The 576716-nt window shown below is 40.0% G+C and overlaps 4 protein-coding genes, 1 long non-coding RNA gene, 1 other non-coding gene and 1 pseudogene across 29 annotated transcripts; 4 read left to right on the plus strand and 3 right to left on the minus strand.

The window, feature by feature from the left end:
- The first annotated feature begins 164553 nt into the window (after positions 1–164553).
- LOC102948782 lies at positions 164554–172173 on the plus strand (annotated as a pseudogene).
- Positions 172174–212098: 39925 nt separating this feature from the next.
- On the plus strand, positions 212099–459526 carry GRIA4 (glutamate ionotropic receptor AMPA type subunit 4). Of its 7 annotated transcripts, none has more exons than XM_042958444.1 (15): positions 212099–212453; positions 212883–213122; positions 345367–345551; positions 367716–367769; positions 385374–385532; positions 390978–391145; positions 392325–392429; positions 397591–397701; positions 405620–405826; positions 411338–411708; positions 413773–413971; positions 420245–420492; positions 446293–446407; positions 454730–454864; positions 459221–459526. In XM_042958444.1, exons 1-15 carry the CDS (start codon positions 212180–212182, stop codon positions 459383–459385), a joined length of 2736 nt encoding a protein of 911 aa, XP_042814378.1. In that variant the 5' UTR covers positions 212099–212179; the 3' UTR covers positions 459386–459526. The 7 variants fall into 7 exon arrangements, with proteins under 7 accessions (XP_042814378.1, XP_042814377.1, XP_042814379.1 ...); XM_042958443.1 differs by lacking the exon at positions 446293–446407 and adding an exon at positions 452406–452520; XM_042958445.1 differs by lacking the exons at positions 446293–446407; positions 459221–459526 and adding an exon at positions 432813–432851 and having other exon boundaries at positions 454730–454792.
- LOC122231665 lies at positions 219900–220006 on the minus strand. Its single transcript, XR_006208909.1, has one exon. It is a non-coding gene; the product is annotated as a U6 spliceosomal RNA (small nuclear RNA).
- Positions 459527–477264: 17738 nt separating the features above from the next.
- Positions 477265–491838, minus strand: MSANTD4 (Myb/SANT DNA binding domain containing 4 with coiled-coils). Of its 11 annotated transcripts, none has more exons than XR_006208019.1 (4): positions 483777–484018; positions 480085–480699; positions 478710–479420; positions 477265–477452 (listed from the first exon to the last, which is right to left on the minus strand). XR_006208019.1 is itself a non-coding variant. In XM_042957473.1 (4 exons), exons 3-4 carry the CDS (start codon positions 480544–480546, stop codon positions 478839–478841), a joined length of 1044 nt encoding a protein of 347 aa, XP_042813407.1. In that variant the 5' UTR covers positions 480547–480699; positions 489197–489269; positions 490580–490678; the 3' UTR covers positions 477265–478838. The 11 variants fall into 11 exon arrangements, 10 of the variants coding, with proteins under 10 accessions (XP_042813407.1, XP_042813410.1, XP_042813409.1 ...); XM_042957473.1 differs by lacking the exon at positions 483777–484018 and adding exons at positions 489197–489269; positions 490580–490678 and having other exon boundaries at positions 477265–479420; XM_042957476.1 differs by adding an exon at positions 482986–483072 and having other exon boundaries at positions 477265–479420; positions 483819–484018.
- On the plus strand, positions 484134–529016 carry LOC122230966. 6 transcript variants are annotated; one of them, XR_006208025.1, is made up of 8 exons: positions 484134–484398; positions 484832–484965; positions 485527–485593; positions 521114–521187; positions 523052–523212; positions 526057–526202; positions 526768–527165; positions 528820–529016. It is a non-coding gene; the product is annotated as an uncharacterized LOC122230966 (long non-coding RNA). The 6 variants fall into 6 exon arrangements; XR_006208021.1 differs by lacking the exon at positions 484832–484965; XR_006208024.1 differs by lacking the exons at positions 484832–484965; positions 528820–529016 and adding an exon at positions 527736–527807.
- Positions 512173–548355, minus strand: KBTBD3 (kelch repeat and BTB domain containing 3). 3 transcript variants are annotated; one of them, XM_042957469.1, is made up of 4 exons: positions 548081–548355; positions 525198–525521; positions 521355–521599; positions 512173–516944 (listed from the first exon to the last, which is right to left on the minus strand). In XM_042957469.1, exons 3-4 carry the CDS (start codon positions 521573–521575, stop codon positions 515342–515344), a joined length of 1824 nt encoding a protein of 607 aa, XP_042813403.1. In that variant the 5' UTR covers positions 521576–521599; positions 525198–525521; positions 548081–548355; the 3' UTR covers positions 512173–515341. The 3 variants fall into 3 exon arrangements, with proteins under 3 accessions (XP_042813403.1, XP_042813404.1, XP_042813402.1); XM_042957470.1 differs by lacking the exon at positions 548081–548355 and adding an exon at positions 540560–540754; XM_042957468.1 differs by lacking the exon at positions 525198–525521.
- Positions 548356–548420: 65 nt separating this feature from the next.
- On the plus strand, positions 548421–571285 carry AASDHPPT (aminoadipate-semialdehyde dehydrogenase-phosphopantetheinyl transferase). Its single transcript, XM_042957481.1, has 6 exons — positions 548421–548667; positions 551015–551240; positions 563433–563554; positions 564185–564346; positions 567669–567740; positions 569367–571285. The coding sequence occupies exons 1-6, from the start codon at positions 548485–548487 to the stop codon at positions 569529–569531; spliced, it is 930 nt and encodes a 309-aa protein (XP_042813415.1). The 5' UTR covers positions 548421–548484; the 3' UTR covers positions 569532–571285.
- Positions 571286–576716: the final 5431 nt, after the last annotated feature.

The raw sequence follows: 576716 nt of genomic DNA on the forward strand, positions 1-576716 counted from the left end.
GCTCAGTAGACTAAGCGTCCTACTTCAGCTCAGACCTTGATCTCACAGTCCGTGGGTTTGAGCCCTTCGTCGGGCTCTGTGCTGACAGCTCAGAGCCTGGAGCCTGTTTCAGAATCTGTGTCTCCCTCTCTCTCTCTCTCTCTCCCCCACTCACACTCTGTCTCTCAAAAATTAATAAAGATAAAAAAGAAAAAATGACAGTGGGTCATGAGCCTAAGGCCATCATGGAGATCCTGCTGCACTTTGCATTAAATGATTTAGGCTGGGGTGTGTGATTCTGACCAATGAGAAACAAGGACAAAGCTGATAGGAAACTGCTAAAAGGAGCCCTTCACTCTTATTAAAGAGAAGAGTAGGAGACGATCCTCCTTTGTACTTGGCTGTTGTCCTATTCACAGGTGAGACCCACACCTGCTGAAATCTGTGAAGGCTAAAGTCATCCACTAGAGGAGGGTAGATCTCCTCCGACAGGCAGGACCCAGGGCCTAGGGGACCTTTATATATTTTCTTATATGAGGTAAAACAAAAACAAAAACAAAAAACCTGCATTATTTAAACCAATTTCAGGTGGGCTTTTATTATCCTTTAAAAATCCAATTCTTTGGTCTTTATAATTGAGTGGAAAGGCTCCCCAAATCGCCAACACTCAAGAGATTACATTTAGTTTGGCTGCCACAGAAAACAAATTGGACGATGGAAACGAAGATTCGCTGTAATTAGGAACTCAGAGCACACTTGGCAGATTCAGTAAAGCTAACACTTCTAAGTGTGTACATCTCTTTGGTTTCAAGCTAAAAGTTGATTACCTATATTGTAGGTGATGGTAATAAATTCTTTATTTCTATTCATTAAACCAGGGTTCATTGTAACCCACCTCTAGTTCAATAGAGTGTATCAGAGATTAATGATTTCATTCACATGTGGAATTTGAGAAACAAAGCAGATGAACACAGGGGAAAGGAAGGAAAAATAAGATAAAAATAGAGAGGGAGGTAAACCATAAGAAACTCTTAAATACAGAGAACAAATAGGGTTGATGGAGGGAGGTGGGTGGGGGATGGGCTACATGGGGGATGGGCATTAAGGAGGGCACTTGTTGGGATGGACACTGGGTGTTCTATGTAAGTGATGAATCACTGGGTTCTACTCCTGAAACCAATACTATACTGTAGTATTAACTTGGATTTAAATAAATAAATTCTCTTTGAAAAGCACTGTGAACCTGGACAGTAGGTTCCAAACATTCAAGAGCTAACAGTCAAGCTGGAAGGCGTAGGAGCCATCCACTGGGCACAGTAATCACTCAGAGGGGTGTGGATGCCCATAAACCTTGCAGAAGTACAGGGGTATCGATTAGAAATGCAGAAGTCTGTGCAAGGGCTGTGGAGGGACCAGGCAGGAGACCATGGGAAGTGGGGAAGTGTCATTTGTAGTGTGTGGAACGGAGGTGGAAAAATAAGAACGCTGTCATGGAACTTCCCATCACACAGGCTGGACTCACCCGCCTGCCTCAGTCTTCTGCCCTCAGTTTACCCAATTTTGTCACCTTTGCCACCAAATTGTCTTTTTCTCTCCCCCTTGGTTTCCGCTGCAGAAAGCTTCCTAACTAGACTTGCTGCTTCCAGTCTGTCTTTCTGCTGATCCTCACGGTAGTGTTTTCTAAATACAGATTTCAGTTGCTTTTGTTCCTCCTCAAAACCTCCTATGAATCCCTACTTCCTGTAGGAAAGAACATAGAGACGAAAAGCCTTCTATTAAAGGCCTTACAGTCTGGTAGGAAATTACAAAACACACACACACAAACATAAGTATAAGAAGTTCTTGAAGGGTTTAGGATAGAAGTTGGCTCTGAGTAGAAAGTAGCTTTGTGATTGACCAATACAAACTCTTTATGCATTAACTGCAATGAACTCTTTATTCATTAACCATCTCTCCCCAAAGTACCCTACACTCTGTCACCACACCTTTCCATAGGACACTTCTCCTCTCTGGAAAATTCTGTCCACCCAATTCATTCATTAATCTTTACATATTCCTCAAGCCTTACTTAGAGTTTATACACAGGTTTCTAAGCTCTTATAATATTCTTAAAATAGACTCAACAAGCCTCTTCCTATCTATCCCTGGACTAGACCGCCCTCGAGAGAACAGTGTGGTCTTTTTGTAAACATTTTGAATTCTCAGCCATGGACTTGTTTACATGGAACCAAAATTTACTTTTCTCTGTTATTTTAAGTTGAATTGTGTAAAGGACCATTAAATACTTTTTCTTGTGTACAACAGTCATTTAAATGTCTGAAAGTATTATGACTCCCTGTATTTTCTCTCTTCTAGGCCAGCTATCAATAACACATTTATTTGTTTGTCAAATAGCATTCTTTCTAGACTCTTAACCATTTTATTGTTGTTGCTGTAGGAATTCATTATGCAATTAGTAGCATTTCTTTTCTTTTTTTTAGTGTTTATTTATTTTTGACAGAGAGAGAGAGAGTGCAAGTCGGGGAGGAGCAGAGAGGGAGACACAGAATCTGAAGCAGGCTGCAGGTTCTGTGCTGACAATGGTGAGCCCAATGTGAGGCTCAAACTCACGAAGTGTGAGATCATGACCTGAACTGAAGTCAGACATTTACAGACTGAGACCCTCAGATGCCCCCATTAACATTTGTTTCTAAAATAAACATAGTGTCCTGAGAATATGTATAATTGGAATTCCAGAAGCAAAGGAAATCCAATGAAGTTGAAACAGTATTTTAAAGTGTTAATATAAGTTCTACAAATCCAAAGAATAGATACAAAGAAAACCACACCAACACATATTATGGTCAAAGAGAAAATTTTTCAAGTATCTAGAGCAAAAGGACATGTTGCTTTCAAGCGAGAAACATTAAGTATGGAACGTACTTCTCAATGAAATAATAGAATCAACAAGACAATTGAACAGCATCTTTAAAGAACTGGAAAAAAATCCTTGTCAATCTAGACTTCTGTGCCTAGTAAAGATATTCTTCAAATTTGAAGTAAAAAATAAAGATGTTTTCAGACATATGAAATTTATACATGAATGTTCACAGCACCATTATCCTAATAGCTGAAAAGTGGAAACAAACTAACTGTTCATTAACTGATGCATGGATGAAGAAACCATGATATAACCATGCAGTGGGATATTTATTATTCAGTCGTGCAAGCAATCGGATGATACAAAGCAATAAAAAGAAATGGTACCTGTTCCAACTTGGATGAACCTTCAAATCATTTTTTGAAGTGAAAGAGAACAATGAGTAAAGACAGCATGTTGTTTGATTCTGTTTATATGAAATGAATAGGTGATAGAGACAAAAAATAGATTGTCTCTTGTGTAGGTTTGGGTTGGTGGGAATCTGGAGTCATTGCTAATGGGCACGGGCTTCTTTTTTGTTTATTTTTTTAATGTTTATTTATTATGGAGAGAGAGAGAGAGTGCACATGTGCATGAGTGAGTAGGGGAGGGGCAGAGAGAGAATCTGAAGCAGGCTCAAGGCCCTGAGCTGTCAGCACAGAGCCCAAAGTGGAAGCTCGAACTCACAAACCCGAAGATCATGACCTGAGCTGAAGACAGACACTCATCTGACCAAGCCACCCAGGTATGCTGGCAAAGGCTTCTTCTTGGGGCAATAAAAATGTCCTATAAATACACTGGGTGATAGATGCACAAATCAGTGAATATAGCACCCAACTGTACATGTTAAATTTATGAACTTCATAGGAATTGAATTATATCTCAGCACAGCTATTAAACCCAAAAATAGAATGTGGAAGATACAGGACAAATTAAAAACAAATAACAAGATGGAATATTTGAATACAAACACATCAGTAATTATATTAACTATAAATTCGCTAAATAATCCAAATAAAGATTTTCAGACTGAATAATGAAGACAAGAAATAACTTTTAATAGAAGTTTTTAAAAGACATTGAAATTAAAGAGAGGAAAAAGATACAACTTGCAACACAAATTTAAAGAAAGTCAGGATTGATATGGTACTATATCAATATAAATATAATTTAAGGCATAGGCATTTCTTGAGATTAATAGGGTTCAATACAAAGACAACATTTATAATTGTGCATGATTCTATTAACTTACCCTCAAAATACATGAAGCAAAAATTGTAGTAATAAAATGAGAAATAACTAACTTACAGTCATCACTGGATATTTTAGCATGAAGTTCTCTATAACTGATAGATCAAGTAGACAAAAAAATTAACAAGAATATCAAATACAACATGATTAAACAATGTAACATAATTGACATGTATAAAATACCACAGAAATCATCTATAGAGAGCACTCTTTTTTCAAATACACATAGAAAATTTGTAAAAAAATTCCTGAAGGCTGCCATAAACAGTCTCCATGAATATTATGAAATGGCATAGAATGTGTTGTTTCACCATGAAAGAATTATTTTAGAAGTCAAAACTTAAAAACCTGCTTAAAAATATAAGCAGTACCATTGTTATTTATTTATTTATTATTTATAATTTATATCCAAGTTAGCATATAATGCAACAGTTTCATTAGTAGATTCCTTAATGCCCCTCACCCATTTAGCCCATCCCCCCTCCCCCCAACCCCTCCAGTAACCCTCTCTTTGTTTTCTATATTTAAGTCTCTTATATTTTGCCCCCCTTATTTTTATATTATTTTTGTTTCCCTTCCCTTATGTTCATCTGTTTTGTCTCTTAAAGTCCTCATATGAGTGAAGTCATATGATATTTGTCTTTCTCTGATTGACGATTTTCACTTAGCATAATACCCTCCAGTTCCATCCACATGGTTGCAAATGGCAAGATTTCATTCTTTTTGAATGCCGAGTAATACTCCATTGTATATATACACCACATCTTCTTTATCCATTCATCCATCGATGGATATTTGGGCTCTTTCCATACTTTGGCTATTACTGATAGTGCTGCTATAAACATTAGGGTGCATGTGCCCCTTCAAAAGAGCACACCTATACCCCTTGGATAAATACCTAGTAGTGCAATTGCTGGGTCGTCGGGCAGTCCTATTTTTAATTTTTTGAGGAACGTCTACAGTGTTTTCCAGAAAGGCTGCACCAGTTTGCATTCCCACCAGCAGTGCCAAAGAGACCCTTTTCCTCCGCATCCTCGCCAACATCTATTGTTGCCTGAGTTGTTAATGTTAGCCATTCTGACAGGTGTCAGGTGGTATCTCATTGTGGTTTTGATTTGCATTTCTCTGATGATGAGTAAAGTTGAGCATGTTTTCATGTATCAGTTGGCCATCTGGATGTCCTCTTTGGAGAAGTGTCTATTCATGTCTTTTGCCCATTTCCTCACTGGACTGTTTTTTGGGTGTTGAGTTTGATAAGTTCTTTGTAGCAGTAACTTCTAAATAGTTCATGAAGCAAATAAGAAATCATAATGAAATACAGTAAATATTTGGGGTTGACCAAATAAAAATGCAATGTATTGAAACTCTTAGGATGCAGCTAAAACTCTTCATGGAGGAATATTTTTCTGCCGCAGATTATATATTTTAAAAAACCCTGAAAGTAAGTGATTTAATTTCCATTCTAAGAGTTAAGAACAGTGCAGCAAATTGAACACAAAGTCACTAATGACAGAAAGCAAATGTAAAAGAATCAACAAAGCTACAATATTGCCCTTTGAAAAGGTTATTAAAATAGATGAACTCCTGACACAGTAATCAAAAAAAATGAGAAAGAATAAATTATATATATGTATGAAATACATATACATGTATTATACATATATGAACTTATATGTATGTATATGTATATATACATGTGTATGTATATATGTGTAGTGTATGTATGAAATACATATCTATGTGTATTATATATATACATGAAAATGTGAAGATATCACAGATTTTTAAATGTTTATAAGAGGATACTATAAACAAATACATGTTAGAATTTGAAAATAGAAATGAAATGAACAACTTTTTTGGATACCATTACTTACAAATATTAAGACAAGCACTGAAAAACATCTGACGTGAAGTCTTAGTTCCATTAAGGAATTAAATCTGCAATTTCAACCTTCTCATCAAGAAAACTTCAGATCCAGGTGACATTAATCATCAATTCTTCCAAATGATAGGAATAAATATTTGTAGGAAGAATATTATCCAAACTCTTCCAGAGGATAAAAAAGACTAATCCCTCTGTCATTTTATGTGGAAAGTTGGATCCAAATCTGATAAGAACTTACAGTGTAAAGAAGAAAATTACCAGGCAATCCCTCTCACAGGGTTGTTATCATCGTAAACAAAGACTAGCAACCCAAATTCAGCAAAGCATGAAATGGATAATATGTCACATCTGAGGTAGATATATTCCAGAAATATAGTCTATTAGAAAAATATCTCTGTGCAAATCACCACACTCACTGAATAAAATAGAAAAATATAATTGTTTCAGTAGATGCAGAAAATCGTTGAAGAAATTTTATCACCCCTTCATTATTTCTAGAAAACTCTTTGCAAAATGGAAATAGAAGAAGAATGTTTCTTTCTGTTAAAAGGAATCTACAGAAATTACTATATTTTCTATGAAATATTGAAAGCTTCCAATCGTGGGTCAGAAAAAAGAAAAGATCCGATAACACAATTTGTACTAATTATCACACTGGAGGTCCCTAGTCGGTGAAATAAAGGGAGAGTAAATGCATAGAGAGGTAAATATAAGAAAATAAGAAATAAAATCCTCAAGATTCACAATTTTAAATGTAGAAAATCCAAATCTATAAGTAAACTAGAATAAGTAAGTAAATACAGCAAGTGTATTGCATGCAGCGGCAATATTTAAGTATTCAATTTTATTTATATATAACAACGATATACTTTTTTAAAATATATTTTTAAATATTTTAACAACAATAGCAGTAAAAACAGAAAATTTTTAAAGTTTTTATTTAGGGGCTCAGTTAATGAATCGTCTGACTCTTGATTTCAGCTCAGGTCATGACCTCACAGTTTGTGTTGACAACACAGAGCCTGCCTGGGATTCTCTCTCTCTCTCTTTTCTGTTACTCCCCCCACTTTCACTGTGTCATTCTCTTTCTCAAAATAAATAAATAAATTTTAAAAACAAACAAACAGGGGCGCCTGGGTGGCTCAGTCGGTTAAGCGGCTGACTTCGGCTCAGGTCATGATCTCGCGGTCTGTGAGTTCGAGCCCCGCGTTGGGCTCTGTGCTGACAGCTCAGAGCCTGGAGCCTGTTTCAGATTCTGTGTCTCCCTCTCTCTGACCCTCCCCCATTCATGCTTTGTCTCTCTCTGTCTCAAAAATAAACGCTAAAAAAAAAAAAAATTAAACAAACAAACAAACAAATAAATAAATTACGGTTAGCACACAGTGTAATATTAGCTTCAGGTGTAAGGTGTGGTGATTCCGCATTTCACTACAACACCCGGTGCTCATCACAAGTGCATCCTTAAGCTCCATGACCTATTTAGCCGGGCCCGCCACCCTCCTCCCCTCTGGTGACCATCAGTTTGTTCTCTATAGTTAAGAGTCAAAACAGAAAATATCTAAGAAAATATATAACAAAAGCTGACCCGAGGAACAGTAAAATTCAAAGTGTCATATTTTTTTAAATCAGTGAACCACCTGCCGTCTCCCATGTGTATCGATTGGAAAAAACAATATTCTAGAATGTCTTCCCAAATGCACCTCAGTTCAAACCAGGCACAATCAAATTCCTGGGCAACTTGTGCGTGTGGTATACGTGAATATTGAGAAAATAATTTTAAATTTGATTTGGAAAATATAAAGTCTAAGAGTAGTAAAAAATTCTTAAAGAGAAAAAAATGGAGACTTGCAGTACTGAACATCGGGATTCCCAATAAAACTACAAGAATTAATATTGTATTGTGCTAGTACAGGGAGAGACAAACCAATGAAACAGGAGAGAATTCAGAAACTACAGTAATAGGGCTGCATCCATATAGACACTGCACATGGGACAAAAATGTCACTCTTGAACGGTGATTAAAGGTCAGTCTCCCTGGTAAATTGTGTGGGGGTTAATGTGCTACCTGTGTTGAAACACATTAATCTTTTCCCAATATTTCACACTACACACAAAAATCAATTCTAGGTGAATTGCAGATCTAAATGTCAAGGGTGAGTTAATCTTTTTGGAAGATAAAATAGGAAAACGCACTCAATTCTTCAAATTAGGCACATATTTCTTCAGCAGGATGTAGGAAACACTAACCCTGAAGAAAAACTTTGGTAAATTGAGCCGCACTACGAAATTGCATGACAAAGAGGAAAGCCACAGATCAGGGGGGAAAATATATTTGCCATTTATAGAACGAAGAACCCTTCCTGAGAGATAAGTTTAAAAATTCATCTAAATTAGTTTAAAACAACAACAACAAAACCTTCAGAAAGATGGATGAAAAGCTTCACGCACACACACAAAATAATTTCAAATGGTTAAGGGACAGGGACCCGTGCATTTCCGCTTTCCCGAGACAGATCTGGTCCAGGTTTCCTGGCATTGCTTCTGGTTACTCTCATTCTCAGAAGTGTCCTGATTCGGATAATAAATTACAGGATCACTCTGGTAGATTTAAAACAACGAGAAAAAGAGTGCTTACAACAGGACTTCTCAGCCCCCCACTCCCCCTCACTGAAATGTGGGAGTGTGCCTTCCTATCAAGAAGTATTACCTGTTTCTCCCATCCTGATGCACTTGAGACGGGGGCTGACAAATAAAAGGTAAAGAAGCCGCATTGGAGGAGTTGTAGTGAAAAGGCCCTACCAGTTCCTTTGAGGATGAGACACAAGAGAGCAGCCCCATTGACTGAGACCCCCACCCCAGCTGACCCACCAGATCATTATAGCATCAGCCCCAGGACCAAGCAGCAGACTTGGCTGCTGGCTGCATAGCTGTACTCATCTTGTGGAAGTTAATTCAGCTTTACGCAATATGGGTCGTTTTTTTTTTGTATGTCATGCTTCAATAAGAGTTTATTTTTGTAAATGTCATCCTGAAATCTTAGACTTCTCTTAAGGTCTAATCATTATGCTGTGACTGTTATTTCCATTATTTTGGATGCTGTCCTCATGTTATTCACACTAAAATTTATGTTATTTTATTTTATTTTTAAGTGTATTTATTTATTTTGAGAGAGAGAGAGAGAGTGAGTGAGCAGGGGAGGGGCAGAGAGAGAGGAGAGAAAAAATCCCCAGCAGGCTCCGCGCTGTCAGCACAGAGTCTGACGTGAGGCTTGATCTCACCAACTGTAAGATCATGACCTGAGCCGAAATCAGGAGTTGGAAACTTAACCGACTGAGCCACCCAGGCGCCCCCTCACACCTTACTTGATTTCAAACAGCCGGCCTATCATCTCAGACTCTGCAGTTACTTTATGACGCTTGAGTTTTACCTGAGCTGCAACATAATGACAGTTTTATCCTCCATGTGGGAAAGCTTTTCTTTTCCGGCCCAAGTGTAATATATCCTTGGTAATAATCATTTGCTTAGTTGTATTCTTTGGGCAATATTTTAACCTCCTGAGATACATTTTAATTTTTGTTTATCCTCAAAAATCAATCATCCCTGTTTTCTTTGCATTAGTAATTCTCTGAATATGTTAGTTCTGTCTCTCACATTTGGGTAATCTGCAAACCTCTTGCTGTTAATATGCTGAATGAAATGTTAGGTGATCAATACGTGTTTGTGCATTTATTGATAAATTTAAATATTTATCATTTTATGCCTTGATTTATACACATACAATTCTAGGGATTGAAGTGTTGTTAAATAAGTGCCCCCTAAAGCATGAGATTATTGTCTTTCTTGCTCCCCCAAGTAAGTAGCAATGACGAGCTTCAGATTTGGAGCCCAACTGAGGTGATTTAAAGCCTCCCTCTGCCCCTTGCTGTCTGCAGGACACTGGGCAAGTCACTTAACCTCTCTGTGCCGAGGTGACTTCCTCTGTCAAAAGGGGATAATGATAGCACCTACCTCACAGTGCTGTTGTGAAGGTTAATAGTCTGTTGCCTCCAGATCACTCAGTAGGATGGTGCCGCTCTGACAGTTCAGCCTTATCTGCAACCCACCCTCAGTAAATGCTAGATCGTTGCCATTTGGTGGACTCATTGGGATAAGTGCAAAGCTACTGAAACCAAGAGATTCAATGATAACGGCATCTTAAAAAAACATAAACTTGAATTCTCTTTCCTACATTTTTTTCCAAAGTGAGTGGTTCAATCTGGTCAGAACAGTCGGGGACCCAGGTTCTTTTCACCATATTGCTCTGCCACCTCGTGCCTTACTTTTGTCATCAAGGTCAAACAAGGTCACAGGCATGGCCATGTCCCAGCTGACCGGAGACAAGAGTGCATGGACAACCTCATGCCTTAGAGCTCAGCTCATAATTGGAAGGCTTATACTATTTCCACCCAAATTCCATTGGTCAGAAAATGTAGTTACATCACCACATCTAGCTGTGGAAGAGGCGGATACATATTGTGTATTATTCTCTCACTCTGGAAGAGGGGGAGAGGGAATTCTGGGGAATTAAAGCAGCCTGGGTCATACTTGGTATCTGCAGTATAAGTTTGTCGCCCTCTGTAGTCATAATAGGTAGCATCGATCCGATAAGAATTAATGTCTTTCTAAATAAGTGTTTTCCCGGATCACTAATAGTAAGAAGGCTTCATACACACAAAAGGGATATAGGAGGGATGTGTCTGAGATCAAATGCAATTTGAATCCATCTATATACAGTAGGATTCTAAAAATTAAGAAAAAAAAACTTTTGCCATATAGGAAGATCTTATGTAACAGGTATGTAAGTAACAATTTAAACGCAGTTTCCTCAAATTGATGTCACCTCAGACCCTTCTCCAAAATTTATTAATAAGGTCCTAAATTGGGACTTGGTATACTTTGGGGAATATTGCTCTCATGACTACAGAGCTCCCATCACCAATCCTTGGTGTTTAATTTTCAGCTTATTTGGGTATACTTTACTGGATTTTGTAAGACAGATTTTTTTTAACTTATTGAAATATATTTGACACATAACAGTGTGTAAACTTAGGGTGTACTGCATGTTGATTTGACGCACTTACCTATTATACGATTGCCATTGTGTACTTAATATTTAAAAATGCACGTATTTAATGTATACATTTTGATGTGATTGGGTGTATGCTATGCCCATACCATCACCAGAATCAAGGTAATCAACATATCTATCACCTTCAAAAGATCTCTTATGTCCCCTTGGAATTTTTTTTACCCCTTTGGTGACAACACTTACTATGAGATTTACCTCTTAAGTTTTCAAGGGTGCAACATTGTATGACTATATAGCGCTGTGTCCTACAGCAGATCTCTAGAAGGCATTGATGCCTGGGACCTGTAACTCTGTATCCATGGAACAATCGCTCCTCACTTCTTTGTACTTGCTGCATTCTAGGCTTCTACCCATGGCAGCAGCAAACTCCCTGAAGGGAAATGCAGGTTCTCAAGCCTGCTGCTGAAGGAAGCATTGTGCTGGATTGCATTCCACCCTTAGTCAGAGCAAGAGCGTGTTTATTTCTGGTAGGTTCCCAGAGAACGTTGTTTCCAGTAGCTTTTGAGACAGATTTGAGCTGCTGGCACCCTCCCTCCGTTACAGCATAGAGGTCCCGCGGCTGTCATGCCATCGCTTCAGTAACGCAGATGAATTTGGGGGTGGGGGGCACTGTGGAGTCTGCTGGTGTCACCGGCCACCGTGCCTTCTCCACCTGAATCTCTTCTCTGCCGACTGTGTTCCCATGAAGACAAATCTAAAATCACGCGAGTTACAACAAACAGCTCAACTTTTCCTTCCAGCCTAAGTGCTCTAGGTGAAAATTGGCTTTTTACAGGGTATAGGTTTCTACAGACACTTAAAACTCAATTTATAATATATAACCTATTTCTGGTTTTTAATTTTTTTTAATGTTTTATTTATTTTTGAGACAGTGAGAGACAGAGCATGAACAGGGGAGGGTCAGAGAGAGGGAGACAGAATCTGAAACATTCTCCAGGCTCTGAGCTGTCAGCACAGAGCCTGACGCGGGGCTCGAACTCACGGACGGAGAGATCATGCCCTGAGCCGAAGTCGGCCGCTCAACCGACTGAGCCACCCAGGCGCCCCAGATATATAACCTATTTCTAAGAAATTTTACAAAAGCCATATGTCTACACAGTTAAGAGACTATCTTCACATCAGCTCATATTTAATGTGTCTAAAATAACATAATCAGTTGCAGGACATTTTATAAAAATGTTTACATTTGTTTTTGTTTTGAGACTATGAAATCCGTAAATTGGACTTTTGGTAAAATTACCTCCTTAAGCAGAGGGTTACTGGGGGGTGGGGGTGGGGGTGTAGGAGGGGGATGGGCTAAATGAGTAAGGGGCATTAAGGAATCTACTCCTGAAATCATTGTTGCACTATAGGCTAACTAACTTGGATGTAAATTTAAAAAAAATAAATAAATTTAAAAAATTATCTCCTTATGATAACATTTTAATAGATAAAGAGAAACGGGAATGTTAGCTATTAAGGCATGTGGCTGTTTTGGTACTTCATATCCAAGTGTGGTACAACAAAGACCCTTATTTTCTTCTGCCCTGAAAAGATGCAGTGTTCTATTTTCCCCCTCAGGAGACTTCTTAATATCTGCAGTTGAGGTAATTAATTGATGTTAAACAGTATCTAATCTAAGTCATATTGGTGATTAAAAAACTAAACTTTTTTTTTTTTAATTCCAAATGAATAAAAATAGAAGAACATGGATGGAAACTAGTGCAGGGCTCTGAACAGGGAGCTGAGGTAGGGTATTTCCCATTTCTGATTTCCTGAAGTTATATTTGGAACTCAAATATGTACAGTGGCCTCAAAAAGTTCAGCAGCACTGTGACAATGGTGTGTGGGGGAGAAAGCTGATGTCATAGCTCCTTCCCTGCAACGCTGAAAGTAATTTAAGAGTAGCAGTTGGAAATCGTGGAGTTTGTAGTAAAGAAAGAGAACCACCAAGGAATGTCCCGCAGAGGAGGGGAAGGGCAAGGCTGATGCCAGAGGCCCAGCACAGTGGCCTAGTAATAAAGCCACCAAAAGAGAGCACACCCACGAACAGCAGCATTCACTTCATCTCAAACAGCAACTGTTTCTTTTATAAGTGGCACACTTTCCTGAGCTGGACAGCCTTTGAATATAAATTTATATAACTGGTGACGTCACGGGAGTCTTGCACCCCAAAGGTGAATGTTTATGACCAGGCTCATGTGCATCCCCATTTTAAATCTTCCAGTGGGAATGTCTGAAACCCGTGGAGCCTCTCTTTGCTAAATATGAGAATTATTCATGCTTTCCTGAAATTCATTAGGAGTGGAAAAGCTGACCTCTTGAAAACTGAGCCCCAGCGGTAATTAATCAGTTTTGCAAAGCAATTAATTGATCTTGAATAAACGGGTCCAATGAGCAGATTTAGAGCTTTCCACCCTGTGAGGGATCCCTGGATGTCCAGACGTGGGATTTTCCAGAGAAGCAATAGAAGATCAGGTTGCTTCCTTTCTTTTTTCTATAGCTCCCAGGCCTGCAAAACTTGAGGGACAATTTGGTGATCACATGAGCACAAACTTTCATCTTCATTATGGTTTGGACACCTGAAGGATGCCCCACCCAGGGATAGGAAATCCTCGAAGAGAAAACATGTCAGAGTCCCCTTCTGCATTTTTTCCCCTCACAGCTCGTGTGTGTGTGTGTGTGTGTGTGTGTGTGCACGCATGTGTGTGGCATCCCTTTCCTGGAAACTCAGGGAAAATTTAGGAGGTGGAACACATACAAAAAGGGAAAATAATTGCTATAACAACCTAGTCTTACTAGGACATAAATATCCTAAAATTAGATTCTAGGTATCTATGTGTGTTTTTGAAATTATGTGTTAATCAATCTTTTTAAGTGTTGCTTACTTGTAAAGTGATGTTTATAAAACTACTAGCCAAATAAATAAATGATTTCCTAAGAGGCAAATCTGCCAACAAATTAGGGAAGTTAATTATCATACTTAAATATAATGACTAATAATGCACCAAAGGCTTTCTCTGAATTGAAAAAGATTGTTGTAGGAAAGTTTTTTTTTTTATTTTAATTTATTTTTGAGAGAGAGACACGGAGCATGAGCAGGGGAGGGGCAGAGACAGAGTGGGAGACACAGAATCAGAAGAAGGCTCCAGACTCAGCACAGAGCCCGACGCAGGGCTCGAACCCACAAACCGTGAGATCATGACCTGAGCCAAAGTCACATACTTAACCCACTGAGCTGCCTAGGCGCCCCAGAAAGTTTGTTTTAAAAAAGGAAAGATCAGATGTTAAGGCTTTTCTTAACTGATAAAAATCCAAATACATTAAGATAACAGATTTCTGGTTTGTATCGCTTTTTAATGAAAGAAGCTATAAACTCCTTCATTCAGACAATTAATCTCTGAAATCAGTAGCTGTATCACAGTCCTCTGGCATCAGCTCTGGAATGCTCAGGTCACAAAATGGACTGCTCTCTTAAGACACAAAATTCACAGAGATGTAAAATACAACAGTGAATATGCATCTATTAAAAGTGCTTGACCTACAAAAAAGTTTATAACTCAGGAGAAAGCTGAGTCATTGACGCCTTGCATAATCTATGTTGGGACACGATGCTGTACATAATGCTGCAGCAACAAAACGTATAATTTCTATATCAATCACTTGCATATTCAAAAAAATATACACTTAGCTTCTCCACAGCTATTTATTTGGAATAATCACTGTAGTCACTGCAGCAGTGCTCCCTGGGACACACATGAATATGTGTCCCACAGAATGGAAGCATCATTTGATCCTTATTTAGAAACAATTAAACAACTCTGAGACTATGTGAGAAAGCAAACACTTGGATCCAGAGGCCTGCCTTTGAGCTATGGGATCTCCGACAAGAGCATAGCCTTCTTGAACCAAAAGTCTCTCATCTCTAAAAATGGAATGACAATATCTATCTCACTGAACATTGAACACTATGAGGATTAGGTAGGAGGACATATATGCACCCACCTTTTAATTTTAAAATATTATATAAGGTAATGCCAATGACTATTTCAGTTGTATTTAAAATAGCACCCACCTCCCTTCAAACCCCAGTGTTCTATATAATGTGTCACAAATTACAGTCTCTAATGTTCTTTATGTATGGAATGATGGCACTGAGCCAACTGTGTGAAATATTAGTCAAATTTGGGAAGGAAATTATCCTGGCCATTCATATTGACTCTTGAGACTTCCTTTTTTTTAAATTTTTTGATGTTTATTTTTGAGAGAGGGAGAGAGAGAGAATGGAGGAGGGGCAGAGAGGGGGACACAGAATGTGAAGCAGGCTCCAGGCTCCAAGCTGTCAGCACAGAGCCGGACGTGGGGCTCAAACCCACGAACCATGAGATCATGACCTGAGCTGAAGTCGGATGCTTAACCAACTGAGCCACCCAGGTGCCCCTGGTTCTTGAGACTTTCTGTGGCCACCACCCGTTTGGGGAGACACAGCTGAAGATCAGATCAAACTCTTATTTTTTTTAATATGAAATTTATTGTCAAATTGTTTTCCATACAACACCCCGTGCTCATTCCAACAGGTGCCCTCTTCAATGCCCATCACCCACTTTCCCCTTCCTCCCATCCCCCATCAACCCTCAGTTTATTCTCAGTTTTTTAGAGTCTCTTATGGTTTGCCTCCTTCCCTCTCTGTCACTCCCCCCCCCCCATGGTCTTCTTTCAAGTTTCTCAGGATCCACATAAGAGTTAAAACATATGGTATCTGTCTTTCTCTGTATGACTTATTTCACTTAGCATAACACTCTCCTGTTGTATCCACGTTGCTACAAAAGGCCATATTTCATTCTTTCTCATTGCCAAGTAGTATTCCATTGTGTATATAAACCACAGCTTCTTTATCCATTCATCAGTTGATGGATGTTTAGGCTCTTTCCATAGTTTGGCTACTGTTGAAAGTGCCGCTATAAACATTGGGGAACAAGTGCCCCTATGGATCAGCACTCCTGTATCCCTTGGGTAAATTCCTAGCAGATAAAGAACTCAGCAAATGCCACACCTGAAAAACAAATAATCCAGTGAAGAAATGGGCAGAAAACATGAATAGACACTTCTCTAAAGAAGACATCCGGATGGCCAACAGGCACATGAAAAGATGCTCAACGTCGCTCCTCATCAGGGAAATACAAATCAAAACCACACTCAGATATCACCTCACGCCAGTCAGAGTGGCCAAAAGGAACAAATCAGGAGACTTTAGATGCTGGCGAGGATGTGGAGAAACGGGAACCCTCTTGCACTGTTGGTGGGAATGCAAACTGGTGCAGCTGCTCTGGGAAACAGAACTTAAAGATAGATCTACCCTATGACCAAACTCTTATTTTAGAATTTAGAGGCAACAGCACCAGTATAGTGCACCACCCTGCCCGGTGTCTTGTGTTAAGACCAATTGACAAAGACTGAGTGAGGCCTTGAGGCTTCAGACAGAGGTATTTGTGCAGACATAGATCCACAGGTCCACAAGTCTCCTAGAACCTCCTTTGCCAACAGAACCACCGCTCCCTGCCCTGAAGTAATTGATCTTCCTTTATAAAACTTGGCGGTGAACTCCCCTGGGGCATTTTCCTCATAGGAGGTAGTGAGTCTCCTCAGAATTACCGTTCACAAGAGTAAGCTCTGGTGTAGCCCAGACAGAAAAGCCTGAGCTGAGCTCCAGGAAGGAATGGTAGGAACACGCAGGCATTTCAGGACCTTGCCATATTTGTGTGAGACAAGGATCTGGTACTCTTACTAAGAGTGTCCATTGGGTATGGTGGTTTTAGTTACTCATAATATTATCAGTAAGTAGAAAGAATTCAGAACAACACAAATGTTGTTTTTTCTTCCATGGTTCAAATCATGCACCACTCACTCCAGTGTTTTATAAAGTTTCAAAGCGCTTGGAGCACCTGGGTGGCTCAGTTGGTTGAGCATCCAGCTCTTTTTTTTTTTTTTTAATGTTTATTTATGTTTTGAGAGAGACAGAGTGCAAGCAGGGGAGGGGCAGAGAGAGAAGGAGACAGAATCCAAAGCAGGCCTCAGAGCCCGAAGCAGGGATCGAACCCACGAACTGTGAGATTGTGACCTGGGCCAAAGTCGGATGCTTAACCCGCTGAGCCACCTAGGAGCCCCAAGCATCTGGCTCTTGATTTTGGCTCAAGTCATGATCCCAGGGTCATAGGATTGAGCCCAGTGCTGGACTTAGTATGGAACTTGCTTGGGATTCTCTCTCCCTCTGCCCCTCTCCCCTGCTTGCTCTCTCTCTCTCTCTAAAATACAATTTAAACAAAATTTTAAAAAAATCTTTCCCAAGCACTTCATGATAAGTGTTTAGAAATTTTGTTTGAAGTTTATTCCTTAATACTGAAAGGCTAAAAGCCATATGCCATTAGAGAAAGACTTTTATTCCCCTGCTGAAATAAAAATGGCTGAATGAATAGACTGAAAACGTAATGCCTTCCTTTCTCAGCCAAGAATGTCAGAAATCCCATAGAAAATATTACTAAAGGTGTGAAAAACAAGCATTAGAAAAAACATGCCATGTGAAATTTAAAAAAAAATTAATGTTTATTTTTGAGAGAGACAGAGCCTGAGTGGGGGAGGGAAAGAGAGAGAGGGAGACACAGAATCTGAAGCAGGTTCTGGGCTCTGAGCTGTCAACATAGAGCCTGACGCAGGGCCTGAACCCACAAACTGCCAAATCGTGACCTGAGCTGAAGTCAGATGCTTAACTGACTGAGCCACCCAGGTGCCCTCATGTGACATTTTGGTGTAGAATTGGATGAACATACAGGAATTTGTAGCACCTCTTTGCTTGTGTATTTACTAGACTTTGATTCAGCAATGAGAATAAGAACATGTTTCATGTGTTTTAAGCCTGCCAGGTATATCTGGTCCAATGACACATATATTCAGTCCAATGACACATCCCAGGTAGTGCACACACACCAGTTTCAGACCAGCATTGACTGAAGCAACTTACACACACAAGACACATAGCAAACGCAGAGTTCCCTGGTTTTGTCCATTTTACTGTCTTCCAATGAAATGAGGTCTAGCAAAGGTGGAGGTCACATATTTGCAGAAGGATCTAGTAATCTTGGGAGTGTGGAACTTCTATTTACTTAAAATTTCTGCTGAAAATATATATCAACCTATAAAAATCCTCAAGTGTGCGTTTGAAGCTTTTAAAAAATTACTTTATATCATACACAGAAATTAACTTAAAGTGGAGCAGAGACCTAATTACAGGAGATAAAATTATAAAATTTTCAGAAAAAAAAATGCAGGGAAAAATCTTAATGACTTTAGGTTCAGCAGTGATTTATTAGAGATAACTTCAAAAGTGCAATTATCAAAGAATATGAGTTACTGTATTTCTTTCAGATTAAACTTTTTTGTTCTGAAAAAACACCATTAAGAACCTGAAAGGATAAATTACAGGCTGAGAAGGTATTTGCAAATTGCATATCTTTTTAAAAGCTTGCATCCAGAATATGGCTCGGTAAGAAGACAGAAATGCATCTTTTTAATTGGCGAAAGATCTGAATAGATATTGTACCAAAAAAAAGGTATATACAAATAGCTAATAAGCACATGAGGAGATATTCAACCTCATAAGTCATATGATAATACCAATTGAAACTATAATGACTTAACCACTAAGTGGCTACAATCAAAAATATCAAATCAAAATCAAATCAAAAATATCAAATGTTATGGAGGATAGAGAGAAACACTCTTCCTCTGCAGGTGAGAAGGGAGAATGGGGCACCCACTTTTTGAAAACAGCATGGAAGCTTCTTAAAAAGTTAAACAGCATGGTCCAGCAACTTCCACACTAGGTATCTATTCAATAAAAATCAACATATATGTCCACTCGAAGACTGGTGTGAAAATATAGCAGAACTATTCAAAGCAGGCAACACTTGGAAACAATCTTAACTAATTTTAGAAGCTTTTAGGAGTACACAGTGACAAGAATTTTCAGTTTAGATGATTGCTTCTGGTCACTTTAATGATTGTCTGTTACACATCCCCTGAATAACTAGATAACATGCTTCCCCAAGGAAAATACAATCAGAGTTCAGCTAAATAGGGAAATATTTTGATCTATGGATCCCTAAGTAAAGATGAGGAAAGTTTCAGGCCTTCTGTCTTTTTGATCTTGGAAGTGCTCTCTCTTTACAAATTGGGAGACCATTTCCTTTCAGCAACCCAAGTACTTTTTGAATCTAATTTTTTAAACCTTCTTAGAGAATTATGTGATATTTTATTATTGCATTTGCATATGGACGCAATATTTACTGCATGGTAGGCACGCGACAATATTTTTAATTACTATGCTTCTAACTAGACTCTAAGAAACTTGTGAGCAAGGATCTTTTTTTTTAATGTTTATTCACTTATTTCAGAGGGGGGGGGGCAGAGAGAGAGACAGAGAGAAAGAATCCCAAGCAGGCTCCACACTGTCAACACAGAGCCCAATGCAGGGCTCAAACTCATGAACCGTGAAATCATGACCCGAGCCAAAATCAAGAGTTGGATGCTTAACCCAGGCACCCCGTGAGCAGGGATCTTGTGTATACTGTTCACCCTGTATACCCATCATATACATGGAACAAAATAAATTTTCATAGGTATGGGTTGATGAGTGTATGAACTGAAGGTAAATACTGACCTCAAGTTTGAAAGAGTAGTTTAAGCCAATGGTATTGCATTAAAATAGCATTCTCCTATCAGTCTGGTTTTTTTTTTCTTTTTGTGCTCCTCTTTACCTGAAATAATACAGTAGGTAAATACAGATCTATTTACATAAATAGGTGATTGTAGATGATGATGATAAATAAATGATGGATAGATAGATAGATGATAGATAGATAGGGAGATAATACAGATACAGATAGAAAGTTCTTGTTGTCTGTTTTTCCTATGAGAATGTTTTGTCTTCTGAATGAATGGTAAAGGAAGAGAGGTCCATGGGACTTCAGTGATTTGAAAATGACTCATGAATAACAACCAATCTTCTTTTTCCATTTAATCAAAGGAAATGTGAGGAGGTAAAATGTCCTTAAGAATAAAAGAACTATTACCGGTGAATAAAGTGTGACAGAAGTTACTTCAGAACATATAATATTCTTAAACATTGATAAAAATAGCTCTTTGATTAAGTCTGGATTATTAAAAAATAACCACCTTGAATCAGTCTAAGGGTTACTATATAATTTCCTGAATAATGCTTGTAAGAATAAATGTCTAGATGAGTATATTAAATATATATGGATGTGAAATATTTCAGGATTCAAAATTTATACTGTCTTTAAAACATATCATATTTATGACAGAATGTCATTCAAAGTATGCTGTTTCCAGTGAAGTGTCTGGAATCATTGATACAAATACTCAGAGTTTGATCCCAAAGAGTTATTTTTATAACAATAGAATACTATATTATAGAAACGCTAAATGAATATATACTATATATATGTGTGTGTATATGTTTATAAAACTATGCACAATTATAATAAAATACGTACATATAACTGCAATATTTTTCTTAGGAAATCTTCATTCTTCTGTCTCCTACCTTGGGACTCTAGGTTATTACATAATAACAGGAACAATCATAATTAACGACTTAACATTTATTGATTGAGTAATGGTGTATGCTAGGAACTATTTTATTACCTTTAAGTTCCAACCATAGGTCTTTGACAGTTATTGTTATTCATGTTACAAATGAGAAAGAAGCCAGAGTTGGTTAAGTAATTCACCCACAGTAAGAATGGAAGCTGAAATTTTAACTCACTGAGGCTGGTCCCAGGTTTTGTGCTTCAGCAAAGAAGAGATTTTTTTTTAATAAAGAGCAAAATATTTAAGGAAAGGTAATGATAGTAATGTGACATCCAACAACCAGATTACTATTTTTTCATACCCATCTAAGTATATATAGATTGTTATGAATTATTGGTAGTATAAAAATAAAATCCTTGGGGCGCCTGGGTGGCTCAGTCGGTTAAGCGTCTGACTTCAGCTCAGGTCATGATCTCGCGTTCGGTGAGTTCAAGCCTGCGTCGGGCTGTGTGCTGACAGCTCAGAGTCTGAAGTCTGCTTCAGATTCTGTGTCTCCCTCTCTCTCTGCCCCTCCCCTGCTCATGCTCTGTCTCTCTCTGTCTCAAAAATAAATAAAACCATTAAAAAATTTTTTTAAATAAAATCCTTATCATCTCAGGATGGGGTTAGTAAGATGAGGGATATGTAGATATCTAAATCAGTCTTTTTGCCTCTTTTTTGAATGCATTTTATTACAACTAGTAAGATAACAATATAAATTTTATTTCATTGTGTGTAATATTAACATAGACTTTAATAGCATAATTTCATTGCTGCTTGGTCACATTGTAAGTTATCAAACTTTTTATTTTTGAAAAATAAGATATAAGATAAAAAGTCAATTTTTGTTAGGTCTAATATGGAATAATCCAAATTAGCTCCTAAATATCCAACTTATTATATCTCATTTCAGTTATATGTTCATAAGTCCTTTCTGAAATCCATGATTTATTTTGAATGAGAAACTTTGATAGTGTCCTTCTAAGGAAAAATTCTAAGAAGCTAAATAGAAATGGAAAAACTATTTTTTCCTAATTATGTTTTATTTAGTGCTTATTCTTTTAATATTATACAGTATTTTTTACTTTTCTCCAAGAAAGTAAAATTCTAACAAATATATATTTGTATGTGAAATTGTAGTTTTCAAAACTGATTAAGAGGTCTTAACAAAATGCTAAGAAAATTTTATAGCACATTCTTTGATGTTATATTATTTTAATGTTGAATTATTTTGTGTTTAAGTAGTAACACACAGGGGCACCTGGGTGTCTCGGTAGGTTGAACATCCGGCTTCGGCTCAGGTCATGATCTCACAGTTTGTGGGTTCAAGCCCTGCATCGGGCTCTGTGCTGACAGCTCGGAGCTTGGAGCCTGCTTTGAATTCTGTGTCTCCCTGTCTCTCTGCTCCTCCCCCACTCATGCTCTGTCTCTCTCCTTCAAAAATAAATAAAAACATTAAAAAAAAGAAGTAACACACAAAGGCAGAGATTTCCTATGCAGAAAAGTTCTAAATACTTTATGTATCCGCTGCCCTCAAGGTGGAACAAAACACCCCACTTCTTTAGAGTGGGCCATTCATAGAGAATTCCTTCCAAAGAGCACAACTATGGAAAGATGGGGTTGAGGGGAAGTAACGTTGTAGGAGAAACCTGGCAAACACTACTGGCTTACCCATGTGATGAAGGTTAACATCAAAAGATAGAAATCATGTTGCTAACACATTCCCTTGAAATATTATATCTATATAATATCTATAGATATATATCATATACCCTTGATAGTATATACAATAGTATATACCCTAATGAAAAAAAAAAATAGACAAATTTCAGTTGAGAACATTCTACAAAATTTTTGGCCAGTACTTCTGAAAGTCGTCAAGGTCATCAAAAACAAAGTCTGAAAAATTGTCACGGCTAAGAGGAGCCTTAAGAGAAATGAATGCTGTAGCACTCTGGAACAGGAAAGGTTAGGAGAAAAAAAAAAACAGTGATATCTAAATGAGTTATAGACCTAAGTTAATAATAATGTGTTGATACCGGTTCATTAATTGTAACAAATGTAGCATACTAACATAAGCCACTAATAATAGGGCAAGTTGTGTGCGGGACATATGGAAGCGTTCTGTACAATCTTTGCGATTTTTCTGTAGATTTAAACTGCTCTAAAAAGTGAAAGTTATGTGTTTCCCTCACATTCTTGTATTTATAAATTTGGATCTCCAAACAATACTTCCTGCTGGTTGAACATCTTACTTTTGCACTTCACCTTATATTGTGAGTATTTTATCATGCCATCACATAGTCTCTAAAACACAATCTCAGTAACTGCTTGAGATTGAATTGGGCTCATGGATCATAGTTACTTTATTATTTAAAATGCTGTTAAGCAAGAGAACATTTTCTAATATTGATTCACTTTAAGGGAAGGTGATGATTATTCCAGTACATAGATGCTTACCTAATCTACCATTATTTCTTCAGTACAGATTATGACAGTGGGTTACTATATCAAAGAGTAAGAACATTACTTAGATGTTGGACAGGCATCACCAAATTGCTCTCCAGAAGGTTTATTTGTCCATTTTCTCTTCCAGCTTATGAGCTTTGTGTCATTATTTTTCCTTCGCTTTTCATTTCTTTGATTATTAGTAATGTTGCTATTTCTTTCCTGCATATATATATATTTTTTCTTTGTTTGTTTGTTTTTACTTCCCACATGGAAATCACCTAGACAAGTCTTTCTTCTTTTGGTTTTGTTTTGTTTTTAACTGGAAATTGACATTTTTCTTTTGGGTTTTAATAATGCTTGTATTAGAGACCTTAACTCTGAAATTCATGTTTATTTCTAACATTCTACATAAATACTTTTTTACCAAATTTATTTAGTATTACATTCGTAAGTAGTCAAATCTGACAGTGTTTTGCACTGTTATCATATCCACTAATTTTGTGTTGACCAAGTTGTTTTATCCAAAATTGTCATAAATATGCACTTGGAGTTTTCTGTTTCACCTATTCTGTGTTTGTCATTTTTTCTTTTCTTTTCTGCTGATTGATTTGGTTATTTGAAAGCTCTAAATTACATTTAGCTTTATTAAACACCTTGAGAGTAGAGACTATTGTTTTATGTAGTTTTATTTCCCTTTGCTCAGAGGATCCATAACAAGCTAAGCATGTAACAGTTTTTACTAACTGCTTGAATTAATGCTGAGTGGAGGGAAAGGTTAAGGAAGAAAATGGTAAACTTACATGGACAACTTTCTTCAGGCTATCATTCAAAATAATGGAACCATTTTTAGCGGGGAGAAGTTAGTGAAGTTCAAGAATTTAGATTATAGTTGTAAGAGAAGCAAAGGACTGAAGGATGTGAGGTGAGAGACTGGGAATACTAACTCATCTAGAACTTAGAAACTCCCTGATCTTGGTGAAGGACAGATTCTTGCCTCACGAATTTGCATCAAAGTCTCCATTGGCTCTTTTTCCTATGTACTCATTAGATTTAGCCATTTCATACATTTGTTGTTCCTCCAGGACAGAATGGACAGAAATTTCTCCAGCACCATAAACTTCAAGTTCCTCTTTATATGATTTTCAGCTACTGACCTACAACTCTAAAACTAGATTTCAAACTTGGAGCATCCTTCCAGCAGTAAATTTTGCTTTCTGGGACCTTCTCACATGGTATTTATCTCTTTGATTTCATACTCCTCCTGCATAAGTAGCAGCCTAGTCCTAGAAACCAGAATGTCTGCATGTTCATGCACAGACTCCAATCTTATCATCTTCCTGTTAGAACTTAACCATCCTAACTGAGGATCTCGTCTGTACTCTGATTAGTGGGAATTCTGTTTGATTTTGGTAAATGACAAACTGCCATAAAATCTGATGTAGCATTACATTTGATCTCCTTCTTCTCTTACTTTTATTAATTTTTAGTCAGGAAGAAAAATGAGAGAAAATCATATAAACTCAATTCACAAGTCCGTATTAAATTCTGAAAATACTTAAAACAAATTGATGTAAGTAATTCAGTGCATATAAATGGAACTGATAGCAAATTTTGCAGAAAATTGGAATGTTATATGTATACATATATATGTATATATATGGTATTTTAATTCTAAAACAAAATGTGTAATATCACGATGTTGACAAATTAAAATGTGAAAGGAATAACTTAAAATTTCATAGTTGAACAATCCAAGGAAACATTGTTATGAACATTATAGGAGCTCATTATAGGAGTCTTATTCTTATTAAAAGAAAGGACAACTCAAAATAAAATTTAGAAGTTTTAGAAAATGAAAAAAAATGTTACATAAGTTTACCCCAATTGTATTCTCTTCAATATGTCCCTTTGTGTCTAGAGTCTATTATTAATTTAAAAGTATAAGATAATAAATACCTCTGCTCTATATCCTGTTCTTTCTATTTTTAATGAATTAGAGTATTTTTAATACAGTATTATAAACTGACACAAACTTTCATGTTCCCTGATATTGTCTATGACATTAAATATTCCATGTTGTCTAATCAAGTAGGTGAAGAAAATATTTCTTATTAATTCCTCCCCAAAAGAGTCACTTTCAGAGAAAAGAAAACCAAATCATCTTTGAGTATGTATTTGAGCTATATTTCTATGCTTTTCTTAAGATTAACACTTGGCTACCCAGGTAACCTTGTGTAACCTGATTATTTCCCATCACTGTTTTACTACCAGTCGGCATTTGTGTAGAATGACTCTTTCTTTAAGCTTTGAAAGCTCTGCATATTAAACATGTCTATAAACATCAGTTTTGTTGGCAGAGAATGCCAGTCATACCACTCACCCTGTGATAAATTTCCAATTTTCTTTTAAAATTCAACTTAATAGTCTTCTCTTCTGGAAAATTCCCTTGTCATGTCTTTCTAACACATTTAATCACTTTCCCTCTTTACCACGCTTATGTTACAGATGCATCCAATGTTGTATTCATCAGAATGTATTGTATTTTATAACTTTATGCATATGTATCCTCTCTAAGACCACAAGGACCTTCATACTATGTCATTTTCCTCTACATATCCCTGAAGGTTAACCTACATTCTGTAAGAATGCTGGGCCTCACATCTTTCCCGTGAGTAAGACATCTTAGTATAAGAAATTGTAAATCAAAAGGTTCTTTCTTCATGAAAGAGGAAAAGCTAGCCTCTCCTCAAGAGAGACATTCCTATCCCAACCCTTCAGCTGGTCATCAAGAATCAATTTTTTCTTAAGTATGTTTAATAAATTAGGACATTTCCTAATCCAGTAGGTCATAATTTTCAAGCGATTATCCTGATCCCTTCAGTAGGTTAACAAATTATCTCCAGAATTTATTTACAAGTTAACATGCATTCATAGAGATTTATTTCTGTGCATGTTCTCTTCCATTTCTTTACACATGGTCATTCGATTTGATTAAGAAATTTTATTTGGATTAGATCAAGAAAAATTTTAGTCTTCAGACTGAATTTAAAAATCACCTTTCTCTTGACGATGAGTGATGTTGAGCATCTTTTCATGTGTCTGTTAGCCATCTAACACATGTCTGTTAGATGGCTAACAGACACATGGATGTCTTCTTTGGAAAAGTGTCTATTCATGTCTTCTTCCCATTTCTTCACTGGAATATTTGTTTTTTTGGATGTTGAGTTTGGTAAGTTCTTTATAGAGTTTGGATACTAATCCTTTATCTGGTATGCCATTTGCCAATATCTTCTCCCATTCCGTCGGTTGCCTTTTAGTTTTGCTGATTGTTTCCTTTGCTGTGCAGAAGTTTTTATCTTGATGAGGTTAGAGAAATACAAATAAAAACCACAATGAGATAGCACTTCACATCTGTCAGATGTCAGTTGTTAAAATTAACAATTCAGGAAACAACAGATGGTGGTGAGGATGCGGAGAAAGGGGAATATTTTTGTACTGTGGTAGTAATGCAAGCTGGTGCAGCCACTCTGGAAAACAGTATGGAGGTTCCTCAATAAATTAAAAATAGAACTACCCCATGACTCAGCAACTGCACAACTAGGCATATTTATCTAAAGGATACAAAAATACTGGACCGAAGGGGCACAGGCACCCCAATGTTTATAGCAGCGCTATCAACAATAACCAAAGTATAGAAAGAGCCCAGATGTCCACTGATAGATGAATGGATAAAGAAGATGTGGTAAATATATACAATGGAGTATGACTCAGCAATCAAAAGGAATGAAATCTTGCCATTTGCAACTATGTGGATGGAACTAGAGGGTATTATGCTAAGTGAAATTAGTCAGAGAAAGACAAATATATGATTTCACTTATATGAGGAATTTAAGATACAAACAGATGAACATAAGGGAAGGGAAGCAAAAATAAGATAAAAATAGAGAGAGGCAAACCATAAGAGACTCTTAAATACAGAGAACAATCTGAGGGTTGCTGGAGGGGGCATGGGTGGGAGGATGGGCTAAATGGGTGATGGGCATTAAGGAGGGCACTTGTTGGGATGAGCACTGGGTGTGTATGTAAGGGAGGAGTCACTGAGTTCTACTCCTGAAACCAATACTACACTGTATGTTAACTAATGTGAAATAAATAAAAAAATAGTGTTTGTTTATTTTTAAGAGAGAGAGCATGAGGGGGGAGGAGCAGAGAGAGGGAGACACAGAATCTGAAGCAGGCCCCAGGCTCTGAGCTGTCAGCACAGTCTGACGCCAGGCTCGAACTCAGGAACAGTGAGATCATGACCTGGGCCAAAGTCGGACACTGAACCAACTGAGCCACCCAGGCACCCGAACTAATTTGTATTTAAGTAAATTAATTTAAAAAAATAAATGACCTTGTTCTTTAAAAGCAAATTTTTTTTGATGTGTATTTTTGAGAGAGAGAGAAAAAAAAACATGAGCGGGAGAGTATCAGAGAGCGAAGAGGACAGGGGATTGGAAGCAGCCTCTGAGCTGACAGCAGTGATCCCAATGTGGGGTTTGAACTCACAAACCATGAGATCATGACCTAAAGGTGAATTCAGACTCACAACCAACAGAGTCACTCAGGTGCCCCAGATATCCTTGTTCTTAATGGTGGCTTCTTATCAAATATAAACCTGGTACAAGGTATCTGTTTATACTGTGCTTTTTTTTTCTCATTCTGATTGATAAAGTAATGGCCATGGAACATTGCAGAAGACTTATGAATTTAAAGACTCAGAAAAAAGGAAACATCCATAACTTCACGTAGACCAACCTTTTTTAGCAGTTTGGCGCCTTCATTTCTTAACTCATTTTTATGCACTTTATTTTTGTTTGTAACCTATCAAATTCTCTCTTCGAGAACACTCAACATTATATCATAAATATTTCTAAAGATCTTCACAAATATAATTTCAAAGGCTTCATAATATTGGCTTCAACTGACATATAATTATTTCCTTAACCATTAAACATTTGGATGATTTTTTCCATTAATTTTGTTACATATAAAACAGAAAAGCACTTTCACATATAAGTTATATTGGCTTTCTGATTATTTATCTACTATAAATGGGAAATAGATCACACAAATAACCAACTTAATGATTAAGAAAGTTGTACTGGTTATATTTCGTCTTGTGATACTTTTATCTCCTTATAAAATCATTTGTATTGAATATTAAATTTAAAAGATGTGCTCATTTTATGAGTATGAACACAACCTTATGAGTTTGGTTTGCACTTATATTATTCCTAGTGAAATGAAACTTTTAAATATGTATTTGTATATACTCTTGTGCTAAATGCGCGCACACACACACACACACACACATGCTAGTGGGGCAATATGGTTTTAGTATCTCTATAGGTTCTCTATATGTTTCAATTTCCTATCCTAGAGTTTGCAAACATTTACCCCAGAGAAACTATTTCTAAGAAGATTGCTTTTATGTAATTAATTGATCTCATCTATATTATGCTGATGATATGGAAGATGTTGGGTTCCATAATTTTTGCAGTGATGTTCCTGAACATATTTCCAAAATGAAATAGCAATGTTAGGAAATGGATTATAGTATGCTAAGAACTATAGTAGGCTCCTAACGAATATTTTGATTGACTTATTGAAACATCACAACGCTTCTTTCTGCAATTTAATGAAATCATATGCCTGTGTTACAACCAGACTCTAACATTGTCTTACATATATGTCATAACAAAGGGGCCATAATCACTGCAGTGTATATTCTTACAAGCAACATAAGATAAATGTATTAATTAAATTTTCCAATAAATTGAATTGGGCTAATATCTGTAAACTAAGATATGAGTAAAGGAACAAAGTATTAGAATGACATAATGTGTTTCAGTGGACTATCTGTGGGTGAGTTTTTGTACCTACTCTATGCACACAAAGGGTATACACTATGCTTCTTCTAATCCTGTATGTAAATACAGTATACAAAATATGTAAATATTGTATGCAGATATGTAAATATAGTATACCACATAAAATGACCTTGGAAGTATTTCTTCCTCCTCAGTTTTTTGGAAGAGTCTGAGAAGAACTGATTAATTCTTTAAATGTTTGATAGAATTCACGTGTGAAGTCATCTAGTACTAGGGTTGGGGGGAGGGATGTATTTTTGACTGACTCAATCTCCTTGCTCATTATTGGTATGTTCAGATTTTCTGTTACTTCATGACTCAGTCTTGGTGAGTTTTGTTTTGTTTGGTTTGGTTTGGAATTTATCAATTTCTAAGTCATCTAATTTTAGTCTCTCATCCTTTTGATTTCTGTTATCAGTTGTAATGTCTCCTCATTTGTTTACAATTTTATTAATTTGAGTCCTCTTTCTCTCCCTCCCTCTCTCTCTTTTTTTTTTTTTTTTTGGTCTAGCTAAAGCTTTGTCAGTTTTATTTCTTTTCAGAAGAATAGCTCTCACTTTTGTTGAGAGCTTTTCTATTGTTTTCCTGGTGTCCATTTACTTCTGTACTAATCTTTATTATTTCCTTGCTTCTGAAAACTTTTGGCTTAGTTTGTTCTTCATTTTCTAGTCCCTTGAGGTGTAAAGGTATGTTATTTATTGATATGTTTATTTTTTCTAAATGAAGGCATTTGTTGTTATAAACTTCCTTCTTAGAACTGCTTCTGTTGTGTCCCATAAATTTTGGTATGTTGTGTTTTCATTTTGTTTGTCCCAGATTTTTTTTTAATTTCCCTTTTGTTTTCTTCTGTGATCTATTGATTGTTTACAAGTATGTTGTTTAATTTCTGTATATTTGTGAATTTCCAGCTTTCTTCTTCTGTTATTGAATTTCCAGCTTTCTTTCTTCTGTTATTGATTTCAGACAATTGTGACTGGAAAAGATACTTGATATGATTTCAGTCTCCTTAAACTTAAGAGTTGTTGTGTGATCTAGATAATATCCCAAAGAATAGTCCTTGTGCACTTGAGAAGAATGTATGTTCTCTTGCTGTTGGATGGAATTTTCTGTATATGCCAGTTAGGTGCATTTGGTCTAAAGTGTAGTTCAAGTCCATTATTTCCTTAGTGATTTTCTGTCTGAATAATCCATCCATTGTTAACAGTGGGGTATTGATGTCCCCTAATATTACTGCATTTCTATCTATTTTCGACCTCATATATACTCATTTTTTGAGGCCAGCATTACCTTGAGTGTAAAACCAGATAAGAACACTACAAGAAAAAAATTATTGGCCAATATCTCTGATGAACATAGATGCAAAATCCTTAAAAAAATACTAGTAGATTCAATTTAAGAGGACATTAAAAGGATAATATGCGATAATCATGTAGGATTCCTGACTCCAACTCAGGGTTAGTCAATATATGCAAATCAATCAACGTGATACACCACATTAACAAAATGGAGGATAAAAATCATCATTGGTGTGCCTGAGTGGCTCAGTCAGTTAAGCGTCCAACTTTGGCTCAGGTCATGATCTCGTAGCTCATGAGTTCGAGCCCCACGTCAGGCTCTGTGCTGACAGTCCAGACCCTGGAGCTTGCTTCGGATTCTGTGTTTCCCTCTCTTTCTGCCCCCCACCCCCCCAACTCATGCTCTGTCTCTCTCTCTCTCTCTCTCAAAAATAAATAATCATTTTTAAAAATGTTAAAAAAGTCATCTCAATAGATGCAGAAAAAGCATTTGACAAAATACAGCATCCTGTCATGATCAACAAACAAACAAGAACAACAGCAAATTTATTAAAAAAGAATGTATCTCAACATAATGAAGGTCATACGTGGCCAACCCATAGGTAACCTCATATTCAACAGTGAAAAGTTAAAAGATTTTCCTCTGAGACAGGAACAAGACAAGAATGCCCATGTTCACCATTTCTATTGAGCATAGTACAGGAAATTCTATCCATAGCAATTAGGAAAGATAATAAATAAATAAATAAATAAATAAATAAATAAATAAATAAATAAAATGCATCCAAATTGGAAAAGAAGAAGTAAAATTATCTCTGTTTGAAGATGACATAGTCTTCTATGTAGAAAACTCTAAAGACTCTAACAAAAATCTGTTAAAACTAATAAATGAATTTAATAAAGTTTTAAGACACAAAAGCAACATACAAAAATCAGTTTATTCCTATACTCTCACAAAGAACTATCTTAAAGAAAAATTAAGAAAGTAATCCCATTTATAATTTCATCAAAAAAGGAAAATATTTAACAATATTTTTATCCAAAGTGAACAACCTACACACTGAAAACTGTAAGAAATTGGTTGAAGAAGTCATAGAAGACACACATAAATAAAAACATATCCCATGTTCTTGGAGTGAAACAAAGACTGTGAAAATGTTCATACTACCCAAAGCAATTTACAGATTCAGTGCAATCACTATCAAAATTTCAATAGAATTTTTCACAAAAATAGAAAAAAATATTCTAGAATTTGTGTGGAACCACAAAAGACTCTGAATAACCAAAGCAATCATGAGAAAGAATAACACAGCTCATATGACTTTAAGCTATATCACAAAGTTATAGCAATTAAAACTGTATGTTATTATTAAAAACTGACACATAGACCAGTGGAACCAAATAGACCAGATATAAATCCAAGCATGTACAGTCAATCTATTTTTAACACGGATGTCAAGAACACAAAATGCGGAAATGATAATCTCTTCAATAAATGGTACTGGGAAAACTGGAGATCCACTTGTGAATGAAATTGGACTGCTACATTATACCACTTACAAAAATGAATTTGAAATGGATCAAAGACTTAAATGTAAGACCTGACACTATAAACATCCTGGAAGAGAATTTAGGGAAATAGCTCCTTGACATTGGTCTTGGCAATGATTTCTTGGATAAGACACAAAAGTACAGGTGACAAAAGCTAAAATAAATAAGTGGTACCATATCAAACTAAAAAGCTTCTGTACTGCAAAGGAAACAACCAGTAAATTGAAAAGACAAACTACAAAATGGGAGAAAATATTTGCAAACCATATATCTGACACACACACACACATACACACATATATATCGTATATACATATATATACATAATGTACATATACATATATATATATCATACAAGTCAATAGCAAAAAAGCAAATAATACAATTAAAAATAGGCAAAGGATAGACATTTTTCCAAAGAAGACATACAAATAGACAATAACTATATGGAAAGGTGCTCAACATCAGTAATCATTAGGAAAATGCAAATCAAAGTCACAATAAGATATCTCCCCTCACCTGGTAGAATGGTTATTATCAAAAAGACAAAAAATAACAAATGTTAGTATGTGGAGAGAGGGGACCCTTATGAACTGTTGGTGGGAATATAAATTTGCAGAGACATGATGAAAAACAGTATGGCAGTTCTTCAAAAAATTAAAAATAGAAATACCACGTGATCCAGCAAGTCTCCTTCTGGATATATATATAGGAAGGAAATTAAATCACTGTTTTGAGATCTTTGCACACCCATGTCAGTGCAGGATTATTCACCATAGCTAAGGTATGGACTTAATTCTTCTTCAACAGATGAATGGAAAAAGACATGTGGTATATTATTTAAGAAAAGGAAATTCAGCCATTTGTGATAGCACGAATGAACTTGGGAGGTATTACGCTAAGTGAAATAAGCCAGACAGAGGAAGAACAATACAGTATGGTGTCACTTATATATGAAATGTAAAAAACCCAACAAAACAAAACAAAAACAATTTTTCTACAAAAAAAATTTTGTAGAAACCAAATAGCATGGTGGTTTCCAAGGACAGGAGAAGGGAGAAATGGGAAGATATAGGTCAAATGGTACACACTTTCAATTTTAAGAAGAATGAATTCAGATGATCCAATGTACAGCATGGAGAATATAATACAGTTAATAATACAGTACTGTGTATATGACAGTTGCTGAGATGCAATCTTAAGCATTCTCTCCAAATTAAAAAAAAAGTTCACTATGTGAGGTGATGGATGAATTAATTATTTTGATCTCAGCTCTCATTCTATTTTATACATACAATTATATTAGCCAAATATTCCTCAATAAAGTTGGGTAAAGTATACCGTATATAATAAAAATTTATATATATGAGCATTTATTTTTTTTCATATTTATTTATTTTGAGAGAGACAGAAAGTGTGACTAGGGGAGGAACACAGATAGCAGGAGAGAGAGAATTCCAAGTAGGTTCCTCACTCAGAATACACTCCATTTCCAGTAATAATATTATATAGTAATTTTATCAACTTAGCTATCATATGAAACCTTCAAGCCTGTGGCACACATGTTACCATTAAGGTGTGTCTGCTCTATACTAGACTGATATTTTCAACGAAGAGCTCTGTGAGCCCTCACCTATCGCCCTGCACATTGGTATTTCTTGTAGCTTTGTGTTATCCACAGCTAATGAGCATCCTTTTGCTTTTCATCCAAGTCATCAGTAAACATGTTCAGTAAACTTGAGAACAGAGCTATCTGGAATGTGAGTAAAAAGTTCCCATCAGCTCGGCGCCAATTAGCCAATTTCTTAATTATAAGTATCAAGAAGATTTTTGTGGTCTGTAGGCCTTCAAAACTGTGTGTGTTTTTAGCCGATTTTACCGGCATCTCATGAAGAGATGCCGCTGTTCCTGTGATGAAGACATCACTCATCGTAGAATGCCCTTCCAGGGTTTCGCTATGGGTGTTAAAACATCTAAAGAATAAAACCAAGATGTGTTAACTCTTAAATTTCCAGTGTCCAGAAAGTCCATGGCATGTAATAGGAACTCAGTAACTGGTTTTTAAACTAAACTATGTGTTGGACCTCTCTAGTGATACTGCCATAGCAAGCCCGTTGGAAGAGTCACTATTTCGTGATGAAAGAGAGTCATTAATAATAATAATCATAAAGTGGGCTAGTGGTAGAGGTGCCAATTGTAATGTAAGTAGTTTGAGTTAGCCGCTTTATTTCCCAGTCTAGCGAACATTCTAACAAATCTATTGCTTTGGTGCTAGCATGTTATTTACAGTTCAGTGAATTCATTAAAATTTTTAAATAGAATTTGTATCCATTATTCTATGTCACATATTATTCGAAGAAGAGTTAAGATAGCTTATCAGCATGAAAACAACTCGGAAGGACATAATGTACATTTAAATGAAGAAAAATGACACAGAGAACAAAATAGGCAAAAGCAGTTGGAGCCAGGAATGAGGTCACACGAAATGCACACCTTGAAGTCTTATATACTTGTTGGAGCTGGGCCACAATTTGCCTTCAGTGTTGGAGCAGTCACCAGAAACAGGGAAACAGGATTCACAAGGCAGTTCCTAACACCGGCACCCAAATGTTTTCTGTCTCCGGTTTGGCCCCAGCCGCGCATCCGGGTGGACAACACAGGCACAGGGCGTTCTTTTGTACCTCTGTTGCAGTTTCCATATCCAACCCATCACCCTGCCCGATGACTTTGTCCTCTGAATATCAATTGCAGTAGTCCCCACGCCTAAAACATCACTTTCCCACTTGGACCAATTCAGTAGCCTTGTAACTGGTCTCCCCCCACATCCATGCTTAGCCCCGTAACTCTCAGTTTTCCACCTTGCAGCCACTGCGACTTTTTATTTACTGCAAATTGAATTCTATTAGGTCCTCGCATAATGTCTTTTAGAAATTCTTTGTTGCCCTCAGGAGAAAGCTTCAGTGTGGCATACCAAGTCTTACATGCTTTGTCTCCCCCTCACCCAAATCACCGTACTATTTGTGTGGGGGTGGGGGGTGGTTAACTAAATGGGCCTTAGTTTAGCCTCAGGTTACCCTCAGCCTCCCAAATCAGGCCCTTTGCATTTGCTGTTCCATCTGATAGACTGTTTTTTTCATTTTGTCAACATTATGCATTTAGTGGTGTCCAGAAGTATTTCAGGTAAGAAGATATCAGAACGTTTATACATCATACATTTTAAAAAACTTTTTAAGTATACAAGATAATTTTTAATAACTCTGGAAATGAATTATATTGACTAGATTATCCAAATAATGCTGACTTTTCAGCTATTACTTTAACTATATACCCTAACCTGAAAAATCTTTTCTTTTTCCATAAACAAAATGAGTATTCTGCATTTACTATGTTTTACTTAGCGCAATAAAAATGTCATGGTTATATTTCACAAATATAAAATATCGAACATTTAAAATAATAGCATAGACTTAAAAATCTTAAGGACCCAAAAGCTGGTTTGGGGCATGAAGCAAATAAATCTGACATTCTACAAAAGTGAAATTTATTTAACACTTTTTCGATTGCTTATTCTATAGAGCTATAATTTAAACTTCCTATTTCACCTCTTCTTCTCACCTTTATGAAGTAATCATCTAAAGACGCTTTGGGGAGACAGACTATAAAGTCTTTGAGCTTCCTCTCAAATGACTCTATAAGGCCCAGGATAAATCTATTTCTAGCCACTAGGTTGAAAGGACATACAGGGTACAAGCGGATGGATACGGATATACACTGTATACTGCAGAGAATATTGTATGTTAAGAATAGTCTCCCTTCTAAAATTGTGTTTCTGAAATTACTTTATAAAATGCAGTGACAGGAATAAAACTACTTACAGTGTTTATAACTCATTTGGCAATTAAAGAAAATGCACCATATCATGACAATATGGTGTTTAGAAAGCATCCTAAAAGTTATGGTGGAAATGCCAACTTGGGAAACTTTTTTTTTTAAGAATGGAAAGGAAATGGTATTTCTTAAATCACAATCAAGCGTTAAGACAACGATTTTTCTCAAGATTTTAGAGTTTTATTAAGATATTTTATTCAATAAGAGAGTTTTCTTAAAAATTGGATCCCTGGTGAATTTATGCAATCCAAGTAATGTTATATCAGGCATTGTTACACAAGACCAGTTACATTTATTGTAGAAAATGGTGAAAAGCATGAATAAGTGTTGGAATTTGAAAGATGTGCTTATTGTATAAAAGGAAAGGAGGGAAGAGAAGGATACCAGTGACTTACTGCTACTCATAGAAAGCATTTGCATGCAAAAGGAACACCACAGCAAAGGCAAGATCTAGACTTTGACAGTTGTGGTTATTGATAATGACATGTGGTCAAGTTTCTATATATGATTAGAAGTCATTCTTCATCAAAATAAGAACATAAGCCATCATGTAATAGTAGACACTGGGTTTGCATTTGGAAGTAATAGGTAGACGTGGTGAAAACGAAAATTAAGCACTATGCAAACAGTGCACTACGCCTGGGTGGCTCAGTCAGTTAAGCTTCTGACTTCAGCTCAGGTCATGATCTCATGGTTCATGGGTTCGAGCCCTGAGTCCGGGTCTGTACTGACAGCTCAGAGCCTGGAGCTGCTTCGGATTCTGTGTCTCCCTCTCTCTCTGCCCCTCCCCCACTCATGCTCTGTCTTTCTCTCTCTCAAAAATAAACAAACATTAACAATTTTTTAAGAAAGAACTATGCCAACAAACACTCCTGTGGTCTTCCACTATCTCCACAAGCTCCCCCAAAGTTAGCCATCTCTAAAGTTATGGCTTAAAACTTGTATTTGTATGTCTTAGTACATTTTTATATGATTATATTTATTGATTTTACTTAATCATCTCATGGGTGGTATTTGTTTTTTTTTAACATTGGTTGCAGAAACACAATGCAAAATGAACAAAGCAAGTGCTCTGGGTGGATATGTGAGTATCGATCACACATTTTGCTACTTCATTGGAAGGAAAGAGCTTCCTGTCCTTTCATTACCCAGAAAATGGTCTCGTTCGTATAAATCAAGAATTGGGAGAACAGGATTGAATAACAATCTTGGTCAGTTGTGCAGTACTGGCTTCCTCTGCTACTGTTTCTTGTTGCTATCCTACCCCTTAAGTCCCTATTCTCTTCAGAATTCCATTATTTTGACCAAGTTCAATATGTGTGACCAATATCAGCCCACACAGAACTTCACAGAAATTCAAAATAATGACAGCAGAATATTTAAAAGTGAAGGTGGTTACAGTTGTTGTAGTTAAACATATAGAAAGATTGAAAAAAATAATATAAAAGAGGGAGAAGTATTTCTCTATCAAGATAGTAATATATGGATCGCTTTTCCATTTCCAGAATGAAATATTATAAAATTATAGTTTCAGCATACATAGGCAAAATAACTGTACTAATCCACAATTGTTTGGGTTTTCATAGGCCTTAACTGGTTTAGAGCACTTAGTGTAGACATCTCTAGCATCCAGGAATCAATAAAAGTACTGAGTACCTAGCAATGGTAGTTGGTGCCTTCAAAGTCTATAAATAGAAATTAGCAGATCCCATTTTAAGGACAGGTAACCAAGCTGCCATAAAATGGAGAAGTTTTTCGTGCTTGGCATTTATAACACCTCGTTATTTTACACCATATTTTACTCTTTATTTTACACCATAGGTTTATCTGTTTCTTAATTGTTCTCTGCTCCACAGGGTCTCCAGGGAATGCTTAAATAATTGAAAACATTTCTCTCCCCAGTGGTTGAGCCTTGGTCACTGTGGGACTGAAACAGCTCAGTAAACTGAACTGATCATCACGTTCATGTAAAGGTGTCAGATTTTAAGATGGAATGGGATAGCATTGACACTGCAGCCTTCTTTCACTTAGTTAATTACTTTAAATCATTTTTATGCTGCAGTGTTTTGTACTCCAGTGCGAGTTATGATAGCACGGGCATTAAAACCTAACACGAATCTAATCTGTTGTTGTAGTAATAATTCTTTCTACCTCCCCAAATATGGAAACCATCACTGTAACCCTTTAAATAAGACTATGCAAGTAAAGTAGAGTATTTTTAAATGTACCATTGACAATGCATGATCATGGAGTGAAATTTTCAAGGGAACAGAGAAATGAAATATTAGTAATCAGAATCAAGAGTCCAGTGATGGCATTCGTGTGTTAGGATTAAACACAAGAGGTAAAAGTAGAGAAGCAGAACAAGACCAGAACAAGAGAAATGCCCTGTCACATTTTCACGTGCACTTCTAGTCCCAAACATAATACCTTTGAGACGCTGTCAAGTCCAGTGCCCTGGTGAGAGATAACCAAGCTTTCAAATATTTACCTACCTTCTCTATGAAACAAAATGTTATAAAATTGAAATGTACTATAAAGTATGGAGTTAACTTGATAATGGGTAATGCACTTAACTAGGTAGAATCGTTTTACCTGTTTGAAGCTTTGGAGAAAATAATTCATTTGTGTGATTTTTTGTCCTTGATTCTTTAACATATACAGTTACTGAGGCAAAGCTTAATAAGACATCTACATTATGGAAATATCTAATATGTTGTAAGAATTAGGAGCTGATTGTTTAAATCCAGAAAATCTATACCAGAATGCTTCAATTTCACTGATTTGTGGACAGTGAAATCCAAGTAGAAAGTACTTACTATTAATGGAGAACAATAATAACAATAATACCAATGTTATAATAGCCATAACAATAATAAATTAGTCATATAATCTAAAAATCACAACTATTATCCATACTAATAGAGAAATCAAGATGCAATCCAAAGTTGAATGGTATTGAATTAACACAAAATAATAAGTTATAGTTCTTATATTTGCTTATTACTTTATAATTAAAATTAATCTAAAAAAATTACAAAGTAACATCGGTAAAGAATTTATACAATATATAAAGACATTAGAAAATTTCTTTGAAATCACCTAAAACAGACTGTTTCTGAGATAAAAATCAACACTTTGCTGAACATCCTTTCATAAATTTATGAATTATATATAAGGTATAATTCCAAGGGTGTATCATATGTGCTGTTCTTATAATGGACAATTACATTTTGTTGTTTAGCTCCCTTCCTACCTCTTCTGTTTGATACTTCCAACTTTCTACCCGCACGGTAACAAGGGTTAATAACCTGGTTATATACATATGTGTATATATATTATGTATATATAATACATATACATACATACCATACATATGTGTGTATTTACATGCACAGCATATAATATAAATACATATATTCATATAAATGTACAAGTGTATATATGTGTGCGTGTGCGTGTGTGTGTTTACACACATATACACACAGGCCTTTTTCAGAGTTTGTTTTCAGAATTTGTAATACCATTTACAGAAATGGGATATTATATATATATGTCTCTGAATCTTGCTTTCCTCACTTTACAGAGTAGAAACCCCTCCACATCTTTCTAGCTCTTGCGTGATATTCCATGGTATGGATGTACCACAATTTATGCAGCCATTTATCTCCCTTCCTCCCTCCCTCCCTCCCTCCCTCCCTTCCTCCCTTCCTTCCTTCCTTCCTTCTCTTTGTTAACACTAAAAATGCTACAATTGATATCTTTCTATACATAGTCTGATACATAGTATCAATGTACTTTTTCCACTAGGGTACTTCCATCAGGTTTGGATTGCTACATCAAATTATATATCACCTTCAAACTGATATAGATGTGGCCAGAATACTATTGAAAATGGTTGTAGGGGCGCCTCAGTGGCTCAGTCGGTTAAGTAGCCATCTTGGGCTCCGATCATGATCTCGTGAGTTCAAGCCCCACATCCGGCTCCGTGCTGCTAGCTTGGAGCCTGGTGTCCACTTCAGATTCTGCATCTCCCTCTCTCTCTGCCCCTCTCCCACTCACACTGTCTCATTCAAGAATGAATAAACGTTAAAAAAAACATTTTAAAAAGAAAGAAAATGGTTGCAGCCATACTTAAATAAGAATCCTAGGGGCATCTGGGTGGCTCAGTTGGTTGAGCGTCTGACTCCGGCTCAGGTCATGATCTCACAGTTCGTGGGTTCGAGCCCCGTGTTGGGCTCTGTGCTGACAGCTCAGAGCCTAGATCCTGCTTCAGATTCGGTGTCTCCCTCTCTCTCTCTGCCCCTCCCCGACTCACGCTGTATCTCACTCTTTTTCTCAAAAATAAATAAATGTAAAAAAAATTTAAAAAGAAAAAGAATCCTATATCTTTGTCAGTACAGAGTGTCAGTACTCTCTGATTTTTGTAGCGCAAAGTGTTAGTATTCTTTAGTATTTATGCTGGTTGACAAACTTGGGAGCTTCTTGGGTAAAATGTGAAAGTGACCCATGGGGGACAAGGAGCAAGAGAATACAGAGGCACGCCACCCCAGGATGGTAGGGGCCCAGGTTTAATAAGCAGGGAAACTTACTTAAGAAGCTTGTTTTCGGGGGCCACTAGATGAGTGGATCGCTCCACCTGCCCAGCAGAATCTTAAAATTTTATATAGTAGCCGTAACAGGGTTCCACCCAGATGATCTCAGCAACACCTTACCCTCTCTACATTGTGCCCTTGGAAACAGTTCTGGCTTGGGAATGATGGGCATAGTGGACTTTCCAAGAACAGAGGAGGTGAGAAGCTTCCCCTTGCCCAGGGCCAGCTTGAGGGTCAGTCAGCACTCACGTCTATTCCATGAGCCACCCTAAATTTCTCTCTAACTACTAAGTATAAATGTATACTTTAAACTCATATCTATTTGTTACGTATTTCTTTAGTTGGTATAATTAGCATACCGTGTGAAATTAGTTTCAGGTGTACAATATCATGGTTCAACAATTCTATACGTTACTCAGTGCTCATTGTGACAAATGTATTCTCAATCCCCTTCACCTATTTCACCCATACCCCCCTCCCCCCACTGACCTCCTTTTTGGTGATTACCAGTTTGTTCTCCGTATTTATGAGTCTAGGTTTTTTAAAATTTGTTTCTTTTTTCATTGTTCATTTGTTTTGTTTCTTAAATTCCACACGAGTGAAATCATAGTATTTGTCTTTCTCTGTCTGACTTATTTCACTTAGCATAATACCCTCTAGATCCATCTATGCTATAGCAAATGGAAAAATCCCATTTGTTTTTAAGGCTGAGTAATATATGGTATGTATGTATACTGTACCTTCTTTTTTGACTCATTTATTGATGGGTAATTGGATTGCTTCTCTATCTTGGCTATTGTACATAATGCTGTAAGAAACATAGGGGTACGTGTGTCTTTTTGAATTCGCATTTTCATTTTCTTTGAGTAGTGACATTACTGGATCATATGGTATTTCCATTTCTAATTTTTTTGAGGACACTCCATACTGTTTTCCACAGTGACTGCCCTGATTTGCATTCCCACCAAAAGCATACAAGTATTCCTTTTTCTCCACATCCTCTCTACCCTTGTATTTCTTCTCTTTTTGATTCTAGCCATTGTGACAGGTGTGAAGTGATATCTCTTTGTGGTTTTGATTTGCATTTCCCTGATGATGAGTGATGTTGAGCACCTTTTCATGTACCTGTGGCCATCCATAGGTCTTCTGTAGAAAAATGTCTAATCAGGTCCTCTGCCCAATTTTAATTGGATTATTTGGGGGATTTTAGTGTTGAGTTGCCTAAGTTCTTTATATATTTTGCGTATTAACCCTTTATCACATGTATTGTTTATAAATATCTTCTCCCATTCAGCAGGTTTCCTTGTTGCTTCATTGGTTTCCTTTGCTGTGTGAAAGCTCTCTATTTTGGTGTAGTCCCAATAGTTTTTATTTTTTATCTTTGTTTTTATTTCCATTGCCCTAGAAGACATATCTAGAAAAATTTTGTATGGCTGATAGCAAAGAAATTACTGCGTATAGTCATTCTAGGAGTATGTGTATGAAAGTGGTCATTTCATTCTTTACATGTCGCTGTCCAGTTTTCCCAGCACCATTTGTTGAAGAGACTCTTTTCCCCCATTCTATTTTCTTACCTCATTTGTCATATAGTAATTGATCATATAAGTGTGGGTTTATTTCTGGTATTTCCATTCTGTTCTCTTGACTTTTGTGTCTCTTTTTGTATCAGTACCATACTGTTTTGATTACTTCAGCTTTGTAGTGTATCTTGGAATCTAAGTTGGGACATCTCTAGCTTCGTTCTTCTTTTTCAAGATTGCTTTGAATATTTGGGATCTTTTGTGGTACTGTATAAATTTTAGTGTTATCTGTTCTAATTCTGTGAAAAATGTTGTTGTTATTTTGATAAGGTTTGCATTAAGTCTGTAGATTGCTCTGGATAGCATAGACATTCTAATAATATATTTTCCTCCAATCTTTGAGCATAGAATGTCTTTCCATTTGTTTGTGTGGTCTTCACTTGCTTTCATCAGTGTTACAGTTTTCAGAATATAGGTCTTTCACCTCTTTGTTTAAGTTTATTCCTAGGTATTTTATTATTATTATCATTATTATTATTTATTATTATTTGGTGCAATTGTAGGTACAATTTCTTAATTTCTCCTTGTGCTACTTCATTATTAGTTATGGAAATGCAACAGATTTCTGTATATTAATTTTCTATCCCATGACTTTACTGAATTCATTTATCAGTTCTCGTAGTTTTTTGATGGACTCATAAGGTTTTATGTATATAATATCACATCTACAAATAGTGAAAGTTTTACTTCTTCTGTACCTATTTGGAAAACTTCTATTTCTTTTTCTTGTCTGATCACTGTGGCTATGACTTCCCACTACAACGAATAAAAGGGGTGAGAGTGAACATTCTTGCCTTCTTCCTGATCTTAGAGGAAAATTCTCAGTTTTTCACCATTGAGTATAATGTTATTTATGGGTTTTCATATATAGTCTTTATTATGTTGATGTATGTTCCCTATAACCCTACTTTGTTGAGAGTTTTTATCATGAATGGATGTTATATATTGTCAGATATTTTTCTGTATCTATTGAGATGATCGTATGGTTTGTATCCTTTCTCTTGTTAATGCATTGTGTTGATTGATTTGCAAATATTGAACTACCCTTGCATCCCAGGAATAAATCCCACATGATTGTGGCGAAAGATTTTTTTAATGTATTATTGGATTCTGTTCGCTAATATTCAGAATTTTTGCATCTATGTTCATGAGAAATATTGGCCCTTGGTTTTCTTTTTGTGTAGTGTCTTTGTATGGTTTTGATATCAGAGTAATACTGCCCTTGTAGAATGCATTTGGGATCTTTACTTCCTCTTCTATTTTTTGGAATACTTTGAGAAAAATAGGAATTAAATCTTTTTATTTATTTATTTTTATTTTTAGGTGTTAACACTTTATTATTTATTTTTAATTTTATTTATTTATTTTTAGAGAGAGAGAGAGAGAGCATGTGTGCAAGTGTGGAAGGGGCAAAGAGAGAGAGGTAGAGAGAGAATCCCAAGTGAGCTCCACACCACCAGTGCAGAGCCTGATGCAGGGCTCAAACTCACAAACCACAAGATCATGACCTGAGCCAAAGTTGGATGCTTAACCGACTGAATACCCAGGTGCCCCAGGTGTTAACTGTTTTTAAATGCTTGGTAGAAATCACCTGTGAGGCTATCTGGTCCTGGACTTTTGTTTGCTGACAGTTTTTGATTACTGATTCAGTTTCATTTCTGGTAACTGATCTGTTCAAATGTTCTATTTCTTTCTAGTTCAGTTTTGGAAGTTTTTATGTTTCTAGCAATTTATCCATTTCTTTTAGGTTGTCCATTTTGTCAGCATACAATTTTTCATGCCATTCTTCTATAGTCCTTTCTATTTTTGTGGTGTTCATTGTTATTTCTCCTTCATTTCTGATTTTATTTGAGTTATCTCTCTTTTTCTCTTTATAAGTTTGGGTAAAGGTTTATCAATTTTGTTGATCTTTTCAAAGAATTGGTTCCTGGTTTTATTGATCTATTGTTTTTTCAATTTCTATATCACTTATTTCTGCTCTAATCTGTATTATTCCCTTCTGTCTTCTGGCTTGGATTTTTGTTTGTTCTTCTTTTTCTAGCTCCTTTAGATAGAAGATTAGATTGTTTATTTGAGATTTTTATTGTTACTTGAGTTAGGCCTGTATTGTGATGACCTTTTTTCTTGAAACAGCTTTTACTGCATTCCAAAGAGCTTGAACCATTGTGTTTTCATTTTCATTTGTGTCCATATATTATTTGTATTTCTTCTTTGATTTATTCATGGTTTATTAATGATTTCCTCTTTGATTTATTAAACAACCCACTTAATATTTAGTACATGTTATTTTGCCTTCGCATATTTGTATTCTTCATAGATTTTTTTCTTGTGATGGAATTCTAGTTTCACATCATTGTGGTTGGAAAAGATGCACAGTATGTTTCCAATCTTTCTGAATCTACTGAGACTTGTTTTGTGAACTAACATCTGATCTATTCTGGAGAATGTTCCATGTGCACTGGAAAATAATATGTATTCCACCATTTTTGGGTGGAGTGTTCTAACTATATCTGCTAGGTCCATCCAGTCCAATGTATCATTCAAAGCCACTGTTTCCTCATTAATTTTCTGTCTGGATGATTGATTCATTGATGTAAGTGGGGTGTTAAAGTGCCATACTATTACTGTATCACTGTCAGTTTCTCCCTTATGTCTATTGATAGTTGCTTTATATATCTGTGTGCTTCCATGTTGGGTACATAGATATATACAATCACTATATCCTCTTACTGGATTGCTCACTTTATCATTATGTAGTGTCTTTCTCTGTCTCTTGCTACAGTCTTTGTTTTAAAGGCTATTTTTTCCAACGTAGTTCTACTACCCCAGCTTTCTTTTCCCTTCCATTTGCCTGGTAAATGTTTTTCAATCCCTTCACATTCAATCTGTATGTGTCTTTAGATCTAAAGTGAGTCTCTTGAAAGCAGCATATTGATAGGTCTTGATTTTATATCCATTCAGATATGCTATGTCATTAGATTGGAGCATAAGTCCATTTACATTCAAGCAATTATTGATAGTTATGTACTTCTTTCCATTTCGTTACTTTTTAATGTTGGGGTGTTTTTTTTTGTTTTTTTTTTGTTTTTTTTTTGCTCTTTTCTGTTTCTTTCTTTTCTTGCTCTCTTCCCTTGTACTTTGATGACTTTCCTTAGTGTTATGCTTAGATTCCTTCCTCTTTAATTTTTGCATATCTATTACAGGGTTTTGACTTGTGGTACCAGTAGGTTCACATGTAATATCTTATGTGTATAGCTATCTACATTAAGTTGAATGGTCATGTCAGTTTGAACTGATTCTAAAAGGACTACATTTTTGTTATCCCCCATGTTTTATGTATATTGTCATATTTTACATCATTTTATTTTGTCAATCCTTGGCTGATTTTTATATATATAATTGATTGTATTGCTTTTGTGTTTTGACTTTCATACTGGTTTTGTAAGTGAATCATCTATTACCTTTATTATATGTTTGCATTTACCTGTGATTTTTTTCCTTTTATAGTTTTTTTACTCAAAAAATGACCTTTTTTTCCACTCAAAATATTCCCTTTAATATTTCTTATAAGGCTGGTTTAGCAGTGACGAATTGCTTTAACTTATATTTGTCTGAGAAACTCTATCTGTCTTTCTATTCTGAGTGATAACCTTGCCAGGGAAAGTATTCTTGGTTGCAGGTTTGTTTGTTTGTTTGTTTGTTTGTTTTTCTTTCAGCATTCTGAATATATTTTGCCACTTCCTCCTGGCCTGCAAAGTTGCTGCTTAAAAATCAGCTGATAGCCTTATGGGTTTTCCTCCAAATGTAACTGTTTTTTTTTTCTCTTGCTACTTTAAAATTCTCTTTATGACTACTTTTTTCCATTTTAATATTATGTGGTGCAGGCTTCCTTTCATTAATTTTGTTGGGGGCTCTCTATGTCTCCTGAATCTGGAAGTCTGTGTCCTTCCCCAGACTAAGGAAGTTTCCGGCATTATTTCTTCAAATAAATTTTCTGCTCCTTTTCTCTCTCTCTTCTCTTATTGGGACTCTTATAATATGAATGTTATGCTCGATGATGTCACCAAGTTTCCCTAACCTAGTCTCATTTCTTATTAATCGTTTTTTCTTTTTCCTGTTCAGCTTGGTTGCTTTCCATCACCCTGTCTTCTGTATTGTCCATCTTTCTTTCTGCCTCTTCTAATCTAATCTGCTGTTGAGTCTCTGTAGTGTATTTTTTTAATTTCAGCTATTGAGTTCTTCATCTCTTTTTTTTTCTTTTTATATTTTCTGTCTCTTGTTAAAGGTATCCCTACTCTTTTCTCAAGTCCAGTATATTTTTGACCATTACTTTGAATTCTTTATCAGGCATATTGCCTATCTCCATTTCACTTAGTTCTTTTACTGTGACTTTGTCCTGTCCTTTCATTTGGGACATATGCCTCTGTTTCCTCATTTTATCTAACTCTCTGTGTCTATTTCTATGCTTTAGAAAGGTCAACTATGTCTCCTGACCTTGGCATTATGAAGAAGAGGTCCTATGGTTTTCTGGAACACAGTATCCCCTGTTCAACAGAACCAGGCACTCCTGGTGTACCCTCCTTTTGTGTGCACCCTACTTTTGTGGCTGAACCTCCTGTGCCTTCAGCCCAACCTACTGTAGTGACCCACTTTGCCTGTTGTGGGTGAACTAGGCAGAGTTTGGTCCCTTCCCTGTTATGGGGCCTTTCTGGGGTTGCAGTGGCCTTGTGGTTGGCAGCGTCAGCAGTCAGACCAGATGCTTGCCCTCCTTCCATCTCCCAGGGCTACGGCTGCAGTGATTGGCAGAGTGCTGTCTTTGGGTTGCCATTCATAAGATTTGCCTGCTGGGACAGCAGGTGCACTGCCGTGTGTGGTTATCCTCCCCTCTGCCCAGGACAGGAGTCATGACGGAGTGGCACCAGTCCCTGCTGGGGTTGCTTGCAGGTTGTGTTGGGCCAGGAGCTGCTCTGGAGGAAAGCCTGCTGTGTGGTGTGGGTTGGATGGAGCAGATCCACAGGGAATGCAGGGGTGGGGCACACAGTGCTAGCAAGAGAGATGGGCACTGTTCACCCTGCTTCCCCCAAGTGTTTGACTCTCTACGCTGCAGGAGGGAAAGAGATATGGTGCCTGTCCACTCTTTTGTTCTTGGAGAAGTCCCCTAAAGATCTCTATGCCTCCAGTGCATGTTTTGAGTTTAATAAATACATCTCCTGCACCTGTGCCCCAGGAGCTGTTCAAACTGCTGTTTCTATGCCTTAGGTCAGTGGGTTGTTTATTATACTCTCTCTTTCAGGGCAGGGACTCAGGTTTCCATCACCCCTAGGCTCTCTCACAACTAAGCCTGCTGATTTTTAAAGTACCTGGGGTTAAGCCCCACTCATTTTCAAAGCCACATGGTAAAGGGACTCCGCTTGCCAGTTTGGGTTCCTGTTCTGTGTGGTGTCTGCTCCTCTCCCTTCTCTGTGCTTGTGGTGTCCTTCTGGTTGTGGTTAGTCTCACCAGGATGTTTGGTTCCCAAAGTGTGTCTGCCACTCCCACCCTTTTCATTGTGGCCTCCTGTCTATGATCAACTGTTTAAAGGGTCTCCTGCCAGGCGTGGTTGTTTTCAGAGTCAACTGCACATATGTAGCAGTTACGTCAATGTGTCTTTGGGACAAGGTGAGCTCTGGATCCTTCTTTGCCATCTTCCTAGAAGTCTATCTGTTATTTTAATTTGTATTTCCTCCAGAAAAGGAACATCTAACCATACATAATGGGCCATGTTGCTTACTCTTTTTTTTTTGCTTACTCTTTTGATGTCTGTTGTTAATCATTTTTCTTATTGCCCTGTTAGAACTATTAATTATAAGAAGTTATTAAATATTATAGATAATAATTCTTTAAATGGCACATGTAATCATTTTTCTCAAACTTACACAGTTTCACTTTGTTTATAATATTTTGCTATCGTAAACATTTGATATTTCTGTAAACATATCTGTCTTTTTAATATCAGCTTTAGCTCAGTTGGAAGTTCTTTCTAAACCATGGGTGGTATGTTATTTTAAGCGATCTAAACACACCATTTATAGATGGATTTTGTCAGAATGGATTTAAAAAAAAAGGAGAAGAAGAAGAAAAGAAGACCCCACTACATATTGTATTGTCTTGAAGAACCCATATTAAATATAAAGACCCTGGCAGCTTAAAAGGAAATAAATGAAGAAATATACCATGCTAACGCTAATCCAAAGAAAGCAGGGGTTGATGTGCTGATATCAAACAAAACTGAATTCAGAACAAGGACACTTCTCAGGGATAATGAGGGGAGTTACATAATGAAGAGGGGCTGATTCTGTGAAAAGACATAAAAATCCTATATGTTACGTGTTTAACAACAAAGCATAAAAATACATGAGGTGAAAATTTATAGAACTGGAAGAAGAAATTGACAAATATGCTATTAAAGTTGGAGGCTTCAGCATCTCTGCTGTCAACCAAAGGTCCAGCAGGAATAAGATCAGTAATGATAAAGATGACTCTGATCGGTGCTATCAGTCAACTTGACCTAACTGATATTCATAAAATACTCTATTCAATAATAGCATAATACACATTCTTCCCAGAATCGCATGGAACATAAATGGAGATAAATCCCACATGACCATACCAATATGCAATATTAATATAGGGAACTGGGTGTGTGGCGTTTATAGGAATTGTCTATAATATATTTGCAATTTTTCATCAATCTAAAGGTATTCTAAAATGTAAAAACTATATTAAGATTATATATGAGACTTTTAAAGTATATTTAAGATTTTTAATGTTCACATTTAGATACATTGCACATAGAAAAATCATAACTTTGGATTTAAAATTTCTTAAAAAATGCACAAAACATAAAGTTACAATTTGAATTTGTTATTCAGGAAGAAGTGTAATTAAGTTACAATATACAAAAAGTTATTTTTTTACATTAGCAAATAGATTCTCTAACTAGCAAAGAAGATAAATTTGCCTGTATCAGGTGTTAATTCTTAATTATTATTAAATATATGTCAACATTTAATCTAGTCTTTAATTATGAATGAAATGAATAATCTGAGAAAATATTTGATACCTTACTGCATTTCTCAATTTTCTTTTGATGCTTTCCTCAACAGAAGAATTTAAAGATTAATACCAGTGTTCACTAATAGTAGCAGGCCATTTCATGAATATCAAATGGAACTGTGAAGGATTATGAAGGATTTAATGTTAACTGTTAAAATGCACTGAACAATAAGAAGAAAGTTATTGTGTAAAATGTCACCTAACGCTTCAAATTATTATTTGTTGCAAGCCATTAAGAAACCAGTCGATACACTGTTTTATATAATGGGAATATAAATATTTCATGACAAAACCCAGTGGTCTCCTGCTGACAAATGATAATGTCAGTGCAGCACATCCTTAGAGTTAAGTTCAAGGGGGTATATGGCTGAGAGTTTACCTGATTTGAATATGAAGAGCTTTTAGTAAAGTTCACAGTCCTTCATGCAGAGAGCACAAATTAGTCCTACCCTCCTGCAAAAATAATGTAACATTTAGTACCCTGGGACAATATTTTATCTTTGAATACAACATAAGTCTGCTTAGAATACTTGGAGTATGTGACTTATTGAAAAATATCAATCTTTTCATGTTTTTACAATCTAGTACAAGAATTACGAATTGTTTCATAGATCAGACACAAATTATTTTTATTCCCCGAGGGTAACCAACTTAGTGAATATTATCAAAAGATTCTTTTTCTGGGCCAGAAAGAAAAACACATTATCTTTTTATTTTTAGGCATTGCTTTACTGTCATTTATATTTCATAAACAAAATTGTTGGCTTTTTGAAAATTTGTCAATTGCTTTGTTATTGTTGTGTGAAATTTGAAGAAATTGTGAGGCTTGAAAGCCTCATGTCACATTTCGTGTTTGTTACGTGTTTGATACCATTCAATTGCTGTGGATGTAGACTGATGGGTCTTGATGGCATGGGGTTCTTCCCCTCATTGCGCTCACTGCGTTCCATCTTGTACTACACTACTCCAGTCATGTATGTCTCCAAGCAGGGCATTTTTATACATTCTGGAATCCTCCCCTCAAACACAGCATCTCGTTATTGTAGATATTTAATAATGATAAAAACTTGTACCTCTCAACTATGTTTAACAGTGGCTATCACTCTTTCTTCTTTAGCTCTCTCTATATAGCCTCTATAGAGAGGCTTCTGAATTCTCCTTTCCCTCCCCACCTTCACCACCCCCCTTCCATTTCCCTTTCATCTTCTATGAATAAGACATTTTGCTCTGTGCTGCAGAGCAGAGCTTCCCAGGAGCTCGATGGTGCACCGTGCAAGGCTTATAGATATGTCAGAAAATACTAACCTGCAATTGGGATGGACAGGTGGGGCTTAGAGCTTCCAGACACTCTTTGGCCAGTCGCTTCCAGATTAAAGCAGGCTCATTGCTGGCTTCTCTGAGGAAGATGGGGATGGGATGGAATTAAACTCTACGGTCTTACAGGCCGCGAGTGCAGACCGCTCATCTACAAGGTACTGAAGACACCCACAAAGGTGTTGTACCACATGGCTGGACAGCAGCCAGCTTCAGAGCATATGCTATCCATGACGTATGGAAGGGGCCTGTGGAAATTTCTGAAGGAATTCCTCTTCCCTGGGTCCATGGAGCTTGCCACTCAGGCTAAGGTGCTGCTTGCTGGGGACCAGGGAACAGGGAAGCTGAGTGGGGCTCCTGACAGATCACGCTGGAGGTGGCCACTGCCGAGCCTTGTCTTCACATACACTGAACGCTTCTGTTCCCTGGCAGGTGATGTGCCTCCCTTTGGCTTGCCATTGCCAGTGGAATGGATGCTCCCACAATGCATTGTGCTCTGTAAGTCAAGGATCATTATTTTGAAGTACTTAACATGAAAAACTTTGATGATGACCAAAATCCATACCCATTGTTACAAGAAAGTTCAACACAAGGTCATTAATTAAAGAAGACTTATAATTTTAAATAATTTCAACTTGGGAAATGTATTAGATGATTTGCATAAACAGCTCATATTTAAATTTTTTAAATGTTTATTTATTATTTTTGAGAGACAGAGAGCGTGAGCGGGGGAGGGGCAAAGAGAGAGGGAGATAGAGTATCTGAAGCAGGCTCCAGGCTCTCAGCTGTTAGCACAGAGCCCGATGCAGGGTTCAAACTCAGAAACCATGAGATCATGACCTGAGCCGAAGTCGGATGCTTAACTGACTGAGCCACCCAGGTGCCCCAACAGCTCATATTTTTATCACCAACCTTTGAAAAAAGTTTCTCATACATGAGAACCCACAAAAATGTGAACAGATCACAACAAGAATTGTGAAAAATTAATTAAGCCATTCAAAGCATAAACCCTCACTTAAAAAGAATAATGCTTACAAGAAGCTCAAGTATCTCCTTAAAAACTTGAAAAAAATATTTTGAAGTTGGATATTAATTCATCATTTGCTATTTTCCTTACAATTCTACAGCTAATTATTCTTTTTTAAAAAATATTCATTTATTTATTTTGAGAGAAAGCACACACAGGTGTGCACGTGCACATGAGTTGGGGAGGGCACAGATAGAGAATTCCAAGCAGGCTCCGCACTCAGCCCAGAGCCTGACACAGGGCTCAATCCCTTGAACAATGAGATTATGACCTCAACTGAAATCAAGAGTGGGACACTTAACCAACTGAGCCACCCAGGGTACCCTATAGCTAATTATTCTTACCATAATTTTTTAGTAGATTGAAGAGTTGGTTGGCCTTTCCACCAAACCCAATATGGTGGCCAGCCCTGCTTCAGTGACTCTGGATCAATCACAGATGCAGCATTAGGTCTGAAAGAACTCCACCTCCCATAAGTTAGGTGAATATTAACTGAAATGTCTGCAGGACAAATGTCTGAGGCTAGAATCATCTAGGTGCTATAGAGATGCGGACAGTTGATCAACTGCATTTAGCTGAGAATCAGGAAAATCTTGAGGATGACAGGAAAGAAACTACGGGAAAGGACAAAGGCAAAAGAGAAAAAAAAATAGCCTGCTTTAAATAGAACGGTATCCTCAAAACCATAGGAGCAGACATTAGCTCTGTCCTTTTCGTCATCTTGTATTTCCCTCACCCCCAACCCTGATTTGTGTCCGTCACTGATAAACTGAAAGTGCTTTTGGAAATTATCAGTAGCCTTTCGTTTCCAATGAGCAATCTTCAGGCTACATTTTGTTTGGTCTCTGGGGCAGGTGACACAGTTAGTATCTTCCTTTTCCCATGAAATCCATGACCGCATTTTCTCCCCGCGGTCCTCCTGGTCTGACCTGTCTCCATCCTCATGGGCTTGTCTTCTCTGCCCGCTCTGTTTCTCCAGGGTCAGTGCTAGGACGTCCCCCCTTGCTGCCCTCCATACACCAACTTGAGCTTTCTTGTCCCGTCCGTGCTGTGCAAGATGACAGGCTGCCTTCTACTGGTTCACACCTCTGATCCCAATCTCTCAGCGGAACCTTGGATCCATATATTCTATCGCTGGGCGGACATCACCATTATGTAGCACCCAAGGTGATCAAGTCTCAAATCCTTACATTTCCTAATTCCTGTACTGCAACACATAATCATCAACCCCAATAGAAATCCTGCAGACATCTCTCCTTCTCTTGACATCTAAACTGCATTTCCTTGCTCCAGCCCATCATGCATTCTTACCAGTGTTACCTCTGAAGGCTGTCTGCTTGTCTGTGCTACTTCTTTTTAAGTCTAAAAATGAGAACAATACAGTTTATGAAAATTCAATATACGGACTTACATTAGAGGGTGAGAACCCAGACCATATGATCGCTGGCCTATGTCTATCTACAGTACCTGGGTTTCTCATAGGAAATAGTGGGATTTACAGGGCACCTGGGTGGATTGGTTGGTTGAGCACCTGACTCTTGATTTTGGCTCAGGTCATGATCTCACAGAAGTGAGACTGAGCCCCCTGTCGGGCTCTGCCCTGAGCGTGGAGCCTGCTTAAGATTCTCTCTCTTTCTCTCTCTCTCTCTCTCTCTCTCTCTCCCTCTCCCTCTCCCTGTCCCTCTCCCTCTCCCTCTCCCTCTCCCTCTCCCTCTCTCCCTTTGCCCCTCCCCAACTTACATGCACTCTCTCTCAAATAAACAAACAAAAATAAATAAATAAATAAATAAGTAAGTAAGTAAATAAATAAATAAAATAGTGGAGTTTACATAATCTCAAAAGGTTAATAATGATTTCTTAACTCACGGATTTCCTCTCAGTATTCCTCTCAGACACGCTACAAGATGCCTTCAATGTGGTCAGTTTTACAAAAATAAGTTCTTTAAATCCTAAAATATTTGTAGTTTTTTTGTAATGGAAAGGGGAAAGCCTATTAAAATCTTTTGTGGGACACAAGGTTTGCTGTTTATCTAAGGCAACTTACTTAAAAAGAGTTGGAAAACTTTTTAAAAACTGCAGTGTTTCAAATTGCTGACTTATTTGGTAAATGCCAGTCGGGTATTACGTAGCAAATTTTTAAAATATATTTTTGTAGCAGGTATTTAGACACAACTAATTTGTCCCTTTAAAGTATAGGTGACATTTTAGCACTTGAAAAATAACCATTACTTCAACAGTTAAACAACTCATGTTACAGAAATACTGTTTTGAAAATGGATGCTTGAGAGTGTTTTTTGATCATCATGTGGGATTTTGTCTGAAAAAATTGTGCAGGGGTCTCCTGTGAACCAAGTGCACTCACTTGAAAAACTCAAGACTATAATATTCAAATAAATAGTCCCCATATATTTTAAACCTATTACTAAAATAAGACTTTCAGATTAGAGTATAATTTAATAAAAAGTTTCAACACATACACCTCGAATAATTCATGGATTGGACTGAAAAGTGAATATAGTGGCTGGATCAAAACGGCACAGTGAGCTTCTTTCATTTGGTTCTGTGTATCTTTTTGCTGTCTTTTCACCCATGGTAGCCACTAAAAGCAGTACAAAAACAAACCAAAATTATAACTAAATCTTCAGACATCTGTATCATAAAGTATTAAGGCAAAATTTCAAAGCTGAAAAGCACATTTGATTACATTGCCCTCACAAAAATATCAATAAATAAAAATATGCAGTAATATAAAGCACATAATGTTATTAGATTTTCTTAAAAGATTCATAAAAATAATATTTTAGGGAAAATTAAAAGATCTTGTCAAAATAAAATGTAGTTGACATATTCTTTATTTCTTACTTTTTAATTTCCATATTCGCATGGTGCAGTATCCAAATATATGTTGGGGTGAAAATAATACAAATAATTTCTGCATTATATGAAAACATATTGGAGTGTATACTCATTTTTATTGTACTAATAGAATGGTGCAGAAGAATTTGGATATCACTATCATCTCTGTGAAATGTCGGCAGTCCTTTGTAAGATTGGGTGCCTTTCGACTTCTTTCCCTAGAATCTAGCCCACAAAGTCCTAGCTTGCTCTATACATACAGAATAAGCAACCTCAGAATGGACATAAAGTCTACCATTAGAACACACAACCACTCCTCAACACATTTTTATATCCTGTCTGATCCTCAGATTTCTCTCCCCATTTGATTTGCTCCTTCTCTGTCTTACCAGGGTATCGCTTATTTGATATGGATTCTACTCCAACCAAGACATTCTGTCTGCTTTTATGCTTGTGAGAGAAATGTCTGGATTTCTTTGGTTTTGTACTTTTTTTTTTCTCCAGTTACAAAGCAAGCTTCACTTTTCTCCACCAATCCATATACCCTTAAATTGGATGTTAAAGTAATCTATATTACATGCATAGTTTTAATTTTCTCAGGGTATATTTTATACTCACTTATTTGTGGCTTTCCTAAAAGATCTCTCAAGTAGAAGCTTACATTTATAAAGAACGATTAAATATTCTACTTTTTGTGCAGTACATATCCCTCCCCATAAAATTCCCTATGAGGAACTTAGTTATCAATTTAGTTTGTGGCTGTGCCCAGTATTTCACACAAACAGTAAGGGGGCAGTAGATGTTATCAATCTCTCTAATAACATTACATAGAAGTGCAACAAATTTAATGTAGCATTCATGTGCAACAGATAAAATGTACTCCTGTTTTTAATCTATATTCATTAGGTATTGTAACGATTTTAAAGGCCACATAAACTAGCATCACTACACCCATAAGAACAAACTTTCACTTGAATGTTGTTCTTTAGGAAACTTGCAGGTGAAGCAAAGCTTTTTTCCCCCTATAATTTGAAAATGGTGTTTTAATGTTTACAAAAACAACACAGATCAGTTTTAGAAAAGTTTGAAAGTGCAGAAAAATATGCAAAAGAGGACACAAATTACCGCTGATCCCACAGCCTCCAAATAAGCATTAATAATGTCTTATTTAATATACATCTGATTTTACATGCAAAATTATATCACATAATTTTGTATACTTTCTTACTTTCAACACCACATTTTTTGTATTCTTTTAGAATAAAATAAAAATACAGAAATAATCAGATTTCAACAGTATGTCTGGAAACGGTAGTAACAGCACTTTCATAAATAATTTATCTATAATCCCTACATTGCTCTAAGAGGTGTGCTTGGCAAACACTTACTGCACAAGACTGTTATGAACAGTCGGAAAAGCAGGCAGGTTTGTGAGCAGAATCATCTTGAAAGTGAAGTCATTATGCTCCATGTTATTTTTGTTAAAAATGCTATGCAAAATATATTCAGTCACAGCCAAGGATATTTTCAAGGGAAGGCAGTTGGATCGGGTATGACTAAATACATACAACTCAATCTTCTTAGGTGCTAAAAAAAGGAAGGAAGAAAAAAGAAAACAGGAGAGAGAATGTTCAGTTTATGACTTTAGCTCAACCAACAGGGCTGCTTATGATTAATAATGGGGAAGAAAGTAACTCTAGTATAAATCAAATGAGTTATTTGAAGTACCAGAGGGCTATATAACTAGATGTCTACCTTTATGTCCTTTCCTTACACTTTCTCTTTCCTAACCAAGCAAATACTTCTATTTTTCATTACTTTTTAATTTTTTTAAAATTATTTTCAATATTTATTTTTGAGACAGAGAGACAGAGCATGAGCAGGGGAGGGTCAGAGAGAGAGGAAGACACAGAATCTGAAGCAGGCTCCAGGTTCTGAGCTGTCAGCAGAGAGCCTTATGCAGGGCTTGAACTCACAAACCGTGAGATCATGGCCAAAGTCTATGCTTAACTGACTGAGCCACCCAGGCGCCCCTCTTCTATTTTTTTTTTAAATGAGAGGAATAAATGTTACTAATCTGACTTTTGTGGCATTTGTGTTAAATGACTCAGTCAATACCAATATTTCTACAAAAGTGCAAATGTACATACTTTTTCTTTCTTTAATTTTTCTTTCATGACGTTTCAGCTTAGGTCAGAGCCAAGGGAAAGATCATTGGTATAAACCAAACACTTGACTTTTCTCTCAAATATAGATGAGAAGTGGGATGGTCAGAAGAGCACAGCCTTTAGGCCAGAAAAATGTTGCTTGGAATCCCGCCAAAGCTGTGTGATCTTGAGCTCTAAGATTTAATTTTCTCATCTCTAAAACAGAGCTGGTTCTACCTAAATTGAAAGCTAGTTTTAAGAACTAAAAATTACTCTCCTTCTCCACCTCCTCCTCCTCCACTTCCTCCTCCCCCTCCTCCTTCTTCTTTTAGTTTTGAGAGAGAGAGAGTATGAGCAGGGGAGGGACAGAGAGAGAGGGAGACAGAGGATCTCTGAAGCAGGCTCTGTGAGGGCAGTGGAGAGCCGGGCCCGGGGCTCGAACTCACAAACTCACAAACTATGAAATCATGGCCTGAGCCAAAGGCAGACTCCCAACCTCCTGAGCAACCCAGGCGCCCCTTACAATTACACTTCCATCAGTAGTTCCTTAGTAAAGGGCAGTTACAACTAACGCTATTGAATTGTCCAAAGCAAAATGAAACGTAAAAATACCGAATGTGTATTTTATAAATGTGTCCAGTGTAGATGTTTAAACTAGAAACCTCAATCTAATGTTCACTTTTAAAACTCTGAATCATTTTGGAAAAGGCTGGTTTTCCAAGTAACTTCATTAATTCTCCAAGTCTTTGTATAGTCCAGTTAAGCACAGTGGCCTGTGGCTTCATCATTAGAAGAAATACAGTCTTCGCTGTTCACAAACAAGGTAGGGGAGAAATGTGTCACTCAAAGCCCCATTTTGTGTCACTTGCCAATTTATTTTCCACGTATTTATTTCATATTTAATATGCCAGGCTGTTTATAGAGTCTGGCTTATTCAAACTTCTGCACCTCCCTGGCTACCAGTCCCTTTCATGATTCCTATCTCTGGGCTACACATTACTCCTAATGCACACTCCCCTCTTCCCTCTGTCGGGAATGCCCCTCCATTTCTTAAGTAATGAAAACCCGTCCGTGTTTTATAGTCAAGCTCAAATATTTACTTTTCCAATGCTTTTCCTGGTCCTTCCTAGCCTGGAATTGGTAGTAAAATGAAGGGATAACACGGGGGTAGATTGATGTTTAATATAGCACTATTCCTGCCTTGAAGATCACATCAGGTTTCCACCACTAACATGGGGTTTACAACATAGATCTCTTTACTCAGTTACGTAGGTGTGTTGATGTACAGCTGTCTGTTTCGGGGATCCTTTCATTGTAAGGAACAAATGCCATACTGGATAAAACATTCTTTCATCCCCTCCTGATACCATGATTCATAGTAAATGTTCTAGGAATACACGATGGAGGAATGAGTGAATGAGGAAAAGACTGCCAGGTCCTACTTGGTGACCTCTTTCAATTACAGTGACTCTAGAGAAGAATGAGGAACATAAAACAAGGAAAGTAATCTTTTTGGTGTAATGAGGATTCTGTGGCCCTGGAAGACAGATAATTTATCAGCATTAAAGTCACGCACAATGTCAATCAGTTTCACGGAGAGACCATGTGAGGTAGACAGATGACAAAAGATTAATCAAGCAACTGCTATAGGGCAAGATTAGTGTGCTGATTTCAAGCAAGGTTGACAGACAGATAAAAAGGTAAAGCAGTGCATTCCATGAGGCACAAGGGTGTTACTCCTGTTGCTGGAAAGTGATGGCAGGAAAATATATGAAAATAAAAAACTATCAGTTAATTGGGGAAAACTACTCACACCTTGAAAAAAAACTAAGCCCTGCCAAGAAATGATTTAGCTAATAAATACATAAATAAATTTATTAAATTGTTGGCATTATTCTGGATAGTGTGCTGGCTTCTTATAAAACAGAATGCCATGGCATGGGTTTGAGTGATCACCAGTGGCTGAAAACAAAAATAAGGTATAAAAAATTTCAGTTATTTTTGGAAAACTGAAGTTCAGGTTGATAGTGTAAGTAAATTTTCCTTGATCCTGGGAGCCAGCTTTATCAGTATTGGAGAGAAATTATGAGTTAGTTCCATATCATATAAAGGCAACCCACTAAGGCTTCTACCTATATTTTTAAAAATCATCATTATGATGTCATGGATTTAACAGTGATGTGTTGTAATATAATCCAGGTATTATCCCTTTTGATATCCACTCAAGATATGATAGAAGGTAGGTTAGAATGAACTCTGTAGTGCTGGATTTGAGTTGGAGTAATCAGTGTGTGAACTCACGGTTAGCTTAATACATGTATAGATGGATAGCTAAAGAAGCAATTACAGATAGGTATTGATACATGGGTTAGTGTACTGGCTATGTCCTATGTGAGAACCTGTAATCAGTGACATCCCAGTAACAGTGAGCAAACATCATCAAGATTTTGGTTCTTAAACATCATTCTCCAATTAAAGGAAACAGGACTTCTTTTTAATATTTTTTTTTAACATTTATTCATTTTGAGAGACAGAGACAGAGCATGAGCTGGGAAGGGGCAGAGACAGGGACACACAGAACCTGAAGCAGGCTCCAGGCTCTGAGCTGTCAGCACATAGCCCGACGCGGGGCTCGAACTCACAAACTGCAAGATCATGACCTGAGCTGAAGTTGGATGCTCAACCGACTGAGCCACCCAGGCGCCCCAAAATAGGACTTCTTGAAACATGTATCGTGCTATGACTGAGACAGGAAATAGACAAGATGATCCTGGGTCAAACTATGTGACTCACTCCCAAGGAATAGAATATGGGATGGAAAAAAAAAAGGTAACTTTACAGTGAAGAAACCTTGCAAACATACTTTAATCAACTGATGAAGTTTATCACAAGCAGTATCAGTGGGAAAAGTATGGATCCCCTTATATGAGATGAAAAGAGGGACACTTAACCTCTGTGGTATGCTTGTCAACAATCCATAACCCCAGTCTAATCATGTGAAAAGCATCAGACAAATCCAAACTGAGGGAGAGTCTATAAAACGCCTGAAAGTACTCATCAGACTCTCAAGGTCATGAAAAACAAAGAAGATGAAACTCACAGAATAGAAGAGACCAAGGAGATACTACAACTGAATGCAATCAAGTATACAGAACTAGATGCTGAAACAGGAAAACTCATTAATGGGAAAACTGGTAAAATCCAAATAAAGTCTGGGGCTCAGTTAAGAGTAACACGCTGCTGCTGGTTTCTTAGTTTTGATGAATGGACCAGAGGGATACAAGATGGTAACATTAAGGGAAACTACCTGAGGGATATAGGAAAACTGTGGTATCTTGGAAACGCTTCTGCACATCGAATAATCCAAAATGAAATTTACTTTAAAAAAAATCTGACTTGATTTCCTGATATATAAAGGGGCCAATGAGGCTTCTATCTGTGGTTTTTAAATTATCATGATAATGTCAACGGATTTAACAGTGATGTGTGTATTTCAGGCGTTATTCTTTTTGACACCTAAGTCTTCCCATTTTCAGCCAATGTGAATATCCTCCAGTTGGTTCCTGATCACTTTTGACATGATCTCACTGCTTAAGCTTCTTTGCTTTCTGTGACGATGCTGTGTTCCAGGGACATCTTGTGTAATTCTTTCCCTGGGCTGGGAATAAGTCATTTTTCCAAGGAGCATGTATGTCTTTTAGTAGAAAATGGTACTAGGAACTACAGATGGTGTACATGGGGATGCTGATTTTTAATAGTTATCCCTTTTTTAAAATTTTCTTTTTAATGTTTATTTATTTTTGACAGAGGGAGAGGCAGAGCATGAGGGGGGCGGGGGGGATGCAGAGAGAGGGAGACACAGAATCCAAAGCAGGCTCCAGGCTCTGAGCTGTCAGCACAGAGCCCGATGCGGGGCTCGAACTCACAGACCATGAGATCATGACCAGAGCCGAAGTCAGAGGCTTAACTGAGCCACCCAGGCACCGCTTTTTAAATTTATTTTTTAGCGAGAGAGGAAAAGGAGGGGCAGAGAGAGAGGGAGAGAATCCCAAGCAGGCTCTGGACTGTCAGCATGGAGCCTGACACGGGGCTTGATGTCACGAACTGTGACATCATGACCTGAGCCAAAATCAAGAGTCATTTAACCAAATGAGCCACGCAGGCGCCTCAGTTAATTGTTATTTCTAATGCATTAGTGTGTAGAGCTGAGAAAATACATATTTTATGGAAAATACAAGATAAAATAAATCATAATGCAATTGCCAATTCAAATGGAGAACCACCAGGGTTTTTTTACTTATCCTCTGATTTTAAACATGTATCACTTTTCTTTAATGCTTTCCCAAGTATACAAGCATAAGCATTTATTTGCTTTATGCAACTATATATAAACAGAATAGCAGTATGAGTACGAGCATCAACAATATGATTAGTGAAGGCAGGGTAAGCTGTTTTTTGCAATTATTTTTGTCTCCAGGAGATATCCCACTGGAGAGGATAAGCCAGAATTATCTGTTTTAAAATAAATTGAAATAATGCAACTCTGAGTAGATTTATCTGCTTCTTCCTCTCCATCCTGATTTTCTGTCCCTAGAGGAAGTACCCCTCATTTTAGATAAATGCTAGCGTGCCACACACTTGTCTCTATTTTACTTTTTCTCATAAAATATATCCACAGTGACTTCTCCACGGTGGTATATAAAAGTTCTCCTCTTTCCTTGAATAACCGTTCAGCACCCCATTGTATGGATATACCATAGCTTAGTATGATAGCCTCCCCTCGATAGACATTTGGGCTGTTTGTGTTTTGCTCTGATAAACAGTACTGTAATAAAAAGCTTTGTACGTGCAACTTTTGTAATTCCGCTCGTGTATATTCAGGGTAGACAACTGAAAATAGGACTTGAGGGTCAAACGGTAAATTTTACTGTTGCTATTTGGTTCACATAGTCCTTTTTCACCTAGACTTTCTCTCCAGCTGCCAAATTTCTCTCCCTGCCTCAGGCTTCCACACTAATGAGAATTTTTAATCTAAAATGCAAATCCGGTCATTTCCTCCCTTTGCTTCTAGACTTCTGTGATTTCTCCGTCTTGACACAATGGAGATGAACCTTTTGAATGAGTCACTTTGACAGGCATTCCTTCCTTGTTTTGCTTTCTAGGCTCACTTCCCGCATGTCCCCTGATATAACCTATCCAGTCACAGCAAACTTTCAGAACTCACCAGAAAGACATATGCCCTCTCATGTGTTGCACATCATTGTTTCTCTCCCTGTTAATCTCTACACATCCATAAACATTCGGTTCATATTCTCTGCCTCTGTGAGTTCTTCCTAAATTTCCCCCAAATCAAAATTAGATTTCCCATTTTGCCTCTGTGGCGCTCTTTGCCTCCCTCTGTTGGAACCTTGGTGACATTTTTTGGCAACTCTTTCCTAATTACAATTTCCTATGATGCGGATGTGCCAAAACTGTGCTGAAAAGTAATGTCCAGGGTAACGCAGCCAGGAAGCAAACAGCCTGTCATCTGAACCTAGTTATTATTTCTCTAAGAGTCTGAGGTCTTTTAAGTAGACTGAACTACTTTTCTAAACATGGGGATTTTTCTAGTTGACTTTTCAGCTTCCAGACCTCTCATTGTGTTTTAAGCTCATTGACTCAGTAGATTTTAATGGAGACAGTGTGGTCTCTGACATCAGACAGACCCGAGTCTTATCCCTAACACTTGGCTTTAACATTTACTAAGAATAAGAGTCTTTAACCTTTAGGGGCACCTGGATATCTGACTCTTGGTTTTAGCTCAGGTCATGATCCCAGAGTTATGGGATGGAGGCCTCCATCAGGCTGCACACTGGGCTCCTCTGTCCTCCTCACTGCTTGTACTCTCTCTCTCAAATAAAAAACAAAATACATGAAAAAAAAAGAATTTTTAACTTTTAGATGAGTTCCTTAGTCAATACACCTCAAATTTTCTATAGATCATGTCATATATATAGATAGATAGATAGATAGATATAGATATATGTATATCACCTTTATATATATACATATGCATACACCATGGCAGGTGATATATACAGCATGTTTTTGAAGGTTCATAAACATCAGGAGTCTTCCAACGATAGCAGGAATTTTGCTTTGCTTCCCTGTATTTCTAAGACGTAGACAGTAAACATACATGGTCGGTAGTCAATACACAACTGTGTGTGTGTGAATCATCTGTTGCAAAGCCCATTCCTGAGCAAAGGTGCCCTTCGTCCCAAGTTGCACTTTGCAGCGGATGGCAGTACTAACCTTCTGATTTCTGCCACTCCTTTTTAGAGCATTCAGGTTTCCAACTTGGGGATATTCCTGACCTTAAATACGTGCCGCACTCCTCGTGCTCCCAAGCAGCTGGCAAGTGTGTCCCGTCAGCTCTGCTGAGCAGCGTCCCTCTCCCTTGCTCATCCTCTGTCTTTCCTACTGTCCCCCTGCACCCCAGTCCCGTCGCACCTGACTTTCTGAAAAGGCAGTCTCTAAACTAGCCTCAGCTCATGCCTTTCCTGGTCTACAGCAACAAACCACCCTCTCACTCCCACTCCCAAACAGGGTCCCTTTCTAAAAGTGTCATACCTGATGACACTATTACTGATTATACTATAGGTGATGAGTTCAAATAAATAACAAAAGTCAGTGTAATTGTAAAATATATATAAATACATAAACATATATATATAATATATATCCGTATACACACACACATATGTATATGAGGCAGTTCCCCACAGACAAGGTTCAATATCCCAAGCACCTCATTTGGAATGCCCCATAAATGGTCCAACCTGACTTTATGTTCTTACCAACCTCTCCCCTCCCAAGTTTGTACCTAAAACAGCTCAACACAGTGTGCTTTACACCCTCAGATTCTTGGGTACCGCTTTTTCTACCACTAAGCTATATCCATCTCTCTGTAGGTATCTCTTCTCATGGGAAAATCTGCAGAAAGCCTCCCAATACAGTCCTGTGCTCCTTGCTTCGCTGACTCTGTGTTCTATGCGCTCATATTCTGATGCCGCGTGAGTGTCTTGACCATAGGTTGTGGCTCATTCGTCTGTGGATTCTCCACAGCACCAGGCTCTTCCCCGCAGCGGAACCGCCTGCCCAAATGCTGGCCAAGTTGACTTCACAGGGTCAGAGATTCGGGAATTTGTGAGGAATCTTAGACACCTTCCAGTATGATACCTTCATTTAATATATTAGGAAATTGCAGTTCTGAAAAATCGTGAAACTATTTCGTTGAAACAGCACGAAAGCAATAAAATCAAGTGTGCATATACACTTTGGTTTTGGTATTCCCAGCTGGTAATAATCCTCCGAATTTTTCACTGTGATGGAGCAGGATCTTTTACCTCAGCCTTTGCCAGTGCTCCAAAGAGAGTACATTCCCTATAGTAGGAGGTATATCACATGTCATAATTGTAAAATGGGTCAGAGGACCAGACCCCCAGGACTGAAAAGTGAAGGTGTGGACTCTGCTGTTATCAGCCACATTTTTATTCCTCATTATTTTCTCTTGAGCTCTGTTGATGATCATGGTTATTCATGAAGACACAAAAGGTGCCCCAGCCTCTCCTTCCCTTCCTTGCTCACCAGCTCCAAAAGTCTTTCCCATTTGGTGCATCTGAAAGACAGGTATGACACAATGAGATGTCTATACATCTATGTCTACACAGAGAGTTAGAGATACACAGAGAAAGATAATTTAGATTTAGAAAGTAAAATAGAGGTTTTTATTAACTGGGAAAATAGAAATAAAGAAAGAAACCTGGATTATTATCTTGGAAAAATACAATTAGGTTATCTGTGGTCCCATTAGCCAAGGCATCATCACCGTGGTTAGGTGAACAAGAAACATCGTCCTGCATCTATTACGTCATATGAGAGCTCAAATCTTTCCAATTGCAGAAGAATAAAAGTTGCGAATTCCCTCTGTGCGTCAAGTAGAACTTCCCTGGGTACACAACTAGGTGATGAGTTTCATGCCTCGGTGGGTTTCGAAATTTTAATTTAACTTAAATCCAACTTGAATTTTATGTGGCCTATTTTATTATCTTGTAAGAGAAACAGAATGATATTATTTACAGCCTTGGTTTTTACACTGACAGAAAAAAACAAAAACATTTCAACTCCCACTTGACTTGCAAGCCTCAAGTCTTATAAACTGAAATGACAAATGTATGATTTGTGTAATCCAGTTAGTCACAATTAGATTGTTCTTTGGGTTTTGTTTTGTTTTGTTTTTTTGTCATTAACACTCTGTGGTGAAAAGTTAACAACCACCACAAAAAGATGTGACATTACAAGTAAAACTCAGAACTTAAAAAAACAACAAACCAACAAAAACACTGAAGAAAAGCACTGCAAAGTTTTAGAAGGGATTACAAAATGTCCTCCACAAACTGCAAACAGAGGTCATTGGTGGTATCTTATAGGAGACTGGAAGGGGTAAATGTAGCGCATATTGAAAAAAAAAAAAAGCCTAACAAGGTGGGGGCCTTGCAAGAATTCTCCTTAATCAAATCCATTCTGCTCTTTTCCCAAATGTTCCCCTAGGTAAACGTGGGCCCTTGCTGTATTCTTTGGTAAAATGTAACCGGAAACACTACCTCAGGCTCCCTAACGTTTAAGGAGAATCCGTCCCCCTATGAGGATGGCTCAGAAGCCTGGTGTGAACTGATGTGACCCCACTTTCAGGGCTCTCAAACTGTTCAACCAAGAGCACCCAAAGAACTGTGCAGATTCAAATAGCATTTCTCACAGTTTAATGAATTCGGGGATGGTAGCTACTGACTGGATCAGGAGACCTCAGGCCTTACAGAGGAAATCAGACACCTGTCCTTCATTGCCACCAAAGCCTCTGTCTCTCCCTCTCTCTCTCTCTCTCTCTGTCTCTCTCAGGGTGCAGTATAGACTCCATCCAGCACAGCCTGGGGAAATGAACTCTTGCAGGTGACCCTGGGGACGATGGGACACAGGAGCTCTAAAACTTTCTAGGATGATCAATGTTCTTGTACCCAGTCAACCCAACCATTGACAACATCAACCCAGGGCTTGGTCTTCTGGGGGTTGACATGGAGTGGAGCGAATATTCCAGAGCCCAGGCTAAGAAGAGATGTGCCTGAAACACACCCCACTTTTCCATCAGACACTGGCGCCCTCTTCCCCTGCACCGTCCTTCCCCTGCCCCCATCAGCCCTGGGCTGTGTCTGCCCTGCTCCGCAAGTGGGCAGCAGCACGGAGGGCAAGTGACCTCCAGAGCCTCTGCAGGAAGGAAAGGGGGCTTCCCTCACAGTCCCTGCTCCGCACCGCACACACTCTTCCTCCTGGACCTTCCAGAGGCCAGACTGGAGGCCCCACTGGGTGTGCATTTCTCAGGCTCCTGCCCATCCCGTTCGTCACCCTAAACTTTGCTATTTAAATGAACTTTTCCTCCCTCCTGTCTTTGCCCCGGGGCTCTCCCGCAGCCTCGCCTCCTCCAGTACCTCCCTCCTCGGTCCCAGCCCCCTGGGCCTTGTGTCCTCCTCCCCCTCCCCGCGCCCCTTCACCTCCTGCAGTCCTGGCTGGGCTCTCCAGATTCCCGGGCCGCTGGCTGGTGAGAAATCTCGGCTGCAGCCAGGACCGGAGTCCCCCGCGCGCGGCCCGCTGGCAGCAGAGGGCGAGGCTGCGAGAAGGGCGAGGGCTGTCGGGGAGGGAGGCCGGCCGTCCTCCCCGCGAGCCTGCGGGCATGCTGCAGGGGGCCAGGGGCCGGGGGCGCTGCTAAGTGCCGGAGCCCCTGCTCCGGGCTGGCGGAGCCGGGCCAGCGGACCCCCCCCCCCCACCCCGCCCCACTCCCGCCGAGCGCGGCCGAGCAGCGCAGAGAGGGGCGTAGGGGGTGCCCCTCCCCGGAGCAGGTGCCTAGGCGAGCGGGGAGAAGACGAGAGGGGGGAGTGGGCGCGCGGCGCGCGGGGAGGGACGCGGGGAGGGGCGCGCCGGGAGCAGGGGGCGCGCGGGGAGGGGCGCGGGCCGCGGCGCAGTGCCGGTGTGTGCGCGCGAAGGCGAGCGGCGGGCCGGGCGCGAGGGAGGCGAGGACAGGGCGCATGTCTCGTCCCCGCGAGCAGCCGCCAGACGCGCCACCACCATCTTCTGCATGTGCAACCTTAGCAGCCGGACGGGAAACCGCTCTCGGGGCTATGGAGACTGCGGGAAAAACCTGGCGGCTCGCGATGGGCTGCTGAAGGGGCGCAGTGGGGGACCACCAACCGCCCGCACCTCTCTCCTTTTTCCTCTTTTCTTTTTTTTTTTTTTTTTTTTTTTTGGTCGTTTTTAATTTTAGCGCCATCGTGGTCAATGCCTGTGTGAACAGCCTTTAGGAAGAGTGCGAGAGAAAGAGAGAGCGCGCGCCGGGGAGAGGAGAAAAGAAGATGAGGATTATTTGCAGGCAGATTGTCTTGTTGTTTTCTGGATTTTGGGGACTCGCCATGGGAGCCTTTCCGAGCAGCGTGCAGATAGGTGAGCTGTGCCTTGGTGGGGCGTGCATGTGGGTGTCTGGGGCAGGCATCCGAAAGTGAGTTCGGCGAGTTGCCGGGGAGCCGTTCGGGGATTCGGGCGAGCCCGCCTCTCCCTTCCCCTCGCCCCGGTGCAGGCTCACTGGGGATATACACACCCTGCACACCCGTTCCTCCGCGCCCGCGCTCTCACTGCCACCTTGGGCTCGCGTCGCTTAAGTAGGCTTGGAATAAGTTGCGGGGGGGAAGCCCTCCGTGGGTTTGATTACATGCAGTGTGGTCTTTCTTTTCACCCCTTTCCCTGGAGCGCTAAGGGGTGTCGAGTTTGGCGGGGGTAGTATCCTTATTGTTATTGTTGTTGTTATTATTATTATTATTATCAATGTTGTAAAGACCCTTCTGCCCCTGCTGGACTCCGCAGCTTTCCGGCTGTTCCGGGAAGACCCTGTTTGAGCAGAAAGCGTTTGCACCCGCACCCCGCCGCCTCTGCTCGCTGCCGGTTAACCCATTCCAAAGTTAGGTCGCTTTCCTCCCCGAAGCCTTCTGTCCCTCTATTTTGTTTTCCTCTTGCCTCTTTGGCCCTTACGCCTCCAACTCGACTCGACCCAGTCGCCAGGGACCCTCCCCATGCCTGGCTCTTCATGCTCTTCTCCGCTCCTGTCTTTTAATGGGACGCAGCTATTGAATTTCTTCCAGCTGAGCCCAGCCTCAACACTGCACCACGTCCCCGGGTCTGGAGGCTGAGTCCACGAGCTGCAGGAAGACAAAGTTCATTTCTCCTTCCCGACTCCCCGCGTCCCTTTATTTCCGTGTTTTAATGCAGAGCCTCTCTTGGGTGCCTCCGCTTGCCTCTTGGGGAGAGATGCCCCCAGCTTGGCTGATGTAGCAAGGTGCTGGGAATCATGGGGAGGGCAAGAGACAGAAAGGAAAACACACTCCGTGGGCCCAGAGGTCATTGTGCTGTGACAGATTGGGGCACGAAAGAGCTGAGCTGTCCTAAAGACCAAGATCCCAAGCGTGTACCTTGGGGACAAAGGGCAGTCCCGAGACTGGAAGCTGTCTTCCTAATGGTGTGTGTGTTGCTGAATGACAGTGGATTTGACAGGGCTCCGGGTGGGGACTGCATTTCCAAGAGGAAACGTTGAATGTGCTTTTCCTGCTGTTTTTATTAGGTGGTCTCTTCATCCGAAACACAGATCAGGAATACACGGCCTTTCGATTAGCAATCTTTCTTCACAACACTAGCCCCAATGCGTCCGAAGCTCCTTTTAATCTGGTACCTCATGTGGACAACATTGAGACAGCCAACAGTTTTGCCGTGACAAATGCTTGTAAGTAAAACATAAGTTGTGGATAAATTAGACAATCACAGTGAGGCCACACGGTGCCCCCTCCCCTGTATCATTATTATTTTACAAATTGTTTTTGAAAGAAACGCAAGATTGCTACAGTTGGCTGTTTCCAAAGCAAATCAGAGTTAAAAGCAAGATTAGTCTTGGGGGTATGCAGCCGGTCTTTCTTTCTTCTTTCCTTCTTCTTCTTCCTCTTCTTCTCCCCCCCCCCCGCCCCCCCCATTTCTTGTCTGGATAATTCAAGTTGATTTCTCCTTCACCATTCCATTGTTATTCCTATTACCTGAATGTCAAGTTAGGGAAAATTGTACCCAATCTAGTTTTTTTATTCTGTTCCCCTGTTTTTTCTTATTTGCTTTTCGCTTGAGTAAGCCCATGTCTTGCTTTTAAAGAAGACACAAGCTGTCTTACCCTGGCAAAGGCAAAGGAAGCTTTGTTAAGAGTGAGAAAGAGAGGAGCTGTGATGTGCAGGAAATATATTCTAGATGGTTGGTTGACGCTGCAGATGATCTGGTGATGTCACTTGAGGCTGCCCTACTCTTATATTCTGGGTTGTAAATGTCTCTTACTATCGCGTGATGCATATATCCTGTGGATATACCTCCATGAATCCTTAGCTCGAAGCCAATTCATGTTAGTCTACACTCCACCTGAATTCACGAACGAGCCCAGCCTCATCTATTATCCCGCACGATGCAACTCAACGGGTGACCTCACCTAATGCTGTAGTGAAACGCTGGCACAGTGCTCCCCCACCAAAGTGCTGTATAACTTAATGCAAAAAAAGATAATCAGTTGTGTACTAATTTGAAACTCTCTAACATACGATCAGCCACCAGAGCATTTATACAGCATTTTCCCTCTTGAAGGAAATACATGTTTCAAATATCTCCTCAGCTTTTACATTCTCATTTACCCTGTTCAAAATTTTGTGGCTTCAGATGATGGTTACAGATTATGTAAGATAGATAGGAAGAGTTCCTTTGTAGTTTTGCATAGCAGTAATAAAATGTTTAATTTGAATTGTATTTTTATTATTGTATCAAGTGGAGTATATTTTGATTTTAAAAGTCCTGTCAGTACAAGAAAGTATACTGAACAAGGAAGTGATATTGAAAACAAATGGTTTTTAAATATTTGGAGGATATCTACTTCATTAATTTAATTGTTTTATTTCATATTATTTTGCCATTGACTCATCTAACAGTTACCAGGATTGCTTTTCTGTAAATTTGGGCATCCAACTATTACTTTATTTTAGTTGGTTTCATAAGGAGGTGCAAGCACTTGACATATTTGTAAACTGCCACAATTGTGTTATTTTTCAGGGATTCTGTAGTTGCTATGAGCACTATTGAATTAGGAAAAATCGTTTGTCATATTTAGTGATACAATCAATATTATAGCAGGAGGAAGTTACTTTTAAGCAGAAACATACGTGAATTAGAGCCATGTTTGTGGATAGTTCTATTTGCAGATTTTATCAGCTGTTAGTTTTGTGTTTGAAGTTTTGAAAGGAATGTCAACATTTCAAATAGTTCTAAAGTATTCTGCTCAGTACCTGAATATTCTTTATTTTTTAAATTATTTTTGCTTGTCTGTCCTGAGATTCTATCAACAAAACATTACTAAGTTTAAAAATAAGTCATGATCCAAATATATTCGACAGTGCTTTGTCGACAGTAAACTCCTATTTAAATATTAATCCTTATTACTAAATTTTGAAAGGCTTTCTAAAAAGTGTCAGATATATTAGTTTTACTGTGTTTTGCTTTTACAAATTAAGTTCTTAAGTATTCTGAAGTTTGTGTTGTGACTTCCAGCTGTAGAAACCATAAAGCGCTGATCCTTTCTTACCTCATATCATTTGTTAATCTCCTTCAGGATAATTTTAATTAGCATTATTTTTTTAATGTAATGGAAGTATCATATAAAGTATTACTGGTAAAGTACCTATAAACATGAGGAATTGCCAAGATGCTGCACACAGAATGAAAAATTAGAAGATCTAAAATAGAGAAAATATGCTATTTTTTAACATGTTAGGATTGAGAAAACCACGTAAACTTTAAGACTGCTGATGTTGAATCCGAGTGTGATACAATGTTAATGACAATATTTTTCAATAATCACAAATAATTGATTTTGTGTGCGTTTAACATAGTTTTTTCAAACAACATAAATTGTAAATGAGGAAGAAACATTTTCTAGTGCAGAAAAGGACGTATTATGATTATTTTTTTTTGACAAATGAGTGTGCCAAATGTCCTTAAGGCAAACCTAAGCAGAATTTCGGGGGGAAAAACCCACTGTCACAGACTGTGGGTCAGGGGATTGGTGTTTGTTGTGTGGACTCACCGAGAATACATACATGTGTGGTTTTCCAGTCTAATTAAAGGTGAAGCATAAGCAGTAAGTATGAGGCAGCCTCATCTATCAAGCTCTCTCTGCCTTTGGGTACAAAAGGATAAAAATAGTATTCTGGAAAATTAACATGGAACTTATTCCTCAGAGTGATACAGACTGGATTTTTAAATTTTTCATGTTAGATTAAATATAAAGATATAATATATGACTGGCTAGGTTTCTTTTCATTGTGATTTTCCTGTACTGGATCCTTGTAAAACTGCACCGTCCAGCCTGTCTGTGAATAAGGGCCATTACACAGGATAAGTATACGCGAAAGGCGCAAAACGCAGATTAAAGAATAAAGAATATTGGTCATCTACTGGACAGATACAATTTCATGCTGCGGCTTCTGCCTCAGAACTAGGACTTCTAAGAATACTTTGGGCAATCTAAACATTCTGTATACACAGTTTACATACGATGTTAGTCTAGACCTGATTAACTCAAACTAACCACTTTGGGTACAAATACCAAGTTCCTGAGCAGGGAGGGGGGAAATTTCGGCTTAGGTTTTCTATTGTCTATAATAATATTTGTGTAAGATTCATATTGTTTTCCTTTCAAACTGTTCACATTGTCGGAAAGTCACACTTGGCTCAGTATAAACCTGAAATTATAGGAAATACAGATAATATAAAATGATGACCTATTTCAATAACGATAAAAAGTAGGCATAATAAATGACCCAAGTATTCAAATTCCAAAATGTAATTAAAAGTATATCTTTCTTTGTTGTGATTTATCTAAGTATGGGGTATAGCAAAATGGATATTTTATAAATAAATTCAACATGGCTGTGCTCTCTAATAAAATGCCATACAGTTGACTGATACTAGCTATCCTTACAAACAGACATGCTATTTAAATTGGATATGTCCTTTGCAAAACATTTGGGATCGTCTGAAAGCACGCTGTTTTCTTATATTTTCAACAGTTAACAGACATATTTTGTTTTAGAGGATGCTGTGTGTTAAATTTGACCGTAAGTAATAACCAAAATAGTAAAGTAGTCTATCACCAAATTTTTAAAAGCTAAAAATATCTGAGCCATTACAATTATTAGCCTAATCCGCTTGCATTAGAAACCCTTCCTTTAGTAAGACAGTACCTATGCCACGTAATCCACAAATACTCCGTTTCTGAAATGACTCACTTTTCAGATGGGCCGTCGGAAATGCATAATAAAACAGGTCAAGTACAGATCAAGTACTATATTGTTGCTGTGGTGAAATAATAAAATAATCTTATGATATATATCCAACTTTTTTAACTTGGACTGGAAGGACCATTCAGGTAATACTTCTTTTTTTTTTTTTTTTTTTGGTTGATGAGGTGTTAATCTTACTCTCCTTTTGTGTCTAAAGTCTTTTTGGTGGTTTAAAAAATGGTGGATTGGAAAGTTGTAACAATCCCAAGTAGAATGAATATTATACCCTAGTAATGGTGGAAAAGTTGTTCTTTTTAGAGTTAAATAATCGTTCTCTTTGTGGCCTGTTTATTTGTCAACTCTAAGTATTCAGGATGAGTGGTACTTGTAAAAGTAGGTTTCTATGTAGAATATACTTGTTTAGTTAATCTAAATATTTTGGAAATATGACACTATTCCAGTAGACACTTACAGGCCTTTCTACTTACATATGGTCCTTAATAAAAACTCACTGAATTTAAGGGTACTAAATAATACTATCTCTTCGCTCTAATTCAACAATGCTTAAATACCGTACATTTTCCATTTTAGGGGCATGAAGCCCTAAAAAGCCATTCTAAGAGTTTACATTGGGCCAATATAATAATCTTAAACATGCTAAAAATAAGTCTGGTAGTTTGACCTGCAGGGTTGTTATTAGAGAAATATAAGAATTAAATGCTGTTTGACTTTTGATTATTTTTACAGAAATGAACAATGTGACTACTGTGACCTCCATGAGATTTCTTTATTTTGAATTGATACCAAATTCTATGTTGATCTGGAATGATTCTTTGATAATCTTTCTCTCTTCCTCTTAATTTTCTATCCTGAGAATGATGAAAGTCCTATTCATATAGTTTGTCCCTTTCTTGAGGGATAAGACGGTCCATAATTTGCATTGCTGTACTTCAAAATTTTCACGGGATTAAGCTTTCATAAAACTATTAGAAAAATTCCTTAAACTTTTTTTTCCATCCAGATCATTCCAAATGTTATTGATTTCCCAAAGAGGAAAATTTTGACTTTGCAGCATTAGGAAATATGTGTGTATCTTATTCACAGAATTTTATTATTGCTGAGGAGTTTACCGTGAAGAATAAATGTAGTACACCTTACATTTTATGATGACACATAGTTTTTAAACTGCTTTCATATACATGATTTTGTTTGCCCTCAAGCTTGTCTTAAAGAGAAACACTCTCAGAAGATAGTTATTAATTTGGTGGGTAAGCCAGCTTTGGCTCAAAGGAGTCCCGGGACTTGTCAAACACCAGGTAGCTAATAGGCTACAGGTGAGGGTTTGAACTCTGGTTTTCTAACTACTGTCCTAAGTTATTTTATGAGGAATCTGTTGGGTGTGAAAAATACATCTATATTGAGATTACTTCTGTTAAGAAAGAGAAAAGAATTGCCATTTATCTTTTCTTCTAATTTACTTGCAATGTTTTGAAGAAAATAGGGCAAGACATTTCTGGGCAACTTCTTCATTAATCATATGACAGTGAGTGATTTAGCAAAGGCTGAAGTCATATTATGTAATGAATTTTTCCATCCATTCACTGGATTAGGTAATGAATGTAACCATTTATTCATTAAGCCTATTTATCAAGGGCAACTGTATTTAAGACGCTGTGCTCGCAGTGAGGGTACGGGAACATGTAGGGTTGGGTCCTGCCCTCAAGGAGCTGAGAGCCCTGTGGGAAAGACAGAAAAGTCAGGCATTACAGTACAGTCGAACTCAATGCCATGATGGAAAAACAGTGCTACACAGAGATGAACACGAGAATAGCACCAAACTCAGCGTGACATCTCAGGTGAGGAGCCTGCAGATCTACGTCTTAAAGGTCTCATTGAATCGTTTGAAAAAGAGGAAGGAAGAGAGCCAAGCCTGGCCCCAAGGAACAGCACAGGACAAGGCCCTCAGGTGTGGGCGAGGCAGGTGTCTTTGAGCCACTGAATATGGTTTAGTCTGGCCAGTGGTATTGAGTGTGAGGGAAAGGACAGGTCTGCTAGGGGAGAAAATTTCTTGACCCACAGAGGATCTTGTTGATGTTTTGATTTTGTCGATGAATAAAAAAGGGGGCCGTTAAATGATTTAAACACAACAGTGACATCATCAGATGTATATTTTATAAAGAATAGGCTGGTCACAAGAAAGTGAATGAATCGGAAGGGAATATCATGGAAGAAAGAGCCCAAGTCGGTTGAGTCTTGAAGGAATACAGTTTAGGATGATACATGCTTGAATGAAAGCAGAAGCACCGCGCATTGAGAAGAGCACACAGATCCCAGAATACGGAACTGTGGACAGAAGCTCATGCTGGGCTAGGTGTCTTTGTCGGGGAGTGGAAAGGAGGCGTGGTGAGAATGAAAGATGAGCGCTCAGATTTCTAGCCTGGGCACACAGTTGGGTTCTGGTACCATCCACTGGGACAGGACACGGAAGAGAAGGAGCAGACCTGAATGGCGAAGGCGAGGTTACGGAAGTACTGATTTTGAGGGTTTAAGAGGCATCCAAAATGGAGCTGTGCTGTAGATGGTTGGACTTGTGTTTTTGGAGCTGCGGGGCTCAGTGGGAACTGAAGACAGGCATTTGGTGACGATTGAAGCCAGGGGGGTGGTGAGATCACCCAGAGAGAGCAAGAGCAGTGACAAGACGCTGAGGAAAAAACCCTAGGAAACACCTTTACTGGAGGGGCAGGGAGGACAATGGGTCAGAAGGTTCAGAGGCAAATGGGGCAAGAATAATTTCATGGGAGTCAAGAGGTGAGGACAATTTCAAGTAAATAGTGAAAAACCTTCTCAAAGGCTGCAGAATTTAAAGAATGAATTGCAGGGTTAACTGATCTTAAACATCAGGCTTTTCTTCTCTTCAGAGTGTTCTTTTATATTTTGACTAGATTAAAAAAAAGCCTTCATTAACCCCACGTGGATTCTATTAATAGTACTCTTTCGTAGATAGTGGCCTAGAATATTCTTATCTTTTTCTCAGAGGTAGGGAGAGAGTCTTCCTTGACTTTTACCCAGATGGGCTTGAATTTGCATCGTGCTGGTGGGTAAGTCACTTAACACTTCGGAGCCTCAGTTTCTCAATCCAATAACCCAGGGAAATAACACCTTCCATACGTGGATTTTACGAATATTAGAAAAGTGTTTGGAAAACAGAACATTCATTCATAACACAATTAAATGTAGTTGTGTGAACATTTTCTGTGTCATATGGAGCATTTATTTCTGAGCCTAACTTCACATTGTAAGAGTTACATTTTCTGTTCAGATTTTGAGAAGTAATTTATATTTTGCATGAATATATTTTGTAGACATTTCCTAGGAATATTTTTTTACCTCCCGCTGAATGGCTAATTTTAATTTACATATAAAAGTCTAAATACCGGGGCACCTGGGTGGCTTGGTCGGTTAAGCGTCCGACTTCGGCTCAGGTCATGATCTCGCGGTCCGTGAGTTCGAGCCCCGCGTCAGGCTCTGTGCTGACAGCTCAGAGCCTGGAGCCTGTTTCAGATTCTGGTCTCCCTCTCTCTGTGACCCTCCCCCGTTCATGTTCTGTCTCTCTCTGTCTCAAAAATAAATAAACGTTAAAAAAAAAAAAAAAGTCTAAATACCTATTTTTCAAAATTCTTTCCAGGTCCTAACAGAGGATAATTTTATCTGGAATCTATGGGCCATTCAGAGAGAGGATTAGTTCATGGATGGATGAAAGAGGTTGATAAATTCTCCTAAGTATATGCAAAATTTTATGTTTTTAAGCACTGTGTGTGTGTGTGTGTGTTGTGTGTGTTTACACAGAGACAGTCTAAACTTTTTGGATGACTTCTCAGTGAATCCCCACCACAAAAAAAGGGTCCAAGACCACAGGTCTAAAAGAGCTACGCATAAATTAGAAACAGACAAACAGTACTTCATTTCCTACCTTCATCAGTTTAGCAGCCAGTTGGATTTTATCCTGGAAACTAACCAGGAATCTTTCCATCAAATCCATCTCCATTAGCTTCCTTCTTGACGTAGAAAATAATCAGTGTCTCCCTGGCTGGAAAAATGCTTGGCTTGGTCCTCAGCCTCTCAAACTGCCATCCCATTATTTTTATTCCTTCTCTTACTATCAGAGGTTCTACGCATTCCACATCAGCTCTTTCTATTTTTATCATGATTTATCTTTTCCCTTACTATCACCACTCCTGGAACACTGTGTTCTTGAAGGTCATCAGTGACTTACAAATTAGCAAATCCAATTGTTATTCCTTGGTCTTCATTGTCTCTTAAGAGTCTTCGAGATTTGCATTGCTGAAGACTTCCTGTTCTTTGAAACTCATTCCTTTCTGGTAACAGTAGCTACTCCAACAGGGGGCTGACTACCTGACAAAGGTCTTGTGTTAGTTGCCTCAGTTCTTACACAGCTGCAAGAAGCAGGCCTTATTATTTCCATCATTTTATTTGTGGAGAAACTGAAAATTTGTAGTGAAGAAAATTTGCCTCACCGTAATGTTTTCAGGGTATCAGATATGGAAGTCCAGTTTTACTGGCCATTCATACTATGGCAGCTTGGGAAGCACAGTATCCACGAGATACCCATCACTTGGTGTGACAGCAGCTACATAACTCTTACTTTAAATAGAAACATGTTTTTCTTAAAGCTACCTCTTTGCTTTAACAACTTTGATTCACCCCAGCCATTGCGTGTTGCATTCTACAGTGGACATCGATTCTTGGATGGATTTGCCATGCAGCACAGAAATGAGAGAGTTCTCGTTCTAATTGATGACACCCCCATCGCTTTATAAAGTCCATGTCACAAGTACTGCCAGGTATAAAAATGACAAAATGACTCTTTTAAATGTTATGCAAACAGTGTCTGGTTACTTCATCAGTTGACCAACCTACAGTCAAACCTTGGATTGAGAATAACGTGTTCTGTGAGTGTTCTGCAAGACGAGCAAACATTTCTAATAAATTTTAACTTGATAAACGAGCCATGTCTTGCAATACGGGTAGTACGTGATGCCGAATGTCACATGAGCCAATGGTTCTTGAAATTTGCTTTGATATACAAGTGCTTTGGATTACAAGCAGGTTTCCAGAACAAATATGCTCACAAACCAAGGTTTACTGTATTTTATATTCTTTTATAGGAGTGTCATTTGATTTCAGAGTAACTACTCCCATTCAAAACATATTTTCCCAAGTTCTTCCCTTTCATATTTAGCTCTCAGACATTTTCTTTCAGGTTTTCTTGGACGTGTTATTAGATTCCAAAGAAACATAGTGTTGACAGTCTTAAAGAACATCACCCAAGTCAAAATTGCTGTCTGGAGAGCATCATCACTTGTCTCTGTCTTAATAAAACTACTAGTATCATCAATAAAAAGTTATCTTAGAAATGAATGGTAACAAAATGTGAGATTTAGTACTTTCCTTGAGTAGATGACTGTGTTTATCCAGATGCAGAAGTCACACAATCAGCTGTAGGTAGCATTGGCTTACTTTTGTTGCTTACATGCTTCTAAATTAAGCAGCTTTTCGTCAGGAACTTTACATATATTATGCCCTGTGTTCTGTTTTTCATATTTTTGTCTTTTAAGTAACATGTACTTATGAAAACTTCAAATAATTCAGAAATCTTAAAAAGTCCAAGTATTCTGTAATCCTACCACTTAGAGGTAATCACAGTGCAGACCTAGATAGGGAGACAAAGAGAACGAAAGGCATACGATGCTAATATATGTCTAGAAATAAAAGCATTTAATAAAACTGATGACATTCTCTGCTTACATTTTTTTGAGGGTTTATTTCACATACCATAACAAGTTTTCCGTCTGTACAAAAGAGTGGTCCCATTTTCTTTTACTGCTGCAGAGTATGTCTTTCTGCCTTTACTATGGTGGGTCAACATTTAGGTTGTTTCCACATTTTTGAGAGTACAAACAAAATATCTGAAAAACTATTTGTGTACCTGTGTGAGTATTGTAGAGCTAATTCCTGGTGATGAAATTTACTGTAGCAAATATTGTGAGTTTTTGCTTTTAATGGATACTGTCATTTTCTTCTCCTCAAAAACAAAACGTTACTTAAATTTACAATCGCCAAAATGTGAGGATGATTGTTTTTATATGACCTGCCAACACTAAGCTGTTAAGTATCCTGAATCTTCACTTGTTCCTGATGGGTGCAAATGACATCTAATTGCTCCTTTAATTTGCATATTTATTATTAATAGCGAGGCTGAGAATATTTTCATATATTTATAAGACCTGTGGCCTTCTCTTGTGTTCTTCTCCTTTGCCAACATCTTCTTCTTCATGGGAGTGTTTTATGTACTATAGAAATTAACCCTTTGTTGTCTGTGTTACAGATTATTTTTCTCCTGTGCCTTTGGCTTCTAGCTTTATATATGATGTCTTTTATCATACAGACACATTAAATTTTTATGTAGTCAGATCTGTGAGTTATTTTCTTTATGGCTTCTCTTTTTTCATTTTTGTTTTGGTTTGGTTCGGTTTGGTGTTTTTGGTTATACTCATAAGGGTATTATTCCTAACCTTAAACCTATAAAAGTATTATCCTACATTTTACTCATACCTTTAGGATTTTAAATGTTATATTCATAACACCCACTTTTGGAATTTTCTTATGTCCATTAGGGACTTTTTTTTCCTGCGCTATTTATTGAATGAGTTATTCTTCCACGGCTGCTTTGCACTGACACATTTGTGCACACCTCCTGCTCTTTCCCGACCGAATTTGAGCTTGGACGGGAGTTCTGCATTTTCTCAGTCCCAACGTTCTCCTGTTTGTCGTTCTCCTTTCTCCCCTGTGGGTCCCTGGTGGTCACACTACTCGTTTTGATAGGTTTATCATCTCCTTTCCTGCTCCTCTTTTTTCCCTGTTTGTCACTCACCATCTGACCAATGTACATCTCCAAAGTGCACTGTGAATACCGTCACCTTTCTCCATTTCTGTCCCGCTGTTCTGTCCCCTTCAATGGTGCTTTTTCTCATAATTTCATAATTGATCTCCTGCTTCTACTCTTTACCTCTCTCCATCCACTTTACATACTGCGCCCAGTGATGGTCTTCTGACTTTCTAACTCACAGACTGCCTCTTTCTTACCTCAAACCTTCCAGAGGCTTTGTATTGTCTTAGGATAGAATTGCAACTCTGGCATGGCCCTGCATGATGTGAGTTTCGTCCACTTCTTTGACTTGTGCATCGTGCTAGAGTCCGCTTGGTCTTCTTTTTGGTTCCCTGACATGCTTTAACCTTTTCTTTTCTCAATGTCTTGTACTTGATGTCCCCCTTTTTTTGGAATCCTCCCAATCCAGTTATTTGCTTGACTAGCTTTTTTCTGAACCTTCAGGACTCAAGTCAAAATTAGCACTTCAGAGAAGTCTTCCTGACCCACCCCTCTAGAGTAAACCCTTTCCTTCCCAAATTCCAGTTACTCTCTGTTGTATTACCAACCCTCTACTTTTATCACAATTACTGTTAGTTACTGTTTCCATTCATTTACTTCTTTATCTTCTATCTCCATCACTTGAATATAAACTACCAAAGCCAAGTGCTTTATCTGCCTTGTTAAAAGATATATCCTCCTAACCTTGCACAATGCCTGGCACAAAGTGAGAGTCAATAAATGTCTTTGAATAAATGAATGAGCATTATGTGATGAATTTTCCCTTCACTCATCTTTGGGGCATCCTTAGGATAGCTAGGACAATTTTGTATGTTATCTTAGAGAAAATCAAGCTGAGGATATGAAAGCAATGAGGTATCCAAAATAAATGTTATATATTTTCTTTATCTGAAGCATGTTTTTGTTGTTATTTGTTTCCATTAGATTCAGGTATGGGGTGGGCTAAGTAAGGAGGCTAAGTAAGTCCTATAAGGAGGAAAGTGGGACATTTAATGCAAATTAACAGACATCGTGCTGGCCAGATAGCACTTTGATAAATGTGCATCTGGTAGAAGAGAACTTCTAGGTGCTTATACCATGTGGTGTCTGCGGACAAAATAACTAGAAAATGCTGATACAATCCACTTTCAGAGTACAAGAAAGCCCGTTTGGAAAGCCAGGTGAACTAATAAGCACACTCAGGAGAATCCCATCTGTTCAGACACTGACTGCTTGTTTGCACTTCTTAAAGTTCATGAAACTAGAAAACTTGTAAAAACAGTAGGCTGGAGTCAACTGTATGATGCTGTTTCTGCCCGTTCTTGATGACCTCTCTTGAACCTTCAGTAGTAAATTTCACAATCGGCTGGTTTCTATAACCATTTATCCCTCCCTTTTTGAAACTAGCCCACCCTTGGTGAAATTACTTAATTTTCAACTGCATACACAGTCTTTCCCAGGCAATTCTGAAAGGCTCTTCACCCCTTCTCTGATCCAAAGATTTGGAATCAAGATATTGTTTTTCTTCTGAAAAATATGTGTGCTTCTTCCTTTCCTAGTGGAAAGCTTATAAGTCAAAATGTTTGTCTTTTTCCTCCGATAAACAGGGAGTTCAGTTTCACTTTCACTGCTCAGTAACATTGCTCCGCATTTTAAACATTTTGCTTCGTTTTTATATCCTTGATTTTTCTAAAATCATATATATGTTATAAATAATATATCACAGGTGTGTATTAAATATGGTATGAGCCTGTTTCAGATAAACATACCTTGTAAGACTATGTGCATCATTTTAGTAGAGAAGCATAAAGACATGGTTGCTGTCTATTAAAAGTCTAGATTATATCCCACTCGACACAGGTGTTGGTCAGCTTTTGCTTGAATGGTTACATTTTCTGCTTAGTACCATCTGTATTTTGGTATGTCTTGGAAAATGATTTATAGTAGATCAGTAGGTAGGTGGGCAGGGAGGTAGGTAGGTAGGTGACCTGTCGACTTCAGCAGACTGCTTGAGCACAAGGATGATGGCCATTAGTACTCTGCTCTGAGGGCCTGGCACCGTGCCTGGAACATTGCTGTTCCATACTCAATAATTGTTTGCTGACTAATTGTGAGAGGAAGGAAAGGAGAAAGAGCTGATTTCTTGTTTGCATATTTATAACAACTAATTCTTAGCAGAATTGAATAACACAAGTCTAGCTTTTCTATATGACTCAAACCCTTCACATTTTTAAAAAACATATCACATGTCCCCTTTGTACTTTCCCAAGCTAAATATCATTTCCTTATATAACTTGGTTTCTAAGGCCTTTAACATCTGAGTTCTGGCATTTTGAATATCCTCTGGATTTATCATAATTTCATTAAAATATATTGACCTGAATTAACCCCATACTCTATGATGATCTATCCATAACTAAACTCCACATGTTTTTTAAATTTTCTTTTAATGTTTATTTATTTTTGAGAGAGAGCGAGAGAGAGAGACAAACTGGGAACCAGGCAAGGGGTAGAGAGAGTGGGAGACACAGAATCTGAAGCAGGCTCCAGGTTCTGAGCTGTTAGCACAGGACGCAAGGCTTGAACTCAAACACCACAAGATCATGACCTGAGCCAAAGTTGGGTGCTTAACCAACTGAGCCACCCAGGTGCCCCTAAACTCCACATTTTTGGCATTCATGGTCATGATCTCAAGAGTTGTCCATAAGAGATTATTAATTCCAGCTATTTAGACATTTTACATATGAAGTGTAGCCCCAAATTTGTTAGTTGCAACACTCTTCACGTTAAGTTCATGATCAATTAGAATCTAACGTTCTGCTTTTTTTTCCACATGCATTTCTATCAACCTCTGTCTATAAATGCATTTTTAAAAATTCTAAATGATAGATTTTAGAGGTATATTCCTAAATTTCCAAAGAAGTTAGGGAACATCAAGACCATCTTGAATCTTGAATTAAGATAAACTGAATTAGTTAATTAACTGAATTAATTAACTAAATTAGTTAGCTATAAACTATTTTAAATTCTGTGTGACTCTTTATAATTATCCATATTGATGATTAAAATTAAGAGCAGGCTGTGATACATAATCGATATAGAATGGCACTGGGTCATGAACCAATACTGTTAAGTGCGTGTAGTCAAAGAAATGTGAATTCTCTTAAAATAATTCATTTAGACAAATCTATCCATATTGTTCACACAGATTGTCATTTTACTTCACTTGTGCTTTTTAAACATTAAAACAAATGCACGTTACAACAAACACACAAAAACAAATGTTAAGAAAAGACTTCATGCATCTATTGGATAAGGGATAACACAGCGTGTACACATAAAGACGATACATCATTCAGATTGAAAAGAATTGACAAAAGATATATAATAGATGATTCACATTGGAATAAATAATTCTAGTAAATAAAATATAAAATATATTTAATCAGAGAAAACCAAATTAAAGTGAGTTATACAGTTTTACATAATAAATTACCTCATTTTGTTAGTAAAGATGAAGAGAGTTTTAAATCATTCAAAGTGGTTGGGGCATTTAATTGTATTTTTTGAATGTTAATTTATTTATTTTTGAGACAGAGAGAGACATGCCTGCAAGTAAGGGAGGGGGGGAGAGAGGGAGAGAGAGAATTCCAAGCAGGCTCTGTGCTGTCTCTACCCCACAAACCTTGGGACTCTATCCCACCCCCATGTGGGTCTCTATCCCATGAACCTTGAGACTGTGACCTGAGCTGAAATCAAGATTTGGATGCTTAACTGACTGAAACACCCAGGCACCCCTCAAGGTGACTGGGGCATTTTAAATTGATATAATTTGAAAACCAATTTGTCACAATTTTTCCAAAAACTCTAAAAATTGTGAATCATTTGAATTCATGAATATGGAAAAATCTCTAGTCCTGAAATGCTCCTGAAAGCCTTACATAGTAATATTTAGTTGAGAAATGGTTAAATTAATTGAAGTCCAGGAAGACTGTCTAAGGAGGAATGTCAATTATGAGAGTCCTCTGTCTGACCTGAGCCAAGGTTCTGAGTTCAAGAATTCTTCTCTCTTTATATAGAGACGCTACTTTTTTTCTTTCTTTATGTTTTTTTGTTTTCTTACAGAAACGCCAGAGTCATAGTAGGAAAAAAATAAAATAAAAGCATTCTAGTCAGATGTAAAACAAAGATGTCTTCCAAGTGTAATAATGACTTATTTATGGAGCTAATAGAGGTAGCTGGGTGATGTTTTAAAAGCATTGGTTGCATAGAGGAGCATAGATCTACCAGACCTGGCTGATAGCCAGGTTAAGATAGGTACAGACTTTGTCTTGGGGGAGCGTACCTCCACACTCTGTGCAGATATGTAGAAATTCTGCTCGTGGAAGGATATGGGAAATCACTGTTTCTGCCCCAACCCCTTCCCTATACCCTTTCTCTTTTCCTCTCATCCTTCCAAGAACAGAGTGCATTGTGGGAAGATTCAGAAATTATGTGATCGTCCGCTTGGGTCTTGAATGATGCATCAGATTTGGCCACGCTCTACTAGAGAGACAAAAGTATTCCATGCAGACAAAAGAGCATCACGGGAAGAAGGGTAAAGGTGTAGGGGCAACTTTGGGGAGTAGTAATGAGGCAGGAAAGTGGAGGCAGGGATGGGGGTTTGGGGTCCATAGAGTAGAAGATTGAGGAGGGGTGCAGACAGCACTGGAGAGGCAGGGAGGAGCCTTGCATGTTGCCTGGTAAACTAGAAGGATTTTGGTTTTTATCCTGCGCCAGAAGACAGCAAAAACCCTTTTAAGTAGTTTATAACATAACTATATGTTTTAGAAAGAATTCTAGCACCACTGTTGATCATGTATATAGCAAAACACAGTTCCTTTCCCATACCACACACACTGAGACACCATTTCCTAGACAGGAAATGCTGTATTGCTACTTGAGTTGCTGTTTGTAGAACCCATTACTGTATGTAATTCTCGCCGTTTTCCATCGAGAACTGTTACTTCCAGCAAAAAATACTTAGCTTATCATCTCAACCGCGTAGTTTAAGACTGCAAACCAGGTCTTTTATGCTAATAGGCAGGTTGGAAAAGAGCTGGTATTTCTGGGAAGAAAAAAAAACGAACAAATAAGCATCATTTATAATATGTATAAAGGCAATTCAGTCTCCTTAAAGATTAGTATAGTGGCTGATGGAAAAGTACATTTTCCATTACGAATTAAACTTCAGACTACCCCCCCTTTGTTATTGCTCTTCTTGTGTTACTGTTCTTGGTAGAAGTTTATTATTTAATTTAGTTGCCCAAATAACCATGTGTCCCAAAATTATCACTTGCCACTCAGTCACATAATACAGAGTAGTAAGAACTGGTTCTTAAAAAGTGACTTGAGGGGCGCCTGGGTGGCTCAGTCGGTTAAGCATCCGACTTAAGCTCACGTCATGATCTCACTGTTCGTGGGTTCGAGCCCTGTGTCAGACTATGCGCTGACCGCGAGGAGCCTGGAGCCTGCTTCAGATTCTGTGTCTCCCTCTCTCTCTGCCCCTCCCCCACTCACGCTCTGTCTCTCTCTGTGTCAAAAATAAATAAACGTTAAAAGAAATTTTTTAAGCGAGTTGAACAATTGTAAGACTACAATAGTAATTAGTACAAGTGATGCCACATATGTGGATATACATATAAATGAATATGTATGTGTATACAGATACACATACAGAGCTTACCAAAGGAAAAAAAATACAGTGCAAAAATAGCATGTATGATTTGTAAGATAATGATTTTTTCATTGCCTTCAAAATAGTGAATAACAAACTTTCAGGTACATATTTTTGTCCGTTACTATTTATAATATTTTTTTGAAAATGAAATATAGAAAAAATAAAAATACAGTGTGTGTACATATATGTCTGTATCTGTATACACACACTCACACACACTGTATTTGAGGATAACTAAATAATTTTCTATTGTGTTATATATATACAGATAGCATGTACATTAGAATGTCTTGTATGCATATTTAATAAACACATGCCCTTGGCATTTGATTCTTATTGTTGTCACAAAATTTGGTAATGATTGTATGTTACAAAAACCTAAGTGACTGCAAATAAGCCTCATTTTACAGAAGTGATAAAATCACAGATTAAAAACCCAAGTGTGGATATTTTATTCACATACAACTCTTGCTGAATTTTTTTTTTTTTGATTTTCAAAAGAGCAATGTCTTCACCACCCTTACAATTTATGCTTTGTTTTATTTCAAAGGGAAATTTTTCATTTAGTGTTAGGAATATTCTAGTACTGTTAAACCATTGGACTGCATCCAATGTGCTATTAGGCAGAATAGTATATAACTATCAAACAACAGGATTTAGAGACTTTTAATAGAATTGTGAGTGGAAAAAAAACCAGGCTGTCTTTTGATTACAATTTCATGAGAATCACGACATGTAGAAGACGTTGAAAAAGACAATGCCAAAATGTTGTTAGCGACTGTTTTTCTTTTGTGTTATTATATAGAACTATTATTTTTAATTTATTTCTCTGAGTTTTTTTTACATATTTGCAAAAAGTATACATTTGCACTTCTCTGGTTAACAATATTTAAATCAAGAAAATGCAGTGATGTTTCCACCACGTATTGAGTTTGTCTTCCTCTGTCCAAATGAGCAGATAATCCAGGGAGATCTTTAGACATTTTAGCTAGTAGCAAGACTTGTCAGAATATCACATCAAAAAAAAGGGGGGGAGGGTGGCGCCTGGGTGGCTCAGTCAATTGAGCATCCAAATTCCATTCAGGTCATGATTTCGCAGCTTGTGGGTTGGAGCCCCACATCAGGCTCTGTGCTGACAGCTCGGAGCTTGGAGCCTGCTTCAGATTCTTTGTCTTTCTCTCGCTCTGCCCCTCCCCTGCTCATGCTCTGTCTCTCTGTCCCTCAAAAATGAAACAATGTTTAAAAAATTTAATAAAAAAATACCACGTCCACTCAGCATTTGCTGTGTTTGATCTCTCTGCTTACACACCTTTTGATTATTGGGGTCACTATAAGTATGTTTCACTGGCAATCGAAATATGTAACTTACCAAATTCGATTGCATGTATTATGTTCAATTCCGTAGAGAGGCCAGTAGCTGCATGTGTGAGCTGATGTCTCTTGGATACCTGGTCACTTTCTCTGGTCAGTCTCTCTGAGCACCCTAGGCCGGTTTGGGCTCCAGTTTGCTGTGGTCCCATGGCATCCTGAGTTTACCTTGCCATGTTATATGATCACTGTCCCCCTGGCATGTGAGCTCCTGTGTTCTCAGATGCCAGTGTATTTATGAACAGATCCATAGCACAATGCCTGGCACATTAAAGCTCCAAACTGATACCCACTGAATGTATGGATATGAGAATGGAGGGGATTTGTTTTTAATGTTAATGTCAGTGTATTTAACAGAGTGATATGTTAGTTTCAGGTGTGCAATATAGTGATTCAACAATTCCGTGTATTACCCAGAGCTCAGCAAGATAAGTGTACTCTTCTTTTTTTAATTCTAGTATAGTTAATATACAGTGTTATGTTAAGAGAATGGAGGCACTTTTTTAAAAAAAATTTTTAAAGTTTAATCATTTTTGAGAGACAGAGAGCATGAGCGGGAAGGGGCAGAGAGAGGGAGACACAGAATCTGAAACAGGCTCCAGGCTCTGAACTGTCAGCTCAGACCCCGACGCGGGGTTCAAACTCACAAACTCCGAGATCCTGACCTGAGCCGAAGTCAGATGCTCAGCCAACTGAGCCATGCAGGCGCCCCACGAATGGAGGCATTTTTATTTTTATTTAAAAAAAAAAAATTTTTTTTTAACGTTTATTTATTTTTGAGACAGAGAGAACAGAGCATGAACAGGGGAGGGTCACAGAGAGGGAGACACAGAATCTGAAACAGGCTCCAGGCTCTGAGCTGTCAGCACAGAGCCCGACGCGGGGCTCGAACTCACAGACTGAGATCATGACCTGAGCCGAAGTCGGACACCCAACCGACTGAGCCACCCAGGCGCCCCGAGGCATTTTTAATTGATGGCTATAGATAGTAGATATTAATTCAATATTTTGAGCATCCACTTAAGGAATCACGGCAGACTCTGTGTGACGAACTATGGGGACTGTAAAAAGATGAAAAACAATTTCCTTATGGACTAGTCCATATGAGTAGGTAACTGGTGAAGGGTTGTAAAGATGACTGCTCATTAAAACACATTGCCTTCAGGGTCTCGAGGGGAAGAGCCCCATAATGAGAGTCTCCAAGTGAGAATGGACACTCGTACAAGTTGCCCTCCATTATCCTCCTGAGTTCCTATTCTGCATGAGGATTGCTTCACCTGAATGACTGTTGATGCTGACTGCCTGCCCACGGACAGGGATGTCACAGCTCCCCATTTAAAATTCTGATCTGAGCAACAACCGTTCATTCTCGTTTCTACCCCTAAGCTTGTTCTTTACCCACTAGACCCACTAAAATCCTCTCACTTGTTCTCAGTTTCAAAGGCAGTTTTTGTGTGTCTAGTGTGCCAAGTAATATTCCACTCTGGGGACACAGGCCTCTTTGGTTATAAATAGCACACAGTCCAGTGATGACCACAGAAAATCTCAGTGCAGTGTGACAGATGCTATGATTACATGGGAGCCCTGCCTGCATGAGTGTATCTATAATGTACCTCAAAAGACATTTTCTCTTTTCTCTCCTCATGGGCCGGAAGGACAGTTTGACCAACTCTTATAGGGCCAAGATAAGAAACTAAAGAAAAGGGCTCTATTACCCAGACTTACTTGATTAATGAAGTCAGATTGGATCAATTTACCTAGATGCTGGAATTCATATGGAAAGAATAAATCCAAGTTCTTTGTCTACCTCAGGCGTACTCAAAACCTATGAATCTGAATCACCCAAATTGTCTCAAGAGACATCATGTCCCTTATCACTGCTATATTCTATATCCTTCAGCGTCGGGTGTGTTTGCTACCTAGTTATTCTGCTCTTGTTAATATGCAGCTTTTTAAGTGGTCACATGCCCCCTTAATCGAATGTTTATTTGACTATCGTCTTGCCTCCTTCATTGTGTCACACATATTGTTGGAAAGAAATATTAGATGTGATATTGGACTTTGAAAAACGTATAGTCTTCTGGAAAGGCAGAAGTAATTTAATATGAAGCAAGGGAATAAGTAGATATTAAATTAGAAGTGACTGTGTATCATACAATCGCCAAAGAAGGAATATCAGAAGACCCCAGACTTTATAAACATTAACCTAGGTCAGGTGGCATTTAATCTTGTCATAAAAGGGAAGGAGACAAAAGGGGAGGAAATAAAAGAGGGTTGGACGGAGAATAAGCGATCATGCCAACCTGGAAGAGTGCGGGATGGCACAGTAAAGTATCTTGCTGGGTCTGAATGGAGACAGAGTGAAGGGAAGCAGGGAGGGGGAGCCCGTTATAAATTCAGGACTTTAGAAGCCAAGTAAAGACTGACCACAGGGTAGGTGTAGGCAGGGGACTGGTGTTAGGAAAAGAGGAATACTGGGACCATTATTCAGGCATGCGTACGCAGGATCGACTTAAGAAGGTAGACACAAGAACGCAAAATGAGTCCAGGTAAAGGCTCACTCAGCAGTCATCACCCCTCATTATTCTGGGGTTTCTCGAGTCTAGTTTTCACTGACTTCTCATCTTCTCTCTTCATAAGATCTCCGGACATGTATCTTTATTTCTGCCTCTTACTTTCCAGCCTCTGCTGTTTCACTTGTATTCGGTTTGAGAGACCACAGCACCATTTTGAACATCTTTCCACCTTCTTTCCATCTGTAGAAACACTTGCATCCTTCCAAATCTAGTTCATAGGTGTAGAATTATGAGAGTATGGGCTCTGGAGCTCCGTCTGGATTCAATTCCCATTTTGTTGCTCACGAACTATGTGAATTTTCGAGACGTTAATCAACTTCATTGAGTTTCAGGGTTCTAAATTATAAATCAAGGAGGGGAAAAAAACACCTTCCCTTGTTTTTAATTAGAAACATGTAAAACAGTGCATCAAAATACATTCTGTAAAGTGTTAAGGTCCTCTAAGTATCAGTGTAATCCTAGTCCTCATTGAAATAACACTATGCATCATTCTCCCAGCCTTGTGTGTACAAAATGAAATGAACCGACGTGAAGGAAAAGGGGTCTCCAGGATCATGACTTAGAAAATGGTAGAGGGCGGTGCTATTGAGCAGCATAGGAAATGAAAGTGCAGTACAAGGCCCAGAGCAATTTTATGATTTTATTTTGGAGCTAATCCAGTTAGAAATTTATGTCTGATGGAGGAGTTCTATACACACTTGAATATTCAAGTAGCTGTAGAAAGATACGGCATAACGATAATGGGTTTTTAAATTATCTGCATATAGGTGACAGTTAAAGCCGTAAACAAGAAGGAGATTGTTGAAATTCCAGTTAGCATTAAAGAAGATCAGGATTTCTGGGGAAGATAACAACACGAGAAGAAACATACAAACTGTGGCTCTTTGGTCCACAAAGCTTTAAAGTAATTAATTTGTTTCCTAACTAAAAATCAGTAGATTGCACATCAAGTTTTGGATTTCTGGCTTCTCTGGAAAATTACAAAATCCTTACTACGATGAATCGGAATTTCCTAATGTCAATAATTGGCTGGAGTTTGGTAAGTGGCCCCCAGTTAAATAAGGTCTGTTCTCTCTAGTGGGGTGTTAGAAACCCCAAGACCTACTTCCAATAATTTTATTTCCTGTCTAGAATCTGTAGACATTTGGCCCCTGAGAGAAAGAACAAGGAGCAGTTTCTCAGAAGCCACCAAGAATACACATCGAGGGCATGCGCTCCGGACGAGGGTATACCTCCGGGGTGGGGGTTGGGCATGCTCCAGACAAGGGTACACATCTGGGGCGGGGTGGGGGGGCACGCTCCAGACAAGGGTACACATCTGGGTGTGTGCTCCAGGCAAGGGTACACGGGGTGGGGGTGGGGGGTGCTCCAGACAAGGGTGGGAAGTAAGAACTCACGTGTGTTTACAGGGCAGACTTTTCAGCTTAAAGCTCATGTGCTCCGACAATGTCTCCAGTCCCTCAGCTCCTTGAGGGTGGTTCTCATGTGGGGTGCTTTCTTGTGTTCTCTGTATTATGAGAGACATTGGTTGCACCAGTGCCCGGGAATGATTAAATGACCACAGTGAACGTGTGCAAGTGAAATAGAGGAACTTCATTTACTCTTCCATTTATATGCATTTCTGTTTGAAAATGACCTTAAACTCAAAATTCCTTTTGTAAAAATGGTTTTGAATGACCACGCATTTTTACAATGACCAATATTGCCATTTCTTTGAAGTTTTATAGCGCGGTGCTTAGTGTTCTTGGGTGAACAAGGTTTCTGCCAGCCCCTAGACAGCAGGAGCGAAGGCAGGTTTCCGAACATTTCCGAGTCTGTTTCTGGATCTGCAGAGCAGGGACAGGAGTAGCAATGTGAAGAGCTGGCTGTGAGTCTTGAGGGAGATCTTGCCTGCAAAGTGCCTCCGTAGGGCCCACGCATGCGTGAAGCCAGCTGTGACTGTGGCCACTTTGCTCTTTGAAGCTAGGACGTGGGCTCAAACCCAAGCCTTCTGAGTCCACATCCCATGCTGTTTCCCCCTGTTTCACCAAAGACAACCTACACATCACAAATTGCCACTTTTTAGCATCTCTGATTCTGACAGCCTCCAAATTCCCTCGGCTTTCCCGTGTGGGCTTTATTATATAATACATGGGAAATTACCTTCTGGAATGGCTGCTTGATAATACTGAATAATACTGAAAATAAAACATTGTCAGTTATATTCTAGGTTTTGGGGGACTGTCAGAAACGTTTTTGAAAATTCATTAGGAGAAAGTACAATCTATAGAGCTTGCACTGACATTTTATTAAATGATTTTGGGGTGTGTAATTTTGGGGTGGACTTTGACAAATATAGATACCTTCGTCTACATACCTATGATACCTATGATACCTATGAGGCATTAAGAACTTAAATGATATATAGTCAGGGATTCTGACAAGTGTGTTGACAGTTAAAAGTACAACTTGAATCTTTTTTTAAAATATCCACAATCAAGTACAGGAGTCATAAATTTAAATACTCTCTAAAACAATGATATTTGAGAGTTCAAAAATAAATTATCTTTAATTTTCTTTGGAAGACAAAATTGAACTGGGGAAATAACCTCTCTGTAGGAAATTAACTGCTTAAAAGTAAAATAAATTGTCAGTTTTTCAATTATAGCCATTTAAAGGAAGTTGAGTATAAATACACAATTTGTGATACTGAAGCAAAAGCCTGTATTTGAAGGGGAAAAGCAGTGTAATCATCTGTCATGGTGCTGATAAGTGATGGTTCCACAATACATGTCAAGACTGTGCATGAAAAATTTCATTGGTTTGGGGTACCTGGGTGGCTCAGTCGGTTGAGCATCTGACTTCAACTCGGGTCATGATCTCTTCTCTCTTTGCCTCTCCCCTGCTCATGATCTGTCTCTCTCTGAAAAATAAGTAAACATGAAGAAATTTATACATATATACATATATATATATACATATATATACACACACACACATATGTATATACATATATATACTTAAAGTATCATTGGTTTTACTTTAGGAGAGAAAGCTAGGTAAAATTGAAATAGGAATTGTGGAACTTACATTTAAGAAAAAATTTTTTTCATGTTTATTTTGAGAGAGAGAGTGGGGGAGGGGCAGAGAGAGAGGAAGAGAGAGAGAGAATCCCAAGCAGGCTCCTCACTGTCAGCACAGAGCCCTACGTGGAGCTCAATCCCACGAACCGTGAGATCATGACCTGAGCCAAAATCAAGAGTCAGACACTCAACCAACTGAGTCACCCAGGTGCCCTGGGAATTACATTTTTGGCAAAGGAAAAGGCTGTAAAGGACATTGTAAAATTTCTGTGGGAGTCGCAAGGGCAGCCTTTTGCTGGATTCAGGCCATTTCGCAGATCATTAGCATCAAGAGAGAAAGCTCCCTTCTCGCCTGCCTGGCCCATGGCAGTGCTCCCATCAGAGCCTCCCCACCAAGTGGTCCCCTTGAGTGACCCCCACCATCATTGCACCTGAAATTGTGTTAGTGGCTTGAGGGTGGACTTTGGCTTTGCCTTTGATCAATCATGAACAAATGCTTACATTTTACTTATAGTTTAGATATCACAGGAAAGTAACCCTATTTATTTAAACTGCTCTCCATAAACTCAAATCTTGAAAACAAGACAAAACAAAACAAAAACATAGCCTATCCCCAAGGTGGGTTAGAAAGAAGGTGTAGACGAAGATGTTTATAGCGCTGGCATGGAACTTTGCCAGCAGGCCTCAGAGTGAAGTGTCCACACTAACCCACCGGCACCTCTGCCTCGCGTGTGCAGGTGCGGAAAAACTCTAAACACTGGCTCTTAACTCGCAAGTATATTTGCAATCTATTAAATGCAAAACAGACAGTTTCAGAATACACACAGAGCAGCTTCCAAAGAAAATAAAATAAAACACAAATGCCTACCTCCCTTTTTATCAGTTCAATTGTTATTAGACGCCCCCCTCATGCAATGTCTAATAGTGTAAAATTTTCATGTTTATTAAAGGCAGGTAACGTACATGAAATGTACATTTTAAAGCAATTTGGACACAATTTCTGAAAGTGTGGAGGAGTAGAATTTTCTGTGTCCTGTATAATTTCTTGCTCTTTTCATTCTGTCCCTCTAGAATAATTTGCCATTTTTTCATTTTGTTCAAGATGAGCCTCTTTTACACTTTCAAGTGACTTTTTTTTATTCAGAGTCTCATTTCCTTTTGTTACCCCACCTGACACTCCTACCGAATCGAAACCTCCTGTACTTTTATCCTTTCCCTTTCTCCTTAGGCACAGTGCAGAGGTGGACTCTACATTGTGAGGGCTAACATGGGAAAGAGTGCCCCCTCCACTTTTCCTAGCACCCCCAGGCTTCCCTAGCCTGTAGTCAATAAAGACTAGCTTCATTTAGTACTCACCATATGGTGATGCTTCCTCACTGTTGTGACAATGTCATTGTAAACATATGCCTTGGAAAAGGATGCTTATTTAATCCACGAACTCTTTATGAAGAGAAATCTTAAAACAATGACATAGGATTATGGTATCTCTCTCCACAATGGTTTGTTTCAAGTAAACCACCCAGATGCTCAGTTCTAAGTACTCTTGGCTGGAATTGAATCAGCGCCTTATGTCTGTCGTGACCGTCAAGTCACCTGATTCCCCTCAGTCTGCTGTGTTTGGATTTGATCACACAGTCATTCAGTTTCTTGACTTTTTCAGTTGGTATTAGTAGAACAGTGGCCTCAGCATTTATCAGTAAAAAAGGATGGTGTGTTGTTGTTGTTGTTGTTTTTATCTAAAATCTCAAGTATAGAGATAGAGAAGAATTTAGAACATTTAGAAGATTGAACTCTGTGAAATGCTGTTTAATTTTGATATTTGTACTCCACATTATCGTTGAGAATAATAACCATTTGAAAATATTTCCTGTGAAACTAGATAATCTTAGTGGTACAAAGTATGAAGAAGAGGTTGGTTGCTCTTAACACTAGAAATGGAAATACATAATTAATTTTAGTACATTTTATGACATTAACAATAGAACACTATGCCTGTCACCTTCAAACAATCCTTTTGCTTACAACGGTATCATATAAAATTTTATTGAAATATTATTTCAGTTTTTTATAAAAATGCTTTTAGGGGCACCTGGGTGGCTCAATCAGTTAAGCCTCTGACTGTGACTGTGACTCAGGTCATGATCTCACAGTTTGTGAGTTCGAGCTCCATGTTGGGCTCTGTGCTGACAGTGCAGAGCCTGCCTGGGATTCCCTCTCTCTCTCCCTCTCTTTCTCTCTCCCAAAAATAAACAAATAAACATTCTTAAAAAATGCTTTTAAATTTGATTGACTTCTCTGGGGACTAAGAATCTCTGGATATTGTGCACATTATGTGATAATGAATCATCTCGAAAAACATTTCCATTTCTTAACACAATTATTTATAAATATTTACTGACTGACTGTCCAATGCATCATACTATACTAGGCACTATATAGGATCAAAGAGAAGCCAGGTAAATGCTCTGCCCTCATGAAGTTGAAGTCTAGAAGGAGGAATCCACGTAAATAGATAACGTTTCTATGAGATGGTGGTGAATACTACAGTATACTTTGCGGGTTCTAAGGACAGAAAAGTTTCTACTCAGGAAGATATGGCTTTGCGTCTTAAACCTAGGCAGATATTTTAATAGCTTACATTTGACAGTGATTATAGCTATTGTTATTCTAGAAAGTAGGTTTAAAAAATGCAGTTTGAACGTGAGGATTCTTAAAATCTAACCCCTATAAGAATGATGACGGAGGATATCTGAGATTCTGAATGCTTCTAATGGTGTATTTTTGCTGCCATTATGTCATGTAAATTTGAACTGATTTCACCGAGTGACCTGATAGGTGGTATAGGTTGCTTTTTCCTGAAAGGAGTAGAGTAGTTCTTATACTGAGTTACGCCAAGAGTGAACCTGTGCAGTTCTGCCCCCAGAGCAATCCTCAAGCTGGGTATTGGAGCACCACTGGGAGCCGAGCGGTATTGGCAGTGATCGGTGTGACACGAAAAGCAGCAGGAGATCATGCTGATAAGAACAGTGAGGGATGTGGGGGAAGAGACAGATCAGAAACCTTGTGATCCCTGAGGGCTCAGGGCCTGGGTTACCACAGACATACCCGGGAAACAGAGTGTATTCAGCTACCGTGAATCTGCTGAACACCTCTTGTTCTAAATCATACTCTTTTATTCCATGAGTAATACACAGTCATTTTTCAACATATGTGGTAAGTTCAGAGGAATGATGCTACCAAATACTTTTTCTCGTCAGGAATCTACACCTTAGGAGGTATTTTTTTTTCTCCATGTTGTATTGGTACACATTATCTGTACTCCTTTTTATTTATTTTTTTAATTTACTTTTTTAAAAAATTTAAATCCAAGTTAGGTAATATATAGTGTGATAATAATTTCAGGAATAGAATTTAGTGATTCATCACTTAGGTATAAAACACCCACGGCTCCTCCCAACAAGTGCTCTCCTTAATGCCCGTCACCCATCTAGCCCATCCCCCAACCAATACCCTGCCAGCAACCCTCAGTTTGTTCTCTGTATTTAAGAGTCTCTTAGGGTTTGCCTCCCTCTCTGTTTTTATCTTGTTTTTCCTTCGCCTCCCCTATGTTCAGCTGTTAGGTTTCTTAAATTACACATATGAGTGAAATTATACAATATTTGTCTTTCTCTGACTGGCTAATTTCACTTAGCATAATACATTCTAGTTCCATCCATGTTGTTGCAAATGGCAAGATTCCATTCTTTTTGATTGCCAAGTAATACTTCATTGTATATATAGTCCACATCTTTATCCATTCATCCATTGATGGGCATTTGGGCTCTTTCCATACTTTGGCTATCGTTGATAGCACTGCTATAAACATTGGGGTGCATGTGCCCCTTTGAAATAGCATTCCTGTATCCTTTAGATAAATACCTAGTAGTGCAATTGCTGGGTTGTAGGGTAGTTCTACTTTTAATTTTTTGAGGAACCTCCAGACTGTTTTCCAGACTGGCTGTACCAGTGTGCATTCCCACCAGCACTGCAAGAGAGATCCTCTTTCTCCCCATCCTCCCCAACATCTGTTGTTGCCTGAGTTGTTAATGTTAGCCATTCTGACAGGGGTGAGGAGGTATCTCATCGTGGTTTTGATTTGTATTTCCCTGATGATGAGTGATGTTGAGCATTTTTTCATGTGTCAGTTGGCTATCTGGATGTTTTCTTTGCAGAAGTGTCTATTCATGTCTTTTGCCCATTTCTTCACTGGATTATTTATTTTTTGGATGTTGAGTTTGATAAGCTCTTTATAGGTTTTGGATACTAACTCTTTATCTGATATGATATTTACAAATATCCTCTCCCATTCTGTCGGTTGCCTTTTAGGTTTGCTGCTTGTTTCCTTTGCCGTGCAGAAGTTTTTTATCTTGATGGAGGTCCCAGTAGTTCATTTTTGCTTTTGTTTCCCTTGCCTTTGGAGACATGTCAAGTAAGAAGTTGCTGCTGCTGAGGTCAAAGAGGTTGTTGCCTGTTTTCTCCTCTAGGATTTTGATGGCTTCCTGTCTTATATTTAGGTCTTTCATCCATTTTGAGTTTATTTTTGTGTATGGTATAAGAAAATTCTGTATCTCTTTTTAAATTATATCTTTGATTATTTACCCTGTCTTCTTACTAAAATCACTTGATTCTGCATTTACCCTGTGATTTCAAAGTTTCTTCATTGATTTCTGACTTCACACTTTCACCTCTGTTAGATACCTTTTTTTAACATTAAAAAAAATATTTTTAAGTTTTTAAATTTATTTTGAGAGAGAGCAAGCATGAGCACAGTAGGGGCAGAGAGAGGCAGGGGAGAGAGAAAATCCGGAGCTGTGCTCCAGGACTCGATGCGGGATTTGAGCTCATGAACTGTGAGATCATGACCTGAGCCGAAATCAAGAATTGGATACTTAACCGACTGAGCCACCCAGGTGCCCCTCCCCCTTTTTTAACATTAAAAAAAATGTTTATTTTTGAGAAGTAGAGAGAGAAAGAACCTCCATTAGATACCTTAAGTTCACTGTTCTTTCACTGTATCTCTGTCCCTGAGGGGATCACTTTCTGTCTTTCTGCATCTTTCCGTGAATTATTAAAACTCACTGTCTTCTCTTTCTTTCTGTGATGTTCCCGGGATAACATTCATTGTTCCTTTCCCTTCTCTGTCACCTCTTACCTTTGTTATTAGTGAGGTGGCCCACGTATCCTTTTCCATGACCTGTTCACAGTTTTCAAACCGGTAACCTAGTGGTTAATCAGTGAATATTTACATAAAGACTCAACATTTCACCAGCATGTCTGTATTTTCTCTTAAAACAATAAACCAGCAAGAAATGGAATGAATCGCCATAAATAAAGCAGGAAATACACCCTGTCTCCCTCTTCCTTGGGAAGCGAATACTTCCGAACTCGCTTTAACTCTGCAGGGAGGAGTGGGTGTCTGTGCTGTGCCAGACCTAACTTAGTGCCCATTCTGTCCTCACTCCAGACTTGTGCATTCCAAGTGCACTCATTCGCTTTGGAAGAAAAGTTAAAAAAAAAAAAAAAAAACTTTACTAAGGGGACGAGTAACTGAACAAGTGCAAACTGTGTTTCAGAATTCTGTTTAAGTGCAGGTTATTAGTGTTATGGAGGAAATTTACTTATGGCAGTTTGCGAAGAATACTTAGACCAGGGACCCAAGGCTTCTCGCCCCGTGAAGCTTTTAGCTTTGTGTTGTGTGTCTCATTTAGGGCCAGACTCAGCTGTTTCTGTGCCTTCTAGTAGATAGGAAATGAAATCATGTCATGTGGAAAAATTCGAAGACTCTTAGAAAAGTTGAGGAGACCTTAAACACCCAATGTAATATTTTACTTCAACATAGTACTGTATATTTTTAATTTGCAGTGATAATGCCATCATCATATTATTCACATTTAAACTAGAAGTGTGATAATCATAGGCTGTTAAACTGAAAAGAGCCTATTAAATGAGGTAGTTCCTGTCACCAGGAAAGTTAAATGGCTCTCCTAAGATCACACGATGTGCTTTGGACACAGGTGGGGACATTCATCCATGTTTCCTCAATTTGAGGCCAAACTTCTGCTGTTCCATAGTGGCCTTGCTAATATAAAGTTAGCAAAGGATTGGGGTGCCTGGGTGGCTCAGTCATTTAAGTGTCCAACTTTGGGTCAGGTCATGATTTCACAGTCCATGAGTTTAAGCCCCGCATCGGGCTCTGTGCTGACAGCCTGGAGCCTGCTTCAGATTCTTTGTCTCCCTCTCTCCCTGCCCCTCCCCTTCTCTCTCTCTCTCTCTCTCTCTCTCTCTCTCAATGAATAAATAAATAAGTAAATAAACAAGCATTAACAAAATTTTTTAAAGAAAGAAAAGGATCATAGAATTTGGAGAAAACAATCAAGATTATGTTTTCCATACCTTTCAGTTTACAAATTTGCATCTTAATTTTCACTTAAATACAAAAAAGAACATGAGTACACATATCCTGTGTTCTCATACTGCCCACGTCTCGGGCAGCATGTGTGACCATTTGCTTAATTCCGTTACCAGTTACTTCTGGTATTAAAAATGTGTAGCAATTCATGAATAGTTTTTAAAAATCATTAGAATTATTGTAGTAGCTGATTAACAAAGAATATAGGTAGATAATTATTTTTATTATTTTGAGAGCATCAACATTTATATTAATCAATAACTTCATTCTAGCCTTTCAGAAATAATCAAAGGTTTATTTCTGACCAAGAGTCTGATGCAGATGTTTCCCTAACATTCAGAAAGGGAAAGTGAAGAAAAGACATTTTCTTACTGAAGAAGTTGGGCATGTCAGAACAATTTCAAACCCACAAAAATGAACAAAAAAATAAATGTTTCCTTGTGTTCTGTAAATGCCTTAACAGCACGTTTACACTTGTTGCTTCATTTTGAGAAATCTTTTTAATTACCACGGTAATGTGCCTGTAGCAGGCAATTTGAAAAATACAGTTATAACAAACAAAACAATTAAAATCACAGTAATCCTACTACCAAGTAATAATAATATACATACTGGTTTCACGTATTTTAAAAATATTTATAATATTTATTGTGTTGTTTCAGATTAACATTGTATTATAGGCATTCTCCCAATAAATATTTTTCAATAGTACTACTTTAATGGGCGTATAATAATTTAGTTTATGGATGATAATAATTTATTTAACAATTTTGTTTTTAAATGTTTTACTTTTTCTACTGTTCAACAATTATAAGTAACAATTGGACCATATTTCCACTTATTTCCATTGGATATGTTTCCAGAAGAATAATTCCTGGATGAAAGAGCAGGCATATTTTAGTTTATTTAAATTATTTTTTTTATTGCACCACCTGGGTGGCTCAGTGGGTTAAGCATCTGACTCTTTGATTTCGGCTCAGGTCATGATCTCACACTTTGTGAGTTCAAGACCCGCATTGGGCTCCACGCTGACAGCACAGAGCCTACTTGGGATCTTCTCTCTCCCCCAGTTTGTCACCCCCTCTCTCTGTCCTTTCCCTGCTGTCTCTCTCTCTCAAAATAAATAAATGAACAAACTTAAAAATTATTTTTTGTAAGGAAGCAGAGTTGATGTAAATGTTACATTGATTTCAGGCATACAACATGGTAATTGGGCAACTGTACTTAGGCTGTGCTCATAGGTGTGGCACCATTTGTCCCCAGACAACACTATCACAACACCACTGACTATATTCCCCATGCCATGCCTTTTATTCCCAAGACTTATTCTTTCCATCACTGGAACCCTGTACCTCCGTCTCCTCTTTACCCATTTTGCCCACCCTCCAAACCCCCTTCTCTCTAGCAACTATCAGTTTCTTCTCTGTACTTAAGGGTCTGATTCTGCTTTTTGTTTATTCATTTGCTTTGTTTTTTTAGATTCCACACATAAGAGAAAAACATATGGTATTTTTTTTGTCTCTGTCTGATTTATTTTACTTAGCATCATACCTTCTAGTTCCATCCATGTTGTTGCGGATGACAAGATCTCATTCTTTTTTTATGGCTGAATAATAATCCATTGTATATATACCTTTATCCATTGGTATGATATCCAATGGATATCTCCTTTATCCATTCATCAATTGATGAACACTTGGGCTGCTAACACATCCTAGCTGTTGTAAATAATGCTGCAATAAAACATAGGGTTGCAAATATCTTTCCAAATTAGTGTTTTTGTTTTCCTTGGGTAAATACCCAGTAGAGGAGTTACTGGATTATGTGGTATTTCTGTTTTTAGCTTTTTGAGAAACCTCCATACTGTTGGAACACGCACACTGTAAAGGCTCTTGATATATACTGTAAAATTGCTTTCTAAATAGACATACATGGCTATCATTAGTGTGTGGTTATCCCCTTTTCATCACAATGCATATTAATTTTCATTTATTTTTTTTTTCAATTAGTTGACTAGTGATAGCTAGTTATTTTCATTTTGTTTTGTTTTCTTTGTAATGTATTTCTTAAAATTACATTTCTTTTGCTTAATTTTTACTTTTCATTTAACATGTAAAAATAAATTAGATTAAATTGATGTTTTGAAGCTTCAAACAGAATGTTTTATGGCATTATTCATATCCTAATTATTATTTTTAATGCAAATCCCTATGTTTAGAATCATGAAACATTGCTTTACAAGGTTTTAAAAGGCACTTAGGAAAGTTTGTGAGAGTGTTTATCCAATATCTGTCATAATGATATTGAAGAAAATAAAAGTAAAATAAAATAGAACTTTGATTCATCATTCAAGTCTAGAACTTTATTAGCATTTAATAAGTAAGTGATATAAGAATAACTATTCCAGGGATGCCTGGGTGGTTCACTCGGTTGAGCATCCAACTTCAATTCGAGTCATGATCTCACGGTCTGAGTTTAAGCCCCGCGTTGGGCTCTGTGCTGACAGCTCAGAGCCTGGAGCCTGTTTCCGATTCTGTGTTTCCCTCTCGCTCTGCCCCTCCCCCACTTGCACTCTGTCTCTCTGTCTCTCTCAAAAACAAACATTACAAAAAAATGTTTTAAGAAAATAATAATTATTTCATATGTTTAATACAATTCTGCAATTAGCTACCATATTAACTTTTTACCTGAGAGTTACAGAATTCAAATCTAGTAGTTTAATCTAAATTGTTCTATTTTATTAGCCTTTTTCTCTTTACTCACCTTAGCCATTATTCTCTCTACTGACTTACTGTCCAGTTCAGTCTGGTCACTGATAGTCCTTATAGTAGTTACTTGAGCAGAAAAGTGAGAAGAATTTTTCTTTAAATTAAATTTTTTAAAATTTTTATTTATTTTTGAGAGAGAGAGAGAGAAACACAGAGTGAGTGGTGGACCGTCAGAGAGAGAGGGAGACACAGAATTGGAAGCAGGCTCCAGGTTCTGAGCTGTCAGCACAGAGCCAGACGCAGGGCTTGAACTCATAAACCATGAGGTCATGACCTGAGCCAAAGTCAGATGCTCAACCGACTGAGCTGAAGTTGGATGCACTTCCCAGGTGCCCCAGAGAAGAATTTTTCTGCTTAATGACTGAACTGAGACTAGTATAGAGAGCATTTAATGGCAACGGAGTCGGTAGGTAAGGCATCTCTAATTTGGTTTTTTTTTAAATCTCCAAAGAATCCTTGAATAATATTTCACAAACATATGGGCTACGGTATAATATCATCCTGTGTCACTACCAGTTGGTCATGTGATTCCCGAGGGCCCCATGGTGATGGCATTCTCCAGTTTCAATTCCAGCCTATATAAAGTTAGTCACCTGTCCATCCTTCAGTACCTAGTGTCAGGAAAAAAAGTTCTTCCATCCATGTTGTGTTACTAGGCCACAAGGCAGTGTTGCCTGTAGTCTCTTTATTTCAGGACACAAAACAGCTCTTCACATCCTTCTGTGCTTCCACAGGGACCCACATTTGAGGGGGGAGTGGCGGCAGGCAAACCGAGAACACAACTCCGTCAAACAAAGTCCCCCATCCGCTCCTGATGGGAACCCATTATTCATGAATCAACCTTGTACACTCCAACTCTGTTGAATATCATAGTGACTTATCATCCGTGTAGTTGGGTTACAGCCAATAGTCCTTGAAAAGTTAAAGGTGACCTTTGGTCCTAAGTAGGGGCCTAAATCTTGACATTCATGTAAAAGCTTCAAAGGTATTTAACAAGTATGTACTATCAACTTCTCAATGTTTATTCAAAAATTTCAAATTTTTAGGACCCCTGAAGCCCTCTGTGGTTGCTTACCCACCCACTAAAGTTCCAGGGGAAAACAAAAACAAAAACAAAAAGAGACGTGTCTAAGTTGATCAAGACCATCTATCTTCGATCTTGAGGTCAGGCTTTCTGTTGGACTTCTATTAATGCTTGCTAAGTTTGTATGATATCGTTGAATAAGACCCATCTAGCTTCATATCTTAAGTCTATTTTGAGTTCTGGTGCAAAGCCACACATTCTACAGCTATTCAGTTATTTCGAATTAAAGTACAGCATTTTCTGTTTCTTCCCATGATTTTTGTTTTGGATATAGGTCTGGTTCAATACCATATGTATGTTACATTCACCATTCTGTCTGCTTATTGCTTTCTAAAAATGTTGTGGCAACCATTTAAGATAGTGATGTCAGTGTTGAATAGCACCATGAAGAAGACAAGAGCCTGTAGGATTCTTTAAAACATCTTCCTTTTGGGAAGGAAAGGTTGACTATACCACCGGCACTTCTATGTACTGTGATTAAACCAGTGATAAAGCTCTTGTCTCTTCTGTTTTGATTCCATGTTTCCTTATGATTTCTTCAGGGATTTTAAAGAAACGCTGCCATGCACTCCACTGAGGTGCTGAGACACTAAGTGCTCCTCATTTACCTGGTCTCCTCTGGTGGTATTGGTGGGATTCAGCCTCATGATAGTGCAAGTTCTAATGGTGGTTGTGCAAGTGGAAGTCGTGGTACTTCTCACAGTATGTTACATGCAACTATTCCTGCAACAGCTCAGCTGAGTTACCTGTACGGTTGTACCAGATGAAAAAAGTAAGTATGTGGAAAGTTCTGCATATCAAGATTTTCAAAGGAAATCACCGAGCACCTGGTTTTAAAACTACTCATGTATTTCAAGGGAAGAAAAAGAGAGTATAATGAAAAGAAGAGATTCTTGAGAGACGTTTTTGGAGAAAGTGACTGCCATGCTATGAGATCCAGTGTCCCTCTTTGCTGCCTCAGAGCCACATCAAGCTTGGTGATCTGTGATGGTTGAGTCTACCTTGTTATCCTTGTAGAAGATCAAAATCTTAGTCGCATAATTGAAAAGGATATTTCCAGGAAATTTGGTAAGAGCACATTGGGATAAAATAATCTTAAGATAAAGAAATTTTACTGATGCTGCCTCTTGGAAACTGGTAGCCCACTCTCCTGAATCCTAATAGTTACGGGCATTCGTTTGCCTAGGCAAAGAGAATGGGATCTGGCCCTCGCCCTTGGTATGTGTCCTAGTGAATTGATAGCAAGGTGTGGTCTGTGAGAAGCAGGTCACTGTACCTCCTCGAGGCCCCGGTAGATGTAGGGCCTCGGCGAAAGCAGTGCAGGCCCACAGGGGAAACAGACTCCCAGCTGCAGACCTACACCCCACCTCCAGGCAGAGAATTTCAGGTGCATGAGGGCTGACCTGGAAGCAACGTGGCTTTGCTGCTTTTGTTTGCAAATTCTGCTTCCTAATCAGGGAGGGCTGTGGGAAGGCAGAGCTGAGCCAGAAGAGATACAGAGAAAAAAGAGGTGAAGAAATAAACCTTGTAGCTGCAGCAAGGAGAGTTTGCACAAGTGCAGTTAGAAAGGCTTGTGTGATATAACTCGCTCGGGCAGGTTACTTGTGCCCAAAGTGAAGAATGACAAGATACAGAAGTGCCCACTGGCAGGGGAGTCAACTGATTTGGAAAGAGACCTGCAGAAGTGATGGCCCAGAATCAGCCATGCATTACCACGAGCCCCACTTCACGCTCCTCTGAGCATCTGAGTAACTGAAGGGAGCTCCCAGTTCACAGAATAAGAAGATTGCAACAGCATCCATATGAATAGGACAGGAAAATGAAAGACAACATTATTTCGGGCCAATGGACAGGAATGGATGGAAATGCCTAGATGCAGAAATGAAGAGCGTAAGAAAACAAAAGCAACAGAGAATCCCATGGGGATGCTGTGGAATTTCTCTTAAAAATGGCAAAAAGGAATATAGCATGAAAAAGAGCAGGAAGGAGTATGCATTTAAATGTATATCCTAAGAAATTAGTGGGGAGATGGAAGCAGGTTTTTAAACCAAAAGAAAAATTAAAGAGACCATGGGTTCTACAAAATGAATTGTAGGAATAAAGAAAGAAGTAATGTCAAAAGATTAGACGTAGCTGGCAAAACTGAGTACAGCATTTGATGAGAAAAATGAAACTATTTCAAAATCTAAAATTAGCAATGCCAGTGAGTAGAATTAGTATTTTTAAAAAGCTGAGTGAAATATCAGGAAGTTAGGGTGAATAAAGTAACACTTTCAGCGAATATTATCGCTACTGAACATAGTGTTGGTCAGATATACAAATAATCACCGTTTCTGGAGACAGGAAAATTGGGGCAGAAAAAAATGCAAAAATGAGTCAAAGAAAGCTTTCTAGAATAATGTTCCCATGAAGCTCTGTACAGGAAGAACTTGTTATGTGCTCAGAAAGTGGATTTCAATAAACAGAAAGCTTTATCAAATACTTAATCTTGGTGGGAAACAGGTTATTAAAAATCTGGAGGCAATATCATTATTTAAATAATGATTCATGAAGCTCTAATGGTTATTGTTGAGAAATGAAGGTGATTGCATTCTTGAAATAAAGTAGAAAAATAATATTACATGGAATGTAATTCACTGTTACAAAAAAACACTATGTTACTAAAAAATAAGGACACTAGAGTGTGAGGGCAAACATAGACCCCTGAGAATGGCTGAAATGGATGCATTGAGAAAACTATACTATTTTGAGCTAGAAGGTGACCACCATTTTCTCTTCACATCTGCAGTGGGGAAAAGGCTAAAGAAAGAGAAGTCCTATTACAAATGATAGACTATAAAGAACATATTAAGGAAATTGAAGAAATAAAAAATATATACAATAAGATGAAGAAAATTGGACATTTTTGTTCTTGTCATAAATATCATTTGATATCCTCAACGATTAAAAATAGTGTTTCTTATTTTATGTCCTAAAGAAGACAAATGATCTTTTTAATTTAAAGTTTATTTATTTTCAGAGAGAGAGAGAGAGAAAGAGAACGTGAGCAGGGGATAGGCAGAGACAGAGACAGAGAGGAGAATCCCGAGCAGGCTTCAGCACAGAGCCCAATGCGGGGCTTGATCCCACGAATCATGAGATCATGACCTGAGCCAAAACTAAGAGTGGACAAACAGTCTTCTTAAAGAGAGTTTAAAATCAAATATTTGCAAAGGTGTCAGGGAATGCAAAAAAAGGAGCCAGGAGAGGAGGGAGGGGAGAGGAAGACAGACTAGAGACAGAGAAAGAGGGAGGGTAGAAAGGGGAAAACTGCAGTAAAAGAAGCCAGCATCGATGCTCGACTTGTCTAAGTTTTCGGCCGGACCTGATTGCTCATTTAATCTTTTCAACACCCCTGTGAGGAGGAACTAATATTATTGCCCTTGTACAGGCAGTGGCATCCGGAGATGAGGGCTTCGTGCAGGGTGTCCCAGCCCCCATCTTCACTGCTCTGCTCACACCCCAGTGCTCATCAAAGTTGATGCCAATGCAGTGAAACATTAAATAGTACAAGAATGTTCGCTTGCTCCTTACAACTGTGTAGATTCTAAGTAACAAAGAAGTTCTAAATCTTCAGACATCACACATATTATTGATACAAAGTAAAAACTGTAAGATAGATCAGAAAGAAATCAATATAAATGCATTGGTAGTTAATAGACCAGACTAGATCAGGCGGATAAGAAATAAAGCTACAAAGTGTTTAAAAATCTAATTAATTCTTGGGGCGCCTGGGTGGCTCAGTCAGTTAAGCCTCTGACCTCTGCTCACATCATGATCTGGTGGTTTGTGAGTTCTAGCGCCGCGTTGGGCTCTGTGCTGACAGTTCAGAGCCTGAAACCTGCTTCGGATTCTGTGTCTCCCTCTCTCTCTGCCCCTCCCCTGCACACTCTCTGTCTCTCTCTGTCTCTCAATAGTAAATACACGTTAAAAAAATTTTTTAAATATATAATTAATTCTTAAGTTGATCTCAGCTAAATATCCCTGAGAATGTTTCAGGTTTTCATTTATAAAGTCTTGGAGTATTTCAGTGTAGAACTTAAAATCTTTTGGAAAATAATGTGTTATTAAAATTATTTTATCCAGTTCTTGACCTTAGGTTATATCTTAATAATGTTTATTATCATCCCATTGGCCTGAAAATTCTTCCATTTGGCAGACAAGGTGAAAGATAGAAATCAAGCATTTCAGTTCTCTTTTTATTATACATTACCATTGGCCCATGAATGTGACTCGTTTTCCTTGTCTGATAACTAACAATAGCCTATGCAAAAGCAATATGCCTATTCATTACAAATTAGCCAAATCCAAAGCAAGGTAAACTTTTAGCCTCATGAGATTTCAGACATCGGTTCTATCAGACACTTCTAGTGGAAGTTTAAATTGGTTTAATCTTTCTGGAAGCAATCTTATTATATTTATCAAGAACTTTTACGTATTCATTACCATTGTCCTGTAAGTTAATAAATTACTTCTAACACAGAAGTAGATTTCAGTATTACTTATAAAATTGAAAATTCAAATACATCCTAAAGGTAGAAATATAGCAACATGATTACTGAAATAATAAACCACTCATACAGTTGACTCAAATGAAGACCTTAAAAGGATGATGCTAATAATTTTGAATTATCTAAGAAAATAGGAGAGAAGACATTAAGATAAAAAATCAGAATGTCAAAACCATGTATATAAGGTGAGCTCAGCCACAGAAACAATTACATGAAGAGAAAACATTTAGGAAAAAAAAATGCCACAATCTTGTATTCACTGAGTCTTTCTGAGTTTTGGGAGAATAAATGAATGATGCTTCATTCAATTATTCAATCTTTACAAGTGTTCCAAACTTGTAATTTCAAAATGGTGGAAATATTTCCTTTTACTTTCTCAAGTCTCTCCCCTTTGGGGGAATTATCCATTCTTCTTTTTTGTGATGGAAGCCTTGGAGAGTACAGACTTCAAAGAGGGTGCGTTTTCAGAAGAGAAGGACTATCGGATGAAAGAAAGCAGGTTGCCTTGTTTCCCTGCCATGGAGTTCCTAGAACCTACTCTCTGAGCAGTATCCTGGGTATGGAAAAGAGGACACTAGTTACGACAGGGTTCAAGATTTGAACATTTTCTTATATAGACACCAAAGGGATGTAAAAAACATGTTTGCATTGTTGAAAAGGTCTTGACCACAAAATAAATCTCTTAAACATCAAGACGAGAAAAACTGAAAATCTGACCATGGAGTTTCAACTTTTAGTACATAGTAATCCCTGGAGAGGGTGGAGAGGCACTCTGAAACAATTATGAATTCATGGACTTTGCCTCTGAAATTTTGATCCAGTTGGTCTGAGGCAGGGCTCAGGAATTAAAATTCTTACGAGTATTCCAAGGCAGTTTATTCAGACGGCTGTGAAACACAGTGACTTTAAACTTTCAGATGACAGCCTGGCTTTCCCTCTAGAAATCTCAGAAAAAGAAGATCATTCATGAATATTCTCACCAAAATTAGATGGTCTGTGAGAAATAGACAGTCTTCAGCAGGCCTCTTTTACCACAAAACCGTATCAGTCAGATAAGGTAGACCTAGTCTATTAAAATAGACGGGTGTTTGAGTGAGCATTTTGCTGTGTAATCACTTGAAATCAGAAATGTATAAGAAATCCAAATCTTGGGGCACTTGGGTGGCTCAGTGGGTAGAGTGTCCTACTCTTGATTTCAGCTCAGGTCATGATTCCGGAATCGTGAGATTGAGCCCTGCATCGGGCTCTGTGCTGAGTGTGGAGCCTGCTTGGGATTCTCTCTTTGCCCCTCCCTTGTTCTCCCACTCCCTTTTAACGACAACAACAACAAAGAAATCCAAATCTTATAACTTTTATGTTTAAAAATGAAATTTCAGGCAGATCAGCACATCATAATGGAATTTTCTTATGAATTTTCAATCAACTGATTAAATACAGGTAGAAAAGAGTAATTCCAATTGACTTTGGTAAACACAGAAATTCACAAAAGATGTATTTTCATGCCTAATTAATAGTCAGTGAAAATACTCCTCTGAAATGACAATCAATATGAACACTTTGTTGCAAATACCATTTTCCTCAAATAATGTCATGCCTTGATTTGGAACCATCGTCTTTGCAACACAGAGCTTCGGTGAGTGAACAGAAGCATGTGTGCACATATGTCCTTAATCTGTGGTCCCCCAGCCTGCATCACAGTTATCTGAAGTATGCATGAAAATTGGGGCGTCTCGGTGGCTCAGTCGGTTGAGCGTCCACCTTTGGTCAGGTCATGATCTCGTGGTTCGTGAGTTCGAGCCCCGTGTCGCACTCTGTACAGACAGCTTGGAACCTGGATCCTGCTGCAGATTCTGTATCTCCCTCTCTCTCTACCCCTCCCCAACTCGTGCTCTGTCTCTCTCAAAAATAAAAAAAATTACAAAAAAAATTTTTTTTGAAATATGCATGAAAATATACCAATACATAGATTTAGAGACTCTGGTGAGGAATTGGAAAGCTGGAGGGAGAAACACACACAAGAATCTCTTTTTTTAGGAAAATGTCCATAAATTTTGATGGTCAGTCATGTTGGAGGACCACTGTTCTGAATGTAAATGGCTGGGATGTTCTTCCCCAATGAAGACCTATACGTGGCTTTGTTAAATACCAAAGAGAGCGTCTCAGATACACCCAGCAGGTTTATGACACTTTGATAACACTCCACATTGCTTCCATGTCACATCAGTGTTTTCTTCTGGACACTTCTGTTTGGGGATGCATTGATTTGGCTCACTAGATAGTAACAGTTTTAGTAGCCTGTTGTCATTTATCACTCCCCTATCAGCTTCACTGTAATGAGAATTGCTTCAATGCCAAAAGAATGAATAATGCTTGTCCCTGAGCTAATTAATGGGACTCCTGTCACTTTATGTCCAGTATAGTAATTAAATATTGCTGATGAAACAGGTCCAAATTTCACACGCAGTGTGTGGGCCATTTTACAGACCTTTAACTTAATTTGGAGCCTTAGAGAACATTGATGCCATACTTGTGTGTTCCACAGAGGAGGTGGTTCACTTTCTTAGGTTAATTTTCTTGATATTTAAAAGTTATTATCAGGTATAAGGACTCCTGTTCTAGAAGGGCCGCTAAGACAGTTACTGAAAAACGCTGTGCCCCTAAAAAGGGATTAGATTTGAATGATATTTCAACAGAAATAGTTGCATTCTTATTGCATTGATAAGAGGAATCCATGATTTTTTAATCAACAAATAATGAACATATGAACCATAATCAGGTTGTGACTCACTCACAGTTGAAGGATAGAAGGATAGCAGAGGGTACACCTGGGAAAATCTCAGCAGGTCCTCTGTCAGGTTATCTAATCTAACCAGTGGGAAGCGATCCTCACAAGGACTTAAAGTCTGTCTAGAAGTTTCTATTTAATATAGGCTTCCAGTGTAACTAGGACTATGACACCCACTGTAACTCTGATTTTGTCAATAGATGTTCCTTTCTTTGTGTTTAATCTAATTGAGAAAAGGAATAGACCAGATACCTGACACTTTTAGGAAACTTGGTTCTCAAGATTATGTGAAGCTAAAAACTAGAGGTTTCTGCCTCCTCATTTTGGAGAAGTTTTAGCCTTCTTCCTCTAGGAGAGTAGGTGTTTTTTGTTTTTTTTGTTTGTTTGTTTGTTTGTTTGTTTGTTTTTTATGACAGGACGGGGTCATGTTCTTTCATTCATACATGTATTGAGAGTGCCTGTCAATCTGGTATGGTGCTATGTTGACTGACCAATGAGGTCATAGTTGAATGTTTGTGAGGGAGTGTTTTCCAGAAAAATCTTCTCTCCGGGTGAACCTGGTAGGGTCCTTTTGAGGACAGAACTGCACCCAGTGGGGAACCTGGGTGGCTCAGTCAGTTGAGCATCCCGTCTTGGTTTTGGCTCAGCTCATGATCTCGAGGTTGGTGATTTCAAGCCCCGTGTTGGGCTCTGCACTGACAGCATGGAGCCTACTTGGGATTCTGTCTCCCTCTCTCTCTGCCCTTCCCCTGCTTGCTCCCTATCTCTCTGTATCAAACGTAAATAAATAAACATTAAAGAAAGAAATGCACCCAGGAAGTGAGACTATTTGGGTAGACAAAGAAAAGGAAGCATGCAGTCAAGAAGAACATCGTAGAAAGAGTTCACATGGAAGTCTTAAAGAATGAGCGAAACCAGGTGGGTTGGAAAGGTGATGTGGGCTTCGCTTTTCTACCCTTTTCACTTGTTCATTTCCATTTTGTGGAGAAAATGATGGCCTGAAAACAGTGAAAACAATAATGTTAAATGTAGTTCATAGTGTTAACTTCCCCGTCTGCTCCTCCAGGCTTCTGAGCGTTCAGTAAAGAGGAGGATGCTTCCATTGTTAGTCTGGTAAGATCACACACAGCCACAACCCCAGGAGAATGTCCCCATCCAGGGTTTGGTCCCACGCAGGAATGAGAAAGAAGCTGCAGTAACATAACACATTTCTTACAACGACAGAGAAAGACCTCCGCGGAAGGGACAGATCTGAGTACCTAGTAAGTCCCTGAACAGCAAGGCTCAGGGCACCTCCATGCACGCTCAGGACCACTGCTCTTTGTCCTGGTCCTTTGTCCCACTCTCCCAAAGCCCTCTTCAACTCCTCTGTCCTCTCCAAGGGAGAACTGCCTAGATGAGTCAGAGTCCTACCCCTAACTTCCATGTACTTAACTGGTGTCTGGCTTTTTCTTTCTAATGTCATTAATAAAAGGGTTGCCTGCTTTATGGTGGCGAGCAGCAGGGGGGTTCATACAGCTGAAACTCTGTAGTGTTTTGTTTCGTTTTGTTTTTAGTTGCCACCAGGTATTAGTCACTTCACGTAATTCTCCAGGTACTCGGTCCCCAGCGTTACCAACACTCTCTTTTCCCTTTCCATATAGTATTTTTTTTAAATAATCAAATTACAATTTCTCTTTGATGCATACAGCTATTATCCTTATCTTAATACGATAGGTTTCTTCTCTTGATTCTTTGGACATCACCACTTAATGGACATAACTGTGTCAATAACACTGACAAAGGAACTCTTTCTGCATCACTACCACTTTTCAGAGTTACATCTACCCTGTTTGTACAGTAAGAGGTGATTTTCTGATACTTTCAGATTTTTTATTTCCCTCAAAATCATAGTACCTCCAATTCAGGCGGGTATTGAGATCCCCCATTGCAATTAGTTTATCAGAAATGGGTGTGTGCTTACTGTTTTGCAGTGGTGTTTTCTTTTAAAAACAATACTATGTGTTTTATATGCATAATCATCCCAAGAGGAAGCCACTTTGATTTATAAAGGAAAAGCTGATATTCTGGACTCAACTGGCAAATCAAAGAGTGTCCGTCATATGATGCGTACTTACTAATTCAGTAATGAACCCAGACAGATGAATGTATGCTGAGGGTCCATGATAACTAAATGAAATGGTTTAGAGTCCTGAGTATACACTGACACTTGGTCTGTACATTTAAGAAGGGGGGGGGGGGGCTGTCTCTCCAGGGAGCAAAACAGTATATTTTAATGAAATGCAGGCTTTAAACCCCAAAAGCTAATAGAGGCCCTAGAAAATGTGGACAGAGCCAAGGAAACAACATTGGTGCTTCTGTAGTTGATTCCAGAATAAATAAGTCTGTGCTGAAGAAATAATTATTGTTAATTGATACAATTGTAAGCTTCCCACACCCTGTTTATCTGTAATAATCAAGCTTTGTGAAAGTTACTCATACTATTCAAAAACATTATTACAAATATTGGGACAATTTTTTTTTTCTATTCCTCCTCTAACAAAGGAAATCCATGATTCTTAGATGTATTATCGGTCTTCCTTTGATTTGTCCTTAGTATTATTGGCTGAGAACTGCTAGGCTTAATGTTAGAGATGATTACAAAACCTGGGTAGGTTCAGGGGCTGATCTATGACATTATAACGCTGAAAGACATTGCTAAGGCCACTAACCCGTCTTTCTAAATCCCTTGCAAAGTCAACTCAAATGTTCCTCACAGTATTCTGGTTGCTGTGACGCTTTTCAGGTTCAAAATCATCCACCCATAGCGTTGCCTAGATGGCTCAGTCAGCTGAGTGTCCGCCTTCAGGTCATGATCTCGTGGTCCATGAATTTGAGCCCCACATCAGGCTCTGTGCTGACAGCTCGGAGCCTGGAGCCTGCTTCAGATTCTCTGTCTCCCTCTGTCTCTGTCCCTCCCCTGCTCATGTTCTTTCTCTCTCTCTCTCAAAAATAAATGAACATTAAAAACTTTTTTAAAATGTCAGCCTCTCACTAATAGTAACCGGCAATCTTTCTCATTTTCATCTGATCATGCTAGTATATTTAACTATCATGTTACCAGAGACATAAGTTCCATAACCATATACTGCTCAACAGTTTGTCACGGAGACACAGCAATCTGAAATCAAGCCAAAGGAACAGGACTTCGTCTTTATGTAGAACTTTGAAGGTAAAGGGCACTACAGGTCTTGTAAAAAAACAAAAACAAAACAAAAAACAAACCTACAAGAGTTATGTAGAAATAAAAGCACGTGAACAGATAGAAATAAATAGATTCTAATACTATAAGGATGAAATCTTAAAAATTGGTTTTATTTTCCTAGGAGAGATTATCTAGTACATTTTCATTGCAGCTTTATTGATGTGGTCAATCAATCTGACATGACCTCTTTCTTGGGAACTTGTAAGAGTCAGGAGTCTTTACACTTTGACTTTGACAATTTGCATGACTAAGTTGATACTTCAGAATTAAGTAGAACCTTGTTCCATTATTCCTTTCTGCTTTTCAACCGTTCATCTTTAAAAGTATCTATTTGTGGGGCACCTGGGTGGCTCAGTCGGTTAGGGGTCCGACTTCCGCTCAGGACACGATCTCGCGGTCCGTGGGTTTGAGCCCAGCGTCGGGCTCTGGGCTGATGGCTCAGAGCCTGGAGCCTGCTTCCGATTCTGTGTCTCCCTCTCTCTCTGCCCCTCCCCCGTTCATGCTCTGTCTCTCTCTGTCTCAAAAGTAAATAAAACGTTAAAAAAATTTTTTTTAAAAAGTATCTATTTTTTACAACTTTGATATATTCTTGCAACATTCCAGTAAATAGTAATTCTGATTTCCAGAAAATCAGCATATGGAATTCAGTCAACAACCATTTTATCTTTCATTAGAACAATGGAGTGTTACCACCCAATTCACTCAGTGGCTACGTGAACTGAGAAAGAGAATTAGGGAATATATATCTCATGTTCAGTACAGAAAAGAAGGCTCTCTTCTTCAGGAAAGAGGAAATTGTTCTTTGAATATTTATGTCCTTCTCAACACTTAGCAAGTTTCTCCTGGATTTATTTCTGGATTTGAAGAGCAAAACAGTTCCTTTATCTGTATACAGTTTGTAAATACTGGCGTTTTATCATATAAAGTCATTTCATAGTCATTCTGTTCTGGAAAATCTGTGTTTCGATGGTGTCTTGAATTTCAAAAGAGTATCTTATCACATCACATCATATCGTATCATAATCCTAACACTTTGCTGTGTTTCGAACAGCCACAGAGTAGAGGCCGGTGACAAGCAAGAAACAGTGGGTTATAGGACATGGAGAAAAGGTAGATTTTGTTCTTAGAAATATTAGAATCTATGTATTGTCTGCTGTTCTAAAACTCTTCCTCTATAGGGAACTTCTGCCTCCAAGGGTTATAACTAAAAGCAGCAGTTACAGAGTAAATGGGCAAACACTGGCATTTATACTATTTGATGGAGGAACAAATCTCAAAACATATTAGATTTTCTGACCAAAGTTTAGCCTAAATCTTGCATTCTTTTTATTAACTGTGCAAGCAGTAATTTATTTAAGAGTCTACATCAAAGTAGCCTATCTGAAAAGGAATTTTAGTTGTATATGCAAAGTTAGAGGAACTTCAACATGAAAAGGAAAAATATTTAAAGAAAATACAGATGGAAGCATTTCTTTGTAATCAAAAATAATTTTAGATTTTATTATAGCTTTTAAGGCATTCAATTTATCATTGAATAAACTCAGTTTTAAATATTATTTTTAGAGAAAATACTAATTAGCATATTTCACAAATACAGTGGAATTTTAAAAAAACTAATATGAATGTCATATAGTCTCAACTTAAAAAATGTTTGAGTATCTGGTCCTTCCTAGTTTCCAAGTGATCAGTGATAATACTGGAGTATGCATAGAAATGATATGATATATGTATTTCAACGTTCAGACTATGTGGCAGACATTATCATCATGTCCCAGAAAGATTAGGCATATTAAATAATTTACATACACATCGGTAGAAACCTTCAACGTAGCATTGACAGAAATGTTCCCAGTGATGACAACATTTTTTAACCTTCAGAGGAAAATTAGCAAACATAGTGTTATAATGTACAGAATGTATTTTCTATTTTTTTTTGAAAATATGTTGAATTTATTATTTTTAGTGGTGGCTTTGGGGAATAGAAATGTTTTGAAAATTATACTTACTGCTGTGTGTGTGTATCTAGAATCCTGAAGCATTTATGTAGAGGGAAAATACTGACTTTGGACTAAGTTGTCCTTTGTAAAAAAGCATCATGAGTTTTCACAGAGGGGTACCATTAACACAATAAGATATTTTAATAAATTACAAATAGTTGAGCTGAGTAAATATTTGGGTACTTTTTTTAGGTTTAAGGCACGCTTAGAGGGATGAAATATCTCTCTAGAGGAGTTTGATACTTGCCATGAGTTTATAGGATAAAAACGATAAAAGAACTGTATTTTTTTTTCATCCTGAATAGATTTTTTTTCTTTTAACATTCATAGTCTACAATGCAAGAATGTGGTTCAGAATAACATGCACCTAATCTTTAAACACAGTATTTTAAATGACCTGGAATGTATATAACGATCTATTGTATTAGAATGGAGCGGTCTCGAAAAAGGAAAGAAAAGTTCACTATTGTAGATAAAAAGATAGACATGAGATTAGTGGGACCACCTTGTGGAGGTCTGTGAATTCAATATAAGTAATTTCATGCAGAAAGAAATGAGGGTGAGAAGGAAAAATTATTCATAAATGAAACAACAGGTCAAATTATGTTGGCAGTGGCATTTAACATTGTCTGTACAAGAAGAAATTTATAGTGATATAGGACTCAGATTGAAAAAGACTTAGATCATCATTGAATTTTGGGGAATAGTTTCTAAAAGATGTTTTCTGTGGAAAGGTAGCACAATGTGATGAACTTAACAATTTTCTCTTTAAATGTGAATTGAAAAGATAGGTACGTCATCAAAACTGCTGTTGAAATGGAATTCTGCCATGTCAACATGTTGAGACTGAATTCATATGCTAATCTCTTCTCCCAAAAGCCTTATAAAATGATACTCAGATAATAAAAAGACGTAAGTCCACATTGATGAAGACAGTGGGAAGAGGCCATCAGTGGATGCTAGAATGTTCACAGAAACAAAGCTTAGAGGGAGCCAGTGAACTTGGCTGTCCTCCAAGGAGATTCATGAAACAAAAATATCTGAGGCTCCAGAATAGTCATTGGTTCCTTCCCCAACCTGTGTGATGGTGCTGGGGACTGTTTACCCAAATGTCATTGACGTCACCCTCCAGGCGTTTCCTTGTGGGCACGTCCTAGCCATCACCATTGAGGCTGTGTCCACTACTCACTTTTGAAGATGCCTCCCCATCTCAGCAGTGAGCATTTGACCCAACCCTAAACAATCAGATGTGATGACATCTGGAGAGACCTTTGGGAGAGGTTTTTCTAATTTATGGTAAAGAGAATATTAGGAGAAATGACCCTTCCTCTTCACCATGTCCCTTGTATCTCTTTAGGATACATGGTATTGCCGTGGCAGTTTGTGACTAATGGACAGGTCTGTGAGCCTCTGTGCCTAAATAGCATCATCAAAATTATTAAATTAACCCGGGAATAACATACGTCCGTATCTATAGATGTTCTACACTGTTAAAGCCACTTTAAATATTCTGTTTCTTGAGGCTTAAAGACTCCTAAGAGACAGACAGCCTCACGTAAAGCCCATCAATTGACATGTTCCTACCATGCCCACCGAGTCCCAGGCACATTTTTATTGCCCAGTTCTACAATATGAACAGGTAGGACAAAATTCAGCAGACTTTTGAGAAAAGCCTGTAACACAGGATTGTAAGAATATCGGAAAAATTACCACAGAAGCAAAAGATCAAATTCTGTGCAAAGAACAGACATTTAAAAGCTAAAATCTCTAATTAGAATCCTCAGAAAATTCATTGCCTCTAGGAACTCATTTAAATTAAGAGACTGAAAACACAAACAACTAAATACAATATGTAATACGTCCATCTTCTTTGGATTCTGATCCAAATGGTCTTTTGAGGGAAAAAATCATTTTGAGATAAATAAGAAAACATGAATATGTGCTAGATATTAGATGAAATTGGGGAATTAATTGAATTGGGGAATTAATTAATTAATTGGGGAATTAATTAATTAATTAATTGGGCAAGATAAGGGTATCATATCACATGATGAAATTTCCATATTTTAAAGAAATTAATGCTTAACTCCTTATGCAAACTGATGTATAAATTGATGACAGAACATTTTGTCTGGACTATGCTTTCCAATATAATGTAGCTGAGACAGGGTGAGAAAGAGAAGAGGAAAAGATAAGTAGTATAGTAAATTCTTGATAACTATTAAATTTGGGTGATGGAATATGGGAGTTACAATAATATTTTTTTTTATGTAGTTGCTCCTAGGGAAAGTGGCTGAGGAGGTTAAGAAAAGAGATGAGTTTCTTGTCATTTTAGGGCTTTCTATACTATTTGATTTTTTTTAATCATATATTTCTATGAAAAAGAAATCTTAATGAATTCATTGTTCCAGCACAACCATTAAGGAAATGGGGATTTGAGGTAATGAGATTTCCAACCATGTGAAGTGTGTGTGTGTGTGTGTGTGTGTGTGTGCGCGTGCGTGTGTATGTATGCCAAATTAATGTTAAATATATGAACTCAATCTAGTGACAGGGGTAAAAGAATGTGATGTGTCAAGCTAGGCAAGATGTAACAAAGCAGATGAGTTTTTATTTGAGACCCAAAGAAATAAAGGATCATGTACCTATTGGCTAGAAATTGATGAGAAATTTGGTAATCAAATATCTTATCTTCTCTAACCATTATGAAATATCAATGTTATGGATGAGAAAACAGAGTCAGGTTGAGTAACTGGTCCAAGTTACAGAACTCTACATATCAAAACTAGTAGTCAGACCCACCTCTGCCTATCTCCCAACCTCTTGCGTTTCCTACTCCTAAAATAATCAAGGGGAGAAATAAAGAAATGGAGAGTGGCATTTCATGGGGAAGAAAGGTATGGACATGGATGCAGTGATGGAAATGCACCTGTGGGCTGCTGGGGAGGGGAGGGGCTGAAGGTGAGAATGCCAGCAGACCAAGGTAGAGGGTTCAGGTTAGGGAGGGAAGAGGATGAAGCCATTAATTTTTGAGAGAGAGAGACACACACAGAGTGTTAGTGGGGGGAGGGGCAGAGAGAGAATCTGAAGCAGGTCCCAGGCTCCGAGCTGTCAGCACAAAGCCTGAGGTGGAGCTCGAACTCACAAACCCCGAGATCATGACCTGAGTCGAAGTTGGACACTTAACCAACTGAGCCACCCAGGCACCCCTGAAGGAAAATATTACATAGCAAAGCTAATGCTATATAACCAAGGGATCCTTTGTAGGAAGACATTGATAAAAGGAGATGTTATGGGAGAAAAGACAGTCGTTAAGAAGCAGATCTGAGGACTTCCAGGCTGAGACTCGGATTCTCCCAGAGTCACTGGGAGAAACAATGGAAGGGCCTCCCGTGTTCTTAAACTCCAGATGAGGTGACTACTTTAGTGGCACTCACAGTATCTTTCACATGCAACTGCCTGCTGCTTTACAGCTAAGCACGGGAAGCAAAATATATAATAAAGTAGTATCAAACACTAGTGAACGAAAATAGTTTTGCCAAAACTGTTTACATACCAGATAATTTAAAATATCCTTACCTTTTTTTAAGTTTATTGATTTATTTTGAGAGAGAGAGACAGAGAGAGCATGAGCAGGGGAGGGCCAGAGAGAGAGGGAGAGAGAGAATACTAAGCAGGCTCCATGCACAGTGCAGAGCCCAATGCAGAACTCGAACTCATGAACCATGAGATCTGACCTGAGTTGAAATCAAGAGTTGGATGTTTAACCAACTGAGCCACCCAAGTGCCCCCCAAATTATCCTTATACCTTGATAAAGAAACATTGAGGGGCGCCTGGCCGGCTCAGTCAGTAGAGCGTGTGACTCTTGATCTCACAATTGTAAATCCAAGCCCCACATTGCATGTGGAGATTACTTAAAAATAAAATCTTAAAAAAAGAAAGAAAGAATGAATGAATGAATACCAGTAATTATTATAAACTCATGCCTTTGAGAATGAAAATTTTTTAAAAGAATTAACTGTCTATAAAAACATAAACTCTTCATATCAAATTCATCAATTGACTCAGCCAATTTTTTTAAGGGTTTAAATTTTTTTTAACGTTTATTTATTTTTGAGACAGAGAGAGACAGAGCATGAACAGGGGAGGGGCAGAGAGAGAGGGAGACACAGAATCTGAAGCAGGCTCCAGGCTCTGAGCTGTCAGCACAGAGCCCGACGCGGGGCTCGAACTCACGGACCGTGAGATCATGACCTGAGCCAAAGTCGGACGCTTAACCGAGCAAGCCACCCAGGCACCTCTCAGCCAATTTTTAATATAGAGAAGTTTATGCATTCCAAGCACATAGTTTTCCATTTCAAAAATTACTTGGTTAAGAAAATTCATTGTAAACCTCTCTACATGCGTTGTATCTATTCAACATTGAGATCTCATGTTAATTACCAGTAATGGGATTCTTTAAGTTCCTCTATTTTTTCAACAAATATTTATTGCAAATCTGTGTTCCAGGCACTAGGACTATCCAGATAAATAAGGCACAGTCATTACGCTCAAGGAACCCTAGTTTCTCTTGGAAAATCCACATGTAAACATGTTTTAAAGTGATACTTCCTGCAGTAGATGTCTGTAGCATGACATTAAAGCAGGGAGGTGATTGGACTCACCATGCTAAAGTACTCATTTGTCTTTGCTAGTAGGTTAGAGGAAAAATAACAGTTTTGGAACCAGACACACCAGGTGGTTAATTTGGGCCCTTACTTCTTATAAAAGCATGATAATATTTACCTTGCAAGGTTATTAGGAAATGCTGTATGTGTCACTAACAGTACAGAGCATATCAGGGAGTCCATGCTTATTCCACACTCAACAAATAACATATTGAGTTATGTTGATGCATGTGTGATGAGCTAGTGTGATGAGCATGTGTGATGAGCTAGTCAGGATGCTGAAGAAACCATAGAGAATCAGGCAACCAAGATGTTGGTTTCATGGAGTCTAGATTCTAGTAACATGAGTGGTTAGGAAAGGTCTCTTGTTTGAAGTCCATTTTCAGCCGAAATGTGAATGACTGGGAGTCAGACAATGAAGATTAGGAAAGAGAACTCTACACCAGAGATCCTGGGATCAAAATGAGCTCATTGATTTTGACATTGGATGGAACCCAATGTTTCCAGCCGGAGGACAGGGTGGCAAGCAGGGGAGAAAATGGTACAAGATGAGATCCAAGAGGTAGGAGCATGTAGGAACTTTCAAAACCAGAGCGAGGAGTTGTGGTTTGTACCCCAAGTTGGGATATAAGCCAGAAAACAGCATTTTTTTATGGATGAATTAAAATGAAAACTTTAGTTAATGTTATATGCATTTTGTAGCTTTGGTACCCATGGCTGCTAATATTATCTGGCACTTTCTTCTTTGGAAGAACCACCGGACTTTTCTATTTGTAAAATAACCTGCTAAAAACAAGCAATTAACAAGCTTATTTTGTGAAACTAGTGTGATTCAATTAGCCCTCTGAAAAAGGCAGCAATATTCTGGACAGTCTTCAGAAAAGAAATCATTGCAGAACCAAGCAGTTAAATCAGATAAGGTGTCAAAGGATCTCAAATACAATTATTTTGTGAGTTGAGAAATAAGCTTAATTTTAATCTTTTTTTTTTAAATATTCACCCCACAACAGAATCAATCGGGTGATTTTCATTTTGTTTAATGATGCCCCAAGGATCCAAATGTTTGATTCCTCTTCAAGAAGGATAAGCAATTATACAAAGCGCTTTCAATTAATTTATTCAAATTTAAACTGGCACTATTTGAGAGCTAATTTGGAAATATTTGGGAGATAACTCAAAAGGAATTAATTTGAGGTAATGACAAAGTACCTGCCAATAATGTAATTTACCAAATAATTTAAACTTTCATCTAGCAACTTCCAAAAACAAAAATACAGTCTGAGTTTTATGAAGAGAAATTTTAAAAACTTTGTCATTTTTTTCATTGGTTAGAATTAAGGCAAAAAAATTGATTTTATGAGAGGCAAATTATAATATAGCCAATTTATTCCCTTCTTAGTCCTTTTCTCAATATCAAAAAGTACTATCTTGGTATTATTATAGAATTATGATTTTTTTGGTACCTTAATATTTATCTCTTCCTTCCTAATGCATCAGTCTCAGAGATGGATGCATGGCTCTAGTAATCTTTTGTTTTCACGTTAAATAAACGATCCCACCGGGAGGAGGAGTTGGGTGCTAACCTTTGCAGAGTGATTTGTCAGTATTTAGAAAGAAGGCCTCTTGGCCTCCTGTGAGTCATGAACTTTTCTGGAAATGTATTCCTTCAGCTTAGGGAATGAATCACTGAGAATTCTTTTATATGTTTGAATTGGTGAAATATTTCAGTTTGAATTATTTATCTGAATACTTCGGAAGTTCCTTAGTGGCACAAAAGGAATAAAAGATCTGATTATGGAATAATAATCATGTCTAACCGTTACGGTCCTTACGGTGTTCCAAACATCGTTTTAAGGGCTTCACACATAGAAACTCAAGACCCACAACTACCTTCTAAGGTCATTTTTATTCCCCTTTGATATACATTCCACCCTCTGAGAGCTTCAAAGACTTGTCCTAATTATGCACATATTAAACGGCAGAGCCATGATTTCGAGCTAGCCATGCTGGCCCTGATTCCAGGTCTTTAACCATCACTCCATACTGGATGTGGCTTGGCCACAGAGAGCGGCAGTGGTGATGACCAGGTGGGACCCGCCACAAGGAGCCTGGGCACAGGACGAGGCCCTGGGAGCTGGAAATGGAAGGCTCCCAGAGAGGAGGAAGCACAGCGTGAAAGGATCTGGCTGAGTATAATATCTCAGCAAATCATTAATTAACTCCTGTTCTTCATGGAGCCAAAATAAAATAGATAATGTTCTGCTAATATCTCGATACCTACTGGAATTTTAAAAACTCCTCTTTGGGAAGCAGTGTATTTCACAACGACCCCATGAGCATTCAGACAAAATTAGGAACCTGTTACTACATCATTTCTATTTGTGAGATACTTCCTGCAATGGATTCAAGGCTGCTAAAACATTTTCACGGAGAGAAAACACACCAAGCTTGTTCTCCGTGCCATTTATCGAAGAACATTGATGCTTGCTGGCATGCAGGTGTGTGATGGATGGTGCTGTTGGCCAAAAAGAGTCTTAGTCACAGCCGTCACTTGGACAAGAAATAACAACTAGTGATCAGTCAAGTGAAATTCAGTTATTCATCAAAACCTACCGCCTTTCCATCTTGTTTGTGAATCTGTGCTATTTTAATGTGATGCACTGTTTTAATGAGGTGAATTGATAGCTGTGAATGGATGAGGCTGTGGACTAGAATAACTTTAGACCATGACTTGAGAGTTTTTAAAATGTGGGCACTAAACATGACGTAGCACTGACCATTGTTTCTCTCCCTCGAGGGACCAAAGAATGAAAGAAACCATTGTAGTCAAATATACATCTCAGAGAACAATGAATTTCCATTAGTTGTACCTTATTTGTCACTAATCCATTCAAAGAATACTTACTAAATATTTTTATGTACCAACTACTATGTTAGTGCTAAAATATATTTCCATAAATTTTTATCATGTTCTTTCCCAGATGTCTGTGGGGAACAGGGGAGAAAGACGACCAGAAATAAAATTATATTTTTACCAGAGATTCAATGATTCATATTTTATGCAGATTTTAACCTGAGTGTATTCCTTTGTGATTTCTGAATTGAGTGGTTTCGAGCCAGATGCACTGGAAAACCTAATCTTTTTTTTTTTCAATACATGAAATAATGCATCTGTCTAGTTGAGGCAGTGTTTGGTACAGAGTGAGCTCTCAGTAAATGTTTGCTGTTATTTTTTGTTGGTATTTTTCCAATTGTATAATTAAAATACTGAAGAGAATTCCTTAATATCTGATATGTGTTGTTTTAATCACTTTGGAACTAGTTATTCATGAAAGAATAGCTATGTTGCCTATCATAAATGTTGTGGTTACCTTACTTAAATTACCTAAAATTAAATTCATTTTTTTTAACTTCTTAACCTTATCATCTTTCTGCCTTACATGAAACTATTTAATTTCCTCCTTTGTTTGCTTTTGCTTCTGAACATCTCGTTTGACTTAAAACAAAAATCATGCTTTCTTGGGCCTTGCTTAAACCATCAAGTTCCTGAGCATCTTCCTGAATTAATTATCTGCCGTCTCCACTGCATATTGAAAAACATGGTCTCAAGATCATTCAGTCTCTTTGTTTATGTGAGAGCACGAAGCAAAAGCCACAAAGTGTTTCCTACAGCGAGCTTCTCTGGCTTTAGCGCTAATACTTTCAAAGCCACATAACATAACTGCACATATTAAGAGCCACTTTGAATACACATACCACAGACAAGGTAATTCGACTTCATGGTTGTTTTTTTTTTTTTTTTTCTATTAAGCAAAGCCCCAAAACCTATGTACTTTGTGTTGGATTTTATTTGCTCCCATCAAAGAAACAAATTTGATGGCAAAGTACCACTTGTGAAAATAGGCTCTATTTTTCTTCTCTGGACTTCATATTCCATAGAGGGGATGATATAAACCACCATGGTGATAAATACAGACAGAGCTGATAACTGGAAAAGGCAGTCGTGTAGGAGGTGAAGCTTAAGGGATGACGGAATAGACTAATTCATATCATTTAAAGCAAGAGATGGCCTCTTGTGATTTTGTTTGTTCTTTAATTAGTTTTAAATGTTTGTTCATTTTGAGAAAGAGAGCAGGGGAGGAGCAGAGAGAGGGAGAGAGAGAATCCCAAGCAGGCCCTGCATAGTCAGCACAGAGCCCGACACAGGGTTTGAACTCAGGAACCATAAGATTGTGACCTGTGCTGAAACTAAGAGTCAGATGCTTAACTGACTGAGCCACCCAGGTGCCCCCTTATTATTTTTAATTACACAAATAATCTTTTTAAAATCTGAAAAATATTAAAGGAGAATTAAAAGTCTCTTTTTATTTTTTTATTTTTTTAAATTTATTAATTTTTTTTAAGTTAAATCCAAATTAGTTAGCACCTACTGCAACAATGATTTCAGGAGTAGATTCCTTAATGCCCCTTATCCATTTAGCCCGTCCCCCCTCCCACACCCCCTCTAGTAACCCTCTGTTTGTTCACCATATTTAAGAGTCTCTTCTGCCTTGTCCCCTCCCTGTTTTTATATTATTTTTGTTTCTCTTCCCTTATGTTCATCTGTTTTGTCTCTTAAAGTCTCTTTTGAGCTCTACCTCATTCTGGTTTTGTGGGGCCACCCCACACCTTGTTTTAATTTTCAAGTAAAAAGGAGTTTATAAACAACCTCAGTAAAACTATAGCTCTCATAAAAATGCATATTTAAAAAAATTTTTTTTAATGTTTATTTATTTTTGAGACAGAGACAGAGTGTGAACAGAGGAGGGGCAGAGAGAGAGGGAGACACAGAATCTAAAACAGGCTCCAGGCTCTGAGCTGTCAGCACAGAGCCCGACTCAGGGCTCGGACCCATCAACCGTGAGATCATGACCTGAGCTGAAGTCAGACACTTAACCGACTGAGCCACCCAAGCAACCCTTTAATCAACAGTTTTTGTCTATCTCATTGATCATTTTTTCCCCATTTTTTTTTTTTTGCTAGGCAATGTGGTTAAAAGGTGAACAAGACATGAAATCTTAATCCCAACACCTTTTCTCAGCTTCATTCATCTGTTTCTAACCTTTGACTGGAAATCGCCAACTAGGTGTCCCAGGCACCACAGTGTCCAAAAAAAAGTTAGGCCACCTTAATTTGCTGTTTTTCTTAGAATGTGTACTTTTCAGTCATGTATGCCAGAAAACCTGGAGTCATTTTTATGTTTCCCACACTTGCTACATTTATCAGTCACCAAATCCTAAGTATTCCTGCTATGATACCCGACAGTTTTTCTCTTGTTCTCTCTCGTCTTTTCCACTCTTACAGGTTATATCCTAATTTAGACCATTATCTTCTGTCCAAACTATTACAATAGTCTTTTTATGTATATCAGCTTTACAGTAATTTCTCTGGACCTCAGTTTATTCTCCACACCAGAGTTAAAATATCTACTTATATATATTATTATGTATGTATACATAATTATATAAATAATAATAATACATATATAATAATTGCACAGTAGAACAGATCAATGAAATCAGGAGATGGTCTTTGAAAAGATCAACAAAATTGATAAACTTTTACCCAGTCATCAAAAAAAAAAAAAAAGAATAGAGAGAAAGAAAGAATTCAAACAAAATCACAAATGAAAGAGGAGAAGTAACAACCAACATAACAAAATTCAATTGTAAGAGATTATTATGAAAAACTATATGCCAACAAATTGGACAACTTGGAGCAAATGGATAAATTCCTAGAAATATATAAAACTGAAGCAGAAAAACATAGAAAATTGAACAGACTGATTACCAGCAAGGAGACTGAATCAGTAATCAGAAAACTCCCAACAAACAAAAGTCGTGGAGCGGACAACTTCACAGGGAAATTTTCCTAAACATTTGAAGAGTTAATACTTCTCAAACTATTCCAAAAAATAGAAGAGGAAGGAAAACTTCCAAATTGATTCTATGAGGCCAGCATTACTCGAATGCCAAAACCAGATGAAGACTCCACTAAAAAGGGAGCTAGCTACAGGCCAGTATCTCTGATGAACATAGATGCAAAAATCCACAGCAAAATACAGTAAACAGAACTCAACAATACATGTAAAAAAATGTTGACCATGATCAAATGGCATTTATTTCTGGAATGGAAGAGTGGTTCAATAAAAGCCCTCATCTAAGTAGGGTTAGAGGGAACATATCTCAACATAAGAATCCACAGTGAACATCATACTCAAGGGGAGGAAATTGAGAGCCTTCCTCCTAAAGTCAGCAACAAGAGAATGATGTTCACTCTCACCACTTGTATTCAACATAGTACTGGACATAGTTCTAGTCACAGCAATCAGACAAGAAAAAGAAATAAAAGGTATCCATATTGCTAAGGAAGAAGTAAAAATTTTGCTATTTGCAGATAACATGACAGAATATATAGAAAACCCTAAAGACTCCACCAAAAAACTACTAGAACTGGTAAATGAATTCAGTAAAGTTGCAGGATAAAAATCAATGTGCAGAAATCTGTTGCATTTCTTTATACTAATAATGAAACAGCAGTAAAGAAAATTAAGAAGACAATCCCATTTGCAATTCATGAAAAATGATAAGCTACCTAAGAATTAAACCTAGCCAAAGGGGTGAAAGACCTATACCCTGAAAACTGTAAAACTGTGATGAAAGAAAATGAAGACCTACACACAAAGGAATGGAAAGATTCCATGCTCATGGATGGGAAGAACAAATATTGGTAAAACATCTATACTACCCAAAGCAATCTACAGATTCAGCACAATCTCTATCAAAATACCAACAGCATTTTTCACAGAACTAGAAGAAGTAATTTAAAATTTGTATGGAACCACTAAAGACCTTGAATAGATAAAGCAGCCTTGAAAAAGAAGAAAGCTGGAGGCATCACAATTCCAGACTTCAAGTTACATTACAAAGATATAGTAACCAAAACAGTATGGTACTGGCACAAAAATAGGCACATAGACCAATAGAACAGAATATAGAACCCATAAATAAACCCATAATTGTACGGTCAATTAATCTTGACAAAGCAGGAAAGAATATCCAGTGGGAAGAATGTCTTTTCAACAAATGGCGTTGGGAAAACTAGACAGCAACATGCAAAAGAATGAAACTGGACTGCTTTCTTACATGATACACACAAATAAATTCAAAATGGATTAAAGACTTAAATGAGACCTGAAACCATAAAAATTCTAGAAGAGAACACAGGCAATAACTTCTCTGACACCAGCCATAACAACATTTTTCTAGAGGTCTCCTGAGGAAAGGGAAACAAAAGCAAAAATAAACTTCTGGGACTATATCAAAACAAAAAGTTTCTACACAGCAAAGAAAACCATCACCAAAATTTAAAGGTAACCTATCAGCAACATCACTCATCATCAGGGAATGCAAATCAAAACTACAGTGAGATATCACCTCATACCTGTCAGAATGGCTCAAATAAAAAACACAAGAAACAAGTGTTGGCAAGGATGTGGAGAAAAGGGAACCCACTTACAATGTTGGTGGGAAACCAAATTGGTGCAGCCCACGTATGGAGGGTCCTCAAAAAGTTAAAAATAGAACTACTCTACTATCCGCTATTTGCACTACTGGTATTTACCCCAAAAAATACAAAAAGAGGGATTCAAAGAGATACATGAGTCCCTTATTGCAGCATTATTTACAAAAGTCAAGATATGAAAGCAACTCAAGTGTCCATCGACAGATGAGTGGACAAACAAGGTGTGGTATTTATATACGATGGAATATTATTCATCCATAAAAAGAATGAAATCTTGCCTTTGTCGATGATGTGGATGGATCTAGAGAGTATAATGCTAAGCAAGATAAGTCAGAGAAAAACAAATACTATATGATGTCACTCATATGTGGAATTTAAGACACAAAGCGAACAAGCAAAAGAAAAATTAAGAAGAGAGAGAAAGACAAACTAAGAAGCAGACTCTTAACTACAGAGAGCACACTGATGGTCACCAGAGGGGAGGTGGGTGGGGGGTGAGTGAAATAGATGATGGGGATTAAGGATGAACTCGTTGTGATGAGCACAGTAATGTTTGGAAGTGTTGAATCACTGTATTGTTCACCTGCATCTAACATAACACTGTATGTTAAACACGCTAGAATTAAAACAAAATCAAAAAACAATTACAGATATATAGATAGATAGATAGATAGATAGATATAGATATATATAAATATAGATATAGATATGCATACATATATGTATATATATGCATACATACATATATATATATAATATATAGTCATGTATGGATAATGTGGCTTTTATGAGTACCAGGACTAACCACAGTGCATTGTACTTCATGGTTTACTCATTGGTCTCCCCAATTATATTCCTTTATCAAACTTGTAGATCAGAGACTTTTCACATGTATGTAGTCTTCTCTGTATCAGGTACCCACCAGGCTGCCTGCCCAAATTAAGTAGATACTAAGTTTGTGAGTGAGTAAACGTTCTGTCTGTTTCAAAATGTGTTGTATGACACATGATTCTGTATTGTCAGTCTTCACTGATTCTTGGAGAATCAGTGGGGCCAAAGGTGTACATTTTGTAAAGTTGTTTCTGTAGGCTGCTGATCCTGGAGGAATGTATCTGTTTTATGTATTTTACATAGATGTCTGCGTTTCCATACCCAATGGGAGAATTGGGAAAAAAACACCATGTGGATTTGCAAGCCATCTTTATATTAGATGGGTATAATAAATATAAAGCAGAATAAAAGTTTAAGATAATCTCAAGAACAAAAAAAATGAGTAATTAGAATGTACGATTTATTGGGTAAATTTGCTTCTAGACTCTGGGCAAGTGACCAAGAACCTTAAGATGTATTATGCCCGTGTGTTCAATTAGAGCAGGCACATAAAATCCTTCTGTTGTTTCCTTTTGTGTTGATTTATTTTAAGGTAATTTAATTCCCATGGATACTTTACTGTAATCTTTAAAAATATCTTACATTTTCAGTCTGTCGTAAAGTTCATTGATTGCCTCTGCATATATTGCCTCGTTTTAAACAAGTTCAGACCCTGTGCATTATCATAAGTGAGGAACGGTGTATACAGAAAGGTTTGTCTAAGACCACCAGGGTGAAGAAGTGTTAGATGATCTAGATCAACTCCAAGGTTAGTTCTAGTTCTATTAAATAATTTCAGCATCTCAACAGTTAAAAGGGCATCCAGCAATGTAATTGTGATGATAAAACGTTCAGTTCTAAATACCTTTGTGTGTTACACACATTAGAGTTATTTAGTATAAATCTCTGACAACTTCAGCTGAAACTCAGAAAAGCTGAATTAGTAATAACTAGAATGTCCTTTTCTTATGGCAGCTACCAGTCCCATCAGTACCTTCTATTCTAAATAGACCAACATAGCTGGGATCAAAGCCAATGCCTTCTGTATTTGTTTTCTTCTTCTGCCATGACAGATTGCCACAAGTTTAGTGGCTTAGAAAGCAAAAACTCATTATCTTACACTTCTGGAGATCAGAAGTCTGGTAGGCATCTCCCTAGGCTAACAGTCACTTGTCAGTAGGGCTTCATCCCTCCCTGGAAGGGAGGTTCCTTTCCCTGTCCTTTTCCAGCTTTGAGAGGCCACCCGCATTCCTTGCCTTGTGGTTCCCCTCTTCCAAATTCAAAGATACTAACTGTCCATCTCTTCCATAGTGTCCTCTCCCTCTCTGGCCACATCTAGTAAAGGGTTGTCTTGTTGATGGCTTTGTGTGATTAGATTAGGCCCGCCTGGGTAGCACAAGATAATCTACCTCAGAGTCTTTAACATTCATCGTTTCTGCAAAGTCGCTTTTGTGCTGTAAGATAACATCTCAGTTTCCAAGGATCAAAACATAAACATGTTGTTGGAACCCTTTTGTTTGTTTGTTTGTTTTTTTACCTACCATGCCTTCTAATCAAAATAGAGAAATGGTTTGGGGAAGGATGAGAAGGAGTTAAAAACAGTGTATAAAGCAGGTAATGAACAGATAATCTGTTCTATGTTTTTTTTAACTTTGTTAATAGATTAAATGAGCTTCAAAAAAGAATTTAAATAATTTTGGAATTAATTATATAGTCACTGTCATTTCAGGGGAAGAAAAGATGGACAAGATAAATCATTGGAACATCACCTACTTTTAGGGAAATGTCTATCAACGTTAGTAAAGTTCTATTCCATTATTCCAACTGATATTTAGGGGCTCAGTTGTACCTATATACCCCCAGACTCCACCCACCGCAGATGCCGACTGACTCTGGAGGCTTTTGATGGGGTTCAGAATTCTGCTTTTTAACAAACACATCAGGTGATTCTGATGACTACGTCCATTTCCTGGCGCACTTGAGAAAGTGCTGCTGTAGTGTTGATTTCTTCACCACTGGAGCCAAAACAGCTGAATCACTCTAACTGGAATGGGAAGCTATTACCCTGGAGAACATATATTATTCAAAAGTGACATTTAGCATGAGATAGCACAAAATAGAATTTTAAGCTAATGTAAATAGAATGGGGCTTGTGAAAAATAGAATTTTTTGATCATTTACTACAACTTTTCTGTCATTTAAAGATTGTGTACAATTAGAATGAGTTGTATAATCATAAATTTTGCCCTTTATTCCAAAGATGGTTATTGACTGTCCACTCTACACATAAAACCGAGCCAAGTGCTGTGGGAGGATCACACGAGAATTTTCAGCAGCCACACCTTTACAAAGTATATCCGATCTTACTCATTCTGCATCAATTCAAGGAGAAAGGCACTTCTTTACATTAATGGAAAAATGAAGTTAATATAGCTCATAAGTTACTAAACAAAGTATTTGTTTTAATATTACTATATTTGGTTTACTATAAATATAATATAAATTGAAGGACCCTTTCTAATGCTAAATCCCAACTATGAAACTTTTCCAAGTGGACAAGACCAGTGGTCCCAGCAGATATAGTTTGACTTCTTAACTTGGAATTCAGAACAACTTTCTGATGCAGGGCTCAATATTGATCTGTAATGGCAATGATAATGGTATCCTCAAAGTCAAATTGTTGGTTTTATTTTGTTTTACTGGATTATCACTTTTTATTTATTTATTTATTTATTTTTTTAATTTTTTTTTTCAAATTTATTTATTTTTGGGACAGAGAGAGACAGAGCATGAACGGGGGAGGGGCAGAGAGAGAGGGAGACACAGAATTGGAAACAGGCTCCAGGCTCTGAGCCATCAGCCCAGAGCCTGACGCGGGGCTCGAACTCACAGACCGCGAGATCGTGACCTGGCTGAAGTCGGACGCCCAACCGACTGCGCCACCCAGGCGCCCCTATCACTTTTTATTTTAACCAGAGTTGCAGTCATCCTCATGAGTTAGTTCACCTACAAGTACTATAACAATATATGTTGGGGCACCTGGGAGGCTCAGTTGGTTAAGCATCCAACCTCAGGTCATGATCTCACAGTTCATGGGTTCGAGCCCTACGTCAGGCTCTGTGCTGACAGCTCGGAGCCTGGAGCCTGCTTCGGATTCTGTGTCTCCCTCTCTTTCTCTCCCTCCTCTGCTCACGCTCGCTCTCTCTCTCTCAATATGTTTATGTTAAATAAACATAAAAAAAAGAAACAATACATGTAAATTAATTAAATGATTCATTATTAGGAAAATTAAATTACTTTTTCTAATTTTCGATTCTTTTCATTGATACAAAATTCCTTTTTTTCTACTATGTTTTACTTACCAGTTTTTCCATACACACACGTAGTATAGATATGTTATTTATTAAATACCAGAATTTATTCAACACTTTATTTTTTGAAAAGGTCACATTATTTCCTTATAGCCAAATGAGCTTTCTTAGTTGGAAATGAATTGGATAGTTCCCTCAAGTTCCCTATATTCTAATATACCCCTTAGAATAATTCTAAACTTGTATGTGGCTGGAAGGACCTGTACCATCTAAGTCCTACTCAGCTCTCCAGTCTTGCTGCTTGCCACTTAGCTCCACCCACCCAAGTTCTAGCTCATATAATTCAGGTGGTGAAGCCACGTTCTCTGTACCTTCTCTGGACCTGTGTGCATCCTTTTCTAAGCCAACAACAAGCGACTCTTTCTCCATATCTTGCCTGGACACCTACCACGTTATTTTCAGTCCTCAAATATTTCCTGATGGAAGCCTTCTGTGACACACCACATCCAGGTGAGGGCCTCGCCTACATTTTCCCATGACGTCACCGTAACTTACCATCTCATCCATCTCATAGTAGGCACTTGCTTATGTCTTCCCTCCACCATGAGCTTGTTGAAGGTGGACCCCAGGAATAAATTAACCAAAAGAAATACTGTCCTATGTGCTGAAACTATAGAAGCAACTGAGACTAGAGGCCTGACTCCCAGTAGCTCACCATATAATGGAACAAAGTAATTATCAACACAGATTGAAGTGTAATAATAAGGTAGGTGACATTAAGAGCAAACTGGGCATATGTAAATCAGTGGGTACAGAGATATGTTCCCTGACCATCGCATTGAAGTTGACAGAATGTAAAACAAGAAGGAACCCCTTGTAAAATGATAGAAAAAAGAGGAATGTTTTCTTCTATATGAAAGATAGCAGTTGTACGACTCACTCCTCCTTTCTGTAGGATTTGGAAAGGGCTTCTGTCCATTCTCTAGGGGTGTTAGGAATCATAACAAGATAGCAGCTCATAATTTACTGCTCTCATTCACCACACATTCACCGCACAAGAGATGACTCTATTTGAAGTTCCCCATTTTATTTAAAAATAAACTTGGGGGCACCTGGGAAGCTCAGTTGGTTAAGCATCTGACTCCTGGTTTCAGTTCAGGTCATGATCTTGTGGTTCATGAGTTTGAGCCCCAAATCAGGCTCTGAGCTTACAGTGTAGAGCCTGCTTGGGATTCTCTGTCTTCCTCTCTCTCACTCTCTCCCTGCCCCTCCCCCATACTCTCTCTCTCTCTCTCTCTCTCTCTCTCTCTCTGTCTTAAAATAAATAAACTTTAAAAAATAAAAAATAAATTAAATAAAAACGAAGTTAGACACAACTTTTGTTTAATTAAAGATAGAAAGATATTCAAAACGCATGAAGTATTATTATATTCAGAATTTTTATCACTGATGAGACAATTCCTTAAAGTTATCCACATCAAATTACCAGATCAATTAAATATAGTTTTAAAGGCTAACCACTTTAAATTGGAGATTTATATCTAATATTTTAAAATTTAAGGGGACTTTAATGTGTTTCTGGATTTTTTTAAATCTACTGAGAGTCAAAGAAAGGAATTTTTGACAACGACCTACATATGCAATCAATTTTGTGTTACACTTTATATATGAAGGGTAATGTGTTACTTACCTGAAAAATGTATAAAGCATGGAGAATGTGAAAATATATGTGGAAGTGGAGAATTAGCTCTTTAAGTATTTCCTCTAATAGTGAAATACTCTACCAACATATTGTAGTCAGGTTTATGGAATGCGTATATATTTTGATAACCTGTAAATTCCATGGCATGTTAATGTTTTACCAGGGAGTAAATCAATTCTATAATTAATTTTAGCAATGTTGGGTTAGGATGAGTTTAGCAAAGTAGTTGATAGATGTGTATGAGTATGTAGAAGGGGAGAGGTCAGTTTTCACATTTATTTAAACTAGTCAAGCCTGTGTCTCCATAGCTTTCTAGCTGCTTGATGATTTAGAAACCCATCTGCCCAGGATGATTTTTGTATTGACTTAGTTGAAAGGAAAAGGATAGAGCAGACCCCCTCTGAGGGTAATAGTAACACTGGCCAAATATAAGCTGTATTATAATTCGGTCGTGGACAAAAATGATGAATTTCTATGCAGTTGGACCACATGGCTCCCATATGACTTCAAATTTGAAATTGTCTGCATAAACAGTGAACCCCATTATTCTAGCATTTCCATTAAGTTGTATATTATACCTGAGATGCCTCAGTACATTATCATTGTTATTACTTTTGCACATTTAAGATGTGCATTGAAAGAAAAAGCTACTTTCCGAGTTTAGAAAAGGGACATTGAAAGAAGAAAATGAAAGTTGACTTCGCTATCCCTATCTGGCAACATAAAACAAACTTATTACTCCATGAAAAATAAAACAAATGCCAATTCAGGGAGGAAACTCAGTTGTAAAAATCAAAACCTCTGTAGCACAAGGCCCTCATCTTACAGATGAAAGTGTTAACCTTCTCTTCCTAATCCTCAGAGACTTGTAAAGAATTGAAGATATAAGTACCTATGTAAAAAAGGAAATTGCTGCATGGAGACCATTTTTAAAGTACTAAAAGAGCTCCTTGGGGGACATGTTCTTACAGTAGCTGACAGGCAGAGGGTTCACGTTCTTTTCAAGATTTTCATTATAGCGGTAACTCAGGAAATCTAGTCAATTAATGGCACAGGCTTTGGGTTGGTTTCTACTTTCAAGTAATTAGGTATGAATTGATGGCAACATGGGGCAAATTCCCATGAGTCATTGCTTCCCCGTTGTGTTGTTGCTGTCTTTGTAAAAAGCTACCTGCCATTTATTTATATGAAAAAAAAAAAACAAAAAACCAAAAAAATTTTTGTGTGATTCTCATGACCCAGTTTAATTCTTAAAAGAAATCTGCACATTTTAAATTCCATAAAAATGTAATTACTTGAGTCATCTCCTTATTGACGTGGTCAAAGAGTAATGGTTCTAATACTTAGGATTCAGAGCACAATCTCTTGACCAGTAAGTAGATTCAACTAATCTCTACAGTTTCTGTTGCTTAGTTTTTAAGAAAAAACTTTGAAGTAACATAACTTGACACTTAAAAATTCTATCTCAGGGGTCATACTCTTCCCCAATTGGAATTCGATTTTTCTCTTTGAACTATTTTCTTAAGAACAAGGATTATCAAACAGTAGAGTCAATACCCAATTAGTTTCAGTGTTTCCTAGAATCCTGAACTCAGAAAACGTGTCTCTGTAATGTTTAATTGCCTATAATAGTTGAATGGCTTATCATGTACTGTCTTTTATCTTTTTTGAATCTAAAGACCTTTCTTTTTAAATTTGGGATCAAAGTTTTTGGGAAATATGAGTATTTACATATTATGATATTAATACTATTTCAATTATCCAATTTAAAAAATGAGAAATTTAGACATATTCCAGATACCTCATTTGTTTCTAGGCTGATGTAGTGATTCTAAGGACATGATACCAGTGTATATACAAAACCTGATCAGTACACTTCGATCCCCTCACATCAGTCTCCTCACATGTATAAATTTATTAATTTATTCAATAAGTATTAAATGAACACCAATGAACCAAGTAAAATATGTCAGGCATAAGGGATGTATTCATAAATAAAATATAGAATATTCTTTTAAAACCATAATGTATCATAAGCATATTAAATATTGGAAAGAGTAAAAGGAAGTAGGCGAGTGCTTTTACTACTGATGGATGTAAAAATTGTTACAGCCACTGTATAAGGAAATCTGGTAGTACACAACATAATTAACAATATATGCCATGTTCCCTAGGAACCATCTCTTGGGGTCCACCCCAGAAAAATACCTGCACAAGTACATAGAAGGCAGTTTCAGTATTTCACTGCAGAATTGTTTGTAGAGAAAATGGAGAGACAAACCAAATGTCCTTCCATCAATAATGGCCAAACAAACCATTTCATACTCATATATTGTAATACTTTGCAACAATACCAAAGTATAACAAAAGTTTCTATTGGCTTATAGAATATATTAATTAGATAGCTTATATGTTTAAAAATTTATAAAAAAATAAATCAAGGTATCTACAGGTTGTATGTATACATACATGCATAGGAAGAAATTAAATAATGTTTCCATGAACTGATGGTCATAGTTCCCTGTAAAGAAAGAATGGGGCCTGTGGGTAATGGTAAAAGTGGACCTTAGCACTATTTCTCACATGATAATATAATATTTGTGAAATTAAAAGTAAATAGTAAGGGGTACCTGGGTAGCTCAGTCGGTTGAGCTTCCCACTTTGGCTCAGGTCATGATCTCATAGTTGGTGAGTTCAAGCCCCCTATCAGCCTCACTGCTGTCAGTGCAGAACCTCCTTTGGGTCCTCTGTCCCCCTCTCTCTCTGCCCCTCGCATGCATGTGCTCTCTCTCAAAAATAAACATTGAAAACAATAGTAAAAATAAAGTTGAGTGTGATGAATATAACTATGGAAGCATGCATGTTTAATGTCATTGAAGACCAGGAAGTGACTAATTTTGGATAGCATTAGAGCAGAGAAATAGTTCACATTATTGGGGTCAACATATATTTGTTAATTTCATATACAACCTGGTGTGTGCTACCTTCCAGAATATGTTACCAATCTGTATCTTCATTACAGTTTTCATGGAGATAGGATAGAGGTTTTTTAAAAAAATTTTTTAATGTTTATTTTATTTTTGACAGGGAGAGACAGAGCATGAGCGGGGCAGGGGCAGAGAGAGAGGGAGACACAGAATCCCAAGCGGGCTCCAGGCTCTGAGCAGTCAGCACAGAGCCCAATGCAGGGCTCGAACTTACAGACCGCGAGACCCGAGCCAAAGTTGGACGCTTAACCAACTGAGCCACCCAGGTGCCCCAGGATGGAGGGTTTTTGAAGTCTTTCCCAGAGCAGAACTTCTCACATTGCCTTTCAGACGCTGCTCACCCCAAAGTCTCACAGTGACCAGCTGCTAGACATGTCTTTCTCTCCCCTCCCAGCCCCTGCTGCTTCCTCTCTGGCATCCTCCTTTCTGGTCCTGTGAACCTCATGCAGCCATCTCTTACCAAAAGCTTCTCGCTATCACCACAATCTGTCTATCACAGTGTCCTCTGGGAGTTCAAGTAGCCTGTCCTTTAGTCTGCTTTTCTAATGAGGAAAAGCTCTCCCTGGAATTCTGACTACTGAAACTCTTGACCTTATTATGCATTGTATCTGCAAAACATCGTACCAGGTGTCCTGACTACAAAGTGAGTCAGATACAATCCCATCTTCAGAGGCTTCATGTCTAGGAGAGGGAAACAGACAGGTTGACCAGTAGTGTACTAACATTGTGTAAATGTAGTGATAGGAGTAGGCATCGACCACACAGGGGTATGGTTAAATTTAAGTGGCAAGGATGGAAAAAGTTTCATAGAGGAGGTGATGTTAAATTTCATTTTTTGTTTGAGTATAGTCGACACACAAAGTTATATTAATTTCAGGTGCACGACATAGTGGTTCAACTTCTCTATATATTATGCTTTACTCATTGTTAGTGTATCTGCCATACATCACCATACAATGCTATTAAAATATCACTGACTGTATTTTCTATGCTGTGTCTTCTGTTCTCATGAAGTATTCATTCCCTATGTGAAAGCCTGTATCTCCCGCTTCCCTTATCCATTTTGTCCATCCCCCACCCGTCTTCCATCTGGTAACCATTAATCTGTTCTCTGTATATATAGGTCTGATTCTGATTTTTCTTTGTTTATTCATTTGCTTTTTTAGACTCCACATATGAGTAAAATCATATGGTGTTTGGCTTTCTCAGTCTGACTTATTTAACTTAGCATAATTCCCTCTAGGTCTGTCCATGTTGTCATAAAAGCACAATCTCATTCTTTTTAAAGGCTGCTTATATTCCATTGTATATATATACCCATCTTCTCTATCCACTGATCTGTGGTGGATCCTTGGGTTGCTTCCATATCTTGGCTATTGTAAATAATGATGCAGTACACATAGGAATGCATATATCTTTCTGACTTGGTGTTTTCATTTTCTTTGGGTTAATACTCAGTAGTAACTATTTTTAATTTTTTTTTTTTGAGGAATCTCCATACTGTTTTCCACAGTAGTTGTACCAGTTTGCATTCCACCAGGAATGCACAAAGATTCCTTTTTCTGCACATCCTCACCAACACTTATTACTTCTTCTCTTTTTGATTTTAGCCATTCTGACAGGTGTGAGGTGGTATCTCCTCATGGTTTTGATTTGTATTTCCCTGATGATGAGTGATATTAAGCATCTTTTATGTGTCTGTTGGCCATCTGGATGTCTTCCTTTGAAAAATGTCTATTCAGGTCCTCTGCCCATTTTTAATCTAGTTGTTTGGTTTTTTGGTGTTGAGTTGTATAAGTTCTTTATATACTTTGGACATTAATCCTTTATGAAAAGATAAATCATTTGTAAATATCTTCTCCAATTCAGTAGGTTGCCCTTTAGTTTTGTTGATGGTTTCCTTCACTGTGCAAAAGCTTTTTATTTTGATGTAGTCCCAATAGTTTTACTTTTGCTTTTGTTTCCCTTGCCTCAGGACACATATCTAGAAAAATGTTGCTGTGGCCAATGTCAAGGATATTACTGCTCATGTTTTCTTCTAGGGTTTTTATGGTTTCTAGTCTCACATTTGCTGAAGAGATTGTCTTTTCACCCATTGTATTTTCTTGCCTCATTTGTCATGCACTAATTGATCACATAAGGGCAGTTTTACTCCTGGGCTCTATTCTGTTCCGTTGATCTGTGTGTCTGTTTTTGTGCCAGTACCATACTGGTCTTATTACTGCAACTTTGTAATGTATCTCAAAATTCAGAATTGTGATACCTTCAGTTTTGTTTTTCTTTCTCAAGATTGCTTTGGGTATTGGAGGTCTGTTGTTGGTATCATACAAATTTTAGTATTATTTGTTCTAGTTCTATGAAAAGTGTTGTTGGTATTTTGATAGGGATTGCAATAAATATGTTGCTTTGGCTAGTATAGACGTTTTAATATTTGTTCTTCCAATCCATGAGCGTGGAATATCTTTCTATTTGTTTGTATTATCTTCAAATTCTTTTATCAGTGTTTATAGTTTTGAGTGCAGACCTGTTACCTCCTTGGCTAAGTTTATTCCTAAGTATTTTTATTCTCTGGTATAATTCTAATTGGAATAATTTTCTTAATTTCTCTTTCTGCCTTTTTGTTATTAGTGTATAGAAACACTACTTATTTCTGGGTATCAATTTTGTATCCTATGGCTTTACTGAATTCATTTATCAGTTCTAGTCATTTTGGGGGGAATATTTAGCATTTTCTATATGTAGTATCATATCATCTGCAAATAGTGACAGTTTAACTTCTTTACCAATATGGATTCCTTTATTTCTTTTCCTTGTCTGATTGCTGTGGCTAGGACTTCCAGACCTATGTTGAATAAAAGTGGTGAGAGTTGACATCCTTGTCTTGTTCCTGACCTTAGACAAAAAGCTGTTAGTTTTTCCCCATTGAGTGTGATGCTAGCAAGGGTTTTATTATATGTCCTTTATTATGTTGAAGTATGTTCCCTCAACCCACTTTGTTGACAGTTTTTGTCACGAACAGATGCTGAATTTTGTCAAATGCTTTTTCTGCCTCTATTGAGAAGATCATATGATTTTTTTTTATCAGAGAAGATGACATTTTAAGTGCTTATTTTAAAAGAGCAAGTAATGCTTTTTCTGGGCCCTGAAGGATGAGCTAAATGATTTAGCTCAAAGAACATATTTTAAAAACAAGAGAAATGTTTAAATACTTTAGTATTGCTAGAGAAAAGAAGTCTTGGGGAGAAGTGGAGGGAAATGAATTTTCCCCCTTTGCATATCTGCTGTTGAATACTTGGTTATTACATATGAATATAAATAAATTGCACAGGTCACATGTTTTTAATGAGCAAAACATGCTTTCTGTTTTCAAAATTCAGTTACTCTAGCCATATAATTTATAAAGCACCAAAGAAGCTCAGTATAATGTTACTGGTAAATAAATATATGTGAAAAATCATTGAGTTAAGATAAAATTATTGCTTTCGCTATTTGCAAATGAGTGGCAACTGAGTGATCCAGTCTTTCTAATTTGTATTTGTCTTTAGAATAGTTGTGAAGTTAATAATTAAGCTAAAAAACCTTAAGGACAACATGCTTTGCAGCAATCCGTGTAACTCTGTGGTATGCCCTCTGGTGAAATACAGAGAAGGATGAAGCGATAACTACAGGCAAGCAATGTACTCTTGATATTTGTAATGTTAACCGGGCAAGTGGTTAACTGGGCGAAGGGAAATGGAGGTGGCATTCTCCTAATTTTTTTGTACCAGGAAACATTCCCAATGAACTTCACGACCAGTTAATAAAATACCATCAGATGAAGAAGATGCCAAAACCAGGAAGTAACTGACACAGTAGAACTAGCAGTTTTTTCAAAAGGAATTTACAAATTTAAACACAGAAGCATTTGATCCAAGTAGTCCGTCCCTAAACTAAAACAAAGGAGAACTTCGATTTAGAACCCAGAGAACATGCTGGATGGTATAACTGTCTTTTCATGTAATCTAGTTCACCACCCATCAGAGTCCTTGGCTGCCATACCCTGTTTTCCCTTAGAACTTAAAAAAATAGCACAGCCATGCAGGGATTTCACTCTGAAAAGAAGATCACATTTGAACTGAGACCTGCATGAGAGGAAGGAACTAGCACACAAAGATGTACAGAAAGAATTGTAGATTCAGGAATCCGCTGTTGCAAAGGTCACCGTGGCCAGTGTGCATGAACAGTAGGGATATTACTAACCGGTCAGGTCCCAGAGGCAGGTAGACCATGGAAGTAATTGCACTCGTGGTGAGGAGCCTGGATTTGTTCTACTCAATCACCTGTTTGCACCTCCCATAAGCCTATCTGTATGTTTCTTGAGTGCAGAGACCATCTCGTCTCCTGGTATGTCACCAATGGTCCATGCTGCCCCTAGTGTAAATTAGACACTAAATAAATATTTATTGGATGAAATAATTGATGAACAGCCTCTTTGATTTGATTTGGTACTTCCATACGTAATTCTTTTTCAAGCATGCACTTTAGAAAATATTGTAGTGTGTACAGCAAGCTCTTTTGAAGCCAGGATTTGGCTCACTGACAATAATAAGAAAGTCCTCTATGAGTATATGTAAAATTCAGGTGGGAGCCCAATTGTGCCCACTATTTTAAGCAAATCTGTCTCAGCTTTGATTACGATGTCTCTCTTCTCAGGGGAGCAGTAATGGGCTTTGCCCATTATCTTGATCATCAGTGAGCAAGTCTTTCATAAGATTAAAGACAGGGATAATAGTTGAAAATGGTTCTTGCTTGTTTTATTCACTTTAATTCTATATTTAATTGGGAAAGCTAATGCTTTTCTTTCAGCTTTCTATTTATAATAGTTGCCTCGTGAATGCAGTATGGTTTTTGACACTTCATGTAAGCAGAACTGAATTTGTACTCTACATTTGTTTAAGCAACTCTCATAACCTGCTGCTGCATGAAAACGTTCTGTGTGTGGTCTCCAGAATTCACCTCTGAATTTCAGCTTGTGAAATTAATTTCTTCTGAGTGTTTTTCCACAGAAGCTTCTCATTGAAATTGCCATTGAGACTGATCTCAGTGAAGCATATCGAGAAAGTATGGCTAGATGAGACTCTGAATAAGCCATTCCAGGATAATTTTCTCAAATATCTTCAGGCTAAAAGCATTCTATTTGCAGAAATAAATAAAAAGGAGCTAATATTTAATCATGAAGGGTAAGATGGAAGGTTTTTGGGGAATGGAGGGGTCACAAGTGAGCAGAAAAATGTAGTTAATTTTCCCACTTGAAGAGATTCCAACCCTGAGTCATCAGAATGCCTTGGAGAATATTTAAAAAAAAAAGGGGGGGGGGGGAGATTTGGAGGTTCCACTAAGGAAATTCCAATTCAGCTGATCTATTAGTCACAGTTCTCCAAAGAAACAGAACCAAATGAATGTGTATTTATATATAGAGAAAAAGATTTATTTTAAGGAATAAGCTCACATGATTTTGGAAGCTAGCAAATCCAAAATCTGCAGGGCGGACCAGCAGGCTGGAGACCCAGCGAAGAACCATATTGCAGTTAATTTTCAAAGGGTGTCTGCTGGCAGAAGTCCTTCTTCACTGAGGGAAGTCAGTCTTTGTTCTATTAAGGCTTCAACTGATTGGACGAGGCCCACTTTATTCAAAGTCTGTTGATTTAAATGTTCATCTTTTTAAAAAAAAAGACACCCTCACAGAAACATCCAGCATAATTTTATCCACCATATGGCATCTGTGGCCCAGCCAAGCTGACACATAAAATTAAGTATCACGAACCCATCCCGTGTCAATGTGGCATCTCGATGCATCCCTAAGTCATAGTTAAACTTTGAATAAAGACAATCACATCATACTTCTGCCTAACATGGACAGCTATCCTGTATACACCTGAAAATGACTAACACTCTCCCAAGAAATAATGCAAAGTTCTTGAGTGATATTTACTCCTTTCTTGATGTCCTACAATGTACACAGTTGGGTGTAAAGTTAATAGTACTTAAATGCTATGATAAGAAGTCTGTGTATTTCATGTTATATAATAGGATGTGAGAAGACAGAAAACAAAGATAGTATATGTAAATGTAAACACAGACACAAATATATTTATAAGAAAATAAAGTACTTAAATGACAACTACTTGTTTCTATAACTAGCCATGTGGCCATAGCTGGTATTTTACTGCAACACACACTTCCAGTGGTCATGGTTCTTTACCTGATGGCGTAACCCAAACCTTCCTTCCTGAGACATAGATATTTGGGTACTGTGTGATACAACCATTCAAGTTTCATAGGCACTTCTAACTAAAGGCAGATTTCTTCTCGACTTCGGTGCTGTTTCCAATATATTAAAAAGGAAATACCATCACTGGCAAGAACCAGTGAACAGATTGGAGTGTTCCATTCCTCATCTCTTTCCAGGTTAGAATCCCTCAGTGGTCAAAACAGGACATTTCTTTGAGATCTCTAATTTTAGCGACAAGTACAGGTAGAACCAAAGTTTTATTTGCTTTAAGTAATAGTGCTTTTTAATGACTTTCTCTTGAGTAAAATGGGTAATATTAGGATCATATGCTGCTCTTTTCACCTTTTGATCTAAGTAATTCTGGTCTCACTAGAAACTCCAGGGGTTGCCTGGGTGGTTCACTCGGTTAGGTGTCCGACTTCAGCTCAGGTTATGATCTCGTGGTCCATGAGTTCAAGCCCCACAACGGGCTCTGTGCTGACAGCTTGGAGGCTGGATCCTGCTTCTCCCTCTCTCTCTGCCCTTCCCCTGCTCATGCTCTGTTTCTGTCTCTCTCTCTCAAAAATAAATAAACATTAAAAATTTAGAAAAAAAGAAACTCCAGTATAATCAATGTGTTCAGAAGGCAGTAGGTAAGATCTAGCTACTTAGTAGTGGGATTGAAGCAGATAGCAAAAGCTCACTTCTTGGATAGAGTTATGGTGAGCCCTGTTCCCACTTACACTTCCGGCTTTGAGCATTACCTGATCCTGTACTCAGAAAACAGTCATGATCACCTTTTTTTCTGTCTCACGCTTTTATTTTAACTCAGTGCCATAGTTGGCTCAGATGATTAATAAACCAATGCTACAACTCAGAGAAGAGCGAAGCTTGGTATCCTGACACTAATCTCTAGGAAATGAGTGTCACCTTCTCAGTAATGAATGATTTGGACCAGTGATGTAGTTGTCTTGAGCAAAAATTGTATGCTTAAACTGATGATCCATGCGCCTGCTGTGAGGAATGACAAAACCTTCACCCCTCATATGAAAATATCCCAGGAGCCATCCATTATCTTTGATAGGTCAAATATATCCTATTCAGAGGGGGAAAAAATCTATCACCTAATATTAATTGTACCCCTGAAATCCATGAGCCATTTATAATAATGGTAGGTCCTGGATTTTTTCCAGTCTTAGAACTCTAAGGAAATAAATTAATAAGCTAAAATTAAAACATTTAAGATAGAGTAAGTATAAGAAATAAGAAAATCCCTATTTTTTTCTATGTACATTAAAATGTGTATTAATTTTTTAGGCATATCATTCAATGATATGTGATAACATTTATATGTTAAATTTGTATGGCACTTGATATTTTGCAAATGAATCAGACAGCTCCTAAACTGATAAGGCATAGGCTAATATTAATTAATTGTTTCCTCTGCTCATACTCATAATTAATGTGAAACAGCACATAATTAGTATCTTGGGCACTTTAAAAATGTATACTATGAATGGAAAATGTGTGACAACAGAGAAAATGCACCCAAACTTGGGATTAAGCTTAAAACCAATTGATTGTGAATCAATTATGAAATATTTTCATCAGTTTTTATATATAAAATGTGATTCATGGAAATATTTGTTACTATTTTCTACTATTTCTCTGATACAAAAAGTAAAATAAAAAATAAGAATCCTTGCTTGATTCCCACCATCTTTATCACATAATACATGATACATCGATCTGATGATTGGAGCATAATTTTGGACAATGCAGGGTTGCCCAGTACAATATTCTTATGAAAAAAGCAGGGCAGGGAATAACTAAAGTCTTCAAGACCAAAGGAAAGAATGAAAAGGGAGAAAGCAGAAGATATAGAAGAAATGGAAATAAGTGCATATTCTTGGAATGGAAGTTTGCTACCCAGAATGTTTCAAGGGAAACCTAGCGTCAGAAGTATGACCCATTTTGTGTTTCACAATACTCTTAGCTTAAGAATTTTACTGATAGTTTACAGATTAGAAGCATGGTGGTTACATGATTTGTATCATTACACCAGGGATCAGTTACAACTTGCACAATCCTGATGTTCTAAGTCTCAGTCATTTATTTGAGTGAAGGAGTTTCCTTTCGTTTCAAATGCTAAAATATAATTATATGAAGACTATGTTGGCTTAGACCACACTGATAAAGAAAATAAAACAAAGCACAAAGACAAAACAAAACAAAACACCACCTTAGGTGATTTCCTTTTCTGAGTAAAAATAAGGTAAATAAATGTAAGATGGAAACAAAAGTCTATATTCCTCAATCTGATTTCAAAGAAGAAAGAAAAAAATTTGGCTTACTTAAACCCTGCCTATTCTAAAGGTGGGCACATTGGAAGTAGCATTAACATTTTTAGGATTGTTAATATTGTTTAAATTGATGCATGCTTATTTTTTAATGCAGTAGGAAATAATGCATCACTGATATTCTCATAAGGAAAGTTTATTTTTTGAGAAAATTCTCTATCTTAGTAACTTATAAAGATTGCTTAATATTTGGTGTATGCTTTGTTCTCCATAAGTCATTTAAAGATTTGGAATTTTGAATAACTATTTGCATAGATATCATCTTGTGAGTAAAAAAAAATAATATGAATGATGTCCTCTCTGAAAAAAAAAAGGACAATATTCCTTGTATGTCTGAGTGGCAGCACTTATGGTTAGGTGACACATCTCTGTATTGATTATCTGCCAACCAGATTGTTTTGAGTCTGTGGTTTTGTTGCCAAAATGGAGGCTACAAAAGAAGGAAGGAAAAGAGGAAGGGAGGGAGGGAAGGAGGGAAAGAATGAAGGAAGGGAGGGAGAAAGGAATGAAGGAGGGAAGGAAGGAAGAAGGAGGAAGAGAGGGATGGAAGGAAGAAGGAATGAAGGGAGGGAGGGAAGGAAGGAAGGAAGAGAGGGAGGGAAGGAAGGGAGGGACGGACGAAGGAAGGAAAAGAGGGAGGGAGGAAGAGAGAAAAATGAAAAGAAAAAACAGTAAAGAGGAGTTCCCCTTCTTTACTCAGCCAGAATGTTGAAGTATGTATCAGCCTCTCTATCCTCAGAAATGTGATGGCACTTCATTAACATGAGGTTTGCAGCCAAAGCTCTGATTTTCAAAATAAAATATAAACATGAAATGAATTCGTGATCAAACTTACCAAGCCCCTGGCTTGAAATCACTGCCAAATTGGCTCTGTGATAGCACCAAAATATTATGTTAAATCCTATGGACTTGCCATTTTGACCATCACCACTGTCAAATACCAGCACTTTCCTGTCACCCAACCAAATAGAAGAGTTGTAGTTAAGTAGGGTGTACACAGGGACAAGCAAGTGACAAGTTGGTCTGCTAATAATTCTTAATTACATAACAGAGAGAAGTCACATATGGAACGTGACTTGTACGTGATCATAACAATTTCAAGGGGGTTAGACTGGATCCAGGATGGAAGTGAGGGCGTGGTAAGAGAAGGGTCATCTGCTGTGTGAGGCGGGGCATCCGCTGTGTGAGGCGGGGCAAGCGCTCTGTGAGGCGGGGCATCCGGTCTGTGAGGCGGGGCATGCGCTGTGTGAGGTGGGGCAAGCGCTCTGTGAGGCGGGGCATGCGCTGTGTGAGGCGGGGCAAGCGCTCTGTGAGGCGGGGCATCCGGTCTGTGAGGCGGGGCATGTGCTGTGTGAGGCGGGGCAAGCGCTCTGTGAGGCGGGGCATCCGGTCTGTGAGGCGGGGCATGCGCTGTGTGAGGCGGGGCAAGCGCTCTGTGAGGCGGGGCATGCGCTGTGTGAAGCAGTCGGCAGGAAACACGGTGTGCGTCGGGAGAGTTAGGAAAGACAGGGCCCCGTTGCCCCATGTTACAGGTGTCACTACAGAAAGGCATGTCTGCGGGTCGGAAGGGCCAGACTGTGAAACTTCTTGGGAGTGAAATGAAGAATATGCAACTCTGGAATAATAGACAATAAGGGGTTTTCATTCAGAAAAGTCACAGAAGCTGAATTTTTTTAAAAAAATGAATAGGGCAATGGAATGAATCTTGGGCAGAAAGCAGTAAGAAAAAAGATACTCAAATCTGAGAAATAAAGTTGAACCTGTAGTAGAAAAGGGCAGGAAAGCCAAAGCAAAGTGGTGGCAGAAGAAATGCGGAGAACGAAAGACAGAAAGAGGGATTTGAAACGCACTGTGAGGAGGCTGTTGATGAGAATTGGCATTTTTTTGCTGTCCTCCATGGACAAGGCACTGTTAAGTGCTGTGGCATTAATATTCACATAAGATCTAGATTTGAGGCCCACAGATAATAGAGTTTAGTAGAGAAGGTAACAAATGTAATTCGATGTCTACTGTTTGCAGTATTAATCTGTTTAATTATTCTAATTAAAGTGTTCGGCTCTTCTGTGTGCCCCAATACTCCCTCGTTTCCTTGTGCTTCCGTTTATAGCACTTCATATAAAGTGAGTTGCTTGTAAATTGAAAGTTTGTAGCAACTCTGTGACCAGCAAGTTTATTAGCTCCGTTTTTCCAGTATTTCCTCAGTTTGTGTCTCTGTGTTGCATTTTGGTAATTCGTGCAATATTTCAGACTTCACTGTTATTTTTTTATTAATTTTTTTAACGTTTATTCATTTTTGAGAGACAGAGCATGAGCTGGGAAGGGGCAGGGAGAGGGAGACACAGAATCTGAAGCAGGCTCCAGGCTCTGAGCCATCAGCACAGAGCCCGACTCGGGGCTCGAACTCATGGACCGTGAGATCATGACCTGAGTCTAAATCAAGGGTCACTCATTTAACCAGTTGAGCCAGCCCAGCACCCCCCCACCCTTTTTTTTTTTTTATGTAATACTGGTGCACACTTAATAGAATGCATATAGGATAGACATAACATATAGCACTGGGAAACCACAACATTCATTTGAGTCACTTTATTGCCATATCCAGTTTATCGTGGTGGTCTGGAACTGAACCCACAACATCTCTGAGGTATGACTGTATTACTGGAGAGACAGTACCAGGGGAGCGTCTCCTGAGCCAGAAACAAGAGAGGCACTGTGCAGAAGGGGAAATGTTATCCAGGTTTCCAAATATTTGCAGACCTTGACACATCAGAATGACTTGGTGATCAATTCCATATGGGACACTTAGCAATTGAAGAAGAATCAGTGATAACTAAGTTTCCAAACCTGGAGAATGACTGAACTCAGGAAAATAAAGACTTCTTGGAGGGTGGAGTAGTTCTCAGGGGTGATGGTGATTTCTGTTACAGCCACGAGGCAGGTGAGAGATGCCATGCTAAAGCAAGGCTGTGGGTATTGAGAGGGCTCAGAGTCACGCAGAGACATGCAAAGACATTCTCAAACTCCGGGTACTGTCACTGTCACTGTCACTGATGGACCTAAATTCCCCCCTTAAACTGCAGTAGAGCATAGCTGATCCTTAATGTTTCTACCTATGTATATAAAGTCATCTTTATTTATTTGGTAGTTCTCGTAACCTTCTCTTCATTTTCTTCAGCATCAATGGATGCATTTGTTTTTAAACAAATGAAGTTTTTAAAAAAAATTTTTTTAATGTTTATTTTTGAGAGAGACAGAGACAGAATGCGAGTGGGTTGGGGCAGAGAGAGAGAGGGAGGCACAGAATCCAAAGCAAGCTCCAGGCTCCGAGCTGTCAGTACAGAGCCTGATGTGGGGCTCGAACTCACGAGCTGTGAGATCATGACCTGAGCCAAAGTTGGATGCTTAACCGACTGAGCCACCCAGGCGCCCCAACAAATGAAGTTTTTAATCGCCATCCAAGAATGATTTCATATGCAGCGCTAAGTAGAGTACAAACCTTATGAAGAAACTAGGTACTTTCCTTAGGTTTACTTCCATCTCACGGTTTGTGGGTTTGAGCCCCACATTGGGCTTCTTGCTGACAGCATGGAACCTGTTTGGGATTCTCTCTCCCTCTTTCTCTGGGATTCTCTCTCTATCCCTATCTCTCTGCCCTTCCCCCATGTTCACTGGTGCGCTCTCTCTCTCTCTCAAAAATAAATAACCTTAAGAACAAGATATATGTATATCATGGTAACTGGCACATTTAAGAAATCTTTAGGGCCCAGAAGAATGAGAAAAATATAATGAAAGTAAAGTAGAATAGGAAACAAATCCATACATTCAAGAATATGCATTAGGCCATGACTGTACACACAATGGTCAATGAAATAGAAAGTTATGTTCTCATGGTGCTTATGTTTCATTTGTTATTCCTTCAACACAGTTGTGGTCTACACATCTGCTATGAGAAAGGCATTCTGTTAGCCTAGTAGACAGTAACCACATGACACACAGGTGATATATCATTAGCAAAGATGGCGGCCATAGGAAGAAGAAGGCTCAGATGCTGTTTCTATCGGGGAAATCTGACCTAGTCCAGGTGATCAGGGAAGCTGTTTCCAATGAGGGGACATGCAAGCTGACACCCGAAGAATCACTTATCCAGTAGACTAACTGTGGCAAGGATATTTTAGGCAGATGAACATCAAGTGACCAAGAATGAGAGAGTGCATTAGGTAAGGAGACAGTGAACAGAGGTTTAGATTTTCTCTTATAAGTTGCATTCAACAAAATGCAACATGATTTGCTATTTTAAGCTGATAAATGTATTTTATGACGAAGATGTTGAGTGTTTTAGCAGTTACTCATGATTCTGGTTATTTGGGGGAGGGCACAAAGAGATTGGGTTAATTTGGAGACATCTGAATTGAGGAGGAATGTATGAAATAATACTTCTACTATCGTTTAAGAGACAACAAAAATGCTTTCATGGCTTTCCCTGAGCCCCCATCTGCTGCTTGTTCTCCCCTGCAAAAACTCAAGGCTTTGCCCCCTATGAAAAAGTAAATGCCCCAGGAAAGTATGGGATTTGTAGACTTCCTTCCTGAACCCACTTATGATGTAGAACATGGTGTCTCGGGTCTACTGTGAAACCACAGGATCGTGAATTAAACTGAATTTTGTTGTATAAAGAAACCTCTAAAATTTTGTATCACAATTATTTTCCTTTTTTTATCCTGAGAGAGACAGAGAAAGCACGAGTGGGGGAGGGGCAGAAAGAGAGGGAGAGAGAGAATCGCAAGCAGAGCCCTGCGTAGTGCTCGAACTCACCAAACCGTGAGATCACAACCTGAGCCAAAATTGAGTCGGATGCTTCACTGACTGAGCCAGCCAGGCGCCCCTATATCATAATTATTTCCTTAAGTATGTTTAAAGTTGTATTGCCAAGGTATTGCCCTATAATTTACAAAAGTAAATCATAACAGATGCCAAAAGTATATCACCTTCAAGAGCAAGGTTTTTCAAAAACATTGAACCAGAACACTTAGTTTTCTAATTCAAAATATTGGTCTGGGTGGACTTTTATTATGATTTTATTCTCTCTCCTTTTCCTAAGTGGCCAGCCAGTCCTATGCTATAAGGCTTTCATGCCCTCAACCCCAAACTTTGTGCTTCAAGGTCCAGCCTCTCTAGCAACTAACTTTTGCAGAGTCGGACCTTACCAGGTTGTGACTGTAGACTCCTGAGAAGCACGATTATTCCTTAACTTTGGAGCTTAGCCTGTCCTCACTGAAGAGCCATCACGTTTCTGAGCTACACGTCTGTAATTAGCGTTCATCCTTACACCTAGGCTAACCCCCTTATCTAGAGCAGCCTTCTGCTGGCCCTGGCAGAAGAATCATTTCACTGGTGTTTTCCCTTGGTGCTTAGCCTTCTATCTTTTTTTCTTCAAAGTCAGAGAGAGGGAGTGGAAGATTGAGAGAGAGGGAAGAAATAATGTCTCCGTGCCCCTTGATCCCATGATTTTTCTGCCCTATCAGAGTATCCCCTGATTTCCATGGCAACCCCATTGCTCCTGCCCTTCGAAAGTTTACACTTAGCTTCCCCTTATAGTTAATAGGGTCAACATTATTTTTCTTCACTTGGCTCACATTCACTTGCTGAGAGAAGCTTCTCCTTTTTTCCTTTACCTTTTTTTAAGAATCTCACAATTTTTGGACCACTTTAACATTTGACTGATGTGCAATGCTTATGTGGTAAAATGTGCCCTGTGTGGGTTAATGCAGTAAGTAGCAGTCTGTCACTTGTATCCTCATGGAAATTAATAAACAATGATGGGGTTACTCTTAATAGAGTTGGGGAGAAAGGGTCTGAATAGGGATGTGGACATAGGGCATTCCTAAAGCAAGGGTACAAAGTAAGAGACTAGGGATGAACAAAAAGCTTACTCCACAATATTCTCACTATTTTTGTGATCAAGATATTTAAAATAACAGAAATATGTATCTCGGATAAAAAGATACGTGAATGCTTTATCCCAGAACTTGGAGAATATTCACCCGCCCACTGCGGGTTATCACTTTCCTGCCGAGGCCCAGGATTGATCCAGGTGACCTTTATCAGAGATGTAAAAAAAATTCACATCCCAGATCCCAGTCATTTTTAATAAAGGCAAAGTTATTAAAGAATCATAATCAACTTCAAGATTAAATATTTAAACTGTGGGTTAATTAATTTTCCCATCCATCTTCCTCTTTCTCTCTGTGAGCATGTGTTTCATTTTAAGTTTTTATTTCCTCATGTTTGAAATGAGGATGCTGAACTTGCCTTTGAATCCTGAGGTGTGTTTGGAGGTAAGTCAGAACGAGACTCTTAAGACGCCATGTGGATGGGGGTAGGTGTAAGAGTGTGCAAGGAATCATTGTGACCCTTCTCTTCTACACAAATAACTGATTGTATCAATTTTCTTCAATATTAAGGACTTTTTTAAAATCAGGGCATGAAATATAAATAGACGCTTTTCCTGGGAGCATCATGATGTCACCAAGTGTTAGTCCTGCCCTTGAACAGCCAAGGGCAGGGAATAGGAGGTCAGGACACTAGGTGGTGGAACCCTGAGGGGAATAAGCAAAATCAGATGCTTCCTGGACAGTTTGTACTGACTCATGAGTAAACAGACATGGAGCAAAGACAAAGATGACAGGAACATTGCCCACTCCTTGTGTTTGCAGAGTTTTTATTTCTCTAGTTAATTAGTCAGTAGGTTCGCTAATAAGTTAGTCCTTTAGCGTCTGTCTAGCCTGCTGTGTAGCACGGGCAGGCACGATTGGGGCTACAGATTTTTGTAAGTAATTTACAACAGCCCAGTTAGACGGTTTTGTGCCTCCTGAGGGTGACAAAATTGAACAATCAAAAATCAATAAGTAAAATAAGCTTCCCGGGAGTGATATTTAAATATAGACAATAAAAATAATACAGAATAAGACATTTCTTGCGAAGACATAAGAAATATAGTCTATGCCCTTTTTATATGTGAGCCAGAAAGAGAAATTAAATGTTCGTCTGAAAACCAAACTTGAATTCTGCAAGGATGTTTGGATAATAAACAGTTCGCTTGATTTAATTTAACATTTTAAAACATTGTGCCTCAATTTCATCATCTGTAAAATGAAGAAAGTAAGGGAATCGCAGCAAAGGACTACTTAGATGATTAAATGAATTGTTATTTTTTACTGAAACATATTTCAGAATTCCAGCACATAATGTTAGGTAATAGATATATAAATACATGTTGCTGGATTATAAAACCACACATTAGAATATCTAAAATCAACACAAACTGAGTTACCAGGTACCTTAGTGCTGACCTCATTGGAAGATACACCATCCCGGAGATGTAAGAGAACTTAGAGAATTTAGGGAATGTTTAAATTTGATGGTGTTGATGATACTGACGATGATGATAGTCATGTACTGAGTACCTCTCTTGTGGGTAGATGTGTGCCCTGAACATCGTATATGTAATCACTTATTCTGAAAGCAAACAAACAAAACAAAACAAAACCGCTGCACTATGGGTCGCATTTGTTGAGTGATTTCTAGGCCTAAAGCACCATTGTAAACATGATTATTGGAAATACTTCGCCCTCAAGGCACCCCGTGCTATTGGAGAGATATGACAAGGACTGGGTCAAGTTAAACATTCAGTGAAACATTTCAGGTTGCTCTAAACTTCTGTAGCCCCATCCCTTTGACTGGAGAGTAGTACTGTTTTCAGTCATAATAGCATAAGATCAACCCAGAAAAAAAATCTATCTTAACATGTCCCTTTGAAATCGAAATCAAAAGGATAGAATATCATACCCATTTAACTGCTAAGCCCAAAAGAGCCATTTGTCAGCCTATGCTTTTACATATTTTGGTTAACTCATTATTTCAATTTTAAGTTTTAGCCCCAAGAGATACAGAATTCTGGAACTAGAGGCTTTGCATTCTATAAGTCAGCACCCACATGGCAGTCGTCCAAAAATGCAACGGTCTCATCTGTAACACATCAAGAGTAATTTCTCATTTATGAAATAATGCAAATATTTAATATAAATAACTAAGCCCATTTATACTATTCTTTCTTTCAGCTAAATAATGTAGTCTTGAGGATTACTGAAATATAAATATACATGAAACATGCGGAAGAAAATTACAGCATTTTTAGCGTATCCTGTGCTTCTTGGCAAAAAAAAAACAAAACCTAGCTGAGATTCTGGATTCACAGTATTCTGCTATTAAATAGCTCGGTCATTATCTGCCTCAGACTTCACTGAGAGCATGGAGTTCAAAGCTGCAGCGATTTCTGTGCCATTTTATGTTATTAATATTAATGGGTTGGGTTTTCAAAAATATTTTAAATCAGCCAGTGATTACAAGTCATAACTAAGTAAAATAAAGGACCAGAATCGAATCAAGTCATCATTTGAAAAAAGAAAAGAATAAAAATACAACTAATCCTAAAGTTTGCTACTTACTCTCCTGCAAAGTATATGTATAATACACACATACACTTTAATAATACATATGTACATACAATAATACATACATTCATATAAGCTACTTGTGTATGTGGAATATGAAAATATTATTTATGACTATATTCTTGCATCTGATCAGTACTCAATTTGTCAACAGAATGGAAGATGATATCTGGCCAAGGGAAAAGAAAACACTGCTTGGGGTTTAGAATTTCCAAAAATAGCTATTTACAAGAAAACACTACATCAGTGGTTTTGATTGTTAAAATAGAGCCAAAAAAATTTTTTAAGGCAGAGGTTTTTTTTTGTTTGTTTGTTTTTGTTTTTAATTTGAGAAAGAGAGAACATGTGCATGCACATGACTGAGTGGGGAAGGGGCAAAGGGGGGAGAGAAAGAGAGAGAGAGAGAGAGAGAGAGAGTCAGTCAGTCTTAAGCTGGCTCCACACTCAGCTTAATGGAACCCAATGCAGGACTCAAGCCCATGACTCTGGGATCATGACCTGAGCTGAAATCAAGAGTTGGACACTCAACCAACTAAGCCACCCAGGTGCCCCTAGAGCAAAATTTTTGATTGTTTCATTGTAGATCAGTCTATATATTTTTAAACTCTAGAACTTAGACAGGATGTAAATATTCCTAGAAACATGATTTCCCAGAAGGCTGGAGAATCTGGCCTTTCTTCCTGTGTGTTCAATCTTTATCTTGTGAAGACTCTGCAGGTATTCTTTTTAGCATGGTATTTACACTCTTCTGTTTTATCATTGCTGCTTACCTGTTTGCTCATTGTAAACCCTAACACAGTACATAGTATTTCCTTCCTTCCTTTCCACTTCTTTCCCTCCTTCCCATTTCCTTCCTCCCTTCTCTCCTCTCTCTCCCTTCCTCCTTCGCTTCCTTCCTTCCTTCCTTCCTTCCTTCCTTCCTTCCTTCCTTCCTTTCTTCCTTCTTTCCCTTCCTCCCTCCCTCCAGAAGCATGTTTTTGCAGACCTCTAACCCAGACCTCCAGTGTCTTGTTTCTAACTGCTCTAAAATACTTTTTGTTGTGCATTCATTACTTCTTGCCGATCCTCTCTCCTAGTGGAGGACTAGGCTTGTCCAATGTCCAAATGCAGTGTCCTACAATCTAAGAATCTAGAATTTAGCTGCCTGTATAAAACAACTTTACTCAGAAGATATTTTTTGAGAGCCCACTTTGTACCAAATAGTCTTCAAGATGCTCAAGAGACAGCATGGACAAGACAGACAGAAACCCTTATCTCCTGACATTGAGATTTGAGTAGGTTGCTTAAAGGAGCCAAACTTTGACCCTAGCCTTATTTGTATTGTCCATGCTGTTTATTTCTGAGATCAACTTAGAGCACTTTAAAATTAAGTTGTAGCACCTATGTACTTTGGAAACTACTTTTATCTTTATGTTCCATCAAATTAGTAAAACTGAGTAATTATGTTAACCATTTCCTAAATTGAGTGTTGTAATCTTAGAAGTCAATAAGATACTCTGTGTGTGTGTGTGTGTGTGTGTGTGTGTGTGTATTTAAAAACACCTTTATGTAGGAAGTTGTTTTTTTACTTCTAAGTGTGTAACGTTCAGTAAGTTATTTAACTTGTACTGAATTTAGTTTTCATATCTAAAAATGTGGATGGTAGGTTCCATTTAACAGTGTTATTGTGATTATTAGAAATATCGTATGAAAAATGGCCATTAACCGTCTACTTACTATGTCACAAAAGTCTAAACAGGTGTGAAATTTAGGGACTAAAGTTAATTTGCCCAAGGGTGTGTGGCTAGGACGCAGCAGATCTGAACCCAACATCTTGCTTCATGACACCTTTTCTCCAACGGTCAAACTGTGATGACTGGTGTATATTTACATGCTAAAATGCTGTCTCTTCATTTAATTTGGACTGAAATATCTTTAAAAATTTTTTACCCATTTTCCACCTGTGTGTTACCTCGCAGAACACTGTATTCGGTACTTTACAGTTTTTCGGTTTTGTTTTGTTTTGTTTTGTTTTGTTTTGTTTTGTTTGTTTTTAACAGACCTGGTATATCTGCCATTTTTTTCTAGCCATTCTCTTCTCTGCTGTGACAGTGTCTGCCCTCATTGTTCCATCATTCTTGCTTGGTCTGTGGCATGGCTCCATGGCCAACGTCGGTCTGTGGAATGGCTCCATGGCCAACGACAGTCCAGGGAATGACTCCATGGCTAACGTCACTGCTGGTCATCAGCATTGGCGTCTTCCCTCTTCTTGTTGAGCTTCTTATGTTTTTATCCTCATGCAAGGGGGAAAACAGATGTCTTTTCTTGTCATGATTCTCCCATTTTTCTTACCTAAATTTGGAAAGAGTGGCCTTACCTAAACAATGCCAATTAATCAGTGTTTCTTTCCCAATCTGTAGCGAAGCAATCTATGACTGTGTTTGAAACACAATCTTAAAGTCCTCTAATCTTTATAGTTACATTTGTTTGTTTTTATTTCCCATCAAAGAATGGCTGTTTCTTTGACAGGAAATGAGAATTTAGTTTAGATTTTTTAAATTTATTTTTTGGCTACGAGCCATTCCTTAATCCTGATGATTTTGGAAACCAAATTCTCAAGGCCTGAAGTATTCAAACTGATTTTGCTTAGCCAGTAACTTGTGAACCCTTTTTTTTTTTCATTTCTAATTTTATTTAAATCCAAGCTAGTTAATACATAGTGTAATAATGGTTTTAGGAGTAGAATTTAGTGATTCATCACTTACATACAACATTAGCACTCATCCCAACAAGTGCCCTCCTTAGTGCCTATCACCCATCTAGCCCATCCCCCACCCTCCTCCCTCCATCAACCCTCAGTTCTCTGTATTCAGGAGTCTCTTATGGTTTGTCTCCATCTCTGTTTTTGTCTTATTTTTGCTTCCTTTCCCCTATATTCATCTGTTTTATTTCCTAAATTCCACATATGAGTGAAATCATATGATATTCATCTTTCTCTGACTGACTAATTTCTCTTAGAATAATATCCTCTGGTTCCATCCACGTAGTTGGAAATGGCAGGATTTCATTCTTTTTGATCATCGAGTAATATCCCATTGTATATATATACCACATCTTCTTTATCCATCCATCCATTGATGGACATTTGGGCTCTTTCCATAATTTAGCTATTGTCGATAGTGCTGCTATAAACATTGGGGTGCATGTGTCCCTGTGAATCAGCACTCCTGTATTCTTTGGGTAAATACCTAGTAGTGCTATTGCTGGATCCTGGACAGTTCTATTTATAACTTTATGAGGACCCCCCCCCCCATGCTGTTCTCCAGGGTGCCTCCACCAGCTTGTGAACACTTTAAATGCTGCATAGCCTTACTTTCTTGTGTACAATTTTGCATCCTCTGGTTTAAAGTCTTTAATAGATCCCATTGCCCTCTGGATGAGAGGCAAGCAAATCCTTTTAAAAGGCTGAAACCTTTGGCATTTCAATTCTCCTGATAAAATCTCTAGTTCTGTAAAAAGGCAACCTCCCTGACATGTCTGGATGTTTATATTGGCTGCCCCTGCTGCCTGATGCATTGATCTTTCAGTGTCTCTCCCCCATCTTGCGTCTCCTGGGTTACTCACACCGGCTACTGAGGAGTTACTTCATCTTGGAAACTGCCTCCAAGCCCAAAAGACTTGTTAGGCACTTGACCTAGGTTCCTCCACGGCCCCTGGTGTGCCCTCTGAGTAAGACTTTTCACTTGCCTTTATCACTGCCTCTCTCCATACGCTGGGCTACACCCCTCAGGATGAAGGTGGGTCTAATTCTCCTGTGCCTCTACTTGAACATAGACCACTGAGCCTAACCACAAGGCAGGACCGCAGTAAATCTGTATTGAGTCAAACATTCTGTCTTTAATGTGCAAATAGTTGTTGTACAAAGTCATTATATACTTGTGGGCTTCCTAGATGTGCTCAGAATGTATGAAAAAGAAGTTTGTGTACTAAAGTTGTGTCACATTTGATAATAGAAGCACTCTGTGTTTGCAAGATACTACTTCTTACTAACATGTAATGTACTGAAATGCTCGCATCTGGTAAGGACTTTTGAAGTTTATTTTATCGTGCATGAAATGAGGTATCTGAGAGATAAAAGAGTAGCATTTTCCTGCTAACATATTTCATATTCTAAAATAACTATTGTTTATATTTTCTAACATAATTATTACTTTATTATTTTCTGGAACAAATAATTAAAAAAAAAGCTTTCAGAACACAGTGAGTGACTTTTTGATGATGTGTGAAAAGGCACTTAAAGGTAGTTATTAACCTGTGTTGGGACACAGCATCCCTCTGAAAAGCCGATAAAAGCCATAAGCTCTCTCTTCTGCTCCAGAAAAATGCTCAGATGCACATATGCTCACCTACAATTTTTTTTGCCTACAATTTAGGCCTCTTATGTTTCACTCAAGAAAAATAGGTTAAGAAACCCTAGGCTGAAATCAGCCTGAAAAGAGTGTGGACTCAGCCAGCCAAGAGGTAGGATAAGGTGTAAGGAAGGCCAGCATATTCCAGATGGTCAGGAAGCCTGGGCTTCGGAAAAGAATGCACCGTGCTTTATGAACCTCTGTGAAATACTCCCTAACTTGAACACTCCCTAACATGATGATTTGAATTGTCTGGAACCAAAACACCTGTGCTCATTCATTCATCGACACATTCAGCTGGCCGCTCTGCTGGAGGATGGGGGCTGGGTGTGGATGGATTATTATTGTAGACGAGGTGATTCCTCTGTGTTTCTCACGTTCCAGAAATAGGAAAATACCATCCTAGAAATCACATATCATTCTAGAGATAAGGAAAGTGAATCCAACTCTTTATAGAAGTTTCTGCTAATGTGGCACTGATTTTATATCCAGCAGCCATTTTTCATTTATCATAACTCTTCATTTGATGTGCAGACATATGAAGTTTTTACTGAATGGTAGAGCTGTAAAATGTAATTTAATTAGGTTACTATAATGAAAATTATTCACGTGACATATACTCCGTGCAGTAATGGTGTAAGGTGAGGGTTGAAAGCTTCCTAACAGTGCCCCAAATAGGATGAATATTTTTATGTAGAAATTTAGAGAAAAACGTGGCATCTCTTAATTTGCCTGAAATCTTTCCTGTGCGTAGGGAAGCCTCAAATTAGGATAACAGTCCTGCGGCTATAGTAGAGCTCAGGTAGGGGTGGAGGTAATTTTAATCCTTGATGCCATTCATTGAGACTCAGACTTGAGTCTGTTTCCCTAGTAACGTAGAACTGCTTCACAATAAAACACCAAGGGGAGACTTTGATCAAATCAATGTGGAAGTAATTGCGGCCTCGAGCGCACTGCAGTGAAACCGAGGAAAAGTTCTTGTGTCTCATGCGTCGGGAACCCGGAGAGAATATGCACAGTCACCTCGGAAATGAGGGGACAGCACTGTGTGCATATGGTGCCGTTGCTGGTCATTCTTGGTGATGACCCCGGACGCTCATGACGATGCACGTGCAGGTGTGGTGGAAAGACTGCTCTCTGAACCACGGGCCCTCTCCCTGAGCACATGCCGGGATGATTCTTTGATTTTGCAGCTGCCACCACTATTCACAGAACATGCTGCCGTTTAAAGGGCATCCATTTAGATGGGAAGTCGGTCCCAAATCTTCACACAAAAGAGCCACCCAGTCTCTGAATATGCTGTGTCACTTCGGTCTGTCCGTGCCCACGTCTCCTAACTTCCTCCCGGCTGCAGTGTATTATTTGAGGGTATATACACAGCTTCGTCCCAGTACACTTGTCCTCATTTCTACTCTTGATTAATGCTGAAATCGTCAAGACTTATGTTTTCATGAATATCATTTCAACTCGGGGCACATAGTTTCTCTTGATGTAGCCGTTCCCTCGGGAAACCTTTCCTGAAGACCCTTTCCATGTGCTGCATGTGCAGGATGGACCGGGGAAAAGACCAGCAGCATCCCTTTGGGTGCTCCAAACTTGCTATTTGATTTTCGAGAGAACCTATGAGCAAGGTTGCTAGAATAACTCAGGAAATAAGCTGTGCTGCCTGGGACGAGATCGTATCACATGACCGTAATGACCTATGAGCATGACCATGACTTCAGGTATCATCCACCTTCTGGGTCATTTGGGAATGGACACAACATTGGTATCTGTTGCTCTTCTGGTTTTCAAGCAGTGTTTCGTTTTTCCTAAGCCACTCTACCAGAAGTAATATTATAACTTTTTCTTTATATTGACACTTTCGACTGTCTACCTCTTTTAGCTCCTGTATTTAAGTATACACTCCTTGAGGGCAAAATCTATGCTTATTCATCTCAGTTTTCCTTCCTAGAGATTGCACAGGACCCTAGCGTATATATCGTGGAGGCACAATAAAATTTCTTGCTGTTCCATGAGTATGGGAGTATGTTCCTTCTTTGATCCTGCAGAGCCTCTGCCCTTGCTAATCCTTCGGTTGGAAACACTTGTCCCATGGATATCCACACGATGCACTCCCTCAACCCTTCGCCCGGTTGGAACATCATCTCATCAGACAGGCTCATCATAACCACCCTAGTTACCTTAGAAATGGCACAGCTGTCCACCACAGCCCACACCTGGCATTCTTCGTACCCTGATTTATCATTCTTCATCACATTTTTCACCACCTGGCATATTAATCGTCTTCCATCACCAAAAGCTCTGTGAAGGCACAAGCTTTGTTTTATTCACTGTTTTATTCCCCATGCCTGGAACAGTGCCTAGGAGCTAGTGGGACACTCGATAAATGTTTGCTGAGTGAATGAATGGATGAATGTTGTAAATCCGTGCGTGTCATATACTGCCTAACAAAGCACGGAGATGTGATAGTTTATTATATGACGCTGGCGTTACGGGGGGAGTGCAGGGAGCTGCTTCTAGAAGCGTCCCTCTGAGATGATGATACAGCTCGCAGCGGCAGAAGCATTTTTGACAACCATCGACCTGAAGTGACGCATTAATTACATAACTGCAGACAAAGAAAGAGAAACGAATCCACTCATTTTTGGTATAACTCTTGAGCCTTAGGTAGGTTCCAGAATTTTCCCACACGGCCTTCCCCTTCTCTACTTAGTGAGACAGTTGCTTTGGCAATTGCAGGCTGATGCCAGGCACGTCTTGTGAAGCCAGAGTACATCACTCCTATTACTAGTTTCACCCCCTTGTGGCCCAATTACGTGCCTCCCTTTTAAGCCTCCCTGCCAGCAAAGGTATGCAAATCCCATGTGACAATTACTTAGATGCTGACAACTTTTCAATGGATACATTTACCTACATGTCCAGGTCAGGGCTGGGCTACCCTCCTTGACAACCTACCCCTAAAATCCAAGCATTCACGGTGACAAATCAGCTCTGTCCTCAAACTGTCCTCTTCTTTCAATTCCCACTGACATTAAATTAGTTTGGGCCCCCCTCACGTCTTGTGTAGACAAATGCATTAATTACCTCCTCACTGGCTTTCCTGCCTCTGGTCTGGCTCGTCTGCAGTGCATTCTCCTAACAACACAAAAATGTAAATCTATATCAGCGTCTCTGAAGATAAATCTTCAGAGCTAAGTCAAATTCTTGAGCCTGGCATGAGGCAACACGCATGAATAGACACCTGCTCATTTTCCAGCCTCCCAACTACCCCAGATCCCTTTGAGTTCCAGTCATTTTGAATTACCTAGAAAACCCCTGAAGCAGTTACATTCTGTGTTGACCCTGGACTTTGTGCATGTTATTCCCTACCCTTTGTAAAAGTCCTGTCCCACTTTTACTAGAGTTTATTCCCATTTCTGATTTCACATTGAAGACTGCCTTATCCAGAGATTTCCTAACCCCCTGAGACTGAATTAGGGATCTTTTACCCTGCACATTTTTCATAGTGTGCTCATCCCTAAGCGCTAAGGGCTGAGAACACGCAGTGTTGAAATGCTTTTCTTTTAAAAATAAATTTTTTAGGGATGCCTGGGTGGCTCAGTCAGTTAAGTGTCTGACTTTGGCTCAGATCATGGCCTCACGATTCGTGAGTTTGAGCCCCACGTCGGGCTCTGTGCCACAGCTCAGAGCCTGGAGCCTGCTTTGGATTCCATGTCTCCTCCTCTCTCTGCCCCTTTCTCGCTCTCTCTCTCAAAAATAAATAAACACCAAAAAAAAATTAAAAGTAAATTTTTAATGTTTTATTTATTTTTGAAAGAGATGGAGAGAGAGCAGGGGAGGGGCAGAGACAGGGAGACACAGAATCTGAAGGAGGCTCCAGGCTCCGAGCTGTCAGCACAGAGCCCAACGCGGGATTTGAACACACAAACCATGAGATCGTGACCTGAGCTGAAGTTGGATACTTAACTGACTCAGCCACCCAGATGCCCCTGAAATGCTTTTCTTACTTTCCTCTATACCCACTGGACTGCAAATATACCTTCTGAGCTTGACACAGTGCTAGGCACACAGTAAATGTTCAGCATTATGTGTTCAATGAGTTAGTTCTTAATCACAATGAAAGGGTGTTCATATGCATGGAGATAGTGCGGGATAAGTGTCCATATTTTATCTGCTTAGAAGTCACTTTTGGAAGTTCACAGATCCTTCAAGACAATTAGAGGCTTTACAATATGTACCTGTGTGATTTTAAAGTTAAGCGTTGATCTCAAGGCAGTATGTATCCATTCCATGTCCATCAAGAATTCCATTCCATTATTAAAGACAGTGTGTGTGTTCGTATGAATAGGAAATGAAGTTTATTTAAGGTATTGGCTGGTACTTCCAGCAGGTGTGAGCAAACAATTTTTAACCTCCTTGAATGCAATTAAATAGTGTGGGGAAATCATTGATTAAGATTGCACCTTCTCTTAGCCTCTTCCCCCTGAAAAGTGTTAATTGTTGGATGTGTGACAGCACCTGAAAATGAACAAATTAATAAGCATACTACACATTCTGACCTGATACTATGGAACTTAAAGATGACTTCCCCTAAAATTGGGGTATGACTTAAAACTATAAACTCTTGGGGCACCTGGTGGCTCAGTTGGTTAAGTACCTGACTTTGGCTCAGGTCATGATCTCATGGTTCATGAGATCAAGCCCCGCGTCAGGCTTTCTGCTGTCAGCCCAGAGCCTTCTTGAGATTCTCTCTCTCCTTCTCTCTCTGCCCCTCCCCACTTGTATGTGTGCGTGCTCTTTCTCTCTCTGTCAATAAATAAATAAATAAATAAATACACACATAAACAAATTTTAAAAAACTACACATTTTCTTATTTATATTTTTGCTGAAAAGTAAATACTTGAGCACAGATATATATTAATTTTTACATAGCCACTTAACATTCTTATGTGAATACTCTTTCTACTCATTGGAGAAAAGTTAACTTATCATTACACCTTCAAAGATAAACTACAAGTTCCAATTAATTAAATAGAAAATAAATGGAAAATAGAATTGAATATCCAAATACTGAGATGAATCTGGAGCACTCCAAGAAAATACAAAGATAAATGGATAAATATAATTGTAAGATAATTTTATTTTACTTATTTTTTAGAATATGTTTTTAATGTTTATTTATGTTTGAGAGAGACAGAGAGAGAGACAGTGCTTGAGTGAGGAAGGGGCAGAGAGAGAGGGAGACACAGAATCTAAAGCAGGCTCCAGGCTCCGAGCTGTCAGCACAGAGCCCCACATGGGGCTCGAATCCATGAGCCGGGAGATCATGACCTGAGCCAAAGTCACTCAACCGACTGAGTCCCCCAGGAGCCCCAGATAATTTTAAATGCATGTGTATATATACTTACAAAACCAAACGAAAATAATAGTGATCATAAAGATAATAGGAAAAGCAAAGAATGAGGAAAATGTAAAACTAATGGCTGGTGGAAAGGGAATGGAAAAAAAACTCATACATAAAATAGTTTTTAGGTATTAACAAATCGCAGTACTAAGAATATATAACACATATAGTGTTTTCTAACAGTGAGAGATAATTGACATACAGCCTTGTGTATTGTAGGGTGTGACCCATGTTGGTTTGATACACTCCTATATTGCAGTATTATTACCACCATAGCACTCACTACGACCTCTGTCATGTCTCATCATTACCATTTCCTTTTTATGATGGGAACAACTACTTAAAGTCTCTTAGCAGCTTTGAAATGTACAATAATAAATTGTTTATAATCCCCATTCTCTGCCTTGTGTCTCTAGGAATTACGTATCTACTGGTTGCAAGTTTATATCCTTAAACAACACTCCCCCAATTTTTCCACCCTCAACTCCCTTGTAACCACCATTCTATTTTCTGTTTTTATGAGTTTGTTTGTTTACTTGTTTAGATTGCATATATATATGTGATATCATACAGTATTTGTCTTTCTCTGACTAGTCTCGTTCAGCATAATCCTTTTTAAGTCTGTCCATGATGTTGCAATGGTAGAATTTCTTTCTTCTTCATGACTGAATATTATTTCACTATATGTATATACCACATCTTCTTTATCCATTTATCTGTTGATGGATACTTTGGTTGTTTCCATATCTTAGATATTATGAATAATGCTGCAAAACTATGGGAGTGTACACATCTCTTCTTTGTCCTGTTTTCATTTCCTTTCCATATATAGGCATACCTCGGAGGTATTGTGGGTTCATTTCCAGACCACCACGATAAAGCAAGTCAAATAAATATTTTGGTTTCCCAATACATATAAAAGTTATGTTTATGCTATACTGTAGTCTATTGAGTGTGCAATAGCATTATGTCTAAAAAGCAATGTGCATATCTTAATTTTAAAAGACTTTTATTCCTAAAAATTGCTAACCACCATCTTAGCTTTCCATGAGTGAGAATCTTTTTGCTGGTGGAGGGTCTTGCCTGATGTTGAGGACTGCTGACCCTTCAGGGTGGTGCTGCTGAAGGCTGAGGTGGCCGTGGAAATTTCTTGAAATAAGACAGCAGTGAAGCTTGCCCCATTGATTGGCGGTTCCTTTTATGAACATTTCTCTATAGAATGCAAGTCTGTTTGATATATTTTACCCACAGCAGAACTTCTTTCAGAATTAATCTCTCTTCTCAACTTCTGCTGCTGTTTCATCAACTTAGTTAATGTCATATTCTAAATCATTGGTTGTCATCTCAACAGTCTTCACAGCATCCTCACCAGTAGATTCCATCTCAGGAAGCCACTTGCTTTGCTTGCCCATAAGAAGCAATGCCTCGTCTGCTGACGTTTTATCACGAGATTGAAGCAATTCAGTCACATCTTGAGGCCCCACTTCTCATTCTCCTTTTCTTGCTGTTCCCACCACATCTGCAGTGACTTCCTCCACGTAAGTCTTGAATCCCTCCAAGTCGTCCATGAGGGTTGGAATCCACTTCTTCCAAACTCATGTTAATGTTGACATTTTGACCATGAAACATGAATGTTTTTATTGACATCAAGACAAGTGAATCCTTTCCAGAACGTTTTCTATTTACATTGCCCAGACACATCAGAGGAATCACTGTCTATGGCAACTATAGCCTTACAAAATGTATTTCTTAAACAACAGAACTTGAAAGTTGAAATTACTTCTCGACCCATGGGCTGCAGAATGGGTGTTGTGTTAGCATGTATGAAAACCACATTAATGTCATTGGACATCTCCATCAAAGCTCTTGGGTGACCAGGTGCATTGTCAATCAGCAATAACATTTTGAAAGGGGTCTTTTCTGAGTACTGGGTCCTAATAATGGGCTTAAAATATTCAGTAAATGATGTTGTAAACAAATGTGCTGTCATCCATGCTTTGTGGCTCCATTTATAGGAGAGAGGCACAGTAGACTGAGCATTATCCTGGAGGGGACTAGAATTTTCAGAGTGGAACATGACCATAGGCTTCAACACTGAGTCACCAGCTGCATTAACCCTTAACAAGAGAGTCAGCCTGTCCTGTGAAGCTCTGAGGCCAGGCATTGACTTCTCTCTAGGTAGGAGAGTTCTAGAAGGCATCTTCTCCTTAGAGAAGGCTGTTCCATCTACATCAAAACTCTTTTGTCTAGCGTAGTCCCCTTCATTAGTTCCCTTAGCTGGGCCTTTTGAATAACAACTCACCGTAGGCTCTACATCAGCATTTGCTGCTTCACCTGCACTTCTATGTTGCAAAGATGGCTTCTTTCCTTAAACCTCACGAACCAGCCTCTGCTCACTTCACACTTTTCTTCTGCAGCTTCTTCTCTCTCGGTCCTCACGTAACTGAAGAGCGTTAGGGCCTTGCTCTGGATTAGGCTTTGGCTGAAGGGAATGTTGTGGCTGGTTCTTCTTCTATCCAGACCACTAGAACTTTCTCCATATCAGTAAGAAGGCTGATTTTTTTTTAATCATTTCTGTGTTCATTGAAGTAGCACTTTTCATTTTCTTCAAGAACTTTCTCTTGTTCTTCACAACCTGGCTAACTGTGTGGCACTAGAGGCCTAGCTTTTGGCCCATCTTGGCTTTCTGTATGCCCCCCTCCCTGAGCATAATCGTCTCTAGCTTCTGATTGAACGTGAGAAATGTGATTCTTCCTTGCACTTGAACACTTAGATGCCACTGTAGGGTTAACTGGCCTAATTTCAATATTGCTATGTCTCAGGAATAGGGAGGCCTGAGGAGAGAGAGAGAGAAATGAGGGAATGGGTACAGCAATCAACACGAGCGTCAAGGAGCCAGGACCAACGTTAAAGGGGTTTCCATGGTTTTTTTCTAGGAGTTTTACAGTATCAGATCTTATGTTTATATCTCTAACCCATTTTGAGAAAATTTTTCAGTGTGGTATAATATCAGGGTTCAATTTAAAGCTTTTCCATGTGGTTATGAGTTTTCCCAGCACCATTTGTTATAGAGATTATCCTCTCCCCATTGAGTGTTCCTGCCTTCCTTGTCAAATACTAGTTGACAATAGATGTAGGAGTTTATTTCTGGGCTCTTGATTCTGTTCCATTGGCCTATGGTATGAAATCGACAAGTGTGGTGCCTCCAGCTTTGTTATTTCTCATGATTGTTTTGGCTCTTTGGGGTCTTTTGTGGATTCATACAAATTTTAGGAGAGTTTTCTTTCTTTTCCTATGGAAAATCCCATTGGACTTTTGATAGAAATTGCATGGAACCTACAGATGTCTTTGAGTACTATGTGCCTTTTAACAACATTATTTTTTCTGATCCACATCACAGGGTATTTTTCCATTTATTTGTGTCTTCTTCAAGTCATGTTGTTTTCATTATACACCTCTTTCCTGACATTGGTTAAATTTATTCCTAAATATTTTATTGTTTTTGAGGCTGTTGTGAATGTCATAGTTTCTTAATTTCTTTTTCAGATGTTTTGTTATTATTGTATAATTGTTAGTGCTCCTGATTTCTGTATGTTTATTTCATACATGATACTGATTCATTTATATTGATTGTTTAATAGGAATTATTTTGTAGGTTATAATCTCTTAATATATGGCTGCTTTTAGGATTCTCTCTGTATCTTTGGTTATTGGCAGTTTCGTTATCATGTGTCTTAGGGAAGGTTGTTTGCGTTGAGATAATAAGGTGATCTATTAGCTTTACGAAGTTGGATGCCCGATTCTGTCCCAAGGCTTGGGAGGTTGTGAGATATTATTTCTTTAAATAAATGTTCAGCCTCCTTTACCCTCTCTTGTTCTGGATCCCTGATTACCCTAATATTTGTTCTTTTTTTAAATTTTTTTTTCCAATGTTTATTTTTGAGAGAGACAGCGCGTGCAGAGGAGGGGCAGAGAGAGAGGGAGACACAGAATCTGAAGCAGCCTCCAGGCTCTGAGCTGTCAGCACAGAGCCTGATGTGGGGCTCGAACTCACAAACCTGAGTTTGAGAGATCATGACCTGAGCCGAAGTCAGACGCCTAACCGACTGAGCCACCCAGGCGCCCCAATATTTGTTCTTTTGATGAAATCCCATAGATCACATAGATATTCTCTTTTCTACATTATTCTTTGTTCTCCTCTAAATGATTTATTTACAAACTCCTACCCTCCGAGTTGCCTCTTCTGTCTTCCAGTTGTTATGCTCACTGCAGATGCATTTTTAATTTCATTCATTGCATTCTTCAGCTCCAGAATTTCTGCTTTTTTTTTTTTTTTTTGCAATTTTGTTGAATTGCCTTTCTGAGTTTCCTTGTAGCTCACTGAGTTTTTCAAAAACAACTATTCTGAATTCTTTTTTTTAATTTTTAATGTTTGTTTTTGAGAGAGAGAGAGACAGAGACAGAGACAGAGACAGAGTGTGAGTAGGAGAGGGGCAGAGAGAGAGGGAGACACAGAATCTGAAGCAGACTCCAGGCTCTGAGCTGTCAGCACAGAGCTCAATGTGGGGCTTGAACCCACAAGCCGTGAGATCATGACCTGAGCCAAAGTTGGGTGCTCTACCTACTCAGCCACCCAGGCACCCCAGCTATTTTGAATTCTTTACCAGCTAGTTCATAAAATGTCATTACGTTGAGCTCAGTTATTGAAGAATTATTATTATCTTTTGATGATAACATGCCTTCTTGGTTTTTCATGTTTCTTGTATTTTTAACACTGCTGCCTTTGCATCTGAAGTAGCAAAATTCTCTCCTAGTTGCCTCTAGGTAGGGAGGGGTATTCTGTTCAATGGTGCTGTTATTACCTGGGGTTTTCAGTCTTTGTAAGGGTAATTCCACTCTTCTTGCTCCCTCTTGTGGCACAGTTCTTTTTTTTTTTTTAAGTTTATTTATTTATTTTGAGAGAGAGACAATGAGTAGGGAAGGGGCAAAGAGAGAGGGAGAGAGAGAATCCCAAACAGGCTTCACACTGTCAGTGCAGAGCCCAACATGGGGCTCGAAATCACGAACCATGAGATCATGACCCAAGCCAAAATCACGAGTCAGAGGCTTAACTGACTGAACCACCCTGGCGCCCCTGGCAGAATTCTAAATTAGTTTTTATGTCTTTTATGTCTTTTTATGTATTCTCCCACCTAGCTACTAGAAAGCTCTCTGTAATTTTCCAGAAGGTGGCACTGTAGCTCAAATTTGTGATTTCTCCGTTGCCCACAGACCCTGGCCTGCTTTGGGCCTCTCAGCTGCTGTACTTAAGGGCACACCCAAAGAGCCTACTCAGTGTGTGATTAACAATTGGGGCATTGAGGGTGCCTGCACACCAGGTAGAGAGACCCTCAGGTGAGGGACATCCAGGGGCTCATGGGAGGGCTTCCGCCTGAAGTCCTGAAGAAGCAGGAACTGCATCCCCTCCATGCTCATTCATACTCTTACCTGCCTCTTTGCAGATCTCCTCCCTTCCCCCAGTCACAGAGGTCCTGTCTCAGTTTTCCGGGTGCTGCTGGAGAGAATGGGCAGTCACTCACCACTCTCCTTTTCTTCCCTAGAAGGGGTCACCATCACCTGATAGTACAGTTCCATGCATTGTTGCTGTGTGTGGGGGGGGGGGGGAGGGGGGGTGGTTCTTTTTACTATTTCCACAGCATCCACACTCACATATACGTGTTTTCTTCCAAATGCATGAGAAGCCAGACTTCTGGGATTCCTCTCTCAACCGTGGCCGCCCACGTCTTCACTCTCCAGGTTTCTTTCCTGACCTTGACTGGAGGGGCTGGGGCAGGTGCTCTGCTCTTCAAGCTCTATAGCCTGAGAGGGGAGGGGGCAAAGGCCCCATAGAAAGAAAAGTGGCCAGTGTAGTTAAAGCCCACAAAGTGGCCATCTGTGAGGGCCAGAAGATGGGGGACTGGGTGGGCCTAATTAGGAATTCGGTCTTCATCTTAATAAATGCAGAAGCTTTTCAAAATCTTTGAAAGAAAATGAACAAATTTACATTTTTTAGAGATAACTCTGGATCCAATGTAGAGAGAGCCTTGGAGGAGGACATGGGTATTTGCTGAGTTTCTCAAGCAGCCTAAGAAAGATGTGGATAAGTGGGGGGAAAAAACCCTATAACAACTCCAACAAAGAAGATGAAGTATTTAAGTGATAAGAAACTTCATGAAGAAAATTTTAAAACAAAACAGAAAGACACAGAAGAGGACTTGAACAGGTGGACAGACATCTCCTTTTCTTGTATTAGATTATGCAATGTTATAAAAATTTCAGTTCTTCCTAAATTAATTTATAAACGTAACTCAGTCCTTATCAAAACACGAGCAGTTGGGGTGTGTGTGTGTGTGTGTGTGTGTGTGTGTGTGGTATAAGACAAACTGATAATCAAGTTCATATGGAAAAACATTTAAGAAGAAGCAGGAAAACACTGAAAAAGAAAATCTATGAGAAGCTATGAGCCCCTCCCCTTCCCCTGGATATAAAGGTATAAAGGTGTACTTCAAAGTACCCATAATTAAATTAGTGTGGCACTGACACATAAGCAGACAGTGAGGCCAGGGGAACAGAGTAGAAAACCCAGAAATAGATCTAAGTATGTAAGGAACATATTCTATGATACAGCTACTCTCTTTGGGTTATTACTGGGACACAGATGGACTTTTTTTTTTAATGTTTACTTATTTTTGAGAGAGAGAGAGAAAGAGAGAGAGAGAGAGAGAATGAGCAGGGGAGGGGCAGAGAAAGAGGGAGACACAGATCTCAAAGCAGGCTCCACGCTATGCACTGTTAGCACAGAGTCTGATGCAGCACTTGAACTCAAGAACTGCAAGATCATGACCTGAGCTCAAGTCGGAGGCTTAACCAGCTGAGCCAACCACGCACCCCAGATGGACTTTTTAACTAATGGTTGTAGAACATCTGAGTAACCATTTGGAAAAAAAATTTTTGATACAGTTCTTGTAAGATATACCAGAGTAAACTCCAGAGGTCAAGAATTTAAACATAAAAAATGAAAACATATAAGAACTAGAAGAACACAGGGATGAATGTCTTCACAATATCATAGATAATTGATAAACTAGAAGAAAATATTTGTAGCATGTAACACAAAGAGCTAATAATCTCAATATATTAAGAACTCTTAAAATAAAAGAAACTGAAAACCAATGGAAAGTATGAAATAGACATCAGCACAAACTCACACATATTAAAAAGATAAAAATGGCCCTTAAGTATACATATCTTTTCAAGTTCAAACATACTTAGAAAAATACAAATTAAAATAATGTCATTTCTCAGTGATCAGATGGGTAAAAATTAAAAAGTATGACAACATATCCTCTTGGTGAGGCTGTGGCTAAACAGGGAGTGTCCTATATTATTAGTGAGAATGCAAACAGGCACAGTCCTTCTGGTGGAAGTTTAATAACAGAACTTCATATGTGTGTATGGTTTGATCAAGCAATCCCACTACTAGGAATCTGTTCTGAAAGGTACTCCTCGAATACTATATTTACACAAGGTTCTTCCCTGCAGGGTTATTTGATTTGTTTCATATCAGAAGCAATTAAATTGCCCATACACAGGATAGTGTTCGATTAAAGTATGATGCATCCACACAGTAGAGTACCAAGAAACTGAAAAAGAATGAAGACCTGAGTGAAATAATATGGGGACATTTCCAAGACTTATTGTTAACATTCAAAACAAAAATATGCATGGTGCATGCAGATTGCCAGGCCTGGGCCACCAGGAAAGGGATGGAAGCCACTGGGTGACACAGATGGTGACATAGCTCAGAGAGGGGGCACGGATTGATTGCTCTGTGTGCTGAGCACTGCCTCCCTTGCCTCTTCAGGTGCACGCCCACAGCCTCACCAGGTGAGGCCACTGTGCAGGCAATGGTTCCTCATCTCACTCAGGCTTATGCCAAAGATGTAAAATTTGGTGCAGGTATCTGAGCCTTAATGCTTTGAGCTGATGCTGGAGTGATGATTAGTGAGTGAGTTTGTTTGAGCTGATGCTGGAGTGATTATTAGTGAGTGAGTAGTCCCAGAGTATCAGTCTCAATTGACTTAAAGGATAAAGATAACAATGTGTGGACTTGACTTGTTCAAGATGTTGCCACTAACACAAAGGAAAAGACCGGAGATCCCCCACCACTGCTACCACATCAGTATCCTCTCTTGCTAAGGAAGGCTTGGAGGTTTGCCAAGGTGCTAATCTAGTGGAAATTAGGAAAGGTGTGGTGTTAGCTGTAGATGCTGTGATTGATGAATTTAAGAAGCAGTTCAAACCTGTGTTGAGCCCCAGAGAAATCACTTAGGTTGCTATTATTTCTGCAAACCAAGAAATGAGCAATATCATTTCTTATACAGTGAAAAAGATTCAAAGGAAGGATGTAAAGACACCAAAAGATGGGAAACACTGAATAATGAATTATAAATTACTGGATTGCAGTTTGATTATGTTTCTTCATACTTAGTATACATCAGAAGCTCAGAAATGTGAATGCCTGTGTTCTATTGGGTGAAAAGAAAATGTCTGGTGTCTACTCCATTATATCTGCAGTTGAAATTGTCAATGCTTATTGTAAGCCCTTCATAATAATTACTGAAGATGTTAATGGAGAAGCTCTAAATACACCCATTTTGAATAGTCTAAAACTTGGTTTTCAGATTATAGCAGTCTGGTGACAATGGAAAAACCTACTTAGACACATGGCTATTGATGCTGGTGGTTCAGTGTTCAGAGAAGAAAGGTTGACCCTAAATCTTGATGATGCTCAGTCACACACTTAGGAAAAGTTGGATAGAGATGTTGTTGTGACCAAAAATTAGCCAGTGTGCTCGAAGGGAAAAGATAACAGACTCAAATTGAAAAATTTATTCAAGAAATCATTGAGCAGTTACATATCATAACTGGTAATTATGAAAAGGAAAAATTGAATGAATATCTTGAAAAACTTCCAGATCGAGTAGCTCTGCTGCAGGTTGGTGGGACAAGTGATGTGGAAGTGAATGAAAAGAAAGACCTGCACATGCCCTCAATACTACATGTAAGCTGTTGAAGAAGGCGTTGTTCTGGGAGGGGGTTGTGTTATTCTTCAGTGCATTCCAGCCTGAGACTTGCTAATTCCAGCAAATGAAGATATTTTCAATGATATAGAAATTACTAAAAGAACACTCAAAATTCTTGCAAACAGGGTGTGTGGGTGGCTCAGTCAGTTAAGTGTCCAACTCTTGATTTCAGCTCAGGTCATGATGTCATGGTTCGTGGGATACAGCCATGCATCGGGCTCTGCTTTGACAGCATGGAGCCTGCTTGGGATTCTGTCTCTCTGTCTCTCTCTGTATCTCTCTGTCTCTCTGTCTCTCTCAAAATAAACAAAGAAATAAACGTTTAAAAATATGCTTACAAAGGTCATTACTAAGAAAGTAGCTGTTGTAGGATCATTGATAGTTGAGATAATTATGCTAAGTTTCTCAAAAGTTGGTTCTGATACTCTGCTTGGAGATTTTGTGAATGTGATGGAGAAATGAATCATTGATCCAACCAAGTTAATAAGAACTGTTTTATCGGGTGCTGAAGAGAAGGACCATGGAACAGGTGGAATGGTCAGGGAGGATATGTTCTACTTTCTAGAATAGTGCTTCACCATTACTAATAAACTATGACAGGGTGCTTGAGGCAATGTTTCTCACCAGTAATTTTAGAGAAGTCAGTTAAAGAAGTTGAAAAGGCTGGCTAATGTTAAGAAATTCAATATACCCATAGTTACTAGCTTCATTTAACAATATAGAATGCTCTATCACTGACATTGTCCATGCCTACAGATAATTTATTTTGTATTGTTAAATACAAGGCTATTTGTATATTCACCAAAAAAAAAAAAAATGAACAAACAAGAAATACACTGTGAAGGTGTCTATAATGTGCTATTCTTTATGTAATGAAAAAAGAGGAATGAGAAAATACACATTTATCCACTAATGTCTTCAAAAGAAATATAGAAAAATAAACCAGAAACTAATGAGATCGGTTGCCAACATAAGTTGGGTAGGAGTGGCAGTTCAAGAATGTGAACAGAATGAAACTTCTCTTAGTTTTCTGTATAGCACTTTTAGGACATACCCCAAAACATAAATAAATAAAACCGACCAGGATGTAGGGGAACCCAAAATAGAATACAAAAAAATAACAAATTTACCTAACGGTGTTATAAATGAATGACATAACTATATCGAAGGGGGTAGAGAAGACACTAATTAAGTGATGTGAGGGACAATATTTTGATTGCATACCATATGCAAATATATCCCCCACCACATACACTATATTGTATAAATTTGTTTTTAACAAACGTATTGACTAGAGATTCTGAAATACTATGTGCATACTAAGATTTAGCAGATAGATAAATATATTGTAGGTAATAAGAGTCGGGTTACAAATAAGAAAAGGGGAAATGCTAGAAAGAGCCCTAAAATTGGAGGTGTAAGTATGAACCCATGGCTTTAATATATATACAGAACCTTAGGTATAGAAATAATTATAATATGTATGTGTGTGTTGAGTGTCCATACATGTGTTTCCTAGCTCTGTCTACTGAGAGGATCTGGAGGCAAGAACATTCCAGGGGCAATGAAGACACCTGGCATCCAGATCTTAATTCCTGAATAGCATTCTACAATTAAAGGACAATGACTTTTAGAAACATGGGTGATTACAGGGGCACCTGGGTGGCTCAGTCGGTTAAGCGTCTGACTTCAGCTCAGGTCATGATCTCGTGATTCGTGAGTTCAAGCCCCGCATCAGGCTCTGTGCTGACAGCTCAGAGTCTGGAGCCTGCTTTGGATTCTGTGTAACCCTCTCTCTCCGCCCCTCCCCCACTCATGCTCGGTCTCTCTCTGTCTCTCAAAAAATAAATAAACATTAAAAAAAAGAAAAATGGATGGTTACAGGGCTAAAACAGAGAAAATATAGGATGAGGCAAGATCATCTTGTATCAGAAAGCAAGGAAATGTTTATAAAATGATTGGGTAAAGCATGAGGCAAAGGATTCAGTAGCCAACTTACAGAAGCTACCAATGGCCAAAATCTGGGACAATGTGAACAAAACAACAAAGAACAAGTAATGGTCATAAGGTTAGACAACCAAAGAATAAGTAAATATCCATGAGTCCCAAATGATGTCACCAGTAAAGAATTGAATAAATAAGTAAATAGGGGAGAAGAGACAGCCCTTGTCTACAATATAGTTGCAATGAATAATGTAGAAGAAAGGATGCAAACAGAAAATCACGGGTAAGCAAACAATACGGTAATTGTTGCAGGAAAGAATTATTGATGGATGCTAAAACTAATAGGTGAAGCTATGATAAGAAACAGGATATCTGAGTTGTCTCTAAGTATTTCTCCACAAAATACTTCTTAATAATTGAGGGGGGGGAAATGTAACTTGCCCCTGGAGAAATCTGGTGGACACCATCTTATCCCAGTGACTGAAGTTGACATCACCAGTTATTAAGACCTGCCAGCATCATGTACCTCTACCCTGTGGAAGGCACAAGGGTACAGCATTTCTTCTGTGGTATTTCTGCCACATGTGACAACATCAGACCCTGAAATTAGGAAGCATTGTCAAAGACACAGTGAGGGACAGAAAAGGACAGCTGTTGAGGATGCTTTGGGTTACGATACCAACAGTGGAGGTAGAGGTGAAAGAAATGAACTGTAAGAAAAATAGCAAGTCAACAAAACTTGATAAAACAGTATTTAAGGTGGTGTATTCTAAAAAAATTTTTTTAATGTTTTATTTATTTTTGAAACAGAGAGAGACAGAGCATGAACGGGGGAGGGTCAGAGAGAGGGAGACACAGAATCTGAAGCAGGCTTCAGGCTCTGAGCTGTCAGCACAGAGCCCGATGCGGGACTCAAACTCACAGACCATGAGATCATGACCTGAGCCTAGGACACTTAACGAACTGAGCCACCCAAGCGCCCCTAGGTGGTGTATTCTAGAGAGTGAAGGAGATTTAAAGAAAGTCACCCATGGTAATGACTTACAATCCTATTTAGGCATGTGCTTTGTAACTCTGTGGGATTTTTAACAAAGTTTCCGGAGATATGAATTGTAAATGACATCTTTTTGACTAATTAGGCCTTTTTATTTGGTATGTTAAGTTGCTTGGGAAGCACTGTCAAGCAAATAATGATAAGCTTTAGGTTATGTTGTTTGGGTAGATGCTGTAGCTGTTCTAGAAATCCTATGAAATTCCTCAAGTTTTAATATGTTCTGGTGTGGAGTCATCACTTGACATTCTAATTATTACAGTGTTATGTGTCACAGAAAAAGAGATAAAAGAAAGACACCCCAATTTGTGGGCTGCACAACAGGTGGATAATCTTGCCATTTATTAACCAGAGCAGGAGACCAAGTTTTAGTGAGAATCATCCTCTGACTTGGAAAGACTGTTGATTTATTAATACTTCCCTCTAAAACATATAGCACATCTTTACCGATGATGTATTTTATTTATTTTATTTTGTACTTTATCTTATCTTATCTTATCTTATTTTATTTTATTTTATTTTATTTTATTTTATTTTATTGTTTATCAGATGTATCCACGGGGAAGCTAGTTTTTGACTGACAAATTTCACACTGGCAGGCCAGCTCACTTTGGAATACTTACCTTCATGAGATGTGGGACCAATAGATAAGCAGTCCTGTTCTCCCTGGTTTACTCTTGGTAGTAAATTCTTGCTCTTTGTAGCTTTAGGGATTTGTAGGAGGCAGTGCTGGCCTTGGTTATGTCATAGACAAGACCTGTAAAATGAGTTGTGGCTCAGAGTACTAATATCAGAAAAATCTCTGACCCCTGAGCCCACTACGTCAAAAAGTTTTCTATTTGAAACTGGCAAAAGGAATGTGGAACAATATAAAAATACTCCAAAGGAAACATTTTGAAATTTTGAAAAAAGTCATGAATGATTAAACTGTATAAATCAGGAAATATTTTATGGCTTTACAAGAAAGCTTTTCTAATCACGCTTTTTAATGCTTTTATTTTCTATAATAAGAAAAGCATAATCATAGCAAAGATACACCATTGTAGTAGATAAAGCAGAAATAGAGTTTTATTCCAGTTAGGATGCTTTTGCTGAAGTCTGATTCTTTAATATTTGGGTTCGGGAAATAACGGGCAAAATTATGAAGAGGTCCATTTACATCTTATTTCTCAAAGTTTACACTTAATTATAATGTCATTTTGGGAGATAATTAAAACCAAATTCATCATGTCAGCTAATCTAAAGTTAGCTTACTTTTTATTCTGTGCACATAGGAAATATTTACAGGTACCTCTCATGCATTACTACGCTGCAGTATCTGGAGAGGGAGAATAGGTGTTGGACCCATTAGACATGGGTTCAAATTCCAGGGCGACTAGTTAGTCAAAAACAAATCTGCAGACCTTGAATATGGGTACAAATATAAGCCTCTTTTTTCTAGGAAAAAAAAATGGAGTAGAAGACTGACCTCATAGGATTCTTAGAGAATTCTTTGAAATTCTTGCAATGGTGACTATTGTAAACTGTATACTCTGTATGTGGATTTTTCTTTTACAGCAAATGAGTGGATTAAGTTTAGCTGATAGTGAACACATATGTAGGTTATATTTTCATTTTTCTTTGTCATCATATTTAGGAAAGCAAAAACTAATCAGTACTGAGATCTCATAATTATTTGTCATAAAACATCTTTTTCTTGGCCACATTGTGAAATAAACATCAAATAATCTATTTATTTGAAGATCATAAATCCCAATATATGGAACCATTGCTGAAGCACACAGAATCATCCCCACAACATACAAAATATATCTCATATGTGTAACTCAAATGTGTTCACTTTGGTTCAAAGCTGCGTTCAAAGATAAAATTATAAAGAGACGAAAAAATTGTTCCTTTTGTGTGATACAGCATATGCATGTTTTAGTTTGCCCAAACTTTTGCTCATGTTATAGAACTTAATTTATATGGAGTTTATCTATATACACCATTTGGGAAATAATCTGAAAATGAACAAAATAACAGCCATTCTTTGGAAACAAAATACTCTTCTTTCACTATTACATGGAAGGTGATATAGGGAAGGGAAGAGAGGTTGTTTCAGAGAAGTAAACCTTGGTTAGCATGTTCCTTGGCTTAGACGTAAGAAGGCAATCTTGTTGCTACATTTCTAACATGTGGCACCTGTCCTTAGGGTTTGGAACCAGACCGGACCAGGTGGGTCTTGAGGGCTCCCTGCCCTCTTGGTGAGGCAGTTTACCACAGCCTGGAATATTGGGCAAACTATGAAAACCTCTGTAAGTGGCTGTTTTACCATCTGAAAATGGGCATACAACAATACTTACTTTGCAAAGTTGTGAAAATTAAATGTAAACTATTGTGAAAATAACTGGCAAGAAATAAAAGTAAGGGCGTCTTTTCCTTTATCACAGCGTTTTTTAATTTAGTATATTTATTACTGTTTAATTTTTATTGGAGTATAGTTGACCTGCAATGTTACATTAGTCCCAGGCGTACAACATAGTGATTCAACTTCTGTGTACATTATGTCGTACTCTGAAGTGTAGCTACTACCTGTCACAGCATTTTTTTGAGAAGATTCAATTTTTAAATACATAAATTTTAGGGGTTATATATCATTGCATTGATGTAAATAGTCGTTTTTATGAGTAATTACAAAAATGGGTTCACTTGACTCTCATTTTTCAAGAATGCCAATCTCACCAAATGAATACATATTTTGGTATATGTATCTCCATGGCCAACATCTTGACATTGGAGAGGAGGGTGGATTTTTCCCTCCATGATAAAGAACTGGAATATCTAATTCATGTTAAACTGTCAAAAGCAGATTGTCTAGATACAGAAAAAAAACCTTCAAGATAGTGAAGACAAACACAAGCAAAGTATAAAGATCTATAGCTATATTCTTTTTTTTTTTTAATGTTTATTTATTTTTGAGACAGAGAGAGACAGAGCATGAACGGGGGAGGGTCAGAGAGAGAGGGAGACACAGAATCTGAAACAGGCTCCAGGCTCTGAGCTGTTAGCACAGAGCCCGACGCGGGGCTTGAACTCACAGACCGCGAGATCATGACCTGAGCCGAAGTCGGCCCCTCAACCGACTGAGCCACCCAGGCGCCCCTATAGCTATATTCTTATCCATGCTTTGTCAGCCTTTTTGTTTACTAACATTTTAATCGTATTTGGGATGAGAAAATATGACAGCAATGGAAAAGGGATAAATGATGCAAAACTTCCCACCACCTGGTTTAAAATTACAATGTCAATTCATGTTTACTTCCCAATAAAAAAAATTATACCAACACAAATAGCCAGTTCTATTTGTTGAGCATAATTTTTTAAAAATCACATCATTTGGTCCCTTTACCACATATAGTGTATCTTTTTTCTTTTTAAGTTTGTTTTCTGAGAGAGAGCATGTAAGTGGGGCAGGGGTAGAGAGAGGGGGGGACAGAGGATCTGAAGCAGGCTCCATGCTGACAGCAGAGAGCCCACTGTGGGGCTGGAACTCATGAAGTGTGAGATCATGACCTGAGCCAGAGGCTGACGCTTGACTGACTGAGCCACCCAGGCACCCCAGGTGAATCTTTTTAATATAGATTTGTTCTTTCCTTTTATTTTTAGGGGTTTATGATTCTTTCTTTTTTTGTTGAAGTATATCTGATGTACATGTTATATTAGTTTCAGATTATAACATAATGATTCAGCATTTTATACATTACAAAATGCTCTCCACAATGTCTAGTTATCATCTGTCACCATGCAAAGTTATTACAACATTATTGACTATTCCCTATGATGTACTTTATTTTCCCTATGTCTTATTTATTTTATAACTGGAAATTTGTATCTCTTAATCCTCATCACTTATTTCACCCATTCCCTACTTCCTTCCCCTCTGGCAACCACCAGTTCATTCTCTGTATTTATGAGACTGTTTATATGTTGTTTTGTTTGTTTCTTGTGTTTTTTAGATGCCACATATAAGTGAAATCATATATTATCTATCTTTCTTTATCTGACTTATTCACTTAGCGTATTACCTTCAATATACATCCCTCTGGGTTGTCACAAATGACAGGATCTCCTTCTTTTTTATAGCTGAATAATATTACCTTGTATATAAACACCACATCTTCCTATTCCATTCATCTATCCACGGACCCTTGGGCTGCTGCCATATCTTGGATGTTGTAAATAATGCTGCAGTGAACATACAGGTGCATATGTCTTTCAGAATTAATGTTTTTGAGGGTGTTTTGGATAAATATCCAGTAGTGGAATCGCTGGATCATATGGTAGTTCTATTTTTACTTTTTGAGGAACCTCCATACTGTTCTCCACAGTGGCTGCCTCAGTTGACATTCCCACCAGCAGTGCCTAAGGATTCCCTTTTAACCACTTCCTACCTGACCCTTGCTGTCTCTTGTCTTCTTGATACTAGCCCTCCTGACAGGTGTGAAGTGGTATATCTCATTGCGGTTTTGATTTGCCTTTCCCTCAAAATTACTGATGTTGAGTATCTTTTGTTGCGTCTGTGGCCATCTGTAGGTCTTCTTTGGAAAAATCTCTGTTCAGATCCTCTGCATATTTTTTAATCTGGTTGTTTTTATGGTGTTGAGTTGTATGAGTTTTTCATATATTTTACATATTAACCCTTTACCAGATACATAATTTGCAAATACCTTTTCCCATGTGGTTGTTTGTGTCTTCATTTTATTGATGGTTTCCTTCACTGTGGAAAAGCTTTTTAGCCTGATATTGTCACAATTGTTTATTTTTGTTGCTCTTGCTGGAGGAGACCTATCTAAGAAAATATTGTTAAGACCAATATGGAAGAGTTTACTGCCTACATTTTCCTTTAGATGAGTTTTCTTTTCTTTTCTTTTTTTAACCTAGAAAAAGCTTTGAATGAGTTATCTATAAATAAATCACTATAGTCCAGATTTAAAAGTCCTTTTGGCCTCAGGCCATTCCTCATAACTAGTGGATGCCCATAAAATGTGAACATAGTACACAAAAGAAAGAAAGAAAGAAAGAAAGAAAGAAAGAAAGAAAGAAAGAAAGAAAAGAAAGAAAGAAAAACATTTTTTAAAAGAGCAATGAAAAATGACTTTGTAAAGAGAAACTATACATTAAATTTAGAAATACTGTAGAAAGGTAAATATTACTGTTTTTTTTTAATTATGTGATGAGCTGTTGAATTTCATGATGGAGATGGAGAAATAAGTGTTTATCTTTAGAAATCTGAGTAAACCTCTTCTACTAAGTAACAGGTTGCTACTGCAATGTAATATATAGAAAAAACTGTTCTGAATACATTTAATCCTGTGCATATGGACACACAAAGGAAATTCACAAAAATGAAATCATTTGGTAAAATGATAGGATTATGGGACTTTCTCAGATTTTTCTCTCTAGTGCTTTTATAAGTAAGAGCCATACTTAATTTACAGAAACACCAACAGGTATTATGCATTCTAATTTTACCTGCAGGTGTTCATTCTTTCCTACACGATCTCTGGGGGATAATGTCCTTCAGTAAATTTTCAACTACTTGCCTCTTTACATTGTACAAGAAGCTTTGTACTTTAGGATTGTTGTTAAATTACTCAGGGAGGGGGCACCTGGGTGGCTCAGTTGGTTAAGCCTCTGACTTTGGCTCAGGTCAAGATCTCGTGGTTCTTGAGTTCAAGCCCTGCATCAGGCTCTGTGCTGACAGCTCTCTCTCTTTCTCTATCTCTCAAAAGTAAATAAACACACACACACAAAAATTTTTAAATTAAATTACTCAAGGAAAATAGTTCAGGAATTATTAATTTATGCTACTTAAGAGCATAAAATATTTTAAAGATGCACAAACAGAACCAGAATGGAAATTAAAAGTAGCTTGAGGCCACTGAAATAACAAAAGGACAACTTAAAAATTATTAGCAATGGACCCAGAGGACGAGTAGTGAATACAGCTGCAGGGAAGAATTACATGTGCCCTGGGCAGGCTTGGACCTTGGGTAATACTTCACTGAGCACAGCTGTGCTCAGCTAATTTTGTTTGTTACCATTACAATATAGAAACTACTAAATTTAGAAAGGCCTGGAGACAAAGTCTATAAGATTTAGGATTTACAAAATAGTTTTTGAAGTGCTGGTATGTGAGAATTGTAGAAATTCTATCTCAACTTCCCAAGTTAAATTTACAGAAACATTATTACTTAGAGGCTACATCTGATAAAAACTAAAGATAATTTTTATTGTTCTTTTGGTGGTAGATAAGTCTCTTAAGTGTTTTTAGTTTCATTTATTTTTAGTTTTCATTAGAGGGTAGTCGACATACGATGTTACATTATTTCAGGTGCACAACACAGTGATTCAGCATCTCTATATGTTATGTTTTGCAAACCACAATGTAGCTCCCATCTATCAGCATGCATGCTATCACCATATCCTTGACTGTATTCTTTATGCTGCGCCTTTTATCCCCATGACTTACTCAGGCCACACCCACATGCCTGTACTTCCCTCTCCCCTTCACCCATTTTGCCCACCCCACACCCCCAGCCTCCTGGCAACCATCAGTTTGTTCTGGGGATTTATAGGTCTGATTCTGGTTTTGTTTTTTTGCTTTTTAGTCATTGATTATCTCAAGCTTATTTGAGTAATTTTTAAACTAAAAGTTACAAGAATTAACTTGCAAATTCTTTAAACTTGAAGAGCAAATAGAAACAAAATTAACATATAATTGAGAGTCAAAGCTATCGGTGCACTTTTTATGTAAAAGAAATTGTACTAGGGGCGCCTGGCTGCCTCATTCAGTGAAGTGTGCGAATCGTGATCTCAGGATTGGGAGTTCAAGCCCCATGTTGGGTGTACAGATTATGTAAAAATAATAAAAAAAAAATTGTAGTACAGAATTTGTGTCGTAAAATTAGACTGAATTCAATTTCTCAATGTCATCACAATCTGATAACAATCTGACTTTTATACAACTGAGGTGACTACTTTTCTTACAATAAGTATGTGGACAAGTCCCCATAGACGATGACATCTTTCTGACACCAATTAGCAGTGGTGTCATCATCAGCTGATCCTCATACTTAAATATTATCAGACATAAGATTGGTGTAGTCAATTATAAAATAATATTAATTATCATACAAATTGTAGTTGGCTCACATACAATAAACCCATATTAAGAGATGTATTTCCAAGTGATTATTTTATTTAAGGTCGTCAGGAATCTATATTGTTCAAACCAGACATGCCAATGCAGACAATTGTTGAAACGAATTAGCATCTGCCTTAGACATATAAAACAATTTTATGGTATTAAAGAACTGTGTAGTCTTAAGCACAGTTTTAGCTTTAAGTTGCAGCAGACCCAGATTTCTGTGTGTGGGGGGGGTGGATGGGTAAGAACTGTGTAGTCTTAAGCACAGTTTTAGCTTTAAGTTGCAGCAGACCCAGATTTCTGTGTGTGGGGGGGTTGATGGGTTTATTCTGGCAGTTTGAACAGGTGTCATTTTATATATATATATATATATATATATATATATATATATATATATTTTAATGTTTTATTTAGTATTGAGAGAGAGAGTGGGGGAGGGGCAGAGAGAAAGAGGGAGACCAGAGGATCTGAAGCTGGCTCTGTGCTGATAGCAGTGAGCCTGATGTGGGGTTCAAACTCATGAATCATGAGATCATGACCTGAGCTGAAGTCGGATGCCCAACTGACTGAGCCACCCAGGTGCCCCTCAACAGGTGTCATTGAGAGCCTCCTATTAGTGAAGAGTCTAGATAGGTTCCTTGATGTCCACAAAAGATTAACAGTCAAGCCGTCAGCTTTTCTGCTTTCTAATATAATGGACTCACCATCAACCAACAGCTCAGAACTTGCTGCCATCATGGGCGGACTTGATGGCAATCACAATCAATTGGTGTACAATTCTCATTTTTTAAAACTCTGATACTATATTTCACGGAGAATTTCTCAAGAGTGCGCTATCAGACAGGTCTGATCTTTGGACTGAGGCCGAATGAAACAGGGCAGTTCCGTATTTAATATGTATTATCTTGGCATCCTGCAAACATGCCAACCACAACTTGGTTACAATTAAAAGATGCTATAACTTACTATACTATTAGATCTGTTAATAACACCTGTGTTAGGCATGTTTTGGAGGATATTTTCTATTAAATCACTGCCTTCCCTAAATGAATTCCCATGTTTGCAACATCTTGCTTAAGAATTTAACATTAGAGAAAGCTTTCCCTCCAGCCATGAAGTGTTATGTTTTGTCCCCAGTGGCTGTAAGAAACTGTAACTGGCCATGTTTCCCTTTTTGTTTTGATGGTCAATAAGCGTACAGGTAGATGTTTTACTTCCATTAATAGTCAATTGATTAGTACAAGAAATCCGATCAGGAAGAGGTCAACCACATCAACATAAAAGAATCAAGGAAAGAGGCACAGAAGATTCTGGATTTGAGCCAGGTCTTGGCATATGGAATGTGTTTGGATATTAGGTATAAAGGATTCAATATAATTCTGCCCTGGTTGGAATAGACTAAACTGTATGAACAAAAAGATCCAAACTTTTAAGGATCAGTAAAAGAGAAGTCATAACTACGTGGGTTTTCGAGTCATTGGGGAAGGGGTTTTCCTCTACTTGGTCTTTGGGGACCCAGGATCTTTTCATCTTGATGTAGAAGCATCTTGTAACACATCCCTGTCATCAGCCTATAGCTGGCAGGGAAGAAGTGCAAAGTGCACCTGAGCTGTGAAGTGGGTCAAGCCTGCAAGTGACTCACATCGTTCCACTCGGGACTTATTCACTCAGTCACCAGTAACCAAGTGAGGCCCAGAAATGTAGTGCACCTTGGTTCCAGGAAGAAGACGATCTGAGGTATTGGTGGAGTCGGCCACAAATATTAAAAATAATGAACTAAACCTAAAACACAAATAGTCTTGGACATAGTACAAAGCATTATTTTTCTATTAGATGGTGACTAAAATTTCTTGTCAATTTCTTAACCATTACAGCTTTCTCTGTTTCCATTTATGCAAAAGCCTCAGCTATATTCTCAAAGGTTTCAAAATCTATTGAAGATCCTATATTGATGGGACACCATTCTACACTAAGGAACATATTTTAGCTGTGATTTTATATATATATATATATATGTGTGTGTGTGTGTGTGTGTGTGTGTGTGTGTGTGTGTGTGTTCTAGGGAGGGCATAGAAGAAAGGCAATGAAAAAACTCTTATTTACATAAGAGTAAAATAATTGACTTATTTCTACAGCGCCTTCGGTAATGTGTACCCTTCAAATGACTTTGACAGGTTGTAGTTATAAATGGATTCTCAACTTCCTTAATTTTAATAATTTTAAATGATCATCCAGTGGTTAAAACAGAATGGAAAATTTAGTTTCCTAAGTTAAAACATATGACAGTCACTGGAAGCCTAAAATATGTATACTGTAATAGAATGTGATGTACAGGTACTCTGGTTAGGAAAGAACTGGTGGGCGCTTTCCTAGAGACCTCTGTACTGTACAGATATGTGCATTTTGGCTGTACAGTATTACCAGAATATCAGTGTGGTCCCCTAGAGAAGAATCCTTGTATTTAACATCAACACCACTTTCTTCATAATATCATATTATGAGGTTTCATAACTCAGTGGAAATATCTGTAGGAAGCAGAGAGCAAAAATTATGTAAAAATGGGGAATGATTGAAAAATTCACACTCAGACAGACCGTAATTCAGTCCTGAACTAGAGAAGATACTACATTATCATGTAAATTACCTTGACGCCTTACTTTCAAAAAGGCAGATTGTCCTCACTTTCTACCACTTGATAGGCAGTTGCTATAATCCACAAAATAAGAAACTGAATCTTTGCCTTCCCCTACTCTCTGTAATCCTTATTACTCAGTTTTATGTAGATATTTATTTTAGCCAAATTCTCCATGATAATTTATTCATTAATCTCTGGAATATCCAAAACAAGGGAATATTTTCCCCCTTATTTTGAAAATGAGGTTGACATCTTTAGCCTCATAGCATGAGCTCTCAGTCCCCTGAGCCACATTTTTAAAATTCATTTTTCATGCCAGATCATGGCAAGTTTTATGACCATGAGTAGAGCCTATTTACTTAACAAAAGGTAAAAAATTTTTAAAAATGTAAGTGGGAATCCTGCTTTTACCTGAGATACTTTAGCAGTTAACCTTTTTTTTAAAATTTTTTTTTAACGTTTATTTATTTTTGAGACAGAGAGAGACAGAGCATGAATGGGGGATGGTCAGAGAGAGGGAGACACAGAATCTGAAACAGGCTCCAGGCTCTGGGCTGTCAGCACAGAGCCCGACATGGGGCTCGAACTCACGGACCGCGAGATCATGACCTGAGCCAAAGTCAGCTGCTTAACCGACTGAGCCACCCAGGCGCCCCCCCTTTTTTTAAATTTTTTTTAACGTTTATTTATTTTTGAGACAGAGAGAGACAGAGTTAAATTTTTTACATTTATTCATTTTTGAGAGACAGAGCCAGAGCGTGAGTCAGGGAGGGGCAGAGAGGAGTCCAGAATCTGAAGCAGGCTTCAGGCTGTCAGCACAGAGCCCGACATGGGGCACGAACCCACAAACTGTGAGATCATGACCTGAGCTGAAGTCGGACGCTCAACAGACTGAGCCACCCAGGCACCCCTAGCAGTTACCTTCTTAAACAACTCTTCATTACATATCCTTAAAGAACTTGAACTAAAACTAACCTTCCCTCTCAAAGCAAGATTCTGCCCAAAAGAGACTCTCTTTAATTCATCCAATTACATATGTTTCTGAATTCCTAAAAAAGACATCATTGTGAATAGGTTTCTTTCCTTGGAAATGAGGAATAGTCATCCTGGGAGAAAGAAACACAAATGCCCATGATAGTATATTTTTCCTACTTACAGGTCATTTTGGTAAGACTGACAATAAAAAGTGGATATAAAATTGAGTCAGACTGACTAAAACATTCAAATGCAGTCATTTTTCTCCTGCAAAAACAGAGGTGGATCATTGCTTAAGTGTGTGCTCAAGTCAAAACCAAAGTTATGTTCTATGGTTCACCTCAGATGTATACCCCGTATGTGAACAAAATAAGTGTAGCATTGAAACACTGTAAGGGTGGTAGTACCTGTGAAACCAATGTACACGATTCGCTGTCATCACACAAGTGTATAGGGTGTGTGTGTAGCACTGACTAAGGGACAAACCAGTTGAGTTTTGTCAAGATTGCAATGGTGTAGTTACTTAAATGGGTGTGATTGAACCAGTGGTGTAATTCACCCATGACCAAGCCAGTATGAGACTCCATGAGGAAGTTCCAAACACATAGAGCCAGACGTACAAGCTGTCTGCCTCCTCAGTCATGATGCTTTGCATAAAGCACATTTCAACAAATTTGGTTGGTTGGTTGGATGGATGGATAGATGGATGGATGGATGGATGGATGGATGGATGGATGGACGGACGGACGGATGGACATATGGATGGACAGGTGGATGCTGCAAATGGACGTTTATGGCAGGTTAAGAAGATTTCAAAGATTCTGAAGCCAATATAAATAACAACAAAAAGTTATTGCTGAGCCATGATATCTCAGGAAGAAAAAAATGCAGCAACTATTCAGTCCACGGCAGATCAGCGATCACCTAACACATGCAAACATGGTTTTTAAGACACATGATGCAATGCAAATATTAACCATCAGTATCATTGTTCTTTTAGAAAAGTATGGAAGATGTCACAGGTTGTGATATGACAGAATGTCATTATTCATAAAGATGTTTACATAGAATCTTCAGAAATAACATTTGTCTCTTTGAGGGATTATCAATTTTAAAACATGTAGGCAAGTCTGTCTCTCTCTCCATCTGTCTCCATTTATGTGTGTGTATTATGTATATAAATATAAAATATATATTATTATATATAAATTGTAAGTATTTTATATATATATCTCATATATATAAAATCTTTTGGATACTCTTCACTGCAGTGAGAGAGCAATTCATTGAAAAAAAACTTGAATAGCAGAGAGTTAAAAAGACCACATGCCTAAAACGGAATTGATTATTTTCTTACCAAATTCTTTGCATATCTGGGGTCCTAATAAAGCCCCTTTTTAGTTTTGGTGGTAGTGGCTATGTTTTGAACTAACACCTCTTACAAGGAGCTAATCCGAAGGAGACCAGAGTTTACTGTTGGCATGGTTCTGATGGCAGGAGAGGGAATGTGTACGTGCCTTTCCATTCCATTGGTCCTTTGGCAGCTCATTCCTTCGAGCTACCAGGTTATTGAAATGGAAAAGATTTGTGTTTGCTGAAGCTCCTAGAGCAGAATTCTTGTCAATTTCAATCAGCTGCCTTCTTAGGAGTTCTGAACCAGCAAGGGGACACAAGGTGAGAAGTTACACATGGGTGAGCTTACATCATAGGTATGTCGTCGAGCTCCATATTTGAGCCATTAACAGTGCGCAGCTCTTATTCTTAAACAGGTGATCTCTCTTTCTTTCCCCACTTTCCTCCCTCCCTCCCACCTTCTATCTCTGTCTCTTCCTGTCTTACTTTTTATTTTTCAAATTTTTATTTAAATTCCAGTTAGTTAGCATACAGTGTAATGTTAGTTTCGGGTGTAGAATCTAGTGATTCATCCTTTACATACACCACCCAGCGCTCATCACAGAATCTGAGGACTTCTTTTTGAGTCATTTTTAGGTTAGTTGGCGAATGACAGTTCAGTGGTATTGATTTCTAGAACAGGCAAGCTGAACCTCTTCAGGCATCAGTACCTGATCTCGGAACTCAATTATTAAACTGTAAGTTTAGAAAGTGCTACCAAGAGTTCAGTTTTAACCCACAGGGTAGCGAGGACTAAATAGAATTCTTCATTTTCCCTGTCACTCAACATGACTGCCGGAGAGAACTGTGATCAGCATGAGGAATTACCAGAACGATTAGGTAACTCCCATGAGCCACATGGGATTAGTTCTCCCATGAGCCACAGCGTTTTGGGAGTTTAGGATTCCTGATCTGTGGTGCAGATACCTCTCAGCAAACCAGCAATTCTCTCTGGTGCATATGTATGCTCCTAAATTTTGTAAATATTAGCGAAGTTCATTAGAGAATTCTGAGCAGGCAGAAATGCGTGTATAATTATGAACTATTTAGTGCAAGGGCTGCATTTATATAGTTCTCAAGACTTGCCATAGTGGGCAGCAGGCACACATAACAGGCACTCCGGACATAGTTTATTTTTCAAATAAGCTTATTCTGAAAACAGATGCAGAAGCCCTCATCACTCAGCTCATTTCATTTTAAGATCGCTCATGAGCAGTATTAACTATTGTACTTTATTCGTTAATGTGTTGCAAAAAATAGTCACTTGCCATCTGTGAAAAGAACCTCTTCTGATTTTCTACACCAAAGGTGCAGAATTGTGTTGATGTACTACATTTTACCTCCAGCCTAGTTTTTTTTTAATTTTTTTAATGTTTATTTATTTTTGACAGAGAGACAGAGAGCATGAGTGGAGGAAGGACAGAGTGAGAGGGAGACACAGAATCTGAAACAGGCTCCAGGCTCTGAGCTGTCAGCACAGAGCCCAACTTGGGACTTGAACTCACAGACAGCTAGATCATGACCTGAGCCGAAGTCAGATGCTCAACAGACTGAGTCACCCAGGTGTCCCCAGACTAGTTGTAATTAAAGGTGTATGTTATGGGTATGTGTGTGTGTATATATGTATGTATATGTATACACATACACATACATATATAATTACATACACACACACACACACACACACACACACACATATATAATTTTAGAGAAAGAAAGAGCAGGGGAGAGGCAGAGGGAGAGAATCCCAAGCAGGCTCCATGCTCAGCATGAAGCCTGTTGCAGGAGGCAATCTCACGAACCCTGAGATCATGACTTGAGCCGAAATCAAGAGTGGGGCGCTCAACCGACTGAGCCACCCAGGAGCCCCAAGGCATTCATATTTCGAACTAGCATAGCACATGTCTTGGTTCCCCTACTGTCAAATAGCTGTTCACATCTCTGGGAGCATGCAGAAAAGGTGGATAGAGAAATCTCCAATCTGTATACTGCAGGAATGTGCAACATTACAGACTCGGGTTGTAGAACTCTTGGCAGCTCCTTGGGAATATCGTCCTAATCCCTGTAGGGAGATCAGGAATAAAGTATATTTGGGGATTACCTGGATAGGAGCTATCCAGTGATCCAGTGCTCACCAGCCAAAGTTTCAAATAGAAAGAGATGTTGGTTTCCAGAGGTCAAGTGGGAATGGGTCAGTCTGACTTGGAGAAAACATTTTTACAGGCAGTACTGCCTGTTTTGGGTCCTTACTGTTGAGATCGGACACTTGTTCCCAGAATTGGGGCCCACTCCCTAATTTTCCTCCAGCCCATTACACTGTGATTTGGGACCTGTGTTTATAGGCTTTTTGCATCTAGGTAATGCCTTTGCTAATTGAGGTTCACTGTGAAATAACCTTTTTTAGGGAGAGATCACTACAAAAGGTAGAATGGTTTTAAAAAGGGAGAAAATTCCATTTCTTCTGTGAATGGTTTAAACTTATTTCGGAGCAGCATTAATGACCAGGAATGCCCCTTCCTCCTCCTGTTTTCTGCCTGAATTTTCATTTCCCTTTCTTTTTTCTCTTCCATTTTCACAAACAGGCAGGGGAAATCAACAGATTCAAGGACTCTTGTAGTTTAATTTCTAGTCTCAGCATAACATCCGGGAACATGTGTTCTGTTGTTTACAAAAATAATCTATAAACCTTGACTCAAACAGGCACATTAAGGAATATTCTATAATTGGATTTCTTTCATTGATTCTACAAATATTTGTTAATGGTGCAAAGTGCTGCAGACAGATCCCTGCAGAAAGCCCCGCCCTAGTGGGGTTTACAACCAAACAGAAAATAAAAACTTAATTAAACAAGTAATTGCACAAACTCCTTGTGCAATTATTGATCCTGACCTTTATATTTTTCTCTCTTCTGCCTGGAATATTCTGCCTCAGCAATTTCCACATGGGGCTAAATCCCAGCTTCCCAATCATCAGTATTGGATGTGAAGAGTTTACATGGCCCAGGACCCACTGCCGCTAACATGTCAGGGAGCTCATGGTCTTGAGCTCAAAGACTGCTTTCTGTCTATGAAAGAACCAGCTGTCATCTTCCCATATTCAAAATAAAGCTTACTCTTTCCTAATTTTACATATATATTTTTATTTTGTTAATTTTTTAATGTTTATTTATTTTTGAGAGAGACAGAGACAGAATGCGAGTGGGTTAGGGGCAGAAAGAGAGGGAGACACAGAATGAAGCAGGCTCCAGGCTCTGAGCCATCATCACAGAGCCCAGTGCGGGGCTCAAACTCATGGACCATGAGATCATGACCTGAACCGAAGTCGGTTGCTCAACCAACTGAGCCACCCAGGTGCCCCTCTCTCTCCTCATTTTAAAAGTAAAAATGTCGATTCTAGTGAACTTGGTATAAGCTTGAAATTACAAAAGAATACCTAAAAAAATTTCCTCTACTTATTTCTCAAAGATGACTTGTCTTGATGTCTTGGCACATAATCTTCTGCTGTCTTTCCTAATTTGAAATCACACTGTGTATTTAGTTGTGAAATCTTCCAACACTGGGATGTTAGGCAGTTTCCAATTTCCCTCTTCTACTGTATTATTGAGTTGAGACACCTGTCTGTAGTAGCCTTTTCACATCACTCCCCGAAGGTACCTGGTATAAAAGTTAAGACTTTTCATAGATATTTATGTCTTGTGTTTCTTGTAGATTTATATGAATTTGTGTTTACATCAGCAGTAAATACAAGTTTCTGTCTCTTCATGCCTTTGCTAGTATTGACTCTTATTTCTTTAAAATCTTCTCTAATTTCAAAAATTAAAATGATATCAATTAATTTGTGTTTCCTTGTGGTTGTATTTAAATTTAGCTATAGCTGTGTACGGTATATGTGTTTTATTAAGGTATCCTAACTATACTACATGTCCATTAAATTATGCACATGAAAATGTAGGAATTTAAGTAAATACTTAAAAATTTAAACTTTTCAACCAAATTTACATGCTTAAGGTATTTTTATAATGAAATCTTACTACCACCAAACATATTGTAATCACACAGATGTGTCACTTCTGTAAATCAACTTAATTAAATGGATATTTTAAATGATTTTTCACTTGAACATTAAAACTTTTAGAGCTATAACAGCTCAGTTTTAGTGACCCCAGAATTCAATGCCAAGAAAAAAAACAACTGGATGCTGGAATCTGTCAATGAATAATGTTGAAGAGATAGACTGATTAAAAAAGAAAGAGGAGAAGAAAATCGTCCTAATTACCCACAAACGTCTCAGCAGTGAGCAATCATGAGAAAGGAAATGCTGGAAAAGTACTTGACATTTAAATGTCAATTTAATCAAATTATGCAATTTTTAAAATGTGGCTGAGTGTAATGGGCTCTTTAAATTGTTTAAACCATGCCTTTTTCTAAAATGGTCCAGACATTGAGCATTTAGGTCCCTTAAGATGCCATTTGAACGAATATCCTTAAAGAATGACGTACTGAATTACATCATTTCACTTTTAAAATAAAAATATAAATTTTATTATTCTTCGAGAATAAAAGATATCACTATATCTAATGAAAACTAGTAATTGGTCAGCATTTATAGTAAGTTAATAACATGACGTTCTAAAGGACAAATGAGAGAGTTAGGATGTGTAAATTCTAAGAAGGGAAATTATCCTAACCATGATAAAGGCAGAATATAGGATTCTTACTCCCTACCAACTTTATTTCCCTTAATTTTAGTAGAAACTAACCTCAGCCCCACTTCTCTGCTCCTCCCTCATTTAGACTATTCACTGGACAGAAAACTAATAATGATCTCATGCAGACTTCCCAATAGTATCAGTTTTTTTTTTATATAGAACTATGAGAAATAGGTAGTAAATGATCAGAAAAGATACCTAGGGAAATAGTTGACCCAGTTTAGCTCCAAATCTCAATAAAATCTGAGCCCTGGGTCTTAACACGAATGATACAGAAGTAGATTTTTCTGTCTAGCTTGACAGTCAAATATAATTACTGTTGTTGGAGAAAAATAAAACTCGATATTTGATCACATTGTTGTCACAAAAACAATAAAGAGGATTCTGTGGGTGCAATCAAGAGCACCAGATTTGGAAATCAACGTCTGAGTTTGACTACCATCTGTACTCCTCACTTCTGCAAACTTAGATCTTTCTGAGCTGTGGTTCCCTCATTTATAAAATGTGAATAATTGATACTTTACGGTATTTGTATGGGGATTAAATGTGATAATATACAGAGAGCAATTAGAACAGTGCTTGAATAATTTAAGCTCTCAAGTGTTAGCTCTTTTTAACAGGTCTTAGTAACAAGCAACAGAAACAGAAATTCCAGCTCATTTAAGTCAAAAATAATTCCTTAAAAATTTACTAAGTACTTTCCAGAAATGCCAGGAGGCCTGATTAACTAGATCTAGGACAAGGCATGAACATTGCCCACACTGACCACAAAATGGTCCAGTGAGGACCTGTGTGCTATTGCCTGGTTTCATCCCCGCACACAGCATACAGTCTCTTACACCAGAAAATTACTGGCGCTAATATCTGACTGTCACCATGGACAGCGCCCTGTGCTTGCTCCATTAACACTTAACTCCAATTGGCAGAGTACAGATCCTGGGCTGTATTAGTTAATCATGAGTCAAAAGCCACACTGTTTGTTTGTTTGTTTGTTTGTTTTTTGCAAGGGAGAATTAATATGAAGAATTAGTAGGGGCGCCTGGGTGGCTCAGTCGGTTAAGCGTCCAACTTCAGCTCAGGTCATGATCTCACAATTCATCCGTTTGAGCCCCGCGTCATGCTCTGTGTTAACAGCATAGAGCCTAGAGCCTATGTCTCCCTCTGTGTCTCCCTCTGTCTCTACCCCTCCCTCATTCAGTTTCTCTCTCTAAAAAATGAATAAACATTAAAAAATTTTTTAAACAAAAAGAATTGTTAGTAGAAGGAGCTTAACTCTTAAAAGGCATGCAAGAGGATGGTAAGGTGTCCAGAATTAGCAAGTGCAAAAGAATAGTTAAAAACCCTAGGCTGGGGAAGAGTGAACAATAAGAATTAAAGACTATGACAAGGTTGCCTGCCAAGGTTGACATTGATGTCTTCGAAAAGAGTATAGCTACTGTCACAAATTGCAGCCTGCAGGTGGCAAAGAAACTTTCCAGCCATGATGGGCCAGTGCTGGTTTCTAGAAGTGGTCAGAACCAATTTGTGGAGTGGAGGGTGTGAACCAGCAGAATCAGACCTCCAGAAGCATTCAGAGCTGCTGCCTTGTGGAGGGTGTGCAGGCTTAGAGAAGTACTCGTGTGTTGCTGGAGGGTTCTGGTGGTCCAGAGATGCTTGGAAGCCTCTGGTGGGGACAGTCTGGCCAGGGGTGCTTCTGGAGCATCTCAGAAAGGGCTGCTGGACTGCTGCCTGGAAAAATGATGATGGATGACCAAGCACTTATTAGCAAAGGAATACGTGCTTGCAGTCACTTGATAGGTTAATTCTAGTGCCCTCCATTGATGAAGGCTTGCATCACCATTGGGCAAAGGAGACTGTTAACAGCATCTAGCATCACAAAGCAGGATACAGAGCCAGTATTTAAAAAAAAGTAGGATTGGAGCTGAGGGAAATAAGTCAATAACTTGTGCATGAGTCTACAGGTTAGTTGCCAGGGGTGCTGGAGAAAATAATATCTGGCATTTCCAGGCTCCAAGAGTCAGGAGGTGGTGAATTCCCCAAACACAGGCAAGCATTTCAGAGATCAGGCAGCTGAAAAGAAGGACTAACATCCGTGAACACAACATTCTTACTATTAATCACTTAGTACCTCATAGTTTGTGCATTGCTTTCACATCTGCTGTCTCTGTTGATGTGGCTGCATGTCCAGATTGTGTAGCCCACACTTAAACATCTTCTTTATATCTTATGTTTCATGTCATCTCCTTTCTTATGCCCAAATCAATGTCTACGAGTAAATTCAGACATGGGCAAACTACCCTCACGGTAGCAACATTGTTAGTTTGAAAGAGTTCAGACAGCTTCATATGTTTCTACCACATTGTTTCAGAGTTATCACAGTCTCAGAAAATAATTGCAACCAATGGTATCTTCACTCTCGTACTATTAGATGAGACACTATTTGAGATAGGATACCGTGTTAGTATAGTAAACAAGTAGATAGAAGACCTCCCTGTATGTGATACAAATATGAAACTGAAGTTTGCTTGCAAATACATATTAATAGACTCCTACATAATATGGAATTCATGTATTATTTGTATCTTTAAGAATTTCTTCTTCCCATTACTTGGTTTGTCTTTGGTTTCCAATGGCGTGTGTTTTTCCCGTTTTTCTCCTGTCTCCCTGCCCCAGCAGCATTTGATATTAGTGATCCCTCTCTGTTTTGAAGTGCTTGTTTTCTTGGGGGTACCATGGTATGGCACTGTGCTCATTTTGTCCTTATTGTCATGCCTTTCTGAATGCTTCTGGAGATCTGATTCTGCTGGTTCACACCCTCCACTCCACAGATTAGTTCTGGCCTTTCTTGCTAAGGCTACTTTACTAGAGCTTTACTTAGCTCTTTACTAGAGCTTTTACTTAGCTTTCTTGCTAAGGCTACTTTACTCACTCGAGCTTTTGTGTCTATTCTTCTAAATCCAGACGCCATTTATTTTTCATGAATCCAAAATTTCTATCTCCAACTTTGAGTGCACATATGCAGCCATTTAATTGACATTTCTCAGAACTTTCTGCAAAGCATCTGCAGCTCAGTACGTACAGAACTGCACTCACTGGCTCTTCCACAGCTGTCCTCCGCCTCTGAGAAGGATGAACGCACCAGTCGGCATTTGGCCAGTTGCTTTAGGGAGAGACTGAGACGTAAGTTTTGCCTCATACTCGTGTGAGTATGTGTGTGTGTGTCAGTAAGTACCAAAGCCTACTAATTCACCTTGCTACCTATGCCTTGAGCCCATGTATTTCTCTCCACCCTCACAAACCCAGAATTCCAAATTAGCAACAATTTTTGCCTGCCCTACTACAATACTGGCTCTCAGGTTCACCAGGATGCGTTACCAGCCCAGCGTAATTAATTTTCCACATAGCAGCTTGCATTCTAAAACCACGAATTAGATTATTTCCCCCTTTTTTGTGCTTCAAAACAGGAAGGGGTCTTTCCATCAGTGTGAGAATGAGGTACTTACAGTGTTCTCTAAGATCTACCTCTTCAGCCTCATCACTCACCATATCCTCTCCCTCTCTAGGCACCAAACCAAATGGTCTTCAGTTTCTTTATAACCCTTTTCAGTTTCCAGTTGTTGTGTTGAAAATGTGTTTCCCCACTTGGCATACTCCTCGTTCACACTCAGATTAAATGTGTGTCATTCTAGCGTCTGACTACTCCACCCCCTTTATAGGCACGTAATCCACTTGTCATCATTTACTCAATGAAAAGCAGGGATCACATGTGAACTCCTTCCTGCAGTGCCCCCAGCATTTAGCACATGGCCCAACTCAGGAGGTGCTCCATATTGTTGAAATAAATATTCTAGCCTTGATGGGATCAGATGTTATCACGTAAAGTTCGAGTTTTGCATATTCCCTAAATTATGGAATATATTTTGCTTACTTTTGTCATCTCAGCTTTTAACACAGTACCTGAGACACACTAGGCAAATCAGTAATTATATGCTGACTTAATACGTAGCTACCTCAAACACAAAATAATATTCAAAACAATTCACTTTTAGATTAAATTGTTGGAAACTTTACCCCATAATGTTTGTGAGCATTACATAAAGAAAGAAAGAAAGAAAGAAAGAAAGAAAGAAAGAAAGAAAGAAAGAAAGAAAAGGAAGGACAAAAAAGAAGGAAAACAAAGAAAGAAAGAAAAAAAGAAAGAAAGAAAGAAAGAAAGAAAGAAAAGGAGTGAAAAAGAAAGAAAGTGAAAAGGGAGGAAGGAAAGAAAAGAAAGGAAAAGGAAAGAAAGAAGAAATGAAAAATGAAGGAAGGAAGAAAAGAAAAAGGAAAACTGAAGCTACAAAACAAAAACCTTGCCGAAAGACTCTATAATATAGTGGACTGTGGCTTATACATTTCTCTGCCTGTAAGTGAATAGCAGAAATCAGCAACCCATTTGTCTCAATCGGCAGTGGAAAAAGGAGAACAGTTTCTATGGCATGAAGGCACTACTGATTAAATATTTGAGTAATTAAAATATGCTGAGACCCATAATAAAAATCTACAGAAGTGTTTGTCATACTTGCTGAGCACAATGGTTTCATGAAATATGCTTTAAATACTACCAAGACACCTTTGTACACAGTACACACATGTGTACTTTTCTTGCTCACAGATCGCATCCTTGCTCTATAAAGTTCAAATACCTATTAATTTATAGGTATGATCTCGCTGGTTTTTCTCTCACTGGAATGCGCATTTTTATCTTTACTTTTTCTCTAAGCTAAGGAGGTCTGCTTTAGTGTCTCGCGGCCTTGGGTAGTGATGGTGTATCTCAAGGACTCACTTTCGTTGTCTATAAAATGAGATGTTCCACCTATATAGCCAGTCATGAAATTCCATAATCCAGCAAAGTTTTTTTCCCCCCCCTGGCGCTATACAGGTGTACACTTAAATACTTATGCATACTTTTGAACACAGGCAAAATTCAAGAGTACCAGGTTAAGATAAACACTGCAGAGATCAGATGATTTCGCTTGGCATCACATGGTCATATCTGAATTAAGGGGGGGGGAACAGTAATTCCAGAAAAATGTCAGGTCTAGGAAATATGCTGCCCACAGATAAAATCTGCCCTGAACCACTTTAAAATAAGTAATGTTTTAATTGGTGGCCAACATTTTTAAACGAGCAGACTACTCACATATATTCATATTTATACATTCTGTTGAAAATACAGAATTCCCAGGCACATTGAGGCATTAATCTGTCCCAGCATCAGTCACCTGTGGGTGAGAGTGGTGAGGACCCTTGAGGTGGGTAAGTATTCTCAAGTTCACTGCTGACATCACCACCCTTCGCTTGGTCTGTTTCACCCAGCTAGCTCCCTGACTAGCCTCTTTGGGGGCTGGATTTTGCAGCCTTTATTTAGAGGAAGTTAATGTTAGTGAATGACCAGGTGGCTGAAAAGCCACATTGAGAGAATAGCCATTAATTCTACCACTCTTGAAAAAAAAAAAAAAAAAAAGGTTGACTATGTTAGAAAACTGGAGTATATGAAATGGTCATGATTATTCAGGAAACTGTGTATCTCAGTGTAATTATATAATTTCTGAAATATATTTTTTCCTTTAATAGCATGTCAGGTAATCACATTATTTAAGAAAAATTTTAGAATCTCCCTATGTAGCATATGGCATAGTATCTATGCCAGATGATCTCTGTTGGTTTGCAGCCTCCTTGGGAGCTATCTGGGTGTCCTCTGCAGCCAGTCCTGTACATGAAGGGCAGGGCAAGACAGAAGAAAGAGGCACAATTCAATAATAGAGTTGTTTTTTTAAGGAGAAAGAAAGAAAGAAAGAAAGAAAGAAAGAAAGAAAGAAAGAAAGAAAGAGAAAAAGGAAGGAAGGAAGGAAGGAAGGAAGGAAGGAAGGAAGAAAAAGAAAGAGAAAGAAAGAAAAAGTGTTAGACCATTCCATATTGGTAGGTGACAGGGTTAATAAGCAAGAGAACTTACATATGAGGCTTGTCTTGGGTGGCCACAAGATGAGTAAACAGTCCCACTTGCCTGCCAGAATCTTAAAGGATTACACAGAAGGTTCCATCACATATACTGTTCAGATGCTCCCAACACCACATCGCTATCCGAAGGCCATGTCCAGGAGCAGGGAAGGCTAGTGGAACACATATTCCAAGGACAAGGAGAAGATGAGGAGGCTCTGATTCCCCAGGGCCAGCTCATGGGTCAACCATTGGTCACATCCTTTTGATGACTTCCTTCAACAAGCTCTTCAACACTTGGCATTCATGACTTTATATGCATAATGAAACCTTATATTGCATAATTGCTCTTCCTTTGGATGAGGTGAATAAACTTCACTTTATTTGCTAGGAAACAGATGTACATAAATTTCAATTTTTTTCAAAAGTCTATGTTCTAATATAAAACCTGGCATTTTTTTTATAAGTGATTTTAACTATTCTAAGAAAAGTTACCAGGGAGGGAAAAAATGCTGTTTTAGTGTAAAAACAAGAAATATATAGTTCAAGTTTTAGTGCATTTAAAAGGATTGTGATTATAGTGATTATTGAAGCAAGGCATATTCTATTATTTCTCAAAATCCAAAGGCATTTTCTGTTTTCATCACACACACACACACACACACGCGCGCGCGCGCGCGCACATGCACAGTCAGAACAGATTAATAGTGTTCTTTGAATAGTGAATCATGGTTTAACATCATAGGGAACGAAATAGTGTTTTTATTAGACATCATTCTGTTCTATAATACCCTAATAATTTATAAGGAAGAAGTAAAGTGCTTTATAAACTCCGGAAATGTCTCTGAGCAATCAAAAAGCTTAAAACATAACTTAGACAAAGTAATTGGACCAGCTTATTATTTCCATTTCACATTAGCCTTCTTTTTTTTTTTTTCACATTAGCCTTCTTATTGTACAGCCCAGAGGTCTGACAGTTGTTTTTGAAATTTGAATATAGGCAAAATAATGTATGACAACACAGAATTAAACCAGCTATTTTATGATCTTTACTAACGTCTGACTACTGGTTCTAATATTATATTCTAGAATGGGAAAACCTTTTAGTATCTGTCTTCATATATGCATAAACTAAACCATACAGGTGTTCAGTATTTTTATCTAGTCATGGTTACCTGTAAATTCTCTTCCAAGATTTTGTGCAGTGTATTTTAGAAACACACGATTACCGCCCCCCCCAAAAGGAAACATTGCATATTGTGATCTCATTCTTCTGAGTTATATATGTATTTGTCCTTTGCATTTATTTATTTTAATTTTTTTGAGAAGAGAGGGAGAGAGAGGGTGCAAATGAGCAAGAAGCAGAGAGAGAGAGAGGGAGGGAGGGAGAGAGAGAGAGAGAGAGAGAGAGAGAGAGAGAGAAAGCGGGACTCAAACCCATGAACTACGAGATTGTGACCTGAGCTGAAGTCAGATGCTTAACCGACTGAGCCACCCAGGCACCGTGTGCTTGTCCTTTTTACATTGACAGCTAAAACTTGGTTTGTTTTAAGAAGTGGCTTTTTCAAGAGAAACCAATTTTCCATAATCCCTTAAAACCTACTTCTGTTTCCATGAAGTGTAAATGTTCTTACATTGCCTCTTCCGGCAGCAGTCAAGGTGTAATGGCCCAAATGCCTTCAGCAGAGCAAGATGGTAGAAATGTTTAACTATTCTCCTTTCAAGTGGTAGAGTAGAATGAGTGTCAACTTTGGAATCGGACTTGGGTTAAAAATTGCTCTTTCCCCACTTAGATGTGTACGTTTATACAAGCTGCATCACTTTACCACATTTCATCTTTAAAAATGAAAAAGAAAAATGAGAAGACTTAAGACTTACCTTGTAGGGCTGCCATGAAGTTTGAATGAGATAATGAATACAAAATGTGGCAGAACCTGACACACCGTAGGTGCTTAATAATTGCTAGGTTTTCTTCCCATTCCTTTCCCCAGCTGGCTGCCTGGATGACTCCCTTGTGCTCAGGACGTGACACTAGAGCACCTGGGTGTGGATCCTTAGCCTAATGCACACAGCAGGTAGCCCCATTACAAGTGTGTAAGCTGTGGATTCCAGATAAATTGAATGTGAATTAACTTTGCTAAATTGTGTCCTATTAAGTACAATGAGACATTGTGATCTTTTGTCAAAACACAATTTTACTTGTTAGATTTGCTTCAGATGGCTGTGTGTCCCACTGAAATGACGAGATACACTATCTTCACAAATCTCACATGCCTTTCACACATGACCTCCTCTTTGCCTCTGTTAATTTGCCTGTTGATTCGGCAGGTATCTATTGAACACCAGCTATGTGCCAAGCATGATGCTGGATGCTGGAGAGGGAAGAAGACAATGGCAGGACCCGTCAGTCCTTGCTGTTACGTCTGGTAGTACAGACAGACATTAAACAGATGTCATAGATTCTGTACCCAAGATAAGTGATGACACTTCCGCTCTCCAGGAAGCACAATATTCATGAGAACAGTTGTTTGTAAAACCCACTCCAATATCTGTCCAATATTATTCCATTCCATTTTTAATTGATGTTATCCACTCCCATGATGCATTTAAATGCTTTTCAGTAGGACAGCTGCGTCTCCTCTGATGAAGAAAAGCTTTCGACATATTATTTAGACCCTTGAAAAAGTTTCTCGAGCATACAAAGAACTCTGAAGCAATTACGCCACTCAGTTGTATAGTATAAAATATAGATGATGAATCGAATGTTTCCATTAAGGAGCCACTTAAAGGTGAAAATATGTTCCAGATCCTTGAATGCGGAACAGTATATCACTGGGTGCCTTTCCCCTGTAATTTTCTTTATGGCTGGAAGTTGACAAGGCGAAGAACCAAATACACCTGTTACGATTTATGCGCTCTTCAGAACTGGTTTCTTCCTCTCCTCTCACCTTCCTTCCTTCTAAAGACTTACTTGTTGGAGTCCTTATGGTTATATATTAGCAGTATAAAAGAATCCTATGATCTTCGCAGCACCCAAATGACTACCCAAGCAGCCATTTTTACACGGGATGAAGTCTTTGCTTCTTGTGCTGAGCGTTGCAAATAGCCTTCTGCTTCTTCCTTTATGGGCCTTGGAAGCAAAATGAGCCATGTGTTTCCATTATGATGGCCTGACTCTGGAAAGAAATGTGCAAACAAGCCTGTATATTTTTACTGAGCTCTCGATTAGTTTAATTTAGAATTGAAATGTGCTTTCTAGCTGAGATGTCATAAAACCGAAGGAGAGCATGTGCAGGGCCACGCGAGTGATTACATCTCATTGTGATCTTTGATGGCATTGTCCAGAAGCATCTTCGGAGAAGACATCTGAGAAAGCGGAAGTACTTAATTGTGATATAATTGAAGTGAAATATTTTGGTGTAATTTGCATTTCGACTTGTCATTTAGAGTGATTAGCTTCAGTAACTTTATGTACTCCAGCTAACCACTGCTTACAAGTCTAAGAAAATTAGCTTTTACATATTAATAATCTATGATAATGCCTTAAGGGCATAAATTAATGAATTCTGGGCCCAGCATGCTCTATCCACCATCTGATTGAGCCTTTTCAAATGTGAACATGAGGAGCTCATCATTTTAACATCAAATAATCAGAGAAAGAGGGAAGGTGCTTAAGTAATACTTCCTGACTTTGGAAAGTTTTCCAATAGACTATGGGTATTTTAAGAGACATTATTTTAAAAATCCAGGTGAGTGATAAGAGTTCTTTTAGAAGAAAGATAAATGGCAGGATTATAAAAAATAATAGGTAGAAATTAGGTAAATACAGGGTGAGAAACAATCCTCAGGACAGTCCAGGACCAAGTTGCTGTGCAGGGGAAGGTAGGAGAGGGCAGCAGACCCAGAATTTATACCATTTCAGACAGAGATCAGACTCTCCAGTGCTGATGAAACTTCTCACCTCACCATATTCCAGCTAGTCAAAATTAAATGTATAAAAATGATAATATAATGTCGCCCTGATAGAAACATACAATATAGATGTTTGGGTCAGTTGTGAAAGAAAATCGTCTCATTAACTGGACATTAAATTGTTTTAAAAAACAGTAATACATAGTTAAGATTATAATTGTTTTCCTCATAAAGAATCATGAAATTTTTAGGCCACAATATGTGGCAGTTTTCAGTAACTAAGCTTTAGTTAAAAACAAATGGTGAGGGGTGCCTGGGTGACGTGGTTGAGCATCTGATTCTTGATTTCGGCTGAGCTCATGATCTCAGGGTTTGTTAGATCAAGCCCCATGATGGGCTCCACACTGACGGTGGAACACCTACTTGGGATTCTATCTCCTTCTGTCTCTCAAAATAAGTAAACATTTAAGAAAATGGTGAGTGATTACACAGTTGAAAGAGGAGGAAAGATGCATATAGACACCAACAGTACGTTGCCTAGACTCCCAGCCAGGGAACGGGGAACTTAACTGCCAGAGTAAACTCAGCAACAGGCAAGTTGATTTTGGGGGCTTTTAGCCAATCATTCCACACCCTCTTAGTCTTTCTTCTCTCCTTATTTCCTTTATGAAAAACCATGATTTTGTTCATTCAGCAAACACTAACAGAGAGCTTTCCCTTTTCCAGTTCTAGAGTCTGAGGCTGAATCAGTGAAAAGGCCGTCAAATTCCCTCCTCTTGCAGAACTCCTACTGTCCCGGAGAAAAGAGATAAATAAGCAATCAAATGAGTAAGGTGATTTCAAAATGTGACAACAGCTATGTACACAATAAAACAAGGTCATGCAGTAGAGCATGACTAGAGCTCTGGGAACCTCATTTTCTAGAGGAGTCAGGGAGAGGCTCTGGGAGGAATTGACATGTTCACTGAGACAGGAACAGCGAGAAGTCAAGGGTTGGCCAGTTAGTGCCAAGGCCCTAAAGTGGATGAGAAGGTGTGTTTAAGTAACACAAAAAGGGAGAGTATGGCTTAGTCTTGTGTGGGAGGGAGCAATGGTCCATGAGTTTAGTAAAGACAAAATCATAAGGGTGTTTTATTTTTTTATTTTTTATTTTTTGAAGGAAAGACTGCCCTTTATTAGTAAAATTTCTAAAATCTGAAAGGTTGTAGTTTTATTAACCTTGTTTTAAAAAACTACTAAAGTCCATTACAGTAGAACAGCACATACCACAATTGAGCTAAAATGGCTACATACAAATAATTTTAGATAATCTAATTTTTTTGCCATTTTTAATTTATTTTTTAATTATTTTTTTAAATATGAAATTTATTGTCAAATTGGTTTCCATACAACACCCAGTGCTCATCCCAAAAGATGCCCTCCTCAATACCCATCACCCACCCCCCATCAACACTCAGTTTGTTCTCAGTTTTTAAGACTCTCTTATGTTTTGGCTCCCTCCCTCTCCAACCTTTTTTTCTTTTTTCCTTCTCCTCCCCCATGGTCTTCTGTTAAGTTTCTCAGAATCCACATAAGAGTGAAACCATATGGTATCTGTCTGTCTCTGTATGACTTATTTCACTTAGCATAACACTCTCCAGTTCCATCCACGTTGCTACAAAAGGCCATATTTCATTCTTTCTCATTGTCACATAGTATTCCATTGTGTATATAAGCCATAATTTCTTTATCCATTCATCAGTTGATGGACATTTAGGCTCTTTCCATAGTTTGGCTATTGTTGAAAGTGCTGCTATAAACATTGGGGTACAAGTGCCCCTATGCATCAGTACTCCTGTATCCCTTGGGTAAATTCCTAGCAGTGCTACTGCTGGGTCATAGGGTAGGTCTATTTTTAATTTTTTTGAGGAACCTGCACACTGTTTTCCAGAGCGGCTGCACCAGTTTGCATTCCCACCAACAGTGCAAGAGGGTTCCCGTTTCTCCACATCCTCTCCAGCATCTATAGTCTCCTGATTTGTTCATTTTAGCCACTCTGACTGGCGTGAGGTGGTATCTCAGTGTGGTTTTGATTTGTATTTTCCTGATGAGGAGCGACGTTGAGCATCTTTTCATGTGCCTTTTGGCCATCTGGATGTCTTCTTTAGAGAAGTGTCTATTCATGTTTTCTGCCCATTTCTTCACTGGATTATTTGTTTTTTGGTGTGGAGTTTGGTGAGCTCTTTATAGATTTTGGGTACTAGCCCTTTGTCCAATATGTCATTTGCAAATACTTTTTCCAATTCCGTTTGTTGCCTTTTAGTTTTGTTGATTGTTTCCTTTGCTGTGCAGAAGCTTTTTCTCTTCATGAAGTCCCAATAGTTCATTTTTGCTTTTAACTCCCTTGCCTTTGGGGATGTGTCAAGTAAGAAATGGCTGCGGCTGAGGTCAGAAAGGTCTTTTCCTGCTTTCTCCTCTAGGGTTCGGATGGTTTCCTGTCTCACATTCAGGTCCTTTATCCATTTTGAGTTTATTTTTGTGAATGGTGTGAGAAAGTGATCTAGTTTCAACTTTCTGCATGTTTCTGTCCAGTTCTCCCAGCACCATTTGTTAAAGAGACAGTCTTTTTTCCATTGGATGTTCTTTCCTGCTTTGTCAAAGATTGGTTTGCCATACGTTTGTGGGTCTAGTTCCGGGGTTTCTATTCTATTCCACTGGTCTATGTGTCTGTTTTTGTGCCAATACCATGCTGTCTTGATTATTACAGCTTTGTAGTAGAGGCTAAAGTCTGGGATTGTGATGCCTCCTGCTTTGGTCTTCTTCTTCAAAATTACTTTGGCTATTTGGGGCCTTTTGTGGTTCCATATGAATTTTAGGATTGCTTGTTGTAGCTTCGAGAAGAATGCTGGTGCAATTTTGATTGGGATTGCATTGAATGTGTAGATAGCTTTGGGTAGTATTGACATTTTAACAATATTTATTTTTCCAATCCATGAGCATGGAATGTCTTTCCATTTCTTTATATCTTCTTCAATTTCCTTCATAAGCTTTCTATAGTTTTCAGCATATAGATCTTTTACATCTTTGGTTAGGTTTATTCCTAGGTATTTTATGCTTCTTGGTGCAATTGTGAATGGGATCAGTTTCTTTATTTGTCTTTCTGTTGCTTCATTATTAGTGTATAAGAATGCAACTGATTTCTGTACATTGATTTGTATCCTGCAACTTTGCTGAATTCATGTATCAGTTCTAGCAGACTTTTGGTGGAGTCTGTCGGGTTTTCTATGTATAATATGTCATCTGCAAAAAGTGAAAGCTTGACTTCCTCTTTGCCAATTTTGATGCCTTCGATTTGCTTTTGTTGTCTGATTGCTGATGCTAGCACTTCCAACACTATGTTAAACAACAGCGGTGAGAGTGGACATCCCTGTCGTGTTCCTGATCTCAAGGAGAAAGCTCTCAGTTTTTCCCCATTGAGGATGATATTAGCTGTGGGCTTTTCATAAATGGCTTTTATGATCTTTAAGTATGTTCCTTCTATCCTTTCTTTTTATTAAGAAAGGATACTGAATTTTGTCAAATGCTTTTTCTGTATCGATTGACAGGATTATATGGTTCTTATCTTTTATTTTATTAATGTGATGTATCACATTGATTGATTTGAAAATGTTGAACCAGCCCTGCAGCCCAGGAATGAATCCCACTTGATCATGGTGAATTATTCTTTTTATATGCTGTTGAATTTGATTTGCTAGTATCTTATTGAGAATTTTTGCATCCATATTCATCAGGGATGTTGGCCTGTAGTTCTCTTTTTTTTACTGGGTCTCTGTCTGGTTTAGGAATCAAAGTAATGCTGGCTTCATAGAATGAGTCTGGAAGTTTTCCTTCCCTTTCTATTTTTTGAAACAGCTATTTTTTGGAACAGCTTGAGAAGGATAGGTCTTATCTCTGCTTTAAATGTCTGGTAGAACTCCCCTGGGAAGCCATCTGGTCCTGGACTCTTATTTGTTGGGAGATTTTTGATAACTGATTCAATTTCTTCACTGGTTATAGGTATGTTCAAGTTTTCTATTTCTTCCTGTTTGAGTTTTGGAAGTGTGTGGGTGCTTAGGAATTTGTCCATTTCTTCCAGGTTGTCCAGTTTGTTGGCATATAATTTTTCATAGTATTCCTCATAAGAGCATTTTAGGCCATGTGGATATTAGTTTAAATATGAGGAAAATCCAGTGGAACATTAAGTAGGGATGAGGCCATCTTATCACACTCTGCTGAGTGGAGAATGATGGGGAAGGAAGAAAACTAGGAACAGGAAGTACAGTTTGGAGACTTAACTAGTAGACTGGGCAGGACAATGGCAGCATAGTGGAGATACAGAGGAGTTGGAAGATTTTGATATATTTTAGATATTTTGGAGGTAAAACCATCGAGATTTTCTCATGATTTCAATGTGGGAATAGAAGGAAGTTACAGATCAAGAATATTTTCATAGATGGCCATGCTTTTTATTGGGAAGGGGGAAAGCAGAAACGAGGTTCTGAAAGAAAAATGAAGGGTCCTGTTTTGGTCCATCTGGGTCTTAGGTGCTGAAAAAACAACAAATGGAAACATTAAGTATTGATGTTTGAGTCTAAACTCATAGGAAATAATAAAACCTGAAGGTCTTAATCAGGGAACTACTGGCACACGGATGATATTTAAAGTCATAGAAATAGATGACATTATCTGAAGAAAGGGTGTAGAAGAAGATGAGAAGATTGGTGAGACAGGGAGTTGCAAGGGGGAAAATTGAGAACAGCATTCCAATAAGTGGAGACCCAGGAAAGCGTGTGTTGGGTAAGCAAGAGAAGAATTCGTTCCAAGGAGGAAAGTTTTGAACTCCTCATTGCCTTTCAGTTTGGTTACCATCTGCATGTTGTGCCTGAAGAAAATCATGAATTTCTAAATTGTTGCCACTTCTAATTTATATTTTCATATCTTATCTTCTGTCCGTGGTCACTTAATCCTTCATTTTGTTTTGTCATTCATCCCATAAGGTTTTTTTTTTTTTTTTTTTTTTTTTTTTTTTTTTTTTAATTTATTTTTGGGACAGAGAGAGACAGAGCATGAACGGGGGAGGGGCAGAGAGAGAGGAAGACACAGAATCGGAAACAGGCTCCAGGCTCCGAGCCATCAGCCCAGAGCCCGACGCGGGGCTCGAACTCACGGACCGCGAGATCGTGACCTGGCTGAAGTCGGACGCTTAACCGACTGCGCCACCCAGGCGCCCCCATCCCATAAGGTTTTATAGGAACTGTGTTGTATGTGTTGAGTTGGATACAGTTGTGGGTAAAATAAGAAGGGTTCCCTCTCATCATGAAGTTTATAATATATGTTATGTGTTTTTAGTTTCCTCTCCTACCCTCTGCAATTGTTTGTATTTTTTTAAATGTTTTTATTTATTTTTTTAGTGGGAGGGGCAGAGAGAGAGACAGAGAGAATCCAGAGCAGGCCCCAGGCTCCGAGCTGTCAGCACAGACCCCAGTGTGGGGACTTGAACCCACAAACTTGGAGATCATGACCTGAGCCACAGTCGGATGCTTAACTGAGTCACCCAGGTGCCCCTCTCCGCAATTATTTGTAACTGGTGCCACTTTCACACAGCTTTATTGAATGAATCTCACTGCTGCAACCCTGTCTCTTGGATCAGTGCAGGTAGGAAACTGTACCCTATACAATGTTATCTTTTGATCTTTGAACTCTAGAATGAATTACCCTCCACACACCTGCACATCTCATTCAAGGCAAATTTTATATGTGCCCTTGACCCTATACATTCTATTTGGGGCCTTCCCTATTTGGTACCCCTTTTCTCTTCTGTATGTATTTCCCTTTCTGCTGACTCCATTCCCTCAAAGAAACATGCTCAGATTTCTCCAATCCTCTTTGTCTTTGTCTGTCTCATTTGATAGATAGATAGATAGATAGATAGATAGATAGATAGATAGATATAGAAGAGAGAGAGAGAGGGAAAGAAAGGAAAGAAGGGAGGAAGGAAGGAAGGAAGGAAGGAAGGAAGGAAGGAAGGAAGGAAGGAAGGAAATGAGCATCAGCCTGCACTCTTCCTACCCCTGAGGCAGAGGTCACGGAAAATCCAGCACAGCACCTGGATTTATGTCCCACAACTTGCAAAACACTGAGCTAAAACCAAGTCATTTGATTTACATGCAATGGGAAGCTATGAATCATCAAATTATATTATCATGTGACTTGGCTTGGCATCTGGAGTGTGGCATCTGGAATGGGATGGGGTAACTACCTGATGAGAAGACTGATCTGGTTAATTGACACCATCAGGTAAAAGATGAATGGATTAATATGATGTGTTTATATTAGGAATTTATCCACATAATACACAATCCTAGTGATCTCATCAGTGAAGCAGAATATATAATATGTGCTTAAAATTATAACTGGATTATTTCAAAGTCTTATCCTGATTACTGTTTGTATCCCCAAGTATATCAGCATACTGTCATCACATCTTGTTGATGACTAAGCATTACTTCTTTTGTGTTATATTCAGCCATGTTATACAAGAACGTTAAAATTCAGTTTCACTTTTGTGTATACATGTCTGAACACATGGGTACTCAGCTTATTTTACTCTCATTAATTTGTGTATGCATTTATATAGTATAAGAAAAAGATCCATTGTTTGAATAATTATCTGTATGGTAAGCAACAATAGATATCATAAGACACCACCAAATAAATTTCGATTTGAGTATTTGCAAAGCTAGAGTATAGTAATAAATACAGAAATAATTATATTCTAGAATTTGAATCTGTTGGACCAAATAAAATACTATGTGGGGTATCACATCGAGATAATAACGTTGAACATTTGACTGACAATCTATCCACATACATAGGAAACCCAATAATCTTCACCTGCCAAGCAAATAATCTAAATGAAATAGACCAAAAAGAAAAATTCAAATGAATCCTACTAAAACTGGACCTTTGCAAAGGGAAAGTAAAATGTGAGTGACAAAATAAGTTTATGAGAAGCAGAATGACAGATGGCGGTGAAAAAGAGTAGATATTTATGATGATGCAAATGAATGAAAGCAGATACAAGATGATTAAATATCAGAAAATATTGAGTTTGTTGAGTCACAGGTAGAATAAATTAAGCTAAATCATATAGCAAGCACCAGAGTAGTGGAAAGTCATAATGATTACACTGACAACAATATAATAAAAAAAAAAAAACAGTTGGGGAACTTTGTACAGAGTATATTCATTGTTTTGACCTTTTTTTTTTAAAGTAGTAGTTTAATACTATTCTTATATATAAAATTTTATATAGGCAGTAGCTCAATATTTGAAATAGATGAAATAAGATGTGCTGTAGGGTTTTGCAGGGGGAGTGGCATACTGTACTACCCTTTTCTGTCTCATCAAAGCTTTCCCTGCAGGGCCGCCTGGGTGGCTCAGTTGGTTGAGCATCTGACTCTTGATTTTGGCTCAGGTCATGATCTTACAGTTTGTGGGTTCTAGCCCCTCATTGGGCTCTGTACTGACCATATGGAGCCTGCTTGGGATTCTCTTTACCTCTCTCTCTGCCCCTCCCCTGCTCAACACTCTGTTTCTCTCTCTCAAAATAAATAAAGAAATTTAGAAAAAAAAAAGTTTCTGCAAAGCTATTCAAGTCCTCCTAGAGAACTTGTGGGGTTCCTAGAAAAACAGTTTGGAAACCCAAACTTGACAATGGTATGGTTCTAAAATGCCGTAACAGAAAGGATTATGTAAATGTTTATTACATACATGAGTATGTTAAAGTACAGGATTTGTTTATTATGTTTTCTTGAACAAGAATTAACATGTTTGTAGTTTCAACACCAAACTGAAAGCCAGTATCTTAGATTTGAGTTCTGATGCTCTTCAACTTTTTTTTCAATAGGGTAAAATAAAAATTATTTAAGCCAGATTATTTACTGTGGAAAGACTGAGAGTGGTCCCTCAATTTGCATAAAAGTCAAGAGAACAGGACAATATGAAAACTTTACAAAGGAGTCAAGCGACTTCCTCCTGGTTGTATGCTAAATATATAGATAGCACTTATGTAAATACATCCAAAGCCTTGGTGGAACATTCACAAGGTTAACATCTGATCCAGCAACTTGATTTATCAGATCAAGTCTCTTAAGTTATATAAATGAATTGAGTTGCAACTCCGGATACCCAAATGTTACATTACCTTGTGTCTTATATATTGGGAGAAAATTGCAGCCAGTCACACTGTCAGACCAAGCCTTCTAGATTAGTCAGTCTACTCAGGTGATCAAATGGTAGTTCATGGGTGAGCATAGAATTAGAATTGGATGTTCTTCCTTGGTGGAATTTCTTTATATAACTCACCACTTATTGGTCGTCTCCCATATGTAATAGTACTTTTACATACATTATGTTATTTAATTTTTGGCATATTATATATTTATAGTTGAGGCAAGTAAGATTAAATAACTTAGTCAAGGCCACCTGGCTAACAAGAGTACTAGGATTTGAACTGATTTGCAACGTTTGCAGCCTTTCCTGTATATTTTATTTTTTTCTTCCAACTTGAAGTTCTAGTTAGGTAACATACATCTTCTATTTTTTAAGGTCAGGTCTATCCTAGTCTTATCCATTTGAATATAGACGCTGGTCCCTTAGTTAGGCTTTAGTTTTTCCACAATATATACAATATCTCTTAGAGCACCTCATCTAAAGAAGACCAGTAACATCCATTTTCTTTTAACTGGTACCTTCTTCTGCTATAATTACATTGCTCAGACTGTATCCCCAATCTCAGAAGCAAAATAAAGAAGAACAGAAGAAATTCTGCCAGGTTTTATTAATTTATCTTATTTAATTATGCCTCCTAATTTCCTAAAACCCAGGTATTGTAGAATATGGATATAAATGTTATTAAGGTAATTAATTTTTTTTCTAAGAGCCTATTACTGCTTCAACAAAGCAGAATCTGATTTCTTTGTATCACAATGAACTACTCCTAAGGTAAATACCTCTAGATTATCCAATATTCAAGGCTTCATAATGAACTTAGCAATTAAAAGTAGTAACCAAAACATAAAATCAGAAAACATAAACATTTCATAGAACTAAAGCCTTCTTAAACTAGCTATATAAGCCAAGGAGAAATGGACCTTAAAACCATTATGTGGTAAACTCTAAGAATCTGGAATTCAAACAGTCTTGCTTTATTGCATACATGGAGTATTTTTTTTCATGCAAATTTGTATCCTTTAAAAGGTAAATTAGAGGGGTGCCTGGGTGGCTCAGTTGGTTAAGCGTGTGACTTCTACTCAGGTCATGATTTCATGGTCCGTGAGTTTCAGCCCAGCATTGGGCTCTGTGCTGACACCTCAGAGCCTGGAAGCTGCTTCAAATTCTTTGTCTTCCTCTCTGCCCCTCCTCTGCTCGCTTGCTCTCTCTCAAAAATAATGAAAAACATTTAAAAAATAAAATTAAAATTAAATTAAATAAAGGTAAATTAGAAAAAGTCATCCAAGTTTGGACTAGAATTTGGTCATGTCAAAAGAGGGATCAAAATGTAGCTGGGCAAGAATCTTGAGAAGAGTTTTTGTTTTTTGTTTTTGTTTTGTTTTCTCTCTTTTTGTATTTGCCTCATTGTCCTTGCAACAACCGGGAACATAGAAGGGGAAGAATGGGACATTGTGCACCTGTCTACTGCAGGGGGGACTTGGTTCTGCTGGGTTATGAAACTGCTCTGTGTTAGCTTTATATCCAACCTAGAAGCTACACAGCTGGTCACAATTCCCCTGAGTATTGAAGACGCCCAACAGTGATTTTCCAGACAGCTTAACTTGTTTTCAGACATGGTTCAAGAGAACTCTAAGGTTATGATTTAAAAATAAAAATTAAAAAAAAAGTAACATTTCAGATTGCTGATCTCTATTTCATTTAGATCTTTTTATGGAGTTCTTGTTTTTTCATTTGGAGCAAATTCCTCTGTATCCACACTTTGCTTGACCACCTATTTGTTTCAGTGAATGAGGCTGAACAGCCACCTTTCTCCAACTGGAAGGCATGATGTGTGGATGGTCGACGCTTGTGTAGACTCTTTGTGCCCAGTGGCTGGTGGACTGGGGGTCCCAGGTCACTCTGCCTTGTGGCTGCCCTGTGGACGGGCTGGAGGTGGGGTGGCCCCGGGGCTGTGGGCACTGAGGGCGCCCCCGGGTGGACAGGGTGGAGGTGGGCTGGGGGAGGTGTGTGCCCTGAGGGTGCCCGGGGGGCGGGGCGGCTGGGGCTCCGCGCCCTCCAGGTGGAGGGGAAGCACGAACCGTGAAACTTCCAGCAGCTCCGCACTCTTTCGTGGGGCTCCAAGGCCACACCTGTTACGTTGTACTTGCCCTTTTCCACCGGGGTTGTTTTCCGAGCCCGAGGGCATCTGTGGCAGAGCTCCCGGAGGCGGCGGCGGAGGCGGCGGCGCGCTCCTGGCACCTGGAACTGAGTTTGAGGCCTCGCCGCGAGCTCCCCGGGGCAGAGCGCACATAGGGGGCGCTCGCCGACCTCTGACCCGGAAGACCTCTAGTCGCTCCACCCCCCCCACCTTCCGGGCTTCCTGCTAGGCCTGGTTTCTTTGGGTTCTGGTTATTCCTTTGTTTGTTTCTTGGATGTTCAGTTGTTTGTTTTGAGAGAAACAGAGAGACAGGGCAGAGAGAGCCCGGGCAGGGGAGGAGCAGAGAGAGTGGAGAGAGAGATTCCCAAGCAGGGTCCGCCCTGCGGGCCCGGAGCCAGATGGGAGGGTCACCCAAAAATCGTGCCCTGAGCCGGTTGGGTCAGATGCTGAACCGACCAAGCCACCCAGGCGCCCCTCTAGTTGCTCCTTTAAACCACAGCTTTCTCTCTGCGCCCCAGGGCGGGCGAATCTGTACCTGGAGCCTCAGTACCACCCCTGCGGGGGCAACTCCCGGTGGCGTGGGGCTGGGGTCCCTTTGTTACGGAGTCCTCTCTCTCTCTGCCTCGGGGTCAGCCCCCAGTACTGCTTCAGGACGAGCTGCCTTACCAACAGGTGCAGATCTGGTGGACCAGGCGAGGCCGGGGTTTTCCTAGCAGCCGGGTGTTCCTAGTGGCCAGGGTCTTCCTGGTGGCCGGGGCCTTCCTGGTGGCCGGGGTTTTCCTAGTGGCGGGGACTTATGTTGGTGGGGTCTTCCTGGCGGCCGGGGTCTTCCTAGTCTCTGTCTGGGAACACAGCCCTGAACTGGCTTCTGGAGAGAGGAAACCTATGGCTCCTTGTTTCCAGGCCCAGTGCAAGGCTCTGAGCACATACTCAGCAATCCGTTAATGAATTCCACAATTAAGTGCACTCTCCACTTTTACTTTCCTTATGTTCCTGACTATACGAGTGATTCAGACTTTTTTTTTAAGTTCATGGACTGTAGATGTGCAACTCACCAGCTTGAGTGTGCTAATAGTGTGTTTCTTTCCTTCTCTTTTTCAGTCTGTTCCCAGTATTCTAGAGGCGTGTTCGCCATTTTCGGACTCTACGATAAGAGGTCGGTACACACCTTGACCTCGTTCTGCAGCGCCTTGCACATCTCCCTCATCACACCGAGTTTCCCCACGGAGGGGGAGAGCCAGTTTGTGCTGCAGCTCAGACCGTCCTTGCGGGGCGCGCTCCTGAGTCTGCTGGACCACTACGAATGGAACTGTTTCGTCTTCCTGTACGACACGGACAGGGGTAAGTCGCAATTCCACGCCCACATGAGTAAAACCCTAACTTTCAACCAGAAGTGGCCTGGTGTCACTTTTGTGACTTAGGGAAATAATTTGAGCTCTACTACAGCTAAAATCAGAAAAGGGTCAATGGGTATTATCAGTAATTTTATCTGGAAACTTCTAATTAAATGAGCATCAGATGCACCAGATTATTCATGAGCCAACCATGCTCTGTGACTTAGGTGAAATCAAGATAAATACTTCTTTGAACATTTCTGTGATGATATTTCAGGTACAATCAGGAAATAAATGTCTTTTGCCTCAAGTGCAGATGATCTCATGTCTTGGAATGTCTTTAAGGGAGCAAGTTGATTTTTCTGTCTGCATCTCTATATCTATAATTTTATTTAAAAAAGGAAAAGGAAAAAGAAAGTAGTAGTTGAAGCATATCCATGGGTTTGACATGTGAAACTTGAAGTGAGTAATTGAAATGTGGTGACAGTGCGGTACAGATTTGGGGTAAGGCTTCGGGGCCCTGGCAACCTTACATTTTACCATCACCTATCGGGCTCTGAAGATCAGGAACTGATACTGTGCAACCCATGTGTTGGAAAAACAAGGTGAATAAGTTATTGACAATCATGCATTTTTATACAGGTTTGAGATACTTCGACTTTTCATTGTGAGACATAACTTAAATTTGCATATTCTTTTTTTTATTTTTTCTTTCTATTTAGTGTCTAGAATCACAGCAACAGATTATATTGCAGAATAAACAGCAGGGAACTCCCTTTGGGCTTTTTATCTTCAATATTTTTCCCTTAAAGAGTATATATGACAAGAAGTTGGAATAAAAATTCAAACTGGCAACGTTTTGAGAATATCATTGAATAGAATTCTGTCTGTGCCATGAGTAAAACAATAAGCATAAAACAATGAACAAGCAAAATAAGTCTTTTGAAGATGTAATTATCTTCAAAGGCCAAAGCATAATTTACTATTTTCAGAGATGGTATATCCTATAAGATGTCACACCACTGGTGGTCCTAGTACATTTTATATTGGTTTTCTTGCTAAATTTTCCTTTCAGTAACAAGTTTAGAAAACTTAATATCATCAATGTATTTTTTGCATGGTTGCCACGTGCCGTAATTCTCATTTGGAAATATGGGAGCCTACCCATGTCTTGTGATGACATTTTCCAATATCTAAAAATCCAAAGCATCCTAGAGCATGTATGATAGATGAGAGAAATCATTCTGTTCATTTCTAACTTTTGGAAAAATCCTTCAGCAAGAGGACACTGAAAATTGAACCATAAGGCAACTTAAAACAACAATGAGGTATTACTACCTTGTTAGAATGGCCAAGATCCAGATGACTGACAATGACACATGCTGGTGAGCATGCAGAGCAACAGGGGCTCTTGTTCATTGTTGGTGAGAATGCAAAATGGTACAGTCGCTTGAAAGTCAAGGTGGCAGTTTTTTACAAAACTAAATATGTGCTTACCTTGTGATGTATCATTCGTGCTCTTTGGTATTTACCTATAAGTGGAAAACTTATGTCCCCGCAAAAACCTGCACACAGATACTTATAGCACCTTTATTCATAATTACCAGAACTCAGAAGCAACCAAATGTCCTTCAGTAGGTGGATGAATAAACAAATGTGGTTCATCCAGACAATGGAATATTATTCAATGAGCTATCAGTACATTAAAAAACATGCAGGGACCTTAAATGCAGAGTCCTACTAAGTGTAGAAGCCAATCTGAAAAGGCTACATGCTGTATTTCAACTATATGACGTTCTGGAAAAGGCAAAGCTATGGAGACAGTAAAGAGATTAGTGGTTGCCAGAGGTTAAGGGGAAAGAGGGATGAACAGGTGAATCACAGAGGATTTGTCAGGCAGCAAAGTTGCTCAGTATGATGCTGGCATTGGATCATGATGTGACACTATGATAATGGTAGACATGTCATCATACATTTGCCCAAACACATAGAACGTCTGAAACCAAGGGTGAACCCTAATGTAAACCGAGGACTTTAGGTGATAATGATATGTCAGTATAGCTTCATCAGTTGTAACATATGAATGTCAAATGCAAAAAAAAAAAAAAAATTACACCTGAATAAAGTTGACTTACGATGTTAAAAAATTGAATCATGATGTAAAGAAATACATACTGGGATATATATAGATGAGACTGTTCTTTATGTGGTTCTTTATGATATAGCTCAGTTCGTCACTTTGGGCACAAGATCCTTATTTTATGACATCTTGATCTCATAGAAATATCAGTGGGTCCTGTGTCTTACTTTTTCCCTCTGTGCCTGGGTCCATCAGTCTCTGGCAAGAAGAAGGTTGTAGGCGTTCATGCATCAGCCTCCCTACCAAACAGGGATTCAAAGTGGTGCTTTGCTTTCACACTAGTATGTACTTTCTGGGATCCTCACCCCTGTGTAGCACATCAGATGCTTCAACCCTGAGCCATGTCCCATCCCGTCTGTCCAGGAATCTCTCTAGTATAAGCAGGCCTATTTCGTTCTTGAAAGAATCTTTCTCCTGGCTGAGTTTCTGCCTCCCAAGGCTTAAACCCTTCATGGAACAAGCTCTGTTTCTTCTAATATGGCATCTTGTTACCTTTAACATTCCTATTGGCTTGCTGAACAAAGCCTGCTTTTCCTTGTTGTCTCCCTGTCCTGCTTTTAACCAGCTAATGCAAGTCACACTCTCAAATTTCTGAATTCTCTCTAGTAGCTGCTGCAGGATGAACAGCCAGCCCTTTGCACTGCCTTCTAGTAGAGTAATACAACCCATCTTCAAAACAGACACCTTTATCCCAAGGGGTAATTGCATGAATGAAAGAATAACATATCAGGAAGATGGCTCTTTATATTTTTTACTGAAGTATATTTGACGTACAATGTTATATTAGTTTCAGGGGTACAACATAGTGACTCAACACTTCTGTGCATTACTCAGTGTTCACCACAATAAGTGTGGTCACCATCTGTCACCATACAGTGTTATTACAGTATCGACTCTATTCCCTATGCTGTACTTTTCATCTCTGTGATTTACTTATTTTATAAATGGAAATTTGTGGCCGTGTCGTGGTGTTGAGATGGTTCACTCTATCATGACATGGCCGTGCTTCCCGATATTCTTGGTTTCAATTAAGTACTTGCAAAAGACAGTAATAATTTTTTCTCCCTTTGAAATTGTTGTGCTCATTTTATAAGTTTAGGATCACAAGATCAATTTATTTCTTCTTAGATAGTGGGCTTAAAATTATGTATCACTATCACCAACCGAGGTATGAACTTCAGTTGTGAGCTTGATTAATTTCTCTCATAAACATAGTTGGCTAAGAGTCATCAGTATTTTCACATCATGCAGAAAAAGAGAGCACACATCCACTTTAAAGATAAGAATTTTTTTTATAATGTACAAAACCACCTGTCAAGAAATAAGATGGTTTAGTACATTTTAGTACTTTTCTCTGATCTTCGGTTATCCTTAACTGTTTATTTCAACATTTTTCCTGTTACAAATAACTGCCTTAATATGGCCCTGAATTTCTCCACAATCTTGAGTGGAACATGGCTGTCTGATGCGTCATAAATCATTATTTTGGAATATGTTATCTCATTGATCCACTTAGTTATTTCTGAAATCTTAATCCCTGTAGTGATACACTGATCTTATAAAATACAAGAGCTTGGGGCGCCTGGGTGGCTCAGTCGGTTAAGCGGCCGACTTCAGCTCAGGTCACGATCTCACGGCCCGTGAGTTCGAGCCCCGCGTCGGGCTCTGTGCTGACAGCTCAGAGCCTGGAGCCTGTTTCAGATTCTGTGTCTCCCTCTCTCTGACCCTCCCCTGTTCATGCTCTGTCTCTCCCTGTCTCAAAAATAAATAAAACGTTAAAAAAAAATTTTTTTTTAAATTAAAAAAATAAAATAAAATACAAGAGCTTCACTCTGTCATAACTTAAGGTAGTGTTTTTATGATGAATTGTCGTCAAAGGAATGATATTTTCTTTCCTCTGATGTAAGACTTCTCTTCCAAGTTCTGCTCTGCTCTTGGTAAACTGTGTGAACCTACCTGTATGTTTGTCCACATATGTCAGGGAGAAATAGAGACAGGGACAGAGAAGGAGGAAGGTTGAACTGTATTGTCTTTAAGGTCCATTCATGTTATCTTTAATGTTTCTTTATATTCCAGATGGCATTGTATATAAATAAATATGTATTAGATTCCAAATTCCTTCCCAGAAACGGTGGGCAGAAAAAGAAAGATGGTAGGTCACATAAGCATCCTGTTTATCAGGTCGCTCCCGGCTTCTTTTCACTTGACGGCCTCTCAAAGAAGAAGAGAGTGTTTGTCCATTTATTCGTTCAGTTTATGCACTTACCATTCAATAAAAATGTATTGTTCACCTTGTCTGTATCGGACACTTTGATACGTATTTAGAATGCAGTGACGGGGGTGCCTGGGTGGCTCAGTCGGTTAAATGTCCAGCTTTAGCTCAGGTCATGATCTCAGATCACGGGTTCGAGTCCCATGTCTGGCTTTTCACTGATGGAGTGGAGCCTGCTTCCTTCCGATTCTCTGTCTCCCTCTCTTTGTTCCCCTCCCTTGCTTTCTCCCTTGCTTTTTTTAAAAAAATTTTTTTTAACTTAAAAAAAATTTTAATTTTAAATTTTAAAAAGTTTTTTTTTTAAAAAGAATGCAGTGATGAGCAAGACTGTACTAGGATGAAGTTAACTCACTTGCTATAGCTTCATTAGGAAATGGCACACAAGATTCTTTTTGATAGCCAAGAGCTTGCCTTTGAGACACGGTGTGATGTTTTTACATTTGGAATAAAACTTTGGTAAGATTTTTGAGTTGATAAATTTAAGGCTATTGAATATGTTTGAAATGTTGCTTATGAACCTGAAGATCTGAATATTAAATTTTAATTAGTTACCTTAAGTAGCCACATTTGCCTAATGGCTACCTACCATATGGGACAACACAGTGTATCTAAACAATGAGCTCATTTGGAACAACATATTTTAGTTTGAGCGAGATGTCCAAATCTTTTCTCAATTCATGTAGGAAAAGAACTTAGAGAACACCCTGTGCAGAATCCTTTTTTATAGTAATTTTCACATTACATTATGTGTATATTTATATATCTTTTCTTCCCCCAGAAATATATCTTTTAGCAGTAATTATTATATCTTGCTGCATTTATATCTTTTCTGTGTAGCATAGTAACCCCTAATAAGTATGCCATAAACATGAAGTGGATGAATGACTTAATCAAAGTCCTTGATCTTTCTTTCCTTTTTCTTTTTCTTTCTTTCTTTCTTTCTTTTTCTTTCTTTTTCTCTTTCTTTCTCTTTCTTTCTTTTTCTCTTTCTTTCTTTCTTTCTTTCTTTCTTTACTTTTCTGTCTTTTTCTCTCTTTCCCTCTCTCTTTCCCTCTTTATCTCTCCCCCTCTCCCTCCCTCCCCCTTCCTGCCTTCCTTCCTTCCTTCCTTCCTTCCTTCCTTCCTTCTTGGCAGTATTACACTATAGATATACAAGAATTTGTCCATTTATCTCTTGATGACCATTTGGGCTGTTTCCAGTTTTGGGTTATTATAAATAAAGCTGCTATGAACAAAAAAAAACAAACAAACAAACAAAAAAAAAACAAAGTCCTTGACAATAGGTATCAAATAATTTTGATGCTCTCATAACTAATCATGTAATTCAAATTTTATTAATGATACCATGTGTTTTTTTAAAATCTTTGTTTATTTTTGAGAGAGAGAGAACATGAGCAGGGAGGGACAGAGAGAAAGAGAGAGAGTCCCAAGCAGGCTCCATGCTGACAGCTGAGAGCCCAACACGGGACTCAAATTCATGAGCCAAGAGATCATGACAGAGCCAATGCTGAATACTTAATCGACTGAGCCACCCAGGTGCCTCAATTGTTTTGTTTTGTTTTTTAATGATACCGTATTTTAATGTATCAAATAATTCCTATATTAGTCAAAATGAAAAATTCTCCTATAGAGATGGTCCTTGAATTAAATTTTTTCTTATCATGAAAAAGTATGGAGCAGCCTGAAAAAGAACATCCTTTTTTTTTTTTAAATATAATTTATTGTCAAATTGGCTAAAATGTAGTGTGTACAGTGTGCTCTTGGTTTTGGGGTAGATTCCCGTGGTTCATCACTCACATATAACACCCAGTGCTCATCCCAGCAAGTGCCCTCCTCTATACCCATCATCCATTTTCCCCTCCCCCCCAATCCCCCATTAACCCTCAGTTTGTTCTCAGTATTTAAGAGTTTCTTATGGTTTGCCTCCCTGCCTCTCTGTAACTATTCATTCCCCTTCCCTTCCCCATGATCTTCTGCTCAGTTTCTCAAGTTCCACATATGAGTGGAAATGTGATATCTGTCCTTCTCTGACTGACTTATTTCACCTAGCATAATACCCTCCAGTTCCATCCACGTTGCTAAAATGGCAGGATTTCATTCTTCCTCATTGCCAAGTAGTATTCCATTGTATATATAAACCTCATCTTCTTTATCCGTTCATCAGTTGATAGACATTTAGGCTCTTTCCATAATTTGGCTATTGTTGAAAGTGCTGCTATAAACATTGGGGTACATGTACCCTTGTGCATCAGCATTCCAGTATCCCTTGGATAAATTCCCAGCAATGCTATTGCTAGGTCATAGGGTAGTTCTATTTTTAGTTTTTTCAGGAACCTCCACACTGTTTTCCAGAGTGGCTGCACCAGTTTGCAAAAAACATGGAACACTTCATGAATTTGTGTATCATCCTTGCACAAGGGCCAGGCCAGTCTTCTCTGTATCGTTCCAGTTTTAGTATATGTGCTGCTGAAGTGAGCACTGAAAAAGAACATTCTTGATTTAGATATAATCAAGCTAAATATTTAAAACACTTTAAAATAATCCATATTTTTGGCATTATAAAACCTTGAATTTTTGTCAAATCTACTTAACAAGATGTCATTTTTCCTTGAGCGAAAAAGAGATGTTAATTTAAATAATATAAGAAGTCATTATTTTCTCACTTGAAATAGATGTTTTCAAAGGAAAATATTTTTTACTTCTGTGTATTGCACAGAATTGTACATATTTATGATGCATCTATGACCATTCCCAACACCACGGGTCACAAGATGAATTTATGATCAAGGGAGAGATGAAGAGATATAAACCTAATATTTAAAAATTCTTTTTTTTTAATGTTCATTTATTTATTTATTTTGAGAGAGAGGGAGAGAGAGAATCCCAAGCAGGCTCCATGCTATCATCTGAGACTTGATGTGGGCTCGATCTCACAAACTGTGTGATCATGACCTGAGCCGAAATCAAGCATTGGATGCTTAAATGACTGAGCCACCCAGGTGCCCCTAACATTTAAAACTTGTAAGGATCACTGTCATTGTTTTTCATCCACCCATTCTGGAGGCCAGAGTAAGCAGTGGCTGGTGCTATTCTTGTTTTATTTCATCCTTCTCTTTAATGCTTAATGTTCAACGTTTTATCGCATTGGCCGTTTCCAGGTTCACAGCGTTATTTCAGGGGTTGCTGAATATCTTTTGTTCAATATATGAATTATTATTATAACATTATGTAAATTGTCCCTAGGAGACATGGATTTGGCAAGACATAGAGTAGAAAACTTTAATTTGGGTTGGTTTGGCTTATTTCCTTTGGCCTGTTTTTTTTTTTTTTTTTTTTTTAACAAAACTATATTCTACACATAGCATAACATATTTTGAAAAACCTAGGAAACAACGTTGTGGGTGGCATAATGTATGTGTGCTGCTCCCCTGCGCTGAAGCCAGAGCAAGGAGGGAAGGGGGTGGAGAGGGGAGCTTGGGTGGGGAGGGCAGAGATCTTGCTATTTTGTTTCTACTTTTTGGGTTTTGCTGCCTTTTATTTTTAAACTGCCTCAAATCCTTTTGCAAAAAGAGTCGAGATCTAAATCACAGAAATAGGAACAAATTAAGAGGCATGAGATACCTTTCCACAATACCTCTCTTAACTTTCCAGTAAATAAGCCTATTGAATAAATGGCTCCAGAGAGCTCGTCTGCCTTGCCTTCGGGTTCTCAGCTCCACTTCTCTATTTCTTCTCACATTGCCCTATTCTTTTACTCTTTCCCTCCTTCCTGAATCACAACATAGAGTGTTTAGGCAACATGGTTCCATGGACCTGGGAACCTCAGTCCTCTGTCACTCATTACCAGCATGGGCTTGTGGTAAACTCACGTCCATAGGTAATGTAGGGGGATAACAGAGCAGAAAAGTGCAAGGAATATGGTGTAATGACTTCAGTTCACACCAAAATAATATCACTGGCTCTGCTTCTTCTTTGAACTTCCTTTCTGAGAGGTGTGAGATGGGGAACATTTTCAGGGGTGACTGCGCACCTGTCACCTGGCCTCGGAGCTGCTCAGAGGAGTGCTGAGTGTGTAGGGGTGCTTACGACTTCCCGCCTCCCAGTTTCCAGTTACTGCGCAGGTTCATGTGACGCCAGCACACATCTCCCATGAATTGTGCCACTTACAATGCTTATGGCCCAATTTTCTTATTAAAAACAAAATTAGAAACACATTAGCAAAACAGAGATCTTTGATGTATAAGTTCAGGAGAAGTAAGAATCTTTCAGACACTAACCTGGTGTTATCCAAGAAGGGATGAAAATTTATCTTTAGTGCTTGGTACATTCAGCCTCATTTCAGTGTATTTCCTAATCCTCAGGTAAAACACCTTTAACTGTAAAACCCTCACTGGGATGAAGAGGAGTTCCCTTTTTATAAACTTCCCATGGCGACCTCAGGCATTTATCTTTGTTTATAATTAACTCATTAGGATTTAGACTGTTTTTTATAGCTCACTTAAATATGTTTGCTTACTGATATTTATTACATTTTTCATCAGGCTGATGATGCCAAATATTTACTTGTTACCAGCTGCCAAGTGTGAGGCTAGCCCATTCTGTCAGGAGGAGAACACACTTCACTCTGTGTTTCAAGCATGTATCACTGCCTTCCTGCTGGAGCCAGGCCAGTGGGAGAGCAAAGAAAAAAACCATGTGTAAACATAACAATGGAGCTTCCTATGGCGATTCTAACTTGCAATTGAGGGAGAAAAAGTAATCATAAGCTGGCAAGGCAGCCCCTGCTCCCTCTACAGTATCTCCTTTGGTGGCACTGCAGTGTCTGTCTTCGGCCCTCATTAACCCGATTCCACAGGCTGGCACCTCTGCGGGTTAGGAGGGGGGGATAGTGGATGGAGGGGCACATGCATGGGGTGAAGGAACCCTGGTGGGTATTTTCATAAAGAGGGTTACGTGTGCCATCCCTTTTCTCTGGGGAGAGGAGGCAAAGGGAGGCACGTGTATATCTGTCCCCTCCCACCTTCCCTGGTTACAGAATGAAGGAGTTGAGGGCAAGGGCTGGAAGTGCCATCCTTGTGCTAAAATCCCACAAGGATGATGAGCCAGAACCATACTGCCAGACAAGGGGGTTCTCGAAGAACAGTGCCATAAAGCTACAATGAGGGGTGCTGGAAGTGCCATGCTTGTGCTCAAATCCCACAAGTATGATGAACCAGAACCACACTGCCAAACAAGAGTGTTCTCGAAGAACAATGCCATAAAGGTACAACAAGCGTAGGCAGAGAAGGGGCCGGAGTGAGGAGCAGGACCATAAGCAGTGTGTGGACAGATTGGACATATTCTAGAGACACACAGAGCCTACACTTGCTCTTGTGCCAGCAGCCTTCCACACATTCATTTGAAAGAGACCCAAGTGGACTGGCAGGGAAAGTAAATATGCAGCCTTCCACCAACATTTATGCCGGGTCTGTTTGGTTGTCATGTAGAAGGCACTAGACAGATGCATTGTTGACTGACTGACAAACTACCTGTCAACATGGTCCTCCATTCACGTTTGCTTCCCATTGTTGGTGCTCAGTGTGAAGAGAAGAGCAAGCAGATCTGGGTAGGACCGTTGGAGCCCCTGCACCCTAGAAAGGTCATTGCGTTGGCCCCATTGACATGCACTGTTCAAACACAAAATACAGGAGGAGCCAAGTTGGTGGAACAGCATGGAAGTTTTTTTGTGTCTTGCATCTATGAAATACAGCCAGATCAACATTAAACCATCCTGCACACCTAGAAAATTGATTTGAGGATTAACACAACAATCTGCACAACCTGAACCACAGAACTCAGCAGGAATTCACCCCAAAAGAAAAAGCAGGAAGAAACGACAGCCAGAGACTTAACCAAAACAGATACAAGTAGGATGTCTGAACCACAATTTAGAATCACGATAATAATATTAGCTGGAGTCAAAAATAGATTAGAATCCCTATCTGTGGAGATAAAAGAAGTAAAAGCTAGTCAGGATGAAATAAAAAATGCTATAACTGAGCTGCAATCTATAATGCATGCCATGGCAGCAAGGATGGATGAGGCAGAGCAGCAAATCAGCGACATAGAGACAAACTTTTGAGGAATAATGAAGCAGAAAAAAAGAGGGAGACTAAGGCAAAAGAGCATGATTTAAGATTTAGAGAAACAAGTGACTCATTAAAAAGGAACAACATCAGAATCATAGGGGTCTCAGAAGATGAAGAGAGAGAAAAAGGAGTAGAAGAGTTATGTGAGCAAATCATAGAGGAAAACTTTCCTAACCTGAGGAAAGACAGACATCAAAATCCAGGAACCACAGAGGACTCCCATTAGATTCAACAAAAACTGACCATCAACGAGGCATATCATAGTCAAATTCACAAAACACTCAAGCAAGGAAATAATCCTGAAAGCAAGGGGTAAAAAGTCCTTAACTTACAAGGGAGGACAGATCAGGTTTGCAGCAGACCTATCCACAGAAACTTGGCAGGCCAGAAAGGAATGGCAGGATATATTCAATGTGCTATATCGGAAAAATATGCAGCCACAAATTCTTTGTACAGCAAGGCTGTCATTCAAAATAGAAGGAGAGATTAGAAGTAGCCCAGACAAACTAAAAGAGTTCATGACCAATAAACCATCCCTGCAAGAAATTTTAAGGGGGACTCTCTGAGGGGAGAAAAGACTAAATAAATAAATAAATAAATAAATAAATACCAAAAGTAACAAAGACTAGAAAGGACCAGAGAACACCACCAGAAACTCCCAGCTCTACAGGCAACATAATGGCAATAAACTCATATCTTTCAGTACTCACTCTGAATGCCAGTGAACTAAATGCTCCAATCGAAAGATACAGGGTAACAGAATGGATAAGAAAACAGGATCCATCTATATGCTGTTTACAAGGGACCCACTTTAGACCTAAAGACACCTTCAGATTGAAAGTAAGGCGATGGAGAACCATCTACCATGCTAATGGTTGACAAAAGAAGACTGGAGTAGCCATACGTATATCAGACAATCTAGACTTTAAAATAAAGACTATTACAAGAGATGATGAAAGGCATTATATCATAATTAAGGAGTCTATCCATCAAGAAGACATAACAGTTGTAAACATTTATGCTCCAAATGTGAAAGCACCCAAATATATAAATTGATTAATCCCAAACATAAAGAAACTCATTGATAATAATACAATAATAGTAGGAGACTTCAACACCCCACTTACAACAATGGACAGATCATCTAAACAGAAAATCAACAAGGAAACAATGGCTTTGAATGACACACTGGACCAAATGGACTTAACAGATATATTCAGAACATTTCATCCTAAAGCACCAGAATATACATTCTTCTCCAGTGTACATGTAATGTGCTCCGGAATAGACCACATACTGGGACACAAATCAGCCCTCAGCAAGTACAAAAAGATCAAGATCATACTTTGCGTATTTTCAGACCACAACACTATGAAACTTGAAATTAACCACAAATAACTTGGAAAGGTAACAAATACTTGGAGACTGAAGAACATCCTACTAAAGAATGAATGGACTAACCAACAAGTTAAAGAAGAAATTAAAAAGTACATGGAAGCCAATGAAAATGATAACACCACAGCCAAAAACCTCTGGGACACAGCAAAGGTGGTCATAAGAGGGAAATGTATAGCATCCAGGCCTTCCTAAAGAAGGAAAAATGGTCTCAGATACACATCCTAAACTTACACCTTAAAGAGCTGGAAAAAGAGCAGCAAATAAAACCCCAAACCAGCAGAAGACAGAAACTAATGAAAATTAGAACAGAAATTAATGCTATTGAGAAAAAACAACAACAACAACAACAACAAAAAACAGTAGAACAGATCAGTGAAACCAGAAGCTCGTTCTTTGAAAGAATTAACAAAATTGATAAACCACTAGTCAGTTTAATCAAAAGGAAAGTACCCAAATAAATAAAATCAATAAGGCAAGAGAAGAGATCACACTGACACAGCAGAAGTAAAACCAATAATAAGAGAATATTATGAGCAATTATATGCCAATAAAATGGGCAATCTGGAAGAAATGGACAAATTCCTAGAAACATATACACTACCAAAACTGAAATAGGAAGAGATAGAAAATTTGTACAGACCCATAATCAGTAAAGAAATCGAATTAGTAATCAAAAATGTCCCAAAAAACAAGAGTCCAGGGCCAGATGGCTTTGCAGGGGAATTCTACCAAACATTTAAGGAAGAGTTAACACCTATTCTCTTGAAGCTGTCCCAAAAAATAGAAATAGAAGGAAAACTTCCAAACTCTTTCTATGAAGCCAACATTACCTTGATTCCAAAACCGGACAAAGACCCCACTGATGAATATGGATGCAAAAATCCTCAACAAGATATTAGCCAACCAGATCCAACAATATGTTAAAAACATTATTCACCATGACCAAGTGGGATTTGTACCTGGGATGCAGGGCTGGTTCAATATCTGCAAAACAATCAATGTGATTCATCACATCAATAAAAGGACAAGAACCACATGATCCTCTCAATAGATGCAGAGAAAGCATTTGACAAAATACAGCATCCTTTCTTGATAAAAACCCTTAAGAAAGGAGGGATAGAAGGGTCATACCTTGAGATCATAAAAGCCATATATGAAAGACCCAATGCTAATATCATCCTCAATGGGGAAAAACTGAGAGCTTCCCCCTAAGGTCAGGAACAAGACAGGGATGTCCACTCTCGCCACTGTTATTCAACATAGTATTGGAAGTCTTAGCCTCTGCAATCAGACAACACCAAGAAATAAAAGGCATCCAAATCGGCCAGGAGGAGGACAAACTTTCACTCTTCGCAGATGACATGATACCCTATATGGAAAACCCAAAAGATTCCACCAAAAAACTGCTAGAACTGATTCTTAAATTCAGCAAAGTTGCAGGATATAAAATCAGTGCACAGAAATCAGTTCCTATACACCAACAATGAAGAAACAGAAAGAGAAATCAAGGAAGTGATCCCATTTACAATTGCACCAAAAGCCATAAAATACCTAGGAATAAATCTAACCAAAGAGGTGAACAATCTACCCACTGAAAACTATAGGAGCTTATGAAATAAATTAAAGAAGACACAAAAATTGGAAAAAGATTCCATGCTCCTGGATAGGAAGAACAAATATTGTTAAAATGTCAATAGTACCCAAAACAATCTACATATTCACTGAAATCCCTATCAAAATAACACTAGCATTCTTCACAGAACTAGAACAAACACCCCTACAATTTGTATGGAACCAGAAAAGACCCTGAGTAGCCAAAGCAATCTTGAAACAGAAAACCAAAGCAGGAGGCATCACAATCCTGGACTTTGAACTGTATTACAAAGCTGTAATCATCAAGACAGTATGGTACTGGCACAAAAACAGACACTCACATCACTGGAACATGGACCCACAGACGTATGGCCAACTAATCTTTGACAAAATAAGAATGGCAGTCTCTTCAGCAAGTAGTGGTGGGAAAACTGGACAGCGACATGCAGAAAAATGAACCTGGACCACTTTCTTACACCATACACAAAAATAAACTCAAAATGGGTGAAAAACCTAAATGTAAGACAGGAAGTGATCAGAATCCTCGAGGAGAAAGCAAGCAAAAACCTCTTTGACCTTGGTCACAACAACTCCTTACTCAACATGTCTCTAGAGGCAAGGGAAAGAAAAGCAAAAATGAACTATTGGAACCTCACCAAAATAAAAAGCTTTTGCATGGTGAAGGAAACAGTCAGCAAAACTAAAAGACAACTGATGAAATGGGAACTGATGAAATGGGAGAAGATGTTTGCAAATGACATATCAGATAAAGGGTTAGTATCCAAAATCTGTAAAGAACTTATCAAACTAAACCCAAAAAACAAATAATCCAGTGAAGAAATGGACAAAAGACATGGCAAAAGACATGTCATCCAGATTGCCAACTGACACATGAAAAAATGCTCAACATCACTCATCATCAGGGAAATACAAACCAAAACCACAATGAGATACCCCCTCACACCTGTCAGAATGGCTAATATTAACAACTCAGGCAACAACGGATGTTGACAAGAATGCAGAGAAAGAGGATCTCTTTTGCATTGTTGGTGGGAATGCAAGCTGGTGCAGCCACTCTGGAAAACAATATGCAGGTTCCTCAAAAAATTAAAAATAGAACTACCCTACAACCCACCAATTGCACTACTAGGTATTTATCAAAGGGATACAGATGTGCTCTTTCGAAGGGACACTTGCACCACAATGTTTATAGTAGCACTATCAACAATAGCTAAAGTATGGAAAGAGGCCAAATGTCCATCGATGGAGGAATGGAGAAAGAAGATGTGGTATAAATATATACAATTGAGTATTACTCACCAATCAAAAAGAATGAAATCTTGCCATTTGCAACTATGTGGATGGAACTGGAGGGTATTATGCTAAGTGAAATAACTCAGAGAAAGACAAATATCATGACTTCACTCATATGAGGACTTTAAGAGACAAAACAGGTGAACATAAGGGAAGAGAAGCAAAACTAATATAAAAACAGGGAGGGGGACAAAACATAAGAGACTCGTGAATATGGAGAACAAAGAGAGAGTTACTGGAGGGGTTTTAGGAGGGGTGAAGTGCTAAATGTGTAAGGGTCCTTAAGGAATCTACCCCTGAATTCATTGTTGCACTATATGCTAACTAACTTGGATGTAAATTAAAAAAATAAAATAAAAATCAAACACACAAATTATAAACAGTTGTATGGAAGTCCAACAGAGCTCTGTTTCTCCCCCCCCCCCCACCATGGTCACTATATTAATGCTTCTTTTGAAATACTAAACTCGTATAGAAAATTGTATCATGATAGACCCCTGAGCATGTACTCAACCTGCCAGCTGAGTTATTTAGCCACGTCTGAGGACTAACGGGAGGGAGCATGTTCCTGGAGGATCCTTAGATTGATGTAATGTGGGTATCATGTTTTAGCAGTTTTCTTATCTCAGACAGAGAAACTGTAAAGCTTTTGGACTGGCTCCGTCTTTTCAGCAATCCTCACCTTTCTAAAGCCGTAAGTCTGCAAATGACTTGTTATTTTCTGACAACTTAGCCATTTAAAAAACAAAAAAAACTGCTTAACTGAAGATCTGGGGGAAGATCTTTCTTTATGAGCTCTGACTAAACATATTGCCTCAAGATAATCTAAGATTCTCTCTCTCCCTCTCTCTCTGCCCCTCCCCCACTTGTTCCTTCTCTCTCTCTCTCTCTCTCTCTCTCTCTCTCTCTCTCCCTCCCTCTCCCTCTCCCTCTCTCTCTCTCTCTCTCTCTCTCTCTCTCTCTCTCTCTCTCTCTTTGTCTCTCTCTCCCTTACTATAAAAATGGAACAAATGTTAATGTAATAACAGTGCACAATATAGGCTGAAATCCTTACAGTGCGAAACTTATGCCAGAGGTCAGGTTTACTCAAGTGATAACGCTTTGTAGTTAGTCACCATGTTCCACTCGATTCTAGTGCTTGACGTGACACCTCTGCACGTACCGTTCCCGCAGCCTCCGCCTTTAGTGCACATCTCTGTTTCCTCGTGTGACTCCCACTCATCCTTCAGGTGTGAGCATAATGTCTTCCAAGAAGTCTGTTCTACACACTTGCCCTCAAGTGTTAAGCCCCTTCCATGTGCTCCCGTAGCGCTCTCTGTTCCCCGTATCACACACAGTGTTCTGTCTCTTTCATTCCATGCCCTGTCACCACACTCTTTAGGGTCCACACTGGCCAGGACTCTGTCTTGCTCATTGGGTTTCCCTGATCAGTGACTGTACCTGTCATGTAGTCACGCTCAGTAAATAGGAAAGGATGGATCTTAAGGCCTCATCTTCACGTATATTGACGGGGACTTCAAGATCTATGTTTAGATAGAGCTCAGTCCTCACTCTTGCAGGAGACTCATGTTCGTAGTAACCATTGTGTCTAAAAATCTCAACATTCCAAGAGTCGACCTATCACCTGCCCCCTTAAACTATCCGAGAGATATACTCTGCCTGGGAGGCTAGGAAAGGAAGAGCCCGCCCCGCTCCTGTTTCTCCTTCATGCAGTCATAGGCAAGCGGTCATCAACCTTGCTGAGTGTGTGTCACATAGAAATATGCCAGTGCGCCCCTCCTCCAGTGAGAGCGTGGAAGACGGCTTTGAGAGGGACAGTGTTGGAGTCTGTGCTCAGGCCTCAGGCCTCTTCATTCTCCTGCGCCCACCAGCTCCCTCCCTGACTCCAGTGGTGGCCTCTCAAGTCCGTCTTCCTTGTCCTTGCCAGGGCGAGCGCTCGGCAACCCCGACCTCACACACGTCACCTCTGTGCCTTAGCATCTTCAGAAGGACACAGAAATTGTACATGTTACTTTGCCAGATACTTGTCAGGGAGACTCCCCTATGTATTTGGAAAGAATGACTTCAGAAGATACTTGTGTGATGTCGTATTTCTAGGGAAAATGCCATGGAAGATGATAACAGCTGTTTCTATCTCGAGTTGTATATCCATAGGAAGAGTTTAGGCTTCACATAATAAAAAATACAAAATAACAGTATACATACGCATATATGTTTAAGTATGAATGTATGTATACACCTGAAGAATATATAATATGGAGCTGTTCTATACTGTTATGGAAGCTTCATTATCTTCTGGCATTCACACTTCTGCTATCGTTACTGTATCGTCCTCAACATTTGGCTTCACTTCAAGGTCTATGGTGGCTGCTTAAGCTTCACTCATATCCATATTATAATCACTTGGGAGGAGTGCACGGAAAATACAGCCACACCACTTCCCTTCACCATATGTGTCATTTTACACATGTACTTACATGCAATTTTGTGGCACAATTATATTGGCCTTCTGCAATATGCTGCAGAATATTACATTTTTTCCTGTTTTCCAGATGAGTTTGTATAATGGTCACACTAGCTTTTCCTCAAATGTTTTGGTAGAATATGCCTTAAAATATTTTGGCATGAAGTCTGAAGAACTTTTTTAAACCACTTTTCAATTTCCTTCGTGATTCTGAAGCCTATTCAGATTTTTCGTTTATCCATGTGTCACATTTGTTCAGGTATATAGTGTGCATCGGTACGAGGAACTTAGTGGATTCTGGCAGGAAATTTATTCTCTGTGATACTGGCGCTTTGAAATTTTGTAGAACTTTCTTTTCCAGTATATGTTCAATTTTAATAATATTTCAGATAGTCTTAAGAAAGAGTATTTTCTTTTCTTTTGTTTCTCTTCTTTTTTGCCTGCAGCGTTCTAAATAATCATTACATGTTGTTTGAATCTTTGTGTCTTTACTAAATTTCTGATTGCTTGACCTAATTGAGAGTTGTACATGGACATCTCCCACTTTGGTCATAGGTTTATCAATTTCTTATAGTGTTTTTATAGATCTTTGCTTTATATGTGATACATTTTCATACAGAATTCTTTAGAATTTTTAGTGTTTTCCTTATAAACTGAAACTTTTTAAAACTGTGTAATGAACCTCGCTCTCCTTAACCGTGCTTTCTGTCTTGAGGTCTATTTTTTTCAACATTAATGTACCTACACAAGCTTTCTTGAGGCTCGTATTTGTAAAGTATATCTTTTGCCATCTTTTTATTTTCGACTTTCCTGCATCCATATATTTTAGGCATATCTTTTGGGCAGCATAACTGCCATTATACATGGGGTAATTTTCTATGTGTGTTGCATATTTAACTCTCCCCAAACCCAAATGGTAAGGAGAATTAGTATCCTGTTTTATTCTTAAGACAGTTAAAAAATAGAGAACTTAAGTAATTTACCCAAAGTCACAGAGCAGCCAATAACAGGGCGAGAACTCAGCTACTTCTCTTAGTCAACAAACTCTTGCCTTTAGCCGCTGTCTTGTACTACATACCTGGAAATTTTACATTATGTTCATTATGAGAGGAGGTGATCTATACTGAGGGTCAGCAAACTGTAAGAAGCCAGAGAGTAGATACTTCAGGCTTCTCAGACCATATGGTTTCTGTCACACCTGTTCAACTGTGATGTTGTAGTGAAAAACAGCCATTGATAATACATAAGTGAATGAGAATGTCTGTGTTCTAATAAAGCTCTATTCATGGACACTGAAATCTGAATTTCACATCATTTTCATGTGTCACAAAATCCTATTTTTATTTCCCTCTCTCCTTCCAAACATTTAAAACTGTAAAAGCCATTCATACCTTAAAAGCCACACAAAGGCAGATGGTAGGCCAGATTTGGCCCGTGGGCTCTAGTTTGCAATATGTATATAGATTTCTATTTAAAAAAAAAAAAAAAAGAAAAATGTAAAATTTTTAGACATCATATTATTGTTTAATAAGGTTAACCTGGGTTAAGTTAAGAATTCATTAATGTGTTAGAAGCAGTTCTCCCATCATATGTGTAAATGGGGCATCCCTGCAGAGGTATGAGCATGCACCCCCTTTCTGATGTAGGCCTTACTCATATTCCTGTGGTAAGTCTTGTGATTTAAACTCTGTAAGACATGAACCAGATATGCTTTGATAAATTTTTGTTTAAAGTCAAAGTAATAATTTTCCTGACAATTATTTTCTAGGTGACTTTGTCTCTAATTGGTTGATGACTAGAACAACCTTCTGATGTATCCCAACATTAGCCAATTCTCCATCCTGTATTGTACTAGTTTGTTTTGGAAATATGTGTGTGCCACAGATATTTTTGTTTCCTTTGAGCACGTTTTACATCACAGCTCTACCTGTATGCTACATGCACACAAATTGTAGGATAGCAAACCGAATGGCATAAAGAAGTATTTGAGATCACCATGACAGGAGTGCTTATTGAAATGAATTTAAGGACCGTGTTCTATCTTGTGGCCTATGCTTGGTACTGTGCTACATTGAGCAGGGGGTAGAAGCACAAAATACAAGGAGGACATGGGTAAATACCAGGTTCAAAGTAATAGATTGTAATACTCACTGGGGAGAACAAAACAGTGTGAAGAAAAAGGACTTTTTAGAAGAAATGAGAATAAGAGAAGGGAGCCCTCCAAGTACAGCGGGTAGCCCAAACCAAGCATGCACGTGAAGTCTGAATTTGTGCAGATGCTACGAAGTCTGGTCTGATTAAAACCTTTGGTCTCAGCGCTTTACGGGGAGATGGAAAAAAGAGGCCAGCGATGTGGTTATGATGATCATGTTTCGCCCAGTTCACTAGGGTTAAGTGTTGGCCCCATGCTATTGTGTATTACTTAAGCTGCCTTCCAAAACTTTTCTAAGAGTTTGGAACCTAACTAGAATTATTAATTCTTAATTCGTGGCAGAAAGGATAAGGTCTCCTGTGTGGCTGGAATACACCAGAAGATGTTATTATCTAAACACGGGAGTCATTGTCCTAGAAGAGATTACACTCTGTTTTCTAAAGTTTATTTTAAGGGTTTATTCTGTTTTTATAGATGACTGACAAAGATCAAACAAACAAGTATACTTCGAGTACTAGAGGAAAACAGCATAAACACCCATCTTTATAACAGCCTGCAGCTTTAATTTGGAAAGTAGAGAAAATAATTTTGTGAGGGGTATTGCTCTGTGGGCTCTTTACCTACGTATACTGTGCCAAAAAGGATTCCATGTCATGAGAATTTTATGTGAGTGCACATTACTCTTGTCTTTCTCACTTCGTTGGGAATTAGCTCATTTTTGTGATTTTTGGAAAAAGATATTTAAGAGGTACATTTCTATCAATTCTAACTTAGGGAAGATTTGAACTATGGCTCGTTTAAAAAATTATTCCACATGTAAAGTATCTTAAAATGTCCCTGAACACAACCTTACAGGGCCAATTCAGAAATAGATGATTAGAGTATAAAATTAAAAGTCACGTTTTATCACTGATATATTCTAAAGAGATTGTTTTTCTGTATTTTTATATTAAACTTGATTATTTCTGTTAATTCCCATGTACATTCTTTACCTGAAACGTATGTTAGTTGAAGCATTTCAAATACCTCATTTCGTAAATTTTATATTATCTATATTGTGTAATCTGTTTTCACTCAATTATTTAGGAAATAAATTGCATATAGAATCAGAGTCCACATGCCTGTTAAGTCTAAAAAAAATGGCTTATATAGGAACTGTAGATAGTGTATTAAGGAGTTAGCATATTTTAAATGGTCAAAATGGCTGTTCAGGTAGAACTCTCACTTTGAGAGTGAGTAGTGGTCTTTCATATTAAACGTGTGTCAGGGAAAGGCAGGTTGTGTTTAAAAGATGAACAGGGGGAAGATACTTAAAGGGAATTCTTATTTTCTTAAGAAGCAGCCTTAGTAGCACCAGAGCTGCAAATTATTGTTTCTTGCCTAAGAACATGAGAAAAGGTAGGTTCATTCTTACAATAGGTGCAAGAGACTATTAGAGACATGCACTTGTCAGAACAAACCCAATACAATCCATTGGGCCAAACGTTACTATAGCCAAGGAGTTGGGCCCCAAGAAGTGTGTGACCAATGGTGCCTTCAGCCCTATGGCTACAGAGTCTAAGATGTGCTCTTAGAGGGAGAGGACCAATAAAGCAATACAGCCCTAAAAAGTGGTTCTAAAAGGCCATGATGCAGCTGAACTCAGTACACATTAACACAGGGGGCAAAGAAGAACAGAGCATGGAATAGTTAAAATTTTTCTGACCCAACATAGAGCAATACTCCTGTTTAGCACTGTAATTCTGTATACAGACGTTTAAGTTAAGAAGATAGAGTAATGTTTAAAAAAAATAGCAAGAGTGATAACAACAGCACGAGTTAAGGTACTGAAAATTAATGTGCATTAGACAAATCGGAATGAGTTTAAAGATGTGCTAGGACAGGGATATTCCTCAAGAAATTAGGAATATGAGCTGCTTAGTGGAAGTAAATGTGGAACGGCCAGTGCTGAAGAGCGTGGACAGGACCAAATCTGAAAACATTGCTCTCGGGCACCCATAATAACTAGAATTTGCCAGCAACCACAGATCTTCATAGGTTTGAAGGTTTTCATTCCTAACCTGTAAAAGAGGAGTCAGCAAACTATAGCTGGTAGACCAAATCTGGCTGGCAGCCTTTCGTTGCAATTAACACAGCCGCCTCGCTCATGTGCCATCTGTGGCTGCTTTCACACTGTGGTGGCAGAGTTGAAGAGCTGCCACGGACACTGTATGGCCCTCAAAGCCTAAAATATTTACTACCTGACTGACCCTCTATAGAAGCTTGCCAACACCTGCCTTAGAACCGTCACTGAAAATCGATTACTTCAATAGGATCATCTGACATAAAAGAGATACTCAAGTTTGTGTTTGTTCTGTGTATTCTTTCATATCTAAGGAAACCAAATTTGCAGTATACAAAAATACCTTTTAAAAAGTATTCATAGAAGTAAGTCAATAAATATTTGTCAAGTTGATTTCAGGATCTGTGCAAGAATGTGAATATGAGTACCATGGAAATAGTGTCAAATATATATATATTTGTTACTAATGTTTATATAGTTAATGTTTATTTATTTATTTTGAAAAAGAGAGGACATGGGTGAGTGGGGGAGGGACACAGAAAGAGAGAATCCCAAGCAAGTTCTCTGCAGTCACTGCAGAGCCCAATGGGGGCCTCAATCTCACAAACTGCCAGATCATGACATGACCTAGGCCGAAATCAAGAGTTGGACGCTTAACCAACTGATCTACCCGGGTGCCCTGGAAATAGTATAAATTCACATCGTGGACATAGATGCTTTTACGTGATATATTGCATTCCTGAACTAACAAAGTCCTAGTTTCTTTTTTTTTAATTTTTTTTTGTGTTTATTTATTTTTGAGAGAAAGAGAGAGAGATAGAGAACAATTGGGGAAGAGGCAGAGAGAGAGAGAGGGGGACACAGAATCTGAAGCAGGCTCCAGGGTCTCAGCTGTTAGTTAGCACAGAACCCAACACAGGGCTTGAACCCACGAACCGTGAGATCATGACCCGAGCTGAAGTCAGCTGTTTAACCACTGAGCCACTCAGGTGTCCCACAAACTCTTAGTTTCTGTGTCTTTCACAATAATGAAGAAATATACCTTTCAGCTACTGGATAAATAGAACAAAAGCCTTTGTTTTTAAAAAACGGTATTTCCCATTCTTGAGGATACCGTAGAATCATAGGCCTGATCAAAGCCTTTAACATAGACTGTTGAACTAGGGATTACATTAAATGCCAATTGTTCATTTGCTTTTATGCATGAGCTGCATCTGTGGAAAAGCAAAACTGTTTCCCAAGCATTTAGAAGTTTTTATTGTGTATATATTTAGTAAGAAAGTAAACCTACCTAAAATGAGTTTTTACCTATCTCAAATCATATTTTGTATTTTTGTTTGTTTTAATGCTGCTTTATATTTTATGTTAACTAAATAATAGATATGGACTTTGGAAATTAATCTTGGAACCATTGCAGTGTAGTAACAGATCTTTTAATTTTAGAATGAATGTAGGCTTATTTCCAAAATCCTAATTAGGTCTGTGTATATGGCTTAATTTTGTTTGATAACTTGCATACTAACTAACTCAAGTGAAAAGTAGATCAAAGGCCATAATCTCTAAGCTGGATTATTACCATAGTCTCTCTTTTCTTTTAGTATTCAAAATTTAATGTGTAAATATTAAACAACACACTACCATACAAGCAATGGGCCAAATAAGAAATCAAACAGCAAATCAAAATGTGTCTCAAAGAAAAAGAAAAAGAAAACATTTTTCCACAACCCAGGAGATTCAGCAAAAGCAGATATTAGAGTGAAATTTGCACCATAAGTGCTTGTATTAAGAAAAAGTATTAAAAAAAAAAGAAAAAGTGTTTGAATAAACAACTTAACATTACACCACAAGGAGCTAGAAAAAGAAGAAAGTTAGCTGAAATTTAGTAGAGGGGAGAAATAAAGAAAATCAGAAATAAATAAAATAGAGAACTGAATAAGCAATAATATAACATTGAAAGTAATGACTAGTTTAAAAAATAAAATTGGTATTAATTTAAGTACATTAAGAAAAAAGAGAGAAGACTAAAAACCAGAATGAGAAATATAAATGAAAACAATACAACAGACAACCACAGAAATACATAATGTGATAACAGATTACTGTAAACAATTATATTCTCACAAATCAGATAATTAAAAAAAAAACAGATAATTCCTAAAATTCACAGGTTACCATGATTGAATTATGAATCTTGAATCCAAGAAATAGGAAATCTTACACCAGTAACAAGAACGAAAGTTGAATTAGGAATCAAAAATTTCCCAACACAGAAAAGCCCAGGACCATGTGGTTTCATTGGTGAATTCTGCCATACTTTTAAAAAAAATACTTAGGGGCACCTGGATAGCTCAGTCGATTGAGCATCCAACTTTGGCTCAGGTCATGATCTCACAGTTTGTGAATTTGGGCCCCACATCAGGCTCACTGCTGTCAGCACAGAGCCCACTTCAGATCCTCTGTCCCCCTCTCTCTGCCCCTCCCCTGCTTGCACTCTCTCAAAAATAAATAAACATTAAAAAATATATGTTGACGATCTTTACCAAAATCTTACAAAGAATGGAGGGAACACATTCAAAGTCATTCCATGAGGCTAGTACTACACTAGTACTAAAGCAGGATAAAAACAATACGAGGCCAAAAAAGTCTAGTTTGATGAAATATGGCCAGTCTGACTTTCTTTTAACTTCCATTTGCATGTTAAATTTTTTTCCATCTCCTCACTTTGAATCTGCAGGTGTCTTTATGTCTAAAATGAGTCTCTTGTAGGTAACCTATAGATGGGTCTTGTTTTTTTTATCTATTCGAATACCCTATTTTTTTTTATTAGAGTGTTTAATCCATTTACTACATTCAAAGTAATTATTGATAGATATGTATTTATTGCTATTTTATTACTTGTTTTTTCATTGTTTCTGGAGAATTTCTCTGATCCTTCTTGTTTTTGTCACTTTTGGTCTCTCCTTTAGAGTCCCCTTTAATATTTCTTGCAGGGCTGGTTTAGTGGTTATGAACTCCTTTAGTTTTTGTCTCGGAAACTCTTTATCTCTCCTTGTAATCTGAATGATAGCCTTTCTGGATAGAGTATTCTTGGCTGTGGATTTTTCCCATTCAGCACTTCGAATATATCATGCCACTCCCTTCTGACTTGTCAAGTTTTTGTTGAGAAACCTCCAACTTAGCCTTATGGGTTTTCCCTAGATTAGGGACTTCTTTTGTCTTGTTGCTTTTTTTTTTAAACTTTTTTTTTAATGTTTATTTTTGAGAGAGAGAGACACAGAGAATGAGCAGAGGAGGGGCAGAGAGGGAGGGAGACACAGAATCTGAAGCAGGCTCCAGGCTCCAAGCTGTCAGCACAGAGCCTGATGCAGCACTCAAACTCAGGACCTGAGTTCATGACCTGAGCTGAAGCCAGCTGCTTAATTGACTGAGACACCCAAGCTCCCCTTGTCTTACTGCTTTTAAGATTTTTTCTTAATCACTGTGATTTGGAAATGTAATTGTAATATGTCTTGGTGTTGGCTTGCTTTTGTTGATTTTTGTGGAATTGTCTGTGCCTCCTGGATCTGGATGTCTGTTTTTTTCCCCCAAATGATGGAAGCTTTCAGCTATTATTTCTGTTAATAAATTTTCTGACCCCTTTTCTCTCTTCTTCTTCTGGGACTCATAATACAAATGTTACTACATTTGCTGAAGTTCTTGAGTTCCTTAAGTCTGTTCTCTTGTTCTGTAATTCTTTTCTTTTGTTCAGCTTCATTGCTTTCCATTACTTTTTCTTCTAGGTCATTAATTCATTCCTCTGATTTTTCCAACCTGCTGTACATTGCATCAAGCCTGTTTCCAATCTTATTTATTGCATTCTTCATCTCGAATTGATTCTTTTTTAACTCTTTCATCTCTGTGCTCAGGATCTCTCTGATTTCTTCTATTATTTTCTGAATCGCAGCAAGTGTCTTTAAGATCCTTGTTTAAAATTCTCCATCAGGCATGTAATTTACATCTGTTTCACTTAGGTCTCTGGCTGTGGCCTTATCTTGTTCTTTCATTTGGGATGAATTCCTCTGTTTTCTCATTTTGTCTATGTCTTTGCCTTCTTCTTCTGTGTTATTGAAATGCCAGTTATGTCTCCTGCTTCTGAAAGTAATGGCCTTATGAAGAAGAGGTCATGCAGTGCCCAGGGCTTGGCGCTTCGGGGACTGTCCCTAGTATGTACTGTGTGTGCTCTGTGTCATCTGCAGAGGTGTTCCGGCATGTTGTGGGTAATGTTTGGTCCCTGGCCTGAATGTGGAGAGTTTTAACTATGTTTGCTCTGGTGTGCTTGTGAAATGAGACCTGTCACCACCTCCATCGGAATTGAGGCCCTGCAGAACTTTCTGGTCAGCAGATATATGTGTGTGTGCTCGTTGTCTGGGGGAGGGGCCCACCATGCTGGGAGTAAGGCAGGAGTGAAGGTGTTCCACCAGAACACAGAGGGTGGGGCTTGTATAGGCAGGTTAGGCAGCTAGTGTGGGCACTGCACTACTTCCCACAGGTGGCTCTGTGTTTATGCTGAGAGGCAGTGGAGAGAAATGGCACCAGCCAGCTCCTTTGTTCCAGGAGAGGCATCTCTATGAACGCTGTTTCTCAGGAACATGGTCCAAGAAAAATGAATAATCTCCCCACTGGGTGCCCCAGGTGTTTTTCAGATCCCTATTTCCATGCTCTCTGCCCCCGGGGTTGTTTGCCTGCCTTCTCTTCAGGAGCAGTGAAGTGCCCTCCAGCCTCTCCCAGACAATCCTGATGACCATTAAAACTCCAGCCTTTATGTATGTATGTATGTATGTATGTATGTATGTATGTATGTATGTTTATTTATTTATTTTTGAGAGAGACCACAATGAAGGGCAGAGAGAGAGGGAGACACAGAATCTGAAGCAGGCTCCAGGCTCCTAGCTGTCAGCACAGAGCCTGACATGGGTCTCAAACCCCCCAACTGTGAGATCGTGACCTGAGCTGAAGTTGTACAGTTAACCAACTGAGCCACCCAGGCACCCCAAAACTCCATGCTTTAAACCCACTGGTTTCAAGAACTCAAGAAATTCAGTGCCTGTCATTTTCCAAGCCAATAGCTTTGGGGAAACATCCTCCTTGTGTGTTCCCCTGTGTGCTCCTCTGTCACCTTCCTCTACCATGGCCCCCTCCCCTCCTCAGCACCCCTGGTGTGTTTCTCCCCTAAGCCACATCTCTGGATTTTCTACCTTCTTCTCTGTGGCATCCACTCTCCTTTTAGTTGTGGAGTTTGTTCTCTCAGTCTTCAGGTTGATTTCTGGGATACTTAGGATTATTTGGTAGTTATCTAGTTGTGTTTGAGGGATGAGACACGCCTAGGGTTCTCCTCCTTTGCTGCCATCTTGTTAAATTGTCTATCATAGCTTCTTAACTGATTTCTCTACTCCCATCCTTTCTCCATTCTGTGTCTGTCAAACGCAATAACCAGATTGAACCTTTTAAAACAGGCAGATCACATTGCTCCACCCAAAGCTATACAGTGGCTTCCAAATCACTCAGTGTCGAATCACAGTTCTCATGATGGCATGCCAGGTACATTCTACCCCTTAGGGCCTTTGACCATGCCTTTTCTTCTACCTGGAATGCTCTTTCATGGATTTAAGAAGACTTCACCCCTCTTGTCCTCTAAATCTTTGCTTAATGTCACCTTCTCAGTGAGCCTCTGACCACTTCCATCCTTCATCCTGATACCCTCATTCTACTTGTCTGCTTTAATTTTCTCTATAGCACATGTCACCACCCTACATTCTTCACATTTTACTTCAGGTAGTCTCTATTGCAATAGGGCATTTTGTTTATTTATTCACGCTGCAGTCTCAGGGTCTTCACCTAAAAGATGCATCATACATATGTGTCAAATGAAGTTTGATAAACGAATTTTAAAATTGGCAAGAATAATAATGAAAATAATAAAGGACCGGAGCTTGCATAATAATCTGATAGTAAGCACAGGAGAGGGTGGTCTGGAATTCCTTAGACCCAGGAATGAATGACCAGGAGTGCTTGGCATCTAGGATATGTGTGGGATTCATGGAGTATCTGATATTCCCATCGCTTATTAAGTTGTTTATACTTGAAGAAGGGCTGTTTAAAAATAATTTTACCACTTAACAAGTGTTGACTGTATAAATAAGTAGTGTTATGGTATGCTCTTAAAATTCTAAAAGAAGGGGAAAAAAAACTCTTAACCTATTTTGTTCTAAATTCACCCAGGGTTAGGCTTCAGCCCGATGTGTTTTTAATGACCCTTGTACATTTTTTGGATGAGCAAGAAGCATTTGTCAAAAAAAATGAAAATGCAAAAAGAAAAGTATGAACAAGGAGAAAAACTCATAGATCATAGATATGAAAAAGTTGCTTTCAGGTTGTGCCAAAGGGTCTTCAAGAATTTATAATCTAAGAATAACAGTAAGCATTTACATAGCACTAACCATGGACAGGCATGGTTCTAAAAGCTTTATATATGTATAACCTCACTTCATCTTCACAGCATTCTGAGGTACATGACATTTCCACTTTACAGATGAGAAAACTGAGGTCTTTAGAGGTTGAATAACTCGTCCAGGATTATACCGCAAGTAAGTGGTAGATCTAGGCGTCAAATCCAGGCCGTTTGATCTCAGAATCTGTGCCCTTAACTAGTATATTATGCTACCAATGAGGACCTCCACCTTTAATTCGAATTAATAGCCAAAGAAGATAGAGTGCAGAAGTGCTGGACACTTGATATATATCACTGTGTAGCACTGGGCAATCCCAACAGTTCCTGAAAGGCTCAAAAAAAGAACCCGTCTGAGATCCAAATGTTTCAGCTTTAGAAATTTATTTCAGTGTGGACATCTGAGTCCTGCAGCTGCTGTGTTTGGTCTTTTGTGTGGCCACAGGTGTTGGCTGTACTGCTAGAGCACATAATAGAGGATGTCAAGGCAAGCACAGTGGGGACTGCCAGCCCCAGGAGGTAATGCCAAGTTTAATACTGAAAGTCAAACATATGCATGTGCCAATTTTCTTCTAAATGCATTTTCATTGAAGAAAAACAAAGTCGTATTCTAAAAAACATCATCTGTGGATAGATAAAGGATATATTGGCATAACAAATAGTAGCATTAGCAGGCTTAAAAATTAAAATTTGATTTATAAACTGGAGTTGAGAGAGTGATGAATTCAGAGTTATGTCAAGGAACGGCCACTTGAATACCAAGTAAACAACCATCGGAATCCACATAGTTCAGTTTTAGGAAGTCAGAGTGCTTAGGTTTTCATGTAAAATTTTTTTCAAAAAAGAAAAGCAAAGAAATAAACTACACCCAGGCTCCCCCACTCCCTCCAAAAAATACACCTGGCACTTTCTATGAATAGATGCTTCAGTGACCATAATAGCTGATGCTTTGGTGCAAGGGCGTGGTAGCTTTCCTTCTACAAGTTGAGTCTTTCACCTGAATGGTCAGCTGTGTGCACCATGCTAGATGAATATGTGCACAAGCTGTAGATTTTGATAGCATAGAGAAATCAGAAAACAGATCACTGTAGTGGAAAGTGCAGTCAGTAAGTAGCATAAGAGAATCACAAAGACAGTGTTGACAGTCAAGGGAAGAAGACCCTGTATCAGATTTGGGATTAAGTTGGGCCCTAAGTAGAAGGTAGGGTTTGAATTGGTGGCTAAGAAGTTAATAGAGGCGTTCAGCTAGAGGAGAGGTATTCCAGGGAGAGGAAACTGAGTAAAGGAGAAGATGTGGGTAGGTAAGTTTCAATATGTTTGGGGAGCTGCCCACATTTTCTGGAGCACAAGCTAGTAACCTGAGAAGCTTAGAGTCTAGTAAGGGAACTGGGAGCCCTGGACAACAAGCACCAGCTCTTGTCCTGACTCGTCTAGCAGGTGTTTGGTTAACGTTAGGCAAAACGAAATGGCATGCAGGTGAATTGTCAGGTGAGACAAAATATAGAATGGTTTCTGCTCAGACAACCATTCCACAGTGTAAAGCATGCTCTACTGGAAACACATAGAAGACTGTGCAGAGGTACAGAGGAGGCAGGTCATTTTGCCTAGAGAGGCAGGGAGGCTTTAGAAAGGATGACGCTTGAGTGGAGTAGATCCTAAAGACTGACTCGGAGGGTCAGGGGGAGATGATTGGCAGAGAGAATAGGGCTGATGAAGCTGCTGGGGATGGATGAGAACAGATAATGCCGGCTTGAATATGCCCTACCTGGATCCTGTGGCCTAGGGAAAGGGGAGCCAGTACTTATTTTAAAGTAGAGTAGTGGCATGATAAAAGTTTATGCTGCAGAAATATAACACCAAGGCAGTATGGAGAATGAAATGGGGGCGGGGAGAGAGATTCTGCAGGCAAGAAAAACCAACCCGGAAAATTAACAGTGTGACACATAAACAAGTGGAAATGAGGATAGTACAACCTATATCCATAAATGCTAAAAAGATGTCAAGTACGTGAATCATCAGAGTAGGCTGGCTTTAGTCAGAGTTTATCGTTTGGGATTTGGTGCCAGCTTTTACTCTAAAGATCTGACCCCCTATTTTAACTTAAAAGTAACAAAAACCAGATATAGATTACTAGTTATTTTAATTCATGAACTCCTATTATGTATTAGAGTGTGTACAAAAGATGCTGGTGATAATGTCAATATATACATTTTTTCAATATGTTACAATACATCATTTATATTAGTCTGTGGTGTATTTACATGATTCATATTTATCACATGGATGATAAAGTGCTCTAGGGCACTGTAGCCTTGTAATGTATCTAACATCCCAATGCAAGGAGAGTTTAATCTATGATGACACCTTGCTGATGTCCTAACGTCCCCTATTTAAGGACAGACGCCAGTTATAGGTGACTCTTCTGATTTGTTTAGCTCTGTAAAATTTTGCAATTTTTATGAAGAAAAAATTAATTCCTTCTCAAGACCTTTAAGGTATGAAATGTATTTACCAGTATCACTTCCCTTTATTTTGTCATGTTTTATATATTTTCTGTCTTAGTTTGTCTAGATAAATAGATTTGTGTAAGTTAGACAAGTTTGAGTACTTGGCCAAATTTTCTCAACCCCTTCCTCATCTACCTCAAATTTATTTTAAGTATTTTAATACATGGTTTAAAAATACTCTTCCAATTTGAAATTGGTCTTTAAATAATCCCAATTATCCAATTTTTTCCTATCGGAAAAATTGCCTACTAGGCCTAAAGAAAGACATAAAATGGGATTACTTCATTCCATTACAAACTGACCTAGGCTGTCCCTCTGCTGAGCAGTTCTTCTGCTTATCCCTATTAAAACCCTATTACTTTCCCCAAAGCTTCTATATCAAATATTTTTCCAATTTTCAGAAATACCAAGCTGGACTTTTCTCCTCCCTTATTTCTCTGGAGATCAGGTACTGTTTTGGGGGCCAGTTAATATGAGTTCTCTATCAATATTCTATCAATATTGAAATGATCTGTATACTCGTTCATTTCCTTTGTGTTCTTTCTACCTTTAAGAACTCATCCTGAGGTGCCTGGGTGGCTCAATCGGTTAAATGTCTGACTTCAGCTCGGGTTGTGATCTCGCAGTTCGTGAGTTCGAGCCCCGCGTTGGGCTCTGTGCTGACAGCTCAGAGCCTGGAGCCTGCTTCGGATTCTGAGTCTCCCTCTCTCTCTGTCCCTTGCCTGCTCACACTCTTTCTCTGTCTCTCAAAAATAAACAAACATTAAAAAGAACTAAAAAAAAAAAAAAAAAGAACTCAATCCTTGCCTTCAATCAAAGGCTAACCTTCCACATGAGCCCATGTTTTCCTTCATACTTGAAGATATTTCTCTTCAGTTATCTACCCACATGGCCCAAATCCCCCCCGCCCTCCGCCCCACAAGCTGTAAACAGACATTCAGTACCCTTTACAGTATCAACTTTGCTGAGCCCCTGTGCTGATAAGTCTTTCTTCATCATGTCACTGGAACATGGTGCACAAAATTCTCCCTATGTCTTCACTTCTCAGCCCTGTTCAGTGGGTTCTGCCTACCCCTACCCTACTCTACAGAATTGAACCTTTGCAAAAATTAACCTTCAGCTCTCCAAATCCAGAGATGTTCCCGATAGTTCCTACTCTTACATGCTTCATGTTCTTTATCCTCTCAAATACCTCTTGGGTATCTGACACTCTTTTTCACTATTTTTTGAAACCCTGTGTTTCCGTGGTCATCTTCAGTCTGTGTGCTATCTGCCTTATGTTCCTGATCCTAAACATGAGTTTACTCTGCATTTGGTCCTTATTATTCGGCCCAACTCTCTCAACATGGTCTCTGGAGCCAGTGCTATTTCTGCTGTTGCCCTAACTATAATTTTGATCTGAATGATTCCCAGATCCATATCTCAGTATGAACTTAGGCTAAAGCTTCGGTTCCCATTGTCAAACAAGTTCCTCTAAGAAGGCGTAATTAACATTTTTAAATAAACTTGTATAGGTTAGCTAATCCTTAGGAAATACATGCTGATATAGAGTAAAGGGTCATGATGAATGCATTTGTTTCAGAAAAAAAGTGTGTAAGACACTTGGAATACACACACACACACAAGTTTGTGTAAAAGGTGTATGAGTCTTTGTTGTATTATTATTTTTTGAAGCTTATTTTGAGAAAGAGAGAGCGAGAGAGCATGAGTGGAGGAGGGGCAGAAAGAGAGGGAGAAAGAGAATCCCAAGCAGGCTCCACACTGTCCGCACGGAGCCCGAAGCAGAGCTCAGACCCACGAACCGTGAGATTAGGACCTGAGCTGAAATCAAGAGTCAGATTCTTAACTGACCAAGCCACCTGGGCGCCCCTATTTTTATGTGTAGTAAGTTAAACTTATTTCCAAAAAATTATTGTAAAAAATATGTGGGATGTAGCTAAAGTTGTACCGGGAGGAAATTTCATAGCTTTGAAGACATTTATCATAAAACAAGAAAAGCAAATACAAATAAGCCTTCAACTTAAGAAGCTAAAAAAAAGACACATTTTAGGCCTAAATTAAACACTCAGGAAAAAATTAAATAACACAGACAAGGGAGAAATGAATATATATGACTAAGCTGCAGGGACGTTTGACTTAGCTATTCATTAGTAAGTGGGTCCCCATTATCTCCTCCACCTCCCCTACTCTTCTTTCTTCTCATCCTTTTTTTTCCCCTTGTGTAATTAACAGTATGCTTTAAATGTGCTTTTCTCCACATTTGTCCTTGAAATTGCACCTTCTTTAAAGTGCAAGGTGCTAAAAGATACATAACAGAGAGACTATGACCTAGTTTGGAAACTGAAGAAAGTCTTTTCTGAGGCAGTGATGTGGGAGCCATCAGTTAAAGGAGAAATAAAGATTCTCAAGGCAAAAGTGCAGGAGAGGTAGAAGAGAAGCAGGGGTAAAGAGTTAACAAGAAAAAAGAAAAATGAACATTTTTAAGAAGGTAAATTACGTCCAAAGTAGGTGAGCAGAGAGAAAAAGAAGAGCCAAATCTAAAAGAAAAATAGCAGTGGTCCAAAAAAGTAAGCTGTGTAATCGCTTAGGCAAGCAACAAAGATCTAGCAGGTGTATATTAATTTCTTACAAAGCAAGCAATCTTACTAAAAAATTAATAAACCAATTTTATAATAATTGAATTCATAATTGAATTCAAAAGCCATGATATTTAAGCCATAAAGTAATACATTAAATTAATATATAATCAGAAAGCTATCATAATAAAGAAGGATGACTCTTGGTTTTAACAGACAGGAAATAAAAATATAGAGGATTTGGATAATATAATTAATGTTTTGTTTAAGAAAAAATTAATTCCAAGAGGAAATAGATACTCTTTTATTCTCTTTTATAAATTTTTCACAGGACATTTATGAAAACAGGCTATATATTAAGTCAATATATGCAATGAAAACTAATAGGTTCAAAAAATTAAGATTGAGGAAGCCATATTTTCTATTATAGAGGATAAATACATAGGAGAAGCAAAAACTTAATACAAATCAAAGTTTATGTAAATTTATAAAATAAAAATATGGAAAATGAACTTGTGCCAAAGAGGAAATAAAAAAGTCAATGTGAAGCAATTAAAAATAATGAAAAGAAAACAGAAACCATAAAATCTCAAAGATGAACCAGAGCTATACTGAGATGTAAATTATAGCATTTAATTCTTTAGTAAATAGTAAAAGATTAAAATACCCCTACCATGTACACAGTCTCCTGTCTCTACAATAAAAATGGTACTGAAGAAAAGCTGGAAACATAACATACCAAAGATAAAAGCAGTAATTGAAGAAGTAGAAAAAAGTAAAACTGTTCATTTCAAGACCTAGTTTCTTCAAAAGGCAAATATACTGATCTGGAGATAGTATTAATGTTTAAGGCCAATGAAAAAATTTATCTAGCATTAGCTGATGGGAGAGAAGTTGGCAGAAGCCAGATGCCTGCATACCAGATGTGAAAACTTGTAAGGCTAAAATATTCAGAATACACACATCCCTGAGCCAAAATATATAGACATGGCCATAAGTGAGGATATTATACGTCCAGTCAACAAATAATGTGGAATATTCTCAACTTCACATTAATCAATTAAATTGAAATACCACACACGTCGAATTGGAAAAGATCACTTTTGCTAATAATGATATCTCCCTTTAACATTCGTATTTTAGGAATATATCAACCTTGTCTCCATATTAACGAGAAGAAAAGTTAGTTGGAAAACCAGTATATTCTTTGTGAGATAGAGAGATAGATAGATAGATAGATAGATAGACAGACAGACAAGAGAGAAATTGATCTACACGCCGGATAGCCTGCATTTGAATTCTAGATCTACCAGTAACCTCATAGGGGTAATGGAAATTCAGTGAGATAATTCGTGTAAACTGCTTAGCAAAATGCCAGGCGCACCGTAATGTAAAAAAAAAGAAAATACCCACATATATATATCTCAGGTGTCAAGTACACTTTCCCTTGTCTCTCAGGACTAGATAAAAGCTGCTTGGTTTGGAATGTCTCAATGATTTTCAAACAAATCCCAGGACCTTAAGAATTTCCTGACCCCTGCTTTCAACATGCCATCCCTTCCCATGAGGCAGGGAGCCAGATGTGAAACTGGTCTCTGAAAACATTTGTGAGAAGACTTTATTGAAATGCTTGGGGTTGTGGAGAGAGATAACCTCGGGCAATGCCAGTTTAAAACAATAATTAGGGCTTCCTTCCCCTACAAAGTATCTCTAATCTCAAATCCTATTTTAGGCATATTTAGAGCACAGTTTTCTACTACCACCGCACTAACGGGAAGGTGGTCCTGGCCCCGTATCCACAGAGAACCTCGTCTCATCCGAGGAGAACAGTGTGGCCCCTTCTCAGAGGCTCTGGTGCCAAGCAACACCTAGTGTGTAAGCGTGTGCATGCACACACACGTGCGCGCGCACACACACACACACACACACACATTAAATACCACAGAATGTTATAGGTGAAAACCATGTACCAAACATCATTAGTGGTGCTTGGTTTAGAAATGAGGTCTACAGGTGACTTTAAGTTTTTCCTTGTGCTTTATTTTATAGTTGTTCTTCAGTGAACAGATATTGCTTATAGAATTTGGAAAAAAAATGTTTTAAAATAGAGGTGGTTCCTAATAAATTTAAGGAAACAGTTTTTCAAAGTACATGTTTTGTTTTGTCTTGAATTGCCATTTAGTTGTATGCTTCAGTTAGCTAGGCCTTTTTATTCACACGGAATAATTTATGAAGGAAGCCAGTAATGGCAGGCAAATAGCAACAGAAGAATGTTTTATTTCCCATGAAGATAAATACTCTATCAAGGCTTATATGTCTTGCTTTTCATCCTCCTGTTTTATTTAAATAAAACGTATATTCATCTGATTAAGATAAGTCCCCATTCATTTTAATACATAACCATTCAGGAAAATTTTTGAAGTTGTTTCACCAGTGCCCAAAATAACACATCATTCAAAAAATATCTTTTAGATTTTTTAAGATTCCAGATATCATCAGGATGAAGCCTATGTTCATGGGAGTATGAGAGAAGACCTGGAAGAGTTAGTTTCTAGAACCTGTTCCTCATCATACAGTGACAGCCATTCACCTCCATCATTGTAATCCCAGGAATAACGGATGTCCAATCACAATCCCCAAAGTGTTACTTGTTCTGACTCTTCATTTGAAACTAACAGAAAGTGACAACAGTTAGCAGACAGGGCTGTTTCATAGGTCCCAAGGTCAGGAATGCAAAAGGCCTCAGAAAAGGAAAGGGACCAAGAACTGAAAATCCGTCAGGATAAGCAGTGAGACGCTCCTCTTTTTTTTTCGTGTTTTCAGTTGCGATTGCTTATTTCAAGGTTAGGTCAAAGGCGGTCACTCCACAGATGCTGATTCATTAGACTAAGGCACACTGAACTGGGTTAGGTCATTTTAGTTTTTATTCCAAATTTGTAGAAAAGACCATTCATTTGGCTCAGATTTGGGAAAGAATTCCCTTTGTCCAAATAGCTAAAGTTAGTAGTATGTTCATGTGTAGTTTTCGCTCATGCTTTTAATAAGCTTCTAGTTTTTATTACTTAACATCATTTTGTTATAAATTCAGGGATTCTGTCTTACAGCTTGGCACTTCAGAAAATGGGATCATTGTGTGTTACGTGCAGATCCCTGAGGATGTTTTTTAGAAAGGTGCTTGCACATCTTTGACAAATGCCTCTCTGGTGTTATTAAGCAAATGTAAATAAAATCTTTCAAACGCTAAGTGAAAGGGGAGATAGTTTAAGACACCAGTCAAGAATAGGCAAAACATTATTAAAAATCCCATCAGTGTTATAGAATATAGACCTCAGCTCATGCTCTATATGATCATGGTAAGGTATCTATGTATAAAAGAATAATATTCACATTTATGTAGAGTAGCTCACATTACAGGTTTGCATTGAAATTCAGGAGTAGTTATTTGAAAGCTATGTGATGTCTTTGTCCAGTGTGGCATCAGCTGACTCAAGAAGTTTCCTAAAACAGTATGAACATTAGGATAATGGCAGTGCACAGCTAAAGCTAGTTCTCAAGGGGACAGGAACCTCGGGTCTACCCCAGTTGGCCCTCTGTGGTGGCCTCCTCCTGTGTGATCTTCCCCCATGTTCTAACAGCCTTCTGGGTTTTGTTACCTAAAATTTCATCATTGGAAATATACACCTCACTACCTACCAAGAATGGTGGGGGGAGGGGGGGGAAGCCAAGTTTATAGAATACCTTTATAATTGAGATATGACACGGGCTCTACTGTTTGAGGAAGAAAGAAACGCCACAGACTTGAATAACAGAAACATGAAATGTTCCAGGAACCTAGGTTATCTGTTAATCTGATAGATTATTAGACAAAAATAACCATCTGATTTCTAAATCAGTTTCAAAACTCATCCTGTATTCAAGTTGCTGATAACTGCTGATCTTTATATGTGCTGATTTCATCATAGGAATTTTAAAATTATTAGTTGTCTCTCCTAAATTTAACGTTGCAGGGACCCTCGCAGGGATCTCTCACCTGTGGATCTCTAGTTCTGTGGCTGCATTTATTCATCTATGCATACTTATGTTCATTTTTCTTCCACAGTTGAAGTCTGAATTTTGTTTTTATCAGAGATGAAGTTTAAGAATAAATAAATTGCATACCTAATTTCTTTTGATTTTGATTTATAATTTCTGGGGTACATCTCATTTTATTTTGGTGGTTATTTTGTTGCTCATGGAAAGTAAAAATTGATGACTCTATAAAGAATTAGTGTTAGTTCCTAGAGGAATAAAACCAGCTGTTTTTTTATTGATATTCTTTCAATTTATAGGTATGTTTAATTCAAACCCACAGTTCTTTTAAAAATCACTTATAATATCCACAGGAATCAGATAGGCCATAATAACACAGTGTAACTTCTTACCTTTGAAGTTCTAGCGAACTCAAGGATAAATTATACCCAGCTGGCTTAGAAAGAATGGCTAGAAAAAGAATCCTCCCCTGGCCCCCAAAAAGAGAGGCATTTATTTCTTCGTTGCAGATTTATTTTACAACTAACAAAAGACTATTAGGCTCTTTAAGAAATTTTTGCTTAAAGATTCAGAGGAGACAGTACCCTTTTGTTAATGGGAAAATAAACAAATCTGAAGCAGAAGATGATGCCCAGGGAAACTCAGTGTGTTTTCAAAGCATAGATGAGAGCTTGTAAACTGTTCCCCTTGCTGAATTTAAGTCCTGTTATGATCAGATCACACATGGTGTACTTGGCCTGGGTCTCATTTCTGTTATCAGTTCCCATATCAATAACCCTCAACCTACAAAGTTCAGACTTCTTTCCTACAGAAAACTTTATATGGCCTGTGCCTCATTCCCTCAGGATAGTTCTAGATATTTACTAAATAATCTCATAAATGTATCAGGGCTGACTTTTTACTGAATGATTCTGAGTAAACATACGACCTGCTAAGATGTGTATTTGATGTTAACGCTTTCTTAGAAACAAAATCCATATCCCAAAGTAATTATCAAGTTTTTGAGACTTTTAAAATGTGTGTTTTCATTTCAATAGCAATAACAGAACATTGGTAAAGGTTTCTTGAATATCCCTCTATCACCAAGTGGTGCATGATTTCAGTGTTTCTGTCAACATGTGAATTCTCCATTACACTGGCATCAAACATCAGTCGGTGTTAGAGGGTTCAGTTTTTAAGGTGATACTTCTCACGTTTGGACTCATGGACTCTTGGAGATCTGAAGATACTCTTGCAGGTCTTTGATTTCTCAAGTTCGAGAAAGAAACGTGTCCTTTAACTTGAAGACCGAATGGAGGGGTGGGGGTGGGGGGCAGGGTGTGGATTGGGCAGCCTTGTGGGTAGAACTTTGCGTGCTCAGATGAAACCAAGGAATACGTAGGAACACCACACTCCTCTACACAAGACCAGCATAACTATTCACAGACGGGAAGGGTTCAAACAGACCCGACACATGTTTGCGTTCCGGCTTCAGCACGTACTGGCTGCTTACTCACCTTTCCAAACCTCAGGTAGGGCTGAGGATTGAATGAAATAATAAACACCTAGCCCATAGAAGCTGCTTATTAAAGGCTTTGCACACTTTATTCATAAATTAGCTTAAAATTGAGAGGTTTGGATACTAAATGTGATACTTTCACAATTACAATGCCGTGCGGCCCTGGGCAGAAAAAAATCAAGAGTTAAGATAATTCAGGCAGAAATGTCTTTTACTTTGTCTGTCTCTTTTTCCCCCCAAATATTTCACTCCCAATGAAGAAAAGAAAACGTGTGTACTAACTTCACCATTGCAGTGGATTAAAAGGCATTTTGAACTCAATCTAACATGAACCATTTGAGGTAAGCAGTCCCCAGACTCTTGGGGAAGTGTAAATCCAAAATTAAGGGAACACAGAGTCACACAATCTTCTCGTTTCCCGAGTTACATTCAGTCTTAGCTCCACACAGCTGTTACACTGGGAATTATCCAATTGCACACAGATAGATCTCTTTCCATTCATTCGGATAATTCTGAATTGCTTTCAGAGGAAGCATAATGCCAGTGCAGAAGTATAAAGACTCAGTAACGGTCATCCTAAGGAAGGATTCAACCAACTAGAACAGCTGCTCATCAGAAACATCGCAAAGCTTCCTTTATCATCCATATGTTTCTTGCTGACAGTTGAAATTTCAAATTATATTGGATACGTTTTATTCAGCCATACTATTAGAATATTTCCTTAATTACGCTATTCAGAATATGTTCAGGCCTTGCAATAAGAAGAGCTAAAACAGCTTCTGGTTTTGTGTGTGTGTGTGTGTGTGTGTGTGTGTGTGTGTGTGTGTGTGTGTAAGAGTGTGTGTGTATGTGTATGAAAGAGTCAAAATCTTACTAGTCTGTATATAATTGAAATAGTAATGTATAGGGTAATTAATTTCTAAAAATTCATTTCAGAAAACACAGCTTTCTGGCTTCACACTATTCAACTCTGTGAATCAGCATTTGAAATACATTAGTCATTGAAATGTTGATTGAACAACATTATCAGAGCAGAGTTGACTTGAATGCAACCCTGCCGGGAGGGATCCAGGGATTCAGGTACTGACTTCACCTCCTGTATCTGTGTGATGTCAAGTTGTTTATCTCTCTATTCAGCCTTGTGAGTCAGATGGAGGCAATAATCCTACCTTCCCCATGCAGTGGTTTTGGAAGATTAATTGAGTCCATCTATGGAAAGTGCTTTGAACAAGTGCCGAAGTGATCATAAACACTAAGTTATAGTTGTCATTGTTAGTATTATTAATGTCATCACAGAAATTTGTCTCTACGTTGGTTTAGCAAATTAACTGCAGTACAGTCTGGTGACCTTGTAATCAGGATTGATTTCAAAGGCTTTTTGAAACATTTCCTATAGACATCTCAACCTTTCTATAACTTATATCCAGCCTAGATAAATAGCTATTAAAAATTCATATTTGTTAATAAAATACTTAATTCACTGTTCGGTAATTCTTGAATGTGAGCATTTCACTGTTTAAATGGCATGAGTGCAGGAGTCTGGCCCCTTTGACTCATCTTTGTAATCCTGGTAATTAACAGAGTGCTAGGCCTGTGTGGGCACTCAGTCAGTATGTGCTGAATGAATGAGCTATTTACTAAATAGTGAGGATTGGCTTAGACCTTGAAATTTCTTTCTTTTGCTTTTTTGTTCACATCATCTTTTCTACGGTACCACAATAAGCTACCAATTTTCCATTGGTAAGTTAGGCAATGTTTTGATCTTACAAGTATTTCTTGCAGTTAAAGGTCTAACCATAGTCATTTTGCTGGCATAAAAAAAAAAAAAAAGCCTGCAAAAGCAAAATATAACAGCTGTGATTCTCAAGTAGAGGTTCTGATTCAGTGGATGTTGGGGAGATCCCAGAAATCTGCAGTGTAGGGCACCCTGGATGATTCTGGATTCTATGCCTTGGGAGACACTGAAGAAATAGTAACAAAATCTATCATGTGTTGAGACTATGCTTAATGTGATAGCTACTGTTTAAATGCTTTGTATAGTTCACTAATTTAATACCTCAATATACTCATATGCCAGGATTCAAAGCAGGCAGTCTGCTTCAAAGCCTGTGTTCTTTCTATTGCATACTTCGTGTAAAGTATTGAGGCTCCAGTAATCAACTAGTCTCTCTGAACTTCACGTTCTTCATTTGGAAATCCAAAATTTACTCATTTGGGGTAAGGAGTCAATCAAGTGAAGTTTGCCAGTACATATTGAAAGTGTTTTGCATATATGTATAAAGTGTGCCTGTATTTGTCTTTCTCTGCATGACAAATGTCATATGATTTCATTCATATGTGGAATTTAAGAAACACAACAGATGACCATAGGGGAAGGCAAGGAAAAATAAGATAAAACAGAGGGAGGCAAACCATAAGGGACTCGTAAATACAGAGAACAAACTGAGGGTTGCTGGAGGGGAGGTAGGTAGGGGGATGGACATTAAGGAGGACACTTGGGATGAGCGCTGGGTGTTGTATGTAAGTGATGAATCACTGGGTTCTACTCCTGACACCACTACTACATTGTATGTTAACTAACTTGAATTTAAATAAACTAATTTAAAATCAAAAAGTAGGAAGTAAAGGATGCCTTTATTAATTATTGCTATTAGTTTGGGCAATTATATCAGCCTGAAATTGGAAATAAGCAAGACATCACAAGAACAGAATGAAAAAAATGACAAATAGAACATTAGTTAAGATTTATTTAATTGGGGCGCCTGGGTGGCTCAGTCGGTTAAGCGTCCGACTTCAGCTCAGGTCACGATCTCGTGGTCTGTGGGTTCGAGCCCCACGTCGGGCTCTGGGCTGATGGCTCAGAGCCTGGAGCCTGCTTCCGATTCTGTGTCTCCCTCTCTCTCTGACCCTCCCCCGTTCATGCTCTGTCTCTCTCTGTCTCAAAAATAAATTAAAAAAAAAAAAAAGTTAAAAAAAAATTTTTTAAAAATAAAAAAAAAATTAAAAAAAAAAGATTTATTTAATTTATTGCTGTGAAGTACCAAGGGGACATAAATTGTTTCTGAGGAGGTTGTGACTAATGATCACCATCGGACATTTCTGAAGCATGACCTTGTCATGGGCAAGATAGCACTTGCAGTATTTTTTTGTCTAATCACAATCTTTCCCATAGGAAACTTGCAGTATAGATCACACCATGCCCCTATCTTTAAGGTTATACGGCAACAAAATAATTACTTCTTTCACATTTCTGGTAGCTAACTTCTCCTAACTTCCCTTATCTGGTTTTTAATCTAATAGTAAAATCAAGTAACTGAAGCAAAAGGAAATAGTGATGAACTCTTGTCACTGGTCTCAATGGGCTAGGATACAGGCATTCATGCCTGGAATGACATATTTGCTATTGACCAGCAATTAATGACAATGTTTTACACAATAGCAATGCCCTTGTTATGACATTATTGAGTCGAATCTTTTATTACAGTGACTTATCACAAGTTCTGATGGAAGTGAGGCAGTAAATTGTTTCTTTTTGGGCTCATTCATTATAACAAATTTGAGAATCTAACCATTAGAGCATAGTAGATTTTACTTCTCAATATATTATTGATTGGTAAAACCCTTATCTTTATAATGCTTTAATTTCTCCCTATGTTGTTTTTTTTTTTTTTTAGGTGAAAGGTAGTATACTAAACAGAATGCTAGATGGAGTATAGTAACTCATTAATTCATTCAGTTAACCAAAAACTGTCATGGGTTGATACTGTATTATGTAGTGTGCTAGATTCTGGGAATTAAACAATAAATAAGATATAGTGCATACTCCAGTCTTTCTCTTCCAAATCAGTAGGGGGAAGAAATCTTGCCCAAGGGCAAGGTCTTTTATTACATGAGGTTCTTTTGCTTTTTTGTAAGGTAAGCTTGAAAGTAAGGTTGCTATTACTCGGCAGGAGAAGCTCTGTTAGAGTCTTTAATCTACAAAACAGTGGTTTTAATTGAACCACTAGCAATTCTGCTGTGAATTAGACTCTAAACATGCTGTTATGGCGCATGTTGGGCTTTTGGAAAAGAGAAATGGATTCCTTCACACAAAGAGAGAAATCTTCAGTGAGGGAGCAGACAGAAAGCTATCGCAGTCAACACTCACCCCCATGCAGGTAGACGCACTGTTCTCAGGCTCTCCAAGCTTCTCCTCAGAAAATAGCCAAAAAGCATTCTTTTTCTTAGTGTGCATTTTATTTATTTTTTGAGTGTTTTTGTTTCTGTTTTTGTGTTTTTTAAATATAGTTTATTGTCAAATTGGCTAACATACAGTGTGTAAAGTGTGCTCTTGGTTTTTGGGGTAGATTCCCATGGTTCATCGCTTACATATAATACCCAGTGTTGTCAGTGCACATTTTAAACATTACAGTGACTTCCATTCCCCTGCCATTGTGGTGAAAAACACAGAGAGACTCTAATATGTACGTCAAGCCAAAGACAATTAATTGAATACCGACCTCAGTTTAATTCAGCTGTTCAAAATCTGTTTTTCTGTGTATTAAGGAGTATAAAGGCATTTGACTCTATAAGCGGATATGCAAAATAATTAGTAAATGATTATAGAGAGCTCTGCAATGCAAATATGAGCAGACACAGTAAATGAGCAATGGTGATTATTTTCCCCTGATAAATTAAAAGTACATAAAGTCTCATTGTTTGCGTAGGACTGTTTTAGACCCTCTGAAGTATACAGAAAAATAAGAGACATTGTTCCTGCAGTCAGAGAGTTGAGAGAAATTTAAAACAAGGAAAACATTTTGTAAATGACATAAGACAGTCTGTAAGAGGTGAAGAATCCTGTATGTCAAGTTGTTCTACAAGTTCAGAAACAGGAAAGCCGGTAAAGACTTGGACAATCAGACACACGTTATTAATATCACATAAGTTTAATATTTTCAAATGTTGCTTGGGTACTATTTATAGAATAAAAAGATGAATTGTCCCTAGTGTCAGGGGTTCTGTTTGTTCCATTTTTTGTTTCACTAGCCTTAGCAGTGAAAATAGGTCTTCACCATAATGTACTTCTGCATAGGAATAGATTCACTATTCATTTCAAAAAAGAGATTCTTCCTCCAAATCCAAGAAAGAAAAGCACATGGAATGAATCCATGTTTGATCAGTAACACAAATACTAAATACTATTATCGAAAATAAAATAATGATCAAAAAAAATTAAATGACTGCACCCAAAATGCTATGTTAGAAATTGCACTTATACTCTATTAAAATGGCATTCAAGTCTTATAAATAACAATCCCATATAACTCTATGTGATGGTTCTAAAATTAATAGAATTAAGGTGGTCACCATTACCTTCAATGAGGGGCTGTGAATATCCATATGAGAAATGATAGGAAAAGAAAGACTTTCCGGCGTTAGTCACTATCTCCATGACTGGTTGGATTTAGAACTAGCATTCAGGTACTGAAATGACAATCTAATAAAGCCCTAGAAAACTCATAGTTCTGATAAAATATATTTATTTTAGTATAAATAAGTATAAGAAAATTGAGTCATGGATGCTTGAATTCTCAAGCCAAAGGGAATTTGGGTTTAGGACTGAAATGTCTACAATCAGATGAGGGAGTTAGATATTTCTAGCCCACGTAGAAGTAGCTGGAAGTATGTAATGGGATCTACCCTCATTCTGAAGGTAAAATCAGCTCAGAGTGAAATAAGCATTTTTTAAAACAAAGAACATAAACCTTGTGGCCTTCCAAATAGAATTTTTGTCAAGACCAAAAAGACATGAGAGTCATGCAAGACAAATGAAGTGGCTCATTCCTTGATGCGATGAAATCCAGATCTATAAAAACAGTCCGAGGCTTCTAGTCTGCTGTACTGAACCCATAAAAGGCCACAAGGGGTATCTTACCAGTGGTTCAGTGTTAGACTTCAGACTGCTGAGAAAGCTTTCCCTAACTAGTCAAGCCCCCATTGACTTTTTATTTTCTCTAAACTCTCCGAAAACATAAATAATATAATACCAGTTGTACATCTGGATGCCAAGTCAAGGGCTCATTTAAACAAGCGATCAAAGTATTCAGAGACGGTGTGTGGGTGTCCGCCTGCTTCTGGTTTCTTCTTGCAACCTCATCTCCCCCAGTGGCTGCGCCTCTAGGGCCCTAACCTCATTTGCCCTGTGACCCGAAGCAGTTCTACCTGTTTGGGCTTTGGTTTTTAGACTGGAAAGTTATTAGTGTGAATCTTACCCTTGGCTCATTACAGTCCCAACAATTCAGATCGTGTTACCGTATTTCTGTTGACATTACTTAAAAGGAAAACAAAAGATAATATTCTGCCCTGTTGATGTGAAATTTAAGCTTACATAAGCAGATTCTGTAAATGAATATCTTTAATACCACTGATGCTCAGGGTGACTTTACTGACCAAAAGAAGCAGGACAGAAAATTTGCTAAGTGAAGTCATTGTGGTGTTCTTAACGGTCCTAAACGTCAGTTTAAAGAATAGGCCGCTTCTTCTGAAGCACTCCTATTTAAAACAGAGTGGACAGCAACATTGATGGATGATCAGGGCAGTCTGAATCGCACAAGGGGACTTTATGCTTCTGCAAATGAGGAGGAAAATGCAGAATCTTTTTCTATCAACCTCACACAGCTATGAAATGCTGTTAGCTATTCAGAATGCAAAACTGTCTACTAAAATCTGACGGAAGATCATCCATTGTTTCCTTCCACCTGCATTGGTAAGAACCACAGGCTGGATGGGAACTTCTCCAAATTTCTTTATTCTGTCTCCCTTTTACATCCTTGTGCTATACAAACCGTTTTCTCCAGCTAACCTGTCAGAGAGACATCTGTTACCTTTATAGAAGCCAACACGCATTGGTGTGTGTCCTGCTTTGGTGTTTCATTGCCAACATTCTGAGACCAGTCTTTTCCCCGAGCTTTGTCTGGAAACTCTCTTTAGCTCTGTCAATCACTAGGGACACCTGTGTCACCCACCCTCAACTTCAGACGCCGGCAGCAGGTGATCTGTCAGCTTGGTTATCTTCTCCCACGCTGCAAAAAATGACATGCAACCTCTATGGCTCCCTTGCCAGCTTTTAAACCACCCTGTCAAGCACAGAGAATTAAGAAAAAAATATGAAGCATCTATAATATAACCTTAATGCCCCTGTGCACCGTTCTTCCCTTACTTTTCACCTTTCTGCCTCAAGCCAGGGAACTGAAAGGATTAGATGTAATGCTATAAATTGAAAAATGTGACAGTCCGTGGTGGCTTTAGTCCAGGTTTGCAAGATACAGGAGAATTATCATGTTACTACTGATACTTTAAATTTAAGGCTTCGATGCATCAAAAAAGTTCTTTGAGATCAAAAAAAAAAAAACAAAAACAAAAACAAAGCAAAACAAAACAAAACAAAAGGAGGTGAGGAGAGCTGAGGCCTGAAATGGCAAGTTGAAATTATGTTCGTGGTCATTGCCTGTGGAATCACGTACACTTCCATTTACTTCTTATGTGCCTTATTCATTTGCTTGTTTTTCTGCCCCTAAAGAACCTTGGCCGTCCGTTGCGGAGCCCTCTTCATATCAACAGCATTCTGCCCCACTTACCATCACCCCGAGTATGTGTCAGCAGAGCCCGTGGCCTCTGCTGTCCTCCAACTGGGTGGATGATGAGCTCTACTGTTCCAGCCCGGCAAGTGCTGAGGGAGCTTCCAGCCCAGATGGCCTTCTTGCTGATTGAGCCTGAGGGTTGTTTTGTTTTGTTTTGTTCTTCCCTTAAGTTGGCTCATTTAATACAGGATACATCTGAGGCAGTTTGGTGTGAGCCAACCAAAAGTAATCATAAAGTTGAATTATTAGTTATCAGTTAAGATACCAAAGACCGTTACCAAAGTAAAGGTATTTTGCACAGTGTTAAGGGGAAACAATTGTGGTATTTGTGTGTATCAAGACTTGATCTCAAAAAGCAATGATTGTGCATTAATACACAGTGCCTTTCTATAGAAGAGCTTGGAATTGTTTTTCTAATTCACTTTTCAAAGCTTAAAAATATTACGATAGACTCAGTTTACACATGTAAACAGAAGGTGCCCTCCTTCTGTTTCTGAATCCTTCATGGTTGTTTGCTGTCACCAGTCATCAAATGTGCCAGGAGTGCCAGGGTCTGAACCCGTGCAGTCTTCTCAACTACTCGGAATGCGTACCTGCACAGAAACTTGTTCCCGTTAATATTAGCCACTCAAGGATCTTTTGAGGTGTTCAAAAAGCCTGGCTCCTTTTACAGTGTGTTGTCATAGAGAGTGAGGGACAGCGACACACCCAGTGTCTAAAGATGCTATAGCAATAGGAGTTTTGCTATCAGTTGACTATCCATTTGAAATTAACATTTATAGAGATTTCTTAAAATTTATTTTGAGAGACAGAGAGAGCACGTGCACAAGTGGGGGAGGGGCAGAGAGAGAGAGAATCCCAAGCACACTCCACGTTCAGTGCAGAGCGTGATGCAGGGCTTGATCTCAGGACCATGAGATTATGACCCGAGCCAAAATCAAAAGTCAGATGCTTAACTGAACCACCCAGGTGCCCCAATATTTATAGATATTTAATTCCAAAATGAATTACACTTGGACAGTGTCATCAATGTTCTAAAACATTAAAGCTTAGTAAAAGAATTTATCCCCATATGACCAATAAGAGATGTAGAATGCTGAAGAGATTCTCAGGGAATGTCATGTAAGAAGGGTGGTTCACCCAGAAACAATCCAGTGTTGGCTGAAATGAAAACAGAAGCAGTACACCACATCCCTTAGGTGACCCAGTGCTTTGAAAATAGTATTTATAGGGGCGCCTGGGTGGCTCAGTTGGTTGACCATCTGACTTTGGTTCAGGTCATGATCTCACAGTTCATGGGTTTGGGCCTCGTGTCGGGCTCTTTGCTGACAGCTCAGAGCCTGGAGCCTGCTTCAGATTCTGTGGTCTGCTTCTCTCTCTGCCCCTCCCTTGCTCATGCTGTTTCTCTCTGTCTCTCAAAAATAAATAAATGTTTAAAAAAATTAGTAGTATTTATAAATGTCATACATTAAGGACATTAGAAAAAAATGTAAGGATGCCAACGAGTAAAACTATACTTGGTTCTTCTCATATGAAAAGCAGAAATAAAGTAGTACCGAGTTTCATAGAACTATTTCATCTGTAGGATGAAAGGCAGCAACAGCAGGCTGTGGAGTGTGAAAAAGTAGACAGAAGGCACATCAAGAAGTAAACCACTATCAAAATCCAGAGCTTAAATCATTTAAAAAACAATTTAAGTACGTTAAGATACAAAAAGTAATTTGCAAGGGGAATAGCCATAGCCAAATATGCAATTTATTTTGCCTAAGTTTATGCAGAAGAGTTCCTATGAGTAGGAAAAATTTTGGCATTCACAGTGAAAACAAAATCCTCACACCTAATCGTAGACTGTTTGGATGTTTCTATTGTAACACTTTTAGAGATTTGTCAAGAATAAGTTAGGTCCTTTTTCTGTATGGAAAACTAATTCAGCCTCTCGTTGTAACTGTAATACATATTCAGTTGCTCCAATATAATTTTACACTCACTATCTGTATTATGAAGATGGGAGTTTTTAAAATCAGGAACACATACTTTTACCATACCTGAAGGCATTTTCTTAGTTTTTCCCATAATTATCAGCAAGGGGGAAGGTACTTAATGGCTACACATCTTATTTTTCTGGGACCTGCTAGTTTAATTTTTAATTGAAACCCTTATCCAAACTATTCAGTTCAGCAAATATGATTTAATGGGTTAAGACACTGCCTTCAAGTGGCTTATAGTCTGGAGCAGGAGACAGACACGAAATTGAGATTTAGAGTCCTACCCAGGCACGTGGTTTGGGTCTTTGCCATTTTACCAACTGGGAGTTTGTCCCACATGCAAAGATGGGCTGTGTATCATCCCTGTTTACTCAGGAATTAGATTATTGAGACTTTAAACCATACAGCCAAAATTATGTCAGATCCCAAAGATTCCCTTTATTCTCTTAGTTAAGGAAAAGCATACCTTATCCACGGAAAAACGGGTTCTTGTGCCAGCAGGCTAGCCAATCTCATAATTTCCCTAAAGTCACTGTGAAAGGTTCAGTTCGGGGAACATGTATGGGGAACTACCATGTCGTGGGTACTGGGCTAACTCCTGGAGATATAAATAAAAATAAGAACGGGCTACTAGTCCCTGGGGTACCGAGGTTAGACCACGCAGATGGGGTGAGGTCCAGCAGGTGTTTGGTGCGTATCTGAGGCCATTGCCATTTGCCATACTTTGAAAGGTCCAGCCAGTAAGAAGCATACCACACAGACCCTGCTCTCGCCCTTCCCCAGCCGCAAAGAGAGGGAGCCACATAGTGTGGGGTCAAGCATTAGGATCCCCATATCCAGGCACAGTCCTGTGGGTTCTGTCTCCTGCAGGGAGCTATGCCATAGAAGCCAATGGTAAGGAGCTCAGAAAGTGCATATAATGTCCCTTCTCAGGGGGTTCTGAGAACTCCAGTGAAGACACTGTGATACATCTCTTCAAACTGACCTTTACACATTCTTTTAAAAAATGTTTTTTAATGTTTATTTATCTTTGAGAGAGAGAGAGAGAGCATGAGCAGGGGAGGGGCAGAGAGAGGGAGACACAGAATGTGAAGCAGGCTCCAGGCTCCTAGCTGTCAGCACAGAGCCTAATGCGGGGCTAGAACTCCCAAACTGTGAGATCATGACCTGAGCCAAAGTCAGACGCTTAACCGACTGAGCCATCTAAGCGCCCCACACATTCTTAATAAAGCAAGAACAGATTCTTGCAGCTCTGAAAGCCTCCGGTAAGATTTTCCTTCCCATGGAGAGTTTGGAAGCAGTGCCTCAGTGAGGAGAGCAATATGTCTGCTTTGCTAAAGGCCTTGTAGCTCCAGCAGAGACAGAAGGTCACAGTTTAAGGGGAAGAAAATGAGGATGTGAATACACAGGCAGATCATTTCACTCCTGTCTGTCAGCTGTCCAAAAATAGAGAGATGCTCACAGTGCTCTTTGAACACATAGAGATTCCTACCCAGGGTGGTGAAGCTGCCGGGACGGGAGTGGAGAGAAGTCTTGAAATGTTCGTAGTTAACCAGGAGCCTCAGGAACTCATGGATCAAGGAAGGGAGAATTGCATAAGCAAACACACAGAGATCTAGGAATTATAATTCTGTAAATCAGGGAACCCTAAATGTAGCTAGCAGTCATGAAAAGGTGTATTTTAAATACACAGAATCTCTCTCAGTTTTTTAAACGACCTCTTTATTGTCAGCGAATTAATTCAGAACTTCAGTACCTGCTTAAACACCATTGTAGCAGGTGTTTGTGGGCACTTATTGATGTGAGAAGAGTTCAGAGCAAAAGAGGAGCATTCAGCTTCCTCAACAGTCTGGGTGCCTATGATGCACTGGACACAGCTTTGCCCTCCCCCTAGAAAGAAAGCTCCATGACACAGGGCTTTTGTCTCGTTCCCAGCCCTGTCTCCCAACAGCTACAACAGAAAGTCTGATGTGTGTAGTTGTGGCTGTGTGATTATCAATATCACGTAGGGGTTCAGTGATAGACAAGGCCAAGCTGATGGCTGTCCTTCTGGAACTGGCACACTAGCACAGGGCTTTGAACCTGGAACACAGGAAAGGTACTATAAACTTGTATGGAGAGAATAACAACAACAACGAAATGACGTCTTTATTTTCCCTAACCTGTAACTGAAATTTAGCATTCAATTTAATTATGAATATAGGCCACAAACCATACAGGTACTAATAGTCCCTGTGACTTTGTCACCATTAAAAATCACAGATAATTTCGGGCACCTCGGTGGCTCAGTCGGTTAAGCATCCAACTTCGGCTCGAGGCATGATCTCACGGTCCGTGAGTTCGAGCCCCGCGTCGGGCTCTGTGCTGACAGCTCAGAGCCTGGAGCCTGCTTCGGATTCTGTGTCTCCCTCTCTCTCTGCCCCTCCCCTGTTCGCACTCTGTCTCTCAAAAATAAATAAACATTTTTTAAAAAGTATTTTAAAAATCACAGATAATTTCATATTCCATTTCAGTGTTTTAAATGTCTGAAAATTTCGTTTTTGCTTGACATGATTTTTAAGGTATTTGCTGTGGACACACCACTAGGCTTTGTTACTTAATAACGAAGCAAGTATATTATGATATCATCAATTTAGTTTTTAATACTTTGAAATTGTATGTTTCAACATAACTGGGTTATTTTGTTACCGTAAGTAATTTATCTTATGCATTTAGGAGCAGTGTTTTGAGACTGGAACTGTAGACCTCACCAGAACTCTCTATATACTCACGACACCCACACTGTTAAGAACTCCAGGTCTAGGGGAAGTAATTATTGTTGATGATACGGCAGGTGTACCGATTGGGCAAGAATGAGATGCGGTCACTGCACATACGTGGGGCAGATGGCTGGTTTGGTAAGGATTCCCGGAGAAGTCATGCCCTCTTGCCCCTGAAAACACAGGGGAGAGTGTGGACGTGTTCGAGGAACTGAAGGAAGTTTGTCAACAAAAGAACTACCGCGTGAGTGTGTGAGGAAGACAGTGTTGGGGGCTGTTGGAAGGGCGTATTTAAACTGACACCAAGTTAAATAAGACTCAAGAGAGTCTGCACTGCCTTCCAAGGATGAGCTTTGAAGCTACCTGTGAGTTTTAAAAACTGAAAGTGAAAGATCTCTCCGGAGACCGTAGATTGCAGGACAGGTGCGCATGCATTCAGCACAGAGAGCAGGCAGTGTGCGCAGAATCATTCAGGAGGATCACAGAGTCTTGCATCACCAGTAGGAAAACACAGAAATGAAGAGAATCAACCTGGCACTAGCCCGTCAGTGCTTCCTGGATCTTCGCATCAGCTTTACTGCTGTCAGTGGTAGCAGTAGCACGCACTCGACTGTTGTTGCCTGTGTGTGTCTTTCAGTGACTCATGCCATTCGCAGTCAGAAATTAAGGTAGGAGCTTCAGCAAACGACAAATAGTTCATGCGAGAAAGATGCTCAGCCAACTCTGCTGGGGGACCCATTTCTAATGATTATTCTAAGCTTCCAGTCCGGACAGAGCGATTGCTTGATAAGCTCTATCATTGTCAAAGGACATTTATGTGAGCTGCTTCTATTTTAGTTTTATCTTAGCCAAATCCTCTCTTTTCTGTACTGTTTGTTCCTCAGGATGCAATTCAGTGTTTTTATTGATTCCATCCAACTTACCCATTAGCCTAGAATCAAATGCAGTACATTGTTCGGCAAGACTGTCCAAAATTTTGCTCTTTGTAACATGTGTCCCTTATTTGGCTACTTTCTGTTGATTAAATGTTAAACTGTTGTGTTCTTTCCAAGCCCTACAAACCATGCTACAACTTTGATTTTTTTTTTTATATAGGGATCATTTTTATTTATGATTTTTATCCATCATTTATAACATTATTATTGTTGTTGTTGTTATATATGTTGGAAATGAGTGAGCTCTAGAAACTGAGCTGGCCTCTTAAAAGTGTCTAGTTGCCTTTGGGGTGCCTGGGTGGCTCAGTCAGTTGACCATCCACCTTTGGCTCAGGTCATGATCTCGCGGTCTGTGTTCGAGCCCCGCATTGGGCTCTGTGCTGAAAGCTCGGAGCCTACAGCCTGTTTCAGATTCTGCATCTCCCTTTCTCTCTGCCCTTCCCCAGCTCATGCTCTGTCTCTCTCTCTCTCTGTCAAAAATAAACATTAAAAATGTTTGTTTGTTTGTTTGTTTCTTTGTTTTTTTAAAGTGTCTAGTTTCCTGAGCGCCTGGGTCGTTCAGTTGGTTAAGCATATGACTTTGACTCAGGTTATGATCTCATGATTTGTGGGTTCAAGCCCTGTGTTGGGCTCTGTGCTGTCAGTGCAGAGCCAGCTTTGGATATTCTGGTTCCCCCTCTCTCTCTGCCCCTCCCTTGCTCATGCTCTCTCAGTCTCTCAGCCTTCCCCCCCCCCTCTCCCTCTCTCTCCCTCCCTCCCTCCCTCCCTCCCTCCCTCCCTCCCTCCCTCTCAAAAATAAATATTTTTAAAAAGAGGATTTAGTTTCCACTGTAACTTACCTCATGAATATTAGTCCTCAACTGTAGTCATATGTTTGCAGAACTTGGTAAACATTGTAATTACTGCATTTACCTGCAACCATTCTCTCTTTGTGTGAATTTCATCTCTGTCAGGGTTCAGATTCCTCCATCATCCTGTGAGGTGCAGGAGAAGACAAGTAGGTACTGAGTAATTGCTTAGAGTATCAACACATGGGAATTGAACAAAATAACAAGAAGGAAAAAATTGTCTTCCTTACAAAATAAAGTGTCTTCAAGTAAATCAAGTAATATCTAGTTTCCTCTGAACATTTTAAAAGTTGTGCCAGACTTACACTGAGCACTAGATTGCTATTTTCCTAGATGGTGTAGCTTCTGTCTTATAAGGAGCTGATGGAAGTTCTGTTTTGGTTTTGGAGTATGGTTGGTACACAATGTTGCGTTAGTTACGGGTGTACAACATAGTGAGTCACCATCTCTGCACTTTATGCTGTGCTCACCACAAGGGTAGCCTCCACCTGTCACCACACAACACTATTGCAACACCATTGACTGTACTCCGTAGGCTGAGCCTTTTATTGCATGACTTGGGCCATAACTGGAACACTGTACCTCCCTCTTCCCTTCACTCATTTTGCCCATCTTCCCACGGCCCTCCCTTCTGGTTACCATCAGTTTGTTCTCTGTATGTATATGTCTGACTCGTATGGTATTTGTCTTTCTCTGACTTATTCCACTTAGCGGAATACCCTCTGGGTCCATCCATGTTGTTACAAATTGCTTCCATATCTTGGCTTTTGTAAATAATGCTGCAGTACACATAGGGGTGTGTGTATCTTTTTGAATTAGTCATTTTGTTTCTTTGGGGTAAATACCTCCTGATGAAATTGTTGGATCAAATGGTATTTCCACTTGTAACTTTAAAAAAAAATTTTTTTTTACATTTATTTATTTTTGAGAGACAGAGACAGAGCTTGAAGGGGGGGAGGAGCAGAGAGAGGGAGACACAGAATCCTAAGCAGGCTCCAGGCTCTGAGCTGTCAGCACAGAGCCCAACGCGGGGCTCGAACCCACGAACTGTGAGATCATGACCTGGGCTGAAGTCGGACACTTAACCGACTGAGCCACCCAGGCGCCCCTTCCACTTATAACTTTTTGAGGAACCTCCATACTGCTTTCCACAGTGGCTGTAGCAATTGACATTCCCACCAACAGTGCATAGGGTTCCTTTTCCTGCACATCCTTGTCAACACTTGGTATTTCTTGTCTTCTTTATCTCAGCCATTCTGACAGGTGTGAGGTGACATCTCATTGTGGTTTGGTTTGCATTTCTCTGATGATGAGTGATGGTGAGCACCTTTTCATGTGGCTGTTGCCTATCTGTCCGTCTTCTTTCGAAAAATATCTATTTAGGTCCTTTGCGCACTTTTTAATCAGATTATTTGTTTTTCTGGTGTTGAGTTATATAAATCCTTTATATACTTTGGGCATATTGAGTTGTAGAAATTCTTTATCTACTCTGGGCATTTCAGCACCTTACTGGACACACCCTTTGCAGATACCTTCTCCCAGTCAGTAGGTTGCCATTTGTTTCTTTGATTTACAGTTTCTGTAATTTGCCTCTGTTTTCCATTGGCAATGGGAATAAATAAGCCTAAAACAAATCAGAAACTATGCAGAAGGCACTGCCTTAGAAGCACTGACACGTAAGAACCACTAAAGAGTTTGTGTTTAGATGAGAAGCAGGACACGAACGAAGCTGTCAATGCCGGGTTACAGAGTGAAGACTTAATGAGTGGTGTGCACCTTTTGAAGATAATTATGATGTATGTGTACCTAAAAAAAAATCAAAGTGTTTTGTGTCTACAAAATGAATAATCACAGAACTTGATTATACAGCGAGCTCTTAGGTCTATGATTAGTCTCTGACTCTCACATTTACCACTGCACGGAGTCTCAATTCTTCTGTCTTTTCTTGGAATACCACCACCACTGTATTAAAATGTATTCCCTGATTTCACTCCTGATTAGTCAGGTCTCCAACACCCTTCCAACTTAACTCATGCTTTGTTCACATAATCTGGCTACATATCACCCATCACTTAAATCAGCTTAATTACACCACCTTTTAAAAACTGTAATGAGGGGCGCCTGGGTGGCGCAGTCGGTTAAGCGTCCGACTTCAGCCAGGTCACGATCTCGCGGTCCGTGAGTTCGAGCCCCGCATCAGGCTCTGGGCTGATGGCTCGGAGCCTGGAGCCTGTTTCCGATTCTGTGTCTCCCTCACTCTCTGCCCCTCCCCAGTTCATGCTCTGTCTCTCTCTGTCCCAAAAATAAAAAAAAAATAAAAAAAACGTTGAAAAAGAAAAAAAAAATAAAAAAAAATAAAAAAAAATAAAAAAAACCTGTAATGGATTCCTTTATATCATGCTCATTTCCCCTTCTTAGGACTTGTAATCTGCACCACACCAGTGACAATTAATTATAGACCAAGCCCTGCTCTTTGCTGTCAGTTTCATCTACTCTCCAGAAAGAATGCAAACTTCCATATCACCATGCCTTCTACTATACAGCATAGAGCTCGGGTCATTTATTTAGATGATTGCTGACTAAAATTGAAGCAACGGAAATTAAGTGAACAAGATAATGGAACAAGATAATGCTAAGTTTGAATTCTTTCTCCTCTCTTGATTGATTTATTTAACCAATATCTATAGAGAACCTACTATGTGCCAAGAACTCTTCTAGATTTAGCAGTAAAAGCAAAGTAAGTGCAAACATGTATACAAAAAAACCACACACAACAACAACATGTTCTATACCCATGGACCTTACATTCTTCTAGAAGAGTCATATAATAACAAAGATATTTCAGATAATAGGTTAGCAAAGAAAATAATAATAAAGCAGAGAAAAGGGATATGAAGGTGGCTGGAGTCACCTATGGAGGTAACGTTGGGGAAAATTTGAAGGAACTGAGGTGAGTTTACCCTGAGAACATCTGTGGGAAACTTTGCAGGCAAGAGAAACATCAGTTGCAAATATCTGAGTGAGAAAGCACCTTCCTGTGAGTTCTTAAGAAACAGCAACAAAGCAAAACTAGAAAGAGAGAACGAAAAGAATAGGAAGTTAGATCACAGAGATAATGGATGCTTTATTATATGGGATTTTGCATGGATTTCATTTCGAATGAAAAAATAAATGACATAATCTGACTTACATTTTAATGGGCTATCTCGTTACTGAAGATGGGACAGGGCAGAAACAGGACATTTAGCACCAGGCAAGAAATTCATAGACTGGCACTGGGGAGAGTCAGAAGTGGTCAAATTCAGAATATATTTTGAGGGTAGAGACAATAGAACTTGTTACTGTGGGGTGTGAGGGAAAGGGAGGGATTACCAGTGACATTACGCTTCTAGGTTCTAGCAACCAGAAGATGGAATTGTCATTACTGAGATGAGAGCACATGGAAGAACATTTGTGGGGAGTGGAGGAGAGCTCAGATTCTGACATGTTACTTTTGAGGTGCTTATTGTTACATCACCAAGTGGAGATGGTAAGTAGACAGATATGCTGGTCTAAAATTCAGAAGGGAGGAACAGAATGAAGATAGAAATTTGGGAGTTATTACCATTAAGATGGTATTTAAAGTCACCTCTTAAGAGTGGCAGCACCTAGACCATGAGGACAGAAAAGAGAGAGAGAGAGAGAGAGAGAGAGAGAGAGAAATTGAAGTAATGAACTCTGCCCTGAGTCACTGTGATCCATAGAGATAGACGAAATGAAACAGAAACAGCAAAGGGACCGAGAAATGAGTGGCTAGAAAGATAGAAAACTGGGTGAATGTGGTAGTTGTAGGTGCCAAGCATCAAACGGTTTCAAGGAAGAGTAATCAACTGGGTAAAATGTATTTGTAAATTAAGTATAATTAGGTCTGAGAAATCCCATTGGATTTAACAACATGGTGGTCATTGGTGACTTCACAATAGCCATTTTACTTGAGGGAGTGAAACCTAATTTGAGTGTGATCAAGGAAGCACAGAAAGAGAAAATGAAGACAGCAAAAATAAAAGACTCCTTCAAGGAGTTTTGCTATAAAGGGAAGGATAGAAATGAGACAGTAGCGGGAGGGAAAGTGGGATTAAGATATGGGGGATATAACAGCATATCCATAAGCTGATAAATGGTCAGTAGCGAGGGTAAATATGGTGATGCTGAAGACAGAGGAGAGCATTTCTGGAGATGTCCTTGAGTAGGCAGGGTCAGAATGGATCTAGGGTACACATAGAGGACTTGGTCTTACCTAGGAGTACAGATCATCCACCCATAGTAATAGAAGAGAAAGTAGGCTGTGAAGTTCTTTTCTAAAAGCTTCAATTTTTAGATAAAACCAAAGTTATGAAATTGAGGATATGGAAAAGTTGTGGTATGTTTGAGGAAAGAGAAGAAAAGATTTAAAAATCATCTAAAAGAGTAGAAAAGAGAATGGACTAGGGAGATAGAGTAGATTTTTAGACACCATTAAAGGGCGATGAGTTGGTATGGCTGTGAGTTTTTATCTAGCCACATTGAACAATATGGATGTAGGCTCAGAGTGATGAAGAATGGATTTCATCTGGGCTGCAATTTTGTTATATGAATATAATAAAAGAAGTAAAACAAGTTGAGGTTGTCTACAAGCGTAATTATTATTGCAACATTATCTATAATATCCAAATGTATGGCTATCTACAATAGCCCAAGTTTCCATTAATAGATAGTTGAATGGATAAGAAAGATGTGGGATATATATGTGTGTATATTTTTATTCAGCCATAAAAAATGAATGAAATCTTAGGGCACCTAGGTTGCTCAGTCAGTTGAGCGTCTGGCTCTTGGTTTCAGCTCAGGTCATGATCTCATGGTTGAGTCCTGCATTGGGGTCTGTGTGGACAGTGAGGGGCCTGCTTCAGATTCTGTGTCTCCGTCTTTCTTTGCCCCTCTCCCACTCCTGCTCTCTCAAAAAAAAAATAAACAATTTTTTAAAAAGAATGAAATCTTGCCATTTGCAACGATGTGCATACATCTAGATAGTATAATGCTAAGTAAAATAAGTCAGAGAAAGACAAATACCGTATGATGTTACTCATATGTGAAATTTAAGAAACAAAAGAGCAAAGAAAAAAAAGAGACAGAGAGACAAACCAAGAAACAGACTCTTCACTATAGAGAACAAACTGATGGTTACCAGAGAGGAGGGGATGGGGGAAATAGGTGAAGGGGATTAGGATTACATTTATCATGATGAACACAGGGTTATATAGGGAAGTGTTGAATCACTATATTGTACATCTGAAACTAATATAACACTGTGAGTTAATTATACTGAAATTAAAATTAAAAACTTAATTTAAAAACAAAAAGGAACTGTAGCTCAAAAAATATGGTGAATTGGCCAAGGTCTTCCAGCAAGTAAAAAGCAGAAGTGCCATTTAAACGCAGGTCTATCTGACTGAACAGGCTGTGCTCAGGTGTGTTAATATGACATCTGAATTTCTGGAATATAAAATCTAGCTCAGATCTCAGTTCCTTATTTCTACCCTTTCCCTGAAACCAGCCCTACTGAGCTCTGCTGTGTCTGTCTCTCTCACTCTCCACGTCTAGAGAAGGATTAGTCCTTTGTTCTGTGACCTTTCCTCCCAGGTCCTGCCCTCATCTCTTCCAGAGATAAGACAAGAAAACACACAAGATAAGATGAGAATAAGGGATATAGCAAAAGCAGTAGGAACCATGGACTGATGACTCTATTGAGGTCAAAGGATTGTTGGAGTATGGCACTAGAGATAACCGGGTCTGAGGGACAGGAGGTAGAGTGTAGAAAGTGACTAATTGAAGTTGATATTATGTATGGGATGCAGTTTTTAATCAGTGTCAAGACTATAACCGTTGGAGTGAGTGCCTACAGTGTGATTGGGTAAAACCAAGATCACTGAAAAAAAGAAGTAACGAACCTGAGACAGCCCGTGTTCATACAGGGATCACAGTTTACTAACTATAACTTGGCAAGTTACTTACATTTTGTGAGCCTCATTTTCTTATTCCCACTATGATATTCTCCATGGCGGGGGGGGGGGGAGACTTTCATTGGAAAACTCTGAGTAATAAATAATAGCAGCTGCTACTGTTTATTGCAATGCACAAGTACTATGCTCATTATCAGCGAGGCCAACCAGGGAATAAACTATCAGGAGGTTGATTTTGATTCAGAGTAGGAACTATCTAACAATAAGTGTAATGAAAATGGAATTGAGTTCCTTGGTAGTTATTGTGCTTCTGGTAACCCAGAGGTGTGCAGGGAAAAGTTTCATGGTATTTAACTAAGGGAGTCTACAATACTAAGTGTGATACCTGGCTGTGAGTCACAAGGGGGAGAACATGCACAATAGCAGTATTGTAAGGCAAAGTTGAAGAAAAGGCCAGCATCTGGGGCGCCAACTGGAGCAGAACAAGGCAGGCAATTAGTGGAGATCCAAGAAAGGGAATGACTTAACAAAAGCCCAGATGGGCAGACGGCCTGCCTGGGTCCTGATGGGCAGATGCTTCTCCATCAAGGAGATTCATCAGTCTGGTCAATGACCCAAAACAAACTTACAGGGCATCTGAGGTCCAGAGACTGTCAGTGGCAGAATGGAACATAAGAACAGAAAACAGGCAAACAGAGGGTGGTGTTCAAGAGCAAGAATCCATCTGCTGGTAGAAAACCAAAGGCAAAGCCAGAATGGCAGTGCTGGACAAGATGTCGAAATAGAGCTTCTCCTGTGCATTCCTATTGAGGAGCAGAGGCAATCTCCATGAGATTTAGAACAATCTGAAATAACTAGGTACTTGCAGGATGATGATGAGTAGACACACATTAATAACAAATAAAATCCAAGTACTTAGTCAATCTCATCAGTGACCCTAGCCACCAAGAGGTAGAAAGTAGTAGCTAATTGAACTCTGGATCCAAAATGACAACCACAACAACAAAAAAGGTCTGAGATACAATCAAGCCTATCAATAAAGGTAACTCTTAACTGTAAATATATTTCAGTATATTGCAATAGGTAAGATATTTTCTCTCTTCTACTCAACAATTAGTGAAGCTATTGAAAGGTTTCCTAGATAATGCTTATTAAATCAAAAAGATATTTTTACCATATGATTTCACTCATATGTGAAATCTAATAAAACAAATGAATAAAACAACAAAAAGCAGATTCACACTTAGAAATACAGAGAACAAATTAATGGTTGCCAGAGGGAAGAGGGGTAGGAGGACTGTCCAAATGGGAAAAGGGCAGTGGAAGATTCGGGCTGCCAGTTGCAGAATGACTAAGTCACAGAATAAAAGGACAGCATTGGGAATATAGTCAATGGTACTGTAATACCATGCATGGTGACAGGTGGTAGCTACCCTTGCAAGGGACGCAGCATGACATACAGACAAGTGGAATCACTATGTCCTACAGCCGAAATTGATGTAACATTGTGTGTCAACTATACTCAAATAAAAATAAATTTTTTAAGAAACTTTGACAATAAGGGGTGCCTGGGTGGCTCAGTTGGTTAGGCGACTGATTTCGGCTCGGGTCATGATCTCGCAGTTCGTGAGTTCAAGCCCCACATCGGGCTCTGTGCTGACAGCTTAGAGCCTGGAGCCTGCTTCAGATTCTGTGTCTCTCCCTCGGTCTACCCTTCCCGTGCTCATGCTCTGTGTCTCTCTGTCTCTCAATAATAAATTTAAAAAGTTAAAAAAAAAAAAGAAACTTTACAATAAAAACATTAGGTATTTATTTACCAAGTTTGTTTTTCTTTACAAGTATATTAGACACAACTTTCTTATTACAGTACATCCAACAAGTTAATTAATTTTAAAACTTATGTCATTGAAAAATTTTTAATTTGCTTCTTTAAAAATAGATGATTTGATAGCTATATTTTATGAACTTATGTTAATGACACTTATATTAAGAATATAAATATTATTTTTAAAAGGAATGTAAATCTGATAATAATATTTGCTATATAATTATATTATTTTCAGAAAATTTTTTTTAAAGTCAGCATAACAAAAGAGCATGGGCTTTACAGTTCAGATAGAAAATAGGGTTGAATCGATTCTGGGAGCGGAAGATGGTGGTGTAGGAGGACGCTGGTCTCATCGCATTGTGCGGATCACTTAGATTCCACCCACACCTGCCTAAATAACCCAGAAAACCACCAGAAGACTAGCAGAACGGAGTCTCCGGAGCCAAGCGCAGACGAGAGGCCCACGGAAGAGGGTAGGAAGGGCGGAGAGGCAGTGCACTCTACACGGACTGGCAGGAGGGAGCCAGGGCAAGGGGCAGCCTGCCGGCAAAGCAGAGCCACCGAGTCTGGCTGGCAAAAATGGAGGGGCCGGACAGAGTGTGTTCTGACAGCAAGCGGACTTAACATCTGGAAGGTTATAAGTTAACAACTCTGCTCAGAGAGCGGGAGGGCTGGAGGACAATGGGAGGGAGAGTTGTTGAGCCCCGGAGACAGAGTGCACGTTGGCGGGGAACAAAGGCGCTCGCCAGCGCCATCTCCCTCGCCCACCCCCCAGCCAAAATCCCAGAGGGAACCAGTTCCTGCCAGGGAACTTGCTTGCACCGCGAAAACACCCAACGCTGTGCTTCTGCGGATCCATCCCTCTGGCGGGTCTGACTCCCTCCTGGTGGTGCCGCAGGGCCCCTCCCGAAGCAGATCACCGAAGGAAAAGCGAGCTGAGCCTGCCCCTCCTGCCCCTGTGCTCCTTGCCAATCCACCCCAGCTAATATGCCAGATCCCCAGCACCACAAGCCTGGCAGTGTGCAAGTAGCCCATATGGGCCATGTCACCCCACAGTGAATCCTGCCCCTAGGAGAGGGGAAGAGAAGGTACACACCAGTCTGACTGTGGCCCCAGTGGTAGGCTGGGGGCAGACATCGGGTCTGACTGCGGCCCCGCCCACCAACGCAAGTTATTCAAGACAGCGCAGGGGAAGTGCCCCGCAGTCCCGCACCACTCCAGGGACTATCCAAAATGACGAAACGGAAGAATTCCCCTCAAAAAAACATCCAGGAAATAACGACAGCTAATGAACTGATCAAAAACGATTTAAACAATATAACAGAAAGTGAATTTAGAATAATAGTCATAAAATTAATCGCTGGGCTTGAAAACAGTACAAAAGACAGCAGAGAATCTATTCCTACAGAGATCAAGGGACTAAGGAACAGCCAGGAGGAGCTAAAAAATGCATCAGTGAGCTGCAAAATAAAATGGAGATGACCACAGCTAGGATTGAAGAGGCAGAGGAGAGAATAGGTGAAGTAGAAGATAAAATTATGGAAAAAGAAGAAGCTGAGAAAAAGAGAGATAAAAAAATCCAGGAGTATGAGGGGAAAATTAGAGAACTAAGTGATGCGCTAAAGAGAAATAATATATGCATAATTGGTATTCCAGAGAAGGAAGAGAGAGGGAAAGGTGCTGAAGGTGTACTTGAAGAAATAATACCTACTTCCCTGATCTGGGGAAGGAAAAAGGCATTGAAATCCAAGAGGCACAGAGAACTCCCTTCAGACGTAACTTGAATCGATCTTCTGCACGACATATCATAGTGAAACTGGCAAAATACAAGGATAAAGAGAAAATTCTGAAAGCAGCTAGGGATAAACTTGCTCTAACATATAAAGGGAGACTGATAAGACTCGTGACCGATCTCTCTACTGAAACTTGGTAGGCCAGAAAGGAATGGCAGGAAATCTTAATGTGATGAACAGAAAAAAACTATGCAGCCGAGAATCCTCTATCCAGCAAATCTGTCATTTAGAATAGAAGGAGAGATAAAGGTCTTCCCAAACAAACAAAAACTGAAGGAATTCATCACCACTAAACCAGCCCTACGAGAGATCCTAAGGGGGATCCTGTGAGACAAATTACCAGAGACACCGCTATAAGCATGAAACCTACGGACATCGCAATGACTCTAAACACATGTCTTTCTATAAAAACACTGAATGTAAATGGACTAAATGCACCAACCAAAAGACATAGGGTATCAGAATGGATAAAAAAAACAAGACCCATCTATTTGCTTTCTACAAGAAACTTATTTTACACCCGAGGACACCTTCAGATTGAGAGTGAGGGGATGGAGAACTATTTATCATGCCACTGGAAGTCAAAAGAAAGCTGGAGTAGCCATACTTATATCAGACAAACTAGACTTTAAATTAAAGGCTGTAACAAGAGATGAAGAAGGGCGTTATATAATAATTACAGGGTCTATCCATCAAGAAGAACTAACAATTATAAATGTCTATGCACCGAATACGGGAGCCCCCAAATATATAAAACAATTGCTCACAAACGTAAGCAACCTTATTGACATGAATGTGGTAATTGCAGGGCACTTTAATACCCCACCTACAACAATGGATAGATCATCTAGACACATGGTCAATAAAGAAACAAGGACCCTGAATGATACATTGGATCAGATGGACTTGACAGATATATTTAGAACTCTGCATCCCAAAGCAACAGAATATACTTTATTCTCGAGTGCACATGGAACATTCTCCAAGATAGATCACATACTGGGTCACAAAACAGTATACAAGAATTGAGATCATACCATGCATACTTTTAGACCACAATGCTATGAAGCTTGAAATCAACCACAGGAAAAAGTCTGGAAAACCTCCAAAAGCATGGAGGTTGAAGAACACCCTACTAAAGAATGAATGGGTCAACCAGGCAATTAGAGAAGAAATTAAAAAATATATGGAAACAAATGAAAATGAAAATACAACAATCCAAACGCTTTGGGATGCAACAAAGGCAGTCCTGAGAGAAAAATACATTGCAATCTAGGCCTATCTCAAGAAGCAAGAAAAATCCCAAATACAAAATCTAACAGCACACCTAAAGGAAATAGAAGCAGAGCAGCAAAGACACCCCAAACCCAGCAGAAGAAGAGAAATAATAAAGATCAGAGCAGAAATAAACAATATAGAATCTAAAAACACTGTAGAGCAGATCAATGAAACCAAGAGTTGGTTTTTTGAAAAAATAAAATTGATAAGCCTCTAGCCAGGCTTCTCACAAAGAAAAGGCAGAGGACCCAAATAGATAAAATCATGAATGAAAATGGAATTGTCACAACCAATCCCTCAGAAATACAAGCAATTATCAGGGAATACTATGAAAAATTATATGCCAACAAACTGGACAACCTGGAAGAAATGGACAAATTCCTAAACACCCACACACTTCCAAAACTCAAACTGGAGGAAATAGAAAGCTTGAAGAGACCCATAACCAGCGAAGAAATTGAATCAGTTATCAAAAATCTCCCAACAAGTAAGAGTCCAGGACCAGATGGCTTCCCTGGGGAATTCTACCAGACATTTAAAGCAGAGATAATACCTATCCTTCTCAAGCTATTCCAAAAATTAGAAAGGGAAGGAAAACTTCCAGACTCATTCTGTGAAGCCAGTATTACTTTGATTCCTAAACGAGACAGAGACCCGGTAAAGAAAGAGAACTACAGGCCAATATCCCTGATGAATATGGATGCAAAAATTCTCAATAAGATACTAGCAAATTGAATTCAACAGCTTATAAAAAGAATTATTCACCATGATCAAGTGGGATTCATTCCTGGGATGCAGGGCTGGTTCAACATTCGCAAATCAATCAACGTGATACATCACATTAATAAAAGAAAAAATAAGAACCATATGATCCTGTCAATCGAAGCAGAAAAAGCATTTGACAAAATTCAGCATCCTTTCTTAATAAAAACCCTCGAGAAAGTCGGGATAGAAGGAACATACTTAAAGATCATAAAAGCCATTTATGAAAAGCCCACAGCTAATATCATCCTCAATGGGGAAAAACTGAGAGCTTTCTCCCTGAGATCAGGAACACGACAGGGATGTCCACTCTCAACGCTGTTGTTTAACATAGTGTTGGAAGTGCTAGCATCAGCAATCAGATAACAAAAGGAAATCGAAGGCATCAAAATTGGCAAAAAGCCTCATTAAAGAGTTGCCTATAAATGCAAAAAAAAAAAAAAATTGGCAAAGAGGAAGTCAAGCTTTCACTTTTTGCGGATGACATAATATTATACCTGGAAAATCCGATAGACTCCACCAAAAGTCTGCTAGAACAGATAGGTGAATTCAGCAAAGTTGCAGGATACAAAATCAATGTACAGAAATAGTTGCATTCTTATACACTAATAATGAAGCAACAGAAAGACAAATAAAGAAACTGATCCCATTCACAATTGCAATAAGAAGCATAAAATACCTCGGAGTAAATCTAACCAAGGATGTACAAGATCTGTATGCTGAAAACTATAGAAAGCTTATGAAGGAAATTGAAGAAGATATAAAGAAATGGAAAAACATTCCGTTCTCATGGATTGGAAGAATAAATATTGTCAAAATGTCAATACTACCCAAAGCTATCTACACATTCAATGCAATCCCAATCAAAATTGCACTAGCATTCTTCTCGAAACTAGAACAAGCAGTCCTAAAATTCATATGGAACCACAAAAGGCCCCGAATAGCCAAAGTAATTTTGAAGAAGAAGACCAAAGCAGGAGGCATCACAATCCCAGGTTTTAGCCTCTACTACAAAGCTGTCATCATCAAGACAGCATGGTATTGGCACAAAATCAGACACATAGACCAATGGAATAGAATAGAAACCCCAGAACTAGACCCACAAACGTATGGCCAACTAATCTTTGACAAAGCAGGAAAGAACATCCAATGGAAAAAAGACAGTCTCTTTAACAATTGGTTTTGGGAGAACTGGACAGCAACATGCAGAAGATTGAAACTAGACCACTTTCACACCATTCACAAAAATAAACTCAAAATGGATAAAGGACCTGAATGTGAGACAGGAAACCATCTAAACCCTAGAGGAGAAAGCAGGAAAAGACCTCTCTGACCTCAGCCGCAGCAATTTCTTACTTGACACATCCCCAAAGGCAAGGGAATTAAAAGCAAAAATGAACTACTGGGACCTCATGAAGATAAAAAGCTTCTGCACAGCAAAGGAAACAACCAACAAAACTAAAAGGCAACCAATGGAATGGGAAAAGATATCTGCAAATGACATATCGGATAAAGGGCTAGTATCCAAAATCTATAAAGAGCTCACCAAACTCCACACCCAAAAAACAAATAATCCAGTGAAGAAATGGGCAGAAAACATGAATAGACACTTCTGTAAAGAAGACATCCGGATGGCCAACAGGCACATGAAAAGATGCTCAACATCGCTCCTCATCAGGGAAATACAAATCAAAACCACACTCAGATATCACCTCCTGCCAGTCAGAGTGGCCAAAGTGGACAAATCAGGAGACTATAGATGCTGGAGAGGATGTGGAGAAATCGGGAACCCTCTTGCACTGTTGGTGGGAATGCAAATTGGTGCAGCCGCTCTGGAAAACAGTGTGGAGGTTCCTCAAAAAATTAAAAATAGACCTACCCTATGTAGCACTGCTAGGAATTTACTCAAGGGATACAGGAGTACTGATGCATAGGGGCACTTGTACCCCAATGTTTATAGCAGCACTCTCAACAATAGCCAAATTGTGGAAAGAACCTAAATGTCCATCAACTGATGAATGGATAAAGAAATTTGGTTTATATACACAATGGAATACTACGTGGCAATGAGAAAGAATGAAATATGGCCCTTTGTAGCAACGTGGATGGAACTGGAGAGTGTGATGCTAAGTGAAATAAGCCATACAGAGAAAGACAGATACCATATGTTTTCACTCTTATGTGGATCATGAGAAACTTAACAGAAACCCATTGGGGAGGGGAAGGAAAAAAGAAAAAAAGGGAGGTTAGAGTGGGAGAGAGCCAAAGCATAAGAGACTGTTAAAAACTGAGAACAAACTGAGGGTTGATGGGGGGTGGGGGGGAGGGGAGGGTGGGTGATGGGTATTGAGGAGGGCACCTTTTGGGATGAGCACTGGGTGTTGAATGGAAACCACATACCTTTTAATATACTTCATATATTGAAAAAAACTTCATATATTGAAAAAAAAAAACACATAATTTTGAAGAGGAAGACCAAAGCAGGAGGCATCACAATCCCAGACTTTAGCCTCTACTACAAAGGTGTAATCATCAAGACAGCATGGTATTGGCACAAAATCAGACACATAGACCAATGGAATAGAATAGAAACCCCAGAACTAGACCCACAAACATATGGCCAATTAATCTTTGACAAAGCAGGAAAGAATATCCAATGGAAAAAAGACAGTCTCTTAAACAATTGGTGCTAGGAGAACTGGACAGCAACATGCAGAAGGTTGAAACTAGACCACTTTCTCACCATTCACACCAACAAACTGAGGGTTGATGGGGCGTGGGAGGTAAGGTAGGGGAGATGATGGGTATTGAAGAGGGCATCTTTTGGGATGAGCACTGGGTATTGTATGGAAACCCATTTGACAATAAATTTCATATATTAAAAAAAAAACCAACAAAACAAAAAAGAAAATAGGGTTGAATCTTGGCACTATCTTTTTACTAGCTCTGCAAATTTTGGAAATTTTTTTACATTTGCTAAAACTCTGTGTAGTCATCTGTTAAATGGGATTAATTAAGAGTTCCCACTTCATTAGGTTGTTTTTAGAATCCATAGCTAATGCATCCTGTTTATGATTTAGATATATACCACCTTCCTGGTCTAAGAGTCTTTTTTTTTTCACTGAATTTCTCTGCATTCAGGTATTAGCTACAGGTATTACTGTTTGTGGTTTGTTTACATTTTGGTCCCCTTCACTCATTTCTTAACTATTTCTCCCACTTCTGGCAACCACCAATCTGTTCTTTTTATCTTTGAAGTCTGTTTTTTTAGGGTTTGTTTTGGAGTTTTAAATTACACGTTTAAGAGAGATCATACCGTGTCTTTCTCTGTGTGATTGGTTTGTCTTAGCCTGATGCTCTCAAGTTCCGTCCATGTTGTCACAAATACATACACTTAGATGTATACATAATAGTATTTTATATATATGAGAATCTTATGGGTGATATACTTCATAAAGTATAACAAAAGTTCTTTATTATACATGCTAATGTGACAAGAAAATTATACTGAAAAGTTAATTATTTGTTTTAACCGCATTAAGGCATAATTGAGATAATTAAATCCATGCACTTTTCTGAGCAATATTTTAGATCACTGTTCATGAACAGATAAATAAATTGAGTCCTATTTCCATCATAATTGTTAATTAGTTAAGCAATACACATTGTATACCTTCCAGATAAAGAGCACTCTGTGAGTTCCTAATGAGTTTTGTTTGAGGCTTCAAAAACATAGATGTGGTATTTGTCTCACAGTAAGTTTACAGTACAGTTGATAGTTTGAATGCACTGATGGTTTTAACTGGTGCTATCTGTCCAAAAAGTAGAGAGCCATGGTGACTAATATCTTGAATATTACAATAGAGTATACTTCTGTCCTGTCTTTCATGTTTGACATTTCCTAGACATAAAAAAAGCCTAAAAGTATATTTGAAGATGAAAGGGATATGAAATTTGAGCATAAAGAGATTAACAAACCCGTTCATTTGCAGTATTTGGAATCTTTATGCAGAAGGCATTTTTACTTACCTATTATTGATATGACATTTATTTATGATGTACATTGGTGATCTAGTGATTCACTTATGCATTACACACATTGGAAATGTTAACTAAACATCCTAATTAGTAGATCCATATAAATATAACCTCTTAAAATAATTTCACTTAGAGTTTGAAGAATATAAACCTCATTATTAGAGGCATATTATGATTTAAAGCTATCTTCAGATTTTCTTAATAAGCACAGTTTTCTGGACGTTAAGTATCCGTGGTTCCATTTAATGAAAACACACACACACCACATACACACACACACACACACACACACACACACACCACACAAACAACCTGGATCATTCTCGGGAATGACACATGTTTTCTTAAAGGAAAAAAAAAGCAGAATCCCCTTCCTAACAGCTATTTTAAGGCACGAATTGTATTGAAACAGATAAAATGTATTTTGGTCATGTACTCTTGCACAAAAAAATGATGGTAGACACAAGGAGATCTTGATAAGGATTGTTAGAGATGCAAGAAGGTAACTAAGTCATAGCTAACTGTAATTTGTTGGAAGAAGGAGAAAACTGTTATGAAAATAAATAATTTTACATGGATGATTGCACAATTTTAAAATTCCAAGAGCATGGTAGTAACTGTTGGCAAGTTAATGGCCTTCATTTTTTTTAACCACTAGCTGCTTCTTTGAATGGTTGAAAAGTATGCTTTACTTGAAAACTCTTCCTGTATGAAAACCACTTGGGAAATGCATTAGATGTGAAGATCATTGCAGAGGTATTTTCAATTAAATGACTGGAACACAGCATTTGCCTTTTTTCAAGGAGAAGATAAAAACGACTCTACGGGGGAAAAAAAACAAAACTACTTGATGTGTGTGAGTGTGTGATAGAAAAAATTCACTTTAGAGGTTGTCTGTATCCTCCTAAGCTAAAGCAACTGATGTCGGAGACTTTCCCTTTCAGACAAAGAATTTTTAAATTTCCAACAGTTTTATATTAGATTGAGAATTTGGTTGCTAATACTTTAATTCTTTGTTGCATAGATTACTTTAAGCTAGCCTTCCTATACAGTGTGTGTGTGTTTGTGTGTATGTGTGTGTGTGTGTGATGCTATTGAATTGTGATATCTATTTAGGAATGAGTAAGAATGCTAACAAGGAATCAGAGTAATGTTTTATTTAAAAGTCTATATTATTTAATGTGACCCATCTGTGAAAGATTCATCAGGGAACAAAAAATAGAGAGATCTTTAAAAAGTTCTAGTAAGAAGACCCACTCACCAGCAATTGGTAATTTAGAGGGAAACATGAACAATTAAGTCTAAAATGACTTTCAAGTCAGTCTGAATGTTCAAAATGCCCGACTAGTGTGAGTTTAAGCTGATAAGAAGAAATTATAAAAGCAATGGAAAATGGCTTCAAGAAGAGGAAACTATATCAGAAGCCAAACTTTAAAATAACAGAAGCAAAAATACGTGTCAAAGTCAAAGAATTGTCATAAGATAAATAGCTCACTTAAAGGAATACAACATAAAAGTCAAAACCAAAATACTTCAGAATGTTAAAGGTCATTGTATGTGATCAGCTGCATTTCCCTCTGGCTCTGGGGTTTCTTGATTGTAGTAATTGCTAATAGCCTGGGCGGGTCTCCCATCCTAGACATTTACATTTTAATGCGGACTTGTGAAATTTTAAAAGCCTTCTAGACACTAAGTGTATATTCCTCTATTAAAGGACAGAATGTCAGACTATGTTAAGGTTATTTTGTGGCAGAGAGCCTTCCTTAGTAACCCATAAATGTGGCCTAACTGGAAACCAAGGGCCTGACCTAAGAGTTCTATTTAATCACGAAATTTAGGGGGAAAAATGACATTATCTAAGAAGCAAAGATGAGAAGGAAAGAATTAGGCCTTAAGATAGTAGAGAACCAAAGTAATTTGTAATTGCAGAAGAATTCAAAGCTGTCCTAATTTTTTTAAACCAGTATAAGTAATTCATCTTTTTTCCTTACCCTTCGTAGATCAATAATTACAGGATTCTATTTTTTTAATGTAAAACATTTAAACTTTTAGTTAAGTGAGAAGAACTGAACATCTTTATTCACCACCATTTCCTCCAATACCCTCCCTAAAACGACAGGTAAACAGATAAATGGTGAGTCGTGGTCATAAAATTACTTGAGCAGTGGGAATGGGGAACCAATGAAATTGGGGAGGAGGGTCTGTAAAGCAGGGAGGTTGCAAGGATTTGACTTAGCAGAACAGAGGGAGCTGGTGCCAAGTGGGAAGAGGAAGGAAGATAGACCCAAGGAGGGACAACAAGAAGCCCAGACCCCACCAAGAAGGTTCAAGAACGGAGGTACCAATTCCATTGAAAAGAGAATACTTCTGGGGCTGGTAATGGGTATATTGGTTGAAAGTATACTTAGAAAAAATAGATAAATAAAAATTCACACTCCCCATTCCTTTCCTAAGTCAGCATTTGTCCATGTCCCACCCTGTGCAAATCTCGATGTGTACTTTCAAAAGAGAATAATGCAAAAATATTCTAAACTTGAGGACATGAAGCAGAGTTTAGAGAAGATGTGCCATGATGAAAACAGGCTGTGAAATGAAATTCTACTTATTGAATGGTCACCTCCTTCTAGTCAGCTTTTTAGTGCCTTCTTTATAAATATTAGCAGACACCCCTTGAGAAATTTGTGAAATGTCCCAACTGGAAAATTATTCGTCCAAATAAAACCAAAAATGAAATAATTTTGGAGTAAAGTAGTAAAGTAATTTCAGTTCAGGAAGCCAAAGAATATTTCAAATCACCTTTGTTCAGAGATAAGAGAAGATGCTATGTACTTATGAGACAACAACAGGAATATTCAGAGAACGACAAAAACAAAGAGCTCTTGAAAAGGAAAAATAAGATGACAAAGACACAAAAAGAAATATAAGAAAGAAGCATAGCTTGGAAAAATCTCTTAGAAGCTGCAACCAAAAGGCAAAGAAAGGAAAAAAAGAGTGGGAAACTTAAGAAAATTTCTGAATCAGTATATGACACCCAATATCCAAATAATAGGAATTCCAAAAAGAGAACAGAGAAAACTAAAAATTTCATAGACTCCAAGTGTAAGAATTTCCAAACCCAAGAGATCCACAGACAGTTCGGCACAATGAATGGAAGGAAAAACGCTAGTCTTCTTCATGTCTTATATAATTCAAGAATGCGGAGAATAAAGGGAAGATGCAAACAGCTTCCAGAGTGGATAATAAAGTGGCCTAATGCAAATAATTATAACAGTTGTATTAGAAGGAAGAAAATAGAGGTAAGGTAAGGGAGTGTGTATTGAACAGAATCAAGATAGATCAATCTTCACCTTTCATGGCAAAAAGTCAGTTGGTAATATTTAACATGGAAAAAAGGGCCAAGAAAATAGCAGTATAAGTATGATATTCAGAACTTAAATATTTAGATATTTAGAATTCAGTCAAAAACTGTCAGGGGTTACCAGGGCTTTGAAGGGATTTTTGTCCTACTGTATCACTCATTATTGAATCTAACTCTGTTCATTGATTATTCACAGACTTTGGTTAATTTTAAAATACCTCTCCTTATTCTGTCCCTACTCTTTTCATTTTTGTTCACATTTTTCTGGATTTTTTGCTTACCTCCTTTGTTTTCTGGGTATTTGTCACAATTACCTTCTGTATAACTTCAGATGATCTGTTACTTTTTAACTGTTTTCAATGTTAATTTTATTTGGTCTCTTTCAATTTTTATGCCATGATCATTTCTATTATTCCTGTCTTATTCTACTTAATTTAAAAAAATAGCTATTTGTAGAAATTATTTTTTTAAGTCTATTAGATGTAATTAAGGAGATATTTCCTCGTCTTTCTACAGTGTATCCTTCTTTTTATGTATGTGCCAGGAATATTTTCCATGGATCTAATATTACTGTTTTCTGTTTATTCATCCATGAGTTCAACTCCTTTGATCTTTGTTTTATGTTTCCATCAATCTTGGAGGACTATTTTAAAACTCATCCTTTAGTCCTGTTTGAAATAGAAAATCCTACCAAAGTCTAGGACCAGAGGGGAAAAGATAAACAATAAAGAGAGGGGCGGACAACTCTGTTTCTATTTTTAAAAAATTTTTAATGTATTTTTTAAAATTTATATCCAAGTTAGTATATGGTGCAACAATGATTTATTTCAGGAGTAGATTCCTTAATGTCCCTTACCCATTTAGCCCATCCCCCCCCCACAACCCCTCCAGCAACACTCTGTTTGTTCTCCGCATTTAAGAGTCTCTTATGTATTTGTCCCCCTGTTTTGTTTTTTTTTTTTTTTTTTTTTTTAATGTTTATTTATTTTTGAGACAGAGAGAGACAGAACATGAACGGGGGAGGGACAGAGAGAGAGGGAGACACAGAATCGGAAACAGGCTCCAGGCTCCGAGCCATCAGCCCAGAGCCTGACGCGGGGCTCGAACTCACGGACCGTGAGATCGTGACCTGAGCTGAAGTCGGACGCTTAACCGACTGAGCCACCCAGGCGCCCCTGTCCCCCTCTGTTTTTATATTATTTTTGCTTCCCTTCCCTTGTGTTCATCTGTTTTGTATCTAAAAGTCTCTCCATATGAGAGAAGTCCTATGATATTTGTCTTTCTCTGACTGACTAATTTTGCTTAGCATAATACCCTCCACTTCCATCCACGTAGTTGCAAATGGCAAGATTTCATTCTTTTTGATTGCCAAGTAATACTCCATTGTATATATATACCACATCTTCTTTATCCATTCATCCATCGATGGACATTTGGACTCTTTCCATACTTTGGCTATTGTTGATAGTGTTGCTAGAAACATTGGGGTGCATGTGTCCCTTCGAAACAGCACACCTGTATCCCTTGGATAAATACCTAGTAGTGCAATTGTTGGATCGTAAGGTAGTTCTATTTTTAATTTTTTGAGGTAACTCCACATTGTTTTCCAGAGTGGCTGCACCAGTTTGCATTCAAAGGTGGGGGGGGGCAACTTTTAATTATGTTTTTTCTCTATGGCCTAAGAGCTCAAAGTCCTTTTTCTCTGGATCCAAGATTAGAAGGCAGAAAAAATGTGAATAGAAGATCCATTTTCACTGGGAAAAGTTATGGTACTAAACTCAGGATTTGTAACAATCTCTATCCTTCTCCATTGTCACTTGAACTAAAATATTTTAATTATGATAAAGCAGTTGAGGAGGCAAGATCTTTACTCATAGCTGTAATTCACTCCTTTCTCAAGAAGTAAGAAAACCATATAGCTGGCAGATCAACACAAAAATTTAAACTAAGTGGATAGAGATTTTTGATCACAAGTGTATTTGATTCCATCTTTTCCCCAAACATGAATAAATGCCAATGTCTAGCCTGTCTTGCAAGCCATAAAATACAGATTCAATCTTTATCTCCTGAAATTTAAAATTAAGTGCTAAGTTTATAATAACAAATGGGGAACAAAAAAAAATCTGCAGCCAATTCATTATACAACCACCAATGTGGAGTTTAATGCAATCTGAGCGAAAACAAATAGTGTCACAAATTCATGGCATAAATGCACATACTTAAAATTTTCTTTCAGATAATGATCAAATTAAGGTGATGTTAGCTCCATCAGTCACCATCTGTAAAGAGTTTGCAGGGATTTAAGGATCTGCTTTGTTACCTGTTACAAGAAAGGACAGCTCATTGATTTCCACTTTTTCTGAGTCTGTTCCACGGATTCCTCACCATTGACCTGGACCAGTGAGGACAGCTTTCATTTTGCTTTCCCTCATGGACTTCATCCATCCAGCCTGGAGTTGAGCTTGAGGCTTTCATGGTAGAGCATCTTGGCATGTTTGAACTCAAACTTGTAACTTCTGAGTGCTTTATTTTCCACCAGAAATAAGAGCAGTAATAATAGCCACATGTATTATAGGACGGGAATAGATTCCTTTAAAAAAAAAAAAAAAAGAAAAAAGATAGCTACTTGGAGCGCCTGGGTAGCTTAGTCGGTTAAGCGTCTGACTTCGGCTCAAGTCATGATCTCGTGATTCGTGGGTTCAAGCCCCGTGTCGGGCTCTGTGCTGACAGCTTGGAGCCTGGAGCATTCTTCAGATTCTGTGTCTCCCTCTCTCTCTGCCCCTCCCCTGCTCTCATTCTCTCTCTCTTTCTCAAAAATAAACATTAATTTTTTTTTTAAAAAGCGACTTAATAAATGTGATGCATTATATAACTGTCACTAATCCATTTCTCTTAAAAATTTAGATGTAAAGGCAGCTCAAGAGAAACATTTGTGTTCTGTAAAAGGAAGAGCCTCTGTTGCTACGCCATTGGCTGGTGAGTCCACCAACCATGGTGACAACCAGGTTGTGGGCAGCCCTTGCAGTCACGGAACCAGTTTTGCCTGGAAGACAGCCTGCCAGTAGTTAATGTCTTTCTCTGCTCTGAGAGGAGGGGGAAGAGCAGAGGAGCTAGGTCTCAGCCTGACTGAGAGCCAGGGTCTGTGTGCTTTCACTTAGCCACCTGGCCACCTGTTGAAGATGACCTCAAAGGCCTCACACAATGACACCTGCCACACAAATCAGCATAGTCATCTTGTCAAAGGGAGAGCCCATCTTGAGAAATCTGTTCCAGCAGGTCCAAGAGGCATCATATCCTCCTGGGGCTTTTTAGCCCCATCGTGAGCGCTTCTGTAAAGCCTAACTTAAACAAGCAACCATTCCTGAGGATGGCTGGTCCAGGCGAGCAGAAGAAATTTTCTCAGGAACTTTATCAAAAGGTATCTGTCTCCTACCTTCTTCCTGAGCCCCAGCGGAATCTCTGAAGAAGAGGTTGTCAAAAAAAAAAAAGTTAAAGCTTGCCTGGATATTCCAGGTAAACTTTCTCTGTTTCCCCAGCACCTTTCAGAACTTTTCACCTGACGCCTCGAGACAAGAATAAGTAGGCTCTTTTGCGTAAACCACAGTGAGGAAAAAGGCAAATGTTCATGGGCTGCGCTCTTCAGAATTATTTTTATGAGAAAGTACATTATCTGCAACTGTGTTTTAGCATGTTTAAGTGTCTGATGACTGCTCGCTTGCTTTCAGGGCTGCTGGAAAGGAGTTTCTAGAGGTTTCCTTCACACAAACTTTCATAATTCTTCATGCCCCATCGTTCACAACATATTCATGGAGTCTGGTTTGTCCGTATATTTATCAAATAAGCTGTGGCAGTGGCCCCCCTTCTCCTCCTATCACCTAAGAACCCCTGCATGGGTAATTTTAGAGTTGGGGAAAGGGGTGACTGCTCTCTCGTTAGTAAAAATGCAACCCATCACTCCCAAATAACTTGTACTTCTCCCACGTCTTCTCAAATCTACCAGATCTCACCATGCATGTAATTTGATAAAAGTTGAGGCATTGCAGTGCCTTCTTTTAGCATGATGTAAATGGCCAGGCCATGACACCTTACTTTGCATCCCATCTCTGTCAATGTATATTACCTTTGTCCTTTTAGGAAATTTATATAATCCCTATGAAACATTTTCCTCCTCCTTGAAACAATGATAATAATGCCCTACTTGGGTATTACATAAGAACACGGATATCAAGTGATTGATACAAGGTGGAGAATCAATACTCCCTTCTTTCCTCTCCTTCTCCCTTATAGGACTGTGTCACAACTCCATGATGTTAGAGCCCAAATAACAACTCCAGCCTTCTGCTCCCTACCTTCTCTTGAAATCATTCTGCTCATAAACAGGGTTAATTTCATATATTTGGGACAGCAAGACTAGCAAAGAGTGCTTTGGTTCTTATTTAAGAGGTGATTACAAAGAAATTAGGAATGTCGAGCTGGTCTCTTCGTGTAGGCTAGAAAATAAATATGAGAGTTAGCATGAAGATTGAGAAATGCCAGTTTTTATAAGAGGGTGGAAGGGAGGAAGGGGGAGGCAGCATGAAACCACATCTGGCCTATTCATATTCAGATAATGGATTAATTGGAGGTCCTCAATAAGGAAGATTTCATCCGTTATATAATTCCTTTTATATTTAGCAATGCTTTGTAGAGCTTGAAATATTTTCAGGAATTGAACAGTTGTAATAAAATTTGTGCTGTTGATACTGAGTCACTAAAGTACTGAGAATAGTTCTGCAAAACAGAGAAAATTTCTAGAAAGAGTTGGAGGCAGAAACATTCCTGCTTTATACTTTAAAAATGACTCTAAGTAGATAAGCAATCAATATTTTTCCCCTGGGGAGGGAATGGTATAGGGGCACTTATTAGTTCTAGCTCTAAGCAGGATCTAGGAAGGCCCCAGACTAATAAGGTCAATATGTATGTAGGGTCAGGAATCTGGTTATAAGGCTTTGTTTGAATGTGGGCTCTGTCACTCATTAGCTGTTTGATATTTGGATACTTTACCTAAGCCCATCCAGCTCCTCATTTTCTTATTGGTATAAAGTGAGATTTTAATAGTGTGCAGTTTATAAGACTCTGTGAACAATCCTCTCTTCAGAAAGTACTGGGTGCCAAGGATGTGTCTGGCCCTGTGCTCAAAGTACTAAGCAAAGATGAAGAACACAAGGTAGACATTTACAGACCATAAGAACCATGAAGGAAGGGTGCCTGGGTGGCTCAGTTGGTTGAGCGTCTGACGCTTGATTTCAGCTCAGGTCATGATCCCAAGGTCATGGGATCAAGCCCTGTGTTGGACTCTGCACTGCGCATGGAGCCTGCTTAAGATTCTTTCTCTCTTTCCCTCTGCTGCTCTCCCCTTCTTGCATGCTGTCTCTTTCTAAAAGAAAAGAGAAAAGAAAAGAGAAAAGAAAAGAACCATGAAGGAAACTGAAGGAGAGGAAAACTTTCCCCTTCTTCCCTTCTATGTTCTTTGACTGGCCTAATAACTAACTTGACATAAAACATTAGGAGAAAAACAAATTTAATTTTGTACATACGGGAGCTCATAGAAATGTGAGACTCAAAGAAGGTAACTTTTATACCTTTTAGACAAAGAAACAATACGTTGCTGAAGAATGGACAGAACAAAGAGGTTTGGGCTTGGGGTAGTAAAGAAGAAACAAAGTTTATTTATACATACTTCTCAGCCTTGAATTGCGCATCTCTGGCAATAAGGATGTGTATCTCTTTTCCTTCTGGTACAGGAAGGGTCCCTTTCACCTGAGAGATTTATTTCCTCCTTTCAGGGGGACAAAGAAGGGTCAGACTCCTTGCACTGGCTGTTTCTTAAGTAACTTCAATTCAAAATAATCACTATGCCAAAATGACATATTTTGGGGTGACATATTCTCTATTCCTTCAAAACAAATGAGAGGACGTCAGAGAGAGTACGGGTCCTGGAAGGGGGTTGGGCTGCTTTAGATAGGTGGTCTTGGAAGACTCATTACAACCTGAATACTTAAAGACTCAGCCCTGCAAACAACAACCAAACAAAGGTGAAACCTTTCTAGAAGATGAAACAGCAAGTGCAAATATGCTGAGCTGAGAAAGAACTCAATGTGTTACAAAATGAGCAAGAGGACTGAGGGGTATGAGTTGATGTTAGGGAGGGAAGCAAGGCCTTTTAAACCATCTTAAGAAGTTAGGGTTTATGGCCCTTTGTAGCAACGTGGATGGAACTGGAGAGTGTGGTGCTAAGTGAAATAAGCCATACAGAGAAAGACAGATACCATATGGTTTCACTCTTATGTGGATCCTGAGAAACTTAACAGAAACCCATGGGGGAGGGGAAGGAAAAAAAAAAAAAAAAAGAGGTTAGAGTGGGAGAGAGCCAAAGCATAAGAGACTCTTAAAAACTGAGAACAAACTGGGGCGCCTGGGTGGCGCAGTCGGTTAAGCGTCCGACTTCAGCCAGGTCACGATCTCGCGGTCCGTGAGTTCGAGCCCCGCGTCGGGCTCTGGGCTGATGGCTCGGAGCCTGGAGCCTGTTTCCGATTCTGTGTCTCCCTCTCTCTCTGCCCCTCCCCCGTTCATGCTCTGTGTCTCTCTGTCCCAAAAATAAATAAAAAACGTTGAAAAAAAAAAAAAAACTGAGAACAAACTGAGGGTTGATCGGGGGTGGGAGGGAGGGGAGGGCGGGTGATGGGCATGGAGGAGGGCACCTGTTGGGATGAGCACTGGGTGTTGTATGGAAACCAATTTGACAGTAAATTTCATATATTAAAAAATGAGTAAATAAATATAAAAGCAAAAAATAAAATAAAAGGTGTAGTAACAATAAAAGATAACAAGAAATGTCTCGGGGAAAAAAAAAGAAGTTAGGGTTTCATTTGAAGTGCACAATGCGTTAACAAAGAGTTTTAAATAGAGGGTGGCCTGATCTGGGTTATAGTTTTAAAAAAAATCACTGTGGCTATTATAGAGAAAAGGAATATTAGTGGCTGATACATAGTAAGTGTTCAGTTAATGTTAGTAATTAATGTTATTATTACTTATTTCATAATACTTCTGCTAATCGTTATTGTTGACGTTACTCTAGATGTGCACTCAGAGTATTAATGACAGTGTCATGTGTATGGTGACCATTTACAGAAATTAAAATGACATGATCTGTACCATTAAGTAGGATAAATTCTTTTGCAGCATTTGTTGTTTTCTATGTAGTCTTGAGCAAATTAACCTCTCTGAAATTTAGTGACTTGATTTGTAAAATGGTAATAATGGTAAGGCTTTTATAGGATTCAAACCAGAAAGCATATATAAAATGCCTAGCAGAAGGGCCGATAGTAGGCAAATAACAAATGCTACCCATTATTATCATTTTAAGTGTATACACAAAGGGAAAAACAAAATTGGATACATTCGTCAGCCTTAGATTCTTAAACATGTATGCAATATAGAGAGAAATAAATGCATAGCAATTAGTGTGAACATCTATTGTCATATATTCCTGTCTTGCCCTTCTTTTTATTCCTGCTATGGAAAATCTCTGCAGTTCATGGAGAGTCCCTACCAAGGATGGGGTAGATCTTGTTGACCATTAACACCAGAGATGAGCATGTGATCCAGAGTTGGATAAACTACAGTTACCCTCCCCTAGCCACAGTGATTGGTTCAGAGATGAGCATGTGACCCAGGACCCAGGCTTCGCCAGTCAGGGACTTTCCTGCTCCAGCAATAAGAAAATTCACTTTTCTTATTCAATTCACTTTTTGTTAGAGTGAATAAGGTAGATACGTTAAGTCTGGAGCTACTAACAATCTGTTTTGCTTATTGAGAATTGGAGAGAATTCTGATGACAGGGTTTAAGGCTCTAAGTCAAGCAGTAGCTAAAGTTAGACTTTCCACTGGACACCTCCACTTACGAGTCATTAAGTTCCCTTTTGACTTAAACCAGTGTTCTGTATCAAAGATTCCTGTCGAATAAACCAATGCAATTTAAAATCAGTTCTCAGGGTGCCTGGGTGGCTCAGTTGGTTGCGCGGCTAACTCTTGATTTTGGCTCAGGTCATGATCCCAGGGTCATGAGATGGAGCCCCACATCTGTCTCTGCACTCAGGATTGAGCCTACTTAAGATTCTCTCTCTTTCTCTCTGTCCCTCCCCGACTCTCTCTCAAAAAAAACAAAAAAACAAAAAAAAATAGGGGCTCCTAGGTGTCTGAGCCAGTTAAGCGTCTGACTCTTAATCTCAGCACAGGTCATGATTTCTGCTCAGGTTATGATCTCACAGTTCATTATATAGAGCCCCATGTAGGGCTCTGTGCTCACAACACAGAGCTGGGGAATCCCTGCTGGGGGTTCTCTCTAGCTCTCTCTGCCCCTGCCTCACTCACGTACACTCTCGCTGTCTCTCTCTTAAAATAAATGAAGGAAGGAGGGAAGGAAGGAAGGAAGGAAGGAAGGAAGGAAGGAAGGAAGGGAGTATATGCATTCATTTTGGACACAAAGTTGTTCTTCTCCAAAGCAAATCCTTTACTCAGTTTGGAAAAAGGGCCTTATAAAGATAATCTGCCTAGACAAGAAGTACCACGGTTAAGATTCTTTGATCTCATGGAAGGGAAAATGGAAATGTCCTTCCCTTCCAAGAGCCCTCTGCTCTTCCCATTCTGCATCTGTCCTCTCACCTGACCGCGGACCTCCTCCATGTGCCACATCACTTTCATTTTCAGAGCTCTCTAGGTCCTCTCTGTCACCCAACCTATCTGCTGTTGATGCTGTTCCAGCTGTTACTGCTGAAAGCTGAGTAGGAAACTTTTAGATTCACTAACAGATATATTTAAGAGGGTTATATGAATGAAAACCAACAGGGAAAAAAAACCCACAAAAACCAAACAAACAAAACACACACACACATAAAAAAAAATCCTGTGGATGAGTCCTAGGATGATTTCTTCTTTCTTATTTCCAAAGCATTAGCAGAGTTGAGAGTTTGGAAATAATTTTGGCTCTCTCTAATTTTTTAATAAATATTTTAGGCAGTCACATAGCTTCAAGGACCATATAATTTTAATGGGAAAAGATCATACCCATCATACAGAGATCATAAATCTCTGTAGCTTTAAAGTTGGTTGAATTTACTAATGTGCCAAGATATTTATCCATTTTTTACATGTTTCTATGAATGGCTTAATTAAGATACAGCTCCTCCTTAATGCCCAGTAGCCCACCCCCATATCATGGGTACCACTCTAGGTGTGTATGTGAGAAAAGCCTGCTGTAACAAGAGTTAGCAAAGCATAATGGAGAAAGCATAAATTTCAGATGTTCTACATTTAGGGCCCTTGCCCACTCATCCTGGATCTGTGATGTTGGGCCAAGCACTTCACTTCTGTGATCTTTACTTTCTGATTAGGAAAATAATACCTACACTTTAAGTATTTTATGTTTAGAAATACTATGATTTCTAGTAGGGTCTTACATATTATAAGTGATGAGTAAATACAATAAATATTATATGCCTACTTTTTTTTCTACTCAGTCCTGGTTTTCTTGAATACACACTGAATGCTCATCAACTCATAACTGGATAACCAAAATATGGTCTGTCTATCCAACCGAATATTATTCAGCATAAAAAGGAATGAAATACTGACACCTGCTACAACATGGATGAACTTTGAAGATATTATGCTAGGCGAAAGAAGCCAGAGACAAAAGGCCACATATTATATGACTCCGTTTAAATGTTCAGAATAGGCAAATGTATAGAGACAAAAAGTAGATTAGTGGTTGCCAGGGGCTGTGAAGAAGAAGAAATATGAACTGCCCACTGAATTCTTTATAGAGTGATGAATGTTTTCTGGAATTATAAAGTACAATTAGGGAGTTGCACAACAATGAAAATATACTAAAAGTCTTAAATTACATACTTTGAAGGAGTAAATTTTATAGTATGTGAATTATATTTAATTTTTTTAAAAAGGTAGCATGTTCAAGAAAAGCAGTATAGCTACAATGCTTGTATAGCCAAAATCACATGGAATATTTTACCTAAAAACATTTATCACATTCTAATTATATTTAAATATGATGAAATAAAATTAGCTGCTTCTCATGAAAATTTCTCTCAATAACAGAAAATAAAATTGAAAAACAGTCATAAACCCCATCATTGGTGAAACTAGAAAAGACAGAAACCTTAAAAGAAAACAACTATTACTTACTTATAAAAAGTTTACCCAAAGTGGTATCAAGCAGGGTTGCGGTGGAAGGCATTGTAGAAAATACATCAAGGCTACAGATCTCAGAACTGGAAAACCATGTGTCTTAAAGTGAGAGGCACAGCTGGAGGTATAACCAAAACTCTGTGACTTTGACAGCAAAATAGCATACAGATCATGGTTGTGAGGGCCACTCTGGACTGTTTTAGGACTGAGAAGACATTGCTAAGTATGGACTGACACAGTCTGTATTTGCAAGAAGCCAAATCCCCATAGCTAGAAGAGGAGGGGTTCTGGTGGAAAAGAGGCTTTACATTGTCAATAACATAGCATCTCTATTTCTCCAATGGTTGGGAAGAAGTAAAAGGTAAATAAACCCACAGGCAAAACCCAAGCTATTAAGGAAAATTTCTGCTTTCCTAGAAAAGAGCTCCATCCATCCTCCTCCAATATATACTGCCTATAAATAGCTATTTCAGGAAAAACTGGCCTCCTTCAAAAGTTAATAATCAAAAGGGATACATGGCAATGTGATAGAGAAATGGATGTAAACAAACAATAACTGAAAAACATGTGACAACAAATTGAGTCTAGCAAAACTTATGGCAAACATTTTAATTTGATGCAAGCACTTAAATGAGGCAAGAGCACAAAGCAGAGATACAGGTTCTCAAGACTAGAGCTCAGGAAAGTAGTGTATATATGAATGAGTGAATGAATACATCAGAAATAAAAATTAGACTTGATATTGCTAACAGTACAGTATGGGTCATCAAAAGTAAGCAAAATAAAATGGGATAAAGTAAAGATTTTTAAGAGATTAGATAGTAAATGCAGTTACAGAAGACAGGTCCAGAAAATTCACCAAACTCACAGAGTCCCAAAAATTGGTTAGGAGAAGGTGGGGTTTGGTTTGTAGCCTAATCAGTTAGGAGTGACTGTGCTACCCATATAAGGGGAGATCTCTTAGAGAGTTGGAAGTACAGGTCTGTTACTCAGGAGAGAGGTGAATGTAACTTCATGGTTACACTGTTTTCACATCCAAAGAGTGGTCTGAATAACCTATTGTGTGACAGTAACTTGCATGTCATATTGGTTAGTGATATTTCCACCTGTTATAGCCTCCAATACTTACAGGTAAAGAGCCTATGTTATTTTTCTCCAAATATTCATGTAATATTTTATCACACATAATAATAATGACAACAAAGGGCAGATGGATAACACTCTAAGAATGGGCACAAACTTCGTCTGTGTGAAGCACAAAATGCCTGCTGAGAACAGTTTCATGACAAGTGCAACTTTTCCACGCTGACATCTTCCCCTCACGGGCACAGGAGAGGGCATAATAGAAACCACATGGCCAAAGGACCAGCAGCAGGACAGAGAAAGCAAACAAGAAAGGCTTGTGCTAATAGCCCTACATATGTGACCTTTACTCCATCATGTCGACATGCATTTAATATAGGCCTCTGAAAATTGCTACAAGTTTGATGTAGAATTTTACAAGTCATATTTTTTAAGTGTTATTCATTTTGAGAGAGAGAGAGAGAGAGCATGCATTCACACAAGCAGGGGAGAGGCAGAGAGAGAGGAGAGGGAGAGAGGGAGAGAGAGAGAGAGAGAATCCCAAACAGGCTCTGCACTGTCAGTAGCCCAGAGCCCAATTTGGGTCTTGAACTCACCAACTGTGACATCATGACCTGAGCTGAAATCAAGAGTCAGATGCTTAACCAACTGAGACACCCAGGTGCCCCTAGAAGTCATATATTTTAAACTAAACGTTTCCTCTTTTTTTAGTCCATTTTTTTATGATTGTATAAGAAAGCCAAGCTGTATGAATTAGGTTAGACTTCATAACCATACATTTTAGACAAGGAAATTAGGACAATGGAAGGAACTTTTCCCTTCATCTTTCTAAGGTGCATGGATTAAGACTAAAAAGCAGCCATTCAGGTTTGGGTGCTGTCAGTTTATTTTAGTATATAATTTGTGCCTTGAGGTATGGTGAAACATTTTATGGTTTCAGGAAGAACTAGGGCAAGTAAAGGTAGAAAAGTAGAAATGTATCTTTACTTATTTATTTGCATGCTCCTGTTGAGAGTCATACAGGATTGAGTTCTAGAACCTTTGGTCTAAAGTCTTGCTATCTGATTTTGGATCCTGGCTCTCCATTTTACTATATATGTGACTGTGCAAGACAGTTAACATCTTGTACCTCACTTTTCCCTTCTGTTAAAATGAGAAGTTTCATGGACCTATCTGGGTGACAGTTCTTGTGATTCACTCATAGCAGTGCTCATCATATGGCATGCACTCAATTTTTAAAAAATTTTTCCAAGTTTTTCAAAATTTTTTATTGTTTATTTATTTTTGAGAGAGAGATCGAGAGAGACAGAGCGTGAGCAGGGGAGGGGCAGAGAGAGAGGAAGACAGAGGATCCGGAGCAGGGTTGCAGAGCCTGAAGTGGGGCTCAAACCCATGAACCATGAGATCCTGACCTGAGCCAAAGTTGATGCTTAACCTACTGAGCCACCCAGGCACCCCCTTCCCAAGTTCTTTTTTTAACAGACTCTTTTTATTTGAGAAAGAGAAAACAGGGGAGGGGCAGAGAAAGAGGGACAGAGAGAGTCCAAAGCAAGCTCCATGCCATCAGCACAGAGCCAGATGCAGTGCTCAAACCCGTGAACCCTGAGATCATGACCTGAGCCAAAATCAAGTGTCAGAAGCTTAACTGAGTGAGCCACCCAGGTTTTTATTTTAATTCCAGTTAGTTGACATATACTCTCAATTAATTTTGTATTTTGTAACATGCATACATTATCATACATCACATATGTAAACCTCTCAACAATACAAAGAAATAAGTAGATATTACTGTCCCTCTTATGGGTCGAATTGTGGCCCCTTAAAAAAATCAAAAGATATGTTGAAATCTCTCAGAACCTGACCTTATTTGGATACAGGATCATTATAGACACAGTTAGTTAAAATGAGGTCATAGGGTGCCCTTAATTCAATAAGACTAGGGTCCTATTAAGACTACAATCATGGCAAGACACACAAAAAAGAGAATGTCATGTGACAACAAGGGCGGAAATTGAAGGTACGCACCTACAAGCCAAGGAACACCAAACCATCAGAAGGTAGCAACCATCAGAAGGTAGGAAAATGTAAGGAAAGATTCCCCTCCGGGCTTCAGGGGTAGCACAGTCTTGTAGACACTGTGATTCTGGACTTCTAGCCCCCAGAACTATGGAACACTACGTTTCTGGTGTTTTAAGCCACAAGCTTGTGGCACTTTATTATCACAGCCACAGACAACTAACATCATCCCCATCTTGCAAATAAGGAAGTCCAGGCAGAGGCTCATCCAGCGTCACGCACTTAGTAGGTAAAGGGACCTATGTGTTTTGTCTCTTTCCATCATCCCTTCGCATCCCTTCCACCCCAGCCACACTCTGCAGCTAACCCTCCCTCATACTCGCTATCCGTGCCCATGCTGCATGTCTGAAGGAAGAAATAGTATTTGTTGACTGGTTCTTCCATGCCAGGCATCACACAGGCAATGTCCGTATGCAGTGTTCTCGCAACTTAAAATAAGTTTTCCTCCTTTTTCCCTTCGTGAAAATCCCCATCCTTCAGCCTCCACTTCCAACACCCCAAATCCATGTTTGTCACCTGGCTAGTCAGAATGACTCCTTTTTCCCCTGTTTGTTTCCACATCCTGTCTTCCGTTATCCCACTTAGCTGTCGTTTCATTCAGTTGTGTCTGTAGGTTACTAGTAGTTCATAACGGTCTGTCAGCCTCACTGAATGTTAAGTATCTTAGAGTCGGGATCACAAACATAATAGTCCTTTAAGGAACAACAGACTAATGCACTGGAAATTTTATTGGGACCTCACACTTCTGAAATGTAACTTATGCCATATATGCTCATGCTGTATGAAATCTCTGTCCTGTTCTCTAATCCACAAATCGACTAGCAGTCTATTAGGGATGGAGGGAAGACTGTCCAAGATATCATACAAGGCCTGGCCTTCCACTGGTTTCTGTTGTTGTTGTTGTTGTTGTTGTTGTTGTGTGTTAATTGACTCTCCATTTAACCCTCTTCTTCGGTCTTGTGCCTTCTGTTAATTTTGAAATCTCACTGAATTTTTAGAAGGTCCTGAACTGAAACCTCACTTCATCCCAGTACTCAATAAAATGGTAAGATGGAAACTTGGATTCAAAAGTTACATTATAGAAAATGTTTCCAGAAAATAATCTGGAAAAATGAAGGAAGAAGTCACTGGATTACAATTGGGTTTTTGTGTGTGTGTTTATTTATTTTTTATTTATTTATTTTTTTAATGTATGTTTATTTTCGAGAGAGAGACAGTGAGAGAGGGCATGAGTGGAGGAGGGGCAGAGAGAGAGGGAGACACAGAATCCAAAGCAGGCTCCAGGCTCTGAGCTGGACGTGGGGCTTGAACCCATGCCCTGTGAGATCATGACCTGAGCCCAAGTTGGACGCTTCACCGACTGAAGCAGCACCCCTAGATTAAAATCACCAGGTGCCCCTGGATTAAAATTGTCTTGAAACAACTTAATGTCAGCAGTATCACTCCTGAAGAAATACGGGGTGGATCTTACTAATTTGAATTCTGAAATTTTTACTTCTTCTCTATAATTTCTTCATAAAATTCATGTTAAAAATTCTACACACACAAACACCCCGCACTAGGGCAACAGCAGGCACGAACATAACTTAGCACATTGAGCTGAGCCCGGGTGCTTGGACTGCCACGCTGAGGTAGCCTCATAACGCCACAGAGCATGGCAAGCTGTAGATCAGCTGCGACATCTCTGTTTGCCACCAGGTTCCAGAGCTGGGAAAATGCTGTGCAGTGGAACAATTTGCATTAAACAGGGCTGGTAATACCTAGGGCTTAAGTAGAACTGAAATGCTTAGCTTCAAGCCCAGCCATCCGTTTGTAGACCAAATGTGACTTTAACTCCTGTAGCATCTTTCATTCTTCAAGGTAATAAGGCACTTGACAAGTAATATAAATACAGTTTCATGATTGGTAATGCAGTGATAACTGAGATCAAGTGTAGATGCTGCCCAGAAGAGTTGGCCAGGAGTGCTGTCTCAGGCCTCCCCCAAAGGAAGGCAGGGTGGGTCTTTGCGAAACAAGCTGAAGTTCATTCTTTTCTTTGTTTTCTTTTGGTTTGATTTGAGAGGATTATTTCTCAGTGTGAGAACGTTAGATCATTACAGTAAGTGTTTATGTTTATGTAAGTCACTGCCTGATTTTAAATTCTTTTTACCACTTCTGTAGGTGCATGGCATTTAGCTTAGTGTCGGCAAATAATAGGATGCTCGGGAAATGCACTGAGTTGTTTCTACTGTGATTTTTTTAGTTTATCATATTTGCTCACACTCTTATTCTTTGTCCTAGTAAGCTTACTTACATTTTGTTGTGTTTTGGTAATTGAGTAATTAGTTAACATTGATGAACTGGAATTTAAAATATCTTAATATAATAATAGGATAATGGCACGGAAAAGAGTGAAACCATCTGAAAAAAAGGTGGAGTTGTTAGGTAGCAACAGTATGTAACCAAAATGGATTTGTTTTGGGAACGTATAATATTTGGGAATTACTTGCAAGGTCTGCATACAGTATAAATGTTGAATAGATATATTTTTGCTGGTCATTCCCTTTCTGCCAACTTTGACATCAGTGATGCTCCTGAACATTTCCAGTTCCATAGTGTTCTTACTACTCCGTTGTTCCCAGTATTTACAGGTGCTACAGTATTTTCTGCCCTTGCACGATGACAGTGGTGCTAGGCCATCCATTAACTCTCAGTTCAATCCCGTTTCATGTTTGCCCATTACTCTTGTGCAGGATTTCTGTCAGCATCATCTCAAAGGCGTTGTCATAAAGCGGAATTCGTATCACTGTTTAGAGAACGTCATTTGGGATCACAGTGCCTGTTGGCAGATTCATGATGTCCAGGTTTAACCAGAGCTAGTTTTGACTTCCTATAGCACGGATCTCAAATTGCAGAAGTAACTAGTTACCACGGAGGGGCATTTCTTTTTTTCTTCTCTCATTATAATCATCCAGTTTCTTTGCAAGAACAGGCAAGAATTCTGTGGTTAGGTTCTTTTGTGGATAAAATAAGGTGCTAAGCTAAAAAGAGGAGAGATCAAAAAAGTGGGGGAGAGAGGACAAAACAAATTTTTTAATTTTTCTTTAATGTTTATTTAACTTTGAGAGAGAGAGAGAGAGCATAAGCAGGGAAGGAGCAGAGAGAGAGGGAGACATAGAATCTGCAGCAGGCTCCAGGCTCTGAGCTGTCAGCACAGAGCCCGACACGGGTCTTGAACTCACAAACTGCAAGATCATGATCTGAGCCTAAGTCGAACACTTAACCAACTAAGCCTACCCAGGCGCCCGTAAAGCAAACACATTTTAACAATATGGAGAAGAAGCTTGAGGGACGGTTGGGAATTTGAGAAACAGGTGGTGGAGAGAGCAGGTTTCGCAAGATCGAGTGGAAACAACTAGTGGAAGGAGAAGCGTAATTCTCCTGTTTTATTGTAGTTACTGCTATCTGGCTTGAAACACAATCACTGAATCTAAAATTAAATGTTACTCTCCAAGTCCCGACGTATTGTGCCAAGTATAATAGTACCTGTGGATATGGCACGTGGAGTTGACAACAGTTTGCAAGCTCCAGATAACTGTTAAGCCCTATGTGGTTTAAATCTGAAGGATGCTTCTGACATAGGGTTTTTTAAATTATTTTAATTAATACATGAGTTATGGGCTGAATTGTCACCCCAGAATTCATATGTTGAAGCCCTAACCCGTTAAAATCTCAGAATGTAACCATATTGGGAGATAGGACATTTTACAATGTGATTAAGTTAAAATGCGGCTCTTAGGGTGAGCCCTAACACAATCTGACAGGTGTCCTTATAAGAAGAGGAGAAGTGGACACAAGAGAGACAACAGGATGCACAGAGGGAAGATCATGTGATGACACAGAGAGAACAGCCATCTGCTAACCAAGGAAGGAGACCTCAGAAGGAACCAAACCTATAGATATCTCGATTATAAACTTCCAGCCTCCATAACTGAGAGAAGTAAACTTGTGTTGTTTAAACCATCTAGCCTGTGGTGTTTTGTTACAGCAATCCTAGGAAACTAAGATAGCATGCATATGGTTTTAAAATTCAAGGGGCGTCTGGGTGGCTCATTCGGTTAAGCATCCAAGTCTTGATTTCGGCTCAGGTCATGATCTCACAATTGTGAGATCAAGTCCCACGTAGGGCTCCATACTGAGCGAGGAGCCTGCTTGTGATTCTCTCTCCCTTTCTCTCTGTACCTCCCCCACTAATTTTCTCTCTGTCTCTCTCTCTAACAAAAAAAAAAAAAAAAAAAAAAAACAAGTCAATTTAGTTAGACTTGAAAACTTCCTCCACAGTGTCGTCTTGCTCTGCCCCCTGCTTATCCACCTTCCCATATCCCAAAGGTAATCACTTTCAGCTCTTCCCATTGTTGCTTCTGGCATGTATCTCTTTATATTTAAATAGCATTTCATATTATTTCTTACATTTTAAGTAGACAATTTCTAATGACTTCCTACTAAGGAAGCTTATTCCAGTATCGCAAAACACATCTACATGCACATTTCCTTTTCCTTGTCTTCACAGTATCTGGTGTGTTCATTTCTGTGTTTGTTGGAGTATTATTCATAGTTGAGCCATGTTGAGCACCATGGCTATAAGTGTACAATATTTTGTTTTCCCTGGACTTAATAGTTGCCTCACAGATTGTGTACAGATACCAAGTTAGTTATCTCCCCAGGAACATCTTCTAATCAACCAAGGATAGCCTCATTTTGGAAAACTCTCCACAGTCATCTGAAGGCTCCATAATCTACTACCAGTGTTTCCTTAAACACTTGGATCCCTTTATTTTCATTCCCTATCTGTGATGGTGGATGATGCCATGGTCACTATGATGATGCATCCAGGGAGCAATGGTGGCAATTTGAGGGGTGCAGACTTCATCATCCCTTGATTCCAGTCTTCTTAGAGAATGTGCACTTATCCATTGTTAGTCCCTGAGGCTGGTGAGTGACTCAGATAGTTCAATCAACAGCCACATTTTTTCCCCACAATTTGTGGTCTCAAAGAGAGGTATGGCTCATCTAGCAAATTAATAATTTTCCAAGTGTCAGACCAAAAAGCTAGGCCATTGGCAACCACCCATGAGTCAGTAAAAATAAAACAAAGTTCATGAAGGGGAACATGCCAGAGCTATGAGAATGAACTTAAATTCTGCCCACTGAGCAAGACAACCACATCCATTTTTAATTCTGCATGGTTGGCAATGAGTCTGTATAGCTGCAGCATTCCAGCAGACATGATTGGGTTTTGGCCTAGCTGAACCACCAGTGGATGTGACTCAGGCATTTAGGAGAAATGCAGTGAATTGGAAATTAAAAACAAAACATGGTGGGGCGCCTGGGTGGCTCAGTCGGTTAAGCGTCCGACTTTGGCTCAGGTCACGATCTCACGGTATGTGAGTTCAAGCCCCGCGTCGGGCTCTGTGCTGACTGCTCAGAGCCTGGAGCCTGTTTCAGATTCTGTGTCTCCCTCTCTCTCTGACCCTCCCCGTTCATGCTCTGTCTCTCTCTGTCTCAAAAATAAATAAATGTTAAAAAAACATTAAAAAAAAATAAAAATAAATAAAAACAAAACATGGAGACAAATGAAAATAAAAACAACTGTACAAAATCTTTGGGGCACAGTAAAAACTATTCTAAGAGGGAAGATTATAGCAATACAGGCTTACCTCAAAAAATAAGAAAAATCTCAAACACACAACCTAACCTTACACCTAAAAGAGCTAGAAAAAGAACAAACAAAACCACAAGCCAGTAGAAGGAAGAGCATAATAAAGATTAGAGCAGAAATAAATGAAATAGAAACACAATAGAACAGAGAAGTGAAACCGGGAGCTGGTTCTTTGAAAAGATCAACAAAATTGATAACCCTTTAATCAGACTAATCAAGAAAAAAAGAGAGAGGACTCAAAATCAGAAATGAAGGAGGAGAAATAACAACCAACACCACAGAAACACAATGGATTATAAGAGAATATTATGAAAAATTATATGCCAACAAATTAGACAATCTAGAAGAAATAAATTCCTATAAACATATACCCTTCCAAAACTGAATCAAGAAAAAATAGAAAATTTGACCAGATCAGTTACTAATACTGAAATTGAATCAGTAATGAAAAAGCTCCCAACAAACAAAAGTCCAGGGCCAGATGGCCTCTCTGGTGAATTAAGAGAAACATTTAAAGAAAAGTTAATACCTATTCTTCTCAAACTGTTCAAAAAAAAAAAAAAAAAAAAAAAGGAAGAGAAAAGGAAGCTTCAAATGCATTCTACAAAGCCAGCATTACCCTGATACTGCCTGATTGACCATGCAATTTAATCAATATCTTGGTTACTCGTTTCTGTGGATTTTCTTCAAGTCCTGTCAGTCAGCCTGAGACCCTTGTCTTTCTTCTTTTAGAAAGCTGTATCTCTCAACGTCCCATCCTCTTTGCCAAAACCATAAGCAATTGTAATGGGTCTGAGATTTTAGCCTCTCAGCTAAGTAGTCATCCTGCCACAGTTTCGTGGCCGCTGGAAGAAGACAAAAGTCTCCTGGGTCAAAGGTGAAGGACGGTTTGTTATTCACAATAATCATAGTAGCTAGAGTGTCATCTTTGTGTCACTTGCCTAAGTCCTGCTTTCTAGAAGCTGAGACAAGGAGGGTTAGGTGAAACCTGCATACACAGTAGTTTGCATCTAAGGGGAGGGAACCATGAGTTTAAGGATCCTGAGTCTTTTATCATGAGTAGTAAGCATGCCTGCCCTGTGCTCTGGAGGGAGACACTATTTTTATCTTCCAACACTATAAACAAACCCAGTTTTTGCCCCAGAGGGAGATGCCTATCTCTGTTTTTCAAGGCTGTTTGCTGTATCCATATCCATGAAGAGATAGTCTGGGACAAAGGCAGTCAGTTTCACAAGACCTGTGTAAGTGTGAGAGACCATGAATTGTCTCCCAACAATTTGTGCAAGATACACATTTGTTCTTAAATTAATTGTTCTGAGTAAATTGTTTCAAAATTCATGCCTTTCATTTCTGGGACATGTCTTTATTGTTTCTTAGGTCATGTCCTCTTCTTGGGTTCTCTGTTTCCCTTTCTAAAACCCCTGTTATTCATGATGATTTTCAGGGCTTACCTTCTCATTCTTTTATGTTTCCTCTGGTTTTCTCCTTTTCTGTCTGTTCTACTTTATGAGAGATTTTTCTCAACTTTCTTTCCACCTCTGTTAGTAAAATTTTAATGTCTGCCATCATTTTAAAGTTTTCTAAATATAAGATTCTTCTTTTAAGTTCCTGAATGGTTCTTTTCAAAATCTTACTTATTTTTGTTTCGTGGGTACAGTTTTTTTCCTAGTTCTCTGAGTATACCAATTTTAAGGGCTTTTTGTCTTCTGAGTCGTCTTCTGTCCCCTGCATCACCATGTTTCCTTTTAGTTCTTGTTGGATTGTTTTATTCTGTCTTTAATCATAGAGGCTTTCTTGAAATTTGTGATGTTCCTCACCTGTTCAGCCTTCTGTAAGATTGAGAGCACCAGATAGCAGACTGGAAGCTCTTATTGGAATAGGTGGAGCTTGTTAAGTGGTTGGCCTCCCTGTAGGGTGACGGGACAGAATCCTAGCTGTTCCAGCTCCCTGGGCCTTTCCTCTCACATTAGTCAATATCCCTAGCGAGAAATCATCAAACTCACACCTATTGTACATAACCCTGGCTGCCAAAATTCTTGGAGGTGAACTTGGATAAAGGGACTGATATTTCACCTTTTAATGCATAGACTTTCAAATCATCTCCTCTTTCCAGTTCAGTGCCCTTACCCACAGCTGGGCTGGTGTCCTCTCCAGGCGGTAAACTACCTGTCTCTTGGCAGGATTAAAGAACCTGGATGCCTAACCCACTCTATGTCTCTTACTTAGCCCTACCAGTTAGTCAGCCTTCAAGAGTATCTGACACTTGTAAATCCTGGCACATCCTGGTGTCTGGCGGCATCATTCGTCTTGATTCTTGCTTCTTTCATTACAGACACATAGCTTTCAGCTTTCTGACACTTCTAAATCCTGACACATTCCGGTGTTTTCTGGCATTATTCATCTTGATTCTTGCTTCTTTCATTATAGCTTTCAGCTTTCTGTGCTAGAATGGATATCACCACTTGTCCTCCTGCTTTCCAGCTTCCAAAAATTTGTTGATTTCTCTAGCATGCTTTCATATATTCTCCAACTTTCTTTGTCTTTGTGGGGTTTTTTTTTCTCCTAGATTTATGCAGTTACAATGTCATTTTAGTTGGATTTCAAGAGGAAGCAAAAATAGTCATTTGTATTTAATCTGCCATATTGAACTATGTTACACTTCTAAGCAAGGGAAGAGCCTCTAGAGAGGCAAAGAAGCCGAATAGGCAAGGACTCTCACTTCCCATAGGTGCAATGGGGGATTTCACATGATAATCATGAGCCGTTGTTTGTAAAGCTTTGGGGAATTCAGATAGAAAGTTTTTAAGGCCAGCAATTATTTTCAGACGACCTCGAAGAATATCTAGGCTGCCACTTTGAGGCATTCAGGCTCCCATCATTCCAGAAGTGTCTGCTTAAAATCCAAACATTCCAAAAACATTCACTCAAACCAAGAATTCATGAAATACTGCCAAAGTAAAATAATGACATTTTATTATGTACAAGGGTTAAAAATAATTAGAGAATACAATTTAAATGCTAAAAGAAACTTTATTTAACACTTAGTGAAGTGGGAAGTCTTGGCTTCCAAGGTCCAGAGAACTGCAAAATGGGGCACAAGGGAAGCTTTTATAGGATAAAAAATTAAAAACAAGGAAAAGGAAAATAGAAAATGACTAAGGAACAAGGAAGTAAGTATAGAGCCCAGAGTCAGTGTGGCATTTGGGCATTGGCTGATTGGATATACTGCATTTGCCTTGGAGCAGAGCATTTACAGGGACAGTAAAGTGGCACAAAATTTGGTTTGCAGACCTGGAAACCCAGGCAGACGGGCCCCAATCATAGGCCCAGAAATGTATTTCCACTCAAGATACCAATGCTGGTGGCATTGTCTAAGGGGTATTTGTTTGATTATATTGCTGACTGATTACCAATTAAGCAGACTAGGAAACATCTTGAAGAAAAATTCAACCTGAAGTTGAATTTTATTTCCGAAATCTCTCTCGTGCTAGAGCCACTTACTTAAAATCAATTCTACTTCATTTTGTAAGTTTACTAAAATATTCTGTAATTTTATTTTACAGTCAGGATAATAGAGATGCGAATGGTGTAGCTATTCTGGTACCGCTGTCTTTCATAAAAGGGAACTATAACGAGAGCTAAAAAAATTGTTGAATTCTCTTCCATTCATCAGTGCTACAGAGCTAGAGAAGAGATGGAGCTATATGATATTACTGCTGATTATTTTATGATTTTCATCATCAAAAGGACAGAAGAGAAATTAATGGTGGCACCAAAAGGAAAAAATATGCATTTGTTAAAGCTCCTTACATTTTATTCTACTTCACAAGTATTTTTAAATCAACGATTTCTCGTTAAATCAATTGAGTATTAGCTAAATTTGCTCTCTTATGTATGCAGAGATTGAATAATGCCAAAAAAACTTTGTTATGTTTCTGGTGCAAAGAAGATTCTGGTGCACATATTAAATACCACGAGGCAAATGCTTTTCCAGTCAGAATTTATATTGCAACACTATTTTTAGTCATTCAAAATAGAACCGCAGGATTTTATTTCGATCGGACAATTGACATCACAAATGTGAATTAAATCAGATTAGTCATTTTTAAATACAAGTGAAGAGGAACAAGGCTGGATGTTTCTGACATATTACTGAACCTCCTCCACAAAACTTAATTTGTGTCTTAACTGGAGCGAGTGCCCGTGGGCATTTGCAGAGGGAAAATAAAATCTCCTCAACCTGTTTTGTGCTCTGTAAGAGCCACTGCATTCGTGCTGAATCCAGAATGACTTTTAAAGGTGGGCCAGTGACATAGCCAAGCATCCATTTCTTATGCATGAAGAGCTGCGGTTGGCACAGTGCCCCCACTGACCCTGCATGCGATCTGTCCCCAACCGATTCCATATGTTGGAAATACGACCTTTGCACTGTCGGCACTTCCTGCCCAGGATGGCCAGTACAAGCTACCCAAACGGATGAAAGTCAGATTTAGTAAAACTTGCACTTCCTAGTCACAATTCAAAATAGGGAGAGCGTTAAACGTGACCTTTTGTCAGTCAGCAGACTTTCTAAAAGATGAAAGGCTGGTAAGACAAAGCCTAGTGTTTTCATTAAGAGAGTCTAAGGCTTTCACATTTTCGGTTTTTCTGTGCTCCATGGTCTGATTGTTCATGCATGGTGCAGCAATTTTCAAAGGACCATAACACAGTTCTCGAGGAACGGTTTATCTGGAAGCATCGTAGCCTCCCGTCTTTGGGGATTGCCTCTTGTTCCTGTGGTGTCCTGAGATGTGATTTTTGACATAAGATTGCTTATATTCAGCTACGTAAAGTACTCCGCGTGTTCAGAGACAGTTTCCAGGTTTACCACGGGGAACCACTGACTGATACTGCAAATTGGAGACCGGACAGTGGGGAAGAGAAGTAGAGTTCCTGCTTTGCCCAGATGTTTCTGCACTGGGCGAAAGAGTTACAGAATCACCTAATATAAGAGCTCCATTTACTGTGCGCTACGTCAAGGGATGTTGACACGCATACACACAGGCACGTGCGTGCACGGACCCACACGTGCAGAGACACGCTGCTCATCTCTAATTGTCACCAGATACCATTACAACCCTTTTACAGCTGAGAGTAATTTTTAAGCCTTAGTAACTTCTGGAAGACCACCTAGTTACTAAGGTGGAGAGAGATTCACACTGACATTATGTCTAAAGTGAGGAACTCAGACACCCAAGTCCCTTCTGAGCTGATGTCCCGCCTTCTGACAACCCAAGAGCAATAACAAGCTCTTTAGCAGGAGCTTCACACAGTCGAGAAATGTCTCCTAATGTTTAATCTTCTGACTCAGCCAATCTGCCACAACTTGAGAAGACTTCAGAGGATCGCTGTAGAATGATTTTAATTACCAGCCTCATCTGCCAGTGACAAAAGTAGCAATGACTGCTGGCTTCCAAGAACAGCCCCTGCAGTTGTGTTTGTGGAAAGTGAAGGGACTCTGCCAGGCAGCTTAAATTGAAATATGATCAGCTCCCCACAGAGAATTAGTCCTCCTGCCAGAGCGACCACTTATGGCGGCCCAGTGACAAGACATCCCCGCCTCATGTCCACATACACTAACAGAGGTGCTGGTATGTGTTTGGGCAGATGTTTGAGGGAAAGGGAAACATTTATCTGATCCACTGGGACTGGTTCCACTTCCTGTAGATAGAAATTGAAGGGAGACAAGCAGAAAGCTATTTTATCTGTATGTGAATCTAAGCTTGAAGTTATGGACTCCGAGAGAGAGGAAAGGGTAGGAAGGGCTGAGTTGGAGCATGTGACCATGGACGTGCATTGGAGCATGAGACAACGTGTGGATGAGAATGCGAGAAGTATAACAGAGAGGCCCACAAAACGTTATTCTAGTTGCTGTGAATGAAAGCTAGCAGACTGGTAGACCCGGGAAAAACCAAAAGCAGTGAATGAGTCTGATTGAGAGGGAAGAAAAGACATTTTCAGAAAACTGCTTTGCTTATTTCTCTTCTCTCCTCAGCCGTCCTTACACAATCCCTGTTTCCTACTGTGTAAACTCCAAACTCCTCAGCTTGACAGCCAAGCTGTGTCATCTCCACGCTCTTAATGACGACCCCATTCTGTGTGTTGAGAAGTTCAGCGACGAGTTTTCTAACTGGGCAGTGAGGGCACAGATTTGTGTCTTAGGAATACCACTGACAGCAGATGGAGCATTTGTGAAAGAAAGGGAAACTCCAGCCAGGGGTTCACAATTTAAGAAACCAGTGTGGTGGTCTGGTCTCAAAGATGAAGAGGACGTGAGCTCAAATAGTCAAAGTGGTAACGGGAGCTGTGTTGGGCTTCGTTTTCAAACTACTGACCGGGATTTACCCCAGCTTTCTCAGATGCAGGGTGTCTTATCTCAAGGCTATCTAGATAAAACCTGGAGAACCCACGTGACATGAGGATTTGGAAAGAGGAGGGCAGATTTCCCACTCCTGGCTCGCAGTGCCCCTCGAGCTGGTAATGAGACCAGTGCCACACACACGACAAGCTACATATCGGCAGGTTCCCCGGCCATACAGACAAGTGAGCCGGTGGTAGGGACTCCTCCTGTGGAAGTCCAAGATGGAAGAGGTGTGTGAAGCTCCAAAGTCTTAGGTGTTGTTCAGTTGACATTTTATCGAATCCGTTGGCCGTGGGTGTGATCTGTAACAGGGTAACAAGAAGCTTAGATCATAAGACCGCCCCGTCTGTGTTCTCCACTCAGGGTCAGACTCTGTTTTCCTCCTCTCTGGGGCATTCTCGTCTCTTCTCTTATTGATCCATGACTTTAACAGACAGTTTTACTAAGTATTACAGAGAATGATTTTGGAAACTATTTCAACCAAAAGTATACATGCCACTTTTAGGCAAAGAATTGCCTTTCTGTTAGGCTCTTTGAAGAGATGAACTAAATGTACACTCATGTGCGCGCACACACACACACACACTCTCTCTCTCTCTCTCTCTCTCTCTCTCTCTCTCTCTGTTTTGCTTCTTTCTCACAGGGTAACAAACCACCCCAAACGTAGTGACTTGAAGAAGCATTTATTGTTCCTAATGACTTTTTGTGGTGATTTGCCGAGTTGGGCAGTTCTTCTCCCTGTAGTGATGGATGTGGCGATAGTCATCTGGGGACTTGATGGGGCTAGAATATCCCAAGATGGCTCATTCACATGACTGGCAAGTTGATGCTAGCTGTAGGTTGGGATCTCAGCTGGGTCCATTACCCAAATGCCTTGGTTCTTCTCTTTGTATCTTTCTTAAAACCTGGTAGCTGGAGGGGACTCACAGTCTGTGAGATGGAGCCCTGCATTAGGCTCAGCACTAACAGCATGAAGCCTGCTTGGGATTCTCTCTCCCCCTCTCTCTGCCTCTCCCCCATGCACCCACTGTCTGTCTCTCTCTCAAAATAAGTATATTAACATATAAAAAACATGGCAGCTGGGTTCTAAGAAGGAGTGTTTCAAAAGGAGAAATCCCAGTGTTCAAGCACTGTGTCCAAGACTCAGCAAGTCTTTGATTGTATCTTTGTTGGTAACATCTGTAGCTTGGGCCAGGGTGGACCCAAGATCCACACAGACTCAAGGGAAAGACAAACAACTTCTATCTCTGGATAAGAGGAGCAGCAAGAGAATCTGGGGAGAGGGGATCACCGAGTGCTCCCTTTAGAGATTCTTACACATGCGCGCATGCACACGCACACGTGGAAATAGTGATAAAATATACATGTGCATAGTAAATAAAAACCTCCTGCATTATAATTTTCATACACAACAATGCACACTCAGAAATAGCCCCACACTTACCAGTTGAAGGTACAACCATGATAAAGTGGCGTGAATGTTTAAGTGGGAGCCTCTGATAATTTGAGAAGTCCACAGACTCCTCTCTATTGGTGAAAATCCAGGAATGAGTGGCCACTGAGATACTGGACCAAGCTGTTGGGAAGGCTGCCATGTTAGGTTATGCACCTTGTCCACTGCGCAGCATCGGCTCCATTCACAGAGACTACAGTTGACTGTAGAGGTGTGCCGTGCAAAACCACCCACCACCTGTGTGATTTCCAAGTTGAGAGACTGGGTAGGGAGATAGCAATGTAATTAACCGAGATAGAAAACCCAGAAGAAAGAGTAGTGTAAGGGAGGTGTGGGGGGAGATCATGAATTCCCTTTTGGACACACTGGGCTCCAGGTGCCTGTTCAACATCCATCGAACATCAGCCACCTTGAGGTGTGTGATGGATAGTAGAAAATGTTCGTTTGGAGCAGAGTAAGACCGGGAAATAGATGAGATCATCGAAGGACAAGGGTTGGAAAGAAGAGAATGAGCCTAAAACAACAATCTTGTAAAGTAGGAGACGGAGTGATGGCAGCCAGTGAAGCATTCTCAGATGAAGCAGCCAGAAAGCCGCCACGACATGACATGTTATCTGCTAGAAGGAGACAGAGCACTAAAAGCCATTAAAAAAAAAAAAAGTAAAGACCTCTACTTAAAACAGGAGCAATTAACTTTCTATTGCCGTCTTTACACAAGCTCGGAGAGTCTCTCAGAGACAAGACGATAATTCATGGAAAAGCTGCATTTTCTCTCGGACTTTCCTCTCACGGCAGAGTATCAAGGATGACCTTAAATAATGATAAGTTTGCCTCCTATAGTGCTTTACAGTTTACAGAGCATGTTCACTTACTTCATCTAATTTGTTCCCTACCGTCACCCTCTGAAGTACGCAGGGCAGGTATTAGTATCTTCATTTTACAGACGAGCAAACTGAAGCCAAGAGCGGTGATTATTCCAAAGTGGAGCTCTGTCCTCTGACTCTTAATTCAGTTCTGCTTCCGCTGAGCCACTCAATTACATTAAGGATCAAATCCTTGCTTGGTTCGTTTGTCCAAGCGGACGCCTGGGTTATCTAAACTGGGAGTTCCCCATCTTACAGGTGTCGGTCCTGCCACGGAAGACGTGGCAGCATCTGGGACTCTGGGGTGGCTGACACCTGTCCCTCCTTCTGTGTTTTTGTGGCTGTGTGTTCCTCTCTCTCTCTTTCTGTAACACGAATTTCACAGTATATGTTACTTTTTTCCACACCGTGAAGAAAATTAATTGGTTATTTCTGCCTTTAGGAATGCATTTGCACAAAGCTTAAAATTAGGAAATCAAACATGCTCTTTGCAGGTAGAAACATCTTTCATTATTTTTTCATGTCCCAAATTTATGTAATTATAAAACATATTCCTAATGATCTAATAATACCGTTTCTACCAAATTCCCACATCTTTTGGCAACACTTAGCACTCCCCCATCAAAACTTTATTCTGAAGGGTATTCACCACTTTACTCCCTATTTCCAAGCAGAATGCTTCTTTCTTATCACTGATGCAACAAATATTTATTGACTGCTTGGCAGGCAGTAAACACTCCAGTAATATTCTAGAGTTACAAAAGGGTTATTATCCAAAAATAAATGGTATTGATATTTGCTGAGCATTATTTCAAGTATTCCTGGATAAATATAGATAGATTTATGCATGTATCTATAGTTTTATGGACATATTTTCGTATGGCTACTCCATATGAGTCTTTCCTTTTATAATATCTCAGTTATTCAAGATAATAATTAACCTTGTAAGTTAATTTGTGAAAATTAATTTGTGAATATATATATATATATATATTTGTGTAAGTTAATTTGTGAATATATATGTGTGTATATATGTATGTATATATATGTGTATATGTATTTATATATATATATATATATTAAGAGAGTAAAATGGAAATAATTTCACAAAATTGAGTTCAAACAATAATGCTCTTTTTATATATAAAATTAACAATTATTTGGGGTGCCTGAGTAGTTTAGTCAATTAAGTGCCTAACTCTTGACTTCAGCTCAGGTCATGATCTCATGGTTTGTGAGATTGAGCCCCATGTTAGGCTCTGTGCTGACAGCATGGAGCCTGCTTAGAATTTTCTGTCTCCTCTCTCTCTGTCCCTCTCTGACTTGTGCCCCCTCTCTTTCTCAAAAATAAATAAACTTTAAAAAAATTACAGTTATTCTTCTTGAAGTTTTAGAAGGTAAGGAAATACGTAATTGATTAACATCCAATAATTTTTTTATAATAAATGGTATTACTATCCACAAGATTTCTTTAATATGAAGACAAAGACTGTGCACGATCTTAAGGGGCTGGAGCAATTACGGTGGGTTTTTGTTTTGTCTTAGCTATGTGTTTCCACTTTGGAAGATGTCATATGGCTCTGTTCTGTAGAAGATGTGGAACCCCTTACACAGTCTGCAGCCATCTTCCCATTTTGTTTGTTATGTTGTTATGTTTACATGATCATTATTTATTATATTTATTTTGTTTTTTGATAGACACTGTTCCTGTCCCTTCGGTCCCAGCTGTTTATTTTAATGGGATCAGTGTCCATGCCTTTCTATTCCAAAATATTTGATTAGTTGATTGTGTCAAGATGGCCGATGTAGACGATAATTATAATAAAAATGTTTGTTGCCATGACCTTGGAAATACGGGATATTATGATGTGCCAGAAAGACCATCTGAGAGTTAACTCTAGTTGGATAAAACTAGAGGAAGAAAGGAAATGCCAGCACTGTTCCCAAAGTTGCTGTCTTTATGTTTCCAAGCTAGTGTATGTACACACACACACACACACACACACACACACAGACACATACACACATACACAATCCATACTGCATATCTCAATCTTTCAATCTTTTGTGTAATATCTGAGTTATCTAATAATTATTTAACATTGTAAATTAATTTGTGCAAATATAATGGAACATCATTGGCAAAGTACTTAAGGACAAATGAGGTTTTGGAGCCCACGTCATCCCATACCTGCTGCCTGTACCCCTGGTCCTTTGTACCTCGAAGCCCTGACCATTCCAGCCTCACTAAACAGAGAGTGACGCCATGGCACGCTGCTACACTTTGCCCCAGTAACGAAGTGCGTTTTGGGATAGTGATGCCAGTGTTCTCTGTGGGAAGCATGCTGGCATTTTAAGGTTAAGAAAATAAAGAAAGGTCTTAAATGAATCAAAGAAATTATGGAAAATGTGGCCTTCACCTAGAAACACAAAGAGTTATTTAAGGAAACGTTCAGGTGTAAGTATTACTGTCCTGCTACATAAATACCTTTTCTAGCTGCTGTGCTCTGGGGCGTGAGCCCAGAAGTTCAGTTCCCCCTGGGTTCAAACACACATCCAGTCCTCGAGTGTGCCTGCAGCAAGTTCACGTATTAACAAAGAGAAAACCTATTCAGGCTGACTGTTTAAATGTCAGCCTGCTATAGATAGTCTCCGATAAATTTGAACATCACCCTAGTATTCATGAGTTTCTGATCAATATATGTGTATGATAGAGAGATAATTAAGATTTCCGATTATTTATTGTGGGTGGCTCAGTTGGTTGGGTGTCCAACTCTCGATTTCGGCTCAAGTTATGATCTCACGGTTCGTGGGTTCGTGAGATCGAGTCCCCCATTGGGGTCTGTGCTGACAGCATGGAGCCTCCTTGGGATTCCCTCTCTGCCTGTTCTCTGCTTGCATGCACACTCTCTCTCTCTCTCAAGATAAATAAATAAAATTAAGAAAAAAAGATTTCCAATTATTTGTATTTTATTAAAATGCAAAGTGAACTTAATGTTCTAGAAATGTGAATATGATACTGAAAATCCCAGAGAGCTGCAAGACATTATCCCCTATTCCATATGCCTTTATAATCTATTTTAAAATTTAATATTTTGTTTAACCTTATTAAACATTGTACTTCATTATTTAAAAATGTGAGCAAAACAAATAAAAATTAATTACATTGCCCACTTCTAAGTAGGAAATTTTTGTTTAATTTTTTTAGTGTTTATTTTTGAGAGAAACAGAGAAAGAGAGCATGAGCAGGAGAGGGTCAGAGAGAGAGGGAGACACAGAATCTGAAGCAGGCTCCAGGTTCTGAGCTGTCAGCACAGAGCCCAATGTGGGGCTTGAACTCACGGACTGTGAGATCATGACCTGAGCTGAAGTTGGATGTTTAACTGACTCAGCCACTCAGGCGCCCCTTAAGTAGAAAATTCTATTCATCATTTAAAATATCCTACGACCAGATGTGTAAAATTTGATTTATTTATGTATGCACGTATGTCACACATACATGCATTGGGTGATATGGCCTTTACTAATATATTTGTAGTACGCTACGTTATAAATTGAACAAAGGTCTAAAACACAGATGTGTGTGATGTGGTATTTATTTAAATTTTGGTGTACTAGGATCTTCCCTTCTCATCCTCTGTTACAATAAATAAGAAGTAATGTTATGAAATGCAACAGTGGGCAGACCCCGTGTTGATGAGCTGTAACCATGGACATCTAAGTGCAGATCTGTAAGCCCATGGGCTTTTACTGATTGATTGTTGTACTAAAACTTGGGATTAATTAGCAGTTTAAGCCATTTGGATTCCCAGGTGATACATATTAAATGTCATTATTCTTTCATAGCTTTTAACCAACATGAAAAAAAAAAGTGAAAGTCATTCAATTTACAAGAGCAAAGACCATTGGTGATATTTGAGAGAACAGTGTCAATTAAAGTGGGGGCTAGGAGCTGAATCCAGCAGATTAGCCCTAGTTATTTGAAAACTTTAGTAATGAAAGAAAGGAGAAAAATAAGACAATAATTAATTAGGGTAAAAGGGGAAAAGGATAAAACAGTTTATGAAGAAGAAAGGGGCTTTGAGTTTGAGGGTAAGAAGGCACAGAGCTGAGAAAAGGAGATTTGCATGATCACGGAGAAGAGGATAATGTGATAACAAAAATGTACTGTGAATTAACAGAATTTCAGGTCAATAATTATTTCTTAGCTTCTCTTCATAGTAGAGAGTTTAAGCCCCGAGGCTGCTAGAAAAGGACAGTCACTAGTCATGGCAGGAGGGGACTCTCGAAGGAGCTATGTTACTGTATTCTTCTTCCCTCTTCCCTTTCAGCAGACCCAGAGCAAGAGACAGGGGGGATCCCCTCACTTAATTTCAATGAGAAATCTGGCCGTGGAGTTGTTAAATTTGGTGATGGCTGCCCCAGAGTTTTTAGCCATTGAACTGGGAATACCTGTAGGTGATAGGGTGATGTGAGGACCATAGACCAGCTGATGGGGGAACTCTAGTCGTCCCCAGCAGGCCACCCACCCACTGCTAGCTCTGGGTTCCCTCCCTTGACCAATGATCCTCTTTTTTCCCCAGTTTTCTTCCTTAGGCTTAAGCTTTGGAGTACTCATTGCTAATAATGTCTCTGTCGTCGTATTAAGTCAATGGCATCCAAACCCCATTTACCAAAAAAAATCATGTGGGGTGCCTGTGAGTCCCCTACCCAGAGGTCTGGTGGAGAGCCAGGTGTATTCTCTTTTAACAGGCACAGAGGTAATTCTGATGTAGATGATCTGAAAGTCACACTTCGAGAAATAGTCTTAAGCGATGCACAGCGATGAGTGTATTGTGTGTGTGCATTACTCCTCAAAGTGGTAACTCTTATTCTATATTGTATATGTGTGACAATCCATGTTCCAAACAATATTTGCGTAGTACTCTTGAAGTAGCAGTGGGACGATTCAGGTGAATAGTTAAAATTAGCTCTTCTGCTAGCAAAAATGTCCCCACAGACAACTTTTTTAAGACCACATCAGATCTTTGCATGCTAGACCCATGGTCACAGCTGGAGTCATTGGCTTTAGAGAGAAGCAAGTATAGCCAGGCCCTCCATTATTGGAGAAAGGATACAGAGCACTGTGTAGATTCAAGTTTTGGAGAGGTTTTGAAGGATATGCTTGCAGATGTCCTCTGTCTTCTCCTGTGGGACACCAAGGCCAGCTGCTGAAGGTGAGATTAGTCCAGGACACCAGGGACACTAACGCTGGAAATCAAAAAGGAAAAGAGAGGTACCTGACGGAACTCGATCAGGAATCCATGAATGCATTCCATATTACCTAGGAAATAGGTTCTCACGGTATGAAGACATTTTTTAAATCACGAGTTCCTGAATGTCCTACGTTTTCTTTTGTTCTAGTAGGCTATTTGCTGTCTTTTAATTAAGTGAAGAATACTGCAGGTTTTCTTGTTAGCACATTACAATTTCCAAGTAAGAACTAACTATGACCAGGAATTGTAGCGCTAGGAGAGAAAACATGCCAGAGTGATTAATTCTGTTTCTGCTGAAATCACTTATCTTCCCAATACACTCATAACGGGACTAGAGAGATAAAGCCCCCTCTGTACCTGTCATCTGAAGACATTTTATTTAGATTAGTTTCAAAATTATTGACCTATTTCTGGCAATTTAAAAATGCACATTAAGGTTTTGATCATTAAAATAAATTAAACTTTGATAAGAAGCTGATTACAAAGCTCAATAAAAGGTGAAGATTAAAAAAATGAGTACTTAACACTAGCATTATTTTCTAATAAAGATGAAATCACCTAATCAAATAATTATGGTTTTGTTTTTATGAGTTAAAATGTTTTTAGTTTTAAATTAAAACCTGGAAGTTCCATTTCTACAAGTTAGCAGTAAAGTGAGCCTTTTCCTACGTAATGATGTGGCATGTGGGCCTACATAGGACCATAGGCCCATTTTATTTTGTATAAAGTAATGGGGTTTCTTCTGCCGTAGGGTTTACAGACCCAGCCCTGCTACTTTATAGTTGCAGACTTTGTACTCCCCAGGCTCTCAGGTAGATGCTCGGCTCTGGAGTTCTGGTTCTGGTCCTGCAGAATCATTGAAGGAATGTGGGCTCAGAAGATGCAGAAGACCTTATATGCACGGGACCCCTGAAGCAATGTCAAATCTACCCGAGGCAGGGCCAGGACAGTGGCTCATGACAGGCCCCCGAGACTTGCCCACTTCATGAAACGGACATCCAGGCTCCACTCACACGACTTGCTCCTTGAGACCTTCTCTAGCTCTTGCCCCCCAGCTGTATTTCGTCTGCTTCCTTGGTGTCTCCGATGTCCCCACATGCGTTCAGACAGACAGGACCTGCGTCTGACCCCACCCAGGCCCAGGCCTCCTCTGGCCTGCTTTCCACTGCCATGGCTGTTGCATTCCTTTCTGATGTTAGGAAGACAGACATATAGTACGTTCTACTCACGCTAGAAAATGAGAAGTTATTTTCGTTGAACTTTCACGGAAGTTTATCTGGAGCTCTCAAATTCTATCTACTACTTTCTGCCTGTAAGTCAGAATTATAGACATTTTAACAAAAATAGCATTTTATGTGAATAAAGCGTATTCAGTAGCATGCTGTTGACCAGCAGTTCTGAGCAAGTAGAGTTTCTTAGGGGTCTTCTATAATATACAGTACAGTTATTTATAATGCATAATCATTGCCCTATAGAGAAATGTTCCTGCAGTATATTTTTAACCAGAATATTGTGATTACCATATTATTTTTAAAGTTTCTGAAGTATATTTTTAAACATAATCAACTTTTCCTAAGTTATTTTATTAATATTATTTTCTTACAAAATTTCATCAGTAGGCTAAGGGAAATGTAAATCTGGTTCGACCTTATCTAAACTTTTTGCAGAAGCTGAAGTAGTTAAGTCTGCAATAAGTAAGTCTTTTGAGTTGGTTGTTGTTATTGTCAAAACAATATTACATGTTTTCAAACAGTTTAATTAATATTTTACAAGTTGTTATAGATAGATATTATATTTCAAACAACTTTTATTTATGTTGAATGGTAGATTAAAGTCTCTGAGTACTTTTATTCATTTTAAAGTCAATAACTTTTAATTTTTTTTAATGTTTATTCATTTTTGAAAGACAGAGACAGAGCACAAACAGGGGTGGGGTGGGGGGGGGGGGGACACAGAATCTGGAGCAGGCTACAGGCTCTGAGCTGTCAGCACAGAGCCCGACGCAGGACTCGAACTCATGAACCACAAGATCATGACCTGAGGCAAAGTTGGATGCTTAACCGACTGAGCCACCCAGATGCCCTTAAAGTCAATAAATTTTTATTTTATTAAATTGTATTGAAGTTTCCTGCCCTTATAAACTCTTGGACACAAGACTTTTCTTAACCATGCTATTTAAAATCTTAACCAAATTACTACCCACAACAAAGTGGGTCATATTATTGGCACAAAACCATATATGCTCTTTTACTAATAAATGCACCCGAAGTTCACTATTTGTGTTTAAAATTTCAAGACTGTCCCTCAAAACTGACAGCATAACTCATGAGGAACTTGATAAGTATGATATGATAGGTGAATGTGAAATGATTTGTTTTGACAGAAATCTCCAAATATACCCACAGAATGTGTGCACCGCATTTGAGAATGCGCCATTAACGCGGCATAATGCGTTCTGATGCTCTGATGATACTGGTGGTACCAGGCCATGTTCCCATGTACTGAGAAGGTTTGAACAGTGTACTTTCTTTGCTATATCACAGTAGTCACCAAAATCATTTCAAGGAGACTCTCAGTCTCCACATGTCTTCTGTAAGTTTAACTTTTGACATCAAAAAGTACAGACAGCTCACAGACTCAAAATATGGTGAAAACGTGCATTTGTTAGAAATCCAGTCTTCTGAAGGAATTGGAATCGGAACTGCCCCTTCACTTCAGTCTGCGTGTGGCTTCATCTGTTATTAACCAAAAGGTTTGACCTTTCCTTACATTTTGGATTTTTCATAATCAACCATCTTACTAAGTCCTCAAAAAAATATCCTGTTGCCCTCCATGACTTATGGAAAACACTAAAAGCAAGCAAAGGGGTCAGCCTGTGTAGGCTGCTTGTTCGTTAAGAAACCCTACAAACTGGGATTTCATTTTGGGCTTTAACCTTCCAGTCTACTCTGTGGCAAAGTTCTACTGATTAGCGTGCCATCTCTGTGGGGTTTTTTGCTTTTAATTTTGTTTAATGTTTATTTAATTTTCAGAGAGACAGAGTGTGAGCAGGGGAGGGGCAGAGAGAGAGGGAGACACAGAATCCGATGCAGGCTCCAGGCTCCGAGCTGTCAGCACAGAGCACGACGTGGGGCTCGAACTCACAGACCATGAGATCATGACCTGAGCCAAAGTCGGACGCTTAACCGACTGAGCCACCCAGGTGCCCCATCTACCTCTGTGTTTTTATGGATTCTTTTCAACCTTCCTTTCTTAACAATATGGTTTCTCGTTAGTAAAATCAAAGAAGTGATCATTCAGATGCTTGACCTTGAAAGGAGTGAAGAATGGGTATACCCAAGAAAAGTCCTTAAATCTTTTAGGATTTTCACTTTTGTCTCTACATACAAAATCTTAACCAACTCCTCTGCTGAAACCATTTGTTTAGTCGTCTGATGACAAAATGGAGATGTAAGCACCTTTCTGTCTGCAGCTTTGAGGGTGGGGGAAGTTTGCTCTGCCTGCATGTGGCTGGGAACTTTCACAGCAGGACTGCAGGACTGGAATCCAAAGCCCAGACTTCTTATGGATCCACCTTCAAGAATTGGCAGGAGAGGGGCGCCTGGGTGGCTCAGCCTCTCTCAAAAGTAAATAAACATTTAAAAGGTAAAAAAAAAAAAAAAAAAAAAAAAAAAAAGGCAGGAGAAAGAATCAGGACAGTGTAGAGAGTTTCTGTGAAGCTAATTTTTTTATTTGAAAAAATGTCCTTTATCCTAAAATTATATGTTTCCTACCATTTTAGAATGAAAATGTTTTCTTCTATAAAATCAGGCAGATATATATGGTGGGTATAAGGTTTTTGTGGGTTTTTTTTTTATCATTCTGACTCGTTAAAATAAAAACTTGGTGAGTACAGTTGGGTGCCTCCATTTTTCTTGTTGCTCTCATTGCAGACGTCGTGGAGACTTTGAGCCCAAAGTCACACAGAGACACGCACTCCAGTTGTGCATTGATAGCCCTCAAATGTACCCAGGTTATCTTTTTCTCCCCGAGAAAAGCTAGGGCTGGTAAAAGATGCCTGGTGCTGGTAACTGTGAATGTCACAGCCAGTGGAGGCACAAGCCATTGTCTTTCATTCACAGAATTCGTATTTACTGAGTGCCTACTATCAACTCAGCCCTGGGGATGTAGCTTTTACTTTTTTATTTAATCTTTTAAATTTAGTGTTTTACATGAGACTCTCAGGAGACGTCTCATTGAGAAGGTCCTCTTGGGGTGAAACTTAAAAGGAATGAGGGAGCTGTGTGGTGCTCTAGGGGGAAAGCATGCAAAGTAGAGGGAACAGAATGTGCAAAGCCTTGAAAAGAGATTATGCCTTGTATGAGTACAGGAGAGCAGTGAAGTCCATTTACTAAAACACAAGAGATTTGGACAAGGGTGATAGTAGTGAAGATATTGAGAAGTTCCCGTATTTATTCTGAAGGCAGATTTAGATAGTAGAACAATATTTAGTAGTAACAATAGTAGATCACACTTTCCTGGTATGCATGGATCCATGTGTTCCTAGGTTCTTTTACCAATAAATACTTTACCTGCCAGTTTGTGTAAGCAGGCCATGAGACAATCACATGATAATTTTAGCTCACATCTCCTGATCTCTACCAAAGAGATCAAGTGAGGCAGCCGTTCACTTTAAAGGAGAAATGAAAGAGTAAACGCAGTGAGATACAATGGAAAGTGGAGTTTCAGATCCACAGACTCTAGAACCAACCAAACACTGAATGATTCAAGAATTCTTTTTTTTTTTAATTGAAGTATAATTGACATATGGTGTTATACTGGTTTCAGGTGTGCAATGTAACAGTTCAACAATTCAGTACATTACGCAGTGCTCATCAAGATAAGTGTAGTCTTAATCCCCTTCACTTATTTCACCCTTCCCCCCACCTACCTCCTCTCTGGTGACCACCAGTTTGTTCTTTGTATTTAAGAGTCTGAGGGGTTTTTTTCTCCCTTGTTTTCTTTCTTTGTTCATTTGTTGCATTTCTTAAATTCCACATATGAGTGAAATCATACGGTATTTGTCTTTCTCCACCTGACTTCTTTCACTTACATAACACACTGTAGGTCTGCCTCTGTTGTTGCAAATGACAAGACCTCATCCTTTTTTATGGCTGGGTGATATTCCTTTATATTCCTTATATTCCATATATATATATATATATATATATATATGATATATATATATATATCATATATATATATATATGATGCATAAGATACATGCATCCCTATGTTTAGACCAGCATTATTTATAATAGCCAAGCTATTCAAGCAACCCAAGTGTCCATCAACAGATGAATGGATAAATAATATATATATATATATATATATATATATATATATGATATGATATGACATGATACATATATTCTTTATCCATTCATCTGTTGATGGACACTTGGGTTGCTTGAATAGCTTGGCTATTATAAATAATGCTGCTCTAAACATAGGGATGCATGTATCTTTTCAAATTAGTTTTCATTTTCTTTGGGTAAATATCCAGTAGTAGAATTACTGGATCACTTAATTTTTTGAGGAACCTCCATACTGCTTTTCAGAATGGCTGCGTCAGTTTATTCCCACCAACAGTGCATGAGGGTTCCCCTTTCTCCACATCCTCACCAACATTTTCTATTTCTTATGTTTTTTATTTTAGCCATTCTGACAGGTGTGAAGTGGTATCACATTGTAGTTTTGATTTGCATTTCCCTGATTATTAGTAATATTTAGCATCTTTTCATGTGTCTGTTGCCCCACTGTATGTCTTCTTTGGAAAAAAAAAACACAAAAACGTCTATTCAGGTCTTCTGCCCATTTTTAATTGTATTATTTGTTCTTCTGGTATTGAGTTGTATAAGTTCTTTATATATTTTCGATGTTAACCCTTCATCAGATATGTCATTTGCAACTATGTTCTCCCATTCAATAAGTTGTCTGTTTTATGGTTTCCTTCACTGTGCAAAAACCTTTTATTTTGGTGTAGTCCCACTAGTTTATTTTTGCTTTGGTTTCCCTTTCTCAGAAATCATATCTAAAAAAATGTTTCTTTTTTTTTTTTTACTTGGGGTACATTTTTATTATTTTTATTATTTATTTTTATATGAAATTTGTTGTCAAATTGGTTTCCATACAACACCCAGTACTCATCCCAACAGGTGCCCTCCTCAATGCCCCTCTCCCACATTCACCTCTCCCCTACCCCCCATCAACCCTCAGTTTATTCTCAGTTTTTAAGAGTCTCTTATGGTTTGACTCTGTCCCTAACTTTTTTCTGCCTTCCCCTCCCCCGTGGTCTTCTGTTAAGTTTCTCAGGATCCACATAAGAGTGAAAACATATGGAATCTGTCCTTCTGTATGACTTATTTCACTTAGCATAACACTCTCCAGTTCTATCCACGTTGCTACAAAAGGCCATATTTCATTCTTTCTCATTGCCACGTAGTATTCCATTGTGTATATAAACCACAATCTCTTTATCCATTCATCAGTTGATGGACATTTAGGCTCTTTCCATAGTTTGTCTATTGTTGAAAATGCTGCTATAAACATTGGGGTACAAGTGCCCCTATGCATCAGCACTCCTGTATCCCTTGGGTAAATTCCTAGCAGTGCTATTGCTGGACCATAGTGTAGATCTACCCATAGAAATGTTTCTATGGCCAGTGTCAAAGAAATCACTGCCTATGTTATCTTCTAGGAGTTTTATGGTTTTGGGTCTCACATTAAATTCTTTAATCAGTATTGAGTTTATTTTTTGTATGTGGTATAAGAAAGGGGTCCAGTTTCATTCTTTTGCATGTAGTTGTCCAGTTTTCCCAGCACCATTTGTTGAAGAGACTCTTTCCCCATTGTGTATTCTTGCTTCTTTGTCATAGATTAATTGATCGTGTAGTTGCAGGTTTGTTTCTAGGGTCTCTTTTCTGTTCCATCGATCTATGTGTCTCTTTTTGTGCCAGTACCGTAATGTTTTGATTACTTTAGGTTTGCAGTTTATCTGAATGATCAAGAATTCTCATTGCACATCCATTCCTAGAAGAATGCAATGCTGAGAAGAGAGTAACAAACTTTTGGATAACCTTTAAGTGCCTTCTTAAAAGATTTATTTTAATGGGAACTCAGTAGGCATGTTCTTATATTTTGTCCTTTTTTGTCTTTTGCTCTATTCTGCCCAAGACTAATAGGAGTTCACATCGTCTGGAAGGTTTTAGACTTCCTACTCAGCTTTGCCCTGTCCAGATTCCCCCGAGGACAATGACAGTTCTCAGAGACGTGAGAAAGGATGTTTTTAGAGCCTTCTCTGTCATCAGCCAGCTCTTCCCATAACTTACCTTGGGCAAGTCTTATAAGCACTCTGGCTCAGCCTTTGGCCACATCGGAAGTTTCCATGATCCGCTCAGCTGTAAAATGCTTTGATTTCACACAGATTAGAATTGGAAGGGAAATTTGTTTGCCCAATATGGTCACTTGATCTCTAAATCTCCTAGTTTCTATTGCTTCATAAAAAATACTATAATGTTTATTTGTTAACACTTTTAAATTGGCTTGGAAAATATAAAAAATATGCAATAAACATGAGAATTCAATACATGATGTATTAGAGCCTCTGATTGAATACTCTCATATGTCTAAAATTTAATTTGGCTTTTTAGGAATAAAATCCATTGAACCCATTCTGTGAACCTAATTGCATTACACTTTTTAGTGTCTTCTAGACCAAGAAAATTTTAGTTGATTTGCATTGGAATTCAGTTAAGTTCCAATAAACTTGGTCTCAACATCCTGCGAACACAGGAGATCCAGAATTCTTTGATCTCAAACACTAGATTCTAGTCTCACAGAATTTCTAATATTATCATAACTTTCTAAGAATAATAAAAAATGGAAGTGTTGATAGGATCACTGTAACTCTGCAGAGACATGGATTAATTAATGTCTGGCCAGATTAGAAGGAGAAAAACAGTGAAGGAGACTCAGGGGCTGCCTAGACAACCAAGTACCTCTCAACTTGCACATGACTTCTCCCGCTGGGCACTTTTTCTGTCAATACTTTATGTTAGTTCTCAGTTACAATGCAGGAGGAGGGGGAAAATTAGGAGCTGCTTGTGGGCAGTGCCTTATTTATTCATCTCTGTTTTCCCCCAGGATCCACCCTGGCAGCTGGCCCACACATCTGGGCTTGCCTGCACAGTTCTGGTTTACACCTGATAGCCTAGTGTAATGGTCATGGTGCCCCCCTTTACTCTTGAAAGAGTCTGAGATTGTATGAAAAATTGCACAGTCACTCTGCTTATAATAAGCAATCAAAGTTAAATATCGTTGGGCCAGAAAAACTAATGAGATGTATATAACCTCCCCTTACAATTCTTACAAAGTGACCAATCCCATCTGAATGAGTTTGAGATACAGGTCACCTTCAGCCGTGCTTGAAAAGATTTCAGACTATGCCATGGATAAATAGTCTGTTATTAAGCATGCCAAATGGTTTTCTTTTTTATTCTTCTCTTCTGACCTCATCATATTCCAGGAGCCTCTTCAAATGGAATATTAAGACCTAGTAAATTATGAATTCTAGTGAGAGCTGTGTTTTACAACTGTATATCCCAGACCCTAAACGCCCTTGAAAGGAACAAAATGAAAATTAATGAATTGCAGAGCAATTGTAAAACAGAACCCTTTGCATTAAGACCAAACTATGCAGTAGCAACTTTAAGAAGGTAACTATCATCCATTGCATAATATAGTCTTCGTAACTTGTAGAATTTACGGTCCTGAGAAAATGCATTGAGAATATAAATATTTATCCAAAATATCCTAAGAGTTCAACTAGTCCGTGGAATGTTTTCCTTTATCTAGCATTTAAACAAAATGGCATTCGCTCTCATGCTATTTAGAGATCACTACTGTAACTGTTACTGGTGCACAAGAATCTGCTGCTGCTGGTGCTGCTTCTACTACCTCTAGCACACACACGCATGCACACACGCACACGCACACGCACACACGCACTGTTCCTTGCATCTACATAAAGAAAGCTGTGTACGTTTCTACGGTTTATAGAAGGCGGTCAACAGGACGCAGTATGGTGTAGTGGTCGGAAGTGTAGATAAGGTGATGAAGTAGGACTGCCATACGTAGGCCTGCCATGGCCAGGTTCTGCATACTTGCTGTGTGACCTTGGTTGGGGTTCTGGTCATCTATTGCTACGTCAGAATTCACCCCCAAATCTAACTGACAGTAGTGTAGATTACCTCCCATGGCTTTAGAGACAGCAGAGCACAGCTAGGTGGGTTCTTCTCACTCAGGGGTCTCTCATGTAGTTTCAGTCAGATGGGCACTGGGCCGCCAGTGACTTCAGAGACCCTCTACCTCGTGGGTCTCGTGGAGATTGTGGCTATCAGCTGAAAACCTCATCTGTGCTCTTGGCTGTCAACCCCGACATAATACCCTCTGCACCGGGTGCTTGGGCTCCCGTTTCAAAGGCAATCATCCCAAGGGGACCAGGAGGAAGCTCTATCAACTTTTATGATCTAACCTTGGGAATCCCACAGTCACTAGCCTCCTAGATTCAAGAGGAGGGAACTTTGATCCCCACAGTTCACTATGGGAGGAGGGTCAGTTTCACGTGTGAAGACAGGCAAAAAATTTTAGTGCAGCTCTCTTGGAAAATACTCTGCTACTAACTTTGCTAATTCTGTTTCTTCATCTGAAAAAAAATGTGACTAAACATCTAATAGTAAGCAACCTTTAAAATGGTGCTTGTTAAGTTTTGAAGAGCATAGACATAATTATTTGCATGGAAGAAAAGTGTGCATGCAATATTGGCATTCATATTGGTGAGAACATAAGAGAAAAGGACTGGAGAAAATTCAATAAATATTAATAGATACCTTTGGATGGTAGATACGTGATTGGTTTTTAATTTTTTTTCTATTTTATGCCTATCTCTTACATGCATGTGCAATTTCTCTCTCTCTCTCTCTCTCTCTCTCTCTCTCTCTCTCTCTCTTTTCTCTCTCCCTCTCTCTCTCTCTCTCTATATATATATATATGTGTGTGTGTGTGTGTGTGTGTGTGTATACACACACATATATATAATTGCTCTTATGAATAGTAAGATGTTAAATAGCTACACTTTTAAAAATATGTGGAAGCCTTTAAAAAGTTATTAAGGGGGGCACCTAGGTGGCTCAGTCGGTTGGGCATCCGACTTCGGCTCAGGTCATGATCTTGCGGTCCGTGAGTTCAAGCCCCCATCGGGCTCTGTGCTGACAGCTCAGAGCCTGGAGCCTGCCTCAGATTCTGTGTCTCCCTCTCTCTCTGCCCCTCCCCGGTTCATGCTCTGTCTCTCTCTGTCTCAAAAATAAATAAACATTAAAAAAAAATTTTTAACTTATTTTCATATGAGAAGGATGCTTACAGGTTTTAAAACACTTCTCAACTTCTGAGTCTTGACGTTACAGGTAGGCTGGGTAGACAGTAATGCATAAGAAAAGAAACAAGCAAAATCTCTGTGCAAATGCTGTGCTGACTTGCCCCCTGAGACCTTCTTGAGTGGTCTAGAACTGTTTGATTGCCTGATGCAGGTGAGAGAGACCCAGGACAGTGCCCGTCATGGAGGAGAAGCTCTCCTATCTCACACTTCATTTGCTGTCACTTCCAAGTGTGCTTTAAAACTCAGATCAGAGCTCTTGAGGCACAGGAAACACAAATTGGCAACAAGCACGTTTATTTTATATGCTTCTGTCTCTCAAACGGTTCATTTGGTTCATCTTAAGATATTCTTCATGTAGATGCAGCTACTGCATAATTGAAGAGCCTTTAAAATCTTTAGTCTGAAGTTTAAATTTAAAGACTTAAGTAAAGGCAACAGGAAAAAAACACCGAGGAAAGGAGAAATAAGTTTCATTTTATATGCACTTTTAAATGTTCATAGAAGGAACTTTGCATGGGAAGAGAACATTCCAGTACCACTTTATTTCTGCTTAGAAAAGCCTAATAGCTATGTTGCAATTTAGTACTGATATGTTATCCATTAAACATAGAAATGATTTGTGACACTTTAGCTTGTTTTTTATTCTTCATCAAATTATCAGTGAACATGGATTTGATCTGAATTACATTTTAAAATGAAAAGTCCATGCATTGTATACAATGAGCAAAGAGCGGAAACGACCTAAATGTTAAATGAAGTATGATACCCCATCCAATGGCATGCTCTGTTACCATTAATAATCATGTTGTAGTTCTGTGTTTATTTACCTAAAAAAGATACACATGATCTATTACTGAAGAAAAATGGGTTTACAAAAAGCATGTGTGTAGATGAGATACTCTTCCCCGTAGGACAGTGCTGCACTGCTGGCCATTTTGATTGACCAATGTCACACAGGTGGTTAAATATTTTGAGTGTTGTGTCTACGTGTATAGTAAATCCCATTTTGTAAAGTAAAATGTAATAAATGTAAATGTGTGTAGCAAGATGAGATGATACCAGAGGGATGGAGGAGAAGAAAGAGAATCAAAGGAAAGGCAGGGTGGGTGGGGAGATGAGACAGAGAGAGACTTCCAGGCCCTCATTGTATGGATGATGTTTTATAGCCTCTAATCTTCAGGTACTGGTTTCGCAACTGACTTCTTAGGAAGTCATTTCCTCTCCTCAAGACTATCCGTTCCCTTATTTGTCAATTGAGAGTCGAGTTCTTCTATCTTTAAACTTTTGTGATTGCTAAATGTGAAAATAGTGCTTTGCCATGTTCAGTAAGTTTTCAGCCATCTTCAGTACTTTTAAATTTTTTTCCTACAGGGCCAGTGCATTTACAGACACACCTTCCCATTTCTCTACTCTGGGCTACTTACGATCATCAGCTTACATCTGGTAGCATAATAATAGTTGTTTTACATTTAGTATATGAAAAGTGGTGTCATTATACACTAGAATTATATTCATCAGGGACAGATGTACCATGACTTCAGCCTTCACTCTTACCTTTTTTTGGATCCAAAGGAAAACAGGAGATATGATTGGCTAGGTTTGTATTCATACTGTTTTACAAAATAATCTAGATTAGATTAGGATTTAGATTATGAGAGGCAGATCCTTTCCTCATTCTGCATTATAAAATGAATTTCTTTTTCCTTCCCTTCCCCTATGTTTATCTGTTAAGTTTCTCAAATTCCACAGGCGAGTGAAATCCTATGATACCTGTCTTTCTCTGACTTATTTTGCTTAGCATAATACCCTCCAGTTCCATCCACATTGTTGCATGTGGAAAGATTTCATTCTTTTTCATCACTGAGTGGTATTCTATCATGTATGTATCTTAATCCATTCATCATTTGATGGACATCTTAATCCATTCATCAGTTGGTTGACATCTGTATAAAAACAGAGGGAGGCAAACCAAAAGAGAACAAACTGAGGGTTGATGGAGGCGGGTTAAAGGGGTGAAGGGCATTAAGGAGGGCACTTTTGGGGATGAGCACTGGGTATCCTATGTAAGAGATGAATCACTGGGTTCTACTCCTGAAGCCAAGACTACACTATGTTAACTAACTTGAGAATGAAAAAGTAAAGAATTTATCATGAGGTTCTTTCTTAAACAAGGGACATTAAGAATGTTTCATTACTTTGCAAATTACATGATTCTGTGGTCTATAAATATAAATAAATTAAATAACTAAATAAATAAATATAAATAAGTAAATAAATAAATTTATGTCTGAGAATGACATCCTTGGTGATCACCTTTCTTAGATCACATTCCTCAAATAGCAGTTGTCAAGTTGGATTTTTAACAGGAAGTAGTGAGATTCAGGAAAGTATACTAGCTTAGGAGTCAGGAGGCCTCTGTTTGAGTCTCTACCATACCTAACACATAACTTGGTAAGTCATTTTTGGTGGGTGGAGGGGTATTCATTTTCTCAAGGTCAAGAGTGTGGACTATATTATCTCTAAAGTCTTTGGGCTGCAAATAGTCTGTAAGGTTTTAGATTTGCTAGGATGGTTGTAATGCATAAGGTCTGCATTTCCAGTTACAGGGTGAGTTTATATGTTTTATGTAAAAGATCTACCAATGGCAAAGCTGACTTCTTGTTACAAAATTCAGAATCCCATTTATATACTCTTCTGCAAACAAGACCACCCCACATATGCAAAGAGGTGAGTCCCAGGGAAAAATAAAAATCTTTTAAATTATAGAATTCCTTCATTTAAATTTTAAAAAACCTATTATTTTTTCTGATTGTATTGAAATAGTGCTTAAAGACAGTTGATCTACAGAAATTGCTGGAATTATCAAACATATAAGGGGTACCGTGAAAAGCAATCCATGTTTAAAGAAGTTAGCAGTTATGGGGCAAATATCCTATGTAGATGCTCATTTAACTCTTAAGTATCTCTCTGCAAGTGGGGACATTTTCAGAAATGACGTATAATATATGTTCACAAACACCCAGCACTAAACACTTCTTAGAACAAAAACAATGGTTTAAGTGTTATAATTATATTAATAACATTTTGAGCCTTGAGGGAGCATTTGGAGATGAAAATACAGAACATAGCTCAAATTTTACATTTCAAATAATGGGGCACCTGAATGGCTCAGTCAGTTAATCATGCAGCTCTTGGTTTCAGCTCAGGTCGTGATCTCATGGTTAGTGAGATCAAGCTTTGCATTGGGCTCTGTGCTGACAGCACGGAGCCTGATTGGGATTCTGTATCTCTCTCTCTTTCTCTGTCCCTCCCTCACTTGCACACTCTCTCCAAGAATGAATGAATGAATGAATACATAAAGAAATAAAGCACTTAATAAAGAAATTTGCACCATGAGTTTCAGTCAAGATGTCAATGATACATAGTAGAGATTGTTGGGTCAGAAAGCAAAGCAGACACTTACTTACTGACTTATTGCCATGTTCTGAGTATTTGATGAAAAAATGAATAGCTCCATCTGATTTTTTGTACCTGATAATACAAACTTGACTCAATTTTGCTACAATTATAAAATTGTAGACAAGTGTTTCTATATCCATTATAATTTTCGGGCAAATTTATTTTAATTAAAAATGCAAGTGCTTTCTGGTTTTGCTGTCTTAATACCTATCCGGAAAACTCCCCTACATTAACCCCAGCATCAGCAAAAGCTATTCTGTACTGTGATTCAAATATAATTTGTGAAATGGGTTTATGACTCTTCCTAGAAGGGAAGAATGTGGGCAAACATATAGATAGATCTCAATAGTAATTCAATCGCTCTTTGTCAAGAGCTGACCTAATTCTATGATTCAGTGTTTGGCATCCTTCAGAGAGAAGGCAGTTGATGGTATGTCCTGAGCAGGGCCAGGGCAACATCATTAACCAAGCTTAGCCACAGGGCAGCATTCATAAACTGTTGTGAAGGAATAAGTTTTGTTCATTATTGTAATCTTTTCAGTTGTAACATTTGGGCCAGATCTGCCAGAGAGTGGTCGGGTGGGGTGCTGGGGGGACAGGCATATCACTTCCCTGGGAACCTTGAGTTGAAACAGTAAGCACATCCCCAGCACGAATAGCAGCAGCCATATATAGCGCTCCTTGGAGACATCCCTGATACCAGGAGTGCTTCATGGTCAGGGATATTTCTGGGTCAAAAATGAATCCTTAATAGGGGCATAAAATTATCCCAAACAGAATGGAATTAAGTGTTCATTGTATTAAAGACAGTATCACAGAGGAGAATAAAAGGCAGACTTTAACGTCACACGAAGTGCTCTAACATAATTGCTAAGTAATCTTACCAAGAATTCAACTTCTCCATCATCTAGTTTGCTTTATATAAAATGAAGATAATAAAACTAACACTATGCCCATAAAGCGCTTAATACAGTACCTGCTACAGATTAGGTAGGCCTTCAATAACTTACAGGTATTTTTATTATCCTTATTATTATTACACTTGATCAAACGGAATGCAAATTCCATTATTACTACACTTGATCAAATGGGGGAGGGGTGTGATATAAAACAGGCAGGATTTTTACCTTTGCCATTCAGTTCGATCTCCTCCTTGGATTCTTTCCTTTGTGTTGAAAAGAACAAACAAACTAGGGAAACAAAAGTGAATAAGAACTCATATCATACTTAAAGAGAACTAGACAGATAAATTAACAATAACGGTTATTAAAGTTTGAAGTCTTTCAGATCAGCAACTGTGCCTCACTGTGTACTTGGTACTTCCAAAAGTAGCGTATCGTGCTTACTTGATAAATAATTTAATTCATTAATTCAATGAGATATGAGCTGTAATTTCTGTACAGACAGATGGGGGAGAATAAAGAAAAAAAGAAAATACACTCAAAAAAGACAAAAAATACTCAATATGAAAAGACAGAGAAGTCTTCTTTTTTTCCTTTCTTTTATTTTAACTCCAGTTAGTTAACATACTGTGTTATATTAGATTTCAGGTATTCAGACACTGCCATACAACACCCAGTGCTCATCACAAGTACCCTCCTTAGTAACCCATCACCTATTTCCCCCATCCCCCCACCCACCTCCCCTCTGGGGAGCATCAGTGTGTTCTCTGTATTTAGAGTCTGTTTCTTGGTTTGTCTCTCATCCCTTTCCCTTTGCTTGATTGTTTGGTTTCATAAATTCCACATATGGGTGAAATGGTATGGTGTTTGTCTTTCCCTGACTTACTTCAGTTAGTACTTTCTGTCTAGCTCTATCCATATCCTTGCATATGGCAAGATATCATTATTTTAATGACTCAGTAATATTCCTATATATGCATATATTCATATATGTTTTATATATTCATATATATTTTATATATTCATATGTATATATTCATATGTGTATATATTCATATGTGTATATATTCATATATGTGTATATATTCATATATGTATATATTCACATATATGTATATATTCATATGTGTATATATTCATATATATGTATATATGAATATAGGTGTACATATTCATATAGGTGTATATATTAATATATATGTATATATTCACATATACACACACACACACACACACACACACACACACACATACATACACCACTTCATCTTAGTGAATTCACCAGTTGATGGACACTTGGGCTGCTTCCTTAATTTGGCTCTTATAGATAATGCTGCAATAAACATCAGGATGCATGTATCCCTTTGCATTAGTGTTTTTCTATTTTGGGGCTAAATACCCAGTGGCACAATTACTGGATCATTCTATTTTTAATTTTTTGAGGAACCTCTGTACTCCTTTCCACAGTGACTGTACCCATTTGCATTCCCACCAACAACAGTAAAAGAGGGTTCCCTTTCTCCACATCCTTGCCAACACTTGTTTCTTATGTTGTTGATTTTAGCCATTCTGACAGGTGTGAGGTGATACCTCCTCATGGTTTTGATTTGTATTTCCCTGATAATTAGTGATGATGAGCATCTTTTCATGTGTCTTTTGGCCATCTGGATGTCTCCTTTGGAGAAATGTCTGTTCATATCATCTGCCTGTTTTTAAATTGGATTGTTTTGGGGTATTATTTGAGTTGTCTAAGTTCTTTATATATTTTGGAAACTAACACTTTATCAGAGATGCCATTTACAAATAACCTCTCCCATTCCGTAGGCTGTCTTTTTCATTTTGTTGATTATTTCCTTTGCTGTGCAGAAGCTTTTGATTTAGTAGTCCCAGTGAGAGAAGTCTGCTGAAATGACCTAAGACTAAGGCTGAGGCTTAAACTGAAATCAGAAGGTACAAGTTAGGATGAAGAACATAGACTTTCTCAGCACAAAGGGTAGCCACTGGAATACGTGAAGCAAGTGAGAAAGACTGGTTTACTCAGTGAACTGCTGATCTTCAGTGTGACTTGAGGGATGTGTAGCTCAGAGAGATTGTGAGAGACTGGTGTGGAAAAATAAGTGCCACAATCGCCGCCAGTCATTTCTGTCCCATCCTTGCTTCATTTTTCTTCGTAACACCTGCCACCTCTTGTCATCATAAATGTATTTGTGTATTTGTTTATTGTCTGCCTTAGCCCAGGAGTGTAAGGTTCTCGAGGGTCTGCACGTTCTACTGTCTTTGTTATTCCTGTATATGCAGACTCTCGAGCAATGGCCTGCATACAGTAGACCCTCAGGAAATATTCACTGAGTGAAAATGGAAAGGATAAGTAGGGACCTTTTCATGGAAGATCTTAAATACAATATGTAGGAAGAAATATCAGCATTGACTAGAGATAACGGTGAAAAAAAAGTGACAAGTCTGAGAGCATCTCCTGGGTTTCTGACGAAACCGAGTTGAGTCCATGGCTAGTAACCAAACACAGAATTGAAGAATAAGAGTTAAGTTTTTCTTTTCGTTTTCCAGCGGGAATGGGATGTTGAGTTATACGTTCTGAGTCTCCCAGAGTTGTGGGGAAGAATTCCCTCGCCTGCCATGAATTCACAAAGCACATCCCTCAAATAGACAAGAGCATTCTCCCTCCATTCTACCATGGGGAGTGAAGGCGATTTTTGTTAACAGCTATGGAGCAGATTCTATATGTAATAAAATCCTACATTAATCATCTTCACTGCATAGAAGTCAAAACTGGATGATTAAGGAATTCAAATACCCTGCCTCAGAACCATATAGTTGAAATGAAAAACACAGTTGTTGCAGCTGAAGGTAACTGAGTCTACCACTGAATCCATCATTTGTTTCTTGGCACGCTGTTCAAGAAATCACTCTTTATTTATATGATCACCTCAGTGTCATTTCCCCAGTAAAGAAATTTAATAGTGAGTAATCAAATGTATTCACTCTCAGTCACTGACATGAGTTTACAATTACTTCTTGGAATTGAGCAAGCCTCAGTGGGATATAAAAATTAGGCTAATCATATGGTGAATACTTACTTCATCCTGTGTTTGTTCCTGCTAGGAACAGAAATTGTCTCGATAATTGTATGCAAATCCTTTCAACAGAATCATCTAAAGAAAATTATGTGCTGCTACTCCTTTTCAAAAGAAAAGACAAAGTAATGTTTTAAAATATCACTTTCAAATCAACCAAAATGAATGGTTTTGGCTTTGTATATAAAAGCCGGATCTAAATTAATATTATTTACAGTACACAGTTCGGCACGTGAAGTAACAAACTGATATCTAATAGGATGTGTAACACTTCCATGTGTTTTGTGTTGCTAGTGATTGCTTTCATGTTTAATTAATGAGCTCTCTGGGACTCAGGCTTCAACGTAGGGTAGAGTAAATTAATTGGTCTTTTAAAAACCAGCATTTTGTGGAGAGCACTGACCATCCTCAGCCAGTGAACGAGCTCTTCAAGGTTAGCTGAGGATTTGTTTTTATAAACCAAATGTAGTTCTGTTTTTAGCATTGAGAATAGAGTTCTTTCTAAACCGGATTTCAAATTTCCTTTAATTCTGATTTTTTTTTTTTTTGAGGCTTGTTTCAGCCTTTGTTAATGACTCAAGATGGTTGCTAGAAAGACTGATAACAGAAACTATAGAGCAGTTTCCAGGGATACCCTGAGGAGGGCTGAGGTGTGCGAGGCTCCTGGCTCCTATTCCTCATGACTCCTCTCTGCCCTGGTTTGGGAGTTTTTGCACTTACCTGCCACATTCTTTTAGCATCTAAATGCATAAAAAATGGCAGTCTTGTATGGTTCCAACCCGCTATGATAAAGAATCTCCCGGTATACTCGATGGATGAGTACAGAATGAAGTGGCAAGTGTAGAATTTGGAGACAAGCAAGCCACTGACCTTCTCCATTGTCCCCCATCTTTGTTCAAATGACTGTAGACTGGACCTGGACTCATTTCTGGAGCCTCCTGTTGGGCCTCCCTTTCTTCCTTCTCTACTGGAGTCCATCATGTCAGCTAATATGAAAGCAGTTTTGTCACCTGCCTGTGTTCCGAAGCCTCCAGTGTGTCCCTCTTAAAAATGAAGTAAAATTTGGGGCACCTGGATGGCTCAGTCAGTTGAGCGCCCAACTTCAGCTCAGGGCATGATCTCATGGTTCGTGAGTTCGAGCCCTGAGTCTGGCTCTGTGCTGACAGCTGGGAGTCTGGCGCCTGCTTCAGACTCTGTCTCCCTCTCTATTTGCCCATCCCCTGCTCATTCTCTGTCTGTCTGTCTGTCTGTCTCTCTCTGTCTCTCTGTCTCAGCTGTAGGCAAACATTTAAAAAAATTAAGTAAGATTTAACTTCCGGTTTTTAACTATTGAAGCACATTCTTCGAGTGCCCTTTAGTGGCCAGTCTTCTAGCTCAGGAAACAGAACCAGTGTGCCTCCCTGTGTGAGCCTGCACTTCTGTGGGGGCAATGACGATACACGCGGTACATGAATAATGTACCTAGTATATTAGGTGGTGATGTTAGAGACAGAGTCTGGCGAGGAAGGGAAATGTGGAGTCTCAGGACCAGAGAGTTGTCTTGCTGGAGAATGAGACTGGGATGGCCTGCTGAAGAGAGGGCAGGGGGTAAAGGCTGGAAAGAGGTGAAAGGGGAGCCTCATGGACCCGCCTGGAGGACAGCAAGAGGGCACAGCTCTTGGTTTGACTGGCGGGCCTGGGACTAAGCCCCGTGGGTACAGTCGGTGAGGCTGAGGTTAGAGAGGCTGAGGTCAGAGAGTCTGGGGTCAGAGAGACTGAGGTCAGACATGCTGAGGTCGGAGAGGCTGGGTCAGAGAGGCTGAGGTTGGAGACACTGGGGTCAGAGATGCTGAGGTAGGACAGGCTGAGGTCACAGATGTGACTCAGTGGCCCGCAGTGCAGGTCCAGCAGGAGGGGTGAGCAGGAGTGACGGGGTCTGGCTTGCGCACAGCTGTGCTACCCGTGGTCCCAGGGGCGGGGGGTGGGGGGTGGTGACGAGAGCAAGGACAAGGTCAGGAGACACCTGCATGTTCCAGACCAGAGGCAGTGCTGGCTTGCACCTGCTGGGAGAAGCAGTCAGATTCTCGGTGTCCCTGAAGACAGCACCGACACCGTCTGCTGATGCGCTAGGGGTGTTGGTGAGAGGCTCACCAGAGCTGGTGAAGACCTCAACACAGCCCCAGCCCTCCTTGAGGCATCATCTCCAGCTCCCCTGTGTGCTCACATGGGGTGCAGGAGCCCCTGGGCTTGAGAACGGAGGGCCTGAGCTGAACCTCACAGCCCTGCCGGTTGTTAGGGTTATGACTTGATGTCAATCACACAGCCCATCTTTATCTCTGTTTCTTCACCTACAGGGTGGGGACAGTCCTACCTCTTTCACAGGCCGGGCCGCTCTTGAGGTCCCGGCACATTGTCAAATGAAAATAAAGCTTTGTATGTTTATGAACCTACTACTCCAGCAGATTAGTCTCTAAACTATTAGTAATCCGTTAAGTGTTCCTCAAGCTTCCCACCTCACTGTCTCTCCAGCAGACCCTCCCCTTCTCTACCTGTCATTCTCTGCACAGAGCAGTCCTGTCTCTAAGGGGCCCTGTCCCTCCTTTCCACTCAACAATTTGCTCTCCCAGAGTGTTGCATATTGAATAAGTTTAACGTGCAAAATTAGGTCTTAAGTACTTTAAATGCTTAATATGAGACAAAAGTTATTTGCTTGCTGTTAATTCACAAATTTATATTTTTTATTATTTTCGTAAGCTTATTTTTATTTATTTTGAGAGAGAGAGAGAGAGAGAGAGAGAGAGAGCAAGTGGGGGCGGGGGTGGGGAAGAAGAATCCAGAACAGGCTCCAGGCTCCGAGGTGTCAGCACAGAGTCTGATACAGGGCTCGAAGTCACGAATACGAGATCATGACCCGAACTAAAGTCAAGAGTCAGAAACCTCACCAATTAAGCCATCCAGGTGCCCCAATTCAAAATCTATATTTTAGATGCAACTATATGGTTGCGTTTAGTGCAAGTTTGAATTGTGAAGTTTTTATATTGTGAAAAAAAATAATTGTGAATTTTGCTTAGTGTGATATTTAAAATTTATAAAACTTCAGCCTATGAGCAAAATCATAACCATACAGAAATCATGCCAGACATTTATTCTGATCAGGAAACTAGTCTTTAGTTATTGGAGTTTAAAACTATACAAAATTTTGAAGAATGCCTTTCTTGCGTGAAAAGGCTTTGCTGTGCACCATAAAAAGATGGGTAAATACTCATAGTGCTGAGCAGATTAAACAATTCTGGAAGAAAACTTGAAAAGATCTCCAGTTTATTCTTTTTTTAACTTTTTTTAATGTTTATTTATTTATTTTGGGAGAGAGAGAGAGAAGGAAGAAGGGACAGAGAGAGAGAGAGGGAGAGAGATAATCCCAAGCAGCCTCCTTGATGTGAGCACAGAGCCCAATGCGGGGCTCAAACCCATGGAACGGTGAGATCATGACCTGAGCCGAAATCAAGAGTCAGATGCTTAACTGACTGAGCCACTCAGGTGCCCCTCCAGGTTATTCTTAGAGACTTTTCAGAATGTAGAGAGATGGTCTCTAGCCTGAAGCAAGAGAGAAAACTGGGTTTCTCAAACCTGTGTCAGAATCTAGCATACCGGTTCGGGTGATGAAGGAGGTGACTGCCAGGCCTTATCACCAGAAGTCACTTGACATCTGAAATCCAAGTAGAAAAATACGTGCTTCTTCAGGACGTCAAAGAGACCTAAGTTCCTGTAGAAAACAGGACAAAATGGCCACCAACAGAACAGATTGTTGTTACGCCCAAATCCACCTCCTCCTCATCCCGTTTGTTTTGTCGATCACCAAGTTGAGTTATCCTTCTCCCACAGTCTCAGATCCACTCTCCTTTCCTGTCATGTCTTACCTGGATCCCTTCAGTATGGCATGAACTGATTTTCCCATTTCCTGTTGCTCTCATCCACAGTGTTTCTCACACCTCAGCTGAATGATCACTGTACAACACATTTGTCATTCTCTTCCTCATGTCCCTGGGGAATAAAGACTGAATTCTGTGATACAGTGGAGAAAGCCCTTGTGATGACACTTGCCTGCCGTTCTCTCCAGCCCTTCCTGCAGTCCTCACCAGTTCTCCAGCACCCTCCTTGTCCTTCCAAACACACAAGATAAACCGGACATATTTCAGGTTCCTGGATGTGAACTGCCACGCTTTGCCTTACCTCTGAGCCTTTTAAAATTCTGATTCCTCCCTCTAAAATTCCCACTAGTTCACTCATGCATTCAGACAATTTGCTGAGCATCAACTGTGCCCCCACTGAACTACGAACCGAGCCCAGAAGTGGTCCCTATGTTCACGGAGCTCACAACACAGTGGAAGGCAGAGGCATCATCAGATCATCATTAAATACGTAGCCAGAAACTGTGGGAAAATCTCTGAAAGAAATGTACAGAAAGCTATAAGAGCTTGAAGAGCTCAGAGGAGAAAGTGATCAGTCAGGGGTAGGTAAGTTATGTTTGCAATAAGCTCCGAAAGATGAAAGAAGACAAAGGTAGAAGGAAACAGTTTTTTAAGGGCAATGGTAGCATGTGCAAAGGCACTGAGGTAGAGATGCATGGTACCTCCTAGAACTTCTGAGAAGTGCAGTATTGCTGGAGAATGTAAAACAGAGACATTAGTGGCCCAAATGATACTGAAAGAGAGGGAGGGATGATTATGATTTTGGTATATATCAGAAAAGAATAAGAAAACAGGGCACTGCAAGGAAGTGCCATGGAGTTTCTGCCTACAAAAATCAGTCTACTTGCTGTGTAAACAAGTGATGTATAAGTTAATAGGTTCGACCATTCTTTGCACTGAAATCAAATTCTCCAGCGGCCTGGAGAAAAGCCCAGGAGAAATAAGGAAAAAAAAAAATAGTGCTAGGGAATGTCTGGAGAGAGGAGTTCTATGCTTTGAACCTCTGGCAAATGGTTAAACGTATTTGCTGTATTCCCATATTAATGAGGGTTAGCTTCAAGTGCCACTAACGGAAACTTTAAACATTTAAATTACTAAGTTCACCTGTAAGATGGCATCTGAATTAACTATGAACACTGGAGTATAGGGGTCAGGAAACGATGAATGTTCTTGTCAGAAAATACGAGAGGCCACAGGGAAAATCTAAGACCCAGAATGCCCATCTTTAAAGATGGATTTTCCATTTTTACTCTTGATTGTAGACAAGGAAGACTCGTCATCTTATATCAGGTTTGCATGTATGGCCTCAAACTATTTAAGTTAGAAGGTCTTTGTTTATTTTCGCTCTGCCCTTCATGAACTGTGGCATAAAATAAATGCTATAGTCACAGCTGCCCATAAATTTAACCAAGCTACATGTTGGTTCCTCCAACCATGTGCTGAGACCTTAGAGTCCAGACAGTGGCCTTTGAACACGTGATTTCCAGGCTAAGCTGCTTTGGTACGAGTCCAGACTCTGTGGTCACAACATCTGCTCTCCATTTCCAGCATGGCGGCATCAGATGCCGAGGATTCCAGACTCTTATTCCTCCCTAAGACTGAGGTTAATCCACAGCATGAAGTATACTCCCAGGCATAGAAATCTTTCTCTTCAAATCCACTAGCTGGGGATGCCCGTGATTGTGCCCAGACCAGAGAAATCACTAGACTGGTGGTAGATGCCTGCCTAGCAATTCATGAGGTTAATGAGAGGGGTTGTAATTGGAGTACATACAAGCAGTCGCTGTGCCCCTTCTCTTTTCTAAGCTCAGCAACCCCCATGGGATAGACTCAGCCCTCTCCTTTCCAGACGGGTTCTCACGACCTCGAGGTTTCTACACCCCTATTCATCATGATGGGGCACACTTCATCTGATTACTTCACTACCCTGACGACACTCCTTGATAATGTCTACAGTCTCACTTCGTCTCGTTTTCTCAATTTCTCAGCCTTCCAGTGATGCAGCTTTGAGTGTACCGATGACCTTCTAATTAAAGAGCACTATGAGCTCTTCTCTGTCCTTATCCAAGGGAAGTTTTCTGTTTTTGTTTTTTTACAGCTTATGGATAACTCCCTTCTTTTGAAATTATGTCCACCATGACATAAACTTCTCATGATTCTCCTCCTGCTCCTCTGTGTACAGATAGTTGAATCAAATAACTCTTGAAAGAGAGAACGTCACATAAACAAAATCCAGCTTGTGTTGCTAGCAGCCACTTGTCTGGATGGTACTGCTCATGGAAAATACGCCATTCCCCATGGATGATGTAAAAGCTGTTGATGTGTGTGTGGATGCAGTAGTTCAGAACTGCTTACATCACTGTGATCAGTTGTCAGCATAATTGATAACATCATTACGTGACGTAATAACATTTTTAAAAATACCTGTGTGTGTCACTTGATAGTGTTCTTTAATTACTTACTCTAGGACAGTACTGTGATCTTGTCCATGGGATGGTTTCGCTACGAGTCTAATAAAATTATTTTGGTTATTTATACAATACTGTGTAATTTGCATAATAGTTACTTAGTAAGTGACTAGATAGTTAATTCCTTGTAGACACAGGAATCATGTCTTTATCTTGGCAGCAAACCTTCAAGAATCTTGGATGTAGTAGGTTTTCAGTAAATTATATTGAATTAAAATGTTAGGCAGCTTATTAATGTAGAAGCAATACTAAAAAGATCCTTTACAGTAGTACAGTCTCTGTCTGTCTTGTGGGATTCACCCAGCACTGCAGTATTCATGGCCAACAATATTGCCTTACAGATTTTCTAATAAGTAGGAGACACAAATCATAGCCAGATGTAGATTTAGTATGACATGACTTGTGATTTTTTAGTTTATATAACAGCTAAGTTACATAATCATAGATTCAGCAGCAGTATTTTCTCCAAGTTACAACTATCCTGGCAAATAAATAAGACACACACCTCTGAGTGGCATAAATAAGAAAGCATATTAAAATCCAACACAGCTTATAAAAGAATTCAAGCTTCCAACCTGTAACTGCATGTCCCTTGCATTGCATTGAAAAGATGCCATTTACTTCTGACCATGATTAATGATTCTTTTTAGGCAGCCAACTTTCTTTGCCGTTTAACAAAGATTGTGTCCTAGGGGTTCGTCTATGTCAATTCTAGTGTCATTTGTAAATCAGAAAAAGCAGATAACGAAATGTTGAATTTGAATTATAGTTTTGGCATTAGTGTGAACCTTGAAATATCTCTTATGCAACGGTGAACATATATGAATTTCATCAGAAGGCTTGCCACTGTACATTCTGTGAAAGTCCCGTAGGAAGGATAATAACAACCTGGATGCTTACTTGGTGACATGAATCCTGATAAGCACATGATGCCAAAAATTTTAAAAAATAAATAAATTTAAAGGTGATACATAAAGAATTGATCCCACGGAGCAGGACAACTGCTTTGGTGTGTGTGCCCAGTAGTTCTCATTTGTACGACATGCAAAAAATCAAGCAGAATGCCCTTAAATTATTTTGGTTTGACAACAAATAGAGGGAGAAAAAGGAAAAGGAAGATGTCTGTTGGTATTTTTGAAAAGAACGTGTTCATGGGTGTCAATAAAAGTGAATAAAAAAAAAAAGTGAATAAAAGTAACATTGCCTCCCTTCCTAGCAGAGAGCAAGTCTCAGTAACTGAATAAATGAGGCATGAGCAGGTACATTAAGAGAGCACTCAGACCATCCTGTGACATTTGTGCCCAACAGAAAACAAGGGAAAGAGCACTGGACTTGGGGTGGAGGCCGAGGGGAATCTAGGTGAGATTTGAAAAGATAATGATAGGCATACGTTGCAGAAGGGAAAACTAAATAGAGCAGTAGATGTACCAGAATAATTATATAGTAATTAACATGCCCTCTTTCTTCCTCTTTGGGGAATTTTTTTTTTCATTTAGATAAAAATGAGTCCTGACTGCCACAGTATTTCATTTGGCAGGATATCAGGTAATTTATATTTCAAATATGATCTCATCATCAGTTCCATCTGTTGATATTAACTGAGCATCCGTAACGTTTGAAACTCTGACTTGTAGAAAATATACCGAAAAATCAAAACCCTTGAATCTGAGAGACTCATGCCAAGCATAAACCTGAATAAATGTCCTCTTATGTTGCAAGTTCTTTGTATTCAAGTATTTGCTTTTAATCCACCTGGTTCTACAGGCTCACTCCAGGGACCAGGGGAGGGAGAGACCATAGGCATCTGTCATAGAATGAACTCAAAAGAAATGCCAGACCTTCTTAAAAAGGACTAGCATATTTTTTTATGCTAAGCCACAAGGGGGAAAAAATAACTGGGTACCAGGCTCTGAGTCTAACCAGTTCGTGTGTAAGGGCTGTTCATAGTTTAAAGTCTCCGCCAGTCCAAAACCGAGAGCCGAAAAAAGCAAGATTTCAAGACAGTGTTGGCCCGAAGAAACACTCCAGGTGCTGTATTCCAAGTTTTGCGCATCTTCCTTAATCCAGATACCAAGACCTCTTACTTCCCTTCTGTGCTGGTTGATGCAGAGAGGTCTGGATGGACAACAAGGCACAGACCCCCCCATTCGCTGGAAGGCTGTCTCCAGCTAACGAATACTCCTCAGATTTCAGCAATCTTGGATGAGTGTCCTCAATCTTCATGACCCCGTACAAGTTGTTTGTTCTCCGTACTTGGTACCCACGTCCAACAAGGCAGATTTAACCAAACCGTCCCTTTGGGCCAACACTGCATTGAGCACAGCTATCATTACACCATTTTAAACTCGATTGCCTTTGTTTCTTTGAATGTCTTTTTCTCCTCTACTAGATTATGAGTTTGGGTGCCTACTGCCCCACCTAGTAGCCGTTCAGTTCAACCTCAATCCACATCATCCCCCAGCCAAGAGACAAAGAGTTAAAGAACGCCTTCTTTCCAGAAAAAGCAGGGAGGGGACATAATCATGCCTCTCCCTTCACAATAATGGGTCTTCAATACATACTTTTGCATTGTTTTTTCTACATCATCTCTTCCATAGCTGAATCCAAAAAAAATGTTTTTACTACCATGTTTGAGTGAAGAGCCTAAACAGTTGTTCAAAATTAATTCTTTCCAGTGAGTAGTATTAACAAAATGAATTTATGAAATTGTATTGACTGCCGGTAGTACTGAATTTGGTTTTTGGTTTATCTCATCAAAAACATGTCTAAAGCAAGGTAATGTTCTCCAGTAGAGAAATTCTGAGAACTTCTTAAGGTGTTCTTCCTTCATCCAAGTAATCTTTTAAAGGGTGTTGCCTCAAGTAGAGAAAGCAAAAACAAGTGATTCACAAATAACCAGTCAGATTTTAAATTTCTAAAGCATTCATTGTGTATTTGCAACATAAAAATGTTGCTGTAGATTCAGTGCCTACATAAGTTATTGAAGGGGAGTTAAAGTATGATTTTGGTAACCCGTCTGGATTTTTTTTCCCCACTAGGATACTCAATACTTCAAGCTATTATGGAAAAAGCAGGACAAAATGGTTGGCATGTCAGCGCTATATGTGTGGAAAATTTTAATGATGTCAGCTATAGGCAACTTCTAGAAGAACTTGATAGACGACAAGAGAAGAAATTTGTAATAGACTGTGAGATAGAGAGGCTTCAAAACATATTAGAACAGGTAAGTCCTGGATTTTATGTTACTATAACCCTATGCCTTCTACAAAAAGTTGACTCTTGATTTACTTGTTCCCATCAATATTTCCTCCCCACCATTTCGTCTGAAGTGCAGCGTTCAGGATTTTTCATTCCATGATTCATCTCCACAACTAAATCATAATCCTTTATCACCAAAGGACGTTTTGGTTCTCAGGTCTCAGTGCATTAGAAGCACTATTTCTCACACATTTTTAAGACCTGCCATAGAAAGGACCTTTTGTGAGTCATCAAGAGCTCTTGGCCTCCTACTTTCATAAACATTAATTTTGAAGACTAATGCCATCTACAATCTTAGAAAGTTTCAGTATTTGTGACTGTGTGTTTTTGGTAACCTTTAGAAAACTAGCTGCGTGAGAACCAACAACATGTAAAGCAATGAAGTAAAAGTTAAATTGCATACTGTGTATAGCTTATTTTCCTCTACATGTTTAAGTGCACAGTGAAGATGGCTTTCAACTCTTCACAAATGAAGACTCCTGTAATAAATTTTTCAATAAATGCTTGTTGATTTGACTTGAAGTAGACAGGAAAAGGTAAAAGTGAGCTTTGTTATTGTGCTAAATGATAGGAAAATATCCTCAAATAGTGGTTAACTTTTGCCTTCCTCCTGACCCTACATGTCGTGATGAGCTGTAGCTCTATTTGGCCAAAATTGCAGGGAATGAATGCCATCTAGTGGCTTAGGAAATGTTCGCTCCTGTTTCTCTACACCAAGTCAGGTTGGCTGAAGCAGTATTGTAGTGATGTTTTGTTGGTTATTTTACCACATACAGTTTGCATCATAATAGGGTTTGATTTGTAGTAGTAAACTTACCAATGTGGAGGTGTATTTATAAGAATAACTCAGGTACCCAACTAGAAAAATCAAAACCAAAATACGTTTCAGAGCTTCCTCCTTAATATTGAGGGGCCCTAAACTCAATGGCCAGAGTTTCCCCCATCAACTGTGTAAGAATTAGTGCAACTTAAAGGTAAAAAAGCATGTGGTCGTTCTTTGAAACGTCTGGTGAAGCCAGTCTATACTGTAAGAGGAAATGAAAGAATATTCACTTCCTGTTAGCTTTTCATAGAAGAAGAAAAAAAGAAACTTGATTGAAGAAATACGTTTATACCGTATTGGAATATATTAATTATAAACCTGTATGTCACTCAGGTTTATTCCTGAGTGGGAGTCCAAAAAGTCATCAAGGTTGCAACTATTCGAGGTGTATGGAATTTTTAAATGTGTATTTATGGAGTCCAAGAAAAAGCTTTCGGTCTTACTTGCCTAAGTAAGACAGTCACTTCAGCTCAAACCCCGTCTTCACTCCCTCCCACTGCCACCCCTGCGTGGAGAGTTTGAGTTGTTTGCCATGAATGACTGAAGCTCTGTAAATACCTCCTCATGAATCCCACAGAACAGTCAGTTCTGAGAACTGCCTGGGTTACCATGTTCCTGTCAGAAGGCCAGGGAGGCTCAGAAAGACCCCACACACACACACTTAGCGCTTGTGCTTAAATGACCACGTCTGGAGAAGCCCCATTTCAGGGCTTAGCTGGTTTCTGAGAAGGAAATCATGCCCGGGGGCTTTGGATAAACTCTGTGAGCAAGCCTGAAATAAAAAATCTTGCTAAGGGAACCAGACGTGGTTTTTTTTGTTTTTTTTTTGTTTTTTTTGTTTTTTGTCATCTCAAAAAGATCATTTTTTAAAATACACTTTTGTTTTTTAAGAGGCAGAGAGAGCAGGGGAGTGACAGAGAGAGGGAGAGAGAGAGAGGATCCCATACAGGATCTCCAGTGTCAGCGCAGAGCCTGACGCAGGCCTGGAGCTCACGAACTGTGAGATCATGACCTGAGCCGAAATGAAGATTTGAATGCTTAACCATCTGAGCCACCCAGGTGCCCTTCAAAAATATTGTTTTTATATTCTTTAGTCTTAGTGAGATATGATTAACATATAACATTGTGTACGTTTAAGATGTGCAGTGTGGTAATTTGATACACTAATGTATTATGACATGGTGACCGACCACAGAAGGGCTGGTGAACGAACAATTCCGTCACTTCATGTGGTCACCATTTCCTTTTGGGGATGAGAATATTTCAGATCTACTCTCCTAACAGGTTTCAGATAACACAGTATTGGTTTTTTAAAATTTTTAAGCTTATTTATGTATTTTCAGAGAGAGATGGAGCAAGCAGGGGAGGGGCAGAGAAAGAGACAGAGAGAGAATCCCAAGCAGGTTCCGCGCTGTCGGGACAGAGCCTGATGCAGGGGTTGGACTCACAAACCACGAGTTCATGACCTGAGCCGAAACCAAGAGTTAGAAACTTAACGGACTGAGCCCCGTGACGCCCTCGTGACACAGTGTTGTTAACTGTGGTCACCAGGCTGTACATTAGATCCCCAGAACTTAGAAAACTTGAGCATGTCTTTTCCGTGTCTCTTCTTCCTCCCGAATTCTAAACTGTTTATTTTCTCTCGTGACTGCATAGTAATAATGAGACTTTGTCCCTCTCAACTATAAACCTAATCGATTGTACAAAATCTACAGTATTATGAGAATATAATATACTTTGTCCTGCAAAATTTTCCCCCCAAAAAAGACATGTTCTGATCTTGAACATGATTTTTTTTTACTATCTATATTTTAATGCTTTGTACCTCTAAGCCAAATCATTTTTTAATGTTTCTTGGTTTTACTCCTGTCTCATCTAAACATAAGAGCTAATCCAAACTTTATCAAGAGTTTCTACATGTATTTTAATACACCTGTATTTCAACATCCTCTTTAATAAATTGAAATAACAGGAAAAAACAATTTCAGAGAATCAACCAAAGCAGTTTTTAAAACAGTAAAATGCTAAATAATCTTGATCAGGAAAACGCTTTTGAGAAGTAGCCCTCTTTCAGAAGATGGGGAAGTTAATATAATGCAGATAAGGGGACGTGTTAGTACATTTATGGAAGGGTAGGCAACCTCCAGACTGCAGTAACATGCTATCCATAAGTACTCTGCTGATATTTTCATTCATATCAGTTTTCAAATCATAATGGAAATGGCTCACACAATTTTCTCCTAAAATGTGTGAATGGACAACTATAATTAAAGAAGCACTTCATCTTCTGTACCTGTTTTCCAAGTTATTTTTATGCCTAATTCATTCTAATGAATGTATCGCTGTTTATTTTTTTTTAATATCTCTTTTCTGTAATCTCTGCCCAAAAGACTTACAGGATGTGTCAGGATTTTCAAATTAATTAAAATTAGTTGCTTTTAGAATTTTGCAACATCTTTTTTAACTTAATTATAAATATTCTATGGCAGCAGATCTCCAACAAATAGTAGGCTTGGGAATCAACTGGATTGAGGTATCGGCTTTGTTAAAAATGCAGAATTTTATCCCTGTCTTTAGATAGTTTGCTTGAAAAACTCTGACCTTAGGCCCAAAACACTACTAAAAAAGCAAAACTGTCACTAGAAATCTGTGATAAGGACAACAAAACTAAGGTGTTTATTAAAGCTAAAGTTCTTGACTATAAGGGTGAGTAAATGAATGCTTCATAGTTATACTTTTAAATATGGGCTTTATCTTTATTTTTTTAATTTCAGTTGGCTTATTTTTTTAATGTTTGAAGCTTTTATTTAAATTCTAGTTAGTTAACATACAGTTTCAGAAGTAGACTTCAATGATTCATCACTTACATATAACACCCAGTGCTTATCACAAGTGCCCTCCTATTAATACCCATCACCCATCTAGCCCATCCCCCACTCACTTCCCTCCATCAACCCTTAGTTTGTTCTTTATAGTCAATAGTCATTTTTGTGATCTGCATCCCTCTCTGTTTTTCTTTCCAGTATGTTCATCTGTTTCTTAAATTCCACGTATGAATGAAATCATACGACATTTGTCACTCTCGGACTCATTTCATTTAGCATAATACATTCTAGCTCCATCCACGTTCTTGCAAATTGCAAGATTTCATTCTTTTTTGATGGCTTGAGTAATATTTCATTCTGTACATGTTCTGCGTTTTCTTTATCCATTTATCAGTCAATAGACATTTGGGCTGAATGCATAGTTCTATTTTTAACTCTTTGAGGAACCTCCACACTGTTTTCCAGAGTGGCTGCACCAGTTTGCATTCCCACCAAGAAGGTTCCCCTTTCTCCGCATCCTTGCCAACATCTCTTGTTTCCTGAATTGTTAATGTTAGCCATTCTGACAGGTGTGAGGTGGGATTTCATTGTGGTTTTGATTTGTATTTCCTTGGTGGTGAGCGATGTTGAGCATCTTTTCATGTGTCAGCCATCTGGATGTCTTCTTTGGGAAAATGTCTATTCATGTCTTCTGCCCATTTCTTAACTGGATTATTTGGTTTTGGGTGTTGAGTTTGAGAAGCTCTTTATAGATTTTGAATAAACTTTTTATCAGATATGTCATTTACAAATTTCTTCTCCCGTTTCGAAGGTTACATTTTAGTTTCGTTGTTTCCTTTGCTGTGGAGAAGCTTTTTGTCTTGATGAAGTCCCAATACTTCATGTTTGCTTTTGTTTCCCTTGCCTCTGGAGACATGTCTAGTAAGAAGCTGCTGTGGTTGAGGTCAAAGAGGTTGCTGCCTGTGCCTAGGGTTTTAGTAGTTTTTCTGTTTCATCCATTTTGAATTTATTTTGTGTATGGTGTAAAAAAGTGGTGCAGTTTCATTCTTTGGCACAGTGCTGTCCCATTTTTATGAGCACCATTTGCTGAAGAGACTTTTTTCCATTGGATATTCTTCCCTGCTTTGTTGAAGATGAGTTGAGTTGACCGTATAATGGTGGGTCCATTTCTGGGTTTTCTCTTCTGTTCCAGTGACCTATGTGTGTCATTTTGTGCCAGTACTATACTGTACTTTGTAATATAGCTTGAAGTCCAGAATTGTGATGCCTCCAGCTTCGTTTTGTTTATGTTTGTTTGTTTGTTTGTTTGTTTGTTTGTTTGTTTCAAGATTGCTTTGGCTATTGGCAGTCTTTGGTGGTTCCTTACAAATTTTGGGATTGTTTGTTCTAGCTTTGCAAAAAAAATGCTGGTGGCATTTTGATAGAGAATGCATTGAATGTGTGTATTGCTTTGGGTAGTAATAGACATTTTAACAATATTTGTTTTTCCCATCCATGAGCATGGAATGTTTTTCCATTTATTTGTGTCTTCTTTGGTTTCTTTCATGAAGGTTCTATAGTTTTCAGACTACAGAGCTTTTACCTCTTTGGTTAGGTTTATTCCTAGGGATTGTAGGGGTTTTGGTGCATTTGTAAATGGGATCGATTCCTTGATTTCTCTTTCCACTGCTTCATTACAATGTATAGAAATGCAACAGATTTCAGTATATTGATTACATCCTGCGACTTTGCTGAATTCACGTATTAGTTCTAGCAGTTTTTTGCTGGGGTCCTTCAGGTTTTGTACATAGAATATCATGTCATCTGCAAATATTGAAGTTTGACTTCTTCCTTGCCAATTTGAATGCCTTTTATTTCTTTTTGTTGTCTGATTGCTGAGGCTAGGGCTTCCAGTACTGTGTTAAATAACAATGGTGAGAGTGGACATCCTTCTCCCGTTCCTGACCATAGAGGAAAAGCTCTTACTTTTTCCCCATTAAGGATGATATTAGCTTAAGGATATTAAGGAAGTGGGTCTTTCATATATGGCCTTTATGAAGTTGAGGTATGCTCCTTCTTTCCCTGCTTTGTTGAGGGTTTTTATCAAGAATGGATGCTGTACTTTGTCACATGCTTTTTCTGCATCTTTTGAGAGATTCATATGGTTCTTACCCTTTTTTTTTTAATTAATGTGGTGTATTATGTTGATTGATTTGCAAATATTGAACCAGTCTTGCAACCCAGGAATGAATCCCACTTGGTCATGGTGAATGATTCTTTTAATGTACTCTTGGATTCAATTTGCTAGTGCCTTGTTGAGAATTTTTACATCTATGTCCATCAGGGATACTGGCCTATAATTCTCCTTTTTAGTGGGGTCCTTGTCTAGTTTTGGAATCAAGGTAATGCTGGCCTCATAGAATGAGTTTGGAAGCTTCCCTTCCATAGATTACTGTTCAAAATAGCAAGTAGCCGTGTATGCATTCAAACATTTCAAAACATCAGTTTCAAAACAACTATTCGCGAGTGTAGTTTAAGGTATATTGATTTTTCTATGCTAAATTACACCATAGGAAAAAAGGAAGAATTTATATAAATATTACCCACTGAGTTTTAAGGTAATAGAAATGTAACAAAACTACAAAGCTAGATTTATTGTCATTGTTTGCACAAGGCTGTAATAAAACAAGTTGCATTTTTGGCCTTCTAAATCCAGTGGGCAATTTGGTCCACTCATCTGCTGAAAATAACTCTGAAAAAAAAAAAAAGACAAAAACCAAAACTACTCTGTGAGTATTTGTTAAATTTGTGATCAATTATTAAAGCTGTCAATTTTTACTTTAATATACCATATTGGGCACTAGCATTATTCACCTTACATAGTTTTCTTCCTCTGACAATCAATTATTTTATAAAATAGCTAAAAATAATATAGCTGGAATCCAATGAATTGCTTTCATATCAAAATCAGTGCTTTATAGTGGAAACCTTTTTATATATTATTTTATTTTCACACATATCCATTAATTTTGAATCCTGAGCTTGATTACTTACAAAGAGTCCTTAGGGACTCTAAGACCTTATCAACTGAATATCGACTACCAGACTGATACATATACTTAGCCCAGTAGCAGAAAAGCAACAACAAACTTGATCTTAACTGTCTTTCTGGCATCAAAAATTATTTGAGCAAAATAGCACTTAAGGCTAATGGTTGCTCACACGTTTTACTCCACCATGAAAAATAACAAGGGTCACGCAGCTAAATTCCCATGTTCCTGTGGTCAGTGAAACCCTTCTCTCATTACACCCAACTCATCCTCTAGATACAGTCATTACATAGGGCCACAGGTGGTTTGTACTCTCTGCTACCTCTTTCTTTGCTCATTCAACCTATATCCCCAAAATTATGTTTCCAAAAAAGATGAATATTTTCACTTTTTAAGAAATGTGCAATTATTTATTTTTAAAAAGTAAACAGAGGGACACCTGGGTGGCTCAGTCAGTGGAGTGTCCAACTGTTGATTTTGACTCAAGTCATGATCCCAGAGTCATGAGATCAAGCCCATGTCAGAATTCACGCTGGGCATGGAGCCTGCTTGGGACTGACACACACTCTCTCTCTCTCTCTCTCTCTCTCTCTCAGGAATAAATAAATAAGTAACAGAAAAAAAAAAGTAAATGAAATAATTTAATGCCCGTGATTCTACTTCTCCTTACTCTGAATAAAGCACATTCAACTGAGGTGATGTTAGAAAATTTTGCTCACTCTAAAATTCACGAATGCTATTTCTGATAAAGACTGACTGATAATTGCATTTGATCCTGAAACAATATAATTTTACACATGGGATACACCTTGAAAAGGAGTATAAAGTAAAACCTTGGTCAGTTGGCCCTTTCTGTACATTCATTCATTGTACCAATATTTATCGAGTGCCCACATTGGGTGAGACACTAGACTCTGTGTGCTGAAGATCAAGTGATGAGGTAACAGATTTATTTCTCTTTTCTGTTCTAGTTAGCAACTCTTCTCTGGTTAACTAAGGTTTAAACCAAAAGCATTGGCTAAAATCCTATGAAAATGCCTTCTTTCCTTTAGAAATAGAGCACGTAGAAAATGATCAAGGATCTCATAACATCTCGGCGATCTGGGGATGAGTGCCCGTTCTTATCCAATACGTGATGATGTCAGAGGCATCTGGTAGGGAACGAGAGCCAGCTGCCCTTAGGGCACATGATGGATGTATTTAAGGAGCCTCACCAAGTATTTCTCAGGAGAAGATGACAAGGACTGACCTTACATTATGAAATAGTTGTTTGACAAGGGAATAGAGAAATTGGCTCATGGGTATCTCAAACTGCCACTTTGTCTCATACCTCGAACATAATTGGTGCCCCTTTCTGCACTGTTTCCCCTTTCACTACAGAAAAGGGGAATTCAGGTTCTCATTAGACACAACGTGACACTCAGACAGTTGGCAAAGCCAGTGACCTTCCCATACTGTTTGCAAACTAATCAGGAAAGCCTAAAAGCCATGCCTGACCTCTCAGGGGCTTCTTGCGTCACCCGAGGAAGGCAGTAATCCTGCTTCAGGGCATGACCAATTGGAAAGAGGCAAATTTCTCACAAACAGCAATGTGGCCATTTGTACCTAAGTGATGGAAAGTGCACAGGGCCTCAGCAGTGTGTCCTAAGGCCAAGGCTGCCTCTTCGTCCAGTATTGCCCAGTGATAAGATCAGGGCCCAGACAGGATTTTTGGCGAACTGCCAAATGTGTCGGAACAGATAGCGTCTGCTCATCTATAATCTGCCTTTATAAGTTTTCAGATGTCTCTAACATAAAGAACTGCACTAAATCTAGAACTCTACCCACCTCCACTTCCAAAAACATCTCTGACTTGAATAAAGCATCAAAAAGAGCCAACGGCTTAAAGAGCCTGCCTCCGTGTGCCATAACTAGCTCAATCATTATGTAGAAAGGAAGGAGCATTTTATTTACTGACTAATACCCATGGGGTCATTTTTTTCCCACACCAAAACAAAAAAAATCGTCAAAAACAGAAGTATAAGAGACAGAGGAGACAAAAAACAAGCATGGAGACAAGGAACACTAGCTTCAGTCATGAGTAGTCACTCCAGAAGAGGCCTCATCACTGGGGATGATGGCTTTGATTATTGGAACTATCTGTGGAAGGACTAAGCAGCATGCATCCCGACAGTAGGAATGAGCAGTAGAGACAGGAGGTGACAGGAGACAGGAGACAGCAGTGGAGACAGGAGAGTCCTGCGCTTGATTCCGAATGCATGCATTCAACATCTATGTTCCCAACATCCTTCCAGGCCCTGCGGGGCTGAACAAAGATGAGCAAAACATGGCCCCTAAACCAGGAAGGCATACTCTCAAGCTGGGAACTCAGAAACAAAAATGCATAATGACCAGACGATGTAATGGCTTCAGAATCAGAAATACTGCAACGTGTATCAGGACCCCAGCAAATGTGCTGACCCAGTAGAATGAAGACAGTCAGAAGTGCTTCCCGGGGGAAAACAGACTTTTAAATTCAAAATGCATTGTAGTTCTCCAGGAACCAAGGAGGGGTAAGGATATTCCAGACGGAAACAAGCGGGAAGGCAAGGAGTTCTGGGAAAGCTCAGGAGGCGGAGACCCATTCTACGTGGTAGAAATTGGGCAGGCGGCAAACGTAGAAATTGGAGTGGAGCAGGTAACCCAAGATGGTGCTGACAAGACTCGAGGCAGCAGGAATGCGGATTCCTTGCGCTGTCCTAGTTCAGCTGTCTGTCTTTGTCGTCGAAATCTTGTTTCCATCAGAGCAGAGTCTGTAATTAGCATTTGCCGATATATCCCCAGTGATAGGAAAAGGGAGCAAAATAATTGTCCAATAAATGAAAGTCTGAATGAGCTTCGTTTGAAGACACAGGCAGGAGGTATCTCTCTCCCACGTTTGAAGGAAGAGCTCTCACCAGTCCTTGAAGTTTCTGGAGGTCAGCCCTCAATTACCTGGGAAGCTTTCTTGTCCAATATGTCTCGCCCGCCGAAGATGATGGGAAATCCGGGTTTTCTGGTGCTCGTACTGGCTGAAAAAGCACAAGTGTTTCATTTCCATATATTAGAGCAACAATGAGTGAGATGGAATGGGAGCAAATCAGGCACTCAAAGAAATTACTGCAGCAAAGAAATCGTATCAGCAGCTTCCTGCACTGCAGGCCCTTAGCAGGGCCCTGCTGCTTGGCTCCATTGTAACGCTGCTTCTGCATATCCATCAGGAACCGCAGCAAAGTGAGGAGAAACTTAAAAGACATGAGGTTATGGTTTTTTGTTTTTTTTTTCTTAAAGGTGAATTTTCACTTCTTTAATCTTACGTTTTAGCTGAATTGATTTGAATGGGTAAATCCCATTCTAATGCACTGGATATGTTGTTTTCATAGAAAACAGGGGAAAAAAACACCTTTATAGATCTCAGTCAGACTAGTGCAAATGGAACTTGGTGGGAGTTAGAAAGGGGTCTCTAATTGTCTCCTAGCAACCGTTACCATGGTTGTGGATATTCCTCATTTCCTTACAAAGTAAAAAAAAAAAATTAATATAAAAGGAAAAGTAAAGAAAGCAAAGGATGTATGTTTTTTGAGGAGGAAGGAAACTGGTTGGCAGAATGCTAGTACTTTTATCTTGGAAGAATTGTGAATTCTAGGCATTGATTGTGTTCAACTAAAATTGTTTTAGTTGCTGCTTCAAGAATACCTCTTAAAATAGTTTCTGTTATTGTTGTTGATATAAACATTCAAAAGCTCAGTTTCTTTTTTAAAAGATAAAAGAAAATCTAATAATTTTAGAGAAATAAGCTAGTGTTTCTAGCCTTAAATAGAAAGCTGCTGTGTAGACTTGTCTACTATGATTTAGAGAAAGGCAAGTAATATTCCTCATTAAATGGGAGACAGAGGATAACTATGTAATTTATTCCATTAGAATTCTGCATCCACTCTCCAAATGCTTAAAAGGCAGTGAGATTGACAAAAAGGAAGCAAAGCACCCAATATTACCTTCGAGGACACTTTTTGGGGTCTTGTAAACGTCAGTATAACCACACTGTATAAAACCTCCAGTGTTCCTATCAGACAGTTGAGTAATAGAGTGCACTACCTGCCAGTACGTGAAGTGACGCATCTTTTAATCAGTGATTTCGTTAGAAAGGTAACAGGACAGATTCATGCTTAATCCTCCCCTTACGCTGCACACATCTTCCCTACTGATCACCTAGATTTTCTCTGCCCTTGCGTACAACTGGTGCCAAGTTTAAGATCAGATTATGGGGGCTCCTGGGCAGCTCGGTTGGTTAAGCGTCTCTTAAATTTGGCTCGGATCATGATGTCACCGTTCGTGAATTCAAGGCCCACATCGGGATTTTCTCTCTCTCACTCTCTTCTCTGTCCCTCCCCCCACTGTCTCTCTCTCAAAATAAATAAATAAACTTTAAAAAATATATTAAGATCAGATCGTGGAAGGAAGTTAAAATGGTGTCATTGTTACAAAAAAAAAAAAAGAAGAAGGTCCGCATGATCACTGGTAAATGGAAGGAAGATCAAGATTATACACAGGGAATTTTCTTTTCTTTTTTTTTTAAGTTCCCCACCCCCAGTGTCACATATACCAAGAGATTGTTATGTTCTTCCAAGTCCAGGCCTCAGTTGTCTGAATATTGCCTTATGTCTTTTCCTTTATAACCACAGAATCTATACTGGAAAAAAATTTTTTTAATTTATTTTAATGTTTATTTATTTATGTTTTTTTGAGAGAGAGATAGAGCACCAGCAGGGGAGAGGCAGAGAGAGAGGGAGGCACAGGATCCAAAGCAGGCTCCAGGTTCTGAGCTGTCAACACAGAGCCCAACGCAAGGCTCGAAACCACAGACCATGAGATCAGACCTGAGCCCAAGTCGGACGCTTAACTGACATAGCAGCCGGGGTGCCCCAGAAAAAAAAAATTTTTTTAGTTCTCTTCTTGTAATAAATTATGGTTATTTTTGCTGGTTGTTATCATATGTAAATTTGAAGGTCAAGTATTTTAATCCAGTATAATGACATAACAATATAAGTATCTTGCCCATAACATGAAAGAAACTAATTTTCTGGTCTCTGCCCACTGTACCCTATCATTTTCCTTTCTTAATCATGAACATAACATTCACCCATTTGCTTGGTTATTCAACAAATATTTATTCCATACCTATCCATTTCCAAGCACTGTGTATAAAATTAAATCAGTTGTGGTTCATTCCTTAAAGGAATTTCAAATGTAAAGGAAAACAAGAACACAAGCAAATAATATAGCACAGTGTGGAAAGGTGTAATAAAGACTAAAGCAAATGGCTGAAAGATGAGTCAGAACTCCCCAGGAAGAAGCGGTGGGAAAGGGCCTTGGCAGATGGCAGAGGGAAAGAAGAGCCCTGGGATGGAGCCATTGGCGGGGGGGGGGGGAGGGGGGGGTGCGGGTGGCTGGAAGCAAGTACGTGTGGTTGGAACATCAGGTGCAGGGGAAATGAGAAGACGCTCATGGCAAATTGAAGACAGGTTCCAAAGGGCTTCACAGTCTCTGTTAAGTAGTCTTCTATTCCGCATAGCCTTTAAATGTCAGTGGGTGTTTTTAGATGTGATCTGATCGATCTGTGGTTTAGAATGATAATTCTCATGACAACATAGAGAATGGACTGAAAGGGGAACAGACTGGTGATCAAGCGAGCAATGGTGCTTCGTCTTTATTTTTTATGTCTCATGTATACCAGTAGTTAGCTTCATTTATTTGGCGTCTATATCACACATATTTATTGAGTGCTTATCAGAGCCAGACAATGTCCTAGGCCCCCCCGCAAGTCCCTGACTCGTGAGGGAGCCACACAATAAGCAAGTAAATATCTAATGCCAAGTAGTGGTAATGAGAAATTCTTAAACGTATTAATTAATGTCTACTTTGCCAAGCACCACGAGATGCACTTAATTCAGGGATTCATAGTCACCATTACTTTGGTTAAGATTTGGAGAAGCTCAAATGATTAGGGTTTAAAAAGCCATTTAAAAAAATGGTTTAAATTTTTTAAATTTAAAAATCATTTAAAAAATGATTAGGGTTTAAAAGAAAATTTCCTTTGGAAAATTTAACAGTATTGTTAGTTATGGATAATAGTCTTCATGGGAATAAGATCCCTACACACCTACATGCAAATACAACATACAGACACTGAAATAGGACAATATCATTTATTAGGGAGAGACATATTTTCCCTGCCTTTTTTCTCTTGATAATGACCTTTCATTTGCTTGTTTTTTTTTTCATAGTTTCAGAGTTAGTCACTTGAACAAATGTAGAGTTTACATAGAAAAGTCTGTATCTGTCTGTGAAGATTGGGTCTCTGCGTACATCTCTGTCTGCACTCTGAATCCACTTCATAGGAACCTGGTTCTATGCACCAGCTGCTTTCTGAAGTCCGGCACCAAGCTGTCTGAAGTCCAAAAAACTTAATAAATTCCCCTATAAAGAAAGCATTCTCCTGAAATAAAAGTAAAGAGAGTAACTCTGGGGTCATATGTCTTCTGTATTTAACTAGTCACGGTTTACCATCTGTTGAATAGATTACAAACGTGCAAATTTTAGAACTCGTGACTAAAAAGGTACCAGCTGGCGTTATTACATAGTTGAGGCACTAACACAAAAATTATGGACAGAACATATCTTGAATATGCCTCAAATAGTTCCGTTGACTTTTTATTGTGGGTAAAGATGATCAACACAGAAGAGAAATAAGAAAATGCCGCTAAAGCAACTCAAGTCTGAAATGTATGTGACGCTTAAGGAAAGCGATGAGTAGAGAGTAAAGCTGTAGGAAGGATGTCCTTAAACAACCTTTTAAAACTGTTCTACAGAGCTGTGTACTCTATCTGGCTCTTGGGATTTTGGTGAACATTAGCATATTAAAGTCTCTAAAAATTCCTATAGCAAGGCAGCCTCAAACCTTATTTAACCTGGTGTTCCCTGCAAAAGTGGCCACAGAATTTCTTGCTCTCTCTTTAGCTCTCTCTCTCTCTCTCTCCCTCCCTCCCTGCAGTCACCTCTTTACATTTTATTTGCCTAGAAAATACAGGAAAATAAAACGTTTCCAAGAAAATAAGGGAAGTTTGAATTAAAAATGAGAGAGGGAAGAATGTTCAGATGATAATATTTCAAATCAAAATGATAAGGAAAAGAAATACGAAATTAAGGGGAGAGTGGTAAGAAGATGGTATACTAACAGGAGCCCCCAGAACCAGTGGTTCATTAACACTTCCCTACACAATCAGAGACTCTCAGGTTGGCTGGATCTTAGAGGCCATCTTTCCCATAAACAACACCTTTCCAGGGTGCTTATGCAAGCCATGTTCGAACATAGTTGATGTATAATTCAAATATCCCCTCACAATTATCCATCCCTTTGAAACCTATGTGACAATATGTGACATTTGAAGACATTTTTTCCCATCACCACCAACCCCACCCGCCCCCTCAAGTTTTCTTTATAACCCATAAATAGATATTTATTCAGTGACGACATGTCACGCAAGCAGGGAGGGGGCAGAGGGAGAGAGAGAGAATCTCCAGCAGGCTCCACAGTCAGCGAAGAACCCAACATGGGGCTCAATCCCACGACCCTGGGATCATGACCTGAGCTGAAATCAAGAGTCAGACACTCAACTGACTGAGCCACCCAGGCACCCCAAGAAATAAAATATTCTGGTTTATATACTCTATAAACTACTGTTTATGGGGTTTTCAAAGAGAACAACATAAAATGTATTTAAAACTGCACAGAAAAAAAAACTATATGGTACATAATTGAACCTTTAATGATCACTTTGAGATTGTCACATAAATAGAATTATCTACTGGATTGAGTTGCACTTACATTAAAGTGCAATATATACTATACTATAGTATAGTATATATATATAGTATATATATACTATATACTTGAACTGTCATCTTAAATGTATACCTGATAGGGTACAAGGTAAACAAAACTGAATGCAAGTTATTGAAGCTTTTTTGCTATTAGCTTTATTATGGATATATGAAGAATTTGCAAACCTAAACTTAGATATGTTAAGTTTTACCTGATAGCATTCCATCTGTGTGGCCCTGTACCAATCTGCTACAAAACGGGACTAGGGAAACCTTGCATATATGATGCGATTCAAATAAGCAGTATGTGCAGATAGGAGATTATTTAAAGGAAAGGAATTGGTTTTTTTGGTTCCTTAAAAGAAAGCTGGTTTTTCTCATCCACAGCCTTGGCATTTGCCTACTACCTAATGTGATAACGAAGGGCACTGTCATAAATGTCTGTTATTTATTTTCCTCTTAGGAAAGATGTATAATAGCTGGCCAAAAAATAAGTCATTTTTCTGACTGCTATGGCCTAAGGAAGGCAATGGGGTATAGTAAAAAAAAAAAAAAAAAAGACGAAATTGTAGTCAAAACATCTGGGCTGGCATCCCAGCTTCATCACTTAATGACTGTATTTATTTAATGTGTTTTTTTTATGAAAGCAAAATATTCCCCCCTCCACCTACAGCTCATTAGAATTGTTCAAAAGAATTATTTTTTTTTACATTTGTTTATTCTTGAGAAACAGAGACAGAGTACAAGTGGGAGAGGGCCAAAGAAAGAAGGAGACACAGAATCCAAAGCAGACCCCAGGCTCTGAGCTGTCAGCACAGAGCCCAACATGGGGCTCAAACCCACCGACTGTGAGATCATGACCTGAGTCCAAGTCAGATGCTTAACCGACGGAGCCACCCAGGCGCCCCATAGAATTGTTTTTTATATTGCTTCTTAAAAAATAATCTCTGTAATTAAAAAAGGGCTTTGTGCTCACTGGCTCTTTCAGGCCGCTATGTGTGTTTCACATTCGAAATCCCAAATTCCATAGAACCTTCTGTGCCTCTCTGCAAATATTTTCAATCGCTAAATTAAAACACTGTTAAACAGAATAGATCTCTGCTAAGAGATGGCCATTGTTAACATGATGAGAATCCTAATATTATTCAGTCTCTGTGGGTGTAGAATTTTGGAGCCACCATAACAGTCAGAGAGAAGGATATATTCTACAATGTGCTTTTCTGTAGCTGTTGGCAGTTACCATGCTGAGGTGAGGTGTGGAGACAGAACTAAACACCTGCGTTTTAGCACTTGGTTTTCGCTCCTAGTTCTACGACTCCATTCAGTTCCTACCCCCAGAGGGCCCTCGGTGGGGAGAAGTGATCTACAATCTTTGTTCTGGAAGGACGAAACTGAAGGGATTTTTTTAACATCTGGAATACAGTCAAAGAAAAAACCAATAGCCAACCAGTACTAAGTACGGATGTCCTTAAAGTATATAAGACAGGACAAAAGGAAAAAGCATATATCAGGAATGAAAAGAATTTATTAAAGATACTGATTCATCCCTATTTCTCTATATCAAAATAAACCTTTTTTTCTTGTTTTTTTTTTTAGATATCCAAATTTAGATATCCAAATAAAATCATGGTATTTCATGCAACTTGAGTCCTTGATTATACTCAGAGATTAGGAACTCAGAATATAACGTACATGTGTTATGCTACATGAAAGCTTGGGACAGTTACCCAACAAAGGTATTTTTTTACCCTTAACAATGTCACTGTCACATTGGTAATTTTTTTTTTTAATTTGGAGACTTAGTTTGGTTTCCCCTGAAGCAGATCTTAAGACAAGGATTTGTGTGTAATCAGTAGGTTTGGGAGTTGAAGAACACACTGGAATTGCAGTGGAGAAATGCAATCAATTAAAGGCGCATTTGTCTAGAAAATTGCCATGTGGGTGACCAAGGCTTAATCTCATTTGATATTAATGCAAATTACTAGAGGATTATTGTAAATGTCATTTGAAATTAGTGTAAATAGAACACACATGTCAGACTCCTCTCTCTGGCATGGGCGTTGGAATACCTCTGCAGCAGCTCCCGTCCGTCGCTGTATGGGGGCTGCTGGGGAGGAGGGCATTAATTCCCTGGCACCTCTTGCCTGGCCTGCTAGCCCGCCCCACCATGAGCAAAGTGGGCTCCAGGGATCAGAGAAGAGCCCAACATCCAGGAAATTCAGGTGCTGGCAGTTACAGCAGTATGCACTGAAGTGCTAAGAGGAAAAGCATTGGTGGGCCATCAGTAGTGTCTGTGACACTCACTGGCCATGCAAACACATGACTTTAAGCCTGAGAAAGACTCTCCCCTGACATCTTTTACCGGAAGGCAGTCAGCCACTGTTCGGAGCTTCCGAAAAATGAGTGTGTCCTAATTAGAAACTTCTGTAATTTCTAACATCTTCAAGTGTGGAAGGAAAAAATACAGTTGTGTGTGTGTGTGTGTGTGTGTGTGTGTGTGTGTACTGATGAGAGCTCTCATTCTCTGTCCTCTCCCTAAATCTCTTCTCACACAAATAGCCTTAGTTCCTTTTGTTCTGGGGTTCTTCATGTTCCCCTCACTGACTGAATCGCATCCCAGAAGTAAAGGTCCTGTTGTTCTCTTACATGGTTGTAATTGAACTCTGCAGTGTGTTTGCAGAAATCCTTTGCCTTATGTTTTTCTTTTGGTGAAACTGAGGTAAACTAGCTAATCAAACGAAACAAGGGAAAGCTTTTGTTTCTCTCTATAGTAAGGTATTTTGAAGCACCCTGAAAGTCAACATTCAGGAGGCATCTGGGGGGTTGGGCTTTCTACAGAGACAAAGGACTAGTGAGTGACTGCCCTCGTTACAGTAAGTCTCCACCAATGACGAGGCATCGTGTCCCCCACACCACCAGGTAGGCTGTACTGGTTGGCCACTGTCATGGAATTTTCTGGAACGTGATAACGGCTGGGAGAGGAATTTCTAGCTGCCTATTAAATCGGAGTAAAAGGAGAGCCAAAATCAATCCTACTCGGGTGTGCCATTGCTGGTCTCTAGCTTGAAGATAGTGTTCACTACAGTGATCGTGGCTTTGTAATAACAGTGGGAGGTAATATACAGCACCTCGTATCTAGAGAGACCCCTGAATGCTTTATAAACCATTGATACAGAAAGGATTCACGTAAAATTGTATGGTGGGTTAAAGGCCAAACTCCCACCATTTACAAGTTTCAAATTGATCTTAATATACTAGTGTTTGTGGCATTTATAGGCTAACTTCTTTATTCATCCACTTAATCAGCATTTATTTAACATCTATTCTGTCTTTAAAATTACCTTGTTCTCTCTACAAAATGATCCCACTTCTCCTTCAAATCCATGGCACACCCTTTACTCGGTATTTCAGTCATTTCTGTTTGAGGCTTATCGTCTTAGGAGAGAAATTAAACACTCTTATAACTGCAGCACCGACTTATCTTTTTAAGCCTTGAATCTCCTTACCCTAAACTTATACATAGGACACATTTATTGAACTAAATTTGTTTAAAGGTGGGGTCAGGGCTCCTGGGTGGCTCAGTCGGTTAAGCGTCCGACTTCAGCTCAGGTCACAATCTCATGGTTCATGAGTTCTAGCCTGACGTTGGGCTCAGTGCTGACAGCTCAGAGCCTGGAGCTTTCTTTGCATTCTGTGTGTCCCTCTCTCTCTGCCCCTCCCCAGCTCTCTCTCTCTCAAAAAAAAAAAAAAAAAAAAAATCAATCAACATTTTAAAAATTAGAAAAAAATAAAGGTGGGATTGAGGTGAAAAGTAGCCTGGGTTCATCCTTCCCTAATTTTCATAAATGAATAAAGACTTAGAAGTTACAGTCATAAAGATTATGCCATAATTTGTTAATAGAACAGTTTGGTGAGTGCATCTGGCATTTACCTTATTAAATATGCATAGGCCTGACTTTAGAACTGAATCTTTTGACCAGCAGCATAGATATTCTCAGCAACTGTTTCCTAAAAAACAACCACGAGAAAGTAATCAAAGAAATCAATTAGTGCCTTTTCTGAAGCATTTTATTCTTGTAAAGATGGGTTCTTCTGAAAGTGTATAATCAGTGTAACTTGTACATTCTCCCTAACTCACTCTTTAGAACTCTGAACAGACACTTGGTCATTATTCTTTGTCCATTTATCATCCTCTGTGTCTTTTAAGAAGATAACAGAGATGGAGTCTCTACTCCTACACCTTTCTGTCTTTATGAAAGGCCATAATTAATTGCTGCAGCAAAGTCTTTGTTGTAGATATTGCTTTCCCATAACAAGTGGGCCAAACACACTGTGTGTTGTGCTGTTAGATATTAATATCTTTCACCTCACACTGTTTATTTTCCTTCTTTATAAAGAATAATGTCAGAAATAGCAAGACACAGGTGTGGTCTGCACCCAAAGTCCAGCCACTCAGATTTTTTATTTTGTTTTGTTTTTATACAACATAGTCTTCACTTTGGTTGAGATGACGACGGCCGTGGAGAACCATACCCGTGAGACTGTTGGTTTTACACAACTATAAAAACAATGGAAGAACCTAAGCAAATGACACCCGAGGTGCAGGGCCCTTTACTACGGAGTAATGGAGTATAAATTGGATTTGTTTTCACAAAGAAACTTCCATCTAGTGTTGGATGCTTGGCAGAGGGACCGAGATCTGGCCATTATTAACCCCTGGCCACCCTCAGTCAGGGTGGTGAGTGTTCAAAGGCAGTGAGGCTCTCACATTCGTTTTACCCCAGCCAGGATCTGGCTCAGCAAAAATGGCATTCTCTGTAGCGTCCCCAGCCAGGGAAATAAATCCTCAGATCACTGCTCCCTGAGGCCCCTGGTTCCCAGAATGTTGAGGCGTATCACGCTCTGCAAGGCCTCTTCTGCCGGGATTTTTGTCACTTTCAATTGTGGTTTCTAAAAGTCCTCATCCCTCGAAAACGCATTACATAAGCTTTAATTTATGACAGCTCTTTTCTAGGCAGTCTGGAAATGACAGTAATTTCCTCGCAGAGACACCTAGTGCAGAATTTCCACAGCTTTTTCACATGTGCAAGTGTTAACTCTTGAAAATGATTCTAGGGGAAAGCACAGGTTACTGACTGCAGCCACAGAGAAACCCCAAGCCGAGAGCACTGAGAGAGAAGAGGCAGCATGAGCAGGGGGGCTTAAAGAGAGTGCAGAACGGCTTACACAGTCAAGCCAGAGAAAGTTCCAGTGAGTCAGCAAGAGATTAATAATGAATTGTCTTGTGGCAGCAATCCCTGCTGAGGTCAAATAGCAGGAAGTGCTGGCCGACTCGATCATCGACTCTGCAGTTTCCTACCAGTACCAGCTGTCAAGTGTCCCTAGATCATTGTCTTTTGTACAAGTTGTACCTGAGATTCCGGAGAAAAAGAGGGCTCCTGCCTGCCCAGCCCCCGCTAAATCACTCGGGTTTGGGTTACCCAATATGGTGACTAATTAAGCGGTTTCTTTACTGAACTTTCCTTATCATCCCGTCTCTGTATTGCTTGTTCTTATTTCTGTGGTGAGACTGTCAAGGGGTGTTCAGTTTTAGATAAACTGGGGACAGGATAAATGGGGCAATATAAAAACTACTTGTAAAACATTGCAGATGTGTAGTTGAGCTTCCTGGAGAGTGAAGTCTCCAGGAGCCAAGAGTGAAAGAAACTTGCACCCAGGGAAGTTGCCAGATTGGGCAGCCTGACTGACTGGGGGTTTCATGCTCACCGGAGAACAGGGACTTTGGGCTCAGCCAAGGCAGTAAGTTAGACCTCAGGTCCCTTTTAAAGCCACGTTCTAGAAGAGTGACAACCCAGTCAAAGAGAGGAGCAGAAAAAAATCTGCTTCCTGTACAAGGAGTCAGCTGAGTATCTTCTGCCTTGGCCTGGGCTCAGCATGGTGAGGGAGACACCTTCTGTGAGAATTGGTCATCGCAACCTTCTTGAGGTAGATTGTCGTTTAAATTTGAATTTATTCCACCTGCTGAGATCTGGGAATCAGTGACGTCAACACTGCAGTATTTGTCAGAACACACAGATGTGTGAAGGGTTATTGGTAGAGAATCTCCCAGAATTGTTGAAGGGAAATCCTCATACTTAGAATGCACGACATATCCTGAACAATATGAACAAATATTGCAAAGTAAAATTTCCAAACTGCCTTGTAGTGAAGCTGCAGAACCATAAAAACAAAGAGGAGGTCTCGGCTGTAACCAAACAGGAAAGATTGCATGAGCAGAGACACCATTTCACCAATAGCCATGTGTGCAAAACCCTGTTTTCTCTTTCAAAAGGGTTTTCCCTTATTTTATGCACAAGTCACCAATTTACAAAGAACTACTGTTAGAGGATGTTAAAATGCTAAAAGCAACTTAATTTTTCCTTTTATGACGAAAGTACATGAAATTCATGTATTGTGTTATCACCTTTGGGGAACCAGTGAGATTCCAAAGCTGCCCGTCGGTAATTGTCATTAGATTTTCTCTCATTGAAGGAATTTTCAGTTTTATAGAAAATAAGAGTTGTAATTTCTTTTTATTATTATTATTTTTTTAACATTTATTTATTTTTGAGACACAGAGAGAGGCAGAGCATGAGTAGGGAAGGGGGAGAGAGAGAGGGAGACGTGGAATCTGAAGCAGGCTCCAGGCTCTGAGCTGTTTGTTAGCACAGAGCCCAGCGCAGGGCTGGAACTCATGAACCGGGAGACCATGACCTGAGCTGAAGTCAGACGCTCAACTGACTGAGCCACCCAGGCGCCCCTAAGAGTTGTAATTTCTAATGCAACTTTATTCCTGCATTAGAAATTTCTGAGTTTCTAATTTTCAAAACATTTCTGAAAACATTCTTAGGGGAAAAAAATGAATCTAGCAGAGACAAAAAGTCTCTTGATGTTTTGTCTTTAGTCTTTTTATTATAATAAAATAATAGTCTATCCATATGCAGGGGGGAATTAACTAAGTATTCTATAGTATCAGAGGTGTCTACACACAGAGATTGTGCCTTAGAAAAACCTTGCTTCCTGCTCGGGACAAAAATCCAGTCTACTCATAGAAAATCATTCTTAACAATTGAAGACACCAGCAGCCTATCATACATTTCTATAAATTATCAACAAATTAAGGATGACTATAGTCTTTGGACCAGAATAATTTTAAGTTTCTTATGTTAGTGCATATTCTGTTATAGAAATATTTATATAAACTATCAGTTTGTTTTATCACCTTGTCATTCTCTTTGAGGGGATCATAGCATAGTAGTTTTCTGAACAAGAACAAGGTATAGTGAATGAAGAGTCATTTATACAGCACGATTGAAATTAGAGGGTTTTCTTTTTTACTTTAATCACTTAATTTTTAAGGTGGCTTGTGGATTTCTTCTATTATAACGAAAACTGTAACATTTTTTCTTCATGTTTCCACAAGGAATTATGCTACAATAGTTAAAATTCTGTTTTTAAAAATATCATTCAGTGAAGTTAAACAGGTTTTCTCTTATTTCCTTCTGTCTTTGCAGATTGTGAGTGTTGGGAAGCATGTTAAGGGTTACCACTACATCATTGCAAACTTGGTAAGAACTCTTTATTTTCTGTTTTTCATAAGAATTGCTCAAGCATTCCAGATTATTTTAACTGTGCTTTACAATAACAGTTCAGTAAATGAATAAACTATATTACTTATTAATCTGTTGGTAACACTTAGGATAATATTTTTATTGCAGTGGTCATTGTATTCATAATGTGCAATTCAATATATTTTTAGTGCAGACTAGCTTGACATCTGCCAAAGCAACCTTAAAAGTAATGATAATGTTTGCTTTACTGTGATATCACTTGGCAAATCAAATAATGGTCTTTCCCCTGTATAAATGGTAAATGTACCTATGGATCCAGATTTCCATTACTTGGGCTGTCACAAGGATCATCAAACTGATGACCCATGTCCTCTGATTTTAAGAAAAAGCAAGATTGAAATGACTATTATATAAGGAAGTCTTTTGATTGGGAGTGATCCATGTTTTTTTTAATTATGTCAGTTTTTCATATATGTAGAAGGTTATCGAACAAGATACATACATTAGTATAAAATCCTAAAAGGCCTAAGGCAAGTCCTTTTAGATTTCTTGGCAAGGCTTCCCAAGTATTTCTTGTTAACTGCGGTGAAGAAGGAAAGCAAACTATGTGGAGAGCCATTCTCCTTGCTTTATTAGAGTGCCATCTGCCCCAAGGGCTTGCTCTCAAAAGTGGTTCATTTTAGAAAAGTTAAGAATTTTTTCTCCTTTTTCTCTTTTCCACCGTATATTTCTTTGGTGAAGATCTTTTGCTTACAGCAGAAGAGCCAAAGGCTACAATAGAGATTTCAGATTTATCCATTCTTGTCATGTAGTGAGTGGACCATCACACTTTGAGACAGGAATTTTCAGTCTTTAGTGAACTGGATCTCACTATGGAATAGAGATAGTAAAATGCAACAATAGACTGTAAACTCCTATTTCCTTGTTGTTATTAATAAAGTATAATTTTGCTAATTCATGGATTATCATGAAAACACTGAGAAATTTTGACTTGTCTTTTCCATTGCTTTTAGTAGGTCCATAGTCTGTATGTTTTAATATATTTTATAAAAATATAATTCTTAAAGCTAATATATTCTCATATTAGTCACTAGAAGAGAAAAAAGTCTTATGTTTATGGAATGTGTACAGTCACAGTGACATTGTACAAGGTGATTCTAGCAAGTGGAGCATTTTGACATCTCTTCTTTCCAAACAGTGGAATTAAAGAAGGTAAAAAAAGTCAATGTGTTATAGACTGTCATACCAGAAATGAATTGCTGACATTGACAAACCAGTACAAAATGGAAAGAATGGTTATAACATCCTAATGGCTATCACAGCCTTTCTTAAGCAGCCCTAGGAGATGACAGCATATTTAAGTTATGTGTGTCATTACAGCATATGAAGTAGGAAAAAATATTTGCCTGAATTAGGGCATAGATCATCACTCTCACTAAAAATAACAAAGCCCTTACCATATGTATTTGATATCATTGTAATACATGATTATTCAGTAACTTGTGCAGATCTAAATTATAATATATTTATTAATTATGGTTTCTATTGACTTAATTCATTTATCTCTAAATAGCTGTGACTTCCAAAACCAGAATGTTTTTTGTTTCATTGGGCCAGTCACGGGCTGTTTCCTGAAAACTACTGCATAGGATTCCCAAATGTGAAGTAAATCCATTATCAAAAGAAAGATTATATTAATATACTTAATGTTGAAAGACTGAATGATTTCCCCCTAAAATCAGGAACAGACAAGAATGGCCCCTCATCATTTCTGTTGAACATGATACTAAAGCTTCGAGCAAGGGATACTAGGCAAGAAAAAGAAATAAATGGCATTCAGATTAAGAAGAAGAGGAGATTTTTGTGAATGTAAAATCCTAAGGAATCTAACTAAAAAACTGAAAACTGATAAAGAGTTTCAGCAGGGTTTCTGGATAGAAGGTCAGTATTAAAAAAATATATATGTGTATTTCTGTACACTAGCAACACATTCTGAGAGTAAAGTTAAGAGAATAATTCCATTTATAACTTCCACTTACAATTTGCAACTAATCAGGAACTGGTATTTAACCAATTCATCGGGACTGTTTAGTTGGAGGGACCTTGATGGTGGGGTAGGAAGCTCCTGAACTTCCCTCCACCCCCAGACACACACAGAGTCATCGCCCTGGGAGAAATCCAAGCAGCTAAGAAACTACACACACTGAAATGGATAGGAAAGGCTGAGACCACTCTTTCCATAAAAACTACCCCAGCACAGTGCCATACAATCAGGAGGGAATCCCCAACGCCCAGCTTCTCCGTGAGCAGTGAGGATTTGGACCATACATTTAGCACCCCAGCTTTTAAGGCTGTCAAGAGACAGGCCCCGAAACACCTAGTTCTGAAAGCCAATGGTTATATGTCCATGAGACCCACAGGACTATAGAAAACAAAGAAGCCATATTCTTAATGGGCTCGTGAGCATTCAATGTAACTATCCCCACAGACCCTATTAGCACAGAGGGAGCAAGCAAAAATGCTCATCTCCACTCTTTCCCTGAAAGGCAGTTGACTATCTACTTCACAGTCTGCTGCCTCAGTGTCCATATGTAAGGGTCCACCTGCGTGCATCAAAGAACTGGCCATGATTCTTCATGGAGCCCAGGAGAGCTGGTGGACATTTCTGTCACCTTCTCCTTCTGGCTCACTCCTCCTATAAAACCAGGACATCAACCTGTCTCTAGAATATTGTACACGTGCCTGGTGACCTACCCAAGGGATGACTGGATCTGATAGGCAACAGAGCTTATATTCACAAATCCCACAGTACTGTAGCAAGCAATGAGGCATTTCTTAACAGGTATGTGCAAAAGTACTAACCCAGGCCATCCCCCCAGGGCTCAATGTAGAGGCAGCTGGCAAGGTGCACATTTCCTAGTCTTTCCCTAAAAGGGGGTTTGACCGTATATTTCACAGGCTGCTACCTGAGAGTCAAACTTCCATTCAGCCTGCATCTAGGTGCTGACTGTGATTCCTTCCTTTGGAACATTGGCAGGCCTGTCAACTACTAAGATCCACTTAAAAAAGAAAAAAGAAGCTGTTTGAGCAATCACATAGGTTTAAGAGACAACCAACAATTTAGTCCAGGCCCATTTGATGAGGCTCATCTCCTATATGTGACCAGTGTGCCAAGACTGGAAGATGTGTCTGTCTTATTTAATGTGCAGAAACCAACCAGCACAGGGAATCAGTAAAAATGAAGAAATGAGGAAATATGTTCCAAACAAAAGAACAAAATAAATCTCCAGAAATAAATCTTAATGAAATGGAAATAAATGATTTACACAACAGGGTTCAAAATAGCAGTCATAAAGATGCTTATCAAGGCCAGAAGAGCAAAGTATTAACAAAAATAAGAATTTTGACAAAGAGTTAGAAAATATTTTAAAATGCCAAACATAAATCACAGAGCTGAAGAATACAATAAAATTCAATAGAGGTGTTCAATAGGAGACTAGAATAGGTAGTAAGAAAGCTCAGCTAACTTGAAGACAAGGCAGTGGAATCCATCCATTCAGAGAAGTAAAAAGAAGAGGAAAATGAAAGAAGTAAAGATAGCTTAAGGGACTTCTATTACACCATCATAGATCAGTGTACGTATTATAGGGCTCCCAGAAGAAGAAGAGGAGAGAGGAACAGAAAGCTTGTTCACATAAATAATGGCTGGAAACTTCCCTAACCTGAGGAAACAAGTAGAAATCAAGATCTAGGGCAGCATGTGGGTGGCTCCGTTGGTTAAGCATCCGACTCTAGACTTCAGGTCAGGTCATGATCTTGCAGTTTACAGGATCGAGCCCCACGTTGGGCTGTGTGCTGACAGTGCCGAGCCTGCTTGGGTTCTCTCTCTCTCTCTCTCTCCCTCTTTATGTACCTCCCCTGCTCATTCACTCTCCCTCTCAAAAGAAATAAACATAAAAAAAGAGATATACAGTAAGACACATTATAGTTAAGTTGTCATAAGTTAAAGACAAAGAGAGCATCTTAAAGGCAGCAAGAGGAAAACAACTTATTATGTACAAGGAAACCACCACAAGACCATCAGCAGAAGGTTTATAAGCCAGAAGAGAATAGGATGATATATTGAAAGTGCTGAGGGGCACCTGGGTGGCTCAGTCAGTTAAGGGTCCCACTTCAGCTCAGGTAATGATCTCAGGATTCATGAGTTTGAGCCCGTGTTGGGCTCTGTACTGTGAGCTCATAGACTGGATCCTGCTTTAGATTCTGTGTCTCCCTCTCTCTCCCTTTCCCTCCCCTGCTCAAACTGCCTCTCTCTCTCTCTCTCTCTCTCTCTCTCTCTCTCTCTCAAAAATAAATAAATAATTTTAAAAAAAAGTGCTGATAGGAAAAAACTGGCAACCAAGAATACTCTACCTGGCAAGGTTGTCCCTGAGAAGTGAAGGAAAGATAAAGAACTTTCCAGACAAGCAAAGGCTGAAAGAATTGATCATGAGTGTTTCTATAAGAAATGTTAATATTTAGGGGCACCTAGGTGGCTTAGTTGGTTAAGCATCCAACTTTGGCTCAGGTCATAATCTTGCAGTCCGTGAGTTTGAGCCCCACGTCGGGCTCTGTGCTGACAGCTCAGAGCCTGGAGCCTGCTTTGGATTCTGTGTCTCCCTCTCTCTCTGCCCCTCCCATGCTCATGCTCTGTCTCTCAAAAATAAATAAACATTAAAAAAAAGAAATGTTAATGTTTAAAGCTGAAATAAAAAGATACAAATTAGTAACATGAAAACACATGAAAGTATAAAACCCAGCGGTAAAGGTAAATATATAGAAAAATTTACAATACACCAATATTGTCATAGTGGTGGGTAAATAACTTTAACTCTACTATAAAGGTTAAAAAAAACAAAAATATTAATAATTATAACTACAATAATTTCTTAATATATACACAATATAAAAAGACGTAAATTGTGACATCAAAAACATAAAATGTGGGATGAAATGTGTAGAATTGTAGAGTTTTTGTATCCATTCAAAGTTTAGTTGTTACCAGCTTACAGTACATTGTTAGAGCTATAAGATGTTTTATCTAAGCCTTATGGTAACCACAAAGCAAAAACTTCTCATAGAAACACAAAACATGAAGAGAAAGGAGTCAAAACATACCACTACAGAAAATCCTCAAATCACAAAAGAAGAGAGGGAGGAAGGAACTATAAGTCAGTTAGAAAACAATAAAATGTTGGTAGTAAGTCTATTCCTACCAACATTTATTTAAATGTAAATGGGCTAAATTCTCCAATCCAAAGAGATAGAGTGGCTGAATGAAAATAGGTTCCTAAAAAAAGAAGGAAAGAAAGAAAAGACCCAACTCTATAGACACTCATTTCAGCTTGAAAGCATACACACAGATCAGAGGTGAAAGAATAGAAAAAAGAGATCATGCAAATGGAAACTGAGGAAAGAAGAAGTAGCTATAGTTATACCAAACAAAATTGGCTGTAATCCAGAAAGTATAACAAGAGACAAAGAATGTCATTTATAATGATAAAGAAGTCAATTCATCAATAAAATATGACATTTGTAAATATTTATGTACCCAACGTCAGAGCACCTACATATATAAAGCAAATATTAACAGATCTGAAAAGATAAATAGACAGCAACACAAAAACAGTAGGGAACTTTAATACCCCATATTCAGTAATCGCTAGATCCTTGAGGCAGAATATCAGTAAGGAGGGCTTGGACTTAAACTACCTGTTGGACTACGTGGACTTAACAGAAGTTTTGATTTAACAGTAGCAGAATATACATTTTCAAGCACATATGGAACCTTCTAGAATAGATCTTATGTTATGCCACAAAGCAAATCTTCATCAATTTAAAAACACTGAAATATCAGGCATCCTTTCTGACCACACGGATATGAAACTAGAAATCAATTCCCAGAAGAAAATTCAAAAATCTACAAATATGTGGAAATTAACCATATGCTCCTGAATACCCAGTGTCTTAAATAAAAAATTAAAAGAGAAATCAAAAAATATCTTGAGACAAGTGAAAACGGAAACATAACTTACTAGAACATGTGGGATGCACCAAAAGCAGTTCTGAGAAAGAAGGTTGTAGTGAAAAATGCCTACATGAAGACAAAAGATACCAAATAAGCAGTCTCACTCTATACCTCAAGGAACTAGAAAAAGAAGAACAAACTAAGGGCAAAGTTAGCAGAAGAATGGAAATAGCAGAGGTCAGAGTGAAAGTAAATGAACTAGAAACAAAAAAGACAATAGGTCAATGAAACTAAGAGCTAGTTTTATGAAAAGGTAAACAAAATTGAGAAATCTTTAGCTAGACTAAGAAGAAAGAAAGAATACTTGAAGAAAATAACAAATGTTAAGAAGATGCAATACAATTCATGACACAGATACTAAGGATCGTTAACACAGTGCTATACACAATTATACACCAGCATTAAAGGAACACTAGGAGAACCAGATAAATTCCCAGAAACATACAGCCTACCATGTAATATGATGAAAAAGAAAATCTAAAACAGTCCAATAATAAGTGAAGAGTTTGAATTGGTAATCAAAATGCCCCCACCAAAAAAAGTTCAGGACCAGATGACTTCATGGGTAAATTCTACCAACATTTAAAGAAGAGTTAAGGGGCGCCTGGGTGGCGCAGTCGGTTGAGCGTCCGACTTCAGCCAGGTCACGATCTCGCGGTCCGTGAGTTCGAGCCCCGCGTCAGGCTCTGGGCTGATGGCTCCGAGCCTGGAGCCTATTTCCGATTCTGTGTCTCCCTCTCTCTCTGCCCCTCCCCCGTTCATGCTCTGTCTCTCTCTCTCTGTCCCAAAAATAAATAAAAAACGTTGAAAAAAAATTAAAAAAATAAATAAATAAATAAAGAAGAGTTAATACCAATCCTTTTGGAATTATCCCAATAAATAGAAGAGGAAAGACCACTTCCACACTCGTTTTAAAAAGCCACTGTTACCCTGACACGAAAGTCAGACAAGGACACTACGATAAAAAGGTAAATTAAAGCCTTATATTCCTGATGAACATAAATGCAGAAATCTTCAACAAAATATTAGTAAGTCAAATTCAGCAGGTATATTAAAAGGATCATACCAAGGCCATACCAATATCAAGCATGATTTATCCCAGAGAGGCCAAGATGGCTCACCATCCACAACTCAGTCACCACATTAACAAAAGGATTAAAAACACATGATCGTCTCATTAGATGCAGAAAAAGCATGTGACAACATTCAACATCATCTCATGATAAAAACTGGGTATAGAAGGAATATACCTCAACATAGCAGAAGCCATGTATGACAAGCCCACCACCACTACCTTCATACCCAACTAATGTTGACAAGCTTTGAAAGCTTTTCTTCTATGGTAAGGAATAAGACAAGGATATCCACTCTCACCACTGGTTTTCAATATAGTGCTAGAAGTCCCAGCTAGAGCAATTAGGCAAGAAAAGAAATAAAAGACATCCACACCAGAAAGGAAGACATAAAATTGCCTCTGCTTGTAGATCTTACAATATTATATATAGAAAACATTGATGGGGCACCTGGGTGACTCAGTTGGTTAAGCATCCGACTTCAGCTCAGGTCAAAATCTCAGGTTAGTTAGTTCAGTCCCTGCTTGAATCGGGTTCTGTGCTGACAACTCAGAGCCTGGAGCCTATTTCTGATTCTGTGTGTGTGTGTGTGTGTGTCTCTCTCTGCCCCTCCCCAACTCACACACACACACACTCACTCTCCCTCTCTTTCTCAAAAATAAACATTAAAAAAAAGAAAACTTTAATGATTCCACTAAAAGTATTAGAATAAATGATTTCATTAAAGTTGCAGAATAGAAACTCAGTATACAAAAATCAGCTGTGTTTCTATACAGTAACAACAAACCATCAGAAAGAGAAAATAAGAAAACAGTCTTATTAATAAGAGCATCAAAAGTGATATAAATATTTAGGAATAAATATAACCAATGAAGTGGATGATCTGTATACCAGAAACCCAAAGACATGGATGAAAGAAGACACGGGTAAATGGAAAAATATTGTGTGTTAATAGAATGGAAGTATTAAATTAAAAGTATGTGTAGATTTCCATACTATCCAAAGCACTGTCCAGATTGAATGCAACCCCTATCAGTATTAAAATACCATACTTTGCAGAAATAGAAAAAAACAATCCTACAATTTGTTTGGAGCCCCTAAAGACCCCAAATGGCTAAAGCAATCTTAAGGAAGAAGAATAGAGCTGGAGGCAGCATGCTTCCTACTTCAAACTATATTACCAGGCTGTAGCAATCAAAACAGTATGCTATTGGAATAAGAACAGACACACAGATCAGTGTAACAGCACATAGAGCCCAGGGATAAAGCTTTGCATATATGGTCAATTAACTTTCATCAAATCAGCCAAGAATATACTATGGGAAAAGTCTCTTCAATAAATGCTGTTGGGAAAAGTAAATATTCACGTGCAAAATAACGGAAATGGGCCCTTGTCTTATACACAAAAATGAAATAAAAATTGGGTTAAAGTCTTCAACATAAGACCTGAAACTATAAAACTCCTAGAAGAAAACCTAGGACGTCATCCCCTTGACATAGACCTTAGCAATGGTTTTTTGGATTTGACACCAAAAGCACAGCCACATAAAGCAAAAATAAACAAGTGGGACCACAACAAACTAAAAAGCTCTATCTCGCAAGGGAAAGCATCAACAAAATGAAAAGGCAGCTTACAGGATGGGAGAAAATATTTGCAAACCACATATCTAAGAAGGGGTTAATATCCAAAATATACAAGGATTTTTACAACTCAATAGCACACACACACACACGTGCACACTTCATTTTAAAAATGGGCATAGCACCATTTTAACAAAGACACACAGATGGCCAACAGTACATGAGAAGGTATTCAACATCCCTCATCATGAGGGAAATGCAAATCAAAACCCCCATGAGCTATTCTCTCACATGTGCTAGGATAGCTATTCTTTAAAAGAGAACAAATGCTGGGTGTAGAAAAGTGGGGAAGCCCTGTACACTGTTGGTGGAAATGCAGCCTCTGTCGAAAACAATATGGAGATTATTCACAAAATTAAAAATAGAACTACTATATCATCCAGCAATCCAAGCTCTGGGTATGCATCCAAAGGGGGGAAAAATCATTATATCAAAAAGATATATATACCCCCATTTCATTGTAGCACTATTCATAATAGCTAAGTTATAGAAACACCCTAAGTGTCCACCAACAGATAAATGGATAAAAGATATAGGACACATTCAGCCATAAAAAAGAACGAAAGCCCACCATTTGTGACAACATGGATGAATCAGGATAACATAATGCTAAGTGAAATTAGAGAGAACAAGACAAACACTCCATGGTATCACTTATATTGGGAATTTTTTTAAAAATCTAACTCATGGGGTGCCTGGGTGGCTCACTCAGTTAAGCATCCAACTCTTGGTTTCAGTTCAGATCATGATCTCACAGTTTGTGGGTTTGAGCCACATGTCAGACTCCATGCTGACAGTGTGGAGCCTGCTTGGGATTTTCTGTCTCCCTCTCTCTGCCCCTCCTCTGCTTTCTCTCTAGCTCTCTCTCTCAAAAAAAATAAATAGATAAACATTTAAAAATAAAATAAAAATCTAACTCATAGATTAAGTCTTAGAGAATAGGGTTTTGGTTGCCAGGAGCTGGAGGGTGGGGGACATAGGAAGACATTGGTAAAAGGGTACAAACATTCAGTTAGGAGATGAATATGGTCTTGGAATCTAATATATAACATGGTGGCTATAGTTGATAATACTGTATTATATAACTGAAATTTGCTAAGAGAGTAGAACTTAAGGGTTCTCACCTAAAAAGAAAAAAAAAAAAGGTAAACACGTGACGTGATGGATGAGTTAATGAACTCGACGGTGGGAACACTTTCACAAAGCATCAGTACATCAAATCATCGCCTTATCTGCTTTAAATATATTACAAATTCACTTGTCAATTGTACCTCAATATAGCTGAAAGAGAGACTGATTTAACAGTAGTAGTTAGAACTGATTCCTAAATGAACAATTCTTACTGGTTACTGGTAGATACAAGTTGTCCAGACACTTTAAAATATTCTGTAGTCAAGGGCACCTGGGTGGCTCTGTCGGTTGGCCGTCCAACTTCAGCTCAGGCCACATTCTCGCAGTTCACGAGTTCGAGCCCCGCGTCGGGCTCTTTGCTGACAACTCAGAGCCTGGAGCCTGCTTTGGATTCTGTGTCTCCCTCTCTCTCTGCTCCACCCAACTTGTGCTCTGTCTCTCTGTCTCTCTATCTCTCTCTCTCCCTCTCAGGAATAAACAAACATTTTTTAAAAAATTTTAATATTCTGTAGTCATAACGTTGAAAAGGAGAGCAGAAAGTACGAACACCAAGTTGAATTTACCAAAGAATGAAGCAAGGCAGACATCAGTATGTGATGCATGAAATTATCTACAGGCACACATTTTTGCAAAAGTCCAGAACCTCCCTTATTTAAGCAGGGTTAACTCCACGGACAAGTTGAGTTTCATTATGGATATTTTGGGGGATATTTCAAAATGATAAATCTCTAAACCGAGAAAGAAAATAAGTACAGTCACAGAAACGTTGGCTCCTTAATGACCATCAAATTCTTTGGCTGAAATATCGAAGGCAGACTCCACATATTTAAATAAAATAATATTCCATTTCATTATGAATAAGGATGCGAATGGGTTGTGAAAGCTCATCAGCATTCCTTAAAACTGTCTTTTCATTATCCATAAGTTAAATTTATCATCTTCAATTAACTGTGATTCAATCTCACACAACCTTCTGTCTTGATGTAATGGGACTAGATTGATGTCCTCGTGCCCTACTGGTTCCCTTTGTAGCTACTGCGGTGTGCTGGGAATCTCACCTCCATTCAGGAGCCAAAGGGAATGAGGACCCTGTTTCTTTATTACCCAAACTTTATTTAGCCTGCCAAGAGTCCAAGAACACCCACAGGGAGCTGGCATCATCTAAATAGCATGAGCTGTGCCTCATGTGTAGATGAATGGACATGCCTCTCCCAGATTTTTGAAAATTTTCCGTGATATCACTGCCACTATCATTAACAATGGAATACTAAGAATGAGTAAATTTGTAAGGAAAGATTGCTGAAATCTGTCTTTTCTCTGTCCTGTTTTTGTTTGTATGTGGGAATATTTTACTTAGACATACCCATCATCTAGAGGTACTGGTGAAAGCCCATGGTATCTCATTAGATTAAGCTTTGTTCTAGAAATTTCCCAGATACTTACAGGCAGGAAAACTTTATCTGTTGGTTCACTATACTGTCTTTTTCAGAGATCTAAGGGAGGAAATTTCTTCCCTACTTTGCCCACAGACTTTCTTGTTTCAGATTCTGTGTTTACTTTGCTCCCGTGTGTGTGTGTGTGTGTGTGTGTGTGTGTGTGTGTGTGTGTGTTTTAAGACAGGTATGATCATATTTTTTCCCAGCTTAAATTATTTCTTTGACTCCAGGCTGCAAATACAATAAAAGGATTCAGGTGCTTTGTGAAAGGGAAGGACCCTGAGATTTCTCCAACCCTACCTGGTAATACTAGTCATCTCACCTCTCCACAAAACTGGCAGGTCAAAAATGACACACTGCCACCATCCCATCTGTTACCCTCTCCTACCAGGGTAAATCTAGGTGCCAGGCTGCAAAAATCCTTAATGGTGAAGTGTTGACACTCTTTTCCCCAAAGCACAAAGCCCTTCCAGCTTTATCCCTCTTAATCCCAGATCTTTTCTCCCACTGCACCCTACATGTGCCCCTTCCTGAAATCAGACTAGTTCCCAGATACCTGGTATCTCTCTACAGCTTTCGCTCTGTCTCCCTGGGAGGCACTTACCCCACCCAATTAAGAGTCACATCTTCTAGAAAGCTGTCCTTATGCACTTAATCTGATAGTGTCTTGTCAGGGCTCACAAATCACCCCGTGATTTATAAAGAATACATATAATACAAAATGCATTATATTTTTTTAGTCATGAAATCATTATTTTACCTCCTGTATACCAGATATTCTCCACTATCCTGTGGCCCAGCTGCCAGTAAGACATTATTAGCACCCCGCAAGCTCATTAAGGGCATTGGGGCACCTGGTGGCTCAGTGGGTTGAGCCTTCGACTCTTGATCAGCTCAGGTCATGATCTCACAGTCATGAGATCAAGCCCCATCTCACAGTCATGAGATCAAGCCCCATGAGATCAAGCCCCATCAAGCTCTATGCTCAGCATTGTTTAAGATTCTCTCATTGTACCCAACCCCTCTCCCCGCTCCCCCGACTCACGTGCTCTCTCTAAAAAAGAATAAGAGGTGGACACAGTGCCTTTTTTGACCTTATAAAAAGTGCCCTTATCCTTCCTCTTTGCTTAGTGGCTGGGTATCCTCTGTCTCCCAGCTTATGTCATTGTGCTTATTTCATTGCCATAATTATTCTAATTAACCCTCAACATAGACCATATGTTATTTTATAGACTGGACTTTGGGGTTCACTGTAACTTATCCAAGATCACACAGACCCTAAGTCTCAAAAGCAAGACTGAAACTCTGTCCTGTTTGATTGCAAAAAATAAATCAATCAAATAAATAAAATCAAGATGGGTAAATACCTGCTGTAGCCGCAAAATGGGCATTCATTTAAATATTTCGTATGCCAGACTTGAGGGGCACCTGGCCCTGCAAACCTTCTCTGTGTTTGTATTCATATCTTTCCTCACCCCTCCTCCAGCAGAGTGTGTAACTAGAGCCATCAGTAGGCACAAGAAGCTGTGGGCATTGTTGCACCCACAAGGCAAGGTCCTGAAATCTTGCTCTCATTTAGATTTCTCATTTTTTTAAAAAATTTTTTTTTAACGTTTATCTATTTTTTGAGATAGAGAGAGACAGAGCATGAATGGGGGAGGGGCAGAGAGAGAGGGAGACACAGAATCGGAAGCAGGCTCCAGGCTCTGAGCCATCAGCCCAGAGCCCGACGCGGGGCTCAAACTCACGGACCGCGAGATCGTGACCTGAGCTGAAGTCGGACGCTTAACCGACTGTGCCACCCAGGCGCCCCTAGATTTCTCATTTTAAAAATACATTCCATTTCCATGTAGGAAAACACCTGGACCTTTCATGAAGTAGTATAAAATTATAAAATTACGGAATGACTGGGGTATGTCCCTGAAGACTCACTGCATCTGTTCCTTGCCTGTCCCTCACCTCAGCACGCAGAACCACACAGACATGCACACATCACCCACACCTCATCTGGAAGGTAAGGAAATTACAGTGACTTCTCCACATGTCAGCATCCAGTTGATGTCCAAATGGGGACTAGAACTCCGTTCCCAAAATTTGCACAATAGCATAGTTTCGCTCTAGGGCGATGACCCCACTCGAGATTCCATGAACTTGAAGACATTGTTTTACCTCTTGCTTTGTGCTTACTGCATTTTCTAACTTCTGCATTGAGCGTGTCTGATTCCACCATCTATACACTTGATCACCAAAAGTGCATACTTTAAGTCAATTTCTTAACAACCCAGTTTTTAAAAGACGTTAAAAAAGGAAACCTCTCCCATGCTCCCTGGCAGTCCTTCTGTTAACTGACCAGAGCTGTGTCGATATGATTTAGTCATCCTTTGAGCCTGAAATGCAAAACAGCAGAAATGTAATCAGAATTAGACAAATGCTAAAGGGCGAGCATTTATTAAACACCTATGATGTGATCGACCTGCAGATTTACATCTGTAGTCAGCAGGATATCTGAAGTCCTGTAGTTTATTAATTTCCCTCTGCTTCTTTGCCCCCATTGGATGTATGAACTGTAAATGGACATTAAGAGGAAAACCGAGTTGGAGGTTAATCTTCCCTTAGGGTATCAGTGTATTATATAGACACTGTTAAGTTAGTCAAGTTAGTTACTCAACCATGGATTTCACACACACATACACACTGTCTGAAGAGTTACAATTTTATAGCAGTGTCTTCACTTCTCTGGTTAAAAACTGAAGTCTAAAAGCCACCAAAGTAACTGTTTCCAAGAATACTGCTTCACAGTCTCGATCCTATCACTCTTCGATCTAAAACCCTTTAAAGTATATGAAAGGAAAAATATTGCCTGTCCTCAAGCAGACATGGCTAAAATTAACTGAGCCACCCACCATTCATTCAGATCATAACTGAAAGGAGTTTAAAATCAGATGCGGTAATATTTTTTCCTTCACCTTCAGCAGAGCAGTAGGATAGAATCAGAGAAATGTGGGCTGTTATTCATCAGTTAGACTTTCCATCAGATGGTTTTTCTGAAGGCTGCGTCTCTGCCTGTGTCTTGCAGCTGTGGGATAACGCAATGAGAGACAGCGCAGCAGCTCTTTGATTTCAGCCTCTGCTGAAAGAAAATAATAATGTCGTCAATTAGCAACTAATGCAATAGTTGAATCACTGTGGCTTTTAGAAAACTGAATTTTTATGTTTTTTTGGCCTGCCTGTGAATCTGCCCTATCTTCTCATAGACGCAAACAAATGTTCGGCTGACATTTTACTAGCTTGAGATTGATGGACAGTGTTTTTCCCATTTCAGAAACGTAGACTTGCTTTTTGGTGTCTAGTTTCTTTCCCAGTGAAATGAGAATGTTACTGATGAGCTGTCAAATTAGCTGGCGCGTAATAGGCCTGAGATAAATATTTGTCGAGGGGATTAATTAATAATAGCTATCGCTGGCTGAACTCAAACCAGATGTGCTAGCTACCCCAGCGTTGTGACTGTTGTGTTGCACACAGGAAACCTGAGGCCAGAGGGTTACGGAGGAGGGGTCAGGGTCCGGGCAGTTTTCTACAGTATCACCCTCCCTCTGCTAGAGGCAGTGATGATAGAGACCAGAACTGAAAACACATACTCTTGTAGGAAGACACAGGAGCAGAGGGCAAAAACGGCAAACGCAAGAGTCGTCCTGGTTCATACACATAGTGTGTGTTTCTGGGTAATCCTCCAGAGTCTTGCTGTAATCTGCCGAGCCTGGGTCTCCTTGTTGGTAAGAGAAGTCTGAGACGCCGGTCTGTCTCCAAGCTTGTGATGAGAACTAACTGGATAGCCCGTGTGAGGTGCTCAGCACAGTGCCCGACACATAAGAAGCGCAGCATCAAGGTTAGCTATAAACGCACACTCCTGGAGGTTTCAGGAGCAACTTTGCATAGTGGCCAGTAGACGGGCCGATTCTCCTCAGGTAGCCACACAGCAGTGTGTGTATATAACCTGCTTTGTTATTAACAAAAAACACAGACATTTCCAAAATCGAGTCTGAGACACATTTCAGGAAGAGAGGGAACACCAGGTCTTTCTCTTCTCCCTGATTCCTCCGCTGGTTCTCGCTGCGACCACAGGATCACAGCTGCATATTTTATTTTTGCCAAAGAATAAATAAATAGATAAACAAAACACTTTTTCTTAGTTTCCTCAGCACAAGTGAATCAAATTCACATTAAAAACAAAACAAAACAAAAAAACAAAACATGGGGTGCCTGGGTGGCTCAGTTGGTTAAGTGTCTGACTTCAGCTCAGGTCATGATCTCACGGTTCGTGGGTTCAAGCCCCGCGTCGGGCTCTGTGCTGACAGCTCAGAGTCTGGAGCCTGCTTCGGATTCTGTGTCTCCCTCTCTCTCTGTCCCTGCCCTGCTCATACTCTGTCTCTCTCTCCTTCAAAAATAAACATTAAAAAAACTTTTTTTAATGACTTAATTCTAAGAGAAAACCAAAAGGAAGGCAAATAAGGATGCTACAAACTCATGAGCATGTGTGTTGGGGGTGTGGGGGAAGGGCAAACGTTTCTCTGGGCCAATACCTTTGGTTTTGTTAATTTGCTTACCTAATAGGCTTTTTTCTCCTCTTCTTGCAATTGCCTATTTGTTTTTTAATTTGTATTGAGTATATTTGTAATGCACCTTAAATATTTAGCAGAAAAAAGGGCCCAGGTATAAAAAAATTAGATGATAGATGGATAGATGGAAGGAAGGAAGGAAGGAAGGAAGGAAGGAAGGAAGGAAGGAAGGAAAGAAGGATGGAAGAGAGGGAGAGAAAGAAGGAAAGTGGGGCACCTGGGTGGCTCAGTCGGTTGGCATCTGCCTTTGGCTCAGGTCATGATCTCACAGTTCGTGAGTTCGAGCCCCACGTTGGGATCTCTGCTGTGCACACAGAGCCCACTTCAAATCTTCTATCCCCCTCTCTCTCTGCCCCTCCCTGACTTGCACTCTTTCTCTCTCTCTCTCTCCCTCTCTGTCAAAAATAAATAAAAACTTTTTTTAAAAAAAGGGGCACAGGCCGCCCGGGTGGCTCAGTCAGTTAAGCGTCCGACTTCAGCTCAGGTCATGATCTCACAGTTCGTGAGTTCAAGCCCCACATCGGGCTCTGTGCTGACAGCTCAGAGCCTGGAGCCTGCTTCGGATTCTGTGTCTCCCTCTCTCTCTGACCCTCCCCTGCTCATGCTCTGTCTCTCTCTGTCTCAAAAATAAATAAAACATTAAAAAAATAATAGTAAAATAAAATAATTTAAATAAATAAATAAATAAAATAAAAAAGGGGCACCTGGGTGGGTCAGTCAGTTGAACGTCCAACTGTAGCTCATGTCATGATCTCATGGTTCGTCAGTTCAAGCCCCATGTCAGGCTCTGTGCTGACAGCTCAAGAGCTTGGAGTCTGCTTTGAATTCTCTGTATCTCTCTCTGCCCCTCCTGCATTCTCTCTCTCTCTCTCAAAAATAAATAAACATTAAAATATTAAAAATAAAAAAATTAGAAATAAAATAAGTGATTTTTCCAGAATTTTTGAAACTCAGATAATAACTATGTGTGGACCAAGAGAGAGAACACTCTTCCCTCAAAGCTCCCCTAGCCCGCCTGGGGACATCATCTTGTTTCCCACACACAGAAGTCCACAAATGGCCTGTGTTGCTCTCTTCTCTTCCGTTACCACATCCCAGGACTCTAAGGGTTGTAGTGACTCATACGATCAAAGCTTTTACTCTCCCTGGCTCAACTTATTGGCTCTGTCTGCTTTTAGACTACTTTGTAATTAAACTGAACCCCCCCTATGAAGGTACTATGCATCACATACTCAAAGTATACTACCTTGATATTCCCTTCACATAAGACACGTTTCTACATATCTACATCAGAGGGCAGTTATGGCCTCAATAGGAGACGTTTTGGTACTGTCATTTTCATCTGCTATATCCCCCTTCATGCTTCATAAAAGGCATTCAGAGCCATTCAAGAAATACTTGTGAAATTGAGTTGAACTGAACTAAAAATATCTTTATTGCTTTCCCCATGTATTAGATTTTGAATGACAGAATTTAACAGTTAAATTGGCATAATTAAACCCTCCACGTTTCCAGCCATTGCTTTATTAGAAATATAGATAAATGTACATGTTGGTTATTAACTTACGTTTCCATTGAAGAGCTGAAATGTATAATAATGAACTAAACTTAACAAACTATCATATTGATTTCTATAGGGATTCAAGGATATTTCTCTGGAGAGATTTATCCATGGTGGAGCCAATGTTACAGGATTCCAGCTGGTTGATTTTAATACACCTATGGTAACCAAACTAATGGATCGCTGGAAGAAACTAGACCAGAGAGAGTATCCAGGATCTGAGACTCCTCCAAAGGTATGTATTTGTTTTGATCTTACGTATTTTTAGCGTTTTTAAAATTTAAGGTAGAAAGTTCACTATGTAGTTGTTCTCGTAAATGTTTGTCAGTTATAGTGTGGCATAGAGCGGAAGCTTTTTGTCACTAGCACTGCACTGTACAAGTCTTTAATAATTTCTAAGTTTTATATGTAAGAGCAGGATTGTTGGACATTAGCTCGAGTAGTTTACTATTATTATTTTTATTCCTTCGCATATAAATTTCTGTGAAGAAATTGTAGACTTTAAAACAATTTTTCACTCACTGAATATCTCAAAGGTGAACAATCCTTGGTAACTAGTCCACCCCCAAACCACCGCTAGGCAAAAACTATATTTGCAAAGTGATTTATAATGAGTAGGCAAATTGGGGAATTGGTAGAAATGTAAAATGCAAAACTCTTTGACACTAATAGTTCAAGGTCAGGTTGCTTCATGTTTCTCTAACTGACATTGCAGAAGCATGTTAGTGGTAGCCACAAAAGAAGCTGGCAAACTTGTCATCACAGCCCATTTTCTCCTCAGCTGAAGAGACAGTGGCCGTAGACATCATGTAAATAATGGTGTAGTGTGTCTCCAACTCCAGCTTAGTGGGTTTGAGCTCCTGCATAATTACGGCAGTTCTCATTCTCAATGTGCACTGATCCTTCACTGTCAGTGTTTTCTACTAAAATGTTTTCAAATGTCCTTTGGAAATTCAATCCTAGAAAACTATAGGTAATCTAGATCTAGAGGTAAATAGTCTTACGTCTTTTGTTCTCTCAGTGTAACACTTTTCCCACCAGCTATGTCAATTCCCCTCGGTAAAACAGGAATTTGGCTGATCGTATCAGCCTCACTACTCTAGAATCATGAAATTTCAAAACAGAGCCTTTATTGAGTATCCGCTATGCGTCAAGCACCATATCCAACCCTCTGATTTTAGGAGCTAATAAATACAAGTTGTTACACAGGTGTGTTAATTGGCCATCTCTGAGTTTGCAGGATGCCCAGAATTGAATCATGGGCTTCCTGAGTCTTAGACAAGTGCGTTGTCTACTATATTTTACCACTTTCTGTACTTTGGATAATGCATGTGAAAGCATATTAAAGAGCCTAAATATTTTTAAGATGCAAATCACCGTCCAGATTCAAAGCACCTTGAGAAGTCCTTTAGCCTTCATGCAAGTTCAGAGATAAATCCTCCGTAAAGCCCAATTATATCAAGCATTAATGTGCAAAGAGAGGATGTACAAAGTTTCCTGTTGGGCTCATTTCTGATCCGGACACTTTGCCACACGTTCCCCTCATTCTCTTGTCTGTGTGCAGAGACTTCCTTGCACTACTGCTCCTCACACCGATCTGTCTGACTCTTTCTTCCTCACCCTGTCTATGGTCACACCGTCATTTTGCTTGGCATTTCTTCCGTAAACCATCTTTCAAAGATCTTGTGACCCTTTGAGCTGTGGTATCTAGAACAGGCTTCAAGCTTCTCTGTAGGGTTTTGTGGCTCCTTGTGGCTACTAACATCACCACGTGGTCAGAGTGTCCACTGTGGTTCTCCCCTCTGGGCACACTGATGGGGTCAGTCTTTCCCTATCTTGCCTTGAGCCCATCCCAGTGTCTCCTACTTGATAATCTCCAACTAAACTTGTCTATGTCACAGAGTGAGACACTTTGTTTTATATATAAAAACATAATTTTCTCATTTTTCACAGCTCTTATTAGCATGATGCTAGGCACTTAACTAGGCATTTCATAAATATACGCGATCAATTCTCATTACACATGGTATTTATGGTCTATACAGTTGCCATGAACAATGAGTGACATGTGAACACGTGCTCCTAAGGGAAATACAACGTTAGGTTCTTACAAGCCTCTGGCCATAACATTTTTGTCAACCATTCAACACATATCATATGACATGTTGTTTTAAGTCTGTTTACAGACACCCTATGTATTGCATTGTTAATTCATTAACATTGAATTCGTAGGCAACAGCGCTGTCACTCATTCCTCCACAGGGCTTATCTGACATGTGTATTTTCTCCACAAGGCACACCACAGCCTTCTTCCACAGAAGATCACTACATAGCACAGCAGCACTACACTTTTGGGTCATCTTGAACAGTGAAATCCTCAGCAAAAAGCACATCACTGTGGAAAAATCTGGCACGAAGTAGACCACAAGAGGCCCCTTGTTTACAGTGTGGGAGGAGACACAAGGAGGCAGAGTGTTGCCTTGGTTGACTGCAGCTGGGTGTGCGTGTGTTGCGTGACCCTGTTTTTCACCAACTCCACACACGTCTGCTGATGACCCCCTGCAGCTATTGATTCGGGCATATCAAACAAATTTAGGAAGTAGGTGAATTTGCAAATATTGGATCCGTGAGTAATGAGGATCAAATGTACTTAACTGAACTTCCCTTGAGTTTCTTTGGTGCCTCATCAAAGATTTGAAACACGATTTCTGATCGTGTCACCCCCCTGCTGTGAAGAAAAGGAAACCTTCTGGAATAGAGGCACTCCACAGTGCAGGCCCAGCAGGTCTTTCCAGTCATGGGTGCTTCTGCTGCCTTTCTGGCCAGCCACACTGGACGGCCCTGAAGTTTTCCCCTCCTTACCAGTCCCTGTGTCCTTGCTCCCACCTTAGCTGTCCTCCACCTTTATTTCCAGCTGTCCAAACCCAACCACCTTATATGAGCCTTCATCTCAAATCCTACTTTGTCTATGAAGCCTTTCCTTAGTCTCCCCGTAAATACAATCCCTTTCTGCTGTGTAATCTCCATGTTATTTAATTGTGTAATTCTCACAGAGGACTTAATGTAATTTTTTATATGCTTATTGTTACACTTCTGTAAACTCCTTTGCAGCAGTAACCATCTAGGACACGTCTTTGTAGACTTTGCCATTCCTAGCCAGTGTCTAGCACATTTTTCAAAGAGTTCTCAGATGTGGTATTTCATCCTTGCAACAACCACAGGAAATAGTCACTATTAGCTTGTTTGGTTTGATTCTGATCTGTTTTGTGTTCCATAGCTGGAAAGTGTACTCATTCCCATAAAACTAGGAGTAACAAGTTAGAATTCACGTAGTCCTTTCCTTTCAAAGCTCAGGCTCTCAGCCTTTCAAAGCTCAGGCTCTCAGCGCTGCACTATGATTCTGCCAAACTCTGTCTTGTTATCTCTGAACCTGGGTAACCAGAACTCACTTCACCATTGTCATCACCATTTAAAGCAGGAATAACTCCAGGCCAAACCCGAGTTTTACCCAGCCCTAAAATGAAGTGTTTTGTCAGTAAGAATTTTCTAGATGCCATCTAGAAATGTGCGTCCATAAATCTGATTTCTTGGACATTAACACAATAAGACACGTGGAAGAGAATTATATCCTTCAAAAAAGGAAAATCTATATAAACCACTACGTCTTCCCAAGTCCCAGCTCTCCAACCTGTCAAAGGCCCTTGCCACTCACGCTCCACTCTGTGCGATATCTGTTCTGTTTTGGAGTTCACTTGTTTCATGAAAATGGATGGACTTTTTAAAACACAGCAAGTGCATTCGCTTTTTGGTGCCATCTCTTCTCAGCTTTATTCTCCCTATTAAACAAGTGACAATGCGTTGTTGTTGTTGTTGTTGTTTCCTTTCTTGAAACCTAAAATACCAACATTGCATTTTTCTCAGGTGTTTTAGGTCTTTAGGAAGTTCTCCTTTCTTTCTTGTTCTTATTTTCTTACTTTCCAAAACAACAACAACAACAACATGACTTGATGGCTTTCTCTGCTCAGAGATGTCTGGTCCAGGCAGGGGAGGAGGTAGAACATTATCCCAGCTATGAGGGTAGCTGGCCCTTACCTATGGTACATGCCTGCCCTTACGCGTATCTCATCATGTCTAGGAGAATATGTTGCAAGGCTCATAGTTTATGGGTCTCCCATACATGTTCCTGATGAAGCGTTTTAATTGGGCTCTCTACATAGAAAGGTTCTTTGTTAGGATTTATATTCTTGACCTCATCCACGTTTCATTCTGTCTTCTCCAGCTGGTGTGCCTACTAGTCACATCGCCTAAGTCTACTTTCTGCAATTTGAATTTCAAATGATTTTTCTTCCTTTGCTAGCAGCAAAGCAAGGGGACATCCTCTACCTTCCACAGCACAGAACTGCCTCCTGTACAGGCTTACAATGTCTTCATCATAGAGATCTGACCAGATGGAACTCGGGAAAGAGATCAGGCAGGGCTTTGTCATGATTGGTGGTTGGCGCTCTGCTGTGCTTCAGGAAAATTGTGCCCTGTGTTCCACGTGTTCAGGCATTGCCGAGTCAAAGCCAACACATATTCCCTGTTCTTTTTTTTTTTAATGTTTGTTTATTTTTGAGAGAGACAGAGACAGAATGCATGTGGGTTACAGGCAGAGAGAGAGGGAGACACAGAATCCGAAGCGGGCTCCAGTCTGAGCTGTCAGCACAGAGCCTGACACGGGGCTCAAACTCACCAGCCGTGAGATCATGACCTGAGCCGAAGTCGGACGCTGAACCGACTGAGCCACCCAGGCGCCCCAGGGCACTGTTCTTTTTATTTTCAGCTTAAACAAGTTACATGTTCTTGGTTTTTCCTCTCGCTTCCTCTTCTATCCTGAATAATTTTTTCCTGAATAATTTTTTCCTGAGGGCTTTGTCTTTTCTCACAGAGAAGCAAGGGGCATCATCAGAAAGCACAGGGTCCTCACTTCAGGTCTCTACTTTGACCCTATGTGACAGCAGAAACTTAGGGGGATGACCTAATGTTCCCGTGCACATGCACACCGGACAACATGCGTGGACCTAACTATGCTCATTCCTATGTAGCACAGTGATGGGTACATACACTTCTATTCAATAAGTAGATGTTGTTTCTGGCATCTTATGGCTAGGTGACAGTAAACATTCCCACATTCTTCTGAGAAACCAAACCGACATAGACACTTCAAGTCAGTAAATGCACAATAAATCTTAAGGAGCCCTGCTGGGCATTTCAGAAGAGGAGAATGAGGCACCCCAGCCATTCTGGACTCAGCCGCAGCACATGACTACAAGGCAGATGGTGGTAATAATGCACTTAGCTGCTCGCACTTCATCTGTTTCTACTCGGACCCAGTGAAAAGACCTCACCAAGGGGTCTTGCTTTTCTCACCCAATGGAAAACTGTGCATTAAAATTTCTATTTTTCAGAGTGTGTTTTCCCCTTTTAAAATCAGAGCGGTAAGATTCAGTATACACTCTTTGTAATAAAGTGATAATAGAAATTTCTGAAGCTAGAGTCAATTAAATATCAGTAATTTAACTGTCCTTCAGGCAAGAGGCTGTTTAATGGCCCCTCTTCGGGTGCTCAAGGACCCCAAGACTGTTCCTGGTGACTGATAAGAGTTGATCATTCACCATTATAATTACTTTCATTTTGTTAGTATACGTCTGCTCTGACTTATGATGGAGTCCTTGTGATGGCTGAAACTTTCCGAAATCTTAGGAGGCAGAAAATTGATATTTCAAGGAGAGGAAATGCTGGGGATTGTCTGGCAAATCCTGCTGCTCCATGGGGCCAGGGAATTGACATGGAGAGGACACTCAAACAGGTAACTCACAATTTTATTTAATTAAGTTCAGTTGATTTCACAGTGTTAAGTGTGGCATCTTCAAGAAAATGGAATAATTTTTTTGAGAGTAAATCTATATTACAATTGCCATTTTAATATATTAAGCCATTATCATTTTTGAGACATTTCTAAATAAAATACTAAGTAGAATACTGTTCATATCTTATATAGATGCTTAGTCAAGATAAACTAGGTCATGTCACAATCACAACCCCAAGTCCTAGTGACTTCAAACAACAGGAGTATTTCTCACTCACACACACACGTTAGATTAGGAGAGGTACTCTGCCTGTTGTAATCACTCAGGCTAACACAGCAATAACCGTCTCAAATGCTACAAAGAGAAAGAGAGTTATGGAAGGTTTTGAATTGGCAATTAAATGCTGTGGCCCAGTGGTGACACTCACTACCTCTGTTTACAACTCACTTATTTCAGTCACATTGACCTATCTAACTACGAGGACTCTAGGAAGTCCATGCTATCTTAGGGCCAGAACATCCAAGAACTAGAAATGTTTTTTAACTACTGCTAATTACTACCACAGTAGATCTTTAAATTGCCTTGTAAACTTGGATTAAGTAATTTGTTTATTTTACTCTGTTTGGAATAGACTAACAGTATTTTTCAAATGATTAACGTAATATGTGTATATTTGTAATCTTACATTTTAAACGTTCTGAAATGCCATGAGTTCAGATCACAGGTAAAAATGAATTAAAAGGAAATTTGGAATAAAAAACCCTTGAAAGTTTTTTTTAGTATATCTGTATTTTAAACCCCTCAGGGCTTAATTTTAATATTATCAAGGAGAATATGATACAGTATGGTTATCAGGACTATTTAATGAATTATGTGAATACATAGATAAAACTGAAAAGCAACTATAAATAACCCATATTTCCTTTCCCATAGGCAATACTTCAATATTAAGGAAGTATTCTTTATCACATAAAAAAACAAAACATATTCCTCTTTCAAGTATATATCAGAATTGATTATATCCCTTTGATTTACTTCTTTCAGATTATATCCCAGCAGCTCAAATACCCTATGGTATTTTAGTTATTCGTAGCTTATAGTTATAGCAAATGAAGTCAAGATTTCTGTAAGCAAAATGGCAAATGAATATATGTGTGGGTGTTGTTTTTCATTCATAGGTTCGAATTCAAGGACTGACAGGAAATGTTCAGTTTGACCACTATGGACGCAGGGTCAATTACACAATGGATGTGTTTGAGCTGAAGAGCACAGGGCCTAGAAAGGTGAGCCACACTCAACCGGTCTTCTTAGTTTGCATTTGACATTTTTAAAGGCTTATACGTAATAGGTAGCTGGATGGTCTACATTGGTTTTTAAATGTGAGTACTTACAAATAGCATTGTTTTTAATAATCTGAGCTGAAATAAATTCCTGTGTCACATAATTGATATTTAATGGTATGCCAAAGCTGAAACAAACTAATTTATATGCTGTTTATATCCTATATCCAAAGTGGAAACAATACATTTTTTTAAAAAAAGATTTAGCAAATAGAGTCTCAAAAACCAAAATTTACAGTGCAGGAAAGCATACCTTGCAGATAAGACACGTACTCACCTCCATGCAGTCATTTATGAAATCATCAGAACAACAAAAACATATTTAGAACAGATGAAACATTCTTGAAATAAGCAAGTAAACACATTGCAATGAACAAAAGAAAGAGCAGATAGAAGATGAGATTAAGTTTATCACTTGGCCGGCAGGGTAGAGGAACAAACACCTGGGAAACTCTAATTGAGGGGATGGGGAAGTTGGATAGGAAGCTGCTGATGCCAGCTTCCTGGATTTCAGAAGGTGACTCTGCTGGTCCGATGACGTGACTGGGCATATCGTTGGTCGTCTGAACATCCAGCCAGTACTTGATGTTACGGAACCAGACAATCCAATCTAGGTAGTTAGTAGGTACTTTATACCCAACACATATAATTTTTAACATTCCTTTCACTAGGATTAGCTAGGATGCTCAAGGAAAGACGTGTTCAGTTCCCTCATCTAAAAATTGTCTCAAGCCTTGGCTGTTTTAAAAAACTGTCTGATGTATAATTTCCTGCTACAATGCAGTAATCGTAGCTAGAACGTATGGAATGCCTGCTGTGTCCCAAACACTGGACTTGGTGTGACTTAATCCAACAAACCTGTAATGTGAGTACTATGAGCTCCCTTTTTCCAACGAGAAAACTACGGCCGGACAGGTTATAGCTCCTTGTCTCAGGCCCAGCAATGAGAAAACAAAGACTTTAATTCAGATGTGTCTGACTCCAGAACCTTCTACATTATTACCCCACCCGAGTGGTCCTGCTCCAAAGGAGTTTACTTTCCGCACGGTAGAATATAGTCATTTCCTTGACAGTTAAAGAGAAGGCATGTGGAAATCCTCAAGAGGAGGAGATCCCTTCCAGCTGGAGGAAGACAAATCAAGGAAGGCTGTGTCGAGGAGGGAGGCTTTAGACGCAGGAAACCAGCGTTCGGACAGGTGGAAAGGGAGGCTGGACGTGGTGAGAACCTGAAGCAGGTCAGGAAGAGCAGGTGACAGGGCACCTGTGGAACAGGCCTGCCCCATGGGCCCCTCCAAGGACACCGCCCGTGGCAAGGGAATGAGATGTGCTCCCAGGAAGAAACGTGGTGAGTCCCATGTACACACCGACTGGACCCACTGCGTCCACACACAGCCAGCGACAAGAAAGGAGGCAGCCCGTTTGGGGCAAAAGCTTCTCCCCTCTGTGGAGCGGACAGAGTCCCCACCCTAACAACAGTGGCTCACCTCCAGGCATACCTTACGACAAACACCAGACTTTGCAAGAGGAGCCATGTAAACAGAAGCTTTGCGAAATGCAAAAGCCCACCCCCTACTTCACAAAACAGTAAGTACAGAGAGTAGAATGACCTCTCCATAAAAGAAAGAAGAAAAAGGAAGCTGCTGGTAACTGGCAGTAATAGCAAGGGAGCTGTATGTGGCGCTGAATCCTTCCATGGCCTGTTGAACCGTGACGCTAACAGCAATTAAGGTTTTTGGAGGCGAAGGTTAGAGAGCAAGTTGGGAGAGTGATGAACATCTTCCCACTCAGCTGACATCCATCCAAAACCCTTAAAAGAAATACGAAGTGTAAAATCGGGTAGACTCATCCGTCTTCGTTTTCGCTGCTCGTGGCAGCGAGCAACTTGGGCCTTCTGTCAGGAATATCAAACTTAAAAACGAGCCACGCCGAGAAACACTCTGCTGCTGGTGGAACTCGGCAGAATGTCTGCAAACTGAGCGATCGTTCTTGTAAATGGAACAGTTGCCGCCGGCAAGGGAGCTGTCTCTGAAAATAGATCAGAAGGTCTGCCTGTCAGTTTCCGTGACTTCTGTAACACAGGAACTGATGGAGAGACTCCTTAAGGAGCAGCCACGACGCTCTTTCAGAAACGCTGGCTCCTGAGTGTGGTGGGACCTTTCCACTCCACTGACCCCCAGGAAGTGCCCTGGAACCAGATGTGCCTGGTGCAGGGATTTTTAATTGGAACAATTGTATCTATTGAGAGCAGGTTGCATGCCACACACCAAAATGGAAAACTGATGTGCATTTTTACATTTAATCCACACAAAGCCTGAAGGTGAGACACATTTTTTCTGATTTTATTTTTTTTTTAAGTTTATTTATTTTTAAGAAAGAGAGAGAGGGAGGGAGAATCCCAAGCAGGCTCTGTCCTGTCAGCACAGATCCCGGGGGCGGGGCTCAATCCCCTGAACCATGAGATCATGACCTGTGCCGAAATCAAGAGTCAGAAGCTTGACCAACCAAGCCACCCAGGCACCCCTGCTTATTCTCATTTTAAAGAAAAGTAAGGCTCATAGAAACTAACCTGCCCAGAGATGTTCAGCTAGAAAGACGTGGAGATGGGGTGGAAACCAGGGTTCACCAGGCTCCAGAGCTCACTCTCTTCATTGCTGTGAAACCCTGTCAGTCCCGGGGCCTCTAAGAGTTCTCTTTAGGGCTGGTATGAGATTCCTGTTTTCGGGGGACAGGTCTGGTCTTATCAGCCCTCCCAGGAGCAAGCTTTAAGTACAACAGGGGCTCCTCATGGCCCCTCAGTCCTCACCAGATCCCTACATCACAGTCAAGGTCCCCTGTAAAAACAGAGATGTTCACTCATAGTACGGCGATATTTATGCACAATTCACCTTTAGGAGTCCAAAGAAGACAAATATTTTTCTGACATCGCTGCTGTTTTAGTGATTTAAATGCTTCCCTATTTTTGCTCTAGCATTACAAAAGTATCCTTCCCCCAATTTCTGTCTCTAGGAAAAATGCCTAGCTCCCCATCTGATTAAATGAGATCAGGCTTGGGAAAAGTTGCCAGTACATTGTGCAATGGTGTGACGAACTAAAGAGAGAAACTGCAACTCACGTGAGGTTCTAGGTCCCAACTCTCAAGATTCCTTTCTTCAGGAGGTGACCCCTATATCGCTGTCCGCTCTAATTGACTCAATTCCCAGTGAGTCCATGGTCTAATGAGATTTGCCATGAATGGTCCCATACCCCAAGCCCTGGTTTTCTTTTTGCGCAGAATTGCAAGTAAATGAAAGGCAAACACATCCAGTTAGGTAAAATTTTGCTTATTACGTTAACTTGTCAGCACTTCTAAATCACTTATCTTTTGAGGGTCGAGAGTCATGAAGCCGCAGGCCATTTTTAAATGCGAAATGTCAAGGTCTTGCCAACATCTGAGGAGTCTCCAGGATGTGTCCCAAATCTGTGTTTTTTCTGTTGTGGGAACTCATTAAGAAAGAAAAATGCCATTCCTAGACAATGAGCTGCTGGGACCTGGAAGGTGGCTGCCTCTTAATGAAGTGCTAAACTGTAAAGCCTATTTTCACATCTTATAATTGTCATGCGGAAAGGAGAATTAACTGGAAGCCTGTTGACTGACATGTTGCTTTTCTTTAAGTACACATAGGAATTGAGGGTTATGAGGATGTGTGTGTATGTCTCAGAGGCGTACTTGTTTTTAAATTAACTTTTTAACTGAGTTCTTAAATAAACGTCAGCTACAAATAGATTCTTTCGGACACTTGAAAACAATTGCTGAATTGCTGTACGGTCATGATTTCAGATCAAACTAAGAACTGTATCAAACTTTCTTAATGACAGTCAGTTTCCTCTGTCTGCCCTATGATGATACATGCAACATTTGTGAATAATATGGTGCCTCTTTCTGACATGTTAATCCTTACTTCATTTTACTATGTTCACAAATACTAACACAATAGTTAAGAAGCTTGGAAGAAGCAGGAGAGACTTCCAGAACATACTGGAACAAATGAGACCAGTAAGCAATTACATACATTTTATTGCAGACACGAGTATGATCACCTGCATCCAGAAATTCAGGAAGGAAGTTAAGCAAGTATTAAGTGAACGCCTGTTTGAGAAGGTTGTGGAGCCTAATAGCAAAGTGTGTGGACTCTGTGTCCTGCAGACCTGACTTTTGAATTCTGACCCCATGGAGTATTCCCGAGTGCAGTGTATTTAACCTATAGGCCCTCATGTCCAAAATCTGTTTCATAAATGCACCTACTTCTGAATTTGCTGTGTGTATAAACTTGCCCATGCATCTAAACAAAACACATCGGATACAGTGTGTGTCCCAGTGCAAGCAGCCCACGTGGTGGCTGTTCCTATTACTTCATGGTCTACATGATACAAAGAGCCCTGGATTTCCTTTAGGACCCCGTCACAGTTCATTACTTTGTAAAGTACTTAACTAAGCACTTAATAGATTTTATGGAAAGGACTTTGTTTCATGTCCAAATGAGAAAGTAATACAAGGATGTAAAAATGCAAGAATACAAACTTAAGTGTTATCTTTGAAAGTGAAAATACTGCTCATCAATATTAATCTCTGAGGTATGTAGCCTTTTAGAAAGTGGTCAGGCTTTTACCCCGGGGCTAGGTTATGTAAAACCCAAAACTATTTCTATATTGCCTCAAAAATATGCAAGACTTTTTTTGCTTGAAAATAACCCGTATATATTCCCTTTACGATCAAACCAGTAACATTGATAAAACCATGTAAATTAATTTTAGAAGGTGACAGTCCCACTAGAAGAGAGGCTCAACATAAAATGGTTTTCCATCTGTATCCCTATTCTTTTTTGAACCCCTCCTCCCCAATGTCGTGGCCACTCCACGGCGGTATATTGTGAAGTTGCCAAATGTACAACCAGGCAGTATCATTAACATCAGAAAAATTGGCTCATTGCCAGCTAAGAAAACTCCCAAAGCCTTCTTTTTATCTCCTTTTTAAATCTGCCTGCTTATTAATACCTCTCATTGTTCCCAAAAGAGCTAGAGAAGACTATTCTAAAATGCGTCTTCAACAATTTTCTCTGTTCTGCAGGTTGGTTACTGGAATGATATGGATAAATTAGTCTTGATTCAGGACGTGCCCACTCTTGGCAATGACACAGCAGCTATTGAGAACAGAACAGTGGTTGTAACCACAATTATGGTAAGTTTTGGTCTATGCTTTTTGCTGTTCCGTCTTGTCCACAGGCAGATTTGATTCCCCAGCCATGGGGAACAGGGTGAGCGCTGCATCATACGTGTGGTGGCATGGGTCATGGGTCACATGAGCCACGGGAGTCCGTTGAGGCCCTGAATAGGTTTGTCCTGAGCTTTGAGTACACTCGGTACTTTCATTTGTATTATCTTTTGTTGCACTGTTGTTCTTGGAAAAATGCTCAGATGTTAACAATTGAAACTGTCACACTCTAGTTAGAAATGGATGAAATGCTAACATTCCAAAGGACACAAGAATGAACATGAGAAAAGCAGCAGCCAATCACAGAAAAATATCTGGTAGTAAACACCGTATTATTGTTGTTACTGTTTTTTTAAACATCAATGTAATAATAGTTAATAGTGTTCAAATGGATAATTTTCAAGTAGTTTAATCATTGGATAGTGATTTGCATTGTCTGTTTATAATAGTGAGGATATGAATGTAAAGATTTTAATGAGCATGTTTTATAGACCTAATGCTTTCAAAATTTTATTTTATATTTATTTTTCACGTGGAAAGGGTGTTTTGCACCGATTATTTTTCTCATTGACCACTGACATATACGCAATATAATTTTTGGACTTCTCTTAAGATTTAAGAAAAATACGACTCCTCCATTCCACCACATCATAAAATGAAAAATACTCCAAGTTTTAAGGATATTTTCTCAAAGCGATCCTAATGAAAATACCTTTTAAATAATAGAGAATATCTGGTGTATTTTTCTCCCCTAAAGTCAAGCCTGCCCTTTAGAGTCAATGCTGGTCAAAGGAGATGAACAGTCGGTGACCTATATCCTCAGCTCACTGTCTCGTTAGGCAGAACACATTTTTAATAATTCATGAAGCCCTTCCTCTAAATAAAGTGGAAGTATTTTATGTTATTTAACTCTTAGCTTATGTAACTTTAGTTTTTAGTAACTTCAAGTTATTTCCAAAACTCTTGGCCCTGAGGTCAAAGCGTGAGAAAATGCCAGAGAGAAAGAAGCCTCCGTGTGCTGGGATTCGTTTTCTCTGTGTTGCATCACCAGCTAGCAATTTACTGTTAATCTGCCAAGCCTTGATTGAAGGTTGATGATTTTAGAATGCAAACCGACTTACAGCAGTTTTTTGTGTAAGAGTGCAAAATATACACCTTCTAATTAATTGTGTAACAGTTGCATGGGACTTGAAAAGCAGTATATAATATATATAGTATATATATATATATATATATATATATATATATACACACGTCTATATTTCTTTTCCTAAAAAAGACACAGTAATGGAAAGTCGTACTTCAGTACAGTCCTCCTCTTTTCAGCCTCTGATGAAGAATCCTATTTTAAGAAATTGATCAAGAAGGAAATGAGTTCCACGCTGTTCGACCATTCCTAACTAAGGCTCACGTCTTGTTCTCCTGTGTAGTAGATTTAAGCTAATTTTTCATGTGGGATTCTTCTTGGATGACCAGCTCTGGACTACCAGAAAAAAAATTTTTTTTAAGTTCTGTGACTTTTCCGAGATACTAGAACAAAAGAAGAATTAATCCTCTTTCTCAAGAAAATCCATAGATGTCGAAAAAGAATCACTCAGTAATTTTGACCTATCAATTCCCCTATCTTGAAACGAGGGCATTGTACAGAAAGGTGGAATTCTGTCACTTCTAATTCCAAGTGAAGGTCTTCTAAACGTAAATATCTCTGAGTTTGTGTGCTTGTTTTCTGAGTATACACAGCTGTTTTCTTTAAAGGTTCTCTGAAATCTTGCCTGTTCTGTGTGAAATAAAGTGTTTTCATGTGCATTATAGGTATAATGTAGACAGTCTCCTTTTTGTCCATGTTATTAAAGGCACGGGAGATCTAATTCTTGAAACCAAAATATTGAATCACCTTGCAAGCATGGCTCATTTTCGGGAAGCATGCTACCAAAACATAAGTTACAGTGATTGAGATTCAGTGGTTTCTTATATACGTAAAGAATATTCTGTAAAGTTAACTGTTGTTTGACAGTGATATCAATATTTTTGCTATTAAAACAGTGCAATACTCGTATTTGTCTTTTGTATAAAAATGTAATCTTCCTATAGTAATACCTCTGGGCTGTGCAATTGCATAATGATTCAGTAATTTAAAAACATACCAGAATCTTTTCCCTCAAAGTGTTCCTTGTGTTTGCTCTTGTTGAAAATGGTCACCCGGGACCTATGACCACTCCACCATCTCGTTCATTTTGAACAAAATCTGATTCCTTGTAGATGAATGAGATATTGGCACCAACATGTAAAAATCTCCCAAATTCAACTGAGAACTCCCAACACAGATGGCACTGGTTAGACACTGTAACGTGCACGAGACACGTACCCAGACACGGAAGGTTGAGAGTGTTGTGGCCCTGGAAATCATTCGTTTTGATCAAAACTGATATGACGTTGCTGTTCTCCCATTTGTCTTTCCTTTGTGTATGTTGTTATTTATGTGTCGATACATTGTAATGATACATGCTGTTAAATAAAATTGATTGAGAAATTCATTTATTCATCCACAAATATTTATTAAGCTGGGCACGGGATATGCTGCACAACAAAACAGACAAAACCCTGCACTCAGATGAGTTTATATTCTAGTGAGAGAAAGCAGACAACAGGCAGTAGATGAATATTTTAGATCTCATGCTCAAGTAAAGTGTGGCTTCTGCTTTTTGAACTGGTGAAATTTGTTTTTTTTCCCCTTAGAACCGTGTTGTATATCTAGAGTGGGGTCTCCGTTTGAATGGCTTATTCCACCTGAATATAGTCATGCTGACAGCAACTTAGCTGAATGTGCATAAAATGTAAAATTGGTAGTGCCTTCCCATGAGGGTCAGGACTACAGAGTTGGAAGGTCTGAAGTTTTGAGTTCAGATGCTCACTGTCTTCTGTCAGCCTTAGTGACCAAAACTTATAAAAATTTTATAAAGTCTGTAATTGTATATGAGACTCTGAGCCCTCCTAACTTTCTGAATTGTAAGTAACAATTCCTGTCAACAACCCAAGAAAGCCAGGTCTGCACCATGTGGTTTGAGGACGCGCGGTTGAGGAAAAGGCATTAGTGCCGTAGAGAAAAGCAAGAATGGTGGTTCCGTCTGTGATCTCACTACTCGGGCTGCGGAACTCTCCGGAAAAGGAGAGATAAAGCGGTATTTCAGCCGAGCCCATTTCCCCCTGCATGTTCACTTCTGAAGCTAAACAATGCTTATGATGCATGACTCAGCTTAGAAGGTATTTCTTACCGTCTTGTGAACGTAACAAACCTTGGGGAAGATTGTGCATACATACATCCAGATTTATTCACTACAGCATCAGAATTATGTTACAAACTTGAAAGCAGTTTTACTTATCACACATGATCTTTCCAGAGGTTACTCTATTATACCTTTTGTTAAATGTTTCGTATTTTCTATAGGATTTTATAGATACGCACTGTCTATATACATGTGCACATATAACAGTACACACATATTTTATATAATATATGCACATGTACATAGACCTATGCACAAAAACATAGACGTATTTATTCTCTCCCTTGTACTAAATACTAATTTCCCCATACATATGCCTGCCTCTGAAGGGCTTAGCACTCGGTTTTGAAATACCTTATTTTGAATGAACTTAAAATTGTGCAGCCATCCAATTTATTCATTTTTTTCTGAATTGAATAATAACCTTTTAATTCCCACCTTTAAGAATTTTACCCATGGGATCAATTATCTACATCCATTAATATTCTTCAGGGAAAAGGAAATATCACATAGGAACTGACTTTGGTTGATAGTACTGATTTTATTGTTTTAACTCTTTTCAACAGTGCTTGTAATGTTTATATTCATGATGTTTAGAAAATCTTAAAAACGTCCTAATAAGTATCTCTTTCAACAGTTTTACTTCTACTAAATACAAATAACCCCCAAAATTTTTCTCAGTAGGAAAATACTTTATCGATTGAAAATCATCTTAATTCATTTACACAAACATTTTCATAAGCAAGCCCTGATGTAGCAGTTTCAGACAGGGATTGATTTCTTTCCTGAAATAGCAGAGCAGATGTAGAGCACTACCCATTATGGAAATTGTAGTCATAAACTCATAATCACTAAGAAGTAATGCATTTAAAATAACTTCTGAGGAATTACTGCCCCAAAGAGCACAGTAGTTGATAATAAAGATGGGAGGTTATACTCTTAAGGCAGAACTAAGTGGTTATATTCTGCTTGTCTGATCTTTCCACTTTTATTCACAGTTCAATACCCGGGACTCCATAAGGCTGCATATCAAAGACGCCCCACAAATCCCCCTTAATGACTAACCAGGACTCTATTTTCTTTTCTATTGAGAAGATTTGGTATTTTCTTCAGGCATAGTAGCCCCCAAAACCTTGCATTAAATCAAGGGCTTGTATTAATGTAGAAGGGCTACATGTGGGCAAATTGTCAGATTGGGTTGGTGCAAAGGACGAGGTTGGGAGAGTGTTGAAGATCTGCTATTCATGTGGACTTAATATGAAAGAAAAGCAAAATGAGACACTCGCAAAGAAGCTGGGTTGAGCTGAGCAACCGGGAGATCTTTTGTTCAAGAAAAGCCTCGCTTTTCTCTCCACCTGTTCTCCCACCTTCCTGAGGGTGATCATCTTGTTTCTCTCACACTGGAGCACCGCACACCTGAATCTCAGTACCTGTGCATGCCCCTACCTGTGCAAAAAGTCTCGCTAAATCTCTAGTCAACATCTTCAGTACACTGAAGGTCTTCCAGTCTTTGTTGGTTCGTTTGGCAGGAGCTCAAAGACCCTGACAGGCCCGTTCTGTCCAAAAAGGGAACTGAAAAAAGAAAAGAAAAGAAAACTAGGTATTTTTTTACTTAGATTTGCATGTGTGTGTTTCAGAAGAGATAGCCTAGCACTTAATAGTCACTTTCCTTTTGAAGACCTGAATCAGGAATTCTAATATAATTACTTTGCCCTGATACTCCTGTTTAGGGAGCACAATTCCACTAGGAGATCTTCAGATTTATTGAGTGCCTTATATGTACCAGACAATAGGAGGAGATAAGGAGAGGTTTTATCTACACTGTGTACTTATAATTTCATATAAAGTATTTCATTCACTCACAGTACAGAAATCCACATCCTTACTTACACCTGTCCCCTCTCTAGTTAAATCACAAATCTCAAGTAGCTGCACACACCTTGACAGATGCAGTAAGAGCTTCAACAATTTCCATATACTTCAAAATAGAGATTCAGATCCCACTTCTGCTACTTCTGTGAAATGCAATGATTTGCTTACCCTCTCTGAGCCTCAAATTCTCTGCCTGAGAAGTGGGAAGTGCCTGTCTCAAAATATCAATGTGAAAAGTAAATGAAAGGTACAGTTAAAAAACTTCGCATTATTTCTTCGCATGTACTAAATAAGTCGGACCTACTATTATTTTTCGCAACTATATATTTTTTTTACATTTTTATTGATTTTTGAGAGACAGAGAGAGACAGAGCACAAGTTGGGGAGGGGCAGAGAGAAAATGAGACACAGAATCCGAAAGCAGGCTCCAGGCTCTGAGCTGTCAGCACAGAGCCCGGTGCAGGGCTCGAACTAACAAACTGAGATCATGACCTGAGCTGAAGTCAGACGCTTAACCGACTGAGCCACCCAGGCGCCCCATTCACGACTATATTTTATCATTGTCCTCCACCACTTTTTTACAAAGAATTACAATCTTAATCACAAGAGGACAAGAGGAATATTTTATTTATTTTTGCCCTCCTCGTTCCCACTGCCTGGCACGCAGTGGGTGCTTAATAAATGTTTGAGTACACAGTAGAAACACAGCTTTTCCTAAAGCAACTTGCTCACTATATAATGTAGAGGGAATTTAGCAACACAGATGTGATTACCAGCTAGAGAATCGTGTGCACATGAACTGATACGGTCATATATGTATATGAAGGCTAAAATACTTAAGTGTTCAAGTATTGCACACACTTTAGAATTGGACTTCAACCTTAGTACCACATGGGAGCCATAGCGGTACAACTTTTGAAAACTCTTATGTGTGTTATACTAAAAGTTATAAGTGATAACCATGAAGCAATTTCAGGTGTATTTTATAAATGTGTAATTCTTGATTTTCTCTACATATTCTCCCATGTTTTAATTAGCTGTCACAAGAAAAAAAAAACAAGAAGGAAAGTATTAGCTCCTTGTACCTACCAATATTTTATAAACTCTCTTAGAAATTAACACTGCTCTGCAACAACTCACCCATTTTCATAACCACATTTATAATTTAATTAAATTATACAGGAGAATGTTTTCTGTAAGTTACCAAACCGTTTTCATCTATCTAAAGAAGAGACAATTAGTTGCCTTAATTTTATAGGTAGAGAAACTTTCTTCACCCAAGTCCAGTGTTAAAATACTCATTAATTACAAAGAGGCAAGAGATTTCTGGGTGCCTTGACTATGTCAACATAAGGCAGTAGTATTCAAGGACCAAGCGTAGACAATTGCCCACAGGAGAGTTACTTAGGGCATCTCTGAGAGAAAATTATGGACCATGTCATTTACATTTTTATTAAATTTTCAAAAGTAGTTTCCACGTTTGCAAAGTCCTTAAAAATCAGAAGTAGTATAGAAACTACTTGCCATGTTATGCAAGGTGAAATACCATCTATCGCAGAGTCACAAGAGCCAAGTGCAACTTTGCTAGTTAACACGCTGGCTGAGGGAGAAGAAAAGAGTTGTGTGAAAACTACTCCGTGACTGTTACAGTACAATGTTATAAATCCATGATTTCCATGACATTGTGGCCAAAAGCAGTCACTTCTTGTCTGCATATGGCTAAAAAATCTAAAAAATCTGAGGTGTGACCAGCACACCTCAGCTGTGTTCACCACACCTGTCTTTTGGTGGCTTTAGTCTTCATTTATAAAATCAGGTGTTTGTTAATTTATCTCTCTAGTTCATGGCCTTCAAATCATTTGGTTTAGGTGTGTGTGTGTGTGTGTGTGTGTGTGTGAATTGAAAACTGTCTACTATTATTAGCCACCAGTAAACTTTTTCATATTATAAGGATTTTCACAGTCATTCTTCATCCTGTTTTCTTACTTGCTTCAAAAACTAAATGGGAATATGACTTGAAGGGCGTGATTGTCATATTGGGGGGTGGGGAATTATTAGTTTTCACCGGAGACATATTTTAGAACAGAATAAAATTTCATGGACCACACGACCCGAATTAAACTCTAATGAAAGCAAAATTATTGGACAATGTTAGGAAAGGTGATTTATTGCAAATAAGTATATAAATTTTTTAAGCTCTTAATTCATTTCTTCATTGAACTCGCTAGCACCTGCTCTGAGAGAGGCATCCAGCAAAATGCTAGATAGCAAAGAAAAATCGTCTAGCTCTTTTCCCAAAGGAGGTCACAGTTGAATGTGGCCTAAACCAGATGCAGAATATGGAGACCTGTGACCTTGACTAACTACTAAATGGTCTCTAACTTCATGAGATATTCTAGAATACTAATCCCATTGCCAAAGATGACAGTTTATGCCTCTCTCGACAATTATTAATGTTTATTTTTCCTGTCACAGTGCTAGATATTTAAGAGTCACTCAGTAGAAAACTGTTTTAAAGATTTCACTTTCAGTATCCAATATAAAGCCATCGAATATACTTGTAAGCATATTTCTCTATTCATCCTTTATTACTGATTTCTCGCCACACAAAATCAGTGTGTGTGCTAATACTAAATACAATCGTTTTGTCAAATTCTGCGGTTGAAACGTTTAAGACTTTGGAATGTTTTATTATTTCCCCCTTTACAGTTCTACTTCTCTCATTATAGGAATCCCCATATGTTATGTACAAGAAAAATCACGAAATGTTTGAAGGAAATGACAAGTATGAAGGCTACTGTGTAGATTTGGCATCTGAAATTGCAAAACATATTGGTATCAAGTATAAAATTGCCATTGTCCCTGATGGAAAATATGGAGCGAGGGATGCAGACACAAAAATCTGGAATGGGATGGTAGGAGAACTTGTTTATGGGGTAAGCAAATCAACTTACTGAAGAATTTACTTACATAAACCTGAAACTTTTTTTTCCCCGCCCGGGCACATATCTGTTTCTAAAGACCTATTACTGTTTTTAAATTTGCAGTTAACATTCAGAGAGGCATATACGATGTTCAGACGTTTCTCTAGTTCGTTATGGTGCCATTCCCAAATAATGAGAGAAGTTAATACCTCATAACTTCAAAATCTAGAAAGATAAAAAATTTAGAATATGATGTCCTATTTAAAAAAAAAAGTGGTGACTTCAGTACCTGTGATGATTATTCTCTTGCCTGATGTTGTTCCATCATAGCTATGTTGTTTTAAGAACCACACAACAAATCTTTTATTTATGTTACTTGGTAATTGAAGGGAAAGATTTCCTTCAACAGCATAAACTAAGACCTTATTTTAAGTAGTTCTCTGTATCCCCATTGCTTGTGCTTACTGGTAAATATCTTTTATGTAATTTGGTGAAGCAATCATGAAATTACTTTAGCATCTATAAAGTATTCACAGTCCTGCTGAACATAGTAAATTTAAACTTTATGCAGTGGCATCATTTTTTTCGATGTAGCAAAACAAAAAAAAAAGCTAGAACATACTTCATAGCGGGCCTCATGTGAAAACAGGTGGAGGGAGCCCTTCCCTGTGAGTTCACCATATACGAAGTATACACAGTTTATCGCCAAGGGCATACTCTGTGTAGACATTCCTGCCTTACTTAGAACAAGATCAGTTTCTTCAGCTGTCCCTGCAAAGGATCGAAATGAAACCAGTGGTTACCAAGTGCTGGTGATGCGTGATCCTACCAAAGTCCAGAAACCAACCCGAGAGCTCGCAGCAAGCCGTATCCACCTGAGGTGTACTCAGAAATTTCCTAGAAGACAATTCATATTTCACAGACTTCTCCTTCAGAGCACACCCTGTCTGATTCACCCTCACAAGATGCCTTTGAGATAATTGCATGAGAGCCATCCTTCCCTAGACAAGAATAATGATGGAACGATTGAGGACATAACCGAAGTCTGTTGAGGGGCCCCTTTGCCAAGCCTGAACTGCAATCCACTAGTCACGATTCTGCACCCTGCCCGTCACACCATGCAGCGACCAACTTTCTGCAACCAGTCCGGGCCTGTGGCTGTCCCCTCAGCAGAAGAGGAAATTGTTTGGCATTAAAGAGCAATCAGTTAGTTTTATATCCATTTATAAGAACTATTGACCAGTGAGGTGCCCTAAGTGAAGGTGAAAAAAATTGGCAGTTTTAAAGAATCCAAAAGTATTTTACCACAGGGCTCATCAGCAGTTTGATAGTGAGCTTCAAGCTCCAAAGAAAAAGGATCCCTAAACCAGGTGTTCCTTGGTAATTTTTTAGACGGTTGGTAATATTTTTAACTTTTGATACAATAAGTAGGTTTTAAATATAAACATTATTCAAGTTGTTAGAACTACAAGAATTCATTTCCTTCAGAGATCACTATTGGGTATTTCATCTCAAAAAATCCTAGTTGGATCACCAATTAGTCATGGATGGCGTAACAAGCTTAGGTTTCTTTCTAGAGCATTTGTTACTTCTCTCTTTCGCGGAGCCCCTACCCACTGGGCAACCCAGGCTCACCCCTTTGCAAGGGCTCTGACCATATGGTTCAAGTAGCAAAAATGAGCGATATTTAGAGAGTAGCATAGCTAACGAAAAGTTGTATCTGTGGTACACACCACAGTAACGGAAAGTCCCAAAGTCAAGCAGGTGTCAAAGAGAAAGAGAAGATAACCTAGTGGTTATCAGTTCTCATTATGTTCACTCATCAGTTAATCCTCCAGGGTCTAAATTCTCTCTTCTCTGCCACTTGAGCTTTTCCCGAAAGGAATCTTCTCCCATGTGTCTCGTACACTTTCTGTGGCGTCAGTATGCATCCAGGTGTCTGTAAAGTCTGCACTTTCTTCTGAGTTATTTTACTTTCTTACTGCAAACACGTACAACAGATGTCCAGGTTCCGGGGCCTGGGGTGAAACACCCATTCTGTCCTAGCTACCAAAGCTCCTTAGACAAGCAAAAGGATTCACCTTGAACCCGTTGTTGCTGTTGTTGTTGTTGTTGTTGTTGTTGTCATATTCTTTGCACACTTTGTAATGGACTTGTCAGGAATAAGTGTCCTGTGAAGCACTCACGTGCAGCCTCAGTGCACCACCAGGAGGTGGCCCCAAGCACAGATCTCCCCGCTCCTGGCAGGTACTCTCCCCCTGTGGCACCTGTGCGCCCAGCAAGTCCATTCCGTGGTCCTCTGTGGCCCTTCTGCTGGGTCCTGCCAGACTCGTGTGCATGGAGTTGAATCCACGGGAATGTTCTTCCAGGCATGTTCCATGGCCGGCCAGCACCAGGATTACCTGTGCTGTGTGGTGACATGCCGGTTCATGAGCCTTGCCCCAGAGACCCTGGAAAACCCAGGTATCATGCAGCGCTTGCAGGAGACCCTTTGCCTACTTCCTTCCGGGAATCACCGAAAGCTTATGGACCATCTCCAGGGTTAGCAGACAAAGCCCAGGTCTGTCTCCTCTGTTCACTATCCTCTTGCAGAACACAACTTGCAGACGTCACAATTACCCTCATCGAACATCCCGGGTCTGTCCTCCCTCACATCTACTTTCACATGCAGGAAGGCCCCCTTGTTTCTCTCCGTGTTGCTTTCCTTTTGTAGAGTTAACTCATTCAGGGTCACTTGCATAAGTAAAACATTTCATAAGAACGTTATGCAGAACGAGTTATACGAGTGGTGTTTCAGATCGGTGTAAGGATGTCGTGGCCACATATTCCTGTTGCAACAGCAGAACAGCCACTTAGAAAACTAACAATTCTGTAGGATGTCATCATGTATGCTACTAAATACAGCTTAGAGGAATTGTGGGGGCAAGACTAAAACACGTATGATGGAGACTGATCATACGATATGAGAAGAATTATACTCAAAATGTTTATTTTGAGAGAGAGAGAGTAAGTCTGAGTAGGGGAGGGGCAGAGAGAGAGAGAGAGAGAGAGAGAGAGAGATCTAACAAGACTCTCAACGCAGGGCTTGGACTTACAAACCAGGAGATCATGACCTGAGCTTAAATCAAGAGTCAGATGTTGAACCGACTGAGCCTCGCGGGGATCCCCTGATATGACAAGAATTTTTCTAAGCATGAAACCAAAGGCTAAAGATACAAAAAAGATACTTTTATAGGCTACAAAAAATTTAATACATATATTGCAATGAAGTACCATGATCTAAGTTATATAATGAAAACAGATGCTGAGTAGGGAGAATATTTGCAACATATGTGGAAAATAAAAGTTAATATTTTGAATATATTTGAAAGTGCTTACAAATTAGTCAGTAAAAAATGAATTCACCGTATGGAAAATACAGGCAGATTATAACAGGTTATGATATTTAAAAAGCCAATGTAGCTATTTGTTTTACAAAAATAAACTCAATACAAAGAGATCTAATTTCCTATAGAGCAAATTGACAAAGATAAATGAGAATAAAGACACACATGGGCTGTCCACCATCCATAGCTGCAGAAGCTGTCACACAATGTTGGTGACAGTAGAAATTTGCATGGTCTTCCTGGAGAAAAGTTGCACAAAATACATCATGACCATTACAAAGATGGGTACCATTTAGATCAGCAACCCCACTTCTCGAAATCCATCTTAAATAATTAAGGTATCTTCTAGGGTTTTTCTTCAAAGATGTTCACATAATTCATCAAAGTTTTAAGCCGTGTAAACGTGGAAACAGTACAAACAGCTCTTAAAATAATAAGTAGATTGAGTAAATTTTGTTATTTTCATATGATAAAATACTAGCAGTCATTAACCAAGTTTTAATATATAAGATAAAATGAAAAGCATTCATCCTTTCCTTCTGAGTAAAAGAATTATAAAATAGTGTTTTATGGGGCACCTCGGTAGCTCCATTGGTTACGTTCCGATTTCAGCTCAGGTCATGATCTAAAGGTTAGTGAGTTCGAGCCCCGCATCAGGCTCTGTGCTGACAGCTCAGAGCCTGGAGCCTGCTTCAGATTCTTTGTGTCTGTCTGTCTCTCTCTCTCTCTCTGTCAAAAATAAATATTAAATTTAAAAAAAAAACATAGTGTTTTATATTACCCCATTGTAAAATAAGAAAAATATTCTTCATCAAACCATGTCTAGCAGGGCATATGTTAAGAAAAAAATAAGAGTAGGTAAGAGTGGAGGTAACTTTCCTTAATTTGGGGATTCTGTGTTCAGGTACTAATTCCTATGGCTAGTTTACATATCACTTGTATAATGAAAGTTATACAAGTAATAAGATTGCAGAAATAAACACCTCCCAGTAGTGAATCTGACTTCTGTGTGTGTGGGCGTTTATGATGGAAGCTAAGTTCGTTCCCCTAGAAGGCACTGCTGGTGAACCCTCACTCGCCCAGCGGGCAGCGTCATGACTGGAGTGCGGTGCCCACCGCAGCCCTCCAGATGCCCCTGTATCAAGCTGCTGGCCGTCGGGTGAACCAGCGACCTGAGGGTATACGGGAGTGAGGCAGCCTCTGTGTAAGAGCACAAGTGCTTGAGCAATGTCCCAGATTCCACTTTAATGCCAAATATTTTCCTTTCCAAACGAACAATCAAATAATCTTTGTTTTCACAGTGTAGATCATGTAACATCTTACAGTTTTCTCATGACACTTTATTTCATCAGTTTGAGAGATGGCATGATTTACAAGGAAACACAAGCTCCAATCCCAGAACTGCCGTGACGTGTAGAACTCACCTGAGTCTCAGTTCCATCGTCTAGAAAACAGTGATAAGCCGGATTACCATGAATGTTAAATGAGATGCCCTTTAAATATTTAGTTCGATGTCAGGTACATAATCCCTCAATAAGTGCTCACTAGTATTTTATTCATTTTTGTAATGGATAATCACAGTAATGCAGCAAGGCAAACAGGAAAGTGTCCTCATTGTAGAGATAGGGAAAACGGGCTCAGAAAAATTGCTCAGAACAAAAATGGGAGCTGGTGTCTTAACGATCATAATATCTGAGAATTGAATCCACTGTTTTCCAAAAGCTGTGTTAGAAATTGGAAGTAGAAAAAAATCACCGTATGGGCATAGTAAGAAATAAATGCCAATTTCCAGATTTTTGTGTGCGCGCTGGATTGGAAAATGTCATCAAACAACGGGTTTCTTCTGTCCCACAAACACAGACAGTATGATAGGTTTGTTACAACTGGAAAGGGATAAAAAAAAGAAGGACTGTTTGAAATTTGCAATTCATAATATTAAGGCATGGCCAAGTAATGAGTCCGTGGCACCATTCCAAAGGAAACAGAAAAGGCTGCAACGTAGCAATTCTGGCCAAGAAATTCAGAAATTCAGCCATAAGGAAAGGCAATTAGGGCTCCCCCTCTGCCCCAGCCCACATCCTTAAAGCTTCACAAAATGCATTAACCTATGTGTTTTCATGTGTCTTTTCTCTTTTAGAAAGCAGAGATTGCTATCGCCCCTCTGACAATCACTTTGGTCCGAGAGGAGGTCATTGACTTCTCTAAGCCCTTCATGAGTTTGGGCATATCTATCATGATCAAAAAGCCTCAGAAATCCAAACCAGGAGTGTTTTCCTTCTTGGATCCTCTGGCCTATGAGATTTGGATGTGCATAGTCTTTGCCTACATTGGTGTCAGCGTGGTCTTATTCCTAGTTAGCAGGTTCAGTCCGTACGAGTGGCACACAGAAGAGCCGGAGGATGGAAAGGAAGGACCCAGCGACCAGCCTCCCAATGAGTTTGGCATCTTTAACAGCCTCTGGTTTTCCCTGGGTGCCTTCATGCAGCAAGGATGTGACATTTCACCCAGGTGAGTCTGAGAACCTCAGTTCTTCACCGATTCCCCAGTAATCCTTCGTGTCGTGCAGAACATCTCTATCCAGGTTCTTGTCCTGGAAGCAGAGCTTTACTTGAAACATACAAAAAAACTTGCAGTTCCCAAATTAATCTAAGTATATTCACGGCCAATTTCTCCAACTTAGCGCCAAATGTGGAAACCTCATAAAGATGAAATTTCCCGATGGAAAAGTAACATGCTACCCGTGAGAACCCTCAAAAAGCACTGCGGTATTAATATTTCCTTCACTGGTTTGACAGATGGAGACAAAAATCTCAACTGTAAGAACAGGAATTCATTTCCATTTTGTCTCCTTTTCAAAATTAAATTTCTTTGTGACTATGGCTGTTCACTTTTTTTTTTTTTAATTAATTTCGAACTTGATTTACATCCCATGCACCTTACAGGAGATTTCTGCCACATAGTTACTGAAAACCTGAGTCAGGATAGTGGGTAGCAGGTATACATTGTTCTATCTAACAATACAAGCTGTGGGCAGAGTTCAGCTATGTGCTGTGTTAGTTTAATAGAGATGTTTTTCAATATCTCTGGATTCATGCCTCACTTCCTTTGGATGCCACTAAGACATTTTCAGTTATGTTTGCCAAAAATGCAGCTAATCTCCCGTTACAAGAAAAATACCAAATTTCTCCTGTAGGAAAAAAAAACAGCAGAAAGTCGGAGAAGCTAAGAATTGAATTTAAATAGTGACTTATATCATCATCGCAAATATACAGATTTTTTTTTAAGAAATGTATGCTTTCTCAATAGGAGACATTTTAGCCACAAGTCACTTGATGTTCCTTAAGACCCAGGAAAACTATAAATGTGTTTAAATTCCACTGACATATGCACCTGAGTCAATAACTCTGAATTAATGAAATGAAAAGAAAGCAAGGTAAATCAAGTAATGGTTTTGAAAACCAGGATGAAGCAAATGCCAAATTAAAACCAACAAGTGCGACTAATATAATACTGATAAAAAAGGGAGAATTTTAAGGCTAGAAATGTCATGGAAAATATGAAAATTTGTTTCTTACTTTGCAAAATTGTTTAAAAACAATTTGTCCCAGGAATTTTAAAAAGTTTGATGGTCCCACAGAGTGATATCAATTATGAAAATGACCTGGATTTTTAATTCATTCCATCCTCGCTTTTCCTCTGCATCCACATCACCCACACATCTCTGATAACAGGGAAAGGATGAGGAGAGAACTTTTTTTCTGGAAGGTTAGCATCAGTTTTTAATGCCGTCCTGCTGTCCCTTGACAGGTCACACGCTCAGGTCTCATGTTGGCAGTGGCAGAGGGAACATTTTTACACCGGAAAGTGAAGATGCGTTAGGACATAGCCCATCCTCCACTCAGATCAGTAACGCTCACAAATGAAATTATCAGAAAGGAAATCTCAAACTAACAAAACAGCCCTCTCGACTGCAGTCCCTCTGAGACCAGTCTGAGGCATCATCTGGCCCAGCCAATGGCAGGTGCCATTGGCACATGCCCCACCCACCCTGGCTGGGTTCTGACTGAAGGTAATCACAGGTTCTGTCATAAGGGTATTGATCAGATTGTGTCAAATCTAAGACCTCTCCCAGTGTTAAGACGTATTGCTATTTTAGGTACCACGGAGAGAGAAATAATGCTGCCCATTAAAGCACATGACTGTGTTTAATCTCCTGGCCTGTAGGCTGCATCCTAATTCCAGAGATGCTAAAATGTAAAGGGAGGAGGGTATCACTGGATTTAAGTGCGTGTTCCTTTTCTGTACCTGAAGGAAATGCATTAAGTCCCATGTTTCTGCTGACTAAACAGTAAAAAGGAAACGTTTTCCATCTTGCCAGTGGCATTTCTAAATTCACTATGCCATGAAGGGCATCAGATTGTACTGAAGGCTAGAATCATTCTTGAGTAGACAGAAAACGAAACAATATTTGCGGTTGTTGCTTTCAACGTACATTGGGAATCGATGGTATTTCTTTTATTTCTCTATGTTGGTTAGAGAAAGGAAAATGTGCATTATCTTCTCCATGTTCAGATCCCTCTCAGGTCGGATTGTTGGAGGTGTCTGGTGGTTCTTCACGCTCATCATTATATCATCTTATACCGCTAACCTCGCTGCTTTCCTGACGGTAGAGCGAATGGTCTCCCCCATAGAAAGTGCGGAAGACCTGGCCAAACAAACAGAAATTGCCTATGGAACATTGGATTCAGGGTCAACAAAAGAATTCTTCAGAGTAAGTTAAGGGAAAAACCAACGGTGAAATGTTCGTAATTTTGAAGCTCAGGCCATTTTTGCCAACAATCGTTTTATGGGCTCTAGCTATGGTAGGTTTTACACACACAGTAGGAACTGCTACGTTTAATGCCAATACTGCTACTTGGATTTTACAATCACTTTAATTTGCAAAATCTAATTGATTTATTCCATGACAAGAAAGACTCAAGGAAAAGTGACAACAAAAAGGTAATTAAAACAACTTTATAATGTAACTTATCCAAAGGATTCCAGTGTTGGTAATGCTTTGATGATACTGCATCTGGGAAGATTGAATTTATGTATGTTTTGGGGTTAAGAGCGTAAAAATGAACGTAAGATTTGTTTGTTTTTTTAAGAATAAATTTAACGTGCTACATTTGAAACCCTTAACTGCAGGTTATACTCCCTTCTATGAGGTATATATAGTCTATAATCTATTCTGTAACAGTGGATTTCAAAGCAATATGTTTGCTTCCTCACAAGATAATGGTAAGAGAACTGTTACGTTCTGGACACCTTTGTAGGGCTTTGTATGTGCTGACTTTTCTGCTTTGTGGATAAAATTGTTCACACTGCTAGAAATTTACATATGGCTATGATCCCTTTTGTTTTCCCTCAGGATGGCAGGTATTTGGGGGTTTTTGTTTCTGTCTTTCAGTTGTTTGTTCCATTAGGAGGATGAATTTTTGATCGGTGAAACTCTTTTACTCTGCTTCTACTTAATCCAGAGATACATACTTGGTAATGTCTGGTCAGAGATAAGGATTCATTTTGTGATTTCAGAACCAAATCATTAAAAGGTAGTCAGAGTGACATTTTCTCAAGTATTTACCAAAGTAATAATGAGGACATTTTATGTGTAATTTCATTTGGTTAGTGACAGATACTTAGTAATTCAGAAGACAAGACAGATTTCCCTATTTTTTAAGGTTTTGTGTAAAAATAACGATCGCCCTTTAAAGGAAGTTCACGCTTACGTGTATAGGACATGAAAGTTTGCATTGTCATTTTAAATGTATATGTTTATCATTTTCCCACTCAGCCTGAAAATTAAAAACAACAAAATGCCCTAATCCTTAAGCTGGCCTTAAGTTTCATGTGCTTGGAGTTCAGTAAGAGATTTCTCTTTTTGTACAAAGATCTGATTGTGTTATCCTTATAAACTACAGATGTTTACATAATACTAAATTAAGAACAAACCACACAAAAATTCTGCCAGACGCATCACTGGGCATTGTTTAAAAAAGAAACCAGGCAAAAAAAAAAAAAAAAAAAGAGGTTAGAGTGGGAGAGAGCCAAAGCATAAGAGACTCTTAAAAACTGAGAACAAACTGAGGGTTGATGGGGGGTGGGGGAGAGAGGAAAGTGTGTGATGGGCATTGAGGAGAGCACCTGTTAGGATGAGCACTGGGTGTTGTATGGAAACCAATTTGACAATAAATTTCATATATTAAAAAAAGAAAAAAAGAAAGAAACCAGGCTGTGAACAGTGTCTTCATCAACAATTTGGAGCATTGCCAATAGATATAATGAAAAATTTATGGTAATGAGAAAGTATTTGCAGATTTTTCTAAAACTATAAATAATAGTCATAGCAATAGATTTTATTAACAGTATTCTATGGATACATTTAACTAAGCAAATTTTTAAAATTTACTGAGTACATCCCAGTCTTTAAAAGTTACTGATAGAAACATACTGCTCTAACACATCTTAGCATAATTTCAGTACCTTGCCGGAAATCTCTAAGTTTGTAACTGCTTCCGTCCAAAAGTAAGTAGGTAAAATTCAGTGACTGTGCCCAGAAACCATTACGTGTATGCATCAAAATAGAATACAAGTTTGTGCTATCACTTGCATTTTACTGGAAAAAGGTGACTGATTTTCATGGAAATCAGGCAAATATTTGCAGGTTCATCATCCTGCCTTGAGTGATAAAGGAAGAAAGGTCATGTTGATTCCCTGAAAAAAAATTTCATAAATAACTCCCTGTAAAGCTCTCGAGCATCAAGCACCCTGAAAACGTTTATTTTTAATCTTTATGGAATTTTTTTAAAGTGTCCCAAATTCTAAAAACTGGTGAGGTAGATAAGAGAGTATGTTGATAAGAAATACAGGACTAAGGGAAGCTGTTTGCTGGATTTACAGAGCCTTTCACACAGGCTGTGCAATCACTGTGCCCCGTTTCCTTTCTTTCCCACCCCACTTCAGTTTCAAAATGGAAAGATTTTCTTAGAAGTGTAGGTATTTTTTGTTGCCTGAACCCTAATGGGACAAGAAAGCCCATTCCCTGACCGCACACTTTCAGGAATGCATAAACTCGGGTTCTCTGATAAAAATGGAACTCATTTCCTACCCTGTGCTCTCCCTCCTCTCCCACGGATGATGACCTGGTTTAAATAAACCATTTTGTCTGACGGGTTGAGGAAACAGAATGCGAAGGGTATTTTTGCCCTTGTCGAAAATGTTTCCTCGCGGGAACATAGCAATGGTACATCTCTCAGCCCCACTGAACTGCCTCGGGCAGTGACCTGTACTCAGGGCTTCAAAAAATGTTGCAGTTAAAATCAACTGGAGAAAGAATTAGGCCATGGGGGAAAATTACATCTGAATTCACCTGTTGCCTTGGGCGTGCCTCATTGTGAAGCTTGGTATGTGTCGTGTTCTGTGCTCCCAGTTCAGCATACACATAGAGGCGTTTAAAGAGAGTTCCTATTTGTCACTTACCGACAGCCTTCTCTGTAGGTACTGAGACATTATTATACACCTGATTTGCACATGCTGCTTTTTTATTTGAACGCAGATTTTACACTGTGGCTGTTTCAGCCATCGGGGAAACCACGAATGCGTAAATGGGGTGGATTACTCTCTCAGGGGTTATAAGATTATCAAATCTTGTGAACATCAGCCATGCTGCATAAGCGACTAGAAGCGGGAAATAATTCACCTGACAACAATGTACATATGAAGTATAATGCGTGACATGTGTACATATTTTCTCTTAAAAAACAGGAATGGCAGAATACTTCATTTTTGAGAAATTAAAAGCACAGCATAGTTTTAAAACTCCAAGAATGATTTCAAGTAATAAAATAGTGCTTTAAGTAAGTAAGCCTCCTATTCATGGAGTTTCACAATAAACAAATAAATCTGAGATTATTTTTCTAAGCTCAAAGAATGACTTTTGTATTATCTTTGCTTCTTACCTTGAGCCTAGTCACTCCCCAAACCTAATCTTTAAGAAGATGTGACAGTTGAAGATTTTAGGGACTTAAAATCCCATTATCACTGCATTCATGAGTTTGCTGGGTCTGCAGAAATTTCCGTTTTAACCTGTCTCATCAAATGTATAAAGGTTTGCTTACCCTCACTCCTTAGCAGACACCTCTTGTGGTCACAGATAAGGCACAGGGATGTTATTTCCGTCTTTCCCTTCTTGAATGTGCCCCCCCCCGCCACCCCCTTCACCATGTGAACATGATCTTATCTATCACGCGCCTTTCACTCTGAATCAGAATTCCTAAACATTCACAGAGTGACAGTGTAATTTTTTTTTCCCCCAAAAGAGTTGCTTTCATTATTTGTCTAATTTCCCACCGGGCTGCTGTACCTTTACAATTTCTGTTATACATAAGGCCTGCTAAGTTTGGCACAACTACATATGGATTCCTCTTTCTTCTGGATTTTAAAGGAATTAATTTACCTTCCTTTGCACTTAAGGTATATGTAATTCAATGTATTTAAACAAATGCCGCAGTAATTTTCCTCACATGAATATTGTACAAATGGACTTCTAAAAAATATCAGTGGCCTAAAGGTACTTTATTCTTTTAAAAAGGAATCATTTGTTTTACTATTTCATTGCACTCTGTAATTGTCTTCCTCATTGTCAAGCCCTGGAAATACTCTTTTTCCACTCTGCTGTGTTAGTTTTGTTTAGCGGTTCTGATCCCTTCGAGTAAGATGCCAGACATTGACTGGAAAACTGCCAAGTAACCACCCAAACTCTCATGTTCTTAAAAAATTTTAGAACACTTTTCAGTGAAAACGATACCCAGGTTTTATTTCTTTTGTTTTCAACGTAGTATCCATGAAGTATAAATGTATGTGGACCTCTGTACCTTTTTCGGTGACACTCACAAGTCGACGTATTTTTTAGGGTGATTATACGCCTAAAACATGTTATTTGCCAACATTTCTTTCAGTTGAAATTATCAGAATGAATGCTTAAGGACTTCTGTATCCGGTGATCCAGACAGTTTAGGATTTTCAGACATCAGAACTCATAAAATGAAAGAGTTAGTTGTCTGGAAGACAGGTCTGTTGTTGAAGACAGATGAAGGGGGCCAAGCAGCATGGCCTCCTTAGTGGATCCCGAGGTTGAGGGTTCTGAGTCCAGATCCGCCCCTGTCCTGGAGCCACAGAGAATATTTGCTATTTCATTTAGTGTCGGCATGCAGTTTCCTCGTGTGTGGCTTTCTATAGGCACAAGTAACCCAATGTTACCTGAACACACACACACCCTCCACAAGCTCTGTGCCACTGAGATATGTCTAAGTGTTAATAACGTAAACACACTCCATCGGATAATACAGGATGTCCCTTCTCCATCTTGATATTTATCACCATTTGACTACACATTGGCATAAAGTATCTGTTTTTTATAGTGTTCCAGAATACACATCTCTTAACTGTTACATAGGATACTGAGTACTCAATTCCCATCTTCTGAAACCAAAATGTTGAATCCAACTTTTATCAACATCTTTCTCTGTCGACCTGAATCATTTGATTTTTGCCCCAAAAACGTGTCTTCTTAAGTTTGCTCTTCGGGATATTTGTTGATAATTGAGAATCTGTCATTTATCAGATTCTATATTCTGATAACAAAGGAAGGTCAATGTACAATGAATATAGATGGTACTCAGGATTTGCTCTCATGCTTAGACTTACGTCTGAATGAAGTCTCCATTAATTTTTATTTGGATCCAGATAAAAAAGGTCAACACCTTGTTAGTGGGCAAACACTCGTACCAGAAAACTCTGAGCATCATTGTGTTATCAAACATCAAATACGAGGCAGGCTTTTCTGACTCATTAAATATATCCCTCCGGGACATTTGAGTTCATCTGGAAATATTTTTCCATTTGAAATGTCTGTATGGATACAAGATCTAATATGAATGCAGATACCAGCACAAGGATCTAGATAAATTAAGTAGTGGGAGTAACTTAGATGGAGCCCAAATGCACAAAAATAAATTTCTTGGCTGAAGTCAGGGTAGTAGAAAGACTAACTCTCTAAAATATTTAATAGGAAAACAGGAATCACTTTCTTTATTTTTCAGGTTTTCTAACTTTTTACTTGAAAATATTTTTTTTATTTTTTATTTTTGGAAGTGTAGTTGACATACAATGTTACAGTAGTTTCAGGTATGCATCACTCAGTGCTCATCATGACAACTGCACTTGACATCTGTCACCATACGTTACCGGACAGTTACTATATTCCCTACAGTGTACTTTGCATCTCCATGACGTTTCTAACTTGAAGTGTGTACCTGCAGAGAGAGAAGGAATCACTTCTAAGTTTAATGTATGTGCTACTTGGAGATTTTATTAGAAAAAGTCTAAAAACATTGGGTGGACCTAGAGTTTGACCCTTGCGCTGTGGTCATTTGGTTTGTGAACCACCACTACGCCCAGTCTTCCTGTGCCCCTCTGCCACTGACTTGGTCCGGACCGCTCTTCCTATTCGACTTAGAATGCTTCACGTGTACAACTCTGAAGCACGAGAGAAGACAAAAATGGCACAGCACAGTAGCACTCCTCATTTGCTACAATTCAAGTGCCGGATTAAAAGGAGTTTTACAGAGCTGACCTCAAGTCTAATCTGGCCCTTTTCCGGTTTACCATGAATGTGACAGAACTCTCGTTATGGCATTCTACATTTAAAAGTAAAAATAATAGTACTTTGCTCTTTAAGCGCTTGAGGAGGGTAATTGTTTATGACAGGCAGGCCCGCTCCTCCAGGTATGGCTTCTACATGTCTGCCATTTCAGTGATTTCCTAAAATAGTTGGAACAGGCAGTTTCCTCGCTGGAGGGCAAAATGCTAGCAAGGCGAGACTGGACTGACGGGACAAGGGAAAAAAAGGTACTTAACAAGGCTTTCTCCGTATGTGGGTTCGGTCGATAGTAACATGTTGTTCCCTTCTTTCCTGTACTTAATTTTATTTAATTTCCTCCAGAGATCAAAAATAGCAGTGTACGAAAAGATGTGGACCTACATGCGATCGGCAGAGCCGTCCGTGTTCACCAGGACTACAGCTGAGGGAGTGGCTCGTGTGCGCAAATCCAAGGGCAAATTTGCGTTCCTCCTGGAGTCCACTATGAACGAGTACATTGAGCAGCGAAAGCCGTGTGACACGATGAAAGTGGGAGGAAATCTGGATTCGAAAGGCTATGGAGTAGCAACGCCCAAGGGTTCCTCATTAAGGTGGGTGGGATAGTATAACAATAGAACATGTGTTGTTATAGTATTCCACCTTCCCTGATGTCCCCGACAGACGTGTTTGGTTTTGTGTGTGAACGTGGCATGTCCGTCCGTTTTCTTTTCCTCCATTTCATACGTTTTGATCAACAGTCAGGTAATTTTTTTTTTTTTAATTTTGGAACAATTAATCACAGTTGACATGTATACCTTTTAAGGCCATATAAAAACCAAACTGGTTGAACACTAGCTGCTTCCAGTGGGCCGAAAACGTGGGTAGCCGCACTTCTGTGTCTCATCAACTTTGTCTGGTCACTAAAATCTGCGCTCTCATTTTGTCAGTTAACAATTCTACATTTTCTCATTATTTTTCCGAACTCTTCCTGCCCTCTAGTTTCTGAGTAAGAGAAAACCAACCTTTTCCTAACAAACCACTTTTTTTTTTCTTTTCCATTTCAGTGTTTCGTTTATCACGGCATCATTATATTTCAGATCCCCGTGAGGTTGTATGGGTGCTAACTCTGTAACCGCATCTGTTTATAGATGCAATTGCTATCGGCCAGAAAGCTGGGCTCTGACTCTATGGTGCTTACTCCAGTCACACTCTCGCCCATTGCAAAGGGAGTGTGGCCTAAGTAAGATCCGTAAAATCAGACCTGATGACAATGTAGAATTGCTCACACAGAGACCCCTGCAGTGTGGGTCATGAGCAAAGCATCACACATGTGGATTAATACCATAATCATTATGGTATTAATCCACATGTGTTAAAGATGAGACTTTCATTCTGAAGGAAATGTTGGTAAAACCTGCCCTTTTTACCCTTTTGGTCCTGGACATAGAGGATTCACATGTTTATGCCCAGGAGGCAGAATTTCCTCTTTTCCTTAAGCAATTAAAGGCTGCTGTTGAATCGCTGGGGCTAGAGCAAAGCCGGAGTCAGAAATGACAACTGACAAATTACTCTGGTCTCAGTGCTTGCTGCTTAGGAGAGATTCGTACAAAGCACAGATTCAAGAAGAAGTCAGAATCTTTGCTAAAGGACTTAACCACGAACCTGGTGTTGAAAAATGATGTCTCTGGTAAGCCCTTGAAACATGAAAATAATGAGACCTGAGCCCAGTAGGAATGAAAACAATATAAAAATTACATGATTGTTTTCATTGGTTTGACAAGGGAACTGCAGCGTGCTTTGGATGTGTGTCTTGGGGGCGGGGGGGTGGGGGGTAACACAGATAGGGGAAACAAATACTAGTCCCGGGAAGGTTGTATTAAACCAGTATCTTGTGTTTGCAAGCAACACCGTGATAACTAGTGAGGGCTTTCATGGTATGTCCAAAGGGACAGTTCTCAAAGGAGAGAGAACAGAAATTAGCCAGTCGAGTCCAGTTTGGGCATGGACTCTGGCCACTGTGAAGTCAGGCTCATTTGAACATCCCTCCCGCCCACATGACACTGGAGAAATGTTTAGGGAGAAAGCCAAACAAATAAATTACCCATGATCAGACTCTCCCCCAAAATATTTCAACCACTCAGAAACCTAAACTGGCTTCAGGGTATTCGGTCTTGGAGGGTGTATTTTGCATGATGCGGTGTAAAAATTTGTGATGGCAGGGAAGCCACATAGCAAAGAAATCTCTCCTGACAAAAGTACTAGCTCTTAAAGCACTAACATAAGTAACGTAAGAGAAATAGACGGGGAGACGGCAGCCGTGGTTGATACATACGTCAGTGTTCAGACCACTGATCACATTCACCGGATGTTGCTTTTTCTTAATTAATTCTCTGTGGGTGTAGCTTCCTTGTCCTCTGTCTTGTGTCTGCTGATAAAGTCAAGTTCCAAGGACTGCATTTGGCCCTCAGATACGGGTGCGCCTGACTCCCATTGATGGCAAGAGAGAGACCCCCCTTAAATGTGCCACTTTGTCAAATCCACACTACGGGGATTGTGTGGGGACGAGCTCAAGGCCTTCGTCTGTCTGGAACTGTATAATCATCAGCTATTGGCTTCCCCCGCCTTTTCCTGTCCTTCCCTGGATCTTGTTAATGAGTCAATTGTTAGACCCCACTTCCTGGATGGAGAGTTTCTTTATGCACTTTGTTTTATCCGTGCCACAATTTCCTGAGCAAGCTGGCCCCTGCATGCCAAAACCACAGGCATTCTGTCCTGTCTTGGCGAATACTGGAAGGGCACTGAGGGCTAACCAGCATGCACCTTACCTCTCACCTCCTCACTGCCCCACTCCCAGCCCTGCTCCACGGGAACGGTGGGGAGAGGGGTTACGGGGCAGGGCGGGGGGAGGGTGTCATTAGGCTTACATTATCATTCTTATTCCATTAGGATCCTTGTGTTTGAACAGAGGCAAACTAATAAAGAGATGGACTGATAGTCCCCCTCTGTATGAATGATTTAGTTTGTAGAATCAAATCCAAAAGAATTTGAATTTATCACAGCAAGATCCAGAAGGCACACCTATATCAAGAGTGTCTTTGAAACCTTTCTGCCTTATTTGTTTTCCGATAGGTTCTATTTTTTTTTTTTTAAGTGTTTAGGTTAATACTTCTGGATACAGTGAGACTTGTCTGTTTCATTGTCATTAGTTACAAGTTTCACAAACTCTGCTGTTGTGGTTCATAGGGCAACATGAGACTTTAAGAAACAGGAAAACTAGTCTTCTGTGTCAGAATGCAGACAAACGGCTAGCGATCTTATGTTGGGAGTCTCACATTTCCAAACCTGGCTGTTTGGTCCCAATGCTTCAGAATAAATGTCACAGAAAAGACGAAGAGTATCGTATAGAATCATGATGGAAAGCCAGGGCTTGGGTCTTTAGACTTTAAAACAAATGCAGTCAGGATCCTTACAGAGACCGCTTCTGTCCGGGATAGAAAATATTTCAGCAGGGATGACCAGCACCTGTCTTTACACTAGAGAATAACACCCAGAGGTTCCTCTCTGTTCAAAGAGACTTTATGACAGACTCTGTTTGCTGGGTTTACAGATAGCTTTCAGTGACAGAAGGCCAGTAGCTATGTTCAGAGGTTGTTGGGATTATTGGACGTTGACATAGATTCAATGAGTTTTAGGTCCTAGGAGGATGCTAGGGCTACTGATGCTGTTGAATGTGGCATCTGTGGATCCTGCTATGATAAAAGGAAGCAATTACAGTAAATAAACTAGAAATACTGACCAGCGGAAGAACTTAAATCTCCCTGGCATAGTTACTTGTTTTCCAAAGTCATCTTCTAAAGAAGACTTTGAGTTCTCATTGTGAGAGAAGAGGACAAAACCTCCTGTCGTATCTTATCAACCCCGTCTAATCCCCACCCCCTGATACTTGTCTCCAGTCTTCTTTTCACGTGAACAGTGCTACTTTTACTACTGTCCACATCCTGGTCTTCCTTCTCATTCCCTCTCCAGTACCTTTCGCAACCAGAAACAATTGCAAAGTCCTTCCTCTGGCTGGGAAATGTTTCAAGGTTGTCTTAAAAGACATGCTGTAGACAGCACTGCAGTGAAATCTGTAGTTTAGAGAAAAGGGGCACTGTGTTTACCTTGACTTTACCGTCAATACAATCAGCTTTACCCCACAGTAGATACCTGCCATCATTCAGTTATTTATTGCGTAGTAAAGTTACATACGTTGCTACCAAAATACTGTCTTTACTATTATGTCTATATTACACAGTTGCTATACTCTTGACTTTACTGTGCAATAAGCAAAACTGATCAACGTTGTTTAGAGCAAATAATAACTTAGTTAATACAGATTTACTGGCTACTAAATAGCTGTTAGATGAGAATACCCCTTCTAAAGATACACGTGGTATCTAGTATCTCTAGGGAGCATAGCAATGGATCATATCTGAAGACTGTCCCTGGCCAAGTATATAAGAAGTTATATACTTGACCCTAATGTTTGAAGCCAAGTTAAAAACAAAAAACAAAAAAAAAAACTAGTCTCCTATCTTTTATTATTCAGCAGTGATCATTGTCATTCAAATTCTGCCTTCTCTAAAAATGTTGGCAAGACTGTGTCTAAAATAAGACAAATGCTCTGTCATCCCCCCCACCCCGCGCGCGCACACACACACACACACACACACGATGTTTTGAAAGAAAACTGTTGCAAACAAACTTGATCAGTAACTGAAATCTTGACAAACAGAAGGCTCAGTTGGATTTGCTGACGTCCACTTGCAGGAACCCATGGCAACAGGAGCGAAACCTTTGAAACGGAGCACACGGTGCTTAGTTTACAACAGGCGCTCAGGGCCCCAGAGCAATGGCGTGGCCAGAGGGAAAGTGCTAAGAATGGGAATCAGAGTAACACATCTTTCACTGGACTTTTTCTTTCAGTATTTAACACCATCCCCAGCCTCACAGGACATTTGGCCCAAGTCTAGTTCTGTGTCAGGGTCAGCAGAGTTCTGTGTAGGCCAAATCGTTCCTTCCACTTCAAAGGATTCTTTAGGGCCGATGTATTAAACTTAATATTCAAATCCATGTGTGAGAAAACGTATTATCCCTAAGGAACTACTTTCTTATGGAAGATTGACGATACGTGTTTATTCATCCATTCAAGTCTACGTAGAAGGTTTAGAAACAAAGGGTTTGCTGCATGTTGTGCGTGAAAATAAAGCTGATGTCTGTTTTTGGTGTTAGTAACAAGTCAACCATTAGTACTTAATGTGGGCATTAGAAAAACTTAAAAGTACAGAAAGTGAAAGCTGAGAGCTAGTATGCCTAGGCAGTGCTTGGCCTCAAGTGAATAAACGTTTCACATGTTTTCCAGAAATGAGTTGCAGCAGATTGATACACCTTTTTGTTTTTTTTTTTAATTTTAACTTTTTTGGAAGGAGATGTTTTTGTTTATGAATAGCCTTCATTTCTTTTGGTGCCATATGAAAAGATACTATAGGTAGCTTAGTTTTGGATATCCCACCATGATTGGGAACACAGTCTGTTGGACTAGGGATTAGAACACACACACACACACACACACACACACACACACACGAGTACACAGATCCCCTGGTCGTGATCTGCTTAATCACTTACCCAGTTTGCTACCAGAGATGCTGGTGTTTATTGGGGGGACCAAGTATTTTGCCCTCACCAACTAAGATGTGCATGGTAAATGTATCAATGCTGCATGCCTCCATGCTGGGGGAAAATAATGCCCTTTAGAATCCATAGGCCCGTCCTCCCTTGCCTTCTAGGTGGTGACTCCTGTAGGAAAACAGAAAACTTTCCACTGCCCTTTGAAATTCTACACTTTTCATTCTTGCCTACGATTAAAAGATGCTTCAAATTATAGCTGCCCATGAAGAAGAAAAAAAAAATGTTGCATTTGTCTGCATTTCTTGAAGATTCAGCAGGCATTATACATGGTTTCCATTCTTCCCACTGTGAAAAGCGGCCAATGCTAATGATTTGCCTACGTGTATTTGCCAGTTCAGTCAACAGATGGTCACTGGGTTCCAACTGAGAATTTGCCAGCTGGTGTTCAGCCTTGTGACTGCAGTAGGTAAAAGCACATTGCAAAGTTTCTAAATTCAGTGTTTTGCTGTGCACGCTCACTCACCATTACACTTAGAAGCCGGACTTGAATCACTTGCCTCAGAAACTGGGTAAGTTGTGGCCATTTTAGTTTCTAGCACTTCAAAGAGGATGCAAGTTAACGAGACAAAAATGCCATAAAAGAGGTTCAACAGCTCAAGCCTTCACGGCCTGATCTGAGGAGAGACCTAAGACTGGACATCAATTCTGACAGTTCCAGGGAAAGCCAGAATTGCCAAACTGTCGTTCATTAGTCCCACACAATTGCCTTATGAGCAAATTCTGTAAAGGTAGAGACTCTGCGGAAAGGATGCCTGTTTCCCATACAATTCAAATTGTGGTAACATGCACTTAATGTGAGTGCCGAGCCCGTGGCCAGCCAGGTCGGGCAGCCTCAACCTACAGGTTTGAGTGTGCTCGGGAGACACAACGTGGCGCCTGAGACCAGGGTTCGTGATCTGATGTGTAACAAACGTGCGGTAGATGAACCTACCCTTACACCAGTAGCGTATTGAAGTGTTTTCCTCTTGGTGGGTGTCTCGTAGCCAGACAGGTTCCACATTATGTCATCTTGCTGCAGAACAGCTCCCAGAAACAATGGCAGCGCTAAGGACTCGGGTTAAAAGGGGGACACAGAGCACCAGGAAGAAGTGCCTGAGGGCTCTGCGTGTTTGGGCGCCCTGTTGTGCAGCCCTGGCTGGAAGCCCACGTGTGGGTTCTTCAATGCCAAAGCTAAAAACGCCAGGTCAGGAGAAAAGACACATCCCCTGGGGGCATTGGCAATGCCAAGATCTAGAAAGAGGCCCAACCAAGATAACCTTAATAAGGAGGTAAAGGCCACGTAGTCAAAGCAAAGAATTGAAAACAATGTCCAGCACAGAAGGTGGGGGTAGGAGGTAGGGATGGAAGGAAAATCTGTGGAACCAGGAATTCTGGAGCTGGGAAAACAGCGAGGGCAGCAGCTGCGAGCGTACCTGGACGGGCTGCTGGTGTTTTTATATTGAATCACACGTGTTGGTGTGGTCCAGTGCGTGGACTTGCCCACACTGCAAGTCTCGGCCACAGGACAAATGCCCTGTGTGACACTTGTCTCTGCCGTGCGTACTGCAGCTTCTGCCCCACGCTACACAGCTACTCTTTGGCCCTGTCTATACTCAGTTATCAAAGAAAAGGTATCCGATTACTGTTCTTCCCTAGAAGACCTCAGGCTGTAGGGCCACGAGTTCTCTAGATGGTAAATGCCCTTGACGTTTACGGAGTAGGAGCAGTTCTCAGAACAGCACCAAGATCAAGTGGTAGGGTTGCTTTATTATTATTATTATTGTTGTTGTTTTTGCTTTCAGTGCACTGTTTGTGTAGGATTCTCTTCTCCAGACTTAACCTTCCTACAGGAAAGGATACAAGGAGGTCCAGCACAAGCTGCTGCAGAGGAAGGAGCCATTAAAGTTCTCAGAGAGACCACAACTCCTTGTACTCGGAGAGGGGAGAAGCATTATAGCGATGCTGTGGTACATTCCTCCCCTTACTGTCCCAAGTCCCTCGTACCTGAGGGCGTGGAGGTGGGGGGGGGGGGGGGCGACTGTGGAAGAGAGGGAAGAGGGGCTCTTTATGCTTGCAGTGATTAGACATGTAAAGAACATTTTAGACGTGCACATGTGCACACACACACACACAGGACCTTGGAGGGAGAATGGCAATCAGATTTACCATAAAACCCCACAATATCTCTAATAAAGTAAAAATAGATCTCACTTTATTGTGGAGATGTAATGTATTCCTAGATGCAGAGTTCTATACAAAGCTGTTTTAATGCAGTTTTATACTAATGATAAACATCCACTTAGTACATCTTAAGTAAATAATGGCTTTCCGTAAAAATGAAAATGTACCCATAGCATATGGGAAAGCAGCCATCCGCAAGTTTAGACATTATTGTCTTCCTTTTGTCTCTAAAGATAGTATCAGCCAAGATGCCGTGGGTTTACAATTCATACTTAAGAAAGGGGGATATAAAATAGCTTGGCCATGATTTGGAATGAGCTGGAAAATAGTAAAGACCTTGGTTTAAAATTATGTTCTGTTTTAACTTAGCTAGTGGCTCATTTATTTTAACATTTGTCCCCCTCACCCAATTCGGTCCTGCACTCTTACTTTCAGAATGAAATAACATACATTTGAGATAACTTTGCTACAAACACCACACACATCTGGCAACATCTGAATAGAAAATGACTCTGCGAACCACCTAGCCCCGGCCCCAAGCCTTCTCTGGAACAGCACTGTATTCGTGATGAGAATATTTTGTAAATAATAATAGTACTGACAGAAGTTAGAAATACTGTCTATGTATTGTTAATCCTCCTTAATATCAGAAAAATCTGTTTCATGGTTGAAAGTAGTTTATTTTAAATGGATAGATTCCATATGCTCTGAAAACCTTAAAAAATCATTGTTTGGACTCATCCACAGAATGAGATATACTTTCTTTTTTTAATTTATTTTTTATTTTTTTAAGTTTATTTATTTTGAGAGAGAGACAGAGAGAGTGAGCAGGGGAGGGGAAGAGGGAGAGAGCAACAGAGAAATCCCAAGCAGGCTCCATGCTGTGAGCACGTAGCCCGATGAGGGACTTGAACCTACAGACCGTGAGATCGGGGCCTGAGCTGAAACCAAAAGTCAGACGCCTAACCGACCGAGCCACCCAGGTGCCCCGATAAACTTTCAAAAACCTTATGAAATTATTTCAGTATGTTCTTTTAGTATCACACAACTCAACAATGAAGAAAAGTTAAAGGCATAAAAATAATCCTGAGTGTCAATTCTGCCTTTCAAAGTTTATAATACCAGGATATGAGAGAAATATATCATTTTAAATACCACCAACCATGCAAAGTCCTATCACATGTTGAAATAAACTAGACTTTCTGTAGCTTACTTTTTTTTCTGGGGTACTCACTGAAGAAACTGACACACACATAATTTTTCACAGAAATGTTATTCACTCTGTTTTATCTACATGTTCAGTCTTTGGGACTTAGCCAAAATGAGAATTAAGTTGGAGTCAGTTAAACCAATGTGACACAAACAGCTCTCTACTTTCAAAGAAAATAGGGGCATTATGGACCCCTCTCCATTGTCACTTCACCATACATAAGATTGCATAGACGGTCAAGAACTACCCATAAGGCCTCTGCTCTTACAGAATTCAGGTTGTGGCCTCTTTGAGGCTGACAGATATGCAGCTTCTGAACGTACTTCTTAAAATGGCAACATGCCAGAATCCTATTCGTAACTAAGAGAAGCCCTCATCAGATACCCAGCCCCGATTCTCCTGTCTTTTCAGGTATTTGCAGCTAAGACCACAATATTTCACAAAGGCATTATCAGCAAGTATGGCTGCTCCACATTGCTAGTGCCTTTAGCACGCAAAGTAAATTTTTTTCAAAAAGGCACGAGAAATAGAAAATGGAGAATGAAACCAAGTATCCAGAGCCCCAAGTCAGCACTCTAATCTTTTAGCTTCTGTTTGAGGGTAGCCGGAGGTCAACAGAAGTCAACGGATCCAGCAAGAGCTGGCCTCAGTGGTCTCCCAGGGTAAAAAGCAAAGGGTGAAGGCTTCAAAAAAAAAAAAAAAAAAAAGTTGCTTTCTATTAAATGATCTAGCAATGATAGTATCATTTAAGGCAAAGACTCAGTTAATACACCATCTAATTAATGTTCTTTTTAGTTTGTTCATTTTTAAGAGCTGATGTTCAAGTTTGGCTTAATGATGGAACTCTCAACATTACCAAGCAGGATATTTCTTAAGTGAGACAGTAATAGTTACAGGGCAGCACGAGAGCTTTCAGAGCACTTTATTTCACTTGCTCCTTCTCACCCTCTTGTGATGTCACTCTGTTCCATGGGAAGACTCTGTAAGTTGGGAGACGTTAAGTGACTTGCCCACTGTCCCACGGCTGTAATTGGAAGTGAGCTCTTCTGACTCTCTCCAGTGCTCTTACAGGGAAAAGAACAAAAGAGAACTTTTAACGTAAATACAGTTTACGCCGAAAACTTGCTCAGCAGTTTCTGTGATTCTTCCGTGTTTCGGTTTCAACAGCCTCCGTAATCTCAAGGCGTATTGAGAATACCCACAAAGAGCTCAAGAAACCGTTTAACTTATATCAAGATCTAAACAAATGCTGCTTCAGTGGAAGACATTACACAGAGGTAGATTTCAGGTCAACCAGGATCTCACAACAATTAAAACTGATCCAAAGATGGGAGGAAATTGGCTAAGATCCCGAAGTTGCTCAAGTCAAAGAGCTTCTCAACGTCTCTGAGGGACTGTGCTGGGACATCGGAGTCCCCTTCCCAGCTTGAGAGTCTGAGAATCTGTGTCACGCAGTGGACTCTCTTTAGCAGAACTGGAGAATTCCCTTACACCTCTTTGAAGTTGCAGACACTTAATAAGACTGGGGACAAATTCATTCCCAGAACCTCAATAGAATCTCATCTGGTTTGGGGATCAAATAAGTCACTTCTTTGATAAACAGCTGCTTCTGTAGCATTCTGTCTACACTGTGAATAGAAAGGTATTTAGGGAAAGCACTTCTCCTTAAGAAGCACAGAGCTAGAGATAGACACAGGTCCTGTCTGTCTCTATATACAGACTTTTAAAATTATATACTGACGTCAAACTTTTGGCAAGGTACAAATCTGACAAAATTCACTGGATCATAAAAGGGGGAATAAAACAGCAAAAGTGAGACACATGTAGCTTGGATCTTTTTTTTTTTTTTTTTTTTTTAAGAACAAAACGTGTGCTTCCATATCTAGATATGATGAAAACTGACCCAGGTAATATGGTATCCCACGGTGTTTTAATATGTAGTACTTGAGAGGGTGCTTTCTAAGGGCACCCTAATAACACCAACAAGGTCAATGGTACTTAATTTCCTTTTGGCCTCATCACAAGTAGCCATCAGTTTATTCTGAAGCATGAAGGCTGCACAACCAGTGGAACTTTATCCAATCCATGCAGTGTTCCCAGAGTTGTTCTTACTCAGAAATTTTCACATCATTTCAGAATCTAAAGATATGTCCTTCCAATGTCATTTAGGTGACTTCCATGGATGAAGTATGTGTTTTATAAAAAGACAGTTCACTGGGTTTTTTTCCAGTTATAACACAGCCTTACAATTTCCAAAAGCACTGTTCCGGGGGGTGGGGGAAGGGGCAATTCCCCATTTCTGTGTATATTCTTGGGAATCTATAGAGTTTAGTGGATAAAAGGCTGGTTTGTCAAAATAGCCATTTTTAGAATATTCCTTAATACAACGAATGAGCATACAGTTCCCAAGGAAGAACATGAGGAAAAACACGTATGCTTATAGAGGGAAGTTTGACTATGCCACATTCACATCCTGTAACTTGAAGGTGATCAGAGTTCGCAGGGTGAGCGTAACGCTAAAGACACCGTAATACCACTAGACGTATAACGTGGACTCTGCCATACGGTGTTTTTTTCCCCCGCATATTTTCATAATGGCCGTTAGAGTAACAATTACCCCATCCTTCATTCTGACGCCTCTGAAATATATGGTGACAACCCCAAGGTTCCAGAGTCCATCCATTTTCTCACCTGATGTCATTTTGCTTGATAAAGAATTTTAATAAGTTACCCAAAGTTAAATAACAATAGCACATGATCTTGTATGGGTTCAGGCTCATTCTTGGTCTCCACTTTCCTTCATGTCTCACGGAATTCAATCAGTTGTCTGGTATTTGATCTGTTTTATGGGAGCCAGTCACTGTCTCTGAAATTATGCCAAAGGGTAACTAGGAACTGACTCTAAACTCAGTTAACTACACGGCAGTCTCATAAAAGACAAAGCAGTTCAAGTAAGAAAAGATTGTATCAGATGCCATATAGATGAAAAGGAAACAAATCCAACAACTCCTCCATACCAAGCACATGTATATGAATATATTTTCCCCAACGAATCCTTGATGCTGGTGTTACTGTCTCCACCCGCACAGGTGATTCTCCTGAAACTCAGGTGAGGTAGGCGCCCATCGTTCTCTCATCCCAAGTCCATGCTCCTTCTATTGTGCTGCCTTGTTTCTTTCCAGAGACACCAGGAGTCCTAGTTACATGGAGGTACATTGAGGGAGAAAAATCCCATCTTTTCCCTACTGTGATATCCTGTTTGGAAAAAGTAAAACAAGTACATAGTTTCCGATAATACCCCATCTCCCCAACTTTCCTAACCTTCCCTTTTAATATCCCCTTAGGGTTTGTTTTCCTTTATTTGCAATAGTTCTTATTAACACCAGATTCAGTACGGCCCCAAACATGGTGTTGGCCTGCACCAGGAACATCAGGGAAATGGGTTGAGAAGACCACAGCATGCCTCTGTGTTTTAAAGGAGCTCCAGGGGCACCCCATACACTCTCCCTGATTCACTACAGCTGCTGAGAACTGCCCAAGCAAAGCCCTTCCATGAATTCCTCTGCTCTAAGCCAGACTTCCGTTTGTTGGAGCTCTGACAAAACAGACTGAGAAGGGCAGACACTTTTGTCCCCCTTACACAGTGAACGTTCATTCCCCTTTGGCTTAATCCTTAAAATAAATGTTAAGCTGGATTCAATGAACGCCCCAGTATATCAGACAGTTGGTAGTGTCTTGTGAGACCTGAGGAAAGGGTTGGCCAGAACTGAACTTGACTGTAATACAAGACCATGTTCTATTATTGTTTAACTTTGGGTATTTCTCCCCTAGGAGGAGGACAGAGGAGAACTAACCAGCTCCAGGACCAAGGTAAGAGGGGAGTTTTCTTTCAAAAGAATGGGTTCCATCCATTTGAAGGAAACCCCTCCCCCACCTGTTTTTCAATCCCTTTTTCTTTGTACATTTATATTTTTTAACCCACGCATTAGGAAATCAGCTTGCCACCTGTGCATAACAGTCACTTGAACATCCCCTTACAAATGTGATAGAAGGGAAAACTAGTCATATCTAGTTATACGCGAATGCATTTATGTTTTTCATCATCATCAAGTATCAGTGCTAGTCTTCCACTAAGGATCAATCTCTTGCATAGGCCTTAGGAAGTTACCATCGGCTGTTCATTTCTCTACGTGTAGAATACAGATAGTAACTGTTCATCAAGCCGTCATGAGTAATGGGGTTACAAAAATATCGAAATGAAAATCCAAAGGATTTCTATAGAAAAAATAGTATTCTTAAGAATTTTTTATTAAAATAAGCAGCTGATAGAATTTAGATGGTATATAATTTGGAATTGGCTCGGGCTAGATTTTGGGTGTGCAGGCAGTGTAGATTTAATGAGATGTTTAAGGTACCATATGAAAACTGGATAGAAAAATGAGGAAGGGGAGCTGATATTGTCTTGAGCAGTGTTTCTTCATGCTTCTAGAGACTTTCGGGCCTTGGGTATCACTTCTAAGTGGTTTCCATTGTTATCTCTCACGTTCTATGTTGCTGTCCTTGGAAATCATCAGTATTCCTTGTCTTTGGTACTGTTTTCACCTTGGTCCTTCCAGGGGGGAAGAAATCCAAGGCGAGAAACAAGTGAGAGAATTTAAATACATCCAGAATTTGAGATATCGGAAGAAAGGTAGAACTTTGGGCTCATGAAAGGACAGCTTCTGTCTTCCTGGCCCTCTCTTGTGTGACTCCAGTAGATTTTAGGGAAGCTTGAGGATCAGACAATGGACATACCTGAGGCTCGAGAAGAAAGGGAGCTCAGAAAGGAGAGGAAATGCAGGAAGAATGAGAATTCAGGCGATTTGTTGCCAACAGATAGTTGTCATTCAGAAACAGTTCTGGCTGTTTCCTTACAAGAGGGTTCAGAAGCTTGGCATCACCTTCAACTTGGATCGTCGGGGTGTTTTAATGAAAGAAAATCACTTCAGACGGGTATATTTTTGTTAGAGATTGTTTTCTTCTGAGCAGGAACCTCAGTAGTCATGTGGTTAGGAACATCCGTGAGAAGGCACATGTGACATAGCAACTTGATTTTAACTTGATTTAACGCAAACTATTTTTGTAGCCGACAACATCGCAGTGGTCACCAGATACAGAAACCTAAGCCCTCGACTTTCTGCAGATATTTCATTTTGTCGTCAGACGTCAGATAGAACCTAGTTTTTACTTTCCCACTCACTGACTCCCCTAAGGAAAAGCACAGGGTATATTTGAGGCACATTATTCATTGCTGAATTTTAAGATGCCCGATGTATGGCTTGCCTAAGCCGTGACACAAAGAAGGAATATTACCATATTGTTACAATATCATTTAGTGGACCAGTTATGCATTAGAATTTGATATCCACGCTGACACTAGTTATGTCAGGCGTATTTGTTGTATAATTTGAATTTTATGAAATGCTCCACGGTAAGCCCATTCGGGGAAAGCATTGGTGCTGGTTCTGTGGTGATTCTTTTAGGCAAACTGCCCTGGAGATGAATCACCGTTATTGTTTTGTTGTGTCTTGTTGCTTTGTAAACAGAATAGTATTGATCTCCTGTCAATTACATGCAATTTCTTAGGTACATTAAAAATAGCGAACGGAAATGGTAGCTTAAGAAGTTACCCAAGTACTTCTGCTGAGGAGCAAGTAACCAAAAGGCCACGTGCTGTGGTCTAGTGTGAACACCGCTAGAGGCAAATGTAGGCGAAACTATCTGAAGAATTTAAACTTTTTGGTGTTTTCCCGCTTAAATTGTTTAATACAAGTAAACCAGAGGATACCTTTCTGTTTTGAAATCTGGTTGTGAGCCCTGTTGCTCTCAAAGATAAGCAGCTTTGTGTTTTCACTTAGAATGGCATCAACTTAAAATTTTTAAAGACACGGAGGCTTAGAATTCGCAGGGTTGGGCTATTGTTAGAGAATAACAGAAAAAGCACCTGCCTTTTTTTTTTTTTTAATTTTTTTTTTTAACGTTTTTATTTATTTTTGAGACAGAGAGAGACAGAGCGTGAACAGGGGAGGGGCAGAGACAGAGGGAGACACAGAATCCGAAACAGGCTCCAGGCTCTGAGCAGTCAGCACAGAGCCCAACGCGGAGCTCGAACTCACAGACCGTGAGATCATGACCTGAGCCGAAGTCGGACGCTTAACCGACCAAGCCACCCAGGCGCCCCAAAGCACCTGCCTTTCAATGGCAGGTTCACACAGCATCCCCTCCAGTGCTCATTACCTTAGAATCCCTTCCTGTCCAAGACCTGTTTTTGTCAGTCCCCTTTTTCTGGTTATGCTGTTTTCCCACTTAACCAAAATCCAAGCCAAAAGTTAGGGTAGATGAAACAAGAGTGATTACAAGACATTTCAAGCTATATATTTCAACTTCTAACTAAATAATAGTCTGTCGTGAAGGAATCTGGCACTGTAAATGAAAGAAAATTTGAAAATTTTTTTTCTTTTAAGAGGTTGGTGGGAAAGTTAAAATATTTGTAGGTAAAGGTTTACTAGACATATTTAGTGAATTAAATACATACTTAAATAAATACACAGTAAAATAAATCTTAATCAAGTTAAACCATAGAGTTGGCATTTGATAATCTGTTGATGACAAATGTAATTCTTAAAATAAATTACTGAATTATTCTGTTCTCAGTAGTATGTTTAGCAACAGAAGAATTTTCTAAAAGTGACATGTTTTATTTGCTACACTTAAATAGATTAGTACTGAATTACAAAAATGCCATTATCTGGGATTTTTATCTTAGAGTTTCATTGGAAATGTCTGATTTCGCTTCATATTCACAACAAGCTTCTATTTGATTTTATCATTTAGTATTTTTTCCTTGCCCAGCTACACAAATCAAGCTGGTAACCCCTTCATTTTAACAATCTTTAATGTCACTGAAATATTACCTTAGATAATTTTGTTTATATGATGGACAAAATTGTTTGCCATTATTCATAAAAATAGCTAGTGTAATTTTTATGTCCCTTTTGCCAATATTTAGCAGACAGTTCGGGAGCCTTTTGCTTTATCTGTTTTGTTTTAAAACCCTCTTCATACCACGTCTTTCCCAAATCCATTAGGTATCATGGTCAAAGGAACTCCCTTTTATGGTTCAGCACAGTCTTCTTTCATTTGAACAGGCTGCTTGAAAACTAGCACCTTAAATTAATCCCTGAGTGTAGGGATTACACCCACTGTGGTTCTTGCCCTGCCTTGGGGGTCAACATGGTATAAAGTCCCACAGTCACTGTCCTCCATGGAGAAAAACTGTGCCAAGATAACACGGTAAAGTAATGTATGACTCAGAGCAAGTGTGAGTGCTCCAGATAATAGAAAACTTGGAGATAGAGTCCAGAGTATCTGGGATAGACCTCATAAAGGTTCAGGTGTACTAGGTGATAAATATTAGTTGAATGAATAAGTCTAGGAGTGATGACTGGAAAATGGTAAGGACTTTAGAAAAGCTGGGGTGGGGGGAAAAAAGAAGTGTCTGGTGAAGGTTCTGTCATGAGATTGGAATCAACTGTGAGTAAAATATTTGGGGGACTTTCAGGAAACTAGCCTGGCTGGAGGCAGAGAAGGTCTATAAGGGTCGTTAAGAGACCAGGCTTCTGTGTTAGAAGGATCCAGGTTCTAATCCCGCCTACACCAGTTACTAGCCATGTGGATTCAATAAGGATTCGGGGAAAATATGGAGAACTTGGGACAGAGTCTGGCCCAATCAAATATAATTAAATTATACTTTAAAGGTATATATAAGCTGAATTGTTAGGAAGCCTTGAATGTGAGGAAAAAAAAATAGAATAGTATCCTTGGAGGCAGTCATGAGTCAGTAAGGGTTTTTGACAAAGCACAGTGAATAAGCAGAGAAGCATGGCCGTTCTGAGTCTGGGTAGCTCAGAACAGACTGAGACAATCTGTGGATCTTGTTTCAGGTAATAAAGGCTTTCCCTGAGGTAATAACAGTATAATAAGAATGAAAATATAAATTTGGGAGACACCTTTTCAGGAAAAAAAAAGTTCTTAATGGATAATTAGCTGTAAGAAAGGAGAGGAAATGAAAATTCAAAGAGGAGATTGAGTTTCTGTGATGGAGCTTCGCTATTCATTGTTTTTACACTTCTCCATCTTCTGTGAAACAGTTTCTTTATGATGCTGTCGTTGGGATCCAACATCACCTGTCCTGAAAGATCAGAACTTAAATCACTAGGAACCTAGTATGTATCGAACTAGACCCGTCTTATTCCATCCTTAAGAGAGAAAAAGTGTTACCATCTAATCAAACCAAGTGATTTTACGTAAAGGTTATGGGTACGGCTTTTTAAAGAAGGTCATCTACTCTTCTTCCTTCTTGCATATTTAGGAAGGATCAATTTCAGTTAATAAGACCTCATGCTTTTGAAGCTTTATCTCAGCTCCAAAAATACTTAGCCAGACGGGACAGAAGTTGTAGCAAATATATCAGTCAAGGCTCCACCAAGGATCACCCCCAGGAAGCCTGACAAACAGGAAAAAGAAAATTTCCCTTGGAGAACCACAATAGGGATGAATAAATAGTTTAGCTACACAGGAACGGCTACCAACAGAAGGAAAGTTATCCTTGTACTGTGGGAAAGAGCACTGGACCAGGAGACAGGAGACCTGCATCCCAGCTGGGCCTTGGTGAGCAACTCACCTAACTTTCATTAGACCCCACTGACCACAACTGTAAGATGAGAAGGTTTGAGACAACCTCTTAATTTTTTTTGACCCCCCCCCCAAAAAAAAAACAAAACTGCTAGGATTCTAGTTCTTTAAAGCAATTGCTGGAAGTTTTGAAAAATCAGCGAAGGCAAGAAAAGGGAAATGCGATTGTTTAGAATTCTGGAAATCATCTAAAGAGAATAAGGAGGGTGGTCTAAGAGATGAAGGAACCCAAAGTCAGGGATGAAGCAGAGGCCACACAGCAAATTGTGGGCCACGCAAGGCATCTGTGTGAAAAGCCAAGTACTGCTGAACAGCTCGCACATGGCGAATGGTGACAGCCACCAGCTCTCCCATTTTTGAAATTTTACTTTAATAATAATCACACCTAAACAAGTGAATGATATTCAGAGACAACCCAAAGCACTTCACAGTCTGCAGGTAGCTATGGTCTCCTCTTGAAACAAAGCCCTCTTTTGTATGATTCAATCACAGATAATGATAACAGAAACAGGGTGGCTTGGGGTGCGGAACTTAGCCCGTATCCTCTCCAACAGCACCCCAAGACCACCAGAAATAAAAGTTACATTATTTGCTATGAATAATTAGCATTTTCTCCATATCATGGAAGGGTAACCAGAAGTATCTTTCAACAGTTTGTATTTTTAATTTTTAGTAATATAACATACTTATATATGTTATATATATATAATATAACATACTTATATATATATATATATATATTAATATAACATAGTCTTTATGAAGCCCCACATATGAAGTGCTTGCAGAATGATTCCAAATTCAGGCTAGTATGGTGGAAGTTCCTTCCCACCAAATCACAGTCTAAAACCTCCTCTCTATGAAAATTCTGGAGCAACCATCGGTCATGGAAATATTTTTATTCCCCTTCCCTTCATAGACATACTTGAAAGTAGTCAATTAATGTACAATAAGTGCTATTCGAATCTGGAACAGATACTTCTTATCTGTGTTCATGATTGCCTTTCCAAGGTTTGTGGATCCCCAGTCTCTGATTTTGTATGTTTGTTCATTTGTCCTGAGAAAGTATCCATAGCCTGCACAGACTTCTAAAAGAGGTCCCTGACCCAGAGGAAGATAGAAAGTTCTACTCTGTGACCTAAAATTGACAAAATCATGAAACTAAACCACATGAAATATTTGTAACGATTACATTTTTAAAAATTTAACACCAAAAATAGAATTAAAATTTTCATTTATCATAATCTCTAGCTAGTGCTCTAAGTTACTGGCAGGCATCCTCACAAAAATCACAACGTGTCTTCAACGAATCACGTTCCTCAGACCCAGTCCTGAAATAGAAATTAGTCATGCAAATTCCAAAGAACACACAATTTAGAGACAATTTCTGGAATCTAACGCAGTATGTACTCAATTTATTTAGTTGTCTTTGACTCACTTGGAGTGTGAAATGTCAGAGGACTGTATACATAAGTTAACTGCGTATGTGTCATCCCAAATCCAACACAAGGACAATAAATCCTTCCTTACCAAAGTGGTGTCCAAATGTTAATGATACATCATGTTGGGTCTGAGTTGTCTTTCCGCTTAAAAAAATGTTCCCTCCCAATTTTGAGATTAAATTACGAGTTGGTTGGTGCCATTTTAGCAAATCTTACCTGTCAATGTGTGAGCAAAGTGGGATGAGAACTTACTATCTTTTCTAAAAACATTTGCATATATATGCAGAGCAATTCAGCCCAAATTCTACCTTTGGAAATAAGTGCACAAATCCAGTGAAGCAAAAAGAGCCATGTGCTTGTTTGCGGGAAGGAGTAGTTTGGAAAGAATGGTAATAGCAGCTACAAGTTAAATTGAAAACTTAGTGGAGCATTGATAATGCTAAGACCTGGTTGCTCTTCAGCCCTTCAACAGCTGAGAAAGGGTAGAATTGTGGACACCAGTGCCTTTCCTGAGAAGCAGACATACTTAGTTCTTACCTCCTCATCATCTGACAACCTATTGATTTTTATTTACTTATTCTGTTTTCTTCGTTGATAGCATAGTTCTTTCAATGACTTTATACAAAGTTCTGGAGTTGTTGTTGTAACTTCTCAGTTTTGTGGCTGATTTTTCCCCAACCCCGTTAAGTGAGGGGATGTCGCTAATTACACCCCAAAAGTAAAATCCCATATGATATGTGCTCCTCTCTACCTATCTCATCTTATTCTATGGGATAGACTTTGCTGTATGTCACCCTTGTGACAACAGTGACAACAGTGGCATTGCCACCATCATTTAAATAACAGAACCAAAAGTCTACGCAGAGTCTTATTTCATTTTTTTTTAAGGGTATTTATTTTTGAGAGAGAGAGAGACAGAGCATGAACAGGGGAGGGTCAGAGAGAGAGGGAGACACAGAATCAGAAGCAGGCTCCAGGCTCTGAGCTGTCAGCACAGAGCCTGACGCGGGGCTCGAACCCATGAACCGTGAGATCATGACCTGAGCTGAAGTCGGATGCTCACCTGACTGAGCCACCCAGGCACCCCAGTGCAGAGTTGATTGTTATTCATTTTTCATGAAATTACTCTTTTCTTAGTAGAGTCGCCCTGGAAATGTTTCTGCATATATTTATCTGCTGCATAACAAAGCTTAAATCCAATGAGCTTTCCAATCTAGAATTTTAGTTTAATTTTAAGAAAGAGATACAGTAAATATGTGCTGTGTTGAAAGATTTTTTTAATTTCATTTAAGAAAAAAAAAAAAAAAAACCTCCATAAAATGAAAAGGACTTTGTTCTTAGAATCTCTACTATACTTGTTTGGGGGAAAATGTAGTTGCCAGCCATGAAAACTCTTTTACTAAAAACAGAAGTATAATCCATATTTTTTTAATGGCCCACTTAGCAGGATGCCAGTGTACTCAAGTGACATCTTTTTAATGAAGCCTAAGGGGAAAAGCTCACCTTGTCTCTGCAGATATGTGTGTGAGACAGCAGTCTCTGCAGACCACAGAGAGTTCTATTAACCTCCTGCAGATCCTATCTGAGGGGGTGGGCCCGCTAATCCGTGCGTTACTCATACTTCTCAGCCTGACCCCTTCCCCTCAGATGAGACAGAATCTTGGTGGAAGCCAAGTGCATCAGACCCCCTGCAGCCTGTGGCTAGAGGACAGAACCAAGTGGACCAAAGCAAACCACAGCATCAGGAGCAATGAGTGTTTTTCTGATGTCCTTAATAATAACTCCTGAAGTCCACCATTTCCCCATTTCTGTTGTTTTTGGACCCAAAATAGAATGTATATTTTGGTTTGCATAAAACAATTCTTGTAGACATTAGATTATAAAATAATGTAACATTGTAAAATAATCGAGAAGGTTTTTTGTTTGTTTTTACTGATTAATAAAGTATCACTTTATTGTAGAAAATGGGGGGTGGGTGGGGAAGGATAAAAAGCAAAATGCAATCCAAATTGACCATAATCCCTACATCCAGAGATAGCTCTTTGTTGTATTTTTTCTAATATTTTTCTATTAATGTCTCTCTCTATAAAAAAAAATATATATATATATATTTTATTCTTAAAGTCATAGTGAACATACAAATTTCTTTTTTCACTTAACATTATACTGTAATTATTTTTCCGTGTTGTTAAAACCTTTTAATGGTTGTAAAACATTCAGTCATAAGACCGATTGGTGCTTATGAATAAATACCACCATCATCTCAGGAGCTTTGTAAAAATGTAGATACGCTGCCCCCCCCCCTCCGCCCCAATTCAGAGGAATCTGATACCACAATGTCAGGCCTGATCATCTGTATTTGTAGTAGTGTTTCTATACCCAGATCAAGCTTGAGAATCACCGTTATACCCCCAAATCTACTTAATCCTCCCCTCCTCTTGGGCGTGTACATTGCTTTCAATGTTTTGCTACAGAAATATACTATGAGATTTATTCAGCCCCTTTATCAGCATTGTTGATAAACTTACTAGAATTGATACCTCAAAGGAGAATTCTTATTAACCAATTACATTAATATTAATCAATTAATGTTATTATCAACATTATCAATAATTTCCAAGAACAGGAATTGTGTTCAAGCTTTTATTGTATAAAACCATCTTATTTCCCTCTTAGTTTTTAAATTCTCTCATCAGTGGTTTAGGACGCACATCTTATAAAATCCCTGACTATACTGAACATCATCTTTACTTTTATCTTTCCTGACATGAGTGGCCAAGAATTGAATTAGCAAAGAATTGTCTGAATTCACATCAGCTTAATTCCAGGTTAAGTTGAATTATTTTTGTATGGTTTATATGTCTTTCTGCATAAATCATCTACCAATGATTTTAAAGGGATTTTGCTGATTTTAAAGGGATTTTCTTATCTGTTTACATAATTTCTTATGGATTTACACGATTTTTAGTTTTTTTTAAGTATATTAAGATTTGTGGTGACTGACTATGAAAACTGTGTCCTAGCATCATTCAGGTAAATATTTTAGACATTTGAACACCTGATATTTAAATTTGGTAGAGAGTTTAGGGGCCCCTGGCAGCTCATTCGGTGGAGTGTGTGACTCTTGGTCTCAGGATTGTAAGTTCAAGTCCCACGTTGGGTGTAGAGATTACTTAAAAATAAAATGTCAAAACATAGAGAAAGAGAGAGAGAGGTTGGTATGAAGAGAGCATTCTGGTTAAGAGAGCACAAGCCTAAAGGTGACAGGACTTTCTCATGTGTGTATCATTAATAGATCCTTTCCTATAAGAATAATGAAACACCAGCAAAATTACACAGCAGGTTAGACAAATAGACTGTCCATACATCATTGATCTCATCACCGACAAGGAAATATCCATCCTATTAAGTAAAATGGGATTGAGTTTGTTTTAACCAGATTAAATATGATGTTGCCAACTATTTATTCTACAAACTGCTTATGCCTTAAATATCCTGTGTACAGATATTGACTAAGTCTAGGGCTTACATATCAGTCCTTTACAGTAGTATTCTTATATCCAGGAAATCATAAAAAATACTTTCCTAAACTTAAACTTTAAAATTGTTCTTATTAGGTAAATATTTTGTCAGATGTAAATTTTGAAACCTCACTGACAGAAAAACTATAACAAATACGGTCCAGAAGTAAATGTAATGAGTAACGCATAAATTAAGCATAAAAGCATATCCAAACCTGTAGAATTTAATGATAGATTATTTATGGAAGGGTGCAGTGAGAGATAGATGTCTTAGCCTGAATTAAGCGTGCTTTTAACAGGAAAATCTTACTGTTCCCTGGATGAATTTTCCCAATATTACTAGACGGGAGAGGTTTGGGTTTGTCGGTTCCTGTTGCAAAGCTTTTGTTGTGTGTGGTGTTTCCGTGAGAGTCTGATGAACAAAAATGGGTCCCAGATGCTAGGGCAGTGAGCTGAGGGTTTTCATAATCTGCAGCTCAACTGAAGGAAATTTCAGGAGTGAAAACCTTGGGAAGTTTTCCTGAGGTCCTAGAGTTTGGCTACATGAGCATTTTCATTCCTCCCTGCATCAAGTCCCCCATCATCTCACTCTTATTAAACAGGCTGTTTGGAGAAGGGTTTTTCTTATGTAGAATTCCCCTGAGGTACTCAAGGCAGAGGCAAGAAGTCAGTTGCCTGAGTCCTACTTCAGTCTATAAACAGGTCATTGCCAACACACCTGGGCTATGGATTGTGGTTTACACATCCAGCAAGAATGTGGTCACTTACTGTTTCTTCTTTTAAATGGAAACAATCCATTTATTTGAGTTTACATGTAAAAGCTGCATTTTACAGAATCAAAGGAATCATTAATGTAAGGAATAGCCCACAACCTTTTTCTTTTATGTCTTATCTTCTTGACAGACCACTATTTCAGCTTCTCTGAAGTTTAATCAGGACAAGAATATCCCATATCATTAATATACGTTTCTGACATTGATTTTCAAATCTGTGTCCGAAAGGTATGAAGGCGGTGGCAAAGCAACCATAAAACATGCTGCCACAAGGATCTGCTTTCTCAGTCGCTCATTCATCCCACTACTTAGGATTTCCTTAAGGTTGCTTACAATTACTCCTTCAGGGTTCCCTTTTCTCTTGCCAAGATAAAAAAAAAAAAAAACAACCTTTTAAATCTATTCTAGCACCAATGAGTGATGTCATTTTATGTATTTTTTAAGTCATTTGATGATGCTCATTATTAATAATGTGTAAAGGCAATGTGTTCCATAAATGAGGTAGGACAGATATTCAAACGGTCCTTACATATGTGGTGAATGCTGCAGTTTAAATGACAATCTAAGGAGGCTGCTAGACCTATGTGGTTATACGAAGAAATTGCATCTGTAGTCAGACACTTGTAGAACACAGGCAGTTCGAATATGCAAAGCAATCTTGAATCATCCATAAAGACTTCTTTCTGAATATTAATTATAAGTTACCTTCTATGCATCATTAAAGATAAGTAAATTTACATATCATAGTGTTAAGTGGACTTTGTCAAGGGACCACATGTTTCTGGGAGGAAAACATGTGGATCGGCTGTGAACTGGGCAGTGACTTACCTACTGGTCACCTGTATTACATTAACCAAATACAGATGTACATACACACACATACGGATAGCAGTGTGAAACTAAACTGGTTTTACATGGCCTATTAGATGATATTAGAAAGACAATGTCATAGAATAATTTTGTGGAAAACTTTATTCCAGACAGTTTTCTCAACGTGAAGCTTTTTTTCCTTATCCATTCCTTTATTTTGCTTTTTGTTTTCTCCTGTGCTGTGGAACTGTCTTTGGATATGGCTAATATAACCCTGTTAAATAACCCTCTCATGAAATGACTTCAGTTTTATCAAAGGAATGGTCTAAACCAACATATAAAATTATGGGGATATGACTTCAATAAAATGAATATGATATGAGTGTTTAAGAGTAAAATAAAGTGGATTATAAAAATAATTTTCTCCAAAACAAAAAAGTTTAGTAGTTCAGTTTAAATCATTGGAAGACAAACTTAATTTGTTGTAGACACAAAATAAATTAAAATTACTTTCTCCCCCCCCCCAAATTTTTTAATAGGTCTCTCTTTCTTCACTGAATATTCATTCCTTCTTAAATTTCAGTCTGGTCTATTTGGTGATTAAACCAACCACCTGACAGTGTCCACTTTAGGAAGTGTATTAATTATTTTACACCAGTAGTGTGGCACTTACTGGGGAATGTGGGAACAGCTGATTATTTACTTTGCATTTTGTAAATGGCAGTCTCCCTCTCACGAAGTTAGTAGTACCCTCAAAGTGTATAGTTTACTCACGGGAAATGTTTATTCTCCAAGTGGATCAGTTGTCCCAACCCTGGAAAATGAACATTGTTTACGTGAAATATTATAAACCCTTTTTAAGAAAACAAACACTTCAATAGGCTGATAATGGTGAAATACATGATACTTTATACTAGTCCACAAACCGATATTTCACTTGCAAATCAATTTTCAAGTGCTGTTCATTAATATGCGGTTGTTTTTTTTTGTTTGTAATTCATCTGGTATTAAGTAATCCCCAAACTCAGCATTCATCAAAGAGCATAACCCAAATGCTCAGTCTATAAAGCCACTCTTTTGCTTTAACAGAAATGTCATTAAATGCTGGGAAAACCTCTTGAAAGAGATAATGTCTCATTTAAAAACTATAACTTGAAAGCAAGTAAGAAACCAAGTACCTGGGAAGCAAAAGTCCGTGACACATCTGTAATCCCTTTGGAGAATCTTTTCAATCTGCTCCCTCATTCCCCAATAGAGATACCCACAGGGGCAGTCGAATCTCAAGTGTTTGTGTGCAAAGTCCACATCACATGCAGGAGGACTTCCTGGGGTTTCATTACTTAATGTCAACAGTCAAATTGGCTGTGGGATCCTGGTTTCTAAAGAGCATCCAAAGCCTTTAAGAATCAGCACAAAATTCAAATGTAAGATCTTTTCCCAAAGGTCTCCTGCTACCTTTCTCTTGAATATCCCCTGACTTGTAGCCCAGGTAACATGCAAATCCTAGATTCAGGGGCCAACGAATAGAACAAACTAAGCTCACACAGACTATAAAGGGAATAATAATTAAGCCATTTTCTTGGTTGTCAGGACATCAGTTCACAAAAATCAGTGGCTGCCATTTTGATCTGTTCATGCTGTGATGTTTCTCTTTCTGGGGATGAATTTTCATTTCAGTCTCTTTTTGGTTGTTGGCCTTCTTAGAGGCAGAGGAATTTTAGACACCATTCTTTCTCAGTTACTAGTAAATTCAAGTTTATTGCTGTTTCGCAAAAGAAAACGAAAAAGAAACCTCTTGTCGCTGGTCTGACAACAAATGAAGTCTGAGCTTGAACAGCACATGTTTGATCCCCTCTGAAATTAGTTACAATCGCCCTTGGTTTGGACTCCAGTGGAAGGGGGGGTGCAAGATGGCAAAATGAGAGGTTTATTTAGCGTCTGGGAGAAGCTTATAAAAGAGCTTACGTCCTCATTCCTGCTAACATCTTAACAGCTGTGCAGTTTCTTACAAAATATCTTTTATCGTTTCAAGAAATGCTGTTAACCTGGCAGTTTTAAAACTGAATGAACAAGGCCTGTTGGACAAATTGAAAAACAAATGGTGGTACGACAAAGGAGAGTGTGGCAGCGGGGGCGGTGACTCCAAGGTCAGCCTCAATGTCACCACAAGCGGGTAAACAGTATGTACAGTAACAGGTGCATCTGCTGGGAGACAGGGTTTGGGTCTCTGGACACGGCCAGAAATGGCGAGTCAAGTCCCTTTGAAACCTAAGTATGCAATTACTGTCAAAGCAAAAATATTTGCAACTGGGACCAATTTGGGGACACGCTCAGCAGCCTAACCGAAATAGTCACCACACGGCTCTGGCTTCAGAGAGGTTATGGAGCAGACGCTGTAGTCCTGTGCACCTCATCTTACAAAGCAGGGAGGGATCAAGTCTTGTAAAGGGCAATTTAGTGAAGGGAGCAGGGCGAACACAGAGGGTAAGCCTGTGTGCTTCCTTCGCCACTGAAAGACTAGACCTTCTACAAAGCGTGTGTTAAGTAATAGCAATAGCTTGACTCCATAGAATACTTTCCAGGAGGTCATTGCTCCACCCAGAACCCTCATGTTTCCATTAAATATCAAGGTACGTAAAAAATCAAGGATAGGCATGTGAACTCGACATTTTTGGCCTCCCGTAAGTAGATGAAATTACGAAATGATCAGGCTATAAAAACAAGTCCCACTCGGTTCTGTCTTCACTACCTCCGTGGCATATTTCCAGCTTTCTTTCCTAAGCGGTGTCTAAAGAGAAAAAAGGTATGCCAGCAGCAGAAATGATCAACTCGTGTGCCAGAACCTTCTTCACTATGTATTGACTTAAAGAAACCAATCCAGAGTTGGGAATATTCTGACTGAATTTTCTCTTCTTACATACTTTCAATTGGCACGTAAGAATCTCGAAAATTTTAAAGTACGCACTCTTGTCTTTCTTTTAAAATCTAGAGAATTGCCCAAAACGGGAAGTCTTGCTTGTCTTGTTTCCTGACTAGGGTATAAATTCCCTCGATTGGCCACCCAACCCCTAGAACAATGCTCTGTTTTCAGAGAGTGCCTGCTGGGATGGCTAGTAACCTCATTCTCTGCCAATGCCGCTAACTTCCCCCTCTTTCTGGATCAGAAAAGACTTTGAAATCTAGCTCCTTTGTCTCTGCCCATCTAATCCCCAACCCTCTAGCAGGAAGAGGGAGATTAAACTTTGTCAAGTGACTATTCTAGCCACAGAGAGGCATCTGGACCCAGCCTTGATCACCCATTTCCTGGTCCAGGGAAAGAATCCTTCCGGAGAGAAAGAGCAGAAAGGTAGGAGAATCCTGGGGGCATCTCTGGGATGGTTACCCTGCAAGATTCCTCCATGCCATATGTTTACTCAAGGAACATGAACTCTTTTTATATTTTCGAGCCCCAACTTGATAGCTTCCATAAAAACCTAAGTAAATAAATACATATATGCAGAGGAAATTATTTCAAGTTGCACAAAGAACTATCTTTCCTTGCAAATTAGAAGTGTAAGAAAATGTAATCTGATAGCACCAAAAATAAAAAGCAAAGATATTCTAGTCCATCAGAAAAATTTTGCTCCCAAAGGTTTAGTTTTTTGTTGTTTTTTTTTTAACTCTCCAATAGAAGTATCACACTGCTTCACAAGTAAAACTTTCTACAAAAATGAATAACAAAGTCCTATTTTAGTGTCCATGAAAAAGTCTTTCCAGAGAAAAATAAGCAGAACAGAAACACGTGCATAATGGGAAAATCCATTTAGTAAAAGTTACGTCCGTTTATTGAAATAAGAGTTTGGAGAGCTCAGTTGGATTTTAATGTTTGTATACCACAGATTGTTTGGTATACAGTGGACATTAAATAAATGTTTGTTGTCAAAAAATACATATAAATCTAACCTTTTAGTTTCCAAAAGCACACTGCTGTTCCCACAGGTAGGCAATACATTACTTTCACCATACAGGAACTGCAAAGTGATATTCTAAAACCTCACTTGAAATCTTACCAAAGTGTTGTAAAAATTAACATAAAACGTTCCCCCCAAATGCTGTCACAGTTTGTTTTGTTTTCCTTCAGGAATTTTGTTCTCACCCTAAAAACATTCGCAGAGGCTGTATACTGATACAACGTTTATCACTCAGCAAGTAGGGGGTTACAGTCTCAATGTTAATAACGCCCTACTCTGACCTTGAAATGTAACGTGATTTTTTAAACGCCCCTGACCTAACTTAGGCCAGAGCAAATGACCAGGAGACAGCTGCTTTTTCGTTTTTGTTTTGTACCTTCTCCTGGTGACCGGTTTCCTTTTCAAAGTGACCTCATTCCTCCCGTGTAGCCCAGTCTTCCTCAGAGGAGGCGGAATAAGGAGGAGAAGTGCCCAGGTGGGGAGTCAAGCTGGTTCCGAAGCCTGGGCTGCATGGGCTGCATGCCGAGCCAAAGCAGAAGCGACAAGTAAATGAGGCCCCTTGAGTGCAGGAGGGAATGTGCCCATTCAGAGGGCTCAGCACAGGTAGGCGGAATCCACGCTTCTCGGATTTTCAAATACAGGCTCTTGATAGGAGAAAACTCGGTTTTCTAGAAGTGGTTCACCTGAAGGAGGAAAAGCTTAGACCACCCCCCTTGGAGGGGGGACCACCCCCCTTGGAGGAGACAAGTGACCCACCTGTCATTTGCAGGATTATAACCACGGAGGACATCTCCAGCCTTCCATTAAGGAGCAAATTATTAACCTTCTGCTTTCACGGGGCCATGTGCCAGTAGCTCTGGGCAAGAGAGAGAATTAGCACTGTCTTTTGTCTCAAGGAACTTAGCATTTAATAGAACCCACACCCGGGACCGTTTAGAGTCTCTGTGGCACCTTGTACTCACACCCCATGGCTGCGAAATAATTAGCCTCCCCACTCACCTGATGGCCCTTCCCAGAGCATGAAGTCCTGATCCCGCAGCCTCAACCCAGAGGCTTCACATGGAAAGGTAAAAATTTAAGAAAAGAAATAAGAAAAAAAAAGTCCTGCATCTTAAAAAAAAAAAAAAAAAAAAAAAAGTTAGAAAGGCACAATTTGGGGGATGCTAATGCATTTGTTGGAAAATTTACTGATTATTGCGGTGGGGTCTGTTTTTAATGATTATAAGAAATTCATCCTTATTCTTGTGAATAAAATAACAGAAGTTTGCTAATTAACAATGAACCAATTTAAAAATAACATTGCAATGTCTAAAACTCATTTTCCTCTTCAGTTAATCTGATATGGTTCAGTCTGAGCACAAACCATACCTAGAATTTGAATCCAATTTTAAGGTGAGTTATTTAACCCTGGTTCTAGTTGAAAATTTTGGCAACGCCTGTCATCATTCATGATCTATAAAGTTACTGACTTTTTCTGTTTGTTTTATGCCTTGATCTCTCCTCTGTGTATATAAAAATAGGTTAAGTCGTGGATGTGGATATTCCTCTAAAAATCATCTTGTAAATGTGATTACCAAGTGATGTCTTTCTTAGTAATTGTGTTAGATCACACGGTACCCATTTTTAATGTGGCGCTTTGAACGCTATAGCCCATTCCTGACTTTAAAGTTTGTCATAAGTGGTGTTCCCCCCTTCACCATAACCATAGAGGCCAATGCCAACAATAAAGGGATTATTACTAAAAATATAAATTCATAGGCAAAAAAAAAAAAAAAACTTGTGGCAGACAAAAACCAGGGATCCCCCAATAATGAACGCCTTGGTCAGTGTCCAAAATTCCACCAGCTGACCTTTAAGTTTGGCTCATAATAAATTTCTCGACTTCACAGTTCCAACCTACTCATACTCTCTAAAACCAGGCTCCGAGAGTGAATGCACAAGGAATAAAATGGCAAGAGGGAAAGTTAAGGGGGAACGGGAAAGCAGGACCTCCAGGTCGTCCCTTCTCAAAGACCCTGGAAGGAAACTCTGCTTTTGTGTTCCTGCCCTTTTCAGCATGAAGTCCTCCTCTTCCCAGAGAACCCCATTCTCGAAGTGCAGCATAGGCTCCTACATGCACCTGTGCAGGTGTGAAAACGGCCTTGGTGAGCAGCCTGGGACCTCAAAACTCTTATAGTATCAGTTAAACAAAAAAGCTTGCTCTCGATTCAAAATAAATATAGCAACTTTACAGAGCACCCGCTCTGAGTCAGACACCCTGGTAAATACGGTCTTACAAAGACCAATGAGCTGTGGCTTCTGGAGTCCACAGCTCATCAGGCAATCTGACATGGGTTTTGTAATCATCATAAACGGGGGTGGGAGGGTATAGGTGGTAAAACCTAGATTGGGGCCAAATTAACCAAGCACCCCAGTTTACCAGAATCTTCATCCGGCCCCACCCCCAAAGTCAGCCTTTAGCACAAAGTGTTAAATCACACCCATAATAGGTTTTAATCCAAAACACAATATAATTTTCTAGGAACATGGCAAATGCATTTTACTTCTTAAATGGAACAGTGAACCTTGTAAGACGTTACAAGATTGATATGAAAATGAAATCCTATTCAGAAAACAGGTGAAAAGAAAAACATTAATTTAGAAACTTTTTCCAGAACTTTAAAAAAAAAGAGTTTTGGCTTACCTGTTAATCAGAAAACTCAATTAACCAGAAACTCCATTTCCTGAGTGTTGTGTTGTTAGTGTTTTTAACTGCACAAGCTATGAAGTCACCTGATTCGGCTACTTCCTAGCTGTGTGACTAGATGATTTAATCTCTGTGTGCCTTGGTTTCCTCATTCGTAAGATACGGGTTATCAGAGTATCCAAACATGTAAAATGCTTCTGACAGTTCCTGGTACGTCGTGAGGGTTCCATCAGCATCAGCAGGCATCATCACCATCATTATCAGTGCATTGCCTCCTTGTGCAGATAAGCTTATGGAATTAGTCCCCTGGTAATCAAATAAACGCAGGCCGTGCCTCTCCAAATGCACTCAGTATTTCCTAGAAGAAGTGAGGTGTTAGGAGACAGAGCCAGAGAAAACGATCGTGGCAGCCTTAGGAATGTCAAGAGAAACTGAATGAGTCTGTCTCTGAATGTTTGTAAAAGCAAAGAGAAACAGAAAGCAACCAAGCACGGAAACGATAACATCGGGAGATGCAGGGAGTTACTGCTCGCCATCCGTCCCCTTTATTTGATACACACGGAGGTGTTAACATGGCGGGGACACCTGGGGCAAGTCTTAGATTCCTTGGAACACTGATCCTGAGTGATGCCTGACCTTTCTCCCTTGAGACTCCTTATGTAACAGTTAGTACTGATGGTACAAAAGGAGGGGCATTTTATAGGAGACGAGTTTGTTCATAAAAATCTTGGTTACCCCTAACCTGTCATGTGTTTGTTGGTAATACCCTGTTCACAGAGTACATCCTAAAGTGCATTCCCTTTGTATTTGCAGCACATCAAGGCGATAGACTCAAGGTAGAGGAACACGGCTCCTGGCGATATTATTTAGATTCAATACTGCAGTTAGAAGGAAGGTACCGGCACCGGTTCCCACGTCAGTGATGTAGGCATCTGCCCTCTACTCGGGGCAGCCAGCCCTTGGTCAGTGACACCTGCATCCTGGTCCTCCCCCAGTAGGTCCCGATGAGCGTGGTTCAAGTCCGGGCCAGGATGCACACAGCACAGGTGTCCTGGGCGTCAAGTCAGATCCCACAGACTGAATCACGGGGTCGTGAGGCGTGAGGCCAGGGCAGTGTAGCTCCTGTTCACGTCCCTCTGCAGCCACGGCCACTAATTCTGAAAGGGGTTTGGGGGGTAAGGGGCGGGGAGGGGCCGCTGGATTTCGAACGACTCCCACCCTTGCCTGGGGAAGGTCGTCGAGGCCAAAGCGAGCCAGGCCAATAGTTTTGGGTTCACAGTAATTGCATACGTGTTATTTACAGATCCTCCCTTAGCAGCATGCGCCTGTTACCTAAAGCGATGGAGCAGGGCCCCAGTTTTGCGTCCGGGGCTGGAGCCGGGCCTCCGGCGCGCCCCGCACCCGCTGTGGCCTCCGCTCCGTCACTTTGCCGTGCGGTTCTGATGTAGTTTGACTTGAATAACATAAAATAACATGTATGATGTTATTTATGTTATTTTCCACGTGAAGAACTCCTGTAAACCTTGCCGTTTTGAAACTCAGTGAGGCAGGCGTCTTAGACAAGCTGAAAAACAGATGGTGGTACGATAAAGGTGAATGTGGAGCCAAGGACTCGGGAAGCAAGGTCAGTCCTGCAGCTCGGGCCTCCCGTCGGGTCCCCACGGCACTAAACGGGAGCGCTTGGCAACTGTACACGCGGACACGGCAGCACCCGGCGCCTGTGCCCACCCTGCGGGGCGCAGAGGCCGTTGGGGCGCATCCCGGCCCCGGGGCGGCCTCCCCAGAGGCCCAGGCCCTGCTCCCCACCCGGAATGCTGCCCGGAAAACTCCGATTGGCAGCAAAACCATGCAAAACGCCGAGATGCCTTCTGTGGCTCTCAGATTCCACAACCACGAGCGAAAGTAGTGTTTCCGCTGCGGTTCCTGTTTGTTTTCAGAGGCAAACACCACGAAATCTGTGAATGATTTCGGGAACCCAGGGGTTGTCAAAGCAGGAAATGGGAAATTGCTCGGCAGTCATCCTGAGAAAGATTGTAAACACTAAACATTATTATGCTGAAGGCCAGCCTTTGGTCGCTGTGTTGCCAAGCATTCCACTTTAGTTTGAAGAGGCCCTCTTACAGTTTTGTGCTGACCGATGAGCGGTGAACTGTCCGACCGGGAGTCTATCCAAATGATTTTAATAAGTCAGTGATACTTGTGAATAATATCAAGTTAAGATCTCTTATTCATGAATTCTTTTTGGTGCAAGTGCAGGAGATCTGTAGACCTGATTCAGCGGAGTAGGAATGAAAATAGTGTTACATTCTAAAGGAAATGTTTCTTTCTAAAGGGAACACTGTAATAATTTACCAGAGAATCCAGTTACCTGCACAAATTAATAGACTGTAATACGGGTGCCCGAAAGCCATGATTGGAGATTCTTGAAATCTTTTCTTATTTTTTTCTTTATCTTCTTTTACAAAGAAAAAAAATGTATTAGTTATTCTAAAACATTAAACAAGTAAACGGCTTAAAGAGGAGAGCCTCCATTCATTTAAGAGAGAGACAAAGTATCTATGTTCACTGATACTTTTCCAGGGCTTATCCCTGTGTTTTCACCACTTGTTTTCCTGCCTCTGAACCAGAGTGGAACGAGACAAGCTTGGCCAAATAATGAAATCCTTCTCTCCAATCCTCATGCAAAGTCAGAGAAGCATAAATACTTAATGAGCAATTATTTTTAACATGAAGTTACTCTAAATTTGTGGCCCAATCAGCTGATATCACGGCTAAACGGACCATGTACCTAGTACATCTTTTGACTTAAATACTCCCCTAAGAAAACTATTTAAGTGTCTGAATCAGATCTCGCACAAAACATACACCGTGTATGCAGTCTGCCCAAAATACTTCCTCCAATGACGTGACATAATGGACATTTTTACAATTCATGAAAAAAATTCTGAACTCTTGTTACGATTTTAGTATCTTCCAATCATACGCTTGACTGTCTCCAAATGGCTTATGAGATAGTATGTATACAAAAGCTCTGGAGAAAAAGATGTTTAAAGTATTAACTGATTAATAATAGAATCTTATTTTTCAATCCATAAGAATACTTATCAATTTGTCCATAGAAAAATAATTTATGTCTCACTTAGCCATGGTAATTCATGTATTTTTTAAGGTTTTTTTGTAAAAAGCTACCTAAGTGTGATGCATATATAATTATTCCTAAAGAGTATATGATATTTAAGATTTCCCATGCACCTGTGACTGAAAAAACAAATAGTGCAGACCCAGAACATTACGACCATATATTTGGTAGAGCAACAATGAAGAAAATGTGAAACTGGTAGCTTAAAATACCGTAGTTCCTTAAGTAGGAAACCTGGAGTGAGATTTATTCAAGGGAAATTTCAAACGTTCAAAGTATACGTAATGGCAGGAAAACCAGAAGAATCCCCTTCCCATGTAATTGGGTCATAAACACGCCATTTTCAAACTTAATAATAAGCCCACTCTGCCGCGCTGAGTAAATACATAAACGCTTTTCTCTGGCTGAGTGGGGTGGTTTTCTCCTGCATATTTAGCAATGATAACATGTCACAAATTTTACTGAATGTAATTACATGCGATTGCATTGGCAGTCGTCATCATTTCACTTCTGAGAGCTGTAAGCTTTATGCTTGCATCCATACACCTGCATCAGTGATCTATACACGTCAATACTTTCAGGTTCAGTTAGGCACTTGCTTTGATTGGCTGTTTGGATGTCATGTGCTGTTTTGCCTTCCGGGTGTGACATTTGCAGGGTTAACTGAAATGTCTTTATCCGCCCCTCCCCCCAGGACAAGACGAGCGCCTTGAGCCTGAGCAACGTCGCAGGCGTTTTCTACATTCTGGTCGGCGGCTTGGGCTTGGCGATGCTGGTGGCTTTGATAGAATTCTGTTACAAGTCCAGGGCAGAAGCGAAGAGAATGAAGGTGGCCAACAGTGCACAGACTTTTAACCCAACCTCCTCGCACAGTACCCAGAATTTAGCAACCTATAGAGAAGGTTACAACGTATATGGAACCGAAAGTATTAAAATTTAGGGGTAGGACTTAGGGCTGACGACAGTGAGTGGGTGATGCATCCTGTAAACGCAGTGTTGTGACCTGTCTGTCCGGTGGTGATATTGCTTGCTTCCGATTAGAGCTTTATATTTTTGAAAACTTCAGTGCAAAGTGGTTGGTTCGGTTTTCTTTGGCTGCGGGTGCACCGTTCGAAACTTTATGTTGCCAATAGATATCTGCATTGAAAGGGTCAGAAAGACAAAAAAACAAACCTCCAGGATTGCTCTGGAAAATGACAAAAACAGGATTTCCTCCCCCAAATTTGGGAGAAAATGGAAATTAGTTCTGGGTTTCCTGTGGAACAATCCAATTTTAGGAGAATTGCTAACAAAATAAGCATAAAAACGTCTCAGATGATCAAAGCTTAGACAGCTGCCTATTATTCCATGATTATATGTTGTTGTTTTTTTTAGAAACAACTCCAAACACAGAGTTAAGTGCCCAAAAATCTTAGCTCCTATTCTGATTTGTTTTGCATTAACCATATTCTGTATTTTTTAAGAGTGCAACTCTGCTGTTTGTTCATCTGACAGTACCTTGAGCCAGACCTTTAGGTAGGAGGGATCGTCAGGATATTGACTACAATTCATATTTATTAGACAAAATTCAGCTTTTAGGTCCACAGTATCACTAAGGTGGATATACAGCTTAGGCAAGACAGCAGCGTCTCCATCAAAGATGCCAACAATGTATGTGTTCTTTGTGAGGAGACAGAAAAGATAAAAATTGCAGTGAATTATGGCCTCTTTTTCCTCCCGCTTTAGTTGCTTTCAAGTAAGCCGGATCAGCCTCAGTTATTCACATCCTCTCATTGTGCCACAATAAAAAATTGTGAATAGTCAATGAAATGTAGGAGACGGCAATACTTTTTTTAAGAATCTAAGTGTCCACTACATTCTTTCTCTAAGGAGAGACGGTGTTTTTTAAAAAAAAAAAAAAAAAAAAAAAAAAAAGATCTGCCAGCATTTACTACTCTTCCTAAAATCAGGTCTGTAAGACCCATTTTCTAAAATTATAGATGATAGTCGACTGAATCAGCTGCTCACTCTGTGTCCAATGACAGTTGAGCCTGTGAACCCACAAGAGACATTCATGTTTGATGCACCGAGACTCAAACACCCAATATAATTTTCAGAAGATGTACATCTGAGGTGCTGACAGATAAATATGCTTAATTTTGATATTTATTCATATAAAAGCTATTGAAACACTTTGTTAGTATATCAGAACAAAGAACAAAGCCATTCTCTTTTACCCAAGATGTGTTTTTATCCAGAATCCACAAATCGATGGATGACTGAGTATTAACTACACATACGTAAGCCCCAAATGGTTCTTTCCCAATTGGAATGGAAAGAATTAAGAACAAACCCTCAGTTCACTCAGATCAGAATGTTTTGAGTTTGCCTTCTGATCGCAAAACAACAAACAATGATTATGTCAAGGTCTCTTGGCCATTATAGAAATGCTTATATCTTAATTATGCAAATGAGGAGAGATTTTCCCAAACTGAGAGAAACAATCCCTGACAAGTTTTCAGAGTCAGTTGTTTGGATTTAATTCTGGAATGAATTTTATGTCTTACAATTAAGCGTTTTTTTTATTTGTTTGTTTTGGTTTGTTTCGGTTTTTTATTACCAGTTCATTACAACTGACTTCTCTTTAGCATAGCAAAAACATTCCAACCATCAGCAAGGTCCAAGGCAAGGGTTGCAAAGAAAAGAAAAAGAACCTTAGAAAATGCTAGAAAGAAACACAGATGCCAGTTCATTACAAAATCTGGGAAGTTGCTAAAGAGATAAAAATTCCCAGGTGACGTGCATACAATTTACACGTAGTCGGAACCTGGCATTACAACTTATCAAATGATTCGCCTCCATTGCCTCATGCCTGAAATAGTACATTTCAAATAAAAGTAAAGCATTCGTATCCATGATTTTTAAAAAGACCTAATGGCACCCAGGGTAAATGAAATGATGTGCACCAAGAAGATTGAAGAGCTTTTATTGTACTTTTTTCCTTTCAAAAACTCTATTTTCCACAATTGTGCAAATTTTTGATAATTTAAATAATGTCCTAGAATCTCAAAAACAAAACCTGAAACTTTCCGTATGTAGAATATTTACTCTAAAAGTGATTACCCCTCCCGGGAACACATACAATTAAGGTCATAGCCTTGAGGCTCAACAATCTAAAATGGCCCAGACCACGTATAAATTCATAAGAAAGTTTTCCAATTTGAGCAGCCTCGATAGGTTCACAGCAAGCTGAATAGAAATGACATTTTATTCAGCTTGCTGTGAACCTATCGAGGCTGCTCAAATTGGAAAACTTTCTTAGGAGACTTAAGTATAAGAAACAATAATGCTAAAAACTAAGAATGCTAAGGGGCACCTGGGTGGCTCAGTCGATTAAGCATCCAACTTTGGCTCACATCATGATCTCACGGTTCATGAGCTGGAGCCCCACGTCAGGCTCTGCTGACAGCTCAGAGCCTGGAGCCTGCTTCAGATTCTGTGTCTCCCTCTCTCTCTGCTCCTCCCCACCTCTCAAAAATAAATATTAAAAATTTTTAAAAAGAAAAACTAAGAATGCTAAGATTTAAAGACAAAATAAGGAGGTCTCAAAGACATTATTCCACTCAGTTGCACTAATCTATAGAGAAGTAATCTATAGATGATTACTTGAATCTGCACATAGAATCTTTCCCGTTTGTATATGTTCCTTTCTTCACAAAGACAATCAAGAAAAGAAAGGAAGCCAAAATAGATTTTACAGCAAATGCCTTCTGGAAAAAAAAACAAAAAAAAAACAAAAAAAAAACCTTCAAAATATCACGTTTTTATTAACTGTATTTCCTCTTCAAAAAACAGGAAAACAAAACTAAACCAGTAGACTTTTGAAAATAGTTTTCTATTTTACTTCAAGTTAAATGTCGGAAGGGAATCTGAGGAAACAAATTCAAACTCTGGTCCTGGTTTATTTTAATTTAGTGATGAGCAGCTTCTGTAGAGATTGTATCCTGACCTCTGATTTTGAAGATGCATATTAATTGTTGAGACTGTCTTCTAAAGAGCTATGATAATGACCTTGGTTTTCATCAATAAGCCATTAACTAACAGTTTGACGTTATCAGGGCATCTGATCCCTAAACCTTTACATTACACCATTTTCTACTCCCATTATTAATCCTACTATTTGATATACAATTATTCTAATAATTAAGTTCCAGGACAGAATAAATATAAAGATAGAATTCCTAAAGAATCAGGTAAACTTAAATTCACAACAGGGAATTAAGATATGTTACAAGTTACGAGAAATAAATAATGAGCCATAACAAACTTAGGGAACATCTCATTTTACCTTATTGTCCTCTGGACTTAACATTAAAATTCAGCCACTAGAAAAAAATTCAAAGACAACGAATGAGCAGTCACTAGATATACACAACACTGCCTGTTTCTCCTCTGCATAATATTGTCACCTGCTACTGACTTAATGTGACAGAGAACAGGAATTTCATGAGGATTTCAGAAACCTGACCCCATAACCTCAAGCTGCAAGGTTCCTCAGCCAGGCCAGCTCCTGAGGAATCTAAACACGCCCCCTTTCTGTGCACCCTCCTTGAAGCACTCAGAGCTTCCTAAAATACGAATTAGCTTCCAGAAGACGCAGAGGAGGACCTTGAAGTCACTAACCGAGCTGTTCTGGGTCATGTGTACCCCATGATTGAAGTGTCTGTGGATCTGTGTTCCCAAGACAGGAAGACGTGTCAAGAATAGTCTATAGATAGATACAGTGTGCCTAGGCAGCTCATCAAAGTGTTGAGGATAATGCCTGCACCGTAAAGACATTTTCTGACAAGAATCAAGAGTCTCAATTACCAATGAACAAGCATAGGGAAGGCTGGGAGCTGGACCAGAAGTCCTGGGCTCTAGAGGGCCAGGAGGCAAAAGCCGTGTCTTGCCCAGATGTGCCAAACCAAATTTCAAAATTAGTTCCGAAACAGGTAGGACCACAAACTGGAGACCGATTTATTCTTGGGGGTAGCTGACCGTTCCTTCCCTGGCATGCATAGTGTTCATATGACCAAAGAGAATCTTGGAAAAAATGCAGATGTCTAATTATCGATATCTTGGTGTTTGTTGTGTCTCACGTTGCCGAAGGAACAGAAGCATTGTAACACTGCACACTCTCTCTCTTTCCTTTCCATGCACCCAGCTGACCTTTTCTGAAGCCATAAGAAACAAAGCCAGATTATCCATCACTGGGAGCGTGGGTGAGAACGGCCGCGTTTTGACGCCCGACTGCCCCAAGGCGGTACACACGGGAACTACGATTAGACAGAGTTCGGGATTGGCTGTCATTGCATCGGACCTACCATGAAAACCAAAAACATAATTGAGTGCCTTAATCAAACTGTGCTGGTGACGGACGGGAGTGCAGCCCGCGCACTGAGCAGGGGCCGCGGACCAGGCCTCCGGGCCAGAGCGGGCGGCGTGTCCCGATGCTCCCACCGGTCCAGCAGCAACGCGTGCATGAGCTCAGCTCGGAAACCCAAACTCAGATTTTATATCAGGAAAACTCACAATTTAGGTTTTCTCGGGGAGTGGGGGTGGGGGGGAGGGGGAGCTGGGATGGGCGTATTAACAGCAACAAATTTCACTGGAGTGGACTTAAAAACTAATCAGACTTGCGAGCTAGCGCATTAAACTGTGAAGTCCTTTCTCAGAAAGGCCTCCGTCTTCACCGCAAGGGGTCAAGTAGTTAGAGAAGTCCATGAACCTGCTAACCTGTCTCCAGAACACCCACGTGTTCCGTTGAAGACTCCAGCTGAGAAAACAAATCACTAAACTGTGATAAGAAAATAATAAACACACATGTAAATCCTGTGAAAATTTAAAGGAAGTATTTACACTCACTTTGGAGAAAACATACTGAAACATGCTTGCTTTTTAACCGACGTAAATTCAGTAGAGGACAACATGATTCTTTTTTCTAACCATCTTAGGGAACAATACATTGCAATAATTGAGATAAATGCCATCACTGTAATCAACTCTAGAGACTTTTTTTTACAAAAGTTGATCCCCTCCTCGTTGCCGTAACCTCCCCTCTGTCACCTGCGTCGGTGTCCACAGATCCTATTTGTCTCGGTACCCGGAACACAGACAACACGAAAACAATGTTATGTGAAGTCATCAGTCTGCAGTGTAGAAGCGAGAGAGACTCGGGGTCACTCGTGTTATCAGTATTATTTATAATCTTGTTCTGTGTACAAAATTGTGGTTTTTGTACCCACCAAAAAGAATAAAACAACGGACATTCTTATAATATCCACAGAGCTTAAGGGTTGTTTTCTTCTCATTGTAAAAGTTACCTGAGAAATTCTAAGACTGTGTAGGAGGGGATTTGTAGAAGTCAAGTGTGGGCCACATTGGAGCGTGTCCTTAGCCCTTACCGTCTCCAAATAATAAGCTGCCCTCTTTTACAGACGTTTTGCCTTGTGAGCCGGTGACATTGTCCCGGGCAGAGTGTTTGAATCGGGGAGGATTCATTGTCATAAGAGCAACATACCCTGTACTTGTGTGTTGAAATTTTACTTGACTATACACTCTGCTGCATAAAATAATGTGTCTCTTTGGCTTCTCCCCCAACCCCCCGTTCGCCTCGTTCCCTTTAAATCACTCGAAGGCACGAAGAATGGTTTGTGGTAGACCAGAAACACGAAGAATTTCTCCTTGTTTTCAACCGGCATTGGTGAAGAAAATTATACCCATGTTTATTTCCAAAACCCACCTTCTGTATGGGTGAAATTAACATGGCTCGAAGGAAGGTTTAGATCATTTGAAATAATTAATAGTGTGGTCCCGATAAACATCACGATGTGTTGAGATCTTGGCAGAAAGCACAAGTTAAGATAGCTTCGGAAGCGTGGCCTTGACAGATGCGTTTTCACAGGTGGAGGAGGCGTTAAGAGCCTTAGGGTTGAGCAGAGATCCACCGCTGTGCTCCTCAGAGCACTGTTGAAGGAGTGTATGCAGCCAGGCGGGCTGGAGCGAGCACAGGGTGTGACATGAAAGATGATTTAGGAACAGGTGAAGGCTTGAGCGCCTGGCTCCCACTCTCAAGATTTCCCTCCCCTGGTCAGTCTCTACAAGCGCAGGTCTGAGGACACACACGCACCGTTCCCTCAGGAAAAATCCCAAGCTCTCCGCAGAGCGAATGAGTCCTTTCGTGACCTGGTCTTCCCTTCTCTCTTCCATGACTTCTCTCCCCCTCCCCAACCTTGCCCACCCTCAAACCTCACAAGCAGCACACAGGACACACAGGACACCGCATTTACTCTTCCTTTGAGCTGTAACTTTTCCCTGTATCTTTACCTGACTAACTCGTCCTCATCCTTCAGTACCAAATCGACTGCACCTGCCCCAGGAAGCGATCCACAACTGTCCACCACCCGCTGCCTATGAGACTGAGTTAGGTGCCCTTTCGGTGTCCTCTCCCCACCACATTACCATACCGCATTGTAACTGCCTGTGTGTGTACTTGTCTGTGTATCTTCTAGACTGTAAGCTCCTTGAGGGCAGGGACTATGTCTATCTTGTCCACAGTTGTATCCCCAGCACCCAGCACAGTGCCTGGCATATTGTAGGTGCTTAATAAATATTTGTTGAATGAATGAATGAATTGAATCGAATTAATTTCATTAAGTGGAAGCAGAAAGACATCTGTCCTCATGAACAGTCCCAAGAGTGTGTGTGAAATATATAGCAGGTCAAAAGGAAGGCAGAAAGTTGGCTGATTTCATGAACTTGTCTATCTCACTGGAAGGAGCAATGGCAAAAAATAAATAAAGAAGGAAAGAAAGAAAAAAAATTAAAAAAAGGGAAAAAAAAACCAAACCAACAACAAGATGATCTAATCAATTTTCTGATCGGAGGAGAAGGTGTTTCATGTACCTAGCCATGGAATAATTTGTTTAGCTAGAGAAATTGTCACAAGGTAAATAACCCAAAACAGGGTTTGGGTTTGGTTTCACCCATTCTTCTAAAAATCTCGTGAAGCCTCAGAGTGGATTAATGATGCAAAGTTAAAAGTTGTATTTCTTATAGTTTTTTTGTCTTTGTTTTCTTCCATTTCTGTATTAGTAATAGCATTCTATAGTTAAATTTCTATATTTCTTATGGAATAATTTTGCCAAAACCAAATTTTAAATCTGCCACCAGTACAAATCTGGACTCCAATCTGAGGAAGTGATATAAAGCTGGGTAATGTGATTTTAAAACATTGATGTTTAAGTTAAGTTAAAAACATTTAAGTGAAAGCATTTAGTTCCATAAAGAACTCAATTACGAAGAAAGCCAGCCCACCATCCAGTGCACAAGTTTCTGAATATACCCGGCAAAACCAATTTTGCAGCTACATCAGCTGCTTAACTGCACACAATGACCATTTCTGAAGGCTATGGAGGGCCCTCCAGAGAACCACTTGGCTACACTCAATTCAATAGCTACTAATTAAAAACGCCAGCTTCCCCTGTTACCGCACTGGCTTCAGGCCGCTCCCTGGTCTCCCACCTGCTGACTGTGAACTCATCCATTTCCCTAAGGCAGTAGGTGCCATGCAGTAGGTGTAACATATATATTTGTCAATGCATAAGCACACATTTATATATTACGTCGGTATCAGTGAAAAAGAAAATGTGCTCTAATAATTTTCCCAGAAAACAGAATATTCCAATTTGCAACACCAAGGAAGTGCAAATAGAAAAGAACCAAATGAAACTGACATCAGGGGAGTTTCTGCAAAGACAAGTTGGAGTCGTGCAGGTTCATTAGAATTGTTTACATGGTGCTGCATGAAATGTATGGGCTCTCGTGCACATCCCTAAGTAGCGTTTCATTTCAGATGGTCCAGCAGGCTCCAGTCCTTACCATTTGTAGGACCAAAGGCACATGGAACAAGTCGTTTGTTTACATATTTTCTTTTTTTTTTTAATTTTTTAAATATTTATTATTTTTGAGAGAGAGAGACAGAGACAGAGCACAAATTGGGGAGGGGCAGAGAGAGGAGACACAGAATCTGAAGCAGGCTCCAGGCTCTGAGTTATCAGCACAGAGCCGGAGGCAAGTTTCGAACTCCCGAACTGGTTCCTGACTTGAGCCCAAGTCAGATGTTTAACTGAGCCACCCAGGCGCCCCGTTTATATATTTTCTAAACAGCTAGTACCAGGGATCTTGGCAAAATAGAACCGTTCTTTAAGAAACAATTTTGACAAATTAGGAAGAGGAAAAGATGAAATTTGGAAATTGTATCGCAAAAAAACAAAAGATAATTATTTCCTGTGAAATAGAATAACCTGTTAATCTTGCTTTGATTTTATTTTCTTTGGAGGAAGAGGCAGGCAGAGGAATGAGGGAAATAAAAGATAAGGCAAAGGACATGTTAAGAAAGCAGAAAGCTAGGTAAAAGGCCAGTAGGACAGCCGTGGCTGGGCAAAAGAACCTGGGAGAAAAGGAATGCTTGACAAATGATTTTCCACTGTTATGTGTGTTAATGTTTGATATATGCTGCTTCCCATGACCTGCATATAAATTTTCCTACGAACCACGGGCTGGTGTTTGTGGTTGGATTAGAGGGAGTCAAGGAGCAAATTCCAAGTCCCATGTTTGGGTTCATGCTGCACCAGAAATAACCCTAATTACATGTCTCTTATCCATAGAAATGTGCAGAAATCTATACTGGGACTTGTCCTTCCTCATGGCAAAGAGCACAATGTCATTCAGTTTTTTCTGGATCTGGAGAAGAGGGTAGGTCTGAGAGGATCTCTAGAATACATACTTAAGTATTCTATTAAACTATAATGCCATGGGGCGCCTGGGTGGCTCAGTTGGTTAAGCGTTCGACTTGGGCTCGAGTCATGATCTCACTGCTCGTGGGTTCAAGCCCCATGTTGGGCTCTGTGCTGACAGCTCAGAGCCTGGAGCCTGCTTCAGATTCTGTGTTTCGGTCTCTCTCTCTACCCCTCCCCTGCTCACTCTCTGTCTGTCAAAAATAAATTTTAAAAAACATTAGAAAGAAAGAAAGAAAGAAAGCCAGACTACTCCATGTTTTGGGTGATTTAGGAGATGTGTATTCCTGTAATCCCAAACACAATGTGAGCCTGCTCAAGTAGATTATTATGATTTCTTCCTCCGAGTCTGTATGTTCAACCAACACTTGTGCAGTTCCTAAACATTTAGCACCAGCTGAATACTGTGCAGAGTTACTGCTCAAGATGAATAGGTCTATAGTCCTATTGTCCTATAGTCCTATAGTCCTCTGGCAAGCAGAGTTCCCACATATGATTGAATGAACTGACGGGCTAAACAAGAACAGAAATGAGGGCTGCCTTGGTGGCTTAGTCGGTGGAGTGTCCATCTCTTGATTTTAGCTCAGGTCATGATCCCAGGGTTATGAGATCGAGTCCTGCGTTGGGCTCCACACTGAGTATGGAATCTGCTTGGGATTCTCTCTCTCTCTCTGTCTCTCTCTCTCCCCCTCTGTCTCTGCCCATCGCCAGCACTGTCTCTCTCTTTCTCTCTCTCAAAAAAAAAAAAAAAAAAGAAAAGAAAAGAAAAAGAAGAAAAGAAATGAGTGAAGCCCCTTGAAAGAAATCGCCTTTGCAGAAGCTTCTGTCGGCTCCTCAGAGGGAATCTCCAGTGTGAATGTGAATGTTCTCAATACATTTTTGTTTTAAAAGAAGAGATTTGGAACAATCTAGGCCATAGCCGGCCTCTCCTGAAGATGTACGTAATCCTTCAGTCACCTAAAACTGCTGTTTCAAACTTGTGGAAAGACAAAATTGACTAGTTCCATCTGCCTGAGACTTTTCCAAAGCCATGACTGCTATCAATATTGTTCGTAAATCTAAGCACAATTAAAGTGTGGTGACACCATTCATATTCCAAGGCCACCATCAGGGCACGTGGCTTCTGGATCATGGGGCCTCAGACCCACATAGGAACTCTGAGGCTTGGTCCACTAGGTTTCCCTCCACATGGAAACCTTGGTCACAGCCTCGCGTGGAAATCATCCTGACAACCTTTCTCTCGTCCCACATTCTCTCTCAATACGCTCCCGTGCTTCTCATCCTGCTCCCTGTTCACCTTCCCACTGCCTCCCTCTCCCCCTGACCTTGCCATCACCCTCCCTGGTGCCCTCAGCACAAAGTCAGGACACCCCCAGGATTCCCTGCCTCCCCCTACCCCCCCCCCCCAGAGCTCTGTCCAATGCCCTTATACCATCACTCCACATACCACAAACCCAGAAGGAAAAGGAAGGTCCATTCCTACAATTACCCCTCCTCTTTGAGGTCTAGGTCACCTAACCGTGCTGTCACATGGATCACCCACTCGTCCACTGTGTCTGCTGAATTCTCTGTCGTTGCTTCACATTCATCAAGGATTATGGCATTTGGCTCATTCTGCCATTGCCCCCCGAGTGCCGTTATCATCTTGAGCGCCTTCAAGGCCAGTGGAGATACTTCATTTGAACACTAGCCCTGTGGTTGCTTGACTTCCCGTTGGTCTTTGCCTGTGTGATTGAAGTCACCCACACCAATAGATACGTAGCTGGCCTTGTGATCGTTCACCTGCTCATCTTACTCAAGATGATGACTCACCTCGCCCTCCTTTCATACCCTGGTCACTAGAAAGAGTGACCTTTCATCCCCTACTTTACTTCTCTATTTGGCTCCCTCACTTTATCAAAATGTCCATCCCAGGGTCACCAATAAACATCTCATGGCCATATTAGCTGAACATTTTCAATATGGAACTAACACAATTGATCTCTTTATTCTTTAGGTCCCCCCCTAATTATCTTGCATATTCTTTTTCCACTTACTTTATGTTCCCCATTTCTTCCAAACAATTTACTGATACTACCCAGGGTTGTATCTTCTGCCTCTTTCTCGTCTCATAGGACATATCCCACCCGGTTGATCTTACCACCGTCAAGATGTCTACAATCACCCGTGCACTGTTAACTCAGAAATCTCTATTGTTTACTCCAGTCCCACATATCCAATCTCATGTGGGTTGTTCCTTTTTGACTTCTCACCCGAAACATATCTAGTTCCTCATCTTTTCCTCTGCCTTCCTCCCTCCTCTTTCATTCCGTGTCTCAGTGAACGGTCCTACCATTTACCTAATCTCACAACTTAGATGCCTGAGTGTCATTCTAGAACCCACTTCCTTTATCATTCTCACATCCAGCCAACTAACATCCTAAATTTCTTATATCTCATAGGTATCTTCCTACCGCACCCTGTTCTCTTCATCCGTTCTAGGACTCACACTTCAGAGACTCATGACTTCTCAGTGTCGTTACTACACGTGTCTCCCGCAAGGTCCCCTTGCTGCCTGTCTCACTTGTATGTCCCTTGTGTCCTTTCTCTACACAGCTGTCGGGTGATTTTCCTAAACCCCACACATGGCCCTGTCACCTTCCTGATGAAAATAATTGTGTGTATTATGTGACACCTGTCAGTGTCTGCACTATCTTCTCTCACTCACCTGCCACTCTGATAACACCCGGTTACTACTCATAGCTACACTTTCCAGAGTGCTTCCTGATCTTCCCTTTATTTTATTTTTTTGTAATGTTTATTTTTTATTTTTGAGACTGAGACAGAGACATAGTGTGAGTGGGGGAGGGACATAGAGACAGGGAGACACAGAGCCCAAAGCAGGCTCCAGGCTCTGAGCTGTCAACACAGAGCCCGACGCGGGGCTCAAACCCAGGAACTTTGAGATCATGACCTGAGCCGAAGTCCTGTGCTTCTCATTCTGCTCTCCGTTCACCTTCCCACTGCCTCCCACTCCTCCCTAACCGACTGAGCCACTCAGGCGTCCCCTGATCTTCCCTTTCTAATAATTACCTCTCCCTGCAATGCTCTATTTCAGAGCAGGGTCCCAGCTATAACCAACAGGGCCTACTCTAGCTCAGCTAAGCCACAGGTGAATTCATGAACAGATACTAGAGAATTCGCAGACTCTCTGGGAAAGGCAGAGCACGTGGCTGAAAGCAAGAACAATGCCAAAAATCTGTCACCGATCTGCCCCAAGCCATGTTCAGCTTCCCGTGGACACACAGGTAACAGCAAGGACACTGAGCAAGGAGCTTCTTCTTCTTCTTTTTTTTTTTTTTTTTTTTAAGTTTATTTATGTATTTTCAGAGAGAGAGAGCAGGGGAGGGGCAGAGAAAGAGAGGGAGAGGGAGAATCCCACGCAGGCTCCAGGCTCCACACTGTCAGCACAGAGCTCAACATGGGGCACGATCCCGTAAACCGTGAGATCATGACCTGAGCCGAGATCAAGAGTCAGATGCTTAAGTGACTGAGCCACCCAGGAATTTACGGAGGAGAAGCTTCAGTATGTACTATCTCTAAGTGTGGGGTGCCTCCCTAGCGTGTTCTGTTTCCTTCTCAGGAAATGGACTCCACATAGCGCCTCATTCCAGTTCAAACCTCAGGCAGGAATATCTAAGTCCTGGCGCTCAGTGACCTGTGACCTAGCAGCGGGGGAGACATGGGAACCAAGTACTGGCCTCCCACTTAGGGGAAGCACCATCTGGAAAATAAACATGGGAAGAGAATCCAAAAGAAGCTGGATGAGCACAAAATGTGGTATATGTCACCTGTGTCTTTATTTTTTTTTTAATATATGAAATTTATTGTCAAACTGGTTTCCATACAACACCCAGTGCTCATCCCAAAAGGTGCCCTCCTCAATACCCATCACCCACCCTGCCCTCCCTCCCACCCCCCATCAACCCTCAGTTTGTTCTCAGTTTTTAACAGTCTCTTATGCTTTGGCTCTCTCCCACTCTAACCTCTTTTTTTTTTTTTTTTCCTTCCCCTCCCCCATGGGTTTCTGTTAAGTTTCTCAGGATCCACATAAGAGTGAAAACATATGGTATCTGTCTTTCTCTGTATGGCTTATTTCACTTAGCATCACACTCTCCAGTTCCATCCACGTTGCTACAAAGGGCCATATTTCATTCTTTCACATTGCCACGTAGTATTCCATTGTGTATATAAACCACAATTTCTTTATCCATTCATCAGTTGATGGACATTTAGGCTCTTTCCATAATTTGGCTATTGTTGAGAGTGCTGCTATAAACATTGGGGTACAAGTGCCCCTATGCATCAGTACTCCTGTATCCCTTGGGTAAATTCCTAGCAGTGCTACTGCTGGGTCATAGGGTAGGTCTATTTTTAATTTTCTGAGGAACCTCCACACTGCTTTCCAGAGCGGCTGCACCAATTTGCATTCCCACCAACAGTGCAAGAGGGTTCCCGTTTCTCCACATCCTCTCCAGCATCTGTAGTCTCCTGATGTGTTCATTTTGGCCACTCTGACTGGCGTGAGGTGATATCTGAGTGTGGTTTTGATTTGTATTTCCCTCATAAGGAGCGACGTTGAGCATCTTTTCATGTGCCTGTTGGCCATCCGGATGTCTTCTTTAGAGAAGTGTCTATTCATGTTTTCTGCCCATTTCTTCACTGGGTTATTTGTTTTTCGGGTGTGGAGTTTGGTGAGCTCTTTATAGATTTTGGATACTAGCCCTTTATCCGATATGTCATTTGCAGATATCTTTTCCCATTCCGTTGGTTGCCTTTTAGTTTTGTTGGTTGTTTCCTTTGCTGTGCAGAAGCTTTTTATCTTCATAAGGTCCCAGTAGTTCATTTTTGCTTTTAATTCCCTTGCCTTTGGGGATGTGTCGAGTAAGAGGTTGCTACGGCTGAGGTCACAGAGGTCTTTTCCTGCTTTCTCCTCTAGGGTTTTGATGGTTTCCTGTCTCACATTCAGGTCCTTTATCCATTTTGAGTTTATTTTTGTGAATGGTGTGAGAAAGTGGTCTAGTTTCAACCTTCTACATGTTGCTGTCCAGTTCTCCCAGCACCATTTGTTTAAAGAGAGTGTCTTTTTTCCAATGGATATTCTTTCCTGCTTTGTCAAAGATGAGTTGGCCATACGTTTGTGGGTCTAGTTCTGGGGTTTCTATTCTATTCCATTGGTCTATGTGTCTGTTTTTGTGCCAATACCATGCTGTCTTGATGATGACAGCTTTGTAGTAGAGGCTAAAGTCTGGGATTGTGATGCCTCCTGCTTTGGTCTTCTTCTTCAAAATTACTTTGGCTATTCGGGGCCTTTTGTGGTTCCATTGAATTTTAGGATTGCTTGTTCTAGTTTCGAGAAGAATGCTGGTGCAATTTTGATTGGGATTGCATTGAATGTGTAGATAGCTTTGGGTAGTATTGACATTTTGACAATATTTATTCTTCCAATCCATGAGCAGGGAATGTCTTTCCATTTCTTTATATCTTCTTCAATTACCTTCATAAGCTTTCTATAGTTTTCAGCATACAGATCTTTTACATCTTTGGTTAGATTTATTCCTAGGTATTTTATGCTTCTTGGTGCAATTGTGAATGGATCAGTTTCTTTATTTGTCTTTCTGTTGCTTCATTATTAGTGTATAAGAATGCAACTGATTTCTGTACATTGATTTTGTATCCTGCAACTTTGCTGAATTCATGTATCAGTTCTAGCAGACTTTTGGTGGAGTCTATCAGATTTTCCATGTATAATATCATGTCATCTGCAAAAAGCGAAAGCTTGACTTCATCTTTGCCAATTTTGATGCCTTTGATTTCCTTTTTCGCCCGTGTTTTTATAACGAATATCTACTCATCCATCAAGAAGCGTTCTAGAAATCATCTCTGGTCACACATCCCTAATCCTCTAAGTTTGGAGATCACTCTTTTTAATGTCTCTGTGTCTTGTGCTTACCTCTATGTGGACTTCTAGCACTGTTTCAGGATTATTTTTATAAATGTCTCCACTTGATGTCTCCAGACTCATTGATTACATACGCGACAGTGAGCGGCAGAAAGAACAAATTTGGAGCTGTAGAGGCAGACAAAACTAGATGTGCATCCTTGCTCTGGCAATTACTCTTTGGCCTCTGGAAAAAGCCTATTGTTTCATATGTAAAATGGGAACAAGAATACCTCGTATTTGATGTTTCTGTGAATTTGAAGAGGAATGTTTAATGGACTGCTAATCACAGCAATGAAGTTCCATAGAAGCCCAGTAAACAAAACTATATTTATTTCATCTCTGTAGCCTTTGGGCTTCTGCTTCTGCCTAGGACATAAAAAGCTGGGGGAGAAAAGTGACTTTCTCAAAAAGCCAGATAATCTACAAAATCATAACTTTTTTTGTGTGACTCAGGAAGCTGCTCTCGGAAGCCACGTAAACCGAATTCCAGAGGACAAGTCCCTTGCAGGACAAATGGGACACACAAATAGTTTCACATCTTCAGCACAGAGGAGGTGGTGTTCCAGTGGCAGTGATATTGTGGGTAAGAAGAGTTGAGCCAAAATGTTACCGCATTCGGTTTTTAAAAAATTTTTTTTTAATGTTTATTTGTTTTTGAGAGAGAGAGAGAGAGAGAGAGAGAGGCAGAGGGAGAGGGAGACACAGAATCCGAAGAAGGATCCAGGCTCTGAGCTGTCAGCACAGAGCTGATGTGGGGCTCAAACTCACAAGCTGTGAGATGATGACCTGACCCGAAGTCAGAGGCTCAACTGAGCCACCCAGGGACCCCCGAAATATGAACACATTCTTAAAGGCTGAGCGTGGCTATGATACAGTTGGAAATAGCTGAGGACCCCGGACCAAGAGAATTTGAACTCACTCGTAAGCCTTTTTTCATGACCCTTCACCGAGTGCTTTGAAGAAAGATGGAGGGCAGGGTGGAGGCTGGACAGAGATCCCCTGGGTGGAGCAGGGGCATGAGGTGAACAGCGCCTGGGGGGGTCACCCACAATGTCCAGCCTGACTTCCCAGATCTCTCGCTCCTACAAGTCACAGGTCTCAGGGGAATGAGGAGGACTAGAAAATCTTATTGTCTCCATGGCACAAAGAAATCATTGCTTCTGGAGAAGGGAGTGAAGCAAGACATCCTGTCCCCTGCAGGAACTTCTCCCCCCAAGACGGACTAGGGTGTCACGAAGTCTCCCCCCGCCACCCCCCCCCCCAGGCTGTGGGGCTAAGGGAAAACCAACTGCCTGGTAGGATCTGGTGCTTCAAAAGCACAAGAAAATGCTAATTTCAGTCACAGAAACACATGTATCGTATAATTTCAATCATATATGGATTTGAGAAACTCAACAGATGCACATAAGGGAAGGGAAAGGAGAAATAAGATAAAAACAGAGAGGGAGGCAAACCATAACAGACTCTTAAACACAGATAATAAATTGAGGGTTGCTGGAGGGGAGGAGGGTGGGGGATGGGCATCAAGGAGGGCACTTGTGGGGATGAGCACTGAGTTTTGTAGGTAAGTGATGCACCACTGGGCTCCACTCCTGAAGCCATGATAACATTGTGTGTTAACTAATTTGAATTTAAATAAAAAAAAAAAAACAGAAATGCTAGCTTGCTCCTCCCACCACTAGCGGCTGCTGATGAAGCGGCAACAGCTGCCTGCCATTGGGGGGGAGGGGGAGGGGTTACCAGCTGGAGAGGGGCCCCACAGTGCTCAAGGTGTGAAGGAGTGGCTGCAAACGATTGACTTGATGCTTGATTGCTCCCGATGAAGCCCTCCTAAAGGTCCCAAAGGGAGGAGTGCAGAGAGCTTCCGGGTCACGGTCACGGGACACACCCACCTTGGCGGGGGTGAGGAACACACCCCACCCGGCCAGGGACAGAGCCTCCTGCACCCGGGAACCCTCCCAGCCCCTGCTGCTTGCACCCCTGCATCTGGCGATCCATCTGCAAACTACTTCCTAACGTCCGATAAAGTGATAAGGGTGAGTACGCGTTACACCTGCCCTCTGCCAGCACCTCCACACATAACGGAGCCCCAGGAGAAGTTCTGGGGGCCTCTGGTCTGGAGCCAGCTGGGCCGGACGGTGTGGGTGGCAGGGGGACCTCGTTGCTGCTGGAGTCTGAAGTGGGGGTGAGAGTCGTCTTGGGAGCGAGAGCCCTTCACCTCTGAGATCCCACACGATTGTGTCAGAATTGACTTAAATTGCAGGATGCCCAGCTGGTGTCATGGAGAACTGCTAAGATGCGGGGGGAAGGTGACGAGATTTGAAGTGGGGCTCGTGAGCAAAGGGCCAAGAAAGAGTTCTTGAGACGTCTTTGGTGCAAAAAGCTGATTTTATTAAAGCACGGGGACAGGACCCGTGGGCAGAAAAAGCTGCACTCGGGTTGTAAGGAACCACTGATCATATACTTTTAAGTTTGTGGAGGGAGGGAGGGAGGTATAGTTACCGTAAGTCTCCAAGGAATTTCTGTGTGGTCCTGTGAGACCCTGAAGATTTACCTATTGTCTAGATAAGGTTGCTTTTAGTTTTTAAGGAAGCGTAAACACTGAGGCATTAAGGCACCATAAGCGTCTTGGGAAATGGTACTCCCTGCAGGTGCCTGACATCCATCGTTGGGCTGCCGGCTGTAAGGGAGTTTAAACTACATTTTTCTGGCCTGTGTGTCCCTCCTCAGAAAAAAACCCACCCATTTGGTAACCAGAAGCGTCAGAAGCAAGGTGTTCTGTGTGAGGAGTAGAGAGATGTGCATGGGGAACACTACTGAGTTTTTCTAACACCCTTGTTACATTTCTAGACCAGAGTGGGAAGTTTCGGTTAACCATTGCCTTTTTAAACTATTTCCTCCTTCAAAAAGCATTTCAAGTGGGTATGAACAGTAAGAGGTTATTTCTTTAAACGAATCTAATTTCTCTTCCAGGGCCACTGAGGCCAATGAGACATTTGCTGCAAGAGTGAAATCTGAAAGGGAACCAAAAAACTCAATAATCAAGGTAAATAATATTTTAAACATGTTTTTAAATATCAAAATTTTTGTAAAACATACCAAATGTTTTAATAAAGATAAGATTTAGAGAGTTGCTTGTTAAACCATATGAGAACCCAAGGTAAAAGAAAAAAAATGTGTCCCTTTATACGTTTTTTATATATTTTAATGATTAGCTTGATTGCAGAATATTAAGGTAGTGGGAAAAAAGATTAAACATTTGCAAAACAAATGTACTAAAACCCACGATATTCTTCTAGGTTTAAATTTTTATTTACATGAAAACAAAATTTATGTATTCAATTTTTTAAGTTTATTATTTGAGAGAGAGAGAGAGAGCGTGAGCAGTGGAGGGTCAGAGAGAGAGAGAGAGAGAGTCCCAATCCACTGACTTTGTGGAGCCTGACATGGGGCTGGATCCCAAAAAATGTGAGATCATGACCTGAGCCGAAACCAAAAGTTTGACACTTAAGCTTAACTGATGGACCCGCCCAGGGGCCCCTAAAACTAAATGTATTACTTTTTTACTTTCTTGGCTTTCACGGAAGCAGACTCCTCAGTAATACTTTGAAAATCCACTTGTCTTTTCAGTTGAGAGAACTGACATTTTTGACAATTTTTTTTCACTAAGTGTGCATCTTCCATAATTTACAACTCAGTTTGCCGAAACGTCTTTTGCATGGTGCCATTTGTGAATTCCAACATGTTCATTTTTAAATTGTCATCTTGATTAACAATAAGTTTGATATCTTGCACATCAAGCGTTTTGGATTCATTTTTATTTTTTAAAGTACCACATTAAAATATTATGTATGAACGCCTGAGTTTTTTGGAGCCCCACTACGTTGTGCGCTAAGGTGAGTGCTGCAGCCCGAGCTCCAGCTCTAGCCATAGAGAGGCCCTTGCCCACACCCAGGCCTGACAAAATTAAGTTCCCATGCAGGGCCTTCTGACTGAAAACTCTTCTCTGTTCTGTTCCTGAGTTTGGTCGCAAAATCTACCCAGGACTCACCTGAGGGATCGCTCCTCCTCTGAAGCTCTTCTTGCACAGGACTCAGGAAAAGTGGTCTGTCCATTCCTCAGGCCCCACACCATTCCCCTGTCCCATCACTTCCCATCTGTCTACTCCACATGCATTTGCTGTAAGCCACTCGGGGGCAGGAAATGTCTGACACAGTTTGGGAACATTTCTGCCAATACAGACACTCAGGAGCACTTCACAAATACTGAAGGAAGGGAGGGAGGAAGTGGGGGGGATGGAATCAGGGGGACAAGAAGGGTAGAAAAGAACAGATGGTTTATCTAATAAAAAAGAAAGGGGTAGACATTTATCCGATGACAATAAGCTTAGGGTGACTTACTTTTTTCTTTCTTTGGCTACATAAGTCCATACTCTTTCAGTTTTAAGTAACAGAAACTCAAACAACTTAACCCCCTCCCCCCCAAAAAAAGGTGATAGTGGGGGTAGTGTTCTAATATTAAAGCCAGGATTTAGTGTATTGATGCCTGACTGAGGACCTGAGGCCAAGGCCAGTGAAAGGTTTTTATTAATTACGTTTCCATGCCACACAAGGCAGGGCTACAGGGGAGCTGCAGGTTTTCATTGGAGGCCCAAGGAAGAGGACAGAGCCTTCCTGGAAGCTTCTCTGGGGAAGATTTGGTAGGTCAGGTCAACAGATGAGGACAGGTAAGTCTGAGGGCAGGATCTAAGCCATATGGGCTGTCTCTAGCTGTCTGGTGCCTGGCCCTGGGTTGATTTAGGGCAGGGGAAACACTGGCTTTGGGTGTGCAAGTTTGATAAAGGGGGTGTCCGGGGGCATAGACTCGGCCTTGGTTGGTTTGCATACGAAACACATGCTCCAGGCCTGAGAATTGGCTAGTCCTGGGGGAAGCAGTCTCTCCCCAGAGAGGCTGCAAATGCCCGAGCACCGAGAATACAGATTAGAAGATCTAGTTAATATATCAAGATCTAGTTAATATAATCAAGATACACACAATCACCTTGACCTTGTGATGACTGGGTGCCAAATAGACCAATCACAGAAACTAAGAAAACACAGAAGAGGGACGAATGCATTGATCTGTCAAACTGAAATTTCAGAATCCCCTCCCATAGCAGGTGAGGTTTGATCCAGGAGTTCAGATGATGTCATCAAGGACTCAAATTCACCACCCTCTCTTATTCAGCCTCCCCTGATAGGCTCCATACAGAGACTTCCCAAATGCACCACTCAATGCAGCAAAAATGCCTTTATGCCTGTCCAGACATCTCCACTTGATGAGGAGCTAAGACGTCAATAGGAAGTGTGAAAGTTTATCTTTTATTTTTTTTTATTTTTATTAAAAAAAAAAATTTTTTTTAACGTTTATTTATTTTTGAGACAGAGAGAGACAGAGCATGAACGGGGGAGGGTCAGAGAGAAAGGGAGACACAGAATCTGAAACAGGCTCCAGGCTCTGAGCTGTCAGCACAGAGCCCGACGCGGGGCTCGAACTCACGGACAGCGAGATCATGACCTGAGCCGAAGTCGGCCACCCAACCGACCGAGCCACCCAGGCGCCCCATGAAAGCTTATCTTTTACAGAAGTCCCAACGAATACATTGGTTCTGAATGGCTTGTGTGCCTAGAACTGAAGCAACCACTGTAGCAAGAGAATGGAATACACGGATGGGCCTGAGCCCTTCATACTTTATTCCTAGAGTGAGAAGTTACGTTAACCCTCCTGGGATTGTGGAGATGAGAGAGACCGTGATTTCTAGAAAAAACTCCGTAAACTCAGGAAGGGGACATAGATGCTGAGCATCCCCCCAAAAATGTCTGTTAATTAAAACTTTGCACATTCCTGCTCCCGGTATTTCTATCCCAATCTTAAAAGAGTCCAGATAATCTTCCTTTCAGGACAGATGAGCATAGCTTTAGTACACAGTAACTTTACCCATTTGGAAATATTTAGAAAAAAATACACAATTTTAAAAAGATGTTTATTTATTTCGAAAAAGATAGGGAGAGAGCAGGGGAGGGGCAGAGAGAGAGGGAGACAGAATCCCAAGCAGGCTCTGCTCTGTCATGACAGGGCCCAGCGTGGGGTTTGAACTCACCAGACCACGAGATCATGACCCCAGCCGAAATCCAGAGTCGAACGCTTAACCGACTGAGCCCAGGCACCCCACAATTTTTAATGTGTACTTTAACAAGTAGAGTGGACAGACAGTACCAATTCCATTTTGGTTACACGAAGCCATACTTTTACTAAAGCAGTCTCTCCCAGCTCGGCCCATGTCAGAAGTGCTAACATTTTAGCAGTACCCTTGGGATAAAGTGGAAGGTGTTTAAAGGCAGCTGTGTAACAAGTAGGGAAGAAGGAAAAACCTCTACCATCCCGTTTATTTGCAGAATCATCAAGAGCAACATTAGCTCTGGGTCAGGACACAGAAGTGCCCACAGTTTAGGAACACAGCCATCATGTTTCCTACTGGAGAGAACCCACCCAATCTATCCACAGCTTGGGGAGTGATGAGAAACCCAAAGCTCTCGGGGCGCCTGGGGGGCTCAGCCGGTTGAATGTCCGACTTCAGCTGAGGTCATGATCCCGTGGTTTGTGGGTTCAAGTCCTGTGCCGGGTTCTATGCTGACAGCTCGGAGCCTCCTTCAGATTCTGTGTCTCCCTCTCTCCCTGTCCCTCCCCTGCTCATGCTCCAGCTCTCAAAAACATTAAGTAAAACAAAACACAGAAAAAACCCCAAAGCTCTTCCAGCAACACCCTGTAAGGTAAGAAGCTGCTGCGGCCTTTGTTTTTTAAGTTTCTTCCTTCCAGGAACTTAGGAGGGCTCCACCCCAAAAATAATATTGGCTATCTTCATGCTTCTAGAAAATGAAAATCTTCTGATTTTAAATATAAACACCAATATCCCTTGCATTTAAATAGCATTTTGTGGTTTACCTAACATTTTATTAAAAAAAAAAAAAATCAAACTATGAAGCACAGGCAGGCAGGCCTTGTGGACATTTGACACATGAGATCGAGTCACAGGGCCTGTCACGGGACTTGTCACCGTGTGCAGTGGCAAAGCTCACGCACGAGCTCTGCTCAACAGCCACACCTGCAAATTTCCACCCTTCCCCTCGAAGCTCATAGGGTGAAATCTTGGGTTGGTACTGCTACACCATTTGTCAGGTATTTAGGTGAGTCGATGAGCACTATTTCCTTTCTTATGAAGGTAGGGATCACGTGACTTAGCTCAAACGTTGTTTTGGAGAGCAAATAAAATAATGTATGAAAAGCGGCCAGCTCGATGCTTAACGGAGGCTAGGCCCCAGGCCTGTGCTCTTGCATTCTTACAAACCTCACAGCGCTGATGATCACTGGAAATGATAAACTTCCAGACAGTTGGCATAGGCAAATTTTATTTCTACGGTAGAAGCATTTATTCCGGCTATAGAAAAATAACACTATTTCGAAGTCAAGGTAACAAAACAGAAGTATATTTTTTCCTTCTATGTCCATACTCCAACGTCACATACGGTTTTAAGACATTCTTAAATTAACAGGGAACAAACACAGAATCAAGACAGGACCTGTCAACAGAAGACATGTATTAAAGCTACAGTATCAGCCTGGAATTCAGAAAATACAAAGTGGTCTCGAGCAGTGATTCTCAGCGTTGGTGTGCGTTAGAATCAGCCACCTGGTAGGAAAAGAACCTTCAGCGGACTAAAGGCAAGTCACGTTGCGCCAGGCCTTGGTCTCACAAGAGATAGCAACGTTGCTCCTCCAGGAGGGGCGCAGACAAAACACACCACAGTATGAGACCAGACTCTTGCTCCCTGTTCCTTCTCTGAGCCTCTGATTCAGGGACGGTCATGAATACTCTCCAGGATGGTACAGGTCAGGTCAGACAGTGTGGGCTAAGGGCTTCCCTAGCTCATTCCCACACAGCTACTACTGTGATCACCACCACCCAGCCTATACAGACCACACTCTCCCCCCACCCCGCTCCCCCATAGCTGCCAGAACTCAAGATAGAACCCTTGTTGATTGCAAGCCCATGGACTACTAGTACCATTTGTATATGTCGCTACTGCGTTTACTAGCTTCACCCGTTCACTTACATTAAAGTTTCAGTACATGGTTGAAAAGACGATTTTTCTATCTAAACTAAGACCACAAATTCAAAGGAAAAAGGCAACTAAGCTTGAACCATGTCGCTTCTAAAGCATCAACACCCAGATGAATGAACGGCTTTTCAGAGTGACCCGTTCAGCCACTCTCTGATGTTCCCTTATAGTGATGGGAGTCTCTGGTTATAGATGGAAACATCTATAGATGGAAACAAGAATAAAGCACTTGCCATCCTCATCGCTGCCTATGTTCACTATACTACACAATCACGCTACACAGTGAAAGTTTTTGGCCATGGAAGTAACTACCCACGTAAGCATCTGCGGTTCTAACATTCTGGAACTACAACCAAAGCCAGAGAGGTGCAGAGTCAGGCGAGGCGAGGGGCCGTCAGCCTCGGCAACACGGACGTTTTGTGTTGGAGAAGTCCTTTCTGGGGGGCCGTCCTGGGCACAGCAGGAGGAGGTGGGCGCTCTGGCCCCGACACCCCAACGAAACGTCTCCGAGGTGGGGAGGTGGGGGGGGGGGTGTCAAGATCCTCCCCAGGGAGAAGCAGGGAGCTGGAACTGCACAGACATAACTGAGACTCTGCGTGCACAGATCACACAGGACACCGTGGAATTTTCCTCAGTGGAGACGGCAGCATGTGGGCCCCTGCCCTGCCGTGTGTGCCGGACGCACTGCCGGAACCCACGGTCCCCACACGGACCCACCTCTGTCCTCCCGCAAACACCGACGTGCCACCGGGAAAAACACAGTTCATCTTCCACCAGTGTTCTGTGGCCCGACACAGAGGGAAAGCTCCAGTTCACAGACATGTGCCACGCGGGGAGCCAGCTCGGTCAGTGCAAGTGGCCCTCCTTCTGGATCCGAAGTCTCTCCTTCTCCACCTGTAGGCGCTCCTTCTCAATCTGCAGCTTCTCCGACTCAAATTTCAGAAACTGCAGCCGCTCCTTCTCAAGCTGTAGGCGCTCCCTCTCGAGTTTCAGCCTCTCCGTTTCCAGGTCCTGGGGCTGCGGCCCCGGCTTCTCGCCCTGGCCCAGCTCGCCGTCGGAGGAGGAGGGCGGCTTCTCGGAGCCGACCACCTGCAGCCTCAGCCGCTCCCGCTCCAGCTGCAGCCGCTCCCGCTCCAGCTGCAGCCGCTCCCGCTCCAGCTGCAGCCGCTCGGCCTCCAGGTCCAGGCGCCGCAGCCGCTCCCGCTCCAGCTGCAGCCGCTCGGCCTCCACGTCCAGGCGCCGCTGTTCCAGCTCCAGCTTCTGCTTCTCCAGGTTGACCAGCACGTGGGGCTCGTCGTAGGCGGAACGGGACGGCGTGGAGTTCAGGGTGAAGAACTCCTCGATGTGGGGGAAGTCGGGGAGCTCGCTCTCCCTCCTGGAGTCCGGGATGACGGCCGACAGCATCTCCTCCTCCTCCTCGATCTCAAACTAGAAGGACAAAGCACTTTTCAGGACGTATCTCTGCTTCGGCGGGCAATGTGTCTAAACACTGCTTTAAGGCTTTGTGCACCGTGCGAGCACAGAAAACCACTGGGGTTTTGAAAGATATTGACCAAGACTTGCCTGTTGTCACTAATACAGGTGACCCTTCAACAACGCGGGCTGGAGCTGTGCGGGTCCACTTACACGTACATTTTCTCGCTCAGTGCGGTGCAGGACCGGAAACGGATCTTCTCTTACAACTTTCTTAACTATTTGCTATAGCTTGCTTCATGTTAAGAATACAATATATGGTACACATAACATACAGATCATGTGTTAATTGACTTTATGTTAATGATAAGGCTTCCCGTCAACCGCAGGCTGTTAGTAGTTAATTTGGGGGAGTCAAAGCTTATACAGGGATGTTCGATGGCGCGGAGAGCCAGCACCCTCGCCCACCCACGCTGTTCAACCGGGTATGTAATTAAGAGAAGGATACGTGGGTTAAAAGAGAGATTCGTGACCGGAAGAGCAATGGAATGACACTGTTAGGTCAAACTTGTGACTTGGCTTGAAAACTGGGATCTTAACTGTGCCCGGACTATCACAGTCTCCCACATCAGAACTGAAGGAATAAAAGGAGAAAGAGGATTCCCAGGCCAGTACTTACTTCGGGACTCTGGGGGTCTCTTTCCTCCTCTTCCACTTTGACCTCAGTTAAGGATCCACCTGCATCCCTGAAATCTGCCACGTTCTGCCAGTCAAAGTTGGGATCGTTGCGGAATGCGATCTTGTCGTCCATCTCTTCGGTGAGAGAGTCGTCTAGATCGGAGGTGGGGAGGGGGAACCCTGAGCCAACCAGCTTAATGTTGGCCTTCATCCTCTTTCTCTTCATAAGCGCCCGCCAGTCCAGGTACCGTCTTTTCACCTCCGTCCCCGTCCTCTGCTCGCCTTCCCCCACGGCGTTCACACACTGTGCGATCTCCTCCCACGCCATCCGCTTCATCACATTAATCGTCGTGTTGAGCTGCTTGGAAAAAATGACTTCTTTGCGTTTGGTAATTTCTTTCAAAAGGGTCTGAGTTTCTTGAACACTGAAGTTGCTTTTTCTCTTCCTTTTCAACTGCTTCATTTTCCTTGCTTAAGTGCAGAGTTTTCACGGTCAGAGAAGGTGTGAAAAGCTGACAAAGGCTACAAAGTACAAAAATCAAGGGCAGTCCCTTCGAGGCGCTTTGTCTAAATCAGTCTTCCGTTCATCTAGTAGCACGGGCAGGCTGGACAATTCCTAAAGAGAAAAGGAGAAAATCAGTCCACTTGCAACTTTGCAATGTACCTCCACCCAAGAAGCTGGACACACGTCCCTGTAAATGCGGTTCAAAACCGCCCACCCTCTGCCTCTGCGGCTGTCACCCCTGTCCCTGACCGCTTGTTCTCACCTGGGCTCCCGCTAGGGCTCCTCACCACTGCCTGACGCTCTTGGCCTGCTCACTCTCCTCCACCCCCAGTTACTTTTCTGCTCCGGCCACACTGGCCTTCCCATTACCCGTTCTGTCCACCCCTCCCCCGCTTGGAGCCTCTGCACACACGGTCCCCTCGGCCTAGGACATGGATACCTGACAAAAATTATGCACTTGTTTGCACATCAGATCCTACGTCAGTTCAGTGAACATTCTAGAACACTTGTAATGTTAAAGGATCACATTTAATTAGCACTCTGGCCTAACATTCCTTATGTAATTTAAATTATAAAATGGGCTGGTCAAGTACTCAGCTTTCCTCTAGAGGTGACTTACGAGGTACTATATTTATAAACTAGGTTTATTTTATTTATTTTTTTAGATTTTTTAACGTTTATTATTGAGAGAGCGAGACAGAGCCTGAGCGGGACAGCGAGAAGAGGAGACACAGAATTCAAAGCAGGCTCCAGGCTCTGAGCTGTCAGCACAGAGCCCGACGGGGCACTCGAACCCACCAACTGGGAAATCATGACCCGGGCCGAAACCGGACCCCCAACCGACTGAGCCACCCAGGTGCCCCACTAGGTTTATTTTTAAATATACTTGTGTATACCTTTTACAAGTTATAGAATATTTTTGCTTATATATAGAACACATATATCTTTATACATGTCTTCCGTATTTTTAATATACTTAGAAGAAAGAAGCGAAGCAAACTGTGCTTCTCAACGTGCTCTACACATTAAAGCAGCCCGGATATGCTTCTCCTTAGTACCTATGTTGCAGCACACACTTCAGAGAATTACTCCAGTGAAAACTGGGCTTTTTTGCCTTCCTGTACCATTGCTGCAGCACTAGGAGGGTCTGGGAGAAGGATCGAGGAGGATCGAGGAGGACGTGGGAGAAGGATCGAGAAGGATCTAGGAGGATCTAGGAAGGTCTGGAGCCCACTGGCTCCAAAGGCTGTCATCTTCAATACCTAACACTGTGCCTAACAAACAGGAAGTACAAACACAACTTAAAATAAGGTGATGAGGGAATGGGAGAGGTCAGAAAGTGAGAGACAATAACTCAAGGAAGCTAAGCTACCAAAGCTGACACACTTCCATGGGCAAAGCATATGTTTAAAAGGAAAAGGCAGCCCAAGTCAGTATAGGCAAGAAACAGTTTGTAAAATTACGTGAAGCCTTTAGATAAACTACCCACCCTTTCACTATGCCGAAAAACGTAAAAACATCACAAGTTCTACGAAACTGTGAAAAAGAAAATTTTAAGCAAAAATGCTATTTTGCTACCATAGTCTGTATGGATCAATAATGAGTAGGTTATCAAAGACACATTTTTAATATGGAATCAGCAGGTTTGATGTCTTTAAAAATAGAACAGCTAAAATAATATCAAATTCCGTATCATATTAAATACTTACAATGTATTGATAGGACTTTTTGTTTGCAAAAGATATAGAATGTTTCAGGGCATTTAAATAACTTCTTCAACCCTTTAAAAAATGCTATCATATTTTTTAAGGGAAAAGCATGGTAAAAACACAAACATCCATCAAAAGATTAGATGAATAAACTATACCACAGCTTTATAATGGGATATATGCAATAAAAGCTATGTAAGAGTACGAATACGATTTAGCACAACATTATTCCTGTGTAAATGTATCTTAGATCTCCAGGTGCTTACAGCTTAATTGTGTGAAAACCTATGACACCTGATTAATGTAATAAAGTACCAAAATCAACTGAAATTTGCACCTGAGTTGAAATGTGGGCACTACCTGTGCATGGCTAAAAGCTAAGCTATGTTTCCAGGAAGTTTTTTTTTTTTTCTCTGTTGTTTCCTTTGCACTTTGATTCCTCTATAACATAGCTTGGATTTCTATCCTCCATTACCCAATAACGTACTCAAATATTTATTGAGCTCCTACTACGTGCCGGGCACATACTCTTGGTGCTGGGGATAGAGAACTGCTTCCTAAAACGTGCAAAGATGCCATTTCAGGTGTCCAGCACTCTCCTTTTCATACTGGTTGTGTTCCCTATCTTTGCAGAAGGCAATTCGGTGGTTGCAACCTCCAAAGATTCGCAGCTCTTGCAAGCCCTGACCCAGAGAATGGCCGTCTTCCTTAAGTCCTCGCGGACAGTCACTTCTCACTGGCTGCAAAGAGGTACAGCAGTTCGCTTACGTCATCCCTGTGAGAATGATGTACCACCAAAGGCATATTAAAACATTTTTTTTTTTTTTAAGGACTAACACTTAAGAATGAAGTTCCTAAACACTGCGCGAGAAGGCAAAATTAAGAGCTGTGAGAAGGACATTCAGGCACTCAATTGTGGGCACAAACTTTTTTTTTTTTGGTAAATTCGTTAGGTGGCTCAAGAAAAAAAAAAAAAAGGCATCACAAACTATAGAAACTTCCCCAAGTCCCCCACCCCCCTCCCCGCGCCCACACGGTCTTCTAGGAAATTCGCTTCCCGGCCAAGCAGGAGGATGCTCTTGTCTCAAGTTGTGATAGGTGGACACCTGCGGGTCACTTCAGGGCCGCCTATCCTCCGAGCAGGTAAACGTGTCTCCCCGTCCCCGCCGCGCTCTCGGGGGGCCGCCCGCTCACAGCCGCGAGGAGGACTCGGGGCGGGCGGGGGACGGCTGCGCTCCCGGGAGGCCACCCGGGGGAGGTGGCCGGGCCCCGCCACCGCACCTATGGGCAGCCTGGGCGGAGGTCGGAGCTCCGATGAGGGGCGCGGACGGGAGCTGATACAGCCCTTCCACCCGCCCCGCGCGGACTCGTGGTCCTCGCGGCGTCGTAGTCCCGCTACGACGCACCCCCAGGGCCAAAGCCAGCAGCGCAGGGACGGCCACCTGCCGCCGGGACCCTCCCCGCCTCTAGGGCACCCACCGTCCGCGGCGCTGCCGGCTCATCCAGGGCAGAACCGCTCACCTGCGACCCCGACCGCACCTCCACCCGATCGCCTCTTACGGGGCTGGGGCCCGGGGGGTGGGGAGATGCCTCCCTGATTCCCCGCCCACTAACTTCGCCCGCCTCAAGCCTCCACCCATTGGATGGTATGGCTGCCACTCATGCGAGACGTCTCATCCATTGGTCCAGAGGGTATTGCCGTTCTGGCCGACGGCCCGCCCCAGGTCTGGCCTCACAATGGGAATCGAGTCCCCAACCGGTTCCGGGTTAGTGCTCTGGGGTTCCGCACTCTTGTGATTCGTGGCCTCCCGCTCTGTGCTCGGGCGTTGGCGCGAAGCTCTGTCAGTCAAGTGGACTCTAGAAGCGGATTGGTTCCTCGCGATCAGCCCGTGGCGCTTTTCCTTCTGATTGGGGCCCTGGCTGCCCCGCCTCCAAACGCTCCCTCTGTCCTTGACCCTCACCTGCTAAAAGGGCAGAGGGGAAGTGAAGCCTAGGCGTGGCTCCACCTGCGTCCTAGTCCGCTCTCACCTCCCTATCGAGTGAGGTTCAGCTTCGCCTCGGCCGCACCTCTGAGCTCTGAGGCCGCCCCTGCCACAAACCGGTGATTTCCTTACTGCTCAACCCGACTGTCACTTAGTGTCCTTGTGTCACTTGACGCCTCCAAAAACATTTGACCTGTTGACCATATCTTAGTAGTTTTCCTGTGTGCTTTCCTCCCTCGCTGTCTACTCCTCTGTGGCCCTTGACAGTCGCGTCTTGCACCGCCACCCTCAGTCCTTAAGTCACTGATGGCTCTGGCCATGTGGTCCCTTCTTCCCACTGTGGCCGGGGCGGTGGGTGTGCAGTTGCTGGGTGCGGCCTCAGTCCTCGCAGGTAGTGCAGAGCTTTTCCAAGGGTTTCTTGGTCTTCCATCAATATCCCTGCACAACCTCCCCGCCCCAGCCGGGTTGTCTGTTTCTAGCTGTGATGGTGGTTGGGACATTGTGTTGCATTGCATCCCCCTGTAATTTCCGCTCCCTGGTCTTCCCTGCCAGACTCGCGGCTCGGTTCACGAGTTATTTCTAAAGGTAGCCTTCCCTTCCCTCCATTCACCGGCTTCTCCCTCCGAGTTGTCTCTCTGATGTAGGTTTCCCCGGTTAAAGGATGCTCAGCTACATCTGTAATTCAGGTAAATAACAAGGGTCAGGCTAAGTGTGGTCCAAGGCACCACCTGGCATCCTATTAAATCCTACTCCAACCCTTCACCTTGGGAGGGGGGTACCCTCCATCTGTCAGCTCTTCTGACCTGTTCCATGGGGGTGGTCTTTCTTATTCACTGTTGTACTTTCTCTGCCCAGCACAGTGCCTAGAATATAAGGCACTCAAGAGACATTTGGTGAATAAAGGATGGAATATTCCCGATGAACGGTGGATGCTTGCTGGATGTTCCTGGAGGAACTCCAGTCCACAAAATAGGAAGTGCTTGTGGAATAGGGTCTTTGAAATGTGATGATGGGTTTAATCTTCCAGATTGCACTTAAGAGTTCGTGTGACAAGCCTGCCTATACTTTTGCCTAATTAAAACAAACAGGTGTTGTGGGTTGTTTTTTTTTTTAATATGAGAACTTGGATTTTTTAATTTTGGATTTTGTTTGTGGTGGATGTTTCTCAGGTGGGTGCGGTGGGAAGGTAAGACAGCACTCCATCCCAATTATATATAACCAGATGCTTTCTCTCTTTTCCCTTTCAGAGAATGTCCACGTGTTGAATCCATTATATTTTACTTCAGTAGCAGAGATCACACCTGGAATGTGTCCGTAAGTACTAAGAACCTTCTGCTTTCCTAGGAACTCTTTCACGTTCTTGCGATGAAACCTCTGTCTCAGGCTGAGTGCAAGACCTATCCTAGACACCGTCGTTATTTTTCTCCACTCTAACTTGCGTGAGTGCAAGTGGGCCAACAAGGGAGAGACGGAGGGTCATCCCAAATGCCTAATGTCATGACCCCATTCTGAACCTGATAGTCTGTTTACTGATTTGATTTTTGCTAATATTAACTTCAGGCTAGAGATCTGATGCCAGGTTCTTACACACTTATTCTAGAACTGAGCCGCCCAGCTGTGGTAGCCACTAGCCAGAGAGCGCCTGAAATCTGGCTAGGGCAACTGAATAACTGAATTTTAGTTCTTAATTTTTCTTTAAAAATGGAATTCAGTCAATTCAGTGATTGGATAACTTATAGGTACGTTTGGAAAACTTGAGTTATGTGAATCTACTTTTTCAACTGTACATTTTTTGGAATCTAAATACAAATGGAGTATTTCTGATAAAAAAAAATAGCATCGGAATTGAGATGTACTGTAAGAGTAAAACATACACAGGATTTCAAAGATTTAGTATAAAAATGTACCGTGTCTCATTGACAATTGTCATATTGATTGTAAGTGAAATTATAAAATTTTGCATAATTGGGTTAAGGAAACTATATTATTAAAATTAACTTTGCCTGTGTGTTTTTTTGTTGTTATTGTTTTACTTTTTAAAGTGAGGCTAATAGGAAATTGAATCTTCTGCATGTGGTTTGCATTACATTTCTATTAGACAAGGCTGTTGTAGGCTGTGCTTGGCCACAGCTTATTGAAAGTCTCAGAATGAGAATATAATCGTTAGCTAAAAGATTTCTGTTTCATTGCCTATTGTTTAATCAAAGGGAAAGAAGGAGATCATTTGGCTGTCTCTCCTCCAAATGCAGTTTAGTTAAGATAAATGTAGCCCAGCAGACATGTTCTAACCTACATTTTATATCAACAGTGACTGCGTTGTGCTGCATTCACTCCCCACTTTTGTCTTTGCACATGTCCTTCCTCCTGTCTTGTCCCTGTGACATAGTCTTGTTCTTCAACACCAGCTTTTCCCTGACAACCTTTGAACAGATCAACTTGTCCTTTTTCCTATGAGTTTTATGCTTATAAGTCGTCTTATGTAGATTTCTCCTGAATTGCTATTCTTCCCCTTGTATCGGTAGCACCTAACACAGCACCTGGCATTTAGGCTGGCGAACACGCCTTTGGTGATTCAAACTGAACACTGACGAAATAAAACTCATTCAGTTCTGTCCTCTGCGGTGTCGCCAGATTGCTTGCAATTTTCATCATCTATCAGTTAAGTTATAACAGTTTATAAAGTGACATTGAAAGCTTTTCACTGGCAAATTTTGTGTTTCTAAAAACTTTACATTGAACGGAAAGCCAGTACGGTTCCTGTAGAAATTGTTGCAGCTCTTTTCCTGTGGATTTTGTTTCTCTTTACAACTAGAAAAAATAGAAGATGTTAGAACTCGAGCTATTTAAAAATGATAATCCTCAAAGCGAGAGGTAGGGATGGCAGAGTTTCATTTCCAAGATGAGTCTGGTATCAAATGTCCAGAAGTCAGATGGGTCCCAGCATTCCCACCAGCATCCGCTGTGGGTGAGTTGCCAGTTTTGTTTCCGGTGGGAGGTTTGGTCTCTCCTGGAGTAGCCAATGAAATAATGCGGGCCAGTCCTTAGTAGGAAACCATTCACGGCACTTTTTCAGAAGATAATCACGGTTTTCATCCCTGTGCTCCTGGACATGGAGTTTCCCAGGGGAGAAACAGATCGACTACAAATCTATTTTTGCAAGTTGGAATGTGTGCCCTGGTGACTTTCTGTTTGGAGCCCGTTTAAAAAAATTCGCTTTTGGCGTATATATACTTGTGGTTTCTCTCTCCTGTTTGGCAGTCAGACCTCTTGTTGAAGACAGTTTTAACAGTTTCATGGGATGACCATCTGTATCTTTGAGTCCCCTGCAGAATGAGCTTTATTCATGCAAAATAGCCTGTATTTTAAATTGACCCATTCCAAATATATACTGAATGTTTAGTGAAGTTGGTCTGGACCTTTTTGCATAATGTGTCAACAGAAAAACATGCAAAAATTTTATTTTAGTAGTAAAGATTAATCATACTGTTTTCTCACTTTGAGAAATGACTGTCAGTGTTTGTAACCTCTTGGTTCTTTTTATGCACACACATTCTTTTTTTTTAATTTAATTAATTAATTAATTTATTTTTTAATTTACATCCAAGTTAGCATATAGTGCAATAATGATTTCAGAAGTAGATTCCAGTGATTCATCCCCTCTGTATAACACCCAGTGCTCATCCCAGCAAGTGTCTTCCCTAAAGCCCCTGACCCATTTAGACCAACCATCCCCCCACCCACACCCCCTCTGGCAGCCGTCAGTTTGCTGTCTGTATTTAAGAGTCTCTTATGTTTTGTTCCCCTCCTTGTTTTTATATTATTTTGGCTTTTCTTCCCTTATGTTCATCTGTATTGTATGTTATTCCGTATATGAGTGAAGTCCTATGATATTTGTCTTTATCTGACTAATTTCACTTAGCATAATATACTCTAGTTCCATCCACATTGTTGCAAATGACAAGACTTCCTTCTTTTTGATTGCCAAGCAATGCTCCGTTGTATATATATACACCACATCTTTAATCGTTCATCCATCAATAGACATTTGGGCTCTTTCCATACTTTGGCTGTTGTTGATAGTGCTAATATAAAAGTTGGGGTGCATGTGCCCCTTCAAACAGCACACCTGAATCCCTTGGATAAATACCTAGTAGTGCAATTGCTGGGTCGTGAGTAGTTCTGTTTTTAATTTTTTGAGGAACCTCCATACCGTTTTCCACAGTGGCTGCACCAGTTCATGCACACTCATTTGTAAGTTCCTGTTGCAAGAATTACACAGAGTTTTGGAGGTGGGGGCTTTTCATCCACTGGCCGGGCGTCTTTGCTCATTTCACTTCAAAAATAAGTACCTTATACTATTCTGTACCAGCCACTGATCTAAGGGCTTCATATACATGAATCTAGTTAACTATTATAACAACCCTAATACTGTTTAGATGAGGAAACTAAGCATAAGTGATGTTAGGTATCTTTCCAAGCCTGCACGGTTAATCAGTAGCAGACCCACAGTGTAAACCCAGGCAGTCTACACTCAAACCCCATCCTGTGACCCCCCCTCGAAACGCTTGTTCCTGTGACCTGGGGATTTGAAGGTGGCCAAAACATTTGGAAAGATTTTAGTGGAGTCAGGGGGCAACAACACTCCCCCACAGAATACCTTCTTTTCCTAATGTTTTTGGACTGTGTTAGAAGCTCCTCAAAGGTGAGGGTCGTGTCACGTGCCTCTTATACCCAGCACCTCGCACATACCTTGGATTTACTCTTTGCTCCAAAACAAATTTCGATTTCGGGTTGTGGAATGGACCGAAGTCACGTAGTTCCTCTGAACAGTGGCCTTAGGCCATCTGTCAGTGGTCAGGAGCTGCCCAGAAGCTGCTCTGGGCCACGTCGTCCACTGCTTTGACCTTACTTCCTTACCGCTTTCCACAGAATGGCTTCCAAACACCACCGCTGTGCTGTCTCTGGGCAGACTTCCTTCTTGATATGTTTCCTGTTCACATAATTTGTGGGGAATAATAGTTGTTGTGCTCAGTATGCAATAACAATAACACAAATGTAAATGGGATCCCGGGTGGGCCTAGAAAACTTGCTTTCGGTTACTCAGCTCATTTACTTTCTTATTTTCAGTGATCTCTGTGCCCAACTTGGGGCTTGAACTCATGACCCTGACTGAGATCGAGTCACGTGCTCTACAGACTGAGCCAGCCAGGTGCACCTTATTTAAATTTTTTAAAAGATAGGAGCTGTGATTCCTGGCCAGACTTTTTGGGTTCAATTATACAAGCAAGAACAAAGGTCAGAAGGGGCACAGAAAAAAAAAAAGAAAAGCATTTCACAAGACCCAGGAACAAAGAGCACCTCAGATTTTAGCCTGTCTCCCCATTTCCAAACAAACACTCCCTTAGTGCCCTTTAATGCACATGCTACCTCTGCACGGCCAAGAAGTGAAAATAACAGATATAAACCATGGTTAACAAGATGGATATGGGGGATCCAGGGGATTGATCATGTTTCAAAGTAATTTCGAACTTCATAAAGACGTAAATCCAGAGGAGTTTGTTAATTATTACGCTTCATTTATAATCTCTGACCTTCCTTTCTGTCCTCAGGATGTTACCCTTTTATCACCATCTTACAAAACAGACAGCTGAGTGCTGTGTGGCTCCTCTGGTCACCTGAGACCACGCCACCAGTCAGGGGAGGTATGGGGAGCTCCAGCTCAGGTTCTCCGCACCCTCCCTGTGTGCTACTCCAGAGAGCACGTTATTCTGTATCAAATTACTTAATTTCTCAAATACTTAATGACTTGGGAAACAAAAGACAAAAAAAAACTTAAGACAAAATACACCCATGTTGTGTCTTTTGCAAATTCTACCCCTTTCCCTTCCCTTAATTCCTAGCTAGAAAATGTAACAGCTACACTTGCTGGGTGCTTACTAGGCACTAGACCCTGTTAAATACTTGCACATATTATCTCTTTGAAGGGGCTTACAATTAGGGAAACTAAGGTTAGGAGGTATCATGTTATTTTTATTTTTATTCTATTCTATTCTATTCTCTTTTTTTAGAGAGAGAGAATGACTGGGGAAAGGGGCAGAGGAGGGGAGAGAGAGAGAGAATCTCAAGCAGCCTCCATGCTCAGTGCAGAGCCTAACACGGGTCTCAGTCCTACAACCCTGAGATCATGACCTTAGCAGAAATCAAAAGTCGGATGCCTAACTGACTGACCCACCCAGGTGTCCCATGTATCATCATTTTATGAAAAAGAAAAATGAGGCTCAGAACGGGTAGGAGGCTTACCCCAGGTTACAGAGCAAGGGAGTGTTGGGGCCAGGATGGCTTCCATTGGTTTCAGCCCCACGCTTCACCGAACCCTTATGAATACTTTGTCTCCTAGCAATGAACAGTTTTTTTCTGAATTACTGTAGAACTGAAAAAGCTTGCAGAAATCAGTGGCAACTTCCAGATCTGATGATGTATCAGTAACCCTTGTGGCATAAGCTATAGGTCATAGAAGACATCCCTCCCAGGATCTTTGGCTCTGTCTCTGGATCGTCTGTCTACCTTTTCCTGTTTTTGGTTCTTATACTGCCTTAGCTCTCTTACATGATCACTCACTTTCCCTTTGATTACCCCTTGTCCTACACAACACTCTCACTCACTACTCCTCCCCCCACCCCCACTTTTCCTTCTAAATCCCTCCCTGCTTATCTCTTATTAGAAATGTGTCGCTGAAGCATGTTTCCACTATTGCAGATAATAATTTAATAATAACCTAATAATATTCTGGTTCCCAATTCAAAGTTTCAGCATTGATGAATAATACATCAGATATTTTCTTTTTTTAAAAAAATGTTTATTTTTGAGAGAGAGAGAGAGAGAGTGTGTGAGTGGGGAGGTGCAGAGAGAGAGAGAAAAAAATCAGAATTCAAAGCAGGCTCCAGACTCCAAGCTGTCAGCCCGGAGCCTGACTCGGGGCTCGAACTTACGGACCACGAGATCATGACCTGAGCCAAAGTCGGACATTTAACCAACTGAGCCACCCAGGCGCCCCAGATAATATTTTCTTAAACACAGAAACCCCTCAAAACCCCCAAGTAATGGCTTTACTAATTTTTGTGACCCTTAGTTGCCATTATCCTCCTCTGTGTTTCTTCTAAGAAGAAACAAAAATTCTCCTTATCCATTAATATTTGATGTTAAATTTCAATATCTTGTAAATTAAAACTGTTTTTATGTGTTTAAGATAAAAGGCTGATTTTTTTGAAGATTTTAAGTAATCTCCCAATTACTTAATTTGAATTCACAACCCCATGATCAAGAATCACACATTCTATTGACTGAGCCAACCAGGTGCCCCAAATCAGATCCTGATTTTTAATAACAAAAATTTACTTTACTTTTGTTGTACTTACTGAGTTTTTGCCTCTGTGCTTTTCCCACCTTTTAAGCATGTTTTTCTCAGTTCGATTAAAGTGTAGCAAAGTGTCTCACATCGTCTGTGTCCCAGTGCTGGAAAACATTCTTAGACATCTTGTGCATTAATAGTTCTGGCCCTCCCTCCTTCTCTGAGGCGAGAGGAGCTTTATTTTAATAGAATTTGGAAATGGTGTCAAGAATACAAGGTTTCATTACTATAGTAACAGAGAATAATGGAAAGACTAAATGTCAGACACATTCATTGTTGCCATAGTGATAGTTGCTTTCCCAGATATGTTCACCGTTCCATTCTGGTCAGTTTTTAAAATACGCTTATCTGTATGAATGCTCAAAAAGGGGAGAAAAACTTCAAAGTCATTTAAGAAAGAAGGAAGCCTTTCAAGAGATGAAAGCAATTTGCTTTACTGTCCATTATTTAATAAGAAGTCCGCAAAGTCTACAAAAAGGCTACAAGGGAGATAAAATTCTCATTTCTGTTCAAATAAGTGTTCTTCCCATTTGTGGTCAGGGAGATTGAAGCATGGGGTTTCAGGCATGTCTGTCTGGTCATTTCATGCTATTTCAAGCCATTTTTTTTTTCTGAACTTCTGAAAATAGGGAATTCTGCCACATTGAAATGGAAACCCTTTTATTTTATTTTTATTTATTCTTTTAAGCAGTAGCACTTGAGGGCGCTGCCTGCCACGCAAAATCATTCAAGCAGGCAATCATTTATTCCAGCCCCTTTGATTACCTTCCTTTTCCCTTCAGCAGCCCCTCTCCTCGCTGACAAAGCATTGTCATCATGGTAACTCACCCAGGCTCTCTCCGTCCCACAACTTACTAGTGACCTTGACTTACCACAATGACTCCTGCTGGACTGAAGTATGGAGAGCGGGCCGTGCTCAGTTCTACCTTTGGAAATGCAGTTCCTGGCACGGTGCCCGGCTCATAGCAGGACAGAATAAATTGTAATGGAGTGAGCTTCCACCGAACAGTACCCTTTGTTTAAGTCTTCCTGAAACTCTACCAGATCATTCGGAATAGTGTGTAAATAGGCACAGTGGCCTGATGGGTCACTTCTCTCACAGTACCGTCTGCTTTAGAAATGACTGGTATCTGGGGCGCTTGGGTGGCTCAGTCCGCTAAGCATCCGACTTCGGCTCAGGTCATGATCTCAAGGTTCGTGAGTTCGAGCCCCACATCAGGTTCTGTGCTGACAGCTCAGAGCCTGGGGCTTTCTTCCAATTCTGTGTCTCCCTCTCTCTCTGCCCCTCCCCTGCTCATACTCTGTCTCTCTCAAAAATAAACATTAAAAAAAAGAAAAAGAAACGAAATGACTGGTATCTGTAGGTTTATTTAGGAGGTGGCCTTGGGAAGTCAGGATGGATTTCTTCTATACAAGCCATGTGCTGAATGGTAGTTAAGTTTCCGGGTTGACCAGGAAGAATGCCTCTACTGCCAGCTGTGCCTGAATTGTGGAAATAATAGTACCTCTTGAGTGCTTTCTAGTCCCTTTCATAAATTTGTTTTACTTGTTCAAAATTAACTGCCCTTTCAGGATTTCAGGAGTTCATCCCCACCAGCCATAACGATAGTTCTGGCAACAGAAAATATTCTTAGGTACCAGTGATGTGCTGGCTAACTCTGTTTCCGTAGTAGGCAGGAGAACGTGAACGTGTTACCCTACTACATGGCAGAATGGACTCTCCACGTGTCATTAAGGATCTTGGATCTTGAGATGGGGCGATTGTTTTAGATTCCCTGGGTGGGCCCAATTTAATTACAATGGTCCTTATAAGTAAAGGAGGGAGGAGGAGAGTATGAGAGTGACTCAGTGTGAGCAGATGACCGCCCATTGCTAACTTGGAAGGGGAGAAGGGAGCCATGAGCCAGGGAACCGTCTAGAAGCTGGAAAAGCAAGGAAATGAATTTTAACCCAGAGACTCTGGTTCTGGAATTCTGAACTTCAGAGCCGTGGGAGAATAGATGTGTGTTGTTGTAAGCCACTGTGTTTGTGTTGTTACAGCAGACACAGGAAACTAATTCAATGTCCACATCTATGCGAAGGAAGTGAGCTCTCCAGGAACGGTGGTTCTGAGGTGCTGTTGACTTGGACCCACTTAACTTCCATTTAAACCCTTCACTGACCCCTTAAAGCTGTCCCCATCCTGCCTAGTGAGCAAGAGAATTTCACAGTCATATTGAAAGTGTACAAAATAACAGTAAAAATAGGAAGTAGCAGTCATTAAAAGATAAAAAACAACAATAAAAGTAAACATTTTACAAATATTAAGGTAACAGCAGTCAAAAGCTGTAGCCAGGTCAAACCAACACGTACAATTCAATAGTAACAATTTGGGGCACCGGAGTGGCTCAGTCAGTTGAGCGTCCAACCTTGGTTTTGGCTCAGGTCATGATCTCCCAGTTTCTTGAGTTCGAGCCCTGCATGTGGCTCTGTACTGACAGTACAGAGCCTGCTTGGGATTCTCTCTCCCTCTCTCTTTCTGCTCCTCCCTTGCTTGTACTGTCTCTGTCTCTCTCAAAATAAATAAATTAATGTAAAATAACGATTTTTCCTCCAGTTTTGGGCATTCCAATGATGTGCATAGCCTGTACACACTGAGGAAATTTGCAGTGTTACCAAGCGTTGTGTGATGTCAAGATGCTCAGCGAACTCCTGATGTGCTAATTTCGGTTTATGATCAAGTTTTATTAATCCTTCGTAACTCACTAGGTAGGTTACTCAGAATTAGCCCTTGTCCATACGAAAAATTAAAGCCTTTGAACCCTTAAGAAGCGGATCACAGTCCTTGGCTTTGGAATGTTCTGGGACAAACAGGAGGAGACCCAAGTTTGAGAGATGGTGGAGGGTCACCCTTCCTGGAAGTTTCCGCGAATGTATTGGAGAGGAAATGCCCGTCCCATGTGGATGAGGAGCTCTGAAGAGGGGCTGAGGGGACGCAAAAGAAAAGTACCTCAAAGTTTGATTCCTGAGAGGTGATCCCATTCATCACATAGGTCATTACAAATTAATCGTTTTTCTTGGAACACTTTGAACTTTATTTTTCGTTCATCTCTACATGTTTCAAAGTGTATTTCTGGAAGTTAAGGAGTGTGCTGTTACCACCGCTTACAGGAGCAACAGTTGTTACAATCTAATGTAGGTATTAGAGTTACCTCGCCAGATAGAAATAATGTGGCTGCGATGCTGTGTTTTCGAAGAGCTCTCTGGAAAACTAACGTCCGATGTTCCAAGTAGTACGACTGGAGCCAGTGACTCACAGGAGTGGAAGGTCTGTAGAGGAGAGCGAGCTCAAACACTGGGATGTCTGTATTGCCTCTGCCCAGCGTCACTAAGAATTTCCTATCTTTCCAGTTGTGAGATGCAGTGTTGTAGATTCGAAATGAGATCTCTCCATGGCACAGTAAGAAAACTGTCGTTTTCCTTATTCTGTGCATGAAGCATATTATTTATTTTAATTACCATATTTATTCAACAAAAATTTATTGGGGGTCTACCATGTGAATAAAACCAACAAAAAAAACTGATCTCATGGACTTCATGACCAGGATCACTGACTTATGAGTGTATAAGTCCTAAATTTGTTTTGAATTTATTTAAAACTTGCTCAGTCAAGGTCCTGCCAGCATTGTACCCCCTTTAGACGGCTGCTGGTCAGTGAGGTGTTCACTTCTGCTCTGTTTTGTTTTTACAGGTTCCGTAACTTATGCGTAAGCGTTGCCACTCTTTCACAGTAAACAGATCGTTAAATAAAAACACTTTTAGCCACTTTTTACTTTTTACACTTATTTGGCCAATTAACCCACAATTATTTGCCATTTCCTTTTTTTTCCTGAAAATAGTGACATCAAATAAAAATGAGCAAAAGTCTGGTAAGTTACCTTAGAAAACAAAGTAACAACGAAAAACCAAAGACACAGCCTCAGCACTTTGAGAATAATGAAAAGAAGAAGAAATTCTACCCGGATGTGGGAACCTAGCGATGGCGTTGCAGTTGATTGCCAAAATGCCAGCAGAGCGCTGCGGGGACAGTTAGCAAGAAGAGTATCACCCGGCGTTCCCTGTGTCGGCCGTTTGATTACACTTGTTGCCATTCATGCATGTGCACTCTGGACATTATTTTAAATTATGCCGTAAAGCTGAATGGGAGTTTTGCTTTATGCAGAGAACAAAATGGTTTTGCAGCATCACTGACTAAACTAATAACTGTTATTTCAAGGCAGTCTTCACAAGCACGAGGGACAACTTTCTCAGGGAGGCACAGACATCTAAGGTCATTTGACTTGACATAACTCACCAACAGAGAGCTGCTTACGGCTCACAGAAGAAAGGTCCCATGGAACGCTCTGACACGGATGGCATGTTTCTCCCTTAACCCCCAATCTCGTCGGTCTTTTCTGGTTTGTTTCTTCAGTGTTTTCTCCAAACGGTTCCATTCCATCTCTGCCGTGTCCTAGTGCTCGACATCTCTTGCCTGTGGAAAGGACTGGCCCCCTGAGTCACCCCCCTGCCCGGGCCCATCCTCTTCACTGCTTCCAAGAGTCCCATGTGGAGGATGAACCCCATGTTGTTGCTCCCTTCCTCAAGAACCTCTGCCTCTCGTTCTGCTGCCTTTTGTTCTTTTCCATTCCAGCAACTCATTTACAGCTTCTGAGTCTTAACGAGGGGACGTTCATTTTCTTTTCTCGCCCAGCCAAGTTCTCTGCCCTCACTTACACCTTTTCTGTGGGCTATTATACACGTGGAGACTTTTGACTCTTTGTATTGTGGGCTTAGCAGAGAAAGGGGTGGTGAGGGGTCTGGATGTTTTTAGGCCATGTCACATTCTAATGAATGAGTGGCGTCCCGTGTCTTTGTTAGGAAAGTGGGTTGGGGTATTGTGGACTAGCACTGAAAGTTGGTGAGGAGAGCAGACAGGACCCTAGAGTCTGCCTGCCAAGGAAAACAAGGGGTTTGCTCGGAGGCAGGAAGCTGGGCCTGATGAGACTAGCGGGTGTCAGGATGCAGCAGCACGACGATTTCTAGCGGTGCCCGTGTTGCAAGCGTCGCGGGGTGTGTAACCTCTTTGCAGATTGCCTGAGATGCACATCACGGTCTGCTTTAATAGTTTGTCAACGATGCATTTTTTCTTCCTCTTAAAAAAAAGTGGGTTGGGCCAATTTTCTAGGCCTAATTAAATCAGCACGCTTAGGAAAAACAGCACAAGATACCCTACAATACATGGCTGTATGAGACATTTCATCAGATGGGTAGAATACAGACTTTAATATGCAAGTTTAAAATCACACACTTAGTGATTCTTTCTCGTTACTGTTCCTATTGGAACAGTTGGGTGTGGTGGAGACATTCCGGGATCCAGATTAAAAGAGGTGTGAGATTGTGGAAGATTAGATTTTCCAAAGACGCCACAGAGGCACCTCCCAGCCCCCCACTCTTCTCCTGTGTGACCTTGCCACTGCCCAGTCAAGAGAAGGAGTCGCTTTCTCCTCCCTGAATCTGGGCAGGTCTTGTGACCGCCTTGACAAAAAACAGAAACAAAAAGCCAACAACAACCATTGCCACCACCACAAGAAAACCAGCAGAATGCTGCCCTCCCAGTTTCAGACGGGCCTGCCTGGCGGGGCAGCAAGGCAGCTGCCATGCGAGAAACATGCCCACCCCGACACTGCCTGCTGTGCAAGAAGCCCCGTGTGCTAGAGAGCTGGAGGGTACGCTGCGAGGTGGCGACGGAAGGATGGAAAGAAGTGCTGGGACGGCAAACGTGTGGGCCAGGGAACCATGCTGGCAGTCGAACCCTCACACTGTGCCCAGCTGACGCTCTCTGGGTCAGAAGCACCCAGCTGAGCCGGCCCTGCGGCATTCCTGGTCCATAGCATGGTTGGGGGGCAGATACAGCGGTGGCAGCACACCAGTGAATTTGGGGGTGCCCTGTCGCCCAGTAGTAGGGAAGCGAACCCGGGCTCCTGTTCCACTGTTGCCGTTCAGTAATCTAGATGCTGCTCCTTGCCCACCCCCTCACGTACTTGCCGTGACTTTCAGAGAGGACGGGGAGGTGAGAGTGTTGCACAGACAAAATGTGGCTGTGCTGTGAAACACGCCTCCGTGTCCGTAACACTGGTCTTTGTGTGCCCGTGTGTGTGCACTTCCGTGACCTCATGCTGGCTCTTTCCAGTCATGGGCACAGAGCTTGGAGATCAGCTCATGTATCCCTTCCACAGTCTTTCCTGGTAGCTTTCAATTTAGGTGGAATATCTTTTATGAAACATAGAAATTACCCTATTATGTTATTTTAATAACAATCTTACAAGCAATTAGTAGCATTTTTCCTTCCAAATATATTTTATATCTCGGCCTCATATGATTAGAAAGCATCCCTACATTTTCTAAATCAGCAAAATTATTTTCCAATCATGTGAACAAATCACAAACCCTTAAAGGGATCCTATGGCTCATTGTTTCTTGACCAAGGTAATTTGAAACAGGAAATAAAAATCAATTGTGCTTCTCTAAATAATAGAAAAGCAAAGGAGAAATCAAAACAGGAGTAAAGTTGTATTGGCTGTTTTTATCTCTCTGGAGCAAGCATATTTTTAATTTACTGTCAGCTAGGAGGCTCTTCATCTGCAGAATTGATCAATAATGTATTTCAATCCGTCTCAAGCTTTGAGACATTCCAGTTAATGAAGGAAGGGCTCCCTTTTCAATAATAATTCTCATAGATGATAACCTTGTAATGTTGAACCACAGGTAAATATGTTCCATTAATACGATAGAAAACATTGACCAAACGTGGTTTCCTGGAATTGGCTGTTCTGGTCAGTTTGATAATCTGGTTAGTAAAAATGTGCAGAGAGAGGCAGTGTGGTTCCAAGGAGATGGTTGTAGCCTCTGCCGTGGGGTCATCTTCCTGGTTGTACGTCTTGAGGCAACATGTGCGACCATCTCTGCCTCAGACTGCTCGTCTCTTCACTCCTAGACGGCGAATGTGGTAACTGTGTGGTTATGAAGGTCACCGAGAGGTGGACGTAAGGTACCTGTCATGAGGCTCTGTGTTTCACGGCTCTCATTGGGATCTGTTGCTTCGACATCTCTGTTGGAACCCCCGGCTGGCCATTTTGCTGCTTTCGCCACTAACTTCACCCTTGTCCTTCAATAACCGCTGTCACCAGTCTTATTGCCACTGCTTGTTACTGCTTCTGATGGGTCAGAGCCCAAGCCTTTCTTGACTGGAGGCTCCTGAAAAGGGCAACCTGCATTTTTTTTAAAGTTTAGTTATTTATTTTGAGAGAGAGCGAGTGAGCGCATGAGTGTGGATGCAAACAGGGGAGGGGCAGACAGACAGGGAGAGAGAGCAGATCCCAACAGAGTCTTTGCTGTCAGCGCAGAGCTCAACTTGGGGCTTGAACCCACAAACCGTGAGACCATAACCTGAGCCAAAGTCGAGCCCGACACTCTTACGACTGAGCCATCCAGGTGAAGGGCAGCCTCTGTTGTAACGTTTCTCATGGTCCCCTTTGTCTAGATCAGCTTTCCTTGAGTTTGGCTGATGGACACTGTCCTGCCCCAGTTCACTTCACGCCTGCCCACAGTTGGTCAGGTGCCAGAAGAGCTCCCAGAGGCCAGGACGGCCATTGCTGGTCCCCGGCCCTGGCCAGCAAGCACACCACACACCACACTTTGTGCACACTCTTAATTCCGGTGTCTCTTTTTGGATGGCTCCAGAGTCTGTAGCTCTTGTGAACAGGACCCCTAATGACTTGCCCTTCCTTATGATGGACTTTCCTTCCAGTGGGCACAACCTCTCTCCCACAGCCCAGGGACGGCGCATCTCAAGACTCTAGGTGACTCACAGATGACCTTCTATGTGGCACTTTCTTGTCCAGCGCCTGCTAGTCTCTGCGAAGTCACCTTCTGTCTCAAGTCAGAGGTCACACCGGGGCTCGGCTTGCCTCGAGAGTGTCACGTGGCCATGCCTGCTCAGCCTAGGTATCAGATGTTTCTTTGATTTGCCTTTCTAACATGGTGAAAAAGGAACAAGGACAAAAAAAGGGAAAGAAAGAAGACAGCGCTCTGAATTTTTTCCACTTGAGAAAAAACATTTCAGCAAGTAGGCCACGCATATTTGCATCTTTAAAAAATTAAATCAATACAGTAATCAAACAGAAATCCATTAAGCTATGAAATAGCAGAGCTACAAATCTATGCTGTTTTTGATGAATGCATTTAGTCAAGGGATAAAATGTTCAGAGGAAAGGCTAAATGAGTCCTTGGCTTTAAATAGATTTCACCTTGCAAATACCATTTGTATATGCAGCCTCAACTACTGAAAGACATGATGGTCAAATATGCAGTTTGCTTTGCCAAAAGATACGAGAACAAACACTGAATACCCTTTTTGAGAAATGCTGAAGTGTTACCATTAAATGTTGACTGCATATCCCGGAGTCGGACTGTGCTCTGTTTGGAACTTGGGGCCACTCTGTTTTTAATTAGAGCAGTTCTTGCCCTCGGTAGGTTTAGAATTAAATAAACATTAGGTGTAATACAAATATATTAACTTCTTTAATAGTAAATATATAACTTATTAGCTCACTGAGCTACTACTGAAAAATTGTGTTACTTCATTCTCATTCCCATCTCCTTATCTTCGAATCTGCCCTCTAAGTTAACAAGCCATCGAAGTATATTTGAGAATAAATACATGACTTACATTTCAAAATTAGAGTTTCAGTAATAAAAGCTAAGGCTCACATGGTACCATGATGGCCTGGCACTGTTGCAAGGGTTCTGCACGTGCTGACACAGCTCTCACAGTGGTCTTATGGTGAGGTCACGGCTGTTACCCCATTTCTCAGAGGCGGACAGTCACTAAGATGCTGAATAGCTTCGTGACAGTCTCGCTCGACACACCAAATTCCTTCTGGAGGGAATTAGAGGGCAAGGAGGAAAGACTCATTCAGTAACTTCACAATCCAAAACTGATTTTTAAACCTCTCAAATGTTCACAAACATAGGACAAGTGAAAGTATAATACAAAACTCTGGTTTAAAACGATTATGAGTTTTGAAAATAAAATTTTTGTTATAGGCATTTTCCTGATGAAGTAACTCCTTTGGCCCATTATGGGTTAATGCATTAACAGGAATTTAAGTAGCAGATTTCTTTAGAAATGGGATATAGGCAAGAAAAATAAGGAAGGCCAGCAGAGAGGAAAAGGAAAAGGGTAATTAACCTGTCTTGACGATTTGACCTGGAACTGGTTGTAGAAAAGATAGGATTTATCTTTGTTGTCATTTTTTATTTCATCACCTGGGGTAGTTAGTGTTGGTTATCAAACTGTTCTGTGATGTATTTAAATTTATTTTGGCATTGGTTCTGGTACTGGTACAGATAAAATATGCACGGTTCAAGTACCTCATTTAGTTATTCAACAGTTTGTTTGTTTTTTTTTTTTGAGTAAGCTCTACACCCAATATGGGGCTTGAACTCGTGACCCTGAGCTGAAGAGTTGTGTGCTCCATTGACCTAGTCAGCCAGGTGCCCCTCGACAAAAATATTTATTAGGCATGTATTATATAGCCAGTAGTAGGTACTTGAAATAAAGCAGTGAAAGAAAATAGACAAAGATCCCTGCCTTAGTGGGACTTCAGCAGAAGTCCTGAAATAGAACTATATGTGTATTAGAAGATGAGCCGTGCCATGGGATACAGGAAGAGCAGAGTGTCAGGGGTAGGAGGCCCTGGAGGAAGGGGAATGATTGCAGGTTTAAGTAGAGTATTAGGTGAGGCATCACTCAGAAGGTGACATTTGCACAGAGCTTTGAAGGGGGACGGGGTGAGCTGGGGGAAGAGCCTTCCAGCAAAGGAAACTGCTGTGTAAATGTCCCGAGGAAGAACCACCTGTGCTGGATAAGTGGAGGGGAGACTAGTAAGAGAGGAGGTCAGAGAGATAAGAGGGAATGGGTCCACTGCGTGGACTTTGGTTTTCTTAGAGAAATTTGGAGTCATTGGAAGGTTTTTGGGTAGAAGAATGAAGGTTTTGGGTAGATCTTAATAGTATCATGCTGGCCGTTGTGTTAAGAACAGACTTTAGGGGTGTAGGAGTGGAAGCAGAGAGACTAGTCAAGACAGTGTTCTAATAATCCACATCATAGATGATGGTGGCCCAGGTGGAGGCAAAGGAGGTGGTGATTCTGATTATCTTCTGAAGGGAGAGCCTACAGGAATTCCTGGTGGATGGGACATAAGATGTGAGCAAGAGGAGTTGAGGATGTGTGCAAAACCTTTGGCCTGAGAAAACGGAAGGATAAAGATGCTATCATCAAGTGTCTGGGATATAAGAAAGTATAGTAGGAGCTTACCTTTGGAAATTTAATACACAAGAAGAAAATACGCAGGAAGTTTAGTATATGCACTTTGGAGGAGGCATGGATTAGATCTATTTGTTTGGAAGCCATCAGCAAATGGATGGTATTGACATTGGATGAGATCACCCAGGGAGTTAGCTTGGAGGGAGAAAGTAAGAAGTCTTAGGAGCTGGTCCCCGGGGCACTGTCACCTCAAAAGATCAGAGAAAAGAGGAGCAAGCATAGCAGACTGAGCTGGGGTGAGGCAGAGGGAAAGCCCCATGAGGAAACTATATTAGGGAGAAGTGAGTGAAGAGCTGGGTAAAAAGGTGCCTATAGGTCAAGTGAGATGAGTATCCAGAGGCTGCTGGTGGTCTTGACAAAAGCTGTTTTGGGGGAATAATTGGCAAAAGCCTGAGAGAAGAAAGATAAAAAATGGATGCATCCAGAGAAACGGGGCAGTCGCTGAAAGGTACGTGGCGCCACCTTGTTTGTGTGCTGACAGGAATGATCCACAGACATGGGGACATGGAAGGAGGAAGGATCGCCTGGGTGAGAGGGGGGTGTGATCTCACAGGAGGGGAGGGGACCAAGAACGCTGCATCTCCAGTAGGCCCCCTCGTCTGCAGTTTCCATGACCATTGGTCAGCTGCCGTCCAGAAGCAGAAGATGCTCCTCCTGATGAGAAGGCTTCCTCCTGTCAGAAGGCTTCATTAGGAGCCCAACGCTTCCTCGGTGCCTGGTCATTTGCCTCATCAGGCAGGCATTTCATCACCTCACATCACTACAGGAAGAAGGGGGAGTCCAGTATAAGGTGTTTTGAGAGAGATAGAGACCACATTCCCATAACTTTTATTACTATCTATTGTTATAACTGTTCTCCTTTATTATTACTCTTATTAATCTCTTACTCTGCCTGGTTTATAAAGTTACCTTCAGCATAGTTGTGTATGTTGAGGAGAAAATAATGTCCATCGGTTCAGCACTGTCTGTAGTTCAGGCCTCCCTGGGGGTCTTGGAATGTATCCCGCGGCGTAGATAAGGGGAGCTCCTATACTGTTAGAAAGAGGAAGGAAGACTCTGGAGGTAACACTGCTGCTAGGTGGGTGGACGTGGTCAGTGGTGGGAATTTAGAGATGTTGATGTCGCAAAGTGCGGAGGAGCAAGACAGGGACAAAGGATTGGGGCACGCAAGCATGGGAGTGATCATCAGGTCTGACAGTGGGATTTAAGCAGTCTCTACCTTGCGAGGGTGAGAGAAGGAGGATACAGGGGCAGAGATTTGAGGGAATGTGGCTGCCAAGAGAGAGGAGTCTGGCAGGAGGCCACATCCTCATGGGCAAGGACTTTCTTCCTGACGAGAACTCACAGTTGAATTTGTTGGGGTGGCAGGCTGTTGAAAATGGCACCCAGAAAATGCTCTCTCTGCTTCTGCACCCGTTCTGGCTTTTCTTTGCTATTTGCTTTATAAAGAGTTCATGTCCCACCCCTCAAATCTATGGTTTTGTGAACTGCCTTGACCAAGCAGAACTCAGAGTGACGTGAGGGACGTCCGAGGCCAGGTCACTCTCCTTTCACTCAGGGAGGAGCAGGAGCCTGGGGGGAGTGCAGGCCGTCTTGCTGGGGAGAAGGGCCTGCGAGCAGTTCCTTCCAGCAGAAATGCTGTCAGCTGTGGTAGCCACATGGGACTGCCGAGCGCTGGACGTGGAATTGTGACTAAGAAGCTGAGTGTGTAATTAAAATTGCTACAAGTTTGGATCGGTATTGTTTTCAGTGTAAATAGTTACACAAGGGAAGCGCTCACCGCAGTGGACAGCGTGGCACCAGAGGACAGAGGCCACGTGAGAGAGGACGGACATGTCCTCTGCTGCAGGCCCCAGGCACCAGGTGTGTGGGCGCTGAAGCCCCCGGGGGGCATCTCCGCCCAACACCGTGGGGAGCACAGATGACCCTGATGAATGCGGCCTGCACCCCCGGCCCACAGAGTCAGGGGCCATGAGGTGGTGTTGAGCCCACGTCCCCGGCCCGCAGAGTCGGGGGCGGTGAGGTGGTGTTGAGCCCACGTCCCCGGCCCGCAGAGTCGGGGGCGGTGAGGTGGTGTTGAGCCCACGTCCCCGGCCCGCAGAGTCGGGGGCCGTGAGGTGGTGTTGAGCCCACGTCCCCGGCCCGCAGAGTCGGGGGCCGTGAGGTGCTGTTGAGCCCACGTCCCCGGCCCACAGAGTCAGGGGTGGTGAGGTGGTGTTGAGCCGTGAAATTGGAGGTAGCCTGTTATGTGGCCACAGGTGATTGCTGCAAACACAGTGGCACTGCTGAGGGGGCATGTTCGAGGTGACCCCTTCATGCCGTGTATGTTTCCATCAAATCCTGAAGTTTTGCTGTGCAGCAGCGCTCTGGGCCCCTAGGCCCCAGCTGAAGGAAGGAAGGTGCTCCAAGGAGAAGGGGCAAGAAGAAGCCATTTTCATTAAGTAAGCATCACGCTCTTCCTGCTCCACAAGGTCCCTGTGGAACCATTGGGAAACGAGGTAGAACAAGGATTGTGCCCCCCCACCCCCCACCCCGCTCCGGCTTGGATATGAGGGTCTCTTCTCTGGACCCAACAGAACATGTGAGTCCAGCTTCCTCCTGCTCCCCACAGGATAGTCTCCTTTCCTTCAAAGACGTAGGTGTCATAACCCCTGGCTGTATGTTCCCGTGTACCCCCTTAGGGCCAGAGGGATGGCCAAGAAGGCAGGATGAGGAAGGATGGTTTGCACGGCCACTGGTCAGACTCCCCCCCGGAGAATCCCTGGTGCTGAGCCCTCGGCCCTTCCTGCCCACTGAGGTGCTGGCTCTACATGTGTAGACCCCGGTGTCCTCATCAGGTGGAGTTGATACCCCTCACCTCTGGTTTTCTTTACTGCCTCGATGCTGCTTTAATTACAGCTGCGGGGTCAAGGAGGGGTCAAGGAGGGCTCATAAATTGTTAATGAGAGGCATCATCGTACCTGAGTGGAATTTTTCCTGACGGGCCGTGCTCGTGCTGTATTTCCAGATGCCCATCGCTGACCTCTGCACGGTTTCTGTTATTTTGGTGAAGATGCATACTTGGGGGACAGATGAGAAATGGTGAAAACATATTAAAGTTGTACTGAGCATGATCTGTGACACGTTAGAGAGGGCTGGATGCATATCCCAGGGTAGGAGAGTATTGAGAAAATTTTGAATTTTGTTTGTCCAAAGATTTACACATTTTTCTATGTTGCATTTTGTGCAAATAAAATATTAGATTTGAGATCCCTTGTGGACTGCTGGGAGCCCTCACCCATTTGATGACCCTCCTAGGGCTCTGTGATCTGGGCTGTCTGGCCCTCTGCTCATGCGTGTGCAGGGGAGTGGGCTTCATCCTCCGTCTGGCCTCAGCTGCAGGAGCCAGGGCTGAACTTGACTGCGCTGGGTCCGGGAGCAAAAGGGAATTCTCATGTGTGCAGGGCAATATGGAAGCCAAGGAACTCACTAAGGCTCACGACAGAGGGAGGGAGAGAGAAGGGAGAAGAGGAGAGAGAAAAACGAAAATGGGGCCAAAAATCAAATCTGGAAAAATTGGTAGTAGTAGGAGGACACTCAGTGAGTTCAAGGAGAACAGGGAACACACGTGACTTTCTGGCTCTTTATCACCCCCCCCCCCCCCCCAAGCCCAATAGGGTGATGACTGGTGATGCACAGAGGCGGCACAGGAAGTGCCTGTTGGGTGCATCAGTCAGTCAATGAGAAACTCATGGTTGAACCAAGAGGGAATATTTAGGGCCAAGTCAAAGGTAAACTGTGTGTCATCCCATCCATTCCTTGTGCCGATGTAAGTGGTACTTTTCAGATTTAAGATTTTATCTCTAATTGTAGAATGTCAGAGTGCAGTACCACAGTGAACAGTTAGGGGAATGTGTTCTGCTGAAATCAAGCAAGAAAAAAAGAGAAGAAGGAGACCAGACGTTTACTGAACATTTCCCATTCGCAAGCACTGTGTCAATCATGTCACAGGCATTGTTTTAGGTAATTATCGCAACAGCATTCTGTGGGAGGTACTGGTATCCTAGTTTTACTGACGAAGAAACGGGCACAGAATGTTTAAGTAACTTTGTCAAGCTTAAGCAGCTTTTATTTATTTATTTATTTATTTATTTATTTATTTATTTAATTTTAGAGACAGCGTAAGTGAGGGAGGGGGGCAGCGGGGGAGAGAAGGGGAGAGGGAGAGGGAGAGGGAGAGGGAGAGAGAGAATGAATCTTAAGCAGGCTCCACCCTCAGCGCAGAGCCTGACACAGGCCTGGATGCGGGGCTCAGTCTCACGACCTGGAGATCATGACCAAGAGATCATGACCTGAGTCGAAGTCAAGAGTCAGACCCTTAACCAACTGAGCCACTCGGGCGTCCCAAGCTTGTGCAGCTTTTAAAACACTCTCTGTAGTAGAACTGAGAACTGGCTTCTCCACCTCTACCCCAGTATGTTTCCTGACTTGCTCACTGATAAGAATTGTTCGCAGTTCTTACTGAAAACATGAATTCCAAGGACCCGAATCTAGAACTTAACTAAACCAAGATATCCAGGAGTGAGGTCCCGAATTCTATTATCTTTAACTGGCACCCTAGATGATACATTTTTGGAAGCAAGTTTGAAGAACACTGCCTGACACTGTCATTATTGGTGAGAGCTCCAATATTTCTCGTATCCATGGAAGAAAGTTAGATACTTTAAACTATTGAATAAATTTCCTTGTAAAAATTCCTGGGAATAAGAATGCACATTAGTTTGTAATCTTGTGCTTCTAAGAGAAACAAACTGTAGTTAGATGGAAAAATACTATGGTAACATTTTATTCCTTCAGGAATAGGTACAAGGTAAATACTATTTGTAAAAGAAGGAAAAAATTTACTGATTTGTTAAAAGGTTGTTTAAAAAGAACTATAAGTAGTTTGAATTCCAATTAATGTTTCATAACATAAAAGGGTGGTTAATCTCTAAAAGGAAAACATTAAGGCTAATTGGATTTTTAAATCTGAAAATCCCACAGGGAAAGCCTTTTCTTGATTAAAAAATTTAACTCATTTTACAGCATGCATTTTGGTCAGGGTTAGGGAAGGGTAATTAGCTTCCCATAGAAGATTCACTAATTAATGCTACAGCAAAATCAGGCTGTACGAGCCCTGAACTTGGAGGAAATGCAAAAATATTTATCAGGTGCAGTGGAATCGAACACTATAAATACTAGGATGATCTGTTTAATATTAATGCCTAAATTCTATTTTAAGATGGCTCCCACAGATTTCTTAAGTTTTTTCATGAATATTATTAAGTTCGCTATTTTGGCTGTGGTTTCGTCAAGCGTTATAGAAGTCTTTAAAATCGTAAAATTTAATAAGTACAACAAATTTTATCCTGGAAAATTGGTTTTTTTACAAGCATTTAAAAATATTTCCTATAGTTTTAATTCATTAAGTTCATTAAGTAGATTGGTTTAGTGCCACATTGCCTAAAAATTCAGTATTTTATAGTTTCAAAAACTTCAAAGCACTTTATAAACATTATTTTGACTCTATAGTCCTATTATTTTTTAGGATTACTTCTTCTTTTTTTTTTTTTTTTTGCAAAATGTATGTACAAGTCAATTAAAATCTGTGCATTGGCTAAATTGCTATGAGTAGTTTTTGATGGAACATATTCTGCATCAATTATTGTAAGTGCATGAGAGCCTGCAGCACAGCATTAAGTGACCCTTGGTGATTGGAAAGGGGACAAACTGCTAGTTTAAATGTTCCGTGCAGTTTATTTTCTGTAAGTATGGAGATTAAATTCTGTCATTGAGGGGCTTTTCTCGTTTTTTGTCTCCCATGTGGGGAGGGGGAAAGGGCAAATTGAAGCAGGCTCAGAATGTAGGGAAAGAGCTTCAAATGCTGGTACATCACACTGAGACTCTTACCTATTCTGTTCCATGACTTAAGAGCAAAGTGTCCCTGGGGGCCCTTTGAGTGTTAAAATGTTGACCAAGAGGGGAGACCTCCACTTGGAGGGCAGCAAACTCAACACCTAGCAACGGGCCAAGTCCCTAGGACACCTTTGTGTTCTCAATAAACTTTAAGTTTTGTGTCTAGGGGGATTAAAGAGGAGGGGATGAATCCGGATTTGAGGGCAGAGTAAACTGCGGAAGCGGGAGGCACATGGGGAATTGGAGGCAAGGAGAAAATGTCTGGAGCAGGAAGTCTGGACCCAGGATTAGCCAGAGGGCGCCACAGAGCCTCGGAAGTTCAGCCTGCGGCTGGCCTTATGTAGTCCTGTGGGACAGGGACAGCACTGGCTTTTCAAGGGTTGGGTTTCCAAGGGGGAACTCTGCTTCCACCTGGATAGTAGGCCAGAAGAGGGGCCCGGGAGCCGAGGTCATTAGTAACCCATAGACCACCACAAAGGAAACGGAAGCCAGAGAGATGATGGGAAATGGCCCTGTGCAGAATGAAGAAAGATTACCGGATTGGAAGTGAGCGATCTGTCCAGTGTGAACATTTAACGTGTCTTTTCCGGGTACCATGTGGTCTCTCGGGCTTTGGACCCCTTCACTAGCTTCCCCCAAGCATTTGGGCTGAGGAGGCCTGCTCTGGGAAGCTGTGTCCTCGTGTCCAGTGAAGCAGGGGTGGCCACGTACTTGGTCCTGTACATGGAGCTTCTGCTGTTGTCATTTGTGGCTTGTGGGCCTCTGGTCCGTTCTCTCTTAGCTCACTTAGGGCCCGCACGTCTCTCAGCAGCCTGTGACACATCCGAGGTCACAGGCTGTATTCTGTTGTTGTAGACTGGGGTGTCCTCCTTGAGGAACAGGCGGGTCATGTTCTCCCAGCTACAGAGGCCCCTTCTCACATGCCCCCTCCCACCCCAGTCCCCCAAACTTCCACCGCCACACTCTGTACTCCTGACACTCATCAGGGCCACTTGGGGCCATCAGGGCCGGGGGTGGCAAGAAGATGAGAACCTTAGCATCCACCTTTATCTACCGCTTTTATTTCCAGGAACAATAACTACACACAGAATGCGTTCTTTTCTGAGATACATTTTAATAAATTAATAATGATTTTGTAGAATTGAAATGGGTTACTGCATGTTAACACGGTTCACATGGACCTGAAGCAAAACTTCTGATTTTATTTCACATAGCATACAGCAAAGCCCACATTCCACTACAAGGCAAAGGAAGAAAATTACTTGTGTGTGCCAGTCCGGTATTCCGGTAGCTTGCAGCACTACCTCCCCAAGGGGGAAGGTCTCTGAAACTGTTATGCGTTAACGGGGGACACAGAGGGTTGCAGGTCTCCTAAGGAAATTTGCAGTCACTGTCTTATCTATTATTACCTTTGAAAGGAAACACAGAATTAGACATTATAATTAAAATTCACTGAGAACAAGTAATCCCTATGCACTAAAAAATTATGTGGAAAAATGACTTTGAATCTATAATTTTACTTTCAAGAACCAACTACCCACGTATTATGCAACTGTACATGTTCTCCGTAGCTGGGCAGGGCACTGTGTAACGCAGTCTGACTCTCCACAAGGCCTTCATTCTTACTTTTCTAAATACCAACAAAAACTGCCGTGGTAGAAATTATCTAACCCAATTTTCTCAGACTTTGAACATGAGAAAGATATCAAATATTACAAAAAGAATTAACATATACATTAATAAATAACTAAAGTACAACGTGATCATGTAAAATCCTAAAATAATTTTCTTTGTACATGAAAATAAGTTACAAAATGTACAGTTATAAGGGACCCACTCAGTAACAATTGTAGCAAATGTATTTTGCTTCATATATTGACTCAACAGAATGTCCATTTACTGGATGTCTTACTTATATGCAGGTACTGTGCTAATTGCCAGGTCCAGAAATGACGAATACATGTCCCTATTCCTAAGAACTTCCAACTAAATGAGGAAGACAGGCATGTAAAGAAATACTTACGCCACACCGTGATACTCCGAGAACTGTACTCTCGAGTTATCCCAGCAACCTTGTTACCCTTGGAACCCACAGTATAATTTGTTGAGCCATTGGACAGTTATGGCAGGGAATGTTGTCAAGGTTAATGGGATGAATAATGCTACCTGATTCATACATAGCATTATCGAACAATGGCATCGTCTCACGGAAGTACCATGCCCTATCCAGTTGGGCCAACAGCATCGGTGAAGCGCCAGACTCATACCATAGGCTGGTCCTTATTAATTTGTGAGCAAATTGTCTTCCCAGTAACCACCAAGGATGTGACTGCTCTGATTTCTAATTTTTCCATACTTTTTAAGGTCTTTATCAGAAGTGTCTTTAAGAGTCTGAAGACCCTATCTAATGACAAATGATTGAAAGACTTATTAAAATTTGGCTTTAGAATTCCTTTCGTAGCGGGGCGCCTGGGTGGCGCAGTCGGTTAAGCGTCCGACTTCAGCCAGGTCACGATCTCGTGGTCCGTGAGTTCGAGCCCCGCGTCAGGCTCTGGGCTGATGGCTCGGAGCCTGGAGCCTGCTTCCGATTCTGTGTCTCCCTCTCTCTCTGCCCTTCCCCCGTTCATGCTCTGTCTCTCTCTGTCCCAACAATAAATAAAAAAGTTGAAAAAAAGAAAAAAAAAATTCCTTTCGTAGAAAATTTGTGTTTGTGATAATGTTGATGGGTTAGGGGTGGGGGTAAAAGAAGAGAGACCCAGCAAGCCTCCAGCTCATATTTAGATGTTTAAGAACTAGAGAGCTGGTTAAGGGAATAAATAATGCCAGAATTATCAAGAGATTCGGCAATGCTGGTCAGGCTCAACCCACCAACAAGGCGAGAGCTGCCAATAGATTTTCTGAGGCAACTGTACACAAAAAAGGCTTGTAACCCTGGCCATTGTGGCAGGTTTTAAGGTGTTAATAAGCATTTGAACAAGAAGGAAAATGAGGCCTTGATTTTAGAGGAAGGGGAGACCCACTACTATTTGAAATACTTGTGGAGACAGCTCCCTAGGACCAAGGGCTGGAAGTTAGTACGGGGAGGCAACAGCATTTTGAATATCAAAGAGAACTTTCTAACAGAACTTTTCAAACATGAAGGCATTGAGCTCTTTCTTCCTGAAAGAACTGAACTAGAAATTGGAAAAGAAAATCATCAGGGTGCTTTGGAATTTAGGGGGGCTTCTCTACCAGGCCAGAAGCTGTATCAGATTCCAAGGTGACTTTCAAGTTTGAATAGGAGTCTAGGAGTTAGAAGAGTTATCTTTTGCTAAGTGTGTAAGAGTATCATCCCGTGAGCATATTCCCTATTCAGATATTAAATCTGATGAAGCATCATAGTGCCATCAAATAGAACTGACTTACAAACACATGTAGGTTTTTAAGATATAAAGATACTTTTTAAATCACATAATCTTTAACTAGAATCAGTACATTTAACTATATAGCAACATGTGCAGCAAAATCACAAATTCAGGAGAAAATTTTAGGTACTGATCTTTCAGTTTCTATTCTCTGTGAAACAAATGGGCACCATTGGTAGGCGGAAGGAAAAATCCCTATTACCAGTGCACTGTAAATGTCAGCACCGTTTACAGACTTTTTCCTGAGTAATTAAAAAAAAGGAACAAAGAGCAAATTCCCTCCAACAAGAATGCTCCTGAAATGATGGAGTTTAAAACTCAAGTCCTGTAGAAACTGAGTACGCAGGACCAGTGGAATCAAGTTACTTAGAATGCCCAGATGCTAAATAAATTGGAGGAGGAAGTCATGGGTCCTAGGTCAGAAAGCTGTTGAGCCAAAATGTGTAAATAGAGCGTAGAAATCTTTGGTTGTGCACTCCTGTATAGGAGTTAATTGGGCTGACCTTGTGCCACATGCCATGTTCTACTAGTCTTCGTGTAAATATGGCTTTTGTGGAGTAAAGTTGTTTCTTACGTTGGATGGAAACCTGCTTCCCTGTAAATTCGACACTTTTTGTTTCTTCAGTGCCCTCCAGAGCTGCCCACTGGAAGACGGTCTTAGTTTCAATTCTAAATATAAAAGAGTTTCCAAATACTGGATTCGATCACACTGAAAATGAGGACTTAAAAGTAACACTACATGTTCAGCAGTATATTTAATCATTGCATTTATTGCTTCCAAATCTCACACTGTAAATAGATGCTTTTCTCCATACTTGGATTTTTTGACCATACACCTTGAGTCAGGTACACTCCACACATCCTCAACTGCTCTTGGTATCTGGGAAAAACAGAATCGTGTTGCAGGATGTGGTCACTCTCAAATAAGTTTCTAGCCCTCAAGGGTAGCATGTAGTGAATACAGCTGTGATAGAGTCCTCTTTCCCACCCAGAACCAGAGCTGTTACGGGAATGGAGTTACTTGTGATTATGCAAGTATTCTTCATACTTCACAGTCTCACAGGCAACAGGTGAACAAAAGGTGGTCCACATTTTAAATCAAGTTTGCAGATCACAAGTGTCCATTGACTTTGAATTGATCTCATATAAATGCTGAATTTAATTTTTTTATATATAATCCATATAACTACCTTCAGTTGTAGAAGAGGTTACAATATTAGATTTTTTTTTTTGCATGCATAATCCGAGTGTAGTGGAGCAAACCAAATGATAAAGGATTTAGAAATGTTTAACAGAATTTTTCCACAAGAATGAAAGCAATTTGGATAATGAGCACAATTACTTTGTCTCTTACAGTGCAACACTGGCTGAAGGATGATAATGAAAGGACAGCAGACTTTAAAGAAAAAAAAGGGACTCAGGGAAGAGGCCATAGATAAAGGGATGTTATTTCCTCTCACCTAAGCTTACAGACAGGAAAAACAGCTCTTTCTGGGGGTACTGAGAATGAACTTGAGAGATCACTGAGACTTGCCTGTCAGAGGTCCGGAGGGTGAGGCCAGAATGACAGACATGGTTCTCGGACAGTGAAGCCAGGGATTGGCAGGGTCAGAAGGTGTGACCAGGCCGGTCATTGACCGGGTGTGCCGTGCCTGTGGTTGGGTTCCTTGAGGATTTGGAACACAGAGAACCATTTCTCAGTACGGCAGATAGATCAAATGAAAGCGCTGTCTCTACGGAAGATGCAAAATTAGAGTGAACAAGATCAGTGACTAGTGGAGCCAAGCCCAGCACAGACCGCGACAGCACCAAGGATCAAGAACAGGAAATAAAGGAAGAGACTGGGGTTTTGTGACTAGACAGAGTATTTTCCCCGGTGTAAAGGGATGGCAATAAGAAGAAAATGATTAGCAAGTAAACTGCAGCAATTGTAGAAAAAAGGCAGAAAGCCTTGTGTGTGAGGGAGTATATTAAATGCACAGGGAGCTAGGCCTGACAACAAGGATATTTCTAGAAACATTACCATACATCAATGGCCAATGAGAAGATTGGTGGACATCAGGATGACAGAATAATGAAACAAGATCAGCAAGGGATTCTATTTCCCTTTAGTTTTTCCTTTCTGGAAAGGATGAACATTTCCTAGAGTCAATAATGAAAACAATTATTTATTTTAAACATACTTTGATTATTTATATATGCTTAAATCAGCAGTTCAGTCAATCCACGTATAGGTCATCCACTGTGGTATGGTCTTTCTTAAATAATTGGTTTCCAAAGCCACAAATAGACCACACAAAACTGGTCATTGAATTTTCTGTTTTTCTTACACACACACACACACACACACACACACACACACGGCAGAGCCAACCTAGGTAGGAAGGAAGACCACCAATTTGACAGAATGCTTCTCAGGCAACTGTCATCTGATTAGGGATAGTCTCTGATTTTGGAATTGCAGGGTAATGTAGTCTAATATCCTGTTCTATTCTGAAAAAAACATTTGAAGCTTATACAATAAATTTATATGGCATAATAAAAGGACCTTCATTTAGGGATATTTCCACTTTTAAAACCTAATATGGTTACATCTTTTAAACTTAGGAAAGAAACATACTCCTTTTGCAACGCAAACTTGTCACACCTGAGAGCAAGGATGATTGCTACTCTTTCTTTACTGGGGTTAAAGGTGATTAAACATCTTAACGGATACGGGTTGCGAATGCGATCAATACAAAAACCTAGTGAGTTTTTTAAATTTAGAAAATAATCCACTATGAATATCTTATGAAAATAGTAAACCCACACGGTGCTTTATAGTTGGGATATATCACCAAGGAAAACTGATATGGTACTAACTGAAGCACAGAAATTTCTTACTACAGATCAAATTTGGATATTTACAAATTTAAGAAATGCAACAAAATGATACACTTATCTAGGGATCAGATTTGCTACGTCCTCAATTATGCTGGAATGTGGCAAGGATACAGAAAATGTTTGTTAGGACTACCATCCCAGAATCCCAAAACTTCACCCAGTGGGTTACGTGTAAAGATAGACTGAGAGCGGGTGTAACTTACAAGTAATCATTAAATCAAGAATGTTCATTTACTGAGCTTCAGCCAGAAAATAAGTAAGATATGCTGCCACCAGAAATCGAAACCAACCAGCACAGAGGACTACCAGAACCAGCAATTTTAAAAGCATTCCAGTAATTGCCAATGGCATTATGGCATTATAACATGGTACATTATGCTCCTAATGAAGAGTTGAATCGTAAAAAATGTCAAGCCATGTTTAGCGCAAGTTTAGAAGGCTGGGAAATACACTGCATTTTAGAAAAATTTCTGACCAAAAAAAATGATGATGAAAAAAGGAAGAGGGGCTTAAAAGAAGCTAAGCAGTGATCAGAAAGGACGGGAATTCAGTAACTCTTACACCTGTAGTAACAAGGTAGGCTTCTCACCTCTTTCTAACTTAATTTTCACTTCATATAATATAGTGTGCAAATAATTCACTTTCACTACCTACAGAGATTTTTTCCCCTCTAAATAGTACAAATCTGTGAACACTGATTTGTTCTTACTAGTCTTTCACGGATAAATTACTCTCAAAATCAAGACATCGATGTCTATGAGTCTTATTTACATATGAAAATACTAAGTATTCTGGATTCTCCAGGATTAAATTATATTCGATATAATTTTTTGGTAAATGTATCTTGTATTTAAGTTTCCAGCAACCGCTAAGTCATATATGCTATACATTCATAGTAATTCTCTAGCAGAAGGTACATTTTATTTCACTAAGAGGTAAAGACCTTTTTACCAGCTATTAAGCTTAACAGATTTATGGTAGGCTTCTAGAACTGGGATAGTTTTAGGATGTCTAAGCACATACGCCTTTCAGAAATGATTAGAAAACCATGGGTCTCTGTATTTATTAAACTGAATCACCTGGCAGTAAAATTCCGTTAAGGCTCGTGGCATGGGTGAGACTTCCTCCCACTCAGATCTGCCACTATGGTAGACTTGTACTTCATCTGTGATCTCATCTGGTGCGTAATCACCACCCAAGATATAAATTTTGTCTTCAACTCCAACTGCGCCTGCATTAAAGCCTGCACATTCAAAAGAGCCTTCACCCTTCCAGACACAAGTATCTGGACAAAAACTGTAAACCTTATAGGTGGAAAGGTCACATATGTACAGTGTGCAGTTTACTGGGACAGCTTTGATTAGTGTCGCATGAAAAAACTGCCCAAATTCTGCTACGAGTTCAGACCACTGATCGGTGGTCACGTTGTATTTGAAAAAGCAATCAAGTGACGGGTTAAAGGCATCTGTAATCTCTACCTCTGACCCAAGAACATAAATGACATTTTGACAGGTGCTCGCTTCAGGGTAGTATATGCCCCTGGGTAACGGGCTGACAGACATCCATTCCTTAGAAAGAGGGTCGTAAGACTCGACATCTAAGAGGCTTTTAATGTCCTGAGACCCTTTCGTCTTTCCACCTATGACAAATAATCTGTTGAGAGCCAGAACTGATGTATGCATGGTTCTTGGTGTCTTCATAGCTGATACCAGGAAGAAATCGTTCTTCACTGGACAGTAGCACCAGGTTTGGTCAGTCGCATCATGATAGGACTCTGCGATATGAAGCCGAACCGTTCTACAGCACGGCCCTTTGCAGCCGCCCGTCAGGAATATCTTCTCTCCGTAACTAGACAGACTAGACCCTGGCAAGTCAATCAGGTGTGACTGTGGCAGCACTTTCCACGAGTCACTGTTTATATTGTAGCAAAAGGTATATTGGTCTTCACCGTTTTCCTCAGTTTTGTGAACAAATATGTATTTTTCGGTTGTGGATGGTCGAGCGTCAGGGAAGAGTCCACCAGAACCTTGCACACACTTAACAGCATCCATGATGATGTCGAAACAGTTTGTGCTTTTGAGTAAACACTCTTCGTTGAGCAGACAGTTTTGAAGGGTCTCCTCGGATAACTGATGTAATCTAACTTTTTTAATCAAATAAGGCAGATGCTTTTGCCTTGATTCTAAGTTGTGTTTGGTCCAGCTAAGGACCACTTTCAGTACAGTCTCTTCTTCAGGGACATTCAGTTCATCGGATTCCAGACATTTCTGCAGTACTCCAAAGTTCATCTCTAGGAAATCACTGGATTTAAACAGTAAGGAAAAGTGGTGCTGTACAAAGTACAGCGCGTGGTCAAACAAGCGGGGAGAGCCGTAGCTGTCTGACAACGATAATAACTGTAAACAATTGACAAGGTTAATACTCTTTATTAAGAAGTCACTGCAAGCTTTGGCTAGGAAGGAAACTTGAAGAAATGATGACAACTGGAAGAACATTTCCACGTTATCATCCGTTATCTTGGTTTTCCCAGTGTAGGCATAGTCGAGAAACGCTTTTACTGCTTTGGAGGACAGATTAGTGATGGTGACGCTCCCGCCGTCTCGCTCTTTCATGTTCACTTCAAACATGGCCCTGCAGAAAGAAAGAGAACACAGGAGAAAAGGAAAACAGGGGTATTTGATTCCGCGGTACTTTTCAAGGTTACCTTAAAGACGTGTCCTTTACCCTCAGGTTGATAGAATGTTTCACAAATCTCAGGTTTATAGTTATGCAATATATTTTTAAACCATCTTAATAAATTATTTGAATATCTACAACAGTTACATACCGTATCATTTATCTTTAAAACCCACGGACCACGTAGCTACCACATTGCAGAATACGTACGTTATAGCTGCGGTACAGCATTTACTCCAAAGAAGGCTATATATAAAAAGATTCATATTTTGCAAGCCAATTTCAATGCTATTAAATATCATTCATAAAATTAGGGTAAGGTCTCTCTGATGGCTGAATTTCTCTTTTTATGAGTTAATTAGTATCAGCTCTGCAGGTGGTAAGTACAGATATTTAAAATAGATAGTGCTTCTGGGTTTAGGACTTAAAAGTATCTTTCAAATGAATTTTCAGTTTGGCAGCAGTGACACACGTGGAAGATGGGATACAGTGAGGTATCAGATGTCTCTAACGAGTCTGCCTGTGTGAAAAATCCACCAAACATGTCTAAAGAGACACGTTTTATACAGCACTTTAGGGAGAAAAGGGAATGTGATGTCATAAAGCTAAATGCCAAACCAAAAGGCTCAAAGTAAGTTTGTGAAGAAATAACCACTGAGAGATGGAGGGGAGGGTCCTCAGATTTGAATAATCAGACCAGCCCAAGAGTTCTTCTGAGTTGTAATTTTTCCCCACCTGGCAGAGGTGATAGAGTCTGAGGAAGTGGGAACTTTCGGGACTCAGTTTAAGCTAAAATATAAATTATGTGGAAATGGTTGGGCAGGAGACTACGACGTATGTATTTTACTATTGGTTTTGGTAAGACCAATCTGGCCACCCATTCCTATGTTAGTTAACATCATATCCAGAATCATTCACTTTTACACAGACTCGCTATGGCGGTTGTTGGTAGCACAGTGAGTGGAGGTCGAGATTCAAGAGAAAGAGCTACGACAGAGAAGCAAGGATTTCCAGTAGTTGGACACTCAGTAGGAGTGGAGATTGACTGGTTTGGGTTCTGGTATAATACTGGTTTGTGTCTGCACCGAATTGTCCAGGATACCTCCGTGAGCAGTGCTCCTCGGTGCTCAAGTACTCTGGGGGGAATACAATTTAGTTTTTTGGCTTTTTTTAAATGTTTATTTATTTTGAGAGAGAAAGAAAGCACAAGCAGGCTCCGCGCTGTCGGCGCAAAGCCCGATGCGGGGCTTGAACTCGTGAGCTGTGCGATCATGACCTGAGCCAAAACCAAGAGCCAGACACTTAACTGACTGAGCCCCCCAGGTGCCCCTAAACCAAATTAGTTTTTAGAGTCCACTCTAGAGGGTAATGAAAGCTGTTTAAGAAGCACTAGTATTATCCAAATGAAAAATCTGAGGAGACTTCCAAATATGGAACACCCCTTAGGAAAAGGAAGGACAACAAAACACCTTCCCACTGGACTGTTCTAATACACAAAAAAATACGGTTACAAAAACTATACACATTATACACTATTTCAATAACATAGATCAAGTCAGAAATGTTAAACTGTGATGATAATTACATTGACTTATGAGGACACGGATAATCAGGTTAGGGTAATAGTGAGAGCCTGGCCTCTAGAATCTGGCTGCCTGGGTGGGTATCTGGCCTATGTCACTAATTAGCTGTGTGACCTCGGTTGGCGGGGGGGGCACTTCTTAACTGTGCTGCAAATTCTTCATCTGAAAATGGGTACACATATATCTACTTTGCTGAGTTGAGGAGGAATGAGTTAATCAATGCAAAGTATTAGCTATTATTATCATTTTTAGAAAATATTTCCTATCAGATCCTGTGTATTTTCTTTGAGAAGACATATGTAAGATCATCTTTCCATACTTCATCAGCTTGAAAGTTTCCAGTTAACATCGATCTCGAATTTACCATAATCATAAAGTGGCTGTACAGTATGTGTGATTCTTTTTCAGTCTTCTCTCCATGGCTTTACATCTCATTCAAAAACTTTAATTTTCTAAAATCATTATAAAGTGCATTTATCATGCATTATGCACTTTCCTGCTATTTCGTATTTTTCCTCCCAATATCCAGTAAATTTGATCATAACACAAATATTATGAATTAGTGGCCTTATCATATAAGGATGTAAATTATAGAATTTCAGTCTAAATTTGCAAATAGTTTTATATGAACTTTAGTAAACTCACAGTAAATTTAGTATTCCTTTAAATTAGTATTCCTTTAGTAAAATGCTATATATAATAAATATAATACTATATATAATATATCTAATTTAGGTCATTATAAAACTGCCATTTGTGCTACTTCAAAGCAGGGAGAAAAATTTTAAAATATATTGTTCTTGTTCTGTTTTCACAGCAGTTTTTTTTTTTTTAATTTAAAGTAGATCCATAAAAGCTAGGAGTACCTGAAAATATTGTGGCCAAAAATTAGGTGCAGATACATTTAATTAATAAATAATTTCTGGGGCACCTGGGTGGCTTAGTCGGTTGAGTGTCCGACTTTGGCTTAGGTCATGATCTCACGGTTCGTGGGTTCAAGCCCCGCGTAGGGCTCTGTGCTGACAGCTCAGAGCCTGGAGCCTGCTTCATTCTGTGTCTCCCTCTCTCTCTGCCCCTAACCCACTCGCATTCTGTCTCTGTCTCTCAAAAATAAATAAACATTAAAAAAAAATTATTTCTCCATGAAGAGTAGAGGACTTCCAATTGAAATGCTTACATAAACTTATTTTGTTAACAAGAAAACACTGTAGGGAAATCAACTTGTGTGTTTACCAGAGTTTTTCCATTTTTGCTAGGTTTGGAAACAGTAATAATAATAATAATAATAATAATAATAGGTTGAATATAGTGGGCACGGTCCTAATCATTACATATACATTATTTAAGTCTCATCATGACTCTGTGAATTAGATTCTGTTTTTATGGTCTTAATTTTTACAAATCAGGAACCTGAAGCCTGAAGAGATTAAGTCACTTGCCTAAGGTCATGTCTGATAAGTGGCAGAGCCAGGATTTAGATTGAGGGCATGTGTATTAAGAGGCCAAGTACTTAATCCCTATACCATCACTTCTCATGACGAGGTGGCAGGATGGGGAGGGAGCAGAATGGAGCTACCAGGAAGAAGACCCATGGAATACAAGAGAGCTGGGACACTGGTGGCACCAGGGTGTGGCAGAACACAGGGACATTGAGGGCTCCAGTGGGACTGGGAGAACAGCTGAGGTTACAGGGTCAGAAGCAGACTCCAGTTAGGCCAGAGGCGCTTCCCCAGTGAGCCAGGTGTGGCCCTGGGCCACTGCTCCCACCTCCAGCAGGGGACCCCCCAAGGGCAGGGGCGTATCAGTACACTTTTAGAGGATTCGCTCCAGAGCAGTAGGGGTGAGGTCTAATCAGATGCTGGCAGTAAAACAGGAGTTAAAGTAAGGATTAGTGTATTTACATCTTAAATCTTACTATGTTTTTACCAATTTTATTTACTAGAGATTTAAGGCCTGCTTACTTTGAATACAAATTACTTCCAAAACCGAATATAATGCAAATACCACAACTGGGATGAAGTTTATGGCAGTATGACTGGAGGGCTGGAGGCCAGGATGTCACCAAGAGAGGTCTGTGTGTGACCAAGAGGCCTCGCGGGATGGTATGACCGTGAAACAGCTGCCACCGTAGCAAGGTCATGCATCCAACACTTAACCTTGCAGACTCCACAACCACTGTCACCACAGTGGAATCGTACAGGCTCATGACTAGGACATTCTGTTCAGAACCAAATTCTATTCAGAAGGTTGCCTAGAATCAGAAAAGTTGGGTATTCTCCAGAGATGCTTCTGGAGGTACTTTTCCCCTTTGTCAAACAAAGAGAAGAGAAACTTTGAAATATCTGTATGATACCCCCTCTCCCTGGAATAATCCTTGGATACAGTACATGACTAAAATCCATTTTCCTCTCAGCCTCTTTGTTTTCTTTGAACTATACTTCCATATTTTATCCACCCTTTGGCACAGTGCAAGAATTCCCCCAAATAAAATGGACTCTGGATCAAAACAAGTTTCTTTTTTTTTTTTTTTTTTTTCCCCAGAACATTTCAAAGAACCAGTGTCCAATACAACATTGGGAAATGCTGATCTGGGAAGACATGAGTTTTTAAAAAAGGTAGTCTTAAATTTTTATATTCAAAAATCATTAGTTAATCTAGGTTATAATTAGCTTTTTTTTTTTAAGAAAAATTACCACTGCATGCTCCTGTAGGGGAGAAATTCAGCAGTTATGACAAATAAGTGTAATAACACAAAATCTGAGTCATAGACAAGGTACAGTACCTGAAAAAGTCACTGCATGCTGCTAAGACACAACGATGACATGGGATTGTTTCATCTTTCATGATTATTTTGAAATCATAAAAGACATTTTGTTCTCTAAAATTCTGTAGTACACTTAAGATTTTCTGTCCATGATCTTCAGACACAAGGAAGTTGTTTTTCTTCTCAGATGGAAGTCCATTACATGAGTTTCGTTGGTTGAGATGATATGAATTATCCATAGCCAATTCCAATTGTTCTTAGAACTGGAAAGAAAAACAATCACTGATGTAGTAGAGTCCTGATGAAATTTCAGATCCAAAATGTGTTTAATGTCAATTACACAAAAATTCTAAGATCATAATAAACCTGATCTAAACATTTGTTTTCATGAATTTCTTTTGAACTTTTATAAACATTGAGCTCACTAGAAAATGAAAGACTATATTAAATTGAGGGATAAAGTTCAAGCCATATAATTGTGTCAAATAGCACCATTTATAATTTATATATATAGCTCATATAGGATCTCCCCACATGACTAGTTTTGTTACACATAAGAGGTATTATTTTATAGTAGCCATCACATGGGTATATACCCAACACATCCCTCTGCCCTCCCATCCCTTTTCTTCTGGTAGCATAGCTGATGTTAAAGTATCGATCTTGAAGCATAGCCTTCTGGGGTTCAACTTTCAAGACAGAAATAATTGAAAAAGATCAGTGTTACACTGTGTTAACTAGTTAGGGCCTTTAGAAAGGAACAAAAAGGCAAGCATTGATACGTGTTGGCCTGTTTGGATACCTTTTCTTTTTGTTGTCTGATTGCTATGACTAGGACTTCCAGCACTATGTTGAATCAAAGCGGTGAGAGGGAACAACCTTGTCCTGTTCCTGACCTCAGAGGAAAAGCTCTTAGTTTTTCCCCATTGAGGATGATGTCAGTCAGCCGTGAGGTTTTCATAGATGGGTTTTATGTTGAGGTATGTTCCCTCTAACCCTATTTTGTTGAGGGGTTTTTATCAAGAATGGATGTTGAACTTCATCACATGCTTTTTCTCCTTCTACTAAAATGATCCGATGGTTCTAATGCTTTCTTTTATTAATGTGGTGGGTCATGTTGATTGCTTTGTGAATATTGAACCACCCCAGCAGTCCAGGAATAAATCCCACTTGATTGTGGTGAATGATTTGTTTCAATGTATTGTTGGATTCCAGTTGCTAGTATTTTACTTAGAATTTTTGCATCCATGTTCATCAGGGATATTGACTGTAGTTCCCTTTTTTAGTGGAATCTTTATCTGGTTTTGGTATCAGGGTGATGGTGGCCTAAAAAAATGAATTTGGAAGTTTTCCTTCCATTATATTTTTTGGGAAAGTTTAAGAATATTAACTCCTCTTTAAATGTTCGGTGGAATTCACCTGTGAAGCCATCTGGTCCCGGACTTATGTTTGTTGAGAGGTTTGTGATTTTGGACTCAATTTCCTTGCTGGTTATTGGTCTTTCAAATTTTCTATTTCCTCCTGTTTCAGTTTTGGTAGTTTCTATGTTTCTAGGTATTTACCCATTTCTTCTACATTGTCTAATTTGTTGGCTTACTGTTTTTTAGAATATTTTCTTATGATTGTATTTCCACGGTGTTGGTTGTTATTTCTCCTTCATCATTTGTCATTTTATTTAATTCTTTCTCTCTCTCTCTCTCTTTTTTTTAACCAAGTTGGCCTATTTGAAAGCAGGACAGAAAACAGTATAACTTCACTAAAAAAGGCCTTTTAAACATGCGATCAGAAATCTAAGACAGTTGAAGGCCAGACAACTGTGACTTTGCCAAACTGCAGATTCAATTCTATGCAAACATGTTCACCCACCAAAAAGCAAGTAAGTGGGAAACAGGTACTCTACCCGTTCAGAGAAACTTGTCGAGTAGCAAACTAGAAATGATCCCTGAGTCTTCAGAAAGGAAAAGAAGCCTGAAAACTAGGGAGCCAAAGAAATAGGGAACATTGATTCCCTTAGTATGTTTTTATCCCAGTCATCTAGTGCTTTGCAAATCATCCTAAACTTAGTGGCTTAAGACAACGGTTTATTGTATCTCATGGTTCTGTGGGTTTTGCTGGAGCTTCTTGCTCTGGGACTTTCATATACTTAGAGTCAGATGGGAGCTCTGGCTGAGGTCATCTGAAGGCCTGACTGGGCTACAGGTCCAACATGCTTCCTTCCTTCCCATTCTGGATGCTTCAAATGGGATGGCTAGAACAGACGGTGTCTGTCTATGTGCACTCTGTCCATGTGGCCAGCCTATACTCCCTCATAGCATGGCAGTGTCACGGTGGCTGGGTTCTCCCAGAGAAAGCGTTTCAGGCCCGGGTGGGAGCTATATACCCATTGGTCCTACAACATCAATTAAAGCTCTAGGACTGAGCCATCTACTGCTCTCTTGTCCAATATAGTAACCATGAGCCATGTATCACTATTTAAACGTAAATTACCTAAAATTAAATTAAAAATGTAGTTGCTGTAGCCATTATTTTAAGTAATCAGTAGCCATAGGTAGTGATGGTTACTTTTACGTGTCAACACATCTGGGCCATGGGGTGTCCAGATATGTGGCTAAGTAGTGTTTGTGGGTGTGTCCGTGGGGGTGTTTCTGGAGAAGATTAACATTTGAATTGGGAGAGTAAGTAAAGCAGGCTGCCCTGCCCCCCCCCCCCCACCCCGTAATGTGAATGGGACTCATCCAGTCCGTCCCAGAATAGAACAAAAGGCCAAGAAGGAATTCTGTCTGTCTGCCTGGATGTCAAGGAGTTGGAGCTTCAGGCTTCTGCTCTGAACTGAGTCATGGATGGTAACGGTGCTGACGACTCTCCTGCGCCTCCAGCTTGCGGGCCGCAGATCTTGGGATTTCTCCCACTCAGTGATCATGGAAACCAACTTCTTATAGCAGATCTGTCCGTCTGTGTCTCCACCTGGTTTCCCTCGAGAACTCCACCAACACTTGTGGCTGTTCTGTTGTACAGCAGAAATGCACAATGTTTTCCTTATCACGGAAGTTCAGTTGGATGGCTTCCGTAGTATATGAAGGAAGAACAGTGTGTGCACATGCATGAGAGAGCATGTGCGTGTACAAGTGGGGGAGCAATAGGATGAGTTGGCAGTATTACTGGAGAAGTAAGTTACCTGCAGTAATTCAGTGAGCAGTGTTCTAAAGTAGTTGTAAGTAGGGAGACATACTAAGTGTGGGTGTCAGGAAGGGAGAGAGATAATTAGAGGTTTGGGGTCAGTTCTGAAGAAAAGGCAGGCAGGAAACAGTTGTGTTGGTCAGAGGTCTCTAGAGAAACAGAGCCAGTGAACCCACAGGTTACAAGCCTGTTGGTTTTGTGTAGACACACGTGCACACACATGCTGGTACTTGTGTGTCTATAAAAAATAAGGACTTGGCTCGCAAAATTATAGAGGTCCCAGGATCTGTGGGTGGCACGCTGGAGACCCAGGGCAGCTGGTGGTGTAAGCTCCAGTCTGAAAGCTGGGCAGCCTGGAGAGCTGGGGACAGCTGACTTTTTCAGTTTGAGTCCAAAGGCAGCAATGGTTGTCTCAACTCAGCACTCGGGTAAGGTTCGTCTTACTCAGCAATTTGTCCTATCCAGGTCTTCTACTGATTGGATGAGGCCCACCCTCATGAGGAAGGACAACCTGCTTCTCCCAGTCTGTCTGTCCAAGTGTTAACTTCATCTGGAAGCTCACTCAACAGAAACACCCACAATAATATCTGACCAAATGTCTGGGCACCCTATGGCCCCGTTAAGTTGATATAGTAATTAATCATCACAACACTACAAATCTTAACAATGTTAACAATATCTGACCTTAGATGGAAAAGAACATATAACCCAAGTTAGAGTGGGGTGCACAGAGAACTGTGTAGGGCTGCCACCCCAGGAGTAATTCTTCACCTCGCAAGGCATGCCTCTTAAGCCACTTGTAAAACTCTGTTATTAAAATTCTGGATATTTTTTCGTCCTTTTCTAAGAACTATAAAGTCATCCATTTTCCCAGGGCTGCGATATAATGTGAGCAGTAGGATGAACAGGCTTCAGAATTGGAGAGATGAGCTCCGTGCTGCTTCAGCACTTGACTTGTGAAATATCTGAGGCCAGGAACTTCTGGTCTTTGATTCTCATTTTTTCCTTCTGTAAAATAGGGACAAACTGTACCTGTCAGTCGTTGTACTGTTGAGAAGAGTAAAGATAATACATACTTGAGCATTTAGTATATGCTAGATAAGTGGAATTTGGTACTTACTTTCTACCAAAAATTTAACACAACAGCCAAGGAAATCCCTTAATTGACATTAATCAGGAGGTTTACATTCCTCATGTGGTGGGGAGAAGAGTGAGAGAGGCAGCTTTCTAGTAATTGCTAAGCTGAAGAGAAGAGTTGAACACAAGTGCTGTCACTGTAAGAGTTTCTCTGAGGTGCCAGATCAGTGGACAGAAGACATAACCCTGCTTGAGACTTGAGCCAGCCTCTCCTACTGCCTCCGTGACACCGGAGGGAGAGGCCAAGGAGTGCGTCCACTACATAAAAGAGTACACGGGGCAGAGAAGCAGGCATGGTCTATATAAGAGAGACAGACGTGACTTAATGCTGTGCAAAGGGTCAAAGCATCTTCTCAGCCACACAGTGAGGCCAAGGTGTATCTCCTGGTCTGTTTCTCACGTCTAGCAGTGGGCTGGTGCATCAGTGATCTGTAACAGCAATGCAGGGTCTCTGCTCGTCCTGCCTCAGAGAGCCACAGAATTGGTTGGGAGATGCAGTCCACATCGCCTAGACACCCCCTGGAACTGCTCTCAATTCTCCTCCATTTAAAGGTATGTATTTAAATCTCTCTGACAGAGGAAGTTAGATGCTGAAGATTGAAATACACATTCATCTGCTATAATCTTAGATTCTTCTTGGGTTGTAAAAGTTCTTTCAAAGTTTAGGATGATAGGTGTTGACAAGGCTGTGTGATCCACATGGGATAATGTAAAGCAGAGATTGCTACCCTGACCTTCCAGCCGTCTAGTGAGGGGGAGATGGAGGGAAGGAGGTGGGTAGATACTGAACACAACACTTTCATTCTGCATGTGATTACGTACATGTGCGTGTGTATCTATACATACAATTAACTTTAAAATATATTTTTAGGGGCATTAAAAAATACCTCTGTTTTCCAATTCTTTAATGTGGCCATGATTACCCTGGAAACTACCAAAGTTTAAGTAATATGATGATTCCACCCCCCCCCCCCCCCGCCAAGCTCTGTTCGTTATATGTTTCCATTGAGATGAAGAGCTTCTCTACTGCCCAAGCCAGACACTCAGAAATCCTCCTCCACTAACCATATCTATTTTAAAACCACCACCTTTTCTCCACCCCGCTGCCGTTCTTCAGGATGAATCCCTCACTGTTCTCACTTGAACTGCTGCAGTGCCTCCACTCGGATCTTGCCTCCTCTGTGCAGTTTTATTGAATACCCTCGGGGCTTCAAACCCATGTGGGCATTGGGCATATGAAGATAAATGGGCCACAGGATCCCTGCTCTTGCAGGCCTCCAGGCCAGTTGGAAAGAAAGAAGTAACAAATGTGATAAGCGTCAAAACTGACATGGGAAGAGTATCAAGGAGGCAGGAAGGACAATCTCAGACTTGCTCTCAGGGAGGAGGAGGACAAAGCAGAGGGGAGAGGATGAAGGAAGACATTCTGATGGATGCGGTACTGGAGCTGTTAAAGAAAAAACGAAAGATGGTTACCGAAGAAGGTGAGGGAGACACTTCCAAGAGAAAAAAATGGTAAGTGGAGAGATAGGGATGACAGAGTTATCACAGCCCCTTGGAGAGACACCATGTTGAGGACCAGAGATGGGGCAGATAAAGCTGAAATAGTAAACGGCCTGGCTCACGCGGTCTTGCTACCACCGTGCAAGGGGCCTGGGTTTCATTCTAGAGGTAATGAGGAATATTTAGAAGGACTTTAAATAGGAGAGGAATTGCACCATTGGATTTATATTTTAGAAACATCATTCTGCTAGGAATACAGCAGTGAGTAACCACGATGTGGCTCCTGTTCTCACTGCACTTACCATCGAAGGTAGCATTCCCTGGTATGAGTAATACCAATCAAAAAAAATCCAAACGTTGTTTTTTTATTGGATAAGAAATTTTTGTTTTTGTTAAGCCACTGAGATGTGTCTATTACAACAAATAGGATTATTTTAATTAATGCATATTAATTCTAATCCCAGCAACTCAAGTATATTTATTAATCTAAATATCTGTTGATTCTTTTGTGTTTTCTGCATAAAAAACTACATCATTTGTAGCCAATGGGGCTTGTTTGTTCTCTTTCCTGTTTTTTTACAGGCATTATTTCTTTTTCTTTTACTACAGAAGTAGCTAGGATCTCCTGTACAATGTTTAATTAAGGCAACAACGGTTTGTAATACTTTTTAATAAACATATGTATGTATATATAATTTATATGTAATTTTTTATAGCTAATTATACATATATAAGGAACTTGTAACTTGTGTTAGATTAAATCAATCATTGAGGATCATAATTCATGGATAAAAAGTGAGCCCAATGATATAGTATACAGTAATTTTTATTTCTATGACTAGTAATATAAGTAACACTACTTAGTGGAAACTTTCAAGTATCAAACTAATACATTAGCATTATGCATAGGCATTCATTTTGGTAAAGTGGTTAAAAGTTAAAGGCTGCTATGGTTACTTCATATAGAATGGCTTCATACAGAAGCTGAAATTTTCTATTTTCTTAACTTGGTTTGAGCACATTTATATATGTAGACTTTATTTAATCATAATAATTATAAGTGCTATTGAAGAGAAAGGGTGTTGGAAAGTTTATGAAAGGGATAGGGGAACTCAATCCACAAGATAAGTAAAGCCACTGAAATGGATACAAATCAATCAAGAAAAATAAGTAGAATCAGTAGAGAAAGAGGGCTGAGAATGGAACTCCAATGATAACTAACCCTAAGGGAAAGACCATTTAGTTGAAAAGAATTATTCATGTAGCACCTGCTACCTGCCAGGTGACAGTCTAGATGAACTGGAGATATAGTTGAAAGTACAATTTGTGGAAGACACAAGGTGAGGAAGTTCTACAGCTAAGGAAAAACTCACAAAGAGCAGGGACAGAAATGGAGGAAAATTAGGAGTGGTGATGGAAAGCACAGGAAGAGAATTTCACGTAGGAAGTAGTTACATCATCCAAAGCTGAGAAAGGTTAGGTAAGGTAAGGACTGAAAATACAATGTTGATCATTCAGGGGTGGGGTGAGGAGAGGTCAGATTATAGTAGTTTTAAGAGGGAATACTGGACACAAATTTGTATAAATTATTTTTAAAAGAAGTTCAGTGAGGTAAGGACTAGAGGAGTAGGTGGATTCTAGGAAATTCTGTTGTCTTTTGTTTGAGATGGGAGAAATACACTGAGGAGAGAGTGGCAACATGGGGACAATCGAGATACATGATGACAACAATCTACATTCGGCACCTACATCCATACCACAAAGCACATCTTTCCGGACCTTTAAACCAGTACATCAAAGAACAATACTATATGGTGAAACTTCCATTTCTGTTAACAGGTAAACATTGATAGGCAAGTAAATGGTTAGAGACTCTTAACTTTTATAGTTATTTAGTGATATAACAAGCCTGAAGGTACTAGAATTTATAATAAGTAATTTATATAGTTATTTCATTCAGCGTTTATAATTTAACTTTGGTAATAATGACTGTTTACAAAATGGGAAGTTGAGGCTCAAGATTGAATGATGAGCATAAAGATGTAAAACCAGTAGAAACCTGCTTAACTCAAAGTTTATACTCTTTTCAATGCTCTTCTGGCCATAGGTATTAATATTAAATGAAAGCATAGAGTCCTTTTCATGTGCATAAGATCCAACCATAAATGTACTGGCCAAAAAAGTTACCATGGCAGTTTAACATCATCCTGAATAAGAAAGATATACAGGATAATAAAAATAGCTAACATTTATAGAGCCAGTACTTTGTGTCAGGTGCTGATCCCTGGGTTTCACACAGTATTTAATTTAATTGTTATAAATATTACTCCTATAAAAACAGGCTTTGTCTTCCAGTAAGGTGGAGTAGACATGCTTGGCACTATTTCTGCTGCTAAAAATGACTGAGAACCCTGGACACATATAAAAATATATATCATAAACCTATGCAGATGGTGAAATGTGGAGAGAAATAGGCAGACTGGCTAGTGAACGTGGGACCCAAGAACAATACAGTGGTGAGTTCCTTGGGTTTTATTTTTGCCTAAGATATCCCAGATACTGAACAAGTGGACAACACGAACACGACTGGGCGGGCACGTGCATAAAGAGCTCCGAGAGAAACCTGATCTCTTTAGCCATAGGACCAGGGGCAGGAGCAACCTAGTAAGAAGAGTTTTGACAAACATGATGGAAAAACTGACTATCTACAGGCACTCACGTCAGCAAAAGTGGAATGGAGAGCCTAGCATCCCACCCCTCCCAGGATGTAATGAGATGCGTCAACTCTCCTCTTCCTATCCATGGGAAGGCAGAGTGGGTAGCCAGTCCAGGGGTAGCAAGTGTCCACCACTTCCCCTCCACCATCATTGGAGGTCATGTGACACATGGGATCTTGGATTCTACCCCTACCTGGAAGTAAAATGGCATTCCTCCCTGTCCTTCCTGGGGTGGAGCCAGAGGCCCACTGAAGATATAGGACTTTTCACTGCCAGGGGATGTGCCCCTCCCTCTCTCAGCCAAAGTGGTATCAGAGGATGCAAAGAGGGGAGCCTGAACTCTCAACTCCATCCAGCAGTAAAAAGAGCCCTTCCTATCCCAGATGTCCAAGAGGTGAGGTGGAAAATCTGGACTTCTATCCCAACACAGCAGTAATGAGCTGGTGGCCTTAACAGAGCAGTGTCAGAAAAGACCCACCAAAATACAAGATATAAATAGGATCTAGAGTCTTATTATGAAATATCCAGTATATCCCCAAACCAGGAATATATCAAGTTGAAAGAGAGAAGAATCAACAGACACCGACACAGGACAAAGATGTCAGAATTATCTATCAGGAATTTTAAAGCAGCCTTTACAGAGATGCCTCAGTGAGCAATTACATAGTCTGTGTGATTTCAGTTCTTTTAAGTCTTTTGAGGTTTGTCCTGTGGGTTAGGATACAGTTATTCTTGCTGTATGTTCCATGGCACTTGAAAATAATGTGGGTTCTTTTGTTAGGTGGAGTATTCTATAAATGCTGATTAGATTATATTTGTTAATGGTGTTGAGTTCTTCTGTGTCACTTCTGACTGTCTTCGTGTCCTATTGAGAGAGAAGTATTAATGTCTCCAGCTGTAAAAGTAAATGTGTCTATTTTTCTTATTAGTTCTATCAGTTTTTGCTTCAGATATTTTGCAGCTCTCTTGTTTGGTACATAGACAATTAGGTTTGCTATGTCTTCTGGGTGGATTAACACATAATATTCCTCTCTGTCCCTCATAATTTTCCTTGCTGAAGTCTACTTTATCTGGTATTAATATAACCACAACCGTTTAATTACTGCTTGCATAGTGTATATTTTTTCATCCTTGACTTTCAACCTACTTATATCATTCTATTTGAAATGAATGACTTATAGTAAGTGTATAAAGTTGGATTATTTAAAAAAAAGCCTACTCTGCTAATCTCTATCTTTTAATTGACGTATATAGACCACTTATATTTAGTGCAGTTATTGATACGGTAATACTTAGGGCTGCTTTTTGGTTGGTTGTTTTATGTTTCTCTATTTTTAATTTATCTTTATTCTTTCTGCCTTCCTTTGGGTTACTTGAACCTTTTTAAATTCCATTTTGATTTGGCTATAGTGACTGAGCATATCTCTTTGTATGGACATTTTAGTGGTTGTTCTAAGTATTACATATATATGTGTGTATATGTGTGTATATATACATATGTACACACACATATATATATTATATATATGGTGTGTATATAGTATATAACAAATACTTGTGTAAACATTTTACCAGTGTCAGTATAAAGTGTATATGCTTTACACTCTTTTACTTCCCTTTACTCTCCCTCATATCCTTATTATATAATTGATTTAAATAACCCTTACATAGACAGTTATAATTTTTGCTTCAACCTCAAGAAACTTCAAAAAGAAGAGCAAAATAAACTCAATGTAGACAGGTTAAAGGAAATGATAAAGAGAAGAAATCTACAAAATTCAAAATAGAAAACTGCAAAGGAAATAAAGAACTTATTCTTTGAAAGGTTTGATAAAATAGACAAACCTCTAGCAAGATTGACAAAGAACAAAAAAGAGAAGACATAAATTACTAATATCAGGAATGCAATAGGGGAATCACTACACACCCTGAAGTTAATCAGAAGGATAAAGAAAGGAATACTAGAAACAACTCGACATGTAATAATTCAGTAGGGCAGATGAAATGGACTAATTCCTCAAAAATCCACACATTACCACAACTCACTCAAGATGAAATATAAAATTTGAACAGCCCTATAATTTCTTATTAAGGGAATTAAATTCACCAAAAGTTTTTTAAAAGTTAATACCAAATCTATATAATTTCCTCCAGAATACAGAAGAGGAGGGTACACTTCCCAAGTAATTTTATGAAGTCAGTACTAATGTGGTACCCCAGACAAAGACAATACAAAAACAAAGAAAGGGAAAAACAAAACCACAGATCAATATCCCTCATAAATATATAAATTTTTAAAAATCAGGAAAAATAATTCAGCAGTATCTAAAACGAATTATGCACAAGACCAAGACCAAGTAGTTTTATCCCAGGATGTAAGGGTGGTTCAATATTCAAATATCAATTAATGTAATCCAGTGTTGAAGCAAAGCGAAAAAGAAAAATCATGTAACTGTATCAATTGACACAGTAAAATCATTGAGAAATCCCACTTTTATTCACGAGAAAACCTTTCAGCAAAGAACAGAGAAGAACTTCCTCAACTTGATAAAGAATATCTATAAAAAATCTATAGCTAACATTATACTAAATGGTAAGAGACTGAATGCTTTTGCTCTATGATGAAAATGGCAAGTATGTCCACTCTTACCTTTGCTATTCATCATGGTACTGGCAGTCCTTGCCAGCACACTGAGGCAACAAAATTCTACAAGAGGCTTATACATTTGAAAGGAACAAACTGCCTCTATACTTAAAGATGATAAGATTGTCTACATAGAAAATCCCAAGTAACCTACAAAATATACATACATCTAATAAAGGAGTTCAGCAATGCCACAGGATATAGGAGCAACATACAAAATCAATGTTTCTTCTATAAACTAGCAATCAACACATGGAAGCCAAAGTTTAAATTACAATACCATTTACAATAGCAGGAAAGGAAAAGGAAAGGAAAAGAAAGACAAGACTTGGATATAAAATCTACTGAAACGAGTACAAGACTTATACACTGCGACTACAAAATGCTGACAAAAGAAACCAAAGAGGCCTAAATAAATTGACAGATTGTACCATGTTCATAAAGTGGAAAAATCAACATAGTAAATATGTCAATTCTCCCTATACTGATGTGCAGATTTAACACAATTCCCATCAAAATCTCAGTAAGATCTTTTTGTAGACATGGATTATTCTAAAACTTCTATGGAGAGACAAGGAAATGAAAACAGCTAACACAGTTTTGAAAAATAACAGTAATGTTGGAAGAGTCAGTCTACCTGATTTCAATACTTATTATATAGCTTCATTAATCAAACTGATATTGGAGAAAGACTGACACACAGATCAGTGGAACAGAATATATAATTAATAAACAGCCCCATTCAAGTAAAATCAACCAATTTATGACACAGCTCAAAAGCAATTCAATAGTGTAAAGATAATCTCTTAACAAATAGTGTTGAAGCAAATGAATATTCACAGGCAAAAAAGTGAACCTTGATCTAAATATCACATTTAATACAAAAATTAACTCAAAATGGATCATAGGCTTAAATGTGAAATGTAAAAACTATAATTTTTAGAATATAGGAGAAAATGTTCATGACAAAGGGTTAGTCAATGAGTTTTAGATCTATGACATTAAAAGCACACTTCACAAAACAGAGAAAAATGTTACTTGAATGTTATCAAAACTGAGTATGTTTCATTTCCTCTGTGAAAGATCCTGTTAAGAGGATGAAAAGATCATTTACAGCCTGGGAGAAAATAGTTGCAAATGAAATTTGATAAAAGATTGATATCTATTAATATAAAGAATTCTCAAAACCCATCAGTAAAAAAACAAACAATTCAATTAAAAAGGGGGCAAAAGATAGGAAGAGGTATTTTACCAAAGAAAATCAAGAGATGAACACATGAAGATATGTTTAATATCATTAATCATGGAAATACAAAATTAAGACCACAATGAAATATCACCCCCATCCATTAGAATGGCTAATAAAAAAATATTGGTAACATCAGATGATTGAGAGGGCACCGAGATACCATATCATTCACATGTTGATAATGGAAACTATTTGGCTGTTTCTTAAGCTAACCACAAGATTGTGACCCCATCTGACCAGGGAACCCAGTGTGTAGTTGTGACTGATTCAAGACCCCGACAACCAGTCCTGCTGGCCTTGGAGCCTGTCCTGCCACCCTGCCTGGCAGAACAGCTAAATCTTAGTCCTGCTCACTGCTGAGTGCAGCCCCCAGCCCGGCTTCACCAAGAAACCTGAGCAGAGCATCTGAGAAACTGAACAGCTCAGCAGCACTTGAGAGGAGCACCTAGCAACATCTCTGCTGGTCTGCAGAGCCCAGCTGGTGAACCCCTCTGGCCAGAGAGCTCAACGTGTTTTGCCTGATTGAAGTCCCTGACTACCAAGCCTAACTGGCTGTGAAGGCTGTCACGTGGCCCAAATGTGAAGCCCTGCCTTGCACTGAATACAGTTTCCAGCCCTGCCCAACAAGCAAGCCTAACCAGAGCACCTGGGAAGTTGTATAGCCCAACCTGTAGCCAAGCTTACAGCAGCAGGTGAGCAGAGAGCCAAGCCAGCAGCTCTTTCCACCTTCACAGCAAAGCTGGTAGTAGTGTCTGAGCAAGGAGTTTGGTGAGCAGCTCTCTGCTGGATTCAGGCCCCTGGCCATCAAGCTAAAGGGCTGTGGAGCCTGTTGTACAACTCCACTCAGGCAAGGAAGCACCTTTGCAGCCCTGCCTAACTGTTGAGTGTAGCACCCAGTCGGCCTGAGTAGGAAGTTTAACCAGAGAATCCATGCAGCCACAGAGCCCATCCCACAGCTGCGCATGGGCAGGAAACCAACAGTTTCCAGCCGTCGGCACCAAGTCTGACCTCAGGGCTCAGGCAGCCTCCTTGCCCAAATAGAAAGCCCTGATAGCAAGCCCCACTTGACCAAGGATGCTGCCAGCTGACCAGTCCAGAACCAAGGTGAACTGACTGGTGAAAGACTGTCTTTGGAGAAGACCTGTAAAATGTGGAAGAGGAGACTGCTTACTCAAATGTATGGATCCCAACACAAAGAATCAAGGATTATGAAGAATCAGGTAAACAATAACATCACTACATGAAAGTAATAAAGCCCCAATAACTGACCCTAAGGAAATGGGAGCTCTATAAACTGCAAACAATTCAGAATATTCCTCTTAAAGAAGTTAAGTGGACTACAAGAAAACACAAATAACTAAATAATATTAGGGAAATAATGCATGAATAAAATGAGACGTTCAACAAAGAAATCATGAATGAAGGAAGGGAGGAAGGAAGGGCGGAAAAGAAAGAAAGGAATGAGGGGAGGAAGGAAAAAAAGGAAGGAAGGGACGGAGGGGGAGTGAGAGGGAGAGAGGGAAGGAGAAAAGAGAGAGAGAAATTCTAAAGCTGAAGAATTCAGTGACATGAAGAATTCAATGGAGCGCTTCAACAGCAGACTCCATCAAGTAAAAGAATCAGTGAACTATAAAGTAGGGCATTTGAAATTATCCAGTCAGAATAGCAAAAAGAAGAAAGAATTAAAAAGAGTAAAGAAAGCCTGTGGGCCTCAGTGGACACCACTAAAAGAACAATATATGCATTATAAGAATCCCAGGAGAAGAGAATGAAAAAAGGACAGAAATATTTTTAAAACCATAATGGCTGAAAACTTCCCAAACATGAGGAAGGTATCATGAGGAATGGATATCAGAGTAATGATGCCCAAAGGACCCAAATAGGTTGAACCCCTAAACAGCTACACAGGGAGACATAATTGTCAAAAGTCAAAGACAAAGAATTTTGAAAGCAGCAAGAGTGACATATCACGTACAAGGGACCTCCTCCCCTCCCATAAGACTATGCACAGATTTCTCAGAAACTTTTCAGCCAGGAGAGAATGGGGTGATATATTCAAAATATTGAAGGAGAAACAAAAACTGTCAGCTGACCATAGTATAGCTGGCGAAGCAGTCTTCCAGAAATGAATGAGATGTAAAGAATTTCTCAAACTAAAGGAAGTTCATCATCAATATACTTGACTTATAAGAAATACTAAAGGTAGTTCTCTCTTTTTTTTTTTAATGTTTATTTATGTTTGAGAGAGAGAGAGAGAGACAGAGCATGAGTAGGGGAAGCATAGAGAGAGGGAGACAAACTCCGAAGCAGGCTCCAGGCTCCGAGCTGTCAACATAGAGTGCAACGTGGGGCTCGAACCCACGAACCATGAGATCATGACCTGAACTGAAGTTGGATGCTCAACTGATTGAGCCACCCACGTGCCAAATAAAATGATGCTAATTAACATCATAAAAACATATGAATATGTAGAAAACTAATCTCAATTATTTCAATTCATTTACAACTCTAAATTAAAAAGTTAAAAAATAAACATTAAAAGTAATCATAACTACAAAAATTTGTTACTGGATACACAACATAAAATATAAGTAAACTATGAGGTGCCTGGCTGGCTCAGTCAATGGCGTATGTGACACTTGATCTCAGGGTTGTGAGTTTGAGCCCCACATTGGATGTAGAGATTACTTAAAAATAAAAAATTTTAGGGTGCCTGGGTGGCGCAGTCGGTTAAGCGTCCGACTTCAGCCAGGTCACGATCTCGCGGTCCGTGAGTTCGAGCCCCGCGTCAGGCTCTGGGCTGATGGCTCGGAGCCTGGAGCCTGTTTCCGATTCTGTGTCTCCCTCTCTCTCTGCCCCTCCCCCGTTCATGCTCTGTCTCTCTCTGTCCCAAAAATAAATAAAAAACGTTGAAAAAAAAATTAAAAAAAAATTTTAATACATACATACATGTATATATGCATACTTATATGTATAAACTGAAACATTAATAATCTAAACTGTGAGGGGAGAAATAAAAATTTAAAGTTTATGTTATTAAAACTGTTATCGACTTAAAACAGAACATTATAAATATCTTTTATATAAGCCTCATGGTAACCAAAAAGGAAAACCCTGTAGTAGTCACAAAAAGACTATGATTAAAGAGTGACAAAATATTGCTCTAACAGTCATCAAACCACAAAGAAGCAACAAAGCATCTAGGAAACAGAACATGGTTAAACAAAGTGGCAATAATAAGTCTTTACCTATTAATAATTAAACATAAATGAATCAAATTCTCCAATCAAAAGACAGGATGGCTGAATGGATAAAGATATAAGATCCAATGATGTGCTGCCTACAAGAGACTCACTGCTGCTTTAAAGACACATGTAGACTGAAAGTGAAGGAATGGGAAAAGATATTTCACACAAATGGTAACCAAAAGAAAGCAGGGATGTTATATCAGAAGAGACTTTAAGCTAAAAAGTAATCAAGAGATAAAGAAAGTCATTATATAATGATAAGGGAGTCAATCCATTAAGAATGTATAATTGTAAATATTTATGCACCCAATATCAGAGCACCTAAGTGTATGAAGCAAATACTAACAGAATGGACAGAAATAAACAGTATTAAAATAATAATTGGTGACTTTAACATTCCACTGAATAATGGATAGATCATCCGAACAGAGAATCAGTAGATTTAAACAACACTATAGACCAAAAGGACCTAAGTGACAGATACACAGAGTATTTTCTAGGATAGGGCAAATGTTAGGCCATAATACAAATCTTAGCAAATTTAAGAAGACAGAAATTACACTATGTTTTCCAGCAATGATCATATGAAAGCAGGTATCAGTAATGGGAAAAAAAGGAAAATTAGCAAATAAATGAAAATTAAACACAGTTCTGAACAACCAAGGCATGAGAGAAGAAATTAAAAGGAAAATAAAAGAATATCATGAAACGAAAATACAGCATACCAAAACTTACGGGATGTAGCAAAAGCAGTTCTGAGAGCATAATTTATAGCAATAAATACAATACCATGAAAAAGACCCCAAATAAACAGCCTAATTTTACATCCCAAAGAATGAGGAATAACAAAATAAGTCCAAAAATTAACAGAACTAAGGACATAATAAAAATTAGAGCAGAAAGAAATGAAATAGAAATCAGGAAAAGAACAGAAAAACTAACAAAAATAAGAGTTGGTTCTATGAAAATATGAACAAAATTGATAAACCTTTACCTAACTAAAGAGAGGTTGAGCACCCAAATAAATAAAATTATAAATGAAGGAGGAGATATTATAAGTGATACAACGGAAATGCAAAGATTCATAAGAAACTACTATGTACTATTATACACAAATTAAAATCTCAAAAGAAATAGATAAATTCATAGAAATATACAACCTACCAAGTCTGAATCATGAATAGAGAATCTGAACAAACGAATTACTGTAAGATGAATCAGTAACCAAAAACCTCCCAACAAAGGAAAGTCCAGGACCAAATGGATTCATGGGTGAATTTTACCAAACATTTAAAAAGGAATCAATACCAATCCTTTTAGTATCCAAAATGCTAAAGAGTAGGGAATACTTCTAAACACATTTTATAAGGCCACTATAAAAACAAGACAAACCAAAAAACAAAACCCTACAGGCTAACATCTCTGATGACTACAGATGCAAAAAGTCTCAACAAAATAACTGGCAAACTGAATCCAACAGCACATTAAAAGGATAATAGACTACGATCAATCAGGATTCATCTCTACGATGCAAGGATGGTTTAACATATGCAAATCAATAAATGTAATAATTTACCACATTAATGGAAAGATAAAAATCATATGATCATCCTAACAGATGCAGGAAAAAAAAAAACATTACAAAATTCAACATCCATTCATGATAAAAACTTTCAACTAACTGGGGACAGAAGGAAAGTGAGCATAGAATTCTCAATATACTAAAGGCCATATATGAGAAGTGCAGAGCTAACATCAAGGTCAATGGTGAGAGGGTGAAAGCTTTTCCTCTAATATCAGGACCAAGAGAAGGTTCTTCACTGTCACCACTATTCAACAGAGTACTAGAAGTTCTAGCTAGAGCAATCAGACAAGAAAAACAAATAAATGGAATCAGATTGGAAAGGAAAAAAAAATTGTCTTTGTTTGCAGATGGCATTTTATATATAGAAAATCTTCAAGACTACACCAAAAAAATATATATATCTATAGCAACTAATAAATGAATTGAGTAAAATTGTAGGATACAAAATCAACATACAAAAATCAGTAGCATTTCTATACACTAACAAGTTAAAATTTAAAATAAAGAAAACGGGCGCCTGGGTCACTCAGCCGGTGAAGCATCCGACTTCGGCTCAGGTCATGATCTCATGTTCTGTGAGTTCGAGCCCTGCATCGGGCTCAGTGCTGACAGCTCAGAGCCTGGAGCCTGCTTTGGATTCTGTGTCTCCCTCTCTCACTTGTGCTCTCTCCCTCACTCAAAAATAAACATTAAAAAAAGCTAATAAAATAAAATAAAGCAATCTCATTTACGATAGAATCGAAAACAATAAAATACTTAGGAATAAACTTAACCAAGTAGGTCAGACTCATACATTTATACAGAACCATAAAACACTGATGAAAGAAATGAGAGAAGACATAAATAAATGGAAAGAGATCCTCTGTTCATGGATTGGAAGAATTGTTAATATGTCCACACTACTTAACCCTCTCTGTAGATTGAATGCAATCCCTCTCAAGATACCTAAGGCATTTTTCATAGAAACAGAAAAATTAATCCTAAAATTCATATGGAACTACCTACATAGCCAAAGTCATCCTCCAAAAAACAAAGTAATTCTGAGAAAGAAAAACAAAGCTAGATGCATCACACTTCCTGATTTTAAACTGTATTATAAAGCTATAGTGATAAAATCAGTAAGGCACTGGCATAAAAACAAACACATGGACTAATGGACAAGAATTGAGAGCCCAGAAGCAAATTCACACATACATTATCAACTATGATTTGACAAGAAGCCACGAATACTCAGTGGTGAAAAAATAGTTTCTTCAATAAATGGTTCTGGGAAAATTCAATATTCACAAAAGATAGATTCGCAAAACAATGGAACTAGACCCCTAACTTGCACCACTCACAAAAATCAAATCAGTTAAAGACTTAAATGTGAGACCAGAAACCATAAAACTCCTGAAAGAGGGGGCGCCTGGGTGGCTCAGGTCAGGCTCTGGTTAAGCGTCCGACTTGGGCTCAGGTCATGAACTCACGGTTTGTGAGTTCGAGCCCCATGTGGGGCTCTGTGCTGACAGCTCAGAGCCTGGAGCCTCCTTCGGATTCTGTGTCTCCCTTTCTCTCTGCCCCTCCCCCACTCATGGTCTGTCTCTCTCTGTCTCAGAAATAAATAAACATTAAAAAAAATTAAAAAACAAAAAAACAAAACAAAAAAAACTCCTGAAAGAAAACTAGGGAAAAAGCTCCTTGACATTGGTAATAGTAGGGATTGTTTGGATAGGACATGTAAGGCACAAGCAATAACAACAAAAAATAAACAAGTGAAACCACACCAAACTGCGAAACTTCTGCACAGTAAAAGAAGTGATCAACCAAATGAAAAGGCAACCTACAGACTGGGAGAACATATTCTCAGCCTGCACATCTGACAGAGTGTTAATATCCAAAAAATATAAGGAACTTATAGAATTCAATAGCACAAAAACCTCCAAATAATCCAATTAAAAATGGGCAAGGAATGTGAACAGACCTTTTTCCAAAGACACTCAAATGGCTCACAGATACATGAAGTGGTGTTCAATGTCACTAATCATCAGGAAGGTGCTAATCAAAATCCCGAGATACAAACTCACACTTGTCAGTATGGCCTCTGTCAAAAAGATAAGAAATAACAAGTGCTATTGAGGATATGGAGAAAAGGGAATCTTGTATACTTGTGGTGGGTATGTGAATCGGTGCAACCAATATAGTAGAAAACAGTAAGGAGATTCCTCACAATTTTAGAATAGAACTACTATGTGATCTAATTCAACTTCTAGGTATATATCGAAAGGAAACTAAATCGCTCTCCTGAAGAGGTATCTGCACCCCACTGCAGCATTATTCACAGTAACCAAGACAAGGAAACAAATGTCTGTGGATTGATGAGTGGATAAATAAAATGTGAGGTACACACACACACACACACACAGAAATATTAGCCCTAAAAAAGAAGGAATTCTGCCATTTGTGACAGCACAAATGGACCTTGAGGGCATTATGCTAAGTGAAATAATAAAGACAAATACTGTATAATGTTACTTGTATGTGGAATGTTGAAAAAAAAAACTCATGGAAACTGAGAACACGTTGTTTGCCAGAGGGGGTGGGGGATGGGGGAACTGAGTGAAGGAGGTGAAAATATACAAATTTCCAGCTATAAAAGAAAGTTTTGGAGATCTAATGTACAGCATTTTGACTATAGGTAACAACGCCGTATTCTGTATTTGAAAGTTGTTATGAAAGTAAATCTTAAAAGCTTCAGAAGAAGGAAATTCTAATTATGTGAGGTGATGGATGTTAACTGAACTTATTGTGGTATTCATTTCATAATATATACAAATATCAAACTATCATGTTGTACACCTAAAACTAGTACAATGTTATGTATCAATTATATCTCAATAAAAGTGGGGGGAGGAACTAAACATACACTATATTATCCATATATCTGGGCATTTATCCTAGAGAAATACAAATCTGCATATGGCTTTTCATAGCAGCTTTACATGTCTGGTCAAAAACTATAAATATCCAAAGTGTTGCCCAGTATATGCATGAGTATATAAACTGTGGTACGTCCATCTCATGGAATGTATTAAAAAGAAACAAACGACTGACATACATTAACAACTTAGATGGACTGCAAGAGCATTATGATGAGTGTACAAAGGCAATCTCACAAGGTCACATACTGTATGATTCTATTTCTATAATAATAAAATTTATTTTATTATTGTAAAATGTAATATTTTACAATAAAATGTAAAAATAAATTTCTTGACATGAAAAATTATATAGAAGACAGATTAGTGGTTTCCAGGGACTGAGGACTCTGGTGTGGGTGGGAGGGTGGGTTAACACAAGGGAGAGTTTTATCGTGATTTGAAATAATCTGTAACTTGATTAGTTACAGGAATGTACCCATGTGAAAAAAATGACATCAAACTGCACACAAACTGTGGCCCAATGTCAAATTCCTGATTTTGATATTGGACAATAATTATGTAAGATGTAGCCATGGGGAAAACTGGGTGAAGGGTACATGAGATTGCTTTATACTATTTTTAAAACTTTATGTATATGTGATTATTTCAAAACAAAACTTAAAAGACAAAAATTCAATTTAGAAACCATTTTAATATTCCAGTTTTCTTCTTGTTCAAAACACTTAAAAAATGCCAAGGAAAAATCATTTTATTTTTTGGTATAAGTAGTTACTTAGTTTTTCGAAAGAAATTGAATGTAAAACAAAAAAGCTAAAAGGTACCCAAACTTAAGACTTTCAAAATGATAAAAACTGTATTTCTGCATAATGACATGTCTTGAGAAAATAAATTTAAGAAACCCCAACCACAAACATTAACTTTATTATCATTAAAAACATGTATTTAATTTGGCTCTTGTGTTGGATTAAGTCACTTATTGAGGTTTATTGGTCATAAACAAGAATTGAACCCAATGATGGAAGTATAGTAATGATTATTTCTGCACATGGTAACAAAAAGCAAACTTTAACAGAAATTTTGAAGTATTCCCCAATACACATTCTTAAATATATTAGAGTCATATACAGGTATCCACTTTCATGAAGCTGTTAAAAGATAAACCCTGCCGTTAAATTCAATCCAGAATGAAAAATCCAAGAAGCTGAAATCTTCATGTCTTAAATTTGGTTGGAGTAAATCTGTACTTGCAGTCCTACTGCATTTTGCAAACAACAAAGAGCCTCAGGATTTAGAGCTGCAAGAACAGGGTCCTAAATGGCCCATCGCTATTCTAGTAACCTCTGTTGAGGCTCTCTGAGGCATTAGCTTCCTCATGTGCAAAGCGGACACCCTAATTACATTGTATTGTTGTAAATTATATCATTAAAATTAATATTGTCATGGGCATATCAATATTAATGGTTAAACTCAGTAATAACATGTACTTAGTAACATTATTAATTGTAAAACAATTCTTGGTAAAAGATCTGTAAGGCAACTTTTTTCTTCAAATATTCTGCAAATTCAGTATGACATCTCACTAATTTTAAGACACACATTTTTTCACACTCAACATATCTGAAAATGACAGGTATCTTATAATTGCTTTTGGTCAGGTAGCAGTCATGACACCTGTCATTACATATGTATGTGCATCAAAATGTGGAAAATGGGTATTGGTGATTTAAAAGAAAACTCTGGAGATAACAATGGATACTCGTTTAGGAAATGATGCATCGGGGGGTTCAGTCGTGACTTCAGCTCAGGTCATGATCTGACGGTTTGTGGGTTCAAGCCCAGCATTGAACTCTGTGCTGACAGCTCAGAGCCTGTATGGAGCCTGCTTCAGATTCTGTATCTCCCTCTCTCTCTGTTCCTTCCCTGCTCACACTCTGTCTCTCTCTCAAAAATAAACATTAAAAATTTTTTTGTTATTAAAAAAAAAGAAATGATGTGTCACTAATATTCTTGGATTACAGAGACTGACCTTATATAGAAGAACATGGACATTGAGATTCTGAGTTGAAAGTGAATTATAAGCACTGTACTCTGAATATGACAAAGTTTTACAAGCCTCTCAGCTAATTTTGCTTTTTATGTGTGTAAGAGGGTGATACGTGATTTTTTAAAAGGGCTTTCCGTAAGTATGAAAAGCTCGACACGATAAAGAGTTGTGTCGGAGTTAAAAATGGCACCGTTTTCTTTCTCAGTGGCACGTAAAACAGTGGTGTATTTTATAAGACTGCATCTCAAGTTCAACAAACTACTCTGTGCTCAAAACATTGAGTCAATTTTTAAAACTATTCTCGTTATTTCCTTTAATGTCTTCCACTAAAGTTTGATTTAAATAGTTAAATTAATAAAAGTACAAGAATCAAGTGTGATAAGACCTTGATAGAAAGTAGTGACAAGAATAGCATGTGCCATTTGATGGGAGCGCAGTATGAAAAGAAAGCTGTGCTGTGTGTGCTGTGACTGACCTGGGTGGGCCCTTTCTGTTTGGCCTTCCGGTGATCGAATTTGGTCCCCGGAGTTTCAAAACAGAACGTGATTGGTGGCATCTTCTCATACGCACTTACGACAGAGTGCTAACTGTATGCCAGGTACAGAGGTAGACACTAAAGAAAGCATGGAGAACAGAGGCAGTCGTGACCCTGGCTTTCCCCGGTGGTCACTATGTAATGAGAAAGACTGACAAATTATCCATCGTTATCCATACTGTGAAGAAAGAGCTGGGAAAAGGGAATAAAAACGAACAGTGGGGAATATTCAACTTCAGATAGTAATGGTGGTGACACTTCCATAGTGCTTCCTCTGTGTATTCTGTCCTACATGCTTCAGAGACTCTTTAATCTTGAGAAGAACGGTATAACATAGATTCTGCTATTGTCCCCACTTTACAGGGAGGGGGAGAGGAGGCTTTGAGACCTTAATTTGCTCAAGGTCATACAGCAAGCAAGCGTGGACCTGGACCCAGATGGTCTGGCTCCAGAGCTTTTGCTCCTGTCCGCTACTGTGTCAGGGCGTGCCTTTCTGAGAAGGTGTCATTTAAGGTAAGGGGTTGGTGGGAGAAATCATGTAGAAAGGCCTAAAGTGGGAAGGGGTCCTTCAGTTTTAGGAAACGAAAGGAGGCCAGCCTCACTGGAACCGTTTGACAAGAGCAAGAATGTTGCGGAGGCCAGTGCCACCTCACGCGGGTCCTGTGGGCCAGAAGGAGCAGGGATTTCACCCTAAGTGCTGTTGGAACAAAGGGAGACTTTGCGGGGGACAGTGACATGATTTGATTTACTTTTTAAAGTATCTTCCTGGTTGCTGTAAGAAGAATTAAAAGAAAAAGGGCAATAGAATTCACGTCATTCATTTATTCAAATATTAGAAAGTTTACAGAGCAGCTATTTTGGCAAGCGCTATTCTAGAAACTGGGCATACAGCCAGAAACAACGGACACCGGGTCCTCCAGTCTGCGGTACCCTCTAGAGCGGTGCGCGCACACGCACGCGCATGCGCGCGCCCACAACCTACCCCCTCTGCTGCGTCAACACTTTCTCCAATTCTGTTGGACAGGTTCCATCAGTGGACACATTTTAGTACCTCCCACTTTACACATCAAGCAAACAAAAATCTGTCCTTTGAACCTGTATTACCCTCTCGTTACCATCCCATTTTTCTACTCCGCGACCCAGAAACAGTCCGCAGTAGCTTTACCTCCAACTGCTGTGGGAGTCCACTGCCATCGCTTCCTCTCTTTCACCCTGGCACCTGACTGAGGCAGTATCAGCACGCTGCCGCCAGCAATGCTAAATTCTCTCTCCCCATTTTAGGTAACTTCTCAGGAGTATTCGCGTTGCTAACTAGTCCCCCTTCTGGAAACACGCATCTCTAGTGTCTGCGGCACGTCACTCTGCAGGCTTTCTATCTTGCTGGTCTCCTTCCTTCCCTGTCTAGTCAGGAGCGCGGACAGCACAGTGATTAACTCGGAGCCGAGGAGTGCTTATGACCGGGAGGACACAGGAAACAACGTTCCCTTCTCCTGCAGGCTCGAAAACTAGTCGGTACTGCAGGTGAGACATGATGGCAGGTTAGACCACAGTGTTAACAATGGAGATAGAAAAAAATGGATTTTAGCTCTATTTTAGAAGTAGAATCAGTAGAACATAGAATCGATTGGACATGAAAATTGAGGGAAAAGAAAAATCAAGGTTTCTTTCTTGAGTAACTGGTAGAAGCATGGAGTTATTTACTAAAGTTTTGAAAAGTTAAGTTTTACAATGGAATAAAGTTTAAGAGGTGACTCAGTAAAAAGCTAAATGCACATTATTCACTCAAAAATCACTGAACCTTAGAGATGATTTCATTTGATACCTTTCCACTGAAATTGATCCTTGGAAGAGGTTACGTTATTTACCCAAAGTCACACGGAGAACTGGTGCCAGAAGTGGGAAAAGAACACAGTTTTCTTAGGATCCCAATAAGAAGGCACAGACCAAGATCTGGCAAGATGACTATTACTCACAAATTTGCTGAACCTCTAATATTTTAGTCTTCTTTCCCCCCTGACCAATGCAATAAAGATACTGTAACAAAATGTTTGGGTTTACTGAATATAGTTAGGCACATTCATATTTCCTTAAGATAAAAATGAGGGAAATAAAGGTAGACCGAATATAAATGCCAATGTTCGCTTATAAACGGAGTAAACTCTATTGTAAAGGTTGATCAAAACATTTACTTATGTATACTATTTGTAGGAGGCAAGGTATGCATTAAATTCCCTCTCAAGTAGCTTACATCCTAATTTGTAAGATAACACACATAAATAATTCAGGATAATAGATATTATAAGGTAGTGCTAGAGGAGGTGCCAAATTAATTAGTTAAAAACAAACAAAAACATACTCTGGGGTAGTCCTTAAGAAAAGGCAAGGTTTGCCCTCAGCCTTGAATAAGTAATAATTTACAAAGCACACAGGGAAGGGGATTCCATTAAAGAAACCTATAAAGAGTGCCCAGGCTAGGACCAGGCTTGGGAATGAGGCAGGGGGTGGGGAGAGTGAGCTGTTGAGATCTGGGGTACAGAGAGATTCTCTGAGGACATCTGAGCCAAGACCTGAATGATACAGGGGAATGAATGTGATGACGGGAGGAGAGAATATTCTAGGCAGAGAGAGCAAGTATGAATAAGCACATGATCTGTCTGTATATCAGGCTCTATAGATGAATATACAGAGCTTAGTTCCGTGGTAAAAGAATCAACTATGCCTTCCTTAACCTGAATTTACCTAATTCCACAGATCCCCTTTCTGATCTCAGATTCTCCATCAGTAACAATAATCACTACTGCACAGAACATGTGACCATGTACCTAGAAGTGTTTTAGAAACAGAAAACAGGGTGAGATTTTGTAAAAATCAGTTGAAAAAGACAAGAACGGAGAAGGTATCATAGGATGCTTAGATACATAAAGTTAAAAGCGGAGAAAGGAGTTATGATCATTGGTGATAGTTGTATTAGCAGACACCTTATGCTTTGCACACCTTTACGTGTCACTTACTGCGGATTTTTTGTACATGCTTTATGTGCCTTGCCAGATTGTAAGCTCTCTGCAGGTAGTAAGCGGATCTCAAACACGGCACCTGACACAGGCTTTTGGTCAGTACTACCCAAGCTGATATATCAAGCCAGTAATTTATTTTACATCCCTTTGAGGATGAGTGTGTTGTCTGTTCAAAATCCCACCTACTTGCAAAGGACTGGAAAGGGCTCACGATATCAGGAAAAGTTAACGGAAACAAGTATAGAAAACAACAGAATAGAAGCCACCTAGAAGAGGATGGAAAGAATCCTTAGGTAACTGCGAATTACGACTGCCGGCCCTCCATCAGCCGACAAAGGAAGGAGGGACCCGGCCAAATCTCGGAGGACAGCATTCAGTGTACCGCAAAGTTGGGCTCTGACATTCATCCGCAGAGGCCAACTTTCCGCTGGGCCAATACCCGCAAGGGGCTCTGGTCACGAGGACTCTCGCAGAAGCGTCACCTAGAGTCTCCCCGGGGCAGGTGCGGGCGCAGAGGCATCGATCTGAACCTCGGCCGCCCTGGAAGGAAGGCTGCTGGGGCTCTAACTCGGTGCCGACGCTCCTGCAGAGCAGGGCGGCCGGCGCCGCGATACCGCAGGTGCCCCGTCCCCAGGGCTCTGGGCAGGGCCGGCCGTCCCCGCCCGGCCGCACTCAGGGGTCGGAGGGGCCGCTCGGCCGGCGCGGGACACAGTGAGGGTCGGCGGGGCCGCCTGGCGCGGGGCACAGGGCCGCAGCCCCCCTCCCGCCGCGGGGCCCGGGGCGGCGAGCAAGGCAGCCCGGGGGCACCGTGCGGCGCTCTCTCCGCCGCGGAAAGCCCGGCCGCCCGCCCGGCCGCGCACACGGAGGGTTGACAGGGGCGGCTGGAGCCCGGGGGATCCCCTCCTTCGCGGGGCCCCCAGAACGAGGCGCTGCCATCCCACTCCTCCCTCAGACCCCAGAGCTCACCCACCTGCAACTGCAGTCTCCGAAGTCTCCACCCTAGTCTCGCTGCCGCCACAGGCCTCACTGCGATTGGCCTGAACCGTTGTCCTGTTAGCGCTTCTCCGAGTGTGAGTGGCGCAACCAGGGGCTCTCGGCCTTGGTCCCTCCCTACGCTCCCTGAGGCCCCGCCCCGCGTGACGTCACGCGCTGCCGCAGAGCGCAGAGGCGGGCCTGCGTCTCCGCCCCTAGCTGTTCTCTCCAGGAGACGGCGGCGCGGCCGGGAAAAAGCGAAAGCCCCCTGGTGGGCGGGGCTGCGCGCGCACGTCGGCGGTGCCCGCCTCCTTCCTCCTGACGCCGGTGCGAAGGGGGTGGGGCCACGCCTGCGTCCACGCCACCTGGGCCCGGGGCGGTTGCGGGGTCCTTTCTCCGTGCATGGGCTCGCCCGCGCGGCGTTGCTCTTCGGTGCCTGCGATGGAGGGCGTGCGTTGGGCCTTTTCGTGCGGCACCTGGCTGCCGAGCCGCGCCGAGTGGCTGCTGGCGGTGCGGTCGATCCAGCCCGAGGAGAAGGAACGCATCGGCCAGTTCGTCTTCGCCCGGGACGCCAAAGCAGCCATGGTACTACAGGTTTGGGGGGGGTGGAAGGGCCAGGGCAGCCGCCGCCGGGGGTCGTGGGCCTCGGGCCGGCCTATACGTGCGGGCCGGGCGGCCGGGCCTCGGCGAGGACAGCTCCTACCCCGTGGGGGCTGCGCGGCCGCGGGGGCGGTGATGCTGGGGGCGACGCCGCCGCCCGCCCCACGGCGAGGGGTCTGCATCATGCACGTCCGGGGTTGTCAGATCTTCATCTTACCTCCGCGCGGGTCGTGCACCTGCCGGTGCGATGCTCCAGTCTCCACATCCTGAGAAAGTCTGCGCGCGGTAGGCCCTCGGAATCCCTGATGGCCCCACTTTGTTTAGCTCTGCACGCCGCCCAGCTGGGGGAGGCCTAGGCCAGCCTCGAGGCCTCGGAGAGTGCGCCCAGGACGCGGGCAGGGGGGCGAGTCCCGAGAAGGGGTCCTGGGCCTGAGGGAGGGGGCCTGGGCTGCGGGGAGGGGGATGGGCCGAGTCCTGGCGAGGGGACCTGGGCTGCAGGGAGGGTTCCTGGACCGCGGGGAGGGGGCCCGGGCCGTGGGGAGGGGTGGGTCGAGCCCTGGGGAGGGGGCCCAGGGTCCCGGGTAGGGGTCCTGGGCCGCCAGGAGGAGGGCCGAGTGCCACGGGGAGGGGAGGCCGAGTCCCGGGGAGGAGGCCTGGGCTGCGGGGAGGGGTGGGTCGAGCCCCAGGGAAGGGGACTTGGGCTCCGGGGAGAGTTCCTGGATCGCGGGGAAGGGGCCCGGGCCGCGGGGAGTGGGGGCGAGTCCCGAGGAGGAGTCCTGGGCCGCGGAGACGGGGAGCTGAGCCCGGGGAGGGAACCTGGGTCGCGGGGAGGGATGGGCTGAGCCCCAGGGAGGGGACCTGGGCCGCGGGGATGTGGGTGGGCCCAGTCCCGAGGAGGGTTCCTGGCCCGCGAAGAGGGGGGACTGAGCCCCAGGAGGGGTCTTGGGCGGCGAGGAGGAGGGCCGAGTACTGGGGAGGGTTCCTGGACCGAAAAGAGAAGGCCCGGGCCGCGGGGAGGGGCCGTCTTAGGCATACCCCCGTACTGACTCTATACCTTGGGGAACGATGGTTTAAACGGAATTACTTATTTTAGTGATATATTTTTAAGCAACATATGGAAAATTGCATTTGGAAATTATCTCTTCTGTAGACAGCATTTTGAAATAGCTTGTAGTTACCATCATTTCAAAGACCGCCAGTTCTTGAAAATGCCTCTGTATGGAAACGCCTTTTCCTTTATAAGGTGGGCTAATTGATAATGTTTGGAAGGCATATTGGTGAATTTTTTTAAAACTTTTTTTATAATTTGTAAGAAACCGTAATGCAGAGCATTGTGAGTTTTAAAAATCATTGTTAGAATGGAAGGGGAAAATACTTGAAAGGTATTTTATAAAATATCATATATTTTGTTACTTCATATCTTTGGGTATTTTTGTGTGGTTTTAGTAATTTACTAATTAAAGACGTGGGACACTGGGAGAGGTATGAGGTATATGTGAAGTAAGTCATGCATTGCTAATTGTGTGTGTGTGTTGAGAGAGAGACAGAGAGAGAGAGACAGAGACAGAGAATGGGGGAGGGGCAGAGATAGGGAGAGGTAGACTCCCATGCTGTCAGCACAGAGCCCACCATGGGGCTTGATCTCACCAATCTTGAGATGATGACCTGAACTGAAATCAAGAGTCAGGCACATAACCTACTGAGCCACCCAGGTGTCCCTGACTTGCTAATTATTGAAGCTGAGTAATGTGTCTATAGGGTCTGCATGTACTTGGACATAGGCAGAAAGATGTAGGAACAACAGGGTGGTTCCTTGGGAGATTGTTTATAATAGCTAAACTAGAGCCAGCCTAAATGTCTGGTAATAGGGGAGTAGTCCATCAAGAGGAGGACCTTGAGAGTATGAAGTACTATGCTACAGTTAAAAGGGTACAGACCAGACCCATGTGTACAGACATGAAATAATTCCCAGCACTTGCACGTTATAAAGCTTATGGATGGTGCAGGCCCGCTTAGAGTAGGATCTCATATATGAGATAGATAGCAAAAGCATAGCTAAATGAACACATATTTATTTAGACACGTCGTGAAAAGACCAGAAGGGTGCCGAATCTTAACATTGGTTACTTGTTGACAGGAGAGACTTTGACCTTTTCTTCGAGCTTCTTAAGCATTGCTGAAATCTTAACGCAGTATGTTTAGTACTTCCGTACTTTTAAACACTTAAAAATGAATATATTTTAGAAACTACAAAAATGGACTTTGTTACAGGCAACGTACTTGAATCTTTAGTACACATCAATACATACTATGTGTTTTGCTTACTTAACAGGCCGGTCGTCTGATGATGAGGAAATTAGTTGCAGAGAAATTGAATATCCCTTGGAATAATATTCGTTTGCAGAGAACTGCAAAGGGAAAACCAGTTCTTGCGAAAGACTCCTTGAATCCTTACCCCAATTTCAACTTTAACATCTCTCATCAAGGGGACTATGCTGTGCTCGCTGCTGAACCTGAGCTACAAGTTGGAATTGATGTAATGAAGACTAGTTTTCCAGGTAATGTTGCATTTTTGCAGTGCACAAGTTACCAGTCTTGTGTTCTCAGTTCTTATCTGTCCGAAGACTCAGGCCAGGAGGTGTATTACAGATCTTTAAGTTTAGGAAAAATGTGCTCAGTAGTCAAAGGTGCTGTAGCTGAGAGAACATGTATCTGAAAAGGGTATATTTCCCTTTTTCTGTGAATATCAGCAAACGTCTGTGGAAAGGAAAGTTTCTCTGAATTGAGCACGCGTGTAATGCTTTGCCTAGAGGCAAAATGAAAATAACAAAGGTTTCCTTCTTGGATTATACCCTAGTTTGTTAAATAAGAATACATTTCAAACTGTTTTCGAAGATTGTTAACTTTTGTAAAGAATGGTTTTTCAGTAGCTTTTTGTATTATTTAAATAATGTTAAACCAAAATGAACTCCATGAACAGTCCGTTTCGAATGGCATTCTAGTTAGAAAACATAGTAATTATATTGTAAGAACTTCGTTTCATTCAGGTATTTTCCAGAATTTATGAGTAACTTGTTTTGCTTAAAAAAAAGAAAAAAACGAAAAAAAACAAACAAAAACATCTCCTTGGTGAAGTATACTATAGTCCTATAGTGGAGATGACCTGTATTTCTGGAATATTTTAATTACAGCTCTTTGCAGCACATTTTACATGAGCGAAAATTAAGAGCAAGCCATTATTAAAATATTTAAGTTGCTTATATTTTGCGTTAGGTATTGGTAATTGGTGACCGTAGGAACTGCTTATATTGACTGTGGGGTTGAGTATTCAGGCAGTTTTACTAGAGCACAGGTTCTCTTAACTGCTCTGTAGTTTTCATCACCTGTAACATTTAGTGAGCACTTACTATAAGCCGGCACGTTTTATTAAGTGCCTTATTTATATTGTCCATTTGAATTGTTCCAACCACCCCAGCATCGATACACTATTTTTATGAGAAGGTAAGTAACAGGCTAAGAAGAAAGGTGTTAATAAGAGAAAAACATTTTCCTAATTTCATGGTATAATTTCCTCATCTCCACACTATCTCCACCACAGTCTTTCCTTCTGTTGCCCTTACTCTGGAAGAGTTGTGTTAGCTTTATCCCCTGCCCCCATCTCTGCAGGGATGACTTCTTTACCGGTTAGCTGTCACCTCAGCCTTACTAGGGACACCTCTGTGAGCCAAAGTCATAGGTCGGTTCTTTTGTCGTGAGCCCTCCTAAAATATATTTCCTTCATTCCACTACATATCTCCGTTTATAATTATTTGTCAGGGTAATTGATGGTCTTTCTCTTGGTCCTTAGAGCCACATGAGAGCAGGAACTGTGAGCTATGTCCAAGGCTGGCTGCTGTCATATCTCTTAGCACCTGCCTAGTTCAGGTCATAACATCGTTAGCTCGCTCTTTGCCAGGTGCATGAAGAAGTACTCTGTGTCTTGGCCGGAGGCCTTCAGAGTGTGGCTGTGAGTCTCACTGCTCACAGTTGCTGTCGGGGTGTTCCTTTACCTCTCGTTGCCACCACCTGCTTTTTTCCTCGCCCACGCTGTTCTCAGATTTGCAAAGGAGGCTCTACTAGTGACAATGGAGATTCTTGGGCTAAAAATTCCTGGATAAACATCAAGGCATTACAAAAACATTTTCTTTTTAACGTTTATTTATTTTTGAGAGAGAGAGAACACGAGTGGGGAGGGGCCGACAGAGAGGGAGACACGGAATCTGAAGCAGTCTGCAGGCTCTGAGCCCAGCGTGGGTCTCAAACTCACGCACCACGAGATCATGACCTGAGCTGAAGTCGACGCTTAACCCACCGAGCCACCCAGGCATCCCAAGGCATTTTTTTTCTTAATGTCCTAAAATTGTTCACCACGTTTTGTGTGAATATGCACGTGTGTGTTTTTCCCAGGACAGCATCTGGTTTGCAGGAGCGTCACAGAGAGCTTGTTCGGAAAAGCCACTGCTAAAAAGGAGATGTGGCAAGCATGGGAATGAGCCCATGTGCTTTCATAGCTTCCTTTTGTCCTTATTCCAAAAGTCAGAAATTATTTGAGAGGCCACTGGTCCTTCGAATGCAGTGTGCACAATGACACAAGAATGGCTGGCCACTGGGGCTCACGGCCGCCTTGCAACTTTGCCTGTGAGATAGATTTTACTACCAGTTAGCTTCCTGGGGACAATATTGGCTGGTGGTCAATACTGGATAAATAAGGAACTACTAATTAAAATTTTTTAAAAAATGTTTTTATTTTTTTTTTGAGACAGAGAGAGACAGAGCATGAGTGGGGGAGGGGCAGAGAGAGAGGGAGACACAGAATCAGAAGCAGGCTCCAGGCTCTGAGCTGTCAGCACAGAGCCCGACATGGGGCTCGAACTCACAAACTGTGAGATCGTGACCTGAGCTGAAGTCAGGCACTTAACCAACTGAGCCACCCAGGCACCTTCACTAATTAAAACTTTTAATATTTAAAAAGTTACATGAGCAAAAACTGAAAATTCAGTTTCCTATTATATTTTATTAGGACACCTTCCCCACCATACACATACACCTTTTTTTATTGATCTTATTTGGCTAATCACAGTGTCCAGACCTTAACTCTTCTTTGCTTCATTGCCAAAAAGCTCTTGACATATCTCCTAACAGGGGAAGAGCGGTTTTCCGGTCACAGCGCTGGTTCTCAAGTGTGAATGGACAGTTTATCACTCAGTGAGAGAGGGAAGTAGACTTTTCTACTGCAATGGGGACTCATTTGAATTGCTCTGCTTATCAGAATAAGTGAAAGCCGAGCAAGGCACGTTCCCCAAGGTTGCTGAGTGATGGAGGGCACAACCCAGGCCGGCAGCAGAAGCGTAACTTTGTGGCGGACATTGTTACCAGATTGTCTTCCAGGTCGGAGTCAGCCGTTGGGGCATCCTTGGTGTATGGAAAAACTCCATTCCATTTTGTCTTCTGTTCCTGTCTGCAGGGAGGCATCATGTAGGAACTTGTTAGCCATTTCTGCTGGCTAAAAGTCCCTCCCTCTCCCAGGGCTCCCGTCGCCGCTGGTAGGGCACTAGGGAGTAACTGCCGGACCCAGGCAGCCTTGGAGCGGGGGGGGGGGGTCTTCTAGCCAGATGCCCACAGCTGGAGGGGGATGTGGCAGCTGCTGCTGTGTTCTCTGCTTCTTGGAGAGAAGAGCTGGTGCAGGGCTGGCCCTCAGGAAATAATCGTTTAGTTAATGTCCAGACAGGAGGGCTTGTAAAGTGCTGGGGACCCCAGGATGGGTAATGCGCCAGTGCAGCACATTTCTAACTCCTGGGGACAGGTGTTCTGTAGGTCCTCGTGATAATTTGCCGCCCCGGATTGGGAAATTGGTTTTTCCTTCATTTTCTAATTTTTATCTAGCATCAAAGCCTTTTGTGGTTAATGAGTATAAAAGAAAATACAGTTCTATGAGTTTTTTAGTTGTGTTCCCACCTTTACAAAACAAGACAGACACAGTATCAAAATTATTATTTAGATTTGGGAAAAGACCAAAATAAGTTTTTCCCATGATTTTACATTTTCAGGTTCCCATTTGTATTATAAACTTTGCTGGATAGTAATTGGCAGGACAAAATGACTCGATGTTTTGAGATTTGGTACTAATTTAATAGCTTAGAAATGACTTAAGGCACTGCTGTCTAGAACAGCTGCTACGTAAATTGAGCACAGTGAGTATAAAGTGCACGGTGGGACTATGAGGTAGGAGGGTGGTCTGGTCTTCCTGTGTCCTTCCACCTTACTGTTCCCCATGCAGCTGTAATAGCTTCCTGACTGCTTCCTGCTTTTGTGCTGTTGGTACAGTTCTCTGTACCGAGTGCAGTGGTCTTTAAAAATACCTACAGCAGTTTTCTCAAAACTCTTGGTTTGGTTCTTAATAAAATCCAGTCCCCTTCTCACAACCCTGTGTCCTTCTTGTTGGTACCTCTCTCTTCTTCTAGCTGCTGTCCTTGTCTTTCATTGCTTCGAGTAGCAAACTGCTCTGCGTCCTTGCAGAAACGCTGATCTTTTCTTCCTGTCCTCTCTTTTCCTGAGTACCTGAGACCTGGAGTGTGAGAGGTAGTCAGTTACTCCTTCAGTTTTTTTTTTAATGTGTATTTATTTTTGAAAGAGGGAGACTGAGAACGAACAGGGCAGGGGGAGAGAGAGAGAGAGTGAGACACAGAATCCAAAGCAGGCTTCAGACTCTGAGTTGTCAGCACGGAGCCCGATGCAGGGCTTGAACCCCTGAACCGTGAGATCATGACCTGAGCCGAAGTCAAATGCTCAACCGACTGAGCCACGGCACCAGCCAGTTCCTCCTTCGAAGAGACTTTTCTGACCACCGACTGGCCTTCTTTTCCTCTGTGTGGCCCTTCACATTTGTCCTGACAGCCTAACTCCTGGACTGTCGTCTGTCCTTCCTCATTAGATGAGGTTGGGGATTGTGGCTTCTTGCGGCTTTGCTCCAGCGCACCCCGTACTTAGCCGAGGGTGCAGCCACCTTGCAGGTGCTCCGTAAATATTTATCACATGTGCAAATGAGAGGAGTCCTAGGCTTGGCTAAATGTGTTCATTACAAATGAGAAAGTGAGAACACATCCGTGGTGGAAAACGTTACAAGAGAAACTGTCCTGGTCAGTGAGTTGTGGTTACACGCATTTCCTCCTGTTGAGTCGTCTTCCTCGCCCTCCTTTGCCTCCACTCCGCTCCCATCCAGGTCTCACCTGCTTGCTCCCGAGGTTACTTTCACAGTCTTTCCCGCGTCCGGGCTCCCGCTCTCCTGGACCCGCGTTCTGCAGGGGTGCTTACTGATCTCGTTTGTCTTCTTTCGGCCTGGACACATGGAAGCAGGTAGCTGAAATAAGTCACACTTCCTTCTGTACTCTGACCTCGTCCCTGGAAAACCAGGTCTTCCCAGCAGGGAATATCCCCTTCCCAGTTACAGGGTGGGGTTGGCTGTGGGGCACCTTCCTCTGTGCTGATGCTTCTATGTGTGTTAGAGCCTTGGATGTGTTATCTTACTTCGTCTTTTGATGCCTAGGACCAAGTGCTATTTTTATTTTAGAGACTAGAGTAAGACCCCGGCCCTAGGTGACAGCTAAAAAGTAGATCATGGAGGGGCGCCTGGGTGGCTCAGTCTGTTCAGCGTCCAACTACGGCTCAGGTCATGATCTCGCAGTTCGTGAGTTCAGGCCCTGTGTAGGGCTCTTTGCTGACAGCTCAGAGCCTGGAGTCTGTTTCAGATTCTTTGTCTCCCTCTCTTTCTGCCCCTCCCCTGTTCATGCTCTGTCTCTCTTTCAAAAATAAACATTAAAAAAAAAAAAAAAAAAGTAGAACATGGATTTGTACCCAGGATGCAAAGCCCACCTACGTAGTCTGTAATATGTGGCCTGTCTGTACTAGATTGTACTGATTCCTGTTTAAGGTTTTACAGGTGCAAAGTATGTGAAGCATTCTGCAGAATGGGGTTAAATGAACTTAAGGTTTTCATGGAGGAATTCATGTCTAAGAGTATGAAAAATACAGCGAGAGGGGAATGGCTTTACCATTTCCTACGAGTTTGTTAAGCATTGTAAACACAAGAATAGAAAACTGACAGTTAACAGTGAGAGCCTGGTGTCTACACAAAATAATAGTTCAGTGGGCAAAGATTATTGATTACATGGTGCATTATTCTCATCACTAGAGCAATAGCTTATTGACTACTCGAATTTATGATTTGTATAAACTGCTTATCAGTACTTTCTAATCATTGTATAAAACTTCTTTATATATTGTGGATATTAATAGTTTATTGACCAAATTTGTTGTATTTTGCCCATTGTATTATTATTTACCTTTTAAATTTAGTTATATTTTTGGCCATATGAATTATCTTTTGATTGATAAATTCTGAATTCTGTCTTATTTGGAAAAAATAATTAAATTGATATAAGATATTCTCTGCCCATAGGGTGGAGTCCACTAGATTTTGTTCTAAAATTGCAGTTTTAGGGGCATTTGGGTGGCTAAGTCAGTTGGGTGTCAGACTCTTGGTTTTGGCTGAGGTCATGATCTCAGGGTTTGTGGGTTTGAGCCCCGGGTCAGGCTCTGTGCTGACAGCATGGAGCCTGCTTGATTTGCTCTTGCTCTCTCTCTCTCTCTCTCTCTCTCTCTCTTCCCGTCTACCACTCATGCTATCTGTCTCTAAATAAACTTAAAAAATAAAATTACAATTTTATTTTTACGTTTAAATCTTTAATTCTTCTAGAATTTGTGTGTATATGATGATTTATATCCTAATGGCTAAACAGTTCTATCACCAAAGCTGGATAGTTGAAGGCCTAGACATGGACAATGCCTGGAATGATTGCGTACTTAACAAAGGTTAGCTCTGAGGTGGTGGTGGTTATATGCATAGAGTGGTGTGGGTTTTTTTTTGTTTTTTTTTTATGTTTTATTTACTATTTATTTTTGAGAGAGAGAGGGAGGCACAGAATCTGAAGCAGACTCCAGGCTTTGAGCTATCAGCACAGAGCTAATGTGGGCCTCGAGCTCGTGGACCGAGAGATCATAGCCTGAGCTGAAGTCGGACGCTTAACTGACTGAGCCACTCAGACGTCTGTACAGTGATGGTTTTAAAATGGTGGTCAGGATACTAAAATCAGCCAGGCTGCTCCTCAAAATGCAGATTCCTTGAAACCCCCCCAGACCTACTGGACCAGAATCTCTGAGAGCACAGCTGGTTTCTCAGGTGAATGTCAGTCGTATTAATGTTTGGGGATCCCTGTACTTGGTATAGTTTACAGATCCAGCAGTGACGAAGTCCGTAACCCGTCCCTTTTTTTAACGATGGAAGTCATGAGAAAGCCCTTAGATCCTTGTGTTACACTAGAGAACAAAGTTGGAGTTAGGTTTTCATGACGATTGCTAGAACACAGTGGAATTGTGTACTCTCTCAGACTTGTGGAGGCAGGATGCCTGTGAAGCTAGAAAGGTCAGAAGAAACCAAGTCCGCAGACGTGATCGGTTTCATAGTAAATCTTCTGTCAGAAACCAGGAAATACATTTGTGGCACATACGACGGACAGAGGTTAACACTGTTAACGTACGAACTGCTGAAGTAGCGACAGGAAAACTGCGCCGACATGGTGAATGCGCAGGGGATGCAGTGCCGCGCCTCGCAGAAGAGCAGTAACAGTGTGCACGACACCAGCGCCCCCATTTGTGAGGCACTGAGTACTTGGGGCCCTTTACACGTGTGTTCCGTAATCTCCCCCGCTCTGCTTTGTTGGAAGCTTTGGAACTACCGAGGTTGAAAGGACTGTCGGCACAGAGGCGACGGTGCCCGGACGTGAGCGTCTGACTCGCGGGCGCTGAAGCTGTCTGGAGTGTGGGTGCGTCTGCACACGTGACGTGCGTCGTGTGCCTGTGGCCTGGTTTCCGGGGCTCCAGAGCGGCCACTACGCACTCCTGTGTTAGACCCCAGAGGGCTGTGATGTCCTCAAGGCCACCCGTCAGAGTCGACAGGGCCGCGCTCCTCTGACGCTCTAGGGAGGACCCCTCGTTGCCTCTTCCTGGTTTCCTGGCCACCCTTGGCCGCCCTTGGCGTCTAGCTTGGCCACCTCGGTACCACCTGCATCTTCCTAGATTCTCTCTGTGCCTCAGTGTTTCTCCGTCACTGGATACAGGGCCTGTCCTAATCCACTGTGACCTCATCCTAATGTGATTCCATCTGCAGGCTACACCTGAGGTTCTGCGTGGCCATGAATTTTGGGAGATGCTGTTCAACCCAGTACGGTCCATCCTCCACCTTCCCCCATAAATGTATCTCTTCCCCACGTACAAAATAAATTCATCCCGTCCCAGCCTCTCCGAGCCTTAGCTTGTCCCAGCATTCACTCTGACTCCGGCATCTCTTCCGAATATCATCAGCTCCAAAGCTTCGACGTCTCATCATGTGGATGATCTAACTCAGGTACAGGTGAGGCTGGGTATGTTCCATGGCGGGACAGAATTCCTCTCTCTCCTGTGAACCTGTTAAGCTAGCAAAGAAACCATCCGCTTCTGTAACACCTTGGGGGAATAGGCGCAGGGTAGACTTTCCCATTTAAAGAGGGAAAACTGGGAAAGGGAGGCCTTGGGTCCCAAGCAGGTTGAAAAGCCAACAGGGCAAACTTTGTATGATTTCGAGGCCTGAGAATAGTCCGTGTCTCCTGCTCTGTTTCCTGGTCCTGGGGCCTCCCCCACCCTCAGGCCCCTCTACCTGCCTTCAGGGGGTCCTGCCCTCTTCCTGAAAGATTACACATTTGCAGCCCCTGAGTCCCGGTCTTGCTCTCCAGGCCTGTTTCTTGCCACATGTGTTGATAAGGGCATTTATATAGGCACTACGAGCTGCTGGGGTTCAGGACTGCCTGAGTGGGGGTGTCCAGCCCAGGTGCCCGCATCTCACTCTGTGCCCTCCTGCTCTAACAGAGCTCCTTTGTCAGGATTTGTGAAAGGCACCTGAGGACCTCATACATTGTTGCTTTATTCTGGGTTTGTGCCTCGGTAAATTCCCACACAAGTCCATCATCATTGTGCACATACTGGCTCAAAGTCTAGAATAGAAGTCTGTCCGTCCCCCGCTCCTGTGGAAGCAAGAATATATGTAATCCAAAAAATGGCACTACTAGAATTTCTAATTGGACTTTTGATTAAAAGCTAAATTTCACTATTTCAAAGCACACAGATGGACAGGGCTCAACCCCTCCCTAAAGTAACAGATCCCTTTTAAGGATGGTGAACACATTGGTGACATTGGGGGACAGATTGACGTAGGTGGGCTTTGAGGTTCTGCTACTAGTGGGATTTCTTTTTGTAGGTTGGCAATATCAGCTTGAGGTGTTTGTGTGAACTCTTTGTTGTGGGTTATCACTGAATGTTTAGTCAACCTACCAGTTGGTCTGTGGTCTCGATTAGTTGATCGTTATGAAGCTTAGTACCTAACACTGCTTTTCCTAAAGGCTAAGCAACAAGAGGGGTAATCTGGTTTCCGTAAAGGTGGTTAGTGGTTTTGTTTTTCAGTCACTTCATCTTCCTTACCTATCCCCTTCAGCATGTGGTGGGATGATTAAATCTGACTCAGGAAACATGAATACGTGATGGTATTATTAGGTGGTTTGCCAGATTATATGTTTGATAATTATGCTGCCTTCAGATCGTTTGAGGGACAAATGTACTGTTCTGGTATTTCCTACTGATTTCCTCCCCCGCCCCGAATTCCAATTTCCTAGGTAAACTACCTGGCAGAGGACTCACCCACTGTGTATTTCCACCATAGTGCCACACTGTGGTGCTCTTGTGCTTTGGCCAAATAATTAGAAAATCCTCTTTTCTTGCTGTCACATCTCTTACTTTGTGGAATGGATAAGATGCTCTCAAAAGTATATGAAAACGCCCTCATATTGGGTACTTTTTTAGCTGTGCATAATCAGTTTGTGATTGCTTTCAGTGATTGTGCTAGATTGCTTTTTATGTTCATCGTTTTCTTTTTATTAGCATGCATATTTTTTCTCTTGATTGCCCCATATTATGTAGTTAAAAAATTAGAGGGCTTTATCAGTTCGTTTTTTATTAGCATGCATATTTAATCTTTTTTGTCTTGATTGCCCCATCTTATTCAGTTAAAAAATTAGAGGGTTTTTTGAAGGTTATGAAGAAACCAACAAACAAAATGACATTATAGATGACAATAGGCATATATTTTTAACTATGGCATTTGGGGCAGTGTTCCATTAAAGCTACAGTTCTCAAAATATACAGTGTAGTCTCCAAATCAAGGTAGCTGTTTTCCCCACTGTTAGTGTTTGCACTGTGCCAGAACGTGTTCAAGAGGAAGCAGTTGATGATTTACCTAGATACAGTGCTCCCCGTGTTTAAATTCTCCAGATTTATTGTCACTTTCGAGTGTCATATCTCAAGCCACGCCATGTGCTAGTGCTGCTTGCTTTCTAAGGAGACTGTGTTTAGTAAGGGCCTTGAGGGAGGTGTTGGGAGAGTGAAGCACGGGACCATCAGAGGGATCCCCCTCCCCTGGGACCCCAAGATCAGCTAATATTTCAGTGCTGTTACGTGAAATGACTTGATAGGTCTGCTGGGCTGCTTTTAGGAAGTAACAGTATTTTAGCAATGTGAACAACACAAACAGTGAACACTAATTGAACTTGTAAACTATTGAAATGTATTTTTCTCGAGAACAGAGTGCCAAGGAGAAGATAGTTGGATTAAATGAGTCTGTTGAACTTGAAAGTAAATGAGAGTCTTTGTCTTGATCTGTAAAGGACCACATCACTCCCCACAGGATCATCAGAAGTATCTCCTGGCTAAGGAGGACACTCTTAAGTCTGCTGAAGTGGGAATGGTGGGGGATCGTGAACAGTTCTGTGGAGGAACTGATTTTTGATACTTTTACCCTTGAGATCACTATGGGAACGATACTTGGTTGCTGTAGGACCTGCTGTAAGCTCCCTGTGGAGACGCAGTCCATAGCATTCCGGTGTGCAGTACTGGGGAGTTTCTAGAGTGAAGTTAGCGGTGCAATGCCAATAACGCGTGAAGCACGGGGATTCAACCTGTGGTCTCCAGACAGGCGTCTAACACCCACAGAGCGTGTGCTGGTGGCCGTCACTGGAGGACTTGTAGCTAGTGGGAATGTCGGATTTTAGAGCTGGGTGTTCTAGAACTGTGAGTCGGAGTTAACACAGTCTGCAAGGGCACGGCCACGAAGAGGAGGCCATGCTCCTCGAGGGACTATAGTCGTGAACTAAGGACACGGGACAGCAGGGCATGGGGCAGTAATGGACCAAATGATGGTTCATTTCGTTTATCCATGTGGTGAACGTTTGTGGGCCTTCTGCCCAGGGCCAGGCTCTGATGGGCTCTCCAGGCTGGCCATGTGGGAGGCCAGGCACCATGACTGACCCATGTGTGACCATTAGTTCTGTACACATTTGTGTAGTATTTACAGTTGACATATTTGCAGAATCAATAAACAAATACAGAAACATCCTGTCTAGTGGTAACGATAGATAAGCACATAGTTCTGTTTTGGAAAAATATGGGAGACACATCTTGTATTTTTAATTTGTGTCTCAGCTCTCAATTCTGAGAATCAGATTCCTTGAATTATTTATTATTTATGTTCAGAATGCTCTGTGATATTTTATTGTCTGTGGAACAGAGGGTCTAGGGGTGTATCTCAATTTTTTTGAAAAAAAGCTTATTTCACAGTGGCATCCCTGAAAAGGCAGAAATTAGCATCTGTTTTCATTTGGAAAAGTCAAATGAGAAAACATGTTCGGAAACCATTCCTGTGAAGGAAAGAAGTGTAAAGTAGTTTTCCAAAGTGGTCACTTAGAAAAAACCAAGAACAGGAGTGCCTGGATGGCTCCGTCTGTTGAACGTCCGACTCTTGATTTCAGCTCAGAACATGATCTCCCAGGTGTGAGATCCAGCCCCGCGTCAGGCTCTGTGCTGACAGCACAGAGCCTGCTTTGGTTGGGATTCTCTTTCCCTCTCTCTACCTCTCTGCCCGTCTCCTCTTGGGCTTTCTTTCTCCCAAAATAAAACTTTAAAAACAAACCCTCGGGGCACCTGGGTGGCTCGGTCAGTTAAAGGTCTGACTTCACCTCAGGTCACGATCTCTCGCTCCATAAGTTCGAGCCCCAAGTCAGGCTCTGCGCTGACCGCTCAGAGCCTGGAGTCTGCTTCGGATTCTGTGTCTCCTTCTCTTTCTGCCCCTCCACCTCTCATGCTCTGTCTCTGTCTCTGTATCTCTCTCTCTCAAAAATAAATAAACATTAAAAAAAATTAAAAAAATAAACCCTCAGCTTTCTAGCAGTTCTCAAAAACTTACAGTAAAGGAATTGCTTTTTTTTCCTGTCCTATAGCAAAGTAAAAAATGTAAACCCCAGAGGAATATACCTCTTTTTTAAGAGTGTTTGTTGTAGATTTCTGATACTTGACCACATCTAGTTCTTTTCCTCCATGTTATTTAGAATTTATACCACATTTGGCTGGTAAATTGTATCAGATTTTCGGAAGGCATCTATCAATACAACTGTGTGTTGTTTTTTTCCCATTGTTATTTAATCACAGAATTTCACTATTTCTATAACTACCCTTGTGTTCCTGGGCTAACCCCTGCTTGTCACTGTCTATTTTTAATTGTGTATTTCTTCAATTGACAGGTCGTGGTTCAATTCCAGAATTCTTTCATATTATGAAAAGAAAGTTTACCAACAAAGAATGGGAAACCATCAGAAGCTTTAACGATGAATGGACTCAACTGGATATGTTTTATAGGAATTGGGTATAATTTCTTTCTAATTTTGAGAGTTAAAAGCCCACGATGACTCATTGTCTTTACTAAAAATCGGCATCAAAGTCCTTTGGTTACTAGGGGAGTTCCTACAGTGTTTAAAATAAATGGGTGATTGTTGGGAACTTTGTGATTTTTTTTTTTTTTTTTTTTTGAGGCATAATTAAATCTTAATGACAGTTAAGAAAATGAAGTGTATATTCAGTGGTCAGTTAGAAGGTACTTGCTCTTAAAGCTCAAACAAGACATTTCTCACAATGTTTAATGTTTTCTTTTTCAAAGGAACTCGTACACACGAGGCCTTATTTAGCAAACACTACTGTAATATTCACTATATGCCAGAAAACATGCCCTTCGTGAGTTGGTTAATTTTAATGATCACGACAGGGCTGTGAGGGAGGTGCTGCTACACCCAGAGCAGAGGCCCAGGGGATCAGATGATTGACCGTGTGATCCCATGTCTGGTTTGTGTCTGTGCTAGTGCAGGGGTAAAAGTAATGATGACAACTTGGAGTCATCATGTAGCATAGAGCTAACAGTCCAGATGTGTGGGGCCTGTAGAGTTGATGGAGATTTTACCCGCTAAATGCTCTGCTAAGAGAAAATTGTTCTGTATTTTAGGCCCTGAAAGAAAGCTTCATAAAAGCCCTTGGTGTTGGCCTAGGATTTGAATTGCAACGGCTTGAATTTGATATATCCCCATTAAATCTTGATATAGGCCAAGTTTATAAAGAAACACGTTTGTTCCTAGATGGGGAAGAAGAAAAAGAATGGGCATTTGAGGTAAAAAACTTATCACTTGCTGTAAGAATTTCTTTATTTTGTGCATGTCTGTGAGATTAATTAGGGGAGGCTACTCGATGAAAGTGGGCATGACAGGAAGCATTGTTGGTGCCCTGCAGGGGTGGGTCAGGGACCCTGGTTGTGAGCGCAGTGTCCTGCAGGGGAGGTCAGGGACCCCAGGTGTGAGCTCGGTGTCCTGCAGGGGAGGTCAGGGACCCCAGGTGTGAGCGCGGTGCCCTGCCGGGGGTGGTCAGGGACCCCAGGTGTGAGCGTGGTGCCCTGTGGGGGGCGGGGGGGGGGGTCAGGGACCCTGGGTGTGAGCTTGGTGTCCTGCAGAGGAGGGTCAGGGACCCCGGGTGTGAGTGCGGTGCCCTACAGGGGGGCATCAGGGACCCCGGATGTGAGCGTGGTGCCCTGCAGGGGGGGTCAGGGACCCTGGGTGTGAGCTTGGTGCCCTGCAGGGGGGCATCAGGGACCCCGGGTGTGAGCACGGTGCCCTGCAGGGGGGCGTCAGGGACCCCGGGTGTGAGCGTGGTGCCCTACAGGGGGGCATCAGGGACCCCGGATGTGAGCGTGGTGCCCTGCAGGGGGGGTCAGGGACCCTGGGTGTGAGCTTGGTGCCCTGCAGGGGGGCATCAGGGACCCCGGGTGTGAGCACGGTGCCCTGCAGGGGGGCGTCAGGGACCCCGGGTGTGAGTGCGGTGCCCTACAGGGGGGCATCAGGGACCCCGGATGTGAGCGTGGTGCCCTGCAGGGGGGCATCAGGGACCCCGGGTGTGAGCACGGTGCCCTGCAGGGGGGCGTCAGGGACCTTGGGTGTGAGCGTGGTGCCCTACAGGGGGGCATCAGGGACCCCGGATGTGAGCGTGGTGCCCTGCAGGGGGGGTCAGGGACCCTGGGTGTGAGCTTGGTGCCCTGCAGGGGGGCATCAGGGACCCCGGGTGTGAGCACGGTGCCCTGCAGGGGGGCGTCAGGGACCCCGGGTGTGAGTGCGGTGCCCTACAGGGGGGCATCAGGGACCCCGGATGTGAGCGTGGTGCCCTGTGGGGGGGGTCAGGGACCCTGGGTGTGAGCTTGGTGCCCTGCAGGGGGGCATCAGGGACCCCGGGTGTGAGCACGGTGCCCTGCAGGGGGGCGTCAGGGACCTTGGGTGTGAGCACGGTGCCCTACAGGGGGGCATCAGGGACCCCGGGTATGAGCGTGGTGCCCTGTGGGGGGGGTCAGGGACCCTGGGTGTGAGCTTGGTGCCCTGCAGGGGGGCATCAGGGACCCCGGGTGTGAGCACGGTGCCCTGCAGGGGGGCGTCAGGGACCCCGGGTGTGAGTGCGGTGCCCTACAGGGGGGCATCAGGGACCCCGGATGTGAGCGTGGTGCCCTGCAGGGGGGGTCAGGGACCCTGGGTGTGAGCTTGGTGCCCTGCAGGGGGGCATCAGGGACCCCGGGTGTGAGCACGGTGCCCTGCAGGGGGGCGTCAGGGACCTTGGGTGTGAGCACGGTGCCCTACAGGGGGGCATCAGGGACCCCGGGTATGAGCGTGGTGCCCTGTGGGGGGGGTCAGGGACCCTGGGTGTGAGCTCGGTGTCCTGCAGAGGAGGGTCAGGATAAAATATTCTTGCTCCCTTTTGTTTTGTCAGAGATTATAGGGAAATTCTGGTATTTACAATAATTTTATGGATAAAATTTATAAAGTTAAGAAAATCTTGAAAATTTAGAAAGTCTTGGAAGTTAAACTTCAGTCTTCAGTTCAGTAGCATTGAATGAACTCGTGTCAGTAGTAAGTTGCTAGTTTCATTTCCTTTTTCACCTGATTCTTACTCGTGCACTGTTCTTGGCAAGAAGGATTTAGTGCAGAGCTCACCACACAGGGCTTCTGTTCTCATGTGGGTTCAGTGAGTTGTATCTGCCGCGTCAGATGCCGTATTTACCTGTTGCTGATGAGGTCTGAGTAGAGAGGACGAAGCTTTATGGTGAAATCAGTCTCACTGAATTGTGGCTGATGATGAGATAATGTGAGTGATGAGCGGGGCATCCTGGCATTCTAGTGGACGGCCCACAGTTCCCTCTGATGTTCCCCTCAGGTACGGACACCACAGAGCCCATGATCTGAGAGATTGTCCCAAAGTAGTGACAGCTGAAACCTGTCTGCATTTACGATGCTCATGCCGTCAGCATATTCGGTGTGAGCAGTGGAAGACCATATATCAACAAGCGTAATTTTGTTCATAAAATGGATATCGTGGGCTTGTTTTTAGTTAAATCTTCGGACATTTAGCTGGTTATATTTTTTCTTCTTTTAACATACCTGTCCTTACTGGATTTCTTTTTTTCTTTTCCGCTCATTTGGTATGAAGATATGAAGAAGATACTATTTCTGATTATAGTTTCCATTTCAAATGATACCTTATGAAGGGATGTCTTAGGTGTCTTTTCTTTGAAAATTTTAATAGTTTTGGAGGTTTTAATTTTCCTTTTTTTAAGTTTATTTATTTTGCGAGAGAGTATGGGAGGGGAAGAGAGAGAGTCCCAAGCAGTCTCCGTGCTGCCAACGCAGAGCCTGACACGGGCAGGGTTCAATCCCATGAACCATGAGATCATGACATGAGCCTAGATCAAGAGTCAGATGCTTAACCGATGAACCACCCAGTGCCTCTATGGTTTTTAGTAGTTGGGAATTGAGGTAACTGCCTCGATATCTATTCTAAACCCCCTTCCCTGTTGCTTCAGACATAGGGGAAAACAGAAAACAGTAAACAGTGTGTTTGTTAAGTCTTAGCTATGAATTTCCACTGAGTTTCCAGGGGCTGTACTATTTAGTTACCTGAATGCTTATAAACCAGTGTTGCAGTCTGATTTTTTACATATATACTTCAAACGTCACCTGTGAGGGCTGCTGAGGACCCAGATGTGCTTCTAGATACAATAATCCATCTTGTTATCAAGACATGACAGCTGGAAGCAGTAGTTGATCCTGGATGAGCTCTGGTTTTGGAAGGGGGAAATGCTGTGAGGACATTACTGGATTAATTCACAAAAATTGGATTATAGGTAGTCAATTTAAGTATTCTTTAAATGTCAGTTTACTGAAGCTATTAGCTAGTGTGGTTGTATAAGAGAATATCCCTATTAGCAAATACATATTGAAGTATTTACAAGTCAGGGGCCACGATCTGTGTGACTTCTTAAATGGTTCAAGGGAGGCAAGGGAATATATGTGTGTCGTGTGTGTAGAGAGACAGGGACACTGAGATTTAAAAATGGAAACCAAAGTGTATCTGAGTTTGCACTTTCAGTAATATGTTATCCACTACCTTTTATTTTTCAGGAAAGCAAGATAGATGAGCACCATTTTGTGGCAGTCGCTCTGAGAAAACCGGACGGATCTAGACGTCAGGGGGTGAGATTTTAAGATTTCTCTTACTTCTTTCTAAAAAGCATGAATCCTTGTTGAATGTGTTCTTTATTGAATAGAAGCAGTCATTGGGTTTATATCCTGTTAGAGTTGTGTGTTTGTTTTTTAAGATCATAGATTGAGAAGAGTTTTACATGATCAAATCTTTAAGATCCTGGAATTTCACAGTAATTTTTATAAAGCATGTTATCTATTTTTTCACATTCGTGAATATTACAAAGAAAAAATGTCTCCAGTATTGTCCTAGTCTTATATGTTGGTAGAAATTCAAGATAATCACTGTCCCAGGCATCTTACCAGTGGTTTCTTCCCCATGAACTGGAGCTGGGTTGAATGTAAAGGTTCAGTGGAGGGTGTTGCGTGATGGCATTATCTGTCGGATGGAACCCCTCCACCTTCTGTAGTAATCCCCCAAATGATTCCCAAAGTGACAGGGCCAAACACGTGTGAGGCCCTGTGTCACGCTGCTATGGGACACTGGTCTCTGTTCTTCCTGCCACAGTCTGTTCTTTCTTCTGTGCTGAGTTGTTGAGTGAAGAAAGTGAAACAAACCAAAACACCCTTCAGGTCAAGGGCCCTCAGCGTCCATGTACACAGTTGTGATTCTGCGGGAATATATTTGTAAGGAATCCTGGTCATGTTGTAATAATTGGAGCTATATGCGTGTCCTTCTTTCTCAGGAATCCACGTGAGACACTAGCGTGATCGGTAGATATGTGTCGTTACTGCTGGAAAATAGCTCGATGCACAGACAGTACTCTTGATAAATTTATCAAAGGATTAAAAGTCTTCTTAGATACTTTAATTACAAGGGGACAGTATGTTAAAATTGACCCCTCTTATCTGAAGATATTCTGGCCTTGATTACTTGTCCTCGTGTGATTTAGTCTCAGCTTTACACTCTGCAACTCTCTTGTTTGTATAGAGCTTTATACTTGTGTCAGTTGTGGACACGTGCTGCCTCCTTGTTGTGGCACTGCAGGGAGCCTGACAGGCCCCTGACCTGGCGGCTGGCTTCCAGGCCCGCGTCCGCCATTTAACCTGTTGTGAGAGGTGGCACCAATGTTGAAGAAGGTCCACCCTGGGCTGAGTTGCGAACAAGGGCTGTATCTGAGAATATAAGATGTAGTTTCAGGTTAGTGTTGAGGGAATCATTTCCTGTAGAAGTGTTGCGTCTCTTGTGTGGTCATGGGAATTTTGTCACATCTGTCCCTTAGAGTGTTCCTCACAAGTTTGCATTGTGGTTCTCTATCAGAAAAACCTACCTGCTTATGAAAAGTTACATATTTTGGGGATACTTTTAACTCATCTTTTGGGATCCTTTTAACTCCTCTATGAGAATTTTTGGATGTGTGGCTTAGAAATCTACATTTTAAACACATACCACAGGTTAGGCACCAAGAAGGTTCAAGAATTAGGTTCTTTTAACTTGTTATACTGACAACAGTAACATAAGGAGTAATTGAAGTTACCTAGAAATCCTGCTGTGTTGCAGTTCAATATTACTGACATGAATAATTTGGTCTTATTTCCCATTTCCCTAATTATGAAATTGATCATAAGATTCACATGCAGTAAAACAGTGGGGTAATCTCTTTTTTTCCCTTTTAGGTTCCAGCTCAAGATGATTCTAAACCAACTCCAAGGCAGTTTAGTGTCCTCACTTTTAATGATTTAATATCATCTGCTGTTCCTATGACCCCTGAAGATCCTTCGTTTTGGGACTGTTTTTGTTTCACAGAAGAAATTCCAATACGGAATGGTACAAAATCATGATATGATTCCCCAAGTAACAAAGGAAAATGAAAACTGTTTGTAATCTTCTGTATTCACTAAAACAATAAATGCCTGATAGTATCCAATTTTATTTCAAAAACCCGTTTTTATAAAAGCAAACCACTTTTCCTATTAAAAACACCAGGTTCTCAGTTCAAGCTAATTCCCTAGAACACACGTTTACCTCCTTTCCCAAATCGTACTGGATTGACAAAAGGAGTAGAAAAAGGAGCAGAATCTTACAGTGATAGGTGCTCATTGTAGAACAAAGTAGAAAATCGAATATGGAGAAAGGGAATATGTAAATTTTTATGCTTCAGAGATAGTGATTCCTAAAACCTGAAGTTTCTTTCCAGACCCTTTTCTTGGCAAATGAATCCCTATTAATCCACTTTTTTTTTTTCATGGAAACATAGTGTTTTGTAATTTTTTTATTGGCTTAACTGTATATCTCCTGTTCATTAGTCTGCATCTGTGGCTTAACTGGCGCTGAAGTCGTGACCAGAGGTAACAATATCCAAGTAACCCCGGGGCATTTGTCATCTGAATTGGCACACGGTTCCAAGGTGCCTGTAACCTCAGCCTCGGGTTATCGGTTCTGCCTGGGGCTCCTGTCCCTCATGGAGAGAGCTGCTCCCGTAACGTGAGCCTCACATCTTCATAGGATTGGGTCTAAAAAGCAGGGAAGGCCATTTCTCCTCTCGGTCTCATTGTCATCCGTGAAGAGAACTTCCCAACAGACCCCACAATGTTTCCCCCCAGCTTCTCTTGACTCAGATCGGACCCCTGATGTTAATGGCCTCTGTGGGGAGTAGACCTGCGGTAGGGAGCCCGGCGAAGGTGGGGACGTGGCATCGAAGGCGCCCGGCCACCTGCCATCACAGGGAACGTCTGGTTTGCATCATGTGCACCCCTTCCCGTGCTGGACGTTGTGTCCATGTGCGCTGTTTACTATGAACACTGGTGTAGTGAGTGTCCTTGTGACCACATGTTGAGGAACATGCTTCTCGTCCTTAAGAGCATTTCTGGAAGTGGTTCACAAGGCTTAAACAGTTCTAGAACTTTGAGAAGAAAAGGCCGTGTGGTTTCCACTTCCAGCTAATGTCACATGTGAGACCACCCCTCCGCGCCCCCCCCCCCCTCGTTCTCCCTGGTCAGCTGGACAAACTCTCTGTTTTTTTCATTTGATCTTTGCCAATATAAGTGAGAAATGGTGTCTTGTTTTTAAATTTGTATTTTATTACAAATGAGATTGATACATTATTGTTGTTATTAGCTGTGTTTATTCCTTCCTTCTGAACCAGTTGTTCATAATCTTTGCCTGTTTTAATTCAGTGAATTAGCACTTAAAGTGGGAACAAAATCTAGAATATGCCAAGACCATCATGTCGATGACAGAATCTGTTACACAGCTGTAGTGCATGTCTTGGGGACTTTAAGTCTTGTTATTGTGGGATATCAAGAAGTGAAAGAATTCTATTGTTTTTGTTACTAAAATTAATAATTGTGTGTAAATTGCATAAAATTAGATAATTTGCTTAGTAAAAAACACAACTGGAATGTTTTGTAATTTTTTATTTTATGAAGCATGCCCGAATACTCCAAGCAGAGCAAATAATGTGTTTTTAAAAGATCAAGTAACATATCAAATAGGAAACCTTGTTGTCCCTTAGCATGAATGTAATAGTGATATGAAAACCTGTCATCTGTCTTGTCATGATAATAAAGCAAATAACGTCAGTGAATTTTTATGAGCCAGGCACTGCGCTAGATTTCATGTTTTGTTTTTCTGTTTCTTAAAGTTACACATGGTTTACAGAGTCTAAAGAATCTATAGGCTCGTTTTTCTGAGTGAGAAATACCACCCCTTGACCTCATTCTTCCATTTCCTATCCCCCAGAGCAAGCTCTTTTTGTTATCTATTACCATATCTTTGAATAACGTGCTTCTGTTTTACTTGATTTTGCAATCATGGGCATTCTTTTAATTTCTAGTTTCAAAAGCTTGTTCTGTTTCCAGTCCATTATATATCCCCTTCCTGCCCCCTCTTCCCAGTATAATCATGTGATTCAGTGCTTACACTGTTGACTGATTTAGAACCTTTACATTTTATTAATATGTAAAGCTGTGCCCAGGGATCGATGGCTGTTCTTGCCCTAGATGGCAGTTTTCTTTCCTTGACGATTGACTTTGTTTGCATAGGGTTGTATGCACTTTTTGCTAATGCCGCCTGAAACTCTACGAGATGCATGTTCACACATATCCATACTGTCCATTTCATCCATTTTCTGGGAGAAACCGTGTCTGGAGCAGTCTGTTTTGTCCGGTCTGGACTTTGTGCCTTCTGTGGCTGTTGCCCAGCTGCATTCCTGGAATCTCCTCTTACTGTCCCCCCCCACCCCCCCAGGGCATCCCTTGCCTCTCCTTCTTTTAGACTCCCTGGTTTCCCATTTCCTCTGCCTCTTGTTTTGTAGCATATGCTAGCGTAAGGGACATGGAAGATGTATTTTCTGAGAGGAAGGGGCAATCCCCTTATGCAGATGGTGTAAGGGATTCAGCTGCTGCTTACACAGATTACTCCATTCCCTGCCACTGAAGCCCAGTGTTTGGTCCTGACGATTGTTAAATCCTGGGCTGGGCTGGACCACAGTGCTGTTGCTTCACAGCCGTGTTTTGCTGAGTCCAAAATCATTATTTGCATTACACCATATACTGCTTGGGACAGCTTCATTGGTTTCTATGAATAGAAAACTATTCCCTGCATAGGAACTGACGGGTTGATTTGAAAAATGGATCGACATCTGTATGTGTGCATGTTCATATGTCCATTGCAGTGTAAAGCTCAGAAATCAAATTTTCAATGAAATTTTACACTATCCTTACTACTCAGCTTCAAAGTCAGAAACCCATCAGATTGGGGTAGCTCAGTAGCCCCCACTGGCTGAACTATTGCCATCTGAACTTGATAACAAAATAGGTTTATACATGAATATGTGGGTACATACATCTTTGGTCAAAAATATTCCTGAAAACAATTCCATGTGCTAGTACTCAAAGGAAATATAAAGGGAGCTGGTTTCATTTTATGGGGCAAATAAATATGCCATCATAGTGTTTGGGGCAAGAAAAGCACTGTGATGTTGAACAACTTTTTAAAAATTATGCATCCGTTGAATAGTGGACTCAATAATTCAAACCAGATAGGCTAGATTCAGAGTCTGAACTCCACTCTGCAAAATTCAGTGGTATGCTGATGAAAGTTAACAGCAAGCCATCCTGGGGCAGGGATGATGTGGTCCGAGAGCCTTCATATTGGTAGCTTTTGCTGATTTTGTGAAATAATGTCCAGTGTGTAACTCAGCTTCTAGGTTTAACTGCTATTTTGCCGTATTAACTTCAGCTTGCCCCACGTGCACTCACACACAGGTGCAGCTGAAGACCTCCCACCCCTCCCCCCTTAAGCCTTCCGTCTCCAGAGATAACCTCTTATCACTTGTAATTTTATTCACTTAACTACTTAAGTATGCACTCCCATCCTGGATGTGTGGTGTCCTGTACTTCTAGATTTTTCTCTTGGGACTGAAACATCAGGTTGGGGTCTCTGTACGTTATTTAAAGTGGCGAATGATGAGTTCACTGATCTCAGGCTTCTCAAAGGAGATCATAGGTACCCTGAGGGGTAGGCGGTGATGTGCCAGCAGTTACACCTCCACACCTTCTGGAGGCATTCATTTCATTCAAAGTTTGTGAAAGACTCTTAGGTAAAAGCAATACAGATCTAGTAAGAAGCGAACAAACTTGCCCACGTTTTAAGCCAAAAGGCAGAGGAGGGCTTCAGAGGAATTTTCTCGCCTACAAGTATACAGTCACTGTTCTCTTAGGATTTTTTCGTAGAAAAGTTGGAAAGGAACCAATATGAAGAGAAGGAAGGAAACATTCTGGGACACAGAAGCAGAAGTCGAGCCTAATGCTCAGTGTGCTGCCCCACAGGAGACTGCCCACGCACTGGGAGTGAGGCCAGTCTTGTGGCCTTGACCTGGAGCCCTGGGCAACTGGAGGCCCAGAACCTGGGCGATCCTGGCCAGCCCCCACTTTTTTCTTTTGATACTTTGCACCCTTCCTGTGCTCTTGCCAGTGCTGGAGGGACAGGCAGCCTGTCCGTCCAGCCACTCTTTCCCCCTCTAACCCCATTCTCCACCTGCTCAGGACACCAGAAGAATATTCACTATAGGCGCTGTGTTAAACAGAATCCCTTTTCCTTGTTGGAGTTGGTAAGTGCGAGGAAGACTGGGTGGGAAGGGAACTCGGTCAGGGTGTCGATTCCCTGCTGGATAGTGGTTTGGAGAGCAGGCAGCAGGCCTCCTGTGCAGTTCCCTGTGGTTCCTGTTCCCAGGGAAGCAGGTGACCCTCCTGAAGAATCCTCAGGAGGTCATGAGGAGCCTCATTACATCACAATGGTCACCTCCTGTCAGATCCTCCTGTAGGCATTTTATCGTCTCACATCCTGACAAGCAGAAGGTGAGTCTGATACAAGAAGTTCTGAGAGGGAGATCACATTCCCAGAACTTGTATCACAGTATCTGGTTTTAATTGCCCTATTTGATCATGAGTTACTATTACTGTTAGATTATTAGAGACAAATATTGTTCATCTCTCACCATGCTTACTTTATAAATCAAACTTTAGCATAGGTATGCCTGTATAGGAAAAAAACTTATTAAATCATCAAATTATTAAACTCATTAGTTATTATTAGAGACTATTATCTCTAATTTATAAGTGAAACTTTAGGTATGCATGTATAGGAAAAAAACATAGTACCTATAGTATTTGTACTGTATGTGGTTTCAGGGACCCACCTGGGGTCTCCAGACATATCCCCACGGATAATGGGGAGGCTTCTATAGTCGTGTTCCTCTGCATCACAGCTCCCCAAACGACCCTTCCACGCATGCGCTCCGTCACCCTCTGCGCAGGAAGGGGGGTCACCCATGCACAGAGCCACCCCTCAGGGAGGGAGTAGTGATGTCACTATTCAGTGCGATGTTTCATGAATGGCTCTTTCCACTTTCACAGCTGAAGAAGCATGAATCTCTTAAGGTAAGGGTTAGGGTAAGCATTACCATTAGGGGTTAGGGTAAGGGGTAGGTCATGGTTGCTCCCCCCTTGGGGCGGGGGTGCTTAATGCATATTCCCCGACCCTTGGGGTTGCGGGAGGGGGTTCACGCATATGTCCCAACTCCCTCAGTTCAGGAGGACGTTTACCCATGCGCCCCGTCCCCCTTTGCGGGGTAAGGTGTTCACCATGCGCCCTGCCCCACCTCTGCCTGGAGGGTTTTACGCATGCGCCCCTCCACCCTCGGCGTAGCAGGCATCACCCATGCGCAGCACCCCTGCTCAGCGAGGGAGTAGTGATGCCACTATTAAATGTGACATTTCATGAGTGGCTCTTTTCACTTTCATAGCTGAAGAAGCAGTTACCTATTAAGGTAAGCATTAGGGTTAAGATTACCATTAGGGGTTTTGGTAAGGGTAGGCCATGCTTGTACCCCCCTCACAGCGAGAGAATGTTCACACATGTGCCCCATCCCCCCTAGGCCCGGGAAGGGTTCACGCATTCGCCCCGCCTCCCACGGCTCAGGAGGGTGTTCAGCCATGCGCCCACCCCCCCTTGACACCGAGGAATGTTCACGTAAGCGCCCCACCCCCGCTCAGCTTGGGTGAGTTTCACACCTGCAGCCAACCTCAGCTCGAGAGGGCGTTCACGCATGCACCCTGCCACGCCTCTGTGCGGGAGGGTGTTCACGCATGCGCACTGCCCCCCCTTGGCCCCGGGGAGGTGGTTCACCATGCGCCCTGCCCCCATCAGCACGGAAGAATGTTCACGCAAGCGCCCCAACCCCCTTCATGGGGCGGGGGTGGGGGGAGGGTGTTCGTGCATGCGCACTGCCCCCCTCAGCGCGGGTGAGTTTCACACATGTGTACTGCCCACCCTCTGCTCAAAAGGGAGTTCACACATGCGCACTGCCCCCCTCCCCCCCTCCCACCGTGGGTTTCAAGCATGCGCCTCCGTCAGTGCCTGAGAGTTGGGTCTGGGCAACTCTTTCTGGGAGGGGTTGTATGCTTGCGCCCCATCCACCTCTTCTCGGGAGGGGGTCACCCATGTGCAGCACCACCCCTCAGCAAGGGAGTAGTGATGCCACTATTAAACGTGACATTTCACGAATGGCTCCTTTCCCTTTCACAGCTGAAGAAGCACGCGTCTCTTAAGAGTTAGGGTTACCGTTGGGGTTTTCGGTAACTAGAAATGCTAGAGGTGATGTGATTGGCAAACAGGCGGGGTTTGTGTGCATTGAGTTCCTTTTCCTTTTTTTTTTTTTTTATCTTTCCTTGATTTCCTATCTGTGTTGGGTCCACAATTGGTTTGATGTTAATACTCAGGTTATTTTTATCTTATTGTTAACTATCCCTGGTTATCTGCTCTGATAGAAGCTTATGCAAGGACAAATATTTCTTGTTGCACATCCTAGCATTATTGCTTTTATTGTGAAATTCACCTGGTATTAAATTAGCAGTTGTCTATTTTTGGTATTCAGATCTTAAGATCATATAGCAATGCCTGAGCCTACCTACTAACGCTCATCACCACATCCCTAACACCTGAGTACAGTATGCAAGTCAAAATTTTCACCCTTCTAGGACAGCCGTGATTCACCTATATCGGTGATGGAGGGGGTGTGACGCTTGCACCCCTTCTGCACCCTTTCATCGGCCATGTAGGGGCATCACACCTGTGCCCCTTCATGGGCCATGTAGGGGTGTGCTACCAGCACCCCTGCATGGGCCATGTAGGGGTGTGCCGTCTGTGCCCCTTCATGGGCCATGTAGGGGTGAACTGACAGTACCCCTTTATGGGACAAGTAGGCGTGATACCCCTTATGGGACACCGTATCGGTGTCCTGTACCCTTTCATCGGTGTGGGTGTGCTGCCTGCAACCAATCATGGACATCTTACACCCCTTCGTTGGAGATTTAGGGTTGTGCCGCCTGCCCCCCTTCATAAGCGACTTGCACCCCGTCATAGGCATTGTGGGGGCATGCAGCCAGCACCCCTTCATGGCTACTGTAGTATTTGTACTGTCTGTGGTTTCAGGCACCCACCTGGGGTCTCCGGACATATCCCCG

The sequence above is a fragment of the Panthera tigris genome, chromosome D1 (genome assembly GCF_018350195.1).
Source record: "Panthera tigris isolate Pti1 chromosome D1, P.tigris_Pti1_mat1.1, whole genome shotgun sequence".
Classification (NCBI taxonomy): Eukaryota; Metazoa; Chordata; class Mammalia; order Carnivora; family Felidae; genus Panthera; species Panthera tigris.

Bases quoted from the DNA above. Each gene is read 5' to 3' on its own strand.
- AASDHPPT (XM_042957481.1), top strand. From the start codon at position 548,485: ATGGGCTCGCCCGCGCGGCGTTGCTCTTCGGTGCCTGCGATGGAGGGC. The intron at 548,668-551,014 runs GTACTACAGGTT...CTTACTTAACAG, and splicing joins GGGACGCCAAAGCAGCCATG to GCCGGTCGTCTGATGATGAG. The intron at 563,555-564,184 runs GTATAATTTCTT...TCTGTATTTTAG, and splicing joins ATATGTTTTATAGGAATTGG to GCCCTGAAAGAAAGCTTCAT.
- KBTBD3 (XM_042957468.1), bottom strand. From the start codon at position 521,575: ATGGATAATTCATATCATCTCAACCAACGAAACTCATGTAATGGACTT. The intron at 516,945-521,354 runs GTACTGTACCTT...TTCTTTCTGCAG, and splicing joins GCATGCAGTGACTTTTTCAG to GGCCATGTTTGAAGTGAACA.
- MSANTD4 (XM_042957479.1), bottom strand. From the start codon at position 480,546: ATGAAGCAGTTGAAAAGGAAGAGAAAAAGCAACTTCAGTGTTCAAGAA. The intron at 479,421-480,084 runs GTAAGTACTGGC...TTGTCCTTCTAG, and splicing joins GAGACCCCCAGAGTCCCGAA to TTTGAGATCGAGGAGGAGGA.
- GRIA4 (XM_042958444.1), top strand. From the start codon at position 212,180: ATGGGAGGGTCACCCAAAAATCGTGCCCTGAGCCGGTTGGGTCAGATG. The intron at 212,454-212,882 runs GTGCAGATCTGG...TCTCTTTTTCAG, and splicing joins ACGAGCTGCCTTACCAACAG to TCTGTTCCCAGTATTCTAGA. The intron at 391,146-392,324 runs GTAACTCACAAT...TTTCATTCATAG, and splicing joins TGGAGAGGACACTCAAACAG to GTTCGAATTCAAGGACTGAC.